The sequence below is a fragment of the Eublepharis macularius genome, chromosome 10 (genome assembly GCF_028583425.1).
Source record: "Eublepharis macularius isolate TG4126 chromosome 10, MPM_Emac_v1.0, whole genome shotgun sequence".
Classification (NCBI taxonomy): Eukaryota; Metazoa; Chordata; class Lepidosauria; order Squamata; family Eublepharidae; genus Eublepharis; species Eublepharis macularius.
In genome coordinates this window covers 53,088,688-53,636,040 of record NC_072799.1, presented here as the reverse complement: position 1 = coordinate 53,636,040, position 547,353 = coordinate 53,088,688, and the positions used below count along the sequence as shown (strand labels likewise).

At 42.9% G+C, this 547,353-nt stretch overlaps 5 protein-coding genes across 12 annotated transcripts; 2 read left to right on the top strand and 3 right to left on the bottom strand.

Annotated features, from left to right (window-relative positions):
• Positions 1 to 8,282: 8,282 nt before the first annotated feature.
• SMAD1 (SMAD family member 1) lies at positions 8,283 to 54,648 on the bottom strand. Of its 4 annotated transcripts, XM_054989547.1 has the most exons (9): positions 54,346 to 54,648; positions 37,562 to 37,635; positions 36,546 to 36,634; positions 35,500 to 36,090; positions 23,370 to 23,627; positions 21,028 to 21,144; positions 12,791 to 13,012; positions 10,611 to 10,867; positions 8,283 to 9,503 (listed from the first exon to the last, which is right to left on the bottom strand). In XM_054989547.1, the coding sequence occupies exons 4-9, from the start codon at positions 35,897 to 35,899 to the stop codon at positions 9,360 to 9,362; spliced, it is 1,398 nt and encodes a 465-aa protein (XP_054845522.1). In that variant the 5' UTR covers positions 35,900 to 36,090; positions 36,546 to 36,634; positions 37,562 to 37,635; positions 54,346 to 54,648; the 3' UTR covers positions 8,283 to 9,359. The 4 variants fall into 4 exon arrangements, with proteins under 4 accessions (XP_054845522.1, XP_054845520.1, XP_054845521.1 ...); XM_054989545.1 differs by lacking the exon at positions 37,562 to 37,635; XM_054989546.1 differs by lacking the exons at positions 36,546 to 36,634; positions 37,562 to 37,635.
• Positions 54,649 to 150,720: 96,072 nt separating this feature from the next.
• On the top strand, positions 150,721 to 181,471 carry OTUD4 (OTU deubiquitinase 4). 4 transcript variants are annotated; one of them, XM_054990527.1, is made up of 21 exons: positions 150,721 to 151,246; positions 152,883 to 152,966; positions 156,266 to 156,316; positions 157,994 to 158,040; positions 159,145 to 159,217; positions 160,165 to 160,246; positions 162,741 to 162,879; positions 165,264 to 165,321; positions 165,816 to 165,930; positions 166,035 to 166,099; positions 168,193 to 168,293; positions 169,587 to 169,711; positions 170,351 to 170,522; positions 171,332 to 171,488; positions 172,218 to 172,359; positions 173,240 to 173,295; positions 173,394 to 173,474; positions 174,491 to 174,629; positions 177,095 to 177,358; positions 177,923 to 177,963; positions 179,071 to 181,471. In XM_054990527.1, the coding sequence occupies exons 1-21, from the start codon at positions 151,079 to 151,081 to the stop codon at positions 180,283 to 180,285; spliced, it is 3,375 nt and encodes a 1,124-aa protein (XP_054846502.1). In that variant the 5' UTR covers positions 150,721 to 151,078; the 3' UTR covers positions 180,286 to 181,471. The 4 variants fall into 4 exon arrangements, with proteins under 4 accessions (XP_054846502.1, XP_054846500.1, XP_054846501.1 ...); XM_054990525.1 differs by having other exon boundaries at positions 170,351 to 170,531; XM_054990526.1 differs by having other exon boundaries at positions 165,813 to 165,930.
• Positions 181,472 to 188,333: 6,862 nt separating this feature from the next.
• On the bottom strand, positions 188,334 to 216,401 carry ABCE1 (ATP binding cassette subfamily E member 1). The gene is made up of 18 exons (XM_054989931.1): positions 216,263 to 216,401; positions 210,861 to 211,039; positions 209,983 to 210,068; positions 207,710 to 207,807; positions 205,962 to 206,079; positions 204,613 to 204,750; positions 204,395 to 204,464; positions 203,813 to 203,909; positions 202,675 to 202,764; positions 198,057 to 198,178; positions 197,179 to 197,400; positions 196,122 to 196,181; positions 195,195 to 195,253; positions 194,975 to 195,085; positions 194,745 to 194,887; positions 194,094 to 194,216; positions 189,992 to 190,103; positions 188,334 to 189,669 (listed from the first exon to the last, which is right to left on the bottom strand). The coding sequence occupies exons 2-18, from the start codon at positions 210,961 to 210,963 to the stop codon at positions 189,622 to 189,624; spliced, it is 1,800 nt and encodes a 599-aa protein (XP_054845906.1). The 5' UTR covers positions 210,964 to 211,039; positions 216,263 to 216,401; the 3' UTR covers positions 188,334 to 189,621.
• A 132-nt stretch (positions 216,402 to 216,533) lies between these two features.
• ANAPC10 (anaphase promoting complex subunit 10) lies at positions 216,534 to 318,207 on the top strand. Of its 2 annotated transcripts, XM_054990152.1 has the most exons (6): positions 216,534 to 216,618; positions 222,083 to 222,203; positions 234,322 to 234,412; positions 235,111 to 235,231; positions 316,526 to 316,561; positions 317,254 to 318,207. In XM_054990152.1, exons 2-5 carry the CDS (start codon positions 222,089 to 222,091, stop codon positions 316,529 to 316,531), a joined length of 333 nt encoding a protein of 110 aa, XP_054846127.1. In that variant the 5' UTR covers positions 216,534 to 216,618; positions 222,083 to 222,088; the 3' UTR covers positions 316,532 to 316,561; positions 317,254 to 318,207. The 2 variants fall into 2 exon arrangements, with proteins under 2 accessions (XP_054846127.1, XP_054846126.1); XM_054990151.1 differs by lacking the exons at positions 316,526 to 316,561; positions 317,254 to 318,207 and adding an exon at positions 283,687 to 283,995.
• A 28,211-nt stretch (positions 318,208 to 346,418) lies between these two features.
• On the bottom strand, positions 346,419 to 472,074 carry HHIP (hedgehog interacting protein). The gene is made up of 14 exons (XM_054989640.1): positions 471,949 to 472,074; positions 453,461 to 453,901; positions 433,211 to 433,403; positions 419,829 to 419,985; positions 419,015 to 419,216; positions 373,276 to 373,427; positions 372,068 to 372,241; positions 369,877 to 370,020; positions 366,776 to 366,897; positions 363,825 to 363,948; positions 362,342 to 362,472; positions 361,553 to 361,634; positions 352,188 to 352,336; positions 346,419 to 348,151 (listed from the first exon to the last, which is right to left on the bottom strand). The coding sequence occupies exons 1-14, from the start codon at positions 472,072 to 472,074 to the stop codon at positions 347,958 to 347,960; spliced, it is 2,391 nt and encodes a 796-aa protein (XP_054845615.1). The 3' UTR covers positions 346,419 to 347,957.
• Between the last annotated feature and the right edge of the window lie 75,279 nt (positions 472,075 to 547,353).

Below are 547,353 nucleotides of genomic sequence, written 5' to 3'. Positions count from 1 at the left end.
TTCCACCCACCTCACAGTTCTCCCAACTCATTCTGTGTAAAATCAAAATCTACCCTCCTTCCTGAACCCTTTCATTTGAAAAAAAATACAACGTGGAAGAGGAAAAGTAATTGCAAGCCTTCTTCATAGGCTTGGTTGCATATGATATTTCTGGTTCACATGTAGGTCCAATATCATCTCTTCCTTGTAGACAGAACTCCTCTGCTCAGGCAGAACTAGTGTGGGCAGCTTTTTTCTAGCAGTTTGTGTGCCTTCAGTTGCTGCTTGACAGGCAGAAATCCAGCCTGTCAAACTTTATTTATTTAGCTTATTTATAACCTGCCCTTCTCACTGAGTTCAGGTCATCTTCCATGCTGGCAACAGTTCTACTTTTTGAATGTATGCAGACGTTTGATTTTACATTTGTTTAATTGACATTTTAAATACATTTAACCACTTTGAATGCTTTAACAAATATGGAAGTGTATACGTTTAAAGAATAAGTCATAAAGACCAAAAGCCAAGCCAGAAAAGGGCTATCCTTGGGACTACTACATCTTTTAGCCAGAAGGGGAAGCTGTTACAAAATATAACTTTAATGTAATATCAATGTGCTTGGGATCTGTATGTTTATATCATCACATCACAGAAATAAATCTGTCCTCTCCACAATTCAAATCACTTGAGATCTTTAAAGGCATTGTTCATTCCACATTCATTAAAGCTGCTGAATTTTAGCAGAATCCTGAAGTGTCCTAGTAGACAGCCTCCCAGTATCTATAGAAGGTGCATTTAAGAGACATGCATTCCTAAGATCCATAAGATGATTTGCAGCCATGTGTTTCTCCAAATACTAGAAAACCAGTGAATGCGTAGGGTTGTGGCAAAACGGTGGTGCATATGCACTGCTATCAGATCACATGTTCAATCTTTAGCCTCTGCAATAATGGGTATCACAACTTTACCAGACATCACCATGAGTTCTGTGTTTGGAGACCTCAACCATTTTTTAAAGCTTAATTTTCAGGCACATGGGCGCCCAATTAAAATTGGGACCACAGCACATAGAAAAGAGGGGCTTAAGGCTTTCTAAGTTTCACCCAATGGGGTGAACAGCCACACACACGCCATATCCATTGCAGATCAGAAGAATGGTACTGGGGGGGGGTCTCTGCTTTGTGTTACTCTTGCTAAGTAAGCTGCTTCTGTTTGTCTAAGGTGGGAATGCCTCCTGGCTCTTCCTCCTCTGTTTGCTTTGGGAGATTCTTCTGCTTGCCTCATGGCCTTCCAAGGAGAAGGATGTACTTTTCAGAGCTCTTGCCACAAAGGCTTCATCTACATACCCACCTGCAAGTGTGAAGCCAGACTAGATGGGCATGCCCAGTAGGGAAAGTTTACCTTTAGACTAGGATTGTTTCTTTATTCTCAAAGATATCCCCATGAATAGAATATACCTCAATAAACTATCAGTTCTATTTTTTTTACAATTTGATTGCCAATTAATTACTGCATATTGAGGAAATGTTTCTGATTAAGTAACTTCGCTCTTGCTCTGCTACCAAATATAACTATTTCTAATAGGCGGAAGGCTTAAAGCCCCTCTCTCTGCACAATATGGTCCTGATCTGTATAACTGAAAATTAAATTGAAAAAATGTTGGGTACTCCCCACATGGCTTTAGGTAACTAAGTGCCATGGAAGCCATTTCTCTGCCTGAGAACCTAGCAAGTTGCTTCCAGTCAGATTAGATAGAACTGAGGTCAATGGACCAATGATCTGAGTTTGATTCAGATTCGTGTGTTTATTGTGTGTGCTATCTATACGGTGCAGTAGAACCTATGGCAAACATACACTTTTTTGTTATACATCTTAATCCGCTGGTGGGCTTTACTTTCGTGACATCAAGCTATAGATAAGCATAAGATACTTCAAATTTATGGACACATCTGAAATATTCTGCATATTCTTCTGTGTCTCTACACAAGTACCTGCCTAACATCAATAACAAAGCCAACTCCCATGTTGTCAGTAGTACTATAAAAACTTGCTCATCAAAGGCACTTTTAGCATCTAGTCTTAGGAGGGACAGTCCTCTAGCTATGTGCAACATGGATCCCAGCCAAATCAACTTTGAAATAATTAGAAAAACAACACTCCCTTTGTTTGTCTGTTAGATGTATTTTTAAGACTTCCTTTTCAACAATAGAGATTTACAATTAACCTCTTTTTTGTAAAGCAGAAACTGAATATCTAAGAATTTTAAATCAAACCAAGTAGCTTTGTGAGCTGTGCTTTCCATGGTGCAGGCGGGAAATCTCATTTTAGTACTCAAGTAGACAGAAGTAAAATGCAAAGCACAACCAGTTGCCTTAGTACTTTTTTTGAAGACCGATTTGGAAGAGGTCAGAAAACTGACGACTTTAAAACACAATCATTTAGTCGGTAGCACAATTCAATATTTATTAGTTTGTTTTTGATTTATTATAGAGAATTGAAGAAATTACAGCTGTCACATACATGATTCCTATTCAACTGTATGCGGTTAAAAAGCCATCGTCCTTGGAAAACCACATTCAGCTTCACTTATTTTGATGCCTTTACGTTTTAATAGCAGCGCAGAAACCAGCTGAACTGTTGAATAGCTTTTCTTGATCAAATATCCTATTTCAGCTTGTCAGCATTAAGCAGAAATGTCTATTTGATTGAAATAATGTATTTGCAATGTTAGCTTATTTTTCTGCTGATACTGTGTGTTGTGTAATACTCTTGCTGCCAGATATGAAAAACAGTTTTCCCCCTTTTAAGCTCTTGTTTTATCTCTTGTGCTGTTTGTGTGACAGAGAGAGATTTGGCAGATTCTCAGAAGACTCTTGGCTATTTTACCGATGCCAGCTAAGCTGAAAAGCCCATGAATTTTTGCCAAGAGAAAGGCTGATTCCAGCAATCTTATTTTGAACTCAAGGCTGTTCAAAGGAACCGAGCTAAAACCAGGACAGGCCACAAGAAAATGCGTCTTTGTACAACACGTAACTAGCTAATTGAATTGTTTCAGGATATTACAAGAGCTGCTGCTAATGGCTTAAAGAAAATAATCAGCTGGTGAATAGAAACTACCTCTTATGGATCAGTAGCTGGGTAAAGAATAAGGAGAGGACAGGAATAAACAGTCCTCACAGTGGAAAGAAGAAAGTATTAGGGTCTCCTCAGGGCCTGTATCAGGAGTAGTGCTGTTTCTATCCTGTGGCAATTTCCTTAAGTTACTTAGATTCATGGGTGATGGCAACTGTGAATGAACTTACATAGGATGATGAAAACTCAAGTAGACTACAAAGAATTCCTACAAACTGGGCAAGCAGCATGACAAAGGACACTTGTTTGAAGTGTAATGTGATAAAAGTTTTTAAAACTAATGTCACATGGTAGGTAGCGCAATGAAAGTGTTTGCTCGGCACACAGCAGTAGTGCAAAAGGCAAATTCCATTCTAGAAATTACTAAGAAAGGCGCTGAAGATAAGATTTCCAGAATCGCAGTGCTTTTCTAGAACTACAGAGCAGCTAATGTTGAACAAGATGCATAATCCTGGTTTCCCATGTAAAGCTGGGGAAGGTGCAGAAAGGATAACCAAAATCATCAGTAGCTTGAAATACTTTTCCTACAATGGAAAGTTAAAGTATTTGGAATTTAGGAGGGGGGGGGATGAACACCATAGGGTATACAATTATGTACAGTGCAGAGGAAATGAATTGGGCAATTTCTTATTCTTCCTCTCATCATAATGCAAGACTTCGATCGTATGAAATTGGTGGGCATTAGATTCAAAACAGCCAAAAGAAAATTCACGCAACATAAAATGGACTTAAGGGAGCCCCGGGCAGTAGGTGATAGTCTTTGGTTTAGAAGGGATTGAGGAGGCCAGACTAATTTATGGGGACTAGATCAATCACTATTAGCCATAGTGGCCGTCTGTAATGTGCAAGTTCAGAGTGCAGATTGTTCTTATCTTCTCTTAAGAATATTATCTACAAAGGTTAGGAGAAAATCCATGTTTACAGTCAAATTTCTTCAATCCCTAGATTCTGAAAATGTTAAGGACATGGTTTATCATATCCTGTTGCACAGGGATGCAAATGGCCACCATCTGAGACTGAATGTTTGGCTAGATGACAAATTATCAAATTGAATTGCACCAATTCTTACACCATAAGACATTTTGAGAAGAGCATCAAGTTCTTAAGCTGCCATTACATATTTGCACTACCAGCATGTTTGGATATTAAATCCTATAGCACTGAAAACGCTGAACTTTTGAAAAAGCTCTTTTTCATGCTATAAATTTGGAATGAGTGACATACTTCTTAAGACAAGGTTTCCTCCCAAAAATATCTTGTACTTTTGTTTCAGTTTTCAATGGGAAAAAGCATCAGGACCTCCCCCCCCCCGCCCCCAATAGTTATTCAGGCCTTCACATCTCTACAAAATCTGAACTTCCCTTCAAAAGTGTGGGGGGTTGGGAGATTCCATTCCTTTCACCTAGATTGGAGAGTCCTCACTCCCGTTCCTTGCAGGCCACCTGTAGTATGCTTAAGGACACCAGTTTCAGAAACACTGTGTCATTTGCCCACTTTATGAGATGTATGTATGAGATGTACTGCCTCTCTGCCTGTCTTATTGTTCCTTTAGATTATCACTGCTGCCAAAGGCTCTTGCCTTAGTTCTCTCTAAGTCCAACATAGGCCAATTCTGCACAGTCAACTTACTGTGATACTCAGTTTGAGAGAACGCAATTTGATTTGGCTTTCCAGCATTCTGTGCATATTGTTCTATTTGAATGTGTGTCGAATTTCTGCACTATACTTGAACCCTCTGTACAGTTGGAGTAAAAGGGAATTTAGCGTCAGTGATGGTCTTTTTAAAAAACAATTTCCACATGAATTGCAACGTATTAATCTTGCAATGGCCCTTTACCCACCCCTTCAGTTTCACAATTGGACATTGTCTTTCCCAGCACTGGCTTAGGTTGGCTGAGGAGTTCTGGAGGGAAACTTGGACAAATAAACTGTGAGGTTTCCTACCATCATTCTCTTTTTGCTGGTGACTTGGTGGTGGTTCTGTGCTTTTCTAGTCGTGTGAGGGACATCATGAAGGTTCAAACTTGGTCATGATGCCCCTGTTACAGGTCATCCTTATGACCATGAAGACTTCCATGGATTTATTGCTCCATGTATCTCAGGTCTTCTTGAGATGTTCCGTTCTTTGGAAGACCCCAAGAAGTAATGTTGTCTGTGCTTTTATCAGGACAGCCTGCTCTAAGGAACCAAATGGTTGATTGCTGGGCAGTGCATTATATTTATTTTAGAAATGTGTTGTAATGATGCAATGTTTTTTATAAAGTTTTTTTTAAAGGGGGGGTGGCTGCAGATGATGAATGCAGGAAGACAATTGCACGCAAACTGCAGTGATGAATGGAGGGCAAGTGATCTGGATCAGTGTGGGAGGAGAGAGGGGATGGGTGTGCCAAAATGTTGCAGCTCAGCCAATCAGGACACAGGGTTAAGAAAGGCTGGTTCTGGGCTTCCACCTACACAAACATTCTGCACTGCTAAAACCCCATCACAACTCTGCAGTAAAGAAAATATCGGGATATGTACACAGGGAGAAAGGCTGAAGAACAGCTGGGTAAAGATCACTTCTATGCAGAACTCACTTTACAATTCAAACCAACTTGAACTCTAGACTGTGTGGAATTGGCCATAGTATAGGAAGGTTAATAGATGGTAGAATGACAGAACTGTCAGTACATGGGGTGGTGGCTGCTAGGGAATAGGGGGATTCTTTATACTAGTTGAAATAGGCATTTTACCGGACCATAAATAGTTTATATAGAAGTACCTATGCATAATGGTTTCAGAGTAATTCACAAGTGTATGGGTTTCAGAATACTTCATCGGCGTGATGATTTCAAAACAGGCCCAGATCTTCAAATGTTTATAAAACGACTCAGTCACAAATACTTATATTTGTCCAGTTGCCACTTAGTCTGATTTCAGATGCATAGACTTCTTCCCTCAGCATGTCACTTACAGAACTCTCTCTCACACAGACACACACAGACTGAACTGTTTCCTTCACACTCTCTTAAAGCTTTCAGTTCACTCCACCCCCTGCCATCCAGTCACAGCATGCTTCACTCACCCATCCAGGCCCACTCATGCTTTAGAGGCCTGCACTTTTAACCTCAGTAAACATCCATTCAAAATCCCACATCATGTAGCTGAAATAAAACACACACAAAAAATTTACATGGCAAAACATTACACACTGGTCCAGTAGAACAGCTACTACTTATCATAAACAAATTTATTATTTCATTTGTACACAGCAGCTATACATCTAGTAGGTTTCTAGTAATAGCATTTTTAAAAGGTATATTCAAGAAATTATGAATTGTTCTGTCCAAAATAGGATTTAAAGGGGTTTTCATATCATGTTTCATATCATATCAAAATTCCTATCCATCCCACAAACCCATACAAACCCAATATGCGGATGACATTCCGCTCCTATGCTTCCAGATTCCAGGGAAACTGCAGAAACTCTGCACAGGTGCTTGGAGGCAGTTTTGGGATGGATGAGGGCTAATAAAATGAAATTAATCCCAACAAAATAGAGGTGCTTCTGTTGTGAGGTGGGAGCTGACCTGGGAACAGATGGATTTCCTGTTCTGGGTGGGGTTGCACTTCCTTAAAGAAGCAGATACGTAGCTTGGAGGTGCTGCTGGACCCAGGTTTCTTGTTGGATCAACAGGTGGCAGCAGTGGCAAGGGGTACCTTTCACCAACTGAAGCCCTCCCTAAGCAGGAAAGATCTTACTGTTGTGATGTATGCTCTGGTAACTTCTAGATTAGATTACTACAATGTATTCTGTGTGGGGCTGTCCTTGAAGACTGCCCGGAAACAAGTTGGTACAGAATACTGCAGCCAGAATGCTGAATGGAGTGGATAGTAGGGACCTCATCAGTCCAGTCTTGGTCTATCTACACTGGACCCAATTTGTTTCTGGGCCTAGTTTAAGGTGCTGGTATTGACCCTTAAAGCCCCTCCTACCCAACCACTTTGGTCATATTTGAAGGCCCTGCTTCAGATGCTGCTACCAACTGAAGCTAGAAGGGCAGGATCCAGTGAAAAGGTGTTCTTCTTTATGGCACTAAAAATTCAGAACTCCCTCCCCAGGGAGATTCATCTGTCACTCTATATTGTTTTCTGCCAGCGGGTGAACTTTGTTTTATTTGGTGTTCCCTCACTATCATACTATTTATGTTTTAAGTATATTAAAAAGCATTTCAAATATATATGTCTCAGGTGTTTTAATGTTCTGTTTTAATGTTGTCTACCTTGGACCTTTAACTGGGTAGAAAGGGAGTACAGAAATGTTTTAAATAAATTCTTCACAAGAAGGGTAAGACATGCACTAAGAAATTCATTTCTGAGAATCTAATATATTTCTGTAGGAAAGTCTATCTGCCAGATGTCCAAAGATATTAATTTAAGGTAGTACTGTCAATTCCAGTGATCCGGTTTGATTTACAGTGGATGCTTGCATTCTTAAAATACTGAAACTTGCAAGTGGATGAAGTGTGCGTGAGCTCCCATTTCCCTTCACTGTTTTGAGAGCAGTTAGCTTGTTACTGAACACACTCTTAATTTATAGCAGGTAAATTGGGACCACAGGGCTGCAAAGCTCCTCCATACCATGTTCTAGAAAGAATGTGGCTTGGAAAGATGAACACAAGTAACAGCTCTGGGAATGTTTAGAGGCCTGTTCCCAATGAAGTCATATTAGGCAGTACCCAAGGTTTTTAAGGGAGAAACAGTTCACATTGCACCGTCTTCCATACTGATTAAGATTGTACATTAGTTATGACTGATCAAGTCCCAGTTTACATGTTCTTGTGGTGACACAAGTGTTTAAAAGGTGACTAGACAGATTCACGCAGGATAGGACCATCCATGAGTATTAACTACAAGTAGTACTAGCCTTTACTGGTTCATAAAGGGAAACAAAGAGGCAGTAAACTCTGCAACCCAGCGCTAGGAGGCAACAGGGAAGGCCTTGCCTCTATGCCCTATTTATTGGCCCTCTGGGGAGACTGGTTTGCCACAATGTGAAACAGGATGCTAGATGGATCACTAGTCTGACCCAGCAGAGTTCTTCTTATGTACCTTGTTAGGAAATCTCTCCCTCTCAAAGAAAAGTTAGGGAAAAATTATCCTTCTGGGTGGCAAAAAAATTTCACAAGAGACTGTTTTAATCAAAGTAAGCAATACATTTATTTGAACTTCCAGTAGAGATGAACCACTAAGTTTCAGAATAAAAAAATACTGAAAAAGTACTACAGCTTGAATGAATATAAAACATTAGCAGAAAGAAAACAATTTAAATGGTAAAAAAATTAACCTTTAAGTCTGAAACACTTGAATAGTTTTTTTAAGTCCTCCCAGCATATGCCAACATCTGCTAAGCTGGCAAAACATGAAGTTCTTACAAAAAGAAACAGCTACTTCTGTTATGCAAACTGCATAAGACTGCCCAATCCCAAAAGGCTGTACAGCTTGTCTTGAAATATACAGACCTTGCGGTACATGACAAAGAGATTTATTTACTTGCCCTTGATCTAAGAAGCTGTGCATGGGCAGAAATAGATCAGTTAGTAAGGTGAAGCCACTATAAAAATGAAATGCACACAGCAAGACTTGGACTTGTTTAACAAGCTATGCTTACAGTATTATTCTACCGGTCCTTGTCAGCCTCCCTGCCCACCCACCTCCCTCAACTATCTACTTTCTTTAGGCTAGCCCATCTCTAATGTCCAAATACACTGTACATACATTTAGCAAAGAGCATACCTAAAAATTCTTGCAGCAGTATGGTCAGTACACAATTTCAGAAGATTACACAGAAGCCTTAATCTTTCAGAGGATAACAACTATTACCTAAACCAGTGGGTTTCAACGAGTGTAGAAAGCTTATTAGAAAAGGAGAGTAACTTTGTACTCATTCCAGAACACACACACAACATCACAGATGTCTACCATGAAGGGGAATCGTGTGCGTATGCATATGCTTGAGAACAGTGCCTAGATTATATTGACTTGGTCTTCCCTAACTATTACACGCTCTCCTGCAGAAAAGATCTGCAAGAAAATATTACTATGTAAACTAAAAATCTTGATTCCAGCAACTTATTAGCTGATCTAACAGTTGGTCACAGAAGTCAAGTATGATAAAGGCTGCTGCCAGTTTTGTACATGTGTCTGACTCATACATCCTTCAAGTACATGCAAGGCTCAATAGTTTCCAGAGTGTAGCTGCTCAGAATCCTTTAAGACACAGAAGAGATCGGGTTATGAGGAGAGCCCATCTGGGTAAGGACTTTATCCAACCACTGAAGGGGACCGTGCAAGTGTATCTCAATCCAGCAGGGTGTGCTTGTGACATCTTGCCGGTGATATTCTGCTCCCCAACCCTAAAAACAGAGAATACCACATTTTATTTATTTATTTATTTATAGTCTGCCTTCTTTCACATACCAGAATGGGCCAAAGACAGCTATCAAAAAAATATACAAGCCATATCATCAATAGACAAAGTTGCCACAAAACTGACTCCAGCTGTCATTAACCAAAAGCTTTATTTTAAAAAAGCACCACCTTACAGGTTTTTCCAAAAAGCCTGGAAATGACCTCTCCAAAGCAAGTCATGTCACATCTATGCATCTTACCACAGTTCTTGTAAAATGCAAGGTGTCTCAAAGCCTACAGACAATCAATCCTGTGTTAGCGAATGTTAACTCTTGGGAGTTGGGCAGCCCCAATGATCTGTGCCCAAGTAAGATCCAGATCAGATCCAGATCCGAAGATTTCTCAGGAACTACAACTGGTTCAGAACACAGCAGTGAGATGTGTGACTGGACTACAGCATTCAGTACACAGTTCGCCAGGGTCAGGATCCCTCCACTGGCTTCCAGTTTGTTTCCAAGTGAAATTCCACATTACAGACAGCAACTGCAATAGCAAAGCCGCAGCAAAATTTTCTGCTTCCTTCCTAACCCAAGTCCTTCAGCAATTACACAAACAGGAGCAGTTGGAACTCTTTGGAACTCCAGTTTTTCCTTGTCTTTAAAACAAAAAAAGAGTGACAAAACTAAAAAAAAACCCCACCTTTTAAAGTTTATAACTTTCTTGGTGCCAGTATTTTGTACTGTGAACCACCTTGGAATTTTTATATGAACATTTCAAATATATACATATAATAGTACTAGAATGGATGGGTACAAAATACTCTATTCAGATGGCTGTTTTTAATCAATAAAGCTTAAAAGACCTTGGAAACGGGCCCATGAAGGACTGAATTGCAGAGACCTTTCTCTTGGGTGACTACTTTGGACATACTTTTGGAGATCTTAAGTTTCTTTTTGCCTGGATTTTATCTAGAAAAGTCACTTTTACAGTGCTAACCCACTCCAAGGCTTGGAAATGGAAAGGCCAGAAATGAAACACGATCAACAGAAGCCACTCATTTGCTCCTTTTAACACAGCTCAGAGGGACACCTATATGAAGAAGCCTCACTTACCTTTACAAAACTCATACGGATAGTGCACATCTTTGTGAGTTCATACACCGTTTCAAAGCCGTGGTTCACTGACTGAGCCAGAAGTTGAGCAAACTCTTGGTTGTTGAAGATTTTCAAGCTGCAACCACTCGGAATTTTACAGACTGTAGTTGGGTGGAAACCATGATGGTAATTGCAGTTTCGACTTTGCACAAAAATACTACTGTCACTAAGGCACTCTGCATAAACTTCTCCACCAACGTAATACAGGTGAACTCCTACAGAAGATGGAAGATCTGTTAGCCTTATAATGAGGTGAGGTACATTATGGGGGTGGGAAGAGAAGAAGAGAGCAAATCAGCAACGAACAAGTGGCCCATGCTTCTGGGGCAGAACTCTAAGGAGGAAAGGCCATCTTCCCTGCAGTGATGCGGAAATGCCATTACACCTGAACTAATCAGGGGAAGAGTTGAACATGTTTACTTATTGAACAGGTAACATGAGCCAAGCATGTCAAACTGCAGCTAAAATATAGTTAGATTTGAAGAAGCATTATTGTTATAACGATTTCTCTTTGAGGGATGTGTTTTGGCTACGTTTCTGAATCTGATGTCTACATATGGAAGATAAGAGGGTAGAGACATTGGATATGGAAACTTATCCAAAATGAGATAGGTGAGAGCCAGTTTGGTGTAGTGGTTAAGAGCGATGGGACTCTAACCTGGAGAACCGGTTTGATTCCCCACTCTTCCACTTGAAGTCAGCTGGGTGACCTTGGGCTAGTCACGGCTCTCCGGAGCTCTCTCAGCCCCACCCACCTCACAGGGTGATTGTTGTGGGGATAATAACGACATACTTTGTAAACCACTCTGAGTGGGCATTAAGTTTTCCTGAAAGGCGGTATATAAATCAAATACTGTTGTTGTTAAATACATACAGATCAGTTTCCTCTGTCTATAGCTCAATTTCTCAGCTCTGCCTTAAATCTTTGGAGTCAGTACTTTAGAGCTTGTTTAGAATAGTTAAATGAGCCCCAGAACAATGAAGCAATGCACAGTAACTCAATTTAAAATAAAGGTACCTTTGTGCAAAAAAGTTGAACATATGGCATATATATTATGTGGTGCCACCAACTGAACTAAGAATGGGAGGCATACATGTTCTGTACAACTGCTACCTGCTCCTAATGACTTTTGCCCTGAAATGAAATTTCATTTGCAGTTCAGAACAGACCTCAAGTCATATATATTCTCCACTCACCAACCAGCAGCTTGTATTTGTGTGAGAAAATGAAATTCTACTAGATAAACATTCTGCGTGCTGAAAGATTTTACTGTTGAAAGCACCATCTGTAGATGTTCCTCCATTTTTTTTCCATACACGCACCAGGGAAATGAACTGTTCTTCTATGTAGTCAAAACTATCAAACTTGGAAAAGGGTGTTCTTCCTTCCTCACATCTAGCTTTTAAAAATAAAAATTGTCCTACTGTGTGAGACATTGGTTTGATGGGAGACAACTCTGGCTTTCAAAGAGGAGTGTTTTGAAAGTGAAACCAGCCAGGGGACTTTTGAACCCTCGACAGATACCATCTTTCCAAACCAAAATACAGATGCTATACCTTTCACCCATCTCCATCAAATGATGGATACAAGTCATCCTGAAGGCCAGTCTATTGCCAGCTACTTAAATCTTTAATATAGGAGCCAGCTCATCATTAAATTAACGGCTTTGGCAATTCAGATGAAACCTTGCCTATTACAAATTTCACTATTTTTTAAAAATTTGAGATTAAGTGAACAGCACTTGCCAGTTCTAGCTAAGGCAGCAGGATATTTCAGGTTTTCTCCTTCACAAAAGGAGAAAAAAAAGCTTCCCACATTCCCAAACTACATTCATATTACTGTAATTATCATTGAGGCCTAATCATTATTTTCAACCCTCAAAGTAAGAATCTTCTGCAGTTTACTTTCCTCAGTAAGAGCGGAGTCCTTTTCGAGAATACTTTTGAGATACTGCTATAATCTGAAGCTTCACAGAAAGTCATGGTGCTTACTGGTAGCCCAGTTCTTGCAGCTATAAGAAGCAATTTCTTGCAAAAGCTAGAGGCACACAGGTTGAGAACTGCAATGAACTGGCAACAAACCCAGCCTACAACCCCTCCTTTCCCCCCCATTCAAGTGTAAATGAAACCAACAGTACCTTTGCCAATATGCCTTCTGGTGTTCTCAATGGTAGAATTCCGGTTAACATTAGAAAGCAGCCCTAGGCAAAACCTGTTCTTGTTGTTTGAAGGATCAGTGAAGCCATCCACCAACACACTTGTGGAAGAGGCATGAAATGCTTCCCCAACACGATTGTTGAGCTCATAGTAGACAATAGAACACCAGTGTTTTGGCTCTTCGTAAGCCACTGCCTGAACATCTGCAAAGAAAGAAAAACAGAACCAGCGACACTGGAATTAATGAGTTCCTGAGCTTTAAAGCTTTTTACTTATTTATTTTCCATATGTAGGTTTTGGCTTAAGATCACTGAAGGAAAAAAATCTGGCTACGCAGCTGCTAATTAGAAGTCATTCTCCCATAATGCCCTTTTATACAGTATGTTTGAACCTCTCTGCATGAAGCCAGTCAAAGCCCTAGAAGCCAGGAGAACAGAAGCTGATACCTGGGCAAAGAGTGTGCAGATTTTCTATCTGTCATTAACTGGGTCCACCAAAAAGTTTGTAACTGATAACTTGACAGTGCTAGTCTGAATGTACCAACTTGAAAGAACCAAGTCTCATCCAGTCTCATCCAGTCTAGAAAAAACCTTCTTTGCCTGGTCTGGCTATCTTTCTTTCTTACTCTACTCTTTTGATCTATAAAGTCTTAAGTAGTGTTCATCAAACACAACTGAAAATATTATTAATTTTTATTTATGTCACATTTCTATTCTGCCCTCCCTGCGAGCGGGCCCAGGGCAGATCACAACCCATTAAAATACAATAAAAATTCCATTTCCATAAAACATTTTAAAACATCATTAAAACATTTTTATTGTAACATTGTAAAAAATATTTGTTATTTATTTATTTATTTATTATTTGTTATTATTTCTTGTAAAAAATTATTGTAAAAAAATATATGAAGAAGAAAGGAAGAATTCAGGCCAGAGAGGGTTAATACATAAACTGCAAAAAGGATGATTTCTTATCAGGTGCCCGAATTCTCTTTGCTTGGTCATCCAAAGACAATTCTTCATAGAAGAGTAGCTACAACCCTGTGCCAAAGGACGAGAAACCCAGGCATGCTATAATAAGCAATACTGGTTATGGTGACTACGGACCCAACCCCATGTACTGAAAGACTACTCACAGAACAGATCTTTCTAATATTCCCCTTCCCCCTGCAGCCCCCTGTGATCCCCCAAATGCTGCTTCTGGTGGTTGAGGGACTTTCAGGAATGCCACAGAATGCAAAGAGGTCCATAGTAGGCTGGGGGGAGATCAGTGAACACTGTTCCCCCCCCCTTGCAACAGAAGGGCCAGTTTGCAGACAAAAGACCTTTGGAACTCAAGTATGTGTGTTATGTATGTGCTGTTAAGTCTCTTCTTACTTATGTTGACCTTATGAATTGCTGACCTCCAAAACATTCTATCACTAACAGTCTTGCTCGAGTCTTACAAACAAAGGCCTTTATTGAGTCAAATCCATCTCTTGTTAGGTCTTATTTTCCTACTGCTTTCACAACTTTTCCTAAAATTATTATCTTTTCCAGTCCAGTAGCACCTTTAAGACTAACCAATTTTATTGTAGCATAAGCTTTCGAGAATCAAGTTCTCTTCGTCAGATGCATGATACAGAGACTGGTCAAATACATAAGAGGAGGGAGAGAAGGGGAGGAGAGAGAAGAGGCAATTGGGGGGGGAAGGGGGAGGGTGCAATCAAAACATTCCTTTGCTAGTATATGTAAACATCTCCTTTTAGTGTGTGTATCAGTTGGCTTCAAAGGAGTTTACCCTGTTAGTTTGTAGCAGCCAAACACCTAGACCATCCAATTCCAATGCAGTATGAGCCTTCGATAACCACAGCTCTCCCTGCCAGATGCATCTGACAAAGAGATCTGTGGTTCCCGAAAGCCCACGCCAGGTGCCACTGAGCTCCCCCAGACCCCACCTCTGTAAAGGAAATCTGTTACCTGTGGTAATGTGATAAATGGAATTGGATGGTCTAGCTGTTTGGCTGCTACAAACTAACAGGGCAAACTCCTTTGAAGCCAACTGATCCACACACCAAAAGGAGATGTTTACATATACTAGCAAAGGAATGTTTTGATTGCACCCTCCCCCTTCCCCCCCCCAATTGCCTCTTCTCTCTCCTCCCCTTCTCTCCCTCCTCTTCTGTATTTGACCAGTCTCTGTATCATGCATCTGACGAAGAGAACTTGATTCTCGAAAGCTTATGCTACAATAAAATTGGTTAGTCTTAAAGGTGCTACTGGACTCTTTTTGATTTTGCTACCACAGACTAACACGGCTAACTCCTCTGTATCTTTTCCAATGATTCTTATGTTCTCATGATGTGACTAAATACAACTGCCTCAGTTTAGTCATTTTAGCTTCTAGGAAGAATTTATACTTCATTTGATCTAGAACCCACTTATCTTTTGGCTATATCCATGTGTGATCCAGTTGCTAAAAAGGCAAATGAGATTTTAGGCTGTATCAAAAGAAGAATAGTATCCAGATCATGTGAAGTGATGGTATTGCTTTAGTCTATTCTCGTTACACCTCACTTGGAGTACGGTGTTCAGTTCTGAGCACCACAGTTTAAGAAGGATGTTGACCAGCTGGAAATGTCCAAAGGAGGAAAACAAAGATGGTGAGAGGTCCAGACTGTCCTATGAGGAAAAGTTGAAATTGCTGGGTAGCGTGGAAAGGAGACAACTGAGAGGTGATATGAAAGCCATCTTCAAGTATTTGAAGGACTGCCACAGAGGATGAAGCAGAGTTGTTTTCTGTTGTCCCAGAAGGTTGGACCAGAAACTTCCTGACAGTCAGGGCAGTTCCTCAGTGGAACAGGCTTCCTCAGGAAGTGGTGGGCTCTCTTTCTTTGGAGATATTTAAGAAGCTTGATGGCCATCTGACAGCAATGATGATTTTATAACTCAATATGTACACAGATCAGGAGGGGGGGCATGGATGAGTCAGCACTAGGCTCTCGCGGCCCTTTCTGAAATGCCCACGGTCATGCTGATTGCCACCCTGGAGTCATGAAGGAATTTTCCTCCAGGCTTGATTGGCTCGGCATCCTGGAGGTTTCTTGCCTTCCTCTGGGCATAGAGTGGGTATAACTGGGGGAGGTGAGGAGTGAAATAGCTGTGAATTTCCTGCATAATGCAAGGGGTTGTTCTAGACGACTCTTAGAGTTTGTTCCAGTTCTATGTTTCCATGGTATCCATAAAACTCAAACAGCACATTCCAAATGAATAAAATTTCTTCATTGTCCAACTTTCATATCCATACATAGTTCAGCACAGTGTGGTACTGCAGCCCAAGCTCTGCTCACGACCTGAGTTTGAGCCCGGCAGAAGCAGGGTTCAGGTAGCCAGCTCAAGGTTGACTCAGCCTTCCATCCTTCCGAGGTCACTGAAATGAGTAGCCAGTTTCCTGGGGGTAAAGTGTAGATGACTGGGCAAGGCAATGGCAAATCACCTCGTAACAAAAGTCTACCAAGAAAACGTCATGATGCAACGTCCCCCCATGGGTTAGTAATGACTGGGAGTTTGCACAGGGGACTAATCTTTACCTTTACATAGTAATGGGCAGGTCTCATCTGGAGGGGGAACGCGCCAGAACGGCATTCCGGTAGAGCTGAAAAGTGGTCACGTGGGTTTTGGCCCCACCCACGTGATTCCTTTTCCTCCCCTCTGCCTCCCCTCCAAAGGAGGCTATGCTGCTTCAATTCATTCTGCTGCTTTATTTTCATTCGTGACTCGTGAGAGAGAGAGAGAGAGAGAGAAAGAAAGAGAGTTAGAGAGAGCAAGTGAGTGAAAGCTGGGCTGCTGGGCTTTGATCTCCAAAGGAGGGTAAACTGCTTCAATTCATTCTGCTGCTTTATTTTCATTCGTGACAGAGAGTGAGTGAGTGCGTCCGTGCAAGTAGGGCTGCTGGGACTGGGTGTCCAGAGGAGGGTAAGCTGCTTTGAGTTCATTCTGCTTTATTTTCAGGAAATACCTGGAGATTTTTGGGGAAAGGGGCCTGAGGGGTGGGTGTTGCCTTCTGACACTCTCCTGGTGATGTCAGGGGGTGTGGCAAATGCTAATGAGATATACTAATGAGTTATGCTAATGAGTTCCTGCAGTTCGTTTTCTACGAAATGACCCCTGGGGGAATACCACAGTATGAATTATCTAGGTCTTCAGCGATGCTTACTTACACTTAAGGATCTTTTGTAGGTCCTTCATGGCTGCACTTCCAAGCCTTAATCTCCTGATTTCTTTATCACAGTCCCCCTTTTAGTTGATGATCGAGCCATGGAACAGAACATCTTTAAGCAATTCCGAGTTTTCGTTGTTAATGTTAAATTTGTGTAATTCTTCAGCAGTCTTTACCTTTGTCTTCTTCAGATCTCAGACCACAGTTTAATGGATACATTGCTCTAGCAGAAGTTTCATGTAGGTAGCCATTTTGGTCTGCAGTCAAACAGCAGGATTTGAGTCCCCTTTACCTTAAAATATCCTACTAACACATCAACCAGAGTTTGAGAGGGGACTTTTAGTGAGTAGCATAAGCCAGAAGGCCCCAAGTATGTCATTTTAAGCATCTATAGAGGGTCCATTTCTATCCTTAGCTCCTTGCATCACTTCATGTTAAGTCATAATGTTCAGGAAAGATACAATCACCAAACTAACATAGACCTTCAAACTACACATTTAATTCTTACCAGGGCTCATTTGGAGGGGGAACGCACCGGAACGGCACTCTAGAACATCGGAAAAGAGGTCACGTGGGTTTTGGCCACACCCATGTGATTCCTTTTCCTCCCTGCTGCCTCCCCACTTCCCGTGTCTTTAGCTGCAGGCAGCGGCGGAGGCAGCAGCAGCTGCAGCACCACCGCCGCCACCCCCCATCACTACCTCTTGGATTCCCTGGTAGGAAACCGGGGGGGGGGGCAGCCAAGCGGGGGAGGCAGCTGAGCAGGGGGGGCTGAGCAGGGGGGCTGCCACATGGCCCGTCCTCCAGTCCTGCAAGCGGTGAGGGCTCTGCAGAGGAGGGTAAGCTGCTTTGAATTCATTCTGCTGCTTTATTTTCATTCATGACTTGTGAGAGAGAGAGAGAGAGAGAGAGAGAGTGAGTGCAAGCCGTGCTACTGGGCCTGGCTCTCCAAAGGAGGGTAAGCTGCTTCAATTCATTCTGCTGCTTTATTTTCATTCGTGATTAGTGAGTGAGTGAGTGCATCCGTGCAAGTAGGGCTGCTGGGGCTGGGTGTCCAGAGGAGGGTAAGCTGCTTTGAGTTTATTGCTTTATTTTCAGGAAATACCTGGAGATTTTGAGGGAAAGGGGCCTGAGGGGTGGGTGTTGCCTTCTGACACACTTCTGGTGATGCTATGGGGGTGTGGCATATGCTAATAAGATATGCTGATGAGTTATTCTAATGAGTTCCTGCAGTTCTTTTTCTACAAAATGACCTCTGATTCTTACCCTGCACGCTAGGAATGCCGCTTTCAAAATTCTTTAATGAAACTCAAATAGCAGCACTCCTAAGCAGTGAGATCGAGAGGAATGAGCGGGGACATTCCATCATTGGTTATGTCTTTAGGTCACAGGATGGTACAAGAGCCAGCAGGGCATAGTGGTTCAAGTGCTGGACTAAGATCTGGAAGAAGAATAAAATTTGAATCCATATGCTGCCATGGAAGCTTGCAGGGTGACCTTGGGCCAGTTACACACTCTCATCACAGGATTGTTGTTGCAAGAATAAATTGGAGGCTAGAAGAACAAGAGTAGGCTGCTTTGGGTCCCCGTTGAGGAGAAAAGTGGGCTAAAAATAATTAAAAACATGTTCATTGAAGTCCAAATTTCTATATACTTACTGAATGAGAGTTCGAGGATCTCTCACTATATTGCATTAAATGGCAAAAACATGGTCCCATCCCCTCACCCAGGCCTGTAAGATGCTTCTGCCTTCTGTATCTCAATAGCTGGTTCCTTCATATAAGTAAATAGTTCTACAGCTGCTAGAACAATTTACTTATATGATCCAGTGCAAAGAAGGAATTGCAACTTATGACAAGTCATAGGTATTATTTTAGCCACAGGAAACTGAACATTAGATGGCAGCCCACATTGAGTTAAAGGGGGAGGGGAAATCCACACTGTTAGTCCAAGTCCAGATCACTGATTCTCAGTGAGATGCCAAGAAATGCTGATACAAACAAGCCACAGCATTTTTTAATCCATTCAAGTCATTGTAAGGCAGCCTATAATTGTTAGTTTGTGAGTGTACTCTTCACACCAAGATGCCAGCCACTATTAAAACTACAGCTCTGCCCTAGTTCTCAAACTCAGGAAGAAATCCTGCCAGCTGGCCATTCCTGTAGAGTGAAATCATCTCTCTCTCTCACACACACACAGATTTCATACTAACTTCCTCACATTTGCCTTAAGTCATGCAGAGCAGGTGCGTTTCGTCTCTCCGTTCCCAGCATGAGCCAACAATAGGAGTTACCCAACTTCACTGACAGGATGCAGCTTGTTAAGTCAAATCTCTTAAGACTAACAAATCTCCACAAAGAACAGGCCTCTTAAAGGTTTGCAGCAGAACATCTGAGCCAGCACCAACTCCCAGCGCCCTTCCTCAACATGAACTGTAGCAGACCTTTGGGGACGGCTATTAAACAAAGGATGTGACCGTACATAACAGGTAGAGAGGTAGGGTAGAGAAATGAGCTCACAGAATTAAGGGAAACAGGTGCAGGTAAACAATGTGAATATAAGGAAATCAACGTCCTTTTGTCCTCTTTTTTAATAGAGGCAGGGTATTAAACCAAGGGGGAGGGTGGAAACGGTTAGATACTTAAAGAGTTATCAGATCCAGATGGACCTTCTGTCATGTTTAATGTTACATATCACACAGTGACAAGCAGTCCATTACACTTTTCCCACTTCTGTAATCGTAACGGCAATTGAGTGCCTTGCACACAATTCATCCTCTGCTTCCAGCTGAAATATCCAACACCAAACCTATTTGGGGAGGGGGGAAGAGGACATGAAGGAGGCTGCCACTGCAAACACAGAGGTGAGTAAATGCTGCAAGTGCAGCCATTTCTGGTGGCAACACAGCGTGTAAAGTAACAAACGCCCCTATTAACACACGCAGCTACCTTACATCAAGTTGGAACACTGATCTATCAAGGTTATTACAGTCTGATTGCCGGTGGTTCTTTAAGGTCTCAAATGGAGGTCTTTCATATCACCTACTAACAATCCTTATAGATAAAGATTAAAACTGGTGCCTTCTGCATGCAAAGCAGATGCTCTACCTCCAAGCAACAGACTTCCCCTTGTTTTATTCAATATCTGGCAACCTTACTGTGACTGTGGTCCAACTGATATAGGACATCACACAACATTGTGCTGGGAGATGGTGATGGCAGTACATAAACACAGTCAACACATGCAACCTGGAGCACATTCAAGAGTAACTCAACATGGAGTACACTGTTAAATATGAACTTCCACACACAACAATTTGCTGGCTTAAGAATCCTTAAACAGTGATGCATTAAGGGAAGCCATCCCTTTTATTTCTAGGCATAATCCTATGTAATGCAAAATTTTCAGGACAAAGATAAAGAGCACCTTCAAAAGTAAAACATGTGAGGAGTCTGCAGAGGTAAGCATTAACATTGATAAATTCATTTTCTGCTTTTGTAAGCAGCAAGGACTACCTACAGCAAACAGATCTGTAAAGCCACCAAAAGACTGTGTTTATCAACTGCAATCCTACTTGAAAAGAAGAATAGGTTACAGTACTGAGGTTACAGTCTGCCTTTGTTTTCCACATACTTTAAAGGTATAAATTCAGGTCAACAACAGGTAAGTTATCTAGGTGGCTGCATATCTAAACCTGAGCCATTTGCCAGGCCCTGCAAGTGTGAGGACAGAGACAAGACATCCTCTGAATGCAAGTGTCCAGTCTGGTGCGAATATGGCTAGCATGCTTTTCTTAAACAGTAGTTATCAAAAGACATGAAGGGTGCAGATCCACTACTATTTACTTATTATTACTCAAAATTATTTCAACCATAAAATGTGAGTATTTTAAATTAGGCATAAATCTCCAATATTTTTAATCAGTATTGCTTTTAAAGTCTTCACTGAAGCTATGTGGCTTGGTTGCATTTGTAACTACACAAGAAATAAGAACAATTCCTATCAGACTGAACAATTTTACCTCCTCTGTTTATTTCTGGAGGAATTGAAGGTGCCATCATATTGGTGTCCATTGGCTGTGAACCATCCTGTGTCATCTGATCTTCTGGAGGCAGGTAAGCAGGAGGGGGCGTGTCAGCTGAGAACACACATATACAGAGAAATAACTTCACCCTTTCTTTTGCGCATTCACATTAAACAGAACTGCTACACTGGGAGTTACATTATGCCCACATGACCACCATGCTGTTCTTGGTCTTTTAACTGCTTTTCCAGCCTAGGACAAAGCTCAGTGTCTGAAGTCCTGACAAGCAGAGCCAGGAGTCCATCCTGAACCAAAGAAAGGCTGTAAAGTTATTATGGATATAAATCATCTTCCTTTTGTTACCCAGATTCAGTTTCTGGGAATTCCTGGATTAAAGTGGCGCTTCAAAATGCAACAGAAACAGCAAAAGGAAAGACATGCCCTCCCAGTCAAGTTATGACCTAGCAACCATCACTCAGGAGAACAACTTTGACAGCCAGTGTCATATAGCGGCTAGCAGGGCTCATTTTGAGGGGGAATGCACAGGAACACAGTTCTGGCAGTTCTCCAAAGAGGGCACATGTCAGGTGGCTCACCCACCTGATTTTTGGCCATTTTGGGCCTGTTTCAGCATGGATCGGGGCCGAAATGGCCCAATTCGGGCCCAAAATGGCCAGGATCAGGCCCCAAACAGCCAGGATGGGGCCTCTGACGGATGGTGGATCACTCTCCCACTCAGCAGCGGTCCAATCCTGACCATTTTGGGTCCACTTTCATTTTCAGCCTCTTTTTGCCATTTTGGGCCCAATTTCAGCCCTGAATGGCCAGGATTGGATCCAAAACAACCACGATAGGTGATGTCAGAGGGTGGGGCATAAGCAAATCAGTTATGCTAACGACACACTTCTGGTGATGTCAAGGGGCGTGGCATATGCAAATGAGTTGTGCTAATGAGTTATGCTAATGAGTTCCTGCAGCTCTTTTTCTACGAAATGACCCCTGGGAACCAATATCTGCTGAGTTCAAGACCAACATTCTTTAGAAGGTAATGTCTACTTCAAATGCAAAGCACAGAATGAACATCCAACAAACTTGTTTCATCCTATCCCACCATCTCCACAGCTAAACCACATGTGGTGTAACCTGTGCTAACGACACACTTCCGGTGATGACAAGAGGCATGGCATATGCAAATGAGTTGTGCTAATGAGTTATTCTAATGAGTTCCTGCAGCAATTTTTCTACGAAATGACCCCTGGTGGCTAGCACGATGGACTAGAATCTGGGGAGATCCAGGCTATATTTCCTGCTCTGCCATGGAAGCTCACTGGGTGACCTTGGACCAGATGTGCACTCTCAGCCTAACCCACCTCACAGAGTTGTTGAGAGGAAAAAATGGAGGAGAGGAGAATGATGTAAGCCCCTTTGGTTCCACTGAAGAGAAACGCAAGGTATAAATGAAGTTTTAAAAAACCTCCAAGACTAGCCTGTGACACATTCTATGTGGGAATGCCCTCGTGACTCTGGAACTGGATGGCCTACTTTCTAAGGAGCAGGTGGCCAGCAGTGTGCTCCTCCTTCTGCTCCTTCCCATCATATATGTGACACAATGAGAAAAGCTGGTTTTGATTAAGCATGAAACAGCTTGGCTACAACACTGCCAAAAAAATGCCCAATTTTGCTTTCAGAAGCAGCCTCTTGATCCTAGTCAACCATACCATCTCTATGATAACAGTGTCCCATCATGGTTATTAAAGCAAAGGTGGATCAAAAGTGTTATAATAAATAAAAACAGCAGAGGTTCCACAGGAGGCTGAACAATGCATGAGCATAAACCCACAGATAAAGGCTTTATTGGGACTGTTGTCTGAACCAAGCCAGTCTCTCAACCAGATTTTTACTTTTGCAACTATTATGTGGAATATGTTAAACTTCTACAGATACTACAGAGTAAGGTATGTGAGTGCACAATGTTTGCTTTTCCGGTTTTGGGGGAAGCAGGGGGAGAGATTTTTTTCCACACAGGCTGTCACATGTCTATCAGAGCCTGAAATGACATTCGCAATAAAAACATACAACTCCGAATGTTTAGCAGGCAAAACACTGCAGCCATTACACAATCATTCCAAAGATCCCATGCTTAAAAGCTTTGTTTCCATGTTGATGCAAAGTGTGGTTATATTTTACCACCACAAAAAGCTATTAAAGACCCAAATTCAATCACTGGCATACTCACCACCAAATCATCCATCTTTCTAACTGCTGCCTCAAGCTTTTGAATCTGGCTCAAATATACTGCTCTGGGATTTGGGACTTATGACCTCTTTGAGCAGTCTTACCTGGCATCTGGAAGGGACTTCCCGGGTCCGAACTGGCAGGTGAGTGAGGATAGGTGCCACTGCTGCTTCCAGGGGAGTTCGGGTAGCTGCTGTTGGGTGAATGAGGGAATGGGTGGCTGTTGGGCTGCTGGAAGGAATCTGGGAAAGTCGCATTGTGTGGCATGTGAGGCTCATTTTGCCCCAAGTTGCGAAACTGAGCCAGAAGACTGTGCTGAGGGTTATATTCGCTGTGTCTTGGAACAAGCACTGGAGGAAGAACTAGAAAGGAGAGAGAGAGAGAGAGTGACTGAAGACTTCACCTTCAAAGCCCCTCTGAAGAACAAAGGCACGAAGCTGTAATCCTTATGTGTATAAGCGAGGCCATCATCTTCTGGGAACAAGAGGGTCTAAGCAAGGACTCTTCCTTGTATCCAATTACTACATACCTTAAAGTCACAGTGGACATACTGACGGCCAGGATCTGAAAGTCAGGAGCTCAGTTTCCATGGCAGCTGGGGGGAAATGGTGGTTGGGTGGGGGCTGGAACTTCCTGGGTGTCCATTTTAATCAGACGACATGGGCCAGTATCTTCTAAAGTAATGCCAAACATTTGCCCTTTTTGTGCATTTGGTATCTTGCTAACTACTTAATGGTTTGTAACCAAAAACCTTGTTAATTAATACATTCTTTTAAAGACAATGATAATAGTATGCAGGCTGTGAAAAGAGCTAGGAGACAACAGCTGAAAGTTTATTTTTAGCTTAAGCAATGTGCTAAAGGTTAATATTAAAACATTACTCATTTAACTCTATGCCTGTTTGCTTTATTCGTGGTAGGCGTTCAAGCATTATGCACTGCTTTGCTGAAGCAAGCACATAAGCAGCATGCCACACCTTGGAGACGATACAGACTCACAGCTCAGGGCTTGTTTGACCCTAGCCTGGAGTCTCTACACTTATAGGACAAACATGTCATTAAAATCAACCACAGCAAGAGAAGCAGCGAAAGGTCTGGAAACCCAAGACTCTCACAGCCCCTTTCTCCACGGGCAAATTGGGTCCCGCTGAGTTCAGTAGGTCTGGCTTGCAGGTGTGTAGGTGTTAGGTAACCACTTGCACATTTCTACCTCTGAAAATCTCAGCACTGCTGAAATGCATCGGTCACAAAATCCTATTAGTGGAGCCATAGTGTAAAAAAGGGGGCAGGGGCTCAAACATCCCTTTTTGCCATCTAGGAGCTGCTGCAGTTCCACCACAGCTTCTTCTCCTGAGCTACAAAAGCATCATCAGAAACTTCTCTGGCAACACTAGAAGAGAGAGCCGCAGAGTGGGAGCCTCCTACATGCCCTAGAACTTCCAATGGGAAGAGCAGCCTCCACAGCACAAACATCAGAACAGGAGAAGAAGCTGAGGCAGGGTGACCTTCAGATCCATTTTGGCATTTACAGATTTACTAGATTAAGAACACATTTGTATGTATATTGAGCACAAATTGCACAAAGAGCAGTTTACGACTGCATTCTGCCCTCCACTCAAAACCATGCTGCAAAGTAGGTTTCACCAAGAACAACAGCTTGCCAGGAGCCATCCACTGAGCTTCAAGGATGAGCAGCAATGGAAAGCTGGATTTTTCCACATGCAACAACATTCTGGCAACTATTATTTATTTTCGGGTGTGGGGGGGGGGAGAGAAACGGGCTTCAGAGACGTATTAGTTTAAAACCTCGAGGCCTTAATGTTGTATATACTAATTTCCTGTGAAGACACCAAGCCCAAAATAGCCCATATGCCTTGATTTCTGAAACAAATTAGATCTTTCCCACCCTCCATCATATTTAGACAATGGTATATGAAACATTACTGCCTGCCATGTAATTTGTTGCCCCCCTCCTAGAACAGCTCAGCTGGAAGAGAAACTTCAATATGCCTTCAGCAATCTGAAACTGGATACAGTAATCAGATTTTCCAAGGGCATATAAGCAATGGATTTTCCAAGCTGACAAAAGGGCAGAGGGAAGTGAAGGAAGTGTCACTTTCGGTACAAACTGTTCCTTAACAGCTCACACACATCAAGCCACTAATTTGAGACTCTCCCATATTGCTCAACTATGCAGAGCTGCGTATCTGGGGTTTCCCTTTCCATCTACAACAGACTGGGAAAACCCTCTTACGGAGTCCTATGAAGGGTGTTGTTTAGGAACAGCAGGGCCAGCACTAGCTTAGGGCCCACAACTGCCAATAAGCCTCAACATGGATGTGCCCTCGTACTGTTGCAGGTTTTATCACCGTTAGCAGTTAAATGAGAAACTGCTGGCTGTCCTTGCGTGTCTGCCAGTTTCTAGTGATTGGGAACTCTTCCAGATCCATTGTCAGTCCGAGAGGGCCAAGAGCTGTAGAGAAGGGACAACTCCGCCAGGCACAGCACCTCTCCTTATTAAAGCCATTTCCCCTTCCTGTGTAACTATTTTAATAGACACAGGAGTCCCTCTGATGACCTGGGTCCTACAATACCACCCTCAGCAGATGCTGTAAAACCTTCAAAGCTTCCAATGAAAATCTTGCCTGCAGATGGGCTGGGCACGTATTATTCAGCCTATTTTTTAACAGAAATCTTAGCTTGATCAAGTTAGACATCTCCACTGTACAAAATAATTTGCTACGATTCGACACAGCAGGGGAGGAGGTTGATCTCAGAAGTAGCTGCCAGCCCAGGGGAAGAGGCATAATTGAAGAGACAGCATGAGACTTGTGCTGTTGAGCCAAGAACACCTGTTGCTGCAAAGTTAGCAAGACGCACAGATCTCTGTGCTGTGGAGAGGCTGCAAGGCACTAAAACATACCATTGTACAGATAAGTAACCCTTCCCTTTCTTGCACTGAAGGGAGTCTTCTTTTTTGTTAGCACAGAAGTTTTACTCTGGAACTGGATAGCATTTCTCTGAATCTCTGTTGGCCCACCTCGTGGATCTACTGAAGATTATGCAGCAAACATGATTTTGTGTACAAGTTTACAGTCAGACATCTTGACCTTCAAACATCATGACAACAAACATTTGTGGTTACCCCACATAATTCTCTCTTCCTTCATTCCTTCTCAAGTAATAACTACTGTGCAAAACATCCTCACATTAGGGCATGCTCCAAGTATTAACCCTAAGCATGGATCATCATGTGTCATGTAGAGATGTGACAGACAAGTCGACTCTTGGGGAACTTATACAACAAAAGTTTGTGACACAGTTAATAGGGGTTACTGGTTTAAATTCAAACTGGTACCAGCTCTTAAAAAAAAACCTTAAGTACAACCCTAAGCAGAATTACACCCTTGTAAGTCCGCTGACTTCAGTATTGTTTAGTACAGTATGCAACTGTTTAGGATTCCACTGTTAGGACAGCTGAGGTTGAGACATGATTTAGACTCATCAGGGATTCCCTCCAGCATGAAACCTCTGTATTTTTAAGACATAGAAGCAGATAGAAACTACTTAGGGGCTGCCTTGGCTACCAGTACGACAAGCTCCTCAAATGTCATTTGCACTAAAGACTATCTGTCCTTGGTCAACTTAGCTTTACCACACACACACACACACACAAATGAATTCCAAGTGCTTCGGATTAGCTTTCTTTGTGTCTGATAATCCTAGACAAAACACTGCCATTCCACCTGTCGCTGCATTATGAGGCTCATGCCAAGTTTTTTTAAAAAAATGATTGAAATTGTGATAACTAGAAATTCTCTAGATCACAAAGCAGCAGCCAAGTTGTAAGACTTCCTTCACATAAACAGGAATACATTAAGACAACACAAATCCTCTCCAGCCCTTTAGTAGCTTCCCTTTTGCTCCATTCTCTTCATCACCTCCCTCAGTCCTTCTACTTGATCATACCTGGGCCGTTTCTACCATACAAGGATTTTGTTCCCAAAGTCTAGGTTACATTATCACACAAGTTCCTATGAAACCTAGCGATAAAAGGTGGCTAGATTGGAGGTAAAAAGGAGGGGGAAAGAGAGAAGTATTTCAGAAGTCTTAAGAATAGAAAATCCAGTGATGTTTCTGGGTAGCTATCAAGCCAAGCATTCCAGATAAACAGTTCAAGGAGACAACCCAAGCTGTGTCTGATTGTGGTTCTCCACTGCATCAGAAGCAGCTGGCACAGAGAAGCACAACTCATACGTTAACATTGTTATGCTACATTCCGATACTACTAGCACTGTAACATTTGCAAAAGAAATTTCAATTATCACCCACTCTCAAAGCAAGTTTCAAACTAGCATAAAGTTTTAGCTACAACTGGATCTCATTTCTTATCCCCCATCTAAGCAGCCCCAGGCTTGCTGCAGGTGTTGATAGAATAATGATATCTGAGATGCTTTTTGCCAAAAGGCACAAGCTACGTAATAAAGAAACCAAAGAAAAAGTCATCCAAAATGGACACGCAGCCATCCAGCTATGGGCATGGACTTGGGAGGCAGTAACTCTAGAGTGGAACAATAGCACTGCTCTCAAACTTCTAAAGCCATGATCTTCCTCTCCTTGCTTATTTCCAATTCCCCTGAGCTCAGCATCAGTATGATACACCATCACGGATATGGTCCATTTTAATTCTTTATTATAACATAACTACATTACATGTTTAACAATGCACCTGCCCAAGATGCTCAAGTTTCTAGCAGAAAGTATTTTAGAGCAGCTAGCAATCTCCCCCCGCCCCTCAACATAGAAGCAGAAAGTGGTACAATCAAAGGATTAAGAAAAGTGTATTATTCTAGTGACAAGATAGTCTTTCAAAACCAGATTTTTTAAAGGTCTGAATTTGATGCAGGAATGTTAAAACCTACCCATGACCTCTCAAATATGAATCAAGACAATCTATTAAAAGCCATGTAAGAGAGAGAACCTGGAAGAAAAATATCCAACGAATGCATTATAAACAATACAACAAGCTCAAATAGGGAGGGACACAAATAACAGAACAACTTTGCTGAAGTTAAACAGGTCTGGAATTGGCCAAAGCCTAAATGGGAAATCTGGCAGCCTTATGTATGCAGATGTCAATTTCATAATGGCAGAATATCAAGTAACAAAGAGCTACCATCCTGCATCACACCAGGAGCTCACAGATCAACCATATTGAACCCAAATTCAACAAAAGAAGTTCCACAGGGAGACTCCAGGATGAAGCTATCAAGTTAAAATTCATATGCAGATGTTATAGCATTACACCTGGCCTCAATAAAGTCTGGCAGTAGTGCAATTTCATCAGGACTGGTCTATGCCCTCTCTAACTGGACTGTTTACTTTTTGTTCATTTGTCCACTGCAAGTGGCCTGGTGGATGATGATGACATGTATCGGGAAATGGCCAGAGGGAGTGTGACACTACTAATTCTCTTGGATCTCTTCGTGGCTTGCGATGCCATCAATCATGGTATCCTTCTAAACTGCCTTTTAGGGTTAGGACTGAGAGACACTATTCTGCAATGGGTCTGTTTCAGCCACACAGGGGTTTGGGAGTTTGATGCTGCAGGGAATGCTGCTTTACCCCTTGGACTGTGGCTTACAACAAAGTTCTGGAAGTTTCCTTCTGGTCCCCCATGCTTGCAACATCTATATAAGGCCACTGGAAGAGATCATTTAGAGATTCGGGTTGAGTTTCTATCAATATGCAGATGACTCTCAGCTCTATCTTGTGCTTCCAGCCGATGTCAGACAGGCTGCGGAAAATGTACAGGTGCCTGGAGGCAGTTTTAGAACAGATGATGGTTAACAAACTGATACAATATTTACAAAATGGAGGTCCTACAGGCAGGGGGAAGGTATGACCCAGGAAATGACTTATTTTCTGTTCCGGATTGGGTTGAACTCCTCCTAAAGGACCGATTACTAGCTTGGGGGAGCTCCTGGACCCAGGTCTCTTGTTAGATAAGCAAATGGCAACAGTGCCTTTCACCAGCTTTGGCTCATGAGCCAGCTGCAGCCTTTCCTAGGCAGGAAAGATATTTCCTGGTAACTTCTATATTAGATTACTGCAATGTGCTCTATGCGGGGCTGCCCTTGAAGACTGTCTGAAAGCTACAGCTTGTACAGAATTCTGTGGCTAAAATGCTAACTGGAGTGGGTCGCTGGGACCATATCACTCCAGTCTTGTTCCATCTACACTGGCTTCCAATTTGTTACCAGACCCAATTCAAGATGCTGGTACTGACCTTTAAATCCCTATACGGTTTGGCCCAGCTTACCTTAAGGACCGCTTCTCCTAAATGAACCTGCCCATTCACTGCTTTGGAGGGCCTGCTTTAGGTGATCCTGACATCTAAGGCTAGACAGATTGCAACCCAAGAAAAGGCCTTCTCTGTCCTAGCACCAAATCTTTAGAACTCCCTCCCCAGGGTGATCGGTCTGTCTCCTTCTATTACCTTCCGCCATCAAGTGAAGATTTCTTTTGTTCTGTTTTACATACCCACAGTAACTGTTATTGACCTTCTGCCTAGTTCGCAGTGTTATCTATGTTTACAAATAACCAGTTGTTGCTTCTTGAAAGGTCTGGACACAACCTTATGATGGTAATAATGGTAACAAATCCTACTTTATTCAGTAAGACTTACTTATAAGTAAATGTGCATAGAACTGAGACTTCACTTTCAAACAAGTGACCAGAAAGCACTGAACTGGTGAGCACAGCTACTGTATCTGTTCAGAGAGAGCTGCGACCGAGACGCGGGGGGGGGGGGGGGGAAGAAGACCTGATCCTGACTGTAGTTCGTACTCTATAAGATCTACCAATCTAATAGCATATTAGAAAGTTTAACTTTAAATAATTGTATTATGAAGGGAATGCAATACTTGTAGATGTAGTCTGTGTTTTTAATATGTTGTTTCTTCCCTTTCCCCCTGTTCCCTTTTTCCCTTCTTTGTAGTTTTTGTGGTTAGTAATTAAAAATAAAATTTATATATATAAAAAAAGAAAGCATTGAACTGAACATCTATCTCTGAGATAAGTGGATTTTCAATAATGCTTGTGAGTTGTATAAAAAGCTTTTGTTGCAAGCCAGTGGGGTTTTGTTTCCCCAAGTTTATTTTATTTTATTCGTTGGATTTATATCCTACCCTCCCCACAAGCAGGCTTAGGACGGGTCACAATATCATAAAACCACAGTTTAAAATACAATAAATAAGTTAAAATAATAAAACAATAAAATCAACAGATGTCATTAGATGTCAGCAAATGTCTGAATTCAAGACAGGGAAACTCGATTAAGTCAATCGTCTTTTGCCTCAGTGATTTAAAATTCAACCTACAACATCACGTAAATCAGTCTGGATCAACGCAAGTAATCAGTAACTAACTCTTCTTAAATCAGAGATGCTCACCAAATATTTCAAAGCTACCATTTTTAATGCGGACATTATCTTCTTTGGCCTACCTTTCTTTGAAGAGGCATTTCTACTTCTATTAGGACAGTACAAGATCCCTCCCCCCTTTTCCTTCATTGTATCATCCTGTTTATCTCCCCCCAGGTCTATTACTGTCCAGCATTTCCTTCCAAAAATAATGCTGGCAGCATAGGAAACTAGTACACAGCTGGCCTATTCTACTCCCGCTGGTCTTTAAGTACAGACTTACCCTATGGTCAAACACAGACCAGGGAACATTTAGAAGAATTCTTCCAGGTGCAGAAGCAGATGATGGAGTGTATGTTAGCCAGGCTGCATACAAGAAGATTATACAGCTTTTGTTGCAAAGACACTCAATGTTTTCTTCACCAACTTCCAATTCTACTAGGATTTTAGCAGCTGCCTCTTTTAGTGTGTGTGTGTGTGTGGGGCGGGGATCCTAACCTTTTCACGAGATCTGTATAACAAAGGATCCAATCTTCTTATTAAGATTGATTTGAAGTGTAGCAGAACAGTGGAAGAGTTAGGAAAAATAAGCTCTGTCTTTAAGCTTAGGCTGCTTCTCCCAGAAACTGATGAAACTGATTAATGTCATTCATCTGGTGTCTTTGCACTTGCTGCCCACTCACAAATATATCTGCTCCCACCTTGCAATGCTTAGCCAATTAAGTAGAATAATAGGGCCTGCTTTCTAAAAAGGTCTCCCTGTGCCCATTGCCCTGCATACTATAGGAAAGTTTGGTCAGGAAATGATCCAACAGTAGTCCGACGCAACACAGCTTGTTACCAAAAGGCACCAAACACAAAGTACGCCAACTATGTACCGAACGTAACACTAGAGGTCAAGTTAAAAAAAATAAAGGAAATGGAAATTTCTTCTCACCTCTCAATGTATCCTATCTGAGTCAGTTATTTAATTTGCAGCAGTGTAGCAGGGTTTGTGTTCAAGTGACAGATCCTGTCATGCCTTATATGCACCAGTGGGGGGAGGGGGGGATGGAGAAAGGCTCTTCTGTTAAGATTTTCTGTTCCTTCCGTTTCAAAAATGTTACTTTGCAATAGCAGAGGCAGCTTTAAATTACATTAGACTTCTACCAGAGAAACTTCACCAAACACAAACTCCTGTTTGTATCTCAGCAGAGCAAGACATTTTCTAGCTTGTATTCTACTGAACAGTTCAAAGATAAACTGTTACAGAAGACAGACTGTGCTTCCCATCAGAAACACTCACTCAGGTCTCTAAACTGGACTTACTTGCATCACCCTTTTTGCATTACAAAACTACCGTAGGCAGACACCAGTTCTTGAAGATAGCATTAGTGACCATGCTCTCATTGGTCAGTGAGTTACGTGCAAAAGTGTGACAGTATGCAAGATTTTGTAAGAGACATAAATAAAAATCAAGGCACTTAGAAGGGTGCAATTCTGCTTAGGATCGCACTGTTATCAAGTTATTCATCCCAATGTATTCTAAGTGTGATATTCAAAGAAGCTAGAAATGAGCACTGTCTGCTGCATGTTTGAAAACACGATCAGCCAAGTGGCCTGGAATTCCCAATGAACAAAATGACAAGTTCTAAGAACTAAGAATGTTACTACTAGTGGGTTTATCATCTTTTAGATTTTATTTAAGGACACTTTCCCCCTCCCTTTCCAGTTAACAAAAACTGGCCCTCAAGGCATGTGTGTGTATATATGAAATCATTAGCACACAACATAACTTAAGAAATCAGCACAGCAGCATAAAAATAATGGAAAGAAATGTATTGGTTTAGAATAATCTCCTCTCATTCAACCGCAGATTTTCCAGTTTAAAAAATTTGTTGGGTGCATTGTGAAAGAGACATCTTCCAATACAAGATAAAGAGTGCCATTAATGTCAGTATGGAATGCAGAAATCCCGATTATTGCAGATTGCTACACTAGTACTTGGATTTTTGCATGTATGAAGCCTACACTTTGTCAGTATCTTCTAGTGGTTCCGTCTTCTCAAGTGGAGAGAACAGCTGCAGTTCAGTTGTGAACGAACATTCATTATAGTGGTCCCAGTACTGTGTCTGGGCTGCCCTGGAAGTTAGAAGTATGTCTACCCTTTCTCCCTCTGGATGACATGCAAGGACACCCTGTTAAGGGGTTGGTTAGTTAGAAGATGAAGGGGGGGGGGGAGTTGCATCATAAGGATGTATTTGACTGAGATTTTTAAATTTTAACATGTTTATTATTGTATTGAATATTGACGCGAGTTAACCTTGGTCCCCTCCTTGGGAGGTGTATTTAACTATAAAATGCTATGCTACTGGTAATGAGAGATGGCCTGCCAGAAAAAGTTACAGCCCTATTTCTGAGAAAGACGGTAAGGAAAAGGAGATACAGCTTTTACATTGTGGTTACATCCAATTAACATGCAGTATTCGTAAAGTTTAATGTATTACTTGTGTAGCTTTACCAATTTTTTTAGTTTCTTCCTATTCAGTTACAAAGTGCAAAAAAAGTTACTCATCTTTGTGCCTTACTGGAGAATGTTTATATTACCTTTAGCTATTTTTTTTAAAAAATGTGCAAGGGGATGGCTTCAACCACAAGCAATGACTGGAAACATGCAGCCCTGAAACATATGCAGGAGAGTTCCAAGTAAGCATGTTCAGTCCCATATCTTACAGGGTGAAAGGTCAGGTGATGGCTGGGAAAACTCTGATACGTAACAAAGGAGAAAGACAGAATTCTACTTTAGAATGACACAGAGAATAATTATGGACTTCCTACTGCATCACTATGCTTGGAAAGATCATTCATCCTTTTTACTAGAACCAGTTAAGCTGAATATTCTTACATCAGATTCATACTCTGGTTTCTCTTCAGATCGCATAAATCTTTCGCATTCAAACGTGAGTTTAACATTTGCCTAAAGTCGGCAATCAACATTTGACACAGTTTTTAAACTGCAACACTATTGTATACATAGCACAATGACAAATAGCTAACTGTAACCGATTATTCAGAGCCATTACAGACATGCCAGCAGAAGGCACTTCTTTCCGACAATTGTGTTGGAGTGTTTGCCAGATGACGACAAGCTTCCCTCAGCACTTCTTCCTCCTCCAACCACCACATGTATGCAGTAGTCCACCAGGAAGCATGCTAACAAAGCCTGGATTCTCCACGTTCTGAACTGCTCATTAAGTTACTTCAGCCCTTCCTCCACAGGCAGCTGTTCTCATGCCACATCTCACTTTTGATGAAAAGATTCTCTGACCCCACTAAGGTAGTTTTCCCCACTGCCAGTACAGCTGCACATTAAGCCCAGTGGCAGCAGTACTCCCACATGGTAGGTTTCCCAGCAGTTTCCCTGCCCCAGTGCTGGCGATCTTCCCCACTATGGGCCACCAGGACTTTTGCAATATAAAAAACCTAGAACATTAATATACCGTTGTAATAAATTAGGTGGAACAGATTGTCTGAATTCAGCTTTCACTCTTTTAAAAGGTTAAGTCTCTAGTGGAGACATGCTTTCCCCTTTATATGTCTACAAAGAGAAGGGGCTGGAAGCTTGCTTTTTTAAAAATGAAAGCTGAGAATCCAATGAACCTGTTCCACCTATTGTTACAACAGCATATCACTATTCTAGTACAATTTTAAAAAAAACTTTACTGTGATCTTCCCAAAACTTCAGATCAGATTTGAGCAAGATCAGAGAAAAACCAGGAAAACCCCAGGAGGTGCACAAATGTACTACAATGCTGTGGGGAAGCAGAAAAATCATGATTCCCAACTGCGCTGAACCCAAATCCATACAGAAAGCACTGTTTTCTAGACCATAGGAATTGATCTTGGCAATCTTCCTCCTCAGTTTTAAGGTAAAAGAATGAATTGCTCAGCAGTTCTACCAGACTACCATGCAATCCTTAAACAATATAAAATGGCTGGTTCCATGGAGAGTAGCATTCATATACACCTACTTCCTCCAAGAGTATTACTTTCTTTTGCATCACATATCTGCCATTAGTGTACAACTAAGGAATTCATTCCTAAATTGTTAATTACCAAGTGCGTAGTAAAAACTAGAACCATGTGAGTATAATGATCCAATCCTTACCCTTGCTCCATACTAGACTTTAAACCAACCGGTTGCTTTTGTTTTAGGGCAAGTTCCCACAAAATGGGACAGGCAGCTACAGATTATTAAAAGCTCTCTGTTGAAAAAACTGGCACACCAGCATTAATGTGAAGTATCATCAAGGCACCAGTATACATGCATGCTATGTAAATTAAGTAATCCCAGGGCTATGTTTACTTCATGACTCAACAGAAGGCACTGGTGAGGGTCATATGCCACTGTATGTTTATTTTCACTTCCTCTCCCATGGGGACGTGCTCATCACTAATCAAATGAATTATGAAAAGGGAATTACAAAGTATTCAGCACACATGCAAGATATATCAAACATGCAGTCTTGACCATATTTAAGGATACAGCCCATGAAGTACAACAGTTTTTACCTTTCGAATACCTGAAGTTTATCTGAGTACTTGGGCAGACATTGGAGTAGTGAGCTATGGTTTCATGACAGTTCTGTACTAGAACTAGGAAAAGCAAAACAAAAACCCTATCAACACACAATCAGTTTTACAGCCCATTGAATTATAAATGCAATTTCTTCAGCAGTCCTGTCATCTTAAAAAGTTATTGTAGCTGGGCTATTGGACAAGGCATGCATGCACAGATAAAATCAAAAGAGAAACATAATGAAGGTACCTACCAGGACTTTCCACCCGCTTATAATGATAGGGGTTGATGCAGACTTCCTTCTGCTTTGAACCAAAGGGAAACTCACAGCATTCCAGTGGTTTAAGTTCATGATGGCTCTGCAGGTCTGGCCAGCGCCACACACGGCAATAAATTACATGTGGTAGCCCCTTCCGATGAGAAACCTGAAGTCTGCCATCTAGTGAACGAGGAATTGTGACACAGTTGCTGGGCTGACCTGGACAGCTTAATGCTTTCTCCAACTCTTCCATTGCTCCTTTTTTCTTCTTCAGTTTTTTAACTAGGGCATCAACAGCTTTCTCTGCCCATTTCTCCTCTTCATCACCTTGCTTCCATCCCAGCAGCCTTTTAACAGCTGGGCTTGTGAAGGAAAACAAGCTTGTCACATTCATGGTGACTTGTCAGAAAAGGTACTCTCCCACACAAGGACAAATCCTAAAGGTATTTTGCAGCAACAGTCCTGCTCAAGTTTATACTATTCCTTTAAGCTTTTTTATTCCAAGGTCTTGAGAAGCTGAAACTAACATGCCAGCTTGACAGCTGTGATCTCTGGTCGTTTGGTTTCTGAATCCAAGTCAGACATCTACAGAAGTATAAAAGTGGAGAGAAGCAAAAACAAGTTATCTTTTAATAAATACAATTTAACATACTAGCAGTGTGCTTATCTATAGGGCCCACAGAATTCAGGATTTGTCAGGTCATCCTTGGGTATTGTAAAAGTCCAGGAATATTTCTTAGGTGTTTGTCTAGAAGAGCCATTTTTTGGTTCACTCATGAGTCAGAGCACTTCCTGTTAAAAGATGAAGCCTACTTCTCATGACCTATGTTTACCAAAGGAGGCATCAAGGCTGCAAGGTTTATTTCTGCATCCATCTTTACAGCCATTAAGAAACTGAACAATGAGAGAAGTCTCTATGCAGCTACCCAGCTCTTTAATATCCTTAATTCCTACCATTCTGTTCTTCAGTTGTTACACTAGAGTTCGAAATGTACAACGGGAAAGAACAGGTCAGAACTATTAACCACATGGAACATCACCTTTGACAAAATCCTTTCAGGTGAAGCAGTAGCTCAGTGGAAGAGCATCTGTTTTGGCTGCAGAAGGTCCCAGGTTCAATCACCAGCACCTTCAGTTTAAAAAAAAAAGTGAAGTAAGAGACCTGATCCAGGAGAACCACCGCTAGTCAGAGCAGACAACACTACTCTGGTAAGACGGTATGAACCAGTATAAGACAGCTCCATGCGATAACCATTCCTGCTCAGAAGCAGAGTCCCCCATGAAAGTCAACTTCATCTAGTTATGCCAATTATTCCACTCAAAAGCCTCAAAAAAGGCTGTGTTCTCAAACATATTCCAAGCAGCCTGGAATTACTATTCCTGCCATGGAGTTAAATTAAACAAGGATCACTCCAAAGTTAATGAATTCAACAGGCCGCATTTTGTAACTAAAACATTTGACTATCAAAAGACTGTTTTTAACTAGCTTAAGACACTGTCTGCGTTCAGACCTGAGGAAACTTCAAAGTTCTTGGGCACAAGTGCTACTTCCATCCCTTCCAGTTTAGGACTCAATATTCACAGCAAGTCAATAGTTGTCATTGTTCCTAGAACACGAGCTATGTGGTTTGATTCTTGCCTGCAAACCAAGGTTTGGAACTGTGGCTTGCAGTCTGAGAACAATGTCAGAACTATTGTTTGTTGTGAATGAAGAAGTCTCCATTCTCTAAGGAGTAGTATAAAAGAGGGAGCGTGTAAACCCAAGGGACTACTAAGAGTCAATCCCATATTGACCTGAATGCTAAAATTACTAGACCTCATCCTTTTAGGATACATTCAGACTTATCCATGCCAGGTAGTCCTATAGAAAAAAAAGTAGGTCTGAAAAGGAAGATGAATGGCCTCTACTTCTTGCAGAATTTTCACATTAGTAGAGCCGTAAGCTTGCTTTATGGACCAAAGCAAAGCAAACCCCACCCTTTTCCAGTAAAAATTAAAGGCATGCAGAACAAAAGGGAAAACAGGATGAACATTTCAGCAGGAACAGACACTTAACTTGGGTTGAGAGAGCTGCAATTGAGCAGAAGCGAATCTAACACATTTGCAATCTGAAGAAACATTTGCCCAGGCCTGTTAAAAAAAAAAAAAACACGATGTGGGAAGGCAATACAGATACGTGCACGAGAAACACACGTGCTGTGCGGTAATGAGAGCTGGATTAGGATCTGGATCATCCAGGACCATTCTCGATGAAGCTTCCTGCATAAATCTGGGCCATCACTCTCCCAGCCAGACCTACCTCACAGGGTTGTTACGAAGATAAAAAAGGTGAAGAACAGCATGCACTAACCGGAGTTGCAAGAAAATGGCTTAAAAGTACAAAAAATAAAATTGTACTATTTAAAAAAAGAAACACTGTAAGCACTAATTGGTTTAGTTATATAATAGGAATCTAGGTATCTACAAGAGTTTCTAGGGAGCACAAGAAAGATCATAGTCTGCTGGTAACTCATAACGATCAATTTCTGATAGACCACCTACTGTCTGCCAGTAGCTTGCTGAATTCTTGCAAAGAATTCTTGACCATTTTAGATCTGTGCCTTTCATACTATTTAGATACTCAAGAATGGAGTACCACTCAGAAGCACTTTTCCAAGCACACAAGTCTTGCACTATTAAGTGATTGGTGTAACTGCCTTGGCTATACAGTACACAATTAAGTGCTATGCTATTAAGTGATCCTGCATAAGCCCCTGTACTCTACCACACACACACAATGGCATGTATTCTATCACTGCAGTCAGCAAAGTATGAAGTCTTCCTCCAGCCTAAGGAGACTTTAGCCATATATACGCTAAAGGATCACAGGTTGGTGTTTTTTAAATGTAACCACAGAATTCAAATATGCGTTCAGTCTCAAAGATTACTAGGTGAGCTAGGGCCAGAAATCTGTTCATAGCCTAATATATATCAAAGAGTGCCTGTGAGACTAAAATGGATGGATGTTATCTGATTGCAGGAGATTCCACTGAGAGGAACATCCTCTGTGCCCTCCTAGGTGATCAGTTATGCAGCTGTTATACTTTTTATCCAAGCTCTGCAATTTGCTCAGATCTCAGATTACTAATACTTAATTTTTATTTTCATAATGCTAAATTAAAAATGTGCTTATTTGTTTACAAACTGCTTGCCTACTAACTGCCCACCTTTGCTTCTTATTTTATTTCATTTATAGCTAGGATTCACAGGTCCCTATACTTACCCAGCGGCCGGGGGTGGGGGGGGGAGAGATACTTACTGGGGGTCTGTGTAAAATGGGTGCAACACGCATCTTCTGCCTAGTGCCAGATAGTACCCAGACTGAGAAGTTCTGTACCAGGTGGAGTTTCTGAGCTGCAGAAAGTAGGGCCTTCTTGGGGCGGGGAGGCAGTGTTGTTGGGCCCCTTTCCAAGAAAAGATTTGGCCAAGTCTTATCCTGCAGTGCAACTTTCAGCAAACTACTGTAAAGCATTCTTGTCAATGAGGCCTTGATAGCCTTTAAACAGTATTGGCCAGGCTTTAGGAATAATCTTGACATTTTGGTGCTTTAAACTCATTTTCTTCTAAGGTTCATAAATAAAGAATGAAAACATACTAAATAAAGGTAATAATAGAACATTTTTTAATTTCAATACGAACAGGCATTATCCTCTTTTAAATTGTGTAGAAACCACATAGAAAATTTAATCTGGAAAAATAATTGGGAAGTTTTACTGGCATGCTCTAAGGTGAACACGGCTTCTTCAATCCAAAGCCCTGAGGACTGTTCATAAAAGGCAACCAGAGGTGACAGGAATCCTTCTGGACATTTCATTAGGCCATAAAAGTTTGTTGGGGAAGGTACACCACTTCTTGACACTTCGGGGCCCTGAGCAATCTCTCAAGAAAGAAACAGAATGAAAAAGTGTTGAATTGTTAGCTAGCTGGTGTTTCTGGGGTGGGATCTGATTGAAGAAAGGCAGGAGAAAGAATAGCAGCACCAGATAAAAAGGGAAGGCAACACATTGTGAAGTTACATGGTGTGTTAACCATTAAATAAGTAGCATGCCATGCAACATTATCCAAAAATTATAAAATGAAAGAATATACAAGGCATACCTTACTAAATGTTCTATGCAGTTGGAAACTGACACGTCTTAGTTTAATTATAGTTGTCTTGATAAAACACTTGACTCAAGTCAATGACATAACCTTCCTCTCTACCAAGTTAACTGTCATGTGCAGAAAGCTTCACAATGTAATTTAACAAGTATTGGAGAAGAAAGTTTTTCCATTCTCACTTTTGCTGCAATTCATTTGTACTACCTGTATTGGTCTTCAGAGAATTGAAAGTGTGTTTCTTATTTTACAAACCAGCAGTAAGACCATCAAGGATTGCAGCAGCCAATTTTATAGAAGGCTAAGGTTCAGGGGCTATGCCATATGTCCTGCATTTTAATATACCATTTTTATGGCAGGCCATTCAAGTAGCTTTCCAATGATTTAAATTCATCTTCACCATACAGCAAAGCAGTATCCTAGGGTTTATTTCAAAAAATGAAAGGGCACTTCTATTGATGGAGAGGGGTTATGCTGATCCACTTTGCTCCTTGGACTGTTCAAATGGGGATGCAAGAACAAGGTACTTCAAAGAAGAGCAAGATGGAAAGCCATTCGTCAAAGTATGGCTTCTATAAATATCCCATCCCCCGCCCCTTCCTGACACAGTATGGAAATGCTAAACAATCTTTCCTCAGCTGACAGAATCCCCACATGGAGTAAGCATACACCATGTAGAAAGAAGCAGGTATTGTTGGCCATGAATCGTCAAACACAGGTAAGCTCCCACCAATGAAGACAACAAACATTTGTGAATCAACAAACAGGTACTCCACTCCAATCTCTGCTGGTGCTGTTCAAATATACTCATGATGACTCCTTCTTTGATGAATCAGAGCCTGCCAAGAAGACTGGTACAGAGTAACTGAAGACAGATCACCTGCAACTCCTTATTTGGAATGAGCAAGTGCCATCCTACCAGGCTAGATTAGAAATAGACAGTCATAGCTAAGGTTAGACATGGCTCTCTTCATACTTTGCAAGCTATGAATGTGATTGGGTACAATGCCGGGAATATCCATGTTCAAATTGGTCTTGAAGCCAATATTCTGCACTTGTAGATTATACAAGTTATAGTAGTGATTTGCCATTTGCCATTTGTTTTATGTTATGACATGGAGTATATGTATACTTTGGATACATTAATAGGATTTCAATTGTTTTTAAAGATGCTGTGAGCTAGACACTTTCTTTGTAATATTCTGAGATTATACTCTCCAAACAACAGAGTTAAATAAGAGAACTTGGTGAAACTTCAAATTTCTAAAAATCTTGAAGTGTCTCCTTACTTCTGAGCTTCTGCCAGTACGTTCTGTTTTCCTTTCTGCTACTTTTGGTTTCTACAATACATCATTTCCTGTATTACTGTGTGCACAAAGAAGCTTTATCAGTTGGAAGTACAAGTAACAATTAACACAAGTCTGCAGATGACACATTACTCCCCTTTTCCTAAATAAGTGCACCCTTCTGAGGGGGAAAAATGCTTTTACACTTCTAACAAGCCAAGCAGTTTAGCAGCCTGTGAAAATAATCTCTTCAATATGGCATAAACCAGTTGAATTCTTCCTAAAAGTTAGTTTGACCCTAGTTTTCATCACAGCTTGGTTTCTATCCATCTTAGCAGTCAAGGGTTTTTAAAGCAGCTGCTTTGAAGTGATATACATCATTGGGCCACAGCTAACCCTTTGTGCTTATACGTACCTTGCTCACTGGCAGAAGATAGAACCCAATGAAGAAACCATGAACAATTTCAGAACACTACATCTATTTTTATCATTTACATTCTCAAAGAGAATACACCTTTTGTTGCATGTTTTCTAAGAAAAAGGGAATATCCAAGTAAAGAATTTATGCCAAGTGCCAACATGTCTTTCATGTGCCAACATGTCTTTCATTTATGCCAAGTGCCAACAGCAAGCTGGTGAAAATCCAATGATGATGACAAGGTCACGTGGTTGAGACAGAGAGACTTGGAGCTTGTGATTGGTCCATTAATCCTAGGGCCAGAGAGGTAGACCTTCCATTTAGAGTATCGGAATAAAGGGGTCTGCCTATGAGAAGTAAGGAGATGGTGTAGGTACACACTTTATTTGCAGGTATCTTCTTCAACCCATCCTGAGGACGCCAGAACTTGCTGACTTGAGGATTCTCTGCAAGGCTATTCTCCCCACCCCCCGCCTCTCTTCAGGGTTGGTAAGATCATGGCATCATCACTGTGTAATGCATAGGATTATAGCTATATGTATTGCATAAAACTAGTAGCAGTTAAGATGAAATTTCTTGAAATTTCTTTCTAGAATGGGGAAACTGGTGGATTATGGAAGTTTTTCAATGTGACTGGTGGGAAGAAATGCTTGTTAAACTTATGCAACAATGAAGAATCATGAAATGCACATACTATTTCATGACCAGTTATTTCCTCCCTGGAAGTATTATTTCCCATGCTAAGACCATAAAAAGATCCCCAACACAGGGGAGCTCCACAGCACATGGGATTGGTTTATGGAGAGTGTTTCCTACAGAAAATACACTATAGATGAAATGCAAGCATCTTCCAGGTACTGGTCTTGGGGCGGGGGGGGGGGGACCACCATATCTTTCTGCTACCATAACTTCTAGTAGCATCACTTGGCATCACCTTTAGCATCCTCGAAGAGCACCACAAGAAAGTCATAGGCAATGCATAACCCCTGACAGCCACAGCCTGTAAAGTGCATAGAATCCTACATTTCCAAGCTTTAATATTTCAGAATTGTTCCAAACCTTAATGCTGCAGAAGAACTTATTGTCTCATCATATGTGCTTTTCGGAACTCTACGGGCTGGCTGAGATACAATGCTAACCATAGTTTCCTGCATTTCCACTATCAAGAATTATTTTGGTTGGCTAATCTAGTCCTTCTGGTCCCTCCTGCTGCCATCTGCTGACACCAACAACTTCCCTGCTGAGGGCACTGCCTACATGTACAAGGTTTCTCAAATAATCCAAAAGTGAATTTGTTATTTTAATGTGCATCTGTTATAGGTGTACAGCTGCAATGATGCAGATATATTTGGAAGTGATAAAAAAGAGCCAGAACATAAAATACTGTTCCTTCAGTAGCCTTTGAGAAAAAGGTTTGTGAATACAGAAATGGGATTGAGATTGAAAGATCTGACTGTATGAGGATAAATTTTTCATATTTGAAAAATTTGGTATTTGACCAGTCTCTGTATCAGGCATCTGAGGAAGAGAACTTGATTCTCGAAAGCGTATGCTACAATAAAATTGGTTAGTCTTAAAGGTGCTACTGGACTCTTTTTGAAATTTTTCATAGTACATCCAAGAACCAGACTGTATTAAAAACTGCTGAGGCAGACACAGGCATATATATTCTTAAGTAGAAAGGTGAAAACCTCTCCAGAGCTCTTTTCAGTTTTTCTAATAGGAGAATTGGAGGTGTTACAGAACATTTTTTTAAAAATCCTACAGAATTGTGTGCCTTTTAAATAAAAGGTTTTATTCAAAGCATGAAGAACTAGGTAGTATAAACGTTTTTATATGAGACAATGTGCAACAACAGATAGTGATGAATCCTGTATATACTGCAGGCCAGTGTTTCAATGTTTAGCTTAATTATCTAAATCTGCTGATGGTTATAATCTCAAACAGGCCTTCTTTTGACTACAGTTATGGCTTTTACTTTTAGTTTGTATTTTTTTCTACTTCTGAGATGGCAAAACCCAGGAGATATGCACTTAGGTAACATATTGGACAGCAGTTTTCAACTTTCCCTATTGACTGTATGAACAATTCTGCTTAACAAAAACTAATATTTGACAAATTAAGTTACAAATGATGCATTTTATATTCTTAAGACAATAAAATAAGCTTCTGTTTGAAAAAAAGTATTTCAGTTTTTCCCAGAGTTTCTTCAGTCTCCCCTACCCCCCCCAAAAAACCTAGCGGAGAAACCTGTCCACACCACAGCTTCAAGATGCCCAGGTAAAAATTTCCCCTCTGTTCTTAAACAAGAATAACCTACATTTAGTACTGTGGCAGAAAAACATACATAAATATAGTCACTAGAGAACAGAGAGCCGTAAGAATGCACTGTTTTGCTTTTCCTCAGAGATCCCGCACCACTCCCAACAGTGACTGTTACAAACACCTGTTTTCTAAAGGCAATTTTACACGCTGGGTGGGTGTGTTAACATACACAAAGGGAGAACAGCAGACTTTTCTGTCTATATTTAGATTTGCCTGGTCAGCTGTAATTGCATAATTTCATCAGAACCTTCTGCAACGGAAATACATCCATATTCATCACAGGCATCAAAGGAAACATCTTTACAAGCCATATCCTTTTACAAACCAACACATGGTCCCATGCCATTCTCCCAATTGTTGAATTCTCCCTTTAGGAAGGGCAGGGAATTTTATTTCTTTATCAATTGCAAAGTCATTTCCCTTTACAGCTAACAGCATAAGGAAGGTGGAGTTTCCTTCACAGGTGAGCAGGGAGGGGAGAAAATCATTTGTCACTAGGAACTCATCACAACTCTAGAAGTCTACTTTTGGAAGTTCAGAGAAGCAGCAAGATTCCAAAATATTCAGGTCAAGCTCACAGTACACAATTGTATCCTGATCATGGAAAATTGCAAGAATTTATTTTATTTATTTGCATTATTATAGTCCACCTTTCGCACTGAGACTCAAGGTGGATTGCACAGTGTGAGTCAGTACAGTCAGTATCAAAGATATTTCAATAAAACATGCAATGGATATATACAGGTGAATCAGCAAAGATTAAAAAGCCCAGAAATCCAACACAAAGCTGAAGAAATGCTGAAACAGCATAATGTTTTAGCTTCTTTTTGATACCACCCTGTAATGGTTTGCTTAGGCTGATAACCTTTTTACACCTTCAGTCCTTTTGTTAAACCTTGTACCTTTGGCTCTAGACTTTAAGTTCCGCTCCACCTTATCTTATACTTCAGGAGGCACTGGTCCTAATAAACACTCCTTACATTTCCACTCACTCAGAGCATAGGTGTTTTCTACTCTACTGTTACCTCAAGAACACCTTCCCTTCTGTGTTTGTGTGACCTGTATATTGCTGCCTCCTTGACTCTGTCAAAAGGTTTTTGCTGCCACCAAAGGCTTTTGCCTTAGACCTCCTTGTTGTAATATAGGAAGACTCGTATTAGATATTAGCTTGGCAGAACAGTCAACACACGAGAGTGGTTGTGAGGTAAAAAGGATATTTTCCCCCTTAAACAAAAGAAAAAATTATTCATAGCTACATAAGTTTGATGGCTGCAGTTTTGATATGCGTATTGGTTTCAGTTTCAAAATAGTTCTTAAACTTGGCGGTTTAAGAGACTGTTATATAATCAAGAGCCCAGTCACACAGACTAATTTTCTACACAGATCTTCTCTAACAATAAATTCCACACAGACAGACACACACAGGTCTTTCCACACAGCTTGCCCAACTTAGATAATCTCTCACTCAGATACACACAGACTTTCTCAGACACACACACAGTTTGTGCCTTAGACTGAATAATTTATCTCTTGTGTGTGTGTGTACATATGTGTGTGTGTGTGTGTGTGTGTATGAACAATTTTCTCAGTTCTCTCACTAAAACTCCAGTTCACTTCACCTCCTAGGGTACTGCTACTGTCCAATCAGATTTCACTCCACTCATCCATCCAGCCCCCCTCCCTCTTTTCTCAGGGGCCTACATTTACACTCATAGCAACAACTTCTAAAACTTCACATTAGCAAGAAGAAATAAAATTAAACTATTTAAATGCAAAAACATTTACACAGACATAAGCAATTCTATGACTGACATATTAAACAACACAGGGACTACTCAATAGGATCATACTTACAGCAATAGTAGTGGAGTTTATGGATCATCAATATTTACAACAATAGTAGTAAAGTATGTGGTCCCTCTGTATCCCTTTTCTGATGGATCTCTATGAGACGACTTCCTTACAGTACCGCCCTCCTATTGGAGTAGAAAGCCCTCTTGAATCATTCAGATTTGCATCATTTGCAGAAGGCCAGGTGAGTGGGAGCTTTCCTAACCTCCTCAGATAGACCATTCCATCAAGTGGGGGCCACCATACAGAATGCATGATATGAAGGGCTGTTGATTTTGCCCAAGTGCAAGGTGGCACTTGCAGAAGGCCCTGTTCAGATGAGCAAAGTTGCCATGATGGAATATAGGGAAAGAGGCGGTCCCAAAGATATGATGGGAGTGTAGAGCAGCTCAAATGCATTTGGGAACAGTTTGCACTGGCTTTCACAGACATAACTGATCAGGACTTAAGATTCTCCCTCTACCCATATTTACGAATGAAGGATTATGGCCTATTTCTAGGTGCAGCAAGGACTAAATATGATCCACATCTACCATCATCCTTACTAAAGCTACAGGGATGGGGCAGAAGCTTGCTCCGCCCCTCCCTGCAGCATCTGACCACTTCCAACAGTTCTCCATAAGGCACACAGCTGTTTCAGCATGGCTCAGGCATCTGTCCCATGTAGAAGCCAGCTGGAATTCATGGTGACTTTTCGCAGCAGATGCATCTCCAATGAAGCTTGTCTGTTTTCCTTCATGCCTGCTGGGTCTGAGCATTCCTGCCCAAGCTGCCTTTCCCTTCAAGAAAATACTGTAGTCTCACTCCTCACTTCTTCCCTACCACAACAGCTGGAAATACCAACCAGTGGAAATATTCTTCCTCATGAAGCACATGACTATCATGGGGAAGGGTGTGAAGATGGTCTAAGAGTGGAGTAAAGAGTGGTAAAGAGATGAAAGGGATGTTGAGGGAGGCTGGCCGAAGGCATGAACACTTAAGAGAGGAGACCTGAATGCAAGGCACTACAAGAAACTGCAGTAACTGAGAAAGAAATGGCTTGGGATAGTGTTATTTTACGCAACAATCTGTATATTTCTATTTCCATATTACTTTAGCTGAAGCATAATTATGCTGCATATGAACCATTGCTGATGCTCATTTTTCTTTTATTTTAGAGCCAAGATGTACCATAATCTAAATAACCAGTTTATTAATATTTGAACCTCTTAAGCAATTACGCTTTTCTGTTCCAAGTAAGAGGTCAACCAACCTTTGAACAAAAAGCAAACACACAGCTCTGAACTAAATAAAGGTGCAAAGGTTACTTTAAAAAAATCAAGAAGCGTATTTGTTAGCATCCAACAGACACAAGTTAATACTATCTTGGCACTTATTCAGTACAAAGCTTGTCCTCTCCATCATATTAAGTTCCCACTAAAAATAGCATTAATAAAGCCCAATTTAAAAAGACAGAAGCGTAAAAAGATACAAATACACAGGTGGCATCTGCCTCTTCCCAAGGTAAGACTGCAAATGTAATATTTATTTAGAGAAGTTCAGATTTACCAGGATATTGTGAGTAATGAATTTTCATTGTTGTTTTTCTTTAACTCTGCAGCTTCAGGTAGAACTGCTTACGGACTCAGCTGTAGTTCAGCTGGGGAACTACAGGAGAGAACAATTACTCTGTTGCCAAATGTTGATCAGAGCTGAGAACTTTCATCATATTCCCAGGAATCAAAGAGGAGATGATGAAACTCGTGGACCAGCTCTGCACGGAAACGACGACAACAAAAATCATAGGTTCATTTTCCTAAGCACTGAAGCAGCTGGAATTTTTCTAGTCATGACGGGAGAACCATTTGTACCAACATTTGATAAGAAGGAAGATTCCCCCTTGACTTCTGGCAACTTTGGGGGGGGGGGCATTAAAAAAGGGGGGGGGAATCATTCATATAAAGGGAAAGAAATGACAGGGCAAGAGGACATGCTGCAGGTCATGCTGCACGTGATCTTCCCTGTAGGAAAACAAGCAGGATGCTGGGAAAAGATGTGCCACCAAGAAGGGGCCTGCATGAAGATTAGAGGAAGAAGGGATTCTGAAGCTGCGGTAAGTATAGGAGAACAATGGCTACTCCAAAACAAGTGAGAACCAAGGCACTCCCAGGAGCTGTCTGGATCCCTCAAAAGCATATGATTTGTCCCAAAATGTTTTCGTGTGAACATTCAGCACAGCCCAAGCTACATGACCCTTGGGAAGGAACTAGAAATACGTTGCTTACAATGGGGAAAATCCTGATAGTAGAAGCCTGACCCCATAAGAACGCTGTTATACAGCAAGGCACCATACAAGTTGGCACTGGACTCAACTCTGCCTTGACTTGTACTCTGCCAGACCTATATTAGCATGGAGACTGCATGTATTTTGCCCATATAATTAACAAAGCATTTGTATGGATTTATACCAAGCTGTTTCCACAGCAAAATGTCATTTTGCTTTGTAGTTATTCCGCAAGTAGAAGAAAAGAGATACAGTAAGAATGGTCTACAATGATTACATTCAATATTCTAGGTGGGAATCATTTCTGGGTCCCAGATATGTGGAAAGCTGTTCAGTACTTGGCCATTTGCACGTACAAGATGGGTTTCTCTAAAGCAGACTATGTTAACTTCCCTTTAAAGAGCCAAAGACTAAGGAACATAGAAAGACTTGTTCCAGTCTGCTTCAAAGTTTTTTAGTTACATTTTGGAAACCTAAGGTTCCTTTTAGCAAACACAGAAAGGGGAAGCAAGCTGTAACTTGTGTATTCTACTCCTCATTAATCAAATTTGTATAGCAAGCCCTCCAACTTAAATTTAAAGCACTTGCTAAACTAGAAGAGCACAGTTTCTCCACATACTACCAGAAAGCTGTACGACAGACACGAAAACGTAGTTATCAGTTAGATTGTAGCAACTACCTCTTCCTCCCATTCTCTCTCATACAACCACTACAGATAAAGGAAAGAATCTTTCGGCATGCTTCAGTGTGGAGCAGAAAACTGAAAGTTATTTCATAAAGCAGATTTTTTTATTATACATAAGCAAGTCTCAATAAGATAATTTAATATTTGGTACAAAGATAAAACATAGAACTTCACACCTAGTTTCTTAATTCTGGTAACCCCTAGTTCTACCAAACTACATCAACACTAAATGATATCATGACAGATTACTAGCACCTATAAGTCTAACAAAATTTGTGGTAAGGTATGAGCTTTTGTGAGTCACAGCTCACTTCAGATCTGAGCTGTGACTCACAAAAGCTCATACCCTAACACAAATGTTGTTAGTCTTATAGGTGCTACTGGACTCTTGCTCTTTTCTACTGCTACAGACAAACACGGCTACCTATATTGATCTACAGCAGATTACTGCTCAAATTGTACAGGATTAAAAATTGATTTAGCCTACCAAACGTTTAAAGTTCTGAAACTTAGCAGACTGAAGTTAATACTTAATATTGTGCACCAAGTGTCAAGCCAACAAAAATAGTCTTCCTATGCCATCAAAAACATTCATGTAGAGGGAGGTTTCAGCTGTTGGGCAACCACCACCACCACCACCTCTGTATTCACACTTCTGCATACGCCTGATACGTGATTCAGAGAGATCAAGCTCAACTTAATTAGGGGCTTATAAATCCAGAGAGTATGCAAAGTGTAACTTTTTCAGCACCCCAAGTGATGGCACTGCAGGTGCTTTAACACTCAGATAAATATTTACAGGGGTGTTCTAGATGCAACCCACCTAAAACAGGAAAAGAACTGGCCTGCCAGCCATCATTTCCTCCAATCTTGCCTGGATTTAGCTTCACATATCTGGCACAGGCGCTATGGTATAACATACAAATCACATTATTTGAGGCATTCAGAGCAGCATAAGCAAAACGTTTTGTTTATAACTTACTGCATTACTAAGGAAGCATTGCCTTCTCAGCAGGTGAACAAAACTGGACCACTATGTTAATTCACAATGATCTTTTTTCCAGGATCAGGGGGGAACAATTCTAACAAGTTTACCCCAAAGCCCAACTACACAGAATGCTGATTAGTTAAAAAGCTCCATATTTTTGCCAAGAACTTTCCCTTCAGCATCTGTCTTCTAAAAAGGGAGATGCTGGTTGTACAATTACGACACTTAAAAAATCAGTAAAAAACAGACAGCATACCTGAAGCATAGGAGGAGGGGGAAAACCAAGGGCCTAGATCAGGGTTGAATTGGAAGTATGGCTGTAACCTGAAGACAGACAGAGCTCGAGCTTCCACTGAATTGCATTAAATTCTGTTCTAAGGTACGTTTGTAAGCACCCTCATTTACAGTGCACCTTTTCACTGATAGTGAGCAAAACAGAGAAGCACTAAGCAGCCTCAAGAAAGTCAAAGTACATACTGGAACAGATTCTTATATTAATAGTCAACCATACTTTTATCCACTGTTTTGTACCAAGTTTGAGTATCAAGATAATTATGCAGCTATAGCTTACAGATATGTCGACTGAGACTTCTCCATAATGGTCTCTTGCAAGGTTTGCTGTCAGTCTCCGTAAGCACCATCTGATCCTGTACAGAAGTGTATTAAGATTGTATATAAACTTGCATTAATTGTGTAGCATGGAGGTTTTTCTTAATAGAGCTTTACTTTTAATTAATCAATACTTAAATATTGCACTTCATTTTTCAACTCAATCTTTTCCAGAGAAATTCTATTTTGTCAACATTCTAAGCGCTATTAATCATGAGTAATTCATTTTCCTTATTGCAGTCCTTGAACTATTTGCTAAGAAAATACTTGCTTATTGTAGGTTTCACAGTATGCCTTGGATTTTACAGCTTAGCAGATGGAAGCATCTTCTGAAAAGAAGCTTGGTTAAACAGCTTTCTCTTTCCTTCAACTCAGCAGCTGATTTGGAATCATATTTGGGCGTATACTTTCTAGAAAGACTTGTACAAGATCATTTCATCAATTAAGATTTGTCTTCCACTGATCATTTTTATAGCTCATCCTTCAGTGTCATTGCTTTCTGCTTGAGTTCAACTTGGAAAGGCACATAGCCTAATTAAACTGAACGTAAAGGCCCTGAACATTCCAGTAATATTTTACCAATCAAGCTTACCATTTTCTACTCCTTAATCAATCTAATTTGTAGCGGTACAACACTGCTACAATTTACACTTATTTGCTTAGCAGAAAGCCTGATTGGCCCATTGTGCCCAAAATTTTCCAACTTAAAAACATTCACACTTGGAGCAGGATCTTGTCGATGCCACCACAGTTGTCAAGAAATCTGTTGTATTCGTAAGATGAATTAATTGAGAATGTTTATTTGGTGACAAAGTGGTTTTCATTAGGAGATGAGTTACATCTGTTCCCCATCCTTACTCTAAGGACCTTTAAAAAAAACCCACTTCAGCTACATATCAACTTTGTGAGGTAAATGATCCCCGCCCAAGGCCATCTCTTAAATGTCATAAAATGCCAAGTGACACTAAGAATTCCGTAGTCCCTTGCAAGATCTGGGATTTCTCAGGTATTACTTTGCTTTAGATATGTTTATTAACAGTATAATGCATCATGTAAGGATATGTTTGCCTTTGGTTGGCAATGTTCTTTACTCCTATTCACTCTCTTTTTTTTTAATTTAAGTTTTGAGAACTAGTGAAACAATGCTTAATTGGGAGACAGGCAATGCTCTCCTTCAGATTTACTTTCTGCCAATCACATCTGTATTATCCACAAAGGAAGAATATGGTGAAGTGGTTCAAATACTTGCTTTCATCATATATTTAATTATGATGACTGAACTAACAAGCTCACAGGCTGACCCCTCATGTCATCCTGATGTATCATTTTGCATTGCAGTGCTGTAAGTCAATTTGAGATCTACAGCAGGTTGGAAAGGCTAGTAATGATGCTCTCTGCAGTCTCTAGGGAACTCGCATTATACAAAGCTTACATTATTTATAAAGCCTAGATGGTGCCTCCATTAGCCTTGCAGGATTACACACCAAGAGATACCACTTATACTTGACAGTAGTGGCTACTGCATTGCCAACACAGCTTAATTCAAGCTTACTTACTCCCTAGGCTGATCTTGCCTTCTGTTTACATACATTAAGCAGGAATGCAGTGAGAGATTCGTTTAGCAATAGTCATCATCACTTAAGGCTCATGCCTTCGTTCTGAAAACAAGACAGATATCACAGGTGCTACTTAAAGTACATCCGAGGCTCACTATCTATTGGTATGCATGTCTGAAAGACAAAAATGCATTTTCAAACGCACTTCTGTTAAGCTCTTTAAACTAAGGCTATACAACAAAGTGAATTTGCAACTGCATCTCAGTCTTCCTGGGCTTAATTCACTGCAGAAAAGATGCCTGGTATCCAAAGTGCATTTTTTGACCTTGACCTACCATTTCCCTCAACAGCTACATACATTTGGGATGGTTTTCACATTTTAAACTCTTCTGCCTACTAAGAAATGTGAGAGGAAAGCTTCATCAGTTTCTAAAATTCTAGGAAGAAATTTCACCTGTCCATCCCTTCCCCTATTGATGCTAGAAGGGGTGGTGGTGGTGGTATTGGGGTTTCTCCCTTGAAAGAAGGCATACATGTGAGTCACTACACCTGCATTTGTCAATTTTACTGGAGCATCCTAGGAGGGAACTGTGAACAAAATGTTGGTGGGGCATGCTTGAAAGTATCTGCAAGATAACATCCAAGTAAAGTCACAGTGCAATACTGGCCACCATTCAAAGTGGGTAGGTGAGGGAATGATCTTCTCCCAACCTAGCTGTAGGGGGGGTGTTATTATTAAAAGCATAACTTGAGAATGGTGGCAATGCATATGAACTGAACTAGAGGGGCAATGTGATAAAACACTTCAAACATACACATCTTCAACCACAGAGTTTTGTCACCATTAGAGTTATTCTCTAGAATCTACCAAAACACTCCTCAAAAGAATATGAGTCATCAGAACTTCAAGGGTACACATTTAAAAAGTGGAGGCGAACACTGCAGAAGAGAATTGTATTTGATTACATACTGGGGGAGGAGGTGAAAGGGTCAGAATTAATGCAAGGACAAATCACTATCCTTGTAACCCAATCTGGCCTTGAACTGATGTGATCTTATCTGGGGAGGTGGCTAGGAAGCATTGTAAGGCTTTTTGAAGTCCTGTGAAGACCTTGTATGCCTTGAGAACAGAGAGTCCAAGAACACAGATTCCAAAAGCTCTTCAATCAAATAATCATGCTAAACAAAGTTGCCTGTCAGTCCTCAACAGACATCTCCCCTCTATATATTTGAGACTGCAAGTGTTTCTTTTAGGACAAGGCAATAAATGTAAAGTAGTAACTACATGAAATATTAAAATCTATTTTCACACTGTTTTGTTATTTCCCAGCAGCCAAACATCAGATGCTGGGAATTAGATTCTTTGCTGTCGGTTAAGTGTCAATATTTAAATGGAGATACAAGGACACAACAATTTCAAGAAAAGTGGGGAAGACTGGATTGTGCTTAGCAAGTGTTGTTTAAATAGATTTTTGCATTTATCTAGCTATAATTCAAGTATACCCTTGGGATGCACATTAATTTAAGAATGGCTCTTTTCAGCTTTTGAATTTGGCCTTAATATTTAGGAATGACACATGGTAAATTTGTGTGTGCCTCCCCCCAAATCAGGATAATGCGTTTCCCACTGAAAACTTCTTTTCCTGGAGATTACAGATCATCCCTTCAATTAAACTCCAAGCAACTCTTACTACAGTGAAAACACAGGAAAAAATAAAACAAAGCATTCACAAAATTGTCTCTCTAGAAAGAAACTTTTTTAGTTCCAATAAAAGACGAGTGAGTTGTTCCTCAAGCATGAAGCCACTCCTCAAATTAAAGCAGTCATTCATATTCATACACTGTATTGAGAACTGCTAAACCAGCCCACACACAGCTTCATCAACTATTAACAAAAGGCCATAAATTGCTGTCCCTGGTTTGTCACGGCTCTTCCCACCAATTCCCATCCACGGAGCTAGTAGGAAAGAATCAACTGTTTCAGAGGGAAGACTCCCACTTCACTATCAATAAGCAGGCGGATCATTCACGACTAAACTAACATTTCAAAAGAGCAGCCACATAAACTGTAAAAGGGGGTGGGGGGCGAGAGCCTGGATTCGTAGGCGACGGGAACAAAACAAGAAATCCGAAAGGCCTCAAAAGAGCAGCGCGATTGTTTCCCTTCACTACTCAAGTAAATTCGCATTGGCCTTATCCTGTCCGGGGGTGGGGGGTGGGGAGAGAACCGTGGCAAGTTTTTCTTACTTGGCTTTGAACACAAAAGGGGCCAGGGCGCTTGGAGAACCCACGAAGCGGGAAACAGGCATGTTGTTTGGTTATATTTCGGAGGAGGGGGCAAAAGATACGCTCGGCGGGGTTGTTTCCCTTCCTCCTGAGGAGAAACAAAGAACTCCGCATATCCCAAACTTTATAAGGCAACAAAGCCGCACAGCTGCTTCTGCCTTCAGCTCCACCACAGCCGCCATCATGATGGGAGAAGAAACCCTCTCTCTCCCCCCCTCTCATTCCCCCCACACAAAGCCTCGCAAAGCTCTCCCCGCCCCAAGCCATAACTCTCGAGGGGGCGACGGAGAGGAAAAGAAAACCGACCCGCCAAAAGCCGAAACCGGGACCTAAAACGAGCGGCGGAGCCGAGGCATGAAGGGAGGGAAGTTCCCGCGGGCGGGCGGGCGGGCGGCTGATCGCGCTGTCTGGGAAGGGAGCAAAGCGAAGTTCTTACCGGTTGCCGCTGGCGAGCGAGGGGGGAGAGAACGAGCGTGCGGACGAGGCGCCCGAGGCAGCTGCCGGGCGGATTAGCGGGCGCCTCCTCCTCCTCCTCCTCCTCCTCCTCTCGGTGGGCTTCCCCCCTCCTCGCTGCCGCGGCCAAGCAGCCCCTGCGCTCCCTCCGCCGCTGCGCCTGGATTGATCTGGTCTCGCTGGCGTCAGAGAGTCGGAGCCACCCAGCCTCCACTTACCCCACTGCCAATACACAACATATACACACACACACACACTCGCTCGCTCACACGGCTCTCCCGCTCGGCCGCCTCAGGGATCCTCTCCAAGTGCCCGCCCCCGCTCGCTGGAGGAAGGCACGGCTGGCCGGGCTGGGTAGCTCCCTGCCTCCTTTCTCTCGCCCAACCCGCCCCGAGGAGGCTCGCCTTCTCCGGCGCGGACGAGCGGCGGGCGGTGAGGTTTGGAACTTTGTCAGGAGCCATTTGCCGACGGTCGGAACAGCCCCGGGAAGACTTTCATGTTGTCGCTTCCCATTCCCTCCAGCTTTGACACGGCTGAGGCAGCAGGCCGTTGATTTGCAGCTCCGGGGCAGATTTGTAGCTGGTTAGGAGAGAGACTGCGCCCCCATTTTTTGGTTTTAAATGGCTCGTGGACCGCAATGTATAGGCCCTGATCCTCGACACATTTATCAGCCTTTAAAAAGTGCCTAGGTGAGAGAGAAGTTTGCAAAAATGGGATGGAGGGCACACCTTAATTGTATGTACATATCATTCAAGGGCTATTTTGTACGCTGTCCCTACTACTCTTGAGTTAAGAAAGACCACGTTGTTATTCAGAACAGCAAGATTTGAGTCCAATGGCACCTTAGAGACCAACAAGATTTTCAGCGCATAAGCTTCTGAGAGTCAAAACTCTCTTCTTCAGATATCAGGTACTGGATACGACTGAAAATCTGACGAAGGGAGCTTTGACTTTCAAAAACTCATACCTTGAAAATCTAGATTGGGGTGAGTAGCCATGATCTAGTTGGTCTTTAAGGTGGTGTTTTACCCAGATCTTGCTCTTTGACTGGAAATCTTGTTGGTCTCTAGGATGCCACTGGACTGAAATCCTGCAGACGAACACGGCTTCCTACCCAAAACTGCCTTCATGTTATTTAGGATAGTTTACGACATTACATTTGTTGTAGGAAACACCCATGTTACCCACTGTTTCTCACAGAAAATATAACTTGTGGAATCAACAAAAAGGTACAGAAGTTCACGTCTGGACAGTTGCTCACATTGGTGATTTAGTAAAAAGTAGCACCTTTAAGACTAACCACCTTCATTGAGGCATAAGCTTTTGAGAACCACAGCTCTCTTCATCAGATGCAATGAAGTTGGTTAGTCCTCTGGATTAGTGTATTTGTGTTCAAGATGCAGGTGTGACATCCACATTACCTGTTTCTTACAAACATGTTATATGTGTGCAAAGTTACCTGTTTGTTACAACAGCGTTTCCTCAAATAATGACATTTCCCACAACAAACTATGATACGGAGCTGAGCTTAGTATATCTAAGCTATGAACAAGGATTCGGATTTAAAATTTAAGCACACAGACAAGGGTATGAAGCTGTGTGTGACTAATTAATGGCTTTTGATGTGCCCCTTCCCATTGCTTCAACAGCCTAATTGCAACCAAGTATTCAATAGGTGTTGCATAGGTATGCAATGATAAATGAAGTTATACCTGATTTATTAGAGGCGTAAGGCCTTTGAGGGGAAAAAAGATGGTCATTTTAACCATCTGCAGAGCAAAGTATGAAAACAACAGCAGGAAAGCATCAAAAAGACATACCACAGAAATCCTGAATTAAATGCATTTAAAACTTTAGCCTAGAATGACAACCTTGCAGGAAACTTAACAGTCAGTCAACTATAACACCCTGCCATACCCAAGCACATGTTTTTTTAAAAAAAAAAATTAAAACAAATTAGTCATTTTAAGATTCAAATAACAAGGCAACTTCCAATCAACCCAGATTCAGACAGAGAAATATCAAAAAGTTGCCTTCTGGAAATGACCTTCTTGGACATTTGTTGACATTACTTAGGGCTGGAAAAGCCATCTAACTGGATGCTAAGTCAAGATAATAAATCTCCCTGCCATGAGAGTCTTTTCCAAATTTGTTGCAAGGGCAACAAGTGGACATTCCAAAGCAAAGAGCTGTCTGCACTAATAGTTTACAGTTACCTGTCTGAAACGCATTTAGTCTACATCATCGGTATGAATAATCTCAGACAGCATAGCAAAATGCTATGTAACCTGCATTGGTTTGTCCTCAAAAAGACCTTTACAATTCTCACATTGCTTATTATTGACGCAGTTATGGGAGATGATTCTGAGAGACAGTGATGTGATTGTCCATGGGCTTAACTGGTCAAAGGAAGATTTTAATCCCCTTTAGCTCTGTCATATTCAAATACAGCAGGCTGTCCTATTCACAAATGGGGCAATTGCACAATCATCAAATATATGCTTAAAGGCAAAGGGAGCCTAGGAAGATGACAGGAAACACACACTTGTGCATTCCTAGGGCCAGCTTTTAGCTTGGCAATAGCCCAGCACATATGGATTCAAGATGTGCTTCTGATATGGGCAGGAACAGACAATCAAATGCAGATGCATTGTAAAGGGAAATATAAACAACATCTGAAAACTATATCATAAGGGCCCATCTATGGTGATAGGATGCAACTGAAAAGAATTAATACAAATTAATACGAATAAGAATTATCTTGCTAACAAAGATCCATTTACTGCAGCACTCTGTTTCTAGCCATTGCCAACCAAACATCCCTGGCAAGCTCCTAGGCAGGGCATGCTGGAGATAGCCATTACCCACGTTTTGTCTCCAGCAACTGACACTCAAGGAACACAGGTTCCATTCTTAACTAGTCTAGCAAGAAAAGAAGCTGAGTCTGGGAAGCTCCATTTTGGATTGCAACTGGTGGCTCACACAACTGAATACTCCACATAGGAAGCAAGATGTCAGCAAGAAACATTCTGGCCTAGACTTCTCCCTGACATTCTATCATTTGGTGTGGATTTTTTAAAAACAGCAGAATATTCATTTTTGTGGGCCCTTGAAGTGTAAAATGGTACAGTCCAGAATTACTAAAGTGAATTGTAGGTCATAATTAGAGTAATTTGGCAAACAAATTATATGTGCTGAATGCTGTTTAGCCATCCTCTCATAATTATATGGTCATTCCCTCTGGGGCCCTTTCTACTTCTCCCCATCCAGTTACCAAAGTCCCCCAAAGGAGGCTGAAAACATCTTGAATAAATTCATCTCTATACTCTAATACAGGGGTCATTTTGTAGAAAAAGAGCTAGAGGAACTCAGTAGCACATCTCATTAGCATATCTCATTAGCATATGCCACACCCCTTGACATCACAGGAAATGTGTCATTAGAACAACTGGTCTGCATATGCCACACCCCTGACATCACCTATCCTGGCTGTTTTGGACCCAATCCTGGTCATTCAGGGCCGAAATTGGGCCCAAAATGGCAAAAGCGGGCTGAAAATGGCCGAAAAGGGGCCCAAAATGGTCAGGATCCGGCCGCTGCTGAGCGGGAGAGTGATCCACCACCTGTCAGAGGCCCAATCCAGGCTGTTTCGGCCCCAATCCAGGACGAAACGGGCCCAAAATGGTCGAGAGTCAGGTGGGCGGGGGGCACCTTACATGTGACCTCTTTGGGGAACTGCCAGAGCTGTGTTCCTGCACGTTCCCCCTCGAAATGAGCCCTGCTCTGATAACACACCAGATTTCTCTGTTTCTGTCTTTAAAGCTCCCCAAGCCATGCCCATTTCCTGTTCTACATATTGCTTTCCTACTTGTTAGTAGATCCTTGCCAGAGCAGCAATTCAGGTAGTGCTCTGAATCCAGAACCATCTTGCCATCTCTCTTCTGGATCAGCTGCTAAGACACAGCCACCAACTGCATTCATAGCAGGGTTGTTCTTTCCTTTGTCATGGACCTACCACAGTCTCCTACTTCCTTCACCCTCTTCCTTCACCACCTGTTTCTGGGGTCTTGAATGCACTGGGGCTGCCCCTCCATTCTGTGTCCGTCTGCTTCTTCCATCCTCTGAAATGGGACAGAAGGCCACATCCACCCATTTCAGAGGCCAAGTCCATAACTGTTTTTAATGAACATCAATTTGACTTAGGGTTGCCAGGCCTCCTGCTCCCTGGGCGGGAGGCCTGGCACTTACCTGGCAATCTCTCCTCATGTACGCGCTTTGTGCATGCTCCCAGCCTGTGCGATGAAACCACTTCCAGGAAGTGGCATTATTGCACAGGCCACAGGCCACCCTGGGAGCACTCTGGTGCTCCACAGGGGGCCAAATTCAGCCCAATTCCGGCCCAATTCAGCCTGAATTGGGCTGCCTTGGGCACCATGAAAGCTTGCTGGCTGACGGTGCACACACTCTCAGCCTAATCTACCTCAGAGGATGGGGGAAAATGGAGGAGATAGGCTTGCCAACTCTGGGTCGAAAATTTCTTGGAGATTTGGAGGTAGAGAGGACAGTTTGGGGTATGAGAAGAACCCCAGTAGGTTATAATGCCATACAATCCAAGCTCCAAAGCAGCCATTTTCTCCAGGGAAATGGATCTCTGTAGCCTGGAGATCAATTGTAATTCCAGGAGATCTCCAGGGCCCACCTGGAGGTTGGCAATGCTTGGAGGAGAGGAGAATTATGCAAGCCACCTTGGGTCACCATTGAGGAGAAAGTGGGGTATAAATAAAATAAATAAATAAAAAAGAGACAAACTGAGGTGGTTAGCCATTGCCTGCATCTGTATAGCTAGCAACCTTGGACTTCTTTGTGGTGTTCCATGCAAGTACTACTTCTAACCATGGCCAACCCTGCTTAGCAGCTTCAAAGATCTAGGCCGTCATCACACGGGCTTTTATTTAGCGCTAAAATGGCGCTATTTCCTGGCAAACACCCACCTTATTCCAACACTGTAGCGATTTTCTCTCTTCTGCTTTGTGCTTGATAGTCGCGCTATTTTGTGCCTCAGTGTGAATGCCTCACATCGATGTATTTCGCCTCACAACGTCCTATGCCCTCCCTTCAATCCCAGAATCCATTTCTTCCTGCGACTCCCCTTTTTTTATTTTATTATGTCCTTATAACGCCATAACGACATAACACAATGCAAACTTTCTGCTGAAGTAAAAATGACTCAATCACCATGGCAGAGTCTTCAGCGACGGGGATCACGTCAGACAGGAGGTTTTCTGCGGGCAAAGGGCTATTTATATAATTTCAAAGTTGGAAAAACAAGGATCGTAATGTTTTGCTCTAACGGAATGTTTATATGCTGTTATTCCGTTATAGCGGAATTAAACGCCAGAATAATAAAAAAAAAGTGGGAGGAGCTGCTTCTGCGCGGTTAGAGAGAACAGAACAGAGTGCTTCGGTGTGGACAGCTGGTGGCGCGAAGAGCCGTTAGGTGACCCAAAGAAACGTTACTGTGCCGATAACAGGTAGGACGCTATATGCTGTAAATTTAATGGAAGAGATGCCCGTGTGACGACGGCCCTAATGAGTGCAGGCTATCCTGGGCTATCCAGGTCACGGCATGTTGCCTTTGGGGCGATGTCTTTAAAAAATTAGGGGATATCTGCTTTCCTTTTACTGTCAATAAAGTCTTACTTCTCAAGAAGGCAGCCTAGAGATAAAGAAGACTCAAAGCACATTACAAATTATAAAGCAATGCAATCAGACAGTATAAGACATCCAATAAACAATCCAGTAGGACTAGGTCCACAACAACAAACTAACAGTTCAAAAGAACAGTTACTTATCTATCACATTTCTATGCCTCTCTTCTTCCAAAGCTTGTGGGATGGCATACATGGTTCTTCCCTCATTCATTACAATATTTGCATCCTGCCTTTCCTCATAGCTTAAGGCAGCTTACAAACCATAATTTAAAACATTACAGTTTAACGCCCCCCCCCCCATGAGATACTTGCTGTAACATTCCATGAAAAGCCCTGGCAAATAAAATTGCCTTGCAGTGCTTCCTAAACATTCTGAAGTTGATGTCCCCCTCACCTCTTTAGGGAGCCCATTCCACAGGGAGCAACAATTGAGAAGTCATGGGCTCTGATTGATGTAGGGTTGCCATGTCTCCTGCTATGGAGGGATGCCTCCCACTGACAGCCCAAGTTTCCTGCTGCTGCTTCTTTGAGTGGCAGGTAGGGATCCCAGGTGCCCGTCAGTGGCAAGCAATCTCCTAGTGGTTGACTTGCTTGCCTGGTTTTGGGTACCCAGAAATCACCTGCTACTGGCAGGCACCCTGGGAACACGCGCGGCATACATGCTCCCAGCGGACTTCCAGAAGTGACATAGCTGTGCCAGCTGCAGGAGTGCTCCCTAGCTTCATTGGCCCCAAACAGGCCAATTCTCAAAGAATCAGCCACGTGTGGAGTATGGGAGCATTCCCGCAGCCAGCGTGATGTCACTTCTGGAAATGTTGTCATCACGTTGGCACCAGGAGCACATGCACGAATAGCACACTCCCGGTAAGTACTAGCCCCCCCACCCCTCCCGCTGGGAGGGTATAGAAACCTGGGAACCTTAGCAGTGGAAAGGAAAAAAATTAATCACTGTTGTCATACACAATGTCACATCACATGCAATGATGGTGCTCCCCAGTGTGCTTCCTTACCCCTCTTCTTACTTCCCCAACTCCTGGCAGCTGCCAGCCATTGGTTGACAACCCTAACTGCCAAGTGTGCTGCTTTAAATGGGGGAACTGCTAATAAGTGGTAGCCTGAGGAATGCAGTTGGTGCAGACCAGTGGCCATCTGCTCCACAAAGTCACATACCGGCCAGCCAGTCTGAAGGGCCAACAAGAGGGCAGAAAAGCTGAGGCCTTCCCCTGATGTTGCCTCCTGGCATTGATATTCAGAGGTTTACAGCCTCTGCATGTAGACATCCTCTTTAGTTAGCATGGCTTAGTAGCTACACTGATGGACCTCCATGGATCTGTCTCATCCCCTTTTAAAGCTGCCTACGCCTGTGCCCATCAACTTGATACCTTTTGAGTTCTAGTCTTTTGGAAGGGGGAGAAAAATTTCTCTCAACTCTCTATCCTGTGCCTAATTTTATAAAACTCTATCATGTTTCCTCTGGATCCTCTCTTTTCTAAACTCCCAGTCCCAGACTCTTAATATGGGAGGAGATGGGCCTTTAGATATGTAGGTCGTAGGCCATGATGGGCATCTTAATCGACCTTGGAAATAAACTGGCAGCCAGTGTACAACAACCCTGTAACATGGGTTAGATAGACTGAAAGAAAATGACTTGCTTAAGGTCAGCCAGTAAGATTCACTGCAGTGAGGGAATTTGTCTCCCCATCCCTAATCCAACTGTCTATTTAAAATAAATCTAAATAAGTACTGTTCGTTTATTTATTCTAGAGATAACTCCAGATATTAAAGAGGATGGTGGCCATTACAGCCTGGCGATCCCTACAGCACATGCCACTAAACAGGGAGAAGAAGAAAAATAATGCACGGGCAGGCTGCTCTAGACAGGACAGCAGAGGAAACAAGGCAGGAGAAACAGGTAACCAGCTCCTTCAGTACTAGTCAGAAATATTCTTTTTGGCAAACAATATTGGATGATATCATTATCATGATATTGCCTATCATTAAATGAAGCTCCGCTTTGCAGGAAGAATGAAAAGATATGTGATTAAGATTACTCAATGTTGTTCAATTTGTTAAGCTAGTTATTAAAATCTATAGGATATTTTTTTCAACTAATTCCATGACAGTGTGCAAAGCAAAAAACACATAAATAGTTAAAGACAATAAAAAGACAATAGCATAGCATACTAACCAACAAAACTTTATAAAATATCACAGCACCAAAATGAAACCCAGCCCTCAAGTCAGAGTTGACTTATGGCAACCCCTGGTGGGGTTTTCATGACAAGAGTCTAACCGAGGTGGTTTGCCATTGCCTGCCTCTGCAGCCCTGGTCTTTGCTGGAAGTCTCCCATCCAAATACTAATCAAGGCTGACCCTGCTTAGTTACTAAGATCTGACAAGATCCGGCTGTCCTGGTCTATCCAGGTCAGGGCACCATAGCACCAACAGCTACTGAAAAAACAAAACCAAACACAGGACCTAAAATGTACAATTTAAAAGTCTATTTTGAATTAAAACAATTTCAAGCACTTTAGAAATGTCTACAAAGGAGACAAGGCAAATTGAAGAAGTCAGATTTGCTACGGTTCTGGGAATATCATTTAGATGTAAAATTAGCCTGTCTGTGTAATGGAAACTGAAGTAGGGCCACGATGGGGGTGGGGGTGAGTGCAGATAGGTTATATGGTTTCCTTGCCTATCAGCACATTTTAACCTCCTTTTTATAATCACATGGTCCAGAATGTAGCAGCACGTGTTTTTACCAGGACTTCGTTCCACTCACAATTTTGTGACAGCTGCACTGGCTCCCCGTGGAGTTCCAGATTAGGTTCAAGGTTCTGGTTTTAAACTTTAAAACCCTTAGCGAACTGGGACTAGAATACCTGCGGGATCACCTCTCACTTATATGTTCCTTGGAAGGTGTTCCGCTCAACAGACAAACATCTACTGGTGGTCCCTGGCCCCAAGGAGGTCCGCCTTGCCTCAACCAGAGCCAGGACTTTTTTGGCCCTGGCACCAATCTTGGCAAACGCTGTCTGTGGAGACTCGGATCCGGCCGGGCCTGTTATCTTTCCGCTGGACCTGTAAGACAGAGATGTTCCACCAGGCATATGGGGGTTGAGACAGGTGGGCCTCCAATCAGCCTCCTGCCATGGGGGGGGGGGCATGTGTTCCCTGGTCCTGCTGTTCATCCAGCTGCTGGCCACCTTGCTCCACAGGTTACTGATAGGTTGTTGCAATGTGTGCACTGCCACTTTAAATGAATTGTATTATTAGTGATTTTACATTTTTATGCTATTATGTTTTTATTTTTATATTGTGCTCCGCTCTGAGTCCACTTGCGGGAAGAGCGTAATATAAATATAATTAAATAAATGAGCGGTAAAAATGGTAAAAGGAAGGACTTGTCCCACTTGTTTTTCAGTAGGGTGCTTATGAGTTGAAAACAGAATGTAGTGACATTAGCAGCTGTGATTTTAAACAAGGAGAAGACAGTGGTAGACTTACTCCAGGATCATTAAGCTGGAATTACATATGAATGTATGTATATGGTGGGGGGGGGGGGCTTATAGCATGATTCTCAAAGCAGGACTGAAACTATTGAAACTTTAAGGGTGAATTTTCTTAAGTAGCTAGAGGAATTTTTAGGAGAGGAAGAGTAAGGAAAAGGAATGCATTTAACAGTTGCAACTGGAGTGGTTTCAGAGAGACACAGGAAAGGGAAAATGAAACTAAAAATGATTTTGCTTTGATTTCACTTACAGTGCTGGAACTATGCAAATTTGTTTGCCTGATTGCATTCAGAATGCAACTGTGTTTGAAATGGACTCTGGGAGTTACCGTTGCGGGGAAGCCATGCTGATAGAATATGAAGCAGTGAAGGAAGTTGGCACAGAGCCAAACATGCAGTTTTATTTTCAGTCATGGAAAGTGAAAATCTGATTGGTTTAAAAAGGAATTTTTTTCTACCTGGGGCTTATTTCCTGTATCCCGCACCCTATGCCTTCCTGTCATTAATCCATTCAGAAAGAAACATGCCAATTCTTTCTCTTCAGTTATGCCAAATTCTACATTAACCTTCTTATATAACTTCCACACAGCCGTCTGTTTCAGTGTGCACTTCTCTTATTGAGGAGGAAACAGGCAACAAGAGAAATCCAAAAGGTAACAGTGAAGATAACTAGGGCATTGTGTAAAACCAGCTGGAGGTGGATTATCTTTTGGAGTGTGCCACAAAAGACACAAACATGACTTCCTAGTGTAGGAACTGCTGGCATTATTCCCTGCACTGGTATTGCACCTATGGTTCTTACAATTTTTTAAAAAAAATTGCTTGGGTTCTTTTTGTATTTCTCATAATCCAAGGACATTTTCAACACGTTTGCAGTACCTCATGTCATTTACTTGGGGTGAGGTGAGTGTAAAGAATGAAGCAGAGCATTCTTTAAACAACTTTTTGTTTGCTTTAAAGTACCAACCAGGCTTGCCAGTTCTCACCAAGGGCAAGGGATGCTCTGCTCCAGCAAGCAGTTGGAGGAAAAGAATGTTAAAGATCACTGCTGATTTTTTTTTAACCATAGAGCTTCTGGCAATTCCTAGACAGATGTGACATCACTTCTGGGTTTACCCTGGAAGTGACATCATACTATTACCGAACACCCCCCACCCCCGACTCCTGTTGGACGCAAGCTGTGGGCTGGCAAACCAAGTACCAACTATATAGCATTTGTTTTGGTTATAAAATCTGTGACTGACTGAAGATGGTGTATGCTTCTGGAGTTATGCCAGCAGTCATCCCTCAAGAGTACATATTGAGGGTAATAGTAGATATACATGTTTTTTTAGATTTTTATAATTTGTAAATTGGATTCCTAATTGGTTTGGATAGAACATCCTGTAAAGTTGGTTTTGTTTGGCTCAATTTATCCAGAAGCTTTTGTAGGAAAAAAAAGTTGGTGTTCCTGTTATACAGGGCAAAATCTAATTCACGCTGGCATGCTTGTGAGGCTTTGTTTAGGGATTTGATCATCTCCTTTGAAATCTATTAATTTATATCATTTATAGTTCACCTTTCTCATTGAGACTTGTGGCAGATTACACAGTGTAAGTCACTCATTCATTTGAAATGTGGTGCTGGAGGAGAGTTCTGCGGATACCATGGACGGCCAAAAAGACAAATAAGTGGGTGCTAGATCAAATCAAGGCTGAATTCTCGCTAGAAGCTAAAATGACAAAACTGAGGCTATCGTACTTTGGTCACATTATGAGAAGACAAGATTCTCTAAAAAAGTCAATAATGCTTGGAAAAGTAGAAGGCAGTAGGAAAAGAGGAAGACCTAAAACGAGATGGCTTGACTCAATAAAAGAAGCAACGTTCTCCAGTTTGCAAGATCTGAGCAAGCCTGTTAATGATAGGAAATTTTGGAGGTTGCCATAGGTCAGAGGCGACTTGACGGCACATAACACACACAAGTCAATTAGGGTTGACAGGTGTCTGATTTTCCCTTGGACAGGCCAGTTTTTTTACTGAACTGTCTAGAGGAAACATGGTTAAAATACTGGACATAAAAATGGCTGGCATTTTTGTGCGTGGAGGAGGAGCAGCTGGCTGCTAGCCTTCAGGAGCTGGCAGCAGGGGCGGCAAGACTTCCTGCGCTGCCTCTGCCTCTGCCTCCCCTCCCCTGCTTCCAGTCTGCTGCCCGGCCACCTACGCATTGGGGAAGTGACTGGGCAGGTGGCTGGCCAACCAACAAGCCTGCATGCTCAGCCTCCTGCACGTCGGGGAAGCAGATAGGGTTCCCAGGTGCCCACTGGTGGCAGGCAAACTCCCGTGGGTTTGCACCCTTGCCTGCCGATCCACCAGCAATCAGTGGGAGGTGGCAAGCCCTTGGAGGTCACTTGCCACCAGCAGGCACCCAAGGAACATGTGCAGCACGTGCGCTCCCAGGGGGGCAATGACATCATTCCTGGAAGTGATATCATTGTGCTGGCATCAGGAGTGCTGTGCTACTTTGTTTAGGGCTGATTTTGGCCCCAAATGAGCCGAATTGGCCCTGAATGGAGTGTGGGAGCACTCCTGTAGCCGGCGCAACAACGTCACTTCCAGAAGTGATGTCATTGAGCGGCTGTTGAAGCGCATGCAAAGCACTCACATGAAAATAATGCACACCGCTAGCACAAGGTGAGTGCCAGGTCCCCCACCCCCATTATGCCAGGAGGGTATAGGGACCTGGCGACCATAGAAGCAGCCCTCCTGGTTGCCCAGGCACCAGTGTTACATGGTAACATAATCTCACTGGAGTTAGGAGTATACATGTGAAGAAAAAAGTTGGGTAAGTGCCAGGGCCCCCAAAGTTTTTTGGGGGGGGGAGGTCACCTGGCAACCCTAAAGTCAATGCAATCAATAAGATGGGGCATCTAATAAGCAATACAATAGGACTAGCTAGGATTACAGGGGGGGGATTTTATTTATTTAATTAATTAATTAATTAATTAATTCTATTTATATTCCGCCCTCCCCACATCAGCAGGCTCAGGGCGGATGACATAAGTATTAGGCATAATATGTTGAACAGTGGAGGAAATGATATTGCAGAAGTAGAAAATGCAGTGAGAGCAAGATGATACACATAGCAAATAGATAATACATACTATATGCAGTAGTCCACAGTCCCATTCTCTTTATTAAAACACCCCCTTGAACCATTCTGTTACAATATAGCCCTATAGTCTTTATTTAAAAAATGACCTCCTGAACAGTCGTATCTGCAGAAGACCCTGCTCAGATAAGCAAAGCTGTCTTGGTGAGGCATAAGAGGAGAGGAGGTCTTGCAGATATGAGGGTTCAAGGTATCGCTGAAAACCAAATAATTAGAGATAGAAAATTTCAATTTTAATACTTAGGAAAATTCATATAGAAAAGTATGCTGAAGGAAGACTGAATTGATCGATGGTTTCCACAAGGGTCTTAGATAGTTTCTAGAAAACTAAATGTATCTGAAATCCTCTCAACTCACTTTCAATGTGAGTCCAGCAATTCCTAGAGAGGCATGACATCATTTCTAAGTTTTCTAGGAAATTATATCACACCATCACTGATGGTCCCAAGACTCCCAACCTTACCCAGTCTCCCTCTTGTTGCTAGGCTGGGCCTGGCATAAAACATCAGTTCTTCTTCAGCTACACCAGCTTCCAGTTTGCAATTCAACTCTAATCAATTTGGGTCCAAAGTACTTGAAGAAACTTCTCCCTTATCAACCTGCTTGAGATCAATGAGTAAGACATCTCTGTGAGATACTGCAAGATTAACAGGGAACTGTGGACGATCCTTTCCAGTTGCTGCCTCCAGAGACTATACAACTCACTCAGGGAGTGAGGCTAATAGTGACACTACAGGCACCCTTGAGAAAACTTGAGACATTTCTGCTCCAGAAGGCCTCTGACTGACCTCACTCAGCACTGGATGGTGCCCTATTTCATTTTATGATACCCTATGGGTGGTTTTACAGTGATGTTTTCACGTATGAATTGCTTTTGTGATTGTTGTTAGCCACTTTGGGAGAAAGCCCAGATGGTGTTGTGAAATAAGTCACCTAAATAAATAGAATATCGGGAGGATTCTTCAAGAGACAGATTGACCAGATGGCTTAGTGCAAGTGCTGTGTTGAACATGCGGGCTCAAGTTGACATCAGGTATTCAAAAAATAGGACACCACCGTGTAATTTTTTTCTAACTATGGTGTGTTATGGATATGAAATGACTGTAAATGGGGAAGAGAAGAACATTTCTGTTATTTCTGAGCATGTTGGGAAATCTGCAAGTCTGCAGTTTGTTGTATTCCTAAAATGGAATTCAGAAGACCTAAGTAATTAGATGGCACTGGATGCAAAACAAGTTTTCAAGGGACATCAAATGCTACTGGGACAAAGAAAGAAAAATTGTGAATCTAAAAGGCAGCAGTTAATTAAATGTCAATCTAGCACTAAATAAAGTATGCAGATCCCGTTTTAGGCTGACAGCAAAAAATACCTGTGGTGGTCATTATCTAAACAAAGTTGGAGATTGCACTGGGTAAAGAATCAATGGAAGCCAAATTGGATAACATTATCTAACGGCTGAAAGGCAAGCAGCCCCATAAACAAAGTCCTGTTTGAAAACCACATCTTCCTACAATTCAAGAATCCCTCTTGCTGATGGCTGAGTTCAGTATTTCTCAAAACAGACAAAGGTTGTAAGGAGTTATGTTAGTCCATGGGAAAAATTCAAAAACAAAAGTTGTACAATTTCATTTTAAGTCCTGTCTTCTATTTTAAGACTGCAATCTGCAGACTTGGCGGCTTTTACGTGATGCAACAATTTATTTTCCTTTCTCTCTGTCTCCTTTTACCCTCTTTTGTGCTGAACATCCAGCCTGATGAAGAGTGCTGTGGAACTCAAAAGTTTGCATACCATTTTATAATATTTTTATTTATCTTAATAAAAGGTATCCCACAGCTTTTTGTTTTAGTTTTCTGCAGACCACTGTACCTGTCTACAATCTTTGAAAAAGAAGGGAAGGGTAAACTGGAAGGGTTTCTCTTTCCTTAAAGACTCTTGTGCTTTTAACAGATAAAAGCAACCAAAAAAAAGTGTCTAGAAACAGCATTTGGCAGGATCAGCCATCTGCTGGACAATGTGTAGTGGCACAGCCCATTCATCCAAGCCATAATCAATGCTTGGTGCTGAAGAGGCTGCAAGAAGAGTAAATGGAAGATTATGGAAGTATGGAGTGACACTCTGTTACTGGGGAAAAGGCAGGTATCTTGTCTGGGGAAATCCCCAGGGCTCATGAAAACCTGGAAAATAAGCAGGCGAAGCTTTCCTTCCCTCTGAATCTCCATACCACAAAAAGCTTTACCTACTGATTTCTGCCTGGTTTGAAGTTCTTAAAGGCACAGATAGTCTATCAGAAAAAAAAATAGCAAGCAACCCTGCTTCACAGGACTTTTGGGGGAAAGTTTAGCTGTAAACAAATATTGTGATGATGAGGATGAACAGTCAAAGTTTTAAGACAAAGTGAAACAACTTTAGTGAAATGATAGGGCACCTAAGATAATATTCTTTAGTAAAACCAGCAAGCTTCAATAAAGTACAAAAGACCCATTGAATTGAATTCCGTTAAAGAATTTTGGGGATAGGTGGTTCTCTTTGTAGACCATCCTAAGAGTAAAAGGATCTGGGCCCTATGTCATCATTCAAGCACATAGTCACCAGAGATAGTAATACATTCTGATATTTTTATAAATTTCAATCTTCTAAATAGATAATCCTTCTGCAGTAATTGTATATGTAGATGCCAAAGAAGTGTTTGCTTGGGCTGAACATTCATCTGACGTTGTTGCTTATACTCTGATGAGATTTAGAGCCAAATTTATTACCTGGGAGCTAAGACCTTAAGGTTATAAATTAAAAGTTTGATGAGGGCGGGGGGGGGGGGCTTGCCTGTAATTTTCTTTACTGCCTGTCATCACCACTGAAATTTGGATGAAAGAATTTTATCCAGTAATGGTTGCTAATATAGAAATTAGGAATCTAGGGTATCAGGTTATCTATTATATGCTAGCCTAAATTGTCTGGTTTAACGTATGAAATCTATTTAGTAGGACTGTTTCAGATGCTGCACCTCAAGAAACAGTTTTGCTAAAAGTCTAATTTGTGTCCCGTACCATTTTTTCCTTGGGCTCTAGTGAGTTAGCTGGATGATTATGTGAAATTTTTTTAGACCTGCTGAAAATAAATAATTTCTTTCTAACCCTTCCAGTTAGAGGCATTTACATAACTGGATTAACACGGTTTTTATTTGTATCTTGGAAGACATCCTCCTTAGTATGAGCCTGCTTTGACATATTAATTATACTTTCCCATTTCTTACAAGCTCTGTCCCAGTTACATCTCGTTAAAATAAATGCAGAGTTGTATATTAAAGTTTGTTTCAACATAGGGCAAGCACAAAATTAAAGTTACTTTATAACTCACTTGGCACTTTCAAACTTCATTGTTTGGCAACGGGCCAGTTCACATATTTGTGTATGCACACCCAATATCTGCACCATCTCTTTCAACGATCCTTGATACAAAAAGTCCTGAGGAAATGTGTGAACTAAACTTCACAGAGACTTAACCAGCAGCTAGAAAGGAGATTTCTGATGTACACAATCCTGCACCTTTTATATGTTTCATGTGTAACCTGCTTCTTATATGGATTAGCTGAATGATACAGAATATTGATAGCAATACTAACACACGGAACCTTCATCAGTCCTCATTAGCTGTCCTGAATGTATCTAATCTAACTTGATTTCTTATATGGAAATTAAATATGCAGTCCATCAACTCCAGTCCTTCAGAGGCCTTGGGGTGGAAATGTCCTGGTGAAATCTGTACAAGCAGAATATCTTAGAAACGGTTATTCACCATAGGTAGAAAGCATTTACAGATTTCACAGGCTCACATAACAAGCTGTTATTAGATCCTTGAATGGCAGTTTATAAGTGATAAGGGTGACAAACAGATTGTTGTTGTAATTGCCTTCCATAATACTGTGAAATTACCTTCTAGGAAACATTGGAAAATTGGTTTATATTATGCCTACAATCCAAAGCTCCCCAAGACTTTGAAGCAGACAGAGTATGCAGGGTGTGGTCTGTGATTTTCATTATCAAGACTGTCATGTGCTGTTTATTAGGCATGGAAAAATTGGGATGGCGGAGCTCCTTGTGATCATCAGAGTCACCAGATAATGACTTATCTGAATACAGATGTAACAGCACTATGACGGCCGTGATCCCTCACACATAAGCCTTTTACACTCCTTGCCACCCAGGCAGGTAAAGGCTGAGTCACCACCACACACCACCTGTCTAGTCTCCACAACAGCAAACAGAGAGCCCTGATCCTATCTTCACAGGATCCCCTCTATCCTCTTCCAGAGGCTCCACCAGACACGCAGCCAGTTCCCTATATGTACTTCCCAGGCCTAGCACACCCATTGAGGCAGGTCCAGCCCCCACCTCGAGCGCTGAGGTGCTGAAGGGGGCGCCAGAGGGGGTGCGCACCATGGAGCTGGTATGCCTGGCCCACAGCTGCTGCAGCCTGCCAGCCCTCCTGCCCCATGCCACTGCCACCACCGCCAACACACGCCCCCAGCCAGGCACAGCAGCCGTGGGCCAGGCACAGCAGGTGTCTGGGGTGGCGTGCAGAACCTCCCCAGCCACCCACCGTGCCCAACTGGGAGCGCAGGCAGCCTCCGCGCGCCGTCCCAGCTGCCCGCCAGCCAATGGGGCTGGCTTGCTGTGTGATGACGTCACACACAGTGACGTCATCATGAATTCTGGGGTGCGTGCGTACATGCACTCTGTGCGCACGTGCATAGAGACAGCCTCAGGTGCCAGAAACCCTGCTGCTGCCCCTGGTACTTCCCCTCACCCAGTTACAGCCCAGGACTACTGGGGAAAAGGAAACATAAGAGGTTACTTTCCCTATATATATGCTGCCACAATTTAAACTCGACCCATTTAATGTGATCAGAGCATTTGTGTATGTGTGTGGTATTTTCCCCCCCTTAGTCAATGATTTCAAGCCAGCCAGGGTTAAACAAAACAAAAAAACCCTTTATTTACAAGATGGGATATAGGAGTAAAAAACAAATCTGAGTTAAACAGAGAATGTTTCAAAGTAACAAAATAGGTTTCTAATCAGCTATGTCTCTGCTACCCTCCCTCAGCAGAGTCAAAGCCTAGCAGCTCCCAAGAACCTCCTTTTCCCTCCAGCGGACACTCACACCCATTGGCCTAGCATTCTGCCCACTCCCATTGGCTTTTTCTCAGGAGAGGTGGAGCTGGAGCCAGTCCTGTGTGTCACAAGCATGTATCAAAAAGTCAATTCCTGAATGCCATCTCTTTGTCATAGTATAGTGTGACCATAAAATGAAACCAAGTTGGGGTGAAACTATGCAGATAGGGGTGCATAGGTTTTGTTTGTTTTGAAAACTATCAGACAAAAATAAGATGAGCTGCATTCTGGAACACAGTTGGATGGGTGATGAACCTGCCCCTTCCCCTTAGGATTGCCAAGAGGACTGGACTGACTGGAGGGAAGGCCTCAGAAAAAAATGGGGAGAAGTTTTTTCCCCCCTCAAAAAGTTCAGGGTTTTTTCTTCCAAGCTTTCATACCTCTAATGCCTCTATTAGAATTCTTCTCGTGATTTCTTGCATCTAGGACAATGCTTTTATTTTTAAAAAAGATATAAAGAGAAATAATGGACAAGGGAAACATACAAAGTTATCTTGCAACCATGATTCAAAAAAAGAAAAATATGAAATCAATATATTTGTCAACACTGCCCCATCTGTGGATACTTGAAGCTGGAGACTGGGACCAAAAAGCACCCAGTTCACAGAAAAATCTTAAACCTTTTTTTTAAAAAATGGGGATAGTCCTGCCAAAAGAACAAATGCCCTCTCAGTGGCTGTTCTGTCTGTTGCTAGGCAACCACAATAGCATTACCAGCCTTCAAGTCTTGATTTCTGTCTATAAAAGACAGGGGGGAAAGCCCTTTTCAGGATTGCTTGGCCTTTGAGGGAAGACCCATTAGGGCCTGGCCTGGCAGCAGTCATCAATTACTTGCTACCATCTGATTTGCACTAGACTCAACCAGGTTTGCCTGCTTTTTACTGTTCAACAGTCACCACCCCATGAAAGCCAATGTGGTGTAATGGTTAGAGTTTCAGACTGGGACTGAGTAGGGATGCCAGACCCTCGTCCCCACACCCCACACCCCGCCCCTGCTTACCTGGCCCGCGAGAGAGCGCATCTTCCATGCACACTCCCCTGCGGCACTGCACGCTCCCATGAGCTGCAGTCGCCTGGATTGGGCCCATTTTGGCCCAGATCAGGCCTGGATTGGGGCCACTGCGGAGTGCAGGAGTGCTCCTGCCCTCCACAGTGGCCCAAAACGCACCCGTTTCAGCCCAGATTGGGCCCATTTTGGCACAGATCGGGCCCATTTTGGGCCTCTGCAGAGTGCAGGAGAGCTCCCACACTCCGCAGCGGCTCAAAACGGGCCTGATTCGCTCCAAAACAGGCCCAAAACGAGCCCAATCTGGGCTGAAACGGGCGCATTTTGGGCCGCTGTGGAGGGCAGGAGCACATCCACACTCCGCAGCGTCCTCAATCCGGGCCCCTGCGGAGCATGGGCGTGCTCCCAGGGGCCACGTGATGATGTCACTTCCCACACCCCCCCAATAAGTGCCAGGCCCCAATCCCCCGCTGGGAGGTTAAGGGGGCCTGGCAACCCTAGGACTGAGAGACCTAGGTTTGAATCCCTATTCTGCCATGGAAGCTTGCTGGGTGACCTTAGGCCAGTTACACATACAACAACAACAACAACAACAACAACATTCAATTTATATACCACCCTTCAGGACAACTTAACGCCCACTCAGAGCAGTTTATAAAGTATGTTCTTATTATCCTCACAACAATCACCTTGTGAGGTGGGTGGGGCTAAAAGAGCTCCAAAGAGCTGTGACTGACCCAAGATCACCCAGCTGGCTTCAAGTAGAGGAGTGGGTAATCAAACCCGGTTCTCCAGATTACAGTCTCACCACTCTTAACCACTACATCAAACTGACTCTCAGCCTAACCTACCTCACAGGGCCATTTTGAGGATAAAAAAGATAACAACAGAATGATGTAAGCTACTTTCAGCCTATTGTAGAAAAAGTCAGAGTATAAATTAAGTAAATAAATAATAAATATAGCTGAAGATAGGGGACAGATAAGGAGTTGGTTGGTGGTGGATGGGAAGGAGAAAAGGATAACTGGGCCTGTCCCAGTGGCTGGCACCACACAGTTTCCCAGGCAGAGGCTGACAGGGGAAAGGAAGAAGAGAAAGCTGAAGACAAGGGGCAGATAAAGGTAGTTGGTGGGTAGGTGGGAAGGAGAGAAGGAAGCAGGAAAAGGGGAGAGGCTTTAGAAGCTTTCAGGGAAATATGGGGGAGGGGGAAATGAGATGCCCCCAGCAAGTCCTTGTAGTCTCCCACTTACAAAAGCTTATAAATATGTGGCTTTGAGTAGCCTGTGTTTGCGTTACATACTGGTTTGATATATGAAATGCCACTTGTAGCCTTTCTAACATCTATTATATAAATTTGCCTCATATAGCAAATCTGCTTGCAGACACTCTCACATCAGGCAGCAATAAAGCACAGAGAGAGTGTTTCAGCACTCATTAAATACAACAATAATATAGACTTGTCCAAGTAGCCAACAGGAGGGACATAACTCAGATTTATAGCCTGCATTTACCCCGCTGGAGAAAGTGAGCTCATCATATTTCAAGCTATGCAGGTCAGATCAGATCGGCACTTAGATGGGAGACATTGAGGGGAAAGCCATGAGGATGGCAGGAAATGATGGCCACGATTCAGCTGCTGGTCCTTCTCATGCTGCGTCACTTTTGAATGCTGTTCCAGATCTAGGGCTGACAGAGCTATGTCACAACAGAAGATCTGGGCCATTGCGTTAAGGGCATTAATTGACTGCGGGTGGGGATTATATTGAACAGAAAAACAAACCATCTTTATACTATCAGATAATGATAGTGCTTGTTTTTGCCAAATGGACAGTTCCCATGGATTTGAAGACAATTCTAGGAAGGGCGGGTCATTTACCTGTCTGGCCCCTACAGTCTAGAAACACATGACACATCAGTGTCAAAGACTGGTTTCCTCAACTGATTAGCATAAATAAAGACAGACTCTGAAATGCAGCAAGAACTCATAGGACAAGGTTGTCATTCTTAGCAGAGATTGGGCTTCCAAAAACATCAACATAATCAATGTTTGATGTAGTGGTTAAGAGCGGTAAGACTCTAATCTGGAGAACTCGGTTTGATTCCCCACTCCTCCACTTGTAGTCAGCTGGGTGACCTTGGGTCAGTGACAGCTCTCTCAGAGCTCTCTCAGCCCCACCCACCAAACAGGGTGATTGTTGTGAGGATAATAATAACACACTTTGTAAACCACTCTGAGTGGGCGTTAAGTTGCCCTGAAGGGCAGTATATAAATCAGTTGTTGTTGTTAGCAGAGTGGTGCTTGTTTTTTAAAAAAATACCATGGCTATGGTGATGTAATATAAATCATATGTAAATAGTCCATTGATAAAGGGGGAGGGGGGAGGGATAGGGATTTGCACAGGGATCCATGGTCCCAGGATTATCACTTACACAGAAACAGTGTGAGAATCGAGTCACTACAGTGTACTGGTTAAAGTGTTGGACTACGATCTGTGAGACCCAGGTTAAAAACCACACTGCCATGGAAGTTTGCTGGGTGACCTTGGGCCAGTCACACACTCTCAGCTTTACCTACCTCACAGGGTAGTTGTGAAGCTAAAATTGAGGAGAGGAGAATGATGTAAGCTACTTTGAGTTCCAAGTGGAGAAAAAGGTGGGGTATAAATGAATGAATTAAATAAATAATAAAATGACCATTGCATTAATTTTAACCATACCCAGACAGTACAATTTCTAGTTACTCTGAGATGTAACACAGTCAGATGCTTTATTCATTTAGCTTTAGCCATATTCCTAAAGTCTCTTTGGGTATGTAACATTTCCCTATCTGGTTCACACTCACAGACTATTGGGTCATGCTTATTCCCCAAACAGTAAGAAGCACAGGGCAGCCTTGACGAGGCACATTTCCGCTGCCTCAGAGGACTGAGAATAAATAAGGGTTTTGTAACTGTCTGTTTATTTACATAAGTGCAGGGTGAACAAGTGCTACAGTGGCACAGATGCAAGCACACAGATAGTTGGCATAAATTGTTGTGTCTTATCTTGTGCTTTCCTTGGGAAGCAAGTCAGGTACCTGCTATTTCTTTTCCTCCTAACAGAGGAATAACTGGTTTGTGGGCTGTAATCAAATTAGAGACAGGTCAATTGGTCTTTCAGCTGCCACAATGCCATTTATTACAAAATTACCTTTTGCTAGTGGAGCTCACATGATTCATCGTAAGTGCTTGTTATCAAAAGAAAGCCACCTACATTTCTCTTTAATGTTTGTGTGGACTTTGGATGCTTTCTGACTGCTCTACTTACTGTTCTCCCTGTGCATGATACCAGTTTTGTGTTTGAACAAGCTTAGCAATCCCTATGGAGCAGCTTCAATGGCTGCATCTTCCTTTGCAACAGTTGGATTCTCCAGATAATAACCTGGCAAACCCAATAGACACAATAATGCCATTTGAAATGATAAATGCCGCCTCACCCGAAAGGTTTTTGTTTATGGTAAAGGGTGCTTATCTTTGCTTTTAGTCTGTTGCTTCTCTCCATCTAAAAACATAGGCTATAAACCATGTGCTCAGTGGCATTTATTAACTCCTACAAATGCTCAGTATTAAAGGGCCCTGTGTCATATATAAATGTGGGGCCCTATTTCTATGCTGCCTTTTCAGCAATTAAAGTCATCACAATATAAAAAAAACAAAGCATTAAAAGTAAGCCATTGGGCATAAACAGGATAAAACCATGTATAAAACCAGGACTTTTTTTTCAGCTGGAACACGGTGGAATGGAGTTCTAGCACATCTTGAAAATAGTCACATGGTCAGTGGCGCCACCCCCTGATCTCCAGACAGAAAGGAGTTTACATTGCCCTCGTGCTGCTGGCATGGAAGGCAATCTAAACTCCTCTCTGTCTGGAGATCAGGGGTTGGGGCCACCGACCATGTGATCATTTTCACCAAGGGCAATTTAAACTTTAAAAAACTCCCCCCTTATTCCAGCTGACCCAAAGTGATGTCATTGTGCGGTCCTGAGTTCCACCACTGAGTTCCAACACCCCTTTTCCCAGAAAAAAGCCCTGTATAAAACAAAAGCAAACTGTTAAAAAGCTGGTAAGATAACCCCCCTAATTAAAATCCTGGGTAAAAAGATATGTTTTAGCCTGGGGCTTAAAAGAAAGTAAAGTAGGTTCCAGGTGAGCCTCAAGAAGGAGGGTGTTCCAAATAGGGTTGCCAGTCCCCTACTGGAAGCAGGGGATCCTCCCACCCTCCACTCCCCACCCTCACTTACCTGGCGGGGGGCGGGGGACACCTCCTGGGGCGTGCTCCAGGGCAGTGAGGGGGAGGGAGGAAGAAGCAGCCTACCCAATGCGCCAGCATCTCCATCTGCAGACTGTACAAGGTTTGAGCAGGCTGGGTGCCACCTCCTCTGTGCAGTGCAGGGCTTGGATGGGCTGGTTGATGCCTCCCTTGATCTATGTGGGGTTCAGGTGGGCTGGATGCTACCTTCCCCAGCAGAGTACCCCTTCTTCACTCTGTGTAGGGCTAGGGCAGGCTTGGCCCTCAGGAGGGTGTGCAAAACAATTTTATTTCAGAGATCATTTGGTGGAGGGCAAATTTGACTTTTAATTTGTGTGATTTTTTTATTTTGATAATGGACGGGTGTTGGTTTGTGTCCTTGGGACCTATTGTTGCATTATTAGCTGCCTGAGTCTAAGAAGAAGAGGAGACAGGATATAAAAATTTAAATAAAGCAAATAAATAAATAGACCCCCATGGCCAAAGAGGCTTGTGCTGGCCCTGTTGATTTTTTTGTTGTTTTACTTTTTTCTTTGAACAGATGAACCCATTACTATAAGATCAGCTTGTCATATGGGAAGGGGGTTCTGTTGTCAAAGAAAAACAAGTCTAGAGTCACTCTGGACTCAGAACTAGATCTACTGGTTTTTGGCCCCTTGTCAGGGCTGGTTCTCTGGCCAAGCCATTTAAGCTTAGGGCAATATTATGAGAATGGTGCCAATGCTCCGCAAGGACTTGGCTTTCTTTCAGACATCAGCAGTGTGAGAGGTGATTGGAGTTGTATGCTGATCCAGCATGGGAAGAGACAGAGGATGTACCTTTCTTAGGAGCAACCAGTACCTTAATTCCTTTATCATATAACAATTGCATCTTTTACAGCACAATCCTAATCAGAGCAATGCCCTTCTAAGATGATTGACTTTAATTGACTTGGAAGGGTATAAACATGCTTAGGACTGCACTGTTGTTAGTGACCTATACCTCCTGGCCCCAGGCTCCAAAAGAATGGAAAAAAGAACAGAGTTGTCATCAGTCCAGGGACAATAAGCAGCATTAACAAGGAGTGTTCTAGGGTCTTTCTGAAATGGCCAGGAGTAGAGTCAATTGAACTAAGTGAAAAGTTCAACACTGAATTACAACTTCCCAGAAAGTGAAACTAGTTGATTGCTCAGAAGATAAAACTCACTCGACATAGCATACTCCTGCTGCAGATGATGAACTGTTTTTCTCACATATGAGTGTATGATTTAGTAGTGACTTCATATTATAGGTTTCCACAATTTCTATGGATTAGGCATGTCTTTTTTGTAATTGTTGAAGAATACTTATGTCTAAAACATGTAGTAAATATCATGGCCGAATCCACACTTCCCTACCTTCCGCTTTTCATGTGCATTAATTGCACTGGATTCTATCCCACAATGTCCCAGTCTGTATTCACATCCCTTCTCTTACTGCCGCTGCCGCCCGCTATACTTCGTCCACATCCCTGGTAGAATCGCACAATACGGGGCGGGTTTAGATCCGACGTCGCCAATGATGACATCACGTTCATTTTTTTCCCCATTTTTTCATCAGATTTCCGCTATAGCATTTTTTTTGCTAAATTGCTATGGCGAGGCCACACCCCTATGATGCCTGTGATTGGTTAATGTTATTCTATGCCTTCTTCATTGAAATCCATTGGACCATTATTCTGGTGGGCTAATGTGAACTGATATTTAAGGTGGGGGTGATCCAAACTCTCCAAACGGGCAGACTAATTATTTGATGCTTGAATGTAATGTTAGAATGACGGATTTCTGCTATAACAGTAATTTCAACACTTTAAAAAAATTAATTTTAACAGCCACCGATATTTCCAACTGTTCGGCATCCTAAAAATGACACGGAAATGGAAATGACGCCACCCCTTGATGTCTCTGCGGGGATTTTGGAGCATCCTGATTAAGATTTATGGCCGGGATTGTGCAACAATGCTGGGAAAGTCCCCTTTAAAAAAAAAGGAAAGGGCGGGTAGGCAGGCATGTTGCGGAGAGAGTGGAAAAGCTTGATAATTGCACGGCAAAGAGGGATGGTGTTCCAGAAAGGCTACAAACACGGAAGTGGGGTGGTTTGAAGGGGGCGGTCTCCTTGTGAAACGCTTCTATTTGTCCACATCCATGGTGAGAACCATGCAAGAGAAGCGTTTGAACTAGACATGGGCACGATCCCCCCCCAAAATACCGATCAAGCTGTTCATGGATCCACGCTGGTGACGACCCAAGATCAACGATTCACTCCGATCAAGTCCCGTTTCCGATCTGGGATCTGGGATCGGAGGGGCGCCCCCCCCACACTTAGAACAGATGAGGGGGAAAGTTTTTAACCCAGCGACGAGCCGCGTCCCCTCAGGGAGGGGATGTTTTCTCACACACACACATGCACGCACTTAGAGCAGAGGGGGGGGGAGTTTTTAACCCGGAGTTTTCTCTCTCACACACACATACACACACACTTAGAGCAGAGGGGGGAAACGTTTTTAACCCATCCCTGCCTCTCCAAATAGAGAGAGAGAGAGAGACCCCGTCAACAAGTTTCAGCCAGCTTTTAAAAAAAAGCAGGGATAGAATCCATTCCTCCTCACCCGATTTTAAAAGCAAGCAGCCAGTCTCCCAAAAGCATATTTTAAACAGGAAGAAAGTAAAACCAGGATCCACACAGATCCTCGCGGATCCTATGTTTTTTTAAATAGGAAAAACACAAATGAAACATCAAATCACATACCAACTTCTTGCAAAAAGCAGGCACTGGGCTGAGAAGCCAGGAGGAGAGAGATATCTTTTTTCAGTTAACTCTTTCTGCACTGAACGAACTAGGAGAGGAGCGCAAAACAGCTTGATAGCTGCTCTCAAAGCAAGGGGTTTTTGAAAGAGTTAACAGGGAGAAGAGATCTCTTCTTAACTCTTTCAACGGCACTGAATTAACTCAGAAGGAGCGCAAAACAGCTTCTGCTTCTCTCTCTCTTAACTCATTCCTCTCCCAATCACTTTGCTTATATTTTTCTCAGGAAGCCATCTTTTCACTCACAATAAGCCTGCAACGCAGGAGGGCTGTGTTTGACCGTAAGAGCTGCCTCTCAGGCTTTGCAGGGATGAGATTCGAGTGCCCATGGCTACAGAAGAACACCCCTTCCCCCGCCCTCCCCTCTCTTCTCCCAAATGGTGACGAGACGGGCACGTTGCTGGCTGCTCCATGATTGGAAGAAAGCCCTGCTGATCAAGGAAAGCTGGCCTTCCATTTGCGTTTCCAGGGTGACAGAAGGAGGGGAAACAGCTCAGGCATTCCCCTGGCTCCATTTCCCCAGGGCTCTGTTTCCCCGGGAATAGATGGCTGGCGCCAGACTGTCTGCAATCCCGAACAGAAACCGATCGATCCGATCAAGACCCGAGCAAGCGCCCCACCCGACCGCTGGATTGGTTGCCATGGACGGAACCGATCAGCCCGGTCCCGATGGCGCAAACGCCATTATCAGGGTTTTTTTCAAATTGTAATTCAGGTCGTGCCCATCTCTAGTTTGAACACATGACAAATTTGTCTGAGGCGCAACGCGAAAGATGCGAGAGAATGGCGGGATTGAGGTAAGAGTATGTGAACAGCCCTCTGAGAAGCGAATAATGGGCGGGGGGGGAAGCGGAAAACTTGAGAAGTGTGGATTTGGCCCATGAGTCTCACTTCATTGCAGGTTTCCATACTGGGGCTATTCTCCACAGTCAATTTTTGCTGTTTGAAGTGGACAAAAAGGATCCATATGTTAGTGGATATTGTGCCACTGAAATAATTCAGCTTCCATATTTTCCTATCTGCACAATGGGGTGTGTTGCCTTATGATTGTTAATATGTTCCTTTTTTGTTCACAGATGGTGTCAATCTGTTCCTTTTTTATTCACAAATGTCAGTCTTTCTTTTCCATTTGATCCAATTAGTACTATTATGCCATGACAACATATCATTACTGCACAATCACTGCCTGGCCCGCTTTTTCTCCACAGAAGGTGAATGGTGCTGTGGATTCCTCAGAACTTATATAACTTCTGGGTATATATTTATAGTGTGGATCAAAACCAGGGGGGAAAACCCAGCACTGTTCACTTTAATGAACAACCAGCAGTTTCAGCACTGAATTTTCTCCTCCCTCTAAATGTCAAAAGGGTCCTAAACCTTCTTGTACCACCAGTCCACTGCCTCCCCGCCAACTGAGAAAACATGAGAATATTACCTTATAGTAGAAATGGCAGCAGTTCAGATGACTGCAGGAAGCTGAAACTATTTTCTAACACAACATAAGAAATATCATCCCGAGAACATGGCAAAATAGTACTAGAATGCCTGCACACACAGGCGCTTTTAGTACAACGTATCACTCCCTCCCCCGGGCGACAAAACAGGTCTTAGAAAATGTGATTCTGACAGGAAAAGAAAGGGGAACAATGGGAAAAAGAAGGGGAACAAAGGATAATATTGTCTGGAACTCCCGTCTAACTCTGTGTAATATGTATAATTCTACTAAATTTTGCTAATGTGTAATGTCCATTGCCCCTTAAATATTACAGATAAGATGCACACGACTCACAGACGAAATTTGCGAACCTGTTAATTACTGTAATGTGTGTAGCAGCTCTCAGATCAGATGGGCATTGGCTGGCATAGACATTTATCTGGCGTTTGGGGCCTACAGGTGACACCATAACTAGGATAACATTTGAGGAAAGTCAACAGTGCTTGCTTACTACAAGACACTGTGTACAAGCTTCAAGGGAAAAAATCAGTGTTGAAGATGGAACCCATCAAAGATACAGAGAATCTAGATGAGAACTCTTGTCAAATTACATTTCTATTTTATTGTGGGACAGAAGGACAAATCTTGGTGTGTTGCCTTCTAAATTTGCTCTAGTATATTTGTTCTTCCTTAATACATTCTGAATTTCCACAATTGCAGCCATACACATCCCAACACCTTTGATGTGAATCCATGAAAAATTATATAGTTGTCCAGTGCAATAGTGATAGTTCTCCATAAAAAGGGGAAATACTCCAATATGTGCAATGAAACAGTGAAAAACATTTTTTCGCGGGAACAAAAGCCTCGCTCATCTTTAAAATGGACAGAAATTTTACTCAAGAAATCCAGCATATTATCCCTTAATAAATTCTGAATTTGCACAATTGGAGCCAAACAGACCATTGTCAATCTGGATTCACCATAGATGTTAAGAGAAACAACAGTTATGACTGTTCTCACAGTATTTTAATTAACATTACTGTCTAAAAACATGATTATTTGCCACAATTGATCAAAAAATCTTCGTGCATAGCTCCACTGAAATGTATGAAAACTGCAATGGCACTATGTACAATAATTTTAACGGCATGTACCAGAGCAAGTCCTGTTGGATTGTGCTCTTTCATCAATTCTTTTTTAGAAAAGGGCATGTTAGGAAGGAAGCATGGAACTGCAGCCATCAGCTGTGAAGTTGCTAGGAAGTTCTCCAACTCAGTGTGCTTTTAACATTTGTCTGCAAAATCAGTAATGCCAATGACGAAATTGAGTACCTTTGTGTATTTTGTGGTTCAAGACAGTCCCTGAAGTATAGGGCCCCATTAAGGTATTAAACAGATTGAAAATATACCATTAGTAAAGTCAGTTACATTTTTTTTGTTCTTGTATATTATTGCACATGATGGAAAACAATGTAATATCTTCTCCAAAAATAGAAAAATGGGGCTAGGGCAAATGAGACAATACATTTGGCATGTGGGTTTGAAACGTTACACCTCAGGGATTAACAAAAGTAACCAAATGTTGATTTTAATTGCATTACAACACCATGTTCAAGCGAAGTCCGAGTGGAATGCAAGTTAAGATTGGAAACTTTCACAGATGTTCCTCAAACTTCAATATTCTCATAGTTTGTCCTTTTAAGTATTTAAAGCATTATGTGGACTATCTCTAACCACTCAACATTCAGTCTGATCCTATGCATGTTTGCATAGAAGTAAGCCATACTGAATGCCACAGAATTACAGTCTATTAGATTGTGTATTGAGAGGATCAGCAATATTATTCAGGCAGGATCTGACTACATGCAGTAAGGCAAACTTCTTTATATCCTGATATGGTGGAAAGTTCCATCAAGTCATAGCTGACTTACAGCAACCCCTAAGAGTTTTCAAGGCAAGAGACCAACAGAGGTGGTTTGCCATTCCTTGCCTCTGCCTAGCGACCCTGGTCTTCCTTGGTGGTCTCCATTCCAATTACTAACCAAGGCTGACCGTGCGTAGTTTCTGAGATCTGATGAGATCAAGTTTGCCTGGGCTATCCAGGTCAGGATATATCCTGATATGGTCAGTTAATATTCCTAATACATTCAACTAACAGAATGATACAGCACACAAACATACATATATACATGTACACATAAAACCCTTTTCTAGATTATAATCAGCATTGTGAGCACTTTTGTGCAAAATCTGAGTACTTCACTTTAAAGCATGATTCTAGTCCTCATAGTTGTATGAAAATGGCGAAGATGTGAAAGTGATGGAGGTATTGTGGCCAGAAATGCTGAAAAAACAATCTGCATGTCTGTCCCATCAACGGATCAGCCAATCAAGCCTATACCAAGTTTCCTGCCCTACATGACGGTGAATTGGAATGTTACAGGGATGTGAAATCTGCCCATCAAGCATTCTTAAGATGGTAGCTTGCCTAATGGGTTTTCTGCACAAGCAGTGCTAGGAGTTCTCCTGATGATTTCCCCAAGCTGATATAATACAGTACAGCTGCTGCAAAGCACTGGCCACATTAAAGTATGTATTGTCTTGTACCAGGGTTTGCCAGGTCCCATAACCATTTGGGGCCAAAATTGACCCCCACCCCCGTGAAGAGTGGGAGCACTCCCATGCAAAGTGCAATGATGTCACTTCAGGAAGTGATGTTGTTGCGCCCCACCAGGAGCACGCTCACCGCAAGCTTGCTCAGGTTGCCTGCCAGTGGCAGGTGATTGCTGGGTGGCTTGTTGCAACCTCTCTCCATTTGCCAGCAATTGGCAGACCATGGGGCAAACCACCAGGAGATTGCCCCCCACCGGCAGGCACCTGGGAACCCTATCTTCTACAGACACCCTCTAATATAAAGTACTGGTAGGTTCATGCTCATCATGATGCTATGAAGGTATGTCTGAGGTTTGCTGTTCTTTTCCTACTTCCTAATTGTGAACCAATCAGGGTGCATTTGTCCTTTACTTTTGTTCACTCAGTCATTTTCTGTTACACATACTGTCTGTCTGTTTAAGATCTTGAGAATTGTGCAGTGGGCTACACAAGTTAATGTGAACTATTCTACCTCAAAAACCGAGGTGCTTTTTTCATTCTAGTAAGAGATCAGTTTTATTTTGCCTCAGATAGGATGATTCATACATAGACTACATTATTGTGTTTCAGTGTTGCCCTTCCCTTTTTAACTATTATCACACAAAGTGATGCTGCTAATCAAAGTTGACTTCTGGTCCAGTCTGAGGGACTGCCCCCAGGGCAGAGTCAATTTCATGCAGGAAATCTAAAGGACTACAGGAGCTAAGAGGTACCTGAGCCACTGGAGGCAAACTACAGGCCCTCAAGACTGTCAAATTGTTCCAACAGCTGCTAAAACCAGACTGAACTCTTAAATACTGGAGCAGGACCACTGAGATTTAGCTAGGCCTGCCTTCTCAAGGCAAGGAAAGCTTCGTAAGAGGTCCATGTTCACATCTGGAGTACAACACTCCTATGGCACTCTGTGACCTCCTAGAGAATCCTCTTGTGCCTCTGGTGGGACATGCTAAGAAGGGCCTTGAAGGTCTTGCAGAGAATCTGGCTGTGTACTTGAGGTAACTGGGCTCCTGGCAGTGAGACTCAAGTTCAGAAGTGCAGCGTCCTTCCTTCTCTCCCACCTTTTTTCCCTTGAATGGGTTTTTGGTTTGTTCAGGATATTTGGGCCTATATCCAGGCTGGATTCCTCATCTGAGTCACCGGTCAGCTAACTGGCTGGAGACTTGACAGCTCTATCATTCGATCACAATTGATTTAGCAATCGTTCATGAGAGCTTGGCATCTCCATCCCATAATCACACAGTGGATGCTATGGGACCACAACAGCACCTGTCCTGCACTGATCAGTTCATGTGTAGAACTGGATCCTCATGTATGGCTAAGCCATTCAAAGGCATCAGTGGAAGAAAGCAAATATTTGAACAGGTGCAAAGAGGATTTACATGCCATAAATGCTTTGCACAGGTTGATGCTTGTTCTTTAATGTTTCATGGTAATTATCTGAACCGAGTTCAGTTACGGGGATATTCTAGTAGATTTCTCTATCTCATCTGCTATTGTTTCTAACTTCAGTCACACTCTATACTGTCCAAGGCTGTTTCCACATGGAGATTTTCCCGTGTGTGAACAATAGGACCTTCTCTCCTGCCACATTTGGGGTGTGTGTGGAGGGAATCTGTATGATGTTGTGCCCATCCCATATTTTTCTCTGCTGAGCTGAACAAAATAAAAAAAATTCTCTGGCATAGTAGGGAAACTGTGGGGTGGCTGTGGGCAGAGCATCTATATGGCCGCTTGACCCACAGCCAATATGGCGAGAGGGCAGAGCGAAGCTCTGCATTTCCTTCCTCCTTTCAGACCTTAAAAAGAGCTTTATTCTTTTCCCACTGAGCTATGCAGCCAGGCTGAGTTGGGAAGGGCGGCGGTGGGAGGGGTGCCTGACACAAGGGAAGGAAAGGCATGGAGAGTCAGCAACAGCCGTGAGCAGCATGGCCATGGGACAGGTAGCTACTGTTTTTACCCCCATCCTCACTGCTCACAGCTGCTTCCACAGTGCGGGTACCTTTTCCTGCCCCTGTGTGGAAGCAGCCCTACATAAAACCTTAGTGTCCTCAGAATCTCTCTACAGGAGACATCTGACAGGTGAAGAGCATGTGCCGGGAGATGCAATGTTAGCCAGGAAGGGTAGGTTAAAAAGATACAGCCAGTGGCAGGACAAAGGTGTTGCTAGACACTGGAGCTGTGTGAAGGGGCTGCGAAATGCCAGAAGGGAAACTCCAGCCCATTATAACCTCTCTAGGTCCAAGTTCAGCTCTGGAAGGCAGCTCCATCCCATTTCTATTCCTTGCTGCCCTCTGGTTGTGATCCCACGCAGTTTTAGACTGGAGAGGTGTAATTGACAGAGCCTTTGGGAAAGTGAAGATGAAATTAACAAACCCTCCGAAGAATGATTTCAGCCGGCTCTGTCTTTTTAAACTACACTTCCTGGCTAACATTGCATTTCCCTACACTTGATGAACACATGCCAAGGCGTCTCGTGTGGAGACACTCTCAGAGACACAGGCAGTTGAGAGGTATCTGTCCCCCTCCAATAAGAATATCCACTATCGCTCCCTTGACTCTCCTAGGCTCCTAATCTTGCTTGCTCTGGGACACCTCACTTCTAATCTTCTCTGGAAACTAAATGATCCTGCAAAATGTTATTGTCAATTCCTAATTTTACTCTTAATTATAGAGTGGTAAATTTAGGGAAGGGAGTGCAGCTCAGTGGTGCAGCTCATGGGTTGCATGCAGGTGGTCCCAGTTTCAGTTCCTGGTATCTTCATCTGATTTTAGTGGGTGTTGCAAAAGACCTTTTAAAACCTTGTTCCAATGGCGCATGTATTATCTGGTGGCCTATAATTATCTATTCTGGCTGACAGTAGCTCTCCTAGATCACTGTAGCCCCATGCTGTAGATTCACGATTTGGGCTTCAGGCTATGACACCTTACCCCATGTGAGGAAAGAGTCTCACCAACCCTCGTTTCTGTTCACATAGGAGTGAGCAGGAGACCGGGCAGGAGACCCAAGTCTCCTGTCCAGTGTGGCTCTCCTTCCTCACTCCCTAACACACACCCTTACTCTAGGTACTGCTGCCACCATCCAGCCAAGTATCAGGGCACAATCTGCCTAAGGGCTTTGTTATGGATGACTCTGGCCAGGCCTGATTAAGATATAGGCATGTACTTAAGAAATCTCAGGCATCATGTTAACTTTCTTGTATCAGATAATTTAATTCCTTTATTTTTTACCAGTGGTAAAACTGGTTGGATTCAACCCATAGTACAGGGATAATAATGAGCTCATAACACAGATAGGCTGAATAAACTAAAGAAAGTAAAGTGCTTTGTAAATCAAGTAACAACACACAAATGGCATATAATGATACAAACTATTTCCTGGGCCATTGCACATTTCTTCCCAAATAAAAGTAAATGTTTAATGGATGGTTCTAGCAGAGCAATTACATTTCAGAAAGCTTAGCCAGTATTGGTTGATAATATAATAGCACTGACACACTTTATTCTGCTGTGTACACTTTTAAGTAGAGACTAAAAATACTATGCATGGTAAATAATAATAAATAATAGTCTAGCACATATAGTGCTGAGACCTGGGTTAAAATCCCTGCTGAGAAAATCATTCTCCTCCAAACCAGCTCATCATCTTCTGTGAGGGGAATGAAATCATCAATTCTCACCTCAGCCAGCATTCTGCCTGGCTTCTCTCCTACCTTCCAGTCTCACATTTACGGGAACACCAATGTAGCCAGCAGCCAGGAAGGCAAAGATATGGAGTCAGCAAGTAGGAATCAGGTGGACTCAAGGTACTGAAGGACTAGACCATCAGGCATCATGCCTTTAGCAGCTGCAGTTGTGTATCAGCTGCTTCCAGCTGAGGATCGGCATATCAGCCAAAAGGGAATTAGCCAGAGAGACATGCCTGGTGGGCAGGAACTAACTGAAGACTTCTTGTAGAGTGACATTTGTGTGAATAAAGAGGCTGGATTCCCAGTAGAAATATTCAAGCCTGTTAAGATTTATGAACTGCTTTTGATTGTGACACCCAGAGCTTTTTTTCTGGGAAAAGAGGTGGTGGAACTCAGTGGGTTGCCCTCAGAGAAAATGGTCACATGGCTGGTGGCCCCGCCCCCTGATCTCCAGACAGAGGGGAGTTTAGATTGCCCTCCGCGCTGCTGTGAAACAGTGCCTTTGAAGCCCCCAAGTGTTTGTGATTCTTCCATCATGGGCCTGAGTAGCAGGCAGCTAGTCTAACTGTTCACAATAATCAAATAACCATTGAGGGGAAGAAATATCTGAGAGACACAGAAGTGGACAAAAGACATGGGCATATGCTACAAAGTTTTGGAACCATATTTTGGGGTCCCAAATAGACAGAACCAGGGCTTTTTTTCAGCTGGAACGCGGTGGAACGGAGTTCTGGAACCTCTTGAAAATGATCACGTAGCTGGTGGCCCCGCCCCTTGATCTCCAGAAAGAGGGGAGTTTAGATTGCCCTCCGTGCCGCTGGAGCAGCGCGGAGGGCAATCTAAACTCTCCTCTGTCTGGAGATCAGGGGGCGGGGCCACCAGTTACATGACCATTTTCGCCAAGGATGATTAAACTTTTAAAAACTCCCCTCTTGTTCCAAAGTGACGTCATTGGCCCTGGGAGCATGTGTGCACTTTGCGCGCGCACATGTGGTACCAGGGGCACCACCCAGGGCCGGATCTAGGGTTGCTGGCACCCAGTGCAACCCTTGCCTGGCCCTCCACGTCCGTGCACAGCATGCACATGCTCCCGGTGCTGCGTGATAACGTAACTTCTGTGACGTCATCACGCAGGGCAGGAGGCGTGCACGCAAAGCAAGCCAGCTGCCTCAGCGCCTGGTGTGCTGCGAAGCTGGTGGCGGCGGCGGCGCGAGCATGCGCTGGGGCAGCCAGCTTTCCACTCTGGCAGCTCAGCACAGGGCTAGGAGGCCCTCTGTGCGGTTCACCTGCCCCGCTGCCCCGTGCCGCCCATGTGGCAAACCCACCACCCCAGCGCCCAGTGTGCTGTGGAGCTAGCGGCAGCGGCAGCGGCAGCGCGGGCATGTGCTGGGGTGGCCGGCTTGCCGCGCAGGTGGCTGAGCGCAGGGCTGGGAGGTCCTGCACGTGTGGCAAGCCAGCCGCCCCATCAGCTCGGCAGATGAGGGCTTCCCAACCCTGTGCTCAGCCTCCCGCCCGGCAAGCCACCAGCTCTGGCACGCTCCTGGTGGCTGGCAGCCGCATCTGGTGCCCCCTCTTTGGTGGGGCTGGGGGCAGGCTACCCCCCCTGCTCCCCTCGATTCACCCCTGGCACCACCTCCCACCAAGAGTTGCACCCTGTGCTGGCAACCCACTGAGTTCCACCACCTCTTTTCCCAGAAAAATAGCCCTGGACAGAACCTTTATATGCAGGAGCTGAAGGTATCTGGCAACCTAAGTTTGGATCCAGAAATTAAGTAGGAGTTAAAGTGAACATGAAGCTTTTTCTTGCACTTCAATCTGTCTCTATTCAGCACAGACAAGAGTTACAGTTTACAGACTTCTGCTTCTGCCTTGGCAGACATTATAATGTTCCTTCCTTCTGTTGGCATATTATACTTCAACATTTGGTCTGGAAAATCTAGTAATTCCTTATGCTCTTCAATAGTGAGATTTATCTCACTGTGTTCACCTCTGCCCTGCAAATTGGTTTTCTATGCAAAATGTCCAAAATCAATATATGATTATTCTGTTTGTATTGGCATATCTGATGCTGACTTATGAGCATGGCAACCCAGCTGAAATATTTGGAACTCTGTAACCCTGGATTTTAGAGTCAGGGTCACCTGAGGTTCCAGACCGCTTTACATTTAACCACAAATGGGGCCAGAGTATACTGTAGGCCTTCCATCAGTGCCTGGAATGTTAGTAACGTCATCAGGAGTTTGTGCTGAATCTTCCTGTGGAATTTTTAAATGTCTGTACGGCCTTTATAAGAACCTCTTGTACTCATATAAAAGACAGACTTTTTATGCTGAGGACTGCCAAATGCAAATATGTGATGAACTCTTGAAATAAAGCGGAAACTCTCCCATACAGCTGTCTCTCATGAGGTTTTGCTTGAACAGAATCCGTTGTTTTGATATGGTGCATTCAGTTATAATATACAAAATTAGGTCAAATCTATAGATAAGGTGCACATTAGTCAGTACACCTTGACTGATATTTTTATAAGACAGTAAGATTCTGATTTATGGTATGTCTGTGCTTCCTCCTTCTGGAATTGTGGCTTGGTTTTTAATTATATTTCTTAAACAATACTGGTATTTGAGCAAATATACCTTTGTACAGGTCTAGGATCCCTTGTGTTTAGCAAAGTAAATTTCATACTTCAGTGCTCTGATTAACTGAGTTAAATTTGCCAAAAGAAAGATTAAAAACAAATACTACCAAACCTACCTGAATCATTAGCTTGGAAATTACCTGCACAGTGGAAGTAAGTTCAATAGGACTTAACTGTCTAGTAAAGTGTGCTTGTGACTGCAATCTTAATTCAAGCATATTAAAAAAAACCCTGAGCCGAGTGGACTCGTTTACAGCGACTGCCTTCTTGACTAGGGTTCCAAATAGGCCTGGAGGGGGGAAAAAGTCCTCTCCCTTTAATAGAGGCTTAATGGGACATTATTTAACAGGTGATGTTATTTCCTCCATACCATGAAAAGCTTTCCATTACTGTGCAGTAAGTCTTTGTTAAAGGGACAGGACATTTCCCCCTAGGCCTGCTGGCAACCCTATCCTTGCTTCTTTGCAAGGAGGAGTCAGTGGCTAGTGAAAATGAGGCAGCCTCTCCCATCCGGACCACCTTCTTTAGGAGGCTGTCATAAGAAGCACAAAGATGCCAGTACCACCTTCTTACCTTAGTTGTGGCCACTATTACAGCACTCTCTCACTTAAAAAGGTAAAGGAAGTCTCCTGTGCAAGCACCGAGTCATTACTGACCCATGGGGGGACGTCGCATCATGATATTTTCTTGGCAGACTTCTTATGGGGTGGTTTGCCATTGCCTTCCCCAGTCATCTACACTTAAGCCATCATAATAATCCTGGAAGCTTATAGAATAGTGTTGCCAGGCCTGTGCCTGGAAATCCTGGGAGCTTTGGGGGTGGAGTATGGGAGAATGGTATGCAATGTGAAGACATCTATTCTGTGTGAAGACCTGGAATTGACATCACCACACTGAGCACCACTCTAAGAATTTCCCCAGTCTCTATGGTAAATACCATTGAGATTGGATGAATTCCAAGAATGTTGCTCAACACTGTGTCATCACTAATAGGTGATCACCCTAAAATGATATCACTTTATCATCCGACATCACCCGTTTTCCCCCTGCAGCTTCATTGAATAAGCTTAGAGAATGAATGGGAGGGTAGGGGGTAGTAGAAATTATTTTCAAAGGCATTTGGAATGTTGACAGAAATCTGCATTTAATGAGAAGACAATAAGTGTTGGATCCAGAATATATTTTCCAATAGAGGAATGGAAGTTTCCTGCCTCGCCTTCCCCCTTACTGCAATCCACCGATCCCCATTAAATGCTGCTCCTGGGAGACAGAGGTCCCTAAGGAATTACATGGGGGGGGGGGACGACGGTTTCTGCAGCAGGAAGGGGGGGGGAATCAGTGGGAATTACTCATTTAGTCTTGATCCAACCCCAAGTATCTATATATATATTTCCAGTTAGAACATTGTTTTAAAGAGTGAAATGGTTCAGTATATTATAATTTCAACCCTGTCCATCAATTAAACAATAGAATAATTAATTTATTTTCCACTTTATATACTAATAGCCAAGTGGCCCTGATCTGAGGATATTTAAATCTGTAGACTGGAGCTATGAATGGACAAGACAAATCTTCCCCCGCACACCCAAAATGCCCCAGGTTTGCAGAAAAATAAGAAATCTAAAAATACATTGGTGGTTTTTTAAAAAAATCCCCAAATAATAAAAGGAGTACCTGTAGCTTTAACCAGATGCCCTCAGTGGTTGTTGCTAGGCAAACATAACAGTTTAGCCAGTATTCCAGGCTTGATTTCTGTCAGCAAACTGGGTGGTAGTGGCTATTCTGGGGCTGTTTTGGTCTTGGAGGGAGAACTCATTGGGGCCAGGCCCAGAAGCAATCACTGGATGACTTGCATGTCTCACTCAGGCCTGGCTGCTTGCTACTGTTCAACAGCAGCCCTCCCCCAAAAGCCAATGTAGTGTAGTGGTTAAATTTTCAGAGTAGGATCTGGGAGACCCAGGTTGGAATTATCCTTCTGTGCAAGCTCACTGGGTGACTTTGATCTAGTCACACACTTTCAGCCTAACCTACCACTCAGGGTTGTTGTGAGGATAATATGGAGGAAAGGAGAATGATCTAAGCTGCTTTGCGGAGAAAGGCAATATGTAAATAAAGTAAATAAATAATAAATGTAGTGATGGTTGGGGGGCAGATAAAAGGTAATGTATTTAGATGGTTTGAAGGAAAGAAAGTAGGAAAAATTTTGCATATGGCGGCAGCCAGGAGGAGGAAAAGAGCAAACGGTATGTAGGAGATACAGGAGAAAGTGAGTAGCAAGATTTGAGTTCAGTGGCACATTAGAGTAAGGTCGCCAGGTGTCTGGTTTTTGCCCAGAGAGTTCAGTATTTTCTTGGACTGCCCAAGTGAAACTGAGTAAAAATACTGGACACCTGGGCTTCTCTCTTACAATGATCTGAGGAGGCAGAAGAAAAGCAGAGTTTGCAAAGACCGGAGTCCTTGCAAACCTAATCAGGTGCAAGAAAATAATTTACAAGCTCCAGAACTGTTGCTAAGCAACCAACTCTCTGCAAGGAATCAACTTTCCGCAAAGTATTTTACCTCAGCCAATGCAAAGCATAGCTCAGCAAGCTTAATTCAACCTAATGCAAGTAAGAGGCTCAGGGCTGCAAGAGAGAGGCCTGTGCAGAAGAGGAGTTTGAATTCTACAGGCACCTGAGCAAGCCAAGGCTTTTCTACTTTACAAGGGGAAAAAATCTCCAGCCCACAAAAAGGAGGGGAGGAGAATGTCAGCTATCTGAAGTCTGAATTGGCTGGTAGTGCTCCTCCCTTTCAGAGGTTTGATTGGAAGGGAGAAGTTACATTTCAGGAAATAATACAGAGTAAATATGGTCATGTTGTGTGGCTGGTAAGCATTGGAACTTAAAAGAAAAAACTGATTTTTTTTCAGGTGTGTGTGTGTGTGGGGGGGGGTTCCTTATTGCAAGCATCTTGGATTTGTGTTACATTGGAGATAGTCAGAGGGCCATCTGACAGCAATGCTGATTCTGTGACCCTAGTCAGATCATGAGAGGAAGGGCAAGAAGGGTTACACCAGTGCTTGGTTCTCGTGGCCCCTTCTTATATGCCCAAGGTAATGCCAATTGCCACCTTATGGTCAGGTAGCAATTTTCCCCAGGCAAGTTTGGCTAGTGATCCTGACGATGTTTTGCAGTCTTCTGGGTGTGGAGCAAGGGCCACTGAATGTGTGTGTGGGGCGGGGGGAGGTAGTTGTGAATTTCCTGCATTAGATGACCCCAGAGGTCCCTTTCAACCCTATGATTCTAATGATCTGAAACAGCTATTTCTCTGTGCACCCCCCCCCCCACTGGTGTTGCCTTCTGAGAATTACAGACTGGAGAATGAGAACGTGCTTTTTGTACTCCTTATGGACTTTAAAGTGCCTTTTTCTCCCATCCTTAGGTGAGTTCTAGGGTTTTATTTTTTATTAGATCTGAAGAACCACCACCACTACATGTCCCATCATCCCAATTAGTTTTTCTATACTTCAAGATTCTCCACCCTGTGAAACAAGCCCCTGATAAATGCCTGTGGGTCAGATGCAGCCCAGCTGCTGCCTTCCTCTGCTTCTTCCTAGTGGGGCACGAAGCCTCTCACCATTTCCGTGCCTCTATTTCCCCCTCGCAACAGCCTTGTGAGGGAGAAGAGGCCAAGAGCGCGGGACCAGCCTGGTCATCCTGAGAGCTGCCCCCTGGCCAAGCATGTCTCTTGATGCCCGAGGCTCTGTTGAGCCCTCGCGGCGACTTCCCTAGACGTGGCTTCGGAAGCTGTGTGTGGGACGGCCTCCTCCTGCCTCCTTTCCCCTCCCCCCTGTGCTTCCAGCCCAGCAAGAGCTCCACCTAGTGTTACCAGAACTGCTCTTTGTTATAATGGGGAATTAGCTGCAGCAGTCTGTAACTATTAATATTAAGCGAGGATCATAACCTATGTTTACGGAGGTCCCGATCCCAGACACTCTAGTGAAAAAGAGGCAGACAAGGAGTAAGGTCCAAACACGTGTATTGAGTGTGGCGTAAGCCTAGCTTGCACAATCATACAAGGAACACACAAGATCTAGGAAATACAGAGTAGGAAATACAGAGACGTTCGCATTAGCTGGTTCCCAACGATGATAGGGGGAATACTCACTTATCCTGGAGCGAAGCAGAGACACAGCAGCAAGGGTGGCCCAATGCCAGCACTGGGACCACAGACGGACAGCAAGGAAGTCTGGATAGGAATGGCCTGAGCCACAGACAGCGAGGGGTTCTGGATGGGAATGGCCGAGGCACCGAGTGGTCTGGGAGACCAGCTTAAATACCCCAAAACGTACCCTGGGGCTGGTGCTGTACTTGGTGGTTCTCACAGATTAAAACAAAGGGTCTAATGGGCTACTGAATGGCTTGGGTGGGCCACTTTGGTAATCAGATTGTGATAAGTGACACCTCAGGAAGAGGGGACAAAAGAGGGAGGGGGAAATCCAAGTGGGCTGAAAGGATGTTCCAGCGGACAGGGCTTGTCCTGATGTCATCAGCTTTGGAATGCGGAGGTTTCTTTGAGATGCATTCTCTAAGTGCTTGGGATGGTCGGCACTTAGTTCCTTCTCCGGGGCGGCTCCTAAGATATGCAGAGCGGGGCGAGGGGCTCTCGCTGCGGACGTGGTGTGCCCGCTTCGCCGAAATGGCTTCTCAAAGCAGTCTTCTTCCCAGGGTCTTCTGGCTGCCTAAGAACATGGATGCCGGCTGGGCATAGCTGGGGCTGGATAGCAGGCTGCCCGGTAGCGAGGGCAAGCGCGGGGACCGGCCCGCGGGAGGCTCCAGGCGGGAACTGACCAGGGAGCGCCTAGCCAGGCTTGCTGGAGGTTTCCCCGGCAGGCGCCCGGCTGCTAGCAGCGGCTTGGGCCCATATGAGGCAGGCTTCCATGGAGGCAGCGGGAACAACACTTTAAAACACAGTCCAAGGCAGGGAACAGGCACGGTCCGTGGCAGATGGCAATGCAGGCACGGGGCACACTTGTAACAGAGTCCAAACACACACTGGGAATTCCAGATACAGGTCAGGGCAGGGCTGCCCAGAAAGAGAGTCCTTGGTGCAGTTATCCAAACATGGAGTCAGTAAACTACACAGTCTATTGCAGCAGCAAGATAATTGACACGCAGGCAGGAAACTGACACGTGTATCAGAACACACACGTGCAAAGCAGTCTTTGTGTAGCAGCAGTGAAACAGCAACGCAGGAAACTTTAGCACAGTTCATAGCAGGCCTTAAAGCAGGGGAGGGGGCCTACTTGGCAACAATTCCCCCCCTCGGAGACCCCGGGACGTCAGGCGCGCGGGTCTCCGAACTTGGCTTCAAAGGTGAGGTGGTCGGCAATGTCCGGTGGTCGAGCTTCAAGCGAAGAAGGAGTGGGAAGGGAAGGAGGGGGAGGCGTCACTCAAAAATTTAGTTTGGAGAACCACCTAACCGAATAAGTGCAATTTAGATCAGCCAATGGGCTGCAGGTCTCTGGGTTCACACCAGGGGGTGTGCTAAGTGCAACCGTCAGAATAAATAGCAATAATTCATAAGTAATAGTAATTCATAGTAGTATAGGCAGCAATGAGCAATTCATGCATATAAATAGCAATAATTCATAATTGTGTACATTGATTAATTCATGGATGAAGGTAATTCATACGGGATTCATGATGGGTTAAAAGCGTTAAAAACCAGGAGCAATTAATATACATGGATCAATTCATGGATAGTTAAAATCATAAATAGATACCTAGGATTAAAAGCAGGGACAATTAAAAGCAATTCATACAGGGTAAAGTGAAATGTGCAAGCATGGCATAATTCATTGAGGGTAGGCTAATTCATAAATGGTTAAAATCATAAATACATATATGTGATTAAAAGCAATAGTTCATGAAGTCAAAAGCAGCAAGAATAAAAGCAAGTGCGTGGAAACAATTCATGAGGGGTAGGCGGCGGAAGGGCTCATGGGGGCAGAAAAATACACTCTGCAATTAAAAACCAAATCAATATGGCTGGATTAAAATCAAATTCATAGACTAGAACTGCCTCGGCGGAGGGAGTCGGGTTAAGAAGGCAATTCAAAAGGTTAAAACCAAATTCATCGGGATAAAGTTCATGGGCGCACTTGCAATAGATAGAGAGAGGGACTAGTTCGGGGCTAAATTCATGGGAGTTAAAATTCATAAAAGCAATGGAAAGAAATTCATAAAACAATAGAGCTACAAAGATCACAGACGGCTCAGTCCGCAGTACAGCTGCTGGACTGGGTTGCATATTTACAAGAACAAGCAAGCTTAGTTCATGTGCTCCAAAACACACTTCCACCCCCCCCTTGCTGTCTGCGTCAATCCGCAGAGCAGGGTCGGCAGGCGGCGAGAAGGGCTCCAGGCACACAGTTCTAGTCCTCATGGAGGTGGCGCTGCTGGCGGTCGTTTGGAGACGGGCCGTGGGCTGGGAGGCAGAGAAATATGTCCCCCCCTAGTCCACAAGAGGGCCTCGGAGCGGTGTCCGGCAGCAAAGCGTCCATGGGGCCGGTACAGGATTCATACACATAATAAACATAATCATAGTTCATACCGGCACAAGCAATAAAACAAACAAGGGTTAAAGGAGGGCGCCAAGAATGACCTTTAGGGCAAGAGGAGGTCTGGATTGTAATGATCCAAACGGTAGGATGGTTGGAGTTGCTGGAGCTGTCGGCGGCTCCAACAGCCCAAATAAAGTAATGAGGCACATAATAAAACTTGAAAGGCCAAAATCACAACGATCGGGTGCAACGCCAAATTGTAAATTCCAGTGGCAGTGGGGCTCCAACCAAAGAGGGTCTCCCACCACGAGTGCTCGCCGGTGGTCTTAATCCGCTGGGCAAGATCCAAAATCTCCTTTCCGTTGTGGGACACAACCAAAGCAGTGGTATCCCCGTCCCTCTGGATGCTCTGGAGGGTGTGGTGGAGCTGCGGGTGGGCCAGGAGCTCGTGGATTAGCTCCAGACCGATGCCAAGGGGAATGGGCTTCACATAACGATAGATGGAGGGTGCCACCAGGATCTCTTCTTGGGTCCAGACCGGTACCGCGTAGGTGAAGTCGCAGGCTGCCACCAAAGATAGGTTGCAGAAGCAGCGATTGACTCCCGGGATCACGGGCTTGAGCTGGAACAAGTTCAGGATCACAAAGTCGCAGGCCGTTCGCACGCAGGCACATCCTCTCCCAAGGTAGACGACAGCGGAGCTGTTCTCCCGGACGACCTCGAAAGGGCACTCATTGAGGGCGTCGACTTGCGGGGCTACACAGGGGTGATGCGGTGCAAAGGCTTGGTCTTGGCAAATGAAGCCGGTCTGGTCTCGATGCTGGCACCCTTGGAGGCTGACGAGCTGCCATCCGGTCGGGGTGAAGCGGGCCCAATGGTCGGGGTGGCGGGCGTAGAGGACTTCGGTGTCGCTGACTTGGAGTCCCAGAGGCACGACTGGATACACATGGAATGACTCGTGCGCACTGGCCGTTAATAAAAATAATTTAAGCTCCTGGGTGGTCGGCGAGAATGAGGAATTTACAAGAGACCACCAGGATTCAAGCTCCAGTTCTATGGGTGACAATTTGGGCATAATCAATCTTTTGATTTCCAGGGGCAAATGCCCGTCCGTGGCTTGCCGAATTAGCCCCATGGCCACAGCCTGGTTTAATTGTTGGGCTTGCATACATGCCATGGCTATTGACATGTTGCGTTCCAAAGACTGTGTTCCTTTGAGCAGCAGAGAAAAATCTCTTTCAATTTGACTCTCCCAGTTAACTAAAATGGAGCTGATCTCGTGTTGCCCATTTGAAATGGAATTTAGGGACTGCACCACCGGTTTACCTAAGTCGGAGATGCTAGTCGTGACATGGGCAAACTTATTAGCGAGAGTCTCAATATTGACCGAATCCATGATTGCTAAGCCTCCGGCTGCAGGAGCAGTCCAGTCGGCAATGCTTCGTCTGGCACGCGAGAGAGAAGGAGAGGGATCGATCCACAGTTGTAGCCATGCATTCCAACCCTTGCTACCGGCCTCCAGATAGGGAGCGCACTGCGGCAGCCTCTGGGTTATATTTAGCTCAGCTAAGTCTATGCGGATCTCTTTTAAAGACATTTGCGGGCGGACTAGAACTCTCTCTCGAATGTCAGTTTTCAAAACATGGGAGCCCACTATATGCGTGCCGCCTTGGCTTAATTGTTCATTGCTAGCAATCAAAGGGTCAATTTGGATGGTGTGGGTCTCCTGGGTCCGGATCAGCAGGGAATAATTGCCTGGTTCGTGAGTCAAATTTACAAAGAGCAGCCCAAGCCGGTGAAATTTCTCTACCAGGGGCTTGGTTTGGCATTCGGGCGTCTGTTGAACCAGTATCCAATCGGGTGGGCCGTGTTTGGCTAGGTCTCCCTCTTTTACAATCCAGGTCAAGTTCTCCCAGCGCTCTATAGCAAAGGAGAGAACTGCGCCTGAAGGGGGCGTGATAGTGACTGATGCAGACTCAGTGGCAGTGGTGCCTAGTAGGATGGTCATTCTAAAGGGGTCTCCTGTCTTCCATACTGCGGCCGACACTAGAATAACTTCACAGTATGGTCCGAAAGCCTCAGTGACAAATGGCGAGGTTTCGAAGTTGGCAGGGGTGGTATATTTGTCTACCACCGGAATGCGGTGGGGGCTGGCCTGATGCGGGGGAGAAACATACATGGAATCGGAGCAAGTGGTGAAACTGTATCAGTGGGCGAGTAACACACTAATTCTTGGGACAGAGTCTTTACTCCCACACATAAAATAACAAGCTCTGGGGGTCGGATCCACTGCTCTTCGCAACTGCGGAAGTTAGTGCGGTCCGTGGGGGTGGTCATATTGCTCTGCTGCACAACCTTGCAGACCATCATTTCATTCCCTGCCAGGGTATTTATACATCTCCAGTGGGGGTAGGGCATTAATTTGGACGGGCGTCCCTCTATTAGGGTGCCTGCCAGCACGAGCAAACACAGAGTGGCCAGGTGCCTCATCTCCTGGCCTTCCTTTTCCTTTTGTGGTGAAAATATCCTGGGGAGACCTGCGGATATAAGTACAGGTTCCCTGAGTTTGTTGCAGCAAAAATAAAATAAAGTAAAGCGGGGAAAAAGGAGGGCGTATTTCTGCCAGCACTCTTACTGATTGGGGCTCGAACGAGAAGTCCCGGAGCACTAAGCGAGCTTTCCAGCTTGTTGCTCTGGGGAACTCCTGTACGAAGGCTTCTTTCTAAAGCGTGTATATTTCAGGGGGGACGTCTTTACGTCGGGCAAGGGTCGGCTGTGCGTTAGGCGGGATTATGCAAACTCGCCCCAGGGGTCCCTGGGTGCCTGGACTATGTGGCCTTCAGGTGCCCCTTGCTCGGTGGTGGGCTGTTTTTATTTTGCGGGCTGAGAGCTGTCGGTCCGGCTCGGCCTGGCCTTGCCGTTTTAAAACGAAAAAACTAAAGAGCGGTTTCCATTAACCATAAGGGTTGCTGCAGACGGGGGCCCTCGCTTTTAATTTTCAAAAATAGGCCTTCGTCATATGTTTGCAGGACAACCAATTTTTGGGGGGGACTCCCTCGGGAGGCCCCATTTTCTGGTTTTTTTTTTTAAAAAAAGGTACACCGGGCAAAAAGGAAAAATACACTGAGCAGAAGAAAAATGCACTGAGCCAAAAGAAAAATACACGGAGCAGGAGGCATACGGAGCAGGAGGGTGTGGGGTACTTTCGGGTTGCCCTCACTTGGAAGGCCTGGCAGGGCTTCATTAAAACTTCAACATGTCTCCCCCCCTTCTTTTCCCTTGTGCGGTATGGGCAAGGGAAAAGATTACTTGGGGCGGGCGGCTGCTGGCGGAAAGGGCCGAAGTGGAGCCGAGGGCGCTCGGCGGCGTTTATCGAAAAGCGGCGGAGGCGGCCGAGATCTGTCGGCGCCACTGGGTCTGGGTTATGCAGGGGTCATCTTGGCGCGGGGGATCCTGGCTATGTAAATGAGGCACGCTGCCCCTTGTGCGTGGCGAACGCACCCCAATAACACATTCCAGAGGTAACATATTTACAAAATACTGGCGGGTCTTTTACCTTTGCACTAAAGCGTACTAGATGGTGGTGCCGTATAGCAACTCACCATGACGAATATGAGCATTAATAAAAAAAGGATGTTGGGCTATCTGGGGGACCTTTTCCAGGGGAGGCACGGCCCTCAAAGCCAAAGCCGACCATCATGCGAAAGCGTGGGTCTGGCAGGTGAGACCCCGGATCTACGTAGATGCGGGATCTTCACCAGCACGGCGGGTGATATATTTTCGAATACAGGGATCACCTTATTTGGTGGTTCCACTATGTTCGAAAGAATGTATGCACCCTGGGCTAAAGCCTCTCCAACCACTTTCACACACAGCAAATCTCTTTTGCCTGTGCAATTTTTTTCCGAACATGCGGCTTACAATCCAATTAAGAATCACTTTCGGTGGTGATCCTATTTGGCTTTGATTGCCGTGTCTTTCCCTAAGGGTCCCAACTGTGGGGCCCGCCTAGTGAAGTTAAAGAATAGAATTGGAAAAACTCTTACATCTACATATCCTACTGTTTCTTTTATACTAAAGCTACAAAGGTCTTATCCAAGGGGACACAGGGTATCTCTGGCCCAGGGTGAAGGGATATCTGGCGAATCACTGGGCAGAGGGGGGCTGGGCTGGTGGAGGTTCCCCCAGGGTCATACACAGGAGGGGCGGTTTGCAGCGGCTTCCCCTTTCCATTCTTTTAATTGAGAGGCGTGAAAGTATTTTAGCCACGTTCCTCCTGTCTTTCTCTGGATGGCTACCTGATAGACAGCTGGGGAGACTCTTTTTGTGATAGGGACTGGGCCTTGCCATTTGGCTGCTAGTGAGTGCGCCTTTTGCGAAAACTTCCTGTACAGAACGAGCTGTCCTTCTTCCCATTGCCTGGGGTTCCTGACCCATCCTAATTTGCGGTCCATATCCTTCTGAGCTGTGCCCAACTTCTGGGCCACTTGCATGTGGACGGCGTGTATGGATGAGAGCAGATCCTGGACCCAAGCATCATTAATCACTACAGGCTGCATATCGGAAGGGAGCTGCGTATCTAGCCAGAAGGCTTCCGGGAGCTGCATTCTTCGACCTGTCATTACCATATGGGGTGTGAGCCCGTGAACTGCGGTAGTGCCTCTAATGGCCATTAGGATTATGGGGAGTTTTTCATCCCAGTCTCTCCCGGAGGAGCGAACCATCTTGCGGAGAGCCTCCTTGAGGGTTCGGTTGGTTCTTTCTATGGCGCCTGAAGCCTGAGGGTGGCCGGCTATGTGGAACCGTTGCTGGATGCCCAGTGCTTTACAAAGCTCCTGTGTAACTTCTCCGATAAAGTGTGAGCCTAAATCGGAGTCCATGACTCGCACAATGCCCCATCTTGAAAAGACATTGTTGAACAGTAGTTTGGCTGTGGTGGCTGCATTGTTGCGCTTGCACGGAAACGCTTCGACCCATTTGCTAAAGGGGTCTATGACAGTGAGGCAGTAGCGATTGCCGCGAGCAGTGGGGGGAAGGGGGCCGATAAAGTCAATCTGTATGCGGGCCCAGGGTCCGTCAATTCTCTGATGCTGGAGGGGAGCTCTAGGTCCGGTGGGGTCTGCATTGACCATAGCGCAGGACAGACAGTTGTCTACCCATTGCGCTACTTCGGTGCGCATGCCAGGCCACCAACCAACCTCTTTTACCCTTTCCAGAGTCAGATCCTTGCCTCGGTGTCCCTGCTCGTGGACAAACTGAATTAAGTCAGCCCTAACTTCCAATGGCACTACCCAATGGCGTTCGCCGGCTGTATCTACTGCCCAAACTATGCCTTCCTCTTCTCTGATCATGAGTCTCCCTGTCTGATCCCTTCCTGCGGCTAGGAGGTCAGTTATTTCTGGGTCAGATTGCTGCAGTTGTGCTAGGTCTAGTGTTCCTGCGGTTCCCTGAGCTTGGCTGCGGGCTTGTGCCCGGGTGGTGACAGGGCGGAGGGGACAATCGGTGGCTGATTCCGGCAGGGGAGCATTTTCAGTGGCGGCTGCCTTGGCTGCAAGGTCTGCCTGGTCATTCCAATAAGCGGTCTCTGAATTCGTCTTCTGGTGTCCCTTGACATGGGTCACCTGCGTTGGGCCTGAGCGGGACTGGAGGAGTGCTGCTACCTGCTGCCATAGCTGTAGGTGGGCTACGGGTTTCCCATCGCTAGCTCTCCACCCCTGATTCTGCCACACCGGGAGCCAGACCGTGGCGGCTTTGGCCGTCCAATCCGAGTCTGTATAAATGGCAAGTGGGCTTTCTGGGGGCTCAAACTCAAGCACTGCCAGAAGCGCTTGCACCTCAGCCGCTTGGCTGGAATGGGGGCGGGCTGGACCTTTGAGAGTATGGGCGTCGCTTACTCGCACGGCGCCGTAGCCTGTCCGAGGGGAGCCTCCAACGTGAAAGGAGGAGCCGTCACAGAACCAGCATGTGAAGCCGTTCTGTCGGGCTTCCTCTAGCGGGACTCCCCAAGTGACTGGCCAGACAACCTGTGGTGGCGGGTCCAGGGGGCACTCGTGCTCGGTCCCGGTTACCAATAGGCCATAGGGGGCTGGTGGCTCAGTGGTCTCCCTTTTGAATTCTACTCCGCGGTTGACCAGGGCCAGGGTCCACTGGGCTATGCGGGCGTTTGAAACTTGTCCGTCTTGTATCTTGCCAGACAGAATATATTTGAGGGGCGTGTGAGTAGTTTGAACTATTGTGCGGGAGCCTCCTATGATAAATTCCCAATGGGTCAGACTCCAAACTAGAGCAAGGCAAGTCTTTTCGCATGGGCTGAACTTAGTTTCTACTGCGGTTAGGTTGCGAGAGGCATAGGCTACTACTCTAGCGGTCCCCGCTTGCTGCTGGGTGAGCGTGGCTCCTATGCTCTTGTCTGATACTGCCAGCTGAATAAAGAATGGCTGAGTTACATCTGGATGGGCTAGGGCCGGGGCCGCGGCCAGGCTACGCTTTAGCTCGGCTAAGGCTGTCTGTTGCTCCGGTCCCCACTCCCAGGGAGTGTTCTTCTTGAGGAGAGCATAAAGGGGGCGAGCTTTGTCTGCAAAGGACTCAATGAAGTCTCGGGAAAAGTTAAAAGTTCCCAGAAGGGCTCTGAGGGAGGGGACATCGGTGGGTGCAGGCAGCTTGGAAATGACCTCCATTCGCTGGGCGTCCGGGGTGCGACCCTCGGGTCCCAGGGTCAGACCCAGGTACTTGACGCTGGTCTGAACCAATTGTGCCTTTTCCCTGCTTGCCTTGAACCCAGTCTCGCGGAGGAGTTCCAGGACTTCCCTAGTGATCTGGCGGGCTAATTCTTCCGTGGGGGCGTGGACTAAAATGTCATCCACGTAGCTCAGTACGTGGGGCCTCGAGGAGGGTTGGAGGTGTTCCCACATCTGAACTACATGGGCATGACAAATGCTGGGGCTGGAGTGGAATCCCTGGGGTGTCCGCTTGAATGCGTATTGCTGGCCGCGGAAAGTGAACGCGAACTTGTACCAGCAAGACTCATGCAACCGGATGGAGTGGAAAGCATTGGCCAGGTCTATGACCGAGTAGAACCGGGACCCAGCGGCAATGGCCGTTAGGATCTCATTATACTTGGCCACAACCGGGGCAACTGGAGGGGTGGTGGCATTCAGGGCACGGAAGTCGACCGTCATTCTCCAGGTCACTCCATCTGCTTTCAGAACTGGCCACAATGGGGCGTTGCAGATGGACTGCATCGGGAGTATGACGTCCCACTCAAGGAGTCCTTCTATAGTCTTGGCTATCCCTGCCTCAGCTTCTGCTGGGTACTTGTACTGTCTTTGGGGAGGGGGATCCTTTCCTTCGATCAGGAGCAGGCGCCCTTCACTATCCCACACTCGGCCTTGTCTGTCACCCATACTTCAGGAAAGTCCTGGACCCAGGGGTCTCCCGTGATGGGGGCGAGAGGAAGGGGGGCCTTAAGGGCTGCGCATCGATGGACTGCATTGACGAAGTCTGGGCCTCCCGGGATGCGCCACAGGAGCCCGTTCGCTAAGTCAATGGTCAGTCCCTCGGCACGGAAAAATGGCATGCCCAAAAGTCCATCGTCTTCTCCCCGGTTTGCGCATGCCGAAATCCGGGTGGCCAGGTTCCCAACGGAGAGGGGGATATCCTGCCAGACCGGGGATTCCTGCGTGCCGCCTCCAAAACCGGCGAGCTGCATGGTTGTGGGGGTCTGAGTTCCCTTTGTGACTAAGGTGGGCCGGAGTATATTAAGTGAGGCTCCGGTATCTATGAGAAGGGTGGCAGGCTTCTTCTTTTCCCCGGGAGTCCCGATCCCTGCCTTCACTGTCGGTCTCCCCCATGTGTCCGGCTTTAGTTTGGCAACTATGCCCACGGAGGGAGACTGGGACTCGGGGCAACCCTATTCTGATCCTGCACCCTGATCGGTGGAAGCGGCGCTTCCTCTAAAGGGGTTGTTGGGGCTCGGGCGTTCCCGAACCGCAGCTATCGGGGGACTCGAGAAGGGAGGGTCTGGCGGCAAAGGGGGCGCCGACGGAGGTACTGGGGGCTGCTGCTGGTCTTCCCACTCCATGATCGCCTTCATTAGAATGGACGTGGGCTTTCCGTCGAAGAGCTCCATGTTCGCTCCAATGTTTTTGAGGCGCATCCACAGTTCCCAACGGAGGGAGTCCCTGGACTGGGGCGTGCTGCCGCGGTCCCGGTAGCCCTCGTGGTCGCCCTGCGATGCTCCCCAAGCATTAGACTGATCTGGAGGCGGGTAGACCTGATGGTGGTACGGGTGCGATGCTCGCGAGTGAGAAGGGGCTATGGGTGCATCCTGTAGTCGGGGATCGTGGGGTCCTTGCTGGGAGGAGGAACTGTAACTCGGGGCGGGCGCAAAGGAGACTCCCGGGCGGTAGTCCCTCGGTCCCCTTCCCCGGTTAAAGCTGCCGCTCCTTCCCCTCAGGATTCCTCCCCTTGCCTCCGGATACGGGCTGCGTCCCTGTGGTCGGTATTGAGAGTGGGGGCCATGATTGGCATAGGTGACTGCACTTATCGGCTCGCTCTCCTTCCTACGAGAGGCCGGGGGCTTCACATGGCGGATGGCGCCGGTTTCTCGCAACAGGCCAGCAATGCTTCTGATGCGAGCCTTCAGGTCTCCCCATGAGATGCTCCCGGGCTCCACTCCTGCCAGTGCTAGGCGGGTGGTACTATTGAGTCCATCTAAGACTGCTCTCCTGAATTCTAACTCGTCAAAGTCGGGTACATCGCTTGCATCTAAATCTACTTCATCTGCTAGCTCTGCAAGAAGCTGTTTCCTAGCTAAATATGCCTCTGGGTCCTCTCTGGGTTTTTGAGACTCTGCAATGTACAGGGCTTTCAAGCTTTTGGTGGGCCACAGGAATGCACAGATCTCTTTAATTGCTCCGTACTGACTGTGGGTGGCTAACCTTCGGTTAGAGATATAGGCATTCAGGGCCGAGACTATTTCAGGGGCAGCGCATTGGCGGGCCAGCTGGGCCACATCGGAACCACTAGCGGAGGGCTGGGAGGTGGTCACATGGGTGAACCACTGGATGGCCGTGTCTCGGTTTAGGGGTCCCATGCGATCTGCTATGGCTTGGAGCTCATCGGGCCTCCAATTGCGGGTTTCCTTAACGACCCGGTCTGTCTTCCTGCCATCCTCGTCCATGGATACAATTTCCTTAGTAGCTATTGGATGGAGGGGCTGTGGGGCTTCCTTGGGTTGGGGCGATTGAGATGCCCAGCTATCCTTACTATCTTCTGGGAGGGCCAAGAGGGCTGCGGGATGCACGGCGGAAATTACGGCCTGCTGCATCCCCAGGTGCTGCTTTAGGGCCTCTAGCTCCCTCTTACAAGCGGAGTGGTCTGCTGCGGCTATCTTTGCGACTTTCTGCTCTGCCATGAACTGGGCAGCATGGGTTAATTTGGCAATTTTCTCTTGTCCCTCAATTACTGCGTGTTCAGCCATATCGGCACGAGCGGTGGCTACTTCAGCCTTGTGCTGAGCGTCTTGGAGGGCAGCGGCTAGACCCTGCTTCTCCAGCATGAAGTTAACGCGTTCTGAACGCCACTCGGCTGCTTTTTCCTCATGTTCCTTCTTTTCTCTCCTTAGCTTTTCTATCTCCTGTTCCTGTTCTTCCTGAGCTACCTGTAGCTTATTAATTAGGGACACGCTGTCCTGTAGGGCGGTGAAAAGTGCCCAGGCTCCGTATCTGTCCTTCTTACTTGACCTAGGTTTCTCCTTTTCGCAAAAATCCTGGAAGGCGCTTCTAACTATTTGGAGCGGGTCAGGTCCCTTGAAGGAACCGGCTTCCCAAGGGCAATCTCCTTTCTTAACTAGCCACTTCTCCAGGCGGGGCACGGTGGGGGCTGCCCGGTACATTTTTTTCTTTTTTAGTTCAAGGCTGATCTCGGGGGAGGTTAAAGAGTGGATCAGCGACAATCAGGGGTGGGGCGACTAAAGCTGCTCAAGGGTTTTAACAACTTCTTCCTCTCTATGTCCCTTTTGGGAGGTTTATCCTTCCCTCAGGTCCTCAAGGGTTTTTACCAGGGGGTTTTAAGGTTCTACTTTTAGGTTCACAAGGGGATTTTTAAGGGTTCTACACTCGGCTCTTCTCCACCGGGGGAGAAGGAAAATTCCTATTCCCGTTTTAAGCTTGCCTACAAGCCACGGGACCAGGAAAAGCTTACTGGCTCAGAGGGTGCTCTCAAGCTCTCTAAGCCCAAGAACCAAAAACGCTCGCTGCTTCCAAGCCTCTGCTCAGAAGCCAAAGCTCAGGGGTCTCCCAAGCCTATACTCAGAAAACCAAAGCTCAGGGGTCTCCCAAGCCTATTGCTCAGAAAACCAAAAAGTGTTCCCAAGCCTCTGCTCGGAAACTGAAGTGCTCCCAAGCCTCTGCTCAGAAGCCGCAACTAAGGGGCCTCCCAAGCCTATGCTCAGGCAACCAGAAAGGTGCTTCCAAGCCTCTGCTCAGAAGCTGCAAATGCTCTCAAGCTCTCTGCCCAAGAACTGTACTCAAAAGTGTCCTCAGGCCTCGTGCTCAGAGACAAACGGTTAAACTGTCTCCAAGCCTCGACCAAAAGACTAAATGCGCTCAAGGACTGCCTCTGCAAGTCCCCAAGCAAAAGTGCCCAGGAGTAAAACTACGGTACTCCCAAGCGGAAAAAGCGCTCGAGAGTTCAAACAACTTCCAAGCAGGGTGCGCCCACGAGTCCCACTGACTCCCAAGCGAGGTGCGCCCACGAGTCTGACTTAAAACTCGCAAGCGGAAAGGCGCCCAAGAGTCTACCTTAAAACTCTCAAGCACGGTGCGGCCGGCTGCCGCGGGGCTTCAGGAACCTGGCTTTAGATTCCCAAAGCTAAACTGACCAAATGGACTAACGATCCCTTCACGTTTCCTCCGGAGCGGGGATTGAAGCCTAAGTGCTGGCAGGAACGGGGTTTGGACGGACTTAGGAGAGACGGGGGAGGGCGGAAAAGATTTTATATGTGCTGCTTCAGGATGTATATAAATCTATAGAGCCTACTTCTGGGATCCCACCCACATAGACGCGTTTAGGCGGCCCGGAAGGTGGCCAGGAACTTCACCAGTTCAGAGGTCCTCACCCACAGTACACCGGTTATAACGGCTGGAGGGCCTCGCGGTGCACCACAAAAGGCAAGTAGTCCAAAGCTGGCTGAAGGAGGAAATGGGGAAAAGCCAACCCACAAGATAGAAATGCTCGCTAGAGCCACACACATTCCCACTTTTAATTCCCTGAGCTAAATTGCACTCTTTACACTGAGGTCTGGAAAATTTTCCTCTAAGTCAGTTCGCTGAAGACACGCGTGTCGACTCGCGTGCATTCACACGAACTGGGTTATGCCCGCATTCTCCACCAGTAAACTGTTACCAGAACTGCTCTTTGTTATAATGGGGAATTAGCTGCAGCAGTCTGTAACTATTAATATTAAGCGAGGATCATAACCTATGTTTACGGAGGTCCCGATCCCAGACACTCTAGTGAAAAAGAGGCAGACAAGGAGTAAGGTCCAAACACGTGTATTGAGTGTGGCGTAAGCCTAGCTTGCACAATCATACAAGGAACACACAAGATCTAGGAAATACAGAGTAGGAAATACAGAGACGTTCGCATTAGCTGGTTCCCAACGATGATAGGGGGAATACTCACTTATCCTGGAGCGAAGCAGAGACACAGCAGCGAGGGTGGCCCAATGCCAGCACTGGGACCACAGACGGACAGCAAGGAAGTCTGGATAGGAATGGCCTGAGCCACAGACAGCGAGGGGTTCTGGATGGGAATGGCCGAGGCACCGAGTGGTCTGGGAGACCAGCTTAAATACCCCAAAACGTACCCTGGGGCTGGTGCTGTACTTGGTGGTTCTCACAGATTAAAACAAAGGGTCTAATGGGCTACTGAATGGCTTGGATGGGCCACTTTGGTAATCAGATTGTGATAAGTGACACCTCAGGAAGAGGGGACAAAAGAGGGAGGGGGAAATCCAAGTGGGCTGAAAGGATGTTCCAGCGGACAGGGCTTGTCCTGATGTCATCAGCTTTGGAATGCGGAGGTTTCTTTGAGATGCATTCTCTAAGTGCTTGGGATGGTCGGCACTTAGTTCCTTCTCCGGGGCGGCTCCTAAGATATGCAGAGCGGGGCGAGGGGCTCTCGCTGCGGACGTGGTGTGCCCGCTTCGCCGAAATGGCTTCTCAAAGCAGTCTTCTTCCCAGGGTCTTCTGGCTGCCTAAGAACATGGATGCCGGCTGGGCATAGCTGGGGCTGGATAGCAGGCTGCCCGGTAGCGAGGGCAAGCGCGGGGACCGGCCCGCGGGAGGCTCCAGGAGGGAACTGACCAGGGAGCGCCTAGCCAGGCTCGCTGGAGGTTTCCCCGGCAGGCGCCCGGCTGCTAGCAGCGGCTTGGGCCCATATGAGGCAGGCTTCCATGGAGGCAGCGGGAACAACACTTTAAAACACAGTCCAAGGCAGGGAACAGGCACGGTCCGTGGCAGATGGCAATGCAGGCACGGGGCACACTTGTAACAGAGTCCAAACACACACTGGGAATTCCAGATACAGGTCAGGGCAGGGCTGCCCAGAAAGAGAGTCCTTGGTGCAGTTATCCAAACATGGAGTCAGTAAACTACACAGTCTATTGCAGCAGCAAGATAATTGACACGCAGGCAGGAAACTGACACGTGTATCAGAACACACACGTGCAAAGCAGTCTTTGTGTAGCAGCAGTGAAACAGCAACGCAGGAAACTTTAGCACAGTTCATAGCAGGCCTTAAAGCAGGGGAGGGGGCCTACTTGGCAACACTAGTGGTGTCGATAGCTGCAGGTGGCATGATGATGTCACTTCTGGAAGTGACATCATCACGCTGGGCTCAGGAGGGTGTGTGCACCTTCTGTGTGCACAAAGATCATTTCTCACATGAGTACTGTCCTCCCTTTACCACGTCCAGTATTTTTGCAGACACCATCTGGCAACTCTGTCTTAGAGACCAACAAGATTTTCAGGGTATGAGCTTTCGAGAGTCAGAGCTCCTTTCTTCAGATACTGGAGATAGTGAAGTACTCTCCCCCAAGCCCTTGCTGGTTCCTCACCATGCAACTGGGCCTGCCTCAACTGGCACCACACAATCGAGCCGTAGGGGTGAGGCTTTGGCGTTTGGGGAAGGGGAAAAGATGAAGACAGGTAGGTGAGAAGGACAGAAAGAAGCAGGAAAAAGGAGAGGCTATGGCGGAAGGGAAGAGAAAGAATGAGATGCCCCTTGCAAGACGTTACGAGTCCTCCATCTGTTTAGTTCTTTCCCTTTAAAACCAAAATACTCCAGTTGAACAAAAGTCCGCAAGCTCAATGTTATAGATTGAAAAGAAAGAAAATGGCAGTGAATTTGTTGAGAGGAGCAGGGCTGGAATTATGACACGAGTCTAGTGGACTTTGTTTCACATTCTCTTCTGTTAGCATGGCCTAGAAAAAGTTCCACTGACAATACAAGCCTACGATCGGTTTCCTGGAAGTAAGCCCCACAGAATAGAACTGAGTAGAATTCTGAGTGGAAATGTTGCAGATTTCTCTTTGAAAGGGATTGGAAAATCAGCGTTTCTGGTCATTCAGTAGTTAACTGTGGTTAGAAATTCCTTGCAGATCTTGGGAATGGGGTTCCTTGGACTGTAGCTGTTAATCATTGATGATGTATCATTACAATTGCAAAGGCAGACAAATGCAGGGAGGTGATTGCAACATCGCAGGCCTGGAGAATAGCCCGAAGGAACATGATGCTGTTCTGCTGCTGAAGCTAAACAGGTCTGGCTTTGTAAACTGTCTTGATGGGAAGAGGTTGCAGAAGATGGGGAAATGCTTGGGAACCGTATGTAAGCTGCTTTCAACCCCTTGGAAAAAGGGTGAGAGAGAAGTGTCATAAATAACCTTTCTTTTTAAACCCACACACCAGCAAGTTCTGGAACTGCAATGAGGCTTCCATACATAATTGATGTGCCCAGAGCTTCATGCATCACCTGCAAATGTGCACATAAAGCACAAAATGATTTAAAAAGAGGGGAGGGATCTTTTCTTTAAACAAACATTTGGAAGGCTGTGCAGCAGATACATTTGGAGGTCTCTTGGGAATATTGATTGTTTTTTAAGTCTGTGCTTATTTTTAATCATAATTAAAGAGGATTTCTTTATTTTGATGTTGCTTAACTGGCATTATTTCAACAAGTTATCTACTGAGTAATAATAAACAATCATCGGAATCTTTTAAGTGATCTGGTCACAGGGACACATTTTCACTGTTTTACTGTTTGATTCTGTGCTTTGCATCACAACAAAGACTTAACCAAACATTCCCAGTTTTCTGCTCCACATGGTATACTGTAGAATACCAGTGTTAGCAGGTGTGGCAAACTCAGGGTTGCCAGGTCCCACGGGGCCCAAACTGGGGGATGGTGGAGTCACAGGGGGTATGCATGCAGGGGAAACTTACTGTGTGCATGTGCAAAGTGGACATGTGTTCCGGAGCTTTTGTTGTCCTGCCAGAAATGGTGTCATTCCCGGAGCAACAATGAAGTCTCCGGAGTACGTGGGAGCATGCTCTGGAGCTCCCATTTCTATTCCCTGCAATTTTCCGCCCCCTGCCAGCCAGGTAAGAGGTGGAGGGGGGCAGAGGCTGGGAGCGGGGGATCCCCTGCCCTGACCGGGGGACTTGGGAACCCTAGGCACATAGAACTTGGTTGCCTTTTTGTATGCTTGTGAAATGTTTGGTGTTACTAACATAATGAGAAACTATATCCATGCATGCACCTATACACCTTCTTGGGCACTTGTAGTACCCCAACCAATCATTTAGAAATATGTATTTAGGCACTGTCATGGGTTCTGGGAGGAGAGGGGAACATTAATCCTACATTCCATTAGTTATGAGGTACTTGGGTATGTTGCCCTGGGATCACGTCCACTGCAACAAGGGTTATTTAAGACATTTGTAGTACCATTATAAGCAGGTATAATTCAGCTTGTGATACATATAAGCAAGGGGTACAGCTGCAACATAGCGCAAGTTCCCCCCATCTCAGTAGCCATATATGCTGGCTATGTGCTGGCTTTACTATATTCATTGTATTTTTTAATTTTTTTATGTCATTTATAGTCCGCCTTTCTCACTGAGACTCAAGGCGGATTACACAGTATGAGGTTAATACAATCAGTATCAAGTACATTTCAATACAATACCATAAGGTAAACAGATACAAGTTTAAAAGACATAGCATTAGCAAGGATCCAAGACAGAGTGGAAAAAATACTGAAGCAAAACATAATCAATTCTAGGACTAACATTAGACAACATGGAGCACTGGTTGTACATAGGAGTACATATTTACAGCAGCAGATAATATATAAGGCAAAAATAGTGATAAAGTCTATGATCCCCAACTTGTTAGTGAAGCATCTGAGACCCCATCCCTACAATATAGCCCTCCCATTTTATTAAAAAGCCTTTTTGAGTAGTTCGTTTTGCATCGTTTACGATAAACCAGGAGAGTGGGGGCTCTTCTGACTTCCTCAGGCAGGTCATTCCACAGGATAGGGGCCACCACAGAGAAAGCACATGTACAGGCTGCTGCTGACTTCCCCTGTGTGCAGCCTGGCACTTGCGGAAGACCCTGTTCAGATGTGCGAATCTGCTGTGGAGGAACATAGGGGGAGAGGAGGTCCTGTAGGTATGCCAGACCAAAGCTGTGAAGAACTTTTTATGTAATAATTAATACCTTGAACTGAGCACAGTAAATGATGGGTAGCCAGTGGAGCGACTGTAGGATGGGAGTGATGTTCATGCTCCTGCTCGCTCCTGCTAACAGTCGAGCTGCAGCATTTTGCACTAATTGGAGCCTCCTAGTTAACTTAGATGGGAGACCTATGTGTAGAGCATTACAGTAGTCAAGCCTTGATCATACCATAGCATGGATCCAAGGGGCCAGGTCAGCCGTGTCAAGATAAGAAGCCATCTTTCAGGCTAGAGTGAGGTTGTAGAAAGCATTTTTTGCTGCTGTCTTAACTTGTTTTTCTAATAATAACGCTGGATCCAGTATAACCACTAGACTCTTAACTGAGTCTGCAAGGGTCAGACAAACTCCATTGAAAGTGGGGAGTACAATGTTCTTCAAGATCTCTGCCTTCCCAACAAGCATCACTTTGGTCTTGTCTGGGTTCAATTTCAATTTCAATTTCAATTTCACCACTGCTGTTAGGCAGCGACCTAAGATTTCAACTGCATCCTGTGGGGACCTGGGCCGTTTCCAGACGGCCCCCCGCCTCGCGAAACGTCGCGCGTCGTCGCACGTCGTTGCGCAGAAAACGCAAAATATCGTGTTTTCTCGCGCGAGTTTTGCGCGACGTCGCGCAAAACTCACGCGAGAAAACGCGATATTTCGCGTTTTCTGCGCAACGACGCGCGACGACGCGCGATGTTTCGCGAGGCGGGGGGCCGTCTGGAAACGGCCCTGGATAGTGAGATATAGAGTTGGGTGTCATCTGCATATTGATGACATCCAACTCCATAGCTGCGAATGAGTTCTCCTAAAAGCTTTACGTAGAGGTTGAATAACATGGGAGATAAGATTGGGCCCTGCGGAACCCCACAAGATAGTTCCCATTCTGGAGATAGCTGATCTCCAACGGCAACCCTTTGAGTCCGCTCCAAGAGAAAAGATTTAAACCAGTTCAGGGCACATCCTTTGATGCCCACTTCTGTTTCTGAACGCCTCAACAGGATGGCATGGTTACTGTATCAAAGGCTGCAGACAGATCCAGGAGGAGCAATAAGAAGGCATGGCCTTTGTCTATATTCAGACGGAGATCATCCACTAATGCTACTAGTGCTGTCTCTGTCCCATGCCTAGGTCTGAAGCCTGATTGGACTATGATGTCAAAATCAACATATCAATTTCCTGCAGGAAAAACGAGGTTTTCAAGAAGCAGTGAAATGTGCTGCAGGAGTCTTGAGGGTGGGGGACCAGAATAAGGTATGGGGTGATATGTGGCACTATGGCATGATTCAATCAGTTCAAGGACAGTTGGTGATACAGCTGACAGCAAGGGGAGTATGGATGTTGTAATGGGTTGGAGGGCCTTTCCTGCCATCTTGTTCTATAAATTGCAAAAAGTATCAAAGATATTAGTGGTGAATAGGATATACTATGCTAGAAAAAATTCCTCAAGTAATGGATTGGTCAGCAGAAAGGGCAAGAGAATCAAGGCATACATGCAAGAAAAGGCAACCAACCCCATTCACTCTTCTAACTGATGTGAGTAAAAATACGTTCTCAGTCTCCAGCTGTATTATTGATGGGTCGGACTGATTGACAGATTTTAGCACACAACCTGACAAACCTGCTAGCTATGTTAATTTGCCATGACTGTGCACATGAAGGGTTAAAGAGCTCAGTTCCTTCTGTGGCTGAGAGAAGCCATCTGAGCTCAACATTTCACAAATTTCTGGGAAGCTAATAAGATGTGCGGTGATGCAGTATGCCAATAAATGGGGAAATGATATCAGAAAAGCATTTTAAGTCACTTCAGAACCTTTGCTGAATCATATTGTTTTCAGTGTCTTCTGACTGACTCTAAATCAGGAATTTTTTTTTATTAATCTTTGAGATTTCTTCCGCTAATTTACATCCATCCCCATACAGAAGAAGCTCAAAAGTGAAGCTGCTAAGCCATGTGACTGAAAATCTAACATACCCATTCAAATTAACAGAAGTAAACACAAGAACGGCAGATGCGGCACCCACCAAACTGCAACTCCCCCCCCTTATAAATGGAATGTAGCTCAGAAATGTTAGCATTAACACAGTTTAAAATATTTACTTCATCTTGATTTGAAATATTTTGGAATAAATATGATATAATAATAAATGCCTTGTCCTAACAAGATGGATGACATTCCACCACGATGAGGAAACTTTCCATCATAGACTTAAACCTAACTCACCATTTCTAAGAACTTCAAAGGTGTTGTGGAGTAGCAGACAGTTTTAGCTTGCACTGATTCCAGGCTTTGTTTTAACTTGAGTCTGTATGCCTTCTCCCCTCAGATATCTCTTCATGCATACAAGGGCAGTGGGGTGTACGATATCAGTCCCTAGAAATGGCAGGCAGTGTAGAGTCTCTGGAATGATCAGGCTTGATACAACTAGTAGGACTAGAGTTGCCGGGACCCCCTACCCTCCCAGTGGGAGGGTGGAGACCTGGTGCTTACCTCTCCTTCCTGGTAGCCTCCTTGTGTGCGCATGAAGTGTGCATGTGCCTCCATGCTGGTGCAATTATGTCACTTCTGGGAAGTGACATCATCGTGCAAGGCAGGGAGTGCGCACACACTTAACAGTGGGCCAATTTGGGCCCCCAAAGGGTCCAATTTGGGCCATTTAGGGCCTAAATTGGCCCACTGTGAAGCATGGGAGGGCTCTTGGGGTGGTGCAGTGATGTCAGTGTCATCGTAGTGCTGGCCCTGGGAGTGCACCTGGGAGGCCCATTCCCCACCTTTCCCCCCACTGGCCAGGTAAGAGGTGGCAGGGGGCAAATGTGGGAGCGGGGGATCCCCTGCCCCCCCCTGGGGAATGGGATCCCTAAGTAAGACCCTAACGAAAACCACTGACCTCAGAGATGCTGATTTGGAGAACATAGAAGGTACCGCTTTGTTAAACAGGCAAAGGCCTCAGCCTAGTTCTTAGGGGTGCTAATGGCTGCCTTAGCTGTGTCATCAAAGTCTCTAGGTGAGCACCCACCTAAGTGGCTTTTTAACAAGTAAAACTTGTGATTTTAATTGCTGCAAACCAGTGACCTTATTGCTCTTGCCGCTCACACTTTGGGGTTTTTCACTCCTCATGTTGTTCTATAATATGAGGGTTGCCAACTTGGTGTTGGGAAATTCCTGGTGATTTGGGGGGGGGGTGGAGCCTGGAAGCACAGGGTTTGGTGGGGTGGAGGAAGCTTAGTGGGGTTATAATGTTACAGAGGCCACCTTCTAAGGCAGCCATTTCCTCCAGGAGAACTGATCTCTGTCATCCAGAGATCAGCTATAATTCTGAGAGGTTTCCAGGCCCCTCCTGGAAGTTAGCAACCTTATGAAATATGTGCGTTGGCTCTATGCATCTTGACTGGGATTGCCAGGTGCCTGCTGGTGGGGGGCAAACTCCTGGGGATTTGCCCCCATATCCGCCGATCGCTCAGCGATCGGCAGGAGGGGGCAAACTCCTGGAGCATGCCTGCCACTGGCAGCACCTCAAGAGCATGCACCATGTGTGCGCTCCCATCCCTTGCGCTGGCTGCGGGAGCATCCCTGTGCTCTGATTTGGCCTCAAATCGGAGCGCGGGAGCGCTCTTGCGGCCGGCGCGATGATGTCACTTATAGAAGTGATGTCGCCACGCACTTGGTGTGGTGACGTCACTTCTGGAAGTGACGTCATCATGCCACCACCGGAGCGCGTGCGCAAGGGTAAGTTCCAGGCCCCTGTCCTCCCGCTGAGAGGATAGAGGGGCCTGGCAACCCTACTCTTGACCCACTCAAGAATCTTACTGGGAAGGTTAGGCTGCCCTTAGCAACTGTGTGCTTGTCCTTATCAATGCCACCCTAAACAGAGTTACACCCTCCAAGGTCCACTAAGATCAGGGCTTAGGACACTGTGAGAGAGGCCTACCCATTTTTCTAATCCATTGCTATTTCTCCCAGTTTTAAAGATTTAAATTTCATGTTCTGCTTAATTTGCATACTGGTTACATTTGTGTTCTGCTTTTCCTCCAAGGAGAGGAAAATTTCCCCTCTTGGTAGTGCTGTGGGCCAGACTTGCAGAGCTAGTATGGTAGAACTCCATCATGTGCCTCCAGGGCAAAGTGATGTTCATGCTGGTATTTCCCATAAATCTGATTAAATCTCACCCTTCATTCAAATTACTAATTAAAAAACTGGACCGACTCTTTTAGAAGCCCTTTTAAATGGTAGTGCCCTATTTTTATTTATGAATGTTACCCCACATTTCTCCTACACTCTGGATCTCAAAAGTGGTTTACAGAACCCTCTGTAAAATTATGATTTAAAACACATACACACATACGCAAACCCCCAGCTTCTATATCACCCCACAGACTAACTGTTCCTTAATAATAAAAAGGCAGGGTAGGTGTCTCCATTCTTACATAGCCATGGGGAAGGGCAAGGTTGAACTGTTGGTCTTACTAAGAGCGGAACTACAAGTGACAAAAGGCACAGGTTGGACACTAGTCAGCTTCCCTCAAGTTTTGATGGGAAATGTACGTGTCCTGGTCTTCCAGCTTGGCTCTCCGACTGCTGTCCAATGGACTTTTCAACTGTCACTTGTCCAACATTCCGCCAAGCTGCCTACATTACCCATCAAAACTTGAGGGAAGCAGACAAGTGTCCAATCTGTGCCTTTTGTCACTTGTGGTTCTGCTCTAAGACCTGGCTAGAACACATTCACTCCCCTATTAAGAAGACAACTGATACAAAAATTTAGCTTTTGGCTGTTGCTTGGATATAAAGCACAACCCAAATTATTTTTGCTTGGCAAATTAAATATTTTTTAATTATACGTTCCACTTCACTTTTCAGGAACAATCTTGGTGATATTTTAACAAGAGAAAATGGTATTTTCTGCTCCAGGTCAATCTGTAAAAAACAAAAGCATTTTTACTTAAAACTTTGCTCTTAAATGGACTGATATGTGTGACTGCCTTTCAATCAAAAGGTGGTGATGCTCAAGGGGCCCTCAGGCATATGAAGGAGCCCATCAACAATTCAGCCACATAAAAGACCTCAAAGAAACTCCAAAGCCACCCACACAGCTGTCTGAGAAGTCTGGCAAGGAATCACAGGCGGATGTTGGGCCTATTTGGATGCTGAAACTATACTGGAGATCAGTCGTAGCAAATGGGTTTATGACTGGTACACCAAGAAAATGAAAATAAAAGTACCAGCCTGATTTCGTTGTAGCATGTGGCTTAATTGACACACACAAACTATTTGCTTTGATTTTGAAAGATCATAGCTTTACCATACCTTTCTCAAAAATAGATCTGGGGGCATATATGGGGGCAGGAGGAGCGGTTTCAGCCATTTTTTCCTCAGTGTAGTCTTGTAAGGAAGGTTAGCTCAAGAGAACATTACTTGTCCAGAACAACAAACTGAGCTCAATAACACAAACCCAAAGTCATTACTGAAGGGGATGAATTTTTTTTTGGCCCTGCTTATCTGCCAGAGGAAATTAGCCTGTATTGGATGGGAGACTTCATTGCTTAGATACCCGTTTTCCAGTGATCAACCCAAACGAGATGTTGAAAGGTCTCAGAATGGCTCTCCATCATATCTTTTCTTGGTAAATAGCAGCCATAAGGGACCCCAGTTCTGATTATGGCTGCAGCACAAAGAAAGAGTTTTGAAGCTCTTCCACACACACCATTGTTCTAACCTCAACCAGTCCCCTAGAACTGTTATTTTTCTCCACTGGAAGAAATGTATAGGTTGCGTATATGTATCTGAGTTTCCCCCCAAAAGAAAAATTGGCAGCTCCAAGGGAAGAGGAGCGCTGTGTTTGAAATCAGGAAAACTGCTGAAGGGGAAAGATCTCCATGTAACCACTGTGATTTGAACTGGACTCGAGCCCACAGCAGCTAGCGAGAGAAAAAATTCACTTGAAATGTTTATTTGAGCTTCCAGCATTTCTCCTGGTTGATTCTGTACAGCCAAATGAGAAACAACCTGAGAGATCTTTGAATAGGATCTCCTGCAGTTTTCTTGAAAGCCTTTTGGTTGGTTGAGGGCCACATCATTGTAGGAGACCACCTCTCTTCCCTCTGCATCATTTTCTCAGTGCCAACTATCCCCCTGAGACCCCAATGGGAAGTGGAATATACAAGTTCCATAAAGCATTTGTATGATATTCAAACGGCAACACTCCTAAGTAGTGAGATAAAGAGGCGTGAGCAAGGCCATTCCATCCTGGGGTATATCTTTAGGATATGGGGGGTGGGGGAGAACAGCCAGTGTGATGTAGTGATTATAGTGTTGAGCTGGGTCCAGGAAAGCCCAAGGGCAAATCTCCACTTACCCTGAAACTCAGTGGGTGACTTTGAGCCAGTCATTTTCTATCAGCCTAACTTACCTCACAGGGTTGGGGAGAGGACAAAACTGAGGAAGGGAGATAATTTGTTTTTCTTTTACTTAATTTATTCCCACCTTTCCCCCAATGGGAACTCAAAGCAGCTAACATTGTTTTCCTCTCCACATTGTTCTCCTCTCCTCCATTTTATCCTCACAACAACCCTGTGAGGTATGTTAGGCTGAAAGAGCGAGACTGGCCCGATATCGCCCAGCAAGCTTTCATAGCAGAGCGGAGATTTAAACTTTGGTCTCCCAGGTTCCAGCCCAGCTCTCTAATCATTATACCACACAGGCTTTCACGAGCTCCTTGGAGGATTTATGTACTACATAAATAAGTGATAAAGACGGCTCTGGGAAACATGATACACTGCATTAAGAACATTTACAATTAGAAGCCTTTTCTTGTGAAAATACTCTAAACTTTGTATTCAACTTAAATGGCTCATATCAGCCCAACACATATTAAAAATAATTGTTCATGGAGTATAAATGGCTTCCATATGAGTGAACTTCTGTCCTTGGAGAGATTGCAGATGGGAAGATACAAACAATGCCCACAGATTATTTCAGCAGGCATGTCTGTATGAATGGCTTCTCTGTCACTTCTTCATGGGATATGGAATCCTGCTGATGATATCTGGCAAGAATTTCGTAACAGATGATTGGAAAAGAAATCAATAGCTGACCCAGGAAAATGGGGAACGGACTGGCATTTTCTGCATTCTCTAGTAGCTCCCTAATGATGCAACCTAGATGATTTATTTATGCTCTGGGACTAGGAAGGAAGGCTAGTCTAAAGATGGAGGGATGTTTTCATTAGCCTCTTGGCTTTTAGTGCTCCTCTACATCTCCAAACAGAAAATATCCATTTCTATCCTCAGACAGTAACCAGAAGATTAAGCAAAGGGAAACCCCAGAACCAAAAATTGGCCAAAGGGACATCTGAATAGACTTCCCCAAAAACAGCAGCAGCAGCAACAAAAAAAGCAGGTTATCTACATTTGTATTAACAAAATAATGAAGAACATTGCTACTAACTCAAATAAATATTAATTTTAGCAAACTGAAAAAATTGATGGGGGTAATGCTTCTTATCTTAGCTGTAGCAACTTGTCAAAGCGAGGTAGTCTCTACTTTAATTGGCCTTTGGGGGGAGACCCTGATACCTACAAGTTTAATTGCTGGTCTGCAACTGTCCAACAGAAACATTATAAGCAAAACAAACAATAGACAGTGAGTGACTTCTCCATGCTTTTGAACCTCATCAACAGTTCTTACTTCAACTTTGTGCTAGCATGAAGGAATGCCAGCACTAGCAAGTTAGGACAAATCCAACAGCCCCTTGCATCTAAATCAAGGGAATAAGGCATCCTCTTGCTGTGTACTGGGAAGCTCTACAGCTGATCTCATGCTCTTCTGCAGTGGTCTTCAGCTCATGGGTTGAACAGCTCCATTTGCTGGCTTATGTGCCTCTATAGAATCACTTTTTTCCTTTTTGGAAGGAATACATGCAGAGTAAAGCAAGAGTATTATACATTCTACCTCTCTTTATATACATGCTAGAGAAGCAGTAGGATGGCGAGACAATGTCACCCAGTGGTGGAGAGGGTTGTGTTTTAGCACAGGCAGGTTCAGAGAAACTTCCCTCTCCATGACAGCTGTCTCTTGACTTGTTTTCCTCTATTTTATGCATCTGTGCCCACCCCACTAGTCCTCTAATGCTCCCCCTGCCATGAAGTCACCAACTCGGATGTCATGTAACTTCCTGTCATGTGCTTGTAGCTCATTGGATCCCATACTACTGCCTAGGTATAAAAGATGCATCCTTGGTCTCTAGAAAGGCTGAAGATGCTGCCCTACTACCTCTGGTCATATGACTGAGACTCTCACAGAGCCAGAAAGCTGGATTTAATCTCAAGGTCATATTGGCAGTAAGGCAGATCCTTTGTACCTAAATACCCCTGATATTTCTAAAAAAGGAATAAACAATAGGTGAGCCGGAGTATTGATTATAATATAAAGCAGTACTTATATTTGGCTACCGCTTGGCAGGAGACTAAAAGGTAGGCATGATCTTTCTAGTGCCTCGATATAATGCTTTCTAATAGCTACCATTTGCCAGGGACTGTGTAGAATTAAGAGATCTGAAACCAAAACTATTTCAATATGTGCTTATCTGTTGAACTGAGATTGGTGTGAGGCTACAGAACCTGGAGACCATAGTTTTCCAAATTAATACTCTCAAGTAAAATAGTAGACTGAGGTTTGCATATGTATGCCCATCTATGTGTGCATGTCCATGTATGCATATATGATCTTAGTTTATTTATAATAACCATTTTCTAAATGTTTCCACCAGTGTGCTAGAAAATGTAAGGGTTTTTTTTCAGTCAAAGGTTTGGTTTACTTCCAGACATACATATCTTTAGAAGGAGTATAAGTACGGAATAAGGTGCATCATTCTAGAGGACAAGGTGTAAATACTATATCCTTCCAAACACGCTGCAGTATAAGACAGAAGGTTTTGTTTGGGGCTTTCAATAAAACCCTTAGAACATACAGATTTTTCTAAAAGCTAACAGAAAGAAAGCAACTTTATGCAAATTGTACATGCCAACAATGTACTCACTGATATTCAAGATGCAAATTAACCATCTTCCGCTATGAACTTTACACAAAACCAGGCACAGTATGCTATTTTGAAAAAAAACAACACGTGCCATTTTTACTCAGTCAATGTACACTGAGAAAGTTAATGCATTTCTAGTTCCTATTATCTCTGTATATACAAGAATAGAAATGTTGATTTCTGCAGCTGGCATTCATCGATCAAAATACCAAATGACATAAATATTAGACGACACGATGCATCTTTAAGAAAGCCAAATAGTAAACTGGGCAATTCGGTGACTAACAGTGACAAGGAACATAATGACTTGTTCCCACACAAGAATCACATCAGTAGGCTGAATTCATCATTGTGGGTTACGTTCCTGGAATGTGCAGAGAATTAATCAGCACACAAAACAGGGAAGAGAAACAATTTTGGCAGCTCTCAAAGAAAGAGGTGCCAGGCAGGGCTTGAAGAAAAGCAATCAGCTGAAAGGAACAGAACAAGAAAAACCCATTGAACATGTTAGGACAAGCACTCAAGGCCTCCTTTAGCAACCCTGCAAGAATGTCCTCTAATTTGTAGATCCTCATAATTGCTTGATTGGATTGTAGCTAGGTGAGAATGGAAGGAAAGTGCTAAGTTAAGGTGAAGCAGGAAGAAAACTTTTGAATGCCTTTGAAGAGAACAGGCCAGTTAATCTTCAAAGAGCAATATCCCTAAGAACAGAAGCTCTGTTAGCGAGGAATCTCTAGACCATGTGAAGCGTCTGTCTGTCAAGGCTCCGACTCCCAGGGATAGAGGCTGGGGCTGCTGAACCCTTCAGAGCCCTTTAGTGGCGGGCCACGGACTAAGCCTCAATTGCAGGTGTGTGTGTGTGTGTGTGTGTGTGTGTGTGTGTGTGTGTGTGTGTAAGAGAGAGGGGTGGTGGTGGTCCTACTCAGTATAAATAACTGTGGCGGTTGGTTTCCTAACCTAGGCCTCACCTTCCTGTTCTTCCTCTGCCACCTTGGGAGGTCTCTCTACTGGCCTGTGAGGAGCAAGGAGGCTGCCGGTCCTATCTGTGGGGCTGTTTGCAGGTGTGGCTCAGCAGCAGAGCCCCGCCTCCTTTCTGTGCTGTGCCTACCCCACCCTTCTTTGCCTGCTCTCAGGCAGAGCTTTCCCCCAGGACCTCCTGCAGCTGTTCCAGCTGCTGGCACCGGCCCTGGTAAATCCAAGGAGAGGCTTCTGATTCTGGATACTATTATATTTGTAGCCCACCCTTCTTTTCCAATTTATCTGCACAATAAACCTGTCATTTAACATCAGGTTAAGCTAAGAGAGAGCGATTGGCTCAAGGTTACTCTGCAGACTTCATGCCTGATTAGCATTCAGGGCTCACCACCAGTGCTAAGCCAACACTTTAGCTATTACACCACAATGGCTCTTGTGCTGGCCTATGACTTCAGGGCAGTGAAAGCCTTGAGGGCTGCATTTGTAACCCATGTGTCAAAATTTTGTATCTTGGGCCCCAATAAATACTTGGAACTGGGTACTAGACACACTTCCTGGAAGCAGGAAGCAAGCAACCAATTATTCCATTTGATGAACTTGGTAGCTAGGGGCCAATTTTACTTAGCAACAACCAAACTAGAAGGGAGCCGGGAAGCCACATCCTCTCTCAAGAAATGGGACCAAAGTAAGATGAGTAATTTATGTTAAAGAAAGAAAGTGGCAGTAAATAAGGGTTGGATCCAAAGACTGTTCTGCACAGACTTCTTTGGACACAGGAAACCTTATGGGAGGAAGGGAGCCGTTGGATCCAACCCATTAGAAGCCAGTGTAAAGTGGGAACCGAATAAGAAACAAAGTAGGAAGTGGACTAAGCTAGATAGATACCAAGGTCCAGAACAGGAATAACGGAGCTGTCCCATGGCACAGATTAGGGTTACCAGCCTCCAGGTAGTAGCTGGAGCTCCCCTGGAATTACAGCTGGTCTCCAGGCCACAGAGATCAGTTCACCTGGAGAAAATGGCTACTTTGGGCAGTGGACTTTATGGAATTATGCCATGCCAAGGTCCTTTCCCTCCCCAAACCCCTCTTTCTCCAGGTTTCTTCAGGTTTCACCCCTTGATCTCCACGAATTCCCCTAGATCTCCACGAATTTCCCAATTTGGAGCTGGCAACTGTAGCACAGATGCTTCCAGTAACCTGTTATTAGCATAAATAATCTGCAGAAGCCCTTAGATGATTCTGCTCTCTTTATCTCCTACTTCTAGGTTTGTATTGCCATCCTGCCATTTCCCTTCCAGGACTTTCCTGACTGTTATGTGGCATTCTAAGATCCCTTGAGAATCTGATTATTGGAGCCAGCCACCCCTCCGCTACAGATCTGCTCAATGTACAATTTCCAAACGTTTGCTGTTTTTGAGATATGTTACAATTCATACAAAAATCTAGAGTTTGAGGCAGACCAGTAATTTATTACACACTATGGGCCAATTACTGACCAGAAACCACATTTTAATACGGCACTAACGACACTACATTCAGATTCTAAGCAAGTCTTTAACAAAACAGGCTTACATCATTTTCTTTATACAAGCTTCTCTATTAAGGCCATCCGTAACATTGTGCCTGCATGTTCCGCCAAGCCTTGGTGCTGGAAATGTTCATCCTTTGGTCACATGTCCAACTAGGCTTATTCATGGATAGGTTTAAATAAGGAAATGATTACACATTATGCATTTCCAGAATCTCTGTTGGGTAAACAACACTCCCAATGTCTGTCTGGAAAATGAGAAAGGGAGCAGAAATAGAGAGATTTCTATCCTTAGTTTGAAATTGAAATGTAGCCTCTTGTGTCAGTCATGTGAGCTTTAGCTGAGGCAAGGGCCGAGGCATTTATCGCATTTTAGATGTCCAAACTAAAAATAGTCCCAAGTCTGGTTTCCAGAAAAAGAATTGGTTGTGTCTAGAAAGTATGCATTTCATACAGTGAAACTGCAAACAAAACCTGTGACTTTCACATGCTGCTAAATTCTTATAGAAAAAAATACATGCCTTATTGCAGGATATCAACACAACCATTTGGCAACTATAAAAGCATTGTTAGCGACAGGCAGATCTCCACAGCACTAAACCTTTCACATGTTCAGCAGTGTCTTGCGGCCTACAGATGTGATCCCAATAATAGTAAGTGAGCTCATCCTTGGTGCAGAAGATTATTCATTAGGGAGAGAATGGTGTAACTGATACTATCATTACATCACCTTTTCCTGTGCCTTGTTCTCATTGCAGCTGATAGGGAAAACACACCCCGGTGCTAAGTTGTCTTCTGCAGAATGTGCAAACGATTTATACCAAGTGGCTTGGAATGGCATTTTTTTCATTAAAAGTTTCATGCGGTAATTAGTATCAAAACATACAATATGAGAATACTAAGCCTTTTCTGCACGTCCCTCCCCATAAGTTTGGTTTGTACGTGTTTGAAAAGGCATACTTTCTCTCAATTTAGGGGTTTCCATTAGAGGGACAGTCAAGCAAGTAACTTGCGGGAGGTATATAAACATCTAGAAATCATCTGGCCTATTCCAACCAGACAGCATAATGGTGAAACTGCCTGCAGCAGATTGCAATCCACTTTTGGGGTGCTTCTATAGAATGACAGGACTTTGCGTCACTTTCATTGCTGCTCTGGAGCATTCAGAGGGCAATTTCTCCCACACCTTCCTTGCCCCCACCTCCCTGGGCTTCCCATGCCACCACCTGAAGATCTAGGACCATTTTCTACTCATTTCCCTGAATTCTCAGGATTAATCTTTTAAAAAGTTATCTAGCCCTTTTTGTTATGCAATGAAAAGAGCTAGAGACTTGCTTTAAAAAAGTTAAAGATTGAGGGTGGGGGGAGCCTGAGGCAAGAAAAAAAGTATAATTTAGGTGGGAACTTCAAAACAGCTTCCCCTGCATAGTATGCAAAGGTTTTTTTACTGTGATCTTTCCAACCAGGTTTAGGAAAGAAGGCAGCAAAGCAGGGGCAAGCCCATAAAGTGGATGATTAGGGGATGACATTGTGTGGGTGCTCCAACCCCCCTGCCCCGCTCCAGTTTGGATGCCCAAACTGGGAAAAAAACCTCCATGTGAAAGCACCCCCAACCTTATTCATTTCGCTCCTAAGAGCTTTTGAATAGTGTGACATTGGCAGAGAGATTAAGTAGCCTGTTATTTTCCAAAGACAACATGAATGAAAAAACATCTCTCCATGGCTTAAACATTTTATATCTTCTTTAAAAACCTATAAAACAGTCCCAAAACAGCACCAGGCATTTGTCACGTGCTTACTTATAAAGTGATTACAATGTAATAGATTCCCACCTGAACCACACCAAAACATACTAACATCTCTTGCAAAAAAGTGCTGGTCATGTTCCCAGGACTTTTCCAGGATACAGCCTGAAAAGCTACAGAGACCTACAAAATCAGGTCGATTAGAAAACATGGTAGGGCAGTTGCTTGTAATCTTCATTACTTATTATTTAAAACACAGTACCTCTATTTTTTGCCTCTTCGTATGGGAGTTGACCCACAGTCTTTTTAATATAATCCTCTCCAATTTCCTTCCAATGTTAGTTCCCTTTTGTATGAGTGTGGATTACACAGAAGGAGCAACAGTGAACGAAAGAAACTTGCTCATTTTTTTCTTCCTTGCCGCTTCCTATCCTTTCTGCTGGTACCTATATGAAGAGTTAACACCCTCACTGGGATCTCAGAATACCCGTTAGTATAGAACAGTGATATTTAGTCAGTGACTCTGACATGCCACCTGGGGCATGTCACCATTTCCCAATATGGCACCAGCCCCATGTTTCAGGAAAGTGGGGGGCCTTACCCTGTGGAGCTTGTGGTTGGCAAGCGGTTCCTACCTTGAAACAGCCACCACTGAAGGAATGGGTAAGCTGCAAGCATCCTTGATGTGCAGACCTCATGCCAGGGTCAGAAATAAATGTAGCTCTTTTGGCTGAGGGCAATAACAGCAGCAGCAGCAGCAACAACATTCAATTTATATATCTCACTTCAGGACAACTTAACACCTACTCAGAGGGATTTACAAAGTGTGTTATTATTATCCTCACAACAATCAACCTGTGAGGTGGGTGGGGCTAACAGAGCTCTGAGAGAGCTGTGACTGACCCAAGGTCACCCAGCTGACTTCAAGCGGAGGAGCAGGGAATCAAACTCGGTTCTCCAGATCCTCTTGCTCTTAACCACTACACCAAACATTGATTATAACAACAACATTTGATTTATATACCGCCCTTCAGGACAACTTAATGCCCATGCAGAATGGTTTACAAAGTGTGTTATTATTATCCTCACGACAATCACCCTGTGAGGTGGGTGGAGAGCTCCAAGAAGCTGTGACTGACACAAAGTGACCCACAGGCTTCAAGCGGAGGAGTGGGGAATTAAACCCAGTTCTCCAGATTAGAGTCCTGCCACTCTTAACCACTGTTCTAAACTGGGTAATAGTGAATGTGGCTTTCCATTAGCCATAGAGTGAGTACCACTGGTATAGACTCTCACAAGGTATTTTACAGGTAACTTTAGGACATCCAATGACATTTTGTATGATCGTTTAAATTTGTTAATACATTCCTCCTCACAACTTTTTTCCTGGCGAGTTGCACTGTATTCCTAAGCAGAGTTACACCCTTCTGAGCCCACTGATTTAGAAGGGTATGAATCTGTGTATGACTTTGCTGTAAGGGTATTACAAGTACTGTTCCAAGCAATGAAAAGGTATTAATTCACCGCATCATTGTTTCACATTAGCAACTTCTAGTGAGCTTACTGTGCTGTTCTGATAAATTTGGATTTAGATGCATGTTGATCTGGGCAGGCCCATTTTTCTGACTATGACTACTGATGAGCAAAAGAATATACTATCTTTGCATTAAATAACACAGAATGAAGTTGATGCAAATAATGTATTTGATACATTGAAATATCACTAAACACCTTTCACCTTTGTTTTGCTTTATTGTCGTAAAAGAATAGGAGCAAAGAATCATTCAGAAGAATCTAGATGGATCCAAACTCTATTTCCATTCGACAGTCACAATTTGTCAGCATATGAAACACAGAACTTTTGAAGGCAAGCAGTTCTTCCTCCATGGCAAGACAACAAAGGTGACTGTGGCCCGTCACTTGCCTATCAAACTTTCTTTATGAAATGGTTTTACGACACTCATTTACAAAGGGTGTTATTATGGCCTACGAGGCCACATGGTTCAGACTATAAATGTGAGCTAACATCATAAGTATTTGTGTTAGAACAGAAATGGAGATTAAAAGCGAGTCAAGAACAATGATGGTTGTGTGCAGAACCAGCTATGAACTCTTTTGCCTGAAGCAGAACTGACATAGCGGCATTATAGTTTTTCAGTAAGCCAACTCTGATACAAATAGGGCAAAAAAATTGTTAGAGCATTATAGCTTGCTTAAGAATATCCATGTTTATAAAGGATACTAATTTATTGTGTGCGCGATGATGTCACTTCCTAGAAGTGATGTCATTGTGCAGTCCTGCGTGGGTGGAGGAAGGGGTGCCACCTCCTGCCAGGAGTTGCCCCAGGCGATAATTCCCCCACCTATTTCCCCAGAAAAAAGCTCTGGTCACAGGTGACTATGCAATTCTTCTGTTATACCAGATTAAATGTTATGGCACTTGTATATAAAAGTAGACTCTTTATCTGCTATAAATGTTTATTTATGTGAGGACTATGTGTACCCTGAGTTCACATGGAGGGAAGTGCAAAGTCACCTATTTGTGCTGATGTAAATATCCCCAAGGCTATTGGCTGAGTTGATAGCTCCATAGCTCTGTCCTGTAGCAAACCATTAGCCAAGATATGGAGTGTGGGGAGAGAAAGAAGAAAAGTTAGTAGACTATACATTGATTAAATTTGCAAGTCAAAAGGTAGGAAAATAACCCTGCTGATCCCTCAGGTGAAGTCAGCAGTATCCAAAGTACTGAAATTGTTCCTGGTTCTGGTGCTATACAGGCTACTGTTGCTGTCTTGGGGGAAAAAAATTGATTATTTTATACTGAACGATAGTGCTGCTGTCTCTCAACATTGTTGTAGATTCCTCCGCGCGTTGGCCTGGGGCAACTGACCCAATTTCCCTACTTTTGAAGAAAGGGTCTGGTTATGAGCCATGCTGTCATGCCCCACTCCGGCCATTATCCATGCAAGCCAAACTCACACGTGGTATTGGACTGCACATTTAAAAGGATCAAATATTTAAAAGGTTTTACCATTCCACTTTGTAAGATCAATAGAATTATAGTGAGAAAAACAAAATACAAGGAAGTCATTGCTATTGCACTTTACAATCTCATAGCAGATTAATTCAAAGGAATTTACAACTGTGGTAACAAATAAATATTATAGGGCAATGAGATTTAATTGGTTTAATTGTTAAATTAATCATCTAACACTTTAGATTAATCAATGAGTCTGAAAGAAAAGGACACATTTGATATTTAGTGAGAGTATTTTGGTTTTGATGAGTTGATGTAACAGTGAATTAAAAAAAAGACTAATTTGTAAAAAATGGAAAGTCTCTCACACCTCTTCAGTAAAACAAAAAGGTACTTACACTGAAGTTTCAGTAATAGGCAAATATAAACTGAATGATGATGGGTTAAAAGCTAATTTCTATAATAGTTTTATTATAACGTGCCATAGCTAACACAATGTTATGTGCTAAATGAAGTCATGATAGTAAATGTAAGATTATATACACTGAGAATTACTAATATTCAGTGAATAAAAGGATTGCATGGTCAATATTTTGGGGATAATCCTGTACTGCAAATCCTCTTTAGTATCATAGGGATCCAGATTTAGTAATGCATAATGGAAATCAATTTGTGATATTTTATCATAATTTTACAAAACTATGCCTATTCGGGCCTATGGCAATGTGTATAACTTTATGCTATATCTGTCAATATGGTGGTGGAGAGTGCCCTCAAGTCATAGCTGATTTATGGCAACCCCTGGTGTGGTTTTCATGGCAACAGACTAACAGAGGTGATTTGCCATTGCCTGCCTCTACAACCTGGGTCTTTGTTTGAGGTCTCCCATCCAAATACTAACCAAGGCTGACCCTGCTTAGCTTCTGAGATCTGACAAGATTTAGCTCACCTGGGCTATCCAGGTCAGGGCTTATCTACCAATATATTGGATATAATAAGCGAGGAACTCCCAAGGACTTGTGAGGACACAAATACTGTGTCTTTGGCATTTCATGCAGTTTGCAGAAGCCTCTGTTCCCCATCGCTATCCTCCTCCCCCGCCACCGGCCGATTCCACACTACCTTAGCTCCCGCTTTTCTTGTGCAATGATTGCTCCATCTGTTATTGCGCATTCTTCGCTTGTTTGTCCACATCACCCTTTGAATAGCGCTTCTCCTGCGCAATCCGTTGATTACATCCTCTTTCAAAAAGACGGGTAAAGGGGCGGGAAAAACCTGAACGGCTCCGCGTTTTTTTTTTTTTTTAAAAAGGACAAATTGACGCTATATCGACGAGTAAGCATCCTGGTTCAATGGTACAACAACACCATTAAGATAATATATTTTAAAAAATCACCCGAGACACTTAAGATGAGCGCTCGGAACATCACAGCCTGAATGCTGGTTGAAATCATCCGGGAATGGGTGAGCAGTCACGATCACCTACAGCAGCATCCCACAGCAGAGCTTCATTTTGTCTTTGGAAAATTGAAATCTGTGCCTAACTTGTCGGCACAGTCCGTGTCGGGGCGTAACATGAGCCATGATTTCAGTATCATGTGGATGATAACATATGAATTAACATATGAAATTGTTCCTCTGATATTTGAGGTCTGCCCGCTTTTTTAAAATGAGATTAATATGATGAGATGTCGCCATATCGACACGGTACTCTTATTTTTTAAAAAAAGGGGTGGGGACAAAGGCGGAGAATTACTCCTTAATTGGGAGGCGGGTCAAGAGAGGCTCGGAATTCAACGGAGGGCAGTTATTCATCAAAAGATAACCCACGGCGAAAGTGCAATGGGCTGTGGCGACGCCATGGCGAATTAATGACGGCTTTGGAGACGATGCATGTGAACAGATGAAGGAATTATATTATATCGCTGCAGAAGTGAAAAACTGCCGCAAGAACAACGGTAGTGTGGATTCGGCCACCACCTACCTTTGCATTTTGCAAAAGAAAGCCCGTTTACAACTCCACTGGTTTTGTCAACCACTGCTTTAATAAACTGCAATATAAGCCCTTGAGTGCAGTCCTTCATTCAAAGGTTATTTATACAAAATGACTTGCAATTATATATTTACCTAATAATTTGAATGCTCAAACTACTTCGAAACAGTAATGGGGAGAAGTCTGAACAGTAACATTTTTTCAAGAAAACTTTTCAAACAGTAACTGGTTTTAACTTTACAACTGTCAACCAAACATAAGTTTTGCAAGCCAGGCAAGGGCTATGATTTGGACCAATAACAAGCACCCCCGGCATGATCACGGTTTGGGGTTTCAGTTCAAAGGAAAAATTAACACCATAGGAGAACCCACAAAGCACAGTAGCGTGGACCATAGGTGATTGGTATGCACGCAACACTCTACAGCCTCAAGCATGAATGTGTCATTCTTTGCCTTTTTCAAAAGAAAAAGTCCTTTGGAAGCGGTTCGGGGTCACCACGGGTGCAGGCTAACCGGGCTCTCTTTTTACTGGTTCCAGATTCAGTAACCCGGTGTTCTTTTTGCCTGGAGGAGGAGGGGTGGCCTTGTTGATGGGGGAAAACTCTTGCAGAGTTGTTTCAGCCAGCGAAGCCTCACTTGTGGAGCGTCCCCAGCATTGCGGGAATCAATCTCCCTTGGTGGGGTGGCAGCAGATGCCATGGTCTCGTGCAGGGCGATTGCAGACACCAACTTCTCCATAAGGGCATTGTGATGCTCGAATTGTGCTCGAAAGAACTCTGACTCTCCCTTATTGCCTGGACCATGTTGCGCATGCCGATTTAAAAGTTGAACGCATGTTTCTTGGCAGCCTCCACGGCTCGGGTCAGTAGTTACTCCTATCTCTGGCGTGCCTAGTCCTCTTGCTTGTTAAGCTGGGTCACTTCTTGAACAATCTTCTGCATATCTTGTCTGGTTGCCTCCAGGGCTGCCAAAGCCTCGTTGCGAGGATGTTCTCGGCAGCACAGTCTAAGGTTGGCCATCCTCTCTGCAGGAGCGTAGCAACGGACACGAGGTTCCGAAGTGTTGCCACTATGTTCTCTTTCCCTTACCTGAAAACTCCCATAGCCTTTCCCCCTTTCCTGCCTCCTCTTCTTTTCACCCACCAGCCAATTTATGTTTATCTCCTCCTCCCCACTGGTGCCTTCTTCAGTTTTCCCTCCTTCCCTACCCTTGGAAGCCTCTGCCTGGGAAAAGTCTGACTGAGTTGTGCAGTGCCAGTTGCTGGGCCACAGTTGTACTGTGGAAAACCTGCAAAGACTCATAACAACAACCGCCCTTCAAGAAAACTTAATGCCCACTCAGAGTGGTTTACAAAGTATGTCATTATTATCCCCACAACAATCACCCTGTGAGGTGGGTGGGGCTGAGAGAGCTCCAAGAAGCTGTGATTGACCCATGGTCACCCAGCGGGCTTCAAGTGGAGGAGTGGGGAATCAAACCCAGTTCTCCAGATTAGAGTCCTGCTGCTCTTAACCACTACACCAAACTGGCTCTCATGTGGGGTACCTCATCTCCCATATCACTTTCCCCACACTATTTCCCCTTCTACCAGGCAGACCCCATATCACCACCCTGTCATGCCCACATTTCCTTTTTCCCTTTAGTCCTTTCCACCCACCAACCAATCTACCTTTTGTCCACCCCATCTTCAGTTATATTTATTTACTTCATTTATACCCCACCTTTCTCCATAACAAGGATTTAAAGCATCTTACATCATTCTCTTCCATTTTATCTCTGTAACAACACTGTGAAGTAGGTTGGGCTGAGTGTGTGTGATTGGCCCAAGGTCACCCAGCAGGAATCCAGGGCAGAGTGATGATTTGAACCTGGGTCTGATCATAGCATGAAACTCCAACCACTACGCTGCATTGGCTTTCATGTGATGGCTACTACAGTAGTGAACAGCTCTGAGTCATGGAAACTTGACTGATGTGAAGTTTGCCCATGGTTGTTGCCAGGCCTGATCCCGATAAGTCCCCCCTCAAAGACCAAAAGAGTCCTGGAAAAGGCCCTCCCCTGCCTTTTACCGACAGAAACCAAGGCTTCAACTGGCAATACTGTTGCAGTTGCCTAGTAATGGCCACAGAGGGCATTTATTTCTTAAAGCTACTGGCGCTGCTTCTGTTATGGTTTTTAACTCCCCAGTGTAAATTAAAAAAAAGATTTGGCTGCAAACCTGGGTGTTTTCTCAGGTTTGCAGAAGATCAGCCTTTTCTGTTCATGGTTCCAGTCTCTGAATTTGAGTATCCACAGATTTGGCCATGTTGCAAATTAGATATATTGATGACGATGAGGGAATTAGTTTCTGTAGCTGCTCCTTCTCTCCTTTTCACTTTGGACCTTCACTCCCATAGCAATCCCCCAAATATGTTTTTCCCCAGGTGTGATGTAAGATTAAAAAAAAATAAATCAGTCATATAGTGTTTTACTGTTTATACCAGATGCCCCTTTATGGCATTGCAGCTCACCCCTAGATTTAAGTGTTCCAGAGGCTAATTTTGTGGCTTGACTATCTTTAATTCCTGCTGTGCAACAGGCTACAGCAACAAGGAAATGTTGGTTTTACCAACTGCCGTACTTCTGGTATTTGAGTTATATTCTACCAGGTCAGACAGTAAAGGATTGTGATGGGTTGCTTTTTCACTTTGTTTTTTCTCTTTCCTTGTTTATGTGTACACTTTCTTAGGCCACTGGGATTGATTTTTTTTTTTTGGTCTGACAAACGCTTCTAGTTTAAGGTGTTTTATCTCTTTCATAGTGCACTGTAATCCTGGTGATATAGTCTGATCTCTTACGGATGGATGTTACATTAGCAGTGGAAATAACTGTGAAGAGCCTTTCGGACTACAGGTCTATTATTCCAGTTACAGAGCTGATGAAACCCCACATTTCTGTGCAGAAAGCCCATGTCCCATTGACATTTCCTTACAAGCAGAGTTACACCTTTCTAAGCCTATTGACTTCAATAGACTAAGCAGGGTGTAACTCGGTTTTAAACGGCACTGTTAGCTTCCCATACCCATCCACTTTTCCCTGATTACCACTGTTCATCTTCGTTCTTCTGTGCCTCCACACATGGGGACTGCGCAGGCGCAGGCCAGCCGCCGGAGAATTTTCTAGAGCTTCCATGGCTCCGAAGGGGCCGTTTGTCGCGCGCCTCAGCGACCGTTTTCCCGCCCAAACGGTCACGTGATCCTCCAGCGACCAACGGCCCCTTCCCTCAGTTCTCTTCTTGCCGCCGCTTGGAGAGAACGTGAGCTTCGTTGCTCTGTGCTTTTTTGTGCTTCGTGCTTTATTCTGACTGATTGCTTGGCTTTTGACTTCGGACTTCGTGACCTCGACTATTCTTCGGATCTCGTTTTGGACTTTGTTGTGGACTCGGTAATTTGACTCGGACTGTTTTTGACCTTCCTTTCGCGTGCCCCTGAAGATGGCCTCAAAGGCTCTCTTCAAGCATTGCCTCCAATGCCACACGAAGATGGCCAAGACCGATGGCCATGAACTGTGCCTGTTCTGTTTGGGGGAGACCCATAATGTGACGGCCTGTAAGATTTGCCAGGGCTTCACCAGCAAGGCCCGGCAGGAGCGCAAGGCCCGACTGAACTCCTCCCTGTGGCAGAAGGTCATGTCCGGAGGCGCTCCGTTGCCCTCCTCCAAGGCCGGCCCAAGCCCCTCTGCCGAACGGCATTCCAGAGCTGGCTCAGTGGCCTCCGCGAGGTCGGGGTCGAAACCGCGTCCCCCGAGTGCCTCGGCGTCGAGAGCGGCCTCTCCAGCGCAGGGACCGGTGCGGCCGCCCCGTAGCGCGTCATCTACCAGGTCGGATCCGAGACCAGCTTCGGAACCGAGGATCCTGGTACCGAGTCCCCGGTCGGAACCGACGGCCGGATCGGTTCCGATGAAGCCTAAGAGGTCGAAGCCGAGGTCCCCTTCGAAGGCGAGGAGCGCGTCGGTTCCGAGGTCTTCTTCGGAACCAGCGAAGAAGAAGAAGAAGACCAAGCATCATCGGTCGCCGCGTCCCGCTCCTCAGGAGGAGGTCATCGTGCTTCCTCACACGCCTTCCCCTCACTTGGGCTCCCCGGAGCCAGAAGACATCTCCGTGCAGGTGCCGGATCCGATGGCCTTCGAGACGGTGCCCGCGGAATTCTCGTCGGGGCCGGAGCCGAGCCCGCACCGTCGGAGCCGACCATCGCTCGCCCTTCGGTCGCCGAGGCTGGAACCGAGCCCGTCTCCTCGTCGGAGCCGTCCGTCGCCTGTCCGTCCGTCTCCACCTCTGGTCGGTCGTGAGCGGCATGGTTCCGGGGACAGTGCCCGATCAGTCCGGTCCACTGCATCCCGGCATCGGCAGGCTTCCTACCTCCCCTCGCCATACCGTTGCCAATGGGAGGGGGCACCTGCGGGCTTCTCCGTGTCGGAACCGAGGCCTTCGACATCGAGGTCGGCGTGGGCTCCCCCTCCGCTCCAGGTTCCGGAATCCCAGCTCGGTTCCGATGAGGAGGATGGGGAGAGCTTTGGCGGCTACCAGTCGGAGTCCTGGTCCGAACCATCGCCGGCTGAGGAGCTAGTGCCATCTGCGGACTCGCCATTCGAGGACCTCCGCATCTACGCCGACCAGATGGCAAGGATGGCCAAGGCTCTCGAGATGGACATCTCTTCGGCAGTTCCCCAGACCAAGGACAAGCTCCTCAAACGTATCTATGGGGATAATCCGGCGTACGTTGGCTTCCCCATGCTCGAGGGTATTGAGGAGATTGTGGAGAAGGTGTGGCAGGTGCCCTGTGATCAACCTCCAACATCCAAGCGCATCGAGCAGCTTTACAAGATTAAGCAGGGCACCTGGCCGGCGTTGGTGAAACACCCTCCACCTTCCTCCTTGGTCACAGAGGAATTCAACCCCCGACGATCGGGTCACTCCTCGGTGCCTGCCGATAAAGAGGGCAAGAAGCTTGATGCCATGGGCAGGCGCCAGTACGTCGTCGCTTCGCTGGGTCTGAGGATTGCCAACTACCAGACCATCATGGCAGGGTACCAGCTGTACCTCTGGGAGAAGTTGGCATCCTATACCCGGGACCTCCCTCCTGAGCAGAAGGCTGTGGTGTCCCTGCTGCAAACAGAGGCTGTCCGGCTGTCTAAACAGCAAATGAACGCTGGGAGCCACGCTGCTGACACTGCTGCTAGAGGGATGGCTTCGGCGGTGGTCCTCAGGCGCCACTCCTGGTTGCGGTCTACGGCCCTGTCCCAGGAGGTGCGTTCCAGGGTGGAGAGCATGCCCTTTGAAGGGGACTCGCTGTTCTCCAAATCGACCGACGAGACCCTGAAAAAGAAAAAAGAGGACAGGCAGACGGCGCGGTCCTTGGGTCTGGCTCCAGCGGACAAGCCCTCCTCCAGGTCACGGTACGCTCCCCGGTCCGGCCCTTACCACTACCAGGGCAGATACCAACAGCAGCGGCCGGGCTACCATCAGTATCCTGCCTACCAGCAGCGGCCTTACCCTCCCGCACAACAGCAGAGGAGGCGTCGGCCCTTCAAGCCTCGTCAGGCACAGCAACCGGCCCAGCAGAAAGACCAGCAGGGCGCCGGGAGGCAGTACTGACGGGTCGCGCCAGCCGTATCCCCGAACTTTTCGGACAGACTTAGTCCACTCCTCTCTGAGTGGGAGTCAATAACATCTGACTCATGGGTCTTAACTATTGTTGAACTGGGGTACGGGCTGGAGTTTGTTGAGCTGCCTAGATGCAGTTCACCCCTGACAGCTGTCAATAACACTATGGCCGAGCTGGATGCGGAGATCGTGTCGCTCTTGGCCAAGGGTGCTGTGGAAGAATTGCCCTATGAGTACTCTGTAAAGGGTTTCTTCTCTAGGTTCTTCCTGGTCCCTAAGAAGGATGGGGGCTTACGTCCCATTTTAGATCTGAGGGGCCTTAATGCCTTCCTCAAGGTGACCAAATTCAAAATGGTTACGTTGGCGGCTGTGATCGCCTTACTGAGGCAAGGGGATTGGTTTGCGGTTCTTGACTTAAAGGACGCATACTTTCACGTGGGCATACGGAAGGAGCACAGGAAGTACCTGAGTTTTGTTTACCGGCAAAGGGTTTTCCGGTATAAGGTGCTCCCCTTTGGCCTGTCCACTGCCCCACGAGTGTTCACGAAATGTGTGGCCCCTGTGGTTTCCTTCCTGCGGGAAGAAGGCTGTACCATCTTTCCGTACCTCGATGACTGGCTCATCGTGGCTGAATCGGAGTCTAGGCTGGTGCAGGACATTGGCTTGGTACTTAGCACTTGCCAACGCCTGGGGCTCCTGGTGAACTTGGAGAAATCCAAACTGGTGCCCAGCTGCAAGGTGTCCTACATTGGCGCACTGTTAGACTCTGTGGAGGGTAAGGCCCTGCTCCCCTTGGAGAGGGCTCGGTCCCTAAGGGGTCTGGTGTCCATGTTTAAAAGGAACCGATTCCAGTCTGTGCGCACTATCCAGTGCCTACTAGGGCATATGGCAGCGGCCACCTCTGTGGTGCCTTTCGCTAGGCTGCGTATGCGCCCTCTCCAGAACTGGTTTGTGCGGAGGTACGATGCTCTGCTGCACCCTCCGTCCCTCAAATTCTCTATCCCGAGGGTCATCCTCTCCTCCTTGGACTGGTGGCTGTCTGATGACAACTTGTTTAAGGGGACCCCTTTTGGGTATCAACACCATGACATCACGGTTACCACTGATGCCTCTCTGTTGGGATGGGGGGCTTACTGTGGTGATGTGTCTGTGCAAGATGTCTGGTCTGACAGGGAAAAGACCCTCCATATCAATGTGCTTGAACTAAGGGCCATTCGTTTCGCACTTGTGTCTCTTACAGCACTGCTGAGAAATCGTCAGGTGTTGGTGCAGACGGACAACACGACTGCCATGTACTACGTGAATCAGCAGGGGGGCACAGTGTCCATGGCCCTGTGCCGGGAAGCCACACTCACTTGGCAGTGGGCTATCAAGAACGGCGTGTCGCTCCGTGCTATACACGTGGCTGGGTCAGACAATGCCCGGGCAGATGCCCTCAGCAGGGTCCCTTTACTGGACCACGAGTGGGAACTGAACGTAGAGTGCGTTGGGCCGATCTTCCAGATGTGGGGTCATCCAGTGATAGACGTGTTCGCCACTGCGGCAACCACCAAGGCCCACACGTTCTGTTCCAGGGCAGGGAGCGACCCCCTCTCTATTGGGGATGCCTTCCAGTTTACGTGGACGCAGGGCTTGCACTACATGTTTCCTCCGTTCCCCTTGATTCCCAGGGTCCTGTGCAAGATAGAGGAGGACGGGACGGACTGCATCCTAGTGGCCCCCTTCTGGCCACGGCAGGTTTGGTTCCCGAAGCTCCTGCGAATGTCCCAACGGACGTATGTGAGTCTGCCCCCTCGGCAAGACCTTCTCCTAAACGGGAGCCTAGTCCACCACGATCCCAAGAAGCTGCACCTAACGGCTTGGCGGATCGTTCCTCCCCGATAGGCTTTACTGACGAGGTGCAGAGGGTCCTCCTGAATGCTCGTCGGCCATCCACTAGGCGCGCTTATGCGGCCAAGTGGCGCAGGTTTGAGCTCTGGGCACTTGCCAGAGGGGTGGTGCCTGACAGCAGTCCCTTGGGGGTTGTGTTCGAGTATTTGTGCCACTTGCGTGGCCTGGGTTTGAAGGTGTCCTCCCTCAAGGTCCACCTGGCAGCGATATCAGCTGCTCACACCCGTGTTGAGGGTGCTACGGTGTTTTCTCACCCACAATCCCGCCAGTTCCTTAAGGGCATGTACAATCTTTACCCGCCTGTGTCGGCGCCAGTGCCTCAGTGGTCACTGTCTTTGGTGCTCTCACGTCTCATGTTGTCTCCATTTGAACCTATGGCTACATGCCCCTTGGATATGCTATCCTACAAGGTAGCATTCTTGGTGGCCGTCACATCGGCCAGAAGGGTCAGTGAGCTGTCTGCACTGCGGTCTGACCCTCCCTTTCTTGTGTTTCATCCCAACAAGGTGGTCCTGCGTCCCTGCCTCGGGTTCCTGCCCAAGGTGGTGTCCGCCTTCCACCTCTCGCAGGATATCTCACTACCTGCGTTCTTTCCTCAACCTTCCTCTAAAGGGGAAAAGGCCCTTCATTCCCTAGACTTGAAGAGGGCCCTAGCCTATTACCTGGATAGGACGAAGGGATTCCGCACCTGTCCTCACCTGTTTGTATGTTTTGGGGCCAAGGACAAGGGTAACAGGGCTTCCTCACAGACCCTGTCTAGGTGGATTGTGACGGCCATTAGCAAGGCCTATTCCCTGGCAGGGGTGGCTTGCCCGCTTCATGTCAGAGCCCACTCCACGCGGTCCCAAGCATCCTCTTCGGCACTCCTCAGGGGGGTGCCCCTGGTTAACATTTGTAAAGCAGCCACATGGTCCTCTGCAGACACCTTTGTCAGGCATTACGCCGTTGATGTCAATGCGGAGCAGGATGTATCTGTGGCCAAGGCTGTCTTACACTCCCTCTTTTCCTGAGGGAGTTTTGGTATGACTTTCTTGGCGTACCTGTTGGGTACCCTTGAGTGAAAGTGTGTATATATGTACCTGGGGGTGTGTATATATGTAAATATTGGGTATTTATGTGTCCTTACACAGTATCTTTACATAGATGTATATAGGCATATCTATTTATTGTTGTTCTTGTTTGCTTAATAAAATTGTGTTGGACTTCACCCCCGCCTTCCTTATTGTGTGAAGCTTGGTACACTCCCATGTGTGGAGGCACAGAAGAACGAAGATGAAAACAGGGTTAACATACCTGTAACTTATGTTCATCGAGTTCTTCTGTGCTGACACACAACCCTCCCTCCTACCCCGCTGTGAACTCCAATGCACAATAATGTGATGGCTGTAACGGAAATTGGTGTTTTTAAGGTGTTATGGCTGAGGTGTGTTGGTCAAGCGGCGGCAAGGGAGAACTGAGGGAAGGGGCCGTTGGTCGCTGGAGGATCACGTGACCGTTTGGGCGGGAAAACGGTCGCTGAGGCGCGCGACAAACGGCCCCTTCGGAGCCATGGAAGCTCTAGAAAATTCTCCGGCGGCTGGCCTGCGCCTGCGCAGTCCCCATGTGTGTCAGCACAGAAGAACTCGATGAACATAAGTTACAGGTATGTTAACCCTGTTTTATGACCTGTACTTTCTTTGGGGTAGATTTTTCTTTTAATCTACCCCCTTTACACCCTCTGGGTAGTTTGCTGCCACCAGGAATATATTATTCCAAAATATTTTATTCAAAGCGTCAGGTTCCTTCGTGGTTCTATGTGGCCCTGAGGATATGAATGGGATATAGCAATGACAGCTACACTGGGATATAACAAAACAAAATCAATGTTTATTTTTAAAGAAGCGTATTGGTTTCATAAAAGTAGTTCTTAGTTCTTAATGTTACTTCATTTAAACTCATTCACACAGATCTCTTGTAAGACTTCACACACAGTTAGCCTCTTTCTCTAGGCTCTATATTTCTCTCACAGAGAACTCCTCAGGCAGCACACAGCTAGCCTCTCTTTTTCTTATTCACAGAAATAGGAAACCTGCTCAGGCAGCACACAGCTGGCCTCTCTTTCCCTGACTGAGTGTCCTTTCACAAACAAGCTCAGTTCAGGTTCCACACAGGTTCTATTTCTCTCATAAAACACTTCAACATATTCAGGCAGCACACAGCTAGCCTGTTTTCTTCTGACTAAAAATTTTCTCTCTACTCTCAGTCTCAAACTGCATTCACTCCGCCCACCCTCTCAGTCCTCAACCAATCATATCACTCACTCTTCCATCTCTTTCACCCCCCCCACTCTTCACCTAGCTTAAACCAAGCATTTAAAGACACATGCACACATTTACTTGGAATCATTACAACCACTAATTAGCCATCTGTAACCACAGCACATAGAGGTTTTCTTTTCCATATACAGTTTGTTCATCCTCACAGGGGAACACCAAATATGCTTGCTTTTAAACAAAATAATCTTGATTCAAAGACATCCAAGAGTTGTTTAGTATCTTATGCAATTTTTGGCACTGACAGAAAATTCCCCTCTGTCATTTTGAGTACAACCATAAAATCACTTGGCTGACACAAGGAAGAAGACAGTAGATATTTTGCCTTGTTATTTTCTCTCTTTCTGCTTCCCCCACTCCTACTTTCCGAGAGTTTGCTTGCACACCCCAGGCTTGGCTTATTCACAGCCCCTGTTCTTTACTCATAACTGTTCTTAATCATTGCTCCCAGACAATCTAGTAGACAAGAATAATTTGTCATCATGACTACTCCATTCTTTTTATTCTTGGGAGCAGTTCAGTGGAAAGTAGCTCACCAAGTACTATCTATTTTAGTGGCTTTTGAAAGATCGGAACCAGGGCTTTTTTTCAGCGGGAACACGGGGGAACGGAGTTCCGGAACCTCCTGAAAATGGTCACATGGCCACCAGCCATGTGACCATTTTCTCCGAGGGCAACCCACTGAGTTCCACTACCTCTTTTCCCAGAAAAAAGCCCTGATCGGAACCAATATCTTATGAGTTCAAGACCAACATTCTTTAGAAGGTAATCTCTACTTCAAATGCAAGGCACAGAATAAACATCCAGCAAACTTGTTTCATCCTATCCCACCATCTAAACACGTGGTGTAATCTGATTTTGTGTGTATTTGCTCAGAGCTAAGGAGGGCTCCACAGCTATAACCTAGAACGGAACCACAAGTGACGCCTGACACAGGTTGGACACTTGTCAGCTTCCCTCAGGTTTTGATGGGAAATGTAGGCAGCTTGGCAGAATGTTGGACAAGTGACAGTTGAAAAGTCCACTGGACAGCAGTCAGAGAGCCAAGCTGCAAGACTAGGATGCCTACATTTCCCATCAAAACTTGAGGGAAGCTGACATGTGTCCAACCTGTGTCAGGCGTCACTTGTGGTTCTGCTCCTAGGTTTAGGACCCCTTGCTGTTTCCATGAGCCAGGCCAGCCCTGAGAGCATCACTGTGTGAACAACACGGACCCCCCACCCCCCCTAGGAATTCCCATTCAACAAAAACCAGTGGAGCTGGAATCAGCATCAAGGATGATGCAGATGCACAGACTGAAGTCTGCTTCAATAGGCAATCGCCCTTGCTAGATTAGGGGGTTGGCCTATTTCTGTCTATATAAAAGAAAGGGATCAAGACAATGAAAATATTTAGCATTGTTGTTCTTCTTTTGCTCTTCCATAAAGCTCTACAAAATGTTCATCTGATATAAGTCACAGTTTTCATTTTTAAGTGAAAATGATAAGAGAGTCTTAGAAAAAAAATAAATCTTTAGAGGCAATGACACTTTAAGGACTCCTAATATACTTGAGGCAGGGTGCGCAAACAAAATCCTCTTGGTCTAGTGATGTTCTGATATGTAAGACAATTAATTGCCACTTGAAAGTGAGTGGGCTCTCCTCCTCCAAACTCCTGATGCTCAAACATGTATAGAGCAAAAATCAGAAATGGAGGGGAGTAACATCTGTGGGACGAGACTATCTGCAGTAGAATAAGGGCTTTAGAAGAACGAGAGCCACGGAGAATGGACGAAGTAGAAAAATATCCACAAACACTGGGAATACAGATGATTTATTTACTTCATTTATACCCAGCTTTTGTTCCCAATGGGGACTCTTCAAGTGCTTTACATTGTACTCCTGTCCTCCATTTTATCCTCACCACAACCCTGTGAAGCTGAGAGTATGTGACTGGCCCAAAATCACATAACAAGCTTCCATGGCAGAGTGGGGACTCGAACCCAGGTCTCCGGATCTTAGCTGACACTCTAAACATGGCACCACACTGGCTCTCAGGCAATCTCAGTATAATAGCAAATGAAAAGAAAAGCAACAGCACACCAGATAATTATGTGAGAACGACTTAGAGCGGGACCACAAGTGACGCCTGACACAGGTTGGACACTAGTCAGCTTCCCTCAAGTTTTGATGGGAAATGTAGGCATCCGGGTCTTGCAGCTTGACTCTCCGACTGCTGTCCAATGGACTTTTCAACTGTCACTTGTCCAACATTCCACCAAGCTGCCCAAATTTCCCATAAAAACTTGAGGGAAGCTGGCAAGTGTCCAACCTGTGTCAGGCGTCACTTGTGGTCCCGCTCTTAGACAGGGATGATGCTAGCGGTCTCTCATCCAATCACCATTAAGTTGACCAGTTCGCAAACTCGGAGGAACCTTGGGGATTGGGCACTGTTTTGCCACTGTTTAAAAGAGGGTGAAGTAGCTCTCAATTTGTTAAATTGTTTATTCTACATAACTCAGGATAAAACGATCAATTATCTGAGAACAATATGGGAACAATGCCCTGAAAGATAAGAAAGAAAATGATGCCCAATAAAAGGTAATCCCTTATTTACCTCTCCAACCTATATGCAGTTGCTTAAAAGCAAATTACTGATTTCAGTTGGCCAACTTGTTTACCAGAAAGTCTCTCTTCCAATGTAACATTGGGCACTCACAGGATTACATTTTTGTGAGGATAATCCTATAGAAAATTTATTACAACATTTGTTTTTTTGCTAATTTTTCTGGAAATTAATAAAGACAGTGTGGTATAGTAATCAGAGCACTGGACTAGGATCTGGGTGATCCAAGTTCAAATCATCACTCTGCCACGTGTGCTGGGCGGCCTTGGGCCAGTATCTCCTTCTCAGCCTAATCTATTTTACAGGGTTGTTGTGAAAATAAAATGGAAGAGTGAAAAACAATGTATGCTGGCCTGAACACCTTTAAAGAAGTGAAATCCTGTTGCAATTCCATCAGTAGTTGATTTGCATCTGCTAATGTCACATTTTGAATGTTTCCCCAAGTGTCACTGAATAAATTTAATTTCAGAAAAAACAAAACAACCTAGCATGGTTAATGTTTCACACCAGACCTCTACAGACGACATATCCCAGGTAGAAACAACACAGGTAGATGGAGTGAGAGGACCAGCATGCTTATCCTGCCCACCCCCCACCCCCATTACTGGGGTTACAGAAAATCACCTGGGATATGTCATCAGAAAATATCTACTGAATCAAATCCCTGTAATTTCATATAGAATTTGGGTGTAGCACATATTTCACGGGGCTCTATTTCTGGCATCCACATTATAACTCAAGTATTTAAGATTACTAAATAAAAATGTTGGAAGGTTAAAGGGCAACACTATTAGTATACTCAAATTACAGTCCTGGAACAATCCAAAATCACAGGCAATCCTCACCAGGATCACAGCCAGGGAGTTCTTGATTACATCAATCCAGCGATAAAACAGGAATGAGACATGAGCAAAAACAAACAAACTGCTTGGTTCTCATTCTTCCTGCCGATCACAAAACAGCATTGTGCCATGTAATGCACATGTGGCTGCATACCAAACTTTGCTGCTCTCTCTCTCTCTCTCTCTCTCACTCACACACACACACACACACACACACACACACACACACACACACACACACACACACACACACACACAAATACCGTCCTCCTATCTGAGTGAATAATTCAGTTTTGCATCATTTGCAGAAAGCCAGGAGAGTGAGGGCTCTCCTGACCTCCTTAGGCAGGCCGTTCCACAGGGTAGGGGCCACCACAGAGAAAGCCCATGTACAGGCTGCTGTTGATTTCGCCCCTGAGCAGGCTGGCACATACAAGAGACCCTGTTCAGATGAGTGAAGCTGTCGTGGAGGGACATAGGGAGGGAGGTGGTCCCATAGGTATGTTGGGCCAGGGCCATGAAAAGCTTTGTATGTAATAACCAATACTTTGAATTGAGCACAATAACTGATAGGTAGCCAATGACTGTAGAATGTGAGTGATGTTCTTGTTCCTGCTCGCTCCTGCTAATAGTCGAGCTGCAGTATTTTGCACCAATTGAAGCCTCCTAATTCCGGCTCTGTGTCCTAAAGCCAACTGCCACTTCACAACAGGATCACCACTCCTTACTGGCGACTCTATGGTATTGACTACTTGTGCCGCGATATACGTAAACGTGCAGGGAGCAGAAGATCGGACACGAGTTAGCAAGATACATGGGACGGTAAGACCAGACAGACCGAGTTCTTTCGCGTGTCCTTCACATGAATTTCGTATCGTGTAGTTCCGCTCTTAGATGGGAGGCCGATGTATAGTGTATTACAATAGTCAAGTTTTGATGTTATCATAGCATGGATCCAGGTGGCCAAATTGGCCGTGTTGAGGTAAGAAGCCATCTTCCAGGCTACAGTGAGATTGTAGTAAGCATTTTTGCAGCTGCCTTAACTTGTTTTTCTAGTAGCAGTGCTGGATCCAGTGCAACCTCAGTTAAGTCATTTTAGTCATTTTACCCCTGATCTAGCACTTCTAGTTTATTCATTTTCAGGTTATATGTTAACCATATTCTTTGTAAAATATCCCCAAAGCAGCATAGACGACAAACATAAAAATACAAATAAAATAGTATCAACAAAACAGTAAGATAACAACAGTAGAATGCACAGCTCCAGCAAGGGTATTTCATAAACACACACACAAAATCAGTGTAAGCAATGAAACCATTTCAGTGCAGACCAAACCAAAACACACATCATTTTAACTGAGAGCCTGTGCACCCTACTGCCTAAAACTGAATCATTTCTTTGTATGGAAGCCATTCCACAGCTAAGGTGCTACTGCAGAAAAAAGCCTGTCCTTAGTTGCCATCGTCCTTTCAGAAGGTGGGGAGCACAGAGCAGAGCCTGGGTGGGCAGGCTGAGATGGTAAATCTTTCAAGTGCGCTGGTCTCAAGCCCTTTAGGTAGCAATCCTAAGTGAGTCTACTTGGAAATAAATCACGTTGTTCAATACTGTTGTTATCTGTTATTCAATGGGGCTTACTCCCAAGAAAGTGTCTTTTGGATTGCAACCATAGGTCTTTAAATGATAAGAAGGAACATTTTCAATTGTGGACAGAAACAAACCGGCAGCCAGTGTAGCTTTTTTCAGATTAGAGAATGGTCTCTCTAAGTTATACCAAGAAATAATCTTTCTGCCACATCCTTTATTGACTGCAGTTTTCAGATAGTCTTCAAAGGCAGCACCATGCAGTGTGCACTGCAGTAATCTAACCCGGATGGATCAGAGCATGGATAGGCATGGGCAAATTTCATTCTCAAGAGGTCACAGCTGGCACATCAACTGAAGCTGGGAAAAGGCACTATGTGCCAGCCAGGAGACTTGAATTTCCATCCATAGGCATGGATTTAATAGCACCTCAAGCTCTGAACCTGCTCCTTTATGAGAAGTGCAATCCATCAAGAATAAACAAAGGTTTCTAGGTCTTAATTTCCTTGGATAAGCACTTTAAATAATTTAGGTATTTTTAATGAATTGGAGAAGAATTAAAATCCCTGTCTGTTATGGCTACTGACATCTTCCTCCTCACCCTCATATTAATAGAAGATGCTGGACCCTACCACAACATAGGAAATCATCAGAACACCATTGTTACTACGAACGGTTTATATTATGTTATCAAAGTATAAGATGCTTTACAGAGTAATGCTGAGGTCGCTGACCCAAGGAATTTACAGTCTAAAGTGTCGTCTCAGAGCTGCCTGTACATATTAAGAAAATTATATTGAAAAAGGGAGCAGACCTCTGGTTTAAGCTTTTGAAAGTTAATTTTTTTATCTACATGTCTAAGGATTTATCGCCACCTCGAGGTTAGAGAAATTATAGCATCATAAAATCAGCGGGGTAGCTGTGTCAAGTCTGTTGCAGCACCAATAAATAGACACCTAGTGGCATTCTGATATACACTTTTGTAGATTAGATCCCAGCATCTGTGAAACTGTGTTCTAGCTCACAATCACAAACGTTTATGCTGAAATAACATCTTTTTAGTTTTTCAGCTGCCACTAGATTCCTTTTTATAGAATTGTGAAAGAACAGACTAACAATATATTCTACACTTACACAAACACATCTAAGTAAGATAATTCAAGACAAGACAAGTGATTATCTTTATGATCAGGACCCTTGAGATGAAATTCCAAGCTCAAAAGAACCAACATACGCAGTCCCCATTTCTCCAGGTTCTGTTCACTTCCTCTCCGTCTGAAGCAATCATTGGAAAGGACCCTAAAACAATTCCTGCCTGCCCATCTGAGGCTCCTTGGTTGGCTGGTGTTGCTGCCTCCTCCTGCACTGCTTTGCTGTTCATCAAAGGAAAAATGAAAAGGACTTCATGGATGTGGCTGAAAGACTTGGACACAGACTCCTCCCTTGACTTATCTAGAGTTCTTGGTGTGATAATGAAGAATCACAAATGACCTCTGTGATTCTCGAAAGTTTATGCTACAGTAAAGTTGGTTAGTCTTAAAGGTGCTACTGGACTCTTTTCAATTTTGCTACTACAGACTAACACGGCTAACTCTTCTGGAAATGACCTCCGGTTATTCAAGTAGAGGAAAAGGTGTCCCCTCAAAGAACTGTAAAAAGTGTGTAACCACACAAAAACCTACACCCACAAACAATAATGAATGAAAAAAAATCTATTTCTAGAAAACATACAATTTTACACCTATACGCCAAAATGTAACCAAATTCAAAGACTATTTGCAAGAATCCATAAATAAAGAAAATGCATAAGATCTGGTAAACATCATAAACACCAGTCACACATCACAAAGCATATCGCAGCTGCTTGTAGAACGTGTTTCGAAGTATCTTCTTCAAATAATTACATATTGTTTTTATCTCCAGATATGTGAAATAAGTTTCTTTTTCTTTTACGTGAAGCCAAAGAAGGAACAGCAGTTGGTGCAAAAGGAAGAATTCTTTAATTATAAATTAACTCCTACTTATTTCGGATCAACTTCATCAGGGGAATCTATCAAAAAATGTGACTAGATCATTAATACATCATCTTAAAAATAGTAAAAATAATAATAAATTTTTAGTGTCTAGAAACCTATACCAACATTAACATATACATTAACAACATTCCATATCTTACATTCACAAAAGATGTTTTATTTAAACTCTTTGAAAATTAACATTGTAAAACCTTCAGGTTTCCAGACACCAAAAATGTATTATGAATTACACCTAGCACATGCTCTGTATAGTTGTCATTTTAAATAATATGTTTTATTATTTTTAAGATGCTGTATTAATTATCTATTCACATATTGTTTTATTGATAGATTTCCCTGGCGAAGCTGAAACAAAACATTTAGAGGTTACTTTGCAATTGAAGAATTCTTCCTTTTGCACCAATTGCTGTTCCTTCTTTGTTTTGCCTCAGTGTAGCCACCCTTCTTTTTCTTACATGAAGCCACCAATAAACTGCATGACCTTGCAGTGTACAGACCTGAGAAAGAAAACTGGTTATCTTTAGCTTTCTGAATTTATGATGTGTCCTGGGCTCTATTTTCTCTATAATTGTTAGATTTCCCCTTTTTTCTTTTAATCCAAATTTAATACAAGAAATGATAAAACCGTACAGTAAAAACAAGAATGGGATTAAAACTAAGCCATAAAAGACATTATCAAAACCACTCTTGGCAAATTGTTAAAAATCCAAGAATTACAATAAACAAGCATTTAAACTTTATAAATGTAATATAATTGTTAGATTCAATTACATATTGGTGTGTATTTGGTGCATAATTGTGTATGTTTTCTAGAAATAGATTTTCCATTCATTTTTATTATTTGTGGGTATAGGTTTTTGTTTTCTATGTGGTTACACATGTTTTAACAGCTCTGTTTATGTAAGACACCTGCAGTCAGAGAGCTGACAGCGCAATCCTGAATTTATGTGTGTTGTTTGCTTGTATGTACTTAACATAATTTTGCAGCCATAATCAATCTTCAATTGTTTTTTTCTTGGAATAAGCCTGGCCTATTTGGGCCCTGATTGTTAAGGTATGACCTGCTTGACATTACCAACTTTCATTTTAAAAGTAGAGAGCATCCACTTGGGGAGATTCTTTGGCAGTACATGGCTTGATAGTTATCTAAGAAACAGCCTTTCCCATCTTTCCACCCTACCTAGTTGATGGCTGTCCTTTCACATTTCAGCACCTAAGTAATCTTAATTGATTTTGGGAATTTCCATTCTCAGCTTTAATCCCTGTATGCATGACATTTAATGTACTTACACTGCAATTCTATGCAGAGTTACACCAGTCTAAACCTCAGAAGGTTTGTTAATTTTACTTCTACAGAGCCAGAAAAGATTGCTCTTCAGAGTGTTTGTTAATTTCCTCTTTGCCTCCCCAAAGGCTCTGTCAATTATTAACAAACCCTCTGAAAAGCATCTTTGCTGGCTCTGTAGAGAGAAGTGAAAACTATTCTTCCCCGCTAACATTGCGTCTCCCTTCACTTGAGCGTCGTGTAATTTGGCTCGTGTGGTTTAGCTCTTAGTGTTCCCAATACAGATTGTGGTAGAAGGCGAATGAGCATGCTGGCCCTATTTTTTTCTATGTGCACTGACTCAAATACAGCAACTACATGTGTACAACTGCATGTGTATAAGCTCCAACCTCTGTTCCCAGTCATGGTGATGGATCCAGTGCCCAAAGAAGCTGTATGTGCTTAAGTGTATGCTTGGGGCTGGAACCAGCATGCTTTGCAGTGAGCGGAGGGGAGGTGGGGAGAGCAGCATGCCTGTTTCTGGTTTTCTTCTGTATATTCACTCACCCTCTACAGAGGTATGTCATGTGTACATGGTTAGACAGAATTTGATAGGTTTTCAAGTCGTCTATTGTACTGCAGCACAAGACTTAAAGATAGCTAAACAACCTACTCCCACAATAAGGTTGCCAATCTCCAGGTGGTGGCTGGAGATCCCCTGGGATTACAACTTTTTTTACTCAGAGAGGAGGGCTATATTGTATGGAAGTAATCGCAAAGAGCTGCTTCAGTAAAGAGGCACCACAGACTTTACTATGTGCTAGTATGTTCTATCTGTTGCTTTAAGTATGATCCTACTGAGTAGTTCTATGTTGTTTAATATGTCAGTCTTAAAATTGCTTATGCTCTGTTTCAGCATCTCTTCAGCTCTGTATTGGATTTCTGTTGGTTTTAAATCTTTGCAGATTTGTATTTCTATACCCTATCCTTGAAACTGACTGTAGTAACTCACACTGTGTAATCTGCCTTCAGGATCAGTGAGGAAGTCGGGGTATAAATGACATTAAAAATAATAAATAAATAAAATGGTCTTCGAGCCACCCTGGAAAAAATGGCAGCGTTGGAGGATGGACCCCGCTGAGGCCCTTCCCCTCCCTAATCTCCGCCCTCTCCAGGCTCCACCTCCCGGAATCTCCAGGAATTTCCCAACCTTGGAATGGTCGTGGCGCCCCTATGACTTGCAGGGAGACTCAGCGGACAGACACCGCTTAAACTCTGGAAGGAAAGCGCATACCTTTAAGCAAACAATTTTTAAAAAAGAATTCCAGAGTTGCAATGCACATACTGTCGCGGTTCTACAGCTTCTCGCCTCTAGAAGCGCCCAAAGCCATTCCGCCCGGGGAGGGGCCTTTTCCTCCGCCTCCTTCCCCTCCTCGGACTCCCACTTCCGGCGGCCGCCCAACTACAACTCCCATGACCACCCGGGCTGTCGGTTCGCTCTGAAAGTGAAAACAAACTTTCGCCTGCCCGTTCCACTGGAAGCCGCCGCGATTCGTTTCTCTTTTGTTTCCGCTCGATGCGCCAAAGGAGCCGTCGGGGCGCAGCCCTCGGCGGGAAGGAGCGCTGAGACCTCGCGGGCGGGAAGCGGAGCTCCGGCCTGGCCGAGCGGCGGCGGAGGAGCCGAGCCTCTTGCAGGAATCCCCCATGCGACCTGCAAGCGCCAGTCCGGTTCCTGCTGCGCCAGCCGCCGACGCCTGGGCGCTTGCCCGCCCGCCCCGCTCTCGGTAGCCCTGCCGAGTGGCTCCTCCGCCCCCTCCCGCTCCTGGACTAGCATGTGAGGCTAGTGGAAGGGATGCGCTTTCGCTGCCAGCCGAAGCAATAAATAAACATGGAGGCTGCTGCGAAGCCAGGCGGCCAGGAGGAGCAGAGCCACCCGGGCAGCGGCGGGGAGTCTCCCGCCGACGCGGCTATGGACAGCTACTTGCGATCTCAGGGATTCTACCGCAAGCGGGTGGCGAAGGACGGATCCTGCCTCTTCCGAGCCGTGGCGGAACAGGTAAGCCGCTGTGCGGAGCACGGGGAGGCGGGCGGGCGGCGAGCGCCCTTGGGTGGAGAAAGGCGTGCGCGGCCCCCTTCGGAACGAAGTTGCGCGCGAGGGCGCAGGCCCCGTCTGGCGCCGAAAGACCGCCGAGTGGCCCGGGGCGGCTAAGCGGCTGCAAGGGGCTGGGGGGGGGGGGGCGCGTCTGGTCTGGTTTGGTTTGCAGCAACGCTTTGGGCCGTGCCAACCCGAGGGCAGTTGGGGCAGTCACCTTGGGAAAGAGGGCGACCCGGGGAGGTACTCTGGGTGGAAACGAATCTCCGGCCCTTCCCCGGGGGAGCCTCTCGAAGGAACTTGCGGCGTGGGTCGGGCTCTGCCGGACGCCTTGGGCTGGTCTCTAAGGCAACAAAGCGCCCAGCCCTCCCTCGGCTCTGGTTCCGCTTGCCTTGGTGTTCGAATCGCTCCAGCGCCCATTTTCGGTTCGTCTCGCTCGCCCGCCCGCCTGCCGCTCGTTAACACGGGGGGGGGGGGCTCAACGAATCCCAGGCGGGGAGCGCCGAGAAAGGGGCTTGTTAAAGGCGGCAGCGGCGGCGCCAGGAGAAGCCAGGCGGAGGCGACCAGCGCGGAGCGTCTCTGGCTTTTTAAACCGGGAAACTCTCCCCGCGGGTCTTATGCTGGGCCGCGCGCACTTGTGGAGCTGCCCCCAGAACTGGGCCTGGAGGAGCGGGAGAGGCGGCCTGCTTGGGCGGGATGAAGGAGTGCCCCGAGGGCTGCCTTCGAGTTAAGGCAGCTTCCTGCCCCTGGAATGACTCAGTGCCTCCGGGTGGAGCCTGGATGCTGGGGTTGCCAACTCCGGGGTGGGAAATTCCTGAAGACTCGGAGGGAGGGAGGGGACCTCAGCAGGTATAATTCCATATGCTCCATCCCCCAAAGCAGTCTTTTCTCCAGGGGAACTGACCTTTGTAGTCTGGGGGGTCAGTTGTAATTCCGGGAGGTCCCCAGGCCCCACCTGGAGGTTGGCGATGATATTGTATGCTTTGGCTAGACTACTTGCAAGTTGGCTATATGAATCCTAAAGCTTGAGTCTAAGAACTGGGTTAGAGGCTTCTGGAGTCTCTGTCACAAACACACAAAGGCGTCTTAGGCAAGCCACTGGCAGCAGCCTCCGTTCTCTTCTCCATCACAATATGGGATAATTCTGACCCTCATTTGAAGGTTGCTGTAAGGATTGCATGAAGATAATATATGCAAAGTGTTTTGCCTGCTCTAAATCACATAATGACTGTAAATGAAGTAAGTAAGTGCTGTGAACACTAGGCCACTACTATAAATAATGGTATGCAAATATTAGTGGTGTTTTGCCATCAGTGCTAACCTTTGCACTCTGTTTTGAATGTCATTCAGTCCCATTGCAACAAGAGTATTAAAAGCACATCCATTCTGTCTGCTGGATTGAGTTTCAATCTTGTGGATGTAGTTGCTCCCAATTCATTTTTCAATTTTCCACTGATATGACGTATTTGATTTGCATATCTGCTATATGTACATGTAAGTTTGAAGCTCAGTAATGCCCTACTGTTTGTTGTCTGTTCGCTTGTAGCTTTTGTAACTTTATTTTCCTATCTGACCCTTTTCATTTTAAAATCTCCTCCAGGTTTTCGACTCTCAGTCTCAGCATATTGCCATTAGGATGTCCTGCATAAACTACCTGCGGAAAAACAGAGAGAAGTTTGAAGAGGTAAATAGGCACCGTTGCCTTGTGGATGGTCATCGCAGTCCAGGCAATTCCTTACCGGGTGTTATAGGTCTTTACTTTCGCTTATCTCTTCTTCTATTAGTTATTGGCTAAGGGCAAGGGTGAAATTAATGGATTGCTTTATTGCACTGGTTTATAGATGCTTAGAAGTCACCATATTCCTCTGACACCTGAAAGATTTGGGGAGGAGCTGTGGTGCATTCGACTTCTAGATCATGGAAGTATCTGCGTCTTTAGCAAATGTGCTGTAGTGGTTTCAGAGAGCTGCGGTTGTCTTCACTCTCCTTCCTGCATACTCCAAACCTCTTTGCTCTGCTCCTTTGTGGCTCTCAATTCTCATTCCCTTGGTCTTCTGTTGTCTTTCAGGGTGAGCTTTTGGCTTCGTTAGGACAAAAGTACCTGTCCACCATAACACATCTTGCTTGTGGGGCTTTGCCTTGCTTTGCATTTCCTTTTTCATGCCTGATTTAAATGTGAAAGTAGCTGAGGCAAAAAAAGCCATCCCCATGGGCTTTGTATTTGCCACAGTGTCAGATTTACACTGGCCTGCCCACTGGTGCAGGGCGTCTGACTTTGTACTTGCCACGGCTTCACCTTAACACTAGGCTGCTACCCATTCAAGGCATCTGTGTAGGTCTTGAAACTGGGTCTTGAATATTCATTTCCAGTCTGAATGAGGTGGTGGAATGGACACACCACTTCAAACTGTGGCCGGAGGATTACATTTTAGAATGTTCCCATAGAAACTCCCTGCAAATGGAAAACAAACAGCAAGCAAAAAGGGGAGGAGCAGCAGAAGCTTTCTGCTTGCTGTGGTAGCTTACTATTTTGCAAGGAGTTCTTATGCAAAGGAGCATTCAAAGCTGGAATCCACCGCCTGCAGCAATGGTCTGTTGTTCTTCTAATGCCTTGTTCTCTTGCATGTGTAAACAAAGCTCTAGAGCAGCGTTCCCAACCAAGGTTCTGCGGAACCCAGGGTTCCCTAGGATATTGTCTGGGGTTCCGTGAGAAATTATGAAATAAATAAATAAATAATTTGAAACTCTGAAACATTCTGAATATCCTTCAGTATTCCTGTAGAGTAAGAATTGTATTGTCGAAGGCTTTCACGGCCGGAGAACGATGGTTGTTGTGGGTTTTCCGGGCTGTATTGCTGTGGTCTTGGCATTGTAGTTCCTGACGTTTCGCCAGCAGCTGTGGCTGGCATCTTCAGAGGTGTAGCACCAAAAGACCTGCCAACATCTTTTCCACACTGTGACACTGAGAGATCTCTGTCTTTTGGTGCTACACTTCTGAAGATGCCAGCCACAGCTGCTGGCGAAACGTCAGGAACTACAATGCCAAGAGTAAGAACTGTTTGTCAAAAATTTGGCCAAGAATTCAACCTTTGTGCAAAAATAAACAAGCCCAAATATCACATTGAAGATAAGCCTTATATGGATTTTGGACATGAACTTCATTTTGATTTGATATTTGGGGGAAAAGATTAGATACAAGAAAAATGCTTAACTTTTTTTCTTATAAGCTGATGTATATAGCAGCTCTTTACAAATAAAATTTCCTGCAAATAATTTAGCATGAATTGAATGAATCATGCTCCCTGCCATCAACTTTTCTGGCCTGCGGGATTTGAAAAATCAATTTAGGGTTTCTTCCATGGGGAAAAAAGGTTGGGGAAGCATTGCAGTAGACCCAGCTAAGGAAGTGACTGGAAGGGGTGTGGCTGCATAACTTGGCAGTGGACGGATGCATGTTGTACAAGCGTGTTTATTTACCTGATGCTACTCTTCGGAGTGTACCTCTGAGATTCGCTTAAGTCTCGAGGTCAGATCTGAGCCTGGCTCATAAGCCCAAGGCTGTTTTCATGCAATGTTTTCATGCAATGTGCACATTGCACATTCTCAATCATATGGAGCATGCCGGTGAGGCTCGGTACTTCTGAGATATGGTGTTAACTTTTTGGCAGCTGTTTCTCCAGTCCTGGAGGCACTCCTAAGCTTCAGCAATTATTGGAGATTCATACGGACAAGCAGTGGCAATATTTGGGAGAGGGCCAAATGACACATTATGTGGGTCTGGTTATGGTTATGCTTTGGTCAGTAACAGATGACCCTCAGAGGTTCTGTAAAATTGTTCACATTTTGAGTTGAAGACTAGAGCCTACTTCAGATTTCAGCTGGTAGAGAGGGAGTGGCCATGAGCATGCTGGTCCCCCCTCTCCCGCTCAGTGCATTCTTGCTGGCTTGTGAATATGGGGTCTCTGTGTGTTTACCGTCCTTGTGATTTGGAACATTGCCTTTTGAAACATTCCTCATTGCAGGGGTGGAGCCTGTATGCATACACTTCCTGTGCATGGAGATTCTGTGCTTGTGAGCCCACAATCATGTATAGCTGGGGGAGTGGGGGCCGGTGCACTTTTTGCTCTCTTCACCTTTATGCATCTTGATGTTTAACGTGTAATGCTAGCCTGATCTCCTCAGAACTTGGAAGCTAAGCCAAGGTGGCCCTGGTTAGTACATGGATGTGAGACCACCAAAGTAGTCCTGGGTTACTTGCTACACAGAGGCGTGGCAAGTTACCTTTGTTTGTCTCCTGCCTTGAAAACCCTACAGGGTCGCCATAAGCCAACTGTGACCTGATGGTACTTTCCACCACCAGTGTCATCTGTAGAGTGATTACATTAATTTTTGTAACTGCTCAAATGTGGCTGAGTTGAGAGTAGAGAAGGGCTAGGAACTGTTCATGAGAGAGAAATCTTTTATAGTGGTAGGCAGTTTTTCTAATTTACTGGTGTCATGTAGGAGCTAAGAGAAAGAGCTCCGGGAAGACCCTTGTTCAAATTTTGCCTCTGCTATGAACGCACTTGGTTACAAGATCACGTGTGTGAAGTGCTTGGACCACTGACAGTGATATATAAATGCAACATAGGCCACAAAACAATACTGAGGATTGGCTGGTACAGTGAAGAAGGCATTGAAGGCTTTGTTCTATGGGCAGTGCTTAATTTATGTTGGGGCTCTCTTAGGCCTTGGCTCCAACACTCACTTTTGATGCCAGGACTTGCCTCTGAACTCTGTGAGACAGGAATAAGGCTCAGAGTGCATATCTCTCACCACAGGGCAAGCAGAGAAGTCCCTTCAAATTGGGGGTTAGATGAGGATTTCCAGGTCAGGTCTTGGCTACAGGCAGACTTGAATCCTGGCATGTCTCTTTCCAGAAATTAAGCACAGTCCTTGTGTCACAATGCTACTAATAAAATCTTTTCTTACTATGCTTTAAAGTTTATAGAGGGACCATTTGAAGAATATTTGAAAAGCCTAGAAAATCCACAGGTATGTATTGTTGGATTAAGTTTATATCACATGTCAAGATAAACTTTATCTAATTACTACTGGTGTATGCAGTCTGTTGAAAAGACTCCTAAAAGTTGAACATGAAATAAGTATAAGTGTGCCTAGCATTTTGCTGCTACTCAGGAGTCACTCTCTTTAGTCCTGGAAATGGCCCTCTCTGTGGGTGATGGCAGAATCTACAAAAGGGTCTGTAGTACTTGTTATGAGACTTCTTTACTTTTGAATTGCCAGGAGCTTCTAAGTCCTTTGGATGTGGGGATTGTTCTGTGCTGGCTGTTGCTGCTTGTGAAGGAAAAAAAGGGAGAGACAAAATGGCCCTCAAAGGCAGTAATTTATTGTTGAGCTTAAGCTACCCAATACAGTTTAGTGACAGCCTTGCTTTGGGTCTTTAATTAACCCACTAATTAAAACAATTCTCTCAAGTATACTCTAAGAGAACTAGTATAGCTAGAGACATGAAGAACTATTGCTCTTGTAGAAGATGGTCATTAACAACTTAACCTATAACAAATTCTCTTTTGAATGCCAGTTAAGGCTTCTCTCCATGCTTTTGATTCCACCCCCCCTGGTAATACCATTTCCTTGCTCTGCTGGCTGGAATATAAGATGCCATTCTCTCCTTAGAATGTTGTCTTCCAGACGCAGCTGTTCCCTCATCTGGGGTGGAGAATGAAATTCTGCTAGGACCATGTAAGAATCATCCATATCCGCAGTGGGAATACTGCCCTCTGTTCTGCCATGCTTGTATTATTTCTCCTTCTCCTCAGTCTCGAGTAGTCTCAGTTGACTGGGGGTAAGGTGGAAGGATGGAATGCAGTTCCAATCCCATCTACCCTCAGATTAGGCTACTGTGTGGTTGGGGCCAAGGGAATGTTTTCAGTGCTGCCATAACTCTTCTGAAATTTTCACCTTGACTTTCAAAGCAGACATGTTTTTTGTTGTTGCAAACAAAAACAATTAACGTTTTTCGTGGGCACAGTCCAGTCCGTCCCCCTCAACTGCCACTGGGGGCATGTGTAGTTCTTTGTGAGGAGGAAGGGAGGGGGATTGTGCTGAGGAGAATAGCATGCGCAGGAAACAGAAATCAGTCTGGGACAGGACTTTGGGTTGAGGTGTTATTTTTTGTGGCCTATATCTTTGCAGTTTGAAGGGGATGTATGTAGACTTGGGAATATCCTTTTCATATTGTTTGAATTAGAGTAAAAAAAAATTGCATAACTGACAGAACTGTAATTCTGATACCAATGCAGTGAATGGACATTGTTTGAAATATAAGAAAATTGGTGACATGAGTGTGATATGTAATAGCCAGAGACCGATTTCTTAAAAATGGCTACTGAGGTACTCGACCATTCCTGACTCTTTAAGATTAAAACTGCTTCTGAGTAGCCTCTGCAAAAGCTGCATTGTGGACATGGCAAACTTTTGTTTTACTGTTATTTTTAATTCTTAAGTTTTGTTTATAGTGTATGGCCTATGGGGTGTTAAGCTTGAATAAACTAAACTGTTGTGGGTGTATGTCACTGAGGAATGACCGTGCTTTTCATTGGAGCAGACAGAAGAAAGAGGGCCAGATAGATGATGCTATAGCTTAACCTACGTGTATTCTTCCACAGAGATGCATTTTAGTGCATGTCTTTTTTTCCTTTGATGCAGGAATGGGTTGGACAAGTGGAAATAAGTGCCCTTTCTCTTATGTACAAGTAAGGAATCTTTCTGATATATTTACAAGTGTGAAGTATAAACTTGAGCTTGCTGGAAAAATACAGGACAAATGGGAACTAGCAATGTAGGGATGCTGTCCTAGAGTCTCCTATAGGAAAAGGGTGTTTTGAAGGATGCAATTTATCCCCATCTCCATCTTATTTCAAGCAACTATCTTCCCAAAACGTAACTGCTATTTTTTTAAAGTCTGTTTTGATAGGCACTAAAAGGCCTCTCTGAGGAAGTCAGCCCTGGTTTGAATGTCTGGGTGGTGGGTGAAGAATTCGTACACCAGATATCCATAGCTCTTGTGCTGACATGCAAAGCAAGCTCACTTTGCCCCAGTCGCAGTACAGTTTAAACAAGACCCTGAGCTTGTGCAAAGTGGCATGGAGAAGCTTGTTGTCTTTCCATCCCCTTTCTGTGTGCATGTGTGCACAAAGGGATGTGGTGAGGTGGGGAGAGAAGTAGACCAGCAAAGCCTTGGGGCCACCACGGTAAAAGCTGTGGGATATGGTACTTGTCCATTTATGACCATCCTGGGAGTGTGTTCTGTAGGTTCTTGGGTGATCAGTGTGAAATCCTACATATGAGAGTCTTCAAATGGGAGAAGGAGGGAGTTAGTGAAAAAAACCCTCTTCACACACACTCCATGGTAGCAGAAATGCCCTTCTACTGGTAGAAGACGACTTAGGGCCTGATCCAAACATTTTTTTTAAAAGACTGGTGCTTTGAGATTTTTGGGAATACACTAAGGATATGAAAGCAGACTAAATATTCAAGAAATCTAGAGCAAGTACATAAGGATTAATAGAGAGATAGTAGAAATACAGGCAAGGAAATAAAGGAAAGAATAAGCTTAGGGAAGGGGAGTAGCTGAGGGAATGATGTTGCAGATGGTAGTAGTAGTCAGGTTAGCCTGGGCTACTGGCAAAACTGTACAAGAATTTGGTAGATGTTTTGTGTTATATCCACATGGCTCTGTCTAAACAGTTTTCAAAGGAGGGTCATAAATACTTTCATGCCTGGTTACTTTAGTGGTATTAAGTAGTACTTTAAAAACCAGTATTTTAATAATTTTTCCCCCTTGTATGTTCTGCTAGGAAAGATTTTATAATATATCGAGAACCAAATTCTGTTCCTTCACACGTAACTGAAAATGGCTTTCCTGATAAGGTATGGTCAATATTAAGCTAACCAATCCTACAACTGACATTAAATGGTGCTGAGGTTTTAGTTGGTCTGCCTCAGGATTTACATATACACATACATAGTTTTGTATAGAGAGCCTATTTGGTGTAGTGGTTAAGAGCAGCGGGATTCTTATCTGGAGAATTGGGTTTGATTCCCCACTCCTCCACTTGAAGCCAGCTGGGTGACCTTGGGGTCAGTCACAGCTTCCTGCAGCTCTCTCAGCCCCACCCATCACACAAGGTGTCTGTTCTGGGAATAATAACATGCTTTGTAAACCACTTTGAGTGGGTGTTAAGTGGCCCTAAGGGCAGTATATAAGTTGAATGTTTTAAAAAAAGTAAAGGCAAGGCTAGTTTTTTAAAAATGCTCTGTTTTTAAAGTAAACATCTTTAGATGTGGATAAGGGTACTCTAGTTTAGAACGTTAAAGAAGACTAGCAGTATAATATATACACATTTTGAACTGGCAGACTTGCTGATGAGGAAGTAGGATGTTGAAGTAGTTCAAATAGACTAGCCTGGGAGAGGGAGATAGCACCTCTGAATGCTCTGTTAGTGAGGGAGAATATTTAATCCACTCTGTTGCCTTCCTTGCTGGTTTTCCACTTGCAGGGAACCTTTAATGCAGGAGAGCATTTAAAAAAATTAGAATCCCGCACCTGCCTTCTGAAGTGGTTCATTCTCCTAACTCACTCTTCCATATGTGAAAGCCCAGGCTCAATTTAATCTTAATCTAACCCATATGAGTGTACTTCACTCTGGCATCCTTTTAAAAAATTATATCCAGTAAAGTGATCTTAAATATGGAGCTGCAAATAATTCTGTGTACCAAAGTAGTATGTTGCTTTAAAAGAGTTGTTCATTTTTTGTCACTTGATAGATTTTTATAGTTGAATTTATTTGACGAGGGTTTCTTCTGCTGTTTTCTAGGTATTACTGTGCTTTTCAAATGGAAGTCATTATGATATTGTCTATCCTATAGAATATACACTCAATGCTGCACTTTGCCAGTGTAAGTACAGTTTGGTTTGGAATGTTGTTGTGAAAATTGTGGGCAGAGCAGTTCACTCAGCTGAAGATTCTCTCTTTTTTAGCACTTGGTGTGGTGGTTCCGACTGCTAGAATGATAGTAAAGAGTCCAGTAGCACCTTTAAGATTAACCAACTTTATTGTAGCATAAGCTTTGGAGAACCACAGCTCTCTTCGTCAGATGCATGAGCGAATAGAGCTGTGGTTCTTGAAAGCTTATGCTACAATAAAGTTGGTTAGTCTTAAAGGTGCTACTGGACTCTTTACTATTTTGCAACTACAGACTAACACGGCTAACTCCTCTGGATTTATGACTGCTAGAAAGTTAAACTTGCTCTTAAACTAAGAAGTGTTCAGCTTTTGGTGATAAACAATTGAGGCTACTACAATGCAAGATGTAAAACCTGAACTGTTTTCCAATACATGGAAAACTGGCACGCTCATTCCATTGCTTGTGCCTAGAGAACATGTGTTTTCCAGTGCTCACCTCAGGTTTAATCTTCTGCACACAAAACTGAACATTAAAGCTTGTTAACATGTTAATACTTGTAAAAAAAAATCAGTAGCAGATATGAAATTATTATGGTTACCATTGTCATTTATACTCTACCTCTCTCCCTAGTGGGGATCCAAAGTGGCTTACATTGTTCTCGCTTTCATTTTTTCCTCACAACAACCCTGTGAGGTTGGTTAGGCTAAAAGAGAGTGACTAGCCCAAGGTCACCCAGAGAGCTTCCATGTCAGAGTGGGGATTTGAACCTGGGCTTCCCAGTCCAACACGTTAACCACTATACCATGCTAGTGTAATATACGATGACAAATTTCAGTCAGTAAGTGAATTACAACAATATGATAATATCAGGCAATGAGTAATTGGATTACAAAATATGATAACATTTGGATCTAACTGCAGAGGTTCTGAGTAAAGCAGCTTTGGGCTAGGACAGATTAAAAACAGGACACCACCACATGCAAACATATCTGTTTAAGACAACCTATGAAGGGAAATGCTTAATAAATGTCACCTCCTGAGCTGAACCATTGTGTGACAGCTTTGCTCCTTCTATAAGAATGCCCCCTTGAATCATTCTGTTTTGTATGATAGAATGAGCGTGTTCATGTTTAAACATTAACATTTTGGTAGATGAAATGGTTGCTTTATTCAGTAAAATTGATAACTGTTGCAGTGCTATCAGTAGACCCTGTTGAATATGTACATTTTTATTGTGTGTTTGATACTTACTTGAGCTCTTTGATCTAAATTTTAGGATTTAGGAAATTTTAAAGTAAATCTCCTTGTACTAACCCTAAAGATGCACAAGTTTGAGTAGTTTGTGGTGATGCAGTGTGGCGATTTGTCTTAAAAATCTCCAGTGTAGTGCCCGTGGAGCAGCTCTGGCTCCTCCCAATTATTCCTTTTGTCTTCCCTGTAACTGACCCACTTAAAAAGTAAGGCAGTAGGTGTGTGCAGTGGAAAGGATGGCCAGAGGACCCAGGAAAGAAACTGTGGAAGCAGTGGCTGTTTTTATCTCCTGTTTCATTGCAGATTTCAAAGGAGTAAAAGCTGCCTTGAGCAGGTCTACAGAGGGGTGGCTTATCAGTCCTCTAAATAAATACATAAATAATGTGACTATTCAGGTTATTACTTGATAAACCTGTGACAGAAAGTATTATGGAAATCCCAGATTACTTTTGCTTGCCTAAGAATTGAAAGTTTTGAAGACACATTGAGGTTTACCAAGATGGTGGGCCATTAGCGTTTGTTTTACAGTATACGCAAGCAGAAAAATAATTGTCTTATGCCAAATGTCATACAAATGTTGCTCATGGTTTTTTATTGGTTGTACTGGAACTGGAACTCTGGTTTCTTTGGCTGGTAATTTAACACCCACTGCAAAAATGCATGAAGCAGATCAGGTGCATAACACTTCTGAAGAGCAATCTGCTATCTAGATTTATTTTCTCTAGTTCTCTTAAAAATAATCTCATCACAGATTTTTTGTTTTAAATAAGACTGCTTAGCATTGCAACCCATGGGTTAGGACCCTAAAGTGGGTCAAGGAATCTTACCTGCTGAGCTGTGATCCCCTGTAGAACTGCCGAATTGGTTTTGCTGCTGAAGTACATTCTGAGAGAGAGAGACACACATGCCGTGCCATGCTTCCTCTTTTTCCTCTCTGCATGCGTGCTGAGAGGAGCAGCAAGTGAGTTCAGATAATGATAAAGATTCCTCCTTGCCTTGTCCTTCACTATGTTATACCTTCTGCTGCTCAGCTCAGTTGAAGTTTCTTGTCCCTGACACGCTCAGTCTTCTCCCCATAGCCTTATCTGTGACACCGTTGAGGTCATCACTCACCCCCCCCCACCTTCTCCGGTCATATAACTACGTATCTCACTTGTGCAATTTATTGGGTCTGGAAAGGTTAAAGATCACTGGACTGTGTGTAAGTCTTGTTTGTTGTTTTTATCCCCACTAGCTATTCTCTATGAATTGCTGTATGAGAAAGTGTTTGGTATCAATGTGGGTAAAATATTAGAAGAACTAGGCCTTCCTGATGTGACGAAAGATGGCAACAGGAGCTGCGAAGAGTCTGAGTCAGAAGATGAAAACACAGAGTAAGTCTGCATATGTGAAGTGCAAAAAGGACGTCTCGGGTATTTGTAGTTATTAACCCAGAATGGGAATCTAAACTTTTTTTTTCTATGAGAGGAATCTGTACGTTTTACTTTCTCCTTGAAACCACTCTTCTTTCATATTTTATGCCTTTTAAAGATTCTTGTTCTTGAGCAGGACTGTATCTAAGTTGCTACCAAAATCACCATTGGGTAGAGAAAGAACATCTGTGGGGGATTGAAGTCTCTATTCTTAAAAACACTTGTATGTCTGCAGCCTTAGATTCCCCTGAGTCAGAGTGCTTGTTGTATTGCACTGTGTAGGATCCTGTTGCTGACGGCCTGGAACAGCTCTTGGTTTGCTGTCATGATAGGACCCAACTAAAACAATCCTTCTGCTGTTGCTGTGTTAGTGCTTCATTCTTTGGACCTGTTTGTGTAACAGGAGCATGATAGCCCCCACACATAGTGTCTTGAAGTTGATAGTGATGTGGCTTGTTTTCTGGAATATTCTAGTAGAACTGGATTTTTAATGGCATGTCAGACATAGGTGGTTGGCTCTTCTGCCCCCAAACACAAGGTACTGCTTTAGTTGTTAGGCTGCAAGCCATTATTTTGTGATGCAGAAGATGACATACCCTTAGACCTTGTCTTGTGCATGTTTGCTCAGAAGTAAGGCCAGCTGATGTCACATGGACTTATTGTCAAGCGAGCGCAGAGCATTTCAGTCGTAAGTATTCACAGGATACGAGTCCTGTGAGTATGATGAATTTTTAAACAAAATTACATCCTTGCCTGTAAATCTTCATTTGGAAAAGAATGCTAAGGAGTTGAAAGATTTCATGTATTTTTCCATAATTGTCTTTAGTTAAGATAGATAGGTGTAAGGAACAGTAGTCTAGCTTAGTTTATAGAATGACATTGCCCTTCTTTTTTGAAAACAATAAATCAGCTGCAAGACATCTTCATAGTTCAGCTGTTCAGTAATATTGGTCACTGGGTTCCATAGTTGGGGAGGGTTGGGGAAGCTTTGCTTGGTGCTTGATGTGTAAAAAGTTTTTGTTCGTTTGTCTTAAAACTTTTTATTCTTTTTATTGACTCTTTTGACGTTGGAGGTTCTTGGGCTCTTCTGAAGGGTTTGTTTCCAGTTTCAAATGTTAACAGCTTGGCAGGGCTGGATTGAGGGGGGGGCAGGGGGGTAGTCTGCCCCTGGCGTCACCAGGGAGGGGGCGCCGGGAGCAGCTGCCAGAGGGCGCAGGCAGCAGTGCAGGCCAAATTTTTAATTTTTAAAAATTATTATTAATGTTGAATTAGTTTACAACATATAACTCACAAAACAACATTAACAAACTTCAACAGATGTTTAAAACAGTTCATTGTAACCATATCATAAGTTATTAACTTACATTAAATTAACAAGTAAAAATGTTATTATAGCAAAAGCAGTATTAAATAGAACTTTATCTGGGTAAGACTACCACAAACCCCACATTTCCATATCTAGGATATCTTGATAGGGCAATTTTGTTAACAAAAGCTCTTTTTTAGAAAGGAATTCTAAAAAAGGTTCCCATTTAGTATAGAAGTTTGAGATACCCGTGGGGTTAATTTGGAGGTATAATTTTTCTGTGATTTTTTCCATTAAAAGTAGATCCCAAATTTTGTTAAACCTGGTGTTGATCGTAGGGATTTCTTTTGATTTCCACTATAGGGCTAATGAGGTTTTCGCTGCTTGAAGCAATGTGAAAATTAGGTCTCTTCTAATGGAAGGTATACTTTGATCATTCCAGATTTCTAAAAAAATAGTTTCTGGTTTTAGAGGTAGTTCATATGTAGTAATAAGCTGTATCTGATTTAGGATCTTGTTCCAAAATTCTTCAACACGTTTGCACTCCCACCAACAATGTGAATAGCTACCTATATCCCCACATTGTTTCCAACATAAAGGGGACTGTTTTGAGTAAATTTTAGATAGTTTCTGGGGTGTAAGGTACCAAAAATTAACAATTTTGTAAGATTGAAGTGTAGTATTAATAGCCTTAGAATTAAATTATCTCGAGTTCCAAGTTGATAGGTTTTAACAGCCTGATCTACAACATAATCAAACTAACTTGATTGGATTGTAGATATCTGAGTTCTGCTGAAGTTGGTGTCTGAATGGCTAAAATGCAGGTACTCCCATTGGATTTTTAAAAATCGATTTAGTGACTCAATTTTACTTCCTGAGTTTCAAGGGTTTAAAAAAAACCAATCCTGTGGGAGTACTTGCATTTATCACATTCCATTGATCATCGAACGATTGGAATGGAGAGTGGTAACTTGAGGGTGCCAGTACAGTGGTCTTGCATGACTCAGAATTTTCTTCCGTCCTTTTCTACTTTTAACAGAAATGAAATGGCTGCAGCTACTGATGTGAATGAATTGAAGCTTTTGGTGAGCAAGAAGGTAGGTACTTTCATAGTGCGAAGTTCTGCATCTCTGTTTCTTGCCTGGAAGGATGTTAGCGTAGTTATTTAGAAGCGTGATTAAAGTTTGTATGTTAAAGTTTCAGTTACGTACATCCTGTTGAATGCAAGATTTGTGGGGTTTGGTGGGATGCAAATGTGCCTGATTTTCTCTCGTTGTTCCTTTTTTCATAATGCTTTTTGGGAAGAAAATAGTTTGCTCCATTAGTCAAACTATTTAAAAAATGATCAGAAAAGGGAAACAAATTTTAGTTGCTAAGCAGTGATTGGGTTTTGACTAATTGTCATAAAGGTTATACTGTCTAGTAACATTATAAAGTGTTACATATATATGTAGATACTCAAATGTGTGTGGTGCTGATTTAAAAGTTGATAGACCAGGTAATGTGTCCACATGTCCTGTATGATTTGTTCATATCCATGTGGTGGTGTTGGGTCACCTGTTGATCTGAGTATTCTTCTTTTGTATAGCAGAGTACCCAAAATGAGAAACCTGCTTCTATCAACTTACCTGCAAAAGTTCTTCGGTCTCTCAATCCAACAGTTTACCACAATATTGAATATGCCAACTGGCAACAGTCAAAACGAGGTAAAGTCTAACATTTGAGAGTAGGACCCTGGTAGGGAGTGGGAATGAAGCATTTTTCCTGAATCTACCAAATAGTATATCACACATTTTATTTGTGCTTGCAGATCAGCAAAAGCGAGATTTTTCTATTGCTGCTGGCATGCAGTATTCAGTTGGAGATAAATGTAAAGTAGGTGTTATTGAGCAAGTTGTCATTCCACTTCCTACTTTGCCTTTCTTCTCTCACCCATGCAGCCACACTCTTTCCCATAGGGTTGCCACCTTTTTCTGGATACAAGCTTTGTGCTTTTAACAGTAGACACAAAAAGGCAGAAGATCAATATGGGCCTGAAGATGTAGTGGTGGGAGAGCATGCTCGAATCGGAGTCACAGAGCATCTCCAGGGAGAAAAGGTGGCAGTCCTATTTTTACTTCATCTTTCCTCTCTTGTTCTTACTGCTCCTGGCTTTCTGATTCCACCTCACTTGTCCTCTCCAGCTTTCTGGAGCAGGGTATAGGTGAACATCCTTGAAATCTTTACTTGCAAGGTTTGTTCAACAAAACCTAAACTCGGGATTCGCTCATAGCTTTTCGGAGTACCTAAAAAAGCAAGGTGGTTAATGAAAAAATCTTGCACATGGTCCACCCCCTTCCCCGCGATAACCTTTAGTATTCAAAACACTGCTTGACAAATGAAATCTTTTGTATGATTATTTAAAAGGGGCAATACTTTGGGCTTCCTTGAAAAGCATGCTGTTCAGTGAAACCCTTTTTTAACCACTGAAGAAATGTATGCATTGCTCCATGTTTTGGTGCCGATAGTTCAGCATGACCCACCCTTCATGGGTGACAATCCAGTTAGTTCTGCTTATCATGTCTTAAACTACACCTTTCTTGGTTGTTGGGGGTTTTCCGGGCTGTATTGCCGTGGTCTTGGCATTGTAGTTCCTGACGTTTCGCCAGCAGCTGTGGCTGGCATCTTCAGAGGTGTAGCACCAAAAGACAGAGATCTCTCAGTGTCACAGTGTGGAAAAGATGTAGGTCATTTGTATCTACTCAGGAGGGGTGGGGTTGAGCTGAGTCATTCTGTAAGAGTTTCCCAGGGTGTGGAATGCTAATGGCGGGAGGCTTCACTGTAACCTGAGGAGGTTCTTTTGCATATGGATTGGTGCTTGATGTGCTAATCTTCTCTGCAGGGCTATTGTCGGGTGTGGAGTGTTTTGTTGGCCTGGTGTTTTTCAGAACTGGAGCCCATGCTCTGTTCATTCTTAAGGTTTCTTCTTTCCTGTTGAAGTTTTGCTTATGCTTGTGAATTTCTTTTGGTGCTACACCTCTGAAGATGCCAGCCACAGCTGCTGGCGAAACGTCAGGAACTACAATGCCAAGACCACGGCAATACAGCCCGGAAAACCCCCAACAACCATCGTTCTCCGGCCGTGAAAGCCTTCGACAATACATCGTACACCTTTCTTGATTATATCTGATTTTATGTTTATCCCACTCTGTCATCTTTCTACAGTTGGGAGTGGTCTTTACCGATTCTGAATGGTGCAAATTCTCTCTTTGGTCAGTGGGCCTGGTCTCTCTTTTTTAACATTGTCCGCTCCTATCTTTTTGTTGCTTGTCACTTTAAGTATGACTATATCTCCTATGGGAATACTCTCCATATATCTGATGAAGTGAGCTCAGACTTGCAGCAGCTTATGCCGAAATAAATTCTGTTAATCTTTAGGTTCCCACTGAACCTTCTGTTTGATTTTCTTAAAACAGATTAACATGGGATTTATTTCCATATAGATTAGAAGTTTGAGTTGCATAAAAGAGGTTGTATGGAGAGGGCTATGTTTTGCCTCACTTAAATGGGGGCTACAATAGTAAGAACTTAATTCTCTTCAATACATCATCCCATTTTAATACTTTTTTTGTCTGTTAGCATTTCAGAATATTGGTAGGGAGGAAAAAATTGGCTCTTAGTCTGGCAGGTGGGAATGGGTATGAAGTAGAAGTCCTAACTGATGTTCAACTCTGCCTGTCCTTTGCTTCTGGATGGCAGCGTTTTCCCTTTTCCATAGTATATGTGATATCTTGGGTACTAAGCATGCAGACAGAGTGGAGGGGAACTTGGGGATTAATGTAAAGCTGCTGATATCTCCTTAATAGATGGGAATATATTCCCTCACGGTTCCCAGGGAGGAACATGAAGATGGGAGATCATATGAAGTATCACTGTAGAGAATTCCCACTTCTATTTAAATATGGACTTTCCCCTTTGTTTCTCCGTAGGTACGTTTAGACCACAGTGGCAAGTTTTATAATGCTCACATTCAAGAAGTCCAGTCTACAAATGGACCAGTGGTGGTCTTTGTGGAAGAGCTTGGTGCCAGGTACGTGAATGTTCAAACACAGAGTTTGCTGCACTGATATATAGCGTTAGCATTTGCTTACAGCCACATTTTTTAGATACGTTGACATACTTCTGGTTTTTTTTGTTAAAAAAAACCTGTGGTTGACATCTTCATCAGCGCTAATCTTCTTGCATAGGGTTTTTGAAAAGTATTCTGCAGGCTTTGTGGTTTGCATGGCTTCCATTAAGAGGAGCTAAGGAATACTTCAGACTAGCTTTAAATTGTGTACACATTTCATTCTTTGTGAAATTTTTGGAAGCAAGCCAGCAACCATTGCTATGTTACTATGACAATCAAGTGTCTCTGTGTGTGGTTTTTAACTAATTATGAAAATGTATCAGAGAGAAACATTGGTGCAATTGCATTTATGCTCAGGGGATCTGCTGCACAGACTTATAGGTAGACCAGCAATTGCTAAGAAATTATAATACCCTATGGGTTGTGCACATTTAATGCTAGGAAATGTTCCTTGTTTTTGAAAGGAGTGATGTTCTGTCTTGGCAACCAAAGGTTAGGAGGGAGAGGAACTGTCGTCTTGGGTGGGGAGAGTTAAACTTTGTTTCCCACTCCAAAGAATTCTGATGACTGCTTGAAATGGCCTGGAGCTGAGTGTGAGCTAAAGCTAGAAAATGGGGATGCTAGAAAGGCGGGTAGGCAGGTGTTTGCAAAGGAGCCAGGGGTTATGGTTAAAACAGCCTTAGTCTTTTGCTCCTGAATTTCTGTTCCAACCAAGTACATGATATTAGGACTGTTTGTTTCTAGGATGGTATGCTTCTAAATATTGTGTGTGGCTGAGAGAGTTTTTTTTTTAACATTTCTTGTTTAAGGTATTAGAGCTATTACTGTTATAGTAATTCTGTAATAACTCTGCTAATATGCAGCTGTTCGTATAGTGGTATGGCCGACTAACTGGAACAGGTCTTTGAAAGGAAAGAGACAAGCTAATAGATCTCTGAAGCGCTCCAGAGTTTTGCAATGCTTAGCTATAATTTTTAAATATGATTTAACATAGTAAGCTGGAGAGCTGTTGATTTTAATTTCATGCCTGTTAGTATTTTGTATGTAATGACAGTGATATTTGTTTGGTGTGTGAGCTCAGAGAATTGCATTGTTAAACGCTGTACAAACATAATCAATATGAAAAACACCCTGATCTACTGGTGGTAGATATCCATTGGATAAATATTGGTAACTTGGGCAGGTTTTTATGTCAGTACGTGTTAGGTGTGAATTGGGGCTTTGATGGATGTTGTGACTCTGTCTTCCTTACAGGCATTCTGTTCTGCTGAAGAACCTTAAGCCACTTCCACAGCCTTCTCCTGTGGAAACCTGGAGCATTGTGGCAGGGAAGAAGATGAAAAAGCTCACTTCAGTGCATGGGCAAATTGTTCAGACTGGTAGGATTCCCTCTCCTTTTTTGAATCGTACCTGCTTAATGCCAGGCAGGACATAAGAAGAGTCCTACTGGATCAGACCAGTGGTCCACTCAGTATCCTGTTTCACACAGCAGCTTACTAATTCTCTTGGAAGGCCCACTTATATAGAAGAACTTCTCCTCTATACCAGCCCCCTAGCGCTGGTATTCAGAAGTTTGCTGCCTTGGAATTAATTTAATATTTTTAATTTAATTTATTACATTTATATTCCGCACTCCCTGTTTTCGCAGGCTCAGGGCGGATAACAGAATAAGGAGGCTCCCCTTACTCACCATGACTAGTAGCCCATGATGGACCTATCCTCTACAAAGCTGTCTACCCTCTTTTAAAGCCAGCTGTGCTTGTGGTTATCATTACATCCAATGGGAGTGAATTCCACAATTTCACCACTACACAGTAGTATTTCCTTTTGTTCGTTCTGTATTTACTATCTGTTCACTTCACTGGATTACCTTTGCTGCCCAGTTCCAGTATTATGGAAGTGGGGTGTGCGTTTGCCATCCCATGCATAATTTTATAAACCTGTCATGTCCTCCTTAGTCATTAACTCCTGTAGTCATTAACCTGTCTGTACTTAATTGAGAAAAATGTGTGTTACAGATGCGGAAGGCCGGGGGTCAAAGAATCCGAGCAAGCTGATAAAAACATCATCGGCACGGCCTCCTCGACTGCAAGGACCAAGGGAGCATCGCATGTCTTGGCCTGGGATACATTCTCAGCACACCTCTCCTGAGCACAAAACTCAAGGCAGAAATTCCTCGCAGGTGGCAAGGTCAATCCAGTATGTCATTTCAGGGACAGCTCTTTAAAATTTTAAAAGACTGAAGGGGTGTGCCAGAAAGCTTCCAGGGATTTAATAATTGCTGGGATGACTCACGGGCTGCCCCCGAGGACCTGATATGCTCCTTGGTTTTAGCACAAAGATGAACATATTTACCTAAGTAATTAACTTACCCAGAGCTAAATTCTTGGCCAGAATCCTACCAGTCACACAAAGACATATTCTGAAATCGAGAAGATTGTGTTTTTGTTATCTGACACTGATAATCATGTGTCCTATAGAGTCTCTCAGTTTGCACTCGCAGCCAAAAAGATAAGATCTAGAGTGGTACTGAATGAGGCTGTTTCGTGATTCCTGGGATAGTTTGGCATACAGTACTGTTTTAATTAATTTTACTTAACCTTTACAAACTGTGATAATGGATTTAACGGTTTATTAGTCGATGTTTGGTAAATTGTGACGGCCTATGGCTATAGACAATAAACTCTCTTTGGACATAAGTAGTTAACCTGTTGCTTTTTAAATGTTAATTAAGAGTTGCTGGTTTTCTTCTTGCATGCTACTGCAGTCAATTGCATGGAGTCTTTATTGGGGAGAAAGTAAATGTAAGTAAATAAGTGAGAAGGTAGATGAAGTAAATAAAACTTCCTAGCCACCTGCACTTGCTGTTAGCTTTATGTTCTAAAAACAAATCTAAATAAGAATTTTAAATTACAGGGTTTTGGGGGGGGGGTGCGCGGTGTTATAGTTGAAGGTGTCTTTTACAGGTTTCAGTGGCTAAAAAACATTTTTCTTTATAGAAAGATGGACCATGACAGAATGAACGGTTTGGACTGTGCCCGTAGAAATTCTTTTGGCCTTTCTCCAGAGGAATGCAAAGAGAAGCAGACTGTAGAAGAAACACGTGCCCCTTATGAGCTCCAGCTACAGGATGAAGAAGCCTTTCCTGCTCTTTCTGTATGTACATTGGACAGAGAGAGCTTTTCTGAATGTGTCATTTTATACCTGTTAATGAAATGGACAGCCAATTCACTGCAACTGATTTTCTCATTACTAAAGCATTATGTGTATCATTAAAGGATAGTTTGTTACTATCAATACAGCTTTCTGTACTAAACTTCTAAATACTACATTAAGGGGAAACGTTGGAATGTTGTGTTTTTAGAGTATCAGGTGAGCAGAAACCTGTTTCTGGAACTTTCTGATGATCAAAATCAAAGCTTGACTGGTAGATACTGCTTGGGTCTGAGGAAGTTTTTTCTTTTTCTTTTTTTTGGACACTCTGTGACTGATGTATACTCTTAGTAATAAAAGAACTATAAAGGCCTTACAGGAGGAAATGACATCGCACGAGGACAAGACCCCAAGCTCGGCTTGGATGTTTATCTATGCTCTGAGTAGAAAGAGAATTGGTACTTAAAGGCAACAGCAGTTACTAGAAAGTCCCGTAGGGTTCATTGAGACAACTTCTGAACATTTTTTTTTTAAAAAGCTCTGTGAAGGATTGGCATGTGTTCAAGCCTGAGCAATTGATCAGTATCAGCATCATCATAGCAGCAGGGTTCACATGCTGAACCCTAAACCATTTCAGATGGTGGTACTTTTATGGCTGTGGTTTCATGTAAAATCCTGGCTACATCAATTTTCAATTTAACTAAATCCCCTCCCAAAACTCAATTCTTTCAGAATCCATTGGTGTCTCAGGTATCCACTCAGACCACTGATAACTGTGGACGAAGAAAACTTTTGGCTCGTGAGGAGAGAAAAACCAACCATGTGAAAGAAGAAGAGGAGGAGGAAGAAGAAGTGGGAGCAAAAGAAGAAAAAGGTATCAGAATTGGACCTTCTCCCTTCCAGGGTTTAAAGAAGTAGTGTTCTACATTTGAGGCCTTCGGTACCATATAAAACAAGGAATCTCTGCTGTTTGAGAACATTTGGATGAAGAGCTAATGTAGAGTAGTGGATTGAGTGTCATACTAGGACTGGAGAGGTCTGGGATCAAGTTCCCGCTCAGCAGTTGACCTCATTGGGTGATCTTGGACTAACCTCACTGGGATGGGGTTTGTTGTGAGGAGGAAGTAGGGTTGCCAACCGCCAGGTAGTGGCTGGAGATCTCCTGGAATTACAACTGGTCTCCAGGCCACAGAGATCAGTTCACCTGGAGAAAATGGCTACCTTTGGGGGTGAACTCTATGGAATTATGCCATGCCAAGGTCCTTTCCCTCCCCAAACCCCACTTTCTCCAGGTTTCTCCCCCCCAAATCTCCAGGAATTTTCCAACTTGGAGCTGTTAACCCTAGGAGGAAGTGGTGGTGGGGTTATGCGACCTTGAGCGCCTTAGGAAAAAAAGGCTTCATAAAATTGTGCTAGTAATATAAAATGTCTGGGAAATCTTCAGAAAAGCAGATAAGAAATATTTTAAATGAAAAAAGTATGGTAGAGCCAGTTTGGTGTAGTGGTTAAGGGCGCAGGACTCTAATCTGGAGAACTGAGTTTGATTCCCCACTCCTCCACTGGGTGACCTTGGGGTCAGTCACAGCTCTCCGGAGCTCTCTCAGCCCTACCCACCTCACGGGGTGATTGTTGTGGGGATAATAATAACAATTTGTAAACCGCTCTGAGTGGGTATATAAATCAAATGTTGTTATTACTATTACTTGACAGATTTTTAGAATCTCTATTAATGGTACTTTATTTTGGTATTGCAGACTTGGCTCCCAGGCAGATCCCTTTAGATCTGAAGCCTGACCCTGAAAGGCCCAAGGTAAATGTTTAAGAGGTGTCAGGTATTCCCTAAACCTTCCTCTTCATCAAGAATGATAACTTATGAAGCAGCTCTGATAGTTCATTTTTAACTTGTAGAACAATAAGGAAGATGCCTTGGATCCAGGCGTATCGCCTCCCTTAAGTCACAAAGATACACAATCCCCAACTGTTGAACAAGTAAGAAATATGTGCTTAAATTTTTATGGCTCTTTTCTGGAAAAACTATCCAATTGCATCTTGCTTTTCTAACACAGACTCTGATTACAGCCAGAATAAAGCACAGAATATTGTGTTTGTAAAACAGTGCATCATTGACAAGTTAGAAGCTGATTTATTTCACATAATAGAATATGCAAACAGAATTAAAATGTTCATTTTTTGTCCATATTGAAGGTGGGGTGAGGGATGAAGTTATAGTTTACTCACGGTACTTAAAAAACTTCAGCCTTCATTACTGCAGAATTTTTTCTATTCATATGCCTCTTGGTAGTGATGGTTCATTGACGTATTTTGCAATAGCCCAATGGATTAAAATTAATACAACCTAAGCAGGATATCCTCCTCCTCATCAGAGTGGATATCTTGATTTAAAGAGACATGAATTCTTGTACAGACTAGTAGTGACTGTAAGATTATTGGACCAATTTAAACCCATATAGTTCCTTTTGATTCCGATTGAATTTGGTTAAAGTCATGACAGCCGAGCCATTGACCCTGTTCCATTTCAGCTTAATTGGCCATGATGGCTTATTTGAACCTCTATCTTCAGAGGCGTTATACCAATGCCATATGCTGTGGACATACCTATATTAACTTGATTTATGCAAAAGATGTTTCCAGTAGACTGAATTCACAAAGAGGCATCTTGCATACTAGGTGAATATATTATTTTTAGTTTTAAGAGGGTAAACAGTTGGTTACATAGGCATATCATCATAACTGTATTATACACTAGTTCGTAGTCCTGGGCAACAATCCTGGGCATGCGCACGTTAGAATAAAACAGGTTGGCTCTGTGGACCTTCTGAACGTCATAGGTGGATTCTGCACATTTGTTACAGATCTTCCTATAGCAGGGAAAGAACATCATAGATACTGCAGGGCAATTGAATATAGAGAGTCCTGCTTCTACAGGAACATTTAATTTTGAAAATAATATGTGATGTGATGTCATCCTTTTCTTTGTTTTGTAGAATTTGCCAGAACACTTACCACATGTCAGCCACACTCCATCTCCGGTTTTGCCTGAGATGCATTTGTCTCCCGCAGTGCCTCCTGTACAAGCCATTGTGCCAGCTTGGCCAAGTGAGCCACCAACCTATGGGCCAACAGGTTTGCAAACACATGCCTTTCCAGTTGAAAACGAATGAGGACCCATAATGTTGCATCTTATTAAGAGCTGCTTTTATAATTCTGGTTTGAAAGTAATCGATAGTGTAGTGTATGTAGGTGCATGTGGGACTCTGATGTTGCAGACCAGGTTGAAGCTTTGGGGATTCATAATAAGGGCATCTGCTGTAGTGGTTTCCTAAATATTTGGTCCAATAGACATTAAGGGAACAGAATGTCATCTGGTTTTATAATAGGTTTTCACCCAGTGCTTCCCAGAGTCCATGCTCATATTTTCAGCCTCTGAGCTTTTGGAGCCCAGCAGTCATTCAGCTCCTTTTCTGTCTGGTGCTTTGGGATGCTATGGAAAATAGATGGTTGCAAGAGGTGGCTGTGTGAGCTCTTTCCCTCGAAGAGGAGGAGGAAACCATTTCTGACCCCGGCCCCTGAGACAGAGAGTCCCTGCCCCCATTATAGAAAACAGAGGGCTCTGTCTTTGTCTTAACCAGAGGGGTGTTAAGAGGACTTGTAAAGGACTTGCCGACCCCCAGGATCCCAGTTTGAGAAACTCTGTATTATCCGTTACATGTTCAGGTCCCCATGCATAAAACCAGTGTTCCAGTCTCCAGACTGAATCTTGATTCAGGCATAGTGCCCCTGCAAAACTCAAGTCAGGTGGTTGCTGCTAGTCTGGCCCAAAGGAGAATGAATATAGTCTCTTCCCCCCCCCCGACTTGACTAACTTCAGCCATTTAATTCTGCGAACGAGTGGTTATTGGGACTGGCTTTGTGGTTGTGGTTTCCATCCTTTCTCTGTTTCACTTTCTCTTTTTCCAGACTTTTACCCACCACTTGTTCATTTCTATGATTCTTTGTGCTGGTCTTCCCAGCAATGGAAGAGTAGCAAGTACAGTAGATTGGGGAGGTGCTCTTCAAGCAGCAAAATGTCTCTGCGGCTGGCAAACCAACTTGAGTGCTGATGCCGCAGATCTTAGAATATTTGCCTTTTCATTGTTCTTTTGGGATTCTCAAGATGCTGCTCTTCCTTCTGGTCTCCCCCTCATAATCTCTTTTATCCGTCTGATCCTAGGGCACTTTGTGGTGTCTGATTCTCAGCAGTACCCATTAAAGCATTTAATAAGATGATGCCATTTAACTGTTAATGACAAGTATTAATTTCAAATCACCTTTCCTCCCAGCCCCCTTAAGCTTTTTAGCTTTCAGAAAGTTTTAAAAGAATTAAGATGGCCAATGCTGCATGCTTGCTTAAAGCTCTTTCTTCCTTATATGTAAAGGTTGAGGACTTTGGAACTTTGGTTATTGGCAGCCTTTGTGGGTGCCCAGACTGGACCAAGAATGTGTTGGATATTGCACTCCGAAGCTCTTGGACTTTCTTGGGTCTGGGTCACTTCTAGCTAGCTAGATCAAATATTTGGGCCCTGAGCAAATGTGTGGCATTAGTCACAAGTCAGAGAACTGCAGCTTTCATAATTAAAGCAGGGATCTTACTGAGAACTGGTGAACTGTTGGTAGTTTGTGCATCTCTTTCAAAACCCAGGAAAAGATCTGCTCTATGCTTTTTTTTTTAAAAAAAAGTTTTTATTTCATGGGATTTTCCTCTGCTGTTTACTTGTAGCTTAATTTCTGGTGCTCCTCCTCCTCCATGTTCTGTTTTGAGGATAGAATGAAACATGGTAATAATTCCACTCCCAGGGGGTGGTAGGTGGCAAGGAAGTAGTGTAGGATATTTCTCATTGCACAGAAATGACTCTCTAAAGAAAAGGTTGGTGACTAGAGATAGGTGTGAAACAGGAAAAAAAAATGAACCCTGCGTTCCACGAACTTTAATGAAATTGTCTCATTTCATGAAACAATTTGTTAGGTTTGTGACTCGTCATATCCTGGGGCTCTACAACAGCCTCCTTCATACTCAGAGATGCCAAACTCGCAGGGAGACTTTAGCAGGCTCTCCTCCAGCCATCCTCCAAGTTTGGTGAAGATTGCAATACGTTGACTGGGAGACTGCCTCCCTTCTTTCCCTCCTGGGAGCCACGGGGGGTGGGGGGTGGCCTCACTGAAGCTGGACCCTTGCCAGGCAATGCCCTGAGACCAGGGTGGGGTGGGGTGGAGGAAAAAAAGACACCCTCACCCAACAACCTTCCCAACGAGGACAAGAGCAGAAAACAAGGAAGAGGCGTTTCAGTCTCTCTCGAAGCACCAGCAAATCCAGCCAAAAGCTCACCCACCTCACAGGGTGTTTTGTTGTGGGGATAACAACAACATACTTTGTGAACTGATCTGAGTGGGCATTAAGTTGTCCTGAAGGGCGTTATTGAATGTTGTTGTTATTATTATTCATTTCTATCTTAAACAGCACTTTTAGTCAACTTCCCTTTAATCACGTATCTTTCTGTTTATCGTTAACATTCCCATGTTTAGTGACTATTGTGTACTCCTTTTGATCTTAGGTGTTCCACCCCAAATACCCGGGTCATCAGTGATGCCATCTTCAGCCGCTGGGCTAGATTCCCCTCTTGCCCAGACGACATCCAGTCCAGTTGCCGGCATTCCAGTACCCCTCCAAGCAGTTAACCAGCCTGTAATGTCGATTCCTCAAACGCTGAACCTGTACCAGGATCCGCTGTACCCTGGATTCCCTCTTAATGAAAAGGGGGAACGAGTCATGATCCCTCCTTACTCCTTATGCAGCACAGGAGAGGATCTTCCGAACGGTAAGAGGAGTTTTACACCATGGCTCAAGACCAGCTCTTTCTTCTTTGAAATTGGGGGTGAGGGGTCAGCAGAGCCAGCACAAACTCTTCTGAAGTGTTCATAGGCGTTCATCTGTGGCTTTGTTCAGACAGCACACAAGTGTGTTCATTACTGCCACTTGTTGCTGTACTTGTGTACATCCTTTGCCGAGCACGATTGATTGTGTCTTGGCTTTTGAAACCTTCAAACACTTTGCTGTGACACCTGATTGCCAGCACCTTTTCAACCAGAGTTTAAAATCCCAGATAGTGGGGAGGAGAAATTTACCCAGGTGGCTGTATTTTGATGTCTTAGCAAATTGGAAACCAGTTTGCACTGTGTGTGTATGTGTGTGGCAACAAGCCAAGTTTGTGCCCACTAAACACAACCAGGTTTTGTGTAACTTCTGAATGAAGCCTGTACTTCATTCCATAACATAACTTCTTTTTTGACATCAGATGAAATCCTTATGTCTAAATGATGAAACTGTGGTAGTTAACACTGGGACTGGATAACATTTCATTAAGTTGTTTCCTTTTTTTTAGATAAAAATGTCCTCAGATTTTTCTTCAATCTTGGTGTGAAGGTAATTGTCCATGTGTTTTTACTTGCTATAGCTGAACTGATTGCATGAATCAATTTTTAGAAAGATTAATTTTAGAGAAATTCATAGACTGTCCTGTCCTATGAGTGGCGTATATTAAGTATGTGGAAGATATTGCCACAGTTCAAGAACTAATTACTATGGCGCTATTGCATAATTTTTTTTTAAATGGCTGTTATTTTGGATTTTAAATATGCTTAACATTTTGTATGTTTTATTAGAAGATTGATAATGTTGGAGGTACATAGCACACTACAGTGTACCCTATTGATGGAGTTGGTGTACTTTCTTTGGAGGTAGCACCATATGCTGGCTATAAATTGCAAAGCCTCCTTATATGGTTAGCCTTTTCCCCATGACCTGTATGAGTCGGAAGAATGTAATGATAGTTTCATTTGAATCTTCCAAACAATTAGTGGACCTGGATATAATCTGGTGATAATCTTCTCTTTTACAGGAATGGGTGCCAGTAGATGAGGGCCATTTTGACACACTTGAGCATGGTAGCACAACCCTGTGCTGTTACTCCAGCCAAAGCCTATGTGCTTAGATTGGAGTAACTCTGCATAGGATTAAATTGTTAATCATGTGCTGCTCATACATAGTATAGTAAAGGTGCTTTATAGCAGCATATACTAGCTGTGTGTTACGTGTCGTCAAGTCATTTCCAGCCTATGGCAATCCTATGAATGAGAGCTCCAGAACATGCTATCATTAACAGACTTGCTGAGATCCTGCAAACTTGAGGCCGTGGCTTCTTTTATTGAGTCAAGCCATCTCATTTTGGGTAGATTTAACTAGAAGAGAGGTGCAGTGGATTTGTGTTAAACCACATGACTTGTCTGAAGTTCCCAGTTTCAGTTCCTGACCCCTCCAATGTTTTTTAAAAAAGGGGGAAGTGGGGGTGTCTTGATTAGCAAGAAAGTTTCTTCTGGGCTAGAGATCCTGGTAAGGCCTAGGTTAGGCCAGTCAGAGTAGATAATATTGAGACAGATGGGTCAATGTTCTGATTTTGTGTAAGGCAGCTTCTTGTGTTTGGATGAGCTAGATACTGTTTAAAGGGCATTAACAGTTCATTTGTGTTTGCAGGCATACAGCTGTCCCATGTGGGCCCCACACTCCTATTTGTACCCTCTCCATCAGGCTTGCTTGACAGCTTGTAGAATGTATCCAAAGGTTCCAGTTCCCGTGTATTCTCACAATCCTTGGCTGCAAGAGGTCCCTTTGACTCAGAATGGAAATGAAGCTGTACAAACGGAAGGCCACTTTCCTATGCAGAACGAAATCACAATCAACGGCCAGAGTCCCCACACTGAAACCATGCCTCCATCTGTGCCCCTCTTCATACCTACCACTCAAGTGCCTGAAAACCAAGGACTGGTCTGTGTTGGGTCTGAGAATCCAGCACAAGCACTTCATACTGAATATGAGGATTCATTGGGACGAAAAAGCATATTCCCACAGCCCCCATTTGGGCAGAGCCCATTCTTGGGACCTGTTCCAGTTGCACCTATTTTCCCTCCCCTTTGGTATGGGTATCCTATTCAGGGCTATGTTGAAAATTCTGTGGCAAGGCCAGTTGCTGTGCCTCCTGAGGACACACGAGCTGCTGTGTACTTGCCTAAGGAGTGCAGTTCTCTAGCCCCAACAGCAGGATGTTTTGAGTCGCTTCAGAAGGCCAAGAATGAAAGCACTGCCCAGTGCCTTCCTTTCCCTGTGACTGCTGCACAAGGTGAATGTGGTGGTCTCAATGTAAACTCAGCCTGGGTGCCTAAGGAGAAGCAGACCTGTACTGCTACGCTGCCTGCTACACAAACAAAGTCTGTACCCCAAAATCTTTCCACAGAAGTGGAGGATAGCAAAAGCCAAGCAGTGTCAGCACCGGAGATGCAGCTACCAAATACTGCATCAAAGAGTACCTCTCTTAGTCCTAAAGAAGTAACCGATAAAGGTGGTGCAACTAGTGACTTAACTGGCTTGGGAGAAAGTAAGGTACAAAGGCCAAGGGAAGAGAGTTCTGAAGATGAATGTGAAGTTTCTGATATGCTGAGAAGTGGTCGGTCAAAACAGTTTTATAATCAAACTTATGGAGGAGGTAGAAGACCCAGAAGTGAATGGAGCTACCCCTCTGGGAGGGGGGGATACCACCACTACCCAAGAAATGAGGACGCATGGAAGGGGCCACCCACGAGGAGTAGAGACGAAGGCTACCGCTATCACCGCAGTTCTAGGGGAAGGCCGTATCGTAATGAGAGAAGAAGACCAAACGTGGGAGATAGTCATCGGGGGCAGCAGTTCCCTTAAGAGAATCTTGGGATTCTTCAAACATGTATACTAATACTGAGAGAGTTAAATTATTTCCAAACACACACATGCTTTCTGCTTGCTTTAAAGGCCAGAAATACCCTTGGATTTTCAGAGTGAAGTGAGGCTGAAGGGGAAATAACCTTTTAGTGTTACTAATTTTTGTTTTAAAATGTTTGGTTTTGTTTAAATTTTTCACAGTTGTGGTTAAGAGAACCTGTGTTATGTTTGGACTTTCTCCCCCAAAGATTTGAGTTTGTGATGGAAGAAAGTGGTTATAATGGAACCTTCCTGCAGTTGAGTATTTTGACACTTAATAATGAAGAATGTTGCACCAAATAGAATGTTTATCCTAGCATACTGTATCTTGGGGCTTTATGCTACAAGAATTCTCAGCCTCCTGGACTGTTGTCTTTGTGCTTCCAATCCAAAGGCCTTTCATCTCGAAACTTGTGAAACTTGAATGTGTGGGGTTGTGTGTTTTTGCTTCAATGATTTCCCCATGTACAGTGGTCAACCATCCTTGTGTCTTAGATGTTTTATTCATAAGGATATTTTTTAATAAAGCGTTTCTTGAACTAGTAAAAGCAATCAAGAATACCTGTGTGGAAAACTGGTAGGAAATTCAATCTAGTGGCGAATTCTCCCAGGCAGTCTTAACACTGGTATGACCATAATGGTGCCTATGCCAATTATGTATTATAAGATGCTGTGCATTTCCAGAATAGTTTTGCATCTGTTACAATACAATTTAAGACACTTTTTGCACTGACAAATACCTAAACAGTTGCTACAGGAAAGATTCATGAAATAACCGCAGTTGCTTTTTTCTAAAGCAAAGCTTATGTAATAAGTTAAGTATTTGTCTCTTTCCTTTTTGCACTGTTTTAAGGCTAGTTATACTTTATAAAACTCCTTGCTGATTTTTTTTTAAACAGTGGCAATTTTGTAGAATGGGAGGCCTCTGTCCTATTTTACAACGTCAGTCTGATTGCTGCCTTGTTCTTCTGTAAGACTGAACTATGTATATTTATATATATTGGTGTAAAAGGTGAAGGTTACTTTTTATTCATGTTTAAGAGATTCTATAGCCTTTTGAGGCAGGAGACTTGAATGATACCATGTTTGTGAATTCCCTTCGGCTGCATGCTGTGTACTTCTGATTAAAAATGTGTTTGTTCTTTGATTTATATTTCATTGTATGAGTAACTTCCACCCTTACTAGAACATATTGTATTAACAGCCACCAGAAATACCAGGTTTTTGATTATAGAGCTGAACAGAATTTTGTATACCAAAAAAACAGGGTTTCTCACCTGTAACTGTTGATCGTCGAGTCTCTTCTGTGCAGACACACATTGGGACTGCGCAGGCGCAGGCCAGCCGCGGAAAAGATTTTTCTAGCTCTAAGAGATGTGAGGGGGACGTTCGGATCCACCGCGCATGCGCGCCGGTGTTCCCGCCAATTTTGAATGCATATATATCCGAACGTCCCCGGCATTCCCTCAGTTCACCTGAGCCGCCGGAGAAACAATGGAAGAAACCAAGCACTCACAGCGGGGCAGGCGGGAGGGAATGTGTGTCTGCACAGAAGAGACTCGACGATCAACAGTTACAGGTGAGAAACCCTGTTTATCGTCTTCGTCCTTCTGTGCAGCCCCACATTGGGAGAGTAACTAGCATCTCACCAATGGGGGCGGGTGTGAGTGTCTACTTGAACAAGGACTGCAGGACAGCTGTGCCCACAGCCGAGTCACGTCGTGCATGCACATCCACAGAATAGTGCTTGATGAAAGTGTCTGCAGAGGACCATGTCGCAGCTTGGCAGACGTCCTGGAGCGGCACTCCTCGCAGGAAGGCAGCAGAAGCAGCTTGCGCTCGAGTGGAATGAGCGGTAACCAACAAGGGACACTGGACTCCAGCATGCTGATAGCAAAGTTTAATCGTAGACACAATCCAGCGAGAGATGGACTGGGCAGAAGCAGGTGAGCCCTTGCGAGGGCCAGAGTAACACACAAACAGGGCAGGAGACTTCCTGAAACATTTGGTGCGGTGCAAATAAAACAATAAAGCACGCTTTACATCCAATGTGTGTAGTGCTCGTTCCCCTGGGGATGAAGGTGTTGGAAAAAAGGAAGGGAGGAACACCTTTTGCTGTAGGTGAAACCTTGAGACTACCTTGGGCAGAAACTCCATGCTAGTGTGGAGCATGACAGTACCAGGGAAAAACTGCAGGAAGGGAGGGTCACATCGCAGGGCAGACAGCTCCCCAACACGCCTAGAGGACGTGATTGCTACCAGGAAAGCCACCTTCTGAGTGAGCAAAGGTAGGGGACAAGAAGATAGAGGCTCAAAGGGCTGGAGCATCAGCCGGGAGAGAACCAGGGAGAGACTCCATTGCGGAATGGGATGGGCCCTAGGAGGGAAGGTCTTGAACAGGCCCTTCAGGAACTGCTTGGAAAGCCAGTGAGTAAAAACTGTCTTCCCATCAATCTGCTCATGGAAGGCAGAGATTGCAGCCATGTGGACCTTAACACTGGAAAACGCAAGGCCCTGGGAGCAGAGTTCCAGGAGGTAGTCCAGGATGACAGGAAGCGGGCAACTAAAGGGAGAAACCCCCTTCAGGGCCAACCACCGGGAAAAACGTGACCACTTCCTCTGATAGGACAACCTGGTGGACGGTTTCCGGGCATTCAAGATCACCCCAAGCACTCCAGAAGAGAGGCTCACTCCCGGGTGCCCAGAAGCCAGGCAGTCAGATTCAGTACAGCCACATCGTGATGCCACACCCCGTCCCTGGTTAAGAGGTCCGGGGCGTGAGGCAGGGGGAGGCATCGCCCCTGGGACAGGGAAAGTAAAAGGGGGAACCAATCCTGGCGAGGCCACCGAGGGGCAACGAGGATACAGTGGGTTCGGAAGGCCCTGACCCTGGAAAGAACCTTGTACAGGAGCGGGAAGGGCGGGAAGGCATAAAAGAGCCCTGGGGACCAAGGTATTTGGAAGGCATCCCCTAGGGAGTGGCGGCCAATGCCGGCCCGGGAGCAGAACAGCGGGGCCTGTTTGTTGCGGGCAGTGGCGAAAAGGTCGACCAACGGCGTGCCCCATGTGCGGAAAACCTGGTCGAGGTAAACCCTGTTTAGGGACCACTCGTGCTGAGGCAAAAACACCCTGCCGAGGTGTTGAGATCCCCGGCAATGTGCACGGCTCTGGGAAGGACGTTGTTGACCATGGCCCAATTCCATAGAGTCGTTGCCTCCTTGCAGAGCTTGAGCGAGACCGTCCCTCCCTGCTTGTTGAGGTAGTAGCAGGCCGTGGTATTGTCCGACAGGACCTGAACCCTCCTGTTCCGAATGGCATCTGCAAAAGAAGCGAGGGAGTAACGGATCGCCCTAAGCTCAAGAAGGTTGATATGCATGGATGCCTCAGATGGGGACCAGATGCCCTGAGCCGAAAGCTGTCCACAGCGCCCTCCCCATCCCAAGTTGGAGGCATCGGTATAAACCGTGACCTCAGCTAGGAAGGGGCCGAAAGGACAATCTTCAGACAGGTTCCCAGGGACAGTCCACCAGGCCAGAGAGCGCAGCACCACCCTGGGGATGGAAAACCTCTGGTGCTGACCCATGGTGAGGGGGTTGTACCTCCGGACAAACCAGTTTTGCAGAGGCCTCATACGCAGGCGCGCAAAGAAAACCACCCCTGTGGTGGAGGCCATAAGGCCCAACAGAGTCTGAACCAAAAGGGCAGTCTGATACCGGCAATGCATAAAATGCCGGGCCAAAGCGGAAAGCCTGGCCAACCGGTCTGGGGACAGGTAGGCTCTACCCAGCAGGGAATTGAAATGGACCCCAATAAACCTAATGGCCATGCCCGGGGTCAGGATAGACTTATCCCCATTAACCACCAAGCCCAGCCTAGCCAGCACGGACAAAGTGAGGGCAATATGGGCCTGGAGAGAGTCAGGCGAGGGTCCCACCAGGAGCCAGTCATCCAGGTACGGGTAGATAAAGCAACCCTGGGACCGCAGGTATGCCACTACGGTGGCCATGCACTTTGTGAACACTCTGGGTGCAGAGGCTAGCCCAAAGGGCAACACTGTATATTCATACACAGAATTCCCATACACAAACCGCAGGTATTTCCTGTGGCCCTCAAATATAGAAATGTGGAAGTAGGCATCCTTCAGGTCTAGAATGGCCAGCCAGACGCCCACCTCCAGGAGTTCCATGACTCGCGCCAGGGTCAGCATGCGAAACTTCTCAGCCTTCAAATAACCATTGAGGCCTCGAAGGTCTAAGATAGGCCGGGAACCTCCACCCTTCTTATCCACAAGGAAGTATCTGGAATAAAATCCCCATGGGGAAGTAGAGACATTGACCACCCGGACAGCACCTTTGGTAACCAACTCCATAACATTATTGTGTAACACAACATCACAACATGGAGAACAACGGGGAGGGAGAGAGAGAGGGGGTGCATCCGTAAACATCAACTTGTAACCATGGGCCACAATGGACAGGACCCAAGCGTCAGAAGTAACACGTTGCCAACAGGGCAAAAAAGGTCGAAGCCTGTCCAGAAACTGGGCAGCAGAGGAAGCACCCTCGGAGGCCAACGGGGGAGCGTTCAGGCGCAGTCAGAAGACCGAGGGCTTCTGCGCCGAGGTCGAAGGCTTGGGTGAAGAGGGCTGTTGCCTGCCCTTGGACCGGCCGGAGCGCCTGGAAGGGTGACGCTGCTGGGCAGAGTAGGATCGGTGACCGTAGGACTGGCCCGAGAAGAAGCGCCCTTGACGCTGCTGGTAAGGCTGGTAAGGGGTCTGGTAGGATCGGAACCGACCATAGCGATACCTCGGACCCGACGACTGGGCTGAGGGGGCGACCCCGAGGGACTTGGCCGTCTGCTGATTCTTCTTCATCAGGGAGAGGGACTCATCCGTCTTCTCCGAGAAGAGCTGGGGCCCCTCGAACGGGAAGTCCTCCACCTTCGCCTTCTTCTCTGGAGGCAGGGCCGTGGACCGGAGCCAGGCGTGCCGACGCAGGACCACCGAAGTTGCCATCGCTCGCGCTGCAGAGTCGGCGGCGTCCTTGCCAGCTGTCATTTGCTGTTTTGACAGCTTCACGGCCTCGGCTTGGAGGGCCTTAACCAGGTGGCGGCGATCCTCCGGGAGGTCGGAGAGGTAAGAGGACAGCCTCTTCCACAGGAATAGATTATAGGATCCCATTATGGCCTGGAAGTTGGCAATACGGAATCCCAGAGACGCGGATGAGTAGAGTTTCCTGCCCACGCCATCCAGCTTTCTGCCTTCTCGGTCCGCCGGGGCCGACGAGGAACCGGAACGGAACCGAGCCTGACCCTCCTCAGCCACGATCGACGAGGGTTTCGGGTGATTGAAGAGGTACGGGCAATCATCTTGCTTTAAACGGTAGTACCGTTCCACCTTCTTTGCCGTCGCGGACAGGGACGCCGGCGTCTGCCAGAGCGCGAGAGCGTTATCAACAAAATCCTCCACAGGGGGAAACGCCACCGACGCGGGGGACCCGGAATACAGCGCCTCCAGCAGCTTACTCTTGGGCTTGGAGGTCGTGGAGGAGACGTCTATCTCCAGCGCGGCGGCCATCCGCACCATTTGTTCGGAGAATAGCCTGTAATCGTCATTCGGGGACGATGAGCGGGGCCCACCCACGGTATCATCCGGGGAAGGATCCGAGGCCGCGTCTGAAGAGCACTCCGACGGTGACGCCAGACCTTCATCATCCTCGGAATCCGAAAACTCCGGCGAGGTTTGCGTCGGAACCGAAGACCGGTGAGCGGTCGGGGCCGACGGATAAGTTGCAGGAACCGGCGGTCGCAGAGGCAAGCCCGGAGGTGGAGGAGCGGGTGCTGGGAGCCCGACTGGCTGAGCCGGAACGGAGACCATCGGAACCGACGGATGTTGCAGGAAGGGCAGTGACTGCTGGAACCACGCCACAAAATCCTGCCAGGAGGTCATGTTCCCAACCCCCGCGACCGGCTGGCAAGGGGGCAGAGGAGCAGGCACCGGGGCAGGCCAGCGAAGAGGCATCGGAACCGACGAGGTAGACGGCAGTGGAACGGAGGCCTCTGAAGGCGCCGGGGCGGACGGCAGGGAGCGCTCAAAAGATTGGAACGGTTCCGGGAAAGGCGGAAACGGCATAAATTCCTCGGGAACCGACGGAGGAGGCGTGCAAGGAGGCGACGGGGTGTGGAGACTCACCACATCGTCGGGTACCAGGACTGGTTCGGCCGGAGAACCAGGCAGCACAGTCGGAGCTGGGGACAATGCACGGCCCTTGGCCCTCGACTTCGCCTTGGCCTTCTTGGACGGGGGCTCCGAAACAGCCTCCGGAACCGAAGGCTTGGAGGAGGACTTCGGCTTGGGCGCGGAACGCTTCTTGGCCTTCCGGCTCGAAGGACGATCCCCGGAACCGGAATCAGGTCGGGCCTCCGGAACGGGTTGCCCCGTCGGTTCCGAGGGGAGCGGCTCTGGCGACTTACGAGACGGCGCCGGTGACGGAGCGGCGGAGCGCGGCCTATCTCCCGAAGAGCCCGATGGCTTGGGGGGGAGAAGGTTGGCATCCCACAAGAAGGCACGGAGCCTGGCCTTCCGATCACTCCTTGCCTTCGGAGTGAAGGACATACAAATGGAGCAGCGCTCGACAACATGCCCCTCGCCCAGGCAGATGAGGCAGAGCTCATGGCCGTCCGAATGGGTCATCTTAGTGCCGCATTTATGACACTTTTTAAACAAAGATGTCTGCGACATAATGAACGGTATCTCCCGACAGATGACAAGGGGAAAATACCGACCAGCAGAAGAAACGATCCAAAACTCCGAAGAGACGCTGGAAACGAACGCTAGACAATAAGAACCTTTTCGACGGCGGCGAAAAAGGAACTGAGGGAATGCCGGGGTCGTTCGGATATATATGCATTCAAAATTGGCGGGAACACCGGCGCGCATGCGCGGTGGATCCGAACGTCCCCCTCACATCTCTTAGAGCTAGAAAAATCTTTTCCGCGGCTGGCCTGCGCCTGCGCAGTCCCAATGTGGGGCTGCACAGAAGGACGAAGACGATTTACTAGTTACTGAAATACTGAGCTTCAAACTACCCCCAGGTGTGAAAACCCAGTTCAGGCATAAGCCATGTTCCATCTAACTATAGCATAGATGTTTCTGAGTCCTTGGCATCTTTGGAACTTCAAGCCAGGGGAATATCCACAAGGTGACCGATGGGAGGGAAAGAGGCATGCTCTCTGTCACTCCCCCCAACCACCACTGGGGTGGGGGCACAAGGGCAGTTCTGCAGGTCCTTTTTTTTATTCTGGGGTGAATAGGTGCATAGAAGTCAGCACTAGGACCGAGTCTGCCTGCCTGTTTTTGCCTAAGCGTCAATATACAGGAATGTAGCTTGCACTGGAGGGAGGAGTACTGATTTTGAGGCAAGTAAACATTTGTCTCTTTAGTATAGAGACAGGCCAGGCAATGAGGATATAAAATGGATTGTGCTATATTGAACTGCAGCAGGTGATAACTTCTAGTCTTTGAATACTCTTTCACAAACTATGAAAACTGAAAACTAGCACAGCAAGGAGAAAACTTCTACTCCTTTCTACCTTGGTATGTGCTCACCCTATGATAAAATAGTGCAGTCTTCTCTACCTCAGTCTCTGTCAGGCAGATGTAAAGGTGAATGTGTGAATAAACATGATTACATATTAATGCAATGCTTTATTTTCACCTTATGCATCATATTTGAGTTCTGCAAGTCACTTAATTGAAAGCTTGCCAAAAGTAAATTTGTATATAAAAGAATCCAGGAGCATAAGTAGCTGAACTTGTGGTAGAAGATGTCTGAATGTTAAACATGTAACTTTAGCTCCTTGGAGCTTTAAGAACCTTTCATAGTCACCAATGGCTCCTATGCAATTTTAGTAGCGAGACCACATCATTTTATAGTCTAGTGATTCGTTAAACACAGAAGCCAGAAGGATAAGGGGTAGAGATTTAATAATAGAAGTAAAAATCCCTTAAATCTCTGTTGAGTGGTGACCATTTATTCAAAAGTGACAGACACCAACTTCCAAACAATGAAGACTTCTGCAACAGGAAAGATACCTGAACTTGGTGACTGGGCTGCAAAGTCTCAACTAGTAAAGCTCTCTTCCAGGCTCCGACTACAATGAATTTGAGACAAGGACAACATAATATTTGCAGGTGGGTAATAGTGTTGGTCTGCAGTACAGAAACAGCAAGACTTGAGTTCAGAAGCACCTTAAAGACCAACAAGCTTTTGAGAGCCAAAGGTGCTTTTGTCAAAGTAAAACAGTTCATTTATATACCACTCCTCTGGACAGATAAGTGCCCATTCAGATCTGTGAACAAAGTCAGTGTTGTTACCCCACAATACAGCTGGGGAGGAGAGGAGTGGGCTTAGCCAAGGCCATCAGATGAGTAGTGACATTCGAACCTGTGAAGTGCTGCAGCGCAGCTCCATTACTTAACCACTCCCTTGTAGGTGGTCTTCGTGAATGCGTGTGAATTAGGGAAGTAGGTATTTCCCATATTCTTGCTACTCTATGTACTTTTGAAAAATTTGTATCTTAAAAGCAGAAATTTGAAGTGCTGCATGCTTAAACCTAGAGAATCCCACCTCAAGTTCAAGTCAACATGTATGAAGTGAACTACACCGTAAAATATATAGATGGGCTCCTCCTAGCTTTTCCCTTGTCATGTCTTTCTACTGCTAAAAATGAAGAAGTACGGCACTTAATATATTCAATAGTCATGGAAGCCAAATTCAAGTTAGGAACATCAATCTGAAGGGTGTGGAGAAGTTAAGAGACATGCTGGCTGACAAGTTCTTAGGACAGACAGTGCATATTATTTAATGAATTAGGTTCATTAACAAGTGTAGATATAGGTGGACATTTATTTATGAAACCCTCAGAGAGATTCAAATTTTTTTTTTTAAAATAGCAATCTGTATCTTGACATTTTTTGTAAACCATCTTGTACAGAAAACAGCTGAAAGACTGAAGATTGGAAACATGTCAGCATTTGGTACATTAATAAGTTACATCTGAACCCATATCTCCCCAAATTGTGAAAAAAACAGTCTCTTGGGATGCTAATTTTAGCTGTCACTGCTTTGAAATATTACATCCAAAAGATGGCCTTGGCAGGTACACTGCTAAGTGGCAGTAGATGTTACATGACCATACCGTTGCATTTTTATCTCTGGAATGAGCACGGTATTTTAAAACCTGATTGCATTTTATATAACAACGGTTTCAGTTTTATAAACTGATTTAACATTTCATTTAATCATCCAAGAAAAAGTAGTTCCCACTTTTCTTCTGTTCCACATCCTAGAAAACAAAAAAGGTCAATTATTTGCTGTTGATTAACAAATTTATCCATAGAAGCCCAAGGAACACCCACCCCCCCGACCCCGCATTCTGTGCCTGCCAAAGTTGTGCTTCTGCAGATCAGTGGACCAGACAAAATGGGGGGGGGGGGCTGGAAGTCTTCTGGCCAGGTGGTGCGGAGATCAAGAAACTTCTCCCACAAATGGACCTGCTGCTGTGCTGACAGAACAGCAACTTGCTTTTGGGCCGAGACCGTAGATTTGGTAGATTGGAAAGGTAGAAAGTAATTAGTGTCAGAATTAGCTATACCAGCTATTCTTACCTTGATTGAATTGAGTTTGTTTATTCTTGGTCTGTAATTGTTTGGATCTCTTCTGAAAGTAATCTCAAGTTGAGACAAAAATTTATTCATGCCAGCCAAGAGAGTCTGAGGACTAAAAAAAAAAAAGAGCGTCAAATATACATCTTTCCCAAAGTTAACAAAAGGTTTGTGATCAAATGAAAGCCACTTTACAATTATAGTTCTCAACTGCAACTTTGAAATAGTAATAACTTAACCCTATCAGCTTTTGCATCAATAAAGGGTCATGCCAAATGACTTGGTAATTTCAAAATTTCTTGTGTGTTGGTGTCATTTATTCATTTTATAGTCTGCCTTTCTCACTAAGACTCAAGATGGATAACAAAATATAGAAATTATTTCAAAGGAACAGCAAATACATCCAATAAACAATGCAGTAGCACTGGAATTAAAAAACTGGAAAACATCCCAACAAATTGTCTAAAGCAAGACATTCTGTATTACAGAAAGTGGATTAAAAAGGTAGAAGACATGGCAGTAGACACTGCAGCAAAACAAATCCATCCAGACTTCAAGGACGTAGCAGAGACTTAGGCTGCAGAGAGAAGTAGATACAATTCTGTATCAAAGTTACAGACACAATAATATACAAACCACAAACATCATTATGGTAGCATCTCCAGTTGGTGACTGGAAGATCTGTAAGTATTGCTCAGCTTTGGCATAGGGAAGTCAAGAGCCATTATCTTCTTGGCTGGCAACCCCTGGGGGACCGGCAGGGTGGGCCTTACCCAAACAGTTATGCAGTCAGAAGTGACGTGGCATCTCGGGATGCTGTTCCGCCCCTCTTATTTCTCCCCCGTCACCCTATCAAGCAGCACTACAGACAAATACCAACATCAGGCAGTTGCTTGCTAAAGCATGCCACTTGGCCAGTAGAGGTCAAGTCTAATATGCCAGCAACCACCACTATTAGGGTCAACATACAGGACTATGCATCCATTCGTATTTTAAAATGCAGCATGTGGTAGAAATGTGAGCACTTCACTACAGTGGAGTCATATATCTAAGCCAATGTTTCTGAACAACACATAGCATAACACAATGGATCTGACAGTGCACAGGTACTATGAAGGGAATCTGATTTTCAACCGTGCTGCACTATGATGTCTATCAGTACCAGACGTAAGTTCAGTTATCTTGTTGGGAAATGTTCGCAAGTGACATTAAGAATCCCTTGTTTTATAATATGACACATGTAAAACAAACCTTTGAAGATATTTTCAGCCCACTTGCCTCCCCTGAAGCACTCAAGGTACCTTATGATAACTAGCAATATCACCGTACTCTAATGTTAAACATAATTACTACCAGAAAAAAGCTACTGAAAAGCACTCTTTCAAAGTTCTGTTGCTTCCTAAAATTTTAGTGGATGCCATCCTGTCATGTCTAGGACGGCTATTCCATCACATGGGGTCCTCTACTGAAAAAGCTCAAGACTGAGCAGTAGCAGGTTCAATGTGCCTGGGACAGGACAGAAGGCCCCGAGGAGCATCGATGCTGCATATCTGAGTTCCAAGACACGAAGGGCTTCAACAGTAAGCACCCTGAATTGAACTAAAAATCGAATGAACCACCAGTGTAAATGTCTTAAAACAGGTGTGAGGTGTGTTGCTTCAAACAGCAAATACCTGCCACATTTTGAAATCTATTAATAGTGGTAGACCTGAAAGGAATTTAAGAATATGGTTTACAGATGGGGAGATGCAACCACTGATCTACATGTCACATGGAAAAACGATTTTTAAACAGATTAACAATATGCTTACACAAACTCATAAGGATGGAAATTTGACTCCTTATACCTGTTTCCTCACTATGAACCCACAGTTCAGACTAATTTAGTGCTTGCCTATACCTCTCTTAAGGTAATCCATTGTTATAAATACTATAGTACCTCCATATTTTTTTATCTATAGGTTGTCACACAATACACACATTTTGTTCACTTCAATTTCTCTATGACTGTTCTTTAAAATGAAAGGAAATCTCATTGGAATGTTTTGCCTTCATCTGTGCTTTCACAGGGCATTATCTTATATAATGTTTATCTATAATCTAATAGAGTAAAACCTCATGTATGAAAATCCAGCAAGTTATAGTTGAACAGCCAGCACACCTAAAATGTGTAATTTACTGCTACAAACTCTAACGGAAAATTACAGCACTCAAATAGAAGAATTCATCTGGAAACGGGAAATTTAAAAATGTTAGATGAAGTACAAATGCCTGAGCAGGGCAAGAAACCCACATTCCCCAAATTTCCCCCCAAAGGAAAGTGAATGAAAACAAGTGAATTGAAGTGGATAAAAACAAGAGAATGTTATCAATAGGGCCTTATTTGCAAAGTTTTGGAGAACATGCAGGCAATGCATAGTCTTCCCAGTCTTTCTACTCGTCTTTTATTTTCACACACTTTGTTCTTTTTTACTAAGTTCATAACATATTAGGTAACTTATCTACTCTGCTTTAGTAAGCATTATGCCATTCAATCGTTTGCCCTTGACACCAAAAATGTATGTTAACGGGAAAGGCTTTATTCTTATATAGCCCAAGGGCTCTCGTAACAGCTTTGCTGGATGAACAGAGCAACATGCTAATAAACAGGTCGTTGGATTTTCCAGTGAGTTAATCTTGACTGACATTGGAATTATAGAATCTTAAGTCACTATTTAAATGATCCACTAATCCATATAAAGAACAGGCAAATCTGCAATGCATTCTTTACAACTGTACAATGATACGATTGATAGCTGACTGGCTACACACCAAGGTGAAGAACACACATTCCGCTAGGGAGTTTCTAGCCTGCCTCTAATGGTTATTGTAAGGAGGTAAGTGGGTAACGCCTCCAACTACACTTCCTGTAGTTGCTCCAACCCAATTACAATAGGATGTGAAAGGCAGAACTTTCATTCTGCATTTAGCAGAGCACATTATCCCAGTAAGAGAAATTAAACAATGGGTTTTATCATTAGATAATCATCACATTGTCTCATATCTCATATATGATACAAGCTGCTCTAGTTTGCAGACTATACAGGCTCTATGTGACTGAATGTGTCATAGAAGTAGCACCTACATGGTCCTTTAGTCTGCAGAATAAAATACCTGCCTTTAAATTATGAAAATATGAAGCCCATGCCTAGGATCCCACAGACTGTGATGGACAGGAGTCGACTCCACTCTATCTTCTCCCAGTTTAGAGTGGGCCAATCAGATTTGAAAGGCTGAATGGAATGCTAAAGTTAAAAAAAAAAACCCTGAGAAGTTTAAGAGTCACGAATCAATGGACAAAAAATGAGGAGTTTGATTTTGGAAGGAGAAGGAATAGGAGGTATCCTGACTAGGCAGGGAGTGCAATAGAGACTTTAGCGTATGATTTTAGACAGGCACGGTTTGGATGCTGTTCCTCAATAAAAACTGTGAGTTGTTATTGCCTGAAGTGCTGAAAGAACAAACATTGTAACCCTTACACATAATGCACCTCCTAGTTTTGCTGTGCTAAGCTATCAGACTAGAGTGGGAAGGTATCACGGGCCACACTTACCGACTAAATACATTTACATCTTTTGTTATATGTGGTGCCCATTTTATCCTCAACCCATATAACACACTACACACACCGCATGACCCAGGGAAAAGGGGTCTTGATTCATAAGCTGATGTGCTCTCTGGTACAGGATTAAGGAATCTATGTGTATAAAAGACAACACAGTAATAAAAGAAATCCACTTTACCTGACCCACCTAAAGCTGCCAGTGGGCCTGGTATCGTAAAATAAAAGGAAGGTGTGGGTGGTTCACAAGTCTCTAGCCTGAGGGTCTTGCTATTAGTAAAGTGGTATAAAAATAAGATAACAGAAAGATCTGCTCAGGGGTTCTGTTGGCAAAAGCACATCATGTGATCCAACCCCATCTTCCAGCTGCAAAATAAACACGCACAGTGATAACGGTTGTTTCCTGAACTAGCTGGAGAATGCAGAATCCACACACACAACTGCAACACTAGCATACATATCAGAGTTCTGCATTATGTTTTATCTTTTGTCCATGCTTATTACCTGTTTGCCACTGTGCTCTTAGATGGAATGCCATCAAAGACAATAACACGATCTGCTAGGTAGGTAGCCATGATGAAGTCATGTTCCACAACAAAGGCAGTTTTTTTAGCATGAAGAATGAAACTGAAACAAAAAGAATTTAATGAGGTTTATAACTTTTATTTCTTTTAAAAGAATGATTCTACAAATGAACCCTACTATATAAAAGGCAAGCCGTACTGGCGTCAACTCAGTTCTTATCCCTACGCAGGTGCACTCGCAGGCCCCTTCATGGGGATAAAAAAAGTGAGTCATCAGCAACATGGCTTGCCTTGGGAGGCCCCACGTGGCAGTGGGAAGGCCTGGCACAGTGGCACAGCCCTCTGGAGGCCCTGAGGAGGCAGCAGTGGGGCCTTGGGAGGGCTGTATGCTGCACCAGGCCTCTGAGGGGCCACAGAGGTTGGAGGGAGGCCCGGCATGGCGGTGCAGCCCTCCCAAGGCTCCCCAGTGGCCTTGCAGGTGGTGCGGAGGCCCAGCATGGTGGTGTGGCCCTCTCAAGTTTTCTAGAGCCTGTTGTATTTTTCCATACAACGGGCTCTGTTCCTAGTCAAAAATAAAACCACTGAAGTCTTCAGGCAAGCACCCCTCTCTCCCCTAGGCTGCTGAAATTACCGTTTGACAACTCTAGCTGCCATCAAACGTTGTTCCGAGTCCAGGTATGCAGAAGGTTCATCAATCAGGTAGACATCAGCAGGCTTGCCAAGACAGAGAGCAAGAGCAACCCGCTGCAACTCACCACCAGACAATGTTTGAACCTATTCAAGGCAAAATTAGAAACAAGACTCGCTGCTGTTTTAATGATAAGCAAAAAACCCCTGAGCATAACATGCCATGGATAATACCTCTTGATCAATGATATTTTCTATTTGGAGAGGCTTCATTACATCTGTCACAAACTGTGGGTGAGTATAGGCATCTCGAATCTTTTCATGAAGCAGCTGACGTACACTTCCCTGTTTAAATAAGAAACTTATATGTAGCTCACTGCAATACTCCTCATGAAACCATTTCCATTATTAATACCTAGAAAAAACTTAAAAAATCAAAGCAGCAAACACTTACTGTAGACTTAGGACTGATCTTCTGTGGCTTGTAACTAACGTTTAAAACTGGCACTTCACCTACAAAAAAAGAGAATCCATTAACCACCATCAACACAAATGAAATCAATGTTTCAAACAGTATAACAAAACAAAATAGGGATATGCGATTCAGTATATCTGGTTTAAAATATACTAATCTGCTATTAGTTGACTATATCTGGATATATCTGATTTGGACAAACAGGATTTACATCCCTGAATTATCTGGATATATTCGGGAATATTCAGGAATTGCATTTTAAAGGTTGCAGCATCTTGTTCACCCCACCTTTGTAGTTTTCCTGGGCTACAGGAGGAGGGGGAAGGGAGACAATGTTACTGTGCATGCGTCTCTGTCAGTGTTCCTTGCTTGCATTATGCCATTGCCAGGTCTGGCTGGCTGCCTTGGTACTACTGGCTAGCTGGTTTGATTGCTGGTATTCTCTGGTTTGATTTTGGTTCTGATGGGCTTGCATTGGTCCTGGATTCTGTCTGACATCTTTAGGGTTCTGTTGGGCTCAGCAAAAGCATTAGATAAACCTCCCCACCCCATGTTAAATAATGGAGAGTGGCTGGGAGCACCATTTCAGGGGCCCACAGAACTGGACCCCTTGACCCAATTGGCTCAAAACTTGGGGATTCTTTAGTGGACAAGCCAAAACTAGGTTCTCCGCAATTTTGGTGTACTTTTTCTTGAAAAATTGCCCTTCCAGCCCCCTGGAAAAATTCCCCTGTACGGAATAATGGAGCTGAATATATTCAGAATTTTGAATAAAACCCAGATCTGAATACTATACTGGTATTTTTGGACCCAAACATTAGGAATATCAAATATATATGGTATTTCAGATACCCAAATCTGAAAATACTGATTTTTTAGCGCATACTCCTAAACAAAACACATTACTTTTATCATCAGGTGTAAGTCTTCCTGCAAGCATACGAATAAATGTAGTTTTGCCCGTTCCTAAAAGATAAAAAAGAAAATACTTAATGTTAGCTAATACGTGGCTGGCCTAAATACACAAATCTGCATATAATTAAGTTAACAGAGCTATTACAGAACTGCAATCTCTCTGATGACTTTAAAACGTATGAGTGACAAGTACTACACCAGGAATTAAAGGAGATACTGGCAATAATTTGGTTTTAAAAATCTCTTACTAAAAGAACAGTTATTTTTTTTAAAAAGTTGACATTTACTATAAATTGTTGCATGGCTAGTTTATTGCCATGTGTTGCATATAAGACTTCTTGGGACGACTATTCAAGAGCTCCAGTTGGTGCAGAATGTGGCTCCTTATGTGCCTCTGGCCAGGGTAAGTCACAGAGCAAACGCTCTCAAGTTTTGAATCAGGCACCATTCAAAATAAGTGATGACCTTTACAGGACCAAAAGGCTTGCCCTCTCCCTCATCTTCGAGAGCTATCTTCTCCCTTGACACCTTAGACATCAACCAAAACTAGGTCCTCAAGAGAATGCAGCTATTTGGGTACTGAAATTCACGAAGTAATACAGGATAAGCGGTAGTATATAATTTACACTTTTAGTCCAACTGTAGAAGACGAGCAACTTGATTTGAGGGGGATCTTGGTTTCACTGGGTCTTCAAACAGCAGAACAAATGAGAAAGTAAAGGGTGTTTAAATAAAATTCACCACTACCACCACCCCTTTCCCTTTGGAATAATGATTTTCAATCCACACACTCATTATGGTGCTGTCCATTGGGACAGTAAAATATTATTACTTGTGTTAGGAAGCAATTAGAGACCAACTCCTACAGAACTCTGTATGCCCCATTTCTATTACTAAATAGGAATTTTGGAGGATAAACATTATTTGAAATTAGATGTATACTAACATGGACCAAAGTGGTCAGAAGCAAGCAGTATCATCCATTCAGACCCTTGATATACTTTTGGAATTTAAGCCTGAACAACTATAATACTGAGTGTGCACTCACCATTTTCTCCCAGCATGACCATGATCTCAGAGTCAGTGAATTCTCCTGCAACAATCGACAGCTCAAATTCTCCCATCTTTTTTCTCATTCCAGGATATTTATACATACACATCTTCTTAACTTCTTCTTCATTAGCTGTTTCTGCTACTTTGAAAACTAAAGATGCATCTCGGAACCTTAGATTTTCTGTAGGAACGTAGCCATCCAAGAATATATTTATACCTGTGAGAAAAGAAGCCTACGTTAGTAAGAGTGCCAAGCATAATAGAGTAAGAGTGCCACACTTAACGGGATTACTGGAGAACAACTGACAAGAGACAGAGAAAGAGGAGTGAAGAGAGACATTATGGCATGACATACACCAAAAATCTCTAAGTTTAGGAGATGATGACAATAAAAATAAGTTATTTTAATACTTTTACTAAAAAATTTGCCCCCCAAACTTGATTTTATCTGCACACCATAAAGGCAAAACATACCAGGGAAGGAATAAGTAGAACCACCATACCATGCAGCAGAGGACCAGAGGCCATTCAAACCACTAGCTGGTCTAGTATCACCTACTTCATTGTATGACAATCCAGAGAGATGCTAGGAAGCGTTTTGTTCTTTGTAGGTATATTTAAAATAATCAGTAGTTATCAACAGTAGAGGTACTTTAAAAATAAATTTAAAAATGCATATGACGTAACAGAACAGGAAAAAAGGAGTTAATAATAGTTACTCTGCTGGTTCGAATCCTACTACTACCATGAGATCAGCAGGTGGCCTTGCATAAGCCACTTTTCCCAGCCCCAGCTCCCCAGCTGTGTTCACTGGTCTGAATGGAGCATGCATCTGTTTAGAAGAGCGGTATGTAAGTGCACTGTTATTATTACCTTCTCTTACACTGAAAGGCATGGTAACAACTCCATAAGCGCTTGGCACGCCATATAAACAGCAGATGAAGTCAGAGAGATAATCCAGAACGCTCAGGTCATGCTCCACAACAATAATGTATCTGAAAAACAATACACATTTTATTTCAGTTTCAAATACTCAAATATTAAGAGCACAAGCCCCCAGTGTGACTCCACAGAGCCCACTGACATCTCTCCTAGTGCCTACCAAGTGTTGTAGAAAGTACGTAGGACCAGGTGGAGTTCCAGCACAGCAGGGCCTCTGATTGCCTGCGCAGATTAATATAACATTGTTTTGGTGGCAGCTGCCAACACAGTTTAGTTTTTGTCTCTCTTGTGCTTCTCTTCCCCAGTGTATTTTTTAAAATTGTTTTGTCCCCTGCACTTGGGCTGCTTCTGTGAGTGTGTGGTTAGCTCCATCTCCCATGGCAGCCATTTTGTGGTTATGCCCACCACTCAGAATTCCAGAGGTGCCTGCAGGCTCAAAAAGATTGGGGACTTTTGGTTTAGAGGTTGGATAATGATTTTTTTTAACCTTTTGTCAGTTTCCAAGCAAAAATGTCTGCCGAACACAAGAGCAACACTTCACTACTAATATTCTAACACCATATATTAGCAGTGATACTGAGCATGGCGTGGTAAACTGGAAGCATTCTATGTTCTATTAGTCATCTACTATAACATGAAATCAAGAAGCATTTGAGAATAAATTAATTCTCTACTTCATGTGACATTACTGAAATGGTCTTTACCTTACCTTTAATTCTTTTAAAAAATTTTTTAAAATTTTTGCAAGTTTTCAAAAAAAAAATTACATAACAATACACAACAAATAGTAAGCTATGTACAGACTGTAGAGTTTAGATAGGTCTTAGAAGGAATAACAGAACATAAACTTGAAGTCTAACTATGACTATACAATATGTAAAAAACCCTGCTTAATCAAGTTAAAAAGCTACAAACAAATGGGTTAGTAGAATACAATTGTTTAGTACTGCTTATGTAATTTAAAAAAGGCAGCCACTGTTCCAAAAATGTTGATTGGTATTGTGGGTTGTCAATAGATTGCAATCGGTAAGCTATCTTGTCCATAATAAATACATCCCAACGTTTTTTATTCCAGTTTGCTACAGACGGTGTCTTGTCTTGTTTCCAGGTAGTTGCTAACAGTATCTTTGCTGCTGCAAGCATTGTAAAGACCAGGTTTTTCCTAATATTTGGAATCTCAGAATTTTCCCATGAGCACAAAAGGATTACTTCAGGATGTTTAGAGATTGCATATCCAGTTATTTTTAAAATCCGTGTAATAATTAAATCTCAGAAAGACTGTACTTTGGGGCATGACCACCATAAATGAATATACTCACCAATCAAGCCACATTGTTTCGAGCAAAGTGGGTGCATTCTAGCATTGATATGATGGAGTTGTAGAGATGTCATATACCACCTTGCCATCAATTTAAAGGATATCATTTTAATATTACTTTAGACTGTAAGATCCTTCCTGACTAGATTGAAGTCCACTGAGTTTTGGACAAGGCGGTGTTACAATCTTCGTTCCACTTAGCTTGGCATTTTGGAGGAATGTGATTTTCTTTTGAGTTCAAGACGTAAATTTTTGCTATTAAGCCTTTACACTGAAAATGTGCATGCTTAAGCAAGCATTCAAAAATCTGTCATTTCGCGTTTTAGTGAGGTTTTAATCAAGGTTCTCTCTGACAAATGCTTAAGTTGAAGGTATTGAAACCATGGGACTGTAATGTTAGTGTCTTTTTTGATTTGAGATTTCTCTAATATAGTGCCTTGTTTACTTATATCTATGATTCTTGTTTTGTTAAGTTTTCTCCATTCTTTAAGAGTAAGGGTCCATGCCAGGTTGAAATCATGATTGACCAAGAAAAGACGGCAGTGGTGAAATACTTGGGGCTAAATACTTGCTTTCTTTATCCCATATCCTTAAAGTGTTGTCAATGAATGGGAAGATAGACATGGGATCGTTTATTTTTTTAATGTGCCCATATTATGACTTTTATATTGTTAGGAAATATATATGAGGACTCAATATGAATCCAACCCAAATTATCAGAAGAATTTAACATCGCTGTAAGACTTGCCAACTGCGAGGCTTCATAATAATGTTTTACATCTGGGATAACTAGGCCTCTGTTTCTCAATGGGCGTTTCATTGTTGGGTAATTTATTCTTGGATGCCTATTAGACCATGTAAACTTATTTATACTCTTTTGCCAGTTTTGAATTTCTTGATTGGTAAACTTAATAGGGAGCATGAGAAAATTAAATAAAAATAAAGGAAGAATCATAGATTTTATTAGATTAATTTTTTCTGCCCAAGACAAGGATAATTTTGCCCAATCTTTAAATTTATCATTAACCGTTTTGTGCAAAATTTTATATTCTTTCAATTTAGATATTTCTAGGGGAATTTTGATACCTAGATAAGTCCAATCTTTACCTTACCTTTAATTCTTTAAAAAAATGTAGGTACACACAAGCCTTTCAATGTGATTTCGAAGATTACAACACTGGGTTTTTCACTTACAAAAAAAAGTAATTAAATCTCTGGAATATTTTCCAGCAGCATGCAATGCCAAGTCCTACTGATCTGCAATTGATGTCTAACAGCACCTCCTTAGACTATGAGAGCAATAAACCAGCATTTATGATGGGGCATGCCGTCATCTGCATCACTTCAAAATAATCAGGCAGCTATCACATAAACATCCAATAGCAGTACTGGAAATGGACACAGTGATGCAAAGGTTTAGGAACAGGGTACTGTATGAGACTGTACAAGAGAAATTAGTCCACATGGATTGGAAAGGTATTTATAGGTGCAAAGGCCTGGGGGAAAAAGCAGAAAAAAAGGCAAATAGACCAGCACCCCCACTTCACCCAAATTTGGGCGAAATTACACAGCAAGTAACAGAAATTGGTCTAAGCTGGAAAACATAAACCAAAGCAGCAAGCTAATGTGCAACTACAAAGAACCGCATTTCAGTCCATGCACACCTTCATTTCACTGCAGTCCATGGACGTAAAGATGAAAGCTTAGCTAGTGGGAAGCTACTGATTTTGATTAAAAATGTAACTTGATATGGTATTATGTAAGGAATATCATTTATTGTTTTAATGATATGATATAGATTTCATGTAGTTAATTTTTACTACTGTCACTAATACTTTGTGCAATGGTGATCTTTCAGTAATCTGTCTGTATTTTGATTTACTGAAAATCTTTAATACTGGTGTAATGGTTTAATACTGGTGTAGTGGTTAAGAGCGCAGGACTCTAATCTGGAGAACCGGGTTTGATTCCCCACTCCTCCATTTGAAACCAGCTGGGTGACCTTGGGTCAGTCACAGCTTCTAGGAGCTCTCTCATCCCCACCCACCTCACAGGGAGATTGTCATGAGGATAATAACAATATACTTTACTATGAGTGGACATTAAGTTGTCCTGAAGGGTGATATATAAATTGAAGACAGATGCTTGCTGAGTTCAAGCATCATAACCAATGTTTGTCTACAACAGGCATGAACATAACTTGTTGCTACCTTCACTTTAATTTCCCCACTTCTCCGTTCATTGTATATAGAGTGCAACAGAATCTCAGTTTAGAAATCTTTTAATCAAGCTCCCATTCAATAGACACACAATTTGCTCTGGTAAAACGAAGTTGTTATTTATGGGTTAAGAAGACTGTGTAATTGTAGACTGTTTAGTTGGATCCAAAGATGCCTTTCCATGCGAAGCCACTTCTGTTCATGTAAGAAGGGATCTACAGTTTAGATTTTCCACTCAAGCCGCAACTCCCCACACTCCATACTTTCCCCAAGGGTCCCACAACTTTTAAGATCTTCATTTTTGATGGTGCACAGGAAAAGATGATGACACTGTGACACTGAGAGATCTCTGTCTTTTGGTGCTACACCTCTGAAGATGCCAGTCACAGCTGCTGGCGAAACGTCAGGAACTACAATGCCAAGACCACGGCAATACAGCCCGGAAAATCCACAACCGCCATCGTTCTCCGGCCGTGAAAGCCTTCGACAATACATAGATGAGCATGTATGTCACAAGACAGGAAGGCCAACAGATTCCACTCGTGGTTCTTTAAATCTATCTCAACGTTCTTAAGTCGAAATAATACCTTTTTTTGTTTACTGCATTGATTACATCTATTTTGAACTGTTATTTTTACCTATTTTTTTAACTGGTATAATCTAGGATAGACTTTAGGTATATTAGGGCACTGGAGCTTCTTCAGTCTCCAACATTGGGTAATTATAATTAACTTTCTTCAAAGACATTTATTTTTCTATATTTTTTATCTATAACAAAATCTCTGCGTTATGCAAGTTAAATATAAGGAATTTTTATACTCGAAGTAATAAAGTTTAGGTCTCATTTAAAACTTAATTTTTTAATTCCCCCCTCTCCAAATTTGTTGTTCCTATAGCCCCAAAATGATCAGAAATTTTACTTGTTGAAAAGACATGAAGATAGTAAGAATCCATTTACAGACATATCTTTTCTATTCCTTTGGGTAAAAGAAAGGCTAAGGTTGGTACTTACCTGTCTGGATTTATTAGTGATCGAATAGTAATGGCAGCCTTCAGACGTTGCTTAACATCCAAGTAGCTGGAGGGCTCATCAAACATGAAGCTATCCCAAGGAACAAAATACATTAATGTATCAATCATCTCTAAATGACACTAACGCTCAGTAGCAGCAAGATTTCCCCTTTCCATCTGAGCTCTTTTTCAGCCGTCTTATTAGGTAACAAGGATGGCCCACTGGAATTACAGAGACCAGACCCAGCCTGCCAAGCAACAGACCTTGGACCTATCAAATTTTAATCAAGGAAAGGTAGAAGGCATGCCTAATTTTATTCATAATACAACTATTATTTTTCAGAAGCTATTATAGATTTCCTTGAATTGGTAGAGAACATCCTGTCAGTAAGCTATTGGTAGAAACAGTGAGATATGAGTTTTTGTAAAAAAAAAAAAATTATATTATTATGTAGTGAGTATTCCAAAGAGTACTGTTTTGCTTTCTCAGTCCAGCCTCCTATGGCTGATGGCTTTGTGTTACCCAACCACTTATACTCCTTGACTATAAAACCGTTGTTACTTCATGGCAATATCTTTGTTAAAAAGTCTGAGCACAGATGAGGAACACATATTAAAAGATATATTATCCACATAACTAAGTAATCCCCTAAATTAGAGCGTCTCTGATGCTAGAAATGTAAACTATGCTGAGCATTTTCAATATTCTCACATCAAAACTTAAAAACTGAAGTTATATACAGAATATAAAATGCCTTATGACATGCAAGATGTTGCTATTTTTTCAGACAAAGATGTATTTTTGCCAACAGTGAAATCTCCATTATTTTAACATCATTATTTTTTATCCTATGGGCAATACAATACCCCAAAGCAAAATATGAACATAATATTCCCAAAAAAGTGTGGGTTGTGACTCAATGTTACAGAAACAACATTTAAGACTAATTATACTGAAAAACTCTCTGGCCTACATGCCTAAATGAGTACTACCTCCTGTAATTTATTACAAGCCATAAAAATATCCCTGCCAAATAAAGTTGACTCACAACTCTGCAGCCACAGAAAAACAAGATTTCTAACCACAGTGAAAAATTCAAACAAAGAATTTATTGAAATAGCCAATGAATATTACATACATATCAGCTTTTTGAATGCAAACCACAGCGCAGGCAAATCTCTGAAGTTCTCCTCCTGACAGGTCTTCAACATTTCGTTCTTTAAGATGGGTCAAATCTGTAAAGATTTTAAACATTTGGCACATAGAAACGTACAAAAATGTCCACCTGCTACCTATTATATAGGTTGTAAATAGCCCAATGCAGCTGCTCCTTATGCATTTGAGTTTCACCTACATTCACTTTGACAAGAGGGTAACTTTGCACATGTGGCTGTTGTGAACTCATTTATTTCCCCCAGCAAAGAAGTGAATGCTGAAGCTCATTCTTGGAATTTAGAGTAAGAAGCATAACATACCTTTGAGTACAAGCCAAACAGAAGACAAGTTGATATTTATTGTCAGTGTGCAATCTTGCCCTCTGTTGCTACTAGAAATTTACGGGTCTCAAAATTAATGTGAATGTAAACCCACTTTTTTATAAGTGACAAACATGCAGATCAACTTGTATTATTCAATGCAACTTGTAAATGTACTAAGTTTTAAAAACTCAGTAAAATTTAAGTGTTTTTTTCCCAATATCATGCACAAAAGCATGACTTACCCAGCTGCTGACATACAATGGTCTGCGTTCCAGTCTCATCCTTCCTGTCCAATATAGAGCCCACCGTTCCCTGCCATGACAAGGCAACAGCCAGATGAGCCACCATTTCAAATATACCACTAAAATATTAGTACACTTCTAACCATCTTAAGAATATGAATTGCTCAACCATTACCGAAAATTTCTCTCTTTCCCCTCTGGCAATCAGCATTACTCACTTTAGCAGCTTTAGGAATCTGGTCCACATACTGGGGTTTAATGATGGCCTTGAGGTCATCTTCCAGGATCTTTGTGAAGTAGTTCTGCAATTCGGATCCTCGAAAGTAAGTCAGGATTTCTTGCCAGTCAGGTGGGTCCTATAAAGAAGAATTTAAAACAAGGATTTGAAAGATACATGCCTCAGCAAAATGATCAAATGGCTTTTTGCAAGGACTGATGAAGGGGGCAGTGAGTGGCTAGAGTTCTTGGTCTTGGAATGTAAGATTTATATGGCTGCTGCTGCTATATCTCTCCTAAGTTCTCCTACTGTAACTCTCACATCAAGGAGTCACCAATTAATATTTTTAGGAGGCATACTTAAATAAAACTGTACAGAAGGAATATCTTCAAGAAACGACTTTAATCCATCTTTGCTGTATAGAATACATGTTCCCCTTGAAAACTTCATTCTTCTTGAAAAGCTTAAACATGGATACCATATCAAGCTAAGAATAGAGTACCAGAGATTGCTTACATATTGTTTCACGTATATCTAACTTTTTATACAGTGATTAAAATGTCAGCACGGATGTAAGAATTTAGGGTTCTTCCCCCCAAGCATGACGCAATTTTCAGAGTAAAATACTCGACAGCTATGGCTGGATCCAGCCACTTTCCCCCCTTAAGCTCATCCAATTTCCGTACTGCAGCTCTTGCCCTACATGGTAGGCCCCCTGATCTCCCAACATAGCCTTTTTGGTGGTCAAAAGGAGACCTCTCCTATCTGTTCCACCAGAAGAAAAACAGGTTGGATCCAACCCCTATTCTTCATGAATACTATATAATACAGTATATTTACAAAAGGCACAATGCTATACATGACATTATACGTTGCGAATTCAACCTAATCCACAGTTGTAAGAGGAGAAATTGTATTAAGAAATGAAAGGGCTGATTCTGTGTAGTGTGAAGGAGTGACTGAAGGGAATGACAAATACTATGTGCCCTGTGATTTCCTCATCCTATCACATTTCCTCTTGCCCACCTGTCCTCACAAGCAAGTCATAGTTAACATCCTAACATCAAATAAGCCATTTGTGTGGGGTGGGTGGCAGGAGAGAGACTGCTTTTGGATACTGCTGGTAATTAAAAATGTACTAAACTTAGGCAGTTCTTCTGAAAACTAGATTTCCCTGCACACTGCTGTGGCTATTTTCTAAATATTATTAGGCCTCCGTTTAGTAGAAGCCAAATATCTCTGCAGTCTAGAAATCTCTACCAGTTGTCATTTGCATAAGAACTCAAAAACACAAAATTTAAGACAATCAGATCACTGTACTTCATGTCACAACTTATTTGTAATACCTACATCGTATTTCCCAAGGTTTGGCTTCTGTTTTCCTGCTAAGATTTTCAAGGCAGTTGACTTTCCAATACCATTAGTTCCAACCAATCCCAGCACTTCTCCTGGACGTGGAATAGGCAACCTAAATCCAACAGCAAATGCAACAAAAAGTGGGCCCAGCACAAAGCATAATATATTCATTCATATTCAGTATGTTTTCATCTCTGAAACTCAAATCAAGGAGATCTTTACCAGCAAAACTGCAATGCAAAGCAACACTCTCAGTGCCCCTTTACCACATGTCCTCTGGTACATACATGGGCATACGTACTTATTGCATGGCAGGAATGGTGTCTCTCTTATAAAGCTGCAGCTCACCCATCAAACATTTTATTGCTGTCCTGACTGGTGTCCTTAAATGTATTTAAAATGCAACACAAATCAAACTCTGATTGTACCTACTGAGGGGGAGGGACATTGTTGCCTGTATAGAAGTTTTATCCTTCAACTGAGAAGAAACTTCCTGTCCAAAGAAGCTTACCCAGCTTCCTTGAAGTGACTGAGCAAAATGCTTTCTATGGACAAATACTATTATGTTGACCAATAGGTTGAAAATCAACAATCTAACCATGCCCCTTTCAAGGTTTTCATCTTGAAGCTCACACTTGGAGAGAATACTATGTGAAAAGAGCACATGCATGTGTCCATGGAACACTGCTAGGTTCTCAGCAACACCTTGCAGAGCCACTGAGACAGGTACTTTTAATTTGCCTCCTCCATGCAGTCAGGGGCATAAGAAAGTTCAAGAACAAAGTGACAGGCATTCAGTGATGAAGTTCCATATATGCATCAGTTCCATATATGAACTGAGCCCGCTGGAATAATTCTGCAAAGTTTTATCTTTATCACAAAGTAAAATCTACTGTTGTCAATCAAGGAACTTCACCGTTAAGCTAATCTTTCTTTTAAAATTCGACACCAGGGTCCCTCAGTGTGGTGCCCATGGGTATCATGGCATCTGCTAACTTTTTCAGAAAATGGGCAGAGCTGTTATAAAGCAGAGCTTATTACTGGTGCTTTCATTCAAATGAAAGGGCTGCAATAGCATCTGTAGCTACTGGAAGATCAAAAGGACTGGTAAGCATCCACATTTTTCTTAGTCATGTGGTTCTGTTCTCCATTCAGGCTCTCCTGTTTTTTTTTACAATCTTTCTATTCTCCCTCCCCTGCCCTCAGGCTGCCCTTCATTTCTTTTTATTCTTCTTCTGAGATTCTTTTGCAAAGCAATGTGAGAAATACTGCACCTCCTGTAGCAGCCATTTTGGGATACAGTGTTTACCAGCTTCAGTCAAAATGTAAAGGTACCTACAGGCCCTTATCCCTCACTAAACAATGACCACATGCGACCATTTATCTCATACTAGAGGAAATGGCATAAACGCTTCCTTCCACAAACATTCAAATGACATTAAATTTCAGAAAGCTGCTGTAGCATAGTGGTTAAGTGGTTGGGCTGTGAGTCAGCACTCTGCTGATTCAACTCCCACTACCGTCATGAGCTCAGTAGGTAGCCTTTGGGAAGCCACTTCTTTTAGCCCCATCTCCCCAGTGGTATTTTGGGGATAATGATAACACAGACTTTGTTCACTGCTCTGAGTGGGCACTAACCTTGTCTAGAAGAGCAGTATCTAGAAGAGCAGTATATAAACCTATTTTTATTATTACTGTTATTTTATTTACACGAATAATTTTCTAGAGATTCTAGGAGATACCTGTGAAGTTTGAAGGCATTGGCACAATATCGGTGAGTTGTTTCTCTCTCCAGGTTGCTAGGTAAGTTAACAATTGACAAGGCTCCAAAAGGACATTTCTGTAACGGAAATACAATGTGCTTATTAAACTGCACGGTAACAAATGGAAACCAGTTACAATATTATAACAAAATTTCTTTGACTACTTTACTATAGGTGCTAAATATTTGGATATGATCTACCTTCACTTTATAATTGTTCCAAATTCATTTACAAGCAGATTAAGATGTTAAGAACAGTTATCATCCCTTTCTCAAAATTCAGTCTTAAACACACAATGTAATCCTATGCAGAATTATTCCAGTGGGCTCAGATTAGAGTAACTCTGAATATGACTGCATTATTAAACACATATTTATGCCCAACTGGTTTCATCACGATTCTATGAGAGATAAAAAGTTTAAGTTAAAAAACAGTTAAGACAACACTAACTGTATTAGTGAAGAGGATGGAATTTCCTAACTATGGAACAATAAAAATCATAGTTCTTATAAAAGGTACCGAAGTTGCAATAAATTTATTTGAAAAAACAGGATTAACTCAAATTGAAGAGCAATAAGTTCTTTTCATCTCCAAATAAAAACAACAGGTCACCTCTAAAGGCTCTCCCCACCACCCACATGGTAAGATCAGAAACAGGCCTCTGGCTATATTTATTTGAAAGCACATGAGAGGATAAAAGAAGAATACTAGACCAAGGATCTCACCTGGCATGAAAGGAGGAGTTAAGTAGAAAGTAAAATCCAAGCAGTCCCTATGTTATATATAACTTTAAAAGTATTATAAACAGGAAAGATCACAGATCTTACATGGAGAAAATTACCAGTTATTGAACGTTAAAGTGTACCATACAAAATACAGTATTCAGTAACTATTTTTCACTAAATTTCAACAAACTGCATCATCAATAAATACAGCAATAAATAGGTAATAAATAATTGTATGCTATTAAAAAGCTTCCAATAATCCAATACACAAAGTTCACATCCAATATCAATTATACATTCCACTGTTATAAACAATAGGTTGTGCTTTACAGGAGATATTTATTTAGTACCCCACTTTCACTGTACTCCTAAGCCAATGACTGGAAGTGCTTGCAACATTTACAGGTGGCTCAGGATAATCAGGCTAGTACCTACATTCTCCAATATTAATCTTCCTTCTCTTTTATTCTAGGGGAAAAGTCAAAATGTTCCATGGATGGCCCAAGGGAGAATGGGTTCACCCAAGAGGAGCCTCCTGGAAGCAGCTTGCCAAGTCCATAATTGCTGTCCAAAAATGCTCAACAGGCTGCTAGCTATTGTCCTGTTTCGAGATGATCTTTTCCAAGACCGTGTAACAGCGACAAAAAATTTCCTAAGTGCATAAATATAACCGTTGCATATATAATCTCATTCCATCCGCACAGCCTAAGTGCAAACAAATTCATAAAATAAATTATACTCACAATTCTGCAATTCTACGTTTTCTCAGAGTGTCATTCTTGGTCAATTACCAAAAACACAGCGTGTGATCAGCCCCGCATAACGCTATTCATACATGTATGCCTAATTAGTTGAAATACAATGTGGGAAATTTAAAGGTACAATAACATCTACAAGCATAGCTTTCCCACCATAAATTATAAATAACAAGAAAAGTCTATCATTTGGTTCAAGCCTTTAGGAGTATCCAAATGGTAGATCCAATAGGACTCCCTCCTTGATAGATCTCTCTGTGTACTGTTGACTCTATCAGTCCTTATCTCTTGCAGCATGGCAAAACAGAATTCTCTGGGTCCCTTATGACAATCCAGAAAATGCTGAACCAGGGGTGCCTCTAATGTCCTTGTTTTAATGCATTAGATGTGAAATTGTATCCTGGTTTTAATTGGTCTACATGTACTCCCTACATAAAGGAGTGGGCACAAGCACTCAATCACATACACAACCTCTGGAGTGCAACATGTTAAGAAATCCTGCAATTGGATGGTTCGTCTGCTGGAGCGGACTCTAAATTCCTTGCTGTGTTTATTGATGAAACAGCACCTTGCACTTTGTTGAAATTTAATGAAAAATAGTTATGGAATTCTGTATTTTGCACAGTGCACTTTAACACTCAATATGTCAGCTAATTGGTAATTTCCTCCACGGAAGATCAGTGATCTTTCCTGTTTGTAGTATCCCACGGCGCCCCTTGTTTCTTAGCATTCTAATTTTAAAAGTATGTCAATGGTTTAACATAATCTTTACCTTAATGCAAATACCACAACCAATACACAGTGTTTCAGAAATCCATGCAATTTTGCACTGCGATGTTACTTCTATGCAGAGTTTTCCTGATGAAAAAGAATATTAAAGTAAGACACAGTGGTATACATTTGTGATTAAGCGTTCTAATAGCCCTGAACTTAAGTTTCTGCACTCTTATTTCAGTGTTTTGATTCTACTCTGCTGATTCAGAAATTAAAACTCAACAGTGGCAAATTATACACCAAGCATCAAAAAACTTGACTCTTTAGCTGAAGGCCTGATTGAGACATGTAGGAAAATGAAGTGGGGAAAAGATGGCAGAATGCTGAAGTGCTAGACAGGACAGCCCCACGGCAGGCTGAAGTTGGAGGATCAGATTTGGGAATGTTAGAACTCCCTGAAAATATATAATTGGCACAGCAAGCAAAGAGAAAATAGAAAACTAATAAATCCTAAAGAAAACTTCTAATTGCATGGAATTTTTTTTTAAATCCAAAGGAATACTTAAAACTGGGATCTAGTACATGCAATTCATTTCCCCACTACTTTCCCTGTGTTATTTTAATTAATTTTTTACTTTACCTGATTTATACCCCACCTTTCTCCCCAATGGGGACCCAAAGTGGCTCACATCATTCTCCTCTCTTCCATTTTCTCCTTACAACAATCCTGTGAAGGAGGTTAGGTTGAGAGTATATGACTGGCCCAAGGTCACCCAGTAAACCCCCACGGCAAAGCAGGGAGCTGAACCTGGGTTGCCCAGATCCTAGCCTGTCACGCTAGCCACTTGCTCTAAACCAGGCTTAAGAAACTGAAGTTAAAATGTTTTTCCTACTCTGATTTTATATATTTACAACTAAATTTTATATAAAACTTACCCATTCGAACCACAGGACAGCTTTTCTTGCATTCCTGGCGGCATTTCTTTGGCTTACACTTGTCATGGTTGACAATAGCAATTCTCGTTAGCTTATCAGCCATAGTGAGGAACTTGGAATTATGTACGTATACCAGTTAATGATTCCAAAATGAATAAATGAGGTGGGAAGTTCAAATTCTAGACAGAAACAAAGAAAGAAAGAAAAATAAGGGCCAAGAAACTCAATATGTCAAAGAATTAATCAATCTTCAGCAGTTACTCCAGTCTAAACCCACTGAAACCAATGGGCTTAGACTGGAGTAACTCTGTTTAGGATTGCACTGTCAGTGCACTCAGCCTTGGATTCTTACCTTATTACCATAATCCATGTGTTTGGAGGGGAGAGAGGAGTACTGGATCACAGCTAATTTCTATCTCTGTGCCCATGGCCCTTTTTCTTGTATGTTTTGAGATTACACTTTCCTGGACCAGCTCAACAGTGTGCATATTTATTTCTCCAGACAGCACCCATCAACAATACAAGAAATGTTATAATGCTTCCGTAACTAGAGCTAAATAGTTTATGTTTCAGCGTTTCATAGTTCCTGGAGTTACTGATTTCCCAGTAAGGCGTAATATTTCTGTCCATTCCACCCAAGTCCCTTCTTCCATATGTACTCTCCCATACCGTCTCATTGGTCAGCAAGGGTGAAAATGTGCCTGGTTAGGTATGAAGGACCCTAGCCCCTCTCTCATCATTCAGCCTGTCTCTATACGGATAGGCAAGAAGGGTAATAACAAGAATTTGAAAAGATGTGATAAAGGGGGCACTATGTTAAATGATGAAGTCATATTCTGGTACAAAACACAAATGTTTAGTAAATAAAATTTTTATCTCAAAAGAGTTCTAAAAACTGGTCCAAAGTTAACTGTAAGTAACAACTTTTTTTACAGACAGTTACTAATGTTGATAATAAATACAATTAAAGTAGGCACATCTTGTATTCCAGGGGCATTAAGTTTAAAATCAGTGGAAATCCTGTGCACACAGAAGTGCCTCATGCATGAGTAGGAGATTTAACATCCAACTCATTATCTGATCAAACGCAGAACTAGCAGGTTTGATTAGTTCAATAATACAGTATATACCTGTTTTAATTGCTTGCTCATATGAAAGTGACAACTATTTCTCATCAGCATTCTTTTCCAGGACAATGTGTGTGTATTTATTATATTAATTTTATTTTATACTATAAAACTAGTATCATGTTGATATAATATGAGGTTTCTAACAAATATATTGAATATCACTAATATTATCTCACAGTAACCTGCCTTGTGGGATACAAGTCCTTCCCTCCCCATCCTCTGAGTAAATTTTTAACTTAAAAAACCCAGAACACATTTATATACAGTAGGCCACACATGATGAAGTTCTCATCATTTGTAATGAATGCATCTATTTATTATAACATTTATGCTATGCTTTTCTCCTTGGGCTCAAGGCAGCTTACAATTCTAAATTAAAAACATCTATAAGTCTACAAAACCCCATTAATCTCCCCACCAAGAAAATACCTACAACTCAAATCCTATTAAAAGCAGTAGGAAATAAAGCAGTCTAACAGTGCTTCCTAAAAATTTCGAGCATGGCACTGTGTTCACCTCCTCAGGGAACCCATTCCAGTGGGAATCATCGCTGAAATGAACAGGCTCTGATAGAGGCTAAGTGGGCAACCTTAAATGCAAGGACAGCCAGAAGGTGACAGCTAGAGGGCCGTAACTGACACACACAATGACATATGGGGAGAGGTGGCCCTATGTAGATCCTGAGTCACAAAGAGCCTTCATTAAACTTTATCTCCTCCTTCAGTTGGTTTGTATGGCTAGCATAATACAAAACTCAATAATGTAAATTCCAGATATACACCAAAGGGGGTGGGGGATCAAAACCCTGGTCAGGAAGGAACTGAATTGACACAACAGCAGAACGATAAATAGCGGCAACAAATTTATTGTTAGGATGCTTTCAAGAACATCATACTTTCTCCTCCTGCAAACTACCTCATTATCGAGGACTATGCTTTATTTGCTATGGTTTCTAAAATGAATGCTACAAAATTACAAGGTGGACATAATACTAGCATACTTCTAGCTTCCATTCTTTGTCCCATTCATTATCCACAAGAGCACTATCCTGAAAAACAGGAATTACAAGAATCGAACAGAGTAAATTGAGTATTGTGTTATACTCAATTTTCCAGTGAAAGCTTTAATCAGAAGTGCTCAGGTCATTAAAATTTGGACCCAAGCATACATTTACATGTACTGCTTTTAGGTAGGACCACTGTGGAATGCTGATAAAAGAATATACTTTGATAGGTATCAGTATACTTAGTATAGCAATACAACAGGAATACTTAGATCTTTCTGAGCAATCTCTTGTTAAGTGTTTAGACATCCAAGGGCTTGAGAATAGGTCAAAACATGGAAACAACACATTAAGTAATGAAGCATAGGGAAGTGGGGTAGAAAGTTAAAGTAAAAAAACAAAGTAGGCTGACCCCTTAGGATAACATCATTAACCCCACTCAAGTAGGACTGCACAAGCCATAACCTACGGAATCACACCCAGTCTCCTGAAGAAATGATAAGCCTGTCTTCCTAGAAGTACAAAAACGGGGGAGTGTCAAATTATATACAGTGACATTTGGCTCAGGGGGTCACAAGCTGAGCAGACCTGCCTTAGGGGCAAGCTCTTCCTATCTGATATTTCCTATAAATGTTTAGGGCAGCTGTAGTATACACATCAACTTGTACAAAACCTCCTTTCATATATCTGGAGTCCTCAAACCACAGTATGTCTTAAGACATCTTACCATTTTTCATCTTTTACGTCTCAAATTCTCAAACATATTTGAATCTCAGTTATATCATTTACTTCATTCACTTCGTAATAAAAAGTTGTCACAACACATAAGCCGCATCTGAAGTACTGTATGCAGTTCTGGAGGCCTCACTTCAAAAAGGATGTGGACAAAATTGAGAGGGTGCAGAAGAGAGCGGCGAGAATGATTAGGGGTCTGGAGACTGAGCCCTACGAGGAAAGGCTGAGGGCCTTGGGAATGTTTAGTTTGGAGGAGATTGAGGACATGATTGCTCTCTTTAAATATTTGAAAGGCTGTCATTTGGAGAAGGGCAAGGAGCTGTTCCAGTTGGCAACAGAGGATAGGACTCGAAGTAACAGGCTTAAATTACATGCAGAAAGGTACTGGCTGGATATTAGGAAAAATTTTTTAGCAGTCAGAGTAGTTCAAAGGTAGAATCAGCTGCCTAGGAAGGTGGTAAGCTCTCCTTCACTGGCAGTTTTCAAGAAGAGGCTGGATGAATATTTGTCAGGGATGCTTTAGGCTCATCCTGCATTGAGCAGGGTGTTGGACTAGAAGGTCTGCATGGCCCCTTCCAACTCAGTGATTCTGTGAAGATCCTATCCCAGTTAAATTATAATCAACAGTGAGATTTACTTATTTGTAAACAAGAAACACAAATTACAGCTGTGGAAAAAGAGGAAGAGACAAGAAGGGTTAACAAATGAAGAATGCTTCCTTTAAAAGAAAATATAAGCATACATATTGCAATACTAGAAAAGAGCTGGTTAGAAACACTAACGAATAGAGACATATAACTATAAAAGTTTGGCCTACAGTTATTCATAACAAAAAATGATTTACAGGGAGACATCTAGGCTAAATTTGTCTCTCTTTTTAGTCTTCTATACAATGTCTAATATAGATATTTGTATGCTCCAGATATGTTCCTTATAAACAGATGGTTCTTGTTGCCAAGGTAACATCCCTGGTATACAGCACAGGTAAGATTTCTGCAGAACATCATCTCCTCTCTACAAGTATAAGGATCACAGAAAAAAGCTATTCTTTCAAGTATATTAATTCCCTCACTATTTCTGCTCAGCAGAACAATAAAACTGCACATATGCAACAAAATGCAACATGTTTCCTCCCACCCTCTTTTTAATTCCTTCTGAGAGTCGGGAAATAGATAAGAGATTGCAAGAAGGTCTTTCATCTAGTCACTGAGAGGACACATACCTGCTTCAGCAATGTGGATGCATCATGAGCTTTTAAAATATACTCTAGTATCCAAAGAACAACTGGCAAGTAATACAATTCTGTTAGTTCAAGATCCTACAAAATTTGCTGTTGCAACCAAGTATTGAAGATGTGCAAGAAGTTACATACAACCACAAATATGTGTGTATAATTTGTGATACGACAAATTAACATTAGTCTTTTATAAGTAACTTTAAACAAAAAAAATCATATTTATGTATGCACAGAGAATGATACCCACCCACAATAAAAAACACCTTCCCTGCACATGTAAACTGATGCTAAAACATAAATCCACCCTTTCCTAATCTCTGATTTCTGTCATTAAGGAATACAGCAGGTAGGGAGAGAATTAAGTGTTTGCTCATAATGCTGCATGTATTTGTTGGAAAAATTGCACTAAAATTTATACTTCAAACAGGGCTCAGCTACCAACTTTTCTTTCTCTTTTCTTGAGAGGCAGTTTGATGTAGTGGTTAAGAGCACGGGACTATAATCTGGAGAACCAGGTTTGATTCCCCCCTCCTCCACTTGAAGCCAGCTGGGTGACCCTGGGTCAGTCACAGCTTCGAGGAGCTCTTTCAGCCCCACCCACCTCACAGGGTGATTGTTGTTGTGAGGATAATAATGACATACTTTGTAAACCCGTCTGAGCGTGCATTAAGGTGTCCTGAAAGACAGTATATAGACTGAATGTTGTTATTATTTTCTGCTTTTCTTTCTCTGGAGACAGCAGCAGCATTATGGAAATACTACAGATAGAAAACAAGCTAAAAGAATGGAACTTGCTCGGTTTGCGTGAAATCCTCTCTCTTTACATTCAAACTACATCAACGCAAAAGACTGTGACAGGGAAGAGAGGCTATGATTCTAACGTTCTGGGAGTTAACTACTCTATCTTGACTATTTTAGACTCTCTGAACGTGGAAATTTGAACAACTGAGGTCATTTCGCATTTTACTTTTCCTACACGTAAACGTCACTTTAATACTGACGCGGTCACTCAACAGAGATAGACTCAACTGATGGAGAGGCGAGAGGCCTATCAGACCCTGACGGCGGGGAAAGAAAGGGAGGCAGCCCACGCACAGAACCAGGCTGACCCAGGGAATGTCCTCTCGACTTCCAGGCGCGGATCCAGGGGCTTCTATCCTCACTAGAAAGGCACCACCACCCTTCCCTTGAGGCAACTGCGGCCCAACCAGCCCCGGCCCCTATCCAATCAGCCCCACAGAAACAGACGGGAAGGAGCCGAGGAAAGCCAGGATCGCCCTTCGCCAGGTCTACTTACCATGGAAGGCTAAAAGGAAGGAATCTCCCGTCCAGGCGGAGGGCTAACGGGAGACTCGAAGGGCTCCCAGCTGGACACGAAGACAACGTGCTCCCACTGCCACCCGGCCAAAATGGCCGCCGCCCCAAAAGGAGGAGTCGGCGCCGCTCACCATAGAGATAAAGGTCTATGAAGTATTCGCCGCCGTAGCTATGATTGAGCGCCGGAACTACATAGAGCGACAGCTGTGAACTAGAGGGAGGTGGGCATGGTGACGTCATTACATTGCGACGAAGTATCTATGGAGGAGGCGGGTTGTGCGAGGCGGTAATCCGCGAGGCTGGGGGCGGGGTTGAATCACACCGGCGGTTGGAGGTGTAAGTAACTGTCCCGGCGCGCGGTGGTTTTCCTCTGGGAAGCGTTCAGCTCTCGCTCTCTCTCGCTCTGTCGCCCGTGTGAGGAAGGGTCCCCCCCTCCCGCATTTTCTGCCTTTCTTTTAGGCAGAACAAATCCTAATAATAATATGATTTAAAAACGTGTAATTCTTTAGTGCATGTTAAAGAGACCGTACAATCGTATTTCAGTACAACTATGATAATGATTGTTGTTGTTTGGTTATAGTACACCTTTCTCACTGAGAGTCAGGGCGAAGTACATACTACCGTTGAATACAATTTAATCAATAGCTCGGACGTTCACAGCAAAAATACAACACGATCAACAGGACATTCCATGAAAACAGATACAATAGGGTATGGTTGCTGCACATTTGAAAACTAACCGAAAGCTGAATATATACATGAAACTGTTAGAATTAAAGTGTAAGTAATTAACATGACACCTGTAGGAACCCAGTAGGAACATATCTACATCAGCAGACAGCACTCAATAGCCTAGTCTATAGTTCTTGTCCATTAGCAAGATATTTCTCTGAGTTATTTCTTATGAGACAATCCTATAATCTGGGTAGAAAGCCCTCCTGAATAATTCAGTCTTGCATAGTTGTGGAAAGCCAAGAGAGTGGGAGCTTTCTTGACTTCTTCAGGCAGCCATTCCATAAGATGGGGACTACCACAGAGAAAGCGAGTGTAAGAGCAGTTCCGGATTTAGCCCAGCCACAGGGTGTTATCTGCAGAGTCTGGAAGTTTAGGAGCTGCGTTTATAAACATGCTCAATTCAAGAGCCAGTTTGCTGTAGTGGTTAAGAGCGACAGGACTAATCAGGAGAACTGGGTTTGATTCCCCACTCCTCTGCTTGAAGCCAGCTGGGAGGCTTTGGGTCAGTCACAGTTTCTTGGAGTTCTCAGCCCTACTCATTTCACAGAGTGATTGTGAAGTGAGTAGGGAGCTTTCTTGACTTCCTCAGGCACACATTCCATAAGATGGGAACTACCACAGAGAAAGTGAGTGTAAGAGCAGTTCTGGATTTAGCCCAACTGCAGGGTGTTATCTGCAGAAGGCTGTGATGAGATGAGTGAAGCTGTCATGGGGTAATCAGTTCAGCAAATATGAAGGGCTTTGAATGTAATGGTCACGACCTTGACTTGAGCCCAGTAACTGATTGGTAGCCAATGGAGTGACTGCAGAATGTTCCATCCAGCTCCTGAAAGTGAACAAGCTGCAGTGTTTTGCACCAACTGGAGTCTCTGAGTTGATTTTAAGGAGGGATCTATGTAGAGCAAATTACTGTAATCTAGTCTCAATGTTACCGTGAGATAAGAAGGGACTACAGAAAAGAGAGAATTAAGAGGAGATGTGATAGAGGTTTATAATATGCATGGGGCAGAGAGAGTGGATAGAGAACTAGTGATGGCCTCAGGCACAGACAGCTTTGAAAGATGACTAGACAGTTTTGCAGAGGAGAGATCTCTCAGTGGCTACTGGCCATGGTGACTAAAGGGAAGATCCACATTCAGTACTAGTGTCTGGAGGGAATTTCAGGAGAAGACCTCAGCCTCTATGCCCTGTTGCTGGCCCTCCATAGTGACTGGTTGTCCACTGTGTAAGACAGAAGGCTGAACTAGTTGGACCACTGGTTCAATATAGCAGGGCTGTTCTTACGTCCATCTAGTCCAGCACTTTGTTTTGTGCAGCAGCCCACCAGTTTCCCTGAAGGGTCAAACAAACAAAAATAAAGACTCAGGCACTCTCTGGTTATAGGACATGGAGGCCAAGAGGGAGATCTTCATGTAACAGCATGCTGTTCAGTGATAAAACAGCCATGGTATGGGCCACAGGTAGAACTTTATTATGTGGAAACTGTTTCATATGCATTATGTTTAAATGTGCTTACTGTATGCACTGACTCATGCATGCTGTTATACTGCTAAGTCTAGATATGAATTGATCCATTTGTCCATTTAAACATAACATGCTTCTATGAATAAGTGCTATGGATGTCTGGTTGAACTCTTAAGCATTCACAACAGACACAAGTACATTAAAAATGCAGCCCCGCCCCAATGTCTTAGTCCCTGTGTTAACTGGTGGAGGTGGAAGTTATGCTTTTGATTGGAAAACAGACAGAAGGCATCTTCCTTACTACTGGCTTTCCATTAAAAATTGTAGCTTTTCACATCTGCTTTGCATTTTTTAAAGAAGCTGAAGCAACTGCAAGTCATACGTAGTTTGGCCCTCTGTGTAACAAAAATATAGTACATGGAGAGTTTGAAAAATGCAATTCTCTATTGTTGTGGAAAGGGTTTGTGTCCTCCTGACCAGCACCTGGAATAAATAGATGTTGGAATCTCTTAGTAAGAGAAGGGATCAGAGGTTGCAAGTAATAGAATTTTAAAAATGAAAGAATTTTAATCACCATATACTTGTCGTTTGTCTCTCAGAAGTAAGAAATGTGTTAGGATACTTGAATTAGCACATCCGCTCTGTGATCTTGTGCCCACAAAAACATTATTTATTTGTGTATCATGAATGAAAGTATATGCTCCAATTATTCAAATAGAAAATTGCTGCTGAAGAGGCCATTAGGTACATTGCTGCAAACGATATATTCTTGACATTTTAAAGAATGTGAAAACCGTTTAGAAACCACATCTGATGCACTGGAAATTGTTCTTGCTATTAATAAGTTTGAAACGATTCCAGTAGCTGTAACTAATACAATTTAAAGGTCTCTGTGACTTTTCCCACTGTATAATTATTTTATAATTCATTCCTGCTAGTGGCTACCTAGTGTGCTGGTCACAACAAAAACATAAAGTACAGTTTTATTCTTTCATTGTTTATGCTAAGCAGATGAAGGCAAAAAAGTTAGTTTTGCCTACTTCAGTTCAGTATGCAAGGCATAGAACTTGTTGCCTGTTCTAATCTGTAAAATGTCAACCCTCATTCTTTGTGCACTGTGCAGGGAACAACTTTTTGTGAAGAGTTCTTGCATCCTAACCCTATGTATACTTGAATGTTTCCCTGTGGAGCTGTGCATAGGATTGAAGCCTAAATGTTGGAGTGGACCATTCATATCTGGAACCCACATGTTCCTTAGGCTTATCCCACAAGGGTGTTTGAGGAATAATATTCCTGTGGGTTGTAGCTTTAAGTGCTGTCTGTGTGACGACTTCCGGCTTGGGATCCATGGAGGTCTAAAGCAGCTCTAAGAGCAGAGCTGACCAGGCTGCCGTTTCAGCGGCCGGCGGGGGCCAAAAAGTCCGCGGCCACCTATTCTCAGGCGGAGAATAGGCATAGAACACTCAAGCACCTCAGGGCGCGTTGATCTCGGGCGAGGGGGGGTCCTGCGCAACGGACTCTCTCCCGACTCTTGAGGTCCCACCCTACGACAGGTCGGCTTAAATCTCTGCGGCAGTCCTGGGGCCAGTGCGGCTGGCATAAGACCTACATGCCCAAGCTTCAACAGGGGGAAAGAAGGTGGAAGAGATCTTGAGATTGAAGCAGTGATTACAACCCAGAAAGATGTTTGAAAAGGTAAAGATCACTATCTCTTGAAACGGGACGAAATACTTAAAGTAATGAAGCATTAAAGTGGACTTTTAAACTGCAACAGATTGATTATAACTAGAGGAAGACTCGGCAAGAAACAGATTAGAAAAAGGACTATTTTAAATGAAGTTAATAGATAAATCGGATAATTGTTTTTCATACCTGCGGCTGTGGGGAGATAATGGACTGTGAGAAAGTTTCTACCATCGCGAGAGCTGCAGTGAGGAGACGGGAAACAGGAAGTACGTAACAGGGATAGAGCTGCGGGAGAGAGACTGCCCTCACTGGCAGACAGGAAGAAGGGAATCGCCATTTTTGGAAAGGGAAGGGCATTGACTTCAGCAGAAGAGGAAGTAGGCCATATTGGATTACAAAAACTATTGAAAAACCATAGAGAAAAGACGCCCGACATTTCGGACTCTTTAAGCGTCTTTTTTTCTTCATGAAACCGGGACATTTAAAGTAAATTAAAAGGACATTAAGCCAGGCGCCACGGAGCTAAGGAAACGAGCAGACTCGTGGGAGCGAGGCAAGTCAAGCCCCACGATGTCGAAGAAAGAGTGGCAAACGGCTATAGAAAATCTGGATAAAAGATTTTTGGAAATGTTAAAGGTCCAACAGGAGCTGGTAAAGGAAGTTAAAGAGGTTAAAGAGACAGTAAAAAATGAACTGGCAGAAGTGAAGAAGGGAATGGAAACAATACAAAGTGATGTGCAAGCAGCACAACAAAAAGTCAATGTAGTGGAGAAGGCGGTGGAGAACCTTTCAGATACGCAACGAACGGACATGAGGGTGATGAGGGGAAGAATGGCGGTTGCGGAGAGCAAGTATATGGAGAAGCAGCTGAGGTTTCGCGGCTTGCTGGAGGTAGAGGGAAAGACAGCCCAAGAACAAATTGTTGAGGTGTTAGCTGAATACCTGGGGAAGGAGGAGGCGGAAATTGTGGCTATTCTAGACGTGGTGTATCGCATAAATTCAAGATTTGCGACCCAGAGGAAACTACCAAGAGATGTAATTGTGCAATTTACGACCAGAAACATGAGAGAAATGATTGTGAGTAAGCAATTTCAAGACCCATTGGAGGTTGATGGCAAGACGGTTATTATCATGAAGGAGTTACCCAGATCGGTGTTGCTTGACCGGAAAAAATACAAAGCTTTAATCCAAATCTTGAAGGACATGAAAATAAGGTACAGATGGGAACTACCGGAAGGATTGTCATTTGAGTTTGGAGGAGTGAAAAAGCGCATCAGATCTGAATTTGAAATGGAAAAGTTTATGAGGGACATTCATTCTGTTTCCCTATTTAGTGCTCTTTTATCATTTCCATCCTCTCACACTGCAGCTTTAATTTAAAATGCCTGAAAACTACTTTTTTAAAATGGTCAGTACTTTGCATGCCTGAGGTTGCATTCCTGTGTACCCTTACCTGGATGTAAGTCCTACTGAACTTAGTGGGTCCTATTGCTGAGCATACCACCTTAGGCATGTTCCCCTAGTATATTATTATTGAAGACATAGAAAGGTCATCTTTTTTTTAAAGTGTCTTTATAGGTTGTTAATGTTGGTTGTGTATGTGTGTGTACTCGTGTGTGTTCATGTGTAAGTGAGAAAGAGTGAGGCTGTGTTAGTGGTAGCTGCTGTGCTAACATCAGGCTTAGCCATTTTAGCTGAGTTGTTTCTATGCATATAGTTTTTGAAAAGTTGATTACTAAATCAACTAAAAAGTTGATTACTAATAGAGTCTAGCCTTGTATATAGTTAAAGGGACTTTCTGGATCACAACCAAAGGTTGCTATATTTATGACATATTTTATCAAACTATTTTGTTTTCCCTGTTGTTATGAAAATGGATTTTTAAAAGTAATCTTTCACAAATGTCTTTTTCTAGTGAAAAATGACCACCACTAACAAGACCCCTCCTGGTGCAGATCCAAAACAGCTGGAAAGGACCGGAACTGTTAGAGAAATAGGATCACAAGCTGTTTGGTCACTTTCCTCTTGTAAACCAGGTAAACTGCAACTCTAAAGGGCAAACAGACCAGCCACATACATTCCTGATGAACTTGATGAGCTTCTTGGGTAGAAAGTTACTTTTCTGGGGTAATTTGAAGTAGCTGAGAATATCTTGGTTGGAAATTTTAATGATCATTTTTAAAGGCCACTCAGTGATTTAAAGAATTCCCTTTCCGGTGCACCTGTGCTTCTTTTGTATATTGATAGGGAAAATAATTGTCATAATATTGCATGTAATTACCATTGTAAACAATTGTTTTGATTCTAATGTTTAATAGGGCTCTGCCAATACAATAATATAGCATATAATCATAGACTTGGTCTCCTTTGAAGGTATAGTTCTGTAAACTAGAGCTGGACAACTTGGTCAGCACTCAGAACCAACTTAGCAATGAAAGTTTGCAAATTATTTGTATGGTTTTGCATACAATATAATTTTACATAAATTGTGCATATAAATGGTAAATATTACTCATGGTGAGTGGTGAGGTATCAGGCACGTGTACTTTTCTTTGGCTGTCAATAAAACTTTCCAGGAATTTGGGAAATATGGGCCACACCTGCTTCCCAGTGGTAGCAAAGGTTGCTAGATAACCCCGGTGATAGTGTCCTAGTACACTTTTTTTTTCAAATGCTGCTCTGTAGTAGATCTTCTACATCTTATAACAAACTTATATATCATGAGCTTGGGAGGGGCCATGGTTCAGCAATAGAGCTTTTGTTTTCCATGGAGAAAGTCCCAAGTTTAATCCATGGTATCTCCAGCTAAAAGAAGCAAATAATGGGTGACAAGCAGGGGAACCTAAGACTTCTGGGGACATTTTATTTTCTCCTCCCCCACTATTTCCTCTGTTCTGTCCCTGAAAACCCCCATAGTATCTCCTTTTTTCCTACTTCCTTCTCATCCACCAACCAACCTACCTTTATCTGCCCCTGGTTCCAGTTTTCCCTCCTTTCCTCCCCTGGCAGCCTCTACCTGAGAAAACTGTGGCCAAGGTGAGTGTTGCCAGCCACCTTGTCGAGAACCCACAAGGACTTATGGGGGAGGGGGACCTCACTTTCCCCTGTATCCCTCTCATCACACCATTGCTTTTTCTCCTCCTGGCAACCCTTGTATGCTCACCTTTCAGAGCTTCCTTCTTCCCACTCACCATTCAACCTACTTTTGATTTGCTTCATTTATACCCTGGTTTTCTCCACAACAGACACCCAGTTCTCCTGTCCTCTATTTTTAAAACCTTTTTATTTAATATTCTAAATATTTTGTAAATAACAACTTAACATATTAACAATAGAATAACAAGCCATAATTGATTCAGTTTCCATTGGAGTATTGAAGAAGTAGAGAGTTGGAATACTAAGTGCTAGTAAAATACAAAATCTGAATATTTTTTGGGCAAAGAAATATATGATGCATAATTAGTCACATGATCAAAAAAGGGAAACCATATCTCCAAAAAACAGGATTTAAAATTGATGTTATCGTTCATTATTAACTGTTCAGATATCTTATCCATTACCATAACACCATGTATCCACTGTGTGATTGAGGGAACTTTATCAGATTTCCAGTGCTGTGCTATTAAAGATTTAGCTGCATTTAATAATAATGAGATTAAATTTCTCCTCAGTGGTGGAACGGAACAGTTGTTCGTCGTCGTTCTTCTGTGCAGCCCCACATTGGGACTGCGCAGGCGCAGGCCAGCCGCAGAGAGATTTTCCTAGCTTTTAGAGTTGTTAAAGGGAACGCTCAGCTCCACCGCACATGCACTGTAGCGTTCCTGCCAAAAAACGCAGCTGTTAGAGCGAGCGTCCCCGCCATTCCCTCAGTTCCTTTTTCGCCGCTGTCGAGAGAGGTTCTTCTCCTAGTGGTTCTAAGTGCTTTCACTGTCAATCGTTATTTCTTCGTTCACGGCTCAGGATATATTTTATTTAACATCTTAGAATACATCCTTCCTCACGATGTCCCAGACATCGCTGTTTAAGAAATGCCAATGCTGCGGTATGAAAATGACCCAGTCGGACGGTCATGATCTTTGCCTGTTCTGCCTGGGTGAAGCCCATGTTGTTGAGCGCTGTGCCATCTGCCAATCCTTCATACCGAAGGCGAGAAATGATAGAAAGGCCAGATCGAGGGCTTTTCTGTGGGAGTCGAATCTCCTCCCTCCCAAGCCGTCGGTAACGCAGACTGGTAAGAAGTCTCGCTCGGCTGTCCCTTCCCCGTCTCTGGCTGTTCAGCAGCCCTCGGGTCCGGTCCGGTCCCCGGATCCAGCTGACCCTTCCGTTCCGAGGGATCCCTTGGGTTCCGAGCCCGCGTCGGGTGAGCCTGTGGTTCCGGCAAAGAGCTGGTCTTCCTCCCTGCCATCGGAGGCTGTTAGGGCTGCTTTGGAGCCCCCGCCTAAAAAGACCAAATCTAAGTCAAAGCATCGGAAGCGTGCTGCCTCTGCAGCCACTCTTAGCCGGGGTCGTTCATCCCCCACGCCTGTTGTCATTGAGGAGGAGGCTGAAGAATTCCTCTGTACTCCGTCTCCTCCCCGCACTCCACCTCCTGTCAGGATGGATGAGTATGTGGCCATGCCGAGCCTCTTGGAACCTTACATGGCTTTTGAGCATTCCTTGCCTTCCGCTTCCGCTCCACCTGAGTTGCTGGTTCTGTCTCAGCCCTCGGTTCCATCCAGGGATCCTCCTTCTCATCGTTCCGCACCGATGCAGTGGCCTTCGCAGGCACCTCCCGCTCCCCTTCCGCCATGGCAACCTGTTCCTGGCATCGGGAACCTGGCGACATGGCAAGACTTCGTCTCTTGGGTACAGTTGTCAGCAGCCTTCCTTCAACGCACCGCTCCTCCGAGCTCTTCGGTTCTGACTCAACCGGCCATGCCTGCCTACCCTTCGATGGTGCCTTCGTATCCTTCCACCTCGCAGGGGGTGTCTCATCCCCCGGCCACGCATCTGGCCTATTCATCGGTTCCAACCATGCCGCCTGCCTCGGTTCCGTTGCCTCCGCCTCCGGAGTTTTCCGGTTCCGATGACGAGGAAGGTCTCGCATCTCCATCGGATTTTTCCTCCAGTTTAGCCTCTGATCCGTCCCCGGAGGAATCCGTGGGGGAAACTCGCTCCTCTTCTCCTAATGAGGACTACAGAATGTTTGCAGAGCAGATGGTCCGCATGGCGAATGCCTTGGAAATTGATATCTCAACTTCCACTAACAAGCCGAAGAGTAAGATCTTGGAGGCCCTGTATTCCAGCTCCCCAGCCTCGGTGGCGTTTCCTCCGGTGGAGGATTTGATGGATAACGTACATTCATTGTGGCAAACCCCGTCTTCGGTTCCGGCGACTGCACGGAAGATTGACCGATACTACCGGCTCAAACAAGACGACTGTCCCTTCCTCTTCAGCCACCCCAAGCCTTCCTCTCTGGTGGCCGAGGAAGTACACTCTTGGTTCCGAGGCGGTTCCTTGTCAGCTCCAGCTGATCGAGAAGGCCGCAAGCTTAACACCTTCGGCCGCAAGGTCTATTCTTCGGCATCCCTCAATTTCCGTATAGCCCATTTTCAAGCTATCATGGGCTCGTATAATCTGTTCCTGTGGAAGCAGCTGTCTTCCTACCTTCCTGATCTGCCCGAGGACCGTCGCCCTCTGGTCAAGGCCTTGCAAGCGGAAGCCTTTAAGCTGGCCAAGCAGCAGATGACCGCTGGGAAGGATGCTGCTGATTGCTCTGCCCGTTCTATGGCCTCTTCCGTGGTTCTCAGACGGCACGCTTGGTTGCGTTCTACTGCTCTACCCCTTGATAAACGAGCGAAAATAGAAGATTTCCCCTTCGAAGGTGCCCTCCTGTTCTCTGAGAAAACGGATGACTCCCTTTCTCAAATGAGAAAAAATCATCAAACTGCAAAGTCCCTGGGAGTGATCGCGTCCCAGCAACCTTACGTTCCGAGGTACCGTTCCACTTGGTTCCAGCCTTACCAGCCCCCATACCAACCGTACCACCAACGTCAAGGGTGATTCCCGTACCATCAGCCCTACGGTCAGCGGTCTTACTCAGCCCCACAAAGGCATGCGTCTAAGAGGTCTTCCTGGTCTAGAGGGAAACAGAATCAGCCTGCTTCTCCGAAGGCCCCGGCTTCAGGAGAAAAGTCACTGTTCTGACTAGAGAGGGACACTACCCAGTGGGTCCCTCAGGACACTGTTCAGCTTCCTCCGTTTATGGACAGGCTTCGTCCTTTTCTGCCCGTTTGGCAATGTATTACTGATGACTCTTGGGTCCTTGCAATCGTGGCCCGTGGTTACAAGTTGTTGTTTGTTGAAACCCCCCCTCTTTCCTTCCTCCACGTTCATCTAAACCCTGTTCTGATGTTGTTCTGCATAATAATGTTGTTGAGTTACTTAACAAAGGTGCTGTTCGTAAAGTTAATCTCTCAGAGTCTCCTTATGGGTTCTACTCCAGATACTTTCTGGTTGACAAAAAAGATGGAGGCTCTTGGCCCATATTAGACCTTAGGGGTCTCAATGCCTACATTAAGATCCAGAAATTCCAAATGCTGACCTTGGCAAAGGTGATAGAGCTCCTGGAAGTGGGCGTCTGGCTCGCCATCATCGACTTGAAGGATGCCTATTTCCATGTGTCCATCCATGAGGGGCATAGGAAGTACCTCTGCTTTCTTTGCAGAGATGCAGTGTTTGAGTATACAGTTTTGCCCTTCGGGTTGGCTTCGGCCCCCTGTGTGTTTACAAAATGTATGTCAACTGTGGTGGCGTTTCTGAGGTCAATAGGTTGTGTCATCTACCCTTATCTGGATGACTGGCTCCTGGTGGGGCCGTCTGCAGATTCCCTTAGGGATCACCTTGCCCTCACCATGTCGGTGCTCTCTAGATTGGGCCTCCTGGTTAATTTTGACAAGTCTGTTCTTTCTCCTGTCACAGCCATACTGTTCATTGGGGTCCACTTTGACTCCGCCTCAGGGAGAGCGTATTTACCCCCTGATAGGCTGCGCAGGTTAGTCTCCCTGGCGTGCCTTTTTATTTCTAACCGCTACCAAACAGCCCTTATGGTCCAGACCTTACTTGGTCTCATGGCCTCTACTACTGCTATGGTGTTTTTTTGCAAGGTTGCGTATGAGGCCTTTGCATAATTGGTTTGTCCATAAGTTCGACCATTTGACGATGAGCCAACATCAAAGGTTCTCTATTCCCAGGCCGGTCCTTAGGTCCCTGGACTTGTGGACGATCCCCCAGAATTTGTCTGCAGGTTGTCCATTTGGTGCCTTTGTGGGTGATGTCACTGTCTCTACTGATGCCTCTACCTTAGGCTGGGAAGGGCGCTGTGGCATCTTGACAGCCCAGGACACTTGGTCACCAGCTGAAGCTAACATGCATATTAATGTGTTAGAACTTTGAGCGATCCGTTACTCCCTTGCTTCTTTTACAGATGTGCTTCACAACAGACGGGTTCAAGTCCTTTCGGACAACACGACAGCCTGTTACTACCTGAACAAGCAGGGAGGAACGGTCTCGCTCACGCTCTGCGCAGAAGCCACAGCTCTCTGGAACTGGGCCATAGACAACAATGTCCTGCCACGGGCCATACACATAGCGGGGGAGTTCAACACCTCGGCGGATACGCTCAGCAGAGTGTTCCTGCCCCAGCACAAACGGTCCCTCAACCCTGCCTACCTCCTACCGATTTTCCACCAGTGGGGGTGTCCGCAGGTCGATCTCTTTGCCACCAACAGGAGAGCTCCCATGTTCTGTTCCCGGGCCGGGTTAGACCCTCGATCCCTGGGGGACGCATTCCAGATTCCCTGGACTCCAGGGTTCTTCTACGCCTTCCCGCCTACCCCTCTCCTGCACAGGGTTCTCTGCAGGATCCAAGCCTTCAAGACCCACTGCATCCTGGTGGCCCCACGCTGGCCCCGCCAAGAATGGTTTCCCCTGTTGTTCTCCCTCTCCCAGGGACGATGCCTGCCGCTGCCACCTGTTCCGGACCTGTTAGTCAGGGATGGGATCTGGCACCACGATGTAGACGTTCTGAAGCTGGCTGCCTGGCTCCTGCACCCCCCGGAGTAGCCTTGTCTTCTGGAGTCCTCCAGGTCATTCTGAATGCCTGGAAGCTGTCCACCAGGGTGTCCTACTATCGGAAGTGGTCTCGTTTCTCCCACTGGTTAGCCCCTAAAGGTATTTCCCCCTTTGTCTGTCCCTTGCCCCTGATTTTGGACTACCTCCTGGGTCTGCATTCCGAAGGCCTTTCCTTTAGCAGCATGAAGGTGCATATGGCTGCGATCGCTGCTTTCCACGAACAGATTGAGGGGTAAACTGTTTTCACCCACTGGCTTTCAAAACAGTTTTTGAAGGGTCTATTTAAGTCTTTTCTGCCTAGGGCTCCACCTGTTCCTCAATGGAGCTTGCCCTTGGTCCTTTCCCAGCTGATGCTCCAGCCCTTTGAGCCGCTGGTGACCTGCCCCTTGCCCTTGCTGACACAGAAGGTGGCCTTTCTGGTTGCAGTCACGTCTTCTAGACAGGTTGGGGAACTCTCTGCCTTCCGCATTGACCCCCCATTTTTGCAGTTTTTCCCTGAGAAGGTTGTACTCCACACCAGTATTGAATTCCAACCTAAGGTGGTGTCTAAGTTTCACTTGCAACAAAAAGTGGTCCTTCCTTCCTTTTTCCCAACACCCTCTTCCCCAGGGGAACAAGCATTGCACACATTAGATTTGAAACGTGCTTTATTGTACTATTTGCATGGGACCAAGAGTTTTAGAAAGTCATCCTCACTGTTCCTTTGTTACTCTGGCTCACGTAAAGGACTTGCTGCTTCTGCCCAGTCCATCTCACATTGGATAGTATCTGCAATTAAACTTTGTTACTGCCAAGCTGGAGTGCAGTGCCCTTTTTCATTGACTGCCAATTCCACTTGGGCTCAAGCCGCTTCTGCTGCCTTTCTCCATGGGGTCCCTCTACAGGACGTCTGCCAGGCGGCAACTTGGTCTACGCCAGACACCTTCATCAAACACTACTCTGTGGACGTGAATGCGAGACGAGAATCAGCTGTTGGCACGGCTGTCCTGCATTCCTTATTCCACTGATCACTCACACCCGCCCCCATTGGTGAGTAGCTCGCTATACTCCCAATGTGGGGCTGCACAGAAGAACAATGACGAAAAACAGGGTTTCTCACCTGTAACTGTTGTTCGTCGAGTATCTTCTGTGCAGACACACATTCCCTCCCTCCTGCCCCGCTGTGAGTGCTGTTTTTCTATATACTTTGCTCTCCGGCGGCTCAGTTGGACTGAGGGAATGGCGGGGACGCTCGCTCTAATGGCTGCGTTTTTGGCGGGAACGCTACCGCGCATGCACGGTGGAGCTGAGCGTCCCCTTTAACAACTCTAAAAGCTAGGATAATCTCTCCGCGGCTGGCCTGCGCCTGCGCAGTCCCCATGTGTGTCTGCACAGAAGATACTCGATGAACAACAGTTACAGGTGAGAAACCCTGTTTTTCCAGAGGTTTAATAAAATTATTTCTGGGTTAAGTGGTATGCTGTATCCTGTTATTTTTGTGATATAGGTTTGTATTTTGCAGCAGGACCACCAACAGTGGATAACGGTGCCATTTTCCTTACAACCTTTCCTTCATTTAGGGTTATTGTTGGATTTATAGTGATATAAGTTAAGTGGGGTTAAATACCATCTGTTTACTATTTTAAAGGTTTGTAATCTAATATTTAGCGACTTAGATGAATAAAGACCTGATGACCAAATTGAACTACAGTCTTTGTCACTGAGTTCTTTTTTATAATCTATATTCCATGCTTTTTGTTGTCCTCCATTTATCCTCCCACCCAGTACCTTATGAGGTACATTAGGCTGAGAGGGTGTGACTGGCCCAAGGTCACCCAGCTCCTCTGGCAGAGCAGGGTTTCAACCTGGGTTTTCCAGATTTTCATCTGAAACTCTAGCCATAGCCCCACACTGAGTTTTGTGTGGTAATTGCTGTTAAATAGTAATGAGCAGCCAGGTCTGCTAGTAGTTGCTGCCAGGCCTGAGTGGAACAGGTCTGGAAAGGGCTCCACCCCTCTACCTTTTACTGACAAAAACAAAGACTTGAAAGCTGGGAATAATGTTGTGATTTCCTAGCAACCCCTACATTGGCCACTGAAAGGGTATTTGTTTCTTAAAGTTACATTTTTTTTAAAAAAATTGAGATTTCTTCTGCAAACCTTGAGCTTTACTCAGGTCTGTAGAAAGATATGTCTTGTCTATCCATGTCTCCAGTCTCTGGATTTAACTATCCACACAGATGGGGCCACAATGAGAATTAAAGGTGATACTGCTGCTGATGATGTGAAAGACCTCTGCCTGACACCCTGGAGAGCTGTTGCCACTCTAAGTAAACAATACTGACCTTGCTAGACAAATGTTCTGATTAGTAGAAGGCAGATTCATGTGTTCTGTGAGTTATGGTGATATTATGCACTTAGGAATAATTTGATTTGCTGGTTTGTTTTTAATGGTTTCAGATATCATTCTGATTTGTTCAATTGTAAGGACCAATAACTTTTAAAAATACATCATCTGTGTAGGTTTCAGCATACTATCTGATATCAGTGTTTCCACAATAATTCTAGCTGCATTCAGATATCCTTTCCTTTTCTTTATTTCTTGCTCACAGACCAACAGGTCATAGCTAAGCAAAACAGGTTCAATAATTTAAAGTACAGAATGATACAATTCAATAAAATGGTTGATCAAATATCCAAGAATTAATTACAAAATATAAAATATGTCGATGGTTGTTGTGGATTTTCTGGGCTGTATTGCCGTGGTCTTGGCATTGTAGTTCCTGACGTTTCGCCAGCAGCTGTGGCTGGCATCTTCAGAGGTGTAGCACCAAAAGACAGAGATCTCTCAGTGTCACAGTGAGGAAAAACAGTCTCCTACAGGAAAAGTGTTTTGCCATATATCAAAGGAATTTCTGATCAGATGGGAAAGCTTATGAAAAAGCATAACCTTCAAGCAGTATTCAGACCCACCCGAAAAATACAACAGATGCTACAATCAGCAAAAGACAGTAGAGACCCCCTCACCTCTGCAGGAGTATACCGTATACCCTGCATCTGTGGACAAGTTTACATCGGGACCACAAAGCGTAGCATCCAGACAAGAATAAAAGAACATGAAAGACACTGCAGACTTGGACAACCTGAAAAATCAGCAGTGGCTGAACATAGCCTAACTCAAACAGGGCACAGTATCTTATTCCAGGACACCAAAATACTGGACAACACTTCCAACTACTTTGTCAGACTGCACAGGGAAGCCATTGAAATTCACAAGCATAAGCAAAACTTCAACAGGAAAGAAGAAACCTTAAGAATGAACAGAGCATGGTTTCCAGTTCTGAAAAACACTAGGCTAACAAAACACTCTATACCCGACAATAGCCCTGCAGAGAAGATTAGCACATCAAGCACCAATCCATATGCAAAAGAACCTCCTCAGGATACAGTGAAGCCTCCTGCCATTAGCATTCCACACTCTGGGAAACTCTTACAGGATGACTCAGCTCAACCCCACCCCTCCTGAGTAGATACAAATGACCTGCCAACATCTTTTCCACACCGTGACACTGAGAGATCTCTGTCTTTTGGTGCTACACCTCTGAAGATGCCAGCCACAGCTGCTGGCGAAATGTCAGGAACTACAATGCCAAGACCACGGCAATACAGCCCGGAAAACCCACAACAACCATCGTTCTTAGGCCGTGAAAGCCTTCGACAATACATATAAAATATGTCACAAAGAGAGAAAATAATTTATAACCATAGAAAAAATTTTGCCACAGCAAGTGTTACGCTCGGATCTGTATCTGCTAAAAGCTTTGCAACTACTTCGTGTTTCGAACCACACCCCCATTTCTGGATGTGTACTGAAATCCATTTCTCTCTGGCGAGTACATGCTTCTTGCAGTCAGTAAAGGGGTGCCAAATAGTATCTAGATTCTCTGATTTACAATCACAGAAATGGTCAGAAAAGAGGATCCCTAAAAACCTGCCTGTTAACTCTCTTAGTGACAAAACATTTAATTTGACTTTAGTAAAAAGTATTTTGTATTTAGGAATAGTTAAGAATTTACAGTATGCAGGTAAGGTCTTTGGAATAGGGAGACCCAGATAGTACAAAGAGCAAACCCTTTGTGCTCTACAGCTGGTGCTCCATTTATCAAAATGTAACATTTTGGATTTAATCAGTTTACATGCAGAAGAGAATTCCATTTTGTTTTAAGGTCTTGAGAGAGAAACTTTGTCTCTGTAATTTATCATCGACTAGTTTTTGCCAGGAACTCTGAAAACCATCTTTAACGAGTAGATACAGATAGCTCTCTGGGGAAAGAACCATTTTTAATCGAAAGATAAATGTGGCAATCCAGGCTTTGGCTTCTAATGATGGTTCCGCAAGTTCAGCCGAATAGCTGGACCAGTGATACACTTTGGTAAGCTAGACATGGAGCACAGAAAGGAAATTAAACAGGAATCATATTTCTCATTTACTTTGGTGATTGTCAAAGGTACCCCGAATAATAATAATGGAACTACCTTAGCTTTAAATGCCTGGTTGGCAGCTGGCAGGTATTTGCTCCTGATGCCCGGAAAAATCTCAGGAGGGCTGCTGAGTGTATGGATGCCAACTTCATGACAGCAGTCATATGATTTGTCCATGACATGTTATAAGAAAAAAGAACACCCAGGTACAGAAATGTATTGACCTGCTCAGTTAAGTGGCCATCCGTGTTCCATGGGAAGTGATGAGGTGGGACACCTTTACTGAATATCATAACTTTGGTCTTTTGATAGTTAATATCTAAAGACTCCTGAGAGCAATAAAGCACAAAGACATCTAGTAAACATTTTGACCCCACGCGAGTTCGTGAGATCAATACAGCATCATCTACATAAAACAAATTGGAGATGGGAGTCTCGATTAGGTGCGGAGGATGGAAGTGTTCACCAGAAAGTTTGCTTTCAATGTCTGTATATAAATTGAAAAGGGACCAAAAGGCATCCTTGGTGAACACCTCTGTTCACTTAATTTCTTTTGTTAATTGACCACTATTTCCACATCTTACTTGAGCTGTGTTATTCTGATACAATTTGTAAATTAGCCAGAGAAGCTGGCAATCAATAGAAGTCTTTGCTAATTTTCCCCATAACCTGGCTCGAGGTATGCAGTCAAAGGCATTTTTTAGATCGATAAAAGATGCATACAATTTACCTCTGGGTAGTTTGCAATATTTTTCAGTGAGGTGCGCAAAAACAGCACAGTGGTCCAAAACAGAGGAACATCTTTTAAATCCAATCTGAGAAGGCATAATGATCTCGTTCTTTGTCAGCCAAGTTTGCTATTTTGTAACTAAATAAGAGCTGAACAGTTTTCCTAGACAGGACAATAGGCTAATTGGCCTATATTTCCCTGGGGACAAGTGATCCCCCTTTTTATATATAGGAACAGTTATTCAGTTTAACCATGATCATGTCCTGCTCCTGGGGAGCTGCTCTGGAGAAAGCCGCCGTGTCAGTGAAGCTCCAGTCGCAGCGACAGCGGAAGAATCTGCTGCTGCTCTAACATGCCCTCGTTCCAGTTTTTCTCCAGGAGCTCAGGAGCAAGGGAAGGGTGGCTTTCTCCAGAGCAGCTCCCCGGGAGCAGGACGCCTAGGGAGAAAGTGGCAGCTGCCTACCCCCAAACAATCATTGAGAGCAGGCATGTGACTGGAGGAACGATTTGCAGCCAGCTTTCTCTGGCTCTTCAGGCAGCGATTCTAACAGAGGGGGGAAGGACACCGGGACTTCAGTTCCCAGAAAAACTTGCGAAAATGATCAAGTGTTCTACACATGAAAAAAGTCACTTATAGCTTGGCTCTCAGTTCATGGCTTCTTGAGTCCTGGCCTGAGAGGAAAAGTGAAGTCCAGCTGCTCATCACCTTATTCAGTTTATTGGACTGCTCACTTGAAATAATTAGAAGCCAATTGAGACTTACACACCTCTTGTGATGTTGTAATGTTTGTAACACATGCTGTTTGTGTCACATAGTGCCAAAGACCTTATGAGCCTTTTTGTTCACTTTAGGATTTGGTGTGGACCAGTTACGAGATGATAATCTAGAAACATACTGGCAGTCTGATGGATCGCAGCCTCATTTGGTGAACATACAATTCAGGTATTGAATGTTTAAATGTGTGCATGTGTATTGGATTTTATACAGCTGTCTACTATTGAAATGTTAGAAGCTGTGGGCACAGAAAAAAGTCAACATCTTGCAAATTAAATTAGTTAACGTTTTCATGATTATATTTTGTTTGAATGCCATCTGTATTACAAATACCCAGTTAAGTGGTAACACTTGGAAACCAATTTATTGAGGTTTGATACAACTGATGGAAACTTGTCTGTTTAAAAAGCATAAGAGTCAACTATGATCAGGAAAATCTGACTCGACAGTCCTTTCTGTGGGCGCAGTGTATTCCTATGCAGAGTAACTCCAATCTTAGTTAACTAACTTAGTGGGTTTACACTGGAATAACTCTGAATAGGATTGTTCCATATGCCTTCCACAGTTAGGATTTAAGCCTTTTTATGCTTTCCATTGGCTTTCAGGCCACTTAATTGAGATGGAAGGCATACTGAAGTTTGTTCATAATGCAAAATGTATTCATTGGTATATTTGAAATCAGTACTATAGTTCGGTGTGATACACATAATTTAAAGTATGTCTTTTTACAGGTAAAATATGTATATTATTGTTTATGTGAAATAACAAGAGCCTGGTAAATTAATTCCTGCTGATTGAACCTTTCAAAATAAATTATTGGCAGTTGCTTCTTTCAAGGTTTAAATGCTGACATTTCTTGTTTCCAGAAGAAAAACAACAGTAAAGACTCTGTGTATTTATGCAGACTATAAATCTGATGAAAGTTATACTCCAAGCAAGATCTCTGTCAGAGTAGGAAACAACTTTCACAACCTACAGGAAATCCGGGTAGGTGCATCACACTGCTTAATATCTTATCTCAGAAGGGCATTCTTTGTTTTAAAATGGCTTATCTATAGCATTTTACATAGACACAGTACAATTTTTTTTCTGGTTCTAACCACTACAAATTAAAAGTTAACCTCTAACCATAAATTAAATTGTTACTAAATTCTCATAATTCCATTATTGTGTTTAAAAGCTCTGTTTAATTGAATGTGGGAGCCATAAAATAATCATTGAAAGGTATTAAGTATGCATATAAACAAGCAATTATGAAAATTTCATGCACGTTTCTTTTTATGTCATACAATAAAACATTCTGATGTGAAATTATGAATAAGCTTTGTACTTCAGCTGAGAATTGTGAAACAATGCTACAATAAAATAATTTCTGGAAATACTAGATGCTACTGTGAAATTTCTGGGTGGCATGGTGACCTGGTGCCTGAGATTTGTCTTAAGATTTCTACTGCATCCTGTGGGGATCTGGATAGCGAGATACAGAGTTGGGTGTCATCTGCATATTGATGACATCCAACTCCATAGCTGCGAATGAGTTCTCCTAAAGGTTTTACGTAGAGGTTGAATAACATGGGAGATAAGATTGCGCCCTATGGAACCCCACAAGATATTTCCCATTCTGGGTGACAGTGGGGTAATCTCTCAGTTTTAAGATATTTGGCAATGCTAATTCTAGGGCTTGGGTACAAATGTAACCAGGATTTAGGGAGTGTTATCAGGATGATACGTTGTGCAAACTCTCCTGTGTCACAAATTTTTCTTGTCTTCCTTCAACCAAGTTCAGTATTAAATATGACTGTTGCCAAGCTGGGTTAATGTGAAAGTGAGGATGCTCTGCAGTTTACTTTGAAGTTTTGACAATGGTTTACACCAAAAAAAAATCCAGATCTGCCCCCAGCCAGTCTCCATTGTTTCCTACAGAGGAAACATTTCCAAGTTTTTCCAAGCAAAGGCAACCCCTGGCCAAAAGCCAGTCTCAATTTGCGCCACTGCCCTCTCACTATTGCTGCCCTGTTGCTTGCTGCTGCTCTGCCTCTGCAGCAGATAATTCGGCTCAACAGAATCCTGCTGTCCAGATCAGATCCAGGCTTCTTCAATGTGAATAGGCATAGCCAGATTTTGTTGGATTGGCATAAATCTGGCTATTTTGTTAGTTCACAAACCTAGATTGCATACCTCTACTTGAAACAGGATATAATACCAGATTCCTTTTGGTTGTTCTGTTGTGCAGCAGATTTCTATATATGTGTAAAGCATGTATTTTATACCACCACATATGTAAATATTAGACATGGGCACAAATCAAAATTTGAAGCAAATTTCATCATGAAATGGGCCGTTTCGTGTGTCATGAAACAGCGTTTTGTGGGGCTGCGGTTATCACGAAATTATGACAAAATTCACGACTTTTTAGCCTGTTTCATTAGCTTCATGAATGATTCGTAATTGCAGACAGGCTGGTGACGATCGATTGATTCCCTAGGCAACAATGGACCCAGACTTTTTGTTGCCATTGGAAACCCCAATCATAGCCCACTTACCCTTGATTGACAGCTCTCCTAGCCATCTGGAGAGCTTCCATACTGCCCTATACAGCCAGGAGCTGGGGGTCAATCCCCTAGGCATCCAAAGAGGTGAGCCTTCTGTAGCCATGGGCGCACCAATCTCACCCCTCCAAACCCTGTTAGGCAGGTCTGTCGGCCAACCACAGACTTCCTATTCTGCTCTGTCTCAGCGGTTTTTATAAAAGGCACCTCTCTCTGCCTCATGTTTCAGTCCCAGTGGACAGAGGGAGAGAGAGGAGGAATAAGCTTCTTATTTCCAGCTCTTGGCCTTGCTATGGGAAGGTCTTTGGGTGAGGGTGCCTTTTTCCCTCCAGCCCACCCCAGTCTAGTCTCAGGCCTTAACCTGGCTCTGGGGCCTAGGCTAGGCCTCCCCTTTTTTATTTGCTTGTCTTTGTCTCTTCTTAATTCTTTCTCTGCTCTTTTGAGGGCTCACTCTTGCTGTTGCCTTGTTTCCTTTGGTTTTGGTTTAGGGTCTCTCCCCCAAGCCCAGTCTCAGGGCCAGTGGCTCTGGGGCCCAGCTTTGTTTGGGTTTTGGAGAAACATCCAGCTCCTCCTCCACATCCCAAACTCTTGGGACTGTCCCTGCCTGCCATCCACCCCTCACTCCGTCTTCCCAGCCCAGCTCCACACCATGGCTGGTCCTTCGTTCTCCTCTGATCCAGCAACTCCCAGTTCCCGTTTCAGTCATGCACTCTGGCAGCACTTCCCTTTCCACCCTTCTCGTTGACCTTCCTGATCAACGTATTCCAAACTGGGAGGATGGGTGGAGGAGAGCCTGCTGAAGTCTCCCTGCGAGTTTGGCATCTCCAGGTATGAAGGGGGCTGTTGAAATGCCCCGGGTTCTGACGAATCACAAAAGTAACAGATCGTTTTGGCAAACATGTCAATTTCGTGACATTTTGTAATTCACGATTTGTGGATCATGACAAAACATGAAACTCTAATTTCATTTTTTTTCTATTTCATGCCCATGTCTAGTAAATATGCTTGTGTTTAAAATCACTTGCAACTGGACACTATCTTTAGGATTTTCCTTGGATATGTGTAAATATATTGTGAATCTTAATGTGTACAATTTAATGCTGATTAGCATTTTGTAATTCAGGAAAAAACTCAGTAATTGGAAGATGAACAGTGAAATCTTAAGAAGAGTTAGTTATTCCAGTCTAAGCCCATTGATTTCAATCGACTTAGGCTGGAGTAACTGTTTTGGATTTCACTGAAAATGTAGAATCTGTGTAAATAGATGACTGATGTTAGTGAACTGGATAAAACAGTGAGTGCTCTTGCAATAAAGGGTTTTTTTGGTGGGTGGATATTTCTTCTCCACAGCTGAGAGCGCTGCTTTCAGCCTGAAGATCAAAATGAGATAATGTTCTCCACAGTCTTACTTTTCGATCTGTACTTTCTTGTTTTATTTTAGATCTCCGCTAGGTGTCATTGTTGGCTTTAAATGTTAGCTTTGGGATTCGTGCCCTGCTGCCTACTCTACCAGTAATTAATGATTATGCTTTTATAATGGTGTGTTCTTCTACTTACAACCTTAGTAATTTGCAGGGGGGAAATCCTGAAGACTTCTGTTCCTCAGGCCACCCTTGGTGTGGAAGTACGTGACAGTGTTTTGAGAGTGTGCTTCTGTAGATAATTTTAGATATAGCATAGGCTTTTGCAGAGACTAATTATAAACTTAGTTGTCTATAGTCAAACTAGTATTTTCATGGCATTTGTTTCCCCTTGTGTATACAATTTTTTTAGCCATGGAGTAACAGTTATTTATGAGCATAAAGTTTTTTTTCTTGTCTTACTACATTATTAAATGGTGCTGGATAGCAAAAAATTCTTTGCAGTGCTCTTCAGCCTTAATTTAACAGCAAAATAATAAGGATATATGGGCTGTTAATTAATGACCTTTTAAAATCCCCATGTTTTTGTAAAATACCAATTTCTGATAACCACTTGTATATTTCATAACTTTTTAAGTAGTTACCTAAAATTTGGAGAAAATACAGGGGAAATGTGTTCCCCCACCCTGATTCTTGCCTCTTACTCAGAGGTAAGTAAGCCCCCATGGGGCTTACTCTCAGATAAGAGTGCATAGGATTGCAGGCTTTATTTTGGTTATAGGAATTGGCCATGAATCCAAATAGTTTGTGATTTTTCTGTACCATTTTAACTTGAAGACTAAGGCGAGTCATTAAAGAAGGCAGTGTGATTATAAAATCTTTTGACCAAAGTCACTTCATTATACAATGATTTCTTGGTTTCAGGCTGATTAACTGTGTGGAAAATCCAGCTAAATTTTTTTAAAAATATATTTTTCCATGGATGTTAGCCCAGTTCATATAGTACAATGCAAATCCTGTGATGTAATCTTATGTTGTCTCCCTATTGCCAACAGATGAGTTATAAAACAATGACTTCTTAACATCAGCTGATATTTTGCAACTAATATGAATTGTACATTTATCTTTCGTGGAATAGCTGCTCTAATCTGGAAAAGATTTAAAGCTGGGGAACCAAAATACTTTCTTGTCCTTTGAAAATTTCCAGCCTCTTTGAAAAAGCATTTGAGCTTCATTTTTCAAACTGTGGAGATCAGACTTTGTTTCAGAAGAAATGGTGGCTTCTCCATATGAGCTAGTTTTGCTAGTTGTGTTTTCGTCAGTCTATTGTAGCTTGGGAAGGAAGAGGATAGGATGCTAAATTCTGCTGTGTGGTAGTCCAAATTAAGGGTGTCAACTCCTGGCTATATTTCTTCTGTTACTAGCTTTTAATTTTTTTTTTTACTTTATTTTTTTTTACTTTAATTTTTTTTTTACTTTACTTTACTTTTTTTTACCTTTCTCACTGAGATAAAGGCATATTACACAGCATCAATCCATATAATCATAGGGCTAGGACTGCAGCAATCTTCAAGCACAAGATATTAGATATAATAAGTTAACCATTGCAAAAAATGATATTACATAGCAGAAAAACAAAACAGTGAGAGTAGGGTAATGTGTGGCAAACAGATAATATATAGTTGAAGGCTTTCATGGCTGGAGAACGATGGTTGTTGTGGGTTTTCCGGGCTGTATTGCCGTGGTCTTGGCATTGTAGTTCCTGACGTTTCGCCAGCAGCTGTGGCTGGCATCTTCAGAGGTGTAGCACCCAAAGACAGAGATCTCTCAGTGTGAGATCTCTGTCTTTTGGCGCTACACCTCTGAAGATGCCAGCCACAGCTGCTGGCGAAACGTCAGGAACTACAATGCCAAGACCACGGCAATACAGCCCGGAAAACCCACAACAACCATAGATAATATATACTATACGAGGCGGTACAGTTCACAGCCCTGAAGAGTCCTATTGAGATCATAACAATAAGAGGTTGTCAAAATGGCAGAAAATGTAAACATACCTTCCTGAGATTTTAAACTGTTTAGTGAAAGGACATGGGGGGAAGTATGAGTTGATGTGTCTGTGAAACATATATAGATTACTGCTGCTATTAAGGTTACATCTCTCTGTATTTTGGTACTGGATACTACAGATTAAAAATAATTAATCATAATTATTTTCTCTTTCAGCCCTTAGCTCTGTCAGTGAGCACTGTTTAGAAATGGTATAATCAGCAGTCATGTAACTTTTTAGCTGTAGTCTAATAAAATGGCTTTCTGTGGGTTTTTTGTTCGAAAGCAGATAGTCTCTTTGTTGTGCTGAATCCTAGCTTTGGGCATGGCCCAAAGACACACAGGAGAATTATCCTACTGAAGCTTAAACAGGTGTAGGTATTGTCAGCATCTGGCTGGGAGACTATCTAGGCACCCTTCTTGTACACTACCTTGAATTCCTGGCCAGGGGGAGGGGGGAGAGAATTAATAGATACTAAATGAAATATTGGGTTATTTTAAGTCTCAAACTACACACACGGTGCTCTGCTGCATAAATGTTTAGCCTGATTTTTTTTTTTTACTCAAGGCATCTTCAGGAAGCTAACACTTGGAGCAGAAATGTATAGGGTGGGGAGGGATGGTTATCCTTTTTCCATGCAGACTGTTATTCTTATCAAAATTGCCCTCTGCAAACTGCATTTTACCCTGTGGGGCAGTGCAGTCTTTTACCCAAAGGGGGCGGGGGGAAGTAGCTAGGGGAATAATTTTGGTAAGGAAGAGCCTGAAAATAAGCATCCCTCATGACATTCCATTCCCAACTGTAGGGTCTTATAACAACTTGGATACCACCCCCCCCCCTTAGTCGTGTGAATATTTTCCATAAGGAGAGGTATAACTGTGCTATCAATAAGCTATTTGGTATTCCCTTAGAGATGTGCCATCAGTGTTTAAAAAGATTCTAGATTTTATGAAGAAGCATTTCCTCTTAGTCTGTGGGGTAACTCATGTGACAGGCAGCATAAACACTACAAAAAAAAAAGATTGGGGGTAAGGTTTCTTGAACAAAATGCTTTTGTTTATCCTGGAAAGAAGGCAATAGCCCTTTGGTTCAGGGCTTCTTGTAACCTTAGTTTGTATTCCAGGGTCACAAACCAGGGTAAGAAAGAACTAGATTTAATCCTGGGCTCATGGGGAATCTCATCTTTTATGCAAGAAACTTGCCACTTTGTTAAAGTACTTGAATTCAGGCATCAAGCAAGCTAAACCAGAAAGTGTTTAGTCTTGCCTGTTTGTGCTAGGTTAGAGAGCGCCTCAGCCTGAGAATGAATCTGGATAATTCTTGCCATGAGAAATTCCAGTTTGATGTGTGATTACACATCAAGCTTGCTGATGGCCTAATGATCTTTAGATTTTTTTTCTTTGTCCTTTCAAATGGTGTGCTATCTTGGCAAAGCTCAGGTTATAGGTTCTTAATCTTGTGCAGTTGTCATTTTTCTTAAGATTCCCCCCCCTCTCTGACAGATTATTCTCTAATGTCCAAGATAAGCAGTAATATTCCATCAAGGAGAAGACAGCTCCAACCTTGTATTTACTTAGAAGTAGGGAAGCTCTACCAACCTGTTGGAGCTCCGTTTCTCTGCCTGTTTGAATAGTGAATCACACTTGAATAGTTGCACTTGATACCTATTGGTTTATCTTTGAGCTCTTTGATAAGAAAATATAAACTTCTTAGCTTTTTCAGCATTACAGCATTTTGATATTGAATAGGCTGGTTTCACCTATGACCCCAACTCATAGTTTTTAATAGAGAATTTTTAAAAAGTAATGTAAATGCAAAGATAAAGTTTTAAACACCAATGTTAATTACGTCTAAATTAATCCCTAGTTCTGAAACTAATACTAATCTGCAGTCTCTAAAAAGCACCTATTAGAGTTTTTTAAAATATATGTTTTATTTTGAAAAACAGAATAATAGTAAAAGGGGATACAGAAAGAGAAAAGGGATTATATAACATAATTGTGTAAATAGAGATAGTTATACATAACAGAAATGATCTGACCTCTCCTGAGTTGATAAAATCAGATATTGACTGGTGGGCCCCAGTACTTGCAACTCTCTTTACTTATACTGATCGAACAGCACAGATTCCTAGAGACTGGGGCATGACAGTTATTATTCCAATATATAAGAAGGGGGCAAGATCAGACTCTTTTAACTACTGTCTAGTTAAAAGAGTTAACTAGCATGGTAGGAAAACTGTACGCTAGATAATCTGTTTTGGAGCTTTGAGACTGGATAGATAGGGAAAATATATTAGCAGAAGACATGGGCCAATGTCTGATTTTGCAACATCTAGTAGAGAAATATGCTGCGAGGCCAACAGGAGCATTGTATACAGCATTTGTTGACTACAAAAGGGCATTTGATAGCATCTCGTGCAATAGATTCTGGTTAAAACTTGAAGAGTGTACAATAGACCATAGATTGTTGGCCCTCATACATGCCTTCCATGAAGACAACCAACTGTCAGTAAGATGCAACTCCCAAGGGCACCTGTCTCATAAGGTGCCAGTCAGGAGGAGTGTGAAACAAGGCTGCATATTTGCTCCTTTATTATTTAATTTCTACATAAATTCATGGTACAGTCCCTATCTAATCCAGATTTTCACCCCCCAGCCATTGCAAATAGATCCATTCCTATGCTTTTATATGCAGATGACACAGCTATTCTGTCATGCACTGTAGTAGGACTAAGAAGAGTTCTCCGAGCTCTTTTGACCTATTGTAATGAGGAACATCTAACTATAAATTTCATTAAAACCAAAGTACTTGTTTTTGCTGAAAGACCCAAGATGCACAGGTGGCAAATAGATGGACATAAGATTGAACAAATGAAAGTTTTTAGATATTTGGGAGTCGTATTTCAGTCTTCAGGTTCATGGATTGCTCACCTTTCCCAGGTTATGGAATTCACCCCAAAATAGTCTTAGCAATGTTGAGATTCTTTCATACCTGCTCTGAAGATCTTTCAGGGCAAGCTCATGTATGGTTCACAGGTATCTCTGTACAAAACTACACTAAACATGAAGCAGTTCAATCAAAATTCTTAAGATCTCTATTAGGAGTATCAAGATGTGTTCACAACGCCTTGCTCAGGCTAGAGGCTGGATTAGTCTCATTGGAAACCTGGACCTGGTTCCATGCTATTTCCCTATTGCTCAAGATAAATCTATCCCCTTCAGGACTAACTCCTTTAATCCTCCTAGATAATTTCTGCTCAAGCTGGGTAAACTGTCACTATTGGGTTTTTCCAGTACAGCTGTCCTGCACCTTGGTTACCAAGGAGCCAAAGTAATTATGAAACAGAGATTATGGGACACTTCTCTACAAGTAGACAGAGCACGAGTCTTGTATGTTCCAGCAGTTGGGAATGGAAAACAAAATTTTACTCTGCCCAATTATCTTTCTTTGTTGGAATTTCTGAAATACTGCGGAACTTTTACTTTAGCTCAACTTAATGTTCTCCCCTCTGTTCTCTTGGAGGGGAGATATGCTCATATTCCATATGTAAATCGTCTCTGCCTCTGTCAATTTGGACTGGTAGAGACAATTGAGCATGTTCTTTTATGTTGCCAGTATTATCAGGAGATCAGAATAAAATACATCACACCAATTATTGCCGCCTACCCAGGCAGATCTAATCAGTCTTATTCTGCTCTCCTTTTAGCTGATTGCTGTAATGAAATTACTGCCAAGGTAGCAAGATTCTGCACCCTGGCTAGTCTAATTGGACAGAATATTATAACTTCTTTTAAGAAATTTTAACAACATTTTAACAATTTTATTTATTTGTATATTGTTATATTCAATTTCTAGATATGCTAGATATGTAATTAATGTCTCTCTCATATAGTATTGTATACTACTGACTTAGATTCTGATCCTGGATCATCATCATAATAAACTGAACTGAAACATACATAAGATGGAGCTAGACTGCCATCAGCCAATGCAGCCTTACATTTTCTATAAACACTAGCTTGTTATTAACTGAGGCAAGCTTCTCTCAGAGGCTTCTGTATGTATCTAATAAACAGGACAACAAAATATATAAAACACAAAGTATTTCACCCCACTATTCCCTACATTAAATTTTTTGACACACTTTCTATGAGATACAATGATACTTATATTAGGATACATTTGTATTCAACATTCTAAATTACAAAATTTTATAACTAATTGTTTTGCTAATAGTTATTTTTAGTTATTCTTAGTTTTCAGTTACATAATCAAAAAAAGCTTTTCATTTTTCCTGAAATTCTAAGATTCTTTTTGTTCAATTTATATCAAGAAATACAATCCAAAGCTAAATATTTGTTCCATTAAATATTTCAGAGAAATGTTTGGTTTTGTCACTGATATAAACAACATCATCTGTATAACTTTTATATTTTTCTTTGCCTTCTTTTATTCTGACAATTGTGGTGTCTTGCCTAATTTTCACAGCAAATATTTCCAATGCCATAATAAACATTAATGGTGATATTGGACAACTTCCTTTTGCAAAAAAACCCCCCTATTTGAATATTGTAAATATTTTTGGAAAGCACTTCTTACAGTGCAATCCTAAGCAGAGTTACTCCAGTCTAAGCCTGTCATGACACCCTTTCTTTTGTGTAGTTTGATTTGGTGCCTTAAACGCTCTTGTTATTTCACCCTCTAGGTAGGTAATGCTGCCACCAGGAATTCAATTCCAAACTTGTTAATTTAATTTTTCCCTGAATATTATGCCCAAGCATTAGGCTCCTTTATGGGACTAGATTAATCTCTCACTCAGGTATACACATACCTTCTCTCTCAAGCGCATGCACAGTTTACCTGACTTAGACAGAAACACACAGTTCAGGCTTCACGCAGATTGCCTGACTGAACTAGAATGAGAATCCTATAAGGCTGCCACACAGGTTACCTGCTTTTCTCTCCACTCAGTAACTAAAAAAAACCCTGCTGTTCATTCTGCCCCTAGAGTACTGCTACTGCCCAATCAGATTTCACTCCACTCACACTTCTCAACTTCGCCTATACTCTTAATCATCAACCAGTCACCTCACTCACTCATCCCTCTCTTTCACCCCCTGTTCTTCCTCTGTAACACACCAAACATTTAAAGAAACACACACGCACTTAAAATAATTACAGAGCCCATTGATTTCAATGGGCTTAGACTGGAGAACTGCTTAGGATTGCACTGTTAAGCAAGCGTCTTTTAAAGACAGTGGCAGCTAATAAGGCTGCAGATTACTATTAGATGCACAATTAAGGGTTAATTTGTCAGTAATTAACATATTTTTAAAAATTTGCTTGGTTAATATTGGTCAATACAAAGATATTTTTTATTAAATCATAGCTACTGTTTACCTATGGCAGTTCTGCAAATGAATAAAACTATTCTATTTCCTTCTTTACCACTTCCCTCTTCCTCTTTCCCCTCCCCGTTCATCTTTTTCTTCCTTCACTGTTTTGAAAAGAACATTTGAGTGCTATACAGAGGGAGGGGGCACAATATTCATTCTTCAGCTCAGAAAGAGTACCACACTCCCATAAAAAACAATGAATTACACTGCAATGAAGCCCCAGTCTTCTTTCTAACTTGAGATCAAGGGCTGTGGTATGAGTTAACACTCTTTTCTCAGCCTTAATAGGTAGAGGTGAGGCAGCTTGTAATAGTGCACTAGATTGAATCAAGCAAAATAAGGAGAGTCACAGGGCTAGTGCCTTAACATTTGTGTTCCTCCAAGTACTGAAGTAAAGCTGGTATTTTTTCTATGGCTTGAAACAGCATGATGATGTATTGTTCGCAGCCCAGGGAAATGAGGTATTCCAGATACATTGTTGTCTTCTTTTTTGCCATGAGGCAATTACTGTTTACTCCCGTGAGCAGTTACTTGCAGTTTGGTATTGTGGGCAGCTGTTGTTGCTTAATGATAAGACACTGGGTACTTTTCCATGTGTAACATCTAGACTGTCCCCCTTTTTCCCCTAGAAGCCAGTTTGGTGTAGTGGTTAAGAGCGCGGGACTCTAATCTGGAGAACCAGGTTTGATTCCCCACTCCTCCACTTGAAGCCAGCTGGGTGACCTTGGGTGAGTCACAGCTTCTAGGAGCTCTTTCAGCCCCACCCACCTCACAAGGTGTTTGCTGTGGGGATAATAACAACATACTTTGTAAACTGCTCTGAGTGGATGTTAAATTGTACTGAAGGGTGGTATATAAGTTGAATGTTGTTATTGTTGTTATAGAATCTGTGTGTTAATGTTATGTGTAATGTTGATGCTTTCTACTGTTAAATGTCAGCATGGATTGGACACTTGCTGCTTGTGCTTCTGAAGAAAGACTGAATTAAACTGTTCCAATCCATTGCTAGCACTTAAATATTGGAGCTAATCTACTTTTATTGGCCATGACTAAAATTGATTTGTTCTGTTGTTTTCTTAATATAAAGCAGTTGGCCATGTTTGTTTTAACAGTATCCATTGTGCCTGTGCTTTCCCATCTAATCAAGACCAATACATCCTTCTCTCCTGAGTGATATGTGTTAGGTTTAGACTGAAAAGCCATTCACATGCTGTGCTCTAAATCCTGGCCTCATGCCCATATTCCCGCCAAATGTATTGCTGTGAAAGTATGACTCCGTAGTACATGCATCCACAATCCAGCAATTGGGATTCTGTGCAATTAAATCCATATGTCTGGTCAGCTTTTGACTTGTATTTTTTTAAATATCCACAAACTCTCTCCTTTTCCAAATGCACACTCTATACAAGGTGTTTTTTGAAACTTAGACCAAGTGTCAAAGAGGAGTGTGGAGATTGCACATCCCTGAACAAAATCTCCCTGGATGTAGAAAACTAGCATATTACAGGACAGATTATACCACACCCCTTTCTCTGATCTGCTAGAATTTTATCTTCAGAGGACGTTTTAATGGAGAAGTATTAAAAATGTAACTCTCCACCAGCAGACTGAAGTGGGATAGTCTAGAAAATACTCTGCTGTATGATTTTTGCTGTGTGATTTTACTAATTTAATTCAGCCCTCAAGGGAGTTCCAGAGAAATCCACTTTGTGGCAGGGAGGATTTATGTCAGTGAAAACAAATCAAAAGTTCCACTGGTGGCATCTAAAGTAGCTATCTAGATTATAACTAGAGCTTGCTGTGAAGTCATATTCCAGTTACTATTACTGCTGATTTTTTTTCATGCTAACAGTACTATGTTATAAAAAAGCATTGTCATTGTACACGAGTAACTAATTGTTCTGGATAAGACCAGTGGCCTATCTAGTCCACTATCCAGATGCTACAGAAAAGCACACAAGCAGGATGTGCAGTAAACAGCCCCCAGCATCTGACTGCATCCCAGCATCCAACAATGGGAGGCAATCTGCCTCTGAACCTAAAGGCACCATTCAGCAGTCATGGCCTGTGGTAGACCTATCCTCAGTAAATCTGCCCAGCCTTCTTTTAAATCCCTCTAAGGCAGTGGCCTTCTGGATGGTTTGTAATCTAAAATGGCTGAAGTAGTTATGAAAGGAGAGGAGTGACTCCCATAAAAGAAAATTTGTTATGTAAGCCTCTAAACTCTTGGTTAGACGAAGTATCCTTCCCTTTGCCTTATTCTAAATTTTAAATACTTAGACAGCTGAAGCAAACTAGGTTAAATGAGATGATGATGGTAGTTTTATAAGTGATGTATAGGAGTAGAAATCTGTTCTAGAGGAACTTACATTTTTTCAGCCAGAATAAGTCAGCTGTATGAGAACTCTTAGATGCAGTTTTTGGACTGAAAGTTCAGACAGTTAAATGTCTCTTATGTGCATGCCAGTCGTGCTCCTTCTTGAAAAACTGGGATGTTGCCACCCACTGCACATGAGGTTATCCCAAATATCCTGCAGAAGCTGCAGCCAGTAAATAATGCAACTGCTTGTGTGGCAGGGGTTAATTATAATGCTTCTTTTAATCTGCAAGAGACCCTGTCTGTTTCTTGAGTCTGAATGGGTCAAGGGTACTTCCTAAATTTGTGTTGAGCATTGGAAGCATTCAGAAAGTAATAAGATGACATTGTGCTAGTGTTTCTTTTTTTTTTGAAAAATTTTTTATTGGGTTAGAACATTTTTATTTTTACATTACAATCAATTTTCCCCTAATTTTTCGTTTCTAACCCCCTCCCTTTCCCCCCCTTTTGTTGACTTCCAACAGCTTTCCCACCCTCTGTCCCTTTTCCCTTACTTCTATTAAATTCCTCTGTCTAAAACAGATATACATTCTCCATTATATTAAGCAGTGCATCATTAACTCCTTTAATTATTATACACCCAAACTATACGTCTTTAAATAAACAATTTATCCCATTTTCCAGTTTTGAATAATTCTATATAAACCTATATATCATAAACCATAAAAATTTCCGACATTTAAATCAAACAATTTGATTTGTTCTCTATATATTACTCATTTCAACTTTTTATGGTAATTCTATATAACTCCTCAGATACTCAATCAATTTAACTCTTCTATACATTCAGTTTGGTGCATATAAATCTTGTCAAAGAAAGAAAATATTGTTAGTTAGTCAATCCTCATGTTTAAACCTTATCATTAATTATTCTCTATCAGTTGACCTATACATATCTATATATATCTCAATCAATTAATCTAACTGCTTATAAATTCACATTTCTCTTCCTCCCCCGGTAAAGTCACCCCTCTCTTTTATACTTTTATTATATTTCAGTAGTTCTCAAACTGCCACAGTTTTCCTCCCACCTCCCATTTCTTCTCCAGGTATTGTTTCAGCTTCTCCCAGTCTGTGTTGAACTGCCCTGAGTCCAGATCTCTCAGTTTTCTTGTCATCTTGTCCATTTCAGCCATATACAGCAATTTGTAGATCCAATCTTCAATAGTTGGTACTTCTTGTACTTTCCATTTCTGCGCATACAAAAGTCTAGCTGCTGCAGTCATATAAAAAATCAACGTCCTATGATGGGCTGGAATTCCCTCCATTCCCAAGTTTAGCAGCAGGAGTTCTGGGTTCTTATTTATTTGAAACTGTAAAATTTCACTCATTTCTCTTATTATTTCCCCCCAGAACTGCCTAGCTACCTCACACGACCACCACATATGATAGAGGGAGCCCTCATGTTTCTTACATTTCCAGCATTTATTAGAAGTATTCAAATTCCCTAGCGCAATCTTCTTTGGTGTCATGTACCAACGATAGATCATTTTGAAAATGTTCTCTTTAATATTAATACATGTCGTTGTCTTCATTGTAGTTTTCCACAAGTATTCCCATGCCTCCATTGTTATTTCTTTATTGAGATTTATAGCCCATTTCACCATCTGTGTTTTAACTATCTCATCCTCAGTATACCATTTCAGCAATACTTGGTATACCTTGGATATTCTTTTCTTGTCTTCTTTAAGAAGGGTCTGCTCTAGTTCCGAGTTCTCTGTTCGTATGCCCCCTTTTGCAAAGTCTGAGTTGTATAAGTCTCTAATCTGTCTATACTGAAACCAATCATAGTTAGGTGATAGTTCCTCTTGCGTCTTTATTCTAAGTTTAGATACTTCAATCTTAGTTATTTCTTTATACGTTAAACATTGTTGTTCATTATCCACAGCTCTCGGATCTATCACCTCATATGGAACCACCCACAAGGGGGTTCCTTCTTGTAAGTAAGTTCTATACTTCTTCCAGATTGTAAATAGACTTCTCCTTACAAAATGATGCAGGAACATCGAGTTGACCCTTACTTTGTCATGCCATAGGTATGCATGCCATCCAAAAATTTTTTTATATCCCTCTAGGGCTAATAGTTTCTTATTCTTTAATGTCATCCACTCTTTTAGCCAAACTAGGCAGATTGCATCATGGTAAAGTCTCAGATTGGGCAGTTGCATTCCGCCTCTCTCCTTTGCATCTTGTAAAACTTTTACTTTCACTCGAGGCTTCTTGCCTGCCCAAACAAAATCTGATATTTTCCTCTGCCATTTTTCAAATTGTTTAGAGTCTCTGATGATTGGTATTGTCTGTAACAAAAACATTACTCTTGGTAACACATTCATCTTAACTGCTGCAATCCTGCCCAACCATGACAGGTTCAATCTATTCCATTTGATCAAGTCTCTCTCTATCTGAGTCCATAATTTTTCATAATTATTCTTGAACAAATCTATATTTTTTGCAGTCAGCTCAACTCCCAAGTATTTCACCTTACTAGTTACTTCACAATCCGTTGTTTCCATTAACAATTGTTGTTTCTGCTTAGTCATGTTTTTGCATAATATCTTTGACTTCTTTTTGTTAATGAAGAAACCTGCCAAATCTCCAAACTCCTTGATCTTGCCTATCACTTTTGGCATGTTCTCCAGTGGGTCTTCTACAATTAACATTATGTCGTCTGCAAATGCTCTGACCTTATATGAGTAGTCCTTTATTTTTATTCCTCGTATTTCCTCATCTTGTCGAATTTGTATCATCAGAATCTCCAATACTAAAATGAACAACAATGGAGATAACGGGCAACCTTGTCTTGTTCCTTTACTAATCGTCAATTTTTTGGTCAATTCATCATTCACTACAATTGCTGCAGTCTGGTCTCTATAGATTTCCTTGATTGCTCTGACGAATCTTTCTCCCAGTTGTAGCTTTTCCATAGTGGCAAACATAAAATCCCAGTTTAAATTGTCAAACGCTTTTTCAGCGTCTACAAAGAAGAAACCAACCTCTTTGTCACAACGCTTGTCGTAGTATTCAATAGCATTGATCACTGTCCTTAAGTTGTCTCTTATTTGTCTGTCTGGCAAAAAGCCTGCTTGTTCCTCCTCTATGACTTCCGAGAGCCACCCCTTCAATCTCTCCGCCAATATCTTCGCAAAAATTTTATAGTCATTATTGAGTAGTGATATAGGCCTATAATTTTTCACGCTAGTCAGATCTTGGCCCTCTTTTGGGATCAATGATATATTCGCTTCGCTCCAAGTGTCTGGAATTCTTTGATCCCTAAAAACTCCGTTCATCACCTCTTTTAGGAATGGTGCCAGTTCATTGGCCATTGTCTTATAAAATTTAGCCGTAAGTCCATCTGGCCCTGGCGCCTTTCCTAGATTTGCGGATTGTATTGCCATATTTATTTCCTCATCAGTTACTTCACTGTTCAACTTATTTCTCCAAGCTTCCGAGATCTCTGGAAGTTTGGTTTTCTCCAAATATGATGCTATTGATTCTTTGTTTACTTCTTTTTTATTATACAGCTTAGCGTAAAATTTATAAAAGGCTCTGCTAATGGTAGTCTGCTCCAAATACGTTTTGTTTTCTTCACAAATTTTATTTATTATTTTCTTTTCCCTTTTCTTCTTTAATTGCCATGCCAAATATTTCCCAGGTTTATTAGCACCCTCAAAAGCTTTTTGATTCAGTCTTTTAAGGTTCCACTCCAATTCTTTGTTACTCATTGCTGTTAACTGTTCTTGAAGAATTTTGATTTCCTGATGTATTTTCTTTTTCCCTGGTCTCTTTTTTAACTGTACTTCTTTGGCCTTTATTTTCTCCTCAATCTCTTGTCTTTTCTCCTCTTTCTTTTTCCTTGCTCTACCATTTAAGTCCATTAGTATGCCCCTTACAACCGCCTTGTACGCGTCCCAAACTTTACTGGTTGGTACTTCTTTATTCACGTTGTATTGTATAAAAAACTTAGTCTCTCTTCTCAGTGTTTCCATATTCTCACTTTCCTGTAACAGGTCCTCATTTATTCTCCAGGCTTTCCTTTTTCTCCTATTTCCAAATTTCCACATAATTGGGTTGTGATCTGAGCCTACCATCGGCATTATTTCTACCTCCTTAGTCCATAGCGCTAAGTCCTTTGAGGCCCAGATCATATCAATTCTTGATAATGTAAGATGCCTTGCAGAATAAAAAGTAAACTGTTTGATTTTAGGATATTCTCTCCTCCATACGTCTTCGAGAGTCTCTTGTTGAATCAACTCAAAAAAAAGCTTTGGCAATAGTCCTCTTTTCTTTTGTGCTTTTGTAGTCTTTTTGTCTAATTCCAAATCTGTCACTCCATTGAAATCTCCAGCAAGAATTATCTGGTCATATACAAGATCGTCTAGGTGCTTCCTTAAGTCCTCAAAGAAGCTTTCCTTTGCACCGTTAGGTGCATAAAGTCCGACTACCAACACTCTCTTTAAATTCCAATTACATTCCACTGCTACAAATCTAGCTTCCACATCTCTCATAACAAATTTTGGCTGCAGCTCCTCTTTTATATACAACACCACTCCTCTTTTTTTCTTGTTGGAAGCCGCTACAAATTCTTTGCCCAATTTTCCAGATTTTAAATATTTTACATCCTGTTTTCTAATGTGGGTCTCCTGCAAACAAACAATATCACATTTTTGTTTTAGTAGCCAATGAAAAATATTTTTTCTCTTATTCGGTGAGTTTAGTCCATTTATATTCCAAGATAATACTTTACACTCCATATTCATGGTTTTGTTGGTAAGTCTTTTTCATTGTCCTTGATAAATCTCTCCATCTCCCGCTCAGATCTGATACGTTTTTTTGCCCCTCCAAACTCAAAGGACACTCCTTCCGGTAACTCCCATCTGTATCTGATATTCATGTCCTTCAAAGTCTGAATTAGCACTCTATATTTTTTCCTGTCCAATAACACTGATCTGGGCAGTTCCTTCATTATAATAATCGTCTTGCCATCAATCTCCAATGGATCTTGAAATTGTTTGGTCACAATCCTCTCTTTCATATTTCTAGTTGTAAACTGCACAATCACATCCCTTGGTAGTTTCCTCTGGGTTGCAATTCTCGAGTTCACACGATACGCCACATCTAGGATAGCCACAATTTCCTCCTCCTCCTTCCCCAGGTAATCAGCCAACACCTCAGTCATCTGTTCTTGCGCTGACTTCCCTTCCACTTCTGGCAGACCACGAAAACGAAGCTGCTTCTCCATGTGTTTAGTTTCTGCAACTGACATCCTCCCCTTCACCAGCCTCATCTCTGTTTGTTGCGTGTCTATTAAATTCTCCATCGCGTCTTCTACTGTTTTAACTCTCTGCTGCGTTCCTTGTAATTCACTGCTAATCGTTTCCACACCTTTTTTCACTTCTGACAGCTCCGACTTTACTGTCTGTGTAACTTCCTTGACCTCTTTAATAAGCTCCAATTTCGTGTCCTTAAGTTCTTTCATCATGTCTATAAGTTTTTTGTCCAAGTTTTCTATTGCCGATTGCCACTCTTTTTTCGACATCGTGGGGCTTGCTTTAGCTCGCTCCCACGAATCTGCTCTCTTCCTCAGCTCCGTGGCGTATAATTAAACGTTTTCCTTTTTTTTTAAATGTCCCAATCTTTGCCAAAATTAATTTTTTATATCCAAAATGTCGGGCGTCTTTTCTCTATGGTTTCTCTATGTTATTATAATCCAAGATGGCCTACTTCCTCTTCCGCTGAAGCCACGACCCTTCCACTTTCAAAGATGGCGATTCCCCACTTCCTGTCCTTTGGCAAGGGCCGCTTCCCTCCAGCCACTCTATTGTTGTTACGCACTTCCTGTCTCCCGTCTTCCCACAGCAGGTCTCGCGATGGTGTCTTTTTCCCACAGCTCCAAAACCACAGGTATTCAAAACAATAGTCCGATTTTTGTAATAACTTCTTTAAACTTAGTCTCTTTTAAAATACAACTCCTGCCGAGTCTTCACCTCCTTTTCGCTAGTCTGTTGCAGTTTAAAAGTCTACTTTCTTTCCTCTCTGTTTTTGTCAATCTGTCCCGTTTCAAGAGATAGCGATCTTTACCTTCTCTCCAGCTTTCTCGGGTTGTAATCGCTGTTTCGATCTTAAATTCTCCTCTCGACTTCCCTCCCCGATCGAAGCTTGGGTATGTAGGTCTTATGCCAGCCGAATTGGCCCCAAAATTGCCGCAGAGATTATAGCCGACCCGTCGCAAGGTGGGACCTCAAGGATCGGGGGGGAGACTCCTTGTGTAGAGCCCCCCCTCGTCCGAGATCTAACTCACCCTAGGGTCTTGAGCGTTCTTTGCCTGCTCCCCGCCTGAGAGCAGTCGGCCGCGGGTTATTTTCACCCCTCCGGCCGGTTAAAACGGCAATCCGGTCAGCTCCACAAATGGAGCTGCGTTAGACCTCCATGAATCCCAAACCGGAAGTCCCACATTGTGCTAGTGTTTCCATCACTAGCACGCAAGGACAGAACCCCCAAAATGCTAGTGTTGCCCTATTTGTCTTTGATCTAATTTAGGGAATGCTACTTTCCAATGAGTACCAATGGCAAAAAAAAAAAAAATCTGTGCAAGTTCTTCTCCTTCTCCCTTTTCTCAGGGGTTTGTCTAGTGAGAGCACAAATAGTGCAGTCTCAGTGGTGGCATTACAGCTGTGGAAGTCCATCGTTATCTATATCATTTTGCCAAATACTGGTAAAAATTAATTTATCCAGTTAGGCCTTTGTTGATGATTAGTACTGCTATATATTTTGTTTTTAAATTTTGATTTTAAGGTAAAGATTATATTAAAAGTTTTATTTATAATCCTCTTTTTATTTATTGCTCTGTCTGCCTGTAAAAAAGCAACCATAAAATTTAATTAATAAAAATAAACATGAATGGGCAGGTGAGCTAGTCCCAGCTTTTCTAGCTAGAATTACTTGTTCATCGTTGGTCTTCCTGTGCAGTCCCACATGGGACTGCACATGCGCAGGCCTGCTGATTTTGGAGATTTTCTAGGTAAAAACCTCGGCACCCTCACCTCCAGTGCGCATGCACAGCCATTTTCCTGCCGAAACAGCTGCTGTAGAGGCGGGGCGCCCCTGTGATACCCTCAGTTCCTCTTTTGCCGCCGGTACAGGAGGTTCTAGCTTTTCGCTTCTTGATCGGATAAGTAGTACCTTTACTCTTCTCCTGCTTAAAAAGTTGGATAAGGCTTTATTTAAGCGTTGTTCCACCTGCAATGCTAAGATGACCTGTAAGGATGGTCATGCAAACTGCCTGCCTGCTGTGTGTTATGGCAAAACCCATAACACACAGGCCTGCAAACATTGCCAAAATTTTACTCTGAAGGCAAGGGCCAAGCGCTCAGGCAGATTGAAGGCCTCATTATGGCAAAAAGCCATGGCAGTTACCGACCCTCTGGAAAAGGCAAGAACAGCTGTCTTATCCAGCATTTCTAGTTCCTCAGATCCGAAGCCCGCCATGGCCCCTAAACCGCTGTCGACACCTCGATCTAGTGCTGGCTCGAAGACCCCTCAGATCTGATCTTCCCCGATACATTTGGAGACACGCACACCTGTGGAACCATCAACTTTGGATCCGAATGACTCTCGGATCCGGAAGCCATCGGACCCTTCAGAACTGACACTATCAGGATTCAAAGACTCCGAGGAGTCAACCATCCTCGGCTACACTCATGGATAGTACTCCCCTAGCATCGAGTCACCCGACCTTCCAAACACCTCGGAGCTGAGCGACCCCCACTTCGGAACCATCTAAGGATCATGGCTCCAAGTTGAAGCGCAGATTGTCCTTTGGTTCCGACTCTGAAAGGGCTAAGAAGCGCTGCACCTCAGAAGGGTAGAAGGATGATTCACAAGCAGTTCCCCAGTCCACTCTGCCCACTATTGGCATTGAGCAGGCCTTCGAGACTGAACCTGTGAGCAAGAGGCAAAAGAAGTCCAGACATATCTCATCTGTCCAAAGTGTCTCTGCGTCATCCAGAGGTTGGGTTGAAGAGGAGGTGATCTTACTTGACCAACCTCCCATGCCTACTGGCTGCTCCAGGTCCCCCTCTGCCAGGTCATGGTCCCTGCAGTCTTTGGAGGAAGAGGGTGAGATCCCGTGGAGGAAGGTGAGGTCTTATGCCTCATCCAGAGACGGACATTACTCCACACGTTCTGATGATCACTGGCACTTCAGAAGTTCATCTTCTCGTCACGTGGATACTGATCAGACCTTTTATACAGATGCCCTACCTAGGGATTGTTCCCCCACACCTTTGAGGGAACGGCAGTCCTTTTTGAGCTTTAAGATGGCATTTCAGCTCCCTGACAGAGACACTGAGGTGGATCCTTGTCCTGTCAGAGATAGCTCCAGATCTCAATCAGAACCGTCACCAGACGAGACCATTGAAATGTGGAGGAAGTCTTTCCCACTGATGATTTTGGGGCATACATTGAACTTTTGTTGTGCATAGCCAAGGCCTTGGACATTGATATTTCATCCTCAGAGCCTAGATCGAAGGATAAGATTTTGCAACGTATCTACTCCAGCTCGATCGCCAGCGTGGCCTTCCCTATCATTGAAGGTTTTGTTGAAACGATGAACACCATGAATCTCAAGCCAGTGTCTTCACCAGCTACGACCAGGAAGGCTGAAGACCTTTATAAGATCAGAGATGAAGTTTGCCCTTACCTCTCGCTGCACCCTCCTCCTTCATACTTGGTGACCGAGGAGATGCAAACCAGACCACAACACACCTCCCATTCTATGCCTTCAGATAAAGAAAGGAGGAAGCTGGACGCTCTTGGAAGAAAAGTCTAAGCTTCTGCCTCCTTGAATGTAAAGATTGCCAGCTATTCTGCTATGATGGCTGCATACCAGCTACTTCTGTGGAATACCTTTATACCTAAGATCCCTGAGGAACAAAGGCCATATTTGAAGATGATTTAGGAGGAGGCATTTCGTTTAGCCCGCCACCAGATCAACGTGAACCACAACGTGGTTGACACCTCATCGAGAGCATTGTTCTCAGCAGTGGTATTACGCTGGCACACCTGGCTACGAGCCACTGCTTTACCCACAGAAACCAGGAACAGGGTAGAAGGCCTTTCCTTTGAAGGGAAAACTCTCTTCTCTGAGAAGACTGATGAGTATCTTTCTCAGAAACGGAAGGATTGGCTAACCGCCCGTTCTTATGGGGCACTTGCTCAAAATCAACAATCCTCTGGAACAGTGTTTCCCAAAGTTGTCTGGACCACGACCCATCTAAAAAAAATTTCAAAGTTCGGGACCCACCTAATACAATAATGATATATAACGCGCCCGTGCCTAACATGAAGGGAAAAAAGCAGCGTTATATTGCTGCTGCAGCATTTTCTCGTTAATACATATCTTAACTATGTGAACTGTTCAATTAAGAAAAAAAGAAAAACATCCAGTTATAATTGAAATTTTTACTTACTAAATATAAGATGTGATATTTCAATGAGAAGGATGTATTTGTTTCCTATTTCTTGCCATTACAGCTTTAGCGTCAACTTCGATTTTAGTCACTTTTAATCACGAATTCGTTATGTCCAATTTATTTCGGTATTTAGTTTTAATATGAACCATGGATGAAAATCCCACTTCACATAAGTATGAGGTAGTGAAGGGGAGGAGGACTTTCATGGCTTCATCAAACAGGCAGGGATAGGTGTCAGCAACTGACAGCCAGAATTTCGTTAATTGCTTGCGATTAAAAGTGTTTTTCAGTGATGTATCTTCTGATAAATCAATAAGTTCTTCACTTGCTTTTGTTGACATGACAGTGGGTATGTTGTCTTGAAACGGGTTACAAATCCAGCTCATCATGTCAAACTTTTTCATCTCTTCCCCGAAGTAGGCGTCAAAGTTATTTTTCAACTCTGTTAAATGAGTGGAAATTGCAGACACTATATTGATATCTGGCTGCACTTCGTTTTCTATAATGAAAGTTTCAAATGTTTCAAAACAATCATACTTGCTTTCCTCGATACATCTCTTCCACAACGTAAGTTTTTTCATGAACGCTCGAATTTTATCGTGAACTGCAAAAATGTTGGATCCGTCTGATCCTTGCAGGTACAAATTGAGTTCGTTTAACTTTGAGAAAATATCCACCATGTATGTGAGCTTGAGGATGAATTCTTCGTCCAGTAGAGATTCAAGATACTCATTTTTTCCTTCCAGGTAAACTGTAACTTCATTGCGTAATTCCGCTAATCTTGTCAGTACTTTCCCTCTGGATAACCAACGTACCTCTGTATGCAGAAGAAGAGATTTATGGAGACTACCCATCTCTTCGCACAGCTTTTAAAATAAACGTGTTTGTAAGGGTCTTGTTTTAAAATAATTTACAATTTTCACAGCGGTATTTAATACTGTTTTAAATCATCAGGCAATGGTTTTGAAACCAGTACTTCTCTATGAAGGCTACTGTGTGTCCACGAAGGACTGGGACTTCGTTCAAGAACCCTCGTGACCACACTGCTATTTTTGCCGCACATAGCTCGAGCTCCATCAGTGCATATGCCGACACAGTTCTTCCATTCCAAACCCTTTTCTTTTGTATAAGAATCAATTTCTTTGAAAATTTACTCGGCCGTTTCACGAATAATTGGTTTGCAGAACAAGATATCTTCATGCGTGTTGTTTTGCCATATATAACGCACGAAAACAAGTAACTGAGATAGGCTTTGCACATCGGTAGACTCATCCAGTTGTAGTGTAAAATATTTACTACCAACTACTCTATGGATTAACTCATCCTCTGCCCATTCGGACATCTCGTCAATTCTTCGTGCAACAGTATTATTGGAAAGTGGTATACGTTCGATTTCCTTTACTTCTTTTTCTCCAAACATTACTCCAACAGCATCTTTAATCAATGGTAACACTAAATTCTCGCCAATGGTATGAGGTTTACCTGCTCTGGCGATTCTTAAGCTAATAAGATATGAGGCATAAGTAGCATTTTCATTAATATTTATGAAATGTGAAACAATATTCTTTGAAAATTTCATATCCAATAATTTTCTTTGAAAAAAATCCACTGGCTTATTTTTTAAATGGGAATGTTTTGTTCCTATATGACGTGTCAACTTACTTGGACGCATACTTTCGTTCGCCAATATTTTGCAGCAAATAACGCATTGAGGGCGTGGATCCACCGTATCTTGATTCCACGTGAATCCTAGTTTCAGGTATTCGACATCATATTTTCTCACAACTTTTCGACGTTTTGTTTCATGTGAACTTGTAGAGGGAGCTAGTAGGTCAGGCTCAGTGTCACTTTTGTCATCCGAAATAACGTCTTCTATTTTTTTATCGCTCTGTACGCAATCTGCCGCTGGCGGCATACTTTTTGCTATCCGTTTCAACCACTTGTCCATTATTTAGTTTGAAGAAGATAATAAACACACAATATGCGACGACGAATACTACAGTGACGACTGACGCTCGGGCTCATGAATCGCCTTCGGCTGCCCCACCCCCCACCCCACGCCCATGACAAACGATCACACTCCGCGCCACGCCGCGAGAAATTAAATTATTAGTAACCATTCAGCTGCCGGCCGAATGACACGGCCCGACCAACGTGTTGTGACTGTCGCCCTATCAGTTTTGGGGCCCACCCAATATCCGCTCGTGACCCACCAGTGGGTCCCGACCCATACTTTGGGAAACAGTGCTCTGGAAGATTGCAGTACAAATTTTATTCCAGAGGTTGCTCGCAGCGATTCCACCTTTATTGAGGGTACACATACCAGACCCAACACTCTTATCAGAGCTCACAAGCTTCGTTTCCCAGGAGGAAGCAAGATCACAGACGCAAGCAGGGTTCTCAGCAACAACACCCAAAGGACCAACCTCAAAGACCCTGAATTTGGGGATAGGTTAAGTGCCTTTTACGCTGTCTGATGTGACATTACGTCTAGTGCTTGGGTTTTGGACATTGTTGTTTATGGTTATAAAGTTGAATTTCTGAGTTTACCTCATTTACAACTCCCTATTTTCTCTGACTCAGTACCTTGCCTGGGTTTACAGGTAGAATTGGAGGCCCTATTTTAAACAGGGGCTATAGAAGAAGGAGCCGATCAAATGGCACAATGGAGTTTTTACTCTAGACTTTTTGTGGTGGAGAAGAAGGATCGTGGCCTCAGGCCAATTCTTGACCTCTGTGACTTAAATAAGTCAACCTCGATACATAGATTTTGTATGGCCACCCTCCATACAGTCATGACTCTTATCCCCCCCAAACTCTTGGTTTGCAGTCCTGGATCTCAAGGATATCTATTTTCATATTTCTATATTTAGGGAGCACAGAACATTTCTAAGGTTTACTTACAATGGATGTATTTACCAGTACTGGGTACTCCCGTTTGGTTTATCAACCGCACTTTGAGTTTTTACTAAGTGTGTAGCTGTCGTAATTGCTTATTTGAGGACAAAGAGTTGTTACATCTATCCTTACCTGGATGATTGGCTCATCACTAGTCATTCAGCTGAGGATGTGGCTAGACAGGTGCACTTGACCCTACACACATTCCTAGAACTGGGACTCTTCATGAATCAAAAGAAATCAAAGCTGATTCCTTCCAGAGCAGTCCAATTTATTGGTGCAGTTCTCGATGGTGACCGTAATAGAGGTTTTTTGCCTACAGAGCAGATTTAAAAAATAAAGGGCTTAGTGACGAGGTTCAAGAAATGTAGGTTTCAATCAGTAAAGGACATACAAACCTTGCTGGGCTTCATGGCCTTCACTACAGCGGTAGTTCCTTTTGCTAGGTTGAACACGTGTCCTTTACAGTTGTGGTTCTTGGCTTCCTTTCATTCTGAAAGAGACTCACAGGATAGGAAATTGAATGTCCCACATAGGGTCATTAGGTCCTTAGACTGGTGGTTGGTGAGGATAATCTTTTGAAAAGAGTACAGTTTGGCCAACCTAAATCTGATATCACCATTACCACTGATGCCTCAAACCTAGGTTGGGCGGCGCACTGTGAGGAATCATATGCTTATGGTATATGGGATGCAGTTGAGAGGGATTCCCATATCAATCTATTAGAAATGAAAGCAGTACTTTATGCCTTGGTCTCGTTTTCAGATACATTAAGAGGCAAATCCATCCTGATCCTCACAGACAACATGACCACCATGTTTTACCTCAACAAACAGGGGGCACCACATCCGAGACTCTGTGCAAAGAAGCCATACGGATTAGGAACTGGGCCATGGAACACGCTGTATAGCTGCATGTGGTTCACATCTTAGGGGTGAACAATGTTCTAGCAGATCACCTGAGCAGATTAGGGGAAGATTGCCATGAGTGGTCTATAAAGGACTATTACTTAGATTCCATTTTCATCCAATGGGGTCATCCAGAAATAAACTTATTTGCTTCAGAAATAAACTTACCCAGAAATAAACTTATTTTGCTTCGAACCTCTGGCAGTTTGTCATCTGAGGTTACTTTCCATGAAGGCAGCTGTTACCTCAGCATGACGAGTGAGTGAGCTGTCTGCACTGAGCCACCATATTTAAAAATTCATTTGGAGACAGTCATTTTCTGAACTAAGATTGACTTTTTGCCAAAGGTGGTTTCCAAATTTCATTTATCCCAAGAGGAGGTATTACTTGTGTTTTTCCGTAATCAATCGACTGAAGCTGAGAAGGCCCTACACACACTAGACGTCAGAAGGGCACTTCTTTTCTATTTAGACCGTACGAAGTCCTTTAGACTGGACTCACAGCTTTTTGTTTGTTTTTCGGGTCCTAAGACAGGGAGGAAGGTTGGTCCCAAACTTTAGCAAGATGGGTGGTCATGGCCATACAGTTATGCTACAAACTTGCTAACTTAGCTTGCCCTCTGGAGGTTTACACACACTCCACCAGGTTTCAGGCCTCATCTGCTGCGTTGATGAAGGGTGTCCCACTGACCAAAATCTGCAAGGTCGCGACATGGACATCAGCTGACACTTTCATCAAGCACTATGTGTTGGATGTCCTGGACAGGAAAGAGATGACAGTGGGTATGGCAGTCCTCCAGTCTGTCTTCCTGTGATGAGCATCGTCTCCACCACTCAGGTAATTAAGCTTGTTAATCTCCCATGTGGGACTGCACAGGAAGACCAACGATGAAAAACAGCGTTGCACTTACCTGTAACTGTTGTTCATTGAGGTCTTCCATGCAGGCACACATACCCTTTCTCCTTCCCTGCCTGCACGGAAGACCTCGATGAACAACAGTTACAGGTAAGTGCAACACTGTTTTTCTTTCTTTGACCTTTACTTTCTCCATGAGATTTTCACTTCTGCCAGCTGTCTGATCTGTATTCTTTCCTTGACCCTTGTTGCCCTTTAGTCTTTTTCTGTTCTATCTCATCTCTGTTAAGGCATGTTTATGAGAAGTCCATTAAATGGTGGGACTAGATACAGAAATGCAACCTGAAAATGGATGAGTCCTTGTATAGTAAACATAGCAAGTTGATTTTTTTTCTTTGCTCCAGACTTTGGGGAAAGTTTGTCTGTTTTCCATATTAACTTGGTTCTTTTTGACTCTTAGTTTCCAGACCTGTTAAACAGAGTGGTGGGCTCTGATCCTTACCTTAGTTTAAGGGCAGTTGGTTGCTCCCACTTTCTGCCCCTGCCACCACTCACCTAACTGGCAGGGGAAAAGGTGGGTGAACAGGCCCCCCAGTGCGCTCCTGGGGCAGTGCAACAACGTCACTCCTAGGAGTGATGTCATCACACCTCCCCAAGAGTGCTCCCATGCTTTGGAGCAGGCTGATTTTGGCCCCAAATGGGGTGAATTGGACCCATATGGGGCCCAAATTGGCCTGCTGAGAAGTGCGGGGGCATGTGTGCACTTTATGCGCATGATGAGCACTCAAGGAGTGAAGAGAAAGTGAGTGCCAGGTCCCCCCCTCTCGCTAGGAGGGGAAGGGTACCTAGCAACCCTAGTTATTGCTGATGATGTCTTAAAGGTGTTGACAGATACATCATTTAAGGAGGACAGGAAGCATCTCCTACAGGTGCCTAGAAAAATGTATATTTATAACCAACACTGCATATGTATGCTGAATGACATTTTTTTTTTAAAAAGGGAATATATTTTACCAGCAGTGGGAAGGGCAATGTGAGTGAGAGTGGCGGTTTTCCTGTATTGATAACCTTGCAATAGTTACTATAAGTGGTAAAAAGAAAGTAATCCTAACTACAATGCCAAGACCACGGCAATACAGCCCGGAAAACCCACAACAACCATCGTTCTCCGGCCGTGAAAGCCTTCGACAATAAATCCTAACAAATTTCTCTGTTTAACCTTTTATGTTCAAAAATAGACTCTGGGATCTTCTTGAATCTTGGATCTGTAGTTGACCTCTTTCCCTCTGTGCTCTTCCATCAGAAATAACACCATTAGGGGAATGTTGACTCCCTAAAGTTCTAGAAAGCAAAGGGCATTCTGTAAGTGGTTCCTTGGAGAAGTAGCACTCGGGGAATTCTGCCCCAAGTTGTCTGTTACCTTCCTCTTTGCTTTGTGACTGTCTCTCCCTTGATTGTGCTTCTCCTGCAGTTCAGGAGAAGGTGGAGGAACTGACTGGCTCATAGACATGTAGCTATTATAAAATTGTATTGGTGCTTTGAATGAAGTGACAATACATGCATATGAAAAAAGCAAGGCTTTTTTTCTGGGAAAAGAGATGGTGGAACTCAGTGGTCTAGTGTGAGTTGCCAGCATCTGGGGCAACTCACAGCAGGAGGTGGCACCCCTGGCACCACATGTGCTTGCACAAAGCATGCATGTGCTCCCAGGACTGCATGATGATGTCACTTCTGGCAGCCAGGGGGAAGCACTCAAGGAAGCGGTAGTAGAGGCAACCCCTCCCCGGCAAGCTGGGGCAAGGGGCCCGCTCCTGTTCCGCCATCACTGAGGCCCAGCGTGTCGTGAAACAGCTGGGCGCCTTGGGCTGCTCACAGGGAGGAAACGGGATGTAGGAGGGAAGGCTACCAGACACATGATTACTTTTGAGAGGTCCCAGAATGCTCTTCCACTGCATTCCGGCAAAACAAAGAGTCCTGAACAATAGTAACTAGTACTTGATAAAGAGCCAGGAGTTTATTCCAGCTCTGTTTCTGCACTTCATTTACTTACCATTTTGTAATATTACTGTTCTCCAAAAAACACCAAAGAAATTGAAAGATTAAAGGCTTGAAGAAAAGGAGAGAAAATTGTAACAAGCAACCAGTCTTTTTGCTAAGGATCTGTTACTTTATTCCTGCGAGTCAATTAAATTTGCTAGTAGGGATTTCTGCAATTGAGAACAAGTATGGCGTAGTGGCTAGAGTGGTGGACTAAGATCTAAACACCCCAGGTTTGATTCCCTGCTCTTTCATGGAAGTTTGCTGGATGACCTTGGGCCCGTCACACACTCTCAACCTAACCCACCTCACCAAATTGTTGTGAAGAAAGAAAACTAGAGAAGAGGAGAATGATATAAACCATTTTGGGTCCCCATTAGGGAAAAAGGTGGGATATAAATGAAGTTAATTTTTGTTGCTGCTCTTTGAACTGCCATAGGTTAAGAGTTATCAGGGCTCTAGATTAGGTGTTTCCATGAGGTTACTGGTGCTTTGGCTTCTAGCAGTCTTTATAGCAAAAAGGTCTAGAGTTACTTTTGTTTATTTATTTATGTACTTTATAGTCTGCATTTCTCACAGACACTCAAGGCGGATTACACAGATATCTGAAAACAAATCATAAAGCATTAGATATATGTTAAATGATGCGGAAAATGGTATTACATAAACAGGATGAGACCAGGATGATACATGCAGCAATCAGATAATACATACTGTACACAGTAGTCCACAGTCCCGTTCACTTTATAAAAGTACCTTCCATTGTCTGACTTTGTTTATTTCTTTATTTACTTTATTTGCAGTCTCTTTCTTGCTGAGTCTTAAGGCAGATTACAAGATAAAGCAGTGCAGTCAGACAAGATAAAACAACCCATGAAATAGCATTGATCTCTAATTCCTAGTCCTAACATCAAACTATCTAAAGAAAGATATACTATAACAATATAGAGAATAGATCACAAGGTGTAAGACAGTGCAGTAAAAGCAAAATGACATCTATAGTGATCATTGTAGCACATTATAACTCCATTTAAACTATGCTTGATTTTTGTTGTTTTTTCTCCCAAACAAAGATTTCAGCTCAAGTATTTGTTGCTACTGGGATATAACATTAACACAGGGTACTTATTTGTTCACTAAATGTAAGCCAAAGTTAACATGTGAAATCAGATTATTAGGGCTCCAGATAATTTTCTAGAAAACTTTTGTTTCCAATTTTTCCTGAAAACCAGCACCCGTGGGGGAAGGGTCAAAATGCTGACTCAGCCCAGAAAACACCCCTGAGAGATGGTATTCTGACCCATCCAAAAACAGTTGAAATTGTCATAATGAAGCTTTGTGATGTCATGGGGCAACTTACTTAGATGAGACATGAGAGATTTTATTGTAACTAAGTGTTTTGAGTTGTGTACCTATAGCCTAAACTAATATACTTTATTTTTAAAAATCTCTATGTAAAGTCTTTAGGAAAAATTATTTGTAGCTATGGAATTGGATGGCATCAATATGCGAATGATGCCCAGCTCTGTATCTTTCTGTCCAGATCCCCTGGTGATACAGTAGAGGTCTTAAGGTCTAGAGGCCTTTTAGCCTGACAGCTGCGGTCAAATGGCTGAAAGCAAATAAACTGAAACTGAACCCAGATAAGACGGAAGTGATGCTGGTTGAGAACTGCTTTCCGCTTTAGATGGGGGGGCGGTTCAGCTGACCCTTGTAGACTCGGTTAAGAGCCTAGGGGTTATACTGGATCCAGCATTGCTGCTAGAGAAGCAAGTTAATGTAGCTGTAAAAACATTGCTTTCTTTCAACTCAGTCTAGACATGACGGATCTGGCCAGCTGGATCCATGCCATGGTAACATCAAGGCTAGGCTCAGAATGCCACAGGTTGATTATCATCAGGAACTAGACAGAGCATGCATATCACTCACATTCTGCACTCAAGTCCATTGGCTATTCATTTTTTATCAGGCTCAATTCAAGGTTTTGGTTTACCTGAAAAGCCCAGGAAAGCTCCCACTGTCCTAGTTTTTCACGAGCTAGGCAAAACAGAATTATTCAAGAGGGTTTTTTACACAGGTAATAAGACTGTACTGTAAAAAAATGGTTCGGAGAGATGCTTTGGTAAAGGGATAGGGACTGTAGATTACACTACTGTGTACTCTGTTTCTTGCTAGATAGTTTCTGCATCATTTAATATTTGATATTCATAATAATAACAACAACAACAACATTCGATTTATATACCGCCCTTCAGGATGACTTAACACCCACTCAGAGCGGTTTACAAAGTATGTTATTATTATCCCCACAACAAAACTCCCTGTGAGGTGGGTGGGGCTGAGAGAGCTCCAGAGAGCTGTGACTAGCCCAAGGTCACCCAGCTGGCTTCAAGTGGAGGAGGGGGGAATCAAACCTGGCTCTCCAGATTAAAGTCCCGAGCTCTTAGCCACAACACCAAACTGGCTACATTGTTTATGCTTTGTTTCAGCTTCGTATTTGGATTTCTGCTATCCATACCATATTGTATTGTTTACTGAATGTCCTAGCCGTGGATTGGATTGACTTACACTGTGTAGTCCTTGAGTCTTAGTGAGGAAGGCAGACTGTAAATAACATAAATAAATAAAAATTATACCATTCTGTGAACAGCATGCTTAAGGTGGCTTGAAAATACAACATGTAAAATATCATGTAATAATAAAGACAGCATAAAAATAAGAAATCCCTAAGACCACAACATTAAAACCCCCAGAGCATATTAAAAAATAGAAAATCTATTGGGTGAGCTGCCCGAAGTTGTAATGCTGTCTGATTTCTAATTTGGAATGGTTAGGTGCACTCTGTTTATTTTTTTTTACAAGCACTAGTGCTTTTTTACAAGCACTAGTGCTTTTTTACAAGCACTAGTGAAGACTCAGTCTGTTGAAATTTTTCATATGTTCAACCAAAATTATTCTCATTCCCCCCTCCCCAAGATCTGGAGATAGGGGTGGGTGAGTTGCATATCACCAGCTGAAATACTGTTTGAGTATAATCAGTGAGCGTGATCCACTAAGGAAGCTGCCCTGGGCAAGCCTTGTACAGCCCCTCCTTACTTCTTTGGGGCTTGCGCAAGTGAGATTCCTGGTAGGTTGTTCTCATGATCTTTGACAAAGTAATACAAGAATCAACTAAACTGCTATGCAGGTTCAGAGGCTATCATCTTGCTGGTACTCGTGATTAGAATTATGAGAAGCCATTGATCTCCTATCTACTAGGGTAACTGCACTTTGTTGGGGGTTGTGAATGTGCTCAGTCAGTTTGTTGAGCTATTGGGCAGAATGACCAGTAGGTCACTAGACTAATTGATCCTGTCACTATATAATAGAAACACTTGCAAACAAAAAAAAATTCCTGCCAACAAAATTGTAAGTGAAAAATTTCCATAAGAAATTTGAGAATCTGCATGTGTCCTGAAGTGCTAGGGATTCAATCATCGGAGAGGATTAGAAGATCATTTACTGAATGTGTACATAACCAGATGTGTGACTGAGTTTAGTTGTCCCAGTGTGTTAAAAAATAACCTAAAACTTTTCTACTTAGAACTGTATTTTGAAATGGTTGTAAAATTAGCTAGCTAGCTAATATACCCATGTCTCATTGTCTTATTTGTCATGTTACTTGCCTTTGTTGTCTATTTTTCTGATGTACAGACAAGAATGTTTGGCTAGCAAGCACACTATTGTAATGAGGGTGGAGTGTTTGTCATTCTGTAAGGATGGCTGATTACTGAGCCAATATCCAGAGCTGTACAGCTGGATGTTCAACAGCATGTCACCATGAACCGCTTAGTACTGTGTGGTGGTGGAAGACAATTCCAGTAAAGGCACTGCTTGTATATTTAAATCCTTGAACTTTTGCTGCGACCCCCCCCCCCCCTTTAGATTTGCTTATAATGGTGACAAAGGTATCACCTTTTAAATTTTTTTAAAGCGCATCACATTTCTTCTGCCCGGAAAGAAGTGCCCAGAAAAGCATTCTCTGGTATATGATTTTGTCTGTTGAAATAATGTTAAGTGTCTCATGGAAAGAAACTGCTTTGGTTTGGAAAAGTAAAGTGGGACACAACTATTTTTAAGTAAATCAAATATAGCTGTGAAAATAGAAATAAGTCCCGAGAAACTCAGAGATGACATGCTTGGGTTCATTGTACGCCACAGGGAAGTGGTCATTTGTTTCCTTTTAAAAAGCAAAATTGCACCTGATATCTGAAATGATAGCTTAGTTGACTGGAAAGCTAGCTTACAGATGGTGGCTTTAAAAAAGTCCCTTAGATTTGTAATGAGGGGGAAATGATGGTATGTTTCACCTAAACTAAGAGAGACAATGTGTAATAAGGGATTTTGTGGTTTTACAGCTCAGTGCATGTGTTTGAAAGCTGTTCTCTCAGCATCGTGGGTGGCAGGTTATGCTACCATATAACGTATTGTAGTTGGCTCTCCACACTTGTCAGGGTTAGCGTTCAACCATTCGGAAAATTTTCCCATTGTTCTAGCATGTGAACCAAGACTAGCGTTGAATTCCCAATAACTTGATGGGGGGAGGAGAGGAGAAACAAGTTTAATTAGAAAGTTTGAGATTTGATTACTTATGTTGTTGTCGTGAATGTATTTTATATTATTCAAGTCCTTAATCTGTGAACACAATCTGTTTACAGTTGCAAAGCTGAAAAAGCAAATGTAACACCATCAGGCAACCTCTCCTGCAGTCTTAGAGCAATTTTGTATACTCTATTCTGCTTTTCTTCAGCATTGGCTCTCCATTTCCATCTTAAACATGTTTGCTTTAGATGGACCATAGCTTTTGGCAGCTTTAGCATTTTTAGCAAATAATACTGTTTCTAGCAAGAGTTGCAAGCAAAAAAAAACTTTGTGTGAGGTCCTTGTAAACTGAACCTTGGGAACGTTATGTTTCAGTATTTTCTCTTTTGTGCTTCTTCCCTATTCGTGTCATGGTTATAAATTATATAGTTTGAAATGAAGAATTAAGAACATTCTATTTTGTGACTCTTTAAAAAAAATTAAAAGGGGGTACTGATCGCCCTCTTTATGTGCCTGGCTTTATTTTCTTTTTACCTGTTGTTTTCAAGGCTGGCACACAGTGAAATAAGCAGTTATGGCATTGAAACTCCATTGTGCTAGGGCTTAATCCAATAAAAACAGAATTACCGCCTGCTGAGTTGTGTGCTGTGTGCTTGTGTGAACATCAATGTCTGCCGTTCACACACAATTTTTCCTTCCAAGTTTTCTCTTTGGAATATTGGAGAGTGTACTGAGAGATCTTTTTTGGCCCTTGTGCTTTAAAGGTTCTAGTGAATATTGTTAAGTTTGCTTTGGTAGGCTCACTAGATGTATTTCACAGATGATCATTACTACATCAAAAAAAGGAAAGAAACCAAGAGAGATGAGGGGTTTGGGTAAAGTAAATAACTATTGCGTCAGAAGAAGAAAAAAAGCCAGATGCTCCTCTATTCTATATTTGTTTTTTCTGACTTGAAAGGAGAAATAGTGAAGGAGTGTATGCGTGTATGTGTATATATGCGTGTGGCAATGGGGAAATGATAGATTTTAAATATTGACACATAACAGTTAAAGATACTAAACTCATTTAATTTCAGGCAACGTGTACTTTGGCTGGATAATACTTTTAAAACAACATGATTGCACTTTGCACTGTAATGAATACTCGGTTCTGGCATTAGAATGGTCTGCGTGACAATGTTTAGACCAGCTATATTCCACACTTCATCAGATGGAATGTACTAATCATTTCCAAGGGATTATACAGCAACCTTAATTTTAAACACTGCATTAATACTTCCCCCCTCCCTCTCAATATTTTGTGGTTTTCAGCTTTTCGTTAGAGGTGCTGGTATACGTCAGTTAGCAAATTTTCTGTCAGGTTCAACCTTAAATAAAACTTTAAATAGGACCAAGTTGCATCAGGTAGTCAAGAATATCATACGTTACGTTAAAGAAATGTAGTGAGGATTATAATACGAGCATATTTCACTTTTTAAAACATTGTGTAGTGACCTACATCTTTCACCTGGTGAAGTAACACTACTTTCTCAGCCTGCTAGGTCAAAAACAGGTGCTCAGAGACCAAACTGAAATTTTGAGAGCCACTGATAAAGGGCTCGTGTTGTACCCATGTTATTAGACCTGCCCAAGGAAGTGGCTCAAGGTCCTCTTTGACATTGGCTTATTTAGACTTCAGTAGAAGCTGGGATCGAATAACTATTAGCGTACATCCAGTATAAAATACCAGTTTTAACTCCATGGTCCCATGTATGAAGTGGGAATAAAAGTATCCCCCAAGGGTTTTCTGATTGGTTGCCTTTCCTCCCAATTCATACAAGTAAATTGAGTGGCAGCTGCTAATTCAAACCCCACAATTAGTGAGTTTTAATGTAACTTCATCCCAGCATCATAGTATGCTTCTTGCTTGTTATGTATCCCCCCCTATATATGTCCGAAAGAAGTAAGAGCCATGGCAATGTCTTAGCAGTGTATTCCAATGACTATATTAAAATGGAGTTGAAAGCATGAATTTTGCAAACAATACAAATGATGTAAGATGTGGTGTGGTCCCTTGATCCTCTCATCTGTAGTAGTCTTAATATACTGCTCAATTGTACAGATGAGAAAATACTTTATTATGATTGTTATAATTTTTTTTGTACTTGCTCATTTTATTCATATTCAGGAAATCTGTCTAGACATAACAGACAATTCTGAAAGTAAATTATGAAGTTTCTTTTTGCACTTTCATAGTCTGTTTTCATTATATATGATAAAAGCAGGACAAATGGAATTAACAGAGATTGGAAGTGAAATGAAATTATGTTCCACTAGTCTTGCAGACCTCTATGTGGAAATATGTTGCAGAACAAATCACTAGGAAATAACTAATTTTTTTCTCTGCCTTTTGACCTGAGCGCTTTTTTTTTTTGCTGCCTGTATTGGAGCATAATGAAACACCTTGGGTTCAAGAACTATTTTCTCAGTCTTATTCACACATTACAAAGCCCTTTCAGCTGCCTTGAGGACTTTGGATCACATGTGCCCTGGGAGTTTTGTGCTTCCCAGGCATGCACAGGTTGAATTCATATTGGGACTACATTAGCAGTGTGGAGAAGGGGCATCAACCTTCTTCTCATACTATCTTCCTAAGCAGGAACAGCCCCTGTAGAGCCAACTATTCACTCTACTGGGAAACTTACATGGGGTGATGATTGCTACGTGTATATTTTCCAGTAAATCAAATTATTTCTCTCTGGGGCCATTTCAGGTCAGGCAAATGGAGTGTGTCTGTGTGGGAGAGTAATGAAGCCCCTTCTCCATGCATGATAAGATGCTGATCCAAATGAGATCTGAGCATCCCTGGGGAGCACAGAACTCTGGTGCACTTATGACTCGAAGTTCTCATGGTGGCAGTGATGACTTCAAAATATGTGAATCAGTCCAAAGGCATCTCAGTTCTTTAGATAGCCATATCACTGGTGCAGTTCAATCTTATGCATGCTTACTCAAAAGTTAACTCCACTGAATTCAGTTGGTTTACTTCCTACTAGGAACAGTGCGTTGAATTACAGCACCATAAGTTGCCCAGTGACTTGTATTAATATAGCCAGTTACATAAATTGTGGGTTGTTAACCTGTGCAAAGCTGGTAGAGCAAGTCTGCCCTAGTACCTGTCAATTATAAGAAGTACTAAAGAAAAAAAATCGTATTTCCTGGGGAAGGGAAGCTGCAATCTCTCAAATGTTTGTTTAAAGAATTATCTTGTCTGTAGGGAAGAGTTTGTGTAATCATTGGCCTGAAGGAGTGTAAAAGCACTAGACTGGACATGTTGTCATTTCTGAACCAATCCAATATGATGATCTGTACACACATCATCTGCAAAGAAAAGAAATTAAATAATATATGAGGTATTGTCTAAGATTTTGTCAGGGATTGTTTTGTGTTTTTGCCTACTTATACATGCTTCATCGTGAGCTGTTGCATTTGGAACTACGTGGCACGCCAAAATAGACCTCACTTGTGCTGTCTGAAACTGTTGCTGAAATGATCAGAGATGTATTCTGTAGCTTTTTTCTATGGCCTCTGAAGTGTGCCATTCATTGTTTATTATTTTGAATGCTGTATATCTGAGTTACACTACATAAACGATTCCATTTTAAGTTGGTTTATTCCAGTCACACATGCTGATTGTTCTAGCATAGCAGTTCCATAGCAGGCAAGTGTAAAACAAATGAGGAATAAGCATCTCAGCCATATCACCGAAATTAGATTTGTTTCCTCTTGTGCTGATCTGAAACTTTATTTCCCAGTCAGAAGGTGCGGGGGTGGGGGTGTTATAAGATAGGCAGAGAGGTACAATGTGAAATGTAATTAGCTTGATTAGAGCAGGGGAGGAAATACAGACAATCAGTATCTGTAATGAGATAAGAATCCTTGAAAATCTTGTTGGTCTTTACAATGCTACTAAACTCAAACTTGCTCATCTATTGCAGACCAACACAGCTACCCACCTGAAACTATCTTGAGCTGAACTATATTAAATATGATCAGCTTTCATAAAAGACCAACTAAATTTCAGCAGAGCAAGAAACATGACAAAGAAAGAAACCAATAAAAGAACCTTAATTATGCAAACAAAAAACTGTAATTGCTTGTCTGTGGAAAATACTGAGATTCAGAACAGGTTGTCAGGTGAATAACAAACCATCCACGCTACACAATTTTTGATGGAATTAAAATGCCACCTAGACCAATCTATGAATCCGAACACCTCATCTGCCGACCTTTCAAGGTACTATAATCAGAAAACGGGTACAATGTAAAAAGGAGGTACAGAGCAAAGAGCTTGAGATGACTTGCTGAGTCTTCTGTCATTCAGCTAACCCAGTGCCTTTAAACTTCCTAGACATGGCATAACTTGACAGCAGGACCAGGGACAGAAGCAACTAAAATACTTTGCTAAACCTCTATTTAGTAAGTGTGCATTTGGTAATATATCTCAAAACCTGCTTGCATTATTCATTATTGCATGTGAAATGGAAGCTTGATAACAGTTGTCTTTACTTACTGAAACAATGAGCTTACTGGAACTCGGTGTTCCAGTCTTTACTTACCCGAACAATGAGCTAGGAAATGATGTCCAAGCTCTTAAAGGATAATAAATGTGGGAATTTCTGATTTTATATGACCACTACAGTCCTCTCACCTCTTTAAGAACTCAGGTCAACCCTTTCTTAAAAATTATGCTTAAATATATTTGATCATAGGGGCCGTGGTTCAATGGCAGAACATATGCTTGATATGCAGAAGGTCTTGGGTTCAATCCTTAACATCTCCATTTTAAAGGAGCTGGTAGTAAGTGATGTGAAAGACCTCTACCTAAGACCCTGGAGAACTACTGTCTGTCTGAGTAGACAATACTGACCTTGATTAACCAATGAACTCATTCAATATAAGGTAGCTTCATGCGTGTGTTAGTATTTGTTCAAATTCTATTTCTTGTCCACTCTCATGACAATTACCTTTATTTGTAGGACCTCAAAGATACTCTTTATGGACTTAAATCTTTAGAGCTGCAGAGTGTGTTTGTTAGCTAGCAATGTGTTTCCTTTGTAAAACTGTCCTGCTTCCATTGTGCGTTACTGTTGTATTTATTTACAGAAAGTCTGCTGCAGGGTTGGCCTTAGTAAATGATAAACCAAACTAAGCATTGTGCAAGTTGAGATGCATTTTAGAGAACTTCCTTCTTTATTGATCAGGAGCATGTGTGTGAGCAAGATACCACATATGGCTTAGCTTGCTTCATTTGTAGCAGTCCCCACCACTGAGGAGGGAAGCCTTTCCAGATTCTTGGTTGGACACTCTAGTCTCCGCCTCTTACTTTAACTTTTTATACATCTGTTGCCTGGCACCTGTTATGTTTAATACCTACCAGATTTGTTTGCCGTTATGTTTTTACATTTGGCAGTTACTCTATCAATTTTGTTTTTAATATATTAAATGATTTTGGCTTCAATAAATATCTCAGGGCTCTATCATACATGACAATTTCTCCGACATGGGCAGTCTTCAGTTGCTTACAATCTTGTGTACACCTGACAAAATACATAATCAAGTATTTTTTTAATACTTGATGATGTTCCACATTTTTTATTCTACACGCATGTAGGAAACAGATTAGAATATGAATAATAATAATAACATTCGATTTATATACCGCCCTTCAGGACAACTTAATGCCCACGCAGAGCGGTTTACAAAGTGTTATTATTACCCCACAACAATCACCCTGTGAGGTGGGTGGGGCTGAGAGAGTTCCAGAGAACTGTGACTCGCCCAAGGTCACCCAGCTGGCTTTGTGGAGGAGTGGGGAATCAAACCCGGCTCTCCAGATTAGAGTCCCGTGCTCTTAACCACTACACCAAACTGAAGTAAAAGATCATCAGTATAAACCTTCCATGGAGTGCGTCTCAAGGTCTTATCATTTTCTTTTGGTGGTCTTTCCTTCTTCTGCCCCATTTCTTCTTCAAAAATGGTTGTTACTTGAAATATATTCTTTTGGCATTTATTTGGAGCTGAACTGGCTTCCTGTAGACTCTTTAGGAATGTCTGTTTTAGCTTCTTGAGTGAATAGAAAACTCTTCTGACCTAATGGACTGAACTAAGCCATGTCTTGACCATTTACAGGAGGTGACTGATGGTGGCCACACAGTTGCCTCCCTAGGTGGTCGTTGCTTCACCAGGGCAAGCGAGCCTGCTTTTCACAGTAAGTTCTTTGACTGAACTTACTCTGCGTTTCTTGTAAAGCTTCTCTTGTGGCGTCCCTCCTTTTGACTCACTTGGAATTTCTGAAGTTTCTCTTGGATATACTTCACTTTCTAGCTGGAACTGGTGCATCATTGCTATTAACTTCTTCTCTTCCTTCCTAAGTGAAGAGATGGCAGGCACCCAAAAGCTGCTACTTCATGTGTTGACAGTTCCAGTTTTGGACTTTCATAGCAGCCTGTTGAAGCCTAGTCCTTGTAGTTATGTTGTGGTGCATGGTAATCATGGTGGGAGTTGTAAAAGATAAAATAAGGTATTCTTTCTATTTACTATTTATGAAGAGTTGCATTTGTAGCATCAGGGAAGTGCAGCAAAGCAGAAAAGGGTATTTCAGTCTGAAATCTGCATTACATGGCGCATCAGTAAATAAGAAGAAATTATGGCCCTCAAATATTAGATTAAGGAGTGATGTGCTTGATTTGGAAACAAAAGTCAAATTCAAAATGTGTTTTAAAATTCAGTCAGTATACATTCTCTAATAGAAACCACAATAGTGAGAAGAGGTGAATTAAAGGTTATAGAGTGCAAGATACAGCAGCGACAAAAGGCGAATTAGGGCAAATAACTGGGAGACTGGCTGTACTGAGGGAAAGCGATACTAAAAGCTGAAAAGCATGCTATGCTGTTGTTGAAGATAATCTAACTTCTACAAAGCGCTGCAGGACCTATTGGAGTTGAGGAACTTGGAGCTGTTGAAGGTACAAGACTTCTTGGGGCTAGGACAGTCCAGTTGCAGAATTATTACATTATGGTGTTAAAGGCTATTCAGAGATTCAATAATCTTTTTTTCTGTAAAACCATTTACATGGGCTACCAAAGCAGCCCTAAAACCATGCCAGAAGGCCAGTTGGAAAAGATCAAAGTGCGCACCTTAGCATAGTTGAGGTTGAGGGCCTAACTACTGATTGTAGGGAAGGCATGGCTCTTCTCCCCGACCACGGGTTTCTCTGATAATGTTCTGGGAAAGTCTTGCGATCACTGCATTCCTACAATTTCCCCACTCCCTCCTAGTGAAGCCAGTGCACTCAGAAATGAGGAACTGCTACTCATAATAACACATTGCACAGCACTAGGGAAACTCATGGAACATTGTTGGATTTTTGCAGTTGCACATCTCATTGAACATATAGCTAAGTCTACAAGTTGTGGTCACCAGTATAGGAAATATTAATGCTTGTTGGAATTAAGTAACTATTTTTAAAGATGGTTGACTTCTTTATTAAGGGAATACTTGTAGAAATTTGGCAAGAAACTGTGTTCTGCCTTCAGTCTTGGAGAAAGGGATAGAGGTAAGAATAATAGTGGGATACCCCGGGGAAAAATATGCATTCAAGTTTATTTGAAGATTTAAGGGGAAAATAGAGAGGATCATTCAGGACATTGACTGTTGCTTAAGTACCAGATTTGATATCTCTAGTCCCTTGTCAGGGTACTATTAATGGAATCATATTAGATTAATTGAATTAACATTTTGAAATTAAGGGGACAAATGAGTGTCTGTACAAACACTTCTAAATAGCCTAAATGCAAAACAGGATGGAGGAAGCATTCTCAATGGTAGGGTCTGAAGGAGAATATTTTACTGCCACAGGATGTATCATGTTTTGGTTTTTTCTGTTTTCTCTCATTTACTATGTGATTACCATTCAGAAGTTATTGAGACTGATTTCTAAGTGAATGGATTTTTAGAGAATGGATATTATCTTAACTAGCCATTTGTAGTGACAGAAAATGATCTAATAGTAGCAATTCTGTTTTTTTTAATTTTTTTTATTGGTGAGTTTATATTTCATATTTAATACATACATTCCCATCATATCTAATTTACTCTAACCCCCACCCTTTCCTCCCCCCTCCTTATCGACTTCCAACAGCTTTCCAACCCTTAACCCTTCTTATTAATTAACTTGACTTCACTTATATTCTTCTATAACACATGTATCGTAATATCTCTTACTCCAAGCATATTCAAATTGTTTTATATATATACTATATTAAAATCACTAATCCACCAATGTATCCATTTTACTCTTCCTTGATTAAACTCTATATTCTAAGTAAGATTTGCTTAAACGTAATACTAGCTTAGATTGTAATAATTAAATTCCCCCTTAATGGTAAAATCGCTTATATCTTCTGTTTACAACATCACATTTTAATAGTTCTCAAACTGCCACAGTTCTCCCTTCACCTCCCATTTTTTTTCTAAATATTGTTTCAATTTCCCCCAATCAGCAATAAATTGTCCTGGATCAAGATCTTTAAGTTTTCATAGAATCATAGAGTTGGAATGGGCCATACAGACCATCTAGTCCAACCCCCTGCCCAGTGCAGGATCAGCCTAAAGCATCTCTGACAAGTATTCATCCAGCCTCATCTTGAAAACTGCCAGTGAGGAGGAGCTCACCACCTCCCTAGGCAGCTGATTCCACTTTTGAACTACTCTGACGGTGAAAAAGTTTTTCCTAATATCCAGTTGGTACCTTTGTGCATGTAGTTTTAACCCATTGCTTCGCGTCCTACCCTCTGCTGCCAACTGGAACAGCTCTTTGCCCTCCTCCAAATGACAGCCTTTCAAATATTTAAAGAGAGCAATCATGTCCCCCCTCAACCTCCTCTTCTCCAAACTAAACATTCCCAAGTCCCTCAGCCTTTCCTCGTAGGGCTCAGTCTCCAGACCCCTGATCATCCTCGTCGCTCTCCTCTGCACCCTCTCAATTTTGTCCACATCCTTTTTGAAGTGAGGCCTCCAGAACTGTACACAATACTCCGGGTGTGGCCTGACCAAGGCAGTATAGAGAGGGGCTATGACCTCCTGCGATTTCGATGCTATGGCCCCTTTGATACAACCCAGGATTGAATTAGCCTTTTTTGCCACCGCATACACTGACTGCTCATATTCAGTTTACAGTCCACTCTTACCCCAAGATCCCTTTCACATATACTACTGCCCAGAAGTGTATCCCCCATCCAGTATTTGTGCTTCTCATTTTTGTGGCCCAGATGTAATACTGTGCACTTGTCTTTGTTGAATTGCATCCTATTCACAGCTGCCCACTTCTCCAGAGTATTCAGGTCTTGTTGAATTTTAATTCTATCTTCTTGGGTGTTTGCTACCCCTCCCAATTTGGTATCATCAGCAAATTTAATGAGCAGCCCTTCCACTCCTTCATCCAGATCATTGATAAAAATATTGAAAAGTACCGGGCCCAAAACCGAGCCCTGCTGCACCCCACTGGACACCTCCCTCCAATCTGATGAAACGCCGTTGACCACCACTCTTTGAGTGCGGTCCTCCAACCAGTTCCCTATCCACCGAACTGTCCTATAGTCTACTCCACAGTCTTCCAGTTTGCCCATCAGAATGTCATGGGGGACCTTATCAAAAGCTTTACTGAAATCCAGATAAATCACGTCAACAGAGTTCCCCCGATCCAGTAAGCTGGTCACTCGATCAAAGAAGGAAACCAGGTTGGTCTGGCAGGATCTGTTAGGAACAAAACCATGCTGACTTCCCCGGATCACTGAGCGGTCCTTCAGATGCTTACAGATTGATCCCTTTAAAATCTGTTCTAATATCTTCCCAGCAACAGAAATCAGACTGACTGGCCTGTAGTTTCCCGGGTCATCCTTCCTCCCTTTCTTAAAGATTGGGATAACATTCGCTCTTCTCCAATCTTGTGGCACATCCCCAGTCCTCCAGGAGGCCTTGAAGATGATGGACAGGGGTTCTGCAAGTTCTCTGGAAAGTTCTTTCAGCACTCTTGGGTGCACCCCATCCGGCCCAGGGGATTTGTATTCATCCAGTGTAGCCAGATGCCTCTCCACTACCTCTCTGTCAATGTCAATTAGCCACTCAGGTGTCCTGCCACATTTTCTACTATCTCTAGATGTGCCTGAGTTCTTCAGGGAGAAAACAGAGGCAAAAAAGTCATTAAGCCTGTCTGCTTTTTCTCTGTCCTGCATCAGAGTTTCTCCATCTACTCCCAACAGTGGTCCAATTGCCTCTTTTACCTTGCGTTTGCTTCTCACATATCTGTAGAAGTTTTTCTTGTTGTAGGAAGCCCACCTGGCCAGACCCAGCTCATACTGAGCTTTGGCCTTTCTGATGGCCGATCTGCAGTACCTAGTAACCCTCATATACTCCTCTTTAGAGGTCTGTCCTTCTCTCCATTTCATGAACATTTCCTTTTTCTCCCTTAGCTTATTCTGGAGCTCTCTGTGCATCCACATTGGTTTCTTGGAGCCCTTACCATGTTTCCGTCTTGCTGGGATAGTGAAGGCTTGAGCTTGCAAAAGCTCGTGTTTGAGAATGGCCCACCCTTCACTTGCTCCTTTTCCTTCCAGCACACTCCCCCACGGAATGACTCTCATCAAGCCTCTGAGTTCATCGAAGTTGGCCCTACGAAAATCTAACCTACGAGTCTGGCTACGAACTTCCTTGGCTCCCCACAGCAACTGGAATTCAAGAAGGACATGGTCACTTCCCCCTAAGGTCCCCACCACCTTCATCTCATCTACTAATTCTTCCCTGTTGGTTAATATCAAGTCTAGTATGGCCGAACCCCTTGTAGCTTCCTCCACCTTTTGAAAAAGGAAGTTATCGGCCAGGCAGGTCAGGAAATTGCATGATTCATGATGCTTTGCTGAGCCTGTCTCCCAGCACACACCGGGGAAGTTGAAGTCACCCATAATTACAAGGTTCAAAGAGGGCAGCATCCATTTCTTCTTGCTGGTCGGGTGGTCTGTAGCAGACTTCAACAACAATACCCTTTGTCCTTCCTCCCCTTATTTCTACCCATATACTTTCCACCGGGCTGTCCGCCCCATTCTCCATAACTTCTTGACAATCAAGCCCTCTCCTCACATACAATGCCACTCCACCTCCTCTTCTACTCTTCCGGTTTTTCTTGAACAACTCATACCCATCCACTAGCACATTCCAGTCATGGGAATCATCCCACCAAGTCTCAGTAATTCCTACTATATCATAGCCCTCTGTTTGCAATAGAAGCTCAAGCTCTTCTTTCTTATTGCCCATACTTTGGGCATTGGTATATAAACACTTGTAGCCTTGTACCTTTGTTTGACCTTTCCTACCCAGGTGGGTCCCCACTGTGTTCACTTCATCATTGAAGTCGCCATGTCGATCGTCTCCTGCCCCTTGCGGCATCAGTTTAAAGCTCTCCTGATGAAGTTCTCCAGGTTCGTTCCAAACATTTTCTTCCCTGCCCTTGAGAGGTGAATCCCATCATGTGCTAGAAGGCCTTCTCTAAGAAAACCTATCCCATGGTCCCAGAACCCAAAGTGCTCCTGCCGGCACCACCATCTCAGCCAGCGATTCACCTCAAGTATCGTCCGCTCCCGGCGTGCTCCTCTTCCTGTGACTGGAAGGATAGAAGAGAATACCACCTGAGCCCCCAATGTCTTCAACTGCCTTCCAAGGGCTTCGTAATCCTCTTTAATTCTTGCAACAGTATTCGAAGCTGTGTCGTTTGTCCCCACATGAATCAGCACAAACGGGTACTTATCAGCAGGCTTGATGAGTTTTGGCAGCCAGTCGGTAATATCCTGAATTCTGGCTCCCGGCAAGCAAGACATCTCTCGGAATATGGGATCTGGCCCAGAGACATGGTGTTCCATACCCCTGAGCAAGGACTCCCCGACGACTACCACCTTCCGTTTTTTTCCACTTCCATGAGGCCCCATGTCTTCTGCACTCCCTCTTCCAGATCTTTGCGGTTCTCCTTCCACTGTCACCTCTGTCACCATCCCTAGCACTTCAAAGCGATTCTTGAGCTCAAGTGGACCAGAGCATCTTCTTCGTTGACGCCTTCGGGTTTGTACTGTAGATCTGAGAGGAGGCTCAGAAGGGAGATCGGCTCTTTCCCCTCCTCCTTGACTTTCCTCTTCTTGGCTGTGCGGAGCCCCCAGGCTGTTGTCAATAAAATTGTCTCCCTCCTTGATCTCCTGAAGGGTGGTGATCCTTTCCTCCAGGCTCTGAACCTTTTCTTCCAAAACTCTGACCAGCTTACACTTCTGGCAAGTGAACTCTGTCTTCTCCTCTGGGAGGAAAACAAACATGGCACACTCCATGCAGGTGACTGCGAAGGGGGCTTCAGTAGACATGATTGCCTTCCAAATGTACCTAGAGTACTAGGTACTCTAGGTACATTTTGTTCATCTCCTCCATGTCATTTTGTCCATCTCTGCCATGTACAGCAATTTATAAATCCAATCTTCTATAGTTGGTATAATAGTAGCAATTCTGAACATATACATAGAAGCTTGCCTGGCTAGGAGACTACATATGGACCCTGTGTAAACTGTTCTGAGCTCTTTGAAAGAAGACCAGTTTATGTCCAAATTTGTACTTGTCCATCTGTTCTGGACAACTTATTTACTTAATAATTTAATTTAATTTATTATATTTATATTCTGCCCTCCCCGCTTTCGCAGGCTCAGGGCGGATAACAAATACAAACATCATTAAAAACATTTAAAAACATTAAATAATACATTTAAAAACATTTAAAAATATTAAATATTACAATTCATGCTGCACAGTGGTTCATACATGCCGCTGTGTTCGCATAGGGGCGATGGTTTAACCCCCCCTTCACGGGGGGGGCGGGCACTGCCTGGCGTCAGCCATATGCCTGGTGGAATAGCTCTGTCTTACAGGCCCGGCGAAATGCAAGCAAATCTTGCCAGACCCTTGTCTCGCAAGACAGAGCATTCCACCAGGTCGGGGCCAGGATAAACTGGCAGCTATCTCTATTTTCGTATGGACTTTAATTATGAAGGCTAATATAAAATTATTCTTTTAATGATCTGTGTGAAAAACATTAATACTAGATTACAATTCTCTATTGTAATCATGGAAACAAGAAATCAGTAGATTTTAAATGGAACACATGAATTGGTGTTTATTGCTCACATTTTGCAGTTGGACAGTAAAGGCCGTTGGGATAACTTAATAGCTATAATATCTTAGAATATTTATACTTTGCAATAAACATGGTTATTCAACTTATTACTGTATAGTAAATGTTGTGGCACAGACATTTATAGTAGCTATGAATATTTAAATACAAGGGGGACCTATTTAAATCAAATTTCTGTTCGCTAATTCTTGTACTCAGTGAACTAGTATATAGACATTAGTTGCTATAACAATTAAAACATACCTTTTTGCAACTCAGCAGAACATTTATACTACTCAGGAGCATAATCCAAAACCTCTCATGATACAGTGCCTATATTCTTTATACTAGTGAATTTATATTTGCTTAGGGAAGCAATTCTGAAATCATGGATTTCTGTGTGGCTCTATACACATGTAATCACATAAATTAAGATCAGCTACTAGAGGATGTGTGCTCAGATGTTTCCAAAACTGAAGGCTGAATTTTTTGAGGAGGGGTGCTCTGTTAAACTTCTTGTGACCCACCTGTGAAGAAATTCTACATTACTTTCCTTTTCTCAGTATAAAATGCAGAAATTTCACACAAGTTATCACTAAATAAACTTTTATTGTTCATGTTTAGTATTTATAGATATATAGCTGTGACAGACAGGACTAGTTCCAGCTCCTCCTCTCCTCAGAAACAGCCAATGAGAGCTGGTGGAATGCTGGGTCAATAACTGTTGGAGACCATTGGAAGAGAGTTACTGAGGGGGAGAAGGCTTTGAGGCTGCTCTGGCTGTTAACATACATAGTAATCCTTTGCCTGTTTAACCATAGTATATTTATGAGTGTTAAAATTATTCACGCCAGTGTTTTATCTTGTAAATAAATGTTATTTTGTTCCTGTTTTAACCCTGGCTGGCTTGAAGTTGTTGGCTGAGGGGAAATAAACATGCACACACAAACTCAAATACTTTGGTTATGATCAGTGGGTCAGTATATTTAATAAATGGTGGCAGCATAGTTCCCTGTCCACAATAGCCATGGGCAATAGTTGAGTGAGGGAAAGTAAATATAGAGTATATAGGGAATCAGCTGTCTATCTTGTGGAGCCTCTGGAAGAGGAGAGAGGGGACCCAGTGTGGATTTGGGTCAAGGTTCTCTATCTGATAAATAGAGGTTAGACAGGTGGTGGGTTGTAGCTGCCCTTAACTGCCTGTGAAACCCCAAACCTATGAAGGGAGGTTTAAGGTAGGTGGCAGTGGTAAGGTCACAATAGCAATACTGAGCAATGGGCTATATTTCAAACCAAATTTTATCATTGAGTTCCTTTTCCAGCTTATCCTATGGCACAACTGCAAGAGAGTTGTGACCCCCTTTTGTGTCTCGATCCATAATTTGAGCAACATTGATTTAATGCGTGTGTGTTACATTCAAGTATCGTTTTAAACCAAATTATTTTTAAAGGTATTCTTGACAGATTAAAAATTCAAGCTTTAAAGGGTTTTTTTTAAAGTCAATGATTTTCTTTAATCAGATTAAAATATCTGATTCTGCCCTTATAATAAAAAATTAAATAATTACTACCTATGTGTGTTTGAGACGTGATAACGAATTTTCCCCTCTGCTTCACTTCTCAGCCTACTTTCTGTTATACTAAGTTCAGTTATTAATTGCTCATGCTAAGTGATCAACTAGATCTGTTTCAACTGATTTTCTTTTTTCTTTTCACCCCCAGCAACTCGAATTAGTGGAACCAAGCGGTTGGATTCATGTTCCTTTAACTGATACTCACAAGAAACCTATTCGCACTTTTATGATTCAGATTGCCGTTTTAGCTAATCATCAAAATGGAAGGGACACTCATATGCGACAAATTAAGGTTTATACACCAGTGGAAGAAAGTTCTATTGGTAAATTTCCTAGATGCACCACAATTGATTTCATGATGTATCGGTCAGTCAGGTAAACAACAAAAGACAGTTTTGTATTTAAATTATACCAATGTATTTTTGTGTAATTTTAAAAAATAAAGACTGAAAATATACTTGTCTAGTGACTTTTAGTTTGGGTGTACATATTTAGGGATATAATTTACCACTACATAAACAAAATTTTTACTGAAAAGATAAGAAAACAAGAAGGAAAAAATTCTCAGAACTTCCTTATTGACAATTATCCATTAATCATTCTGTTGTTAAATTGGGCTCCCCACAACTTGTGCAAAAGTACTACTTTAAAATGTGGTTATATGATTCCTCCCGTCCCCGGTGGTTAAAGAACCCCCTGAAGAAATTCATGAACAGCTATGCTGTTTTGGCCTTACTAACTTCTGTATGATCAAACTAGCTTAAATGTTTGTATTATAGTTTAAGAACTTCCACAACCTTCATTAAGGTTTAAAAGAAATGGCAACTACCACTAGAAGTTAGAGGAGATTCTTCCCCATCTAACTCCCACTAGCTCTCCCAGTTAAGAACTGTTACTGAATGTGCTTGGGGAGTCATATGCAAACTTCCTTGACCATGTGAACAGGACTTGGGTCCAGGCTGCAACTGAGAGGAATGAATACTGTGATTGCCCAGAGGCTTGAGACTGAAAAGTGACAGAACTCCAGAGCAAGCTTAGGAAGGAAACCAAGGCTGTAAGTTGAAATTATCAGAGATAATTTGAGAAGAAACAGGGCTATAGCAAGCAGTCAGAAATTTTTTTCAATGCATTCCAGCACCAGGACACCATACTTCACTCACCCAGCAGTTACGCTCCTGGAGACGTGTGTACCTAGGAGAAAGGGAGCAATATGTAAGCAGAGGAGAGAGAGAGAAGAGGGGAAGTATTACATGAACTTTTTTGCACTGTATTGTCTGAGGTAGAGTAGTTGTGTTGGTCCTCAGACAGGCATACCAAGCAGGGCTTGGAGGTTCGAGTAGGAAAACTTGTGGGGAGGGAGCAAGTGTACATGAAGCTGCCTAACTGGCCTTCAGGGATAGCTCTGTGTTCTCTACCTAGAGCTTCTTAGAGACACCAGTTGTGACATCTTGATCCTAAGAAAGAATGTGCAAAAATGGGAAGACACCAATCTATCCCCAACAGACATTTCAGAACATTAAGGATGTTCATCTGCTGTATTTTTTATTTCTCTGGGTTACTAAGCAAGCAAGCAAACAATTAAAACAGAGCTAGGACCATGAATCATGGGATAGACCTTGTTCCTTCAGTTGATAACTGCAGTTTGACTGTAATTAAAATACTGAATCAGACCATTGGTCTTTCAATGTCAGTATTTGTCTACTCTAACTGGCCGCAACTGTTTCTGGCAGAGGGCTTCAACATTACCTACTGAATCTTTTAAGTGGGGATTATGTTAGAAATACAATGTCTTGTGCACAGAGAAGGCAGAAGACACAATACCTGCAGGGGGCAGCAAATCTGACAGATAGATAGATAGCAAAATAAGATTCTTCCTCTCTTCTGTCCTTCTTGCATATTTCCAGATTGGTATTCTTAGGCTACTTCCTGTTTCTTCCTGGAAGTCTCTCTCTCCCAGTTTAGTAAGGTAGTTAGTATCTATTCTGTTTCTCTGCTTTCTATTAAAGTTGTAGTTCCTGAATAAACTCTCTTCATTCACTCCTTAATCAGACTCAAGATCATTCCTAAGATATATCAGAGCCTACATGGTAGCAGAGGATGGTTTGTGGATTGATCTTTGATTAAAAGAATAAGACTCACCAGAGACTCTCTGCACGAGCTGTGTGAGAGAAAGAACAAAGGGACAAAATGTATTGTCGAAGGCTTTCATGGCTGGAGAACGATGGTTGTTGTAGATTTTCCGGGCTGTATAGCCGTGGTCTTGGCATTGTAGTTCCTGATGTTTCGCCAGCAGCTGTGACTGGCATCTTCAGAAGTGTAGCACCAAAAGACAGAGATCTTTCAGTGTCACAGTGTGGAGAAGATGTTGGCAGGTTAATTTATATCTACTCAGGAAGGTGGGGTTGGGCTGAGTCATCCTCTAAGAGTTTCCCAGGGTGTGGAATGCTAATGGAGGGAGGCTTCACTGTATCCTGAGGAGGTTCTTTTGCATATGGATTGGTGCTTGATATGCTAATCTTCTCTGCAGGGCTATTGAAGGGTATAGAGTATTTTGTTAGCCTGGTGTTTTTCAGGACTGGAAACCATGCTCTATTCATTCTTAAAGTCTCTTCTTTCCTGTTGAAATTGTGCTTATGCTTATGAATTTCAATGGCTTCCCTGTGCAATCTGACGAAGTAGTTGGAAGTGTTGTCCAGTATTTTAGTGTCCTGGAATAGGATACTGTGTCCTGTTTGAGTTAGGCTATGTTCAGCCACTGCTGATTTTTCAGGATGGCCAAGTCTGCAGTGTCTTTCATGTTCTTTTATTCTTGTATGGATGCTATGCTGTGTGGTCCCAATGTAAACTTGTCCACAGCTGCAGGGAAAAAATGGCTGCCTATAGCATTCAACAAGTTGCAGTGATAGAAAGGCTGAACGAAAGAAACTATGTAATCCGGAAAGCCTGCATGCAGACCCAACTCATGGAACAAAGAGTTTGGGGTGCAATTAAGGATCCAAAATTGGCAAATGAGGAACCTGAAGAGCAAAGAAAATGGGATGGACACAGCGACAAAGCCAAAGGGATCCTGTTTAAAGGTTTGGAGGACCGGGAAGTTTTGTGGGTGATTCATATTGATAAAGCTAAAAATATCTGGGAAGAAGTTCAAAGATTTTATGTAGATACTTCACTTAAGAGTAGAATGTTTTTACAAAGGAAGTTGTTCTATATTACAATGGGAGAGCATCAGAGCTTGCGTGAGAACCTGGATGATTTTCTGGCTTTAGTCCAGCAGCTTCGCTCAGCTGGAAAAGATCCTGATGAAGATCTGTTAGTACTATTACTGATCAGTCTGAGACCAGAGTATGAAAGTTTCATAAATCAAGTAGAAGCTTGATTAAGCTTGATTAATCAAGCTTAATCAAGCTTGATTAAGTCAAGCCATAAGCCTGTTGGAGGAGTATAATAGACATAAGGAATTTCACAACTCAGACAGAGGGTCTGGACTGGGGGGACTGTGAAAGTGCTGTGGTTGCTGTAAATTTAAGAAAGCTGATGCATTTTGTCATGAATGTGGGAAAAGCGGGCACGTCAAAAGGAACTGCCATCTCTCCAAACAAAGGGATTCCTCCCGGAGATGAAAGGGAGGAGCAAGGAGGAATTTCCAACATGACAAACCAAAACCTGCAAGGAAATGCTTTATGCTAACAGAAAGAGAACCTAGAGAACAATTTTGGTATATTGACTCTGCATGTACAGCTCACATGACAAGGAATAAAGCTTTCTTTGAAACGCTAGAGGAAGAAAAAAGGGAGGTGTTGCATGTAGCAGATGGCAGATCTGTAGAAAAAGCAGACACAGGGTCTGGACAAACTTCCAAATGAACAGCCCTGGGAAATCTTGCTAACAAAGTGCTTCTATGTGCCAACTTTGGAAACTAGCCTGCTTTTTGTAAGTGTGCTTGCAGAGAAAAACATGAAAGTATCTTTTGGGAAACAATGTCTTATTAAGGAGGACAGAGAAATAATACCTGTAGCTATGAAACGGAACAGTCTTTATGCCCTGGAAACGTGCCAGCAAGCAGCTGACTTTGCAAATGCAAAGGAGACCTATAAACGTAACAATAACAATAACATTTGATTTATATACAGCCCTTCAGGACAACTTAATGCCCACTCAGAGCGGTTTACAAAGTATGCCATTATTATCCCCACAACAAAACACCCTGTGAGGTGAGTGGGGCTGAGAGAGCTCCTAGAAGCTGTGACTGAGCCAAGGTCACCCAGCTGTCTTCAAGTGGAGGAGTGGGGAATCAAACCAGGTTCTCCAGATTAGAGTCCCATGCTCTTAACCACTGCACCAAACCAAAAGAATTCCCCATTAATCTAGCACAGGTGTTTTGGGCACCGAGATGTAAATGCAATCAGCAAATTTCAATAATCTGACGAAAGGCATGCAGTTTATAAAGTGTGTTTTTGAAGAAAAATGTGTATGCTGCATTAAAAGCAAAGCAGCCATGCTCAGCTTTAGAGGGAAAGGAGCTGAGGAAAATGAGGCAAGGCAGCTATTAGATTTAATACACAGTGACCTATAAGGTACAATGAGAATAGCGACACCAAGTGGCAACAAATATATTCTCACCTTCATTGATGCATTCTCCAAGTATACTGTAACATACACAATCAAGGGGAAAAATCAAATGCTGGGAAAATTTAAGGCTTATGTAGCAGTGGTCAGTAACAGATTCCAGAGAGGGCCATTGGCACTTCGCACTGATAATGGAGGTGAATATGTAGGACATGAAATGAAAAATTACATGACCAAGCAGGGGATTCAGCATCAAGTCACAGTGCTATACATGCCAGAGCAGAATGGAGTAGCAGAGAGAGAGAATCGCTCTCTCACTGAAATGAGTAGGTGCATGTTCCTCGAAGCAAGTCTACCTGAGAAATTCTGGGGAGAAGCATTTAACCCTGCTACCTATCTGCAAAATAGACTGCCCACCAAAGTGCAAGCAGGACCCCATTTGAACTGTGGTATGGGCACAAACCCAGTGTGAAGCACCTGAACATCTTTGGATAAAAAGCCTACAGTTATGTTCCTAAAGAGGTCTAAAGTGGATCTCCAAGCAGAAGAAGGAATTGTTGGGTATGCACAAGGATGTAGAGGATACCGAATCCTTAATCCAAAGATTGAAACTATAAAAATCTGCCACATTGTCTATGTTAACGAAAGGAAGATAGCAGACATTGATGAACGTGCATCAACAGGAGAACAGCAACGAAGAGCAGTACTGTGGAATATGGATTTAATGAAAGAGATTTTATATACTATTTCTGTGCCTTTCGGTATTATACTTTCAGTATTATGCACTTTACTATTCTCAGGAGCTATTGTAGTATTTGTAATGCAACTTGCAAGGAAATGAAACTTGAAACAAAAGACCAAAGAAGAATGTATGGTAAACATGTTAATCACTGTGAGAACTGAGAATTAACAGTACAATGTTTGCTATATGATAGAGATGCACCTGTTGCACAAACCTGCTGTATGATTTTAATACAGAAAGCTCTCTGTAAGAACTGTCTATGCAAAATGTAGCAATAGGAGCTTGTAGAAAAAGATAGAAACAATGTTGCTGAAAGAAAGAAGAATTTAGCTGTAAGCAAGTTAGAGCAGAGGAACTGTCCAAGGTTAACAGAACATACCAGAGAGGGAGAGATTGCTCTCCGCCCACGGAACTCGGAGGAAGCATCTCTGAAACCAAGCGCCCCCCAAGGTTGCTGAAAGTGGCTAGATTGCAAAATGTTACATTGGCCAAAGGAATGGACATGAATGAAAGAGTCTGTACCAGAGATGTGTGGGAAAGGAAGTAAGATATACCATCCTAGGAATATGCCAAGGACAGATGAGAAGAAATTGCAACTTTGCTATTTCTTTTGCAACTTTGCAACTTTGCAAATTGCAACTTTGCAATTTCTTGGAATACTGGTGTTTCAAGTTGTTTCTTCCAATCAGAATACCCCCTAGACACTTGTATCATGACAGGTGGTCCCTCGCCTCTTCCAATCAGGGATCACTGTAATCTTCGAGCCAATTAGATAACAAATATTATAATTAACCAAAAGGTATTAATTGCTTTGCATCGCTATTGTAGCTCTGATGAGAGCTGAGCACGAGGAGACCTTTTCCTCTTCATGTAAAAATCGTTCATCCATTGTTTAATAAACAATCATTTATTGCTTCAATCTACAGGACTCCGTGGTGTCTCTTATTATGATTGGCTAGAGGGACACCCAAGGCACAAGTTTGTGCTCAACAGTACAACTACCCATCATGAACTGCACACATGACACAGCTGCGGAACCCGCAGAGCCAGAACGGGTTAAAGAGCCAAGAATCAGGTGGTTAGAGAGTGTAAACAAGAACATACCACTGAAAAGACTTTCCTCTGGCAAAGACAGAAGTTTTTTCTGAACTCTCCACATGGGAAGACGTAACAAAAATGCCAAAGAAGCAGAGAAGAGCTCCAGAGGAAGAGGAAGAGATTGAATCTCTCATCAAAAATCAGACATGGACCCTTGAAGAACTCCCTTCAGGAAAGAAAACAGTTGGGTGCAAGTGAATATTCAAGACCAAACGCGATGCAGAAGGCAAAGTGCAAAGATACAAGGAAAGAGAAGGAGAGAATCAGAGCAGAAGATCTAAATTTCTCTAAGATTTTACTTCATATGTGGTAGGGGAAGATCCCTAGATTTTCATGGCTGTTTTTGAGAAAGCTACCATACAGTTTATGAAATATTTGCCCAGCCTTATGAAAGGAGAAGTGGCAGAGGTATATGAAAGTTGCCCCTCAGATAAAGACCCTGATTTACTTGATCATTCTGTTTCTACAAGTGAGGACCTGCAAGGACTTGCAGGGTGCATCTCATGTTCCCCTCCCGCACTATGTTCTCTTTCCCTTCCCTGCCCCCCACGTCCTCTCCCTCTTTTTCTGCTTCCTTATATCCTTCCCACCCACCTTTGTCTATCCCCGTTTTTGTCTTTTCCCCTTCCACCGCAGGCAGCCTCTCCCCTGTGGGGCCTGATGATCTCCCACAATCACAACTGATCTCCAGACTTCAGAGATTAATTCCTCTAGAGAAAATGGCTACTTTGGTGGGTGGACTCTATGGCATTATACCCCACTGAGGACCATTCCTTCCCCAAGCCTGGCCGTCTCCAGGCTCCACTCCTAAAATCTCCAGGAATTTTCAAGCTAAGTTGTCAACCTTATATAAAGTAAGCTCAGCGACAAGCACATTTTCTTTTAGGGGCAAGGGCAGAGGACCTAACGTACCAAGTAATAAATTCCTGGCACATATGTTTGGTGTTATGCATCCAGAATATGTTCACTTGTGTGCCACCCCATGGTAGATTTAAATTATTTAACATTTGGCAAAATCAATTGAAATGGTACATTAGGAAGATGAGTTTCCCTGGAGCTTAGAGTAACTTCAAAAGCAAGCCCTTAAGGAATGGGCAGCATAGACTGAATGACCATCTAGTTCTTATCATCATCCCATGATTCATCACCCCTTGTTTAATGTATTATTTTTTTAAAATAAAAAGTAGGTCTTAATACAGTGATGAATTAACATCCTTTGGTTTATAGCACAGTAGTTCACTTTGATATTTATAGTATTCTTGTAGGAATACTTTTTAAATTATCCTCTGAATTTACAATTGTTTTAATTAGTAAGGTGTTTATATACCAATTGAGAGAGCTATAAGGAATCAAAGGCCATCATGAGCTTCTTGGTGAGCAAGTATGATTGATTTAGCAGAAATGCACTTGATCTTTTCACCTCCACAAAACAGATTAAGTGCCTTAGTAAATATGGCATTAAAATACTCCATTGCACCAAGCTGCTAATATACACATCAGGTTTTCTAAGAAGCCAAGTGCCTTCTGCCACCCAAGTAGCATATTCATGGACAAGTAAAACAACCTCTGTCTTTTAATACCATCACAATATATGGCCCTATTATGACTATTTTCCCCTTTACTAATTCAGATTCCGCCTCCTTACTACACATACTGAAGCAGAAAAGAAGACAATAGGAGGTAATGCAGTGCTTTTAAACGTTATTTACACAGTTTAAATCTTACTTTACTGTGCCTCTGTTAATCCTCTTTTGCATGTCTCTTTTGGACAAGTTAAACAATAACTATTTAATGTTAATGAATAGATGGTAACCCAGACTGAAACAATAGACCTTATTCCTATTCAGTCTGGAAGGGGTTTGGTTCTGGATCTCAGAGTTTGTGGGGTAATCCATCGTTAAACAAACAGTAAATATATTTCAGATTTGTGCGGTCTAAGCAACTCAGGCTTTAATGTGACTTTGCAAGTATTGAAATTAAATAAATCTCAAGTAACCAGAAGGAAGGAAACAAGGTTAAATCCAAAGTGCTTTTTCAGTGGTGCAATGGCACTTCCATTGGTAAGGAAAGTAGGGAGCAATTTTTGCTGCCACCCCCTTACTGCAGCCCTGTATTTTACCCCTTATATTGTTTGTGAGGACAACTTGACCCCCAGCAGCAGAATTTGGGCAAAATTATCCTATATGACTTGCACTTGCATAGAAACACTCTTTACTGATATGGTATGCCACGCACTAAGACAGTTTTCTGTTTGCATTGTTTCTAATTTTGTAGTCCTAGTCCTATTACATTAATTGGATATTTTGTAATTTGCCTTGAGTCTCAGCATGGAAAGTAGGCTATACATGAAATAAATAAAATAAATATGGGAAGGCAGAGCTGGATATAGTATAGCTGCACAGCCAACATTTCATGAATTGCATAAGGATACTGGTGTACAAACACAGATTGAGCTTAAAGTTTTCAGTCTAAATGTGTGAGGGGGGAAATCTGGAATCTTTTTCCTGTGCGTATAGCATTTGGTAAAGGAAGACCATTTAAACCTTTTATTTGGATAAGAGCATATAGTTTCTTCTTCTCTTTTGAAGTTAAAGGGTAATTTAACTGTCCTGAAGATGGAACATAGTAACCTCCACCCTAAGCAAGAGTATCCCTGAATATGGGCGGTTTCCCCACGTCTTAAAAATAGCACCCCCTCACTGAATGCTGGAAGCTTTTCCATGGGATTTCTGACATCGCCATTTCCAAAATGGATGCAGGCAGTTACAATTTTGTTTTTGTGGTGCCATGAAAATGGAATCATAACTGCCTGTGTCCGTTTTGGAAACAGTGACATCAGAGATTGTGCGGAAGGGCGCTATTTTTAAGACGTAGGGAAATGGCCATGGCCTCTTGAAATTTCATTACCCTCAATGGGGGTTTACACCAGCAGATCTTCTTAAGGGTTAATGTGTTATCTTAACATCCTAGAGTCCATATTATTCTAGAGTTTTGGTGTTACCTTTGTTTGGGTAACAGAGCAAAATGATTTTACAGTGCTTGGATACGGGTAAGCAGATATTTAAACATAATAATTATGTTCTTGAAAACAGAATTTGGTTCCTTGTGGAAAGATGCAAGCACTTATATTTTCATTGACCAAAATCTAATTTGGCAAGATTTTTTTAAAACATTAGTAAAATTCAGTTGAACAATCTTCTTACTGTAATTCTGCATGAAAGCAATCACATTTCTGTACTTTTCCTATGACAAATTTATTTTTCCTATAAGCTTTCATTGGCTGGCGCAGCTGGCATAGGCTTGCTAACAATCAGCCAGAAGATCTGAGCTTAAGGAAAACTCACAGCTCTTTCAAATGTTGGCATAGAGTAAGGTAAATCCGTCCCTGGGTATTAGCACTAACACATGTTGGCATTGCTGGCACCGCACACATTGGTACATGTACAATCTTGGGAATAAGAAAAGGACATAGGTTGTATAAAACAGAGATGGAGTGCTTAAACAATTATTAGAGGATATGATGACTGCTACTGAGTCTCTTCTCTAAGGGTTAAAATCAGATGGTCTACCATTCGTATTTCTAAACTGAAGACAGTTAACGACAGGTTGTCATTCAAAGAAAGAGCAAGCACATAGGATGGGGAGAGAATGGGTATACTTGGATATGATAGCTGGCATTTTATTAGATGCTTAATTCTGTGTAAAATTATGTGACTGTTCAACATCTGTGATGTCAGGTACTACCATCAGTGGGACTCCTCCTTTTGAATTGTATGCTGATCCAATGAAAAATCAGTTAAATAAGGCTTTAATAAGAGCTGCCTTCTGCAGCTGAACATGAAGGAAATAACAATTTTGGTGGCATAAGATGTTGCAATTATATACTCACAGTGAAATCCTAAGCAGAGTTACTCCAGGCTAAGCCCATTGATTTCACTGTAACACTTCTATCCTTTCCTCAGCACTTATTGCTTGTGAAAAGGCAGCTTCTCTTTTTGAGACACATGCACATGATTATTAATACATTTGTGTTTTTCCCCCAGCTTTCTATCCAAAAGCAGTGGAAAAGGTGGACAACAATAGATGTAAAATATTTTATATCTGCGAAAGTAGATAGCAAAAGTGTCCTTTATTACAGACTTTCCCCCTTTTCAATTCAAATATTATCATATATTTAATTCTGAACCTAGCCTCCAAGCATTGGTCACAGAACTTCTGCAGTGGAGCCAGTTATAGAAATAAGAGATATTTCTACAAATAAGTATCCCTCATGGAGATGCAACTTCCCAAAAATGCTAATAAAGATCTTATAAGTACACGGTCAGCATTATGGGGCTGCCACAAATAATATCAGTGATATGATTTGGGAAATTTAACACTTGAAAAAATAACTGCATAAATTAAAGCTGCACAAAATTCTGTTTTTATCACTTTTTGACTCATGTAAGAGATGGACACTTGGACTAAGAGAGCATGCTTGTTTTCTCTTATGAGTTGTCTTTCAGTCTTCATAAAAGTTATGTAAAACTTTGTATGGTATACATAATATTGTACCTTACCCAGTTCTTGCTACATTTGATTGAAGTGCTAAAATTTTGAATCTCTTGCTGTATTGTTATATCCTATATTATTACTGAGGGATGTAATTGTCTTTTGTTCACCTATGTTGAAGAATGTTATGTCAAATTTCAAGTAAAATTTTTTAAAACCCTCTATATGTGGGAAGTTTCCATGAGAATAATTAAACATCTATTTAAAATAAACTTTGCAGATTAAACTTGCTAGATACAATTCAGGCAGGATGAAACAATTTAAGTTCCCTAAGCACAAGTCTCCTATTGAAACCAATAGGGCTTTAAATGTAATTAACTTTGGCTGGATCGTGTTAATTCAAAAATGGCTTACTGGGTGCATGGAGATTCAAATGGAGTAAAAACTTTAGATGTGAAGCTACTTACAACAGTTTTTGATAAGTAGGAAATGACAAAAGTTGTTGTGGTTAGAAGGTTTGTTTAATGAAGGAAAATGGGTAGGGCAATTTTGTGTGGTCCTGTTCCTATTTCTATTGGAGAGATGCAGTGCACATTCCACCAGAGGCTTCAATTGACTTCCAAGTCTGACAAAATGTGAGTTTACTGCAAGTGTATAGAACTTGTTTATTATTTAAGTCTGAAAACAAGCACAGTATTCAGACTAAGAACCCTGCACTTGGCAAAATTTACAGAGCATAACCTTACTATGTTTGTAGATTAGTCTAAACATTTTCTCTTCACACTGTTATAGAGTTGGGGGGATTGACCTGTTTTAAAAATAAAATATTTAAAAAATAAAATATTAGACTCTTGAGCCCCTTCACTTAGCTGGCTGATGGGAACACCAAAATTACCGGGGGACTTCCACAACACATAAAAAGATGTAATTCGTATATGTGTATCTTGAAGAGCATAACCCTGTACACACGTTACAATGAATATACGAACAATAAATGTATAGTGTATATGTCATTTTTCTTTGCATATGCACTCAGTATTTCTTACATTACTTTCAGCCATGTATAATTGAACATGTGATTTAAGCCAGCAAATTGTCCCTATTTTGTTTCACATTTTCATACAAGCATGCATGTGTGTATGTGCAGGTGGTGGTGGTGGTGGTGGTGGTGGTAGTAGTAGTAGTAGTAATGATAATTAGAGATGGGCATGAACTGAAATACGAACCAAAATTCATAACAAACCTGGCTGATTCGTGGTTTGCGAACCAGCGGTTCATCAGAGCCCATTTCTAATGAACCAGGACGAACTTTAGGCTGGTTGATTTTTGGTTCATCACTGCAGACAGCCTGGCACTGATCAATTAGTTTCCTAGGCGACCAGTGATGAGCTTTCTGCAGTAGAGGTGTGCACCCAGCCATTTTTCAGCTGATGGGAGGGGGATCCCCCATGAGCTGAAAAAAGCACCCACAGTTGAAAGGAGCAACAGTTCTCTTGCGTGCAAGAAAAGTGTTGCTGCTTTCAAATGCTGGCTGGAACTTTAAAGCGTTTCAGTATCTATTCTGCTTCCCATGTTTGCAGAAGTTTGCTTATTCCCTGCTGGCTTTAAAAGCCAGGGAAGGGCTAAATGGCTGGTTTTCCTCCTTTGGGGTATGCACACACACTTCCCCCCCCCCAAGGCAAGAAAGTGTAGCAACGTTGTAACATTGTAGCATTGTAACATTACTACACTTTCCTCCTGGCTTTACAAGCCAGGAAAGGATTAAATAGATGCTTTTCCCTCCCTCCAAGGCATGTTACAGGCTTTGCAAAGAGGAAAAAAAAACCAAGCGTTTTGCACAGCCCTTTGGAAACAAAGTGGCAGGGAAGCAGCTGGGAGAAAGGCAGGGAATGAATGAATGAATATTAAACCTGATTAGAACTTCTATGACTGCACTTGAGAAAAGGCCAAAGCATAATCAATCTGAAGATATAAAAATGTATTGAAATCCAGCTGTAGTTATTCAGACTCTTTTTATGACAAAAGCACAAACGTGTAAGCCTTGTAAAATTTTGTTATTGAAAACGAGAAAACACTGCTCTCTAGAGAGAGGGGTTTTTACATTGAAGCTGAGGAGTGGTTGCCTAGCAATGGAACAGTTGGAGGATGGCAGTTGGAAGCACAGAAGGTGAATGTTTGGAGGAGCTGAGAGAGGGATGTCCAAGAAGAGACAGCTGGAGAGGAGGAGGGAAAAGGTGGGATGAACAACTCTCCTCAGGTGTGGGCCTTCTGAGGAAGCATTTTTGCTGTTGTGAAGAACCCTAATTTCTTGGAGCCATAAAGAGGACATTCTCCATCCTGCCTCTACACTGTCCTGGAGAGTTTGAGTATGAGCTCATAGACTGAGACTAAAGTACTCCCTGATTGTTGATTTGGGACTTAGTAATTTATTTTACTGACAGCAGTTTGTTTGAAGCTCCAAGTTTTATTCCCCTGGTTTACTCCCCCACCCTTTAAATAAAAGGTTTTATTTGTGCACACAGCAGTTCAGGGTTGAATTGTGTATCCATACTTCTGTGACCAGTGCTCTGGCCCTTTTAATGCTAAAAAAAAGTTAAACAAGTTTGCTCACTTTTTTTTGTATAAAGGTCTATAAATAAGATAGGGGCCAGTATTTCTTAAAACATGGGCTACTGGCATAGCTGAAATAGAGTAATAAAGTTAGTGTGCAAATCCGTGACCATTGGAAATTACATTTTCTGTACACATGCACATGGCAGAAGTGAGACAGATGTCCTGTAGAAGCTAGGCAGGTTTGTCAGCTATGGGGAGGAAAATCCAGTGAGAATACAACTTAGGAAGCGCTGATGGAAGCCATTAGGATACACCAAGATGTTAAAATTCAGACTTCCAAAGACTGTGTATTATTCCCTATTCACTGTTCACTTTAAATAACCTCCCAAGTGGAACCTTGCAAGAAAAGGAGGAGCGGTGCTTTGCACCAGCACTGTATTGGGTGGGAGAATGGTCAAGTACTCCCCTTACTGCTACATCTCCATTTTTAAATTCTCCACTCCAGGAATGGCTTTTCATTTAAAATAACCATGTCAGGCTCAGCAATATATACTTGAGTATAACTCGTAATTATCCCCTAAGATGATAAAATCTTTCCACTTTCTTCTGAAAGTATAATATAGTATAGATTCTTTGGAGTGTCCCCATATGTGAGATTCTTTTTAAATTGTATTAACATAACTAAAAGAAACTCAAAAAGGTACCTACTGCCACACTTGAGTATTCTACCACTGTACAAGTCCTGTTCAATTCTCTTGTGCATACATTGCTAATTAGGGGAATCTCAGCTGAACGTAATAATGCATTGGGCTTCCTGCCCTCCAAACATAATAGAATTTGTTCCCGAGAATACCATTGGGTTTTGTAGAAAAAAAATTAATACTTGTTGCTACTTGTCATACTGATGCTTCTCTAGATTGGTGCCTTTCTGATAAGATTTATAAAATGGAACATTATTCTTATTTTTTGAGATTAATGAAAGCATTAATGTAATGGACTTGTTCATTAGCAGCTCATCCAAAGGTGTGAACAGACAAAAATCTGTCACAAATAAGGGTAATTATTAGGTCATCGGATGGAAAATGCCAGTTCAGTCCTATGGCAAACACATAGTGGAGGAAGATTATGAAATTATGTTTAACAAAGACTTAAAGAACTTCTATCGAGAACATCACTTCCTGGGGAACAAGGAAGCAATATGAAAAGTAACAACAAATGTGTTCATTTTTTCTAAAGCACCCAGTGATATGTTCAACTCTGTTTACTAGGGTGTTAAAAATAAGTATTCCACACCAGCAGTGGACCACCCAATGTGAATATCTGGAAGCTTCTAACAGCCCATCCTTGAAGGCTAAACATACATCTTTGCTTTTACAAACACATAATAATTACCTCATACTTTAACTTAAACATACTGTAAGGGTAGAAGATGGATGTAGTTGGAAGCACTGAACCAACATTCAAACCACTAAATCTTCTTCACTCATGATAAGAAAATGTGTTAATCATAAAAGCCACTTCTACTCGCTTTTATGATAAGTAGGCAATACCACACTATGCTATAGTCTCTTACGTAAGAGGAAAAATTTAGCAGGTTTCCAAATCTTACCTGCACAGGCTGATTTACAAAGCATAATCTCCACACTAGAGCAAATAGGAACTCCATTTTTAACTAGACTTTTACTGACCCACTATTGTCCTTTTAAGTCTTCCTTTGCTCCTGGCCAATATTACATGCAGATCTGGAATGTTCTGTTTACAGGGACAGTGACTCTGGACCAAGGATAGGTATGTGCTTGTGTCACTAGACCCTTTTTTCAGTAGCAGGGTTTCAAAAATCTAGTGCAGGAGAGAATCAGGAGGTGAGAGGTATCTCTTACGTGCAGGCTCCTTGTCACAATCAGGACAATTGAGTGTCAAGGGCTCCAGATTTTACAAAAAATCCTTATTTTGTTTCCTGAAAACTAGTTTGATCCAGATATTGTTATGGTTAATCTTCAAAAAAGTAGATTGTCCAGCAAGAGCTCACTTTGAAACCATCATAAAAACACAATCTTTCCCCCCCGCCCCAAGGATGTCGGATATTAAATGACTAGATGACAAGACATGGGAGAAAAGTGATCATCTGAATTTCCCCAACAGTGCAATCTTAACCAGACTTACACCCTTCTAAGCCCATGGACTTCAAAGCACTTAGAAGGGTGTAATATCGTTTAGGATTGTAATATAGATTGCTGAAGGAACTGTAAGATGTTATGTATTTTTTTCATACTTTATCAGAAGAGACTGTGTCCTCATGTAGACTTACTTCTTTTATACTTTCATTTACTCTAGATAATTTTATTTTGATAAAACGTAACATACAACATTCAAATTAAGATAAATGTACATTTTGGGCATGCCCGATTGTCATGCAAAATCACATACTATATATTCGAAGTGCCTCAGTGTTGTTGGTGGAGAGTATCCTCAAGTCATAGCTGGCACAGAAAAGCAGTGAAAACTATGAAAACATTCCAAAATAGTATCATATATTCTAATCCAACTCCAAATTAGCCTAAGAGCAAAAGAACATTAATCCAAAATAATTTAATTACTAATAACCATTTTAAGGAGAATATCTTATATTCAAATTGGAGAAATTCCAACATTATATGAGCAAGAGGGTACTTATTACAGCTACCAATGTACAACCAAAGGATCTTCATTCAATAAAGTACAAGTGCTAATTAATCTTGCACAGCCTAAACAGTACATAATCAAGAACAGTCATCATACATAGAATGTAAAATAAATACTTGAGAGCAATCAGTAAAACTTATTAAAGTGCCAGTGCCCATAAATATTTCAGAGAGTATGCAAGCCCAGGTGAGCCTGATCTCGCCAGATCTCAGAAGTTAGGCAGGGTCGGCCTTGGTTAGTAATTAGATGGGAGACCTCGAATGAAGACCAGGGTTGCAGAGGCAGGCAATGGCAAACCACATCTGTTAGTCTTCTGCCATGAAAATCCCAGCAGGGAGTCACCATAAGTCAGCTATGATTTGAGGGCACTCCATACACATGCAAAAAATAAGTGATCATCCTCCATACAATATGCAATAAATACTTCAATACAAGACTACAATTTTGAGTTCCTAAATCCTTAAGAGTCTTCCAGTTGTGACTAGACAGGTCAACAGGTGCGCTCTGTCCGTTTCAAATCGTTTTCTTCAGAGTAGTTACAAATGAATCAATTTCTTATGCAGGAATCAAGAGTCACCTCAGCCTCTCACTAGATAGCTTCTTAGCTATCTCACTTGGATCCTTTGAAGGATATCATTTCTACAAGTGGATGAACTTTTTGAAGGATATCACAATATATTTCTCTGGAATTTAACATAGTTTTGTATTGAAGTATTTATTGCGTATTGTATGGAGGATGATAATTTATTTATTGCATACTCTTTGAAATATTTATCATAACTGCGAGAAAGCAGAATGAAATTTGATATGCACATTCAAAAAACAATTCTGTTTCAGATCTGAATAATCATGCATGCCCTGAACCTGTTTTCAAAAGGGAGACAAGGAAGTGGGGAATATTGTATTAAGTAGGGGAACTACCAGGACTCTGGGGGGAGGGAAAATCCCATCCCTCCTATGCTGGTCTCCCTCCCTCTCCTCTTGCTCCTGGTTTCTTCTCCCCAGCAATTCTGGCTCCCACTTTCTTCCTTTTGACCTATCTTTTCTGCTTTGAGCCGCCTCTGACCGCTTGCCAGTGGCACCCCCCATGTGCCCGCCCGCCAGGCTGAACAGGAGCGAGCTGGTATTCCCCGTGTGGGTGGGAGATGACATGACATTCGGATGGGGGCCTGATCCCCCAGCAACTGCGGGTCCTCACCTCGGGGTCCCACTAAGGAAAATTTTGACAGCAGCCGACAGTACCCACCTTCCTGCCTTGCCGGAAAGGATGGGAGGGAAAGGACCTGTCACCTGAGAAGGGGGAGGGGAAAGATCCCTCAGCAACTGCGGGTCCTCACCCTAGGGTCTCGCTGAGGAACAGTGCGGCGGTGGCAGCCAGCAGCTCACACCTTCCTGCCTTGCTGGAAGGGAGAGGACCTGTCGTCATGAGGAGGGGGAGGGGGAATATCCCTCAGCATCCGCGGGTCCTCACCCGAGGGTCCCACTGAGGAACAGTGCGGTGGCAGCAGCCAACAGTACACACCTTCCTGCCTTGCTGGAAAGGATGGGAGGGATTGGACCTGTCATGTGGGGGGTAAGTGGAAAGATCCCCCCCCCAACCTCCAGGCCAAAGAGGAGCGTGCTGGTATTCCCGGCACAGAGGGGCCAGGAATCTCTATCTGTCTCTACATACAGTTCTCCAACCATATACCATTCTCTAACTGTTAACAGTCATTCTGTATAGTTTGTGCATACATTCTAGTGTCTTTTTCATTATACTGATACATTCTGGACTGTTTGTCTCTTTCTCTGTTTTTGATTTTCAATCCTTTTCTCCATGGATGTGGCATGTTCTGTTCGATTCTATATCTCCTTGATGCATTCACATTCTATTTCTACTTCTAGAACGGTTGATATCTGTGTGCCCCTTTCTATCTGTTTCTCTTTTTCTCCCTCTCACTGTCTATTTGCAACTTTCTATCTCTGTCTCTTCCTATGTGATTCCACCACTATTTATCTGAATCTATGTCTTTCTACGTATATATCTGTCCTTTATTATTTCTTTCCATCTCTAGCTGTCTTTTTTTCTCTTTCAATAACTATGTTGTTTTCTATTTTCCTTTCTCTATCATCATCCATATGTAGTCTTGTGTGACCATCTTTTTCCAATGGTTTTGTTTCTGCTTTTCAATACATCTTTCTATCTGTCTCTCTGTCTTGTTCTGTCCGACATGAGGAGGGGGAGGGGGAAGATCCCCTAGCAGCTGTGGGTCCTCAACCGAGGGTCCCACTGAGGAGTAATATGGTGGCAGCCGACAGTACCCACCTTCCTACCTTGATGGAAAGGATGGGAGTTGCGGGACACATGCCCACCCAACTGAAAGAGGTCCCGTTGACAGGGGTGCCACCACATTGTCAACTGACTGTATCCGTACACAATACAATCGGCTGCGTGATTGCAACCGAGCTGTGTAACCAAGGAGGGAGCAGTAACCGGATAGTCCCTCGTGAAGCAGGGGCTGACCTGATCCGCCATCCTGCCTTTGCGGAAAGTAGGGGATGGGCAGGACAGGAGGCATTGTTTGGACGGGTCAGAGTGGTTCCTGAGAGGGGGAGATAGAAACGTGACAGCAGCAGCAGCAGCTGACATCGGCCACCTTCCTGCCTTTGCGGGAAGGACATCAGTCGAGCGACCCATTCCCCCCTGCTCAGAGGGCTCTGCGTTTGTGATGGATGGGGGCACCATGAGGCTTAACTATATGTGAAACAGTTCCCGAGCTGCTGCGCAAGTGCCCAAAGGAGGCTGCCATCAGCAGCATCACCCACCTTCCTGCCTTGCCGGAAAGGATGGGAGGGAGAGGACCTGTCATGTGGGGGGTAAGTGGGAAGATTCCCCTGCAACCGCCAGGCCAAAGAGGAGCTTGCTGGTATTCCCGGCGTGGGAGGGAGAGGACGTGTCATTCAGACCGGGGGCCTGATCCCCCAGCCACCCGAGGGTCCCACTGAGGAACAGTGCGGCAGCAGCCACCTCCTGAGCCATCAGCCTTGAGGTTGTAAGCAGCACTGTCCCAGACCCCGAGGGGACAACCTCCACCAGCGCGGCCTGCTGGAGCGCTCTGCTCTCACCAGCATCACCCTCAGGGCAAAGTGATCCTCCCACTGACCCCCGCTCAGAAGAGCTGGTGGTCCCCTTTCTCCCCCCAATGGATGTTTCACTGGGTGAGGAGGGATACAGGCTCTGGTGGTGCCTCTTCAGGTGCCAAGTCAGGGCCGTCGAAGACAGGTGCTTCGGGTTTTTGCCCCTGCACACCAGGACATCACAGGCACGGCACCACACCACACGGGGGTCATCAGGAAGGGCCTGAAAGTGCCTCCATGTGGAGGCATTGTAACGTCGACTGCTAACTGTCCCAGGGGAAGGAGGATGAACGGTTACAGGCTGTGCTGTGGGGCTGGACATGGACAACGGGGTGAGAGGTGGACTGCAGGAGGGGACACCACTGAGAGTTTGGGACGGGGACGGGAGGGATCTTTCATAACACACATACCATTCCTCCAGGGATCCATCGCCCGCCCACCCCTCCTCAAAATGTTGAGAGAGATTCTCTCCCCCCGTGCAAAGACCTCTTGGGCCTCCTCCACAGCCCACATAGGTGCATTGGGGGGAGCGGGAGGACTCTCTGTGGCCCCCGAGCCACACCCAATACTGCTTTCCACAACTGAACCAGGAGGACTGCCATCGCACTTCACCCCACAACCACCCTTGGCAGCCAACACAAGAGGAAGACTCATTGTGCCACCAAACTAGAATTAAGGAGGACAGGAAAGGAGATGACTCTGTGTGCCCTCCGCCGTGGTGCCCACTGAGCTTGGCCCCAGGGCCTGGCAGCAGCCCTGGCACCAGAGGGAGGGAGGGAGGGACTAGAGCCCTAGCCCACCACTCCCACAGACCTGAACAGATCGGGCACTAATAACACTGTTTGAGCCCTCAGACGAGGTGCCCACTGAGCTTGCCCCCAAAGCCTGGTAGCAGCCCTGGCACCAGAGGGAGGGAGGGACTAGAGCCCTAGCCCACCATTCCCACAGATCTGAACAGACCAGGCCCTAATAACACTGTGAGCCCTTAGCTGAGGTGCCCACTGAGCTTGGCCCCAGGGCCTGGCAGCAGCACTGGAACCAGAGGCTGGGGCTACAGCCATAGCCCAGCACACCAAGATGCCTGGGCAGAACAGGCACAGAGACTAAGAATAATAATAGTAATAATAAAAATCATAATTAAAATGATTAGGATTGTGATAATAATAAGCATCATTTGGTGAGCCCTCACCCCAGGTGCCCACCGAGCTTGGCCCCAGGGCCTGGCAGCAGCCCTGGCACCAGAGGGAGGGAGGGACTAGAGCCCTAGCCCACCACTCCCACAGACCTGACCCAATCAGGCACTGATCAATAATCAATGTGAGCCCTCAGCCAAGGTGCCCACTGAGTTTGGCCCCAGAGCCAGGCAGCAGCCCTGGAACCAGAGGAGATAGATCCCTATCCCCCAAATCTAAGCTGAATTAGTCTCTCTCCCCAAAGGCTAGCAAATGGCAAGCAAGAGCTCTGTCCCACTCCACTGCTCGCTGAAAGTGAAACCCAGCCTGGGAGCCCACGGCTATTTATAAGCACAGGTCCCATTGAGCAACGTAGGAGGTCTGTGTTTGGCTGTCAGAGCTGCCTATCAGGGTTTGCAGGGATGATTGGAGTGCCCATGGCTACAGAACACCCCCTTCCCCCTCCCTCCCCTGAGTGTCTTCTCCCAACTTGTAACCGCTTTGCAGCTCCGTGGTTGGAAGGAAGACCTGCCGATCAAGGTAAGCTGGGCTTCCATTTGGGTTTCCAGGGCGACAGAAGGAGTGCAGGCAGAGTTCAGGCATTCCCCTAGCTCTGTTGCCAGGGGAATTGATTGCTGGCGCCTGAGTGTCTGGCTTCCCAAATTGCGGCAGAACGCACCGAACCAGGCTTTTACCGACTGCTGGTTCATTGGCCGTGGCCGATAATGAACCGCCGGATCGCGATCGTGCGATCGCCATTTTCGTGGGTTTTTGAAGTTCGTAATGCAGTTCATGCCCATCTCTAATATGAACTTCTCAGGTCCAGAATTTGATGAAGCTGTTTCCTCTCCTTTTTTTGTAAAGGCTCCAGGTAAGAGTTAAAAATTCTTATTCATTGTTAAATCGAGTTTTTGTAGAGTAGGAATGTCATACATGCTCATATAATTTTAATTACCTTTTATCTGTGCCAGTACATTCTCTGTGTAACTAATAACCTTTTATCTCATCATATGTAGAATTATTAGATTAATTATAAAAAAAACTTTTAACTAAAACAGAGTGATTATTGGCTTCTAAATACAAGGTTTTCATATTGAACCTGGGAACAAAAAATTAATTTCTGATCTTCCCTTGAAGTCAGAAGGCTGGGGCATGTGAAAACTGAATGTTAGAGGGAAGATTCACTTACCACAGTACTGTGATTTTAGTGGTTAGTGTGTTGCTTTAATTCAGTCAAAGAGACCTTGATGTATTGTCGAAGGCTTTCACGGCCGGAGAACGATGGTTGTTGTGGGTTTTCCGAGCTGTACAATGCCAAGACCACGGCAATACAGCCCGGAAAACCCACAACAACCAAAGAGACCTTGAGTTTCCATGTGGTTGTTTTAAGGTAATACCCCTCGTAAGTTGGTCTGTTAAGACCATCTCAGCTCCATATGATGCAGTAAATGGCTCACCAAGAGCCAACAGTGCTCTTGTGCCTTATTTAAAATTGGGACTGGCACCAAGCAGTATCCCAGCTATATAAGTTGGGAACTAAAGTTTTATCTTTGAGTTTATCTTTGAGAAACAGCTCTAGAATTATAAACAAACATTTGACATTCTTGGCTTCTTGATTTATACGAGAGTCAAACTGAGCTTGGATTTTTCTTATAGAACTGAATGCCTTTTGAGTCAGAGTTTCATTTTAGAATATTTATGAACATTCCTTCATATTCAAGTTGCTTAACCAAGTACCGCCCTCCATGTTCAGCATAGGAAATTGCACTACCAATTTGTTATATTTAGATCCCACCCATCCTTCCATGGACTCAGAAATGTTTCAGCCTCATAACTTCTCTGTAGGAAGGTTGGGCTGCCAAGGAATAACTTACCCATGGCCACCCAGTGAGCTTTGTAGCTGGGTGGTGATTTGAACCTGGGTTTCCTCTATTAAAACTGATTTCAAACCACTGCACCACATTTGTTTGTCCTAGTAATACTGCTATGTGAATTATCAAGTAATCATCTTTCATGGTAAGTGATTCAGTGAGGGAAAAGTTTGACAGTGTGCCAGATCAGTGAACTGTTTTCAGTTATTCTGGTCAGGACAACCTGTTCAAAATGGGGGGAAAGTACGTATCTGAGGCCAAGAAGTCCTTCTGAAGAGAAGGGATGATACACTAATGTATATGAAAAAAAACCCAGTATCACTGGTTGAGTGTCCTAACCTTTGTTTCTTATATGAAGGAAAAACCAAGACACAGAGCATGCTGTTCAGCCAAAGACTGATTAGCCTGCTACAGAGATACTTTATGAAAATATGTGCATTTGGTTTCTATCTTAGCTTGAAAAAACTGAGGTGATGAGATGGGCATCCTTATCATTAATCAGAGAAAGGGATGTCAAATTTGATGGGATATTTAGAACCTGCCTATGCCTCATGAAAAAGGCAATGATCTTGGCCCTGTTTGAGAGTTTGCTTACCTTGTCAACTTCAGTGAAAATGCAATGGCTGCTGGGGCTGTGGGCACTGAGGCCTGGGGGAGACATCGTCTCATTTTCTGTACAAGGCCCTCTGCTCAATTCCTCTCTGGTGCTGTAACAAAGTACCCCTGTCCATGCCATCCTATATATCAGATGCAGGGATAGGAGCAGAGGTCCATGCCAAACCAGAGGCCCCAGAGGCCCCTAATAACCTCAATGAACAAAATCCTTCCCTAGTGGACGCTAGATTGGAACTGTAGAGCAGGTCATGTGTTCAGCCATTCTACCTTGATTGCTAATCAGAGCCATACCATTTTAAATCCATACTTGGCAACCACATTACTCTATTTCAACAACGGCAAATATAGTAGTCTTCTAGCACCTTAAAGTTTAATAGATTCATTATCACATAAATTTTCATGGGTGAAAATTTTCAAGTTTATGCAAAGATAACTGCCATCCTAAACAGAGTTACACTCTTTTAAGTCCATTGCTATCAATGAGTTTGGAAAGGTATAATTCTGCTTAAGATGCTACTGATATTGTTGCATCTGCCAGTCTTCAAGAAGACACAAGACTCCTTTCAGCAGTTCTGCAACTTCAGGCATTCCCAGGGCATTCACTGGGTCCAATGCTGTATGTCTGCGGCTTAAATCTCCTTGTGGATGTAAGGAGATAGCAAGGGGAACAAAAGTGCTGATCAGCTGTGTTTCCTGTTCCCGCCTGCTCGTTATTGCATTCCAAATAGCTTGTAAGATTCAAGTAGTGTAGCATAATCCTGTTGGAAATTCTATATTGAATTACTAAATAGCTGCAGCATGAGATTATTTTAAAAATATGAGCAAACTGGCAGCTGCCAAGAGTTAGGTCTGTTTTATAATGTAATAAAACCACATAAAATATTTAAACAAATACATCTGCTGATGGATAGGAGTTAGGAGATTCACTGAATTATTCCTCTAACACCACTGCTTCTTGAAGGAGGCATTTTCATGGGCTGCTCAGACTTTTCTTTCTTTGCTTCTGTGGAGAATGTTGTCATGGAGAGGTGGCAAAATCTGAGAGGAATTTAATATTATTTATAATGATCCAGTAAAGACTGGGGGAAAGTCTCATTGCGAACTTTTAATGATATTGATTTCATTAGCAATCTGGACAGAAGACTTCTGGAAGCTCCATGCAAGAGCAGACTACTAAATATTATCTTTAAAAACATGGCAGAATTGTGTGCTCTTCACCTGTTGGGATGGGTGAAAATAAGTAGAGGCAGGGTGTAAAGGTTTGCTTCTTTTTAAAATATAATCTTGCATTTGGACCTTTAATTTAGCTCCTCCTTATGCTACCTTAAACTTTTACCTCAGGAGGGCCCTGGTCACAATCAACATTCCTTATATTTCCACACCCACAAAACTTCAGGGCTCTCTACTTTACTCAGGCTTATACATCAAGAACCTCTTCCTTTGTGCGTGCGTGTGTGTGTGTGAGAGAGAGAGAGACAGAAACAGAGATAGAGACAGAGACAGACCTATATATATTGCTGCTGCCCCAAAAGGTATCATGGGGCTCAAAAGCTGTCATGGGGCCCTGTGCAGACAGCTCTGACTCAGCAGAAGCCAGCAGGCAGGAAGAGGAGCAGCAAGTTGATCAACTGTTACAGCTCAAGTCAACTGGGGCAGAGCCACCAACACCCACAATTTCACAGCTTCGGTGCAACAAGTTGAGCTCAACCAGTAGTTTCCATCCCTCCAGGATTACCCACACCCTTAGAGCGCTGCAGATGGAGGTGTAAACTAGAGCTCCTTCCACACAGGGCTATAAAACCAGCCAAGGGGGAACTGCTGGGCATGGAAGCAACATGTCAAAATTCTGCTATTGGTGAAACCAATCCATTGGATCTTGCCTTGGTCCTGTGACCTTTGGACCATGCCTTGACTCTGCCTTCGTGAAGCCCTTGAACTTACCGGTAACTGACCTTCAGACCTCAAAACTTTGCTATTCAGACCCACCCTTGGCTTGTGACTCCGTGACCTTGGAATGGACTTTGACCACTCTGGTTGGGCTGGCACTTTGACCCAGCCTCCAACAAAAGGTTTTTGCTGCCACCAAAGGCTTTTGCCTTAGATCTCTTCTGCTTAACTGGTACATAGAAAGGCTTGTTATTGATGGTAGTTTAACAGAACGGACCATTGGATACTCGCTGTGAAGGGTCTTTCTCCTCTGAGGAAAGGAAGACATCTTGATGGGTGATTCTCACCCTCCATTCAGGGAGGCAGGAACAAGTTTTCTACTTTCTGTCTTCCTAATGGGAGTTACCCTTTCTTTCAGTTTTGGCAACTCCAAGAACAGTTATACAGTCATAATTATGAATATGACACTCTAGAATTGAATAACAAGGAGAAATGTGAGTACCAACATGTTAAGGGGAAACAACAAGATGGGAAGTGAATTTGTTAGGCCGAAGAGAGTGAAATGAGAATGATTTTGGGACAAGATGTCCTCCTTTCCTCAGAGGAGAAGGACTCTTCACACTGACTAGCCAATGGTCTGTTCTCCCTCTGAAGCAGAGGATATCTTGATGGGACCTTCCAGAGCAGTGTCCTTATTTTCTAGGTGGATCATCGTCATCTGGTCATAAAATATGTTTTAATATTCTTCTGGCAAATGTTGCATCATCTGAGTTGTAAGTGTTCAGCTTATAGTGTTTAACAAAGGTAGATAATAGATGACTAAGTAGCTGTCTTGCAAATCTTTTTTTGAAAATGAAGCAACAATCATTTGAAGGAGCTAATAAACCAGGGAGATATTTAGCGTGGCAACTGAAGAAAAAGAGAGAGAAAAGAACAATAAGTAAAATTATGGAAGAGGGGAAGGAATTATATGATCAAGGACTGATTGAGAGAGCATTCTATAAATATGCAAGACTATGTCAGAAAAAAATAGTGGACTATGAAAAGATAAGAGACTATTTTGACATGATTGATTTACCTAAGGTGCCGGAGAAGCTGAAAGGGAAGCTTGGTGCTGAAATAACAACAATGGAAGTGGTGCAAGCAATACAAGCTACTACAGTTGGTAAAGCTCCGGGACTGGATGGAATTACAGCAAAATTTTATAAAGTGATGGTAAAGGATTTAAAACAATTGATGCAAAAAGTGATGAATGAGATATTGGAGGGGGCAGAGATGCCAGATACATGGAATGAGGCTAATATTACATTGATACTGAAGGAGACATTAGATTTAAGTAATGTTAAGAATTATAGACCAATATCTCTAACTAATAATGACTAAAATATTTGCTAAGATATTAGCGGAAAGACTTAAGGTGTGGTTAGTGGAATTTATAGAAGAAGATCAAGCTGATTTTTTACAGGAAAGACAAATAAAAAATAACCTACGAGTATTGCTGAATGCCATTGAGTACTATGATAAAAACCCAGGGAAGCAGGTTGAGTTTTTTTGTGTGGATGCGGAGAAAGCTTTTGACAATTTGAACTGGGAGTTTATGTTTGCAACAATGGAGAAGATGCAGTTGGGAGAGAAATTTATACAAGCAATAAAAGCAATATATAAAAATCAATCTTCAAATATAATTGTTAATTCGGATGTAACAAAAAAGTTGGAAATAAGAAAAGGAACAAGACAAGGGTGTCCGCTTTCCCCACTTCTGTTTGTAATGGTATTGGAGATTTTACTTAGGCAAATAAGAGAAGACAATTCAATAAGAGGACTGAGGACAAAAGGATTTATATATAAAGTCAGAGCTTTTGCCGATGATATAATGGTGATAGTGGAGGATCCAGTAGATTGCATGCCAAAATTGATGAAGAAAATGAAAGACTTTGGAGATTTATCTGGATTTGTTATAAATAAGGTGAAGTCCAAAATATTGTGTAAAAATATGACTAAACAACAGCAAAAGGAGTTGATGGACAAGGTAGAATGTGAAGTAGTGAACAAAGTTAAATATCTAGGAGTGGAAGTGACAGCAAAAAATATTGATCTATATAAGAATAATTATGACAAGCTATGGCAACAAAAAGATATGATTAAATGGAACAAAATGAATTTGTCATGGTTAGGTTGTATTGCAGTAATTAAGATGAATGTTCTTCCAAGAATGATGTTTCTACTACAGACAATACCTATTGTTAAAGATAGTAAACAATTTGAAAAGTGGCAGAGAACGATATTAAACTTTCTTTGGGCTGGAAAGAAACCCAGAGTTAAAATGAAGGTACTGTATGATGCAAAAGAAAGAGGAGGTTTACAATTACCAAACTTTAAATTATATCATGAAGCGGTATGTTTGGACTGGATAAAGGAATGGTTGACATTGAAGCATTTGAAGCTGTTAGCATTGGAAGGATATAATAAACTATTTGGATGGCATGCATATCTATGGTATGACAAAGTAAAAGCAGACTCTATGTTTTTACATCATTATGTAAGAAGAAGCTTGTTTGCTGTATGGACCAAATACAAGAAATATATGGAAGAGACTATACCAATGTGGATTATTCCTGCTGAAGTAGTAAATCCAAGAACAGAATATGCAGGGGAAGAGTGGTTGACATATAAAGAAATCCTTGAGATAAAACAGAACAATTATTTGCTTAAAGATAATGACGAATTGCCATTCCAATATGGATGGTTTCAATATATGCAGATAAAAGATTTGTATGAGGACAAAAGGAAAAATGGTTTTAGGCTACAAAATTCTGAGATTGAGAACTGCTTGCTTCAGGGGGGGAAGAAAATGATTTCTAAAATACACAAGATATTATTGAAATGGTTTACAGAGGAGGAGGTTGTTAAAGTTCAGATGGTTAAATGGGCAATACACTGTAATAGGGAAATTTCAATGGAAGCTTGGGAAAAGGTATGGAAAAATACAGTTAAAATTTCAGCATGTACCACGGTGCAAGAAAATGTTTATAAAATGAGGTATAGATGGTATTTAACACCGAAGAAGTTGGCCAATGGTAATAGTCAGATGTCTGATAAATGTTGGAAATGTAAACAACATGAAGGTTCATTTTATCATATGTGGTGGTCTTATGACAAGGCAAAACAGTTCTGGGGGGATATAGTAAAGGTTATGTCGGATATTTTACAAAGGAATATAATTTAAACCCCGGAATTGTTGTTATTATGTATGAAGCTAGAAGACGATAAAATGGACAGAGTTATGGTATTTTATATGATTACGGCGGCCAGAATGTGTTATGCACAGTTGTGGAAGACTCAGGAGATACCATACATCTATGGAAGACTGGATCTTGAAAGTTCTGAACATGGCAGAAATGGACAAACTAACGAGGAAATTGAAAGAGCAAGAAGTACTGGAATATACATTAAGCTGGGAAAAATTCAAGAAATATGTGGAGAAAAAGTGGGACATGAAGGGGAAATTGTGGTCTTTGGATAGTTGTTAAGGGGGAGATAGAAACTTACTTAAGGTTAAAAGGGGGTATATTTTATTATATTTTATTGGATTAGTATAGAGTTATAGTACTATAGTATTATAAAGTTAAGAGTAAGACAGCGTATTCATATGGGAAGTAATAAGGTTGAACAATAAGGTTGTATAGGTAATAGGGAGTATTTACAATATTTTAGTGATGTAATAGAAGCAATAGATTTATAATATAGATAATAGGTATTTAAGGATTAGTATATTATATATATATTTTTAGTTAGTATATGTACCTATTATATACTTATATATATTTTTATACTCTTAATTTAGATAAGTATTATATTAAGATAGTTAATACAACTAAATAGACTAGATTAGTATGTATTATATATATATATATATATTATATATATTATAGATTTTAAGAATTTATAGTATATATTCTTTAGGTTAAGTTGGGTATGGAAAACTGTTGGGAGTCGTTAGAAAAGGGAGGGGGGAAAGGATGGGGAAAATGCAATGGGGTGGAAAATGATAATGATCATTATGTTTATGTTTGTAAACCCATCCAATAAAAATTCTTAAAAAAAAACAAAAACTGGGCATTGCTGGAGCATATCCAGAGATATTGGAAGAGTCAGTGGTGGAAGTGTTGACAGCTACTGAAGAGCAGAGAACCATGGGTGCTGATCTTGATTAGCTTCAGGAGAATCGGAGTGCTTGGAAGGTAAACAGCAGAATGCATGGCCACAGTGACGTCGACACATCGGCTACTTCGGCCTTAGGATGGAAGTACCTGGTGAAATATCTGTCCACTTTGGTATAGTTCGACCATGAGATCCATGAACAACAGATGCCAGAAGCTGAACCTCAGATCTTCTGTATGCAAGGCAAGTAGTCTGCCACTAAGCTATGGGCCATCCATTAGTAGGGATTCTGTGACGGATCTCATCATCTCTATTCTGAGATGCCTCAGTCTGATGAACTTGTTGAATATTTTAAATCTAGTGTGGCCCTCCATTCTTTTTGGCACTGTGAAGAATATGGAGTATACCCTTTTCCTCTTGTACCAGGGGAGGGGAGGCATGGGAAAGCAGGGATGCACTTACCTGTAACAAGAGGTTTATCTGGACTGAAGAATTCAGATGGTTGCAGAGTTTTGATAGGGTTGTTCGCCTATAGGTGGGGGCTGGAGATCTCCTGAAATTATAACTGATCTCCAGGTTACAGAGATCAGTTCCCCGGGAGAAAATGGCTGCTTTGGAGGATAAACTCTATGGCATTTTACACTGCAGAGATCACTCCCCTTCCCATACTCCCCTTCCCATACTCCACTTTCCCTAGGCTCCACCTGCAAAATCTTTAGGTATTTCTCTTAACGCTCTCTGACTAAAAACTGCACTCACCCTTTAGAGTACAGCCACTGTCCAATCTCAGCAGACTCCAGTCACCCATTCAGCCTCCCTCCTTCTTTACATTTAAACCCAGAGTAACAAATGTATTTTAAAAACCCACATTAACCAGCAGAAAGAAAATGCTTAATTACATGCAAAACGTTTTTATGTGCAAAACATTACACTGGGTTTCAAGTTGACATTGCCAATCATTGGCGCACATACCCCTGAATGCTAGTCATAAGTTTTTTTTCATCTTCTTGCACATTAGTCTGTGCTTACAAGGGTAGATCCAGAAGGCTGTCCCAAGCATGGAAGCATATTTCTCATAGATAAAATCCTTTTAGGCAGGGCTTTTTTTCTGAGAAAAGAGGTGGTGGAACTCAGTGGTGGAACTCAGGACCGCACAATGCTGTCACTTTGGGTCAGCTGGAACAAGGGGGGAGTTTTTTAAAGTTTAAATCACCCTTAGAGAAAATGGTCACATGGCCGGTGGTCCCACCCCCTGACCTCCAGACAGAGGGGAGTTTAGATTGCCCTCTGCACCGCTGGAGCAGTGCGGAGGGCAATCTAAACTCCCCTCTGTCTGGAGGTCAGGGGGCGGGGCTACCGGCCATGTGACCATTTTCAAGAGGTGCCGGAACTCCATTCCACTGCGTTCCCGCTGAAACCCCCCCCCCCCCGCTTTTAGGCAATCTTCTTGAGAGGAAAACCTGCCTATGCCTCATGAAACAGGCAAATTCCATGCTAGGGATTGTTAGGAAAGGGATTGAAAATAAAACAGTCAATATAGTAATGCCCTTGTGAGGGCCTATGGTGCAACCTCATTTGGAATACCGTGTGTAATTCTGGTTGATGTATCTCAAAAAGAATATTGCAGAACTGGAGAAAGTATAAAAGAGGGTAATACAGGGATTGGAACACCTTTCTTATGATGAAAGGCTATTTCAGTTTAGGAAAAAAAGATGGCTAATGGGAGACATGGTAGAGATTAATAAAACTTTACATGGAATGGAGAAAGCGGACAGAGAGCATTCTGTCTCCCTCAGAATACTAGGACTCAGGGGAACCCAATGATGTTATTGGGAAATAGGTTAAGGATAGTCAAAAGGAAATGCTTCTTTACTGAATAAGTAATTAAACTGAGGTATTTGCTCCCAGTAGAGGTAGTGATGGCCATGGCCATAGATGGCTTTAAAAGGGGATTAGATATATTCATGGAGAAGAGATCCAGCAGTGGTTACCAGTCATGGAGGCAATATTTCTGTCCTTAAGTTCTTGCTGTGAGTTATTTGTGTTTCAAAGTCTCAGAATATATTTACTTCCAAAGATATATAGTTGTAAAATAGACACCTGTAATTTCAAACATAGCAGTGTACAATTTTTTTCTCCTACATGTTTCTGGGGAAAATGTCATGTGTCAAGCATTGCCCATAAACACCAATAAAACACTGGGGGAAATTCATGTAGAAATCAATAGGAACATTGACTATTGGGACCAATTATGTACCTGTTCCAATGAAGCGGAAACCAAGAAAGGAGGAGTGGTTGAGTGGGTAGTCTCTGGAGAAGCATTTCTAAGCATTCTCATGCATGCAAAAAATAGCACTAAAAACGCGTTTCAAAGAGGAAAAAGCGGGAAATCTGCGTTCTTGGAGAAAGCGCGACCATGATGGGAAGATGATGGGATTTGCATGACCCGATAACAAGGATGCATGTACTAATGTGAGTATAGCAGCATAATAGCGATACTGTGGCACTAAAATAAGGACACGTGAAAACAGCCATGGTTAAAGCATACATGCCAATATTACAAGTCGGGGAAAGCTCACAGAAAACAAACTTTTTCCCTAAATGCTCACCAAGACAACTTGGAGATACGGAGCTGGTTCCAAATTGAGCCAAAGGAAGTTTTCTTTGTGCTAAAAGTGCCATAATCATAGTATAGTTTTATAAATAGATGTTCATGCATAAATAGTGTATATTATATACTTTATATGGGATTTTTATAGTATTGCTAAGGAACATAGACAAGTAAAAAGGGTGATATCCACTTCTATAACTTGCACAGAATATATATTTGTGTGTGTGTGTGTGAGAGAGAGAGAGAGAGAGAGAGATTGTAAGTACTCAAAAATAATAAATGACCATGGTATTTCTTCTGCTTCTACTTGTCATGACAGTTTTCCTTCCTTAAAAACTCCCACCCTGAAAAATGTTCAAACCTCTCACATTTGTTAAAAGGATCACGGTTAATTTCTTTGACAGAAGTTACATGAAAGATAGCATTTCACTGAAATAGTTGGAGGAAGCCTTGCTTCATTCCTTATTTTGCATTTGGTGATAGCAACTTGAACCACGTAGCCCTAAGCAGCCAGTCCCTTGAGCACCAATTTTTACTTGGCGGAAAATGGATCACTTTGACTCAATTCACATCTGATTCTCAGTTGTGGGGGTGTGGATTGGTGTTGACTTTCAGTGGAGACATGCCATTGTGTGAGTCACTCTGCACCTTGCCCTCCCAATAGTACAATGAATAATGAACATAAGCAGAAATGGGGAGGTAATGCAGCACTGTTTCTGCCCAGAGCTGTCTCCTGCTGCTCTTTCAACATATCCAGCGTCTGGCTTGGGTGGAGCTAAGCCCAATTGGAACAGATTGAAGCAACATGCCGTAGTAAGTGAACAGAGAGGTCCTAACCCTGGCCTGCCCTGGGGTAAAGAGATTTAAGTCATGAGAGGTTAGGATGGAGCATATTATTTCTATGAAAAGTGAAAAAAATGCAACACATGTTTCTTTAGGGATCAAGATCAGCCCAGCCCTTCTGCATTGCCAAAATGTATATGAACTTAAGCATCATGAAGCCAATTCCAGCCTCTTAATACCCTTCCATTATATATCACTTTGGCAGTGAAGACAACTTCAGGCAGTCGCTTTCCTGATTTGTGGTTTCCACTTGGCTTACCTTACTGACTTTAAATTTATTTTATTTTGTTAATGGTCAATGACAGAGCAAGGCTCCAAAGCAGAATTGCTCTGGCCAAGATTCACTATATAAACATGTTGTATTACTGTGGATTCTGCAAAACACAGTAAACCAAAAGCACTTCAAACACATGTTGGGCCTCCGTTAAAAGTGATACAGAGCATTATTGATAGCTGGGTGCCATTGCTTTGATTTCTTTCCAGCTTTTAGTGCCTGGGTCTCTGTAGCACTCAGACAACTTACCGCAGATGAGCATCATTACTGTGTCTAATAGCAAATTTTCTGGCCCCTGCTTTAGGAATGAAAACTGCACAGTGACCAGCTACAGAAAAAGGTAAGTGGGTTACCAATTTGTGGGGCTCCCCATTATGTAGAAGATGATAATTCTGTAAACTAAAGAACCGAAAATAGCCCCTTCCACCCCAAAACCCTGGCCTGATGTGGACTGAACAGGGACAGAACATCAACAGCAGCTCAGTGTTAGGTAAAGGGTGAGGGAGGGAAATTAGCCTGGTCAACCCCCTGAGAGCTTAGAACAGGGGTCCCCAACATTTTTGAGCCTGCTGGCCCACTTGGAAATCTGTTCAGCCAATCAATACTCCAATGGTTAATTTGAAGCCACACTTTGCAGAAGCCCCACCTGGCCCCACTCATTTTCTAAAAACACTTGGTGGGCACCATGAAAAGGTGTTAGTGGGCACAACTATGCCCATGGGTACCACATTGGGGACCCCTGGCTTAGAGAATTTGAAAGGAGGAGGCTTTGGGGGTGATTTCTCACCCTCCAGCAATTCCTTGTGGGATCCCAGCGAGTAGTAGCATAAAAATGAGTTGGCATGTTTGCTTGTCCTTTACATATCTACCAATAATCTAACAGTGTGAAACTGTTGATATCTGTAATGTTGGTCCCATTATCTAATATCTTCCTGGGCAATTTCATTATACTTAAAGACTACAATAGAGGAAGTGAGAAAAAGGGACTTCAGAAAGAGATGTCCTTAACATATTTTAAAACATTTTTTGCAGAGTTTGAATCAGGAGTTTTGATTGTTCTCTTGCAAAGAAAAGTAATTGCATCCTTTTGGGTCTTCAGCAACTGTTCAAACGATATATTGTGATCCTCCATGATGTCCTCCATGATGCTGGCTAGTGTGGTCCTCCATGATGTCCTCCATGATGCTGGCTAGCGTGGTCCTCCATGATGTCCTCCATGATGCTGGCCAGTGTGGTCCTCCATGATGTCCTCCATGATGCTGGCCAGTGTGGTCCTCCATGATGCTGGCCAGTGTGGTCCTCCATGATGTGAGTGATGAGCTAATCTTGAGAATGGATGACTTGATGGAATCAAAACTGTACTTACACCACTTTTGAGTTTCCATATTTAAACCCAATAGCTAAGGCGAAGGGAAGACCTACAAGTTATTGTTAGTGAATAAACAGCTTCCACAAACATACGCTACAACTGGGAGAATGTAGAACAAAATTATGCAGAAGTTCAGGAAAGGATACAATGCACTGGAAGGGAAAAAGGACAACCCACAACATCTGGAATCTTAACTGAAAAGAAGAAACAACTGAAAGTAATAGTAAGAGAAAACAGAATGCAGATTGCAACCAATTAGGAAAGATCAAAATCATCCCTGGAAAGACTTTGTGGTTGGAGTGACATGTTACAAAAGACAAGTGTGGTTGTTCCTTCTCACTTGGGAAGCTATATTGATGTTGAAACCTACATAGTATTTAGCTCAGTTTGATCTTCAGACTATAGCAAAGAAACTACTCAGATACGAGTTTTTCAAAGGGTGGGTTGAAATAACTTGCATGGCCTTTCCACTAGATAATTTTAGCACCATTAAGGTTGCTTTTACAACTTAAACAGTAAAAAGCTTATATTCTCATTATCTTATTACAGAAATTCATGTAAGTGTGTTATGTGCTGTCAAGTTTCTTCTGACTATGAATTAATGGCCTCCAAAGTCTTATCATTTGAAGCCAGCTGGGTGACCTTGGGTCAGTCACAGCTTTTTGGAGCTCTCTCAGACCCACCAACCTCACAGGGTGATTGTCGTGAAGATAATAATAATACACTTTGTAAACTGCTCTGTGTCGGCGTTAAGTTGTCCTGAAGGGTGGCATATAAATCGAATGTTGTTGTTATTAATAATAATGATGCTGCTGATAATAATAATAACAATAATAGCCTTGCTCATGTTTTGCAAACTGAAGGCTGTGGCTTCCTTTATTGTTAATCCAATTCATATCAGGTCTTTTCCTACTGCCTTCAACGTTTCCTAGCATTATTGTCTTTTCCAGTGAGTCTTGACTTCTCATGATGTGACCAAAACACAATAGCCTTAGCCTAGTAATTTTAGCTTTTAGGGAATGTTCAGGCTTGATTTGTCTAGAACTCACTACTTAGTTTTTTTTTGTCTGTCCATAGTATCTGCAAAATCCTTCTCCAACAGCACATTTCAAATGATTCATTTTAATTTCAAGTAAATAATTTTGTACAAGTATCTGATATGATGTGCCAGGACATATAATTGGAGCATGTTATGTATGTATATGTACCATCAAGTGGCAATGACCTTATGGTGACCCCATCAAGTAGGTTCCAAGGCAACTGAGGAGAAGGGGTGGTTTGCCCCGCCTCCCTCTGCAGAGCAATGCCAGTCTCCCCTGGTGGTCTCCCATCCCAGTACTGACCCAGCTTCTGAGATATGACGAGATTGGGTTATACCATGCTGCTTTCCCACCTGGAACATGTTACACTGTTCATAAATAATGTTATCATCACCTTTTCCAATCACATAGAGCTATCAAAACTGCCACTATTCATTTCATGAAAAATCAGAGAACAAAATTCAAAGCAGTTCTTGAACATGGAACGATATCAGATTTTACTGCCTCAGTAAATCATTGCCCAGTATTCCGTTCTATTCTGTGGTAGCTTTGTACCACCACTGAATGTCCAAATGGTAAGGAAACATTACAAAATGGACAGTTTCTCCAAAGAACTGTTATCCTTTGAACTACTACAATGTGAAAAAGAGTGACTATGGCTTACAGAGGTAGCAATTTCCTGGCAATTAACCAGAATAAAGCTTGTCTCTTCTTTCTTCATTCTTCCTTCACTTCCCTCAGTCTGAGTCCTTCAGTGGTACTGTGAACAGTGGGGGACATACAGGGGGAGACAATTACCTACTGATTAATTACTTTAATTGATGAAAAATGTGCTGTGAATTAAATGAATAAGTAATTTAATTCAAAGATGAATGATAATCAGAACTTACTTGTACACTTTGCTGCACAAGTGTTTATCAAGTTCATGAAAATATTTTGGGTTAATCCACTGTTTCCTTTCTGCCAAATGAGGAATCTTTGGAGTGTGGTTTACTCCTGTAATCTTTTGTTTATTTCTGATGAGTAAAGCGGTGGATCTAATAGCTCCCTTGTGCTAAGGATAAACTCTCCCAGTGAAAGGAGCCTTTCACCGAGTTCATACGTAGCAGAAGAAAGCCATTGGATCCCCTGTTTGTTTTACTCACCAGGAAAAAAATACAGAAATGCCTGTTGGTTTGACATGCTGAAGGCTTTTGTCACAGCACAGATGAAGCACCTGTCTGTGCAGTGAACAAACCTTTAAAGGCTCTGTACAGATGCTTTTGCCCTGTTTTACTGCCCCTGTTTGCAAGCTTTGTTATGATTGATCTTTGTTGCTACATGTTTCAGAACCATCTTTTATACACTGGCTCTTTAGAAGATTTACTGTACTGCTTCAATGTCTCTTCCATTGATAAAATGGAGGACTTGTCAGGAATATTAATATTGTAATGATCTACAGAAACTTCTGAAAGCTTACCATTCCAGCAAATATTGCACTTCCTGCTTCGATGAGATACTTGAGGAGTTTCAAAGGATACCAAAATAATTTTGAAAGCCAAGTGATGTATCTGGATGTGGGTATGCACTTCATATATCATTTTGTGATTACGTTATTAGTTAATACATGAGAACCTGTGCATAAGCATGCATACATGTGAAGAAGTGACTATCTGACATGAGGGCTGAAATGCAAATCTATCACACAGCATCTCCACATTGGCTGTCTTACTTTTGAATATGTGTGATCTTCCTCCATGGAAGTGGATCATATCTGGAATTTTGTCTGATGCTAAGAAAGCTTTCTCAGTAACGTTTTTAATCTTCTATGGCTCTTTTAAACATGCAAAAATTCACTTGTTTTTCCCTACTCTCAAGAACAGGTATGTGTAAACTCACCTCGACAGCATAAGCAAGATCTGGTGACATTTGAGTTGGGCCATAGTTTAAAAGAATGAAGCTGGGCCCTGAGATATTGTGACCTGAGGTATTGTTGCCAGCAGTGGGGGAGGGAGGGGGATGAAAATGGTTTTCTATACTCTTTGTTAAAGTAACACACATTATTTCAGGGCTCCTTCAAGGTATGAAAACTTCTGTTTGAGACTCTCCACAAAGCCAGTTCACCCAACAACTCTACGTAGAGCCAACATGAACAGATCTAGGCTTCAGAACTGTCTGAGCGCATTGCAAGTGAAGTGAGTCATCTGATACCTTGTAATATGCACACAGTGCAGGATTTGGCTTGTGCTTGAGATGGTGTCGTGGAAATTTGGAAGTGCAGAAGCTCTTCATGACATCCCATAGCCAAAGCGATGAACAAAAATTAACTTAAGATTTCTTTCCTTGTATGAAATTCTTCAGAATGAAACAAGCCTGCGATTAGGGTATGTCCCAGAGGGAGGCCCGGCCAGCAGACAAACCTCTGGAAGCTCAACACCTCATCCTTTAAGAATTAGGCACTGACATGAAACCCAAATACCAGTTAAATCTGCCTGCTTCAGGAAACTGAAAGCAGGTGACATGCTGCTTCACCACAGTTGCTAACAGATTGCTCCGGAAGTCATCAGCTGGAATTAGAAACCACCTCACTAGATGACCTTAAGGAAGACACTCTGGGGTTGTCATAAGGCCTGCAGCAAGACAATGTATGTGAAGATTCCTGCGGGATCAGACTAAGGGTCAATCAAGTCCTGAATCTGTTTGACAGGTTGCCCATCCAGATGCCTGCAGGAACCTCATAATAAGCAGGGCAACAAAGGAGTAGCTTTCTATGCTTCTACTTCCTGCCCCCAGCAACTGGCAGTCTGAGGTAAACTGCCTCTGAACATGGAGACTCCGTTTAGATGGCATGTCTGATAGTAGCTGATAGGCCTGTCTTTTAATTTGCCTTTTAAAAAACCATCAAAGATATAAATATTAACAATACTCTTTCATACATTACTTTTGAGTAAGTTCAAGCACTTCACATCTCTGTCACTGTTTTCACACAAAAGCTTGCCTCTTGCATTACCTCCCATGTTAAAAGAACAAGAGGGACATTTTCTCTTTTTTAAAAATTCAGCTATTCCTACCTAGGAGAGAAGAAAGAGAAAGATTGGTGGGGAAGAGTTTCAAGAGAGGAAAGATGAGGGGAAAGAAACAAATGTGCCTCTTTGCATTTATGTCGATCAATGACAACTTAGAGGGGCCCTTGCAAAAGTTTAGATTTTGTTTGTTTTTCAGAGTTGAAGGTAAAAGCTATATCTGTGTTAACCTTTTCACATGAAAAGTGGGTGTCTTAAGGAAGTCAGATCCTACCTCAGGTCTGGCTGTGGGTTGGTTTTTAAATCCTGGTATGCAAGTATCTAAAACCCCAGCTGCTGCAAGTTTAGGGTTGCCAACAAGCCTGGAGAGAAAATGCCATGTCCATTTAATGGAAATGGAAATTGAAGTTAATGTGGAAATGGGCAGCTGAATCTTTTCATGGGGGTAAATAACATTGCTTGTAAAATATTATCCCATTAAGACTTTAATAAAGGTAGAGGGCATTTTTCTCCAGGCCTGTTAGCAACTCTATCGAAGGTCTAGGATGGATGGTGAGGGCACACTTTGCTTTTAAAGAATAATATATTGTATTCATGGCCACTTCAAGTGCAAAGGCAACGTTAGCAACACACATTCGCAACGTAACACTGTGTAATGGAATGCTGTGCAATGGAACTCTGCAATGGAATGCTGTAAGTGCTGCAGCAATGAAATACAGATGACTTAGGCTTTTCATTTTTTAAATCCGCCTTCCCATATTCTTTGTATCTTAGTGTGCTTGTGTTTATTTAGTTCATCGAGTTATTTATTCTTGATTTTCTCATGCAAGGTTAGTGATGTTTGCTTACCAGGCAAAAGAAGGTAGGCAAAGTTCAGTGGTGGTGATTTGTTATTCATACCATAGATCTGTACTACACTTACAGAATCTATTGCTTGAAATTGATGATGGCAACCCCAAGTGGGTCTATTCAGAAGTAAGTCTTATCTTATTTAATATGGCTTACACCCAGAAAAGTGGTCTTAGGATTGCAGCCTAAGTGTGCACTTTATACCACTGAATGATATTTAGCATGAAACAGAAATTTCTGCCAGGTACAGAATGAATGTATGAAAATGCTGTAAGACAAAGCATAGCCAGTGCTCTTTCATGCCATCAGCATGGAAGAAAAATGAAGGAAGCAGACCAGGCAAAATGGCAGCCCTAAATATGGGGAGTGAAGTGTGAAAATACTTTTCGTACGTGTATTAATGTGAAAAACATAGTAGCTCTTAATTAATGGTACCACTAGGTGGCATGATTTTAAAGTAATACTAAATAGATCACAGTTATTAATTTTAAAATAACAGTCATGCCTGTATTTATTTTTGAGTGGGTTATCAACACTTCAGTAGCATTTGAAGGGAAATGACATGCAAAGATTCAAAGGTTGTTGGTAAAAATCCAAAATATACTAATATTTTGATCAGGAGTTTGGAGGCTGTAACACCTGTTACTCCTAAACCTTTAGATCACTACTATTCCTGCTCTTGTTTAAAGTAATATGTTGTTTAGAACAACATGGGTTGCCAACTTCCAGGTGATGGCTGAAGATCTCCTGAAAATACAACAGATCTCCAGGCAACAGAGATTTTTGAGATATTGGCTTGGAAATCCACGATGTTCAACAGTCAGTTGCAAAACCCAACAGATGGAAAAAACATGCACAAATGAAATGTGCTCTGCATCTACTTGGGCAATTCGACTCGTCTGTAGATGCTGATGAGATATCTCTGGATTAAGTTACCTTAAATAAGTGAATGGGTGGTCTTTAACAAAAATTAATATTTGAGATAAAAATCAAAGCATAGGGATACAGCAAAAGGGATAAATACCTAACCTCTGTGTTTAGACAGGGATTCAATTTCAGTAGAAGCTAATTTTTCAAAAACATGACAGCTTTTGGCTTTCTTAGCAGGCAAATAGTTTGTGGGCAAAGGTATGACAAACCTCCATAGCTGTTCTGAAACAATTTTTGGTTCACCTGAGGTTTTGCATTAAGCTTCTGAGAACCAGTTAGGGTGAGGGATGTAAGTATGAAGGAGTAAATAAAGTTTTTAAAATGGAAACCAATCAGTGAAAAAAAGGAGGTATGCTTAAAATTATGTTCTAAAGAATAGGCTATCAGACGAGCATGGATGATTGATTTTTAACTCCAGGAAATTTTTCTCACCCTTCTCTCACCATTTTGTTTTCATTCCCTACTAGTGTCCCTGTGAATGTAGCACCCAGGCAGCAGAGTATGGAGACAGGAGACTCACACCTCTGCTCAAACATACAGCTCACTGAGGGGCTTTCAGCAAGATGCTCTTTTCCTACTTACTTGGTTGTAAGGAGAAACAAACAGGATGCTGTCTCCATCCCAGTATAGAAAATAGCAAAATTTTGGTTTTGAATGAAGCTAGTTTATGGCTGCTTCCACACACGTTGGATAATCCACTTTCAATACTCTTTAGTGAACATTTGAAACTGATTTTCCATGTGTGGAACAAAAAATCCACTTCAAAAGGATTGCGAAAGTGCATTGAAAGTGCCTTATTCAACGTGTGTGGAAATGGCAATTACCAGCACAAGTACCCTGCCCTTGACCTTTTTGAAAAGAATGGCAAACAATCTAAAACAGTCAGTCTCTGCGACAGACTGAAATAAAGTAGAAGACTGGAGGCACAGAAGAAGATTGGATGATGATTACAGTTGTACTGTTTCATGGAGCACTTCTGACTTTTTATTATGAGAGGTTTTATCAGTTTTAATATTTCATGCACTATTGATAATGTTGTATGAACAATGAGGCAACTAACAAATCTGATAAATAAAAAGAATGCTGCATTACGAGATGTGTCATCATGACGACAATTTTCACATCTAGCCACACTCCCTTTATTTGTCATAGATTTCTACCTCACCATTTCTCTTGAAAGGTGTATGCAGAACATAATTTCCATACAACAAATGAGTGCTGGAAACAGATAGTAGGTTTTAGAAGGCCTGGCGGTGGAATGGCAGAGCTATTACTACCTATGCATATGCTGATTCTTTTTGTCCCATCACCATCTCAATTGAAATAGGTATTGCAGATTTTTGAACAGTGGCAAAACCCTGCAGAACTCATTGACTTGAACCCTTATGCAGCAGCACTCACAAAACGGATCTTGGCAGCCCACCACATTCCCTGAAAGTTTTTACCCAGCAATCAGTGGGCTCTCAGGATCAGCATGCAGGACAAAGTGGGAGTTGACAGAGGAATGAAGGCCGCGGATTGCTGAAAACCAACCCTCCTCCTGTGGGCAGAAGCACTTTCTGCAAGTGGAAAAAGAGTTTCAGATCTAAGCTGTTGACTAACTGCAGGGCAAATGTTTCTATCCATAGGTAACAGATCAACAAACAGAAGGGTGGGGGTCCTATGTCAGGACAGGAGATAGCCTGGCTGTCTTCCTAGTATGCTGTTTTTAGAAGGTCAAGGCTATATACACAGGTAAACATACATTTTCAGTAAGAAGTGGAACAGTCCTCTAGGCTGGTTCAAAGTCTTCCACCAATCTGCCAATGAAGAACAACTACTTCCATTTTTTTAAAATGGCTGGATGTGTAACCGGGGCTGAGGAACTGTAATTTGCCAAGGCAGCACCAAGGCAGCACAAAGTGAGTCTAAAGCCAACACCCTGTCAACTAGGCCATACTATTTCCATCAGGAACCTCGTTTGGAAACAAGAAGAGAAGGAACTGAAAGGGTTGCAAGACCCTTGGCACAAGGAGAGATGACTCTTCCCCTCCCCTTCCCTCCAACTAAATTTTTCTGAAGTGACGTCCAGTTTGCAGTCCCCACCCAGGCGGCACCAGATGAGGTAAGGGAACCCTCCATGCAGCCGAGCCAGTGGGTGCTGTGCTAAGCTTTCCCTGCTTGGAAGTCTCTCATAACTACCTCACACCTGGCCATATTTCAGAGATTAATGAACAGCATCTTGTCAGGTCTAATATATCACCCTGCTTAAGTTTACTTTGACGATGTAATCATAAATTCCCTAACTTGTGGACTACACCTTAAGGATTTGCATGAAAGTCCTAAGAAGAAAGGAGGTGGGGGAAGGACTTTGAAAAGACTATAAAATAGAATAAGTGCCAGCTTGGAGAAAACGAAACTGTTGTTTTTGTTATTTTTTTTAACATTGGAATTTTTTTTTAAGGATTACATGCAGACTAAACAGAGTAGAAGCCATAAAAATTTAAAGACACCAGAAAACATAACAAAAATAAGATCCTTTTAAGGTATGACACAGTACAAGAGGAAATTTATATCCAATTATGCCACCCAAGCAGAGCTGTTAATTAACCTAATGAGAAAATATGTTCCATTTTCATGGGCCAGAAGCATCTGATATTTCTAAAAGTAACATCTATTCGCTTTGCTGCAAACATGTCCCAAAACAGTTTTAAGAAACAGGTCATCAGGGAGGGGAAGAACAATATTTTCTGAAAATGGTGTGTGTAAAATTTTAACAGGTAAGCATAGTCTCCTTGTTACTCTGGATGCCTCCATCCAGCTCATATCACACATCTTACAAAAATTTGAAATGCAGAGAACTGAGCCAAGCAGAACTCCAGCATGCATGTCTTCCCTCTATATCGAGAACGGTGGTCACACACTTGTGTCCATCCCTCTTACATTCTGGACCTCTTCGTTATGGATGGGATTTAATGCCATCAGTGCACATTCTGATGTCCTTCCCTGGGAAGGTCACAAAGAAGGTCACCCTTCAAAACATGGAAATGATTGTTTGAGGCATCTTCTATAGAGACGTCATGAGGATATTACACAAATTAATCTGAGATGCATGCACGCAATGGCTGGTGTTCTTGTAAACTCACATTCAGACATATCAATTATGATGCTAATGATATTAAAGGACAATGCCACTCCAGCTCTAGCCCTAAGCCATCACAAGGTGACAAGCGTCATGCCATTCAAGCAATCCTTTAATCTGAATTTGGCACTTTGTGACCCGAGGCACACTTCGCAGCAGTAGAAGGAGCGGAAGAAATCACCTCTGTTCAGAAACACCATAATGCACATGCTTTTTTACCCAAGAATGAAAGGAAGTGAGGAAACATGGAAGCAGATGAGTGGAAACCAGCCTCCGTGAACCCAGTTCTCCTGTGTGCTCTTGACAACAAAATTGGCAGGTCCTGCCCCAGAGATTGTTTCTTTAAAAGCCCGCAAAGACAGAGAAAGTTTGTAACAGCTGTGACCTCACCTAATGTAAGCGACAATTAAAGAGGAGTGGACCAGAGGAACAGTGATCAAATGGGCTGGGAAGTGCAGATACTGTCTAGCACATTTTAATCCCTCCCTTCTCATGGCAAACAGGGAAAACTCCGGATAGTGTACATGGTTCTCCATTCTCCAGATTATCCATAACAACAACCCTGTGAGATAGAATATGCTGAGAGAAAGTGACTGACAAGTCACACAGCGAGCTTCATGGTCAAATGGGGACTTGAACTTGAGCCTCCCTGGCCATAGTCTGACACTAGAGTTGCCGTTCCCCCAGCAGGGGGCAGGGGAATCCCCACTCCCAGCCTCCACCTCCTGTCATCACTCATCTGGGTGGTGGGAAGAAAAGGGCGGGAACAGGCCTCCCATGGCACATTTCTGGCTCTGTGTGACGATGCCACTCCATTAAAAAAAAATTAAGTTCTGGGGATTGGAAGAAAGCTGTCACTGGCCTAGGCAGTTCCCCCCCCCCCCACACACAATCCATCTAGCCTTATGGAGGGTTGCCTGGTCTCCTTACCCTCCAGTGGTAGGGGGAGAGGGGTGAGTGGGGGGCAGAGGGTGGTGGTAGAGATCCTGGGTTGTAGCTAACTGTACAGGGTGATAGTTGCTAATTGGAGACGGTCTGTTTTGCCTGGGGCTGACTGCTGGTCTTGCCCTCTGCCAGGTGAGCCTTGAATTGAATTAGGCTCCTCACCAGGGGCACACCACAACCACCTGGGCTCTGAGAAGGAGCAAGCAAGAGAGCTGCTGGAGTGGTGAGTGTTTCTCTGTTGCCTTTCTTAAATGCTGGGGAGAATTAGCTGAGGCTACTGAGTGAGAGTGTTTGGGTGTGTGTGAGTGTGTATAGCCTGCTGGAAAGTGGTTGGAGTAAGTATTGTTTCTGTTTCTCTCTTTTGCCTGAGTTGTGGCTAATTGTGCAGGGTGGTTATTGCTAATTATTGCTAATTGTTTTGCCTGGGGCTGACTACTGGCCCCAGCCCCTGCTGGGTGAGCCTCAAATTGAATTAGGCTCCTCATCACCAGAGGCATGAGTCTTGTCCTGTGGCTCTTAGCCTTTCAGTCCTCCTTGGGGCCCTGTTAGAAACTGAGTATCTCTTACATCCTATAGCTGTTAGTATTTTTTTTTTTTTGCTTCTGCAAACCTTTTACAGGTAGTCTTGAGAGGCAGTTTGGCAGGGGAGTTATCAGGGAGTTACAATAAAAGCTGAACTACTTCTGGAATGGATTGCAGCAGCATGGCTGATGAGAGAGCTGAGGCAGTGACATGCAAAGTCTGTGACATGTTAGTATTCTTACCTGAGGGTAACAGCAATTACACTTGCAGCAAGTGTATGTTGGTATTCCTGTTGGAGGAGAAGATACAGGGACTTGAAGCATGCTTGTCCTTCAAAAGGGAAGGCAAAGAGTTCATGGACAGAATGCATGAAGTACTTTTCAGAGGGCAACAGGAGGAGGAGAGAAAGGTGTCTCAGGATTTGGAGGAACATCCAATACAGGTGGCAGGCGCATGGAAGGAAGTGAACCACAGGAGCAGGAAAATCAGGTGACATTCTGAGCCTCTGATTCTATGCAATCGGCTCCAGGATCTCCCCATAGATATTGATTCTGGACCACTGGATCAAGGGCTACTCCCCCAGCCTCCTCAAACCTTGAAGGAAATTTATCAGACCTCTGTGTATGAGAGGACTCGAGCTTCCGTTCCCTGATATAGAAGAAGGCGTGTGCTGGTAATTGGAGATTCTCTACTGAGAGGGGTAGAGGATAAAGTGTGCTGATTGGACTTGTCATCTAGAAAAGTATGCTGTCTACCAGGTGCACTCATCCAGGATGTAATAGAAAGTGTAGGAAGACTCATCAAGCCCACAGATTATTATCCCTTCTTACTGATCCATGTGCCCAACACAGTCCAGAATGCATTAAAATAGACTATGTGGCTCTGGGTAAAAAGGTTAAGGACCTGGGAGCGCAGGTTGTGTTTTTGTCAGTTCTTCCTGTTGAAGGCTGTGGTTTCGGAAGGGAAAGAAGAATACTGCAAATAAATGACTGGCTACATAGATGGTATCATCAGGAAAGGTTTGTTTTTGGGGGGCCATGGCTTACACGTTCGTGATGAAGCTCTTCTATCGAGCAATGGTTTGCATCTCAAAAGGGTAGGAAAAATGTGTTTGATAAAAGCCCTGCAAACCTGATGAGGGCTTTAAACTAAATCCTATGGGGGAGAGAGAGAGAAATTCAAAGCATATAAGTGGAAATGAGAACACTGAAGATTTGCAGGGAGTGGAACACATGCTAGGAAACATTAACTCACAGGTAAGCACAGAAACAAAAACCTCAGGGCATATAACGTGTGTATTTCGATGTCTCTACACAAATGCACAGAGTATGGGAAACAGGAGGAACTTGAAGTCCTAATACAGGAAAGGGACTGTGATACTAAAACTTGATGGAATGACAGTCACAACTGGAATACTAGGATTGAGGTATACAACTTGTTCAAAAAGGATAAACAAATAAGGAAGGGAGGAGGAGGAGCTTTATATGTAAAGGAGATATATACCTGTGAGGAAATACATGTATCTGAGCATGGAAGTTCAGTTGCGAGTCTCTGGGTAAAAATAAAAGGAGTAAGAAATAATAGTGATATTATAGTGGGGGTCTGCTATAGACCACCAAGCCAGGAAGAGGAATTGGATGAGAAACTCCTAGAACAAATTAAACAATTCATAAAGAGATGGGACACAGAAGTCATGGGAGATTTCAATTACCTAGGCAGCTAAAAATGAAAGATCAAATAAATTCTTGTCTTGCTGACAACTTCATTTTTCAGAAAGTGGAGAGGGAAACAAGGGGTTCTGCTATCTTGAACCTGATTCTCACCAACAGGGAAGAGCTGGTTGACAAGATGAAAGTAGTGGGCACCCTGGGTAGCAATGACCATGTAATTTTGGAATTTACAGTCTTGGGGAAGGGAAAAGTTGTACATAGACATATAGGCTGAACTTCAGGAAAGCAAATTTCAACAAACTGAATGTTATGCTGGGTAGAATCCCATGGTCAGAAATACTTAAAGGAGAAGAGAGTTCAAGAGGGGTGGGAGCTTCTTAAATGCAAAACATTGAAGGCACAATCACAAACGATTCCTATGAGAAAGAAAAATGGGAGGAGTCTAAAGAACCCAAGGTGGCTCCATACAGCTTTCTAATGAACTGAGAAATAAAAAAGACTCATTTAGGAAAGGGAAGGAGGGTCTTATAACCAGGGATGAATATAAACAAATAATGAATGCTTGTAGGGAGAGCATTAGAAAAACTAAAGCTCAGTATGATCTTAGGCTAGCAAGAGATGCTAAAAACAACAAAAAAGGGTTCTTTATGTTCCAAGTAAGAAAAAGAACAAGGACATGATAGGCCCATTGCAGGGACAGGAAAGTGAAATTGTAACAGGTGATGAAGAGAGGGCAGAACTGCTTAATTCCTACTTTTCCTCAGTCTTCTCCTACGAGGGAAATGGTGCTCAACATGGCAAAAACAGAACACATGAAGGGGGAAGGGAGTTACAGCCTAGGATTGACATAGGGGTAGTACATAAACACCTAATGTCTTTAAATGAAACTAAGTCCTCAGGGCCAGACGAATTGCATCCAAAAGAACTCACCTATGTAATTTCTGAGCCTTTGTCCATTATTTTTGGGACTTCTTGGAGAACAGGTGAGGTGCCAGAAGATTGGAGGCTGCCAAATGTTGTCCCCATCTTCAAGAAGGGGAAAAAGGAGGATCTGGGTAACTACCGACAAGTCAGCTTGATGTCTATATCTGGAAAAGTTTTAGAACAAATCATCAAACAATCAGTCCTTGAGCATTTAGAAAGGATGGCTGTGATTACTAAGAGCCAGCATGGGTTCTCAAGAACAAGTCATGCCAGACTAACTTTATCTCTTTTTTTTTTTTTGAGAAAGTTACTACCTTGCTGGATCAGGGGAATGCTGTAGACATAGTCTAACTTGATTTCAGTAAGGCTTTTGATAAGGTTCCGCATAATATCCTTATCAACAAGTTGGTAAAATGTGGCTTGGATCCTATTAGTGTTAGGTGGATCTGTAACTTGGTTGACAGATTGCACTCAAAGAGTGCTTGATAATGGTTCCTCATCGTCTTGGAGAAGAGTGACAAGTGAAGTGCCTCAGGGATTGGACCTGGGCCCTGTTCTGTTCAACATTTTTATAAATGATTCGGATGAAGGAATAGAGGAAATGCTTATTACATTTGCAGATAATACTAAATTGGGAGGGGTAGCAAATATGGTTGAAGACAGAGTCAGGATACAGGATGATCTTGACAGGCTGGAAAACTGGGTTTAAACAAACAAAATGAATTTCAACAGAGATAAATGCAAAGTTCTGCATTTAGGCAGGAAAAATAAATGCATAATTATAGAATGGGGGAGACTTGTCTTGGCAGTAGTTTGTGTGAAAAGGATCTAGAGGTCTTAGTAGACCATACACTGAACTTGAGTCAGCAGTGTGAAACGGTGGCTAAAAAGGCAAATGCGATTTTGGACTGTATCAACAGAAACGTAGTGTCCAGATCACACAAAATGATGGTATAGCTCTACTCTGCTCTGGTTAGACCTCACCTAGAGTATTGTGTTTAGTTTTGGGCACCACATTTTCAGAAGGATATAGACAAGCTGAAACACGTTCAGAGGAGGGCAATGAAGATGGTGAGGGGTATGGAGACTAAGTCCTGTGAGGAAAGGTTGAAGGAGCTCAGTTTGTTTAGCTTGGAGAGGAGACAATTGAGAGGTGATATAACCTTCTTCAAGTACTTGAAGGGCTGTCATATAGAGAATGGCATGGAGTTGTTTTCCACTGCTCCAGAAGGTCAGACCAGAACCAACGGGTTGAAATTAACTCAAGAGTTTTCAGCTGAACATTAGGAAGAACTTCCTGACAGTTAGAGCAGTCCCTTAGTGGAACATGCTTCCTCGGGAGGTGGTGGGCTCTCCTTCTTTGGAGGTTTTTAAGCAGAGGCTAGATGGCCATCTGACAGCAATGCTGATTCTGTGAACCTAGGCTGATCATGAGAGGGAGGGCAGGAAGGGTTGCATCAGCGCTTAGTTCTAGTCTCCTCTTCTTACGTGCCCACGGTAAGGCTGATCGCAACCTTGGGTTCAGGTAGCAATTTTCCCCAGACCAGTTTGGCTAGGGGTCCTGATGGAGATTTGCAATCTTCTGGGCATGGAGTAAGGGTGTGTGTGTGGTGGGTGGGAGATATTGTCAGGCTGTGGATGACAGGCTATGGCAGATAGTCCCCTGTACCATTACAGCAAGAATCCAGTTTCTTGGTTAAAAGGTTTTATTCAGGAATCAGTTCATTTCCACAGGTATGTCCATAGGATTACTTAGAAGCAAGGTAAGCAGCTAAGCAGTGAAAACAGGTTGGCAACATGTGTGAAAATCATTCCTCTTAAAGAACACAATTACTCCTTTCCCCCTCCCACCAGCAAACATAACTTTTGGCGCGAACCAGTCCTGAGAACTTCTCACATATTTTAACTATCAAGTCTAGACACTGAGAAAGCAGGAGATTAAAGCTGAAACACAGTAATTCATGGGAGTGAGCAGCGTACAAGGTCAGAAGCACTGAGAGTTCCAAAGCTGTTTGATAAGGCACCTGCAGCTTCAGTAAGCCTGTGAAAGCAAAGTAGTTATGGCATTGGCAACATGACATCAAGATACAGCATTAAACACTGGTTCAGAATAACAGGTCAGCATCAATCAATGGCATGGATGGGGCACAGACATGACAGATATTAGGGAATTTCCTGCATTTTGCAGGAGGTTGGACTAGATTACACTAGAGGTACCTTCCAACCTTGTGATTCTATGATCCCCTGCCCCCAATGGGGGACCTGGAAGCCTTATGCTATCTGTCTTTCCCACTACCTGTTTGCAAGGCTGCCTCTTACTTCAGAGGCCAGGCCAGCCCCACTTGCTGCTTAGAGCCCTGCTCCCACCTAGGTTTGCCAGGCCTGGCAACTAGTGGGAGACTGAGGAGGACGGGGACATGGAGTGGTGGCCATCAGTGACCACATGGATGAGAGGCTGCAGCATGAAGGGGGATTTGGTGGAAATTGCCAGTTCAGTCTAGATCCAACCCTGTGTCAGTTTGTCTATTGTTGTAAACCACTTAAAAATAAATAAACCAATGATGTTGCATTTTCAATTTAGTGTAGTTTCACATTTCACTGTATTCTTTGAGAGGCAGCTTAGAAATGCATTATTGATTGTCATTTATCAATAAATCTAATTTTCAACCTGGCCAAATCTGAGGATACTTAAATCAGGAAACTGGAGCTCTGGACGGACAAGATAGATCTTTCTACAAACCTCCAAATGTGGTTTTCAGAAAAATCTGAAATCTAAATATATGTATATATTGGGCAGAGGTGTTTAAAAAAACCCTGAAAATGATAAAAGGAGAGCCTGAGGCTTTAAGAAGTAGATGCCCTCAGTGGCTGTTGCTAGGCTACCACAACAATTTTGCCAGCTTTCCAGCCTTAGTTTTTGTTAGTGAAAGGTAGCGGGAAGGGGCAGAGCTCATGCCTCTGTCTTCTTTCCTCCCTCCCCCTCCACTTTCGGAAGGTAAGGCAGGGGCAGGCAGACTGCCTCTTCCTCTCTCCCTCCCTCCTTAGGGAGGTGGGGGGACTTTTCCAGAGTTTTTCACTCCCAGTCCATACTCACTCACAGGGTTGTTCTGATGATAAAATGTAGGGAAGAAGAATGGAGTAATCTGCTTCGGGTCCCCTTTGTAGAGAAATGATGTAAATAAATGATAAATATAGCTGAAGATGGGCAGGGGACAGAGAAAAAAGTAGGTTGGTTGGATGGGGGTTGGGAAGGAGAAAAGGAAGCAGAAAAAAGTGAGGGTTATGGGGGCTACCAGGAGGAAAGGAAGAGGAAATAGTGTGGGATGGGGATACAGGGGAAAGTGAGGTACCCCTCACAAGTCCTTGCAGATTCACCACAGCGCACCTGGGCTTAGTCCTGCTGACACTGTACAACTTAGCCAGAGTTTTCCCAGGGACAGCCTACCGGAATGAGGGAAGGAGAGGAAGCTGAAGATGGGAAGGGGGCAGATAAAGTAGGGTGGCTGGTGGGTACAAAGGAGAGAGAGAAAGAAGCAGGAAAGGGGAAAGGCTATGGGGAAATAGGAGAGGGGGAAATTAGATGCACCCCCCCAAGCCCTTGCAGGTTCCTGCTAGTACAGCTCTAGCAATATATGTGATACCTTACAGAATTTCATAGTAAAATGTAGCTTCAAGTAATAAAAGAGGGAGTTTTAAAGCAAAGGAGGAATGAGAGTTGTTTTTTGATTTGTGACTCTTAAAGTCATGGAATCTAATGGGAGGATATCTAACTCAGTAGCTGTCATAACACTACAATTGATGGGACTAGTGTTAGTGTTAGCCTAAGCGGGTGACACATGCCCAGATATGGTTACAGTCCAATTGGCCTCCTTCGTTACAATCCTCAACATGCTTGTGCTGACAGAGTCCAAACTTCACTGACAGAAGTACATCTGTAGTCACAGCCAGAGTAAGCAATTGGTGTGTTTGAGCTGCAAAATGACAAAGATCATAAACAACTTGCAGAGGACGGTTGATGTCGCAGTAATCCATCAGCATTCAAGTGGCACATGAAGTCCCATGATGCCTAAGCAACATTTCTGTCACTTTTGGTTAATTTTACCAGCTTTATTGAATATAAATGTCACATGTTTAAATAACCTTTTACTGATTTTTTTTATTTACTCATTTCCGTTACTGTTGATATCCTCCTTCATAAGAGAGAGAGAGAGAGATCAAAGAGGGATTGGTGCAATGGTTGTTACAAGCTGCAGCTGCAACAATATTATGTATTCTAGCAGGTGTACTCTCCACCCATTCCTTTATAATATTGTGAAGGGATGGGATCCCAAATGCAAATACTTGGCTTCTGTGCAAGTAAGGTGACTCCACTCTTCCTTGCAGTTGGATCAGAGTCCAAGGGACAGATGTACAATGTGCCAAACTCACCCAAGTGACAGAATTGATCTCGAATACAATCCCACCAAGAAAGAAAAATATAACCCAGATGTTGTTTGGAGCTGCTGGTGGAATCAGTCCAGATGGGCATCACCCTGAAGTCACATATTGGCACCACTTTCATTTCAGCAAGATTACTTTAAAGCAAGTGGTTTTCAGGCCTGAGGCCAACGCAACATTCCCAGGGCTCTAGGCAAAAAAACCCCTGTGTAAACTTGCTCTGAAACCCAAATGAAAGGTCAGGTGCATATTAATTACAAGGCATATAAATATGTCAGCAGGTTTTTGTAACTTCTTAATAAATCACCAAAGCAAGCGGTGGTGGCTCATGATGGCAAGACCATATGGTCAGTAATTAGGTACTGAACCTTGGAAAACTCCTTTCTATGCAACAGATTCTACTCAACGTAAGCCTAGGACACCCTTTCCCCCCAAAGATATAATAATAAGTTCAGCAGAAAGAGTTTTGCTCAGGGCTGCTGTCCTCCTTTCCACTCTTCAATAGGCACAAGTACAGCTTTCCCTATAGTAGCAGTGCCATGCTGAGTCACTGCACCTATTTAATTTGTTCATGTGGCTGGTACAGGCACAGAAGGAAAATGGCTGTCAGAGAGGAAGAGTCATGCTTGTGTCTTCCTCTTGTGTCAAATGATAGCAAGCTGCTGGAGAGTGTACAAGATGATGCACGGCCATTAGGTGCTTTCCAATGCCAGGAGTACAAGTAATAGAAAGGTGAGCTAAAAGCACATTTAAAATAGTGCCTGCATCGATCACTTCAGTACATCCCCGGAGGACTGCACACATTATTAAAGAAGACTGTTCTATGGAAATGGGAGAAGGTTCAAGACGTAGAATTTCAAATCTCAAAAAGTTTATTGCTGTCCTCCAAGGACAGCACACACATATTGACCCTAGATTACCAATGGGTGCTGGCTTGCAATTCCTCCCAGTATGGAGTGGGGGCAGTCTTGTCCCATGTATATGCAGATGGCTCAGAGAAACTGATTAAATTTACTTCTTCTACAATGGCTCCAGCAGAAAAGAATTCTCAATTTGACAAAGAGGCCATGGCAGTTATTTTTGGATTCAAGTTCTATCACTGTTTGTATGGCCACACATTCACCATTCTTACACAACATAAACCATTACTCACACTCTCGGTGAAAAAAAATACCTCCAGTGGCCTCAAGTAGGATGCAGCGGTGGGCCCTAACATTGGTGGTAGGGAGTGCCTTCAAGTCATAGCTGATTTATGGTGACCCTTGGCAGGGTTTTCATGGCAGGAGACTAAGAGAGATGGTTTGCTATTGCCTACCTCTGCATCCTTGGTTTTCGTTGGAGGTCTCCCATCCATGTACTAACTAAGGCCAACCCTGCTTAGCTTCTGAGATCTGATGAAATCAGGCTCATCTGGGCTATCCAGGATGGGGGCCCTAAAATTAGCTGCCTATAAGTATGAGATTAGATTCTGTGCTGGTGGCCAGCACTTAAATGCTGATGCATGTAACTGATTGCCATTTTGCCTGACTCCCTTGCACCAATAACATACCCAGGAGACCTGATCGTACTTGTGGACTTGCACATCTGCAAAGATGTAGGGTTGGCACCTTTGTTGGATGAGTGCAGAATTGCTGGTCGGGCAGAATCCAGATTGTGACATTACAGCCATTTTTCCAAAGACAACTGGAACTGAGATTTCATGCAGGATGCCTCATGTGGGGGTATAGAGTGATAGTACCTGGTAAGCTGAGAAAGCAGATTTTGACTCAACCATATGAAACTCACCCTGGTATTTCATGAATGAAAGGAGTGGCCTGTGGCTTGGTTTGGTGCCAGGCTAGGACTGGGACATTGAGCCATTGGTGGGATGCTATGCCTGTTGTCAAAACTCGTTCTGCATTTCCAGCTGCACCAACCTACCCCTGGGAATGGCTAGATAAACCCTGGATTCGACTGCATGCTGACTTTGCAGGGCCACTCTGAAGTAAAATGCTGATGATAGTGGTAGATGCCCAAACAAAATGGTACATGCAATGTCTTCCATCACTGCTGAGACCGCTGAGGTACCGTTCAGACAGATCTTTGTCACTGTTGGTTTGCCTGGAATTTTAGTCACTGACAATGCTCCGACTTTTGCAAAGGCCATCTTCTGGGATTTTATGGAACACAATGGTATTTGACACACACACACACACTGCACCCTGTCACCCATCCTCCAATGGGTTGACAGTGCAGTGCAGTGCAGTCAGTAAAGATGGGTCTGCAGTGCATAGGACAGGTACCTCTTGAGACTCAGCTAACCAGATTTCTACTGTAATACGGAGTGACTACTGCAGACGACCCATGCAACTACTGGAGTGCCTCCTGCAGAACCGATTTTGGTTGATCATTATGCTCAAATTTTTTGTGTGTGTGACCTGCAGTAGACACTACGGTGTGTTGGAGCCAAGCAGTTATGAATCATGGATGGACCCATTAAACAGTGTCTTGTGTCTGTCAACCAGAAGAGCATGTTTGGTATATGTTTTGGGGGAAGACAGCCAATAGTTGCTTGGGAGGGTAAGATTGCAAACAGGGCCTGTATCTTTTCAGGTAGAGCAGCCTTCAGGACAGGTACTTAAGATACACCTAGATCACATCTGCTGGGCAGCATCAGAGGACCCAGCACACGAAGTGGTGACAGAAACAGGGCAGGGTCACCAAGAACACAGGGGAGATGAGGCTGTCCTAGAGAAATGTGTGGAAGGGGATAATCCCAACTAGGGTTACCCACCCCCCCAGTGGCAGCATGGGATCCTCTGCCCCAAACCTCCACCCATGCCACTGCTCACCTGGCTGGTGTGGAAATATGGGAAATGGGCGTGTTGTTGCACTGGGAATTGCATCATTCCCAGCACAACAAGTAAGAGCTCCAGAGCATGCGCGTGAGGTAAGCCCCCCCCCTCCATGAGCACCTTTGCATCCACCACATGACCCCCTTGTCCTTGAGTTGGGCTTCAGGGGACCTGGCAACCCTAATCCCAACACAGGGAGTGACCAATAGTCAGAAGCAGTCCCACAAATGCTCCCCACAGTATGAGTGACCAAGGAGCAGGAGCCCCAAGGCAATGAGGCTCAAGATCTGGCACAGACAAACTCTAAAATGACCAGTCCCAGGGAATCGGGAAGAAGAAGAACTCCACCAGATTAATGCTGTAGTTTGAGTCTTAGATAGGGTTGCTGGTCCTCCAGTGGGGATGGGGCATCCCCTGCACCCAGCCTCCTTCCCCTGCCACCACATCGGGCCAGTGGGAGGAAAGGCGCAGGAATGGTCCTACCAGGGTGTGCTCCTGGTGTGGTGCAATGATGTCACTCTTGGGAGTGATATAACTGGGCAGGCTCCAGGAGTGCTCTCTGGCTTTGTGCCGAGCCAATTTTACAAAACTCACAGTTCCCCATGATATAACACCCCTATCCTGCTAAGACTAGGGTTGCCAGGTCCCCTTACCCTCACAGTGGTGGGGGAGGGGGGTGGGACCAGGCACTTACCTTCTTGGATGTCTTTGTGTCCACTTTCTTACATCATCCCCCCTCCCTTTAGTTTACCCTCCAATAACCCTGAGAGGGAGAGTGACTGGCCCAGGGTCACCCCGTGAGATTCCATGGCAGAGTGGGGATTTGAACCTGGGTCTCCTAGAGCCTAACCTAATACTCTAACCACTACATCAAATTTTTGAAACATATTTTGCAGAATGAGGCAGGAGGTAGTGGACATATTTAGAAAAAAAATAATAGTAGATTTTTATTGTCATACAAGCAAGTAAACAATGCAGGAAAAGTTGCAGGAGAAATACAGATGCGTTATATATTAAATTATATTAACCTTTCAGTTGCATAGCATTTTATTTTATGTGTTTTATTTTTAAAAATAACATTTCTGACATGGCGCTTCCTTCTTCATTCAAGCAAATGTCTTCCAATAATTTCCCAGGCTTTGTCTTATAACATTATGATGCCTATATACAGTAAAGTAATTACAAACATGCTGTAAACAGAATGAGGCTATCAAAACGTCTTTTAAAGCTGTAAACTGCTAAACAGTGAAAATGTCATTAACAATCCTTCACACCTTGTAAATGCAATCCTGCTCAGCTGATCATGTGCATGCTACTGACAAAGGGTTAAAATGTAGGACCTGATGCCACTTTTTTGCTTAATCCACTGAGGAGTGAGAAGGAACACATGATCTCTATGTGGTCAGAAAAGCTCTACATGAATCATTCCACTATATAGAATTCATTGTTTTGTCATCATAAAATAGCAATATTATTCTTTGCTGTCTTCATTTCATTCATTTTCAACAGATATAATGTTAGAAATACTTCATTGCTGAGTTCCTGAAATTATTATTTTCATTTATAGTATGATTTTCCCAGTGAAGCGCAAACTGGATAGGAAGTATGATTAAAAAAACTTTCCAGCCAATCGATTAGTGCCTTACACAATATGATAACATCAATTTCTCTTAGCATCTTTCAAAATTTCCCATGTATTGGAGTTTACTTATCACACATCAAAGTGAGTAGTGATCATTTCACAAATGATGAAGAAATGAAAAGTATTGAGAATTTTTAGTTCTCATTAGGCATCAGGCATGAGATTTTTGGAAAAGGATTTTTTAAAAAACATTTCTGTAGACTTCACTGTAATGCCATGAAGAGGTCAGAGCAAGGTGGAGTTAATGCAGCTGCAAATAAGACGTTCTTCCAAGGCATTCTATCTAGAACACAGCTCCCTACCTTGACACAGACAATCTGGACACCTAGATCCATACAATAGTAATACCAAGACTAGACTATCATCATGCACTCTGTATAGGCATCCTCTTGAAGTCAATTCAGAGACTCCAGCGTGTACAAAACACTGCAGCTCAGTTATCAGAAGCTAGGCAGAGCATTCATATTATTCCCATTCTGTGGGCATTCCATTGGCTACCCATCAGTTACCAGGCGCAATTCAAGGCATTTGCTATCACGTACAAAGCCCTCCATAGCCTTGGTCCCTCATATCTACGGGATTGCCTTTTTTTCTATGTTCTGCAGGTACCACTCTGCAAATAGACAAAACCAACAACTACCTGTTCATGTGAATTCTCCGTTGTGGCCCCCACCTTGTGGAATAACCAGTCTAATAAGGTTAGGAAGGCTCCGACTCTTCTGGCTTTGCATAAACTGCCTTGGTGCAGTTTCAGGCTTTTGGGGCTTTGCAATTTACATCATGAGAGCTTTTTAAAGAAGGCATGAGAACTGTACTGTACCAAAATGGTTCAGAAAGATGCTTTGGGAAAAGGATAGGGACTGCAGGCAATACTACTATAGACTGATGGTTGCTGCAATCTATTGCATTGTTTATGGGATGTTTCAGTCTCGGTTCATATTGACTTACAGTATGTAATTTGCCTTGAATCTAACTTGAGAAAAGAAGATTATATATAATCTAATTAAAATTAAAATAAATCCAAGATATGCTCCAATACCTTTTTATGCGGAACATATGAAAATGGCTTATAAACCACTGATCCATGTACTCTGATTGGCAGTAGCTCTCTAGACTCATGGGCAGAAAACATCCCTTTGCAACACCTGCTTCTTCATATCCATTTAAACTGGAGATGCCAAAGATTGAAGGTGGGACTATCTGCCGCCGACTTATATTTTACTACTCATTTCAGTATCGGTCCCACATTTCCATGTATCATGGAAATAATGATTTGCAATATTATTATTTCTTGGAAAAATCTTTCTGTATGCATCTTAGATGCAGCTGTGCACACTACTCTCATTACAGGCAGAACTGCATCAGAATATTTACCTGTGCATACAAACATGTATTTGCAACTAAACAACAGAAAATGCTGTATCTATTGACTATATCTATATCTGTGGCTATGGTTCTTTTCGCACTTACGGTTTAAACTGCCATTTATGAGCAGTCGCTGCAATCTCAATGGCTTCGGCATGGCACCCCCATGTTCCACACTGTTGGAGGCAGTTTTGATTTGGCGTCTTGTTTTTCATTTTAGATGGGCTTTGAAGTCTCACTGCAGTTTTGGGCTTTGCAATTCATGTCATACTTTTTAAAAAGAAACTTTGAGCAGGCGTAGTAATATTGCAATTTTGGAACCCATTCCCATCCTTTATTTGCTGATTGGGCTGTCCCATGCCCACTGGAGAGGCAACTGGTGGGGGAGTTCTGGGGGGAAACATGTACTTTTTGTGCTTGTCCCACTCTCATTCTTTTAAAAAGCCAAGCCAGGAAAGGGTTAAAATGCTGCTGCTTCATCCCCTCCCAGCAGCTTCCCTGCCATTTTGTTTTGCAAATGGTTGTACAAAATGCTTGTTTTTGGGGGGGAATTAGCAGAAGACACTAGGAGGGAGGGAAAGCAGCCATTTAACCCTTTCCTGGCTTTGGCTTTTAAAGCTAGGATAAATGAGCAGTAAGGTTACAATTCATTCCTGACTTTGAAAAAAAAGTGTGCTCATGCATAGCCTGGAGGGAGGAAGGGGAAAGCAGCCATTTAACCCTTTCTTGGCTTTTAAAGCCAGCAGGGAATAAGCAGAAACATTAGGAATCATTCCTGGCTTTGAAAAAAAAATAAGAGAGTGCCTGTCTACCTGGGAGGAAGGAAGCCAATGGAGGAGCAGCCTTATGCCCCTTGCCTCACTTTACTGATAAAAATGGCAGAAAAAGAGTTCAGAGAGCTGAGCAGGGTGGGAGTGGTTAATTCTGCACAGACCAATCAGCTCCTGGGGAAAAGAAGAAGGCAGAAAAGAGAAGCAGAAGGGGAGTATAGAGTTCGGACTGATATTAATTGGGCCAGACACGATTTGGCAGCGGCTTCAAAATAAAATTGCAGTATGTCTGCAGGGGGGAAAATTGAGGATACTGTGATCAAACATCAGTACTGTGTTCCATGACTACCTTGCAAGTGTGAAACTCCTGCAAACATGGAAAGCAGAACAGATACTGAAATGCTTTAATGTCCCAGTGCGAAAAGATTCTAAAACAAGATAGTTATTTTTAATCACTTTCCTACAAATCAGGGTCCATTAAGATAAATCAGCTACCTTATATGATGATGTATGCAAGAAGAAAGTGTGATGTACTTTCTTCTATAGTTTTCAAAAGAAACTAAATCCTGGTGTAATGTTTTCCACATAAAGAAGTCTGAGTATTTTATTTCTGCTTGCTAATGTTGGGTGTTTATAATCGCTGCTGTGAGTTTAAATGTAGGCCTCTGAGGGGGAGTGGAGAGTGATCTTACTGGACAGTAGCTGTACCCTAAAGGCTGAGTGAACTGCAGTTTTTAGTCTGTGTTGAGGCAAAGATTTTTAGGCACCCTTTGTATATCTTATAGAGAGGTTATTCTATTTCAGTCAGGCAACCTGTGTGGAGCCTAAGTTGTTTGGGTGGAGTTGTGAGAAATTCTAGTTAAACCAGGCACCCTGTGGAGAGCCTGAGTTGTCTATGTGTTTCTGAAAGTATTTATTCTGCCAACTTCAGTGAAACTGTGTGTTTTTCAGAGAAAGGATTCTGGCTAAATCAGGAAACCTGTGGAAGCCTGAGAGCCTAATTCTGCCTAAGTTAGGTAAATTGTATGTTCTTTTGGTGCTGTTGCACTCAGGGGTGAGGCTAGTGTTTGTCATACCCAAGCTTCCTGAGTATAAAACACAAGGATAATCAATCAAATCAAATGTTGTGTCTAAGGCAAAGCTCAGGGTGCTTTTACTCTGCCCAGGGTGCACCAATGTAAGTACAGTCCGAACAGTAGACAAGAGCCAAGTCAACAGACCAGTACCAAGTCAGGAAGCTGAAGATTCCATCTGAGAAGCGGGGAGTGGGGGTGGAGGGGGGGGCACAGTTCTGGGTCCAAAACTAGGGAGCTCGGACAGGAGCCAAAGACTGGATTCCTAGCTGGAAAACAAGCACAGGTTAGCAGGACAGAATGTGAGGCAGTACTCCTCTATTCACTGCATCAATCAGATCAAAGAGGAGGTGGCAAGCAAGATTGCTTCCACAACAAGCCCTGCTCACCCTGTTCCTTTTATCTGCCTAATTAGCTGATTCATCCCTGAAGCACAGGCGTTGCTTCTTACTGGCTTGTCACTCCTGCTCCTGTAACGGCCCCGCTTCAGAAGCTAGTGCTGATCACCACTGTGCAATTTACTGGGTGCTTCTCTGTTTTTCCCAGGCTTTTTTAACCTCACAACCACCCTCATGTGCTGACCGCTCTATCACCTTACCATCTATAACATGGTCTTCCTGTAGCATGAGTTAAGCCAAAGAGATCTAAGGCTAAAGCCTTTGATGGCAGTGAAAACCTTTTGAGGAATAATAGCAATATACAGGTCACACAAACAAAAGGAAAGGTGTTCTTGAAGTAAAAGCTTGAGTAAAGTAGAGAACACTTGAAGTCTGTGTGAGTGGAATTAAAAAGTGTGTTAGCTGTGAACAGAGCCCTCCTGAAGTATAAGTTTAAGGTAAAGTAAGGAGGAGCTGGAAAAAGCCTTAATTGATAGTGATAAATCAATTAGTTTGCTTGTGTCTTGATCATCTGGTTACTGATCTAGGTAAACTGTTTCTGATATGCAATTCACTATTTAAGCTTAATGGAACAGCTCTTTTAAACTTTGAGTGTGATCCACAACATCACTATTATGAAGTGACATACCATTCTGCTTCACTCAGGACCACCATAGGCAGACAAACCCTGGTAGCTGAGATATTACATGATCCATCAGCCCTCAACACCTGCAGATGCTACAGTGTCTGGCTGGAGAAGTCAAAAGTAAGATATTACTAAGGAGAAGCAGAGATGGCAGAGAGGCTTTAGTGGCTTCAGACTGGAAGACATGACAACCTGGACACCTCTATTTCTATTGATCTCACTTACTTTTGACTCCTCTAGTACCACTACAGCATCTGTGACTGACCTTAATCCTCAACCAATAATGTCTGATTTTGTAATCATGAATATGGGGAGAACGGTAATCTATGAAGATTCAGAGTCCGGAATTTGTACATTGCTCTTTCCTTAGAATGGTCTACTCTATGAATCTAAGGGATGCTTTTGACTTAATATAAAAGACAAATGATAGAAAACTCAGTTAACAGCTGAAGACCTGCAGAATTTTTTGATGGCACTTTGCTACATTGTCATCAAATATCCAAAATTGTAAAGTTTCCATCCAATATCTAAGATATTAAGCCCTGTAGTGGTACACTAAACGATGCATACTAGGTGTCATCAGGGACAATTACTATCATTATTTACTTATGCCATATTTTTAGTAAGAGATTAAAGTATTCCCCTTTATGTGCATTTGTAAGAGATCACAAATTATTGCAAGTATATAAGATAGACTCATGTTCTACATATAAGGCTGAACTACGTTCATTGGAGTATGCAGGGATTTTTGTTTCTCCTTGGCAGAAAAAACAGCTTTAAGAATGTCCTCCACCCATTCCTGAAAAATATACATTACTGTGGAAACAAAGACATGGTTTCATAATAACCTCATTAGAACTGCAGGCAAGGAGAGACAGATGAAGAAAAAACTTGAACCCAAACACAAAAGCCATAAGCTCTTTTTGAGCCTATTAACTGATTGCCCCACCGACCCCAATTTTTACTAGGGGCAAAAGTTTCATTGTAAACTCCATCTTTAGGGTCTCATTGTGAGTTGCCATGGTGTGAGCTTAATTAGCAATGAAATTGTCACAGAAGTTATTTAATTTTTTTGCATGTTCATTACACAAGGTAATTAGTACATACCAAAGGGTGGTGTGGAGGAAGAAAGATAAGGAATAAAGTTACTTACCAACCTTTTCAATAATTGGTGTGCTTTTCATAAATATGCAGCCTAGATTTTCAGTGGCTTGACTGAGAACAATTAGTTTCCATTGAAGAGTTCTCATGCTAAATTATGCACTCATGGGTGTGTAGTGGGGTGGGCTCTTTCTCCACAGGATGGAATAGATATTAACCATTCAACAGCACACATTCCTTTCCATACTACCCCAGTTCAATGTTTTAATTACTTAGGTTGAGCTGGGCAGATGACTATTCCAGTGCAATATCCCAAAACAGATATTAAACTAACGTTACGTGGATGGCACACTAATGTTTATGACAACATAAATGTTCAGGGTACCTGCTTGCTTTTACCAACAAAATAGTCTGATGGCTTCTGTTGTTGTATTCTTATAATATGCTTATTATGAACTAACACAGGTGATATTTGATATATTAATTCACTTTAAAAATTCAACGTTCAATATTTCAAGACTTTAACTGGAATGACACTAGGAATTCCCATACAAAATGGAAGATGTCTGTTTTTAAGTTTGAGACTGAAAATATTTCCTGTGATAACTAGTCCTTCCCCTGCCCCTCCAATCAGGATTGCAGGGAAATGCTTCAAATTTTTGACTATTTTGAACCCTGGCTAGCTATTTTGGGTTGCTTATCGGTGTTGCAGTAAATTTATTTTTACTCTGACAGAGCTATGAACAGTGTAATGCATAATAAAATGAGTTTGACAGATTTGGACAGCTGTGTCATTCTCTAGAAGTTCACATTTTGTTAACGTCATCCCCACATTGAATAAGAGAAGATTAGATGGTAAGGTCAACTTACAAAAATGGTTGTCAGAACATTTTTTTAATTGTAAACTTTTTGTGATGTGATTCAGTAAAAAGACTATAGGGAGAAAACAATGGAGACAAAGGCCTGCTATTAACCTACAGATGCAGACTATTGCAGGGTTCATTGCAAGATTTGTCACACTCCTTAGCCAATGATGTGCTAGCAGGATGGGAAGAGACCACCTTTTTCTGGGGGAAGAGGGCAATTTGGTCTCCATGCTCATTTAATCCTGAACCTTCTGTGAATAGAGAGTCAGTTGGACCTACATTGTGCGAAATTATGCATGCACTTTTTAATGCAGACCATTGTTCGCTAAGCACTCGACCAAGATTTCTCAACCAATTTCCATTTGTCACAAGGTCACTTGAAACTCCAGAGTAATCATAGGTAGGTGACAAGTGTCGGTTCTGTCTTCGTTCTGTCTCTAAAATGAGGCACTTGGACAAGAACAGTTACTATCATACTTTGCTTACAAATGACAGTTGTGCTAAAATGTAAGAACTGTCTAATTTTCATTGGTGAAGGATTCATAATACGGACATTAATGAAGTCCACTTTAAATCTGCCTGGGAGTCTTACAACACTTGAGCATTGTTGGTAGAGAAACACATGTTTGATGAAGCACAGGAAGGAGGAGAGTCTTCCTCTTCCCCTCTCTCTGTGGGGGGAGGCTTCGCTGTAAAAACAGTAACACCAAGAAATTGACATAAATTGTAATTATGCACACACAGATCAGGCCACAAGTATTGCACAAAAAATGTTTTTAAATTCTCAAGATGATCCTATAGTTCAAATACGAATACTTTTACAATTCTGAATACAGCATGTACACCGAATTTATTGATACATTTACAAATACCAAGGAAACAGTATTCTGTTAACTCCCAAAGAAACATTTACATTTTCACCATATTTGGCAATAATCATAATTTTAATGATTTGTACAAGTATCCTCTTGCACAGACAAGGCTTGCTAAAGTGAGCACCCATCCAGTGAAGTTCTGTTCAGTGTGCATTCTGCAATAGATTCTAATAAAATAGAAACAGACCAGTCGTAATATAGTGAAAAGAATTCTCTAAACATTACAGTGACTGTTTGATTGGTGCTGATTCTCCGTTGATTATGAACAAATGTTGTCACAAGGATACATTTCTATATTAGGTCCACAACACATTAAAGAGTGTGTTTGCTCTTTCACTCCCCGTCATTCCAATTAAGTTGGAGAAAATGTAACTTTAGTATTTTACAGGACATGGCAAAGCTGCTCATCTAGGTGACGTCTATATTATAAAAAAATAAAATAAAATAAAATAATATAAATATGTAACACAAGCCCAGTGCCCATTGTTAAATAAGATATTCAATAAAAAGCAGACCTTTTAGAATGACTGGTTTTTAAAATATGCAGATATAATTTAATTATTAAGAACTTGAAACAGTGTGGAAATTTAGCTGCAACAGCCATATTTTTGCATCTATGCCAGGTAAAGTAGTTAAGTGCATAACATTCTGTTACATTGATAAAGGTGTAGATTACAATCTTACAATGAATTGTTTATATAAGAATGCATTAAGGAGTTCTGAAATATTGCCTTAGACAGATAGGGAGGGATCACAAGGCTATTGTTCACATGTTTATATGCACTCATCTTCCTCTGATGACTGCAATTTTCATATGATAGCTTGGTCATCTGAAACTTCCACTACGTGACAGCTGTTACCACAATAGCCTTTTAATCCTATTTAGACAATAGCTTCCAATGGAAGAAAAAAAAAGGCAATGAATTTATCATAACATTAATTGGGCAGCAACTCATCATGTGAACCAACCTGCCATTTTTTGTACATTAACCAATGGTTAAAATTAATTTGTAATAATATTCAACAATTTCAAAACTCCTCTCTAATTGCTATAATCAAATAGTTACAGATATAAAATTGGTGGGACATCAAATAATTCGTGGTGACATCATTTAAAAGTTCTTTGTGGCTAACAGTGGAATTTCTGTGTAAACTACTTCACATGAGGAAATATAATTTCAATATTCCACTAGTTATGCAACCGGATGTTTGTGCGTGAATCATACGTTTCTGCTTCTCTGAAAATGTTAAGGCAGCTCTACAATCCCAATGGAATCACTGGAGTTAAAAAAGCAGGGCAACAGTCTTTTGTTTTAGAAAAGAGAAGGTTCAAAAATAAATGCCCATTGAAAATGTGGTATCCAAATAGTCCTGGAAACTATACAATGTAGCTGGTTAGATCCAACAAATATGATGTCATGTCTATGATCTGATCAAGAATACCTGCCCTTGTCACTCTTCGGATGTTTCTATCCACTTGTTCACACTGATGGCCAAGATATCCTTTTTTACACATACATTTGTTTGGTCGTATGCAGACACCTCCATGTCGACATGCCGGATCACATTTTGCTGTTAAAAGAGAAGCTCTAATTAAGTGATGTTCTTGAGGATTAAAAGCATAGTCCCATGCACAAATGAGATCTATTTATTGAATATGATACAGGTATTCCTCCATGCATGCCAGTTACGTTCCTCAGAAAGTCTTCTCTTTGTGGTGCCCTCTGATTTGTCTGTATGGCAACAGCAGTGTTGTGGGCTTTCTCTGTGGTTGGCCCTCTCTTCTGCAACGGCCTTCCAGAGTGGGCAAGGAGAACATCTGAACTGGCTGTGTTTAGGAAGGTGTGCAAGGCAGTTTTATTTCAGAGGCCATTGGGTGGTGTGTACAGCGTTCCTGGCAGATTTGTATGCATTTTAATCTCTGTGTTTTAAATCTCTGTGTTCATTTGTGTGTTTTTATTTTGTTTGCAAATTCTTAAGTTCTTTGTGTTATTTCAACTTGTTGCTTTGTTAGTCACCTTGAGACTAGGAAGATAGGGTAGGCTAATAAAAAATGAAATGTTGGACGTCAGGCTCATTTCTCAGAACATAGAAGAGCCCTTCATATGTTTTGGGATGCACTGCTGGCTAAAATTTAAAAAATGGGATAAAATAGAAACTTGCTGATGTTCTAAAGGTATTCTAATATTGAAAATTTAATAATTAACTTTCATGCTGTATATTTGTAATACTCTCTTTCTATCCAGAGGTAATATCAAGAAATTCCAGCCATCATTAGCAATAGCCTAAATTGAGCTAAGAAAAAGATCTAGCAATAGAATTAATAAAGATTTTTGTTCAAGAGATGGCTGTAATTCATTTAGAAAAGGTGTGAGTGTTCACAGAAGCTCTTGGAGATGTTTGGTTTCTAACTTTCTATGTCCTTTCCAAAATGAATTGCCCTAGCTGGGGAATCAGGATCAGGATGTCTCATTTGAATAGAGTGACTTGGTTTTCTTTGCCTTTGAAGGCCAAAGTTTTCCAAGAATGCTACAATTCTATGTTCCAGGGATATCCTGGCCTCACCTGCATATTTCGCCTGCAGTCCCAATTATTCCCCTAAGTGTGCTTTCTTACTTCTGCAGTCTCGTTATTCCTCATAATTGTTTATCTCTTGATTTCATTGTTTTTAATTACAGTTTTTTTATAAGGCTTTAACTGTTAGATGCCTGTAACCCTGACTGTACAGAAAGTAAGGTTAGCGATATAAATAAATGCATAAATAATGCTCATACATAGTGCATAGAAGCAATTTTCACTGCTTATTTTCACTGCTTATTAAATGCCTGTGACAGACTAACCTTATCTCCTTTTTTGATAGAATTATTACTTTGGTGGATCAGGAAAATGCTGTGGATATTATTTATCATATTTCAGTAATTTTTTGATAAGGCTTGCTTCCACACGTCCTTAATGAGACGGCCTGCTAACGGAACTTTGGTGGGTTATCTCACTCATTACATACGTCATCGTTTCCCATGCATGAGCAGGTCATGATGATCCCGGGTTTTGAGCGTTTTTTGTGAAACTTGTTTTGTTCCGTTTTCATTTTTGATGCTGCTTTTTTTGCGCAATTATCTTCCGTATCAATGCATTTTGGAGGCTTTTTTTGCGCTTTTGAAGTGCTCTCCCACAAATCTCCAAGCCCTCCTCTTGCCATTACCCCTCCCACACAAGCGTCTGGCTTGCATGCGTGATTGTATAAGTCCTCCCCCCATTTTTTTTTACTTTTAAAAATGGTTCTTATGCTATTACGATGCAATGCTTGCTACATTGGATCACTCAGCAATCAGACTATCAGTTTAGGAAGAACATTGGGAACAGAATGTCATTTCTGATTTTATTTCAAACTAGCATTAAATTCTGTTGTTTTGGAAAACACAACAGCTCCTAGCAGTGCCTCCCCCCACCCAGCACCTCTCCCCGTGGCATCAGTCAAGAGGGGGATGGGGAAGAGAGCAGGGGCTCCCTCCTCCTCTGATCCCTCAGCCACCGCTTGGCTTGTGCCTGGCCCTCCCAAGTCCCCACGGAGGCAGTGGGGAGCACCACCCCCACTGCTATGGGATGCTGGGAGGGCCTCGTTGCCACACTGAGCCTTCCTGCAGCCTGCGCTGAGCTCTTTCGGGCCTCTGGAGGCCCCAAGGAGGCAGCGGAGAGGCAAACCGTTTTGCCCCTCACTCTGCCCCTCACCCTGCATACTGCACCTCCACAGGGATAAGGAGTGAGTGCTAGGGGACATGGATTGTCTTTTATATAGTAGGATATGAAATTGTGCGATTGTGCTATTCTGCTGTTTGCATATTTATTAGACGCTTTTGCATTTAAAACTTTTAGAAATCAACAGTAGAGAATGGAGTACTATGCATGCCCAGTTTCTATAGAAACTGAAAGACAAGACAATGATATAGCGCAATCCCACATGTGCTCCAATAAAAAAAAAAAAAGGAAATTTGGGTGGGACTGCACCAATGTCATTTGTGATGAGGTGCAGAAAGAACGTGCTTTCCGTTTGGGGACCTTTTTTTCTTCTGCTACAAACACACACAAGAAACGCATGAGGATGCTGCGTATGGAAGGTGAGTTATGAAAGTGGGCTGGGAAGATTCAGCTTCGGGACAGAGAAAGCCTGAAAAAAAGGAACACGTGGAAACAACCAAGGTTCCGCATGATATTCTTGTTGACAGGCTGGTAAAATGTGGTTTGGATGCTGCTACGGTTAGGTGGATTTGTAATTGGTTTGTACCCCAAGAGTACTTGTAAATGGTTTCTCATCCCTTGGAGAGGCGTGACAAGTGGGAGTGCCTCACGGATCTGTCCTGGGCCCTGTGTTGTTCAACATCTTTATAAATGACTTGGATGAAGGAACAGGGGATGCTCATTAAATCTACAGATTATACTAAACTGGGAGGGGTAGCAAATACAGTAGACGACAGAATCAAGATTCAGGATGATCTTGAGAGCCTGAAAATCTGGGCTAAAACTAATAAAATGTAAAGTTCTGCATAATTATAGGAGGGGTGAAACTTGTCTTGGCAGTAGTATATGTGAAAAGGATCTAGGGGTCTTAGTAGATCACACACTGAACATGAATCAGCAGTGTGATGCTGCAGCTAAAAAGGCAAATGTGATTTTGGACAGCATCAAAAGTAGTGTCCAGATTATGTGAAGTAATGTTATCACTTTACTCTGCTCTGATTATATGTCACTTGGAGTACTGTGTTCAGTTTTGCATATCACAGTTTAAGAAGAATATTGACAAGCTAGAACGTGTCCAAAGGAGGGCTACAAAGATGGTGAGGAGTCTGGAGACCAAGGTCTATCAGGAAAGGTTTAAGGAAGTGGGCTTGTTTAGCCTGGCGAAAAGATGACTGTGAGGTGATATGATAGCCATCTTCAAATATTTAAAGGGCTATCATACAGAGGATGGAGTGGAATGGTTTTCTGTCGCCCCTGAGGATTTGACCAGAAACAACAGGTTAAAATTAAACCAAAAGAGTTTTTGGCTAAGCGTTACGAAGAACTTCTCGACGGTTAGGCTGGTTCCTCAATGGAACAGGCTTCCTTGGGAGGTGGTGGGATTTTTAAAGCAGAGTCTAGACTGCCATTTTGTCAGCTATGCTGATTGTATCATAGAGAGAGGACAGGAAGGGATGAGCCCGTGCACTGCTCTCATAGCCCTTTCTTATGTGGACAGGGTAATGCCGATCTTATTTAGGGGTCAGGAAAGAACTTTCCTCCAGGCCAGACTGGCTAGGGACCCTGGAAGTTTTTTGCCTTTCTCTGGGGTCACTGGAAGAATGGGGGGAGGTGTGAATTCCCTGCATTGTGCAGGGGGTTGGACTAGATGACCTTGGGTCCCCTCCAGTTCTATGAGTCTGTGGGCCACAATGAAAGCAACTTCAGGATTTGTATATGCAGGCTGAATTTCCTAGCCTCTCCTTCCAGTCCTTTCTTTCTCACCCATTCATTATATACGGTTAGAAGCTTCAGTATTTGCAGGTATTTAAAAACTTTCCTCAAAGTCTTACTAATCAGACTTTTTGGTGATTGCTATGAATGGAGTACTAACCAGTTCTGCAGAATTCGCCTTCCCAGCCTTGACTGCAGCAACATTTTCCGGTGGGAGTGCATTGCCCATTTCGACAATGCCTTGAGCATTCAGATGTCAGTATCTGGGCAGGAAGAGCTGGTATTTTGCATTCTTCTGGGACTAAAGGCCTGTAGAAAAATATACAACCAACATACATATTTAAAAGTCAGGGTCAAAGAGAAACTGTTTACACTCAGGCTAGATTCACTTCAGCTCCTGCTACAAAGAAAGCTGTTTAAAATCACCTATGTTGTGTGTAAAATATTAGATATTACAGATGTTTCAGAGTTTATATGGCACTGTTTGACAACAAGTATCACAGATGTAGTCAGCAACAACATTTTCAAGGAAGCTCTTTAGATACAATTTCATGAACAAGGATATCATACCAGAATTCTTTGGCTATCTTGTGCATTCCCTTATCATAGTACGCCTGTTTCTTTTCTAATTGGCTAAAAAATGAAGTTCTCATTATGTGAGGTCAAACACTCCACTACCACCAATTATAGCTGAAAATGGTGTTGCTGATATCTTACACTGACAGTGTAATCCTAAACAGAGTTACACCAACTCTGCTTAGAATTGCACTGTGATGTTCCTAATGTTTTCAAACAGAAGTACAAATCCCACAAGGTGCTGTCCATATTCATCAGAAACTGTTGGCAAATACAACACCCCACTATTACACACTTTCACTTGAAAGTAGGTATGTTCAGGATCAATACATCACAAAGAAAATGAGAGAAAATGAGAGTCTAATACAGCCTAAAAATAAGTGTTTTGGTTTTGAGTGTTATGCATTACTGTATTAATCAAATGACCTCTAAAAGTATGTGCGATGGGGCAAAGTCAATATTTAGCATTAAGTTCATGGTATGATCACAGGCAAGCCATGTTCATGGGATATAGTGGCATGTCCTGCAAGCTAAGGAAGATCGCATATACATTTACAGCCTAAATATTCATCATCAAGGCCTTTATAGACATTGTCTTGTAATTCTTACAACGGGCTTATTGTTCCCATATGATGGCTGGGGCTGATCCTGAGAATGAGTAAGCTTGCTTCGGTCCACCTAGCAAGTGTCTTGGCCAAGGCAAAAATTGAACTGGGTATCTCATGGATCATAAGCAAGTTACTAAGCTACAGCAGCTCACTCAACACTGCACTGGCAGACTCGTGCTGAGAACAGGTATAAAGCTCTGCGTGTGTGTATAGTATTCCTTGCAGACAAAGGGGTGGATGAGTGGGACTGAGTACAGCTGTGATGTAATAGATCAGCTAGGGACCTTTATTATGGATAATGTGTTTTTCAATCCCAGCCCCCCTGTATTATGTTGTTTTATTAGGAATCGTTGCTGTTAGACTCAAATGTTGTTATGGTATTTCACAATCCACTTGCTGATTGACTGAATAGTTTTGTTTTACTAGGAATCTCTGATGTTAGATTTAAATGTTATCGCTCAAATGTTATCACGTTTTGTCATTTAATAGTTCTATTATACTTGTAATCTACCTTGAGTCCTAGTGAGAAAGGCCAACAATATAGAAAATCTATTTATCAATAAGATAAATAAATACGTGAGGATGAAATGTGGCTTTGAATTTCTGAAGAGGTTTTAAGATAATGTTTGCATTTCTTCAATGCTGGAATGTTTAGATGCATCTTGGGGATCTACATAGTATCCAAAGGCTGTATTCTCATCTGATCTTTGCATGCACACAAACACACAAAAACAAAGACTAACTTTGAAAACTACTTAATTATGCAGTCAAGGGGACCACACAGATTATTATCCAATCCCACTGGCAGCAGCAAGGACCCTACTTAAAGCTATCTTTGTCCAGGTGGTGTGAAGCGGAGGAAAACAAAGGAAAGAAAAAGCACAACAATGCAAACATGTTCTTGTTCATTTAGATTCAAACCAAAAATCACCACCTGGAAATAAATTTTATTTCTTGGTAAGTGACTACTTTCCCCCAAATAAATACAGCATCCCTTCAGGTATGACTTTTCAATGTATTTGCTTTCAATACTGGGAGGCATGCCAAGAACTCATGATTTGATTTACTGTGGGGGAAATGAGTGGGGAGGAAGTAAAAGAACCTTCTCTCTTTTCAATTTTTTAAACTCAGCAGCATATCAAATTTATTCTTATATGGTATACTTGTTCATGACCTCTAGTCTTTCAGAAATCCTGTCATATTTGAAAACTAGTCCCCAGCGGAGCCTGTATCAGTGTTAATAGCTGCGAGGTCAATGCAACTGCTAAACAGTTTGTATTACTGTCAGGGTGGTCATGAAAACAACACCTGCTGCATGAGGCCTTGGCAGCTGGGTCAACAGGCACTGTGGGAATTTATCAATTTAGGGGGCCACTTGCATAGCACTTTGACGGATGAATTGAGAAAGAACTGGCTTACGGGGCTAAAGCTGCTCAATTATGGATTACTTTCTTTACGACGGCTGAGCAGCCAGCTTCTTGCAGGCAACAGGCAAAATATGTGGAATAGGTGCTTTTTTGCCTTATAAAGTGAAGTACTTGGAGAACCCCTTAAAAGCTAGCATTAGAAATATGGCAGTCAAAGGGGAGTGGGAAAAAAAACATAATAGATTTGGAAGACATTTAAAAAAATATTACCTCATAATTGTTACAATTCTTCAGGCTTATGTTATTCATTCAAAAAGCTTAATGCATATGTTTTGCCTATGGGCAAATCACTCCCCCCTTCCAATGTTAAAAGCTAAATTGTATATGTTAAAGCATTCATCTGCCCTTCTACGACTCCAAATGTTTTTGAGGGTTAGTTATGTTTTTGAAACCAAGGGGATCTCACAGTCCACCTCGGCTAGTTACCAAATCAATTGCAGCTTGGCTAACAGCTTTATGTTGTCTAATTCCGTATTATTTTTTAAATGCAATCAGGTATGTGAAGACAACTAAGCACTAAACATTCTTAAGTAGGGTCCACCAGGCACCAAACCATGTTGCCTCCACTTTAATGCAAATAAATATTACTTCGCATCACTTAGGGTTATAGTGTGCCTGAATTAGAACAGGTCTGAGCAAAGGGTTTTGTTTTTAAAATTATCCTGGTGACTGTACACTGCACAGAATAGTATAATCCCCCCTGAAAGATCCCAAAAGCTCAAAAACAGTGAGCCAAATGACATTCTTAGTACACATTTCTGCAGTTCAGGGTAAATAAAACACCCTGGAAGAAACTACTCTTTCTCTTCCTTGGCTGAAAATTCCATGGCATAGTGATGAATTCATGGTAGTGAATCTGGCCTCCTGTTGGGCATACTTAGAAAACTCACGGGGAACTCCAGAGGATGGGCACTTTGCACAAGCAGCCGGAGAGGCAAGCAAAGACTGTTACAGTATATTGGTTAAGACTGTTTTGCTCAGAACCATGACAGGTATTCCAGCTCAGGACACAGACACTGAACTGGATCTTCTACTCCAATAACTAGGAATGCAAGGACAATTCACCCCACAAGCAAGGAAAAGGGATCTCCTGTCTCAAACTGTGGCCGACTTACCAGCCACAGTTGATACGGTATGTGAACTAGAGGCCCCTTGGCCTTCTTCAGGGTGGATATTTGACCACTTCAGCCCTCTTTCTGGGCAAGAGGTGGACAGGCTTCTGCGGGTTGTGAGGCCCACCACATGCTCCCTGTACCCATGTCCGTCGTGGCTGGTGAAAGCCGGTGTCAACGGATTACGGGATTCCCTGGAGGCTACTGTTAACTTGTCACTGGGCTCTGGGGTTTTCCCCAGGGCACTGAAGGAGGCTGTAGTGAGGCCTCTTTTGAAGAAACCATCATTAGATCCTGCCGACCCGCCCAGTTACCGCCCAGTCTCAAACCTCCCATTTCTGGATAAGGTGATTGAGTGGATGGCAGAGAAACAACTGCAAGAGTTTCTTGAAGGAGACCTCAGCTCTAGATCCTTTCCAGTCTGGTTTTCACCTGAGGCATGGGGTGGAGACATTGCTAGTCGCCCTCACAGACGATCTTCGCAGGCATCTGGACCGGGGCAGATTGGCACTGCTGTTATTATTAGACCTTTCAGCAACATTTGATACGGTTGATTACGGTCTTTTGACCCACCGCCTCGCTGATGTGGGAATTCAAGGGACGGCACTACAGTGGCTAGTCTCCTTTCTTCACGGCCGGAGACAGAGGGTGGTGCTGGGGGAGAAGTTATTGTCCCGTAGGCCACTAATATGTGGTGTGCTGCAAGGGGCGATACTCTCCCCATTATTGTTCAACATCTATATGTGCCCCCTCGCCCAGTTGGCGTGAAGTTTCAGACTTGGGTGTCACCAGTAAGCAGATGACACCCAGCTATACCTGCTGATGGACAGTCACCCTGGATCAGCCCTGGATGTCCTGGAGTGTGCTTTTGAAGCTGTGGCTGGATGGTTGAGGCAAAATCGGCTGAAGTTAAACCCTGTGAAGATGGAGATCCTGTACCTGAGTTGCAGAAACAGATTCGGGACCTTGGCTTCCTATACTCGATGGGGCAGTGCTTACGCTGGCCCTGAGAGTTAGGAGCCTGGGGGTGATCTTGGATGCCTCCCTGACCATGGAGGCCCAGGTCACTGCAGTAGCCCAGTCTTCCTTTTTCTACCTTCGACATGCCAGGCAGCTTGCCCCTTATCTTTCGCCCCGCAACTTGATTACAGTGCTCCAGGCAATGGTCACCTCTAGGTTAGACTACTGTAACGCACTCTACGCTGGGCTTCCCTTGAACCTGATCCAGCGATTACAGCTGATGCAGAATGTAGCAGCGTGGGCCATCATTGGAACACCAAGGTGTGCGCACATAACGCCGGTATTGCGCCAGCTGCACTGGTTACCAGTGGAGTACCGAATCAACTTTAAGGTTTTGGTATTAACCTATAAAGACCTGTTTGGACTGGGACCTGCATATCTGTGGGACCGCCTCTCCCCATATGAACCCCAGAGGACTCTTTGCTCCAATGGTATCTGTTGAAGGTCCCTGGCCCTAGGAAGGCCCACCTGGCATCGACCAGGGCCAGGGCTTTTTCAGTCCTGGCCCCAGCCTGGTAGAACGCTCTGTCTAATGAGACCAGAGCCCGGCAGGACTTGTTATCCTTCCGCCGGGCCTGTAAGATGGAGCTGTTCCGCCAGAGATGTGTGTGTGTGTGTGTGTGAAAATGCTATCTGCCCACAACATGTATCTTTAATGTATGCTCAATGACTCTTCCTCGCTAAAGAGTTACAAGCCGTATCCCTTACACAGGGGGCACCGGGTAAGTATGCACATTGCAGAATGCCCCCTCTACCTGAAATATGTTAGTAAAATGATACTGTAATGTTGGTACTATGTCATGCTGATGCACCCCACATGCAAGTGGGGGAGATAGGGAGTACAATCACAGTTCTTGGTGACTCCCATATGAAACAACTCAAACACAAACAGCAGATAGACTTCGAATAAACTCCCTACAAGGGATGGGTAAGTAGCAGCTAAATAAATACACTCTCTTTCAACAATGTGGGAGTCCCGAGGGAGAGGTATAAGAACACCTGTCCATGCCATTCTCAAATCATTCCTCAGACCATATGCAGAGTGTTTGATCCTATTTGCTGTTTCTTGATAACTGTGAAACATTACTCTTTAATGTTCTTGTGCTTCTTTTGGTTGTTTCCAGGCATCCTTCCAACAAAGGCAATTGGTAGGAGGGGCTCTGCTCAAAGTTAGGGAATCCATTCCCATTGTGGAGGCAGGCAATCCCTCACTCTCAGCCTCCACTCCCTGCCACCACTCTCCTGGCCAGTGGGGAGAAAGGCATGGGAATGGGTAGACCCCCCCCCTACACTAATTGCTTCCACATCACACCAGGAATGACATCATTTCCAGTGCAACGCGGAAATGCCAGGTTGTGCAAGGAGCCGATTGGGTACCTGGTAACCCTATTCACAGAGCATTAGCCAGTGTGCACCTGGAGGTTATGGCTCAGCAGAACAGCCTCTGTTTGCATGCAGAAGGTTGTGGATTCAGTCTCCAGTTAAAAAAAAAGACCAGGCAGTAGGTGTTGTGAAAGACCTGCACCTGCTAGACCTTGGAGAGCCAATGCCAGTCTGAGTAGAGAATACTGACCTTGAGGGAATGATAGTCTGATTCCCTATAAGGCAGCTTCATGAGCGTGTTCAGCTGATTTGCTATGCAGTTAAAATTTCTCCTGTTCTATCCCAGTTATTTTGCAAGTGACTTAACAGACCACCACAGTTGTACCTATGAAGGACACACGGTGACAGGGCAGCGCTGCCTGTTGTTGTTGCTCTCAATTCTTTGAAACAGCTCTTTTGCCCCTTCTTTTCTCTGCTGATAGAATCCTATTTAATCCAATGTCACGCTGGTGTCAGTGATGTGCCAGCATTTGCCTGTACCTTTGAATAACGTTAACATATGCTTACCTGGAAAGGATTTTGTTACTGTAACAGATGCATTGTTGAGTGGCAACTTGGCAGTGAAAAAGTTCCTCACTCTAAGGTGTTGAAATCTGTTACCGCTCAGTGTTTGGAAGCCATGCGGTAGTTAAGGTGACAGAAACCTTGTTCAGATCTGGCTCTGTTGAATGTTTGAAGTGATCAGCTGTAGATAGGTCTTTGCTTCTTAGGGATGGGAAAAGGGGCACCAAGAGGGCACTTGAATGCAGTACAGTACTTGAATGCCTACAGTTAGTGTTTTATATTATGGGCTCTAAGTCCTAAAAAATTATCTATCACTGAAAGAAGGCAAACAAATGTATAGGAATTCAAGAAAAGCACTGAACTGACATTTTATCAATTAGTTAGGCTAAAGGGGTCCCTACAGATGGCTGACCTCATGAGGTGACCTCAAAATCACTGGCAATCTCCCAACATGGCTGGTATCTCATGGAGTTGCTGACTGTATGAAATGACCCCTTTTTCTATGCAGTAGAGATGTGGCTGCTGAAATTTGCTTGGATCCACTGAAGTGGGGCTTCCCTGCTTCCCCCTCTTGTTGCAGCCCTGCTTTTGTGGGAAATGGCACCCTCAGAAACAGCACAGGGGCAGGAGATGGAGATCTGCAGTGGGAATGGAAGATGGCTGAAAACCACTTCTATCACAGGAAATCTCCAGGAGATTCAAGTCCAGCTCAAACATGTTTTGTACCAGGTAACTCTGGATGTATCTGATTTGTACAATTACATAGTTTTCTTGCATAATTGGTCAGCTTTCTGTCTCCCATCAGTCATCTGCTACCACTTCCACTTTTTGAAAGGCACATATTAAAGAGAAAAAGAATTACCTTTGGCATTTTTATAATTCTGCTTTAAGTGTACGCTGTCTGTGTGCCTTCGATGTCTGCCCATGAACCCAGCAAATCTTGCAATCAGTTCTTGAGATCACTTCCCAGACAGATGCCACTAACTATGCAGGCTCAAAAAGCTGAGAATGCATTCTATCAAACATCTCTGATTTAATGGATGCATTCAATTTCACATACAAAAAGGGGACAAACTACAATTAATACATCTTGGTCAATTATGACTGAAATAAGTATGAACTCTGGGGACGCTGCCTCTCTCTCTTTTTTTAAAGTAAATATCATTTATTCCCAGGACTGGGCAAGAACAGCTGAAATCTGCAACAACCGGGAAGCCACTGAGCAAGTGAAAACCTGCTTGGCATGATGTAATGCTTGAGATGAACTCTGTCAGGTAACACTGAGATTTTGTAATATGGAGCTTGAACAGCGTAAGTTTGCCTGCTGTTTACGTCAATGTTTGCAACATTACAAGTCCACATGTGATCCTGCCACATGCAAGAATAAGAGAAGATAGATATTGTTGTTCACTCACAAGATCCAACACTGCTGTATATGAGCAATGAAGGAATCCTGTGCAGATAGGCAGAGCAAACTAGGAGATATATTGCCTTATGTGCAAAGAGTTGCAAGTGGGAACATAGTAATGCAATGCAGATGGCCACAGAGAACTAGCTGAGCATAGGCTTTGACTGAAAAGGGCAATAAATGTGAAAGTAATGTGTCAAACATCAGAAATATAAACTCCCCTAGTGCTATTTAATTACTATCTTTTTTGCTTTTCCATTTGTATCAGTTTCATTTCAAATTCATGCCAGAGTACACAGTGCCATTAGCATGGTGTTTGTTTCCCTCTCGTCTTATTTCAGCCAGATATATTACCCTCTGTGCCACACATTAAACAGCTAACCAGGAACTCTGCATTGGGAGGTCTGGCCTTTCAGGTATGTCATTTTGAGACCACCCTAATCGCCGAGGCAACAGGAACACAAAGCCAAGGTCAAACAAAGCAGCCCTCTTGTAATTAGATACTAATAATGGATTAAAGGTGTAAAATCCACCCAACTCCACACACCAACAGACTAAACAATCCAAATGAAACTGGGTAATATTTGTTTTGTAAAAGTACTTTCCCTTGGAAATCATAAATAAAAATATATAATATACTTGACTGACTGCAGTAACATCCGCTTCCTAATTAATAACACTACATTTGGGTGGCAGATCCATGACAAAGTATTAGAGCTCCACTGTAATCTATAATGCTATTCATTTATTGTTAGGTTGTTCACAGTTCTGGAAGAAGTTCCTTCTGCCAAAACCCAAGACCTCATAGCTTAACATCGCATATACTTCCAAGCATCTGTCATGTATTCTACCTGCTACCATCGTACCACATCCACCCACAGTCATCTGAGATGACTGTGCTCTTCGTGGTATTTTCATGCATTTGAAGGCTGATTAGTCTGAACAACAGTTCTTTTTCTTTTTGTGGGGGCAGGGAAGACAAATAGTGCTGATGGACTGGAAAGATCTGGACCTTCCTGTTCACAAGGCAGCCCCCTGATTTTGCTGCCGTCCTTTCTGAAAGTTTATTTAGGAATAATTGCCCAAAAGCCAGAAGGAGCAAGAGAACACCATGATGTTACACAGAAACAGGAAAAAAAACCTCCACTTTTCATCAATAGACTTTTTATCAATAGCAAAGCCAGGTCAAATGAACAATATAGAAATAACTCAATCATGTGTACAACAACCCTGGCACAAAAGTGGCAAGGTTCTTCTTCACTACCTTACTGAGGTGCATGGTGAGGGATAGTACAACCATATTACAAATCACATATTCCTAGTTCAACTACACCTAGGTACAACTACAGAATCCCTCTGATTCTACTGCAGCTTGTCTCCAAAAAGATGTGAAGAGTCAGAATCTAAATTACTCTCACCTCTAACATATCTGAAATTCAGAATAGTAGCTTCAAGACTGTGTTTTATTTCTGTACAGTATTTCTTACCTTTTGGGATCAATTATTTTATAAAGTTTTCCATTGTGAGACTGTGTCATGCTTTTACTGCTTGCTAAGATGTAAACTTCACCTGTCAAACAAAACATACTATAAATCAATACTGTTATCCACAAAGGGTGTGTTCCTAAATAGAGTTGCACCTTTCTGAGTCCACTGAAGTCAATGGGCTTAGAACGGTGTAACTCTATTAAGCTTTGCATTGTAAAGTACACAGTTCATGCACCAATGTTGTAATGTATCATCTTCATAAATCGCATTCATTTTCAAAATAACCCTGATTTGTATTTCCATTCAGTAATGAAGGATAGAAACTGAGAAAAAATAATTTGCCCAAGGAAACTTAGAAACTTCATGTATAAGCAGGAATTTGAATCTGGGTCTTTTTGGTCCAGTTATGAAGATCACTTCTAAAGGTAGATTTTGGTCTTGGGTTTCAACACCTGACTTGTTCTACCTGTAGGTAAATATATAGGTTCGAGCTATTCAGCTTTTCACTTCGCCTAGCACAGAAGGGATGTATAAATAACAATGGCATGTAATGATCTTCATAATGTAATTTAAGTAATAATGGAGACAGTGTCTAAATGGAAGTAGAATGATGCTCATGAATACTTACAAATAGCGTTGTTAAAGAAATGGAAACAAAAGAAAAGCAATTGTTCTGCAAATATGCAGCTGCCATCGTTCCCAAGTACACCTCTGAATTTCACTGGGCCAATCTTGGTCAAGATCCCATTAACAATACCATCCTACACAAAGAAATATTTTCTTTCTCACCTAATTCATCATCGCCAAATCCCAAGATATGTCCTGAAAAGAAACCTCTACATGAACCACTGTTGCCAATACATAATGGTTTCTCTTGCCATTGTTTGGTTACTGGACTCTGCTGAAGTGTTAAAAAGTTTCTGTAATCACATATACAAAAGATAAACAGTTACACAATGCTTGTTTTGCTTTAATGGAATAAATTGCTGAAACTAAAATGAAGACCTCTATGCTGAAATCCTTTTCAAATTAAGAGCTAACATTAATGCTTTGAAATTTGAGTTATAAAATAATATCCAAATGATACTCTGTTCTCAGATAGATCTTGAAGGCAAAGCTCCTATTAGATTAAACAGGCATATGAATGTTTTCATTTCTTTTAAAAGACTTACTTGGGAACTATTAAGGGCTTGTAATGCAATCCTAAGCAGAGACACCTTTCTATGTAACAGAAGTAAATAGGCCTCAGAATGTTGTAATTTTGCTTAGGGTTGCACTGTAAAGGTGCAATTCCAGGGCTTTTTTTCTGGGAAAGAGGTGGTGGAACTCAGTGGGTTGCCCTCGGAGAAAAAGGGCACATGGCTGGTGGCCCCGCCCCCTGATCTCCAGACAGAGAGGAGTTTAGATTGCCCTAGATTGCCCTTTAGAATCTAAACTCCCCTCTGTCTGGAGATCAGGGGGGCGGGGCCACCAGCCATGTGACCAATTTTCAAGAGGTTCCGGAACTCCGTTCCCCTGCGTTCCTGCTGAAAAAAAGCCCTGTGCAATCCTATGTCATGTAACTTATTGAGTCCTACTTTTTAGTAAACATGCACAAGATTGGATGCACATGAATCAGTTTTCCTTTACAGAAGGATCTACCCCTCTAGAATTTTTAACAGTGGGCCTTCAATGGCATTTAGATAGCCACTATATTATACATTTTTAATATAACCCTTTCTTTTCCCCTTATCAGATTGAAACATTCTTGTGAAATATTAAATGGACGATTGTACTAATGTTTTGTTTAACCCCAAACAACTGTGCTTTGGCCATAATTCACAGAATTACTATAAGAGTGCAAAAAGTTTCCATATTGTTCGTAAGTGATATTGTTCACTGTTTTCTTTTTTTGAGAATAACAGATTCGCATGGCATGTCACAAACTGCTTTTGAAACATCTCTGGTTTCAAAATCATTTTGCTGTTGGATATGTATGTATAGCTGATTACGCACGTTCCTGTTTGTAAAAACAAATCTGAAGTCTCTTTATACGTGTGCTCTAAACTGTGGCCTTCATCTACTGCTACATACTCAAAAGTGATGCCTCAGAAGTAGTATCTTCTCTAGAATCTTGAAATGCTATATTAGACTACTTCAAATGCTAAGTGGATGGAAATCTTATGACTAATTCATATAAAAATGTAAGTGATTTACTATGTATATAAATATTATTACAGAATATAGCACACTCTGCACTTTTGGTTCACAATATTAATTTTAAGAAACTTACCCATTACGATCTGCAAACACGTAACTTCCATAAAGTCTTTCAGATTGGCAGCCTCTGTATACAAATCCCCCAACCAATGGTCCGCTACTGAACGGTTTGAATTCTAAAAGCGAAGGCTCACTTTCTAAAAAGGAACTAACATAGTATTAGATGAAATGCAATTTCATGTCTTCCAGGCATTTTTAAAACAATAGGTAAGAATGAAATCATAGCTTCTTTATTTTACGTTTTTCTAACATTAGACCGGAAATATCAGACTAAGAGAAGATCTCTGAATGACTATGGTCTAGATCCAGCCAGCTTTTTCATTCAATCTTAGCCAATTCCCCAACTTATTACAGCCCATGTTCCTCATGGCTTTTTTCCATGCAGGACCCATTATCCGCAGCATATCCCTTGTGATGGGCAATGGAGACCCCTTTCCCCTTCTTCACCAGTGGGAAAGTTGGTTGGATCCAGTACCATGTCTATACATTTCCACGTAGACTTGTTATCAACAAATGAAAAAAAATGTTTATATTTTATAAACTACAAAACCACAAGCTCGGGTGTGGGGGGAGGGAATTTAATATTCATAATTTCAATTAAAAATGGTATCCTATACTTGTATCATTTTTTAGAAGCCCACTGATTTTTGTGGAAGTTACAGAAAATCTGGAAGACTGGAAATAACTGCTTTTCATGACAATTATTTACTTGACTTACAGTGCAATCCTAAACAGAGTTACTGCAGTCTAAGGCCACTGATTTCAATGGCTTAGACTGGAGTAACTCATTTTAAGATCGCACTGTTAAAGTAAGTACACAAATGACAGGCAGAGAGGGTAGTTTTCAAAAATAGTCCCTTCCCACCTTTTCTTCTGTTCACAGAACTTGATTGTGAGACAGCTTCTGCTAATTCCTACTTCTTTTTGCAGTACTTCTGCACCCTATGTTAATTCAGAGGCTCTCCCAGGGCAATGTTTTAGTGTGTACTGGGGGCTGCACTGGGAATAGGTAGGTAGATGGCAGAGATCCTATCCATTGACTTGCTCCATTTATTTATTTAGCTATCTTATCTAAAACATTTCTACGCCATACTTTCTCCCAACATAGAGTCTCTCTACACAAGACATCTTACATGGTGATGCACAAGTGACTTACTTTCTATGTGGTCTTATAGCCAAGTTTACTCTGTCTCCCTAGCAGTACATGTATATCCACAATGGGAAAACAAGTGTAAGATGTTTCACTTGATCCTACCCGTGTAAGATGTCTTGTGTAGAGACACTGACAGTTAGGACCCAAAGTAGATAATTAAAAAAAAGAAATAAGACTAAATCAATATAACATTTAAAAACAAAATTTATCTAATAGTATACATAGCCAGACAAATTATAACTTTGGAATCTTGTTTGTATCAATATCTTTAGCTGCAAAAACATTTGAGCCCCCAAACTATACTCAGCATGCCCCAAATGCCCTCTTGAACTGTTTAATTTTACACTCTTACTGGATGATTAATAAGGTGGAGGCTTTTCTCACCGACTCAGGGAGGCTGTTCCAAAGAAAAGGGCAATTGAAAAAGTCTGAACCCTGGTGGCAGCAGCTAACCAGACTCTGAGAAGGGAGGGGACAACAAGGAGAACTTGTTGGGAAGAGCATAGATGCTGCATAGGTATATGCAGGATGAGATGGTCCTTCAAGTTTTTGGGTCATAAAGGGTTTTAAAGGAAAGCACCGACACTTTAAATTGAACCCAGAAACAAATAAGCAGCCAGTGGAGGGACCTCAGGGTAGGTTTAATGGTTTGGATTGCACTGAAATCATCTGAATGTGCAAGGTGGGGGAATTACGCTTTTGTGCACAGAATTCATATGGGATTCAACTCAATATGCTTTGGGTGCCCCTCCCACCTGATGGTAGATAGGTGACAACCCAGCAAATGGCCTTCTTAGTTGTGGGGCCAAAATTTGGAACTCCCTCCTCAGTGCGATTCGCCTGACTCCTTCTGTCATTGTATGTCACCAGCAGGTGAAAATTTTCTTGTTTCGTAGACTCTTATTGGCCATCCTCACTGGTTGTGTGTGTATTTGTTTATATGTCTATATGTTTATACTGTATTTACATATATATTTTAAATGTTATTTTATTGTTTTACTATCTGTTGTTTGCTGCCTTGTGGGCCGTCTTTCGGTGGAAAGGTGGCATACAAAGGTTTTAATAAAGAAATAAAAATATGTTCCCACTGATGAATGCCAGATAACAAGAGGGAATCCAGCATTTTGCACCAGCAGAAGTTTTGAAGTTATCTTTAATTAACAGTATGTGTATGTAGAATATGTTACAATAATTGAGTATTGAGGCCACTGTAATATGGATCCACATGGCCATATCTAGTGCTAGCAAAAAAGGAGGCAAGATTTTGAGCTACATGTAGATGAAAACAAATGCATTTTTCACCTGCTCCTCCAACAGGAGGCCATAATCAAAAAAGACTCATAAGCCCATAATGGAGTCCTTCAAGGAAAGATGTGCTCCATCAATCGGGAAGCAAAAGAAAGGGGATAAAAGGAGGTAATTTTACAGATCATCATCACCTCCAGCTTGCTGGGATTCAGTGTCATCTTATTTTTATTTCATATAAATGAGGCTCTGGCCCAAAGCAGAGATGGAAGCAACTGGAGGCTTATTAATATAATGTACAGCTTGATATTATCAGAATATTGATAACACCCACCTCCAAATCTATGAACAATCTTTTTAAGCAGAGCAACTGGACTCAGCCCTTTTTACTTATATCCAAATTTAAGCATATTGAATTAAAACTAATACAACGAATTGACTAAAATGTCTTTAATTGGAAACAGCCTATAAAATATACAAAAGATTAAAATAAATTTGCCTATTTAATTATATTCTATAGATTCTTTGAAGGGTATACATGTAATTATATATGATTCAGAACTTACCATAATCTTTCCCCTTTATTATCTGTAAGATCCTAGCTGAGGACCTGTTCTTTCCATTGGAGTCTGAACAAAGTATTGTTAAATTAACATTTACTTCAGTTGGGTGACGATCCACAGCACACCTGTGCACAGCACAAAACAGTAGGTTAAAATATATAAAACAGCTCATCTTTTGTTATTTATTACATGCATTTATGTACCAGAGCAACTATGAAACAATTCTTTCTTTGTCCTAAACCACTGATATAGAAGTGCATAATAGTATGCATTTGTGTATGGTTTGTTGAATACTGTAGGAAACTGGACATATTAGTTGAGAAAAAGTCATAGCATAGGTATTTCAGTTAATTGAAAGGCCATTCAAATACAATCTGTTTTAAAACATCAGCAAATTGTATTGTATTCTCACAGTACTGGGACACCGTAGAAGACTGTTTCTGAGAGCCAAAGGAATAGCACTGATATTGGCAGCCCACCCTCTCCCAGAAGTAAGAATACTCAGGATGCAATACAATGTTCTCATGTTGTAAATTCCTTCCCTACCCCTGCTTAATGTTGCTGATGTAAGCAGGAAAACTGTGGTAGGTACTCCTAGTCTGTGGTTCTGTATACATAATTCAGCTAATCTCCAATTTCTCCATTTATAAACAGGGCAAATGTAATACTCTTTCACTGGGGCTTAGTGAAACTTGTAATTTGGGTAGAAAAGTGGTTTGGATAAGGCAGTGCAGAGCAGAGAACCAATGGAAGGGCAAAGGGTGTTCTCTGCACACACTCCCTTGTGCTTTTCTGCTCTAGAAGCCTCTTTTCTCTCATAACAACAACAACATTTGATTTGTACACCATTCTTCAGGACAACTTAATGCCAACTCAAAGCGGTTTTCAAAGTATGTTATTATTATTCTCTCAACAATCACCCTGTAAAGTGGGTACGGTTGAGAAAGCTGTGACTGACTCAAGGTCACCCAGCTGGCTTCAGGCAGAGGAGTGGAGAATCAAACCCAAGATTAAAGTCCTGCTGCTCTTAACCCCTACACCAAACTGTCATATTGCTGGAGCTCTGCTATAAGCATTTGTATATAATTTGTATTTTGTACACATTGAAACTCCAGTATAAAATATGAAATATTAGTAGCTTATGTTGAGAAACAGAGGGCTAGCTGAAAAATATTTTGAAAATCCCTGTTCCTTGGTGCTGGAAGCACAGAAATTCATACAGCTGAAGACTGTAGCCTTTTCCAGATATTCTGTGACCATGTGAAAGCAAGAGGGAATAGGGATTGTGTGTAGGGGTGTGCGCTTTGGGTTTCTGATTCGGGAAAAATACCTGAATCAGACTCGATTTGCAAAGATTCGGGATTTCTGAAATGGCCCCAGCAGACCGGGGCCATTTTGGGAACCCCAAATCAAAGATTCCTGAAGCTATTTGTGTAGCTTTGGGAAGCTTTGGGTGAAGGGGCTGAAATGTCTCTCTCCATGCCGCTGCGCAGCAGGAGAATGAGGGACATTTAAACCGCTGATCAGCTATTTGTCGGGGGTTTCCCGACAAGCAGCTGAGCGCAGCCTGCTAGGGTTTAAATTTCCCTCTCCGTGCTGCTGTGCAGCAGCAAGAAGAAGGACATTTAAATCTCCAACTCAGCCACTTGACAGGGGTTTCCCTGACAAGCAGCTGAGTGCAGCCTGCCGGGGTGAAATGCCCTTCTCCTTGCTGCTGCAAAGTGGCAGGGACAGGGGCATTTCACCATCAACTTAGCTGCTTATCACGGGTTTCCCTGACAAACCGCTGAGTGCAGTGTGCCACGGTTTAAATTTCCCTTTCCATGCTGCTGCGCAGTGGCACGAAGAGGGACATTTAAATCCCCAACTCAGCCGCTTGTCAGGGAAACCCCTGACAAATGGCTGAGTGCCGCCTGCCAGGGTGATATCATATGCCCTTCTCCCTGCTGCTGTGCAGCGGCAGGAAGAGGGGCCTTTCACCCCTGACTCAGCCGCTTGTCAGGGGTTTCCCTGACAAGCGGCTGAGTGCAGCCTGCCGGGAAGTGTTCTTCCCTTCAAATTCTCCCCCCCCTTCCTCCAGCCAGCTGGAAAGGGGGAGAGTTTGAAGGGAAGAAGGTTTCCTGTACCGCTTGCAAGTGGTGCAGGGAACCTTCTTCCCTTCAAACTCCCTCCCCCTTCCTCCAGCCAGCTGGAAAGAGCCCTTCCATGCATCACCTGGGTTGCGGGGGGTTTCCCCCACAACCCAGATGGAGTTTAAAGAGCTGGCCACAAACCCCACCAAACAGCTGATCTGTTCGGTGGGGTTCGAACTCCCCCCCCAGCGGCTTATTTCACCCGATGGGAGGGGAAGGAGGGGGTTCCCTCCTCCTCCTCCCATCGGGTGAAATAAATGGGGTGGTAGTTTGTCGGTGTGCTCCGAATCTTTACGGAGCACACTGAAGCAGGTCAAACAAGGGGTTCCTGAAGTGGCTTGCTGCTTCGGGAATCCCATTTTTCCAACTCTTTTTTTCTGCTTCAGGTTTCCCGAAGTGGGAACCCCCAATTTTTTTTGCATATCCCTAATTGTGTGCACACCCCTAATTGTCTCCTCTTCCACTTTGTACATGTTCATTTCAAAGGTCTGAATAGAGACTACATGTGTGCAAACAGTGCATGGGTAGTCTCTTCCAGTCATGTAAGCAGGGTCGACATGAATATGGCTCTGTTCAGATCATTAGACAAAAATCTGGAGCTCAGTAGTAGGGGCAGCTAGCATTCTTTCCCTCAGCCCTTGAATTCACCAAATGTTTGAAAAGACTTGGCTCAATCCACTTTTGTTTCCTTTACTATATAAGAGAATGAGAGACAGTAAAGTAGTGGTTAGATATTCAGGTTCAAATTCCAGTTTGCCAGGACACCCACAGATGAACTAGGGCTGGTCATTCCTTTCCAGTCTTATCTACATTACAGAATTGTTGCAAAGATAAATGGAGAGTCATGTATACCACCCTGCGCTTAATGGAGGAATGATGGGATAAAAACATACTAAATAAATAAATTCCTAGTGGGTATGAATAGCCTGGTTAGTTTCTGCTCACACAGAAAAAGAAATGCAATCTCCTTACCTGCCTGGATTGTGGAGTCCGTGAGCAAAAATTTCAGGAGGCTGGTTAGTGCTGTTAAAGTGTGGGTTGCTTCGTGGTATGGAATAAGGCACATTGCAGAAATCAGTGTCTACATCCAGGCGCAACACAGAGCCTGTAAAATCGCTGAGAAGGTTGGAGGATATTAACACAATTGATTTTAAAAAGCATTGTTACTTGGCAGCGTTCATGAATATTACGTGAAAAGAGCTGCAGAAAATCTCTCAGTAGAAAAGAAACCTTTATAATGCAGCGCTTTTTTCTATGCCAAATAAAGAAGTGATGAATTTATGAGATGAGTAGGAAGGTGGCACTTCGGGACTAAGATTAGCATGACGATTTTGATGAATTTAAGAGCCAAACCAGATGGGAGGCAAAAGATCCATGATTAGGATCTTTTGTGTGTGTTTTTAAAACTGCTAATTAACAGCCATAGGCAGTTGATTTGAAGATAAGGGAAGGGTTGGTGGATGAGAGGGCATTTAACTCTCTTCTGCCCTGCCTCTTTCATGATTTAAAATGCCCATCCAAACCTGCAATTCATGCTGCATGGAGAAAACACAGGCACAAGTGTCTGAATGCACACAGTGAATTGAGGCTTTGCAGGGGCATTTTAAAATTGTGGAAGAGGCATGCAAGGGAATGGCTGAACACTCTTTCACTGTGCAACCCTTTCCTAGTCTTCAAAGTCCCAAATTAGCTTTTAAATATCATTGGAAGTTGCTATATATGGGTCTTTGGCCTCATCTGTTTAGGTCCTGAGATAATTCCAGAGGACTAGCTATGATAGTCTCTTGTAGCAAAATAAAACAGACTTCCAGTGGCACTTTAAAGACTGACAAGATTTATTCCAGCATGAGCCTCTCTTGGCCCTCAACACCACCTCCCTTTCCCCCTCCCTTTCTGCACATTAGGAACATTATTTTCTCTGAGGAAATGAGCTTTGACTCATGAAAGCCCATGTTGGAATAATAGTCTTTATGGTGCCACTGGAGTTCTGTTATATTATGATCCTCAGAGACAAGAATGAGATACCTAGATGTACTTCTGATTACATAACACATTTGCTTGAATGTCTTGCTAAGTTTTGAAAACAAATATTTCTGCTGAAGAGTAACTTCTATGTGACTGTGATGGGAAGTGCCCAGTATAACAACTGTATTAATAACATGCATTTAATAGGAATTATTTCAGAGTATCAGAATGTAGTCTTGTTTTCTCAAGGGCCAAACTATGCACGACCCAATAAAAGTGCTAGATATTTTTTTTAACCTGCCAAGGCTAAAAGCAGCCTGGGAGACTCCCCCCACTGAAAAATGGAAAGCTGAAACCCTTTCCCTACTACCATAGGCCCAACTCATGGTGGACCCCCCCTTGCCCAATTTAGGTCACTTAATATGTCTGAAGTTCCATTCATGGATCTCTAGAGCCCATATAGGTTGGCCCTAATTCATTCAGTAAGGTTAGTAGGATGTGAGTGGGGTAAATATAGGACTATTTCACACAGCCTTTGGAACCCAATAGTTATCCATTGCTGCCCCAACTCCATGTAAAACAATGGGAAAGGGGGCAGTGGTTTCAAACAGCATTCACATTTATCTATGAACGTATGTGAATTTCTATGGTCATTTCAAACAGTGCCATTTTTTCTAGGGTTTTTATTTTGAGTGTTCAAACGTTAGTGCTATGGCATTAATGTAGTAACAAGGTGATACCATACCATATGTGAAATACCAATGTTCACCAATGTAGTGCTATAGTGCAAATCACTACATTCAAAAAAGGGAAAAGAAAGCACTGAAAATGGGTAGGAAAATAAAAAGTGCTGCTGTTGGAGGCACCACAGACATTTCAAACAGTGCACTGCAATGAATCAGAAGTGCATAAAACACTTGAGAATGGGAGAAAACAATTTTCACCCCCCACCCCAGCTCAACCCTGTATTGTAAATTGGACACAAGCAGCTTTGTGTGAAAAGGTTAAAAAAAATGTTAGCAACTGGCAGCCAAAACAGTTGTGTCTGAAATGGCACCAAAAAATCCACTAGCAACCAGCAGCCAAAATGATTTATAAAGTCTGTGTGAAAAGATCCGTAATGGGTAGGGTTTGGTCTTGTTATAAACTAGGTTAGTTATTGGTCAAATAAACACTAGTGTTTCAAGTATTTTTGTACCTTAACCCATCCATTTCCTCCATATCATCAATAGTAATCATTCCATCACCAAGGAATATGTATAAAAATCCATCAGGGCCAAACAACAGCTGTCCTCCAAGGTGTTTTCGGTGTAGCTCTGCTACTTCTAGAAAAACTCTTGCTGTTCTCATATCAACCTGGTGTGGATTTTTTCTGCAACATATATAAAAAAATTCACAATTAATCCCAATAACATATTTCTGTTCAAATGATGGAAAATACATTTTATCTCTATTCCACAATGAAAAGAATGGAAGATTCTGGAGAAGCTGTTGCTACAAAAAGTTCATACTTTATATTCATACTTTGTTAGCTGCCATTCATTTGGGGCGAAAGAAGAAGTTTCCTCAAGCACCGTAACTGACCAAAAAAGACCAGTGTGAGCTTTATATTGTTTCTTACCTTCCATGTGGTACCAGATGTCTTGTGACAAAAGTTTGTAGTACTTTATTGTATTCTGAATGCACCTCTGTCCCTCTCACCCAATGTTATCACAGTTGTGACATAAATAAGAGCAGGCACTGAGAGATTTTAGAGACTTGACTGAACTCTTTGCCAGAATGGTGTCATTAATGAGGTGGCCCTGTCCTGGACAACTATAACATACTAAAGCAGCTTGGAATATACCAGTAATCAATCACATGCAATATGGTTTCAAATTCAGTTTGGGGCCAATGCTCTGTATTTCTCCAACAAAGGTAAAGGGGAAAAGCTTATACCATAAGGCTTGAATTTTTTTCCAGTTGTCCAAATGTCACAGTTTTATAGATCATGAGAATATTGGTCAACCAGCCCCCTGAATGTACTCCAGTTCATCAGCCAAGAGGCAACTTTTTAAATTCCCCAAATGGTAGTGTGTATCTTCCAAGGTCCAACATTTTGTACCATACTTGTAAGATTGTGTACTATTCAGAAAAATATGCATCATTATGAAATTATTTGATGAGAATTTTTTTTAAAAATGTACAGAAGGCCACAATGTTATATACTGCTGGTGTCTAAATTTATCATTGATGCTTTCTCAAAGCACCCTCTGAATCAGCAGGACCCTTGTTTAAAAGCAAGATACAGAAAAGAAGGAAGGTAAAGTTAAACTTTGGGACTTGGGATGATACTCAACAAATAAAGCATATGTTGGTTAACTATACAGTGAAAATTGCTGTAGAAATTGTATATAAGGATCATACCTGGACACTGTGTATTCTACAACTCTAAGAATATGGTCATGAGGCCCAATAGCCCATCGCTCTTGGTTGGTGGTATAAGACACATACAGCTTTCCATTTTTTTTGTAATTGGGATGGAATGCCAGGCTTAACAGCCCTCTTTCATCTCCACCCTGCAGTCAAATGAAAAACACAAAGAATTGTGAAGTTAATTATGTTCTTTATTGTGTTTGAGAGAGAACCCCCCAAAAGTTTCTTTCTTTCCTTTGGGTAATCTTTGCCCGGCTTCTTTCTTCCTTCCTTTCTTCCTTTTCTGACTACAGCACAAAAAAGGATTATAAAACATTTCATTTGGATTGGGGGGGGGGGAGCTCTTCAGAGTTGGAACAGGACAATTGTTGTGTGGAGCTATCGGTACACAAGCCTCCTTGCTTGGCTTTTATGGAGTGATTTGTGAGTGTAATCTTTGGGAAGCCATGAAGACAAGTTTAAGTGCTGCAAAGAATTCTTTGCTGGATTACTAGGTTTCTTGTGTGCAGAAGGCAAATAAAAAAGGTCTATAAGCAGCAGTCACTTCAAACCCAAGTATCCAAGTCCTAAAACACAGTGCCAACTCCCACTGTCTTGGCAATATGTTTAGAAAACAGTTAAATTGCTTGTATAATATGTAAGCCTTTGTTTTACCCTGGAGGCAGCTACATCACTTGTCACAACTATGGTGGTCTGTTCATCATTGCTAGCATACTGTAGTAGGTAATAAGCTGCCTCCAGTCTCACTGCTTGAAAGCATCATTTTTTGCATAGGGGCCTGCAGTGCAAAGGTTTTTATTATTTCAAAAAACAAAAATAGAAAATATCCAAACATCTTTCTTTCATTATTTATGTTTGCCACACAGATTAGTACAGTTATATGTTTAGCATCAATTTCATGTACTGTGACAATACAAATGCCAGCAACAGAATGTAGAAAAGACCACAAAATAGGAGGTGAGGCCTAATGTGCAAAAGACCAAAAAAAAATGTCCCCCATAAATGCATTCTTTGACAGGCAAAGACTCTTGATTATATATTGTTATACAAATAGAATCTGTAAGTAAAGATATACAAAATCATAGGAGAAATTAAGATCAGAAAATGGTTAAAAATATAGTAAAATGAACTACTGTGTATATGTGCTTTTGCCACTGGGAAATTTTGCAATATTTTAGAGAAAAGCTAAGGCCTGGAAACAAACTAGTTTCACTGTGGTACACATCGCTTCATATGTGTATTCTGGCTGCAATCCATCTCAGACAGCTTATCATTTACTCAAGTTTGATAGTGATTTCAATGAAGTGAACTTCCAAAGTAGGACATTCAGAACTGCAACCACCAATGGGATCAAGAATGCTTAACTCTGGACTATATTGTAGCCTCTGTTGTTATTCTCTTGTAAAACAATTTCATGTCTTTGAATGAACTGATTCATTTCTGGATAAAGAAACATTTAGCTGACTATCTTCTTCTGCCCCAGGAAATAAGTGAATTTCTGTTATTCCTAGTTTAGCTGTACTAATAATTATTTATTATAAAAAACCCAAACCATTCTGAACATATATGGAATGTAGTGTGTGGAATTTAGCCAAAGTTGTTCCATCCATTCATTTCAATATGAAAAAGTAAACCAAATGGGGTGAATTCTACTGCTTTTCCGCTGACAGAATAAGGAGGAAGACAGATCTCACTCAGTTCCTTTCCTCACAGTAGTCACTCCCATCTCTTCTCCCATCAAAGCACTTTTGGGGATCATGGAAGGCAGATGGGGGAGGGAAGATGAGGAAAGATCCACTTCTGTCAATTCAACAGTGGAAGCATACAACCCATTATGCTTAACTCCATATATTTAACAGTGCAATCCTCAGCAAAGTTACATCCTTTAAAACCCAGTGACTTCAATACACTTAGAAGAACGTGACTTTGCTTAGGACTGCAGTATAATTCTGCCACTGAAATCAGTGGTTCTTAGAAGCACCCCCAATTAAGAGATTTCATACAGCAGATGTAGGGAAAACCTTGCACTATGTAAGATCATGGCCGATCAGATCAGATAATCTGGAACTTGATGGACCAATTCTCTGACTCAAGATAAGGCAATGTCATATGCTCCTATACATATTTTACAGAATATTAAATTTGCTATATTTTTTGAACAATAGTGGTAAGAGATATCAAATGTAAGGCTCTTTGGAACAGGCAAGCATTTCCAGGAATATACCAGTGGTGTCCCTTGTTATTCTTGCCCCACTCACATGATTTTTCACTTCATATTCTACATTATAGGCCACCATCAAAGACCACTTCCAAAGTTTTGGGTGTAGTTTGTCTGACAGCAAGGAGGGCTGCTTTCAGAAAGAGCCTCTTAGAAGCTCCAGTACATTCTCTGTATAGCCTTTTGGATCTCAGCTACAGTCTATTACATTGTACTTTCAATGGCTGCATAAGTACTCCTCCAATTAGCAGCATCCTGGATACAAGTTTTGGTCAATCATCCATCCATCACACAGCTGCTTCCAAGTTGCTATGCAATGCTGCTTTCAGTTTGTCTAAAGAAATTACAGTGAGTGGAACACTGATTATCTGAACAGTGATTGCCCCAAACTTATCAAGTTCTGTGCTGTGTATTACACATGAACCCTTGTGTTTATTCATGGTTGTTGTTTCCTCACAATTATTAAGCTCTTCTAATGTCAAGAATGGCACTATGAAAATTACTATAAGGCAAAATCTGCAATTGTATGGAGATCCTAATTTGTATGAATAGATATGTATTTTTAGCAATACAGAATAATGAACTTTGGATGATCTGTTCTAACCTGCGAGTGACTTTGGATCATTTACAAGTCCTTGGATTATAGTTTCTTAAAATAAAATTATTCTTTGAAACAGCAGAAAAATGTTGACTAATTCACATTTGTATACATGCAGTTTAATTTTCCAACAGTAAATCTATCAACAGATTAAAACCTGTTTAAAAATGCAAAGTGTTACATTTTTATACAGAGATCCTACAAACAACCAGTCATAGAACAAGTGAAAAACAAGTCAACAACAACAACAACAACAACAACAACAACAAGGGCTTAGACAGCTAAACAGCAGCAGCTGAAAGCAAATATTGAACAAACAAGGCAGAAAAATAATGACCGCCAACGGGAGCAATGATTAACCAAATTCACTGAAAAGCCAAGTGAAATGTTAAAAGTCTTGCTTTGGCAGAAAAAGATGTTCAATGAAGGCGCAAAGTGCAGGGAGAGGGGGAGGGTATTCCAGAGATGGGGGTGGGAGGCAGGAAGTCCTTGTGGTCACCTGAAGGCAGAACACTAAGCAGAACCTGAGATGTGGAGTGCATATGACAGCAAGCGGTCTTCAAAATATCTCTGCTAATAGAGATAAATATGTCTACAGTTTGCAGTCTTGACATTCAAGGCAGGGATTTTTTTTTGGCTTAGATTTATTTAGCTCATCCTAAAGACTTTATTTTTCTACAGTGGGAGATAGTGAAGCTTCCTTTGGAGTTCTGCAGTTCTGCAGTTAACAACTTCTTTTACTGTAATGTGAGGTTTGGGTTAAAATCTGTCTGAGCACTATGGTGGTTATTTGTTGGTGCATAAAAGGCATTTTACACATGCTCAGAGGCACATCTTCTTTCTCACAGACAAATTGTTGCAAGGTGGGTTGCAATTCATGATTCAAAACAGAAACCAGGCTGAGTGAAATCAGGCGCTCATTTTCCTGCTCTTGCCTCCCTTCCCACCTACTTCTGAGGCACATTTCCTGTTGCAAAAAGAGATGTCATCCCCCAAATAGCATAAATTTCACTCTGACTTTCTGCCCAGTGTTGTCACTTGTCTCTGCTGACATTAAATAGAAGAGAAACAATCAAGAAAGAAGCAGTGTGAGAAAAGGTTACATAACAGAGCACATAAGAACTAATTCAGCCAATAAGGGGTTAATTAATTAATTGCTCCAGAGTAAATTTGCAGTTTTCCCTCCCCTCCAGAAAAACTGCTAGTACTTTACCCCTTATATCTCTGTACAGAAAAGATACATTTTTTTCTCCAGAGAGGGGTCATGGGGGCATTCTCCCCATATTTTCCTGTAGTTACAGACCACAGTTTTGAGAGCCAGTTTGGTGTAGTGGTTAAGGGCGTGGGACTCTAATCTGGAGAACTGGGTTTGATTCCCTACTACTCCACTTGAAGCCAGCTGGGTGACCTCGGGTCAGTCACAGCTTCTAGGAGCTCTCTCAGCCCCACCAACCTTACAGGGTGATTATTGTTGTGGGAATAATAATGACATACTTTGTAAACCACTCTGAGTGGGCGTTAAGTTGTCCTGAAAGGCAGTATATAAATCTATTACTATTACTAGACCTGATGGATCCCCTGAGCTCATACTCTGAAAATCAATTTGGTCCTGTTTATTCAATTTTACTTTAGATTGTATCTCTTGTAGTCACTGGGATTGTTCCAGGTACGGTTGCGAACTCTGGCTTTGAAAATCCTGGAGTTTTGGGGCAGTGCCCAGAGTGGGTGGAGTTTGGGGAGGGAGTTCAGTGGGGATGTGATGCCATAGAATTTGCCCTCCAAAGCTGCCATTTCCCCTAAGCCCTAAGGAACTGATCCCTGTAGTCTGGAGATCAGTTGTAATTCTGAGAAAACTCCAGGTCCTTGGAGGTTTGCAGCCCTAATTGCAAGTGTTCATGAAACATGATCTTTTATAGTTTAACTATTAGCCACAGAATTATATTCATTTATAAGCACGTTGTGTTAACCACTGCATTTCTTCAAATAAGTTTCCAAGGGCAGAAGTATGTCAACATGTTCTTCAAACTTCTTCATCATTTAATGTAATTAAAAAAAAACCCCTCTAACAGTATATTTCAACAAGTCATCGCAAATTCCATCAATGTAAAAAAAATAAACTTAAGGCACTTAAAAAAAATCTTACCACAGTGCAAAGATATCCTAAAACTGTTAAAAACAATAAACTGTCACATACATAAACACACAGCCTGCAAGACTTTGAAATCCATTGTGTATTAAAGCTTTTCTATAGGCAGAGAGTTAAAACGGAGTGTGTGTGTGAGACAGGACATGGCAAGTTTGACAATGCTTATGCAAAATAGAGGAGTCTACTGCAAACTTTGGGATCAGTTAATTGAAAACAAGCTCATTCTGCTTCACCAGCACCACTTTATATAAAAAGTTTTGCCTGTAATTCGCAAGGCGCTACAGCAACTATGGTTCATGGTGCATTCCATTATAATCTGTAACACTGATTATTTGTACATGGAGCACTGAAGAGCACTCACTGTCAAAGACCGATACAACCAGACTGAAAATGAGAGAGGTGCCCTAATACTGTGATGGGTACGGAGTAACTGCAGCATATTTACCTTGACCACTCTGCTTTGGCAGCCACTGCTTGATGTGTCCATCAAACAGATTCTTGCAACCACTGCAATTTTAAGACATAGGTCCCAAAACCTTTTCACTACTACTTAATCCCCACTTATTCACCCATGTTCAGCCTTGGTCCCTACATTATGAGGACAACAAATGACTTAGAGAACAGTCAGAGAAGATCAACAAAGATGATTCACTGCCTAATAGTCTTCATGCTTTAGTTGTTGCTGTGGTGCAAACGGAAGTATTTTAACAAGGAATGTAGCAGTTAGTCTCAAGTACATAAATTCTGCCTCACTTGACTTAATCCATTCTCCCCCTTTCTCATCACAATCCAACATCTTCAGTGCAGCTTTTCATCTGTTCCCCATTGTACCCCTCAAGCAGTAGTTAGGATATGGTGAAAGGTTTTGCCAGAGCCTCCTTAAAATAGCCCTATGATTTCGCGATATTACATGAGAGAGTGCCCAACATGCCGCTGCTGCTGCTGCAATGGTATTAATCACTCCTGCTTCCACAGCATAGGGGGCACAGTCAACTCCCAGTACACAAGCAATGGGACCTACATTTCTTAACCCGAAGGCATCTTACAAAACAGAATGAGACTCTAATCTGTGAACTCACTGAACTGCCCTGCCTGCAAACCTCATCTATCAAACCTAATCAACATGACATGAAAACATGAGTTGTTCATAAAAAAAATATTTTCCCTTCAATTTGTTCAGAAGCTTACTAATTGTTTCATGATTTGCACTTAGGGAGGGCCAATAGGAAGAGTTCCCACCAGGACAGACCACAGGGCAAATGTATAAGTCCTTTTGTCTGCCCCATGGTCACCACGAGCATTTTTAAATCAGACATGTATTGGGAGTTAGGTTATTTATTTAGTTTGTTTATGTCCTGCCTTTCTTCTCAATGGGGACTGAAAGCAACTTACATCATCTTCTCCTCTGTTTTATCCTCACAACAACTCTATGAGGTGCAGTTCCTTGCTCGAAACTTAATTCCCAGACACAGGTGGGCTTGATTTGCATCAGGACACTGACAAGCAGAAAAAAGGGGCTTAAGGTGACCCCTCATGATATTTTTCTGAACTGAAACAGTGCTGAGGAACAGCTCTTTGCCCCACTGGGGAAACTTATATTTAGCCATCAGTAAATGTAGGTTTCCCTAACAAGCAACTAGCAACTACCCAAGGGCTTTTCCGACCAGGAAAACAGTGTAAAAGGGGAAAGGCTTAAGTTTCTTCTCCTGCATGCCTGCGAATTAAGTTCCCATTAGGGAATCAGTAGAATATAGCCACTAAATGTCCTTGTGGACAACATGTGGACTTCGTAACATACAGATTGGTCTGTAGTAGAAGAAGGCATGTATTTACCAGTATGAGTTCTCAGGATCTCCAGGTAAAATATGAAATTAGGTTGGGAAAGCCTTTTACCTGGGAGTGGAAGATATTCTGCTCATAAAAGAAAACAGTACTGGGCTAGGTGGTTTAAAAGTATAAAGGTAGCTGAATGGATAAAAGTAGCTCCTTGTTTCTTTAAACTGAGAGCCACTAAGGTGTAGTGGTTAAGAGTGGCAGGACACTAATCTGGAGAACCAGGTTTGATACTCCATGCTTCCTCTTGAAGCCATCTGGGTGACCTTGGGTCAGTCATAGCTTCTTGGAAGTCTCTCAGCCCCACCTACCTCACAGGGTAATTGTCATGAGGATGATAATAACACACTTTGTAAACCACTCTAAGTGTGGCATTAAGTTGTCCCAAAGGGCAGTATATAAATTGAATGTTATTATATTATTAAACATTTCCCAGATATGGAAAATCAAGCTAATGGTGATATGGTTCTCCTAGTCCCCTTTCCTCCTTTTACCCTGCAAAAAATCAGTATATACTGGGAGGTTAATGAAAATCCATAGAAAATTACAAATATTTAGGAAATTCTCATGTAGAAAATTAGTTTCTTCTGTGTTTCACTTAAGGCTAAACTACACAAGGTGCCTGACACATGTCGTGTTCTTGCAAGTTTACCTGGGTAGTGAAGTTGGGCCAGCAGCAGCAGGATGCAAGGGAAAGAGTCAGAGAGGAGAGCCCAAAGCTGCCAGGTGGCTAGCAGGGGCAGAAGGAGCTGCCACCACCACCACCACCATTCCTAGATTCAACCATCCCTTCTCACAGAGAGGAAAAGGAGACTTCTTCCCCTCTCTGTGAGAAGGGATGTTGAGTCTAGCTGCGGTGGTGGTGGTGAGAGCCTCAGCAGCTCCTTCTGCCTCTGTTAGCCACCTGGCAGCTTCGGGCTCCCCTTGCTCACTCTTTCCCTCCCATCCTTCTGGCCCTGCTGCTCTGACATGCCCCCCCACCCCTGAGCTCCTGGAGGAAAACCTGAGCAGAGCAGATTTTTGCAGAGCAGCAGCAGCAGGGCCAGAAGAATGGGAGAGAAAGAGTCAGTGAGGGGAGCCCGAAGCTGCGAGGTGGCTAGCAGCAGCAGAAGGGGCTGCTGAGGCTCTCACTACCTCTGCCACTGCTTCTAGACTCAACCATTCCTTCTCACAGAGAGGAGAAGGAGTCTCCTTCCCCTCTCTGTGAGAAGGGATGGTTAAGTTTAGGAGTGGCTGCAGCGGCGGCAGCTCCTTCTGCCGCTGCTAGCCACCTTAACACCAAAAGGGGAAAACCCCACCAACTGGAGAAATATCACATATACAGAAATATACAATAAGAATAAATCAGTCATACATACGTTTATAAAGTAATAAGTGCATATAGTGAACAAATACCTCTTGCATATAAATATCAATAAATACAATACACATCTATAATATTCGAATGTATCCAATAAATACAATAAGTACCATTGATATAATAAATATATATGCATACTCATAGGTACATATATATGGCCATTAATCAAAGTAAACAGTCCAGAGATAAAATGTTTCTCTTACAGAGGTGCCAGGATAAAGTCTTAAGGTGACAGACACCATCAGTAGAAGACGGACATGTAAGTGCAACAAAGCAACTCTCCAATCTGCAATTAATGTTCTTATGTTCTATTCACAGGTTGGATAATACAGACCGGGGGTACAGAGACCCTCTTGCCCGACGAGCAGCCAGCCCACTTAACTCGTTTCGTATCCACAACTTTTTCAAGGGCGAAAAAATTATCCAACTACTCCCCAGCCAAGGGAATCTACATCCATCACACCAGCGTGTTCACAAAAGCCTCAAATGACGGCCATTATTTTTGCCTCTTTTATGCTTTTACACTGCTAGCTGCTTGGCAGCTTTGGCTCCCCTCGCTGACTCCCTCCTGTCCTGCTGCTGCTGCTGGACCAACTATACTAGCCAGGTAAACTTGTGAGAACCCAACACTTGTCGGGTGTCTTGTGTAGTTTGGCCCTTAATCTGAATGACTGAAAGGTTGGTATTGTAAGGCATCAGTCAATAAGTGGGTGGGTCGGCTTATGTGCCCCAACTCTCTGATATTGTAATGGTATAAATATCTTGAATGGGTGGGGCACCCTTCCTCCCTCAAATCTTTCCTCTATCTATGCTTACATGTCAGTGTTTGTGTGCTTGGATGCACCCATATACAAGAGCATATATAAGCTTGATTTCAGAACAAAGCAAAGACATTTATTTCAGAACTCTGAAATATGGCAGTACGTGGGAATACAAATCATAGCAATTAATGGTCAGATTAATGATTTCTGCTCTTTCAAACTTGCAATATTGGTTTTGTAGAAACATTGCCCAAAATGTGTGGCACATCTATGAGATATCAGACATAATTAACACACACACACAAATCCTTCAAAAGCACAGTACTGGTGTGGACATTATTCTTGCCTCATAAATCTGACTGCTCTTCCTGTTGCATGGCCATGTCACAAGCGTTCGGCTTAATGGGTCCCATTCTGCTACCTGGGGAGAGGGGGTTAAAGATGGGTCTTGCATCTTGAAATTTTGAAGGCCACTGCACCGCACTGCATTGGCTTTACACCATAATTGAAGTTATGTAAGGGAGTTAAGATGAAGCAGCAAAATCTGGTGCAATAGGACTAGGGGCTGTCATTTCATTTACATGAATATATATCTTATATATTTGTTGAGATCATTATTAATGAATTGTCACACCAACATCAACTTTCCATATGTAAATTGATAATGATGTGGCATATTCATGGGTAACACAATTCTGAATCAACTGGAACAAACTGATGTTTCTGCTCAATTCCTTGATATTCTGGGATAGTTAATCATTTCAGATTCTGACAAATTAGTAAATAGCAAACTGAAGCCCCTGAGATACACTGCTTGTGTGACAGACACACCTTTGCTGACACCTCGAGTATGAGAAGCATATAAAGGGCTCAATAGATTTTAATTGTTCAAGTGCTAAAGGAATGCTACACAACTGAAAAATTATTCTTGTGAGCATCTGACTTTTAGAAGGAGAATCACCTTTCATAGTACTGTTGTTACAGACCAGATTTCAACTATTATTATTATTATGAAGCAAGAAGCAAGTTGGATGCCCTAATGATATTTCAAAATTGTTGTTGTTGTTGTTAAAACATTTGTATGTTGTCTTTCTACCCAAAACAGGGTCCTAAGGAGACGAACATTAAAACACTAAAAACAATTTAAAACAACAGTTTAAAACAATTCAAACTTAAAACAATATTTAAAATAGTATAAAATAATTTCATAAACACACACACACAAAACAGAGAGGAATAACAGTTATTCATGGTATGCCAGAAATACAAAAAAATCTGCCCCTGCTGGCAGGCTATAGCAATACGGGGGAGGACAGGGCCAAACTACAAGTGACAAAAGGCACAGGTTGGACACTTGTCAGCTTCCCTCAAGTTTTGATGGGAAATGTAGGCAGCTTGGCAGAATGTTGGACAAGTGACAGTTGAAAAGTCCATTGGACAGCAGTTGGAGAGCCAAGCTGCAAGACCAGGATGCCTACATTTCCCATCAAAACTTGAGGGAAGCTGACAAGTGTCCAACTTGTAACTTGGCCCACAGACAAAGCTCCCTAGGGAGGGAGTTCTATTTCTGAAGGAACCTCGAAAGCGCATAACCTGAAAATCTAGTTGATTCTTACAGTGCTACTGGACCTGAATCTTGCTCTTCTACTACAGACCACTTGAAACTAGATTTCTAGTGTAGTCCAGGAAGGAAAATGTGTCTTAAGTTATCAATACTATACAAATAAAGAGCAATAATGGGAGGAGAATGAGTATAATATAACCTAATGATCGATCATGTGCTCAGCCGTACCTACATAATATGTTCAGTTCTAAGCACATTTATATGGGTTCCATTTAAATTAAAGTGGCTTTGTACAAGCAATGTGTTTACTCAGCAACTTCCTGAAAATGATATTTTTTAGCCTAAAATCTTGGGCAAGCATGAGTTTAGAGAGTTAATGCCAAGAACATACTACAACACTCGGGCAGCACGGTATCTTTCCTTGTGTCCATCAAGTGGTTATAGAACTTGAGCAGGGCCAAGTTGAGTTTTTGTCTAGTGCGGCTTCTTATTGGCCACTGGAGATTTGATTGGCATAGCAGATTTTTAAAAATTGCCACTCTGGATGCTTGATATTTTCTGTAGAGTCCATATAACCCCAGGACTTTTAAATTATGCTGCACATATTTCACTCAGAATCACATAGATCTGGGAAGCAGTTAGCATGCTGGACAAGCCATATCCCTCGACTGTATTGCTTAGGACTTGAGTTATCAGATTGTACAACCAGGACAGAGCATGCAAATTAAATACACTGCTGCATTTCCCTCCTGCATTTTTCCTGATGAATTTGCCTCCCTGATTTGCATAATGTCTGATTGCAGAATTCTAGTTATTTGTTTTTAGAGTTAAAAAACCACATAGAAAAATACGTTGAAGAAATAATCATTTCTAAATTTTTTAAATCATATGTATGCAATTGACACCTGTGTCAACTGCATAGTCTGTGTTCATATGCCTGTTTTCAACATAGTAGAAATGAAGGGAGGAAACAGCTACATCTGTTTAGCAAAGTGTTTGCTTTCTTTTTTATTTTAAACTATGTATGCAAATTTCCCAAAACGGTATTGTAGACTGTATAGTTCTTTCTCCTCAAATCTGGGTTTATTACAGCAAAAGTTTAAATTTAAGTGTGCTTTCTTGAAAAAAAGTTCAAACATTTGTGCCGCTTCGTGTGCTTTCAAACATACAAACTGTCATTGCAATGGAGAGTTAATATCTTGGCAGAACCACTTCATCACCCAAGAAATCTAAGATGCCAATTGGGACAGCAAACAAAAGGACAGCAGCTGTATGGGAAGAGGCTAGCGCAGAGCAGGGCTGCACAGTAAGGCGCTTTCTCTGTAGCCCAGTTTGGATCTTGTTGAGGTGGCAGCAATACAAGAGAAGACCTGTATCTCCTCTTGTGTTGCTCCTGCCTTGGATCAATCCAAGCTGACTGAACAGGAAATGCCTTCCTCTACCCTCCCCCTCCAAATCTGCAGGGGAGCAGTAGCAGGAGGAGCAACTTACTAGTTTATCATGCTGTCTGTCCACAAGGTGCAATAATAGGTTTTTAATGGTACATCCTCAATATTTATGAGTTGGTACCATAAACCTAGGATTAAGGCTCTTAATTCTGTGACTCAGAAGCAGGAACCAATATAATGAGGATTGCTGTGTTGCGTCTCAACTTTTGATGCCAACAAAAAACACACGCGCACACACACACACACACATTTGTATATACATGTACAAAAGTCCTGAGGGAGGGTTTTTTTTGTGTGTGTGGTGGTAATAACCAGTATCAGGCACTGACATCTTTTGAAGGATCTCTCTCATGTGCAAGAGGGGAAGTGGTGGAAATCAGTGCAACCTTGTATATGTATACTGGCACTTTTTTAAAAAAACAAAAAAGTACCACACACACACACAAATGGTTGGAAGAGTCTACTGACCAAAATATTGCTGATGAAGAAAAATGCTTGACTCGAGTAAGAAACACATGATTTCTGACCTCTTGTTTCCATAAAAAATTCTTTGATGATCTGTAGCGAATATGGTGGTCATGCAGCTAAAGCCATTATCTTCACATCATTAGAATGAAACATAACACTGGAAATCCCTGACTTCATTGCTTGAGGTTTCATTGCTATCTGAGATTATATATTTCCCATTGTAAATCTAAATAAGAACTTGTGCTGACCTTTATTAGAGCAAACATTAAACAATTTAGCAAGACTACTACTATGAAAGGGAACTTTAAAAAAAGTGATTTGGACCACCAAGAAACAATCATAAATTTAAGGAAATATGAGGGTTTGGCCATGTGACTTCCCCTGCAGAGTTATGCAACAGATTGTTGTGACTTCACAGGTCATACATTTTTTAAAAATGGCACATTTTAAAGAGATTTATAGAGTTTCTATTTATACAAAGTTCTCATCGACAATTTAAAAGGTATACATTACTAAAATAACATATAAAAATTGAGTTCGTATAACCCCCTTGATAAAATGCAGAATGCTAAGCCAATAGTAAATTATGTAAACTAGAACAGTAATAAAGTCGTATCTTTTAACAGGCAAATAGTTATTAACGATCAAGTTTGAGGTACTTAATGACTTATGGACAGCGGGGAAAATATTTATATATTGGTTTTTAAACTGGGAAATTATTTCTTTATTCATTTATAGCTTACCCTATCAACAAAATGGAGAGAGGAAAACAACATTCAGAACAGTTTTAGAAGTTTCTTGCACCAATCCAGCAAGAGGAATAAGCACAGATCTTTTCTAGATCTTTTCTTCTTTACATGCATTTTTGAACAACTTGGCGGCATAGACAGGTCTGAGAGGATTAACTGCCTGTTCGAGAGCTGAGAACACTGATGCTGCCTAGGAACCTTTTTCTTTACTTTTGTGAAATGATCAAAGCACCAACTATCTGTGGCTGCACGGGGTGGGGTGGGGGAATCTCTCGATAGGGGTCAGCCTGCCTGCTTGCCTTCTTTCCCTCCTTCCTTCCCATTAAACTCCATAAGGTGGATTCCAAAAAGCTGCTTAGGCTCATGACCAAGGAGTATATCACCACATCACGTGGTCGATGAAAGAATCGTTGTGATGGAATAAACAGTTGAGCTCCCCTTAATGAGCGATGCCATTTGCTTTGATAACTGCCTCCCTCCCCCTCCTTTTTTTGGCCTGGGAAACATGAGAAAGAACAACAAGCTGCTGTGAACTTTGAAATGGCGGCTCTAGTTATTCATGAATACTTCTGGGGTTAATTGGGATAGAAAGATCAATATATCTGAGAATCCTGGATATATACCTGGATATATTTTTGGGCCAGATATGCTGAATCGCACATCCCTAACTCTTATGTTCTTCAGTTCAGCTCTGAATGGAAGGCATAAGAAATTACTTGCCAAGTATCTGCCATGCCTTTGCTGAGATTGCAAACAACTGTTGGGGATAATATGAACCTCAGCTAGGTATGAGTTATGGTTTCCTGATGTTGCCAAGGATATCAAGCATTTAGTATTTGGACCAGAGCAGCACAAGTTCTATCAGATTCACAGTTGTTACAAGAAGCATAATTTATAAGTGGGTCCTATCTGAGAGCAATGTCCATTGGTAAACCCCCTGAAATACCTTGTAATGCTCTCAATAATAATAAATGATGCTACACATTTTAATTCACCTTTACTCAATTTGAGTGACCAGACATGTGTATGTTTCAGCACCGATTCAGCATTTTCTCAAAAACACACTCAGCTTACACTGGCTCTCGACACTCATGATTTCTCTATCACGGTTGAAACTTATGATCAGATTTTTCTTCAAGTGTTTTTGTTAAGTTATAGCATGCTTCTAATAAGCTTAATTAGATTAATATTTAGCAGTTATGCCTGTATTTTGTGACCAAGTACTGCGTGTGGGAAATTGTTTTGCGAACTGAGATGATGCATTTCCTAGGAAATGAGATTCATTTGTATTATCTGAGCCCTGCTTTCCTTTTCTAGCTATGGATTACCTTAAAACAGGATGGCGTTTTTAATTTGTAACACATGATTAAGTTTTCATAAATTGCTGCATTGCATCTGTATTATTCCTAGCTTCATGTGTTTGTGTATGTTTTAACAAAGATGGATTAACATGAGACAGATTTTTGTTAATGGAATCCATTCCACCCAGAAGGTGTTCTTTACTACAAACAGGAAACATTGTTACATATAACGCACAGTCTAAGCAATGGAAGGATACATTGATGATGTCACACTCTGCAAATATTATTTGTACTTGCTAGTTTATTTTAAGGGAAATTAAAAGAATGATATCATAATGGTGGCTGACTTTTATTAATTCCCCCCCCCTTTCTCTGTAATGATTATAAAAAGAAACAGCCTTGAAAATTCTGTCCGTTATCCTTTTCAGACGTTTGTTGCAAAATCTTTTGTATAAAAATACCACTGATACCACCAGTTCACTTATTATTGCCCTTGGTTTTTAATGTAAGCCAGTTCTGACATCCAGTTACATTATGTGTCAAAAGAAACAGGAAATGATCACATCTTCTCTAATCTAAGATCAAAACAAGATGAGACATGGAGATAAATAAGTTTCCTCAACTTTTTAAAAATCGATATGCAGCCTGATGGAAGGCTATGAATTTGACTTGAGCAGCAGGGAAGTGGAGAATATAATGACCTTTTCCTTATGGGAAATTTTTCCTGATCAGACTCTCAGATTATTTTCTTCCAGTGGGGGTACGACAGTCACCCCTTCACTCCTCCCACTTTGAGGCAGATTTTCCAGCTTTCAGTTTCCCTGCTTTGACTAAGCAGACCCAAGTAGTATGTCAATATTTGTGGTTTTGAAAGTCTGTTTGTCCCACCCTAGCATGCACATATAGATATAGTTTTGGCTTTTTAGCCCAGCCCAGGAACTTGAACTCTTTTTGTTGGAAATGGCACTAGAGACTATATAACATTCAAAAAGGAATAACAGCTTTATTTATCAGGCAGGGATTGATTAAATGTAGTCAGGAGATGGAAATGCAAAGGTAACATTTTGTTGATATTACAGAATACACTTCATGCAACGGGCAAAATAGTATCCTTGAAGCTTATTTTCATATATTCTTGATTCTTAACAGAGAGAGGTGTTTTACTTAATAATTGAGGTACAGAAACAATGTTTCTTCAGGAAGCTTCCTATGACAGTTCAGGTTTTCTGGACTTAGAGCGGAACTACAAGTGACAAAAGGCACAGATTGGACACTTGTCAGCTTCCCTCAAGTTTTGATGGGAAATGTAGGCAGCTTGGTGGAATGTTGGACAAATGATAGCTGAAAAGTCCATTGGACAGCAGTCAGAGAGCCAAGCTGCAAGACTAGGATGCCTACATTTTCCATCAAAACTTGAGGGAAGCTGACAAGTGTCCAATCTATGCCTTTTGTCACTTGTAGTTCCGCTCTTAGTCACTTTCTTTGTGCACCTAACTTGCTCCTTTCTTGAAACTAGAGGATATTTCTATCTCCTGATTAGTCTAAAACCATTTTCCCTTCACAACAAACCCGGGGTCCTCCTCAGTCCCAACCCCTCTTCGAAACTGGGCCAGAATTAATCTTCTCCTCAGAAGATATAACTACAGATGGGCATAAACTAGGAAAAATCCGAACAGTGGTTTCACGAATTATGAACTTACATGAACTTGTCCAGTTTGCGAACTGGATTGTTTGGTTCGTGGAAACATCACTTCCGGGGCAGCAGAAGGTCTGCAGAAAGCCCATTCCCTGCCCCCCGTTGCCTAGGAAACTGATTGATCAGTGCCAGATTGTCTGCAGCGACGAACCAAAAAATGAACCAAAAGAATCAGCCTAAAGTTCGTGGCAGTTTATCAGAAATGGGCTCTGATGAACTGCCAGTTCGCGAACCAAAAACCAGCTCAGTTTGTGACAAACTTTGGTTTGTATTTCAGTTCGTCTCCATCTCTAGATATAACCCTTCTTCTTTTTGACTTGAAAGGGAATCTCAACCCACTTCCCAATCACTCGCCAAAACATGCTCCCAGTTCTCTGCTATCTATGCAAAGCTTTCTTCAGCTTATGCTGGCACTTAGACTTTTAATTCTTAGATAGAATATCAGGACAGTAATACTACAGTTAAGGTAAATGAGTCTTCTCCCTTCACGCTAAAGGTGAACCTGTCTGAGTTTTCTTGTCAGACTACCTGAATCCAAATCAGAAACCAACTGACTGCCTTCAGACTGGTTCTAACTGACCAATCAGAGAAGAAGGAGCAGCCTGTCACTTAAGCTCTCCATTTTAGAGAATAGTTAACTCTTTCCCTCCCAGCACTCTGATTTTTCTGCACTTTGGAACCTGCTGTTAAATGCAGTCCATCACAGAGAGAAACAGTATAGGGCTTTATTTTATTACTGTGGAGGCAAAGGAATCAGCATGGGGGGTTGTTTTTTTTATTTAGCACATTTTTATCACACCTCTTCTAAGGTGCTCGAGGCAATGTACATAGTTTTCTCCTCTGCCATTTGATCCTTACTTCTGTGAGGTAATTTAGGTGACCAACAATGACTGACCCAAAGTTTACTACTAAGTTTCATGGTGAGCAGGGCTTCTAAACTCAGGTATAGTACAAAACCCTTACCAAAACATCGTGTTGGCATTTAATCAGAAAAATGACCCACAAGAAAAGAATTAAGCATGCTCACCTGCTGCAAACCATCTTCTGCAGCTGCATTTCAGTTTTTAAAAAATCAGTATTTTCTCATACATCTCCTCTAGCTTCAGTGTTGCTTGCATTAGCTATATGGGCTTAAAAATGCTATTTGGTAAACAGAAACCAAATTTCTATATTGTTTCTTTATTATTAAAATATGCCTGCTGAGAAATGTCTTGAGTTATTGTGATTTCTCAATGAAATTATGCTTCACTGAGCATATAAAATGCTGTTCAAGCATATAAAATACTGTTATATACAAGAACAGACTTTGCTGAGAGGTTTAGAGCCAAGTTACTTCTTCCCTGTGAGGAGAGAACATATAAAATATTAGGTTCCTATGAACGCACTAATATCTCCAGAAAACTTGGATCTTTCCTTAATAGAAATTCAAATAGCATTGTAAGAAACAGGACTGATATCATATGAACTGGTGATGACCTGGGAGCAGATGTGTCTGAAAAGACTCTAAAAAAACAAAAGGTGTTGTTATTGGAGTGAAATACAGAGGTTGGATCCAGACAGCTTTTACATTCAATCTCACTCAGTTGCCTTTCTTACTACAGCCTCTGTTATATATGGAATTTGTATATGCAAGTCCCGTGATCCCCATGCATAGCTTTTTTGGTGGTCAAAGAGCACCCTTTCCCTCCCCTTTTCACCATTGGAAAAGCTGGGTGGATCTGACCCTAAGTCAAAGGAACCTTAGGAATTTACTTGATGTCCAGACTTGAAAGAGGTGTCCAGAATTTACAATCCCAACTTGCCAAGTCTGTGACTCAGCTGGGTGCCAAGAGCACAGTTTCACTAGTGTAACTAGGATATGACTAGATGACCTTTTGGATACAAAAGAGGACAAGGTGACAGTGTGTTAGCATTGTCTAAGAGAAAACAGAGGCAATCTCTTCATGAACTGTGAGCAATAGTATTACTAAGCATTTACACAGTTTTCAGTGTTTTACATGTTTTGAAGGCAAGCTGTAATCCTTATGACAGAGCTGTGAGTTGGGCCAGTATTTTTATTCCTGTATTGCAGATTGCAGGGAGGCAGGGTGAAGCTGAGAAACAGTAAACAACAACAACAATAATAATAACATTCAATTTATATACCTCCCTTCAGGACCTTAACACCCACTCAGAGTGGTTTACAAAGTATGTCATAATTATCCCCCACAACAATCATCCTGTGAGGTGGATGGGGCTGAGAGAACTCTGGAAGAGCTGTGACTGACCCAAGGTCACCCAGCTGGCTTCAAGCGGAGGAGTGGGGAATCAAACCCGGTTCTCCAGATTAGAGTCCCACTGCTCTTAACCACTACACCAAACTGGGGTACCATACCCAAGGCCATTGAGTGAGTTATGGGCAGAAGAAAGATTTGAAACGATGCTCTGAATTGTAGCATTTCACCTATTTACACCAGCTCCTAGTGTGAAGCCATACTGCCCTTCTCAAGAAATAGATGGGAGTACTTTGAAATGGTTGTTGCATCATTCTGAGTATTGAATTAGTATGTTCTTTCTATATCTGAAGGGGCCATCATTTTGAGGGCCACTACACAAGATGATGAAAGTTTCCATGTTTCTTTTAAGACTTACACAACAGAACAAATAGCAGAGCCTCTGTAGGGCCCCTTCCCCCTGTGCCATGATCTCTTTCTGAATTGAGGGCTCATGCACCTGCTTTATAAAAGAAAGCAGCACTGGGAACCCTCCCACAGTCTTGTAGTTTAACCAGTTTCTAGACCAACATAACGTAACAGCTCTCATTCTCTTTACTTGAGCCACAATATGGCCAGCTCTTCTTGACAGCTTCAGTTCTTTGTGCTGAAGATGTCCTATTAGTATTCTCATCTTTTGGTCCTCTACATTTTTTTTGTCCATGAGGAAAATTATTGTGTGGACTGCATGCAGACTCTTAAACTGTTTATTATGTGAATGTATATGGACTGTTAAACTGCTTATTTAGCGAATGTGCAAAAACAACAACCATCATATTTGGGATACAGTGTCACTATCCCTAGCCCAGGTTCAGGGTGCTACAAAACATGATGTTACCCCTGCTATTTTACATTGTTTACCTACATTAGTTTACCTACATTGTTTACCTTCCTTAAGTGATATGAATAATATCAGTGAGGCAGCATGGGGCAGTGGTTAGTGTTGGACTAGGACCTGGGAGGCCCATCTTTGAAGCCCTGCTCTGCCATGAAAACTTGCTGGGTGACCTTAGGCCATTCACACACTCTCAGCCTAACCTACCTTGCAGGGTTGTTGTGAGAATAAAATAAAGGAGAGGCGAATGTAGTGAGCCACTCTGGGACCCCACTGGGGAGAAAGGTAGGGAATAAATAAAGTTAATCAATAAATCTTATATAATGCAACTTTCTTTTAAAAAGTCATATGAAGTCCAATCATGACTCTCAGTATACTTGATTAGAGGTTTGTCATTTTTTTTGTTGCATTAGATTATCCTTATTTATATCCTGGGTCTTTCCCGCCCGCCCCCCCCCCCCGCCCCCAGTAACCACCAAAAACCCTGGGCACTCTCCGGTAACATCCAGTGATAAATTACTCATTTTTTGTAAAAATTATGTAACTACTTTGTAGACCAATCTTTTCTTTAAAAGCTTTTTAACACTGGTTTTGGTGTCTTCCATCACTATCTCTTCTTTTCCTGATGATACTGTCATTTCCCCAGCATTTTCTTAACTATACCACATGTATCATACAACCCCAGTCCAGTAACCTATCCTGAAAGCGTCAGTTTAAACCTCGATGGGAAATTCTAAAAAGTGATTCAGTGGCCGTCTGGTTATCTTACCCTTCTAAATCAACTAGAAGTGCAATCCTAACGGGGGCGGGGAAAGTGAATAGGAACCGAAGTAAGGCTTGCAATGACGCAACTGGCTCTTATGTGCGCGTAAATAGCCTTCCGCCGGCGGTGGCACAAGGCGCTGCACCGCTGGTGGGCTGGCACCGGCGCAACCAAGAGGCGGCCGGGTGGAGGCGGAGAAGCGGCATAGAGCCCCACGTCGGTGCAGGAGGGGGCGGGGCTGGAGTTAGTTTGCTCCCTAAGCCCTTCCAGAAGCGGGAACGCCCACAGCGGCGCAAAAGAGCTACGCCACGAAAGAAGAAGGCATAGCCCATAGGCGCCCATTGAACAGCAAAAACTCGGCCCCCTGTCGCGCACAGGGCTGGGCTCAGCAGGCAGGAGGCCCACTGGTACTGCAGGGCAGAACACAACAGGCAGGAAGTCAGTAGTCCAGGAGTCAGGTCACGTGTCAGGGCCAATATGTCAGTCAGAGAGAGGAGCAGGCAGAAGAGTAGTCAGAAAGCAGGCCGGGGTCAAAATCCAATCCAACAGCAGGGCAGGGCAGGGCACAAGGCAGGGCAAGAGCGTCCAGGCTTAGAGCTCTGGTAGCAGGGAGTGGCGAGCTGAGTTGCTTCCACGCTTGGTTTCCTCGGCGTCTTCCTTTTATGCTGTCCTAATGAGGAACAGCTGTTGCCTCTCTCTCTAACAATTCAGTTCGGTGTTGCGCCTGTAAACGGGTGCTCCTTCACCTATCCAACAGAGCTGACTTATCTCTATGTTTCCTCCTTTCAGCTGGCCCCAGGTGCTCAGGTTTCGCTTTTGCCCTGTGGGAGTCTTTGTCTCTTACAGCCTCTGTGGAGGTTTCTGGCTGTTCCTCATCCCTGACAGTCTCTGCAGAAGCTCCAGGCTGTTCTTGCTGAATTCCTCCTGGAGCAGCAGCAGTGGTTTCTGACTGCTCTTCCTCTCCAAAAGCTTCTGCAGGGGCTTCTGGCTCTAGAGAAGACCCTTCTGGCCCTTCCTGCTCATCTTCTGAGGAGGACTCTGAAGCAATAGGTAAGGTGGCCAGCCGGGGCTGGGGCTGACTCATGACACCATCCCCCCTCCCATGGCCCCCTCCACCCGAAGGTCCGGGTTTGCTAGGGTAGGTCCGATGGAATTGGCGGATGAAGCGGGGTGCGTGGAGGTTCTCGGCCGGTTCCCATGATCTATCCTCGGGTCCATAGCCCTTCCATTCCACCAGGTACTGCAGACGGCCCCGGTGCCAGCGAGAGTCTACGAGCCGTTCTACCTCGTACTCTTCCTGTCCGTCCACCAGGACCGGGGGAGGCGGTGGTACAGGTTCACGGAGGGGGTGTGGAGGTGCTACCGGGGTGAGCAGGGAGCGATGGAACACGGGGTGGATCCGGAGTGTTGGCGGGAGCTCCAATCGGTAGGCAACAGGATTGATCTGGGCGGTAATTCGGTAGGGCCCGATGAACCGGTGGTCCAATTTCTGGGAGGGCCGCTGTGACCGAATGTGCCGAGTGGAAAGCCACACTGAGTCCCCCACCTTCAAAGGGTCCCCTTCCCGCCATCGCCGGTCCGCGGTTGCTTTGTAGGCCCGTTTGGCGCGGTCTAACTGTTCCCGCAGAACCAGGTGTAGGGCCTGCAGCTCCCGGACAAAGTCATCTGCTGACGGTACTGATGAGTTTGGCGTTGTTCTGGGAAAGTAACGTGGGTGGCGTCCGTAGGTGGCCAGGAATGGGGTCTGGCGTGTGGAGGCGTGCACTGAATTGTTATACGCAAATTCGGCCATGGCTAGGAGGTCTGCCCAATCATCCTGCTGGTAGTTTATATAGCAGCGCAGGTATTGCTCCAACGTGGAATTGGTCCGCTCCGTCTGCCCATCGGACTGTGGATGATGGGCCGAGGACAGGTGAACCTGGGTTCCGAGCAGTGTCTGGAGGGCCTTCCAGAAATGCGACGTAAATTGCACCCCCCGATCTGAGACCAGGTGCCGGGGAATCCCATGGTGCCGGAACACGTTTTGGACATACTGGTATGCCAAATCTTTGGCCGTAGGCAGCGATGGGCAAGGTACGAAGTGGGCCAGCTTGGTGAATAGGTCAACAAACACCGCAATGCATGTATGCCCTTTAGAGGGTGGCAGGTCCGTGACAAAATCCATGGAAACGGTTTCCCAGGGCCCCTCGGGTGTGGGCAGCGGTTGTAACAGTCCTGTTGGCTTCCCTGGAAGGTCTTTGGCCCGCCGGCATGTATCGCAGGACTGCACGTAGCGAAACACGTCCACCTGCATACGGGGCCACCAGAAATCCCTGGACAATAGGTGCAAGGTCTTGTATCTCCCAAAGTGACCAGCTGCTAGGGTGTCATGAGCAAGCTGCAGTGCCTCCCCTCGTAGAGCACCCGGGGGAACATCGACTCGGCCTTCATATGTAAGGAGGCCCTGCTGCAGGAGATAGCCTGGGGGGTCTGGCTGCGCAGGGTCCTGTAGTCCCTGGGTGATGCGTTGTGTCCAGGGGTCTGTGCTTTGAGCTTGCCGGATCCGATCCTGCAGGGCATCTGGGGCATTGGTGGCTGCAAAGCACTCAGGAGCCAGAATGGTTGTGGCTGGCAGCTTCTCTCCTGCCTGCCGGCTGAATTCAGGTTTCCGGGACAGGGCATCCGCCAACTTGTTCTGTGAGCCAGGGATGTATTGGATAGTAAATTGAAAGCAGGAGAAGAACAACGCCCATCGGATTTGGCGTTGCGTTAGGTTTCGGGTGGTTTGCAGATGTTCTAGGTTACGGTGGTCTGTATATACCACCACCGGGTGCCGAGCTCCCTCCAAATGGTGTTGCCAGGTCTCAAAGGCAGCCTTGATGGCCAACAGCTCCCTCTCCCAGATAGTGTAATTCCGCTCAGCTGGAGTGAGCTGTCGGGAGTAGAAGGCACATGGTTGGGGCACCTCGTGGGAGGAGCGTCTTTGTGCTAAGACTGCTCCCAAAGCGGTGTCAGAGGCGTCAGCCTGCACTATGAACGGGAGGCTCGGATCTGGGTACACAAGGACCGGTCCAGTCGTAAACCGGGTCTTCAGGGTTTGAAAGGCCTGTTGGGCTTCCTGGGTCCATTGGAATGGCAGGCGGGGCCGTGTCAATCGGGTCAAGGGGACGGCTAGTGCAGCAAAGTCAGGGATGAACTGTCGGTAGTAGTTTGCAAACCCTAAGAAGCGCTGAACCTCTTTACGGTTTCGGGGAGCCTGCCAGGAAAGTACTGCCTCGACCTTAGTGGGATCCATCTGTACTCCTTGGTTGGACACTCGGTGTCCCAGGAACTCAACTTCTTCCCGGTCAAATTCGCATTTCTCGAGCTTGGCATACAACCCATGCTGTCTAAGTCTCTCCAACACAGAACGCACATGCTCCCCATGCCTGGCAGGGTTGCGGGAGTAAATCAGAATGTCATCCAGGTACACGATGACATAGTGGTCGAGGAGGTCCCGGAACACGTCGTTGATGAAACGCTGGAAGACCGCTGGCACGTTGCATAGGCCAAAGGGCATTACCAGGTACTCGAACTGGTCGTAACGAGTCCCGAAAGCTGTCTTCCATTCATCCCCTGACCGTATCCGGATGAGGTTATACGCTCCCCGCAGGTCTAGTTTAGTGAACCGAGTTGCTCCTTGGAGCCGCTCTAAGAGGTCAGGGATCAGAGGTAGTGGGTAGCGGTCTCTGACTGTAATCTGGTTAAGGGCCCGGTAATCATTGCATAACCGCAAGTCCCCTCCCTTCTTTTTGACAAACAGGACTGGTGCAGATGTCGGAGAGGCTGAGGGTTGGATAAACCCCCGCACTAGGTTTTTTGCCAAAAAGTCCTTGAGGGCCACTCGTTCTGGCTCCGACAACGAGTACAGGCGTCCGCTGGGGAGGGGTTTATCAGGAATCAGGTTGATGGCACAATCGTACAGTCTGTGCGGAGGTAGTTGATCAGCCCCCTTCTCCTCGAACACGTCCGCGAACTCTGCATAGTGGGGTGGCAGCAGGGATCCCTGGACCTTGGCGTCTGTGCTGGCGAGCAGCTTCGGGAGGGGATCCGGCTTCCTGGTCGGGAACTGGACGACTTGGCGCTTCCAGTCGATGAGCGGGTTGCTGCCCATGAGCCAGGTCAGCCCCAGCACCACCGAGAAGTGCGGCATGCAGACTACATCGAACTGGACGCGGTCCCGGTGGCCTTCCACAGCTACCTCCACCAGCTCAGTCTCGTGGGTTACTGGACCGGATTTCAGTAGCCGCCCGTCGATGGCCTCCACTAGGGCAGCAACAGGTTTTTCGTGCAACGGGATGTGGTGCTGATGGGCAAACTGCCGGTCCATGAAACTCTGGGAAGCGCCGGAGTCGACCATGGCACGGGTTTCCACGCGCCGCCCGTCTGGCAACTGGATTTCTAGGTGGAGGAGGAGGTGTCCCCCTCTGACGTCAAGGGCCCCATTGGTGTAAACCTCTCGCCCCGGTCCGCGTGGGTCGCCGCGAGCCGGGGCCGGTCTTTTGCGGCACCTTCTGGGTGGCGCTTTTCCGGGCAGGCGTTGGCATAGTGGCCGGCCCCGCCACAGTACAAGCAGAGCCCCTGGGTGCGTCGCCTTGCTTTCTCTGCGGCCGTAAGACGGGGTCGGGCGCCGCCCAGCTGCATGGGCTCCTCCCCCTCCGCCCCCTTTGGAGCAGTGGGGGCAGAGGAGGGGCCTGCAGGCACCAGCCGGGGCATCCTTCCCCGCCAGGCCCCTTCGCTGCGCGCCTGTCTCCGGGCTTCCAGGCGCTGGTCAATGCGCTGGCACAGCACTACAAGGTTTTGAAGGGAACTGGGGCGTTCCGTTCGGGCCAGCTCATCTGCAACCGCATCAGACAAGCCCTCTATGAACTGGTCCTGCAGCGCTGCCTCATTCCACGCAAGGTCCTGAGCCAGTAACTGGAATTCTGTCGCGTAGGTGGCCACGGACCCCCGTCCCTGGCGGAGCCGTCGGATGCGCCGGTTGGCGCTCTCAGCCTTAACGGGGTTGGCGAAAGTTTGCTGGAGCCGCTCCACAAACCCAGTATAGTCTTGCAGCAGCGGCGATGATTCCAGGAGCAGAGGGGTAGACCGCCTGACCTTTCAAGAGACTCAGGATGAAGCCCACCTTGGTCTTATCATCAGGAAAGTCTCGGGGGCGCAGGCTGATGTACAACTGGCACTGGGCTAGGAAGACAGGAAACTCCTCCACATTGCCCGCGAACTTTTCTGGTGGACTCACTGGGCACTTGGGCGTGGCCGGCGGCGGCATTGCCGCAGCTTGCTGCTGAAGCTGTTGCTGAAGCTGAGCCAGAGCATTGCTCAGTTGGGTCACCGTCTGCTGCAGCGTCTGGTTCTGAGCTACAAGTGCAGCAGCTGTGGCTGCATCCATGCTGCCAGTAGCTGCTGAGTTGTGGGTGGAAGCAACGTGTCGCGCACAGGGCTGGGCTCAGCAGGCAGGAGGCCCACTGGTACTGCAGGGCAGAACACAACAGGCAGGAAGTCAGTAGTCCAGGAGTCAGGTCAGGTGTCAGGGCCAATATGTCAGTCAGAGAGAGGAGCAGGCAGAAGAGTAGTCAGAAAGCAGGCCGGGGTCAAAATCCAATCCAACAGCAGGGCAGGGCAGGGCACAAGGCAGGGCAAGAGCGTCCAGGCGTAGAGCTCTGGTAGCAGGGAGTGGCAAGCTGAGTTGCTTCCACGCTTGGTTTCCTCGGCGTCTTCCTTTTATGCTGTCCTAATGAGGAACAGCTGTTGCCTCTCTCTCTAACAATTCAGTTCGGTGTTGCGCCTGTAAACGGGCGCTCCTTCGCCTATCCAACAGAGCTGACTTATCTCTATGCTTCCTCCTTTCAGCTGGCCCCAGGTGCTCAGGTTTCGCTTTTGCCCTGTGGGAGTCTTTGTCTCTTACAGCCTCTGTGGAGGTTTCTGGCTGTTCCTCATCCCTGACAGTCTCTGCAGAAGCTCCAGGCTGTTCTTGCTGAATTCCTCCTGGAGCAGCAGCAGTGGTTTCTGACTGCTCTTCCTCTCCAATAGCTTCTGCAGGGGCTTCTGGCTCTAGAGAAGACCCTTCTGGCCCTTCCTGCTCATCTTCTGAGGAGGACTCTGAAGCAATAGGTAAGGTGGCCTGCCGGGGCTGGGGCTGACTCATGACACCCCCTCTCCGAGCGCCCCGCCCCTGTGGCCTGAAGGAGCATAGGATGGGAACTATCCTGGGGACCAATCAGTGTGCACCCCCAGTGTGGACAAGCCCTCCTCCCTGCACCCAATCACCCGCAAAAGCACCCTATAAAACATCCGTCCAGCCCCGTCCACACTCTTCAGGTAAGTGAGCACATGGCGGGAAGCTCTGCCCGTTTGCTGTGTGCCGTGGCCACTTTGAACAGGAGGCAGGGGAGAGGGTGCTCACGGTGGCAGGCACTGAGTACACTTTGGGGACTTTGTGAGAAAAGTTGGAGAACTGTGCACTCGCTGAAGGGAAGAAGAGCAAAGTCCAGAATGTCTGGCTAACTAACAGCAGCCACTCCTGTTTCCTTGCAGGTGTCCTGACTCTGGAGTTCCAGCTCGGTAAGAAGTGAGGGAGCGCTGACAGGTAAGGAGGAGATGGGGTGATGGTGAACCCGTCCCGCTGATTAGTACTAACTACCCCATCCCCTGAACCCATCTGACCACTAGCCTCTTCAGGTGAGGCTCGGCAGGGGAGGGGGAAATGGTGGCCGCCCCTGCCCGCCCCAGAGCTAGTTGCCCTGAAAACTACTCTTGACCAGGTGTTTGTAACTACCAGCTCGTTTCCTCCCTTAAAGCTAAAAGCACCCCAAGGCAGAATGCATCCTCGCCAGACGGTCTTGCATCAGCTGATTGCTGCCGCTGCCGCTCTCTACTATGGGCATCTTTTCAGATGTTGGAGTGTGGGGTTTGCCTTGGCCATGGACCGAGGCAAAACCCACATGTGTGTCTTTTTCTTGAAGGCACGTCCCGAGCATGTCCGCTCCTCCACGCCCCCCCAACCCTCTGTGAGTGACATGTGGATCCAGCCCAGGAAGCAATGTCTCACCACAGTCCGCATCTCAGCCTTGCCCCTGGGAGCAAGAAGGAGGGCTGTGCAAAACGCCTTGGCTCCCTTTCCAGCCTAGAAACAAGAGCACTTTTTCCAGTTTAATAAAATGAGTTGAAAAACAACAAACTTCTGTGTTTGCATTCCTGACTTTCTCCTTAGCCCCTCCCCCAACACCCCATCACACATTTCCACTCCCACATCCCTACAAATGTATCAAGCAGACCCCGTTCAGCCTCCCCGCCCCTTCCTCCCCCCAATGTAACATCAGGCAGGGGGGTGGGAACTGAACCGTGCCCCATATATGTCTGTGGGGGAGGGGCACCGAGGACTTTCATTCTCTGATAGGCTGAGTGGCTGGTATCTTATAAGCCAGGAAGACGGGGTGCAGGTGGAAAGCTGCCGCCAGGAGGTGGGGGTTGTGTTTGCGGAGGCAGGGATGGGCTTGGCATGGGGAGAGTCTCTCAGTTCACTCTGGGGGGGACATCTCCCCAGTACTGGGACATGGCTGTCAAGGTCCGGCCCCTGCTCTCGCTTTGTAGAGATGCAGTGATGTGTTCCCGTTGCGCGGCATCAAGTCTGAGCGCGTGTATCATTCCCCTCGTTTCCAAATGGCTTCCTGGCCTCCCGCGTGGTTCCCAATGGGCGTTCCTGTCACTCATTGGCGGCCCCACCTCCCCCCCACTTGCTTCTCCAGAACCTGGGGACTGATTAGGGTTGCCGGTCTCCAGGTGGTAGCTGGAGATCTCCCGGAAGTACAACTGTTCTCTAGGCAACAGAGATCAGCTCCCTACTGTCTGGCCCTACTTTTCAGGGGGGGGAAAACCTTTTTCTTTTGGTGGTGGCAGAGGAAGTGGGTATGTGCAGGCACACTGAGCTGCGGCTACCAGCCTGGCCCTCATCAGAAATGGGGGCTGGATGGGCGAGGGGGGGTGTTCGATCTGGACCTTCACTGTCACCTCTGCCTCCTCCCTGGCAGGGATGCCTGCCCTCTGATGGGCACCTATTGGCAGCGGCGGGGATTGCAGCCTCCCCATTGGCTGCACCGCCGCTGTTCTCTCGCCTGGATGTGAGGGGTGGGGTGTGGCCGTTGGCTGGTGTGAGCGGGGTTGTCAGGGGAATGGTGGGCGGGACGTCCCAGGGGCCGCTGCATTTCGCCTTGCCACACTCAGGTGCTGGCGGGACTATCCTGCGAAAGTCATTAGGGTGCCGTCCAGCGCCGCCCCATTTACACTGGCACACGAGCGATGGCACAGCTTGGGGGGTTAGGATTGCACTGTAAATGTATTTATCTGATTTGCAGCAGGCCCTTCTACCAAGATCCTCAGGGCAACCTATATGTTTGCAAAACTGAGAGAGGCCCAAGATCACATACTGAGTTTCATGGCTGAGCTGATAAATGTATGAGTATGTGTGTGTGTATGTTGTGCGCACACTTTAAAAACATTTTCTCCCTCCATGTGAAATGTGTTCCCCTTTCAGAAGATCCTTTTGGAGTGCTTTTTGACAATTTTTGATTGGGCGTTCAGAGAGAAAGCGCCAATCCCTGCACATGCCCAGTTAACCTGTCTCCTCCCATGCTCTGCTTCCCATCTTCCCCTCAAGCCTGGCATTCAGGGGGCCACAGGAGCACTCCATTATATGAGCCTCTTCACCCTGATGGGGGCTGCACTAAGGGGGGGGGAAATGGGCGAGTTTGAGTGAAAAAGCTGGCTGGATCCAACCCAGTGCTCCCTTATATGCTATGCTTTTACCATACCATATTAGTTCAATAATGGCATGATTTTTTCTGTTGAAAGTTTACAGCCTAATCGCGAGATTATAACTGTATAAGAGAAAGAATATTTTTAGAGCTGAATATCCTCTTCCACCTTGCTACAGCACCTTTTAAAAATTCATATTGCAGAATTTCCATCCTTGACAGGCACATTTAAGCAGCCTCTGTGTTGATTATATGGATTTTAATTTCCTAACTTTCCCCTTAAGGCTATTTTTGGCTTCTGAGTTATTAAAAAATGAAGTTTACTGTAAAATTATTGCCTTATGGTATGATCCCCATGGGAGGATGCCAAGTTTAATTACATTATGGTCACTGCTACCTCGTGGCTGAACCACACTTATTTCCTCAATCAAACTTATATGTTTAACTCATGAATTTTGTCAAGAGCAATTTCTCTCCTTGTGTGCAACAGAACTAGCTCTAAAATGAACTGTAAGTTGTTTGCAACACATGAGACTGGAAGAAGAAAAAAAGCCTAATAGAGAAAGACTCCTAGGAAGAAAAATGCCAGTTTTATCAAACTAGGGTTAATTCGCACAACCAAACATTAGCCATGGCCAAGCCACACAGCATTTTCAAAACTGATGTCTCTGTCACACATCCATTTTCAGTCCTTGGGGAAGAGAAACACTCATTTAACCTTAGGCTGAAAATTGGTACAGCCAAGTGACAGCACAATCAGATAACCACCATACTTCATAGGCAGCTACAATGTTCCTTTAATTGGTTTAAGGTAAATTTGGGAGCGTGAGTTGTTGGCTTGAATTACACGTACAGTCAAACTCATGAATTTTGTCAAGACTCTCCATAAGCATGTACTGAATGACTGAAAAAAAATGTTTTCCCACTCTATCAACCTGACAGTTAAAGGGTGTGGCGGTATTAGTAATCTGTTAACTGATAAAATAATTTTAAATATAAAAATATGTAGAGATGGAAAATGAAGGTGGAAATGAGACAGCAGTAGGCAGCTTCTCTCAGGGCCTGGTTAGGCAGAAGAGGGGAACCATTAATAAAAGGGTTTATTGCCTGCCCAGTATGGAATGTGGATGCCTGCTGAGTGGAAGATATTCTTCCCAGTTCTCTGTGATGATACCTCATTCCATATGTAGCTTATGTATAATTCCCAGGATTTTATTTTGGTGTGTGTAATGTTTAAATGGTATCCTCGAAGGTATGAGGCATATATCTAGGGATGCCAGACCCCCACTGGGGGAGGGGGATCCCCCCGCCCTGCCCCCACACTCTGCCCCTGCTTACTGGGTCAGTGGGCGGGGGGGAGAAGCGTGCCTTCTGTATGCGCTCCCCTGTGGCACTGCGTGCTCCTGTGCACTGCTGCCACCCGGACCGGGGCCACTGCAGAGTACGGGAGTGCTCCTGCCCTCCCCATATGAAGTGCAGGAGCATGCTCACTGCCAGTGCAATGATGTCACTTCCTGGATGTCATCACATCAGCGCTGGGAATGTGCGCACACTTTGCTTGTGCATGGTTAAAGAACACCCAGTAAGTGCCAGGTCTCCCACCTCAGCCAGGGAAGGTATTGGGACCTGGCGACCCTACCAACCTGAAACTATCTTCCATACATAACAATTCATTAATAATTTTATATATTTTCTCTATTGCAGTTATTATATGTGTTGGATGCTTTATTCCAATCTTTATTCATTTCCACTGGTTTCAATGAGAAAAACATTTTTCGCTGTAACTTTTCCATCCAACTGACTCCAAAGTCCACTTTACTGTTGTCTTGGGGTCAGCTATGAGGACTTCTAGTCAGAAGCTGCTCTGTGAGTGTTGACTCTGAGGCACCTAATTCAGATCACGATCACTGTGCATGGGGGGAGAGGGCTCGAGACTTGCCATTTCCCAGTCTCAAATGTTGCCAATGAAACTTTGTCATATCTGGAGATACAAGTTTAGGCCAACCTCTGATCATCTACAGAGTGGAAATTAAACATCTCCCCCCCATCAGATCTTGGGAATTTTACATGTTACCTATGATGAGATGTGCCATTTCATCACACAGCTGTGAAAGGTATATTTTGAAGCCCCATCCTCCATTCCAAGGGGATCTACAAACCACTTCAGTGTGATTTAATCTTGTTCAAAATTCTTTTCAAATACTCAGTACAATTTAGAACAACACAGCATACAGATAAGTTCTAAGTAAAAATGAGATTTCAAAGAGCTAGATTTGGAACACAGCATATTTTGAATTTTTGGACTTCTATTCTGATACCGTAATTTAATAATCCGCATTTTAGCCTATCGGAATGCCATTAGCTGAACTGCTCTGGTGTCAGAGCCTCCTCAGCTATTCTACAGATACAAGGGCCCTGCAAGATTTACACCAGACAGCTGATTCCTTAGAAGTAATGGAAAGAAACTCTGTGAATTACGAGATCCATGCTTAGCTCTGAGCTAAATTATACAGTATGGGAATATATTTAGTTTGTGGTATGGATTTTCAGATAATGCCATGGTTCACTTTAGTTTGTGAGATTATTGCTAGACATACATGGAAAACACTTGCTGCATATAATATAGGATACAACTATTTAATTTATTTATATGCTTCAAATAACTTGCATGTTTGTACGGAAATAGAGAAATCAATAAACGTTTACAGAGCTCCTTGAATATGTTTACCAATATCCTGAAGACTTATCCAATTTACTTTGGGTAAAGTAACTTTGACATGAGGAGGTAATTAAAGTGGGGGAGGAGAACGATGTAAGCCATTTTGGGTCCCTAATGGAGAGAAAGGTGTGGTATAAATGAAATAAATAACCAGTACAGTTTGGTGTACTGGTTAAGAGCGGCAGGACTCTAATCTGGACTCTAATCTGGAGAACCAAGTTTTATTCCCCACTCCTCCTCTTGAAGCCAGCTGGGTGACCTTGGGTCAGTCACAGCTCTCTCAGCCCCACCCACCTCACAGGGTGATTGTTGTGGGGATAATAATAACATGCTTTGTAAACCACTCTAAGTGAGCATTAAGTTGTCCTGAAGGGCAGTATATACATCAAATGTTGTTGTTGTTGTTGTTTTAAATGGACACATGGATGAACTTGGCTATCCAAACTCTAAAAAAATTGTGAGCAGCAATTATATAGTAGTTTAGCTTATTTACTAGTAAAATATACTACTATATAGTATAGTAGTATAACTTTCTTACTTGGAAAGAAAGCTGTTGCATGAATGGGCAGCTTTCTAATAGACAAAATGCTGCAAACCTCTCCGATCTTTTTTTCCAGACATCTGGTCTGGTCCTTATGTGTTTGTCTACTAAATATAATTTTGTGTTATTCCATAGTTATTTGCAAGCAACTTTGTTAACAATCTTTTATGATTTTGTATAATCTCTTGGGTGGTTTGTATTTGAAGTTTAAGACTTGTTTACGCACACACTTTAGAAAGGAGCTTAAGTTTGTGGGAAAGCAGCTGCAGAAAATTGATTGTAACAACACGAAATGCTTTTTCAAATACATATTGCAGACACGGCTTAGGGGCAAACCTGAACAATAGATGCTAATCAAATCAGATTATGTTGAATTTGAATAATCTAAATGACTTTTTTCCCTTTGCCAGTCCTTTAAAAGTGCATAAGGTTTAGTCTATTTGCTAGCACGTCTAAACAGTGTCTGGCTCTGGACAGAGAAGTCCAAATTTTTATGGCTGTAGCTTTAAAAATGTTTCAAATGCAGAAGTTGTTATAAAAACAATAACATATATTTCAGATCCAACCAGAGAAAGCAAAAGTGTGCATTTACCAAATTAAAAATTTGTGATCAATTTTAATTGTATGTCACTTTAGGAACCAATCTGGCTGAAAAGTGAGGTATAAGATAATATAATAAACCAAACAATATTTTCCTACTATCTGCACAAGGATGGAAAGATGATACTTTGGAAAACCAAGTGCTGTTCTTTAATGTGGATTAATTTAAAGCAGCCATCCCAATACATATCACACACGTATAAATACATATCACACACCTTAATGAAACTGACATCGTTACTCTCTAGTCCAGTAGACTGGCTTAAGCTGCAGTGACGTGAATATGAACTTGTGCTGCTGAAATATTATACCATGGAAGCATGACAGAGTAGACTGGTTCTGTCCCACTTCTAAGAAAACTCCTGTACCCACCCCTACTAAAGATGGTACATCAATTTTATATTAGTCATCATATTCCTCTTGATAACTGAACATTCTGCTCTATTGTTCTTGTTGATTTCAAGATCCTTTGCATCTTTTCCACAAGATATAACAGAATTTTAGCTGTATCGTAGTTTTTGCAGAACCACTGACTACAGTCATCTGAATCAAATGCCATTTGCCTTGGGGAGCAATAGTCTATCTCTCTTTCTATCCCCCCCCCCCCCACCAACCAAAGTCCTGGTCATATGTGCTCTAAACTCTTGGGTGATTGCAGAAAACCCCAGCTCTACTTAATGTGCAACCTCACTCACCTTGAAAATGGTTTTGGGGAAGGAAAAAAAGGCTTAGGTGTGTGTGTGCGTGTGCGTGTGCATGTGCGTGCATGGAGAGGTAGGAGTGGCTTCATCTGTTCCTGCTTTCCACCCAGAACACTTTTGCAGATAGAAAAAAAAAACTCACGGGAGGTGTGCTCTCTCTCTTTCTCCTGTCCCATGTATCTTCTGGACAAACATAAGGAAAAGAGAGAATACACTCCCATGACTCTTTTCTATCTGCAAAAGTGTGCTGGACAGAAAGCAGGAAGCCATTCCTGCCTCTGCACACGTGCGCATATGCACGCATACACAAACGTACGCATTTTTTCCTTACTCCAAGCCATTTTCAAAGTGAGTCCAGTCACACATTAAAATCAGATAGAGTTGGGTTTACCCCCCCCCCACCCCAATCACACATGACTTTAGACCAGACCCTGAAGTAAAGTAAATCTGAGACATCACCACTATTTGTGACTATTGTGGAGCATATCTGAAAGCATGCCAACTGAAAGCACAAAATGCACAACATGTACACCAAAGAAGAAGCATTCCTGATGATTATATCAACTACAAAGGCCCTTAAAAGGACAAGCAAACACATCTGTGCTTAGCACTAGGATGGCTAGCACATTATAAATACTTAAGAAAGTAAATTCAGGGACCTGATCTTCCTAGATTAGATAAATGTTTGCCCTGTCAAAACAGACCTCCCTGATGCTAAGTAATTTCATTACTTCACGTTGTTCAGAAAACATTTGCTGCTAGATCAGTTCATTTTCTGAAGGTATGCACTTTATATTATTTATTATTATGAACCTTGTTAAATCATACAAGCCTTTCACTTCCTTTGATGTAATGGATTCTGCTTTTGTCTTCTGAATTTCCAGCTACCCAGGAAGAGACCTGTCCAGAAGAAGTTTGATCCCTTTCTGTACCACTTTTTGTTGTGAAGTCATAAGCATAACAAAACCATAAAGTCAGACTATGTATAAGCTTAGATTCAAAGAATGATGAGTGGTCCTTGTCTTGTAAAATGAGGCCACACTTCTCTTCCATGTATAGTTCCCCGTGCCTCTTTAAATAGTTCATTGACAGGACAGGGTAACACTCTAGACTAGGGAGGTGTGCGGCACAGAGTCCTGCTTGGGGAATGAAATCAACTCCCTCCCCCGTATCAGCTTAAGAGCCTGCCCCTTGTATAACAATAGAATTAGATCCAACCCATAGTTAGGATCTGTCATCTCATGCACAGATTCTTGATCTTGAAGTAAGGAATGTGGGCAAGAGCAACCAATCTGTGTGATGTTGCATGCAGCCTAGTTCAGATGAGACAATGAGAATGTACCATATTATATGGCTATGTTTTTTCTGCTCGCCAGCATGAAATCAGGTCCTATCATACTGGGAAATAGGAGACAAGGCAAGCTAATAGGCTTCTTGTGCCTGAATTGGGTCAGATGGTGTTCTCATGGTGATAGTTAAATGTTTTCCAGTTCTTCCGAATAATAATATTCACTATACTCTTGAATAAAAATAAAAAAAATCTGACTTTTTTTGTAATCAGTCTATTTTTAGCTGAAGGGATATATTGAAAGAAAATTGATCGCGTGTATTTTGTACTAAGGCTGAAATTGATATGATGATGAATACTGGATTGCCACCCCACATGGCAAGCCCATATTGTTCCAGCCTCCATGACATCATTAAACCATGTGCCCCCCTGCCCCAATCAACATTATTGACTTGGGCTGAGGGAGGGAAAGGGAAACACATGTCATGATGTCATTGCAAGATGAGAGGGAACTCAATAGGGAGATGGCATTTGCAGCAGCAACCTCATACTCACTGTCACATCCAGTTACACCCTCAGATAACAGAAATGAAGTCCATGAATCCTTGAACATGAAAGGAATCCAAACTGAACTTCAGCACAAATCTGCGGTGCAAAGACTGATATTCTGCATGTGTATTGTAAATAGCTGATGGCATAGTCAAAACTTATTTTCTGATTGTCATTTGCAAATTGCAAGCACGATGTGGGCAAGCTCACACAGGAGCCAAACTAGGATGTGAATAAGGAATGAAAGAAACTGTTAATGTGCAGGCTGGGTCTCTGCAACTGCCTGACACCCTCAGAAATAACAGGAAAGCCTGGAGACCCCTCATTGACACAGTAAGGATACAAGTTGATTTCTTTCACAGTCTGACAGTGGGTTGATTCTTCTGTGGGTTGATTCTTAAATGTATAGAAGCATGGCTATTGGAAGGAAATCGTGTAGGAGGAGAAAGGGACCACCTCTCTCTGTATGTACCCCGGAGAATGCCGAGATCGGCAAATAAGAATCTGCTGGAGGCCCCTGGCCCCAGGGAGACTCGGCTGGCCTCAAACAGGGCCAGGGCCTTTTCAGTCCTGGCCCCAACCTGGTGGAACTCTCTGTCGGAAGACACCCGGGCCCGCCAAGACCTTATAGCCTTTCGGCAGGCCTGTAAGACAGAGATGTTCCACCAGGCATATGGTTGAGGCCAGTCTTAGGTTGCTTGGAAGTTTTCCTACCAGTCTCCCGCCAGGGTGGGCTATAAAACCACCTGCCCCCCTTTACATGCAAGGTCACACAAATGATATTAACTGTGCCCCCCTTTGTTTATATTATGGCTGGGGAGAATGGAGGGGACCGCCACCTTGAGACTTGACTGTATATGTATTGTTGTTTTGGTTTTAAACGTATTTAAATATTTTAATCTTTGTAGTAATTACATTATTGTAACCCACCCTGAGCCCACTTGTGGGGAGGGTGGGCTAAAAATTGAATTAATAAATAAAAATAAGCAAACAAATAAATAAATAATAAAAGTGACCACTTCGTTGTTCTCCACTTCCAAGTGTTGTATAGGAAATAACTAATTGTCCTTTCTTTTGTGATCTTTCTTCTTTTTGGCATTACCAGAATGGCACAGGGTGAAGTCATGTCAGATAGGCAATCCTACCCTTCTTATAATGTCAAACTCGGGCAATGATAGAGTATCAGGGCTTTTCCAGTGTTGGCCTCTTGCTTGTAAAATGCCCACCCTCCCTTGAGGTTCATCTGGCACCTGCCCTATACTCTTTTAAAAGCCGGGACAAAACATTTCTTTTTACGCAGGCCTATAATTATGGGGTTAATGATTTAACATTTGTATTGTTTGCATTTTAGCCTAAAAACTGTTTTATGGTACACATTTCAAATTCTTTATTTTTATGTAATTGCTAACTTTTATTGTGCTATATTTTTATTAATATATTTATATATTATATATTATATTTTGTAAGTTGCCTCTACCAGGTACTCTGAAGAGGCAGCATAGAACATTTCTAAATAAACAAATAAAACAATTGGGTTCCATCCCTAACGCCCTAACTAGCTGCCTGTCTACTGGGAGTACATTGACTGGTATATCCTGAGATATTGGTTTGCTTCAGAATTGTTCAGTCAGACTGTCTGAAAGTTAATTTATTATTTCTGTTCTTATTGAGGTCATTTAGCATACAACTGCTGATTAGTCAGTATGTTTAAAAACTGCAATTCAAGCATAAATGGTCAAGATTTTTCTGATCCCCTGATCATACACTCCCTTTCCCCAAATTAAATATAATAGTAATATTGTTTTAATGGACATTTATGAAATCCCCCCCCACAAAGAAACAGAGAAATACGGGAGTATATACAGGTAAACAGACACACATGCTGTTGACTAGTTTCAGTTTTCCCTTGAAGCTGTATTTAGAATTTGATTTATTTCAACTATAGGGAGAAAAAAAACCTCCTTTTTTAAAAAAAAGAAAAGATTTTACATAACTCATGACTTAAGAAACAGAGTATATTATCTCCTTTTAAAGGAGGGAAAGGATCAACGTGAAGGTGAATCATTTGTTTGAAGGTTCTGCATTCCAAAAATTCAGTACTATCCAGGTAGGGCTGTCTGTGAATTATGAGAAACAGGTCAGAGCTGGAGTGATAGGGTGAATATGACCCTTTCACAGCTGGATCCAGGTGCTGGGGGCCCTCGGCAACATGCCTTTAATGACAACCCCCCCCCACTAACCATGCCTCTTTCCTTTCTATATATCTTATCTATCTTCAGGACAAAGAGCAGGACAGATACCACTGCCTGTCTTCCATGCCCTCCTCCCTACAACCCTCTCCATCCACCACTCAGCGCTGATATGACAGTAGCTATTTTCCAGGTTGCAGCTAGCTAACTGCCTTCAAACAAGCAAGTTTTCGTGCAAGTTATACTGTATATGAGCTACTCCCCAGAGGTAGAGGGTAGCAGAGCAGTACGAGATAGCTGCTGGTCCCAGCCACTGGCTACCCACCTAGAAGGGTGAGAAAGCAGCCAACAGTTGCGGCGGAGCAAACACTGATACCCAACACAGGTGCCTCTGCTTTAGAGAGGTATGAACAAGCCAGGGGTGGGGGGTAGCAGCCAATATCCAATACAGAGAGGGAGAAGAATTTGCTATTCACATGTTTGTATTACACATTAAGCTGCCTTATATTCTCTCAGACTACTGTTCTATTTTTATCCAGGTCAGTACTATCTATTCCAACCAGCAGTAGTAGGTACATCACCTCCTATCTGATCCTTTTGACTGGAGATGCCCGGGACCTTCTGGCCACAAAGCAGATGCTCTACCACTAAGCCACAAGGGGAATGGATCACTGGCCAGCACCAGGAATAAAGGCCAGTGACCACACTCTCACCTTGAAACAGGGAGCTGCTGCCTAAAGAAAGAAAACAAGCAATTCCAGCCTCTGTCAGGGCCACACAGTGATAATGGCACCAGCATCAGGATGCATACCCTTAAATGTCAGTATCTTTGGTAGTAATCCCTAAGTAATTTGGCTGCCTGGCCTACAGCAGTATTGGAACTGCTTCCCTGGGGGGGGGGCATCTCCTGGGTGATAATTGAACAGAACAGATTCACACAACTGGCCCCACCAGCATGCTTAAGTAGTCATATGTCACAGCTGTGTGAAAACTCACCAAGGGGAAGCAGGTATCACACGGCTGCATATGTATGCGTATAGATATGATTGTGTGAAAGGGGCACTTGAACTGTCTTGCCAACCAGTGAAACATTTTTATAATTCTTCTCCTTCTCCAGATTTCTGGACACAAGTGTGATAAGTTTCACAGAGAACATAGCAGTATGATACAAATGATCAGATGTGCAATGGGTTACATGGACTAACACGGTAAGTTACTATTTGGTAAATTCTCATCTGATCCAAATATAAACAATCTTCTCGTGGTATAATTCACAGCTGTCATCATCAGTAAACACATAATCCAAAATTAAGGGGGGTTTTCCCCTGCAGTAAACTTTCAAACATATAGACTAGAGAATGCAAAGAAACCATTTATGTACGGGGTAGAGTGTAATGGAAATTCTTTTATTGTGTGTAAAAAAAAAAAAAGAGGTTCCACATATTTAATAATAAGAGATTCCAGTTTGCTCTCATATTTTGGAACATCTGTCAGGTTGCAGGGGGTCACATGCTTTCAACAGTATGATGTTAAGCACATGCTATAGTTGAATCTCTTTGCCTCATGATTCCAGTGTTCTAACATTAAAATTGTACTGAGTTTTAATGTAGGATTTCAGGATTTGGTTATTAGATGACATATATACACAAAAGTCTTTGCATCCTTTTTCACTTAATTTTTTAAAATGCCATAGTCATTCAATTGGTTCTGAAAAATATTAAATTAAAAATTCCTCTACTTACAACAAATGACATAGCAGAAGATGACATTTTAAATTGCTGAATGCTCACAAATGAGTTGTACACATAAGGACATCGAAATATGGATCAGCTAGCACTGTGTGTGGGATGCAGCTTTAATTCATACAGTGCATGGAAAAGAAGCTGGCACTCTTCATCATACTACACACATCTCTGTAATAACAGGGTAGAAGGCATACAATTTCAAGGAACACCCACAATGAAAACTATGCTTTCCTAGCTGAGACTTGTTTTGGACCAAGCTCAGTTAACTGGCACCATGGGATTCCCCTCAAGGAAACACTAAATCCTACACATGCACATGTACAAGCATTGTCTTCACTCCCCACCTGGGTCCCTTGAGCCTAGGACACTGGGCCCAAAATCAACAGATAATATAATGTCTTTAGTGTAAACAACCTGTCCTAGTGCTACTAAAGTGACCTACAACTGCTAATGTAAGTTAGTGATCTTCTTCAAAAGTATAGGCCTCTGTAGAACTTGAATATACGCTACTGACAGGATAAACTTTTTAACATCCCAAGTTAATTAGAATCAGATACTTCCTTCCAGGGGTCATTTCATAGAAAAAGAGCTGGAGGAACTCATTAGCATAACTCATTAGCATAACTCATTAACATATGCCACGCCCCTTGCCATCACCATAAGTGTGTCATTAGCATAACTGATTTGCATATGCCATACCCCTGACATCACCTATCCTGGCTGTTTGGGACCCAATCCTGGCCATTCAGAGCTGAAACTGGGCCCAAAATGGCCAAAAGGGGCTGAAAATGGCCAAAAAGGGGCCCAAAATGGTCAGGATCGGGCTGCTACTGAGTGGGACAGAGATCCACCACCTGTCAGAGGCCCAATCCAGGCTGTTTCGACCCCAATCCAGGCTGAAACAGGCCCAAAATGGCCAAGAGTCAGGTAGGTGGGGCCACCTGACATGTGACCTCTTTGGGGAACTGCTGGAACGGCATTCCTGCGTGTTCCCCCTCAAAATGAGCCCTGCTTCCTTCAAATGAGCAATAAGTAAGTCAGGCACATATGACTCTTCTACATGTATTGCATGCATGTGTGATGAATGCAGTAAAGCCTGAAAAGAAGGTAAGTTTATGTCAACCTGAAACATGATGAGGAACCATGGTGTATATCAACCGCGCTCCCCTGTGTTTTTCTTCCCTTCTGACACAGAACATTGACATTGAAAATAGCTATAGCTGCATTAAATCTTTACAAGTTTTCATAATCCATCCTTGTTAAACAATACTGAATTATTATAGTAACTACTGAACAAACTGCCACCTGAGCAAAACAATGTAACACACCTAAATTCTGATTCCTTTTGTCATCATGATTTTCCGAATAACAGACATGAATCCTATAGGATTCAAAGGAGACCATCCTTATGCAAATTGAAGAAATAATCTTTCTTATTCTATATGTGTTGACAAGGAGAAGTTATGCACAAATAACCTTGGACTACCCCACCCCCAGTTTTAAGTTGAATAGCTTCTAAAGATGATTGTGGGGATCCCTTTTTCCATCTCTTTCATTTTTTAACAAAGAAAATTCAACAAAAAAGAGACCCTAAGGTTTAGTTTTCAGGTACCATTTATGGATTAAAAACCTGAACTTTTAAAGTAGAGACGCTAAGGATCGAAGCTGAGACCTTCTGTATGCCAAACAGATGCTTTATCACTGGACCACACACCATGCTGGGATAGGACCTGAAAATCTCAGGTCCAAATCTCTACTCAGCTAAGAAGCTAAGTGCCATGGGATACAATCCCTTGTACGGAGCAATTAGCTGAGGTTGTATAAATTAATCCTATAAATGGAGAAAAGTTCTCAAAGTTTTTTTCCCCAAGCACAAGGAAGTCAACTTTCTACCATGAGATATTTCCCTTCAAGTCCTTCCATATGTCAAAATATAAACAGAATGTGTTTGTATGGGTATCTTCTTCTAAGAAAGACATCGTTGAAGATGTACTGTATACAGCCTATGAATTATTTGATCCAAGGCCAATCTACATTTATACAAATGAATGTAATAGAAGCCCTGAATGCCCACTTTCTGTGAAGAAAATTAGCTCTTGGATATGTTGAGCAGAGAAGCAGTGCAGGGAAGCTGCCCCACCCCCACCAAACATACAGTTGCTAAGATAAACACATGCCTCGAAACTTGTAGGGTATAAGCAGTAACTTGGAGAACCTTTGTGCATGAAAAACGGTTTGTGGGGAAACGGTTAAGAGGACATACCACCTAGTCCTCCACCTTTTCAAGCTGCACCACCTGCAACACTGCCAACAATCAATGATATATTACATATCTCTATATGTAGGTCCTCTGCTGAATGGTGTATTAACAGCAGAGCCACTGGGCAGAGAGATGAGCATGAGCACGACTCATCCTTTCCCACAGTCAGAGCACAAGTCATTTGCACATAGCACTCTGGGGACTAGCAGAGCTACAGTATTACCATGTGAAAGGCACAGGCAAACACCTCTATGCAAGCAATGACTATGTATGTTGTGATATGCTACTTATGGTCAGCAAGGAAGAAAGGGTCCCATTGTTTCCTAAGGAGCACAGGAAAGGATGCAATGAGCCAGTCTCTGTCATCTGCTACAATTTTGAGTCTGCTGCTAAATATTCACAAAGACTCACTTTACATGGCACATATGTTACTTCTACATTTACTGCATGCCTATGTGATGAATTCAGTAATGCTTGAAAAGAAGACACCTTATCTGTCAACCTGAAACACGATGTGGAGCCATGGTGCATGTCTACCGCATGTGCCTATGTCCCTTATTTGTGTAGACTGTTCATATCCCTATCCAAATTACTGTAATAATACAGTGCAATACTAGAGATTGTTTGATTGAATTTAACTGGAGAGCTGTGTATACCCAAATGTGAATGCTAGTATGAACAGAAAAAAGCAAATGGAGAATGCATAGCTGAAATACTTAAGACTGCAATTTTCTGTAATTGTAGCAAACGATGAACTACTGAAATTATTACAAAATGAATAATCAAATCATAAAAGAATATTGTTTTTTTTTAAAGTGGAAATACAAAAACATGTATAGCGGCCTTCAATGGGGGATTTGACTCTGCAAAGAAACAAAGAAGCAGATGTGGCTCAAGATTTAGGGAAACTTTCTATTAAAATTTAAGCCATTGTGACAAGCAAAAACAATTCATAGCCTGGAGGGGAGCAGAAGGTGGCCGAGGTCAAGGAGTCTTGCTCATATATTCTTAACAGTCTACCTTCAGTACCATTTCCCTGACATATGTTTTCTCTTTCATGGTGGGGGGCTTTCATTTTCCTCAGAGGTTTTGTGCTTTTATCATGATGTTTTCATTAGATTTATTATTAAAACACCACTATCATTACTTAAATGGTTGATCTAAATACAATATAACCTTTATACCATAGCATTGTAAGTTTCAAAGATATACATTTTGTGCCATATTCTCCTTCTGGAACAATGTCTAATGGGGAGCAAAATAGCTTGTCTTATAATACCTTCATTTTGCAGATCTTGGTATTCTTGTTTAATCAATTCATCCTAACAACAGGGATAGTGGGAGGCCTCTCAGTATCCTACTGGAAGATTTTACCAGAAGTGACAGAAGTGCGCTGGCATGATGATGCCGATGTACCAGGCATTTTCCTGGCAACCCCATGTAACAGTATAAAAACAGTATAAAACAATGCACCAATTTTAACTACGAAAGGAAGAAAGGACTCCAGTTTACAGTTCAACAGATTCATCATATAACTGTCCTTATTCACTCATGTCAGTTCTCTGATGTGCTTCAATACAATATTAAAATAGGATAAATATGAACATTAAAACCAGTAATACAACAGTACAAACATTAAAACCTATAAATCGTTCCAATTTTAGTATATGTGCTGCCGAAGTGAGCACACAACCTATAAATCACAAAAACAACGCCATCACTATGTCATACTCATGCCCATTGTCCATAATAGATCAGTCATGTGCCGTCAAGGCAACGACAATATCAATATCAGCATCCAAATGTCAGACAAAACATCTCTGCTTTGCAAGCCTTTAGGAATAAATAAGGATTGTAAGAGGACTATACCAACAGGAAACAATATCACCTTGGGTTGCTATACCAAAATGTAATGTGTTTGTTTATAGTCCTCCTTTCTCAGTGAAACTTAAGATGGATTACATAGTGCAAATCAATATCAGCTACAGCTGAAACATCCCATAAACTATTAAATATGGCTGAAACAAACACTAAACAATGTAGTAGGTTACAGCAGCAGTCCAGTACACAATAGTATATCCTGAAGTCCCTATCCCTTTTCCAAAGCATCTCTCTGAACCATTTTGCTACAGTACAGCCCTCCTACCAGCATTAAAAAGCCCTCCTGAATAATTCAGTTTTGCATAATTTGTGGAAAGCCAGGAGAGTGGGAGCTTTTCTAACCTCATCAGGCAGGTCATTCCCTTAGGTGGGGGGCACAACAGAGAATGCATGTTTGGAAACAGTTGTTGATTTTGTTCATTTGAAGGGTGGTACCTGCAGAAGACACTGTGTAACACCACTGATCTTGGAAGTGATCAATATATATCTGCCTGTATTTTTTGGTGCCCACATACAACACCCAAAGTATATTTTGCAAGCATTTCATGTACTGTTGTGAGCTTTGATTGTGTGTTGTTGTGCTGGGATCCAGGAACTGATTGGGTGTCCTGTTGAAATTTTAGCACACAGCTGGTGCCCTGTCTGAGGTGGTGGAGGTGGCCTCAGGTTTTGTCTTAGAGAGCTTTGAGATTATAGTCCTGGGGAACTTCACGCTCCATGCTGAGGCCTCCTTGTTGGGTCAGGATCAGTGAATGATGGTAACCACATTACCACCATAAATTACAATATCCACACTATCATCATAAATTACCTGCCAACATCTTTTCCACACTGTGACACTGAGAGCGGGACCACAAGTGACGCCTGACACAGGTTGGACACTTGTCAGCTTCCCTCAAGTTTTGATGGGAAATGTAGGCATCCTAGTCTTGCAGCTTGGCTTTCCGACTGCTGTTCAGTGGACTTTTCAACTGTCACTTGTCCAACATTCCGCCAAGCTGCCTACATTTCCCATCAAAACTTGAGGGAAGCTGGCAAGTGTCCAACCTGTGTCAGGCGTCACTTGTGGTCCCGCTCTCAGATCTCTATCTTTTGGTGCTACACCTCTGAAGATGCCAGTCACAGCTGCTGGCAAAACGTCAGGAACTACAATGCCAAGACCACGGCTATACAGCTCGGAAAATCCACAACAACCATCGTTCTCCGGCCGTGAAAGCCTTCGACAATACGATGGTAACCACAGTTGGGAACACTGAGCCTGCAGTTGGGAATTTGGCCTGTGAAGTTCACAGACTCTGTGTTTGTCTCTATACTTTTTAATATTCATGTAAAAGCTCTGAATAAGACACTCAAACATATTTCTTTAAATAATCCTTGAGAAGCTGCTGTCTCTGTCCTGGGCCAATGCCTGGTAGCTATGGTCAACTGACTGATGAACAAGTCAAAACTGAATCCAGACAAGATGTAGGTGATGTTGGATGGAAAGGCTTATATACTGGAGGGGACTGTGCTGACTACTGTCATGTATGTCTCTGCCCAGCCATCCATGCCAATTTTGATTCTACTGCTCAGTGCTTGATGCTGGATGCTAGTATTTGTAAACAGAGGCTTGATGTACTTTGATTTGCTCATGGTTAGTGTTATAACTGTTTCTCAAGTTTACAGGTGGCTATCTACTGGACTCTACTGTTATGACCTTGGGCTTCCTCTCAGACTATGATATGTCTTTCTCCTTGGCAACGAAGTGTGATAGCACAAAGATGTAAAATGTTCTCACAGGGAAGGGGCGGGGAAACTTTGCTGATAACTGGGAGGGGGAGGAGAAGAGTGAACTAGAAAAGAACTGTTTCTTTCCCGTGTCGTCATTCTGGTCAATCTCTAGTTGAGCTGCTTAGACGTTTATATTACTCCTAAGTAGACCTATGGAACTGTATATTGAAATGAACTGATTTCTGAATAAAATCCATTTGACTAAGTACTGGTGTCTTACTGCAAATGGGCCAGAGATCTGTCTGCAGTATCCTGTCATCCATTGCCTGACAACTACTTGGGATAGGATAGACCTTAAGATGACAGACTGATACTTTCAATTATATATAGCACAAAAATTATCTTTTTTCTATATTTGGCTGATTTAGCTATCTGAATGGTTTGGCTATTTTTATTTCACTGCTTATATATCTCACCCTTTCTTCCATCATGCTATGCAAGGCAGCTTACATATGATTCTATATCTCATCCAACCACTGACCATGGCTGAACTTGCTTAGCTTCAGCATGGTTGCTATACCATGTACAAATACACCATGAGCCTTGTTGTTCAGTTATCTGCAACTATCCTTTTAAAAATATTTGCTAAGTATTTTCTTTTTTGTGTGCTTCAGATTTAAAACTGAAATGAAGTATTTTCCCGCAAAACTTGAAGCTATGACAAAGTACTACTGAATTAGCTTAAAGCATATATGGATAGGTAATGGCAAATAGAAGGAATTCCAACCTTGATTCCACTTTGAACAAGTTTGTGTATGTCCAGAAATGGTTCCTTGACTATATCTCCTTCAGGTGTAAAAATCTTTACATATCCCTCCTTCTCCAGGATGAACAGGCGCTGTGATCCATCTCCACAGTTTACTGCTCCAACAGGCTGCCTCAGGCCACTTACAACCTCGTGAATACAAAAGCAGTTGTGTTTGTGTTTCCTAAAAAAAAAGTAAGCCAAAAATATTCTTGTTTTCATTTGAAGTGGCTAAGGATTATTTAAATTTATCTTTGAGAAAAACTACAAGTCAATTTTCAAGGAACCAGAACAGATAATATCCTGTTTCTTTCATTCCCATGGATAGATGCATTACAGTCAGTAAGGGAAAGAGGGACTACTGAAAATACACGAGTGCTGTTCCATCCAGTTCAGAAGAAAGCATTTGGCTACTATACTAAGCTTAAGACCAAACTAGGTCTTGTATAGGAGTTTGCTATCCTAACTGAGGTTTATTGTTATTTTTTGTCACAAAAGAGTATTTTATTGATAACAAATCAGAAAAAAATACAGATCACCAACAATTCAATTTAGATAACATTTCAGATAATACATCTGCAATATATTTGGTCCAGTGGTAATACAGTGAATAGTGAGTAAACTATGTATTCCACAATAAGTTGATACATTAAAAACAATAGAATATTTGCAACAGCAGGAGAAAGTAACATCTGGACAGCTTAAGCATAGACTGGCTCAACTCACTGTCAAGATTTGTCTGATTTTTAAAGATTTGTCTGATTTTTAAAGATGAAAAGCATTTATCTTTATGAACCTGCTTATCTCTTCCACTTTGCCATATTCTTCCATTTGGTCCAAATAGTTAGAAGCTGGTCCTCGAACTTGTTTTCTTGGAAAATCTGGAAAGCATGATCCACCATCTTTTCTTGCATAGTAGAAGCAAAATTCATCAACCGTTGTTTGGAGGAAACCTTAAAATGGACAGGGAAAATGCTTAACATATTGACTAATGTTGAGATTTTATCAATGAATACACAAGTGGCCTGGGTATAGAATGAAAAGTAGCTGTTTTTAAATATCACTATATCTAATAGTCAACACGGCTCCATCAGTGGATAATTAAATCTGTGGACTGGGGCCAGAAGAGAGCTTTTCCCGCAAAACTGTCCCCGCAGGCTTGCAGGAAGGTATGAAACCTAGGGGAAAAACGAGGAGGGTTAAATCACCCGAAATAGAGGAGCACTTGTCTGCGCTTGCACACACAATGCTCCTCCATTGGAGGCTGCGTCTCATGGCAGTGGCGGCAGCACAACAAGTGAGTAGGGGAAGAGGGCAGGTGGGAATATGGGCAAGGAGGAGGAGCCACTGCCGCCCCCCCCACTGCTTGAGGTGGCAGAGAAGGGGGAGCTGCTGTGGAAGGCAGCCAATGGAAGCTGGCCAGGTTAGCTGCCAAGTGAGGGGGGGGAGGATGGGTAGGTGGGAGAACAGATTGGAGGGGAGTGGGACAAGAGGGCAGTCAGAGCAGTGACAAGGGGAACAGACAGTCAGTGGAGGGAGATAGGTGGGCAGGCAGAGCTGTGAGAGGAGACAGCTTTCCATTTTATTAATATCACCAATATCAGAATGTACAGAAAGAAACTTGAAAATATTGTTACATATAGACTTTTCATTTTAACATTGTTAGTGTTATCTAAAAATACATTATGCAGTATCAATTCTGATTTATATGTGCATGCTGCTGTAGTAAATAGGCAATTGCGTCAGTATACGCAATTGTGAGGCTGGATGAAAACAGGCTACAACTTTATTGATTACAGCCATTGGACCATTGGTATGGCGTTGGGCAATGGATGCACTACATCAAATGGCCCCTTGCTGCTTGATGGCACATATTCCCCAACATGCCAGCTGGGCACTGGAGGATGGCAGAAGTGTAGCATCCATGCAGGTGTCATCCTGGCAGTCTCTGCCACCCAGAGTGAAGCTTGCAATGGCCAGCCCAGGCATGTATCCTTCAGCTTTCCATAGATCCCTTAAGGGATCCCTGAAAAGGGGAGGTGAGTCACCCAATCAGCACAACCCATTCCAGTAGATCCAGCCCAATGCCTCAAAACGGCCACCAAGTTGTGACAAGCAACCCTAGCTGCAGCTGGCATCAAGGGAGAAATGGAGACCCTTATTCCACTTCCACTGCCCAGGCTGGAATGATGGTAGGGATGGCGAGAGGCTTCTGAAGAGGAGCCAGGCTCCTCCCACATTCTTCCTCCGCTCCTCCTAGCATGCCCCTTGCCTTGGACTAGAGGCTTGCCCTCTGCCCCAGCCTCACTTCCTGGCTGCATTGTTGCCCGCCAGTGATTCTGCGAGCCCCTTTTCCATATACATTAAGATAGGATGAGGCAGCATTAGAACTTATTATACATTTCATTAAATACAAATGCTTCCAAATCTATACAGTCACAAAGATTATACCAGTATATCTGCAGACCCACTATGGGTCCTTTCCATGAAGAAGTTCCACTAAAACTAACAATGCCATCCTGGCAGAATTATAGCCTTCTGCTTCAGCAAAAAGGGACTTAAAGGGGTGTAACTTTTTTTAGGATTGTGCTGCAAATAGAACCAAGAGAGATAACAGACTAGAGACAATATGAAGACCAAGGAGGCTGGATGTTGATTTGAAATAACCAGCCAAATCTTTGTCTGTAAGAGTCTAATTTACAAATGTCTTGTTACAAGTGAGTAGCTTACTGACATTTCCCCCCATGAAAATATTCACTGCCTATCTGCACTGGTGGCATTATTGATACCATTTTATAAATCAAGAGGAAATCTGATCAGCAGCCATGTCAAAAACTCAGAACAAACAATTTACATTCCAGCTCCAATGTACTTGCAAACATATTGTTCAGAGAAACGATTAATGTTACAACACACCTGCTCTCAAAAATAAAGAGAGACAGCCTTTGTAATCTTTAAGCACAGTCTACCATTTAGAAAGAACAAGACTAGTGATTCAGTTAGTCCTGCATTCTGTTTTATACAGTGGCCAACCAATTTACCTTGAGGATCAACAAACAAAAGACTGAGGCCAAGGCTCTCCTTTGTTGTTGCCTTCTAAAATTGGCATTTATACCAGTGGTGGGTGGGTGGATGAGAGGGAGAGACCCTGCTTAGCTTCTTCAATCTGATGAGACTGGGTTATATCATGTTGCCTTCTCTTCATACAAAGTCTTACTCAGCTCTTTTAACAAATAGGTGGCAGACAACTCTGCTAGATGGTATGCATCCTAATTTGACTGAGGAACAACAAAAGAAAGGCAATGGTAAAACTGCCACAACTGGAGTTCAAATGTTCTCTGCATGCATATTCTTCAGATGACCCTGTCTGTTTTAGGAACTATGGATCTGATCAGCATATATCCCTGCCATAGTGACTCAAGCTACAGCACTCAAGCTCAAGCTACCATTATCTTACCTGAATGAGACACTAGATGGTCATGTGCTACACCATGTATACTGGATAAGGAAGCATGTACCTCAGCCGCCACCTTCTGCTGCAAGCATCAGTGTTGACTTAGCAGCAGCTCAGAATACTGAGGCATCAAGCACCATTCTGTCAACTCACACTGGAGCTACTTTTTGGTATGACTATATGAGCTGGTAGTGAGGGGTGTGATGTACTGGCTCTCCTTGCTTGCCATGCTACGCAATGTTGAAATTCAGCCTGTTAGAAAGAGCAATTTTACTCTCCCATTCCAGTGCAGCTTGCTAGGTGCCAGTTCAGTTCAAAGCTTCCTCTTGATGAACTCTTATGGTTAAAATAAAGTTACCTGTTTGTTATGTACCTTTTGTATGGCCATGTGGTTCTTTATATTTAAAACCTAGTCTATTAAGTTGTATTCTTTACTGTCTGACTGCCCAAAATAAACTTGTACAGTAATACGGGTTAGGTTTGATCCTAATTTTGATTTTTGGACACAAATTAGGAAAGTGAGGTTAATCATCTTTTTGTTTTATATTTAGCAATCAGGTCAGCTTTTCACGTAAGAGCTCATGTCACTTCTTGGGTTTGGAGAACCCACTCACTTTACACTCATAACTCTATTAAGAATGTGCAGAAATGTAAAAATGCTGATTGTTACCTGCATTGACTTCCACTTTGAAAACTTCTGATTTAAGCTTATAGATTCCAGGAGCATTTCTTTGCCAGCAACAACAAAAACTCCTGCCAAGATTATGTAGTATGCACGTGCACACAAAAACACACACACATGTATGCTTTTTATCCCTAAATTCTCATTTAAAAGCATAGTCTAACAAACAATTAAAATGGAAGATGTCATATCTGTATACTTTCATGCCATTATACAGAAACCCATATGTAGAATATAAACATAATTCTAAACAGGAGCATCATTAAAAACCACCCAAGACCCCTTTTATGCAATACTTTTAGGATCTGAATAAAGTTGTTCAAGTTAAACTGCAGACATTTTCTATGGAATCCATCAAGCTGGGACATTCTGCCATGTGAAAAGAATTAGAGCACCAATGGTTAATCAATTAAAATACACTGAACTGACATTGAAAAGATTGAAAAGACATTCCTCGTACAATTAATTGGACATCATTATTTTTTTTAAAAAGTTGACTATTTTTAATATATTTATAAAACTACGGACAGCACATGTCGACATAGAAGTTACATTCTGTTTTTACTCATAAGGAAGGAATGCTTCTTTGCTGAGGGCAGCTGCTGCAACATATACACATCTGTTAGACCTCACTTAGAGTATTGTGTTCAGTTTTGGGTGTTGCATTTTCAGAAGAATAAAGACAAGCTGGAACATGTTCAGAACAGTGGTGTATCATGGGTTGCCAGCACCTGGGGCAACTCCTGTCAGGTGGCGCCCCTGCCACCACATGTGTGCATGCGCAAAGCGCGCATGCACACTCTCAGGACTGTGCTATGATGTCATTTCCAGGAAGTGACATCATCGTGCAGGGCACAGCTATCTCCAGAAGCACTCCCATGATTCGGGCCACACCTCCCCCATTGGCATGGCAGGCGGCTAGGGCAGCCTCCTAGCCCTCCCGCACAGCCACCTGTGCTGTAGCTGCCGGCTCCAGCAGCCAACTGCCAACTGCCCCGTCGGCATGGCCGGTGGCCAGGGTAGCATGGGTGGCCTCCTAGCCCTCCTGCACAGCTGCTCATGCTGCTGCCGCCAGCTATGTGCGCCCAGTGAGCTGGCGACCCTGTCAACATGGAAGGCAGCCAGGGCAGCACAGGCAGCCTCCCGGCCCTTCTGTGCAGCTGCCTGTGCTGCCACCACCAGCTGCGTGCGCTCACAACCAGCAGCCATGCCCGGCACCCTCTTTTTGGCAGAGCCCAGGCAAGCGACCCCCAGCCCCCCTAAATACGATCTCGAGGGCAATGAAGTTGATGAGGGGTCTGGAGACCAAATCCTATGAGGAAAGGTTGAAGGAGCTCAGTATGTTTAGCTTGGAGAGGAGACGACTGAGAGGTGATATGATAACCATCTTCAAGAACCTGAAGGGCTGTCATATAGAGGATGGTGCAGAGCTGGCATGATCTACTATATCAAAGGCTGCAGATAGATCCAGGAGGAGCAACAAAGAAGCATGGCCTTTGTCTCCAATCAGATGGAGGTTATCAACTAAAGCCATCAGAGCTGTCTCTATCCTATAGCCCAGCCTGAAACCAGATTGAAAAGATTCTAGAACACAAGATCCAGAGGAGTTAGCCGTGTTAGTCTGTAGTAGCAAAATCAAAAAGAGTCCAGTAGCACCTTTAAGACTAACCAATTTTATTTTATTGTAGCATAAGCTTGATGAAGAGAACTTGATTCTCGAAAGCTTATGCTACAATAAAATAAAATTGGTTAGTCTTAAAGGTGCTACTGGACTCTTTTTGATAGAACACAAGAATTATCCAAGAAGACCTGGAATTGGCCTGCTACTGCTCTCTCCATCACTTTGCTTAGAAAAGGTCGATTGGAGACAGGGCAATAATATGCAAGTTAATCTTTTTGACAACGTGGTAAGCTTTAGAACAAGACTTTGGAACAAATATCAGCATCTGATTGATATAAGGGGAAAATCCTATTCTAGTTGATGTTTCTGTGTTTAAGCTGTTTCTTCCAATGCACAGTGCTCTGTCCAGTGCTTAAAGTTATGTTTTCATCTGGTTATCTTTCAAGGCAACCTGGGTGGTCACAGAAAGCACTTGACATCTTGATGCACTTCAGCAGTTTTACATATACACAAACTCTGTAGGAAAATAAATTTGTCATTCGTCACCACATATGTTGATCGGGGGAGTGAGGTTCTTTCGACTCCAGCTCCTGTGCAGCTCAGCTCGCTCTCTCCCCGCTTCCTTTAGCATCTTATTCTTTTCATAGTGCAAAAGAACAGTAACTTTTTTGGGGAAAAGATAGTGCTAGAGTTTCACAGAATAGGCTATATGGATAGGCTAATTAAAATTTTTATTTATATAGTTATTTTTTTAAAAAAAACAGTCCTTCCTGGAGGCCTTCAGCATGAGCCAAATATTTAATCTAATCTGTTATCGCTGCTCAACATGCAGTCTTGGCAACTGTGATCTACTCTGCTTTGCTTTAGGGAATGCAATAAAGAGCAAGAAACAGCTGGTTTAAGAAAGCCTTAGAAACGTCTCTGTAGTTTACAAAGTCAATAATAATATTTTCATATTTGAAGAAGTTTAGATACATGTTAAACCACACCAAAGGGAAAAAGCAACTCTTTTCAAAATGTTTACTCAAGTCAATCAAAGAACACTACAAAAAATATTGTGTACCCCTGAGAGTTCAAAGAAATCAAGACTACGTTGTACACATGCTTTTTTAAAAAAAGTTCTTCCAAATTTATTCCACATTAGTTTGAGTCTTGTTTTGTAGTCCTTTTTTGTTTGCGCAGCTTTTTCAAAAGCAGCACACATTTCATATCTCACTTGTTACACAGTGTTAGTCTCAGCACTCCCTTCTGGGGTCTATGCAGTCAAAAGTGTAGGCAGATTCCATCTTGAATCAAGCCAGAAAATCATGATATGAATTAAGTGTAATACAATACTATGATGAGACAGCCAGGACGATCATACCCTGTCACCAAGGGCTTGCATTACCTCCAAGGGACCTCCCACATGCAGACCAAAATCAACGACCAGTTCTTGTGGAGCAATAATCTAACATTCCCTTCCCCTTCAACAAGTGACGCAAATAATATGGGAAAAATTTGTAAACAGCCATATTGGCCCACATAAAGTCCAAATCCCAGAACAAAATATGTGTAATACCATTTATTAGGACTGGCCAAACTGACACAAAACATTGTGCAAGTTTTCAGGCTCATCAGAACTCTTCATTAGGATAGATGTTACAAAATTTAAAAAGATAAGAGGGTGGGAAGCACACATTTCAGGCCATGATATTACATCCTGATGTTAGGAATAATACAGGCCTGCCCAGTAAACGAACCAAGTCTTCCATCGGCTGGTTAACTTCATTTTCATTCCTTTCGCATCTCCCTCTAAGTGACTCAAGTGATGAGAAAACCTTGCTCCTGCCGCCATTGAACAAAAACACAGCCACAGTGTGTGTGTATGTGTGCGTGCATGTATGCACATTTAAATCAAAAACAGGTTATGATACAGCCAAAGTTAACCACTTTTATGGCTTACAAGCAGGAGCCTGCAAGGACTTGCTGCAGTCACTTCATTTTCTTGTTTCCCCTTCTCTACACTATTTCCCTTTTCTCTCCTCCTAGCATCCTCCATATTCTCTCCCTTTTTGCTGCTTCCTTCTCTCTTTCCCACACTCAAGCTCCCCTGTCTTCAAACTTTCCCTAGTTCCCATCCCCTCGGAGCCTCACCCCAGGAAAACGTCTTGATTTGTGTGGTGTTGGCTGAGCTGGGCTCAACTGTGTGGCAGAACCTGTAGGGAATACCAATCTTTCCCCTGTATCCCCTTCCCCACATTATTTCCTCTCCTTCTGGGAACCCTCTTACCCTCATTTCCCCCTGCTTCCTTTTCTCCTTCCTACCCATTAACCAGCCTAACTTTTATCCCTCCCCAATCTTCAGCTATATTTATTGTTTATTTACTTAATTTATATCCCACCATTCTTCACAATGGAAGCCCAAAGCAGCTTTCCTCTCTCCTCTCTTTTATCCTAAGAACGCTTATGCTGGCTCAAAGACACCCAGTGAACTTCCACAGCAGAGTGGGGATTCGAACCAGGATCTTCTGATCCTAGTTGGAAATTCTAACCACTCTACTACACTGGCTTTTATGGGAACAGCAGCCAAGACTGGGTGAGTCATGCAGATAACAAGTTGTCTGGTGGTTGCTGCCAGGTCTGGTCCTGACGGAGTGCTTCCTCAAAGGCCAAAACAGCCCTGGAAGGGCCCTGATCTCCCCCTTGTCTTCTTGATGGAAACTAGGGCTGCAACTGGTAGTACTGTGGAAGCCTAGAAATGTGCACTGAGGACATTCATTTCTTAAAGCTACATGCATTCCTTTATCATTTGCAGGGAGAACTTCCTTCTCTTTTTAAAGAAGATTTTAGATTTTTTGGCAAACCTGGGGCTTTTCTCACGTTTGTAGAAAGATTTGTCTTGTTTCTCCATGACCCAAATCTCCAGATTTAAGTATCCACAAATGCAGCCATGATGAGAATTAGAAATATTGATTGATTTCAACGAAAGATTGAAACTATCTGTACTATCACATTTATATGAATGGGGTTTAAAATGCTTAATTTGGAGTGGATCATACCCATTCCACTTTGCTGTGTGATAACAACACATATGCAAAGAAGTTTACTACAATAATTAATAGCATTAGCCTAAAATCAAAGAACTCGAAGGATAAAACATCACTTGAAAAGCATTTCAGTATGAAGCAGTGACAGTAGACTATAGGCACAATACAGAGAAAGGTAAGAGTTCTTAAATCCCAGTGATGTTTGAAGGATTTAAATACAACCTAACTTTCTCTGGACTCTGCCATTTCTGTATTAACATAGATCACATGTTTCATATTCTCTTCTTGTCATATAATACACTACAAATCCCATTTACTGTGATTTGGTCTCGTATATTTATCAGTCCCTGTGTGGAATCCTAAGAATCAGACTTGTGCTTCAGTCATGGAATAGATCTTTACCACTCCCTTCCCCTTGCAATTCCCCATGATTTCTGAAAAGCTGTTCCTGAGGATGATGAAATCTCCAGGAATGGGTTGTTGGGTCCTATTGTAAGAAGGGGAAATCAGCAAAATCACTTCCTGCTCTTCAACCAGTAGAAGTGTCTTTTCACTCAAAGAACAGGGCTGTTTGAAGCCTACTTATTTATTATTCTCCCCTAGCAGCTCCATGGAGTTAATCCAAAGCCTATAGCTCAGTTGTAAGTTTGTTTTGGCTCTGTTCAATTTACGCGACTGTCAGATCTGAAATGGAATAGAGCTTCAGGTTTACTCAGCCCATTTAAGCTCATGATTCTATTTATGCATTTGGGCTGTTTAAAACTTACAAGTCAATGTTCCTAGACATCCAAAAATGCTAAGAGTTTGAGAACTCTCCCTGATGATTTAACAGCCACAATTTCACCTGAGGCTGCTTGTGACCCTTGATAGTGCCCTTTAGCACAGTGTTTCAAAGAGGTCAGGGCATCACCTTCCTTTATTAACCTACTCATCAGTTTTCTTTGCTTGCCTTTCCTTTAATCATCTGTTTGGATTCGGTATGAGTGTTGCTGTTGTAGCTTTCAGTTCCCTAATGACTATGATTCCCCCCGCCCCCGGTCTCAATTATTTATTTCTTCTTTTAAAACACTTTGCAATGCCTAAGCTGTTGCTTTGGTTTTCATCTCTTAATATTTTCCTGTTTTATTTTATAAATTGAAAAAGAAACATCTATTAACCTGCCCTACATATCTTGCATTTTGCATCCTTCTGTCTCCCTTCCAGCTTGTGCCCTATTAATATTTAGATTATAAATTGTCAGGCAGCAATTCAATCATCTTACATGCTGTAGAAAATTACTTCAATCGTACTAAGAAACATAAGAGCCCCATGGTGCAAAGTGGTAATCTGCAGTACTGCAGCCCAAACTCTGCTCACGACCTGAGTTCGATCCTGGCGGAAGCAGGGTTCAAGGTTAACTCATCCTTCCATCCTTCAGTGGTCAGTAAAACGAGTACCCAGTTTCCTGGGGGTAAAGTGTAGATGACTGGGGAAGGCAATGGAAACTACCTCATAACAAAAAGTCTGCCAAGAAAATGTCATGATGCGACATCCCCCCATGGGTGAGTAATGACTCGGTGCTTGCACAGGGGACTACCTTTACCTTTACTAAGAAATATTAACACAATGAAAAAATAATAGCAAGGAAAGTAGATATACATTGTGATTTGTTCCTAAATTTTTCACCAAAAATCTTAACAGGACCTTAAAACCTGCCCGGAATGTGAGGTGGAAGTCTCCAAAGACCTCTCTGTGGAAAAATCTGTGTAGGTACAGTATCAGACTAAGGAGGCATGGTTACTAATTCCTACCAAGCCATGAAGTACACTCAGTGGGTGACCCTGAGTATAAACTACTCCACAGGATTATTATGAGAACAAAATAGAAGAGAACCTTATATATCCTGATGCCTTTGGAGGAGGGATGGGATAAAAATTTGATGGATTACCAGGTTCCAAAACCAGGAAAGTCATCTGAAGTAAGCCATGCACCACCCAAAGCTTTTCTGTCTCTGAGAGATCCCCAGAAAAGAAGTCAGGAGTCACAATTTGAAGTCATTCAATTGTATCACAGTCTGATACTTCAAGCTGGAAAGCCAACAATTTATACTATCTGTATAAATTTGAAAAGTAAGATTCTGACAATCATCAATCTGGAGATGTAAAATTTCTGGAAATTTTGAAGCCATAGGAAATCAACCCCCCCATACCAGAAATTTTGGGGAAAATTTGAAATACATACAATTCTTATTTTTCTATCGAACCAAAACTTTGTGTATGATTTAACAACAAATGCACGACTTATGTTAGTCAGCACATAAAAATGTACTATGTGGAATATTTATGGAATTTAAAAAAGTATAAATATCTTATTTTTCTATAAGAAAAAAATGCAAGTGAACCCAATACTTGAGAAAAAGTTGCAAACTGCAGCACCATATGCTAATACAGCACACATAGCTTTAATTTTTGCCATCTGAGAGGTAGGAAAAAAATAAAAGTTGAAGGTAGAAGACAAATTCTGTAGTAAACAAAATAGTGTACTATTTGGACAGAAACTGTCGTATAGAGTCACAACAGGAGGGTATGCCTGCATTGTAGGATATTAAGCTAAACTTTATAAAACTGAAAACAGTGGATCCTTTAATAATGCATTATCATTAGACATAGTATAGCATATTAATTGTTGACAAAACGATTTACGTTTAAATTGTATATGTCCACAGTATAAGAGGTTTCTCCCCTAATGTTCCCCTAAACATCCCAATTTCCCCCCTGAAAAACCTGAAAACATTCTCAGTGCTTTTCAAGCTGCATATTTGGACTGAGTGAAGTGCTTCGTAGGACAAAGTTTTTCTCACTCAACAAGATAAATGTTCCATGGAGGGCTCCCCCCACCTCGGGAATTACCCAAATCGGAAACGTCATCATAGTTCTTCATGCTATGTTTTGAATGAGAAAAACTTTGTCTTAAGAAGCATTTTGTGTGTGTTGTCAAGCAACCTTGTATGGTCTTCAAGGCAAAAGATGTTCAGAGGTGGTTTGCCATTGCCTGTTTCTGTGTAGCAACACTGACCTTCCTTGGTGGTCTCTTGGCAACCGGGGCCAACTCTGCTTAGAGTCTGAGATCTGATGGGGCTGAGCTACTTGTACCAACCAGGGCCCTTTTCACACTGCTTACCTGCTGCCGCAACAACGCAAAATATCGCGCAAAAACCACAGAACATTGCGTTTTGTCGCACAAATCTCGCGCGAGAAAACACTATGTTCCACAGTTTTTGCATGATATTTCACGTCGTTGCGGCAGCAGGTAAGCAGTGTGAAAAGGGCCCAGGTCAAGGCAAGAAACATTTTTATAATTTTCAGAATTTTCCAAAAAATTTCTAATGGGAAACAATGAAAATAGAGGCTGCAGAAAAAAATTGTTTTCCTAATTTTTGTATTTGTTTTTTTCTGGGCCTCCACATCTCTATATGAGATCCTCCTTCAGGATATTTATTTTAAATATTAATGTCCCATACACACAATTGTAACAATTTCCAAGAGGCTTTCAACATAAACAAGTAAAACTATATAAAATAATTAAAATCCACCAATAAAGGAATAATACAGTATAGAAGCACATAAAAGGACCCAACAGCATTCAAAAAAATTAAAAGAGCCATAGGAGCAAACATTAGAGAATTGGGAACATTAAAAATAAGTTAAGAATTAAAGCAGCAGACATTAAAACTAGCATAGATATAAAAAGTTGCTTAAGGATTTATTTGGAGGGGAAATATTAACAAAAAGCCTGAGAGAAAGTCTTCACCTTTTGTCACAAGCTTGTCAGATTTTATGCCACTCAATAGCCCCACAACACGAGTGTAATTCACAGCAGCCAGGCAGTGGGTTCAGCCAGTGGGGGGACATCAAGCACAAGGCATTCCCTTGCTTCAGTTTGTTTCTGTTGGGCTAAGTTGCAACAGTATCCCTTGCTTCAGTTTAGTTTGGGTGGAACGTAATTCTCTGGTGTGATGTTGGTCCCCTTGCTTCACTTTGGTTCTGGGGGAATTCAATTCCTCTACTTCTGTTTGCTTCTGTTGGGCTTTTTCTGGGATGAGCTCAGCTTGGGACTGTGCCTTGGTCATAGCACATGGCAACCTTGACCCAGTGTTTCTCTAGAGGGAGTCAATTTTGACTTTTTTCACATAGGAAACGATGGAGTGGCTGAGGACCCCCAGGGTCTAATATTCCTGAAACTTGGGGAAGGTCTTTAGAAGACAGTCAGGAGTAGGTCCCATGAACATTTGGTGGCGTTTGCTTGAAAATGTCATCCCAGCCCCCTGGATAGCCCCCAGATATTTTTTCCCATAGGGAATAATGCAGAGTGGCTGGGGGCATCTTCTTTGGGGGGCCCATAACATTGACCCCAGGGTTTAAACTTCATAAAACTCAGGGGCTCTTTAGAGGACAGCCAGGAGTAGGTTACTTCTAAATTTGGTGAAGTTTGGTTGAAAATTTACCCCATCCTAGCTCACCAGATAGCCTCCAGAGTGATTTTCCCATAGGGAATAATGGCTGGATAGTACCAAATGTTTTGAGAATAGCCAAACTGAATTAGAGAATCAATTTAGAATTCGGGGAATTCTGAATTTTTTCTCAGATTCAGTAAAAAAATTGAGATATGCCGAATTTTTTTTTTTTGGTGTACACCCCTAAAACCATGTCTTAACAGGCATTTCAACCATTCCGAAATATTTCAGAGTTTCTCCCCCAACGCTCTCCAAACCCTGCAATTTGTCCATTGGAAAAATGGAAGGGTCTCACAAAGCAAAGCAAAACAAAACAAAACCCTTCTTTTATTTTGGGGGGGATTCCCTCCCCCCTCAGGGCCTTCACATTTCTATTTGTATCTGGAATCTGTCTCCTAAAACAGAACAACTCAAAAGGAGTTGGTCTGGCTTAGTGCCTACTGGCCCACCCCTGGACGTCACCAGAGCTAGCAGTGCTATACCCTTCTAATGCCATTGGTGGTGGAGAATACCCTCAAATCATAGCTGACTTATGGCAACCCCAGGCGGAGTTTTCATGGCAAAAGAGTAACAGAGGTGATTTGCCTTTGTCTGTCTCTGCAACCCTGGTCTTTGTTGGAGGTCTTCCATCCAATTATTAACCAAGGCTGAATCTGCTTAGCTTCTGAGATCTGACGAGATAATGCAATTGAAATAAGCATAAATAAATTAAGTAGTAAAAATTAAATGCTACTTAACTCTTATTATTCCAGTAATGCATATTTGACTATACCAAATTTTCTTTCAATGCATAAGTAGTATTTTCTTGATAAAACATATTAGGACAGACATAAAAAGCCTTGCATAATAGGTAAGCAATTATAAGTACACATAATTTCAGACACCATTTTTCAATATTTTTACCTGGTACGTGACCTCTGCAAGTGTAATAGAATTCTTTACAATATTCCTTGCACAGGAAAGGAAGGACTAGTTCTCTTTCCAATGCTTCTTTCTCAGTTGAGTGGAACAGATTCTGAGCATTCGGTGAACAGTGTGCACATTTGATTTCCTGCAGCAGCTTCACACATTCTGTGTTGTTGGTAACAGAAAAGATCTGCAAGCCACAAACCAAAGACATATAAGCTTTCCTATCTAATGCAAAAAAGTACTTTGAATTAAATGTAAGGAATTCATCTCAATTTAGATAAGAGTTAAATATCAAACTAATACTATCCAAATGTTGGTAATAATATTACAAGAATCAAACAAAGAAAATTGTTCCACAAATGCAAATGAATCATCTAATTTAGTTAGGTCAAAAAATTTGGCCCTTGAAAATTAAAACTTTTTCTATACAAATACCTCCTTTTATGTATTTCTTGTTCAGTTTTTCAAAACGTGATTCTAAGACTGTGTGAAAATTATACATGTTGCTCTGTTCCCTCCATCATTGTGCAGGCTTCCCTTCTTTGCCAAGATGTGTACAAGTGCTGAACAAGGTGCGCTGATAAGGGTCCATGCCAGAGAAAACTGGGAGACTAAGTTGCAGCAAGGCAGAGCAATGAGAGAGAGCTGCTATCTCTCAGATTTTTCGAACGGCACTGAAAAGGGTTTGGTAGAGTGGTGTAGAGGAGAGGGTGGCAATAGGTAATGCCTCTCCTCTGAATATTGTTTGCACTCTTATGGTAATATACAAAGGACAAAGGATGAAGGGTGTTTCCTTCCTCCTTCACCACCAGCCCTCAAAGGTATACCCATATGCCTAGGGAGAGACATCTATTAGGCTACAGTCCAATGCTCAGTGATGCACATTTCATTATTTCGAAACAGTGATACTCAGTAGCTCAGGATCCACATGTGACTCTTTGGCATGCGTCTTGTGGTTCTTATGAGCACTGTTCTCCAGTGTAGCACCAGTCCCATGTTTCAGAATAGTGGGTACCATCCTTGTCTACTGGGACTTGTGGTTGGCAAGTGATTCCCACTTTGAAACAGCCACCGTCAGAGGAATGGATATGCTGTGAGCCTCACAGAGGTGCAAGCTCCATGCCAGAGTTGGAAGTAAATGTGGCTCTTTGGGTTGATGATAATTAAGAACATTGTTCCCTATGAGATGTGGACTAAGTACCACTGTTTTGAAACCAATGGGACGGAAGTGGATGAGAAGTGCAGAATGAATCAATGTGGTGTTACAAGTCTATTTATAGTTCACTGCTACAAAGACGGTGCTGGAGGAATAAATCCTAAGCATACAGATACGTTTTGTAATGTTGAAAACAACATCTTTATCAAAGTAACACACATAATGGGTAAACTGTTGCAGTGTACTATCATGGACTCTACGGTTATTAGCAAGAGATACTGTATGATTTCATGGTAAACATTAGCCAACATTTTAAACTTTGATGTTGGTAGGGTATCTGTCTTTTGTTTCTAAAAGGCTCTAAGGACACACACGCACACACACACACACACCCCGTGCACTGAGTGCTAAAGAAAAACACCTTAATTTGGCTTTCATTTTACATTTTTTTTAAAAAAATTAAAGCTTTATTTCATTTTGATAAATTTGTTATTAAAGTGATTAATTTAAATTATTAATCTAGGCTCTCCTTCCTCTGTTTTCAATGGGAAACACATTTTTTTAACTCCCCCCACCCAATACAATTAGATGAAACAAGTGGGAAACCCATTAAGATTTTCTGGAGGAGAATCTCACTTCCCCTGCTGGTCCTCCTCCCCACAGTTTCTCTGCTTGCCCTCCCCATTTGTTCTGGCTCCCTTCCCCTGCAAGCCCTATCCTCCCCCCTCACTTACTCACTTATTCTTTTTGGCCTACCTTTCCACTTTCCCTTCTGTCCCCATTTCCCTCCCCCTCACAACCCTGGTGGACTATCCTGACTTCCCACCTATCCCCCGCCTATCTACCTAGATTGACTAGCAACTGTCAGCCAGCTGATGGGGTTGTGGAGCTGAAAGCATAGGATATGCTTTAGCACCATGCTTCTTCTGATTGGCTAGCCAGTGCTAGCTAGAGAGAGCATCCCAGCCTCTGCCAATTACCTAGTGGCGAGAGGGCCTCAGCAGAGCTATGCACCTGCATGGCACTACAGACATGACCACAGCAGCTCCATTGCCACCTCTTGGTCCCCTCTGATAAGGGTGCTGCTTCCCCATACCCCTTCAGCAAAGCTCTGGCCAAGCTAGAACTGACGAATTACACTTGAAAGGCAAGTGAACAGACTCACATGTATTCCTCCCTGTTCACTGGTACTCCACTTGCACTCCACTTGATCACTACCAGATCGAGTGGAGTGCAAGTGGAGCGCAAGTGAAAAGGGAAGAATACATGTGAGTCTGCTCACTTGCCATTCAAGTGTAATTCGTCAATTCTAGCTTGGCCCTGAGATGGGGCTGCAACTAGAGATAGGCATGAACAGCAATACGAACTTTAAAAAGCCACGAACAGCCCAATCAGCTGTTCGTGAGGCCCCATTCTAAACGAACAGATGGTCGTTGCAAGCCTCGTTTGTTGCTGTGTTGCTGTTCGTCAAGCCAGACAGTCTGGCACCTGCAATCAATTCCCTTGGCAACCGGAGGCAGGGACTGCCTGAACTCTGTCTGAACTCCTACTGTTGCCCTGGAAACCCCAATCCAAGCCCAATTTAGCTTGATAGGCAGGTCTTCCTTTCAAGTGTGGAGCTCCAAATTTGTTACAAGGAAGCAAAAAGCAGGGGGGAGGGGGGCTCCCAGCTCTGGTTTTGCAGACAGTGAGGGAGAGACAGTTGCTGTTGGCATTTTGAGAGAGAGACAGGGAGAGTGCATTGGAGCTTCAATTTTCTTTGTGTGTGGTGGGATAGGGATCTACCTCTTCAAGTTCCAGGGCTGCTGCCAGGCTCTGGGCCAAGCTATTATCTATTGCTTGTACCTTTCCTGCTGGCTGCTCAGGTAAGGTTTCTTGGAGTGGTGCGGTAGGTATCTACCCCTTCAGGTTCCAGGGCTGCTGCCAGGCTCTGGGGCCAAGCTATTATTTATTATTGGTACATTTCCTGCTGCCTGCTCAGGTAGGGGTTCTGGGAGTGGTGTGATAGGGAACTTGATGGCTGGAGGAGAGCCTGCTGGCCCCCACGAACAACGAACAATGAACATGTTTGTGAACAGGTCATGTTCATCAGTGTTTGTTGTTCGTGGATGGCAATGAACAACAAACACCATTTCGGGTTTTTTTTTCTGTTCGTGCTGATGTCTAGCTACGACCCATCTCAGGAACTTCTTATTGGTGATGTCTGTGCATGCACATCACATATTTTTCTGCAACTCTGAATGACTAAATCTTTCTTTTTGCCAGTGCTCCCCTCCTTTTTCCCTCAGTCCCATTAACATTCGATCCAGACATTCTAAATAATACAGAGGTTTCTAAGTAACTGAAATCACATGTGCATTCTAAAGTGCAAAAAAGCTGAAATGCCTTTGTGACTCAGCCTTCCTGCATGACCATCAATCAAATCAGAAACCTGATACTCATGCATCTGAACTGTCTTTTACAAGTTCACACCAACAATGGGAAGAGGGCAGAAGAGTGCTTTAAGTGGCATGTTTGACTAGACCAGATAAGTTAGTTGTTACTGGTCACTACATGATGCCTCTGCAAAGAATTATTGGACAGACACCAGAACTGGTGGATTATGAACATTTGGTGGGTATGGTGCTCCAGATTTTCTTGTTCCTCTGAAAAAACTGGTGAATAAGTTCCCAAGCAATTAACTCCAAGAAGAGGCTGTATTTAAAGCAACCAAGAGAGGGACGAGGCCTTCTCACTGTGTGTAAAGTTACATATATGAATGTGACAGAGCTATATCCAACTGAAAACGACACAAGTCGCAAAAGGTTTCCCTGACTTAATATTTTCATGTTGAGGACAGACAGTTTGAAGGTAAATCTTTCTGCTTCCAACTTGAAATGTTGGGTTTTTTATTTTTCCTTTGTTCTGGTCACTTTCACTGAGACTACCTAAACAACATTACTGACAATCAAGGGAAGCTTTGTATCACTGTATAAGTCAAGAAGTTTAAAATGTGCTTGGAATCTTGAAATACTCTCCCATTCCTACTACTGTAGTCTGCAGGTGTATTTCCATTTTTAGCATGTGTCACAGTAGATTCAATCCCAACTAGTGTTTCCATAGGAAGAAAGACTTTCCAATCACAAAGTGTGATTTTCCCATGTTTCTCTTCCCATGGAAGCTTGAAATGTCCCTGAAACTCTGTGGAGAGAGGAACTTGGGTAAGACACACTCTGTTATCAAAAGTCCTTTTGTCCATGGAATTTCTAGTCAAGAAATTAAGCCAACATCTGTTTCTACCACAGACTCTGGCAATTCTCAAATGATTGCATGTACCAAGTGTCCTTTGTAAGACCACTGGCTCCAGGTATATCTTATGCAGTTGATTTTAACAAAGGCCAGCATTCCAGAATCTCCATAGTCCTGTTAGCAGTCAGCCCCCTAACCCAAGGCTACCCAGATTCTCTGTAAGACTGGGACAGCAGAGGCAAAAAGCAGCCAGCCACGACACTTCTGCTTGCAAAGGCTCACCTGTGACATCACAGCAGATAAGCCAAAAGACCGGGTAGGAAAAAAAATAGGACAACATACCATGAAAAGATCACTGAAATGCAGAAGATATATGCAGCCCATCATAATGACAAGCTGTTCCATAGTGTACTGACTATGCCTATTATTGACACGAAGGTCCCATGTGAAGATACGGTATTTATTCAGATGCAAAATTAAGATTTTTCCCCAGGTATGTCCTCAAAGGAAAAAAAAAAGCCGGGCTCATCTTATATTCGTACACAAGTTACAGTTAGGTCCAGTAATAACTTGATATGTTTTGTGCATATAACATTTTTAAGGGGGTCATCTTACATTCAGAGTCATCTTCTTTTCAAATAAATATGATACGCTGACCTCCAGAGAGATTACCATGGGTTTCTGCAGGCCACGGGGATTCCTGAGACATGCAAATACGTTTTAAAAGGCTTTCCTTCCCCACAAAACAGTGGAAGATATCAAGGAAAGTCACCTTGCAATTTAAAAGAAAGGAGGCATCCTCTGAGGCTATTTTCCTGCCTCCTCAGTCGACCTAGCACAAAGGTCTATAATGTAGGAATAGGGATGGAAAGGGAGTGTGGAGATTCTCTTCCATTAAGCCAAATGCCAAGTTCCCACATCTTCCACTTCTGCCCTGAAGTTTGCCATCACGGGTATGGACATGAACAGCTTCTTCTGTTCCCCTTCCCTAACTGCCAACTCCAGCTTGACTTTCCACTCCACTGTGACACTGGTTTCCCCTTCCCCAGTTCAGCTCTGGCTTAGTCCTCAGAAGCTGACTCCAGCTTGCCTCATCCCCTCACCCAGCTAGACTGCCAAAGCTTCCAAGCATGGGTCTACTTAGCAGAACCAAGGGTAAACATCACCAGGATGCAGATCTACACTTTAAGTCTTAAAAAATAGATTTAAGCACTCTTGTGTCTAACAATAAAGGTCAGTCATGGCTATATTTTTTTTAAAAATAGGGACAACCACCCCAAATGTTAATAGCAATGCTCGTAAACAGGAAGATGCTGTAACCTCAACTCCAAACCTGGGTTGGACTGCATCTTGGCTTCCTGTAGCAGCCCCAGTGTTCCATCACCTGGAGGAGGGGGTGAGGCAGGCTGAAGCCAGCTGGGGGGCGGTATTGGTATATGCTGGAGTTAGCGCTGTGGTGAAAAGCCTAGCCAGAGGCAGCAGCGAGGACCACAGGGGGGAAATGGGATTTCCTCTCCCTTGTGATCTAGCATCTCAAACTCTAGAATGCTTATTAAGATTCAAGATTAAAGATGATTAGATCAAAGCTGATTATAATGAATTCTGCTATACCCCTCCTTGCCAGCCCTTTTTCTCCCCTCCTGTTGGTGGCTGCTGCTGTCTTATTTGTCTGTGTAAAGTGCTGTCAAGTCACATCTGACTCATGCTGGCCCCCACTGGGGTTTCCAAGGCAAGAGAATAACAGGTGATTTGCCATTGCCTGCCTCTGCATAGTGATCCTGATATTCCTTGGTGCTCTCCCATCCAAGGATTAACCTTTGCCGACCCTACTTGGCTTCCAAGATCTGATAAGGTTGGGCTAGCCTGGGCTATAATATATCAACCCAAAATGCCACCCATACTGGAGGTTTGTGTATGGGTGACATCTATCAACTTGATGTAGAGATTCCCTCAGGTTCACATAATCTTAAATGGGAGTAGTCATGTCTGGCCCCATTTTCCAGATTTACCCATTTCCTACTAGATTCCTTGGCTACTAGATAAAGGAATGTATGTGAGAGAAGAGAATCCTAGACTTTGATGTTCATTCTTTCTTTACATTGTGTATGTGTTCTGAAACTATAACACTTACAGCTAGGTGGAACCAGCTTTAAGGGAGACTCACTGCCCTTGGACAACTGGAGAGAGGTAGCTGTCAAAAATGCAGAAGTTGACCATACCTGTTCCATATAGACTTACAAATAGTTTTTGGATTTAAAATCCTACAGTGGAAAATCAAGGGCATTTTTTAAAGGAACAGAAGACGATATTTTACGCCCTCCCACAAATGATGTGATCCTATTAATTTTTACTCAGTTCCTGAAACTCAGTTGAAATATACGTATACATTGTATTTGTCGCACACGTGCACAAAATCACTCTTCTCATGTTATAGATGCTACTTTTCTCAGAACGAAAAATGTTTTTACACGTTAGGACATTTTATAGTTTGCAGGTGTAACATTTGCTCATTCAATACCACTGAAGCTGTGTAACTAGGCACAGGACTTTAGAAATAAAGATGAACTTATACTATGAAAAGTGAATGAACTTAGGAAACAGCATATCCTGGTCATTTTATATTGCATATTTAGTAACCTTGTGAACTACACACAACCTCCCACTGATTTATGCATGCTTTTGTATGACTTATGGTTTTTTTTCTTCCAGAAAATTTAATGTGGGTAATGTTCCAGCCATATTCCACATTCTGGAAGAGTTTACAACCTAGAATCAATTTGATATTCACAACTTATTAACGTTACTCAGACCATAGAGTATTTGAGATATGTGGTGTTTCAATCTTTATAACGTCACACTGAGCAGCTTTTTTGGAAGGAGTACAGTAATTTTTCGCTACATTACTCCATTCATTCTGCTTGAATTAAGTGTTTTCTATGCCAAATCCAGGTCTGTTACTGAATTCAGTTCAGAGTCAGCCCATAACTAGGGCATATTGTATCATGGCTCTTATGAGACACTACAGTTCTGAAACATAATTTTCAATGTGTCACTTTTTATCGGGTCGAGGGAGATCACATAAAACTTGGTGTCAAGTTCGATCAGAGAGCATTTTTCATTGAGCTAAGTAATTAAACAGTCAGGGGCTTTAACGAGTTTGTGCCAGTGAAACTGCACTGAAGTCACCAGGACTGTCTTGGTACAAGGATACCTAATTTAATGATAGGACATTTTAAAGCACTTGCTAAGAATTAACAGAAGCATTAACTGAGATTTTTTTTAAAACAGCCCATACTTGTTAAGCACTGCCCCCTTCAGGGAGCCATACTCTCCTTCAGCTACATTATACATAGTAGTCTATTCCACTATTTATTGTGTATTATCCGGTTCTTACTGCATTACTTTCCGTTTTTGTAATCCCATTCTTTTTGCATTACTTATGTCATATGTCTAATACTCTTTTGCACTTTCTAATTTGTGATTTTAGTCCAATTGCACCGTTTGTTGGATATCTTATGCTGTTTGACTACATTATTTCCTTATGTAATTCACTTTGATGGTGCAATCCTAAAGAGTTACACTCTTCTAAGCCCATTGACTTTAATGGACTTAGAAAGGTATATCTCTGTTTAGGTTCACACTTGAATTCTCAGTGAGAAAGGTGGCTTATAACAAGTAAGTAAAAAGCTGGCATAAAAACAAGGAGGTCTGTCTTCTTGGTTCAAGACAGTTGAATTTAGTAAGTAGAACATCATTTAGATGCAATATTATGATCCTGTCATCTCCAGACAGTGCCCAGTGGGCTCACAATCTTAAGGTCATAGCTCTTATCTGCAAAAAGTATATCCCGATAACACCAATCTGCAATCTTGGTTTGGCACTGTAGCACACAACGGGTAGTCTGGAAACTGTGCCAGGAGAAAAGTCTTCACTATCCAAGCATGTTATTGTGAACAACCGTGCCAGATCAGGTCAAAGGCTCTAGCATTCTGTTTCCAACAACAGTAGCCTCTGGGAAACTCGCGAGGAGGGCATAAAGGCAATAGCCATCTTCTGAACGTCCCACAGAAAGTTCCATTTAGCAGGTTCCATTTAGCCAATGCAGTTATTTACCTGTTGATAGGCCTAGCCTGTAGGAATCTGCCTGATCCAATGGTTATCACCACATTTTCCACAGGCTGCAAACCAACCCTATGCACATGTAGTAAAAATAAGTTTCAGTGTGTTTATGGAGCCTCCTTGGGTAAGTGTAAAAATAGGGAATCTGTCTTAATGATATATGATATGAAACAGTATTTCCTTTGATCTCTTCTGAATCTGCTGCCAACCACCTGATGACAAAGGTCAGCATTATGAGAAAGGGAGAAAAACATTTCTCCACCAGCTTTTTGCATGCTGTTTATAAGTTTATAATCTTCCATTATGGACCTTTACATACAGCCTTTGTAGACCATTTTGGCTGCTGGTTGCCAGTGGATTTTTGGTGCCATTTTAGACACAACTGTTTTGGCTGTTGGTTGCTAATGGATTTTTTAAAACCTTTTTACACAAAGCCGCTTATGTCCTGTTTGTAATGTCGGGTTGAGCCAGTTTTTTTTTTAAACCCTTTTTTCCCTTCTGTAAGTTTCTAATTCATTGCAGGTCGCTGTCTGCAATGTCTGTGGCACTTCTACCAGTGCTGCCTTTTTAATTTCCCCACCCATTTCCAGTGCCCTCTTTTAGCAGATAATGATTTTCTTTATAGCGCTATAGTGGTGAACACTGCTATTACAACTTGACACATGAAAATCACATTAGTGCACTGATGCTATTCAGCTGTAGTGCTATAGTGCTAAAGTTCAAACCATTTTAAAAAACTGTGTGGCACCACCAGAAAAAGTGGTGCTGTTTGAAATGGCCACAGCGATTCACATACAGTTCATAAATGGATGTAAATGCAGTTTGAAACTGCTGTCCTCACATCACTTTACATGGAGTCAGGGCAGCAACAGATAACAAATGGGTTACAAAGGCTGTGTGAAAAGAGCCTACACCTTTCCTTTTGTTATGTGTTTATCCTGAACTCAGAGCCACAGATACTTTCGTTTTTCTTTTTAAAGGAATATCTTCAACAGTTAGTTGGCTTTCCCCATCTTTTCCAGTTCTGTGATATCCTTTGAGCGGAACTACAAGTGACAAAAGGCACAAGTTGGACACTTGTCAGCTTCCTTCAAGTTTTGATAGGAAATGTAGGCAGCTTGGCGGAATGTTGGACAAGTGACAGTTGAAAAGTCCATGGACAGCAGTCAGAGAGCCAAGCTGCAAGACTAGGATGCCTACATTTCCCATCAAAACTTGAGGGAAGCTGACAAGTGTCCAACCTGTGCCTTTTGTCACTTGTAGTTCCGCTCTTTGTGAGGTGGATGTCGGAACTGTAACCAATGATTCCAGCTGGAGCCACACTATATACTTACACAGAAGTATAGATTCTAGAGCTGATATAGTGTAGCACTTCAGAAAAGGAAATATAAACCAGGAAGGTCCCAATCCAAACTGGAAACAAATGAACCACCTAGGGTTTCCAGCCTCCAGGTAGTGGCTGGAGATCTCCTGGAATTACAACTGGTCTCCAGGCCACAGAGATCAGTTCACCTGGAGAAAATGGCTACTTTGGGGGTGGACTCTATGGAATTATGCCATGCCAAGGTCCTTTCCCTCCCCAAACCCTACTTTCTCCAGGTTTTACCCCCCAGATCTCCAGGAATTTCCCATCTTGGAGTTGGCAGCCCTAGAACCATCAAAGGAACCATCACTTGTACCTTTTGCAGGTACTTCAAGCCTGGCTTTGGCCCCCTGCATTGGCTCTTAGCCTGCAGCCCTGTGTGAGGAGGTGTGCTGTGAGAAACCAGCAGCAGCCAGGGATATTCTTGAGGCCCATCAACTGCAGTATTGGGGGGTGGGGGGTGGAGGTTATGGTTGCTAGATGGTATATATTTTTAAATTGTGTTTTTATGTGTATTTCATTTTGTAGTGTTTTAAGTCCCCACTGTGAGACAAAAGTGGGATAGAAGTATTTAAATAACCAAATAGGCCTAAACTGTGTAAGTCTTTGGCAAGCCAGTCTCTATTAGCTTCAGCCCCACACGGGCAAAACAGCAATACCAATACTTATCTACCTTACAAAGTTTTGTAAAGATTACAGTAAAGAGCTGTATCTGCTTGAACATGTGAGAGTGCTATACAAATTCTAAATATTATAAGTGATATTTTATTTTCATTCTTTTAAAAATCAATTTCTCTCCTGAGTTTTTCACTGCCACTATATACAGAGTTGATGTTTTCCATGAGGAATCCATGATGTCCCAATAACTTTTAGCCGGGTATACGTATCATCAGATACAGACACCAGATTCTTATTCCATTGTCTTCACTGCTGCTGCTCTGGTACTGTTTAAGCTTTTCTTGCTTGGTTGTATTTTATTCTTGTCTGCAAAGTAGTTTCAGTTTTGTTTTAAATTGGCATCATCACTATCATTACAGTTATTTTAATTATATCAGTAGCCACCACAAGAACCAATTTTTGGTTGAGGGACAGGATATAAATATTTTAAATGAATAAATATGTGAACTTTGGAGTTTTGTTTCACTACAGATCAGTTTGCACTTATTTACACTGAGTCACCTATAATTTTGTTATGCATTTGCCAAGTTTGGAGCGATACCTGTGCACAGGGCTTTTTTTCTGGGAAAAGAGGTGGTGGAACTCAGTGGGTTGCCCTTGGAGAAAATGGTCACATGGCTGGTGGAGTTTAGATTGCCCTCCACGCCGCCAAGTGGCGCAGAGGGCAATCTAAACTCCCCTCTGTCTGGAGATCAGGGGGCGGGACCACAAGCCATGTGACCATTTTCAAGTGGTTCCGTAACTCCGTTCCACCGCGTTCCTGCTGAAAAAAAGCCCTGCTTGTGCAGATTTTCATAATCCATTTGGGATCTCACCATTCTGAATATTTCAGTGTCATCTGTAAGCATGATTTTGTCACTGTTCACACAAAATTTCTGATATTTTATCAATACGTTAAACAGCACTATTCCCAATACAAATCCTTGGGAGATCCCATTGCTTGAATTTCTCCATTGTAACAACTGTTTATTTTTTCATCACACTTTAAATTTCCTCAAAAAACTGATTAAGGGTACTTTCTTCCTATCCTATGGATTTCTCAAAAATCTTTTGTAACAATGTTAGAGAAAAGCTTCCAGAAAGCCCAAGTATACAGTGACTGCTGAATTGCTTCTATATATTCTCAAATAGGTGTAATAACAGTGAGGGGATCACTATTCCTAAGGAGCTCAACAAAACTTACATCCCCCATCAGATCTTGAGTACCACTCGTGATTCAATCAACAAGCGTGCCATCTCTTCTTGCTTCTCGGATAATTGTTATCATATCTACAACTGTTTGTTATAAAGTGAATTTTACATTCACCCTACCAGAGAACCTGAAATCAACTCCTATTACAAAAATATGTACTTTGCCTCTGTTATCTCTCTGCATTTCCAGATCACTATTGTTATTGCTCCATCACATTGATGATGTCATGACCACAGTATTTATGAACTCACAGTTGTGGGGATCAGGCATGGGATAAACAATACTGCCTATGCATACTGTTTCTGATCCCTGACTTAGGTCTGTGCTGGATGTGTCTTAAACATCCTTCAATCTTTACAAAAAGGAGGAACTGTTCCCTTCAACCTGACCTTGCTTTCCTATCATTTTCCTGAGTGTTAGGGGACAAATACATAGATGGAGCAGTCACAGTTGCTGGCAAAAATCACAAAATGTACAGCTTGCTGGATTACAAAAAAGGTAAACAAGTTCACAGTATGAGATTTGAGTAGCTGTAAGTGATAGCCACACTTGCACCTCTAGCTCGGATCAACTCTCCATTTTCCCCAGTGTACACAGTATAAGCAGCTACTGATGCCATGTTTGGCCTCAAGAGCAGCAGGATGTGGACAAGGGAAGCTAATTAGCTGCTATGGAAAAAGCAAAAAACAAAGCAAGCCAGTGCCTAGAAGAGAAGAGTTGCAGCTGTCCAAGTATAGGCAGGGAGCCACAGGCAGGGGAAATACTTATGATGAGCTGAGATTGGGAACTTATAAGCTGCCATGTCAATACAATTGCTATTTCATACATTACATAGAATGATTCCGCACACGTTGGATAATGCACTTTCAATGCACTTTATCAATCGTTTGAGGTGGATTTTTTGTTCCGCACACAAAAAACTCCATTCCAAATGATCTATAAAGAGGATTGGAAGTGCATTATCCAACGTGTGCGGATTCACTCATGGATGTCTTTGTCTGACTAAATACTGATAATCTTCCGACACACGTAACATGCATGTTTCTCACTGTTTCACATTTTGGAGCTCTTTATGAGGCAACTCTATTTTATGTAGCAGTCATAGGTAATTCATCAAGAGTAACTAAGAATCTACTGGAACATAAGTGCAGGCCACTTCTATGGTGACATGGGAACAATCAGAGGCCCTAAGCTAAACATCTAAACCCACTGATGAAAATCATTCTAAGGTGAGACATTTCTCAACAGGTCAATTTCAACTTTGTAGAATTTAGGTAACCTGTGATTGAAGAATTAATAGCTTGATCCTCTGATCTGATGCTACACATTCAAAATGATCAGAAAAGACAACTACAGAAGATCCTCTTGTCCTTTTTAAAGGACTGTAATACTTACACAGTAAAAAAGGTTCTAATTAACTGTAGTTAGGTCTCTGCTCACCTCAGGCCATGTGCCAAATCCTCTACTTCTCATCGCTTTAGTCACCAGAGTTGGATATAACCCACTACCATACATGTTCAACACCATGGAAGAGAAGTAGATTCCAGTGAAATCAGAGGCACTTCCAAATGGGTGCTTGGGATAAACTTGCCAGAACAATAGCTGTATAATCGATAACATAAGGACTGCAGAAGAGCACCTTAATTTCCTCTCCTCATTTTTCCTTTCCCTGAAAGTCCCTTATCACCCCCTTTTCCTGTTTCCTTCTCTCCTTCCTACTCACCAGTCAGCCTACTGATATCTGGCCCTTGTCTTCAACTTTCCCTTCTTCCCTTCCCCCTCATAGCTGCTAACCTGTAAAATTATGGACTAGTTGTGTGGTGCTGGCTGTGGGACCAAGTCTAGTGGGGGTACCTCATTTTCCCATTAATCTCCTTCCCCATGCTATTTGCTCTTTCCCTCCTCTTGGCAACCCCCATATCTTCATCTTTCCCTGCTTCCTTCTCTCCTTTCCATCCTACCTATGTTTTATCTGTTACATTAATCAATTAATATTATACATAATCCAACTTTCTCACTGAGACAAGGCGTATTACACAGTGTAACACAATCAATAGCTGGGGCATTCAGTAAACACCACAATAGCCTATGTATTGCAGAAATTCGATACATAACTGAAACCACACTGAAACAAAATATAAACAATGGCCTACATTAAAGCAGGTTTATGCATGCACAAAAGTCTACCTGCGACATTTTGCAAAGGGAGATACCAAAACTCATTTAAGTTTTGTTTTTTTTACTGTCCAGGCAGTAAACTCCTTTCAGTTCCTTGTATTTTACTGTATACAGCAGCATAAAATTACACACAAAATGTTCAAGTATGGATGGATTAGTCCTTTCACATTGTCATTTTAACAATGTGATTTCTTTACTTCATTTTAATCATAATATCTGTACTCCATAAAGTTCCTGATCATGCCTCCTGGCATGCAGAGGATATCACCCTGTCAGTGAACTGTTAAGCTGTTTCTGTACGCCTGCTCCAAAGTACACACATCTCTAGCACGGTAGTATCCCAAGAGGCTGTCTGTCATTCATCAGGCACAGGCCAGCCCTGAAATGCACAGATTAAGGACACAGTTGCGCACGCGCACGCACGCACACACAGGCCAAACATGGTGTAAGGAATGGTTGCACATAAAAAGAGATCCATCCCCCGCATGAGCACAACCCTATTGCTTTCATACATGTGCTATATGGACTAATCAAAGGAGAACATGAGAGCTATGCATAGGTCTTCAATGGCTTTGAGGAATGGAAGTCAGGTGGGTTGAACAAAAACCACCAAATGCTTCCATATATCTATGACTTATGTCAGTGGTTCCTAACCTCTGAGCAGAGGACTACAGGGAGATCACAGAGTTACTGCAAGGATTTTGCAAACCCGTCTGCTGGTTTCTGCCTCCCCCACACCTGTACCTTCCCCTGGGGCTCACTACCATGGTATCACTCCCACCCCCACCCCCACCCCAACTCTGTGTCAGGCCAGCTGCCAGCTGGACTTCATCAGCCAGCAGGCTTGCTGCCGTGAGGCTGTCTTCCCAACTGGGTCTACTTGCTCAGAGTCCCTATACAGGCAGGTGGCATCAGGCCATCCTCAGCCCAAGGCCCCTAAGTGTGCACTGGCTCAGTCAGGATTGCTTGCCTACTTGCAAGGAGACTTGTTCCTTGTGAGAGGCTTGGCTGGGCATATCCAGCTGGAAATGCCCAATCCTTGGACTTAAACAGGCTGCAGCCCTTTAAGGAGCCACCATTTGGCCAGCAGCTTCTTTGTGGGGCCATCAGTTGGCTTCCCTGGCCCCTCCCACATCTCTACCAGCCCTGGAAGTGCTGGTAGAGATGTGCTGGTGCTGTATTAGGCAGCCACCAGGGGCCACGAACTTCACCAGGACCAAACAATAGAAACATATGAAGCTTTCTTATATCGTGTCAGGTCATGGTCTATATTGTCCCCTCAGCCATACTTCCCATCTCTGAAAGCACCAGCCATCTCATTAGACCAAATAAACAACAGGTCTCAGGCATACATGTATTATTATTGTTCTTCAAATTAATGAAATAAAAATCCATTTAAAAGCATTACTGAATTCATAGTTGTTTTTTGTCATTATGTATTTTTTCAATAGTAACCGTTATCATGTGAGGGTCCACAACTTTTTCTTATGTTAAAAGGGGGTCCTTGTACTCAAAAAGGTTGGGAACTGCTGCCTTATGTTATTTTTGGTTGGTTTAGAAGTAACATTCTCAATCTTGCAAACAATTGTTCAGAGGATCAGGAATGTGTCACAGGCTCATGTGCTTCCCGCCCCTTCCTCCTCTTCTCTTGTACTCTGTTTTCTTCCCTCTCTCTCAGCAAACCATCACTTATGATTACAAGCAAACTGGACAAACTATGAATTATGGCTTACGTACACCATAGTTTTCAAGTTATGGAAAATTATGGTTTGCCCTGAAAGAGGAAGGAAATCTGATTACTTTAGAGGAGGAGGAGGAGACAGAAGGAGCACATTAGCTCCTGGGTTCAGGTATGAATAACCAAAGCATGGACTGGCCATTATAAACCAAGCCCTTGCTTCTGTCCAAGACGTATATTGCATGCAACTCTAATGTTATAAACTGGGCATAGTTTGAATTCTGGTGCATTTGTTCGTATAGACTCCATTCTGCTCTTGACTACAATAACTGGCAAATCTGACTTGGGTATGATAGTAAAGATTATTGTGGGTAAATGTACCACAAATGGAAAACTCACATTTAAGAACAAGCATGTCTTGATATAAAAGGGAAAGAAAAGAGGTCTGCTAAACTCATAGCCTTTCTTTGTTTCCCAAAGCTACAAGCAAAACCATCAAATTATGCTGGCTTAACAGCACTGTGAGAAATACATAAAACATCCAAACATTATAGCGCTCTTCTTAGTAATTAGTATGCTTATTGCTTACTGATCTGTGACATCTGTAAACTCATCCTTTAATCTCTATCTACAGAATGCTGAAGCTAGGAAAAGATAGGTAACATAAATATATAGGCAATCTGCTTAGTACTAGAGAATATATGGTGACTATTGCCATCCTAAGCAACAATCCAGAGGAGTTAGCCATGTTAGTCTGTAGCAGCAAAACAGTAAAGAGTTAGGCAGCACCATCTGACGAAGAGAGCTGTGGCTCTCGAAAGTTTAAGCTATAGTAAAGTTGGTGAATCTTAAAGGTGCTACTGGACTCTTTACTATTATCCTAAACAAAGTTACACCCTTCTATGCTGATTGAAGTTAATAGGCTTAGAAGGATGCAACTCTGTTTAGGATTGCACCAAAAAGACACAGATTTATTTCACCTTTACAAAAGCATCTGGGCAATACAACCTACACCATTTTGTATGATGAGTGTGAACAGGCAAGAGGTATTGGTGGAATGTATCACAGAAATAAAGTAAGAACATTACACAGTATTTGGTGTACAAGCAATTTTTTCCCCAAACTGAATGCCTGTGAAGTTGTTCAGCTGCTAGTTTGAACATATGCTTCTTTGGTATTATAGTGCTAGATTATGTCATTAAGAAGTTCAGTTTCAATTTTAAGACAATATGTAAATAGATCATTGTACCAAGGCAGCTGTTAAAGGGACCCCAAGATGAGTTATTTATTTAGCTGAATGTGCTCAACAATAGCTTTTGTTCAAGAAAGAACCAGAGCAAACAAATGATTGTAAAAGGGCACACTTGAAAACAATTACTTTTCACCCATTCCCTGACAGCCTCAGCTGTGAACCTAAGGTACAGAAGACCACTGTGCATGACATCTTGTAAGAAAATGTATAAAAAATAACATTCAAAGCCAAACCTTAGTATTGCATTATTTGCTCATGAGTTCAGTGAGTCCAATGATGAACAGGGCATAAGCCAGACACCAGAAGATAAGAATAAAATTTCAATGACATCATCCAAAAAATTAAGGGACACTGTAGTCTTATGTCTACGTATTGAAGTAATGTGCTCGGTTGCAGCTCTGAAGTACTTAAGAGGTTGGCAAAGTTTCCATTCTAAATACAGATCAATAATTTGATTAAAAAATTACATGGGAATGACAAACAGTCTTAGCCCAAGAGGCTATTTGTAATTACGAATGTCTGCTGAGCATACACAGTCACTGCTAAAAACCGCTGAAACACCTATTCTTTATGATACCTGTCTGTGGATGAATGTATCAGAAGTGCTATGTCACATCAAATACCTAAGCATGTGCTTCTTGGAGCCCTTCCAGAGTATCCTGTTCAGAGTCTGCTGTCTCTGAATCTAATATATGCATTCTGTGGTGGTACATCTTTGCAAGCTGTCCATTTTGCCATTGAAAAGTAAAGGGTTAATGATACGTTTTTGATCATTTGTTTTGCAAAACAATGCTTATTACCAGGCTCTAAACGAGATACAGAATAAGTTGCCTGTTTCAGAAAGCTATGTTATGATGTACACTAAACCTCATGCACTTCTGTGAGAATGTTTTCAAATGCCACATTTTAAAAAAGGAAGAGAATCCAGAAATACAAACAAGAGCACACCTCAATACTGCTAAAAATACAACCATTATCTGAAAACTCACCTATAACTCATCCCATATAGCTTATTTATTGCTATTTATTCCAGTAAGTAAGTTCACAGAGCAGATGCTGTTGCTCCTGCAGAGGCCAGATATTACTAACAGGGTAAACTAAGGACATTTTCTCCCCAGCTTTACTCTGGCTTTTGCGGGTTTGGGTGAGAGTCTTTAGGAGGTTATCTGAATGTAGTTAGTGTGCAGTTTAATGCAATTACCACACAGGAGCTTTACTGACACTACCTCTGGCCAAACATGCGGAGAAAATATTCACCCAAACTCCTGCTGCATCTGGTAAGAATAGAGTTTCCTTCGTTGAAATCCCTGCAGCAAAGACAGCTCTGGCTCATCTGGGAATGGAGGCAACAGGACAAAATGCTCCCTCAAAAGGCATGAACATTTGGGCAGAGTGGGGGACTGAAGGAGAATGATGTTCTCCAGTTTCACCCATTAGCGAACCAACCAACAAACACAATGGTGTTGTTGTTATTCTTTTGCCATAAGCAACAGGACTCTGTGTGTGGGCAGCAGTTTAGTGGGGAGGAGGATAAGTCGACCCCTTTTTGTCCTATTGATTTTTTTCCTATTTGCATGACTTGAGCAAATTAAATGATGCAATATGGCTTTTTGTTACAAAACAAAGTGAGAGATACCACCCAGACACATATGTTGATTCGTAGAAGCTGTTTACATGAGAATGGAGTGAAATCTACCGTGAACTGAGCATAAAAATTCGATTCAGGCTGGGTATTTTTTTTTTTTATTATGCTTGGGCCAGAAAGACTGAAACACAAGTTTTCCAAGACGCTCTCAGACCTTGACAACTGCAGTGTTGTAACAGAGGAATTCTTAATTAAACCTAAAAGCTGGGGGAGGGGGGAGTGAGAAAGACACCTGATTGTTTATTTCACGTGCAGTGATTCTCAATGACATTTATTCATCACGTTTTCCTCCCCAGATCCAACACTTCACATTGCCTTTCTGATTAAAACAAAAGTCTGAAAACTTATAACGCTAACACAACGGAGCAAATCGCTGTCTCCCACAAGGCATCTTTCTTATTCTAAGATGCCTACAAGGTCAGTTATTGTAACAAGTCTTATGAGGAGAAGCTCTCCCTCTACAACTCAATCAAATCTGGAAACTGTCAGGATGCAAGATGTAAAACAAGAGGGCTAGATATTCCCTGCTTATTTACTTTGAAAGGAATAAGTGACAGCCAAGATATGCTTTCATCTCACCCTCAACTTGTAGTGGAATAACTTTGTGAAGTCCTTTTGCCCCCTTCTCATTGCTTTCCACAGAAATGACTTAACTAGTGAAAGAGCTTGTAAAAATTTGCAACGTTCCAGCATCATCTGCTCTCCAAATCACCATCTGCTACTGAAGTTTCCTGACCAAACATGTGGAGAGAATTGTACACACTTTTCTACCCTCAGAAAAAATAAATGGGAAACCACCGCCACCTTAATTTACAGTTTCACTGCTGCCAGGTTGCACAAACTTATTCCAAGACAACCCTTCACACTTTATTGGCAGTCACAACCCCCTCCTGCCTTCAGTTGGGGTGCAAGCCTACCTGAATTCCATGTGCCCTACGATATAACTTGCAACTCAGACCTTCTTTCTCCTTTCCTCCAAATGGGACTATATGACCAGTGTAACTTTATGAAACAAAACTAGGAATTGTGTGGACGTGTGCACATGCATCCATTCCCTTCCCCTAATTTTGTCCTTATTTTCAAGACTGTAAACTCACTGGGAGCAAGCTGTTCTTTCTACACTAGCTACTGAACAGTGCCAAGATTTTTAAGGTACTTTACTGCCATTCTCTCAAGTCAACACTGTCAGTTTGCAAGTACATTGCCAAATTAACTAGCAGATTTCCCTTGAACTGTTATGATTTAGAAGGCTAACCACAGACCCTGGAAGTTCTCAAAGTGAGGAACATGACACACACACGTGTTCCTAAATTAACACGTGTTTAGTACACCAACAGCTTGATCCTGGCACATAGGAAGCAACGTAGCACACAGTACAGTACCAAAAGCTCCTGTGCCTAAGAGGAAACCATGTTCCTGGATGAAGATCTGTGTAATTCCTAAGCGAGCCCGTGCCAATGCAAACAGAAAGTGGTCCAGTGAAAGAAATCACCTATTTCTCCCACCCTGCTCCGCACAACGACCACCTGAGCTTCTGCCACTGTTAAGTCTCTAACAGTGCAATGCGATCCCAGTGTTACTCCCGTCTAAGCCCATTGCTTCCAATGATTGGACTCTGCTCAGGATGGCACAGGAGATGCCCCAGAGTTGCTGGACTGTTCAGCCCCGTCTCTCCTTCTCCCACTGGACAGTCAGGTCCCAACGCGCGAGGCTCCAAGCCTGATTCTCAGGTGAGTTTGTCCCTCTCGAGCTTACCTTGTTCTCCGACATCTGCAACAAGCCCTGGCTCTCGGGCCGGGGGCAGCAGGACAGGCGAGGGTAGAAGCCCCGGCAGGCCAGCTCCGCGCCGTTGGGGGGCTCCAGGAGCAGCAGCCGCCTGTCCCGCTTTTTGAGGCGCCTGGGGGGGCTGCCGTTCAAACACCGCCGCCTCTTGGCGCCGTTCTCCCCGAACTTGGCCTCCCCCTCGAAAGCGCAGAGGACCACGGCCACCGAGAGCAGGCGCAGCGGGAGCATCTTCCGCGCTACCACGCCCGGGCGAGCTCCGCCGCCGGAGTGACAACAATCCAACGCCAGCCAAGAGCGAGGCTGGGACCCGAAAAAGCAGGGGCCACCGCCAGAGCCCAGGGATGCGCCGGCAACGGGCACGTGCGCACAAGCCGCGCAAGGCGAAGCCGCGGCGCGAGGGCGGCCGCGGGGCTAGCAGGGGCCGGGCGCCGAGAGCCGCGACAGCGGGCCAAAGGGGTTCCCCGGCAGGAGGCGGCAAGTCCCTTCTCCTCGCCCCATATAAAGAAGGCTGCCGTTGAGGGAGGACAGCCGGGCCGGGGTGATGCCTCCTCCGCAGCCGCCGGGCGCTGGAGCTCACTGGGGCTCTCATGTTTCGCTCCCTCTTTTCTTCTTCTTTTTAAGCAGCGCGCGGGGAGGTGCTGCCACCGCGCGCCCCTTCACGTCACCGAAAGAGGGACTCGCGGGGAGAGCCCAAGCGTGCATGTGGCTGTGCGCGCGGGCGGACGGGCGCGCCTGAGGGGAGCGAAGGCGCCGGCGCCAATAAGGCTCGAGGCGCGTGCGCGAGGGCGCGCGCTGCTGTGGGGGGTGGGAGGAAGGGGGCAGGAGAAGCCGCTGTGGTGAGGCGGGAAAGAAGAAGGGTGGGGGCGGTTCGTGAAGGTGTAGTAGCCAGTACCTGCAGGCTTGTCATTAGGGTTGCCAGTCTCCAGGTAGTGGCTGGAGATCTCCCAGAATTACAACTGGTCTCCAGTCCGCAGAGATCAGTTCACCTGGAGAAAATGGCTACTTTGGGGGGTGGACTCTATGGAATTATGCCATGCCAAGGTTCTTTCCCTCCCCGAAACCCACTTTCTCCAGGTTTCTCCAGGTTTCACCCCCCAGATCTCCAGGAATTTCCCAACTTGGAGCTGGCAGCCTTACTTGTCATATACTGAATGGCAAAGAGTAGCCACCCACCCTCGAGCTCTTGTAACTTAATAGTTATGTGGCAGAGGTAGAAATCCAACTATTCCTCATATTTGAATCTTCTGACTGGGAACAATCTCTTATCTTGCCTGTCTACCTGGCATGCAGCTGCTAAATACACAGGAACGTGACAAAGTAGCTGCTTTAAATATGGAAAGGGGTTTATTTACAGCACCCATAGGCAGAGGGTTAATGGGGCAAGGTACTAAAGGCTGACTGGGAAAGGGCACATTTTTTACCGGGAATGGTTGACCTCTAGATTTCATGTTATTTGGCTGTGTTGACTTACACTGTGTAATCTGCCTTGAGTCTCAGTTTGAAAAGTAGGCTATACCTAATTAATTAAAAATAAATAAATAAATTTTGTTTTGGGGAAAAGGCATTGTGCACAAGCGCAGAACACACTTTTGGTCATTCTTTTATCCGAAACAGAAAACCCTAGTTTGATAGTAGATTCACATCTAAAAATAGGATCAGGATCAGAGGCAGAAATTGAGGCTTGAATTAAGCTCTGCCACCAAGCAACCAATCCAAAATTTCTAATCTGTTGAAAGGTACTGTGGTTTCTTGGTTTTGCTAGATGCCTATCAGCAAATCTGTGACTAATCAGTGGTTAAAAAAATGGGAGGGTGATCCCAAGGATCATACAAAGGGACAACCAACCTGCCAGCTGACAGGCTTCACTAATCTGTTACTCTAATATAAATCTGTACACTAAAGGTATGAAAATATGAAATGATGTGCACTGAGGGCTGTAAGGGAGCACCAAGCTGCGAATTCTCAACCAATTCAGTGCCATATGAAACATGGGAAGTGCTCTAGAAAAAGACACAGAACTCCCCCCCCCCCACATTATATCCTTGATTTCATTGCCAATCCATCATACAGCCCATCTTTATGTCAGATGAAAGGGGCCAATATGGGCTTAGGTACTCAGAAATTGGATGCATGGTAAGAGTATATGGGACCTTCTAAATGAGATCCATCCTATCAATATGTCCTAAGGACTTAAAGAATGTACCTGTAATCTATAGACCTGGCCGTATGGGCTGGTAATGAATGCACTCCCATATATTTCTGAAAGAATATTATTAAATTACTGGAGTTGTAGTCTCTGTTCCCCTGACAGGTTTCAATATCCACAGTCTTTCCTTTTTTGAGAAAAAGGTCCCATTAGTAAAGTAGTGCCAAAGCGGATTATTTTCTTCAGAGGTATCTTGTATCACAAAAACATGCAAAGTAAATGATTGTTTCTCAATAGTTATAGCTTTTCTTAGGCTAACTGAAAGGATGTCACTGTGTCAAAGTTTCAGCACACCAAACTATCCTCCCTTTACAGAACATGCTGTTAGGTTGATACTGTAGTGAGAACGTGACATAAATAGAGCTTTTCAGATTTGCAAATCAAATGTATCTGTTACTTTTGACAAATGCTACAAGTTGCGTTATGTGGACCTGTGAAAGTTGTGAATTTAAAGTTTGCTGTGCATGTTGTTTCTTCATCAGGTGACACAACTTGTTCTTTAAAATATACTGAGAATTTCAGGAAGAAGGAGATAAGGTAAAAGCCCATAAAAATTGGATCAGTGGCACATCTCCTGGTTCAATTAAATGAAAAGGACACAAAGAAAGTGAAATGTGGCCTGCATTACTTGTGCAGGGTTGGCCCAGGACCTGGATGACTAATGGACAGATAAATGTTATTTCCTTTCCCTTTAGTGCCATGTTAAATTAAACCATTATTGGGTTTTTATGGGCAGCTGCTGCTAATACCCTCTCATTGCAACTAGTTCAATAAACAGAATTCTTACATCACATGTAAGCTGTAACTTGTTTAATTTCAACTAAGTAGGAAATGTCAGAGAGTAAGGTCCTATCTCCTTTGTACTGAGATTCATAAGGAAAGTAAGGAAAGATGCATTTGAAACACCACCAGCAACGTATATGCCATTAATTACAGTTCAATGTAGCACTAGCATTTCAAATGGCATTTGACTGAAAAGGACTCCCCAGAGTGACATTCTTGACCTACTTGGGCTGACACACCCACCCCAGTTTTAAAAGTGGAAACTGAAATGTTTCCGTTTCCAAATAAAACAATTGCCAGTACTGGATAAGGCCCTAAAAAGCTGTGTAAATGTGTAACTAATAGAGCAGCTGCACATACAGTGGCTTCCTCTCTAAAGGCTGTGAGTAAAGGAAAATGGGAAGTGTGAATCTGTAAGGACAAATGTCCCTTCAGTTTTTATAAACCACCAATACCAACTGGTAAAAAACAGCGGTGTGATATTTGTTATGTAATATAACAACAACAACAACAACAACATTTGATTTATATACTGCCCTTCAGGACAACTTAACACCCACTCAGAGCGGTTTACAAAGTATGTTGTTATTATAACCCCACAACAATCACCCTGTGAAGTGGGTGGGGCTGAGAGAGCTCCAGAGAGCTGTGACCCAGCTGGCTTCAAGTGGAGGAGTGGGGAATCAAACTTGGTTCTCCAGATAAGAGTCTCATCACCACTACGCCAAACTGAATGCTTCCTAGAAATGGTATTTAACTAGCTCCACTTGCAGGTTTAGAGAATGAGAGGGAACAGTTCAACACAGAAAGCTGTCTTATACTGAGTCCGACCTCTGGTCTACCAAGGTCAATCTAGTGTGCTCTGAGGGGGAGGGGTTCTCCAGCGTCTCAGTCTGAGGTCTTTCACATTGCCCCCTACTGGAACCTTTTAACTGAAGATGCCAGTTATTGAATCTGGGACCTCCTGCATGCAGATGTGCTAAGGGAACATTTGTGCTAAAGAAACATTTCTTAGTAATTCTGTGCAAGATATTTTAGGACGTAGCAAAACATGCCATGGGAATTTGAGGTGCTCTGTGGCAAGTGTTATCTGTTACATTTACCTCTTTAAACAACCCAAAGAGAAGAAATATCCCCACACCTTCCTATATGCTGTATATAGTCCCAATTTGCTACCATAAGGTACTATGTTATCATATTAAAATGTTTGCTCTAAGGTAAGATGCAAGCAGGTTGAGATGAATGTTAAGATCAAACTCAGATGCCAATTTGGTTAGGAATTTAGGATATGAGAATAAAACTACTTTATCCCAATGGAATTCTACCAAAGGCATATCATGCCCTGATGAACTCTGACTGAACTTAAGACCCAACCAACAATCTTTTAAAATAATAATAGTAAATAAATATATACTCCAAGATGGGAGAAACATTCACAGATGTTGAGAAACCATTTGCTGTAGGCTCTTCCTGATTAAAAAAAAATACATTGAGTTCAGTACACAGGTGTTGTTTCCCTTGCACAAAAGAACACATTTCATGTTTTAGTCAATTCAGATCTATGCAAGGCCCACAACTGAGGAAGGACATTTAAAAAAACAAACAAACAGAAACCAGTTTATACTATACAATTTAGCATTTATACAGTCCTTAAATGTTCAAAACACTTTGGATATAATACTCCAATAATCCAAATCGAGGGTTACCACCGTGCTTTCTCTTCTAGGGCAAATACTTGTTTCAATAGGTGAGGATGATATGCATTGAGAAAAGGATATGGGGAAAGGGATGAAAAACCCATAGTCCCCATCTCAAATTGTACCTCCAGCTGCATTTAGGTATTTTTAAAGGACATCCAGATATAGATCTATCAGCATTTCATCTACTTTGATCCTGAGAAGGCTAGCATCGGAAAGATTTACCCTATTTCATCTTATTCCTTGTTTGTTCAATGTGCATAAGAGACAGCTAAGATTATGCAAACACCCAGATCTTCCTCTTTCTAAATTTGACCCGGTTTCTGCCGCATTGACGCCTTTCTACTATTTTCTGATAGTGAAAGATTTCATGTAGATGAGCAAAATGAGAACAAAGAATGCCAATTTTAAATTCAGTTAAGTCTCCTCAGATCTCCTGGGTTTAGGGGTGCTTCTAATGCTCTTCCTGAAAAAGCGAAGAGCGCTTTTTACCATCCCTGTCTGACTGAAAAGATACAAGCTTTTCTGAAAAGAAGACTAATAGTACAATCCTAAGAAGAGTTACTCCAGTCTAAGCCCCTTGTTTTCCTGTTAGTGACCATTATTCATGCCTTCGTAACTTGAGGCTAGTCTATTATAAAACTGTTGGGAACGGGGAGTGTTTTCCTGGTCTGATCATTGGACATGACACTAGCGCCGGATCTAGGGTTGCCTGCACCCGGGACAACCCTAGGCTGACCACTATGCACGCACGCGCAGCACGCGCGCTCCCCACGCTGCGTGATGATGTCACTTCGGTGATGTCATCACGCAGGGCAGAACGGAGGAGGCAGCGTGTGGGGCTGGGAAGCCGCCTGTGCCATTCACCTCCCCGTAGGCGAATGGTGCGGGTGGCCTCGCAGCCCCCCGCACTGCTTTCGCCTGCCCCGCACCTCAAGCCGGCCACCCCCTGTCCCGCAGGGCAGGCGAAAGGCAGTGCGGGGGGCTGCGAGGCTGCCCGTGCTGCTGCCTGCGCCAGCTGGCAGCTGCTCCTGGCGCCCCCTCCCTGGTGGTGCTGGGGGCAGACTACCCCCCCTGCCCCCCTTAGATCCAGCCCTGCATGACATGAGGAATCATACGACTCAAATCAGGAGCAGATCAGCAGATTGTCTTGGATCAAGAAGCTCCAGCAACCAACAGGAGAGCAGGAACCTTGCAGAAGTTCTTGGAACTGGCACAGAGAAATTTGTAAGTCCCCGGACAGCAGACCGATGCCTAGCCCGTGATGAGCATCCTTCTCTTGATGAGAAGTTTCACAGTACAGAATATGGTAGCCTGGCTTCTGATAGGGGTGTCACTAAAATCGTATTGACTCTTATACCAGTGTTTACAGTAGGTTTGTATTGACTTCTGGACACAATTCAAGTAACTTATTTTGACCTGAATCCCTAAAGAACTTGTGTTTTATATACCTTAGAGACCACCTCATGCCATATGTTCAACCATGATCAAGATTCAAGAATACCTTCTTGTCTGTACCATCCATGCCCCTGTTGGAATTTAAGGCATAAAAGGGAGCATTCTTGGTAGATGTCCAGCAATTGTGTAATTAGCTGCCTCTAGGGGTTCATCAAACCCGAATACCTGCTAGAAGCAATGTAATACTTAAAATTGCTACAATGAAGCAGACGTGGGACAAATGTAATGCATATTAATATAAGTGAGCATATTTTCAATATTGTCTGTCAATGCCATCCTCGTTTCCACCACCCCCACCACTGCAACAGTGGGTACCTTCCTCAGGCCCTGTGACACTGCCCCCCATCAGCTCTTCAACTGCAGGTGCCTTCGCTGAGCCCCAGACTACCTTCCCTATCACAGTGGAAGCTGTGCCCATGCCCAACCCGGGGCAACAACCCCCAGTTTACTCATCCATTTCCTACAGCAACACAGGCAGCCCAACACCAGCCAGCCCCATGAGTACTTTGGCGGACAGGCAGGACATACACAAACCCCAGGATACTGAGGGGGCTGCTGGGGAGCTTCAGTAGCAGAAGGGGGAAGCCAGGCAAGGACTGAAGTGGGGTGGGAGGGGTCAGGGAATTGCAGAGTTGACCCAGACCTTCCATCAGATAGGCAGGAGAAGATACTCAGGAAAACTGGGTGGGGACTGGGAGTTAGGGTTGCCAGGTGTCAGGGTTTTGTTTGTTTGTTTGTTATTTTGTTGGACTGTCCAGGGGAAATGCACTCGAAATATCAGAGTCTTGGGGGAGGGAGGAGAAGAGGAGGAAGAAAAGGGTGTGGCACAGAGGAAGCTGGCCCACTTCCTGCCAGTGGAATAGGTGGGGGTGGACTTGTCCGGGGGGGCACCACTTGTCTAGTGGCATGTCCTTGGGAGGGCTGGGGATGGCCCCTGGTTGCATGGGTCCACCTCTGAGGGGCTCGAGGGCTGGGGCCTGCTCAGCTTGTTACAAAGACATCACTTCTGGATAGGGTTGCCAGGCCCCCTCAACCTCCCGGTGGGGGGATTGGGGCCTGGCACTCACCTTTCTGTGTGTGTGTACGCGCGTGCATGCGTGTGCGCTCCCGCAAGTGCAATGATGTCACTTCTAGGAAGTGACATCATCACACGGGCCCCGCAGTAGTGTGCCCACGCTCCGCAGGGGCTTGGATCGGGCCGCTGTGGAGGGCTCTGCAGCGACCCAAAACAGGCCCGATCTACACCAAAATGGGCTCATTTTGGGCCCATTTTGGTGCAGATCAGGCCCGTTTTGAGCCACTGCGGAGTGCAGGAGCGCTCCTGCCCTCAGCAGTGCCGAAAATGGCCCCATTTGGATGCGGATTTAGCCCATTTTGAGCCACTGTAGCGTGAAGTCTGCAGCACCGAAAATGGCTCCGTTTGGGCATGGATCGGGCCTGTTTTGAGCCACTGCAGAGTGCAGGAGCACTCCCGCACTCTGCAGCGGTCCCGATCTGGGCCAAACTGGGCCGATCCAGGTGGCTGCTGCGCAAGGGAGCGCGCACAGAAGGTGCGTGCCCCCCCACTGGCCAGGTAAGTGGGGGTGGGGCGTGAGGGGTGGGGGCAGGGTGTGAGGGGTGGGGGATCCCCCACCCCCACCGGGGGTATGGTAGCCCTACTTCCGGAAGTGATGTCATCATGCTGGGACTGCACATGCGATGATCTTGCCTAAGGTGAGTACCGCCTCCCCCCTCCCCAGAATCCAGTTTTTTGCGGGAGAGCACCTTACAACCCCATTGGGAGGAAACCCAAGGAGTGGGAAAGGGGAATCTTTTAAAGGCAGGGCTGAGGAGAAAGGCAAAAGAGGTAGCTGAAGAAGGAAGAAGGAGAAGGAACAAAGTGGTGCAATCCCCTTTCCTACATGTCTGAAGCCTTTGACAACTGGTTGGTATCCAGCCAGCCAGCTAGGGGTGCTGGTGAAAGAAAAGCCTCACAACTATGTATTTTCAAACTAGCTATATCACTCTAGCCCCAAATAAATGATCTGCCCCATATTTTGGATGGATCAAAAGAGAAGAATAATTCTATTAGACTAAATTAGGGTTTAGTCTGTGTGCCTATGCCAAGCTTGGAACATTATTGTCCATTTTGGCCTTTTAAATTATCCATCTTTTTTGAAACCCAAACCAGGTAGAAGAATTTGAAGTCATGACACAGTTTAATATACAGACAGTACATTTTCAGTACTGTCTACGGTTGCCACATCCAGCTTGGAGAACTCTTGGAGATTAGGGGGAGGAGCCTAGGGAGGGACCTCAGCAGGGTACACTGCTATAGAGTCCACCCTCCAAAGCAGTCATTTTCTCCATGGGACTGATCTGTGGAGTCTGAAGATCATTTGTAATTCCAGATTTCCAGGCCACACCTGGAGATTGGCAACCCTAGTACAGTTTGCGCTATTAAAGTTTGGTTTAAAATAAAGTTTACTTACATACTTGTTTTATATACTATCTTTATAACCAATGGGAACCCAAGCAGTTTACATAATTTTTCTCTCCTCCATTTTATCCTCACAGCGATCCTGAGGGCAGGTTAAAGCTGAGAATGGATGACAAGCCCAACGTCACTTAGTGATGTCCTGTGGTAGAGTGGGAATTCTAACCTGGATCTTCCAGATCATAGTCTGACACTCTACCACTACATGCCGTCTTCAGTTATGAATACCCCTTGTATTATTCATATTCTTTAATATATTGTATTTTGCTTATTACGTCACATGTCCCACGCCCCATACCAGGAAAATTCTCAAGGTAAAATAGCATCAGTGTTCCGATTTGTCTCTGGGGACGCTGTATCATCTAGTTGTGCCTATTATAGTGTTCATATAAACTAGGGTTGCCAGGTCCCCTGAGCCTCCTGGGTGGGATGTCAGAGGCCTGGCACCTACCTTTTAAATTCCCAATGAGGAGGCCCTACATTGACACTAACCTAGATATTTTGTCCAGGCCTCTGGTACTCAAGTCAAAAGGTCTTGGGGGTGGGGAAGATCTCTATAATGTTGTTGTTGAGAAACACAGATAAGGTCAAGAATGCTTCCACATCATTCCATAGCATGCACAATTTTTTTTTTAAAAAAATCCCTCTTTAGGATGGCATTTTTATAAGGAGGGCGATCTGGCTGTGACATCTGTCACCCCATTGATCACCAGGGTTGATTCGGCTGATTTGGCTGGCTAGGCGGGTGTCCCCTTCCTCCCTCACTGCTCCATGTGCGTCCCTCCTGAAGCTGCGCTCGGTAGAAGAGGATAACCATCCCAGATAGAAGGAGTGTACTGTTCTTCGGTCAAGGGTATACGATTTAATGTCTGTGGAATGTTCTACATAGTTTTTATTGTATATATTTTAGATTTTGTAGTATTGTTATGTTGTATTATACTGCTGTTTTTTAATTCTTATGAATCCACCTTGAATGTATGTTAGAAAGGCAGATTATAAATAAAGTAAATAAATTCTTGAGTGCCTGAGGAAGGCCCTTTTAGTTTCTTCAGTTCTTCAAAGCGAACTGGAGGCAGGAACAGACATTTAAAAAAAAATGGTGGCCATCTTGGATTTGCCCCTGAGCCGCACATATCCACATATCTCTGAGGATTACTCCAGTCCATTTCTTTCAGACCCTTTTATAATGTAGAAACCACAGTCAAATCTTGAGCATTGGACATGGATCTGAATAATTTTACCTTAATATAATAGTGATGAGAAAGAACAACTCAGTAGAAGTCAGAAATCAGGGAAAAATAAAATTAGAGTCTCTTTAAGAAGTCAAAACCAAAGACTACATAAAGATCTTGGGATGTTGTAAAAAGGTTTTTTTTCATGGCTCACGTAAAAACGAGACAAATAAAGGATGCTGAGATACAGTAGAAATAAAGCTGCAATGGGACAGGTTGTTGGCAATGCAGGCAGAAAAGTGATACCTCTAAAAGTTGTAGTAAAGTTAATGAGATAAATTAAAAAATGAGACAAGGTCAGTGTATAAATTCAGCCTAAAGCATGAATAAATTGAGATTCAGAAACCATAAACTAACCTGGATCAAATAGTTAGAGCACATTGAAAACTAAAGTGATTATTCCAGGACAAGCAGTGAATGTTTTGTTATGTATGATAAGCTGAAAACAGAAGAAATGGAAAATGTTAGCAGCACCTGGGCCGATTCCAGATGACTAACCTTAAGGCGCTTCATGCCTCCCTCTTCCGGATCACGACGGGGAAAATGCGAAATATCGCATTTCCTCACGCGAGTTTTGTACCGCTAGTTAATAATGCTTTTGATGGCCTGTTTTTTGGGGGATGCCAATCTTAAGAGAAACTTCTAAAATATAGTCATTATCTTGGCTGGGTTGGGAAAATATTTCCTGATTTCCCTCCAGATATTCTCATATATTCCTTTGTAACGCATGCATCACAGCATAACTCCACCAAAAATCATGGAAACATTTCCCTCCTTTTTCACTTCTGCATACTCCTGATGCCACCATTTATTAATGAGCTTAATCCCAGGCTGCATTATAAACTGTTTAGTCCTTTTCCAATAGTTAATATCTTTATTCTCAAGCTCTGTTAACGTATTGTTCTTTAAATGCATAATTTATACCATGACAGATCTATAAAATAAAAATGTCCAGATTGCGGAGCACAAATCTTCCTAACACTGTGTGAGCCAGTTATGAGATCAACTACATCTTAAATAGGCCTGAGCTAAAACTGCTGATCATGTTTCATGTTTTTATTCAAGAGTGTAAAAAAAACACCTTGTTTTTGATCACACACAAACACATTCATGTTATTTTAGTGCTTGTATTCCATCCTCGCTGTCAGCATGGCCTCCCATGAGAAGGTGTTGTGACCACTCATATGATTTTGTTGATGATGTCACAGAACTTTGTCTTATGTGGTGATATGACAGATACTTGTAAGCAAAATCAGATGGCTCATCACTAGACATGGGCATGAACCGAAAAAATTTAATGCACCGGCAGTTCGTGGTTCGGTGCCAACAACGAACCCGAACCAGCAAACTGCAACAAACTTTTCCCGTTGCCGAACCGGTTTGAGGTTCGTGGTTCGTGGGCATCAGAACGGCCCCCGTTGGAATTAGAGAGCCCATATTCCCGGGGAGTGTTTAACAAGCTCTCCTCCAGCCATTACCCAAGTTTGGTCAAGATTGCAATAGGGATCCAAGCTCCAATTAAACTCTGTCTCTCTCCCCAAAGGCTAGCAAGTAGCAAGCAACAGCTCTGTCACACCCCACTGCTTGCTGAAAGTGAAACCCAGCCTGGGAGCCAACTGCTTTTTATAAGCTGAGGTCCCATTGAGCAACACAGGAGGTCTGTGGTTGGCCGTCAGAGCTGCCTATCAGGGTTTGCATGGATGAGATTGGAGTGCCCATGGCTACAGAACACCCCCTCCTCCTCCCTCCCCCGGGTGTCTTCTCCCAGGTTGTAACCACTTTGCAGCTCCATGGTTGGAAGGAAGACCTGCCGATCAAGGTAAGCTGGGCTTCCATTCGAGTTTTCAAGGTGACAGGAGTGCAGACAGAGTTCAGGCATTCCCCTGGCTCCGTTTCCAAGGGAATTGATTGATGGTGCCTGACTGTCTGGCTTCACGAACCATGGAAGAATGCACCGAACTGCACCTCTAACGAACGCTGGTTCGTTGGCCATGGATGCTCATGAACCGCCGGATCGCGAACGGAAGATTGGGTGGTTCGTGGGTTTTTTTGGTTCGTAATGTGCTTTGTGCCCATGTCTACTCATCACAGCCCATCCAGTTAAATGACTGTATGGACCAATGAGGCCAAACACCATAAGCAAAGAACTGCACAAAGGAGATGGCAGCAAAAAATGAAAAGCAAGTAAAGGAACAAAGAGGTATCAAATAGCTGCAAGACAGAAACCATGTGGATGAGTAACACCCAATTATATCTACTGTTAGATGGTTGACTGGATACCGTACCAGATATCCCAGCTGGAGCTTTGGAGACTGTGACTGGGTGGTTGAAGCAGAGTCAATTGAAGCTGAATTCTGTGTTGGCAGAGGTCTTGTATCTGGATTGCTGGTCGACAGGTCTAGGAATATGGCTCCCAGTCCTGGATGGGGTGCTGTTGATGCCTATGCTGACGGTAAGGAGCCTGGGCATGATCCTGGATGTTTCTCTGCCAATGGAAACCCAGGTCACGACAGTTGCCAGGTCTGAATTTTATTATCTTCGGCAGATCAGGCAGCTTGTTCCTTACCTCTCAACTAGTGACCTGGCAACAGTGATCCAAGCAATGGTCATCTCCAGATTGGACTACAGTAACTCGCTCTACCCAGGGCTGCCCTTGAGGATGATCCGAAAGTTACAGCTGGTCCAGAATGCACAGCACGTATCCTCACTGGGACTCTGATTAGGACACACATTAGAACTGTCTTGTGCCATCTGCACTGGCTCCCAGTTGAATTCTGCATCAAGTTCAAGGTATTGACTATGACGTCCAAAGCCCTAAACAGACTGGGACCTACATACCTGCAGGGCCGCCTCTCACCATATGTTCCCTGGAGGACTCTTTGTTCAGCTGATCAACATCTTCTGGTGGTCCTTGGCCCCAAGGACATTCGCCTAGCCTCAACTAGGGCCAGGGCCTTTTTTGCCCTGGCACCAGCCTGGTGGAACTCTCATTCCAGCGAGACCAGGGCTCTGTGGGACTTATTATAGTCCCACCAGGCCTGTAAGATGGAGATGTTCTGCCAGGCCTATGGCTATGGTTGAGGTCTGGGTGGGCTACCTGGTCGGCCTCTCTGTTGTGGCCTTGGTCTGCTGTTTGTCTGAAACATCTATGACCTGCCTGCCCTATCCCCTTTGATCACTGAAGAGGTGTATAGTTTTAACATCTTCACTGCTGTTGAATATGGTTTTATAGTTTTAAATTGTATTATTGCTTTTATACTGTATTTATTGTTATTGTAGACTAACCATGTTACCCGTCCTGAGCCTGTTCACGGGGAGGGTGGGTTAGAAATGTATTAAATTAAATTAATTTTGTTAGTCACGTCAAATGTTCATTTGACAGGAATATCAAAATTAAAATTTATTTGGGACAGACCTGATTTTAAATTCTTTCACACATAAGGAGTACTATTATCTTTGCACTCTGTTCTGACCCAGAGGAGACTTTTTTTGTACTCACATCACCCGATAGCTGCCCCCACTTTTTAAAGGGGGAAGTACTATTAAGTGATGTCCAAATCCCTAGGTGGGAGGGATTAGTCCTGCAAAGTATACAATAGTTTCCTTTAAATGAGAGAACACATATGCCATGCAGTCTTGTAATCTGTTTTATTTGCCAGTATGACAGGCACCAAAACCTGCATCATTTCCCAAAGACAGCAACTGTATCCTAAGAATATCTCAATTTTAGCATAGTCTACTAAAAAATAGTCAGTTCTCTGCTCCCAAACTGAAACACATACGTGGGCATGCATGCCCCCCCCCGCCGCCCACATAGTAGTGAGCCCAGATCCCACCCTTTAGGTAAATTGCTCATTCAAGAAAACACTTTTAGTCATCAGCTCCCATTCCTATAACATCAGCTGATCACTCCTGACTGTTAACAGGCAATAAACTTTAAAGAGTGGTCACCCAAGAAGCATTAACAATATACTTAACAATGTATGGTGGTTTGTATGGAAATATATGAAATGAAATCCTGCCCTCAAATCATAGTTGACTTATGGCAACCCTGGGTGGGATTTTCATGGCAAGAGACTAACAGAAGTGGTTTGCCATTGCCTGCTCCTGCAACCCTGGTCTTTGTTGGAGGTCTCCCATCCAATTACTAACCCAGGCCAACTGTACTTAGCTTCTGAAATTTGACGAGACCAGGCTCACCTTGGCTATCCAGGCCATGGTAAATTAGAAGAGCTATTTTGTTCCTTAAAGAATCAGAATGTGCTTTGTTCAGACCTTTTATGATTTGTAATTTCCAGAGAGATTTCCCCGATACATAGCAATACCTAATTTAAGTGGTATAGTGGTTAGAGAGTTGGACTAGAATCTGAGAGGTCCAGTTTGGAATCCCCGCTCTGCCATGGAAGCTTGCTGGGTGACTTTGGGCCAGTCACACCCTCTCAGCCTAACATACCTCACAGGGTTGTTGTGAGGATAAAATGAAGGAGAGGAGAAGTAAGCTATCTTGGGTCCCCATTGGGGAGAAAGGCAGGGTATAAATAAAGTAAAATAAGTAAATAAAAAAAACCAAGAAAATTATTATTTAGTTAATAAAATAAGTGTGACTCTTTCATGTATCAGGCAGAGTGCTTTTTTAAAGGACCCTTTCGTACAGGCTCTTTAACTCACTGTGGATTCTGAAGGTGAACAGATTTTTTTTAAAGATTTCACACATCTTAAGGATAAAAGCTGTCCTTCTGTAGTTAATGAGGATTTAATCAGGGTTTTCTGAAATCTGTTTTGATCCAGTGTTTTGTAAACAATTTTTGCAATGTATCCTTTAGATATGTGAAACCTCTAAAAAAACCCATTTATCTTTGGAAGCCAAAGTGTGTTTAAAGAGCAATGTAATATTTTGCATATCTGACAAATGAGGCAGTTTCACAAATTTCCTCTGCAAAAGAAACCCAAAATGGCTTAAAGGATTCTCCTTTCCTTCATTTTATTCTCACAAAAACCCTGTGAGGTAGGTGAGCAAGCGTGTGACTGGCTGAAGGTCACACAGTAGGCTTCTATTGCTGAGTGAGGATTCAAACCTGGGTCTCCCACATCCTAGTCTAAAACACTGGCTCTTAGCATATCATGTACAAATACAAATTATGTGATACAGTATGTTTTATTTCTTCCCATCTGAAAGATCCAATGCAAAATCGGAACAGAAAGAGTTTCTATATCAAATATGAATATATTGTGCAATAATGCATTACCAGTTATTAACTTTTCACTGTGCACATCACAGAAAGCACTGGAGCCTGTAAACCTCTCTTCAGCTACACGTGACAGACCTCCAACATGTCTGCCCACAAATTCTGTCTCTCTGTCAGTGGTATAGACAAATGAAAGTGTGCCGTCCTTGAAGCATATTTGTGTTCAACCACACACATTCAGGTGGGGGGGGGGAGACTCTGTTCTTACAAAATTATGGTATTTGTCAAATTAGTATGCCTTTGCAAAAATCATCATTTTTAGAGCAACACAAATGCCCCATGACTACCAAATCCATTCCACATGCTCGGTGTTAATTCCTACCTTCAGCTGCACGGAACCTTATTGTGAGGGATATGGGAAAGGTCAGCACTGCATTTCTCTGCTCAAAATGTTCAAAATGGTATCCTCATACCACACAGGAGAAAGGGTGTAGCCAAAATAAACCATTTTCTAACCACTGTACATAAGGACTTAATTATAATAAATTACACCAATAATTTTTCTTGCTAATGAACAAAATACTTCCATAACCAAGAGGGGGGGGGGGCTCTATGTGCACTTACTCAATTTATGCCATGTAAAGGAAGAAATACTTTTCACATTCATGTACACTTTCGGGCTGTCTAGAGAAGACTAGCTAACTAAACTATCTGGACCTGCATGTTCAATAGGGTCAATAAGAGCCAAGCTACAAGTGACACCTGACACAGGTTGGACCCTTGCCAGCTTACCTCAAGGTTTGATGGGAAATGTAGGCATCCTGGTTTTAGAGCTTGGCTCTCCATTACAGTTGCAAGACCAGGACGCCTACATTTACCATCAAAACTTGAGGGAAGCTGACAAGTGTCCAACCTGTGTCAGGCATCACTTGTAGCTTGGCTCTAAGTCACATTGAATTAAATGGGTCTTGTAATCTCAAGTAACTCTCACTAGTAGTATTCTATACTAGTACCATTGAAGTTCAGTAGGACTCAGTCAGTGAAAATAAACAGAGCTAGCCCAAGGACTTTTGGCATCCTAGACCAGCCAGCCCCCCCTCCCCCCATCAGATTACTCCAATTATACCACAGATCAGCAAGAAATTTTGCTATGCATTGAGAAGGAACTCAGAAGGTGATGGTGTCAGTCACCAAACAAGCCCTGTTGTTGTAGCTGATACTCTTTCTTAGGTTTTCCAGCCTCCAGATGGGGCTGGAGTTGGCTGGAATTACAATTCATCTCCAAACTGCAGAGATCAGTTCCTCTGGTGGAAATGGCAGCTTTGGAGAGTGGACCCTATGGCATCACATCCCTGCTGAACCATCCCCAAATTCTGACTTCCCTAAGGACTGCCCCCAGATCTCCAGGAATTTCCCAAGCTGGAGTTCTTCTCCGAAGGGCCAGAACTAATCCAGGGACCACAAGTCGCTGGCTTCTAACTTACACTGTTTACTGCAGCTAACAAGCACTAATGGGCCAAGCCTTTGAAAGAAGTGAAATGCACTGCTACCCAGGGCTTTTTTTCAGCGGGAACGCGGTGGAACGGAGTTCCAGCACCTCTTAAAAATGGTCACATGGCCGGTGGCCCCGCCCCCTGATCTCCAGACAGAGGGGAGTTTAGATTGCCCTCTGCAGCGTGAAGGGCAATCTAAACTCCCCTCTGCCTGGAGATCAGGGGGTGGGGCCACCGGCCATGTGACCATTTTTGCCGAGGCAATTTAAACTTTAAAGAACTCCTCCCTTGTTCCAGCTGATCCAAAGTGATGTTATTGTGCAGTCTTGAGTTCCACCACTGAGTTCCACCACCTCTTTTCCCAGAAAAAAAGCCCTGCTGCTACCTTTGCTCAGGTGATTAAAAATTGAGTTACCTTAGTTTGTATATCCCTGGCACATTCTCCCCTTTCTTTAGTCTTGAGATGCTTTTAAACTTTTCAATTTAACATGATTTTATTGAAAAAGCTGGAAAGAATCAAAACCAGACTTTGGTGACTTGCAGCAGCCTGTGAACCACTGACGTATAAGCTTAATGGCCCACTTGAGACCAGGGGAAGTTCCTTAAATGTTAAACTGGCTAAAATAATTTAAAATTTGTAAGAGTGGTGAAAATTCCTTGGCTAATGCTATACCTCTTTTGCTTCCCATTTAGTAAAAAGTTTCTTAATGTAGTTGTTAGCAGCATGCTTGTCTCCTGAATTTCTGATTCACTAGAACCTTTGGACTTTTTTTACAATATGGCCTTAAAAGAAGCCAATGTAATAACAACAGGGTGCTCAAACTACTAAACAAGTGACTTTTTAAACTCTGTAATGAACTTCTGCAAAAATCTCTTGCTTATAGAGCAACTGAACATATAAAATTATATATTTATAGCTTGTGTCCAGAAGGCAACTTTGGATTGTAGCCCTTCTCCGAGACATTTAGACCCTGAAGTGGCTGACATGGGGTTATTCCATTTTATCCTTCCATCAACCCTATGATGTAGGTTAGGCTGAGAAATTGTCATTTAATTAGCACTATACCACTCAGGCTATCTTGATAAAGTATATGCGGATGGGATGAATGGATCACTGCTCACATAGACTACCCCAATTTCTCCCACCACTCCTAGTTGAGGGAATAAAGTATGGGACCAGGGTTGATTAATGAAAAGGGGCAGAGGGTGATAAGGAGAAAGTAGTGGTGCCTCCTGATTTGTATTGTTCCTAACCAGGGGAGAATTACCAGTAGGCAAATTAAAGGAAAATACAATTTCAAAGCAACTCCTCAAATATGTAATCATCTGTAGTTCTTCACAAATAGATCTCCAAATACAAACAGGGTCTATACAGGAAGTAGGGATGGGTAATTAAAGTAGTGGTTAAGAGCGGTAGGACTCTGATCTGGAGAACTGGGTTTGATTCTCCACTCATCCACTTGAAACTATTTGGGTGACCTTTGGTCAGTTACACAGCTCTCTCAGTCCCACCCACCAAACAGGGTGGTTGTCGTGAGGATAACATACTTTGTAAATCACTCTGAGTGGGTATTAAGTTGTCCTGAAGGGTTGTATTATTATTATTATTATTATTATTATTATTATTATTATTATTATTATTATTATTATTATCATTGTATAACTCAAGCTTGAGCAACACAATTGAAAGTTGAAACAGCAGAGGACTTGTGAAAGTCTGAGAGCCAAACTACAAGTGACGTCTTACACAGGTTGGACACTAGTCGGCTTCCCTCAAGTTTTGATGGGAAATGTAGGCATCCTGGTCTTGCAGCTGTAATGGAGAGCCAAGCTGTAAAACCAGGGCGCCTACATTTCCCATCAAAACTTGAGGGAAGCCGACTAGTGTCCAACCTGTGTAAGACGTCACTTGTAGTTTGGCTCTCACACTCAAGTCTTCCTTGCAGCTTGGCTGGTTCTCTGTGCTGCTTCTATTGCTCTTGGTGCTGCTGTAGATCTCCAATGGCTGCAGCTCTGCTTTGGTTTCCTCCTCAGCATGCTCTTTTTTCTTCATAGGACATTCCTTCTCTTCAGAAATCTATTCTCCCCCACCCCAAATACTGCCTATGTCTCCCTTACAGGAACAAAACAGTTTGCTTAACATCTCTACCAAAGGACCAAACCCATAGGGTTCATACGGTAATTTCATTTATTTGCTTGAGACACCATATTTTATTTATGTATGCCACATTTGTATGCCACCTTTCCATACAAAAATGTTCCCCAAGGCAGTGAACAACAGATAATTAAAACATTTAAAATGTGGTTATATGATAGTTTGGTTGATTCTAAGGATTCTCTTCAGTTGCCATAGGGCAACTTAGGGTTGTCAGCTCTGCTCTGGTAAATGCCAGGAACTTTCAGGGGTGGTGCCTGGGGAAGGTGGAGTTGGGGGGGGGCATTGATATCATTTCTTCCCTGTCTGTCTAGGAATTCTCACAATCTCTATTGTCTTTACCATGGAGCTTGGGGATATTCCTAGAGCATCACCTGGCAGTGAAACCACTTTAGGGCAGGGTTCATTGGCCATGACATCTTTCCAAATGACAGTCTAGGATTTCCCCATCTCTATGGTAAAGACTATAGAGATTGGGAAAATTCTAGAGTGCCACAATCACTGCTGTTCCCTCCATTTTTTCCCACCTGCTAAAAAAAGCAAGGGTGGGGGACTGAGGACAGGGATGGAAAATTGCCTGCTGTGACAGGGCCAAAGATGACCCTAGGATTAATAGTTGTGCTCCTTCCTCTGAAGGAAATGGCAGCTTCCAAGGACAGCCTTTAAGGTAGCACATCCATGCTGAGCTCCATCTTCTCCTCTCCCAGGTAGTTCTCCCAAATCTTCAGGAATTTCCTAAGCCACAGTTGACAACCACAGTAGACAGGAGGCTGTCAGTCCCACAGACGTTGCTGCCTGAGGACATTGCCTCAGTTGATCTCATGATATAGCCAGGCCTGGTAAAAGATCAAGTATACCTTTACACCAGTGTGGAAACCATTGCCAGGTCAGTGGCTCTTCTGTACAAAATGTAAAGAACAACAAGTTTCTGTGTGAAAAGGAACAAATATGTTGTTTGGGGTGTTCTGGCCATGCCAAAGATGAGAAAATACAACCTAGATCAGAGGGGAACTTTTACAGAACTATTATTCGCTGTTGTGGAAGCTTTTACATTCTGGAATTCTTCTGCAAAATAAACACCCCCACACACTCAGAGTGCTTGTAATAATAGTGTTCACTAGATTTTGGAAAATAATACTAAAAAGATGGAAGTAAATATTTCTTAATCTGTTTAACACATTGCAATACTGTGACACAGATAAGTTCACAGTGGTATTTTAAGTTTTGATTGGGGAAAATATACTTTATTCTCCCTACAGAGATCTGCAATAACAATTGAGATGGGAGGTATTTCCTTGAGATTAATGGCTGGTTAAGAGGAGTTGATGGCCCAAGTCTCAGCCGGGGGCCATTAACCACATTGGTCATTATTCTGCAGGAAATGCTCCAGGCTGAAATCATTACTGCTAGTATAAAAGGAAAAGGGGGCAGGAGGAGCAATAAGTGTGTGAGTTTTTTTTAACAATAAAGCAGTATCTATTAGTATGACCAGCCAATTCATATTAATGCTCAGCCAGTAGCACAGAGAAACCCATTGCCTGATTCAGCTTCCATATCCCATTCATGTTGTGACCTTTTATAGTTATAGAGTTCTTCATATTTTTGTTGAAATTAAAATCATATCAAGCAATCATCTCTGTTCTTGGAGTGGGTAGAAGCAAGAAAAAGACTTAAACTAAGATCCAATGGGACATTCAGCTTCCCCGGATTGAAATTTCCCATGTAGCTTAGTTGTAGGATTAGTTTTATTTTATTTCATAAAAGAAAATTCAAATATAAATTATGTGCCTCACAGCAGTAGTATTTAAATACTATTTATTCCAGATTATAAAAAAATACCGTTTTCTAAAATCAGTCAATCAGACATTTGAATATTCATTGTGCTCCACACTGGGTTAGTTAGTTTTTCCATTTCAACTCCTGTGCAAAAGTAATTAATCCTTTGTAACATCGTTAGAAACTGGATTAGTTTCAATACAATTTTGCATTAATATAATGAAAACTCGGCTTGATGACTATCAGTTCAAAGCTTGGTGTTTGTTATTATTTTAAATAGAGTATTCCTTCAATTGCACAAGATGTCACCCATTCTGGATGGAATTGCAGTCCCCTTGAAAGAGCAGGTCCATGGGGGTGCTCTTTGCCCCAGGCACACTGCTGGATAAGCAGGCAGCAGCTGGGGCCAGGAGGAGTGCCTTTTACCAGCACATCCTTGGTTAGTATGGGGTGTGCAAACCAAGCAAATGAGCCAGAAATATACCCAGAAATTGTTTCATTTTGTTAAAGATGCTTGTGGAAAGGTGAACCAAATCTGGGAAACCAAATTGTAATGACACCCTGCCACCAAAGAGTTCGAGTTTCATTTTGTTTCAGTTTTTAGTTTGCGGTGGCGGCAGGCAGGCACTGGGTCTGCAAGGTAGCATCATGTTTCCCTTAACAGCATTCACCAGTTGGATCCCAAGGGGTAAGAGCCCTTACATTATGAAATAACGCTGTTGGCAGGAAGGGGGATGTGTACAATATGCATAAGTATATCTTTTTTTCTCTCGTTGCTACCTAAGCAATGGCATTTCTCCCTGCCAAATGTGTCCTCACAAAGTGGCAGACTTTCCCAAGCAAAAAAGGTCTGACCACTGTAGTTCATGACTAGAGATGGGCACGATCCGCATTATGATCGAAAAAAAACCACGATAATGGCAATCACGCGATCATGACCTGGCGGATCGTGATCATCCACAGCCAACGATCCAGTGATCGGGAGAGGCCTGGATTGTTGCGTTCGGGCTCGGATCGGGGATCCAGACACTCAGGCACCAACAATCTATTCCCCTGGCAACGGAGCCAGGGGAAAGCCTGAGCTCTGTTTGCCCTCCTTCTGTCGCCCTGGAAACCTGAATGGAAGCCCAGCTTTCCTTGATCAGCAGGGCTTCCTTCCAACCACGGAGCAGCAAAGCAGACACAAGTTGGGAGAAGACACCCAGGGGAGGGAGGGGGAAGGGGGTGTTTTGTAGCCATGGGCACTCCAATCTCATCCCTGCAAACCTTGATAGGCAGCTCTGATGGCCAAACACAGACGAGTGGCCAAACCCCGCGCCCCCTGAGGGGAGGCGGCTCATCGCCGTTTCTCCGCGCCTGCCGGGCCAAGGGACCGCCGCCAGCACCCACCTTCCCACATAGCTGAGAATAGCAGTGCCCCCCGCTTTGGCCTCCATGATCCATGATACACGATACACAATCCACGGCTTGGGAACGGGAGATGATCAGTGTGGATCGTTAATTCGGGATCATCGCCGGTGCCGATCCACGATCAGCTGGATAATTAATTTTTTTGGGATCGTGCCCATCTCTATTCATGACCTTTTTAGTGGTTACATTTACATTAGATTACTGCAATGCACTCTGTGTGAGGCTGCCCTTGAAATGTATTCAGAAATTTCAGTTGGTACAAAATGCTGCAGCCAAGTTGTTGACTGGAGTGGGTCACAGGAACCATATCATTCCAGTCTTGGCCCATCTGTACCAGCTCCCAATTTGTTTCTGGACACAATTGAAGTCTGGTATGATTTGGAACTAGGGATCCCAGGTCCCACAGTGGGGACAGGGAGATCCCCTGCTCCCACACTCTGCCCCCGCCACCACTCACCTGGATGGTGGGGGGAAAGGTAGGGGAATAGACCACCTGGGCACTCTCCTGGTGTGGCATGATGATGTCACTCCCAGGAGTGACGTTATCGTGCCATACCAGGAGCACTCCTGCACTTCATAGTGGGCTGATTTGAGCCCCAAACAGGATGAATCAAGCCCTTTTGGACGCCAAATCAGCCCACTGTGAAGTGCAGGAGTGCTCCTGGCCCCTGAGTATTGACATCATTTCCTGGAAGTGACATCATTATGCCACCCTGGGAGAACGTCCAGGAGGTCTATTCCCCAACCTTTCCCCACACCAGCTAGGGGAGTGTGAAGACATTATAAGACATCTATAAAGTGAGTGCAAGCCCCCCCCTCCTGCTGGGACAGTAAGGAGACCTAGCAACCCTACTTGGGACCAGCATACCTGAAGAACTGCATACTCTTTTACAAACCTACCTGACCACTATGGTCTTCTGCTGAAGCCCTACTTTGAATGCCCCTTCCTTCTGAAATTAGGTGGATGGGAACTGAGGAGACAGCCTTTTCAGTCATGGCACCGAAACTCTGCAACTCTCTCCCCAGAGAGACTTGTCAGTTCCCTTCTGTTGCCATCTTCCACCACTGGGTAAAACCATTTTGTTTTGTCTTGCATTCCCTCCGTGATTCCTGCTTCCTGCTCTCTGTTGTAATTTGTTGTTTATATTTTGTATGTGTGTCTTATCTTGGTCTTAATTGTTTTAATTTAGGCTTTTGTTTGGTTTTAAAGAAAGTGAATACATTTTGTAAATAACAATAACAACAACAACTGTTGCAAGACACTTCACTAGTACCCAGTGCTTCAGGGGATTCTTGTGTCCCCAATAAACCTCAAGTATGCCGTTTCTGAAAATAACTGGTGTTTTGCTCAAATCTATGATAATTCATCATTTATGCAAAATATCGGTATCCTCAATTGCCTTACAATATAATGTTTTGACTAAGTTTGGATTATTTTATTTGAGTTTTTAATGTTCATCTTAATAATGGGTATGTTTCAATAATTTAACTCTGTCTTGCATATATTTTTGCTATTAATTTACAAGGCCTGAATCAACTCTAATATTAAATTTTGTTGCTGTTTCAAATAGAAAACATAATCAGATGTAGCCAGAGAATGGAGTATGTCCTGAAGTTATACTTAATTCTGATTATCATAAAAGAGAAAACATCAGCTCTTAGTTGGAAGCTTTATGTTAAGTGAAATGGAGCTGCTAATTAAATAAAGTGAATTATCTCATTTAACTAAATCTCATAAGTCTTTATCAATGATGGTTGGAAATCCAGTGCATAAAATATGTAAACATCTAATAAAAACGAAGCACATCATGAATACATGGCAGTAAAAGTCAAGTGAGCCATAGAATAAATTACTTACGTTCACTTTAGGTGTTCTGGAAACATAACATCATTTTTCCAGTTTTGACTCATATCAAGACCACCCTGAAGAATAGCTTAATTGAACCAAATCCCTGAAGACTCTGTATTTATCATTTAGTTTATAAGTTTGGCAGCTAACTAGACATAACAAAATATGCAAATTAAATTATGACTGACTATTACACACAAAAAATACTGTTTGTACTACAGAATGTAAGTGTTTTGAATTTACCAAAGGATCTTCAGGGTCGGGGGAGGAAGACAATAACTTTACAAAAATTGATGAAAAATTGTCATCCTTAACCAAGTATGGCCCAACTCCCAGCTGATTGTCTTCACATGCCTGTAGAATGAGATAATTTGGGGAATGCATTTTGAAGGTTAAAAGCAGCAAACTAAAGCAAAGTGGTTCAACTTCTTTCTTGCATTAGTGTAGTAATACTGTAATGTGCTTTGGAGTTTCTGAGTGAGAAGAATTTAAAGTTCACATACCAGTGTTTTGTTCCAATGCTCGTTGTATTCAAGAGCTAGTCAGTGCGGACAGGTTAGGTCAAGGGTCCTCAAAATAGTTCCCATGGGCACCAAGGCACCTTCCAACATCTTTTCTGGCACCTGCCCGATGTTTTAAGAAAGTGGGTGGGGCCAGATACAGCTTTTGTCTAACATAACTTCTATTGGGACATTGGAGATTTGATTGGCTGTGCAGATTTTTAAAAATGTTGCTTTTGCAGCAGCTGCCACCACAGCACAAGGATTGTGTCACTGAAGGCAAGCTGTGTGAATGCAAGAAAACATTTTAAAACAGTATGTTCATTTTAAAAGGCAACCTGTTAAACAGACCTGTTTGAAATGTTCAAAAGCTACTATTAAGTGTTATGCATAACCTCACTCCCCAACATTTTGCAGCCTGTGGCAGCCTTTTTGTAGTTGTGCCCACTAGCTGGTGTTAGAATCCCCAAAGTGCCTGCAAGCTCAAAAAGGTCGGGGACCCCAGGGGTTAGGTAAAATCACACTGAACAGCTGTTTATATATAGATTAATAAGATTCAACATGGAAGAGTGTTAAGGAGTGTTTAATGTCAGGTTTGCCCTGACCTGGATGGTCCGGGCTAGCCCAATCTCATCAGATCTTGGAAGCTAAGAAGGTTGGCCCTGGTTAGTACTTGGATGGGAGATCACCAAGGAAGTCCAGGATTGCTATGCAGAGGTAGGCAATGGCAAACCACCTCTGTTCATCACTTGTCTTGACAACCCCATGATGGGTCACCGTATGTCTGCTGCAACTTTAAGGCACCTTACACACCCAATGTCAGGTTTGGCAGCCAAAAGCAAGCAGCTTGTTCTACAAATGGTACAGCTGATACGCAGGTAGTCAGACAAAAGGGATCAGTAGTTTGGCCCACATCTGAGCAATGAATTGCACAGACTAAGGAAGCAAACCAGAATCAGTAGCTTTATATGAAGTTATCAGGATCTTCTTGACTTCTGATTTCACTTGATCCCTGCTAGACTAGAAACTCTAGTATTATTTCCGGCTATCTCCAGTGGTGGTATTGCAGTGTACCTGGGCCATTATTTGCAACTTGCAAGTGTAAATGGTCATACTTGCCCTCACGATATTAAGGCTTATCAGGGCTTTTTTTCTGGGAAAAGAGGTAGTAGAACTCAGTGGGTTGTCCTCGGAGAAAATGGTCACATGGCTGGTGGCTCCGCCCCCTGATCTCCAGACAGAGGGGAGTTTAGATTGCCCTCCGCGCTGCTCAGCGGTGCGGAGGGCAATCTAAACTCCCCTCTGTCTGGAGATCAGGGGGCAGGGCCACCAGCCACATGACCATTTTCAAGAGGTTCCAGAACTCCGTTCCCCCGTGTTCCCCCTGAAAAAAAGCCTTCAGGCTTATGAATATGGCAATATCACAAGCCCCTCTGCTCATATGTTTAAACACAGACAAGCTGCCTGGCTAGGCAGGAGATGGAAAAGTACTGGAATGTGAGAAGTGAAGTAAGAATAACTTAGCCCCAAACCCCAGAGTTTGTGCATAACCACAGAACAATGGAGGTCTCCAGAAGTACTTGAATGAATCCATTCACACACCCTGCCAATTCTACCCTTTACCCACTCAACTATTATAGCCTCACCCATCCAGCCATCATGGGTCATCAAATAATCATTTTACACCTATAGTTCCTCTCAGGAAGACCGAATCAAACCTTCCTAGTTCATTGTCCCACCTTGGAGACTGTTTCCCAGCCTTATTGTCTCACCCTGGAGACAGTTTCCCAGTCCTTTGTCCCACCCTGGGAAGAACCATTAAGGCATTGTTTTAGGACAGAGACTCAGTCCTGCCTTAGGGCATGTTTCACAGTATATCTGACTGTCCTGCCGTGTGCTCAGTGTGTGTGTTCTGGATCTTCCACATGCCCTCAGATGGCATGTCTGAGCCCTTTTCCCTCCTGCCAGGAAGTACTGGTCACTGAAGCTGCTCTTCTTTGGACACCTTCAATCTTCTGGATCTGGTAACTATAAGGCCAACGCTGCAACTCTCTCCAACTTTCCTCCCTGTTTTTCTAGTTAGCTCTGTGTGCGTGCAGTGTGCTTTGTGTGCAATTGAGCTGTAGTATTCTAAATAAAAAACCCTTTTTGATTGAATATCTGCCTGCTTATTGAAAGGGTTCTCTAGAGGAAGAGATCCTAGTAGACACTGGCGCAAAAGATCCCATAGTTACCACCTCTCGCATAGCCATCTTCCTTGCTGTTAATTCCGTCATTCTCTCTTATTGCAAGGAGACCAGTTCAGGTAACACAAACAAGAAATGGTGCAAGAAATAAATGCCTGAACTTTGTCATTGGAGTCCTTCGTTTTGAGATCCTTGGTGTGTTGTATGTAGCAGACACTGGGGCTCACTTCTGACTGGGATCATGTTGTGGGAGCAGGGAGATTTAACACGTTCTTCCTTCTACCATTACCCTCAATAATGCCTCCTCATTACCATTACCCTCAATAATGCCTCAAAAATGCCTCCTCGAACTACCTTTTGCCCTGCAGTTGCCTGTATATTTCCTCTTAAAGTGTACTACTTACTAAGGTTGTTAACCAATTAAATATTTTTAATTGGTTACTATTTTTTAATTGATTAGGTAATCTGTTTGGCAATGGGACCCACCCTGGACTTGCAGGCACAACTCAACTAGGCTGAGACCAGCCATACACAGCTAGAAGCTTTTTCAGCCTCGCCAAGATGTACCTGAAATGGGCAGGCAATCTCAACCTCACTCCTCTGAGATCATAAGTTTTTCTCATGGAAGTTAACATGTTGAAACTGAGCCTTAGTTAACATACACAAACACTGAGGCAAGATTTGATTATTCTTTCTCCAGACACATTCGTTTATTTATTTTATTTATAGTCTTTCTCACTGAGTCTCAAGGCGGATTACACATTTAGTATGGTCAATTTCAAGGACATTTCAATAAACAATGTAAGAGGGTATATAAATGCAAATTTGCAAAGATTTAAAATCAGCAGAAATCCAATACAGAGCTGAAGGACGGCTGAAACAGAGTGAAAGCAATTATAAGACTGACATATTAAACAACACAGAACTACCTGGTAGGATAACATATTTACCCTTTCACCTTACAATCTTTGGTTCTCTGAAACTTCCCAGATGGATGTGGTATTTCTGAGTTTTATCAAAGTGCTTATTTATCACCTAAAATAAGCTTTCTTCCCTAAGCCTACCCAAAATCCTACCTAAAAGCCAAATAAAAATTCTGTTTAAACCAACAATCTCATCCAATAGTATCCCCTGTCTGAGGGGGAAGTTTCTCTTCCCCTTTCTTAACTGAGGCTGGCTCACCCCTCCCCTCCAGATTAATTCCATGGCCTCTGATTGGCTGACACTCACTTGGATTTGCATGAGACCAAACTCACAAGGGTTGGTTCAGAGCCCTGGAGGAGAAGTGAGAGTTTGGAGATGATTGCCCCAGTGGCCTATTTAGTGAGGATCTGCAGTAGGCCAAGGAGGATAAAGTATACTTGCTCAGACAGTATGTGCAAATGGAAGGTAGAGAGAAGAGGAGCTATCAGGTGGTACTATCCCCTCTGCTTTCTCATTGGAGGCCTTGCATGTCCTCTATGGTGGGGAAGGTCATGGCAGAATGAGGGCAATGTGGGTGTGATGAGGAGGAGCATCTTGACAGGATACAGGTGATGCCAGTGGAGAAACCTTGGCATTCTACAAAGCCCTTCATGGCCTTGGACCCACATACCTGCAGGCAGGGCTTTTTTCTGGGAAAAGAGGTGGTAGAACTCAGTGGGTTGCAAGCACAGGGGGCAGGTCTTGGTGGGAGGTGGTGCCCGTGGAACCACATGTGCGCGCGCAAAGTGCATGCATGCTCCCAGGGCCAATGACGCCACTTTGGGTCAGCTGGAACAAGGGGGGAGTTTTAAAAATTTAAATCACCCTTGGCAAAAATGGTCACATGGCTGATGGCCTCGCCCCCTGATCTCCAGACAGACAGGAGTTTAGATTGCCCTCCATGCCACTCCAGCAGTGCGGAGGGCAATCTAAACTCCCCTCTGTCTGGAGATCAGGGGGTGGGGCTACCAGCCATGTGACCATTTTCAAGAGGTTTCAGAACTCCATTCCACCACATTCCATCTGAAAAAAGCCCTGCCTGAAGGACCACCTCTCCCACTATGTTCTTCCATATGAACTTTGCTCATCTGAGCAAAATCTTCTGAGTGTACCACTCAGCCTGTGTGCATACATTCTCTGTTGTGGCTCCCATCTTTGGAACCATCTGTCTGAGGAGGTCAGGAAGTTCCCCACACCTCCCATTTTTTAGATTATGCAAACCAGAAATGTTCAGAAGACCATTTTTGTAAAGGGATTAGAACTGTACCATAACGGAACAACTCAGGAAGATGCTTTTATAAGGGAATGGATTGTATTATTTATTTCATCATCACAACAACCCTTTGAAATTGTTTTATGCCGAGAGAGTGTGCCTGGCCAAAGGTCACCCAGCAAACTTCCATGGCAGAGCGGGAATTCGAATCTGGGTCTCCAAGGTCCTAATCTGACACTCTAAACACTACACTGTAATACCTTGCTTTTGCTGCATCTATCTTTGTAATCTACTCTCTGCAATACGGTATGTCATGCCTTAGACGATTTTTTTTGTTTGGTTTGGATGTCTTGTTTATTTATTTACATTATTTATAGTCTGCCTTTCTCACTGCGACTAAAGGTGGATTCCATAGCGTAAGTCAATACAGTGAACAGGATGGGCCAGCCAATAAACAATGCAATAAGGTTTGGATTGCAGAAACCAGAAACCAAGCAGAAATCTGAAACAGAGCTGAAACAAAGCATAAGCATTAACACAACATGTTAAACAATGCAGAAATTACATAGTAGGATTCTCTCTCTCTCTCTCTCTCTCTCTCTCTCTCTCTCTCTGAACCATTTCATTTCAGCACAGCTCTCTTGCCTGTGTAAAAATGCCCTCCTGAATAATTCAGGTTTGCATGGAATGCTAGGATAGTGGGAGCCTCCCTGGCCTCATCAGGCATGCCGTTACATAGGGTCGGCACCACAACAGAGCTTTCACATGAATGGGCAGTTGTTGGTTTTGCCCATTTGTAGGGTGGCACTTACAGAAGGCCCTGCTCAGATGGGTGACATTGTCATGGCACAGCATAGAGGGGAGGTAAACTTTTAGATATGAGGGACAAGATCATGAAGGGCTTTATATATGATAGACAATATTTTGAATTGGACCCTTGTAACTGATGGGCAGCCGATGGAGTAACTGCAAAACGGGAGTAGAATGCATGCTCTGCCTAGCTCCTGATAATAATTGAGCTGTGTTATTCTGCACCAACTGGAGTCTCTGAGGTGACTTCAAAGGGAGAGCTATGTAGAGCACATTACAGTAGTTTATGTTACTGTGGCATGGCCCATGGTGGCCAGATGCACCTAGTCGAGGTGAGGTGGGCACCTTCCAGCTAAACTACATTGGAAGAAAGCATTGTTTTGTGGCTGCATTTATGTGCTTCTCCAGAAGTAATGTTGATCCCTAGGCTGTTAACTGAGTCAAAAATGGGAAGCACAGTATCCCTCAAGATCTCCATTTCCCCAACCAGCATGACCTCTTTCTTGTCAGGGTTTAGTTTCACTGTTAGCCATTTAACTATAGCAGAAAGGCAATGATTCAGGACCTCTACGGCATCAACAGGACAATTGGATAAGGAGATACAGAGCTGGATGGCATCAGCATGTTGATGACAGCCAACTCCAAAACTATGAATGATTCATCCTAATGGCTTTACATAGAGATTGAAAGGCATAGGGTTAGGATTGTGCCCTATATTATCCCACAGGATAGATCCTACACTGATGACAACTGATCTCCAACCATAACCATTTGAGTACTGTCTGTGAGGAATGATTTGAACTATTCCAAAACAGATCCCCAATACCTACTTCTGCCTTCAGACACCTCAATGAGATGATATGGTCCACTGTATTAAAGGCTGCAGATAAACCCATTCGGAGTAACAAGCAGGCATAGCCTTTGTTTACATTCAGATGCAAGTTATCAGCTAAAGCTACAAGGGCCTTCTCTGTCCCATAGCTTGGCTTGAAGCCAGACTGAAAAGGTCCAGAGCATATGACTTATACAAGAAGACCTGGAGCTGTTCTGCTATTTTTATTGCAATAATTTTGCCTAGAAAGGACAGATTAGAGACTGGCCAATAAATGGCCACATCATTTTTCTATAGGGTTGTTTTTAGGAGTAGATGGACAGTAGAGAGGATGCCCCGAGTTCGTGACTGAATTTTTCTAGACACTAAAGACTTGTTGATGCGGTCCTTACATGATTTTAGCAGCCAGGATGGGCAAAGATCCAGGCCTACACAGATCTCAGGATTCTGCCAACAACCATTATTGAAACTGGGTCAAAACTAGACATAGGCACGAAAGGGAAAAAAACCCCGAACAGGCTGTTCAGTGTTCGTTCCCGACGACGAACACGAACAGTCGACCGGACGCGAACATGTCCCGTTCCCGAATGTGTTCGGTGTTCATCAGCGCCAGGGCGGCCCCCTTAGCACTTAGAGAGCCCATATTCACAGGGAATGTGCAGCAGGCTCTTCTCCAGCCACCACCCAAGTTTGGTCAAGATTGCAGTATGGATCTCAGAGTTATACATTCCCTAACTGGATGCTCCCAGGAAACTCCCAATCAACACAAATGGAGCCACCCTCCTCAGTTCACTTGTGCCCCGTGCAGTGGTCCTGAAGGAGTGCCACCTCCCCTCTCAGGGACAGGGAGTCTGGCCACTTGCCAGCGGCACCTCCCATGGCAGCAGCCCTGGAACCAGAGGGGATAGCTCCCTATCCCACCCACCACACACAGAAAAAAGCCTAGCTCCAATGCACTCTCTCACTCTCTCCTCCCAAACACTATTGAGAGCCCTGTCCCACTCCACTGCTTGCTGAAAGTGAAACCAGAAATGGGAGCTCAGTGCCCTTTTATAAGCTAAGGACTCATGGAGAAATGGAGGGGGCCTGTCGTTGGCAGTCAGAACTGCCTAACAGGGTTTGCAGGGATGAGATTGGAGTTCCCATGGCCACAGAACAACCCCCTCCTCCCTCCCCCCCCCCCCGGTGTCTGCTCCCATGTTACCAATTGTTATCGATTTGCAGCTCCACGCTTGGAAGGAAGACCTGCCCATCAAGCAGGGCTGGCGCGCCCATTGAGGCCAGGGAGGCGGTGGCCTCAGGGTGTGAGGGCACCAGAGGGGCACCAGAGGGGGTGTCAGGGGTGGAGGCCTGTGCCGTGGAGCTGGTGTGGCTGGGCCACAGCTGCTGCAGCCAGCAAGCCCCATGCCGCCGCCCCACACGCCCCTAGCCGGGTGCAGCAGCCATGAGCCGCTGCTGGGGTGGCGTGCGGAGCAGCCTCCGCCCGCCACCCCAGCCATCCGCCGGCCAATGCCCCCAGCTTGCGCTGCGGTCCGTGGTGCACGTGCGCCGGCCAATGCCCCCGGCCAACGCCTCCGGCTTGCGCATCCGTCGGCCAATGCCCCTGGCTTGCGCTGCGGTCCGTGGTGCACGTATGCACAGCGTGTATGTGTGTGGGGGGGTGGCCGCAGGCACCAGAAACCCTGGCGCCGGCAGTGCCATCAAGTTAAGTTGGGCTTTGATTGGGGTGTCTGGGGCAACAGAGGGAGTGCAGACAGAGTTCAGGCACTCCCCCCACCCATTGCCGAGGCGATTGAAGGCGCCTGAGTGTCTAGCTTCCCGAATGGCTGCCGAGTGCAACAAACAAGGCTTGCGCCAACCGCCAGTTTGGCTGGAGTGGCACATCATGAACAGCCCATTCGCAAGCAGCCGAGTGGCCTGTTCATGGGGTTTTTTCATTTGTAATGCTGTTCATGCCCATGTCTAGTCAAAACTAGGTGACATATTAGGCATTTCTTCTGACTGACCTGTAATACAACTGGCATCCATATCAAAGCATATTTGTGATATTTTATCAGCAAAAAAACCTTGGCAAAAGTATAACGACTATCTGTTCCCAGGACAGCAGAGGCTCAAATTTAGTAGTAAGCAGATGCCAAGTTACCTTAAACAATTGGGATGATCATGAACTAGCTGATGCAACAGTGACAGAGAAGTAAATTTCTTTCACATTGTCTCTGCCACTTCATAGATCTTCCAATGGGCTCTATAGCATGATCTGTCAGATTCAGTATGAGTTTTCTGCCAGTGTCATTCTAGATACCTCCTGGCTCTCTTCAGGTTACCCAGATCCACTGTAAACCAGAGGACCAGGTTTTGCCTTAAGGGTGGGAGCGGTCAACGAGGGGAACTTTGGTGATAGCTTCAAGGAGCATCATGTTCTAAGTTCTCTGTGCAGCCTCAATGGAGCACGTGGTTGGAATCTAGCCCCTTCTGCCTGAGCATTCTGGAACCCTGTAGGATCTGTGAGCCTCCATGAGTGGACCATTTTAGCTGGGCCCCCTTTCCAGTGGAATTTCAGGGCCACGTTCACCTTAACCATGGGTAGGTAGCGGTCAGATTCTGGTTCAAATCTCTAACCCTGAAACCAGACCTTCCCTCAAAGGCTCAGTGCCAACGTCCAAGGTGTGACCTCTTTCATGTTTTGAGCCTGTCACAATTTGAAAGAGGCCCAAGGCAGTCAAATAAGCTATAAAATCCTGGGCTGGCTCTGATGAGATCACCTCTGTATGAATGTTGAAGTCTCCCAGAATGATCAGTCTAGGTGTTTCCAGCACTATGCCCAAGAGCTCCTCCACCAATTCATGCAGGGTATCTACTGGGGAAACAGGCGGCTCATTAATAAGAAGTTTGCCTAAACTATCCTTAGCCCTTAATGCTGAGATTTCTAACCTTTTTGATTCCATGGTCACCTTTGGAATTCTGATACAGGATGGTGGCTACCACAGGAGGTAGAGCTAACCACACAATCTCAAGGAATGAAGTCATGCATAACTCTTAACATTTTAAGCAGAAGCTCTGTTTAACAGCATGCTTTTACAATGAATATATTGTTTAAAGTGGGACAGTTGTTTAAACTTAGACAGTGAAGAAAGCTGACAAGAAGCAAATTGATTCATTTGAAATGTGGTGCTGGAGGAGAGTTTTGCGGATGCCATGGGCAGCCGAAAAGACAAATAAGTGGGTACTAGATCAAATCAAGCCTGAATTCTCCTTAGAAGCTAAAATGACAAGACTAAGGCTATCGTACTTTGGTCACATCATGAGAAGACAAGATTCTCTGGAAAAGTCAATAATGCTAGGAAAAGTGGAAGGCAGTAGGAAAAGAGGAAGACCTAAAACAAGATGGTTTGACTCAATAAAAGAAGGCACGTCCTCCAGTTTGCAGGATCTGAGCAAGTCTGTTAATAATAGGATGTTTTGGAGGTCTTTCATTCATAGGGTAGCTATAGGTCAGAGGTGACTTAACGGCCCGTAACACACACACATATTGTTTAAAGTATTTTCTTCCTTACACACAACTTACCTTCACTCACACTAATATCCATAGAGAAGCCATACAATAGTACAGGGCTAAAGTCTTGATGTGTTGAAGGTAGTGCTGGCCAATAGATGTTGTTCTAAGTCAGTACAAATAAATAAATACACTCCAGTTGCTTGTAGTTCTTGTTATTAGAAGGAAAATTTGTTAATTTTATTCTGAAAGATGAGCAACATTCATTTTAAATGCGAATGAGAAGAAAATGCCGTATAAGGGGATCTTTACAAACAGATGTGAAGACCACAGCTCTTTGTTCATATTTAGAATACAGATTACAGGTGTACACTGGCCTGATTTGTATTAGGACCATGTGGGGAGGGCTAAAGGGGTCTACACCTTCAACCCCTACATGGTTTCATTAAACTAAATTTCCTCCTGTTTAGCATTTTAAGAAAATAAAGGTGGTTTTTTAATGATCTCTTGTTCCTTCCTTTAAGGGAAAGGGGTGCTGTTGCATTCATTAGTGAAATAATGTGGGGGCTGAAGGGTTAAACTCTTTGCCCTCTCACTATGGGCACAGTATGATTCAGGGCAGCACCTGGGTGTGATTTGCCTTTAAGGATTAATAGAGATCATCGTCTCTGTTTGTGCTCTTAATTTCTTAACAGTGCAATACTTAACAGAATTGCACCCTTCTAAGTCTATTGAAGTCCGTGGTCTTAGAAGTGAGTAACTCGGCTGTCTGCTACAGGAGAGGATATCTGATGCTTCTCTGCAAGGCAGTACTTCCTTTAAGAGTGTCACATTTTACTAAAGTTGTTACCACCACTATTACAGTTGCAGTCCTCTGCACACATATCTTAGAGCAGGCTCTACTGAAGATACTGGGGCTCGTGTCTGAACAAATAAAAGACCAGGATGCACAGCCTGGCTGCCTGCTGGTTCCACCAATGAATTGGTTGAAAGTTGTGGCTCTATACATGCTTATTAATAATAGCCGATTTATAGTTAAGTATGCAAACTTGTGCTGTAGGTAAAAATGACAAGCGGTCTTTCCAAATGAGCCGTACCTCAACTCTCTATGTGTTACTTGTCTGCAGGAGTAGCTCAGGAGGACATCTTTGCCAGGTCGCTGTTTCTGCCTGAAGGGTATTGTCCCTTTCACCCACTTAAAACACAATATATTGTTGCTTGGAACATTTATTTATTTATTTGCAAGAGTTCTACTCCACCTTTCCACCAAGGCAGCTAAGAAATGTAAAACATATAAATTAAAATGTCATCTTAAAAGCTATTAAAACAAACACATAAATGAACACATTAAAATAAATAAAATAAATAAAGACAAAAACAACAGTTAAAAACATTGGGGAGAAAGGAGGGAATCACTGAGGGAATGCCAAGTGAAAGGGGGAAAGTCTATACCTGCTGGTGGAAGACAGCAACAGAAGGGGACAGGTGAGTCTCCTTGGGCAGAGAGTTCTACAGTTTTTGTGCCACTACTGAAAAGGCCCTCTCCTGGGATGCCACCAACCTAATCTTGGAAAGTAGTGGTGTAGGGTCTCCAAAGATGACCGCAGTGGTCTGGTAGATTAATAGGGTTCTCTGCCTTTGGGAAAATGTGGTTCTCCGGCTCTAGAAAGAAAGGCATGGCTATCTAGAGATCGGATTGCAAAGGGTAGAGAGATTTTCATCCCCCAAAGGGATATTTTCACAGAAGTCTCAAATAAAGTGTGGAAACTCCCTGGTATCAGGTCCCTAAGCATTCAGATTGATTCACTTTAGAGAGGAAATTGAGAAAGAGATTCCTTTTCAATCAAGTCAGTTTCAAATCATGTGTAAACCTCCTCTTTGTAGCCCAGTATACACAACCTGTTCATTCATTCATTCATTCATCCATCCATCCATTCATTCATTCATTTATATGGAGATTTCTTAATGCTGCGTCTCCAGGGCAGAAAGGCAGCATAAAAAGCCATCCAAGGCAGCTTACAAATTAAAACCTAATAAAAACACAAGACATTAAAAATTCTTAACACTTGGCATAAAACAACCTAATCAAAGCATAAAAACATAGTAATTAAATAGCTTAAAATGAATACGCACTATTAAAATGATAGTAAACCATCAACTCCTTAATTAAAAGCCTGAGTGAAATGTTTTGGCCTGGAGCCTAAAAGAAGAGTAACATGGCGCCACATGAGCCTCAATGGGAAGGGCATTCCACAAATGAGGTGCCATTACTGAAAAAGTCCTGTCTCTGGTTGCCACCCGCCTCACTTCTGAAGGTGAGAGAGCAGGACTTGTACGGCAGCTCTTCACTGGCAGGCTGGAACAATATAGAATCATAGGCTTGGAAGGGACCTCCAAGATCATCTAGTCCAATCCTTAGCACAATGCAGGAAATTCACAACACCTCCCCCCTTTCACACACACCCAGTGACCCATGCCCAGAAGATGGCAAAACACCAACAGGATCCCTAGCCGAACTGGATAAGGGAAAATTGCTACCTGGCCCCAAGGTGATGACTGCTTACACAGGGAGTAAGAGCAGGCATGAGCAGGTTGGTCCTGTCCCTCTCCATGCGATTGCCAAGTCATCTAAATGATGGGAATACGAGAAGGAGGTGCCTGTGCCCATCCTCTCTCCCCATGATTAGTGATACCTCTTTCCCAGTGTCAGTGATCCCAGGGAGGGAGTGTATGTACAGACGATTCCTCGGATTGTTCACTTCATGCAGATGACTTGGAGATTGCACTGAGGTGGAGGAAGGACCAGCATGCTCACGCTTGCTTTCCTTCACCTCATCTAGTCTCAGTCTATCCTCTGCCATCATTTATTCTTCTCTTCCAGTTTGTCAGTTCATTGTCTATACTGTACCCTTCCTCTAGCCAACTTGTCTCTGGGCTCCTTGCCCTTTAGGGCCAACCTAAACATGATGTTGAATCTCCCTAGACACTTTAAAAGAGAAATAATAGTTATATGAGGCCCTGACTAGAGCTGTAGTGCAAGGGAAAGGGAGCTATCTCCCATGCAGTTTTGCCAGTCACTCCCCCCTCCTCTCACAGTCACTGGCCCTAGGAGAGAAAAACAATTATTTCTGTTTAAATATAAGGGGAAGATCTGTGAATGGGTCTTACAGCATCATGACCAGTCTGGGCCTTAGTTTCCTGATCTCCCAGATAACCTTTCCGGCACTAGCCCGCCCCATAAAATTGCTGCCGCTAGGATGAAGTATTACTTCCAGCCAAACAAACAATTTCCCCTTGTCTTACAAAAACTGTGGTGCAAATATACCTACACCATAGTTCTTTGAGCACTTAGAATATTCAGGAACATTCCATGCCATCGCAGCAGCTCAGCTAATCAGTGTCAGAAGCTAAACTGTCACAAGTATGATATAGTTTGTCAAAGAAATTGCACAGTACAGGACGCAGGACTGTATAACGTCCCAGCTATGATGGGGAGGAGGTACCAAGAGCATTAGTTATGAGTCATAATATATACACCTGACATAACATCAATATACACACAGCTTGATGAAATACAGAGAGTGTTCCTAAGCATTCCTGTTACTGTAACCGCAGGTGCATGCTCGCAGAGCACATGCTTTATGGCAAATAATGCAGCTTCATAAAAATGCCTCAGAGGAATAACTACAGCTTGGAAAAAGAGGGTGGGAGAAACAGAGTAGTCCATCATAGTAAGGCCTCATTTCCCCCTCCCATTTGAACTGGCAGAGAATGTTTTAGATTGTCCAAATCTGTCAGTGTTACTTGTGAAAGTGGAGAAGTATGGATTGTGTACCATAAATATGGGCCGAGACTGCATCTAATGTTTTGCCAACTAACTGGAGGCTAAAGACAAGTCCTCAGACTTCAAATTCTTTGACCTATTTCCTTGTGTTGAGTTACAGATAGCCAAGCAAGAGCATGGAATTCCTGTCACTCTTGATTATTAATGCTGAGGGGGGTAAGGTGTAGTATATTTGCCCCACATCTACTATCAAAATGTAGATGGTATCTTACAGATGCGTTTGCCCTATCAGGTCTTGTATAAGAGGCAAATTATGCCTCTTATATCAATCAAATCAATCTGATAAAAATGAAATCTTATCTAAGATTACTGGATACCCTTCAATGGAGTGGCATTTCTATTTGCAGAAGACGGGGCAATGCTTTCCACCACTTTCGTGCTTTCACTTTGCTTCATGTACTATACCTAGGGCTCAGTGGGATGCAGCAAAATGAAGAAGCAGGGAAGTCCCGGTCACCAAAGTCTAGGTTAGATATTTGTCCTTGCAAGGTAGTCAGTTTATCTGCTGTTTTATAAACAAATAAATCATCAGTACCTGTGTCAGCTTCCAGTTTGTGTGTTGGCCTCCTTCCGTTGACAGATTTGGGGTTACTGTCCCATTCTGACAAAGAGAGCTGTAGTTCTTGAAAGTTTATGCTACAATAAAGTTGGTTAGTCTTAAAGGTGCTACTGGACTCTTTACTATTTTGCAACTACAGACTAACACGGCTAACTCCTCTGGATCTATGCCCCATTCTGAGATGCCAAATGTAGGCAGTAGACATGGGCATGAACCAAAAAATTTAAACGACTCTGCGGTTTGTGGTTCGGTGCTGACGACGATCCCGAAGTTGTGAACCGCAATGAACATTTTCCGTTGCCGAACCGGTTCGCGGTTCGTGGGGTGCGGAATGGCCCCGGGGGCATTTAGAGAGCCCATATTCCCAGGGACTGTTTTGCAAGCTCTCCTACAGCCATCACCCAAGTTTGGACAAGATTGCAAAAGGGATCTTGGAGTTATACCCTCTACAATCCAAGGCCCCCAGGAAACTTCCACAAAAATCCAAGATGAATTATACTCTCAGTCTCTCTCTCCAAAGGCTAGCAAGTGGCAAGCAAGAGCTCTGTCCCACTCCACTGCTCACTGAAAGTGAAACCCAGCCTGGGAGCCCACGGCTATTTGTAAGCACAGGTCCCATTGAGCAACGCAGGAGGTCTGTGTTTGGCCGTCAGAGCTGCCTATCAGGGTTTGCAGGGATGAGATTGGAGTGCCTGTGGCTACAGGACACCCCCTTCCCCCGCCCTCCCCTGGGTTCTCCCAACTTGTAACCACTTTGCAGCTCCGTGGTTGGAAGGAAGACCTGCCGATCAAGGTAATCTGGGCTTCCATTTGGGTTTCCAGGGCGACAGAAGGAGCACAGACAGAGTTCAGGCATTCCCCCGGCTCCATTGCCAGGGGAATTGATTGCTGGTGCCTGACTGTCTGCCTTCCCAAACCATGTCCGAACACACCGAACCAGGTGTCTCCTGAACACTGGTTCGTTGGTCGTGGACAATCACGAACCACTGGATCACGATTGCGCGATCGCCAATTTCGTGGGTTTTTGAAGTTCGTAATGCAGTTCGTGCCCATCTTTAGTAGGCAGTGCTGGCCTTGCAGGTGAATAATGCTTGGTGGGCTGTCCTAAGCAGCAGCATCCTTGAAGCAATAGGAAATGGATGGGTTTTTTTTGTTTCCAGTGACATTTTGGTGAATGATATTGAGGGAAACAGAGGATGAAAGGGAAACCACGGGCCTAATGCTATAGGGAAGCAGGAATAGACTTGCCAAGAGACAATCAATCCTCCATCTCCATCATGATGGATATACACTCTTTTGCATCTGAAGAAGTGAACTCTGATTCATGAAAGCCTATACATGTCATTAGTCTTCTAGGTGCCACTGGACCTCTGTTTTATTTTGGTGCTTCAGATCATCATGGCAACCTATCTGGAATTCACTTTGCACGGATGAGATATTTAGAAGTTGAGTAGTTCTGAAATTGGATATCAGGTGTGAGCAGGTTACCAGCAGAAGCCAACAAGGACACCTAGGGGCCAGAGGCCATTGAGAGACCTAGAGCAGAATGCAGCCAATTGTTGAAATTGTCAGGATGTTCATTTGTTGATTACTCTCCTCTGTCCCCATGTTACAGTGAATGCATGTACACCCTGCATGTATGTGTGTACATCTGTTTATAAGAAAGAGCCAATGTGTGCTCACTTTACAAATGAAACCAGATATCAGTATCTGGATAAACATGGGGTTTTAATCATATGTTCAGCTGTACGTGCATTGAATACAACATGAGAAATACTCAATACACATATAAAGAAAAATCAAGTGTATACTGTATCAGTGTTCACTGTAACTTGTGAACATGGTTTACCATCAGCTAAAAAATGCTAGAGGCTCATATTGGAAGCATTCAGAGGGAACCATGGAGCTCAGCAGTTCACAAAGATCCAATGCCACAAACTTTGATGGTTGTCTGTTGTGAAACCAAGCAGCAGAAGCCAGGGGTAGAGAAGATGGTTTTAGAGGGAACTCCAGAGCAAAGAAGAGATGTGGTACTAGAGATCCTGCAGGGCTTAATTCAGCTTAATTCACATTGTTGATGACAAAGCTGACAAAGTATATATATATATATACACAGTAGCAACAAAGCCCCTTGTGGGGAAAAAATACAACAGGCTCTAGAAAGGGGAGGACAGGCAGGCAGGCATTCCCTCCTCCTCCATCACTGATCGCAGCCAGATGAAGGCAGGGGAGACAGGCATGGCCACCTCCTCTGCACCTGATCCCAGCTGGTTTATGTGCATTGCCACCTGCTTTGTTCCTCATCCCAGCTGGGTGAAGGCGAGGGGAGGCGGGCATTGCCACCTGCTCTGCTCTGGATCCCAGCTGGGTGAAGGGTGGGGGGCAGGCATTTCCGCCTGCTCTCCGCCTGATATCCACCTGGGCTTCCCACCATGGCACGTTCTCTGGAGGTCTGGCAGCCTCATCTGGGCTTCCCTCCACAGCAGCGCCCTCTGGAGGTGCACCAGGGTAGGAAGTGAGTTGTCTTGAATATGCTTAGCCTTTTATATAGTAGTGTTTATTAAGTTCAAAGACATTTTAAGTCCCCAGTTCTCTTTTTAACTGAATAATTTTTTCAGAGAAAAAAGGAATTGTAATTTTCTGAAGAATTTGCTTCCTGGTTGCATTCGCATGAGAAAAAGGCTGGGAGGTAGCAGCGGCAACAGCAGCCACCACCACAGAGAACCAGATCAGCTTTCATTGCTAATGGATCCGTTTTCATTTTCCATTGTTGTTTAGCTGAGAAAATAAAATCCTAAATTAGAAACTTGGTTTTAGAAAGTAGAAAAGGGTAATACCTTTCACCTGGTTCTTTGTTAACATTCTGTTTCTTGTTACCTTGTTGGGCAGTAAATAAACGGAAAAACCCCAAATTAATTATTTCAGTGTCTTTAATATATGGATTTGCCTGCAAGCTACAGTCTTGGAAAATTCTAATTATAAAGCAATTCAGTTTGTTTATAACATGCTTTTGATTTTAATTTTACTGTATTCTACTGTTGGAAAATCCTTTTGACATCTGGTTTGGGGAAGTCCTAGCAGCCAACAAGTGTGCTATAATGGTATGCCTTGTTTCGAAGGCAAGGAAAGGCTTACGGTGAGTTTTTTTTAAAGCAAACCACATTACCATAAGTTTGTTACCAAGGATGCCTGCTGCAGACCTACTACAGACTCACTAAATGCTGTCCCAGAGCTACTTCTCATTGGAAATTTACCTGTGTTTACTAACATAAGCATAGTTAGGGCTTTGGATATGCACTTGCAGCTGCGGTATGAAGCATTAAGTGTATTAAAAGCCACAGAATGCTTTTAGAGTGGCAATTGCATGTCTGAAATCCCCTTGGTCAACAAATTTAAAAAATGATAATCTGAGTAATATGACTGTATTAATCTCAATAGAAAAAAAAGCAGAATAGTATTATACTATCATATGTAATTAAGTGCCAAACTACGGTCCACAAAGAACATCTATGATCAGATATTCCAATATGTTTTTTTGACTCAAAAAGCATCTCAATGGGCCCCATTCAGATTGCAGCCACAGCAGCAACAAGGTTTTTTTTTTTAAAAAAAACTTTTTTAAAACCTCTCAAAATCTAGTTCCCCTCCCCTGCACCAGCTTCAATTAGCCTTGGTGGGAAAAGAAGATAGGTACCATGGATCTCCCCAAACCTGGGAAATTAAGAAAGGCAGGCATCTCGATGCTGGCAGCTTCTGCTGGAAGATCAAGTGAAAGTTATCAACCAATAACGACAACATAAATCATTCACACATTTCAGAGAATACAGGTTGGATCCAAGATACCCCAGATGACCCTGTCCTTCCCTCCAAAAGAACTCTGCAGTTTATACATCATTGAAAGCACTGGCAAACAAAATGGCCTTGTGGCTTCTCTTGTAAGTTTCTAAAGATGGCTCTACCTCAGCTTCTCAGGCAGCTCATTCTGCAAAACGGCAGCTACAGTGGTAAAAGCACAGATCTGTAGAGCACTTGATGTCTAGCGGGCTACCTTAAATGGGGGACGGGGGACGGTTAGTAGGTGTCAGGTTGAGGACCATAGTTGGTGTACAGGAACATAAGTGAAGAGACAATCCTTTAGATATGTGGGCCCTAGGCTATGAAGGGCTTTAATGATTGTAACAAGCTCTTTGAACTGGATCTGGAAACAAGCTGGAAGCCAATGTTACTGTTTTAAGATGGGAAAGGTGTTTCCATCAGGAGGCCCTGAAGATATTTTGCCTGCCACATTCTGAACCAGCTTCAGTTTCCTGGCTGTCTTCAAGGTCCAAGAACACATTGGAGTAATCCAACTGCGAGGTTATAAAAGCATGGCTCACTGTGATGAGATCAGATGAATCTAAGGAAGGAGAGAACTGGCAAACTAGATGCAGCCGACAAAAGGCTTTTTTGCTTACTACACCAATGTGCTTTTCAAACAGCAAGGTATGAACTCCCCCAAGCATTTAACCTACACTGCAAATGCCAACTTCACATTATCCACTACAAGTGGATCCAGTCCCTCTAAAACATCAGCTTTCCTGACCAGCATCACCTCTGTCTTTCCTGGATTCATCTTCAGTTTTTAATTCACCTAACCATGGCCTTAAAGCCATGATAGACACATCTGGAAGCTTGGACAATAAAATATAGAGCTGGGTGTCCTCTGCACATTGGTGAGATCCAGCACTCCAGACAATCTCATTCAGTGGCCTCATACATATATATTAAAGAGCATGTTTGAGAGAATAGAACCCTGTGGCAGTCCACAGGACAAATTCTAACCGGTTGATTCTGCTTCTCTGAGGGAAACTCTTTGTGTCCAATCAAAAGAACAAAATGCCAACTCCATATTCCAATGGATGGATAAGAATGGATCATTGATAGATCTAACAGCATCAGCAGGAATTACTGTACTCTGTCCAGCTTTAAATGAAGATCATTGTCTGGTGCTCCTAAAAGCATCTCAGTTTCTCCCCCACCTCGCACTCTATCATCTTCCACAGAAAAGGTAAATGTAGACTGTACTTTAAAAGGTTGTGTCAGTTTTTTTAGAATAATGCAGCAATTCAGCGGCATTCAAACTACAGAACACCCAGTATCACTTCCATAGTTCATTGATGAAGAAATAGCTTCTGTAGAACAGAGCGTACAGGAACAAGTTGCTTCAGACTCATAGAGAAAAAGAGTTTTTCCTCAACATAGTTTCCATAAAATAGTGGTTAGGGTTTTGCAGCTGTATTCCTGATGTACTGTAAGCAGCTGCCTTCGGAACTTTTTCTCCAGCTGCCAACCCACCACACGTTCCAGGAGAGGAATGAAACAATATCCCGTCTTCATATGTTGTGTCAGTTTAGTACATGAACCAAAGACCTCACAAGAACACCTAGGAAGTGGTAATAACACATGCAGATGTCAACCCCAGCCAGCTCTTCCTCCTCATAGCAGCAGAGCTAGAAGTCTACATTCAGATGAAGAAGGACTTCCATTAAAAGAATATAATTATTTCTCATGGAGTACACTACACAGCAGGCCAATAACAAACGCAGGGAGAAGGAGGTGACCAGACTACTCTCACGCCCAATATGAACTCAACAGCAGTCTTTGGAGAGAGAGTAGGCTTTCAAGGGTGAAAAGTGAAGAAAAAACTAAATGGGGAACTGAATGACAATATCTGTGGATACAGGGCAAGCGCCACTGTTGAGGCGGTGAGGTGGGGGCCGTGGGGGCCGCTGGGCCGGAGGGGGTGCCAGAGGGGTTTCTGGGGGCAGAGGCGTGCGTCCTGCACCACCGCCAGCCAGCCCCGCGCCACCACTGGCCAGCCCCGCTCTGCCGCTGCTGCCGCTGCCCACCCCTGGGCAGGTGCAGCAGCCACGGGCCAGGGACGACAGGCGGCCGGGCCAGGGTGGATTGTGGCAAGTGGGCGGTCTCCTCGCTCCGCCCCAGCCACCCGCCAGCGGCACTGCGTGATGATGTCATCGTGTGATGATGTCATCACGCAGTCCGAGGCGCACACACGCGAGGCTGGCCTCCAGTTTTAGAAACCCTGGTGCCGGGGCTGTGTGGATCTCCCTCATGAAGGCAGAATTTCAGGGGTTATAGAAGACTGTAGCAGGAGAGGGGTGGGTGGGACAGTGGCTTTTATGTAGTGCATTTCTGTTCATGGTGTACTGGATCCTAGCCAGTGTCTTGCTTGTATTTTCTGTTCATCTGAAGAAATTTCCAAGAGCTCCTGCAACAGGCAATATATGTGAACAAAACATGTTATTACATACCAAACATGGCAGTTCTGTGTTCTTCAGTTTTTTGCATGGCACTGTATGGAACATGCATGCTTTTTATACATGTTTTACACTGGGAACATGTGATCAGATCCCTTGATGTCATTAGCTTCATAAACAGCAATGCAATGTGTGTGTGTGTGTGCACGTGTGTGTGATTGTGTGTGTGCACGCGTACTGATCTGGATCAGAGCTGCAGCACAGAGTGTGTATGTCTGTGAGTGAACTCTTTTCCATGCCTTTTCCCTAATCAAAACTGCCACCCTGGGCTACTTTTAACTTCAGAAGGTAAAAAAAAAGCACAATATGAGCCCCCGCCTCACCCCACTTCTAATGCTAAAAGCAGCCCAGGGGAACAGTTCCAAGTTATTTCTGATTAGGAATTAACCCTCCCCCCTCCATCCCTGTAGCCACAATTAGACATGGGCAAGAACGGGAAAAAAACCCGAACACCCTGTTCGTTGTTTGGTGCCATCCACGAACAACAAACAATGAATATGGACGAACATGAACTGTTCCCGGACATGTTCGTTGTTCGTGGGGGCGAGAACCTCCCCCAACCCCCACAGCCCCCCTCCCCTCAAACCCACTTACCTGGCCCTTTAAAGAGCCCTTTAAACTATCAGCTGGCAGGTGGCAGGGGGTGATTCCCCCCTGCCGCCTGCCAGCTGATAGTTTAAAGGGCCCTTTCCTGCCACATGCAAGGGGCAGGGCCCTTTAAACACCCCACAAACTGACCTTCCCAATGTCCAATACCCACCAAATTTGCAGAGAACATAGTCCTCACTGTCCTCTGAAGACCCCACAAGTTTCAGAGAGATTGCACCCCGGGAAAGGCATGATCCATGGGTCTCCCCGTTGGCTGTCATTTTCTCTTCACAGTGGCAAAAACAGGACTCTCTGCTGGAAGTATTTTGAAGGGTTAAAGCCAGAAGGAAAACCAGAAAGACTTCAGACAGAGTTCAGTCCCTCCCTGTCTCTGGTTGCCAAGGGGATTGATTGCAGCAGGTGCCAGACTGTCTGGCTTGCCGAACAGCTGCCGAAGGCAATGAACGAGGCTTTTAACGACCACCTGTTCATTTAGGATGGGGCCTCACGAACAGCTTGTTCGAGAACAGCAGATTAGGCTGTTTGTGGTTTTTTTCTGTTCATAATGCTGTTCGTGCCCCTGTCTAGTCACAATCTACACTGGGAGCCTCTGTGACACTTTTTGAGGTTAAATTACCTTATTAGCGTATTTAGTTACAGATCCTTTATTGCAATGTGGAGTTTGGCCCTGGGGGGCTCCTGGTCTTCATGTGTTTTCTGCATTCGCTGATCTCATGCTCCTTAGCTCTGTGTAAGGTAAAAATAAGAAAGTGGCAGTTTGCACTGATGGCCACCTTCACCAACCAGGCAATCCTCATAGATGAGGGTGTGACTAGTGAACTAATCTAAAAAGGAAGGCATTGCTAATATCACTGACTGTTTTAGGATTATCGATCTGCATTTGCCGAGCATGCTTGTTAAGTATGTAGAGGGCTCCATTCTCAAGAGGTCTCCTTCTCCAGGGACTGGCCTGGCTTATATCCTGTGCTGTGTTTTCCAAGCAGGCAATTACTGAAAACATTTGTCAGATTCCATCCCAGAGGTGGAATCCCAGAGGTAGAGTGTTCCCTCGCGCATTCTATCCTCCTTGAACTGTCAAGTAATTGTGGTTGCTTTGAGAGACATGAATTATATATCATTAATACTGAGGAAAGGAAACAACCATGTGCCAGTCACAACTGAGAGAAACGTTGGCACAGAAATTTACCAAGAATCATTAATTCCTTTAAGGAAGGGTACACTAATCTGAAGTAACTTTGAGGGGGGAAAGAGCCCACACTGCATCACGTCTGATGTATTTTAAATACAGAAATATAAATTAAAATTATAGAATCCAGCTCCCATGAAAAAATGTAATTGTTGTACCTTAAAAAGAGATGAAGAAAGAAGACCAGTGCTTAACTCTGAAGGATGCCTGTTTCTGTCTAACATACTGGAGAAATTGTTCAAGAACATTTCATTCTAGTAAAAATATTACTTTTGTATGGTTGCCAGGATCAGTGTTTTCTCTTTCATGAATCAGTTATTTGCTCATTTGTGGCTCTTTTCTTCTCCATCCTTTCCTTTTCCTCTTTGGCTACTCGGACCAAAATAGTCCCCTGCAGCTCCATAGCTCTGTTTTTGCTGAGGCAGCTCTCAGTTCTGCAGAAGCACTTTGAAAATAACATTAGCCAGTTTCCCTTTTCTGTGAAGGCCTGATTTTATTCCAGATTGTTCCAAATAAGAAAATCAACTTGATTCTGGAATGTCTTAGAACATTACAGGTGTCTACTGTTTCAGACCCAGACTCATATATTATGAAGAATTTGATACACATGTAAAAACTGACTCAGAACAATAGTTCAGCTAGTCTAGTTTGATTCCAACACATTTGAATGCTTGATTTTTGAAAGAACTGGAGAACAGTATGGACTATGTTGAAGTACTCCATTCCCTGTCATTTCAATTGTTTAACATCCTGTGCTTGAAGGTCACTTTCTCTCAACCATCTTATCTAATACATAGCATCCATCCTTCTATTGTTCATGGAGTTGTAAAGCTTTTCTTAAATTCATACATTATTGAACCTCTAGGGAAATGTTTTTTACTGAAGTGAAAATTTGAACCCGTGGCATACATTATATTAGTCACAGGGATTAACATGCTTTCAGTGTGTGTTTTTGCCATGCTCCCCTTGTCCCCAGCCATTATATCAAGCATCACTGACAGAGAGATTGGGGACCACCACACACTTGAGTTTTCCTGCCCCAACAGCAACCATCAATGACATGGAGCAATTGTGGGGAGGGGACACAATATGACAGCTCTTGGGGGTAGGAAATGTACCATGCAAAGGAAGAGTGCTATGACAAAAATGGCATAGAACGTGGTAGGAAGACACACTGGTGTTACCTATGGAAAACATAAAAGTGTTTACATGAAGTGCAAAGTGGCCCTCTGTAAGGATGCCAAGTAACGCTCAAAGACCTTTATTGATAAGCCACCAGTATCATGCACTTACTCCATCTTTGACAAGAATGGCGTTTCTCTACAAGCATAAAGCATGTGTAGGATTCTAAGCGCGGGTGAATTCCCAAATTCCTACCCCCTTGAGGTAATGGTCAGCTAAGTTCAAGAGGAAGCATCTGGATGGGAAAGGGCAGAGCGGATGTAGGAAAAGTCTCAAGGTTGTGAGTGTCCATGCAAGCACCTCTTCCCAGGCTCAGGCAAGAGGAGTGTAGGAGAACATACAGGTAACAGTAGAGAGAGACAGCCCCTCCCTTACATACTTTCACATCACAGTCAAGAAATAGCTTCAGCCTTTAGTTATACCCATAGCATCAGAGCACAAACAAACATTACACAGGGTCTTGTTGGGTATGACAGGTGAAGACACCCTCAAAGTTTCTCTCTCATTGTAGTTTTCTCTTCCCCTCTCTGCTAGTGATAGGTTGGTTTGCTTGCTCACTACACTCATCATTCAAGCTTATAAAACAAGATTTGGGTCCAGCAGCAGCTTAAAGAGGCAACTGGATCCAAATCTTGCTCTTCTGCTACAGACCAACACAGCTACCCACCTAAAAATACCTTATGAAACAGTTTTACTTTTTTTGCCAATATACAGAAAATGCAGAACTGCACATTTCCACCACACTGACGAATCACAAATGCATCATGAAACTAAAGTGTGGATTGGACTGAAAATCAGTTCATTTTACACCTAGCATAATGGGAAACAGCAGCCAAAGGAAGAGAGTAGAAAAACAGACCAGTTGAGCCGTCATGTGGCAAATCTCAAAACCAAATATGAGTGAAAACTTTTTTGTACAATTAACAAAGCCACAATCCTAAGCTTACTTATAGGAAGAGTAAGGCTGCAACATTGTACATGCTTACTGGGGGGGGGGGTAAGTCCTACTTAACTCAGTGGGTCCTACTTCTGAATAAGCATGCATAGGACTGGCTATTTGTCATACTGGACTCCACAGGACTTATTTTCAATGAAACGTATTTTAGATAAGTCAGTAAGTCTTAGCAAGAACATTTGCACCTCTTTATACCATGAAATCTTGATCAGGGCTTCACATCAGCTGTGAGCTCAGTATAATCGAATGCAACAGTAGCTCAGCAGGGAAGCTGTCAGTGTGGGCAAGTTTTCATAAGTTACACATAAATTTCCCAACCAAGATCATTTATGGAAAAGCCACCAGTAGCAACAATTAAAAAGATTCCTCAACCAGAAGAGATACAATAGGGGTTTATATTGGTTTACAGGATGCTTAGTAAAAACAATTGTTGAACACATATCAGGTGATAACGCAGTGAATCCACAACTCATTTTAAAAAAAAATTCTGGAACTGCCAAAAATGGTCAGCATGGCTGAGAAAATACATCAGGGGAAAAGGCCCAGTGAACCTCACTTGAAAATGTAAACTTTCTGTGTGCACGTGCACATATACCATTGGCATGGTCCAGTGAAAGTGATTTGCAAAATATATCAAATTTTTTTAATAAAGGGAGTGCAAAAAGAGGCTGTAGAGAGGCATGGAAGAGCCACAAGAAGCATTTTGATACTCCTGCACCATACGGTACACATTACTGAAGAGTTCTGGAAGTATTCCTTACTTTTGAGGAGAGGGGGAAGGCCTGCATCCTGTTGCTTTCAACAGATACCAGTACTATCCTCAAAAACACAAGTGGGTGTCCAGCCAAATGGTTTTGGATTGAGGTCCTTATTTCTAGTACCTTGAGAAATAAAACTAATCTGTGACCTTCTCAGAAACGTGCAAGGAAAGCTATTCCAGTTCAAGAACTGTAAAAAATATCATTTCAGAAATCCTGACACGTTTCAGCTTGTGGGTGGTAGGATGGAAGCTCAATTACATTGGCTTTCCACCCCACAAATGGTTCCATGACTGCCTGTTGTGGAGACTTTCTGCCCTTTCCCTCTTGGCTTTGCACAGTAGGACAGCCTTCCTTTGGCTGCGAAAACGTGTAGTCTGTGTACAGAAAGTTGCCTCTTGGGCTTTTCCCACCCTATATGTCTGTCTATAAATTTGGATCACATACATGAGGGTGGTGTCAGGAAGCTTGTATCAATTAAGAAGTGTTCTACATTAGCTAACCGCGAGAAGTCACAGAGTTTGCCTTTTTTTCATGGAAGTTGTGCAGACTTTGTGTATGTATCTCCTTCACATAAAAACCCCCAAAGACAATGTTATTTTAGTTTGTCTGTTCATATCGGCAAGTCCCCTCTCCGTTTAAGTCATATAACTACTTATGCATGTCTAAGTTCATTTGTACCTCCTACAATGTTTTCTCAGGCAGCAGTGGCCTTAGAACTGCTCTGAGTAATTTGTACATTAAGCTGTGCTGGGTTTTGGCAGCTCGGAGAAGCATGAAATAACATTATCACACCAAAATGCTGAGCTCACAAGCATAAGGAATAGGTCCAAACTCCAATGATTTATAACCTGAATTAGGTACCTACTCCCTTTGCATGGGAGCTGGAGAACTGAGGGTCAACATGAGGTGAAGGTCTCAGCAGCTGAAATAAAGGGCAAAGGTGAATAAACTTTTAGTATATCCTTTTTAAAAAAATCTCTTTATTTATAAAGGCAGGACATAATAGACTCAATAAAATAATAGGAATTAGTTTTTGAATTTTAGCTGTGGATCTGCTTTAAAGCTCGTTAAGAGATGTGTTCTCCCCAAGGAGCAGCTGTTGAAGCAAAACTGCTGAAAGGCAGTGTTGTGTAGTGGTTAGAGTATCAGATGAGAACCTGGCAGATTCCAGGTTCAAATCCCCATTCTGCCAGGGCAGATCGCTGGGTGGCCTTGGGTCAGTCACTTTCTCTTGAAAGGATAAAATGGAGGCGAGAAGAACAATCTAAGCTACTTGGGGTTCCCATTGGAAAGAATTGTGGGATGAAAATGAAGTAAATAAAATATAATAGATTCCATGGCTGATTATCCTGCAGCTGATGAAGTGAGCTCTTTTTAAAATAGATTTTATTTAAAAAGGAAAAGATATGAAAATAAGAAGTGCATAATAGAAGATTATACAGGTACTAGATTGGAAATTAAGTTGAGACCTAAACTTTCCTATATAAACAATACATATAGAATAGTTTTGAGAGTGACACAAGCAGTACATTTAAACTTACATTGCCTAGTAAACAAGGACATTCTAAATGTATCATATCTAAGCATAGATGCATCACAATTTCCCTTCCCTCTCCCTCTCTCCTTCTGATGAAGTGAGCTCTTGTCCACAAAAGTTTGTTCTTCATTAAACCTGTTAAAGGTGCTATAAGACTCCTTTTTATATAATGCCTATAATTAAAAATAATGAAAATATGGGAGGCGTAAGTGATTTGGTCATTGAGCTTGTTAACTGAAGGATGGGAGCTTATAAAAATGAGGGAAATACCTTTCTTTGACATTTATCAGCATCCAAAAGGTCAGAACGAAGCTGACACCTTGACAGACTTTTACTTGTTTCAGTGATTTCAGGCATGGTTTATTTTTATATTTCAGGGGATTTAGTTTGAAATTAGTAATGAAAACACCATATAACATGCTCATCTAACCTTTTGGTTCAGTATCAGGGTCGAATGCTATTCTGTTCTCTCACTTACAATGCAGTTGTTACGCATCGCATATATAACCTCCATCATGTCTTCATAGTCAGCATTTTATTATATTGCCTTAACTGATCAGAAATATCAAAAGGCAGAGTGGACAGACAAGGACATGCATATGCCTCGATGGCCAAATTAACTGCTTATGTACATAATAGACTAATAGCGGAATTTTGGGGGGAAATGAGGGATTTCTTTGAATATTTAGTCCAGAACTAATATTAAATAATGTAACTTAGCATAAAGATAAAGGAGATTCAGAAGTCTCTTCCAAAGAAATATGCATTGGCCATGAACGCCATGAACCTCTAGATGATACCTCTAGACAGTGGGGTTTTCTGCATGTTTTGTTGTTGTTGTTGTTAGTTCTACCCCCATACTGCTTCAGTTAGTTTATCCCCTGTTTTCTGCAAACATTTTTTGGCCCTTTCTTTTCCCGCCACCCTCAGTCCCCCAGTTCTTTTGAGACCACTGTTAACCCAATTTCTTTTTTGGAAGCTGATTTTGAGTTGATTTTTTCCTTGTGTATCCTTTGTTTGGTTTTTGATGATTGGACATTCATCATCATCAAACCACTCTTTCTTCTCTCACCTTCCTCCCCGTTTTGTTTTTGATCCTTTTAAAATCATCTATTACATATTGATATATCGACCTACCATTGTAATAATAAGTGCAGCAAGTTTTCTGAATTCCCAGATTTCATTTTTAAGAAAAGCGTCTAGCCTCTTCGTTTGTGGAGATATATCTTTTTCCTTATATGCCTTTTCCCTTAGCTCAAGGGAAGGAGCTAGAGACTTACATTTAAAAAAAAAGCTGGGAATTCAGAGAACCTGCACCTATTATTACAATGGTAGGTCAAGATCAATATGAAACTGATGATTTTTTCAAAAGAATTACAAAAGTTTAGTGTCCCAGGGGAGGGGGTGACCCTTCTGCTGCCAGAAAAAGTACTGTGGTTTGAAAAGCATGTACCAACTAGTGCCAGACTCTGCCTCCTGGCTCTGGGTCAGTTCAGGGAGTCAGGAGGGGCTCCCTGATTTGGACCATGGTGGGGGGACTTAGATATGGGTGCTGGAGCTGCTTCCCTTTTAGGCTTCCCTGTGCAAAGAGTGGCATTTGGTTTTCATTTTCAGCATTCATTTTCTTTTCTTTTGAAAATCAGCCCTTATATTGATATATTGATATATCAATATAAGCATGCGCAAATAATAATAAGGAGGGGAACTTGTGACATCACTGATGATGCCGCCAATGAAAACAACACTCTTGCTTGATAATCCTGAGTATTTCAGTCATGAGATGCAGAAAATAAACCATCTTCACAACTGTAAAAATGCAAAGGGAGGGCAGATGTGCGGAAGAACTGTACCCAAACCAATATCAATGCTTGTGAATCAACTACTAAGAAAATCAGGAATAAATTGAGGTGCCGAAAAGTCTGATATTTAATTCCTTTTCCAAATGATGTTTAGCTTCGGTGTCACAATTAAAAAGAAAACCTTGCCTGGTACCTCACTTTTCTCTTAGAATCTCAGTACAGATTTTGCAGTATTTTATTTTTCCTTTAGATCTTTAACAGTTGCAACAAAACTTCTCCTTTCGTGGAAAACGTATAAATATTCTGCTGCTAAATATTTTAGAACATTTGTGCAACCGCAGCGTAAAATGTGTTTCTTGCCAGATATTTGTGGTCTAATCTGTTTATGCCTTTCATGTCCCCATCATTGTTCCCCATCACTGTGCATTCCCTTTCTCCACCCTTAACCTACACACATTGCTTATGCTGAGGCTTACAGATGCTTCCCTTAATACAGTTGTGTACACATTGCTGGCTCTGAAAAGAGACCAGGAGCTGTCTCTGTTCTTGCCATAAATGCCACTCAGTGAACCAGCCACTAGGTCATGCTCAAGTGCAATGCAATTTTGTTTTTCCCTCACAGAAGTCTAGTTTCACCTCCACAATGTTTTCAGCTTTTGCCAATCTGGGAAAGCTGTTTGGCAAACACATAATTCAGAACTACCAGCAAAAATGCAATTAGCCTTTAGCTATTGAAGCTGGCAAACTGAGTCAGGCAGCACACCATCTCCATTTAAGCATTCAGCTGACCTGTATGGGCAGCTCACTCCTATGAATCAGCTGTAGTTGCCTGCTGTGTAAACAGTTTAGTAATTTGCCCTGTGAGACCTATGGACAGTAAACAGGGCTGATATCCCAAATACCTTGACTTATCCATCCACCCAGCCCTTTGGTACTGCTGTCAAATCAGGTTTAATCTTTGGTAGGAACAGAGTCTGTGAGATGTTCTTGTCTCAACCCAATGGGGAGCGGCCGGCAGCTAACAAATGGCAGCATAATTTTGGAAATTTCTAAAAGGCAAAAATAGGCTTATAGTGCCACCCTAAATATTTTTTTTTTTTGAAAAATTTTTATTGGGTTAGAATCCATTATTTCCACATTTACATTCAATTTTCCCCAATTTTTTCATCTCTAACCCCCTCCCTTTCCCCCCCCCTTTTTGTTGACTTCCAACAGCTTTCCAACCCTTTGTCCCCTTTCCCTTACTTTTATTAGCTTCCTCTATCTAAAACAAATATATATTCTCCATTATTCTAAGCAGTACATCCTTAACTATTTTTAACATTATATGCCCAAACTGTAAGTCTTTGTTTCCATCTTAGATAAACAATTTATCCCAATTTTTCAATTTCAGATATTTCTATATATCATAAACCATATAGATCATACATTCGTTTATATCAAACAATTTGACTTATTCTCTATATATATTACTCATTCTATCTTTTTATAATAGTTCTATATATCTCTCCTCACGTAGTCAATCAATTTGACCCATCTATATCTTCAGACATTCAGTTTGGTACAAAACTTATCAGAAAAGTGCCACCCTAAATAGACAGTTCCAGGTAGGTAGCTGTGTTGGGACCAAGCTAGAAGTGACGAATTCCACTTGAATGGCAAGTGAACAGACTCACATGTATTCCTCTCTGTTCACGTAATGATCGAGTGAAGTGCAAGTGGGACGCAAGTGAACAGGGAGGAATACATGTAAGGGCCAAGCTAGAAGTGACAAATTCCACTTGAATGGCAAGTGAACAGACTCACATGTATTCCTCCCTGTTCACTTGCGCTCCACTTGTGTTCCACTCGATATAGTGGATCCACTCGATATAGTGATTGAGTGGAGTGCAAGTGGAGCGCAAGTGAACAGGGAGGAATACATGTGAGTCTGTTCACTTGCCATTCAAGTGTAATTCGTTACTTCTAGCTTGGCCCTTGTTCTGTAGTATAAGAGCAAGATTCAGGTCCAGCAGCACCTTAAAGACCAACTAAACTTCCAGGGTATGAGCTTTCAAGAGTCAAAGCTCTCTTGAAAGCTCATGGCCTAGTAATCTAATTGGTTTTTAAGATGCTACTGGCTCCGAATCTTGCTATCCTAAACAGAGTGATATCCTTCTAAAGCAATTGACTTTAATGGACTTAGAAAGGTGCAGTTCTGTGTAGGATGATACTCTTTTAAACAACCTTAATTGGGTCTTTACAAATAAATGTCCAATGATGCATTGATCAGCTTTTTAAGTACAGTAACTGTTTTGGAATTAAACAGAGTCTTTGTGGAGAAAATGGGTTTTAAAAAAAAATCTGTTGTGAAATTGTAGGTTTGTGTGAAAATGTTGAATAACCAACATGCACAACCAGTAATGTTTTTGAGCAGTTCATTTGACCTGATACTTTGAAATCTAACGTTCTGACAGAGACTGCACAACCTGTTAAACTGGAAAAACTGAAGTCACTTACCTTATGCTGCTGTTGTTACATTTAATATTCTTTCTCCAGCAAGGCTCTTATTGGTAGAAAGCTCCTATGGTTGCAAAAATGTTTCAGTAGTTTTCCTTCCCTGAAGTAAACTTCTAGCTCAAAATGATTGAAGCCCTTGAGTTTATTTAGACATTACCTAACCTTGAATGGACGATGTCTGCGGAATATGATGAACATGTATGGACAAATTCATCTACTTCAGCATTCTTTCCATTTACTTAAATCCATCGGATGGTATTACCTCATCATGATGACCTTGTTTCTCCAAAGAGGTGCTAAAATGTTAGCTATGTTACTATAGAGAAATTGCTCCTGCAAGGTGAAAATGCTAAGGTGAGACTATCATTTTACTAGAGAAAAATACTTATCTTCTCTCTGATAGCGGCATGCATTTGCACCTGGGATGGGATGGGGCAGGAAGAGGATGGTATCAATGCTGGGTACAAAGGCCCATGGAAGTCCATCTGTGGACTTGCCAGCTAGTTGTGTTGCTTGCCAGCAGGCTTAGTCCTGGTTGGCTGGCGGCCGGAATATCAGCTGTAGATCGTGGATTGTTGTACCACTGAAATCTGGGCTTTCCATTGGAGTGCGATTCTGCTAAAAGCACAGTGTTTGTATGAACTTCACCTGGACTGGAATTCAAGTGGTGTGCTGTGTGTAGAAGAATGGCTTTGACAAGAGCAATGGCAGAAATGAGAAGGGCTCCGAGAAGCAAAGAGGAGTCTTGTGATAGGAGCAGCGAACCAGGAGTGGTGGCACTAAAGGGAACAGCTGTGACCTTCCCTGTTTCTGCGTTTGCTGCATGTGGTGAGTGGATCTGAGCTGACTGCAGCCTCCAGATGTGGAATTCTGGATTTAGTCATTCATCACAGTTATATCATGTCCTTCTCCCAGGAGTTCACAGCAATGCACAGTCTTATAATAATAAACCACTTTGTAAACCACTCTGAGTGTGCGTCAAGTTATCCTGAAGAGTGGTATATAAATTGAATGTTGTTGTTGTTGTTGTTGTTATATCTTCCATTTTATCCACACAACCTCCTTGTGAAGTAATTTATGCTGAATGTGTAAGTGGCTCTGGAAGATTTATGGGTGAGTGGTGCTCCCAGTACAATCCCTACGTTCTGATCATTGCCCTGTTCTTTCCAAAAAAGTAAGTGAAAGTCAGTAGGGGACTTAACTGCCATTAAGCTAGGAGGCCCCATCTCGTTAATGGTTCTGCACTCTGAGGGCAGGCCCAATCAGGTTTTAGCAAAGAGATACCAGACCACAAGGCTAGAGCTGGAGCTGGTAACACAAGGCTTGTGCCTGGTCGATTGGTTGATCCAGCAAGGTTATCTTCCCAGGGATGAGCCTTAATAGGCTGGTCCTGTTAGGCAGAGGTTTTGCCAGTTGGTACATGTTGGCAGGATAGGTATACAGTCAGGGACTTAAGTCTCCTCCCCCGCAATGTGTAAAGTACAGGGTAGGTGGATGACTATTTTAAACAAAACCAAACAGCACAAGTGATGGAAACTCTCTACTCTCCCCACCTTATTTTATTTGAAACACACTGGAAGTTGGTTGGCAGAAAAATATGGAAGGAAATGGAGTATAGCAAAATAAACTGTGCATGGAGAGTGGGAGTGGTGGGGGTTAGTTCTCTTCCTCTACTTACTCCATTTCTGGAAAAACATACACACTGTATGCTCTCTGCTTCAGGATCCCAAGTAAGGAGGGAGATGTGCACTCATACACCACTTCATGCCTATCTGTGCCTGCTCTATGAGCAAGAATTTTAATTACCTACAGAATAAGGACCCTGTTCTGGATGCCCAGGAAGGCCTGTTTTTGTCAGATATCAGAAGCTTAGCAGGGTCGGCCTTGGTTAGTAATTGGATGGGAGACCTCCAAAGAAAACCAGGGTTGCAGAGGCAGGCAATGGCAAACCACCTCTGTTAGTCTCTTGCTATGAAAACCCCACCAGCTATGACTTGATGGCACTCTCCATCACCACCATAGAATAGGGATTCTTTTGAATATTATCCTGAAATTTGCGAGTCAGATTCCCTTGGATGAGTGGTGTAATTAATGAGAATTTTGTCCCATTTGGGTGGGTGTGAGAAGTTACCTTGGAAATGTTTCCTATTGAAATCAATGAAAATATCAGACAGGTTTTCTTAAAAAAAAACAAAACCTTGTTGTAATTCTTGTCTTAAAGAGATCAACTCAAATTTCTAAAATGACAGAAGAACTGGATACAAATCCAGCTGCCCCTGCACACCCCAGTTCAAGATGGGGGAGGTTACTGCATCAGACACCAAAAATGACATGCAAGACTCTAATCTTGCATCTTTGAGATATGGCAGTTCTCTACATACAATAAAGGATATATATATATATTTTCCCACACCTGGCAGGAGTGTGTTGACTGTGTTTTTTAGCTACTTTACTTGGACCAAAACACAGTGTGGATCTGTAGGCACCATGGTGAGCTTCATGCAAAACATTGATTGCTCAGTAAAGTCCAAAAGGAAGGTGGAATTTGTTAGTAGACATGGGCACGAACCAAAAAAAATTAACGAACCTGTGGTTCGTAGTTTGGTGTTGCTGAAAAACCTGAACTAAAGAACCGAAACAAACTTTTCCCATTACCGAACCGGTTCGAGGTTAGTGGGCATCGGAATGGCCACCATTGCACTTAGAGAGCCCATATTCACAGGGAGTGTTTATCAGGCTCTCCTCCAGCCAGCACCCAAGTTTGGTCAAGATTGCAATAGGGATCTTGGAGTTATACCCTCTCCAATCTGAGGCCCCCAGGAAACTCCCACTCAATACAATTAGAGCCACCAGTTGACATTGGCCAAGTGTACAAGGGGTTGGCCATCAGAACTGCCTGTCAGGGTTTGCAGGTATGAGATTGGAGTGCCCAAGGCTACAGAACACCTCCTTCCCCCTCCCTCCCCTTGGGTCTCTTCTCCCAGGTAACCAATTGTAACCAATTTGCAGCTCCATGGTTGGAAGGAAAACCTGCCGATCAAGGTAAGCTGGGCTTCGATTTGTGTTTCCAGGGCGACAGAAGGAGTGCAGACAGAGTTCAGGCATTCCCCCAGCTTCGTTTCCAAGGGAATTGATTGATGGTGCCTGACTGTCTGGCTTCACGAACTGCGGGTGAACGCAACGAACCGGGCTTCCAATGAACGCTGGTTCGTTGGCCATGGACCCTCATGAACCGCCGGATCGCGAACAGACAATTAGGTGGTTCGTGGGTTTTTTGGTTCGTAATGCGGTTCGTGCCCATGTCTATTTGATAGCAAGAGCTGGCTGTGCATAAGACGAGGGGAAGGCTGTGTTAGAAGAATGGCCATAGGTTTGTTGCTTTAAGAAAAGAAACAATATTTTTTATTGGTAAAGAAATCCATATTGTGATAAAAAGGCAAGATAGGCTTTCTAACTAGCTGTCTAAATAGGAGATGTAGAGAGATTTAGAGAGCACATATTGTGCTCTCTAAAGGATGGAATCTGGAAGGAAATACCTGAGGATAGCAATATGAGAATAAAACATTAGCAGCAGAACAGGCATTGGAAAGCAGAGAGAAGGGTTCCTGACTCTACTGCCCCTGTTACAGTATTGTGGTGCAAAGAGATGTTGTTCCATCCTTCACTTCCAACAGGATTGATAGTCTGTTCATCAAGTCACTGAACTGGAGAGGAATGCTACAACCTCTAACTGCAGGCTGTAGCAAATGGTTCTTTAGATATTTGTCATCATACAGCTCAGCAAAAATAACCTCTGACAGCAGCTGGGCAGTTTATTTCAGTGTTCTGGATTGCTCTTTGCCAAACTGGTGAAAATGGTAAGACAGAAAAAGATGTAGCTTGTTTACCAGCTTGGCTGATACTTCCCATTCTCTCCCCTGTTCCGCTGCACATGGCAAACACAGCCAGTGGCATTACCTCCCTGGAATCATTAGGATAGGGCAAGCTACCGATAGAAAGAAATACATTATTATTTACCAATATAATGAATATCATCCCTTTCTGGGTACTGGATTTTCTCCCTTCCAAGGCTAATAGCAGCTAGTGATTCTCCAACACCCACCACTTCAACTCACATCCTGCTGTTTGTGGCTGTTCAACGGGCTTCTTTGCATCCTTCATAACAGTGCAGAACTGCACAAACAGCTCTTCCTGAAGCCATGGACACCGTTTTCCCAGCCATGCCACTGGAAGACTTTTTGAGGTTTTTTAAATTGGAAGTTGATATTGCAAACTAATGATCCATTAGAGAACGATGCATTACTACGATCACTAAAATCCCAGCTTTCCTTTTTTTAAAAGTAAGTCTCTAGCCCCTTCCATTGTGAAGTTATACAGGAAGTGTTCTGCCTGTCTTTTTCCACATATAACTCCTCAACAGAATGGGCTAGCATTTTAAAAAAACGACCATTCGTTTATAACAGAGAAATTGCAATTACTGATTCTTAAAAATCATCAAAAAGCCTTCCGGTGGCATGGCAGGGAAAATGGTGGCTCACTGTATGGATTCAGTCATGCATAGTTAAATAAGTACCTAATTATAAGGATCAGATAAAATGCTGTGTTGCAGTCAGTTAATGGTGGATCTGTATGTATTGGTAGTGTTTTGGAGCATGCTCAGTTTTGAAAAAAAAATGATGCACACCTGTTTGGCAGGCATTTGTGGCTATTTTGCATGAACTGATCAAGGCAGGTGATAGGCTCACATCTGACTGACACTTTAGAATATCGTATATTCAACTGATGAACATGTTTGATGCAAAATCTGTGGTATTCCTAACAGCCACACAGGGGTGATGGTTTCAGCTAGGGCCGTATTTGGGGGGAGGGGCAGGGGGAGTTGCTTGCCCTGGGCACTGCCAAAGAGAGGGCACCAGGTGTGGTTGCTGGCTGGGAGCGTGCGTTCCTGGCCCTCTGGCAGCAGTGCAGACGGCTGCGCAGGAGGGCTGAGGGGCTGCTCACACCACCCTGGCTGCCTGCCACACCGATGGGGCTGCTGGCTCACTGCATGTTCCCGGCCCTCCGGCGTCAGCATGGGCAGCTGTGCCGGATGGCTGCTAGGTAACGGGCGGGAGGTGAGCAGCCCAAATTGTAGAAGCCCTGCATGATGACATCTCTTTGTGACACCATCACACGGCCCCAGGAGTGCGTGCTTTGCACTTGTGCCTGTGTCATGAGGGGGCGCCACCTAACAGGAGTTGCCCCAGGTGCTGGCAACCCTTGCTACGGTGCTGGTTTCAACTGATGAAAGTATGCAGGGGAAGAAGGAATACCCTCTGTTCACCTCACACGATTCCATTTTGAACTAAGGCCACATGTGGCTACAATTTTAAAAGCACTGAGAAAATGCAATCACAGATCTTCCAAATTCTTGTATAGATCAACCTAGAATTTCTGAAACTGAAATTTGCAAAGGCTATTCTCTGTTCCTAGAATTTCAGTTATAATGCCACTGTTAATATTCAGATGCCTAGTTTTACACTGACCAGTGTTACATGTTGCCAGAGCAGCTAAGTCTGGCAAGATAAGATGCCATGATACTTCTGCCTGCCAATCTCCACCATCTTAACAGAGCAGATCAGCTACTCACTGCCAAGTGATAATTACAGCCCATTCACTGTGAATATAACAACTTATATTTAACAAGAACTGTATGTGACTACAACATAACATAGCATAAGAACTTATATTTAACATGAACTGTATGTGGCTACAACACAGTCACATCTCAGTTAACAGTAGGAAATTGAAGACAAGTTCCAAAACCAGAATGAGTGAATTCCATCTTTATTTCATATGGCTGGAAGTTACTTTCATGTAGGAGATGGGATATAGTGATGAGATATGATGTCCTACATAAATTCTCCTTAGGACGTTGCTCTTTGAACCATGCTGTAGTCATCAAGAGAAGAACGTGCCTGGATGAACCAACCCTCAGTATATTTTATCCAGGGGTCATAATAGGACAAGATAGTCACAGTTGGAGTTGAATTCATATAACTGAAAAAAAGCCTCAGGCTTAATTACTGCGAGCAGAGGTGTGATTTTAAAGCTATCCCATTGCTAGGCTAATGAAGTAATAATGTGGTGTGACTACAGAAATGGTTGTATGAATTCACCCTGGAGTACTCCAAGAGGATGTTAAACAGCTGATGTGTGTACATGATTATACTTAAAAGTTTTTGGTGGACATAAAAACCAACTAAAATTGTGAGAGTAGGGAAAGAGTTAAATAGAAACGTGATCCTTCCAGCTATGCATATTCCTGCATGTTGGGGTGGGGAGGAGATACTTTATCTGTTAGCAATAACATCATTCTTCCTTATGGTTTTACATACAAGTTAACAGCTGACCTACAGAACAGACATATAGAAATAATTATCAATTAGACAAATAAGGGAGAAGTAAAAATCCTTCTCTCTCCTTTCTCCACCCCACATGAAGTTCCTTGCCAAATGTTCCAACACTCTGATCCTAAACACACAAAGTTTATGCCACAATAAATCTGTATATCTTTAAGGTGCCAGTTCCATTATTGTGTCAATGCTTTATATTTCAGTAAAACTAATTTTTGTATCAGAGATATTACAATTCCAACACTCAGCTTTTTTTTTATTACACTTTCTTATCCATCCTAAACATTTCTTTGATTAACTACTTGAAGAGAGAAACAATACCATTTTAGGTATCATAACAACATTTACATTGGCTAAATTAAATCTACGTTCACAGCATTTGAGTGACATTCAATAGGTCTTTTAGAAATAACAAATACACATTCAGGTCATTTTTTTTTAAAAAAACCCACCCACAATAGATTATGAGTAAAACAGCATACTCTAAATGTTTTGGCAAGGAACACAGGGTGGAGGAGCTGATCCTGAAAATACCATTAGCGTTAATTATTTTTAAATCAACACAGTACTCCAATTTCAGCCGAACATCCAGTTTCAGCTGTGTCTCTCAGATAACCCAGCTTGCAAACACAAATCGTTCTATTAAAATGTCTTTCCCCTTCATCACTGCTCTTTCCATTTAATTTTTTTTAAATAGGTGAAAGAAACCTAGATCCAGAAAAAAAATCAACGAAGGAATTTTATTTATTATGATTGGAAGGCTGCTGTTGGCGCAGAAAGGATCACTTTATGTTTTATTTTGATGGAGATGGAAGAGGAGATATTAGTCCCGCCAACTGTAACTCTTAAGTGCTGCTGTTGCTTGTGGGATTCATCACGACCTTTTGCAACAGATGTGATGCCACATTCTAAAGTGTCAAATAATTTCTAACGAAATTTCACCTTTATAGCCCTTAATGAATACCTAGTAGTGCAGTTCTAACTAAGCAGAGTTACATCCTTCTAAATCCATTGAAGTAAGTGGGGTTTAGAAGGGTGTACCTCTGTTTCAGGTTGCCGTGTAATTTTTATTTTGCTTTCAGATTAACTCTTTGTCCCTTATCCATCTAACATTGCAAGGACACGACTATGTCCTGTATGATATGTTGCAATATTAATTCCTGTGCTTCTTTGTTTCAAAATCCTTGCCTTGCTTGGCTAAAATTATTAAAACCAAAAATTCTTGGGAGGGGATCTGTTTCAAAGTACTAATTAGGGAGCTCTTAACTGCAGAGGCATCGACTTTTAGTCAAGATTTCTGTAGAAAGGGAGGCTTCGAAGCAACTTCTGCCAGATTAGGTGGCACTTCCATATCTGCAGACTATTTGCTTTATCTCATTCATCTTTTGTGTGCAAGTTATTCTAGTGATGTAGTGAGGGTGACAAAAGATGACAACATGAGCACAGGCAGCAGAACTCTTGTTCTGGCAGACTTCAGTATTCTGCAACTATAGCAAAACGTGAATATAGAGTTTAGCTGCTATATAAAAAAGGACCTTTTAAACTATAAAAGAGAAATCCTTGATGGCTGATACAAATCACAGAGACCCTATCCCAGAACAGATATGCCATTGGGTAAATATTCTAGATTAACGTAATACTGGAAAACTCTGACTCGACTTACAAAGAGAGTGCTGACGTTTCCAAACGGACAGAAGGTAAGCTCAGCGTACCTACCAATCATTCTTTAGCTGTACCGAACCAAAAGTATTATTCTCAGTAGAGAAGAACCAGACTTAAGATATCTGAGTTATGTGAGCTGCTAGCAATATGCTCCAAAACTGCACAGTGGCAACCCAAAATAACAATTTATTTACAATAAAACAGGAAGAGGTGAGCATCTGGAAGCAGACACTTTTTTAAAAAAAATCAGAACTTCTCTTGCTAGACAAAGAACTGAAGCATAGTAGAGGGGAAAGCAGGGCAGGGGTGGGGTGAGCTTTAAACCTATTAAATATTGAGGAGATGGGGCTTAAATTGTTAAAATGCTGTTCCCCTCCCACACAAAGAACCCTCCTTAAAAACTGGATAACCATGAGAATGTCTAGTTGTATCCTTGATAGGCAAGTTTTTCTGTATGCATTGATCTGTTTTGTTTGGAGAAGCATTCACTCATGTGAATCATTGTTTACAATCTGAAATGGTACAACCCAAACATAGGTTTACTCCTCAGGGAAAACTCAGGCCTCCGAAGAAAGGTTTGTAAAATACATGGAATCTCAGCTGTATCGAATGTGCACTGGCAGAAAATGGAAATCAAAAGTTCTTATTCAGCACCACAAATGCACAACTAATATAACCTACGAGTTCTTTTATGACAGCCTCTGCGTATGTGGAAACAGTGTTTGCCCCAGCACCCCAAATGTGACACGCCAAAATGAATGCACAGACATGATTATGTGGGATCAGCTAGTCATTCATTTATATTCATATATTTAATTATTTAAATGGTTGATCTACGTCATTGCTTATTTGAACATAAGCTGACTATTTTAAGGACAAGCTGCACTGGGCAACCACCTTGGCTGTCCACTGGGCAAGTCCACCCTGGCTCCCAAACTGGGTGGTGTTTTTGCCAGCCTTGTTTATCCCAGCCTGCACAGGTGATCTGTGCTGAGAGATTCGCAAGGTCATCTGCCTATCCTGACAGGCTGCAAGGCACCTACCAGGTTCGAGAGATGATGCTCAGCACCAAGGGTGCTCCTTCACAGTACCACCCAGCTGCATGGCCTGTGATGGCCTGTTCTGCACATGCCCCCCACCACCATGATGCCTCCTGGTGTTTGCTGATTAACCGCACCTATCCTGAGCAGCCCACCCTATTCCTGCCCCACAAAGGGGTTAGTCTAGCTTACCCCTTGCTCCACCTGCTGACTATTGAGTTGTGCCGGCCCTCATGAAGATCAGCCAGAAAGAGGTCTCACTCTTCCTTGGAAAGCTGTACTCCATCACTCCTACACAGGTGTGATCTACCATGTCAGATCCCCGGGTGGGGGATAATAGCCCCCCTAGCCAAGACTTCCTTGCTAATTGGCCACTTGGCATTCTGCCTGGCCTTCTCAATGCCAGCAGGTTTGGCTGCTCCCCTCCAGACCCTTCTCTGCAGGAATTCCATCCAAACCAGCAACAGCCCAGAGCTTAAATCTCTGATCCTCTTCAAATCTCTTAAGACCCTAATTACAAGTGTGACACCTTTTGTCTGCACCAAGTAATTTCCCCCTAAATGAATGACCAGAACTTCAGGACAACTGCCCTTCCTTAGAACTTGGCAGAGAGCGGGCAGGAGCTGGGCCCCCCAACATCCCATGCTTCCCACACCAACTTCCTGCAAAGGAGAGCCAGTTTGGTGTAGTGGTTAAGAACAGTGGGACTCTTATCGGGAGAACCATGTTTGATTCCCCACTCCTCCACTTGTAGCCAGCTGGGTGACTTTGGGTCAGTCACAGCTTCTAGGAGCTCTCTCAGCTCCACCCATCTTACTGGGTGATTGTTGTGAGGATAATAACATACTTTGTAAACTGCTCTGCGTGGGTGTTAAGTTATCCTGAAGGGCGGTATATAAATCAAATGTTATTATTATTATTATTATAAAGGGAGGAATGCCCAGCTGAGTCCCTCCAGTGCTGGCTTCAGTCCTTTTTTTCACCCGAAAGACAATCGAGTGGCCCGAAACTAAGACCCTGACAAGGCTCTGAGATATGCATGCCCCTGCAAGACCGTAATCAAAGGATTACCCAAGCTCAGGATGTCCCTGTAGGCCCCAAGAGCCCCGGTTATTGAATGTAACTTCTAAAGACTCCAGATTGCCAACAGCCAATCCGCTGAATAACCGGGCCAGGCAGGCCAAGGCTTGCTGCCATTGAAGCAGCCCTAATCCAAAAGGAATGTGTTTTGAAAGCACTGACTGGCAGTGAGCCTCCCACTCTTCTCCTCTAATTTTCTCCCATCTTTCTATGGCCGAATCCACACTTCCTTTTTGTTTCTGTGCCTTTTTTCGCAACCTCGGCGCTGTTCAAGCAGATACTCACAGGCTTTCCCATTCCACGTGTTCCCTGCCATCACCGCGCCACAATTGCGCCTCCTTTCCGCACCACGTGATAATGGTGGAAATCTGTTTTTGCCCGGCCTTTTTTTTATTTAAAGGGCTTTCATAGCACATTTGCACAATAAAGAAAGGTCAGTATACTGCAAAACCTACTTTAGTGAGCAGCGGTTTGCACGGGAAAAGAAACAGATGATGGTCCTTTATCTTGCCATCAGTTACTTTCCACTCTTGGCTTTGAATGGAACCTGGCTCCCCCCTATAAATACTCTGTCTTTTCCCTGGCTCTGCCTACATAAGAGTCGGAATATTGGTATAGCGCAAAATTAACTCTTTTTTTTTTTAAAAAAAGGGAAGTGACATGCGCCATCAACGCTGACGATGGAGGAGGGAACCGCCCACTATAACGCTTTACTCAGTGGCATGTGGAGAACTGATTGCGCCATGAAGACGCACTGGGAGGGTGAATGTGATGATGCACAGCATGGTAGCGGAATGAACCCATCTGCCATGACTGCGCAAGTTAAGCGGATGGTGAGTGCGTGGGGATTTGGCCTATATAAAAGAGTAATCATGTCCTAGACGACTCACTTCCTACCCTGGTGCACCACCAGAGGGCGCTGCTGTGGCAGGAAACCCAGGTCAAGATTAGAGGTGGAGCAGGTGGCAATGCCCGCTCATCCCTTTACTCAGCCGGGATCAGGAGTGGAGGAGGTGGCAATCCTGCCCATATTCACTCTGCTGGGATCAGGCTTGGAGCAGGTGGCAATGCCCACCCCTTGCCTTCACACAGCCAGGATCAGGAGCGAAGCAGGTGGCAATGCCTGCCCCCCACCTTCACCTGTCTGGGATCAGGAGCAGAGTAGCTGACAATGTCCACCCCCGACATCACTCAGCTGGGATCAGGAGCAGAGCAGGAGGCAATACCCAATACTTCACCTAGCCAGGATCAGGAGCAGAGAAGGTGGAAATGCCTTCACCTGGCTGGGATCAGGAGTGGAGCAGGTGGCAATGCCTGTGTTGTGAGCCAGCCTGGCTGGGGTAGTCTGATACATTGCTACCTGCCAGTGAGTCATCTTCAGAGACCGAGGAGCCAGTGGAGCCAGCCCTGAGGGCAGAGGAGCCAACACCAGAGCCAGCTGTGATGCCAAGAGTGCCTGGGGTGGAGCAGCAGGAGACGCAGCCAGGAACCTTGGGGAAGTGAGGATGAGTGGAGGGGGAAAGGGACACCATCATCGGGGAGGGCCGAGTTTCCTGAGCCAGCCACAAGACAAAAGACTCAGACGAGGGCAGCTGTGTGGGAGAGACGCAGGAGCGCCTGCAAGCACAGAGTCAAGCGGAACTGACCCTGCAGAGCAAGGTGAGTCAATCAGAGGAAGAGGGAACATCTGCCCCTCACCCTCCCAACCAGGGAGGAGTATAAAGGGAAGACGCTGAGTGGAGCTCAGCATGGAAACACTTAGCTCACCACTCCTTGTGACCTGAGCCTTGTGCCTGGAAGCCTTGCACCTTGCCTTGAACTTTGCTCCCCTTTGAACTGACCTCATGGATTTTGACCTTGGCTTTGCATTGGACCTCTTGCCAGCCTACTCCTAGTGTGGACTGACTTCTTTGGACTTGACCTGGACCACTGACTCCTGCTCTAACAGACCACCTTGCTGCTACCTGGTCCGGCCTGCTGGTGAGCTAACCTGCCTAACTGACGCCCAGCACATGTGCCCTGGCCAGAGTGCGACAGGAGGCAATGCCTGCCTGCCTGCCCTCTTCTTTCTAGAGCCAGTTTTTTCCTCTCACAACGAGCTCTGTTTCTAGTTTGTAATAAATCTACTTTTATAAAGACATCATTCCAACGTGGGGACAAAAGGAAAGTCCAGAGATCTCAGGCCTAAGCAAGACTCCTTGGTGGGATTGATCAGAAGATTCAACCAATCTCAAGTAATGCTCCATCTTTGATGTCAGCAGCTGCTGTGACCAGTCAGAAAATTCCCAACATGACCGTTCTGCTCCATTGACGGCTCTGAACTTTCATGACAAAAAGAGGACCTGGCCCAAACTGGTTATCCATTTCAAAAAGGGATTAATTTTTGCCAAGTATCCCTAATGTGTAATGGGTGAGAAAGCCATATTACTTTAGAGCTTTCTGGCACAGGGAGATTCTGAAAATCTGAGACCATTATTCATGCCCCCCCCCTCAAGGGAACAGGAGTGAGGAGCGCAGGAGGAAAAGAGAGGAAGCAGGACCCTGACACACCATTTCAGCATCATCATCTCCTCTGGAGGTTTCTCCCCACTGCTGGCATCAGAGGCAGCAAAGCCCTCCTGCAGCTGGAAAATGGCAGCTGGGTCCTGGACTCCTGGGAGGCTTGGGGCTTTTCGATTTTTTTAAACTGGTATTTGAATAGCATTATATCAATATAACAGTATAGCACTATGTGTATGAGGTTCTCCAAATTTTCAGCTTTCTTTTCTTTTTTTAAAAAAAAGAGATAAGTCTCTAGCCCCTTTGGTTGCAGAGATACACCTTTTCCTTTATACATCTGCAACAGAAAGGACTAGAGATTTTCTTACCACGTTCCAGCTGTGGGGGCTGGTTCTGCTCCCTCTGATGTTGGTGGCAGAGAGAAGACTCCCGTGGGATGATGCCAGCATGGTAATTCCAGGGCCAGTTCAGTTATTTCTTTTTTAAAATGTAAAGGTTTGTAGTTGGAAGCAAGGTCTATCTGACATCAGGTGTTAGCGTCTCTGTCTTTCCTTTAAATTAAGAGAAACATTGACTAACAGCTATTTCCTGGACTGGCTTCCTCTCTTTCCCTCCCTTCCTGCGTCTCCCTAAAACCCCAGAACACTCCCAAGATTCCAAGAGATGATTTGTTGTTACTCCTGGAATTTCAGAAGGGTTCTGTGTCATTTCAGGTATCTCAAGGCAACCTGAAAAAGCTAATTTTTGATATAATTTCAGCTTGGGTATACCCAACTGCCTCTAAATTTGCAGCAGCAACAATAGTTATGCAGAGAATTGTTGCCACGTGGAAGCAGCCCATGACTGTGTATAAAGCCTATGGTTGAAACCTACAGATTCAAAGTTCCAAACTTGTGCAAATGCCTTTCAAAATGTTTCTAGTCTTCAGGTACCTGAAGTCGAACCTGTTTTTCAGACTGGAATCTGAACAGAGTTGCAGTGCATGCAAAATCATTTGCTAAGATAGAACTGTAGACATAAGAATTCCATTTTTATGGGACCATGTGCTTATAATTCTTCAAGTGCTGCAGAACACATGTTGCATCTTACTTCTGCCTATTTGAAGAGAGTCTTTGCTATGGGATAATAAATAGAACTGGCACAACTGATGAGATTGCTAATGACATGCCAACATTTTTATAGCACAAATATTTGAGTCTAGGATTGCCAGAAAAGTGTGATAAAGGGAGTGCCGTACGATGGCAGGACTTCCAACGAGGGTAGGGCAGCTACAGCTGAAAGCTGTTTCCCATCGAATGCTCACTTCAAAGCTTCCATTTGCCATTGTCTAGATGGAGGTTCCCTGAACTGCTGTGTGTGGTCAGGAGGAAGCAGCTTTATCATGGGTTATCTTGTTTGACCAGAGGTTCCAAAAACATGTTGGAAGGCTGTACCTTTGAAATCCCTGATGGTATAAAATCTGAAAATGATAAGTTTTATGCTCTCTAGAAGGGTTGTTTGAAGAAAGAGAAATAGGGCAGATTAAAAACACCAAAAATGTAATCAGAACTGAATGAAGATCCAAACTGAAATATTGAGATGGAGGGTGTGGGAAAGAAACACAATGAAAATTTTCAGAGTTTAGCTAAAACTGTGAGGTTTTGTAGGTGTATGATTGGAACAAGGTTTTTGTGCGGACAGAAGTGGCAATCCACTTGTTAACAACAATATGTTTTGCATTTAAGTGCTTCATTTTGAAGAGTAGATTCATCTTTGAAAGCTAATTCCCTAGCAAAAGTAAACCAGCGTGATTGCACATAAATCCATGAAACCACACAAATAGCAGCTAGAAAAAATGGATTTACTGGAGGTCAAATATAGTACAATGGATTTGGAATTTACGTTTCATTTGCACTCTGTGAATGCTCAAAAGTTAAGCTAAATTTATTAAACCAAAGACTGCAGATCAAGTGTTTCTTTTAGCTTTTAGTCTGTTGAATTAATAGTGGACCAATGTTGGTGTAAGAAATCCAACAGAACAAAAGAACATGTTTACCACTGAGAATTCAAAGTTTCAGTTATTAATCCACTTTATCCAGCACATAACGGTAGCTCTTCCGTATAGTCTTTAAGGATGAATGTATTTCTATCAAGTTGGTTTGCAGATGACTCTATGACTTTTAATTTGTTTTTGAAGTCGAGTATTAGCATGATAGCTATATTCTGTGATAAATCTATATGTACAGAACTCATAGTGCAATCCTATGCAGACTTCTCTAATCTAAGATCATTGAAATATCTCGAGAAACTCTGTGTAGGATTGCACTGTAATTTCTTTACTTTGGCTTAAGTACTTGTTTTGTAGAAATACCCTGTTTCTCAAGCCGCTAAAGCAATCTCTGTTTCAAAGAAATTTGTCATTTCTTCTCTTTTACCATATCATCGCTATTGCTGGCTAGTGGGTCGACAAGCAATACAGTGTATTTATAAATTACAGATAATATTATTTCCTATTTTTAGCAAGTTTTAGTAGCACCATGTATGGAATGACACTAATATTGTAAAGTAGTATTGCCATAGAATATTAATTTATTTAAAACAATTGTATGCTGCCTCTCCAGAGACCTACTTGAGGTAATGCACAACAGAGATGTTAATAGCAGTGGTAGTGGTGACAAGAAGAGTACGGAACAATTTCATTCAACTTACTTCTGGGAAGCCAATACAAAAAGACTCTCAGGGTATCATTACACAAGATATGTGACAAGAGTCAGATCAGGGGGTTCCCAAACTGAGTTGCGGGTAGATGTGTGATGAGGAACTCACCTTATAAAAGCACTGTGGGTCCTGATTCTGCCCCGGAGTGTGATGTGGCAGGAGGAGATCCTTCAGCCTTCCTTCCCATGGTTTTCGTGAGAAAAATGGCTGGTATGTCTCACTGCCCCCCCCCAGCGATTTTCACTCACAAAAAGAGTGCAGGAGGGTAGATGGCAGCCCCTCCTCTGACCACACCACGCTGTAGCATAGACTATGGCCCCACAGCACTCTTTAAGTGAGTCCCCTGTCACATATGTGACTGCAAGTCTTGTACCACACTTATACTGACCCAACTTGTACCATATGTCATGCCTAATGAGGACTTCAGGCCAGAGGGCTCTCAGAAATCTGTTAGCTTCTATGACAAGTTTATCTACAATGTGGATAAATGGTTAAGGATGCAGAGGAAGAGAGAGGCTTTGACAGGAATTCTACATGTACACAATGAATATGACTGGAGTGTTGGGATTGTGGAGGCAAGTTCTGCCTTCACTTAGGTTACATTATCAGATAGTATCCATAGCACCCATATGCACACAGGTACATTGGGCTCTCTCTGTGCGTGATTGGGGGCCTTAGGACCACACACACAACTGGTTAGAGTGTCGAACTAGGATCTGGAATCCAGGTTCGAATCCTCATTCTGCTATGAAAGCTTGCTGGGTGATCTCTCAGGGACGTTGTGAGGATAAAATGGAAGAGAGGAGAACTATGTAAGCTATATTGGGTTCCCCACTGGAGAGAAAGGTGGGGTAAAAATAAAAAATAATATGCTTGTAATGGGCTGAAACAACTGTATATTTCAGTGAAATTACATTGGAGAGCCAGAAATTCTAACATAGCTTTTTCAACATAGATGTGAAAATGGAGGGAGAGGGGTTGCTATTCTTCTTCCTCATGTATGATTCCAGGACATACACTCATCACTTCTGGCATCGTTTTAGAGTTATTGGGTTTGGCCAATTTTACTGAGATGCTGAGTGCTTTTGCCTGTTCACTTGGCTTATCCCCTTGAGGTTCACACAATAGGTGATTTTGTTGCCTGCTGCCTGTACAGCGGGGTGGCCAAACAAACATTCCTGACATATTGGCTGCCTCGTGATTTACAACCTGAGGCTCTGCCTGCAATCATGGCAGCAAGGCTGCTCTTCTCCCTCGCTGACATGCCTCACTTCTTTAAGCCACAGACTTTGCTTGGCTTACAGGCTCCTTCCAGCCTCATCATAGTTTTTATCCTACATTTCCTCTTGGCATAGAGTCCAGCATTATTTCCTCAGGGTTCACCTCCTGACTCTGCCCTAGAGGACCATTCAGAACTAGATAGGAATAAATACAAGCAGGCAATTATGGCAAAACTTTCTGGGCATATCTGTGCATACAAATTACAGTGGTTCATTTGCCCATCTCATTTTTTCTTGCAATACCTAGTGTAAAATTCTAAATAAAGCCTCATAAAAATATATTAAGCTAATATAATTCATTCTTTACAAGTTTCATCTTTCCAAGGTGCCCTATCTCAGTTCCTTAGCATAGAAAACAGTAAGTTGAAAGTGACACATACGAAGGCTCTGTTCAATGATGTTAATACTGAAACACTATTCATAATATGTTTCGTTGAGTACCTGAGTCAGCACCCCCAGTCCAGGGGTTCCCAACCTTGTTGATACTGTGGTGTGAGGGAATCTGGCAAAGGACATCTGTGCCCTACTGCAGTTTGCCCTGGCATCTCCTGCCGAAACCTAGCTGGGCAGGTTCTACCTCTTTTCTGGGCTGAGGTAGTGTTCTTTTCCAGGGCCATTTCCCCCTTCCAATCTGCCCTCATCTCTCACCTCTCTCATGGTGGGTCATTAGTCATGAAGACCCAATGTGGATGCTTTCACTAACTAAGGTTTGTTTCTGTCATTGGAAGGTATACCTACAATACATACAGCTTTTTTCATGCCTTCTAGAATCTGGATTTTTTAAGGTTTCCCTGTTGTGTGGAGACAGACTCATAAACTAAGTACCGAGCCTCTATGCATACCCTACAATGAATTCACTAGTGTTGGAAAGGAGTTTGCTGCCTTGAGCCCACTCCTTTCCCTGCATATTTATTGTGTGTGCTTAGAATACGTGAAAAAAGCTACACCCCCAAGCACATATCACCTCAGGGGGGAGGGAGGTTGTAAAGGGTTTCAGGCATAAGAGTCTGAAAAAGGGCATGCATAGCAGCTAGCCACTTGCTGTGCTTATAAAAAGAAAAACACTTTGGAAACAAAGAATAGGACACAAGCCCTACCTCACCCTACCCCATGCAATTCCAAGCAGTGCCTAATATGTGAGGATTGCTTTTCCCATGTGCTAATATGATTTTTGTTTGATTTGCACAGTGAACAAGCTCATCCTGTGGCTGGGCACATGGGAAAAGGGACCTTGAAATGGGCAACACAGCAAAGGCAGCAGAGATGTCTGTGCTGCTTTCACCACACAAATGGCTAGCAGATGCATCCTTTTTGTATTACTTGGGAAACGTAGCCTTTTCTTTCATTTGAGAAGAGCTTATTATTTTGTCTTTGTAGTTAATCTCCTAGTTTGTGTACATTTTGGAGACTATAAGGATGTTCAGGATGGGGGAATTGGTTTTGTATTTTTTCTTAATCTCTGTATTTTATTTAATTTTGTGTTTTATGTAACTTTGTATTGTCTAAAAGCTATGCACTGTATAGACACACCTGTATAGACTCACACAGCCCTCACATTACCTGTTCCCCATGTGCATGGTCAAATGGAGCTCACCACCGCTTACATATGTGGGAAATTTGTTGTATGAACCAGCGACATAGTGCAGAAGTTCCTGAATGGAGAGGGGAACACACAGTTTTACAGGAAAAGGGAAATCAAACATGGGCAATTCTGCTTGAGATCTTGTACAATGGAACAGACTAACATGCTTGCTTTTTACGAGTTTGTTTAAAACGAACGTGCTAGCATCTGTCAACTATTCTGGAAGGCAAGGAAGACTTTGGAGAAACTACTCACCAAATGTACAAGATGTAAAATATTGATTCTAAGACAACTCCCTTAAGAACTTTGTATCTTAAAGTGAATTAAGGGAGAGCAAACTGATTTAGAAAAACAAACAAGCCAAATGAGCATTCTAAAATGTTTCCAGACCAATTCCAAGCTTTCCCCAAATGTTTTTACACGGATTTCAGCTTGTTTCTTTATTTTGTTTTGTTCTGGCCTCTGTTTGGTTCTCTTGTACTTCTCTGGTGGTCTCATGGTGGTGGCATGAGGCAATATTCTAGTTGCCACCAGGTCTGTGTCTGCATCCTCCTGCTCCTCCTGGAGATATTTATGGACCTTTTTCTCTTCTGTGTTTTCAAAAATAACCCAGAAAGTGGTTGCCACAGCATCTTTCCAACTAAAAAAGAGAGCCTAAATTAGATTCAGGAGCGCTTTCTCTCTCTCTCTCTCAGTGGAAACATGAAAAAAAAAATCAACTGGCTGACAGAACTGCAGACTTTGTTGAGGAAACAAAGTCAAGAACTCAAGTTAGGGGAGTGCAGGGTCACCCCAGAGCGGAGTGTTATGATGGAGAGGAGAGCAGTGCTATCAAAGCAAGAGGTGCTGAAGCTGGAAACTGATGATGAACTATAAGAGGCTAACAAGATGAAGCCTGTAAGAGCCCATAGAGACAGGCAGACATTTATGTTGAACCTAGCGAATACAAATGTCATTGACTATACCGTCAAAGTTGGGGGAATCCAGAGGCTTGTAGAAGTGGGACTTGCTCTAGAGGCTTCTGAGCTCCCTTTTCTTTCCGAATGCTGGGGATTATTTTCTTCTGTGGCAAATAAATAAAAGGAAGATAAAAGGGATAAAGAGATAAAAGAGACCCTATGTACCAACCAAGCAATAAAAGGGAACCTATGTTCCCTATGTTCCCTATGTATGAGGCTGATAGCCACATACAAGAATTCCAAGCCATATTTACGATGTTCCCCAATTGCTCTTTGACAGGAGGCTGGCCCATTTCAGTTTATACCTTAGTCATGAGGATCAGCACTGCCATTTACCATATATTGGCATTCAAATATAAAATGGAGGAGAGGAGAATGATGCAAGATACTTTGGGTGCTCTTTATTGAGAAAGGTGGAGCATAAATTGTGTGTGTGTGTGTGTGTATGTGGGTGTCTGGACTCCAGCAATTTCTGTTGTGATGTCAGGGAGAAACATACAGTATGAATGTGGCCCACTTTTCAATTTGGCCCACATTCACACTAAAATAACTTAAGGAAGAGCACTTCCTTCTACTGTATCTCATTCCTATGCTAAAAGAAGTGCTGGCTTAGCTTCTGTACCAGGCTTTAAAATGTCCCAGTCTGGGCAATGACCCACAAAAACGGATATAAAGATATCTGTTGACAAATTGGCAATGCTCCTTTATAAACATGGAAAAAATACTGAGAATCTGGATAGAATAAAATCAGAAATTACTTTTTTGATTGAAAGACTACATGCCATTGTTCTGGATCAAATAACAAGGAGTCAAGATAATATCAAGTATCCATACAAAGCTTGACAGTAGAAGGCCCACTGCGAGAAGCCAAATGATATAAATACCCATATACACTATGCAATGTATTCCATTCAAAAAAGGCAGAGACACAGGCTAGGTTTCCAAATTAATCCAAAGAGGAGGAGATGTAGAGATGAATCTTTTCTCTCTGGAATGGAGACTCTGCAGTTCACAGGACAGGGATAGTCCTGAGCAGGCAAAAGTTAACTTTGGGGACAGATTCTGGCATTGATTATAGGGCAATAGGCTTGAGTGAAGTGTGAATGTTTATTTCCTCTCCAGGCTTGGAAAAAGATAAGGTGGCAAGATGGGCATTCAGGTATGGCCATATGAGAGAAAAAGGATGGTTAAAGGTCCTGGGTAGAGATGGGCACAAACCCCATTACGAACTTCAAAACCCCACGAAATTGGCAATCATGCGATCGCGATCCAGCGGTTCTTGATTGTCCACGGCCAATGAACCAGTGTTCAGGAGAGGCCTGGTTTGGTGCGTTCGGCTGCAGTTCGGGAAGCCAGACAGTCAGGCGCCAGCAATCAATTCCCCTGGAAATGGAGCCAGGGGAATGCCTGAACTCTGTCTGCGCTCCTTCTGTCACCCTGGAAACCCGAATGGAAGCCCAGCTTACCTTGATCGGCAGGTCTTCCTTCCAACCACGGAGCTGCAAAGCGGTTACAAATTGGGAGAAGACACTCAGGGGAGGGAGGGGGAAGGGGGTGTTCTGTAGCCATGGGCACACCAATCTCATCCCTGCAAACCCTGATAGGCAGCTCTGATGGCCAAACACAGACCTCCTGTGTTGCTCAATGGGACCTGTGCTTGTAAATAGCCATGGGCTCCCAGGCTGGGTTTCACTTTCAGTGAGCAGTGGAGTGGAACAGAGCTCTTGCTTGCCACTTGCTAGCCTGTGGGGAGAGAGACAGAGAGTATAATTGAGCTTGGATTTTTGTGGGAGTTTCCTTGGGGCCTTGGATTGGAGAGGGTATAACTCCAAGATCCCTTTTGCAATCTTGTCCAAACTTGGGTGTGTAGGAAAATATAGCAGAGATTGTGCAAAGATTGCGCATTGGAAGTAATGAGAATAGATTCACAAGCAGTGGAGTGGAACAGAGCTCTTGCTTGCCACTTGCTAGCCTGTGGGGAGAGAGACAGAGAGTATAATTGAGCTTGGATTTTTGTGGGAGTTTCCTGGGGGCCTTGGATTGGAGAGGGTATAACTCCAAGATCCCTTTTGCAATCTTGTCCAAACTTGGGTGTGTAGGAAAATATAGCAGAGATTGTGCAAAGATTGCGCATTGGAAGTAATGAGAATAGATTCACAAACACACACTCCAGTGTATCTCTGTAAGAATACTTTACTAAAGGATAAAAATTAGGGTTACTTTTGGAGAAAATAATAAATTGCTAAGCTGACTACATCTTGCTAGACAAGTGACTTAGAGTAGAGACAAGAAGAAGTGAAGTAGTGGAAGTGGTGGAAGAAGAAGTGAACAAAAAGCAATAAAACTTCAGTATATAGCTTCAGTATATAAAACACTTGCTAAATTCCCACAGGGTGATGGCTATAGGAGAGCCTGCTAAACACTCCCTGGGAATATGGGCTCTCTAAGTGCAACAGGGGCCATTCTGAGCCCCACGAACCACAAACCGGTTCGGCAATGGAAAATATTTGTTGTGGTTCACGACCTTGGGATCGTCGTCGGCACCAAACCATGAACTGCTGGTTCATTAAATTTTTTTGGTTCGTGCCCATGTCTAGCCTGGGAACATTTCCAAATAAGGAATAGGAGGAAAGGTCTGTAGATGGGGTGGGGGGGAGGTATGTTTGGAGGGAATGAGGGTTTGTTGGATAGTTTTAAATTGGATCACATCTGAATGAAGAATCTTTTATTGAGAAATCTAATATGGTTGAATTTTGGTGGGGGAGAGATTTGCTGGACATACAGCACTAGCTCCCTTGCATTTTGGTATCATTTGGTTTTAAAAATCCACTCCAGGCCCCTCATATGGACTAATGGAACCCAAATAATTCTGGAATCCTGGAAAAACCTGAACCTGAACCCCGAAAAGGTACTGGGGGACCCTTTGAGTACCAGCCTTTATGCCCTTCTCAAAATCTGAATTAAAAAATACCATTTGTTTTTCAGGTGCACATCTCTAGTCACTATGTTGTGTAAGCAGGGACAATGCACATCGGTTTCCAGGTACAATTGAAAGTGTTGGTTCTTACCTGTAAGCCTCTAAATAGCTTGGGGCCAGGATACATGAAGGACCAGTTCCTCCCATACTATCCAGCTCACCAGTTAAGATCTGCCTCTCAAGCTCTGTGCCCCTGCCTTCAGAGGTGAGGAGGATGGTGATTAGAAACAGGGCATTTTCTGTGGTGGCACCTTGCCTTTGGAATGCCCTCCCCCTTGATGCAAACCTGGCCGTCGTCACATGGGCTTCTATTTAGTGCGAAAATGGCGCAATTTCCCGGCAAACACCCACCTTATTCCAACACTGATGCGATTTTCTCTCTTCTGCTTTGTGCTTGATAGTTGTGATATTTTGCGCCTCAGTGTGAATGCCTCTCATTGATGTTTTTCGCCACGCCACGCCATAGGCCCACCCTTTTTTTCTCTCCTCAATCCCAGAATACATTTCTCCCATGACTCCCTCCCTTTTTTTAATAATGTCCTTATATCGCTATAACAACATCACACAATGAAAATTTTCTGCTGAAGAAAACAAGTAAAAATGACTGAATTGCCATTAGAGAAATTTTTATTTTAACCCAAAACCACACCTCGCTAAAAATGGCCGTGTTCAGTCATTTTCCTTTTTTTTTTTTTAACATTACGGTTGGGCTACCAGCATGTTTATCTAATGTTATTCCGTTATAGCGGAATTAAACGTCAAAAAAAATTTTTTTTAAAAGGGGGAGGAGCTGCTTCTGCGCCCATTAGAGAGAACGGAACAGAGCACTTAGGTGTGGACAGCTGGAGCATGAAGAAACGCGAGGTGACCCAAAGAAACATTACTGTGCCGATATCAGCGATGACGCTATATGCTGTAAATTTAACGGAACAGATGGCCCCTATCACCCACCTTACTTTCTGTTAGGCACCAGGCCAAAACATATCTTTTAACCCAGGCTTTTAATTAGGATTTTGTCTTATCAGCTTTTAAATGGTCTACCGCTATTTCATGGACAATTTTTATGCTTCTTATGTACAATGGCTTGTTTTTAACAGTGTATTATTAAAACAGGGTTGCAGTTACCTGTAACTGTTGTTTGTCAAGTATCTTCTGTGCAGGCATACATTTGGACTGCGCATGCGCAGGCCAGCCATGGAGAGATTTCTCTAGCATTTAAAGTCTGTAAGGAGGCGCTCCGCCTTTACTGCACATGTGCAGGGATTCCCACTGAAATGCTGGTAGAGAGGCGGGGTGCCCCTATTTCCCTCAGTTCTCCTGAGCTGCTGGAGGTATAATATAGAACAAGCAAACAGAGAGGGAATGTGTGCCTGCACAGAAGATACTCAACAAACAACAGTTACAGGTATGTGTAACCCTGTTTTTGTTATCATTCTTCTGTGCAGTCCCACATGGGAGTATAGCAAGCTACACATCAATGGAGGAGGGTGTGAGTGGATCAGTCAAAGAAGGAACTATCCAGCTGGGTAAAGTTTGGGAGGATGCTGGTAAACTCTTATGATGTCTAAAGTAACACATAAAAAGGGTTCTATATTTCTAAAAACCCTCTGTTCTGTCTAAGTGAAACACTAAAGACCTTACCACATTCAACTTGTGTAAGGAAAATTCTGCTTCAGAAGCAGCATTGGAAAAAATACACGTAATGCAAACCTTTTGTTGAAAGTGAACTCTTGACACACCTTAGGGAGAAATACGAGGCTGGTATGCAAGACCACTTCCTCCAAAAGAAACGAATAAATGGAGAGTCAACCCAAAAGACCATGAATTCTCCCACTCATCTTACCACTCATCAACCAGAAGCACCACATTCCAACATAATAAGGACGGAGAAAAGCACACATGCATTCGAGGAATGGTAACATTAAGTGAAAGAGAACCAGAAGGAGACTCAATTGAGGAACAGGTGGGGTTCTCGGAGGGAAGGTATTAAAGATATCCATGAGAAACTGTTTAGAAATGTGGAGGGAGATAAAACTGTCTAGCCATCAACCCGCTCATGAAAAGCTGATATAGCAGCTAAGTGCATTTAAAAGGAGGACATAGAAAAGCCTGTTTGTTTCTTTGTTTGTTTGTTTGAAGTAATAACAAATATTCAGACAATGGGTAATAGAAGGGTCAGAACCCTTTTGGGTCTAACCATGCCATGAGAACAATTCCACCTGTGTCTATAAGAGATGTGTGTGGACCACTTGTGGACATTTGGAATAATTTGGGTCACCTCTTTGGAAAAAAAGAGGATCCGGCAAATTCAGTAGCCACACGGTCGGTTTCAGGCTTGCTACATTGTAGAACCATTGTAGAACCTATACTCTTGTGTAGAGGGCCTGACACTGTTGGAAAGTGGGGCATTGATCCTGGGATTGGAAAAACCATTTCCAGCCCAGCCTCCCCCCCCCCAAAGGATGCAGCAATTGTGAAAATACCAAGTTCTGCAAAGTGTCCTGTTATGAGGGTATAGGTGAAAAACATAAAAGAACCCTTTGGTCCAAGGCATCTGGGAGGCAGCCACTAGAGAAAAGGGTCAGTGCCTGCTGGGGAACAAGAGCACCTGTCCTTGCGCTGCACCATATTGTATGAAGGTCCACGGTAGGGAATCTTCACTAAAAGAAACGGGCAAGATGTATTCGGTATTGATTGTCCAGTCATGGTGAGTGTGAGAAATCATGTTGGGTGTGCCAGCTCTATCATACTTCACACCCACTAAATGTATGACCTGTGGTAGGATATTGATTCATATAGCCCATTCCTACAGAGCTGTAGCCTCGGTACAGAGAGTTAGCAATGTCGTTCCCCCTTGCTTGTTCAGATAACATAGAACTATTATGTTGTCTGTATGAATCTGAACCCTTTTATTGCCCAGTAGACCTGCAAAAGAAGTGAGGGAGAATGGATCACTCTGAGTTTCAATACAGTAATGTACAGTTCTGGTCCCATGGGTGACCATGTACCCTGAATCAAGGAAGGGGTGCATTGAGCACCCCAGCCTAATGCTGAAGTGTCAATGGTTATAGAAATATCAGTGCAGGCTCTCCAAAATGGACACCCTTTGGTTGGGGGCCATTATAATCACAATCTGAGTACAGATTTGGATATAGACAATTTCATCCATCGATGGGTAGTAATAGGATTATAGTGACATGAAAAAAACAGTTTTGCAAGAACCTCATTCTCAGCCGAGCAAAATACAACAGAGGTATTAGAAGCCATGAGACCAGTAGTGTCTGAATTAATAAAGCAGTCAAGCCAATGACTTCGGCCTTCATATTCTGACATTAGGAAGGAAGGCCCTCCCTATGGAGGAATCAAGTCTAGCCCCAATGAAGTGAATAGTTCTACTGGGGTAAGGAGAGCATTTTCCAGTTCACCAACAGTCCCAGGTGAGAGATGCGCTAAGGACAATGTGAATATGGTCATCAAATAGTGGTGCAGATTCTACTAATAGAAACCAATCATCCAAGAAGGGGCACCCAAAGCAGCCCTTGGATAAGAGAGGTGCAACTACTACTGTCCTACACTTGGTAAATACACGAGGCACAGAAGACAAGCTGAAGGAAGGTACTTGTGCACTGAAACATTCACCTCCACATTTAAAATGACGATAGCCCCTGTGATTGGGGTGTATAGAGATGCTATTATCAGGAGGAACTCACATATAAATGGAGAGCCTCTCCGGGGGAAAGTAAATTGTAGGAGCTCCTGATGGCTTGAAAGGTTGTTATTTTAAAATTGAGATCTGTAGGCAAGTATATATTGTAGCCAGTACATCCAGTTATCTGCCTAAGTCTAACAGGTCCTCCACTGATGGGGAAGCTACGAAAGCAGGATTCAAAATACAAGCATGCTAAAACACCTTACTTTCAGGCTTTGGAGTAGAAGTTGAAATGCCCAACTTCAGTGCCCTGGCCACACATTTCATTTGTACCAAGAGTAAGCGATACTCCTAATTTTGGGGTGGGGGGAATGTGGTATCACCGATTGGCTCCTCGGTGGAAGTGCTGAGGCTAGCTCAAACGTAACATTGGAATGTGAGATCAAACCCTTCTCGTCATCTGAATCCAAAACGGCAGACGATTGGGATTGGAATCGATGAATTGGGACAGATGATGCTCCCAGTTGTTGGAACCAAAGAGGTTGAAACTAGATGTGGCGCTGAAACCAGTGGGACGGATGCTGGTGAACAACTCGCAACCAGTGAAATCAGAACCAGCTAAGACCCCTGTAGCTGTGTGAATGCAGGAGCAGATTATATCCAGTTTACAAGGTTCTGTCAGCTATTTATAGTTGCTGGCATTGGAACTGCAGACCTAGGCGCACCCAACAGTGGGGCTGGTGAGGAGGATTCTTCCTGTGGGGCCAGAAGATGGAGGGCAGTTGTTGGTGGCTCATGTCTTGGGGAGGCCTCTGGGTTATTGTAGAACCATCGCTGGTTAGCTAGAAACAGTAAAGACATCTAATGAATTATAATCTCCCTCATCTCCCTGGAAAGGTGGTGCGTGAGGTGGTAGAGAAGTTTGAAGTGGATTAATGACCTCCTTCTGTATAATAATGGACAGAGCTTGAGCCAGTGGGTGGCTATGCTTACTCCAAGTAGCAGAAACCAACCGCTTTTGTCAATTAGGTTTGCTTTCGCCTTTTAACAGGTGGTTTGGAGACGGCCCGTTCCAGACGGTTGGATCTGGTGAGTGACATTTCCTGCATTCAGGTGAACAACCAGGAAGGGTTTTGCTTGTCACCAAATGGGAATCCTACAGGAAAACAGTTGGAACTGACAGCTGACGTTTGTTCAGATCTGAAGATCTGGCCCCTCGAAACTGATGGTAGTGGTTTGGATTGGGCTGGGGGCTCCATCACAGCAGATAACTTTACTGCTGGGTAAATGAGCCTGAGGGAACTTTCTTCCATAATGCCGTTTTAGGCCAAGAAACTCTGTCATTTCTGGCATTTTGGCATGAAACAAACTGGTGGCTCCATCACGGCAGATGACTTTACTGCTGGGTAAATGAGCCTGAGGGAACTTTCTCCCATATAGCCAATACATTGTGGACAGCAGATAAAAGATCACACTCATCAATGTGAAGCATTTTTATTTCACATTGTGAACATTTTTCTTTCTTTAAAATGATTCTTGAAACATGACAAGATTGAGAGATACATGAGTGAAGAAATTGCGGTAAGCGAGGAGAAGAGTTAGGAAGAACCTCTCTTGATGATGATAAAGGAACTGAGGGAAATAGGGGCACTCTGCCTCTCTACCCATGTTTTGGCGGGAATCCCTGTGCATGCGCAGTAAGGGCAGAGTGCCCCCTTGAAGACTATGAAAGATAGAGAAATCTCTCTGTGGCTGGCCTGCGCATGTGCAGTCTGAATGTGGGACTGCACAGAAGAACGACAGCGAACAGCTTGTTTTTAATATTGTGACTAGACATGGGAACAAACCAAAAAAATTTAATGAAACCAGTGGTTCAGTGTTGCTGATGAACCTGAACTAACGAACCGAAATGAACATTTCCCGCTGATGAACTGGTTTGAGGTTCGTGGTTCGTGGGCATCAGAACTGCCCTTGTCGGACTTAGAGAGCCCATATTCCCAGGGAGTGTTCAACAGGCTCTCCTCCAGTGAGCACCCAAGTTTGGTCAAGATTGCAATAGGGATCTTGGAGTTATACCCTCTCCAATCCGAGGCCCCCAGGAAACTCCCATGCAATATAATTAGAGCCACCAGTTGACATTGGCCCAGTGTACAAGGGGTTGGCCATCAGAACTGCCTATCAGGGTTTGCAGGGATGAGATTGGAGTGCCCATGGCTACAGAACACCCCCCTTCCCCCTCCCTCCCCCCGGGTGTCTTCTCCCATGTAACCAATTGTAACCAATTTGCAGCTCCATTGTTGGAAGGAAGACCTGCCAATCAAGGTAAGCTGGGCTTCGATTTGTGTTTCCAGGGCGACAGAAGGAGTGCAGACAGAGTTCAGGCATTCCCCCAGCTCCGTTTCCAAGGGAATTGATTGATGGTGCCTGACTGTCTGGCTTCACGAACTGCGGGCGAACACAAAGAACCGGGCTTCCAATGAATGCTGGTTCGTTGGCCATGGACCCTCATGAACCACCAGTTCGTGAACAGACGATCAGGCAGTTTGTGGGGGTTTTTGGTTCGTAATGCGGTTCGTGTCCATGTCTAATTGTGACATGATTTCAATTGTAAGCTACCTTGAACAGGACTTTGAAGAGGCAGCATAGAAATCTAAATAAATAAATATTGACCATGCATATACAGCTTTGGTATGTATTAACTTAACACTGGGATTTTCTGGATTGATGTTCATGTGTACAAAGGATGTACATGCATGGTAAGTACATATGTTACCCATTTACACAACATGAGGACTATGCATGTTAGGAGGATTGCAGGTAATACGCACTCCCATTATGTACACTTGACAGGTTCCCAGGGTGCATGACTGTAACATCATTCATGAACACTGGGAGCCTATCTGAAAAGGGCTCACCTGAAGATGTCATCTAGAGATTTGGTCCAAAGCATCATCAGTATGCTAATTATGATAGCTGCATCCCTTCCTTAAGCAGAATGATCTGATCAAAGGTATCTGTGCATTTCTAGACTGGATTATTGTAATGTGCTCTATGTAGTGCTGCTTTTGAAGACTTGTTTTAGAAATCTTTGTCTGGTGCAAAATGTTAGAAGCTGCCTCAACAGCGATGCAGTGTGGTGTACTAGTTATACAACTGGACTAGAATCTGAGAGACTCAAGTCTGAATCTCCACTCTGTCATAACAGCTCAGTGGGTGATCCTGGGACAGTCACTCTCTCACAGCCTAACTTACCTCACAAGGCTGTTGTGATGATAAATTGGAGGTTTCAAGAATGCTGCTGCAGGTTCCCATTGAGTTGAGACATTCAGTAAACAATACAACAATATGGATAGCAGAAATTTGAAAAACAAGTATAAATCCAAATACAGAGCTGAAGCAATGCTGAAAGAAAACATGAGCAATTCGACATGACATATTAAATGATATAGAAACTACCCATTAGGAGCATACTTATAGTAACATCAAATACAAAATAGCAGAGTGTACAGTCCATTTCAATTTTGGCAAGTTGATGGATTCGGTTTAATTGTATTAACTAAGACAAACAGACATGACACATTTCTTAACAGGTACGAGTTAAATTGTCTAACGTAACTAGGTAGATGTATTACTGACTGGTCACTGTACTTATTTTGTATTCTTTTAGTTTTTCATAAAAATATCACAATCTTGTGTGTAAAGTGCTGTTAGGTTGCAGGCAACTTATAGCAACCCCATTAGATTTTAGATCAAGATGGGCAGCCATGTGTGTCTGTAGCTGCAGAAAAGAGCAAGAGTCCAGTAGCACCTATAAGACTAAAAAAAATTGTGATTGGGTATGAGCTTTCATGAGCCACAGCTCACTTCTTCTGAACTCTTGCTCTTTTCTATTGTCATTAGGTTTTAAAGGCAAGGTTTGCCATTGCCTGCCTCTGCATAGTGACCCTGGACTTCCTTGGTGGTCTCCCTTCCAAGTACAAACTAGGGCCCTCTCTGCCATCCAGGTAACCTTTTAACCCCTTTCTTCACATTTCTGCACCTCTGTATGTCTATATAACTGCATATTTAAGTTACATGCTATGTATCTAGTGAAACTGACTGTAGCCACGCAATGCATGGGCTACACAGGTTTTCACCGGCCATGCATACACAGGTATGTGTGGGCTTCACAGGTTTTCACTGTGAAGTGAAAACCTTTTTTAAAAAAAAAATTATTGGGTTTTTATAATATATAGGGAGGGGTTACAACAGGCCATAAGCATTTATGAGATGTGAAGTGAAAACCTTTAAGAGTCATTCTTGGTTTTGCTACAAGGAACTGGGCCACCCCACAGGTTTTTCACCATAGTCTTATTCTATTCTGTTCATGTATTCATGTTCGTGTTCATAGTGCTATTAGCATTCAAGACAAATACAGTGGCTGTACTTTTTCCTTTTGTTCCAATGAAATGAGGAGTGATTTGACACAGTTGGGTAACATGATGACAGAATGGAACACCTAACCTTTTTGTTCTCTGAGACTTACAAAATGTTAATGTGAAAGTTTTGGAGCTGCTGGATTCCACTGTGTTTTTTCCTCTTGCAGTCATTTGATATTTCCTCTTTTTGTTGAAATAAGAGAATGAACATAAGACACAAGTTTAATGCTCTTGTTTCAATAAGCCAAAACTTCCAAACCTCAAAACCCAGACTTTAGCCTTAGCTCAAGTTTCATTAGTATTAATTATTTTCTACCTATTTCTAAGACACTAACCCAATATGAAGTGAGGACAATTTGGCAATTATTGAAAACATTTATTTTTTAAGAATTAATTTCACACAGACTGGCTAGACATATCTGAAATAGGTACTCTGTAACAACCTGTGAAGTGTTATGCAATAAACACAATAGCAAGAAAGTTTTTTTTTAAAAAATAGACTTTATATTATCTATATGCTTGTGTAGCTGTATAGTTACTTAAGTCTATTTTATAGTCTTTGAGGCATTGGATCAAAATATGTTGGCCAAAAATTCATTGTATTTAGTGACCTACATAGAGAGCCAAGAAGCTCTAATCTGAGGATACTTAAATATGGAGATTGGAACCATGAATAGACAAGACAGGACATGATAGGGGAGGGGGAAATGAAAGACTTTGTGGGTCCCCAATTGTTTGTTTGTTTGTGTGTGTAAATAGAGACAGTTTATATGCTTCCTCTCAAACAGCTGTCAAAGAACATAATTGGGTAAGATACACATAAAAACTATTAAAAGCATCAGTTAAAAAATCTTAAAATTCTCACCCCATGATTTATATATGTCTTTGTTTGCTTAAGACATTATAAACCCATGTTTCTCCCAGATAACTTGGACCTCTGGTGGCCAAGTCTGTGTTGGGAAATTCCAGGAGATTTGGCAGTGGAGGTTAGGGTTAAGGAAGGTGGGTTAGGGTGGGTTAGGGCTACAGAGGATGGGAGGGATCTCAGCAAGAAATATTGCCATTAAGCCCACCCTCCATAGCAGCCATTTTCTTCAAGGGAACTAATTGCTGTAGTTTGGAGATCAGTTGTAATTGCAGGAGATCTCCAAACCCTGCTTGGAGACTGGCAACCCTACTGGGACTAGAGTTGCTAGTCACCTGGTGAAACTGGCCAATGGGCCAATGGCAGCTGTTGGGCCAATGCAATTACATCACCTTCAGGAAAATCTGGAAGAGACTTCAGTCCTCTCTAGGAATCACTAAATTTTTTTGTTTTTTTTCATAGCTTTTCCAATGACTCCTAGAGAGGAGTGATGGCCCTTTCTGATTTGCCCAGAAGTCATATCATGCCATTGCTAATGGCCACCCCCCGTGTCCCTCCCCTCTAGTATCCCACTGGTTGTGCCCAAGCTGGATAACATCAAATAAAATGGTATCTGAACAAGCCCTTCTGCAAGTCCCACCCTGCACATAGGCAAAATCAACAACTGCCCATACAAGTACTTTCTCTGTGGTCATACTTACCTTATGGAACATCCTACTTGAAGAGATCAGGAAAGCCCCCACTCTCCTGACTTAATGCAAATGATGTAAAACTGAATTGTTCAAGAGGCTCTTTTACTCAGATGGGGCGGGGGCTGATAGGAACAGAGAACACAATAACAATAAAACCAGGGATGAGGGAATCTGAAAAGCTCCAACTGGATTACAGATGTGCCAGTACAATGACTATGCAGGTAGACAAAAAAGCCATCCCTTGAAAGCAGTCACTGAACGGAAGACAGGGTGAGGTTATTTAGCAGAATGCTTCACTTTGCCTTTACAGTTATGGGAAATTGTTATGGCCTCTGACAAGACAGGTAGATTGGGGGGGGGGGAACCAGTTTACATATACACGAATAACATCTAAACAGGCTAGACTGACCAGGAAAGAGGATTTTGTTTCATGGTGGATACCTCAATTAAAATGTGCAGCACTGATGAAAAGGGCAAATTCCATGCTAGGAATTAACAGGAAAGGGATTGAAAATGAAACAGCAAGTATACGAGGGTTTCAGGACTTACCTAGGGGCCAGGTAGTGGCATGGGGCAGAGTAGGGGCAATGGAGAAGGAGGGTACTCCCTTGTATCCCCCTTTTCCTGTGGTAGTCATTCTTACCACCTGGTAGAGCACAGAGAGCCTTGGGGGCAGACTCTTCCACCGGCACATCACAGAGGCTTCCAGCCAGTTCTCATTGGTTTTCACTAGGGAACTGAAAATGAAACAGCAAGTATAATAATGCCCTTGTGTGGTATGGTATGACTTCTTTTGGAATACTATGTGTAGTACTTGTTACTGTATCCCTCCAAAAGCTGGGGGGAAATGAAGAAAAGGACAACTAAATCAGCACTTTTATTCTACTCCCGCTGCCACCATTGTTGATGTTGTTATTTATATCCCACTTTTTGAATTTAAACATATTACAACATTTCTAAAATACAGTATTATTTATAAAGAAAATATAGAGTTTCTAGTTTCCGGGTGGAGGGAGACTGCAAAGGCAAGATATAATAAAGGTTTATAAAATGATGCATGGTTGGAGAAAGTGAAGAGAGAGAATTTTTTCAGCTTTTCCTAAAATGCTAGAACTTCGGGCACCCAATGAAGTTGATGGATAGTAGATTTCACACAATTCATATTCAGCTTGTAGAACTCACTGCTGAAAGAAGGATGAAGTAATGGCCATAACTTAGATAGTTTTAAGAAAGAACACTCCATCTGTAGCCATCAAGAGATTCACTATTACCAATGACAGATGTTGGCAATAAAAACGAGGAGTCTTTGGTCCTTATGCCCCACTTTGTCTGTCTGGGACATCTGGTTGTCCGCTGTGGGAAATGGGATGATCAACATGACGGACCAGTGGTTTCACTCAGTGGGGCTTTTCTTATATTCTTATGTTCTCAATTAAGCAAGCAACTTTCTTACATTTTTTCCATACTCGGTGCATTTAGTCAGGAAATGCCCAGCCCCAAACCCTCCCAAGTCACATTGGCTGCATATTTGCTTCTTTTAGAGATGATTCATACCTTATGAATGAACTCCAGTTTCTGCAAATAATGGCTTACAGGAGCCGTCCACTTATGCGAGCAATGTAATACAGGACAAGGGTACTCTCAGACAAGGCAGTGGTAATCTGCAAGAGAGGATTTTGCGGATTTAAGCAGCTAAATTTGTTGCAGCTTGAGTAAAATAGACAAAATGACAGACTTGTTATTAGTCATGTGGTATGTGAAGGTTCAATTTGGTTATTTATGACAAGCATGTTTGCACCCCAGGTAGTCATCAGTTATATTGTCCAAGTAACTATTATTTTGTCCACCTGAATATACCAAGGACTCCTTGTATGATTTGTTGACAGGTTTGGTACTCCTCAGTTCTGAGAATCTGATACTGCACCTCCTACCTTATCCTACTGTTTTCAGTCCCTGCTGTCCAAATTTCAGAATCAAGAAGGGCAGGAAACCAAAGCTGTGCAATAATAACTGATTTGGGTACATGTGTGCGGGTGGGGATTGTGAAACTCTTTGCTCTTTCTGTGGCAGGAAACATGCCAGCTCCATTTCACCTGTGTCCTCCGTAGACATGTGCTGGCTGAGAACCTATGTTGCCCAGTCCTAGTTACACTTCTGCTTAGTACTAGTATGTTCCTCCGATTCCTCCACTGGATGGGAAGGAATGGCAGTGTTTCATACAGCCTCTATCACCAGCCCCATCAATCTTGTGTGAGCTGACCAAAGGGAGGCAAGCATGAGGTGGGCTTATAAAGAAACTTTGTGTCCCTCCCTGGTACTTGGCCAGGCTTTTAAGCTCTCTGCAGCGGTGCCAGTCAGAAAGATCTATTTGTAGGGGAGCCAACTCCACCTTGGGAGATTCCTGGGATGGATGCCTGGGGAGATGGAGTTTGTAAAAGGGGAGGAACTCAACAAGGATGGGATACCACAGAGTTCACCCTCTAAAGCTGACATTTCCTCCAGAGAACTGGTCTTGGAAGACACTAAGTCTCACCTGGAGTTTGGCAGCCCTACCTACCTGGCAACATCTTCCAAGGCGGCAACAGTTAGAATGGCAGCAGCAGAACTGCCCAGAGATCAGCATTGCCTGGACCAAGGGGAGCATTGGGTGGCTACCCACTCTCCGTTTTTGTAGAGCACTTTCATTTCTCTTTCTGTTTCTGGTAGCAAGTGGATTGCATGGCTCTCAGAGCCCACTTCTTTGAGGTGGGAGGGCTTGGAGTTCAGAGGGAGTTTTAAAAATCAATTTAAAAAACAATGGACAAGTGGGTAAGCCTTTACTCTCCCTGTTAAGAGCGGGCAGGTTGAGATTTAGGGAACAGTTAATTTACACACACACACCAGTTAATTTATGTTTGTGTATATAAATTAAAAATCAAATTAATTAAGAATCCTGTATATCCTCAAATCCATAAAATGAATGTTTAAAATACAATATGCATATGCTTGTGATGAACCTGGGAAACTTATTGAAATAAGAAGCTCAGATAAAAGGTGGATTCTAAGTTCCATTTAGAGTCTCTCTACACAAGACATCTTACACAGGGACACTCAAGTTAATTACTTTCTGTGTGGTCTTATATTCAAGTGTACTCTGTCTCCCTAGCAGTGCTTGTGTATCCACAATGGAAGAACAAGTGTAGGTTCTTTCACTTGAGTGTCCCCATGTAAGATGTCTTGTGTAGAGAGACTGTTAGTTGTGTGGCATGTTCACACCATAAAGCATCCATAAAAATGTTAATAGGCATGGCTGAGAGCCAGTCCTTGAAGAGAAGGCCAATGGAGATGCCATCAGTTCCATTTGTTTGTTATCTTTTCAAGACATTTAAACTGAATCAAGTTGTGGCTCAGTTTCATAAGTTTTGGTTAATGCAGCTGCAAAAAACACTTCTTCCAACTTAGTTTAGCTTAGAAGATGGCCCCTACTTTCACTTGGTTGATCTGGCCACCAGAATCCATGTCTGAGTTGGGAATACTACTGTAATGCAGTCTACATAGATCTCCCACTCTAAGTCAACTTAGGGCCAAGCTACACATGACGAATGACACTTGAACAGCAAGTGTATTTCTCCCTGTTCACTTGCCCTCCACTCAATCCACTTGCCGTTCAAGTGTCATTCGTCATGTGTAGCTTGGCCCTTAGAGACTCCAGCTGGTGCAGAATATCATAACACAATTTTTATCAGGAACAAGGTGGAGCATGCATATTACTCCTATTGTGCAGTCGCACTAATGTGAGGTTGATCATGCAAGATAGGTCCTTCCAAGATAGAGCCAGTTTGGTGTAGTGGTTAGGAGTGGCAGGACTCTAATCTGGAGAACTGGGTTTGATTCCCTGCTCCAGCCAGCTGGGTGACCTTGGGTTGGTCACAGCTCTCTCAGAGCTCTCTCAGTCTCACCCATCTCACAGGGTGATTGTTGTGAGGATAATAATAACACACTTTGTAAACCACTCTGAGTGTGGCATTAAGGGCGGTATATAAATCAAATGTCATTATCATTATCATTATCATTATCATTATCATTATCATTATCATTATCATTATCATTATCATTATCATTATCATTATCATTATTGGTGTCTGCCCCTTGCTTTAGAAAGGCCTCCCCTTCTCCTGGAAACTTGTGCCTTTAATGGGCATTTCTTGGCACTATGGAAAGACTTTTTTTTGTTTCAAATTGGTTTATATTAACATATATCCTTGTTTTTGTGGGTTTTATTTCTTGCTTTATAACTAACAAGGTTCTATCTGCTGTTTTGTTTTATCACCTTATTGATGCCGATTTACTTTTTGTTTTATATTCTGTTGCATTTTATAGTTTTAGCAATTGTACATTGCTTTCGACACAATTAGCAGAATTAATGCCTATAAATATTTTAAGCAAATAAATAAATTTTAATTTTTGTTCTATGCAAGGCTGAATGCCGTATTATGCCATTTGGTTAATCTTTTCTCTCAGCTGGACTACATTCCTCAGGTTTTCTTGTGCAGTAATATATCGCTGAAAAAAAGATTAACATGGTCTACAGAATGGAAGATAGCTCTTTAGATTTATTATTCTTCAAACCTACCATAAAGACTTTGCTTTAATACTTTTAATTTTTGAAATCCGTGAAAATCATTAATACCGTGACAAATCAGATACTTTGTAGGTGCACTTCATTAAATACACCATGAGACAGCACTAAGTGAATGAATTAGCCAAAGACAATCCAGAAAGTTGCCCTTTAACCTTTTGACACTAAATATCCAGGTCACAAGGTGGTGTAGACTGTGGGTCAGACATTGTGGTAATGTAAATTAGCAACAATGCTTTGAAGTGAAGAGAGACTCATAGGGAAAGTTAAATATATAACTTGAAAAGTGAAAAGGGAAATTGATTTATATGGTTTCAAGGATTTATAATTTTAGAATTATTATTGTTTCTACAGACATAAATAATCCAAAATGCTGCAGTTATTATATACACTTATTTAAAATATTTATACCGTGTCTTATCACCTTGGACTCAAGGTGGCTAACAAAATGGCAAATGCTGCAAATATTGTAAGTGTCCAACAACATGATAAAACCAATACACAATGAAAATACACAGTTGAAAACCAATATGCACATTCAAAAACACAGCACATACAGTTCATCCTCCACCTAATGCCCTTTGCAATAAAATCATCTTACATAGTTTCTTGAATGCATCAAGTAAAGTTGCTCACTGCACCTATTCTGGTTGGCCATAGAAGATTAATGGAACTAGAGCTGCCAGCCCCAAAAGCATGACCTTGTGATGTCAGTTCTCTCTAGGAATCGCCACGAAATCTATGGTTTTACCATAGAGTTTATGGCTATTTCTAGAGAGGTGTGGTGTCACTGCTGGATTTCCCAGAAGTGACATCACACTGTTACCAACAGCCATCCTTATATCCTCCACTCCTGGTCTCCTAATGGTTGCTAACTCATGCCTGGCAAACCTAAACAGAACTACCACAGAGAAAGTGCAAGATCTAACTATTGCCAAACAGACCATCCCAGACATGGGTATCACCAGGAAGAAACAGTCGGCGGAACACAACTGGCACACAGGTCTATAATGGGAGATGCGGGTTCAAGAGGTACCAGAGTCCCTGGCCATGAAGGGCTTTAAAGGTGATACTGAACACTTTGAATTGGGCCCAGAAGCAGAGAGGTAACCAGCACAGTTGAAGCAGCATTGGTATTATATGTTCCATGTCGCTGACACTAGACATGAGTTTCAGCTGCATGTAAGCATTTCAAAACCTTTGTTGTGAATTTTACCCTATGAAGAAAGGGAGGCAAAGATGACAATCACTTTTACATCAGGCATACTCACCAAATCTTAGCTCTTCTGCCACCCAGGATGATGCGTCACCTTTTTACCTTTCCTGATTTTGCCAGCTGAAAGACAGAGGTAGTTGACTCTCCTCAAGGTAATGAGGGGGTGAGGATGCGATGCATCAGGGAAATGGAATGTGCAAAATGTGGTTTCTTTCTGTTTCACTGCCTGTGTAGACAGACAGACAGACAGACAGAGGAGGAAAAACACAACCCTGAGCTCTCATTCCGCTAGGCCAGACGGAGATGAACTAAGATGTTTTGAAGTCCACAGCAGAAAATCCAAAGGTCCCTCCCCTGCTAGCTATTAACAAAAAAATATCATAACGGACAATGTGCTGCCCTTTATGGTGTCCTCAGATCTGCTAAGACCAGCTCATCCTGCCCAAAGGTGAGGCGAGCCCAGATGACAACATAAGAATTGTTTTCTTTTTCCTGGCGAGACTTGCTTGCTTTTAATGCTGACATGGACAGCAGAAAAATTTTCTCATCACTACAGTCCAGGAGAGGTTGTTGAATTTCTTCTAGCCAATATGCTGTTATAGGCATAAGAAAAAAGTTGGCAGTCCTGGGAAATTACGTAGTAGTTTAGATTTCGTCATGTAGAAAAGTGAAATGAGAAAGGTGAAAAACTGTATCGTATCTCAGTGGCTAGAATAGGGATACAAAAGAATTTTGGGTGGTTTCAGAAACAGATGCCACCAGTTTGGAAAACTCTGAGCCATTATGAACTGGGTAGGCTTGCCAGCCTCCAGGTGGGGTCTGGAAATCTCTTAGAATTTCAACTGATCTCCAGATGACAGAAATCAGTTCCCCTGAAGAAAATGGCTTCTTGGGAGGGTGGACTGTGTGGCATTATACCCTGCTGAGTCTCCTCACTTTCTCAAACCCCTCCCCCTCCAGACTCCGCCCCCTCATTCTCCAGCAATTTCCCAAGCCAGAGCTGGCAACCTAGAACTGGACATCTTACACTTCAAGCTTCACTTTCGTACTTAATGGTTAATTGCAAGGATTGCCAACTTTCAGGTGGGACATGAAGATCTCCCAGTATAACAACTGGTCTCCAGGCTACAGAGATCACTTCCATTTGAAGAAAATGGCTGCATTGGAGAGTGGCCACTATGGTATTATACTCTGCTGAGGTCTCTTCCATCCCCAAACCCTCCCCTCCCCAATCTCTACTCCCAAGTTTTCAGGAATTTCCCAACCCA

Coding starts and splice junctions, on each gene's coding strand:
- SMAD1 (XM_054989547.1), bottom strand. CDS start 35,899: ATGAATGTGACAAGCTTGTTTTCCTTCACAAGCCCAGCTGTTAAAAGG. Junction 10,868..12,790: donor CAGAAGGCATATTGGCAAAG/GTACTGTTGGTT, acceptor CATCTTCTGTAG/GAGTTCACCTGTATTACGTT. Junction 9,504..10,610: donor TCCGTATGAGTTTTGTAAAG/GTAAGTGAGGCT, acceptor CTCTGTTTTTAG/GGTTGGGGAGCAGAATATCA.
- OTUD4 (XM_054990524.1), top strand. CDS start 151,079: ATGGAGGCTGCTGCGAAGCCAGGCGGCCAGGAGGAGCAGAGCCACCCG. Junction 156,317..157,993: donor AAAGCCTAGAAAATCCACAG/GTATGTATTGTT, acceptor CCTTTGATGCAG/GAATGGGTTGGACAAGTGGA. Junction 170,532..171,331: donor CAGGTGGCAAGGTCAATCCA/GTATGTCATTTC, acceptor TTTTCTTTATAG/AAAGATGGACCATGACAGAA.
- ABCE1 (XM_054989931.1), bottom strand. CDS start 210,963: ATGGCTGATAAGCTAACGAGAATTGCTATTGTCAACCATGACAAGTGT. Junction 198,179..202,674: donor TCACTAATAAATCCAGACAG/GTAAGTACCAAC, acceptor ATTGTTTTTCAG/ATACATTATTGTTGTGGAGC. Junction 197,401..198,056: donor GCCTTTCAGTGTAAGAGAAG/GTAATAATAACA, acceptor CTTTTCTCACAG/GTATAAATATATTCTTGGAT.
- ANAPC10 (XM_054990151.1), top strand. CDS start 222,089: ATGACCACCACTAACAAGACCCCTCCTGGTGCAGATCCAAAACAGCTG. Junction 234,413..235,110: donor TTGGTGAACATACAATTCAG/GTATTGAATGTT, acceptor TCTTGTTTCCAG/AAGAAAAACAACAGTAAAGA. Junction 235,232..283,686: donor ACAACCTACAGGAAATCCGG/GTAGGTGCATCA, acceptor TTTCACCCCCAG/CAACTCGAATTAGTGGAACC.
- HHIP (XM_054989640.1), bottom strand. CDS start 472,074: ATGAAGAAAAAAGAGCATGCTGAGGAGGAAACCAAAGCAGAGCTGCAG. Junction 366,898..369,876: donor GGACTCCACAATCCAGGCAG/GTAAGGAGATTG, acceptor TGCTGTGCACAG/GTGTGCTGTGGATCGTCACC. Junction 352,337..361,552: donor AAAATAATTGATCCCAAAAG/GTAAGAAATACT, acceptor ATTTTTCTACAG/GCCTTTAGTCCCAGAAGAAT.